The sequence below is a fragment of the Aquarana catesbeiana genome, linkage group LG12, assembly GCF_042186555.1.
Source record: "Aquarana catesbeiana isolate 2022-GZ linkage group LG12, ASM4218655v1, whole genome shotgun sequence".
In the NCBI taxonomy this organism is placed as follows: Eukaryota; Metazoa; Chordata; class Amphibia; order Anura; family Ranidae; genus Aquarana; species Aquarana catesbeiana.
In genome coordinates, this window is record NC_133335.1 from 90,277,529 (window position 1) to 90,844,666 (window position 567,138).

The window sequence follows — 567,138 nt, forward strand, 5'->3', positions numbered from 1 at the left end:
AGGCAAGCCGGGTCGGATTGGAGATAGTAGGAAGGTCAGACGTAGCCGGGTCAATCACAGAAATAACAACAGCAGGCAGATTCAGAGACTCAGGTGCAGAGCTGCAGACGAACAGCACCGCATGGGTGCAACTGACATCTATTTAAAGAGCCCTTGGCGCCAAACGACGCTAGCGCGCACGTGCGCGTGCGCGTGCAAAGGTGCGCGCAGGAGCGCGCCAGCGCCCCCCCAGTGGGGGAATTCAGCTGCAATACCCTGGGCAGACCCCGCGTGCGCATGCGCGCGCGCATATTCGCCTGATGGGCACCGGCACGTCCCTGACAGTCACATGGATAAGACGACTTTTTTGGGCATTGTCAGGATCCAATTTTCCCACAACGACATTGGCGATGTATCGTCCGAGTGAGTCCGTTGCTTCGTCTACGCTGAGCCAGATCCTTGAGTCACCAATGTCCTTGCGAATTTCCTCCAAGTTCTAAGAAAGAAAAATATATACACGTATACAGTCGGCACTATTTAAAACATGAACATTTGTTTTTTTTGTTTTTTTCATACCTACACGTAAACATGTTTGTAAATTTTTACTCGTTGATCTTAATTTTTGCTGAAGGTATTGTTGCTCAACCAAGGGTACCTATGCGTGATTTGAACATAAACTATCATTGAACGAGGGGGCATGGCCAAGATGGCGCTGTGAGTGGCTGCTTTTTTAGAGAGCTCCACTAATCCGTATGTGAAATCCGGATCCATCGACTCCAAAAATCCACTAATCTCATCCCTGCTGACTGGGGGGGACCCGGGGACTCCCTATCTGTCGAGGAGCGAGGAGAATTTTTGGTCCCTGGTCCGAGATCGGCGTCCCGCTGCACGCTCCCGGCCTACCATGGGCGATTAGGCCGAAGCCGCGGCCTTTCCTGGCGGCCGCTCGGTGCGCCGGGAATCCCCTGCCGTGATCGGCTGTGCTACCGGGTCTCATCGGCTGCCGCAGACCGAGGGTGAGGGCGGGAGAGGTGACCCTGGGCTGAATATAGGCCGGGCTCTGGCCCTAGACTCTCTTTCCCGCCCCACGTTTCACTAGGCCGCGACCGCGGCCTTTCCTGGAGTTCCGGGGCCGTCGGATTGACTGGAGGAGTGCCGGATCCTGCTGGCCTGGTGGAGGAGGCCCTGTGACGCCTGGGAACCGTAACAGATCCTGGAGCGCCCACATCCCTCTCACCCCGGTTGTGAAGGGAGGTGGCTGGGCTGAACATCCCTGTGGGCCTGTGTGGGCCTGTGTGGGCCTGAAGTGCGCAGCTTCTGCACCATACATTTGCAGGTGATGGGGGAAGACTGTTAAGGGGACACAAGCTTTACCCTACCTACTGCCTGAACACCCCTGACTCTGCGGACAGGCTCCCACAGCCAGTTGCTGATTATTGCCCAGATCTGGGCCACCAACACCTGAATGAGGTGCAGGAACTCCAGCGCAAAATATAGTAAAGGGGGTAAGAGGTTGACCTTCCCAACGCAGCCGGACTCCCCTCAGGCGCCCACCTGTCCCCCTCCGGAGGCCCTTAATACACACAGCACCCACAGAGCTCCGCAGACAAACACTATGGAGTCGGATGACTCTCAGCCCCCCTGGCTGGCGGATGTCATGGCGGCCATTGCTACTTGCCAATTAACGCTAACAACAAAGATTGAAGCAGTTCAGCTGGATATGGGTCTAATTCGCCAAGATATAGATAAAATCAGATCACGAGTCACTGAGACGGAGCAAAGACTGAGTATCACCGAAGACACCATTGCGGAACATGGGGCATCACTCCGTACGCTTCAAACCAAAGTAAAGGCCCTTAAATACAGAGCCGAGGATTCAGAGAACAGGACCGGTGTAATAATCTTCGCATTGTTGGTTTACCGGAGGGGGCAGAGGGGAACAATCCTAACTCCTTCATAGAGGGTCTGCTCCGTGACCTTTTACCCGAGGCCCGCTGGTCACCTTACTACACGGTGGAGAGGGCGCACCGCATCCCGCCTAAGCCGGGGCCTCCTGGATCCCTCCCTCGCACCTTCATTCTCCATCTCCTCAATTTCAGAGACAGAGACGAAGTTCTCCACGCCTCTAGAAACGTTGGGGACCTCAGATTCCAGAACACGAAGTTGATGATCTTCCCCGACTATTCGGTAGAGACCCAGAAACTCAGGAAATCTTTTGATCAAGTTAAGGCGGCCTGCGCTCACGCAGCATTCGCTACAGTGTACTCTTCCCTGCTCGCCTGAGCAGGACGGTGAGACACCACCTTTCTTTACCACTCCAAGAGAGGCCTCCGCCTGGCTGGACTCGCTACCACAGATCCGTTGATGGTCTACCTGGTATGTACTGTATGATCCTTTTCATTGTTTACTCACCATATCCTTGGCCCAGGTCTGAGTTACCACACGAACTTCCACATTGATGACTTACTTCGTTGCACAGGTTATGCCCAGTTCAATCCATGGTGTGGGCGGACTTGTGGGGGGATGCTCACTATCCCTACCAGGGAAATTCTAAGATAATGCCCCTGCCAAAGAACTTGGTCAGGAGACCATTGAAATATGAAGTTCCTTTATACTTGCTTGTTTCCTTGAGGAGTGTTGGAGTTTTTGTTCGGTATCTCCACCCAAAGATGGATCGACTTTACTGTGGGGTCGCATTATGGGCTATTTCCCTTTGTCTGACTTTCTAAGTCCTCACAGCCTGCTGTATCACAAGCAGAGATCTCAAGTGTGTAAGCCGCTTGAAATGCTGCTCCCCCCCCCCCCCGTGTGAAGTCTCGGGGGTGAGCTTGCCTCTTCCACAGACCCCCTGTTGCAGCAAGCAAGCTGAATAAGTTTGGGATTGAAACCCGCCTCAGTTTTGGGGGGTCAGGTGGGGTGGGGGGGTGGTAAGTTCCCCTATTGGGGCTAGTTTCACCTACTTTAGTTATTGGCATCCTCTATCTGTTTTTAGTTTGGTTTTGTTTTTGTTTGATATTTGTACTAAAATAACTGACTCATCAGCATTGCACTGTCTACAGATGTGTCCGGTTCGGGTCCCGGGGTCCAGTCCGGGAGCCATGAATTACATTGATCCTAACATTCTTAATATTCTCGGTGGTCATGTCCTCCCTTAACATCATCTCCTGGAACACCAGGGGACTGAACTCCCCGGTCAATCGTTCCCTGGTGTTCCAATTCATTAAATCTTATAACCCACATATATGTGTGCTCCAAGAAACACACCTAACAGGACGTAGGGTTCCGGCCCTAAAAAAACCATGGGTGGGACACCATTACCACTCCACGCACTCCACATTCTCTAGGGGTGTTACTATACTGGTATTAAAGTCACTTCCTTTTTGGCTCTTGGATTTGGCCCTGGACCCTGATGGACGGTATGTTATTATTCATGCTAAAATATACTCTCTAACGTGGACCACTATGGGCTTATATTTGCTTCCCCCGGGATCCTTGCTGGTGCTCAATCAGATCACTGGAAAGATGGCCGACTTTGCCTCCGACAACAATGTTATATTGGGTGATTTTAATCTGGTCCCTGACCCGGATTTTGACAGACTAACTCCTGCGGGACATCATTGCCCTGGGTTGGCTGAGTGGGCGGTTACCTATGGCCTGACTGATGTCTGGAGGTGGCGTCACCCCCAGTCCAGGGCATACACATGCCACTCGGCCTCTCACAGAACGTTTTCCCGCATAGACTTGGTCTTCGCAGGGAGTCAGGTCCTCCCACGGGTCACAGACATACAAATACTGCCTAGGGGAATTTCCGACCACGCACCCTTGTTGTTGTCAGTGGACCTTTCCCTTGGCTCAGTAGAAAGGATATGGAGGCTCTCCAGATTTTGGATTTCAGACACTGCAGTAGACTCCTAATTTAGAATGGAATTGCTTGACTTTTGGGCTGTAAATGTGGGCTCGGGTGACCCCGCAGTTGTGTGGGATGCCTTTAAAGCCACGACGAGGGGACATTACCAGACCATCATTGCCAGAGTCCGACGGGAGCGTAGGGCAGACTTGGTTAAGGCTGAAAGGGAGGCGAGTAGTGCAGAGGCTCTTTTTGTTCGTACCCGAGTACCCTATATCCCTTCTGAACGTGGATGCAAAAGTATTGGCCAATAGGCTTAACCTGGTAATTACCGCTCTCATCCATAGGGATCAAACAGGCTTCATGCCCGGCAGAGGAACTGACATTAATATCAGATGCCTCCATACTCACATAGACAGGGCAGACGAGGCGACTAAAGGAACGGTGGCCTCACTCGATGCAGAGAAGGCTTTTGACTCCGTCGAGAGGGGCTACTTATGGGAAGTGCTCTCGCGATTTGGGTTTGGCCCGAGTTTCACGAAATGGCTCCGTATGCTATACCATGGCCCCTCAGCTAGAATATGTACCAATGGATGCCTTTCGGGGAAGTTCCAATTGTTTCGAGGCATGCGACAGGGGTGTCCCCTTTCCCCGGGTCTATTTGCTCTGGCGATGGAGCCCCTGGCTATATTGTTGAGGGCCGACCCTGGGGTAAGGGGACTCCAGGTAGGTCCCATTGAGGAGAAGGTATAGCTGTACGCGGACGATGCTCTGCTTTATTTAGTGGATGCGTCGTCCTCTTTACAGACTGCACTCGATCTGATTAATCGATTTGGTGGGTATTCAGGGATTCGCATTAATTGGGACAAGTCGGTTCTTTTCCCGCTCCATCCCTTGACCCCTAGGGTACCACATCCGCAGCTCAAATGGGTAGATGACTTCAAATACCTGGGGATAAAAATTAGTGGTAAAGTCCAAGACTACATGGACAACAATTTGCGTCCACTCATGACACAGCTTACGGCTAGGTGTGCTGCTTGGCGTTCCCTTCCACTGACCCCAGTTGGCAGAGTCAATTTACTAAAAATGATTTAGCTTCCCAAATATCTATATTTCTTCCGCAACACACCCATACCCATCCCTAGGACTTTTTTCCGAAGGCTGGAGAGTCTGCTGATATACTTTGTCTGGGTTGGGAGGCCACCCAGGGTGGCCAAGCAGATCTTATATCTCCCACTTTCGGGGGGGACTGGCGCTACTGAATTTTCAAATCTACTATTGGGCAGCTGTTCTGGTCATGATTCGGTGGTGGTTCTCCCAGCCCACGCAGAATCCGGCGGTCACTCTGGAGGCAGCCATTCTGGGTTCCTTTGCTGCCCTGAGCAATCTCCCGTTTCGTGGTCTCAGGGCCAGTTTGTCCATGACAACTCTGATGCGAACCACTGTGAGGGTATGGCAGGAGGCTAGGAAAATATATGGAAAGCCCAATTACATTTCACCTCACATGCCCCTATGGGGTAACCCTATGCTCCCCCACTTTTACACTATACCGGACCCCTCTCTCTGGGCAAAAAAGGGAATCCTTACATTAAAACATATAGTTAAGGATGGCAGGCTTATGACTTTCCAAGCCCTGAGGCAATCCTTCGCTATCCCGTCCTCCTTCCAATTCAGATACTGGCAGCTGAAGCACGCCTTTGAGGCTCAGTTCCCTGCCCCCCTCACTCTGGAACCAGACTCTATTGAAAGGCTCTTGACTTCCAGCGTGATGGGGAAGCCTCTCTCAACACTATATCTATACCTGACAGTGGAGTACGATGCCAAACTAACTAAAACCTGTGAAAAGTGGAGGGCTGATATTCCCTCTCTAGATGAGGAGGAATGGAAGGAGTGTTTAATATCCTACATTCCTTCCATGATCGCTGCAAAGGATAGGTTCATACAATTCAAGTTCCTATACAGAGCGTATTTCACCCCACAGAGGTTCAAAGAGATCCCAATTGTCAGAGATGCAGACAGGAAGTGGGCACTTTCTGGCACATGGTCTGGTCTTGTCCCAAACTCCGACCCTTTTGGTCAGCAGTGGCCTCCACACTGACCAATGTCATAGGCTCAAACTTACCGGTGGATCCCCAAATACTATTGCTCAGTCATCTAGAGGATGTTGAGGGTGATAGGTATAGCAAATTGTATCTAACCTTCGCATTGTACTATGCTAGGCAGGAAATTCTACCGTGATGGAAACTGGTAGAGCCTCCTACCCTGGCCTTGTGGATAAGGTCGGTGAATAAGGTACTCCCCCTGTATAGATTGACGTATGAAAGTAGGCAATGCCCGGGGAAGTTTGATAAAATCTGGTCGTCCTGGGTGGACGCCTCCGGGGACCCTGAACCCCCTACCCCATAAGCAGGACGTGAAACATAGTGGAGGACATCCTACATCTCACATCTATTCTTCTTATGCCCGTTTCCCTTCATCCCCTTCCTTCTCCTTCCTCCCCCCCTTCCTCCCTCCCCTCCCTTCCTCCCTCTTCCCTCTCTCCCCCCCCTACTCCCTCCCCTCCCCCCCTTCCCTTCTTTTCCCCCCCATCTTCCCCCTGCCGCCCCTACCAGGTTTGGTTGAATATTGGGTTACTCACTTTTTATTATCTAAGAATTTATGATGATATGAGCCATGAGGAGTATGGCTAAGTGAAACTTCTGACGTTTGCACATCTGGAATATCTGATAAATAGTGGCTATCGCTTAAGGGTAAATCTTACTGTCATTATTCTCACCGTAACGACTGTACTAATTTCTTGTATTGTAATGCTGATTTGTTTAATAAAAAATTTTCTGTTAAAAAAAAAAACTATCATTGAACGTTGCTTACCTTTTCACACAATTGAGGTACCATTCATCTTAGGGTGATCACGCTTTGCAATTTGACGCTACAGTACTTGTTAAAAATGTCATGCAGGGGACCCTTCTCCAGTTTGTGTAACGGAATGCCTTCTTTAAGGAAAGCCATGGTGATGTCTCTGGAAAATTCCTGGATCTCGGGCCGAATTTCCCATGACACCACATCTCTAAGGAGCTGCTGCTGCTTCCAATCAGTACTCGGAGCTTTGTCCCTTGCCAGGTGCTTCTCGCTTTTCTTATGCACGTCGAATTGCCACTTCTTCTTAAACTCACACTGTAAATTAAATGCAAGAAAAAGTTTTGTATTCAGTACCGGTAAAAATTCTTCAGTAAAAGTACGTTTCCTACACAGGCCAGAATAGATCAGTTTCGGAACAGGGACTAAGGTGAGGACAGAAAACAGTTTTCAACTATAGAAAATTTTGACACTTGAGGAGCATTTCAAGGCTACTTGGGGTACAAGGCTGTTGGGTACCATAAAGCGAACGTTAGTGGCCATAACTTCAAAATATACAGTGCTTGTGGAAGTAATAGAAAAAGATGACATTCTCTCGAAAAATGGAAAAAGTGAGAGAAATGAGAATGATATAGGTATAAGAAGAGTTCTCAAAGAAAACTGAATAAAAACTTACCGATTCCGTGCACAACTTGCAGAATATCTTCCCACCTTCCACGGCGAAATTGCTGTAACCATTAATCCACTTCTTGAAAAGGGTTACGTTTGAACTAGCAACTTTAGGCATATTGAATTAGGAAAACACGAAAATGTAAAACACGAGCGATGACTTCAGTAATACACTTCGGCTTGGTATGAAGGACGTGGGAAAGGGAGCTGATATACTGTATATACGCATTTCCCTATGGTCCTTCCCCCTGCTAATGGATTTTTACATACAGTGTACACAAAGATATACACTGTGGGACAATCCCCCCTCCCCCTCAGCAGCCAATCCACATACACATATACATCCCATAAAAAGTTTATCTTAAGGCAGACAGAACAATGTGAGGTCATTAACATTTAACAATGAGACAGGCACAATCCACATTCCCTCCCAATACACAAACAATAGGGAAGTTTGCCAATGACAGTCTGTGTGTTTCTCTCACAGACAAGCACATGGAATACACTGTGTAAGGTGGTATTAAATCTTCATATTTCTATATGAAGACATTGCTGACAAATATTACTGTCCCACTTGAAGAATATTAGAATATTTTTATTTTTTCTTGGCCCAAATAAGGCAAAATATGGCACAAAATGTGGCATTTTCCTGAAAATCGGCGAAATATGGCATTTCACCGAAAAATGGGCAAAATGTGGCATTTTAGTATGGTGCCTTGGCAATGTGGCATTTGAAGGTCTCTGGTAATGACAGATCATGTGACACTTAGATTGCACACAGGTGGACATCATTTCACTAATTATGTGACTTCTGAAGGTAATTGGTTGCACCAGAGCTTTTTACGGGCTTTATAACAAAGGGGGTGAATACATACGTACATGCCAATTATCAGTTTTTTATTTCTGAAAAATAGTTTTATGTATATATTTTTCTAATTTTACTTCACCAACTTAGACTATTGTGTTCTGATCCATCACACATAATTCAGATTAACAAAAATTGAACTAAAGCCTGTAATGTAACAAAATAGGTACAAAGCTAAGGGGGATGAATACTTTTGCAAGAAAAAAATTCCCAAATTGGGACTATGCAATCAATAAATACAATGTTGTACTCTACATGTTAATCTCCTTAATAATCCCTTATTTCAAATGCTTACAGAATATTCCCAATGACAACAATTCTATTCTAATATTGATTAATAAACATACAGACTAATCAACATTGAATAAAATTGTTCTTGTAGTCTCACTTTGAATTCTCTGGTGGTTCTACCCACATATTGGAGACCACACTCACATTCAAAAAGATATGTAACGTGTGGTGCCACATGTAATGAACTTAGGTATTTCATATATCTGTCCAGTGGTTTTAGATTGAAAATGCGTTGTTTTTTTCTTTCCTCCTTTGCATGTTCTACATATCAGGCATTTGCCACATTTAAAGAATCCTATCTGATCGAAAAAAGTGACCATTTTTTTTAGGGGGATCAGGAATACTTTTGACAATTCTATCCTTCAGTATTGGTGGGCGTCTGTAAATTAATTTCAGAGACCCGGTGTTGGTCAAAACATTACCCAAACGAACAAAATTCATTTACAGACGCCCACCAATACTGAAGGATAGAATTGTCAAAAGTATTCCTGATCCCCCTCAAAAAATGGTCACTTTTTTCAATCAGATAGGATTCTTTAAATGTGGCAAATGCCTGATATGTAGAACATGCAAAGGAGGAAAGAAAAAAAACAATGCATTTTCAATCTAAAACCACTGGACAGATATATGAAATACGGTACTTAAGTTCACTACATGTGGCACCACACACGTTACATATCTTTTGGAATGTGAGTGTGGTCTCCAATATGTGGGTAGAACCACCAGAGAACTCAAAGTGAGACCACGAGAACACATTTATTAAAAAGGGCTTCTGCAAGCACAGCTTATCATACATAATGTTTTTTAAATTTTTTAAATTTTATTCAATGTTGATTAATCTGTATATCTTTATTAATCGATATTAGAATAGGATTGTTGTCATTGGGAATATTCGGTAATCATTTGAAATAAGGGATTATTAAGGAGATTAACATGTATAGTACAACATTGTATTTATTGATTGCACAGTCCCAAATTGGGAATTTTTTCACACACTGCCGTCCATACTAGAGTAAACAACATATGTAGACAAAATAAATGACAGACATAATATGGGTATATTGTAGGGTTGTCCCGATACCACTTTTTTAAGAACGAGTACAAGTACTGATACTTTTTTCAATTACTCGCCGATACCAATACTTTTTTAATGTCACGTGACAGTATGACTAATGGGCACTGATAGGTGGCATTGATAGTTGGCACTAACTGATGGGCACTGATAGATGGCACTGACTGATGGGCACTGATAGATGGCACTGATAGATAGCACTGATAGGCGGCACTTATGGGCACTGATAGGTAGCACTGACAAGTGGCTGGCACTGATGGGTGAGACTTATGGGCACTGATAGATGGCACTTATGGGCCCTGACAGATATATGGCACTGATAGACGGCACTTATGGGCACTGATAGATGGCACTTATGGGCACTGATAGATGGCACTGATAGGCGGCACTTATGGGAACTGATAGATGGGACTTTTAGGCGGCACTTATGGGCTTTGATAGGCGGCACTTATGGGCACTGATAGGCGGCACTTATGGGCACTGATAGGCGGCACTTATGGGCAGGCACTAATGGGCACTGAAATGCAGCACTGATTGGCAATTGCATAATAAATTACATAAATGATGAGAGGAGAGGAAGGATTTTGCAATGCTATATGGCATATAGCATTGCAAAATCCTTCCTTGCCTCTCATCAGTCATATCATTTAACATCTAGTAAGTATGCTGCAATGCCCATATTGGTACACCTTGCACTTGGCTGCAGTAAGCCAGCAGCGGACATCTTGTTACACCCAGCCTGAACTATATGGGCTGGGTATAACAAGATGTCTGCTGCTGGCTTACTGCAGCCAAGTGCAGGGTGTACCAAGATGTGCGTCGTGATGTTTACCCTCCGATGGAGACACGGAACGTCACTTCCTGTACTGAATGTGACGGCTCCGGTCACTGTATTGGACGAAATATGCAGCAGCGCCCTGCATCCCAGCCCCGGCCAGCTTACCCCGGTGTTCCACTGCTACCAGATTAATCTCCACTCCGCCCGCCGACTTCCGGTTCCAGGTATCGGATCTGGCATCGGGAGCATTTGTGCGAGTACAAGTACTCGCACAAATGCTCGGTATCGGTCCCGATACCGATACTAGTATCGGTTTCGGGACAGGGACTAAGGTGAGGACAGAAAACAGTTTTCAACTATAGAAAATTTTGACACTTGAGGAGCATTTCAAGGCTACTTGGGGTACAAGGCTGTTGGGTACCATAAAGCGAACGTTAGTGGCCATAACTTCAAAATATACAGTGCTTGTGGAAGTAATAGAAAAAGATGACATTCTCTCGAAAAATGGAAAAAGTGAGAGAAATGAGAATGATATAGGTATAAGAAGAGTTCTCAAAGAAAACTGAATAAAAACTTACCGATTCCGTGCACAACTTGCAGAATATCTTCCCACCTTCCACGGCGAAATTGCTGTAACCATTAATCCACTTCTTGAAAAGGGTTACGTTTGAACTAGCAACTTTAGGCATATTGAATTAGGAAAACACGAAAATGTAAAACACGAGCGATGACTTCAGTAATACACTTCGGCTTGGTATGAAGGACGTGGGAAAGGGAGCTGATATACTGTATATACGCATTTCCCTATGGTCCTTCCCCCTGCTAATGGATTTTTACATACAGTGTACACAAAGATATACACTGTGGGACAATCCCCCCTCCCCCTCAGCAGCCAATCCACATACACATATACATCCCATAAAAAGTTTATCTTAAGGCAGACAGAACAATGTGAGGTCATTAACATTTAACAATGAGACAGGCACAATCCACATTCCCTCCCAATACACAAACAATAGGGAAGTTTGCCAATGACAGTCTGTGTGTTTCTCTCACAGACAAGCACATGGAATACACTGTGTAAGGTGGTATTAAATCTTCATATTTCTATATGAAGACATTGCTGACAAATATTACTGTCCCACTTGAAGAATATTAGAATATTTTTATTTTTTCTTGGCCCAAATAAGGCAAAATATGGCACAAAATGTGGCATTTTCCTGAAAATCGGCGAAATATGGCATTTCACCGAAAAATGGGCAAAATGTGGCATTTTAGTATGGTGCCTTGGCAATGTGGCATTTGAAGGTCTCTGGTAATGACAGATCATGTGACACTTAGATTGCACACAGGTGGACATCATTTCACTAATTATGTGACTTCTGAAGGTAATTGGTTGCACCAGAGCTTTTTACGGGCTTTATAACAAAGGGGGTGAATACATACGTACATGCCAATTATCAGTTTTTTATTTCTGAAAAATAGTTTTATGTATATATTTTTCTAATTTTACTTCACCAACTTAGACTATTGTGTTCTGATCCATCACACATAATTCAGATTAACAAAAATTGAACTAAAGCCTGTAATGTAACAAAATAGGTACAAAGCTAAGGGGGATGAATACTTTTGCAAGAAAAAAATTCCCAAATTGGGACTATGCAATCAATAAATACAATGTTGTACTCTACATGTTAATCTCCTTAATAATCCCTTATTTCAAATGCTTACAGAATATTCCCAATGACAACAATTCTATTCTAATATTGATTAATAAACATACAGACTAATCAACATTGAATAAAATTGTTCTTGTAGTCTCACTTTGAATTCTCTGGTGGTTCTACCCACATATTGGAGACCACACTCACATTCAAAAAGATATGTAACGTGTGGTGCCACATGTAATGAACTTAGGTATTTCATATATCTGTCCAGTGGTTTTAGATTGAAAATGCGTTGTTTTTTTCTTTCCTCCTTTGCATGTTCTACATATCAGGCATTTGCCACATTTAAAGAATCCTATCTGATCGAAAAAAGTGACCATTTTTTTTAGGGGGATCAGGAATACTTTTGACAATTCTATCCTTCAGTATTGGTGGGCGTCTGTAAATTAATTTCAGAGACCCGGTGTTGGTCAAAACATTACCCAAACGAACAAAATTCATTTACAGACGCCCACCAATACTGAAGGATAGAATTGTCAAAAGTATTCCTGATCCCCCTCAAAAAATGGTCACTTTTTTCAATCAGATAGGATTCTTTAAATGTGGCAAATGCCTGATATGTAGAACATGCAAAGGAGGAAAGAAAAAAAACAATGCATTTTCAATCTAAAACCACTGGACAGATATATGAAATACGGTACTTAAGTTCACTACATGTGGCACCACACACGTTACATATCTTTTGGAATGTGAGTGTGGTCTCCAATATGTGGGTAGAACCACCAGAGAACTCAAAGTGAGACCACGAGAACACATTTATTAAAAAGGGCTTCTGCAAGCACAGCTTATCATACATAATGTTTTTTAAATTTTTTAAATTTTATTCAATGTTGATTAATCTGTATATCTTTATTAATCGATATTAGAATAGGATTGTTGTCATTGGGAATATTCGGTAATCATTTGAAATAAGGGATTATTAAGGAGATTAACATGTATAGTACAACATTGTATTTATTGATTGCACAGTCCCAAATTGGGAATTTTTTCACACACTGCCGTCCATACTAGAGTAAACAACATATGTAGACAAAATAAATGACAGACATAATATGGGTATATTGTAGGGTTGTCCCGATACCACTTTTTTAAGAACGAGTACAAGTACTGATACTTTTTTCAATTACTCGCCGATACCAATACTTTTTTAATGTCACGTGACAGTATGACTAATGGGCACTGATAGGTGGCATTGATAGTTGGCACTAACTGATGGGCACTGATAGATGGCACTGACTGATGGGCACTGATAGATGGCACTGATAGATAGCACTGATAGGCGGCACTTATGGGCACTGATAGGTAGCACTGACAAGTGGCTGGCACTGATGGGTGAGACTTATGGGCACTGATAGATGGCACTTATGGGCCCTGACAGATATATGGCACTGATAGACGGCACTTATGGGCACTGATAGATGGCACTTATGGGCACTGATAGATGGCACTGATAGGCGGCACTTATGGGAACTGATAGATGGGACTTTTAGGCGGCACTTATGGGCTTTGATAGGCGGCACTTATGGGCACTGATAGGCGGCACTTATGGGCACTGATAGGCGGCACTTATGGGCAGGCACTAATGGGCACTGAAATGCAGCACTGATTGGCAATTGCATAATAAATTACATAAATGATGAGAGGAGAGGAAGGATTTTGCAATGCTATATGGCATATAGCATTGCAAAATCCTTCCTTGCCTCTCATCAGTCATATCATTTAACATCTAGTAAGTATGCTGCAATGCCCATATTGGTACACCTTGCACTTGGCTGCAGTAAGCCAGCAGCGGACATCTTGTTACACCCAGCCTGAACTATATGGGCTGGGTATAACAAGATGTCTGCTGCTGGCTTACTGCAGCCAAGTGCAGGGTGTACCAAGATGTGCGTCGTGATGTTTACCCTCCGATGGAGACACGGAACGTCACTTCCTGTACTGAATGTGACGGCTCCGGTCACTGTATTGGACGAAATATGCAGCAGCGCCCTGCATCCCAGCCCCGGCCAGCTTACCCCGGTGTTCCACTGCTACCAGATTAATCTCCACTCCGCCCGCCGACTTCCGGTTCCAGGTATCGGATCTGGCATCGGGAGCATTTGTGCGAGTACAAGTACTCGCACAAATGCTCGGTATCGGTCCCGATACCGATACTAGTATCGGTTTCGGGACAACCCTAGTATATTGAGAAGGTAATTTGTTAATACCACATTAAGTATAACATACACATAATTAAAGGATGACATTGAGTATTAGAGTGATGACATCCACATTTCCTGTGTATACAGGAAGTGGTCATATATAAGGTAGTTACAGCAGTGGGTGTAATGTCTCAAAAATTAGTACCAAGATGGCGATATGAACACTTCCTGTGGAGGCAGGAAGTGATCTCATATGGCTCACACATGTAGTGGGAGTACCAAGATGATGGTAACAGCATTTCCGGTTCCGGCGGAAACAGGAAGCGATGGAAATTATTACTGCACACTTAGTGAGAGTAGTAGGAGTTACCGGGTGTAGTAGGCGGGACTTAATGCATAAAAGGCAACCAGTCACAGGCGCCACTAGCTTCTGAAGATGCCCAGTGGGAGGGGCGAAACGCGTCAAGCTGAGGAGACCTAGTGACGGTTGTTTGCATGCCACGGCTGTGTTTTTCTGCAGGATTTTAAAGGTTTTGATGTAAGTGTATTGTTTTTGGATTTTTATGAATAAAACTAGCAGTATTACACTATATGGTATTGCACTATCCTTTTCTCTTCATTGCCATACGTCTAAAATGGATATTCGATCACCGTGAAAGTTGGGAAGGTGATAACCATATTTGGATATAGGATATACCAGACGCCTCTTACATATCGGTGGAAGGAAGGTGTTATTTTCACCCATATACTGATCCCATTCAACAGCGCTAGCCATTGACGGGAGACACTATTCTAAATTTAATAACAGGCACTTTTAAAGATTATTGCTGGTGAGTGGGGACCCAGGAAAGGAGCACGGAGTGACGGAGTGTCACCAAGATCCACACCGATTGCGTATTTTGCACAAGTTCAACACACTATATGGATAGACTTTATATGATTGCACTTTATTTGTTTTGCAATATAATTGCACTGAGAACTTTATATTGCTAAGCAACACCATGTTATTGATTATACTGATGTAAGAACTTTATTATTATATATTGTATTAGTGTTTATTGTTTACAGGAGCAGTGCTGAGTATAACATCTATTTTTTTCATCACTTGGGGTCTTTTACCTTGCACTACAGCAGCAGCCCAAACTACATATTTACATTGTTATTTATTTTAGTTACTACTGTCTCCATAGCACAGCTGGGAGTAAAGATGGCCAAAAAGTTAGAGGGGTTTTTAAACTAGGCGACGGGGGGGAGGGCCCAGAGGTAGAAATAGTCAGCATGGAACATATTCCAGAGGGTAGTATTGGGGGCATTAGTGGTAGGTTGACTAAAGCCATACACCCAAGGTAAGTATAGTAACAAGTATCGTAAAAAGTCCTAGTTGCAATCTCAGAACACCCAATAAGAGGATAGTATTCGACCGGTCCAAACTACGTGACATGTTCACCAATGCCAAGAGCCTGGCGAACAAGATAGGTGAACTAGAGATACTGTTGTACTAGGAGGATTTGAATTTTGTGGGAATTTCATAGACCTGGTCCAACAGCTCTCATGATTGGCTGGCAACCATTCAAGGGTATACTCTTTATCACAGGGATAGAGAGGGTAAAAAGGGGGGAGGGGTATGCCTATATATCAAGAATAATGTACAAGTGAATGTGAGAGACAACATCTCTAAGGAAGCTAGGGAGGGGGTAGAATCCTTATGGTTAGAGCTCCAAAGGGATGAAACTAAGGGGAAAATAATACTGGGAGTATGCTATAGGCCCCCTAACCTGAGGGAGGAGGGGGAGATGGATCTCCTATCACAAGTTGGATTAGCAGCAAAGATGGGAAGTGTTATCATAATGGGGGATTTTAATTATCCAGACATAGACTGTCAGGATGCACCCATCAGCAGACAGCCTCGTTCCCCCAGAAGACTTCTAAGGCACAGAAGAAGAATGCGCATTCCTGTTGCACACAGATGTGCGCATGCGCGAACAGGAGCGCAAACAGCAGCTGTTGCGCATCCTCGTGCGCGAAAGGCACTTGCGCGCACCCGCGTGATCCAGTGCGCGCACTAGCGTGCGCCCACATTGGCGCCAAGCAGTCTATTTAAGTCCAGCCAGTGCCTTGGTCCGGTGCTGCTTTGTCTTCAGCTCCTGAGTATCCAGTATCCTGTGAACCTGTATCCTGATTCCTGTTGTCTACCTGGCTTGTCTTTATACCTCTCCTTGAACTCTGCCTGTACCGACCTCGGCTTATCCAGTGACCTACCTTTGGCTTCCTCCCTGGCACCTGCTCTGCTGATCTGGCTTGACCCGGCTTGTTTCTGATTTCGATCCTGTCTGCACCCTGTCTCCGATTTGACCTGCCGTGTATGACCCTGCTTGCCTGACTTTGCTACTTGCTGCTGTCATCTGCACCTGCTGCCACCTGCTGGTCTTCCGCTGAAGCTTCCCGGTGTCCTCTCCAGCACGATCATGACCAGTCGTCCTGCTTCCACCAAGGACTTTCTGGCACTCGTGCGACTCTGTACTTTGGTGCCTTCTGTTTGCTCTATCAGGGGCCCTAAGTTAGAGTGGTAAGGGAGGCCTTGCTCGTCCATTCAGGCTCTTCTACCAGGTACGTGAAATAGACTGGGCGGAGGCTCGCCAGTTCCTAAATGTCTTGCAGGACAATTTCATGGTTCAGATGGTAGACGCACCAACTAGAAATAAAGCGTTACTGGATCTACTGATTACCAACAATACATACCTGATCACGGATGTGGACATACGAGGCAATTTAGGAAACAGCGATCACAGGTCAATTGGCTTTAGTATAAATCACACAAATAGGAAACATAAGGGGAATACAAAGACACTGAATTTCAAAAAAGCCAACTTCCCTAAACTACAAACCTTGCTAGAAGGCATGAATTGGGATAAAATCTTAGGAACAAAGAACACAAAGGAGAGATGGGTTTGATTTAAGAGCATATTAAATAATGGCATCAGCCAATGCATCCCACTGGGTAATAAATTTAAAGAGCGAACAAAAGTCCTGGATGGCTTAAAGTGATTGTAAAGGTTCGCGTTTTTTTTTTAAATAACAAACATGTCATACTTACCTTCACTGTGCAGTTTGTTTTGCATAGAGTGGCCCCGAACACCGGGGTCCCTTGGCGGCTCTCGTGGCTCATCCTCTTATCAGATAACTCCCTAGGAGAAGTGCTCTCCCAGGGGGTTACCTTGCGGGCGTTTTGCATCCATAGACACGAATGCAGGACTCGGCCTCGCCCCCTGGTGCCCACATCACTGGATTTAATTGACAGCAGCGGGAGCCAATGGCTGTGCTGCTATCAGTCTATCTAATCAAGACCCGAGAACCCCGGGCAAAGGAAGAGCGCGTCTCCACCAGGTGAAGTTCCAGGGCTCAGGTAAGTAAAACGGGGGGCTGAGGGGTGGAGACTGCCAGGTGTTTTTTCACCTTAATGCATAGGATGCATTAAGGTGAAAAACACGAGGGTTTACAACCCCTTTAACTCCAATGTAAAAATGCATATAAAAGCAAAGGAGAAGGCCTTCAAAAAATACAAGGCTGAGGGATCATCATCAGCATTCAGACTTTATAAAGAATGCAACAAGAAATGTAAGGGTGCAATTAGGGCGGCTAAGATAGAACATGAAAGACACATAGCGGAGGAGAGCAAAAAAAAATCCCAAGGAATTCTTCAAGTATGTAAACAGTAAAAAAGGGAGGACAGACCATATTGGCCCCATAAAGAATGAGGAAGGTCATCTGGTTACAAAGGATAGGGAGATGGCGAGGGAATCGGGGGGCTTCAGTAACCAAAACTGCAGTGTTTATCCTTATGACACATCACAGGAAGCACCTCCATGGTTAACAGAGGACAGAATTAAAATTAGACTTGGGAAACTTAACATTAATAAATTACCGGGACCAGATGGCTTGCATCTGAGGGTACTTAGGGAACTCAGTCAAGAAATTGCCAGACCATTGTTCCTAATTTTTACTGACAGTCTACTGACTGGAATGGTACCAGCTGATTGGAGAAAAGCCAATGTAGCACCAAAAAAGGGCCCAAAATACATCCCTGGGATTTACAGACCAGTTAGCCTAACATCAATAGTATGCAAGCTCTTGGAGGGGATGATAAGGGACTATTTACAAGATTTTAGTAATAAGAACAGTATCTTTAGCAGTAATCAGCATGGATTCATGAAGAATCGTTCTTGCCAAACCAATCTATAAACCTTCTATGAGGAGGTGAGTTACCATCTAGATAAAGGAAGGCCCATAGACGTGGTGTATCTGGATTTTGCAAAAGCATTTGACACAGTTCCCCATAAACGTTTACTGTACAAAATCAGGTCCGTTGGCATGGACCATAGGGTGAGTACATGGATTGAAAACTGGCTACAAGGACGAGTTCAGAGGGTGGTGATAAATGGGGAGTACTCAGAATGGTCAGGGGTGGGTAGTGGGGTCCCCCAGGGTTCTTTACTGGGACCAATCCTATTGCAACTCCCTCCTCATTGGTTTACCTCTAAATAGGCTATCCCCACTTCAGTCCATCATGAACGCTGCTGCCAGGCTCATCCACCTCACAAACCGCTCAGCGTCTGCTACACCTCTCTGCCAATCCCTCCATTGGCTGCCACTCAGTCACCGAATTAAATTCAAAATACTAACTATAACTTACAAAGCCATCCACAACCTGGCCCCCCAGCTACATCTCTAACCTAGTCACAAAATACCAACCTAATCATTCTCTTCGCTCCTCCCAAGACCTTCCCTCTTAGATTGTAAGCTCTAAGGAGCAGGGCCCTCTGATTCCTACTGTATTAAAGTGTATTGTATTTGTACTGTCTACCCTCAAGTTGTAATTCGCTACGTAAACTGTTGGCGCTATATAAATCCCATATACTGTAATAATAATAATAATAAATAAATGACCTGGAGGATGGGGTAAACATTTCAATCTCGGTATTTGTAGATGCTATTAAGCTAAGCAGGGCAATAACTTCTCCGCAGGATGTGAAAACTTTGTAAAAAGATCTGAACGAATTAATGGGGTGGGCAACTACAATGCAAGTGAGGTTTAATGTAGAAAAATGTAAAATAATGCATTTTGGTGGCAAAAATATGAATGCAATCTATACACTGGGGGGAGAACTTCTGGGGGAATCTAGGATGGAAAAGGACGTGGGGGTCCTAATAGATGATAGGCTCAACAATGTTATGTAATGCCAAGCTGCTGCTAACAAAGCAAACAGAATATTGGCATGCATTAAAAAGGGGATCAACTCCAAAGATAAAACAATAATTCTCCTGCTCTACAAGACTCTGATCCAGCCGCACCTATAGTATGCTGTCCAGTTCTGGGCACCAGTCCTCAGGACGGATGTACTAGAAATGGAGCGAGTACAAAGAAGGGCAAAGTTAATAAAGGGTCTGGAGTATATTAGTTATGAGGAAAGGTTGCGAGCACTGAACTTATTCTCTCTGGAGAAAAGGCGCTTGAGGGGATATGATTTCAATTTAAACAAAAAATGTACTGGTGACCCCACAATAGGGATAAAACTTTTTCGCAGAAGGGAGTTTAACAAGACACGTGGCCACTCATTAAAATTAGAAGAAAAGAGGTTTAACCTTAAACTACGTAGAGGGTCCTTTACTGTTATACCGTGTACACACGATCGGATTTTCCGACGGGAAATGTTGGATGTGAGCTTCTTGGCGGTAAGTCTGTGTGTAAGCTCCGTCGGACATTTGTTGTCGGAATTTCAGCCAACAAATGTTGGCTAGCAGGTTCTCAAATTTTGTGCCAACAAGTTTGTTGTCGAACTTTCCGATCGCGTGTACACAAGTCCGTCGCACAAAAGTCCAAAGTACAAACACGCATGCTCGGAATCGAGGACGAGCCGGAAGCACTCGGTCTTGTAAAACTAGCATTCGCAATGGAGATATCGCATTCGTGACGAGGCAAATGATGAAATCTCTCAATGCAGCACATTCTCTTCTTCTTTATAATGGTATAATAATGAAGTTGATTTGCTGCTGATATTCAGAGAGTTCTGACAAACTTATTTTTTATTATTTCTAGTGATCTCCATAATATTATTTTTTTTGTGTGTGTTTTCTTTCTAGTGATCTCCAGAATATTTTTTTTTCTTTTTTTTTCTAGTGATCTCCAGATTATTTATTTTTCTTTTTTTTCCTAGTGATCTCCATAATATTTTTTTGTGTTTTTTTCTAGTGATATATAAATTTATTTAAATAATTTCTTTTTCTTTTTTTTCTAGTGATCTCCATAATATTTTTTTTTTGTGTGTTTTTTTCTAGTGATCTCCAGAATAATATATTTGTTTTTCTTTTTTTTCTAGTGATCTCCATAATATTATTTTTTTGTGTGCTTTCTTTCTAGTGATCTCCAGAATACTTTTTTCTTTTTTTTTTCTAGTGATCTCCAGATTATTATTATTTTTTTTTTTTCTAGTGATCTCCATAATATTATTTTTGTGTTTTTTTCTAGTGATCTCCATAATATTTTTTTTTTCTAGTGATCTCCACAATAATATATTTGTTTTTCTTTTTTTTTTCTAGTGATCTCCATAATATTTGTTTTGTGTTTTTTTCTAGTGATCTCCAGAATAATTTATTTTTCTTTTTTTTCTAGTGATCTCCATAATATTTTTTTTGTGTTTTTTTCTAGTGATCTCCAGAATAATATATTTGTTTTTTTTTTTTTTCTAGTGATCTCCAGAATCATTTTTTTTTCGTTTTGTATGTCAAGTTACCACAACACCATTATTATCTTGTATTTTTTAACCTCAAAGATACAACTATGTTGGTGTCCCTTGTTAATTTGACATTGTATTTTTGAAATGTTCCTGCCTACTCACAAACTGTCCTTTTTCAAATAAAACACATAGACAAGTATTTGTCAAAACCAAAAATTTTAATTCAATAGGGAGCACAAGGTCCTAACAAAATAAAGAGGAAGGCAACGATGGAGAAACAGTTGGAATTGGTGAAGCCTTTGTACCCCAGGGCAGATATCAATTATTTGACTGTCAAAATTGGTAACCTGAGGGGTCCATTTAATAGGGAGCACAATACGGTCCAGGACTCCAAGAGATCGGGAGCAGCAGCAGATGACATAAATGTCCCAAGGCTGTGGCCTTACAACAGCCTGCGTATTTTGCCAGACCACACCAAACCCAGACCATCACTCTCAACACTTCCATCCACGCTTCCTTCCATGCGGCTGTGGTGGGTGGGGTGGCTGTGGTGTTGGTGGAGGTGGTGGAGGAGCATGGTCCAATTCACAGACGTGTGTTTGAGGTGTGAGTTCGCCCCTTGTCCCCTTGTTTAGGGCCTTGGGAATTATCTCTTCGCAGTGTGCTGGGTCTCCTCCATCTGTTCTAATTTACTGGCAGTGACGCATACAAATGCCTCACAGCCACCAGGGGCCGTGTTAATTGCCACAGTAGCCTGTCTTAGGCTACTTCCTTGCCTTCCTGGTCCTTTTGGTCGGAGGGCGGAGGGGAGGAACCTGTGATTCGGTCAGGCTGCTTGCCACAGCCTCCTCCTGGCTGAGACTTTCCTGTTTATGAAAATGGTACACAGTTTTAGGATTTTGGTCATCAATCACACACAATTTTTAGCTCATGACTGTTGCATATTGAATGTTAACAAATAGAAAAGACTATCAATCTGACCCCAGCATTTTTCATTCTTCCCTATCATTTTTGGCTACTACTGTCTATTGACATGTAAACCACTTTGTTAAATCAGAAATTTGTGATCAATAACATCTAGTTAACATCATTCAATTTTTGACAAGAAATATGTTCAACAATGCTATACCTGGGTCAAGCTGGGCTCCTCCACATCTTCTTCCTGGGTGGAAGGCCCAGGTTGGATCTCAGGAGCCTCAGCTGATGGGGAAGGAAGTGTTGATAGCGATGGCCTGGGTACCGTCTGGTCGGACAAAAAACGCAGGCTGTGGTAGTACCACAGCCTGGGGACATATACGTCATCTGCTGCTGCTCTGGATCTCAGGGAATCCTGCACCTTCTTGCGCTCCCTATTATATGTGCTCCTCAGGCTACCAATTTTGGCTTTCAAATAGGTGATGTCTGCCGTGGCATACACAGGCTTCACTAATTCCAACAGTTTCTCCAGCGCTGCCTTCCTCTTTAGTTTGTTTGAATAGTCCCTGCATTGGACTTGCCAGTGACATGGCAGCTCCCTGTATTTGTCTATAAAATTGGGCAGGAAATCAGGGGCTGTGCATTTGTCAACCATTTTATCTGCAAGACACAACACAAGACAAATCCTAAAGTCAGGCTAAACTCTCATAATCTTGTCCCAATATAGGCCTCAATCTAGAAGCAGTATAGGCCACTAACCACTGATGCCCCAAGTTACAATTGTACCTTTGTTTGAATGATTAATGCTAACGATCCTCCGTCCTCCACTCACAGATCGTACGTACGTCACCTGCGTGTTATGCTTTATATACACTGAGCATGCGTGAAATTTCGCCCCTGTCCTTCTTTCTAGTGTATTCCCCACCTCTTCTCTTTCCAGGCAGTGGGAGAGCACATGGCAGAGACACAGCAGGTGTGTACTGTGAGCAGCAACGATGAAAGCCCGGAGCAAGGCAGTTCCAGATGCAAAAAAGTAAGTATTTGTTGAGTGTTCCTATTATTACTTTCTTGCTGGTCCATGAGCTTTTCTTTACTGTTGTACAGTTTAAAACGCCAAGTTTAAGGTTTGTGAACACAGGAATTGTTCGTATTAAACATCGTTCCTTCGACCACTAATACGTTGTTTTTGGCAGATGCGAGTTAACTACATTTGTTCATGCCTATTTGGATTAAAATAAGTTTATTACAACGCTGTCTAGATGTGTTTGAAACTATAATGAAATGACAACTTTATTCAGTGTCAGGAGAGGATACTCAGCAGCTGTTTACACATCTGGACGCAGGAGCACTGGTGTGGGACACTCTAACAACCTTGTTAGGATGTCCCACGCAGGTGCTCCAGTGGATACTAAGGGTCTCTCCGTGTGTGAAACTTGCACCAAACAGGTAAGTATTCCAGCTTTTGAAAGGGAAAAAATTATGTCTTCAGCTTGGAACTCTGCCAAAACAGACAATTGGACGACACTTCCAAACAATGTTTCATATTACTATTTCTAGCCTAACATATCCATCTGCTAAGTATACCTTTTTCTGTATTCACATAGGGGAGAAAAGAATAGGAACATCTGAGGACACCAGTAACCCCACACCGAATAAAGAAAGGGAACTCACCACACAACATGAATATATGGATGCAGAGGTTCAGGAAGTGCTGGGTGAAGTGGGAGAAATGGTGTCGACAACTGGTCAGTGTCTGAGACCACAGCTTCAGGTAATAGATGGATGCCTGCATATTTATACTACATGGTATTTTCTTTTAATTTCAGGTGATGTGGATGTTGTGGAAGAATAAACTCACTTCAGCAGTGCAAGTGCACAAATACTGATCAGTGAGATCATGGTGTGCAATCGTGATTTGGAAAAGATTAAGCAAAACATCCATGATGTTCAAAAAAGACTCAGCAACATCATCGATATTTTAGGCAAAATCTAAACCCAAATTTTTTTTTAAAGTTGTTGTACATGTTTTTACAGTTTTAAATGAATTGCAAAGCCAAATTTTGAAGATACACACAGTGTGTCAACATGTGCTAGCTCCCATCATGGGATATCAATGTACGCGTTTTGTGGGTGCAACCCTTTCCTCCAAACTAAAGTAGGTGAGAAGAAGGGGTTGCACCCCCAAAACATGTCCATTGATCCTCATGATGGGAGCTAGCTCATGTTGACACACTGGGGCTTATTTCCAAAAGTCAAAAACACTTTGCACTACAAGTGCAATGCAAGTGCACTTGTAGGGCAAAGTGGATCGTCCTTTCTGAAATAAGCCCCAGTCTGTCATTATGTGCTAGCTTCCATCATAGGGGATCAATAGACGTGTTTCGGGGGTGCAACCCCTTCCTCTCACCTACTTTAGTTTGGAGGAAGGGGTTGCACCCACAAAACGCGTACATTGATATCCCATGATGGGAGATAGCACATGTTGACACACTGTGTGTTTTGTGGCTTTAGCAAACTAGATGTAGGGAAAATACACACATTTTAGGCATGGGATCATGAGGGAAATCCAAATTTTGAGTCCCAATTTGTGCGCATCTTCAAAATTTGGCTTTTAGAGGGGTGAGATCACCCCATCTGATGAAGGCAAAATCAAAACAGTTTTGACATACTAATGCCTCATATGGCCTTCACTTTAGCAAAGTTGAACTTTGTAAGTTCCTGAGTTGGGGATGTGAATGTTATGTTTTTAAACATGCCTGTTTAGCCCCAAAAAAGGAAAATTTATGTCAAACATATGTGTTATACACCAAGATGTTGGTTTGTTCCAAAACTGTTTATAACGCACATGTGAATGTGCTTGGAGTAAAATGTTTTATACTCAACAATGTGTGGCTTCTTATTTCAATGCTCAATACCAGTTTTTTAAGTTGGTGTAATTACAGTAACAGTGGAGGTTATTTACTAAAGGCAAATCCACTTTGCAATACATGTGCACTCTCAATGCACTTTCAAGTGCACTTGCAGTGCACTTGTAGCGCAAAGTGGATTTGCCTTTAGTAAATAACCCCCACTGTGCTGTAAAATGTGCCAAAATCAGGCCATTTTAGGGAGTCCAAGCAATTAATTCATGGAGTTGAAAAGGATGATTATTTTTATCATTAATGCATTATATACATTAACAACAATAACATTGTGTGTGTGTGTAGCAGACCCACAACACAACATAATAGTTAGCTGAATAAGACATTGTCACCTCATGTATCAAATATGTTACGTTTGCACTATTGAAGAAAATGGCCAAAAATAAAAGGCCATTTGAGAACCTAGGAGACAGATAAGAAACACAAACAGTAATTCAAATGAAATATGAGTTTAGTTTTTAAAAAAAAAATATTATACAGCTTCAAGATTTGCTTGTAAATCAAATGCCCCCCTACCCATGAAGTACTCGACCTAGTTTTGCCATACTTCGTGGGCGATTTGGGGGGGCAAGCCAGGACGGCCACTTTCAAGCGCCGTCAGTGATGTTTGTTCATCTGAAAAGTTGGCCTCAGTCGCAACTGAGGCCAGATAGTTGGCTGCATTCTTCTGAAGGTATTTGTGAAGAATGCAGCAGCTCAACACAACGTGATTCAGTTTGTATTCGGCCATGTTGATGGCCATAAGGAAAAGCCTGAACCGGCTGGCCATTATGCCAAAGGCATTCTCAACCACTCTTCTGGCACGGGCCAGCCGGTAATTAAAAACCCTCTGCTCTGGGGTCAGGGTCCTCATGGGGAATGGCCTCATCAGATGTTCCCCCAGAGCAAAGACTTCATCTGCCACAAACGGGAACTTGAGGCCCCCGACACTATCCTCTGGAGGTGGCAACTCCAAGGTGCCATTTTAGAGATGCTGGTAAAACTCCGTCTGGGTGATCACTCCTCCATCAGACATAGGCCGTTCTTCCCTACGTCCAGGTATAGGAATTCATAAGCCACAGTCTGCCATTCCTGTGGGTTGGAAGGAAACTGTGGAGTCAAACAAGAAAAAAAAAATAGTACTTTTGCAAATATCATTGCAAGCAGATTAGACACAAACATTCTTGGCCAACATAAGTATAAAATTTATTGAAATTAGTATTTAAAGACAAAAGTATAAGGTCAACTCATCAGATTCCTCACCCCCTCTGTTTGCCCATTGCAAAAATTTTATGGTGGGGGTGGTAGATGTTTTGGACAGGTAACCCTCTCCACTTTATTGAGAGCTGAATGCATAAATAATGTGTGTTACTTTGGCCATCCCCTCCTTACTTACACTATTGGCAGCCCACTGGACAGGTAAGAAGTGTCATAATCCAAAAATATGAATACACACTGTCCAAATTGATGCACATTTTTACATTCTGCAAATACCTATCAAGATAATAGGAGAACAAAACTTTAAACAGTACCATTTGAAAGTATTCAGGCAGGCACTTGCACTACATGCTTTGGTGAATTCGTCCATACATATGACCACAAAAGAGGTAGGTATAGTGTGTATGGGTTTGGCAAAGTCAGCAGCTAGCGTATTGGTATCCGTTGACTTAGCGGTTGGGGGGGAGGGAGGGTTCCAAATGAGTTTGGGCCCCCCCCAAAAAAATCCTCTTGCACTCTGCCTGAATTTAAGGACAACAATAACATTTGGACACATTTTAGGGGTGTTTAGGGTAAGCACTACAATGGAGCTGACAAAACACATTGTTAAGTGACTAGGCTAGGTGTGTATGGGCCCAGGAGAGCATACTGGGGAGGTTAGTGAAGGCAAATATGCATGAAGGACAAAAAGGAGCAGTAAAAGCTTACAGCATGCATGAAGACAAAGAGGACATTCACAGCATATTACAATCATGGTAATTATGGAATGATGAAATAAATACAATACATAGAATGTGATGTTAAAGTATAAAACTTACCCTAATATAGTCCTTCTGCAGGACTTGAATTATGACATAACAGATCTCTGGAATAATGATTCACAGAGCCTGGGGGGAGATCCTAGTCTTGAAATTCAGGTCCTGGAGAGATGGCTTGCCGCATGCAGGTGTCCTGCTTCATAATATAGGGGGTCAGCAAAGCCAAGAGACGGTGAAAGACGGGGTCCGTCATCTGGGGATAAGTCCTGAAAGCTCCTGAAGCTCCCGCAGCAAAGGCATATGACGGAGTTAGTCACGATTAAGCAACCAATTCTTGGTCCAAGAACTTCTCCTCCCCCTAGTCATGGACTGGACTTGGGTCAAAGCAATAACTCCAACACCAAGCCCAACAACAGCACGAACTGTACGACAAGAACGTAACCGCAACATGGCTAATAAACGAACAGCTGCTCAGAACAAACTGACAGAACGCACTGAAAATCAGAAAGGACCTGACAAGAACGAGCTAAAAATCAGAAACAACCGGACAAGCATGCATTGAAAAACAGAAGCAAACTATAAATAGAACGCACTGAAAAACAGAAACGACCTGACAAGCACGCACTGAAGAACAGATACGAACCGACAAGCACAACCTGAAAAGCAGAAATGAACTGAAAAGCATGAGGCTGAAAAGCGCAAATCCTCATTAGCCAAACTTCTACTACAATGAGATAAACACGAGATTAGCAAAAGGAGCCCTAAGGGTGGCGTACTGCCTATTTAAATTCCTTTTTTATCGGCTCTTCGTACGTTTTGTACGTCACCATGTTCGTAATTGTTGGCCAACATTTGTGTGACCGTGTGTATGCAAGACAAGTTGGAGCCAACAACCTTTGAACAAGAATCCACGGTTTTGTTGTTGGAAAGTCCGATCATGTGTATGGGGCATAAGAGTGGCAAGGATGTGGAATTCCCTTCCACAGGCGGTGGTCTCAGCGGGGAGCATTGATAGTCTCAAAAAACTATTAGATAAACACCTGAACGACCACAACATACAGGGATATACAATGTAATACTGACATATGATCACATACATAGGATGGACTTGTGTCTTTTTTCAACCTCACCTACTATGTAACCTACTATTTAACTGTAAAAAAAAGTAAAAATGTTAAAGCCTAAAAAATGCTTGAACCCAGATTTACTGTAAAATTTTTTACCTGTAAGATTTTTACCTAAAAAAATAAGACAGTGTACCTATACTGACCTCTTGGTTCAACCTTTTTGGTTATATTCCTTTATATTAGTGCATTTCTGGCTAAAGTCTGTGCTTTTTCAGCAGATTAATCTCATTGTGTTTTAGATATCTTCTCCATTCCACATCCAGGTCTACACATCAACTTCTTTCTGAAAGTCAAATCTCTACTGCAGCTTCTCCCTGGACTAATAGATTGGTCAATGGGGAAATTGTTTCAGCACATCTGATAATGACTTCTGTTAAGACTTGCTGAATGTATTTATTTATTTATTTTTTGGTGGTGGTGGTGGGAGGGTTGTTGTGATTGTTACTCAAATCAGCTTCCCACGTTAAACCCCAAATCACTATTTTTTTTTTATCCACACAAGATATGTAGGATTTACCCAGCAGGTTTCTGTTAATACCTCAAAGATTGAGACTGGTGAAGATCAAGTACCTCTCCAAATCATCAGGATGTCATCAGTGACACAGCAAGAGAGGATGAGGGTCACACAAAGAGGGCTATGGCTTAGAATGCATTATGCGTACCACAGAAACTGCTCCAATGATTCCATTTTATTTGTATTGTATTCTTTTCTTACCAGTGCAGCCTCATTGTCTTATTTTTACCTGTGCACAAGTGATTTCATAATGTAGTTTATATTTATTTCTGCCAGGAGTTTTCTTTAGAGGCCTTTTGCACAACATCATTAAATAATACTTAGTAAGGTAATAAGTTGATGTTATTGCAGAAGAATTGCGTCATGAACAGGCTACAAGTCGTTTATTTCACTTTCTTCGGGACTTTGGAAACCCCCAGAGTGACCCGCAGCCGTCGTCTCTTTCTAGTTCTGGGAGTATAGAATGGTTACCTGGCGTGGATTTTCTTCTAAACAAAAGTAGCTATAGTAAGGACTCAGGAGACTGATTGCAGCATCTCTTACATCATGTAACTCACAGAGATTTAACACCTACAATCCCAAATGAATTCTTACTCTGTGCAGACTTACTGTAACAGCAGCAGCAAATGTGCCATTAGTATGCATTAACAGGTATTCACAAAGAACTAATGTTATTTAAAAAGGGCTTGTATATGGAGAGAACTTGTTTTCATGCATGCCTTTAATCCTCTACTTAAAATGACTAGAAAGCCTTATTTATGAACATTTAAGATAAGCTTTAACAAGTCAGGGCTTACTGTTGGGGGAGGCATATTCTCCTACCTAAAGTTGGTATTGGCAGTAGTACAGTGTAAGTGGACCCTGTTTTTTTATTTTTCACTTCTAACCGTTGTTATTAATTCTATTATTACACACGAAGATTTGCATTTTGTGTTTACATTTTCATACATCCAGGGCCTATTCAAAATCCTGTGTTTAAAAACGCATTTATTTAATACTGTCAGGGCTGGGCTCAGCCCTTCCTTCTCTGAGCTGGCCGCTCAGCTGTCAGCTAATTGCCAGCTCCCATTTCTGTCCACAGTTGCCCAGCTGTTGTTGATTCTGCTCGTCAGTCCTGCCTACTTTAGGTCGTCCAGCTCAGTTGATTTCTGCCTTCGCCTTTGTCAACATCATAGAGACTTTCTCCTGCGTTCCTGTTGAAGACTTGCTCGGCTGATGTTCCTTCTGGCTCCTGATCCTGCTTGCTGTACTACTACGTTTATCTCTGGCTCTCTGACATTTGCTTGGCTGACTACCCGATTCGGTTACTGAACTCTGGCTTGTTTTGACTACACTTACTCTGTTTACCTTATTATTATTAAACTTTACTTCTGTCTCGGCCTAATTCATGGTTCCTGATAAATACATACATTCTTTTTCTTTGATTGCTATAGAGCACATTTTTAAACATTTTTTGTGTGTACTTTTTTTTCAATATGCATTTTAGCTCACTCATGTTACTAATGAAAGATAAAACACCCCATTGACATTGATCGGACATTCCGACATCAAAATCCATGGATTTTTTCCAACGGATGTTGGCTCAAACTTGTCTTGCATACACATGGTCACATAAAGTTGTCGGAAAATCCGATCGTTCTGAACGCGGTGACGTAAAACACGTACGCCGGGACTATAAACGGGGCAGTAGCCAATAGCTTTCGTCTATTACTTTATTCTGAGCATGCATGGCACTTTGTGTGTCGGATTTGTGTACACACGATCGGAATTTCCGACAACGGATTTTGTTATCTGAAAATTTTATAGCCTGCTCTCAAACTTTGTGTGTCGGAAATTCCTATGGAAAATGTGTGATGGAGCCCACACACGAATTTCCGACAACAAGGTCCTATCACACATTTTCCATCGGAAAATCCGACCGTGTGTACAGGGCATTAGGCTGGTGAGTATGGAGCTGAGATGACACTTCATATATATCTTCCTTTGAAGTTACAACTCGTACATAAGGAGAGAGAATCCATATAGTGTAGAACGTTTGGTTTATTTGAATAGAGAAATAAAAACTCATTTACAATATTCCAGAGTAAAAAACGCATTTGTTAATCATCCTAAATGTGACAGTCCACTTGCTCCAGGAAGCAGCTTGGTTATCTCGCAACCTTGCCTGCATTCCACCACTCGCCGGACGTGAAGTCACCGAGGAACCGGAATCTACATGACGCATTTCACCCCTTCCACAGGGCCTTATTTGATAAGATGATAAGTCATCTCATCTCCCTCTTCTCTCAAACTTTGTGACTAAACAGTGAAAGAAGAAGCAGCACAGGCAAACTGATGAGTCCATCTTTCTGTCACTCTGGTCTCTCCTCCTATCAGAGTGCTACCTGCACTGCAGCACTACTGATTGGCTCCTTGTGCTGCTGTGCTGCTATTTCTTCCCCCAGTCCGAAGGCTGTAATACTATGGTTTTCTGTACTGGAGACAATGGTCAACAGGACACAGACAGCAACACAAATCTGAAAGAGGGTTTTAACACATCAATATGGTATTAAAAACTAAAAGAACAATTTTTGGCTTGAAGCTGAAGAGGGAAAAGCAAAATACTCTTATGTTGTATGTGAATAGTTTAGCGAGTTTCTTTTTATATCATAAAGGATTACCCTAACATTGTTTAATGGCAAGCCTGAAGTAAGATTTTGCTCAAGGCACAAACACTTCAATTTAAACTTGAACAGGATGCACTTTCACCAGGCTTCACAAGCACAGTGTCAGCTAGCTATCCTGAGTTACCAAGCTATACACTACACCCTAAACACTACCCTAAGCTACATTTTGCCACAGCTATACAGCCCCAGCCGCCCTGGTATCTCTGGTGCACTCTGTAATACCTGTACTCATAGCTCTGTAGCACTACTGCAACATCCATAGACTCTGGGTCACCTCAACTGCATCATGGCTTCGAATACACTCTCCGCAGCATCTGCACCGTGAGCCTCAGTTATCTCTGAACTTGCAGCATCCAGCCTCACTCCTGCCTCTAGCTGTCTGTCTTTTCTGCCCCAGTTCCTCATATTTTGCCACCAACTATCCTCTGCATCTGCTAATACCTGTTGAGTGGCCTGGGGGTAGCCAGCAGTTAAAGCTGATCTTCGAAGGAAATGAACCCACCTTCCAGGTTGCTCGCCTCCCACTTGGCCAGCATCATTATGGCACATGCATAGATGTACTCTATCAGCATGTCTGCACAAGCACAGGTGAATTACCTCACACGTAGAAAGACAGGGAAGTTTAAGACTTCCATGTTTGCAATTTTTGCTTGCGCGCAGATGCCCGAGGGAGGAACTGGCGCATGTCCAGATGTGACGGCCGACTTTCTTGTTAACTCAGCCCTGCAGCACATCTGCACATGGGCGGGGGGAAAGCAAATTCTTGCCTAGGTGAGAATTGCAGAAGCGCTATATTGCAGCTCAAAAAAAAATCTTAAAATCATCTTTAAGCCCTAACTACCATGAGAAGGGTCCATGATGGAACACCATCTACCCCTAAAGCTAGCCATACACAGCTAAATTTGCTCATCGGGTAACCCTGTTGGCCCTGCTCTGTTCGACAAAAGTTGAACATTCAATTTAGTTTTGTCGAAGGAACTTGTTGGAAACTTTGTGGCCAAACAGCGGCTGCATCCAAGCCAGTCAGTGGGGCTGGCTGTCAAAATACAATAGCCACAGCAATAGAAACATTTATCCATATCTCTCCCTCTCTTTCTCCCCCTCTCTCTCTCTCCCCCCCTCTCTCTCTCTCTCTCTCCCTCTCTCTCTCTCCCTCTCTTTGTCCCTCTCTCTCTCCCTCTCTCTATCTTTCTCTCTCTCTCTTCCATGTTTTGCTCAAGTGCCAGATTATCTTTGAAAAGCTGTATACCATCAAACGCTGCCACTGTGCCCTTAGATTGCCAACACTGTGCCCTGCCCATCAAACGCAGCCACTGTACCCATCAATTGCAGCCACTGTGCCCATTAAACGCTGCCACTGTACCATCATACGCAGCCACTGTGCCATCAAGCCCAGCCACTGTACCCATAAATTGCCGTCACTGTGCCCATTAAACACAGCCACTGTGCCCATCAAACGCAGCCACTGTACCCATAAATTGCCGCCACTGTGCTCATTAAGCGCTACCACTGTGCCCATCAAATGCAGCCACTGTGCCCATCAAACGCAGCCACTGTGCCCATCAAACGCAGCCACTGTAACCATCAGTTGCCGCCAGTTTGCCCCATCAATTGCCGCCAGTTTGCCCCATCAATTGCCACCAGTTTGCCCATTAAATCCTGCCAGTGTCCCCCCCGCCCGGCACTTACCTGTCTCAGGTCAGCGCGTTGCTCCACGCTCCCTCCGATAGGCATCCAATCACAGCGCCTGTCGCTTCAGCCAGTCAGGTGACAGGTAACCAGACCCAGTGCACCTGATTGGCTGAGAGGCAGGTCAGTGTTAGGGAAGCGATTTATTTGATTTCCTAACACAGCACTGTATAAGCAGCGAACGCACAGCAGTGTGCCCGCTGTTTACCAATTTGGAAGCCTATTAGAGCCGACACCCCCGCCGCTGTAATTCAGATGCCCGATGCCCGACAAGGGGCTGGACACCTGAATAGGGGGCGGCAGCAGCGACAATAGATAGATTCATGCAATGCATGAATCTGTCTATTGAAGATTGACGGGTGCAATGGACGCACCGCCACTGCCCAGTTGTATTTCCCCTGGGTGGGGAAATCCCACCATGTTTTACATTATACATTCCTATACACTGTGTGCCCTATAACAAGGAGGTGGGCATTAAGGGACAGAGTGGTGTGCAGGCAATTTATTTATGTCACGTTAATAAAGTTTTGAACATGTTTACGTCTTCCATACTTTGAAGTAAAATTCTTTGATTATTCCTTATTCTGGCAATATATATCACCATAGCAATAAGTGGACTGTTCTTGATGATTGTTCCACTTTTACCACTTTTAACTGTAATTTGCTTTTATATATATATATATATATATATATATATATATATATATATATATATATATATAAAGCCCTATGTGCTTTTATATGTGTCTTATCTATATATAATGCACTCTTTAAATGTGCTTTAAAATGCATGGTTTTCCATTTTATGAACAAGAAAATAATGACGTTATGAAGCTGGGCTGGTACATTAATGCTATGGGGATGGTATGACATTTTTTCCAGGGCTGGTTTTCATTCCCAGTCCGGCCCTGTCTCTCACCTCCTTATTATCTATTATTTTTTCCTTTTCCCTAGAGAAGCACAGGTGGTACCAAACAAGAACTTTACAATGATAACCTTACAGCTTTTGTCATTGTTACAATGGGTGTATATAGAAAATTGCAATGTGACCATTTACGAGGACACGTCACCCACAGAGAGTGAAACTTTTCTCCCTTAATGCTTAAAGCGGGATTCCGGCCAGCTATTTTTTTTTTTTTAAGTCAGCAGCTACAAAGTTACCACCATCCTAGGTAAGGGAAAAAGGCAGTGGAGCCTTGCGGCTTCACTGCCAGTTTCCTACTGTGCACGCACAAACGGCGCTTTGTGAATGGGACGCGATGTGTTGTGGGACACACACAGTTCCCATAACACACCGCGCCCCATTCACCAGAAGACAACGCGGGGAACATAAGACTGAAGCTCACCGCGATGTAGGAAGAGGCAGATTAGGAAGACTGCCTAGCAACAGCCATTTCACGTAAGTAAAAAAAATTTTTTTTTGTTCCTCCTCCATCTTTTTAGGTATTTTTTTGTGCCATTTTTTTTTCCAGGGTGGACCTCCACTTTAACCTCCCAGAAAAATAGTCTTTGTGAGACTTACATAAACATTGTTCTCAGAATGCTTTCATTCAAGAAACACATTTTGCAGGCCCTACTATTCACAAATAAGTACCCCATGATATTATATGCATCCTCTCTAGAGTCTAAAACCAAGGGTATGGCTTTTCTTTTAGCAAACAATCTTGATTGTCAATTATCAGACCAGATGGCTGACCCTGAGGGACGTTTCCTTTTTCTAAAAGTTACTCTGCAAAAAGCCCATCACTTCAGCCAACATATATTGTTCAAATGAGAAGCAGGTTGTGTTCATTTGTAGAGTAAAAGATCTCCTAATGTCGTTTTCACTTACATTTTGATTTTTGAGGGGATTTGAATCTCCTGTTCAAACCAGGTCTGGATTCCTCCACTGCAGGAAACGTACTAAACAAAGGGTTAGTTTACTTGTCCTTCAGACATTGAGGACCGGACAGTGTTCAGTGGTAGTCGAAAAGGTCCCGACCTCAGTGGGAAAAAATAATGCCCCATTCTGTGGGAGTAATTGTGTCCCATCATTGGTGTCATTGGGCCCCATTGTCGGTTTCATTGAGAGAAATCGTGCCCATTGTTGGTGTCATTGGGAGGAATTATAGAAATAGTGCCCTAAGGGCTGGATAAAATCAAGCAAAGGACCGCATCTGGCTCCTGGGCCACAATTTAGAGACCATTGCTCCACTGGGTCTACTTCGCTCCCTTATGCCTGTTTCACACAGGCTTCAGTTTGTATAAGAACAGCAGGCTAGCAGGCCTTCAGAACTTTTTGAAGCTTGTTAAAAGCCTGTTGAAGCCTGCAAGCAACTTGCAAATAACACTCTCATTAGGATCTGTATTCAAAGTTTACGAATTGGAGCTGAATGGTATTTTAAAAGCTTCAAAGTTTGCTGAAAGCTCTGCAAATGCTTTGTCAAAGCTTGCTGTTCACACTGCTCTTATACAAGCTGAAGTCTGTGTGAAATAGGCATTATCAGGCCCTTCGAAGAATTTAAACTTTGACTATCCATGCTTTCTCTTCATGACATGTGGAAAACCTTTTTTACAATACCAAAGTTTTATTCATCGCTACATGGGAAATACTCCCGAATAGATTCTTTTTTCTGTCCTAACCAGACCTGAGTTATCTTCATATGGCCATGTATATTTCAGATCATAACCCTATCATTCTAAATGTCCAACTCCTGAATCTGGGCTCCAAAACCAAACTCTGGCATCTTAATCCCTTTCTCCTGACTGACCCTGTGAATCCTTTAGTCTTTGAAATCGACCTTATTAGAATATTTCACAATTAACCACACTGAAGATACAAACACAAATTTGCTCTGAGCTCAAAGTTTTTCTATGAGAATGCCAATAAAAGCGGAAAGCTTTTGACAGGAATGTTTTGGGGGAACAGAGCAGGTATGATAGTTCATTCCATCCATGATAGTAAAGCCTACCATAAAACGGAAGAAACTGCTTCCTAATTTGTCAAATATTACAAACATTTGTACAAGTTAGGGTCACTCAGTAGGGCCACCCAGTCTCCTTTTGACCCCCAATGTCTTCTTCGGGTTATTTAAAGGCATGCCTCCTATTATTACTAAACAAGCTACATAACTGGAGAAACCTCTCTCTTCTAGTAAGCTCATGAAGGCCCTTCAAAAAAATGAAACTAGGAAAAAGTCCAGGACTGGATGGTCTCTTTGTGTTAAATTACAAAACTTTTTCTGAGATTCTCACTCAACCCTTTCTTCGTGTTTTTAACACTCTGGCACAACTGTCACAGCCTCTGGTCCAGTTGCTTGAGGCCCATATCACCATTCTCGATAAAATGGACAAGGATGCAACTTTAGTCTAAAACTACAGACCAATATCGTTGCTAAATGTTGATATTAAAGAAGAGGTTCAGCCTGGGTGAAAAAAATTAAAAGTCAGCAGCTACAAATACTGTAGCTGCTGACTTAAAATTTTGGGGCACTTACCTGTCAAGGGAGCCTACGATGTCGGCACCCCGGCCGATCTTCAGATTGACTCCCGGGTGCTGCCGCCGCCATTCCTACTAGTTTCCTACTGCGCATGCGCGAAACACGCCGCGCTAATTGGAAAGCGGGAAGGAGGAGGGGGGCCGAACTTCTGGGAGATCGGGCCTTGGCCTGTCTCCCTGAAATGGGGAAGGGGCCCTGTCAAGAACGGGTCCCTGTTCCCCCCTCACCCCTGGGGAGGAAGCATATAAGCAGAAGTTCTACTTTTATTTGTGAAAGTTCTCGCAAACCACCTTTTACCATTCCTACCAACCCTAATTTCCTTAGATCATGTTGAGCTTGTCCCGGGCAGGGAAGCAGAGGACAACACAATTAAATCTATAAATATTCTACACAGGCTTAAATCACAGGACACTGAGGAATTTTTCCTGTCTACAGATGCAGAGAAGGTGTTCAGCAGGGTGGCCTGGGACTATAGGAGGAGGCCCTGATATCCTTGGGCCTGGGGAAATTCATAGAGCGTGTATTGGTAGCCTTTACTTGAATCCCCAAGCTAGGGTGAAAATTAGTGTCCACCTGTCAGATGCCTTTCCCATCCAAAATGGCACCAGGCAAGGCTGACCACTTTCAATGATCCTCTTTGTGCTAATGCTACAACCACTCCTCAGATGTCTTAGAGCCAGTGCGTATATAAAGGGCATTTAGATCAGGGTCAGGTAATTTAAAAACCGAAGCATTTGCTGATGATTATTGTTCCTCTTAGATCCTTTGCTTTCCCTACCTTCTCTGATAATTGCATCTTTTCAATGCATTATCTAACTTTAAAATACATTTTGCTAAATCCTATGCTTTCAATATTACCCAGTGAAGATTTAAAGCTCCAATGCCAACAAAACTTCCTGTTTGGAAAACTGACACTTTCACTTACCTTGGAGTTAACTTACCCTAGGACCCCAAAGTTCTATACTCAAAAAAAAATTCCCTCCATTATTGTCTGAACTTTAGCAAAATTTAGATAAATGGGACAAATTGGGATGGTCATGGTTTGATAGAGCAGCTACCTAATAGATGAACGTGCTACCCAGGTTTCTCTATGTAATGCAAGCTATTCCTATTAAACCACCCACCAGTTTTTTCTCCTTCACCAATAAACTGTTTAGCTCTTTCATCTGGCACAACCCCTAAGTTGACTTTGGCATCTTTATCCCTGCCCAAATTAAGAGGAGACAATAACACGGGGTCTGCCAGATAGCCAGATCGGTTGACTAGCATGTCCATGCTACAACCCCTGGCAAAAATTATGGAATCACCAGTCCCTGAGGATGTTCCTTCAGTTGTTTATTGTTGTAGAAAAAAAGCAGATCACAGACATGGCCAAAAACTAAAGGCATTTCAAATGGCAACTTTCTGGCTTTAAGAAACACTAAAAGAAATCAAGAAAAATAATTGTGGTGGCCAGTAACAGTTAGATTTATAGAACAAGCACAGGGAATAAATTATGGAATCACTCAATTCTGAGGAAAAAATTATGGAATCACCCTGTAAATTTACAAACACTAATGCCCCATACACACGGTCGGACTTTGTTCGGACATTCCGACAACAAAATCCTAGGATTTTTCCGATGGATGTTGGCTCAAACTTGCCTTGCATACACACGGTCACACAAAGTTGTCGGAAAATCCGATCGTTCTAAACGCGCTGACGTAAAACACGTACGTCGGGACTATAAACGGGGCAGTGGCCAATAGCTTTCATCTCTTTATTTATTCTGAGCATGCGTGGCACTTTGTCCGTCGGATTTGTGTACACACGATCGGAATTTCCGACAACGGATTTTGTTGTCGGAAAATTTTATATCCTGCTCTCAAACTTTGTGTGTCGGAAAATCTGATGGAAAATATGTGATGGAGCCTACACACGGTCGGAATTTCCGACAACAAGTTCCTATCACACATTTTCCGTCGGAAAATCTTACCGTGTGTACAGGGCATAACACCTGCATCAGATTAAATCTGCTTGTTAGTATGTAGGTAAAGAGGGTAAATCATCACGCAGTGTTGCACAAGATGTTGGTTGTTCACAGTCGGCTCTGTCTAAAACATGGACCAAATACAAACAACATGAGAAGGTGGTTAAAGGCAATCATACTGGTAGACCAAGGAAGACATCAAAGCGTCAAGACAGAAAACTTAAAGCAATATGCCTTGAAAACAGAAAACGTACAACAAAACAAATGAGGAACAAATGGGGGGAAACTGGAGTTAACATCTGTGACCGAACTGTAAAAAACCACCTAAAGGAAATGGGATTTACATACAGAAAAGCTAAAAGAAAGTAATCTCTAACACCTAAACACAAAAAAACAAGGTTACAATGGGCTAAGGAAAGGCAATCGTGGACTGTGGATGATTGGATGAAAGTCATATTCAGTAATGAATCTAGAATCTGCATTGGGCAAGGTGATGATGCTGGAACTTTTGTTTGGTGCCGTTCCAATGAGATTTATGCAGACGACTGTCTGAAGAAAACATGCAAATTTCCACAGTCAATTATGATATGGGGCTGCATGTCAGGTAAAGGCACTGGGGAGATGGCTGTCATTAAATCTTCAATAAATGCACAGGTTTACATTGAAATTTTGGACACTTTTCTTATCCCATCTATTGAAAGGATGTTTGGGAATGATGAAATCATTTATCAAGATAATGCATCTTGCCATAGAGCAAAAACTGTGAAAAAATTCCTTGAAGAAAGACACATAAGGTCAATGTCATGGCCTGCAAACAGTCCGGATCTCAATCCAATTGAAAATCTGTGGTGGAAGTTAAAGAAAATGGTCCATGACAAGGCTCCAACCTGCAAAGATGATTTGGCAACAGCAATCAGAGAAGTCTGGAGCCAGATTGATGAAGAGTACTGTTTATCACTCATTAAGTCAATGCCTCAGAGACTGCAAGCAGTTATAAAAGCCAGAGGTGGTGCAACAAAGTACTAGTGATATGTTGGAGTGTTATTTTGTTTGTTTGTTTTTCATGATCCCATAATTTTTTCCTCAGAGATGAGTGATTCCATAATTTATTCCCTGTGCTTGTTCTATAAATCTAACTGTTACTGGCCACCAATTATTTTTCTTGATTTCTTTTAGTGTTTCTTAAAGCCAGAAAGTTGCCATTTGAAGTGCCTTTAGTTTTTGGCCATGTCTGTGATCTGCTTTTTTTCTACAACAATAAACAACTGAAGGAACATCCTCAGGGACTGGTGATTCCATAATTTTTGTCAGGGGTTGTACTTCTAAAGACGGGATCTTTCTTAAACAGTTCTGTGCCCAGAATGCTCTGTCCCCCTGGATCAAACTGTGAGAATCTTTTCCCACCCATTAACTGGAACAACCCCGTGGTGTTTCTGTATAGTGTGTCATTCCACAAACTTTGCATCACAAAGGGTCCTTTGACTCCAATTATGATAACCCGGACTTTCCGTCAGGCATGCAGATTTGCAGGCCTACTGTTAATCTGTGACCCCACTACAAGTGCACCAATTTTTCACTTGAGGCTCTTTTGCCTTTCTGTCATGTACCTGGTTGAGACTGAGGTGAAGGGAGTGCTTTCCTTTACACCTCCTGTCCTGTTTCTTTTGAAAGTGACGACAGGATATAACATGGAGTGGCGTGGGTGCCTGGTTGGAGATCCTGGACAGAAGGTACTTGCAGCAGGTGCCAAGCAGTGGGCAGGCTCGTGGACTGGCAGATGCAGGTACACAGCAACAGGTGCAGGACAGTAGGCAGCAACCAAGCTGATAGGAAAGTGGATGCAGGGTCTCGGGTGGTCAGGCAGGCAGGAGTCGGTAACGGCCAAGCAGCAGAGGTACAGAATCGGTTCCAGAGAAGAGTCAGGGCTAAGCCAGGGTCAATATCAGGCGAGCAGAGAAGGCACCAGAACAGTAGGCAAAAGGCAGAGTCACAAGCCGGGCCAGCAATAAGGTATCAGGAACGAGCAGAGTCAAGCAGGCTGGGTATACACAGGAACAAGCATGGGATCAGGTCACAGATGGTAGAAGCTGACGACCACTCAGCAATCTTCTGGTCTATGGAGCCAGTTTAAATAGGCAAGAGGGCGCCAGGTATTCATGCACGCTCACGCTATTGCGCATGTCAAGGAACGTCTAGTTGTCACTCAAGAATTCTTATTAGCCAGTGCACATCTTTTTGCACGACTATGCATACGATTTCCCTGACACTCTCGCTCTGACCTTCAGCTCTCTGAATGACAACATTAACTTCCTATGTGGTCATATTCTCAGATTAGACATTATCTAAATGATTCTAAACTTGGCAGCTTTTAGCAGACCTCTGTCTCATTAAGAAAAAAAAACAGTGTGCAGCCAAGTCTACCCAATGGTATCTAATCTCAACTATTTAATCTATCTTAACTATTTAATCCTAAAATAAGATTTGGGGTACTTATTTCAGATGATTGCAAAATGAGCAAACAGTATGATCAGACAGTGGGAAAAGCGAAAATAATTCCAGAATTCATCACTAGAGGGATCTCCAGCAGAAGGGGAGGAGGTCCTGATTCCCCTGTATAGATCTTTAGTGAGACATCATTTAGAATACTGTCCAGTTCTGGAGACCTCACTTACAAAAATATATTAATAAGATAAAAGAAGTCCAGAGACAGGTAACAAAAATGGTGAACAGTCTGGGGGAGAGAGACTTTGGTAACTTGATATGTACAGTCTTGTGGAAAGAAGGGTAAGAGGAAACATGATTGAAACCTTTAAATACATCAAGGGGATGGATAAGGCTCAGGAGGGCAGTTTTTTTATATGAAACCAAAATCAAGAACACGGGGACATGACCTCAAAAAACCTGGAGGAAGATTCAAAACTAATCTTAGAAAGCATTTACTGAAAGGGTAGTTGATGCTTGGAATAAACTTCCAGCAGAGGTAGTGGGACAATCAACAGTAAATGGCTTCAAACATGTTTTGGACAGACATAGATCTATACTTAGACAAAAAAGTAAAAAAAAAATGGGCAGACTCGATGGACTACTCAGGCTTTTTTCTGATGTCTCTTTTCTGTTTCTATCCTCTTATCCAGTTGTTCTGACATTACGCCTAAAAGCATTAATTGGTGGCAAAGCGATCTTGGTATCTTCATTGACATCCCAGGAATGGGAATCTGTTTATCTCACAATCCAGAAAGGTTCACAGAACGTTTCCATACAGGAACACAATTACAAACTTTATTCTCGGTGGTATAGGACTCCTGCTCATTTCCATAGAAAAATCCTGACAGTTTCAGACAAATGTTGGAGGTGTGGGTTCTATGCTTCACGGTTGGAATGCCCTACCTTAAGCTCCTATTAGGTAAAGGTTCATGAAATAACTGTGAAAGGAACTACCTACCCCCTGGACTTTTCTCCTCTCCACGATCTTCTACACTATTTTACAGTGATGGGGATCTTATATCCTAAATCCCTCGCTATGCACATGATAAATTCCGCACATATGTGCATTCCAGTATTTTGGAGACAATCGCGAATTCTGACTTTAAGAGTCTGGTTCTCATGTTTGAATAAGGTGGAAGAAATAGAAGAGCTCATTAGCCTTTCACAGAAATGCATATCAACATTTCATACACAATGGGCTTGCTGGTCACACTACAAAACATCTGTTGGCTATCTCAACAATATGGCCTTATACAGGCCCACAAGCAAGCTAAAGTGCATTTATTTTTCATGCCACTATGTGTTGATATTCATTCTCTGTGGTGACTTTGTATTCCTCCTTGTACTGCCGCTGCAGGGCCCAGTTTTAGATGAGTTCAGATACATTTTTAATGTTGCTGCTAGAAAAAGCCTCTGAAACAGGGACCACTGTGTCTCTCTCTTATAGCCCCTCCCCCATCCTCTATTTTTTTTCTCACCCTTTACTTGTTTCTTCTTTATATCCTTGTCTCTTTCCCTATATGGTTATGTGGTGACTTATATTAAGCGTCTTTATGCAGCGGAGTACTGCCATGAGGGGGCCGTTATTTGGGATGTACTCTGTATAGATTTTATTTTGACAGATAGGTTTTCGAAGATACAGGCTTTAAGACTTCATTTTTTCCCCTCTTTTTCAACTTTAAACTTATCTTGTTGATGAAAGCAGCAGTGAATTTGCGTGCGCACCGATACTGTTTATTCTCTTGATATACCACCCACTGTAAAATTTTCATAAGGAATGCTTTATTGTTCGCTACCCATCTTCATCCCACGAACCTGAATCTTCTTGTTTCATGATTTTGATTGAGAAATGCCTGTTATTTTATTGTTTGCACATTTGTTCTTTTATAACCTACTGATGAATATTATCTGTCACGCTATGGATCAATGTCACCACTTCCTTTTTTGTGTATGTATCTTTGTTTAAACCTCAATACATCTATGGACAAAAAGTGTTCACTTAATAAAAGCTACATACATATTTATAAAAGCAATTATGTGATGAGGATTTTTTGTGTGGATTCATTGGCCCTGTAAGAGTATGCAACTAAAAATTTGATCAATCTCAAATGAATTAGAATACAAGTGGAGATGAGCTAATTTGGCAGCTGGTTAAGTGAATGTTAGAGTCTAGATGTAAATTGGATTTTCTGTTTTTTGCCTACCAAAATAAATGATCTGAAGGGCCAGATTCTCATTAATATGTTTAAGTTTGTTGATCAGAAAGCATGCAATGTGTGGCAGTTCACCCACCTCACATTCACTCGTCTGTCAAGAAATATTACTCAAAAGTACAGTCTTTAACCCATATACTATATAGCTAAACTGCAAAGTTAATACAGTGAGGGGAAAAAAGTATTTGATCCCTGCTGATTTTGTATGTTTGCCCACTGACAAAGAAATGATCAGTCTATACTTTTAATGGTAGTTTTACTTTAACAGTGAGAGATAGAACAAAAAAAAATCCAGAAAAACACATTTAAAAAAAGTTATAAATTGATTTGCATTTTAACCACATAAGAACCGGAACATTTGCCCCCTTAATGACCAGGTCATTTTTTGAGATACGGCACTGCGTCTCTAACTGACAATTGCGCGGTCATGCGACGATGTACCCAAATAAAGTTTATGTCCTGTTTTTCCCACAAATAGAGCTTTCTTTTGGTGGTAATAAATGAATAAACCAAGGAAAATGCTAAATATAAATACGAAAACAGATAACATAGCATAGTATGGCAACATTAAAGTTGCTTTAAATTTATAGTCCCAATAAAGTGCCAAGCTACAGGCACCCTTACATGTGAGTTGAATTACTTTGATTTTAAGTTTTAAATAAACCTTTTAAATGGTATTGCACAATGAAGTTCCCTCTTTCATATCTACTTGCATGAGGAACCGTCAGCTTAAAGAAAATCTGCAGGGGTCTCCCCACACGCTTATCTGACCATACTAGAGATAGCTGGTCCATATTGAAGGGGGAGTTCACATCCATGTGGGGGTACCCTGTCTGAGCACGGATTTTGTCATTTTTGAGCACAAGCAATTTATTGGGACTACAAATTTAAAGCGACTTTAATGTTGCCATACTATGCTATGTTATCTGTTTTCATATTTATATTTAGCGTGGTTTATTCACTTATTTCTATTGATTTGCATAGCAAATTTGTCACTGCAACTGCTAATTGAATTTAATTTTGTCATTTTTTTTATTTCTTGCTATAATATAATTGTATAATGACAGTGGCTGGTCGGCAAGTGGTTAATGAGTGAAATAAGTATTTTTTCCCCTATCAATCAGCAAGATTTCTGGCTCTCAGATGTCTTCTATACAGGTAATGAGCTGAGATTAGGAGCACTCTCTTAAAGGGAGGGCTCCTAATCTCAGCTTGTTATCTGTATAAAAGACACCTGGCCACAGAAGCAATCAGATTCCAATCGCTTCACCATGGCCAAGACCAAAGAGCTGTCCAAGAAGGTCAGGGACAAGATTGTAGACCTACACAAGGTTGGAATGGGCTACAAGGCCATTGCCAAGCAGCTTGGTGAGAGGGTGACAACAGTTGGTGCAATTATTCGCGAATGGAAGAAACACAAAACTGTCAACCTCCCTCGGTCTGGGGCTCCATGCAAGGTCTTCCCTCATGGAGTTTCAATTAGCAGGAGAACAGTGAGGAATCAGCCCAGAACTACATGAGAGAATCTTGTCAATGATCTCAAGGCAGGGGCTCCATGCAATATCTCATGATTCAGAGGAGAAGTGGGTGGTGAAAGTGTTGTGGTCAGATGAACTGGATGGACTGTTGTCTTTATTCAGCCTTACCTACTATGTAACTATGAGACCAAAATCAAGCTTTTTTGGTATTAACTCAACTCGCTGTGTTTGGAGGAGGAGGAATGCTGCCTGTGATCCCAAGAACACCAAACATAGAGGTGGAAACATTATGCTTTAGGGATGTTTTTCTGCTAAGGGGACAGGGCAACTTCACCGCAACAAATGGACGATGAACAGGGCCACGTACTGTCAAATCTTGGGTGAGAACCTCCTTCCCTCAGCCAGGGCATTGAAAATAGGTTGTGGATGGGTATTCCAGAATGACAATGCCCCAAAACACACGGCCAAGGCAACAAAGAAGTGTCTCATGAAGAATCACATTAAGGTCCTGGAATGGCCTAGCCAGTCTCAGGACCTTGTTCCCATTGAAAATATGTGGAGGTAGCTGAAGGTTCGAGTTACCAAATATCAGCCTCAAAACATTAATGACTTGGAGAGGATCTGCAAAGAGGAGTGGAACAAAAGCCCTCCTGAGATGTGTGGAAACCTGGTGGCCAACTATAAGAAAGGTCTGACATTTGTGATTGCTAACAAGGGTTTTGCCACCAAGTACAAGTCATGTTTTGCGAACAGGTCAAATACTTATTTCACTGCAAATCAATTTATAACTTTTTTGAAATTCTGGATTGTTTTGTTGTTATTCTGTGTCTCACTGTTAAAATAAACTTACCATTAAAATTATAGACTGATTATTTTTTTAACAGTGGGCAAACATACAAAATCAGCAGGGGATCGAATACCTTTTTCCCCTCACTGTAAGTCCCCTTTCACATGGGCTTTCTAATCAGGTTCACCTGCCCGTTTCTCTATGCAGGTCATCTGACTAATTAGAAGTCTGTCCAGGCCCAAGAAAAGGAAAATGAGTGTGACCGTTTCCATTTTTTCGCTGTCAAAACGGAGACAGAAAACTGAATGGGCATGGATGTCACATACCACCAGTCATCTATCCTAAGATGATCGGATTGGACCGGAACAGATAAAAAGGCACTGAAAATATATGTGCATTTGCATGCATCTTTTTTATAATAAAGTGGTTCTAGCCAAGCCACCCATTCTGGACACAGACAACACTCAGCAACCTTTTCTTAAGCCACTTGTTGGTGTGATTAGGACAACTTGGCAAGCATCTGCATTATATATATGACTCTTTGAAAGATGAACCGGGACTACTCAACAGGAAGCAACTCTAAGGAAGGTCTGTTAAGGACTATTACCCATTTTGTCTTTTCAAATGGAAGGAAGATCCATTTAATATCTCCAATGACTGAGTATATCCTGTAACTTATGAGTCTCTATCGCTGAGCGACTGGTCTATTTGTATGAATATAAGACAGAAAGAGGGTGACCAACTCGTTTAGGAGGAAAGCCGTGCCACGTCCAATAATGCATAAACACAAGACAAAGGATTCCCCTAGGTGGACTTTCCCGGCACTTGCATAGACAAAGAAAAATTGTAGAGGTAGAAACTATTGTGCATAGTAAAAACATATAAATTTTATTCTTGTTGGAAAATACAAATGTTAAAAGCAAAGTGGATATCTAAAGTAACATAATAGTACTACGTAGTAAACATGATAAACATCAAGCAATAGGCAATGATAAAAGGAACCAGAAAACTCTTCTCAAGCCCGACGCGTTTCGGGGTATTTAGTATTTGTAGGGTCCTTCTTCAGGGGCATAGTTGAGAAAGAGGGGTTCATCTAAGCTAATTGAAAAAATAAGAAAAAAAGGGGGTCAGATGTTGGTAGGACTATCAGTAGATATCCAGTGAGAGGTTGAAATGATCAAATGATCACCTACCTGAAAGGATTTGATTGTTTGCTTATAGAAAGGAGATTTATGTTAAAAACAAAGAAAACCACATAGAAAGGGCAGGATGTGGGAGTGAGCAGTAATGGTATAACAAGTATGGGTGTTATTCTTAAATGGTGAGGGCTGCAGGTTGGTAGGCTGCAATCTCCATAGAGGAGTGTGATAGTGCTCCCGTCCCGCCCGACCCGGGCGCGCGCAAGCCAGAGCGATATGCTGAGGTCACATGAAGGCGTCCCTATAAAATGAAAAAGTTAAGGAACCTTAAAGGAGATCCGGTATAGGTGATTTAAGGAAAAAATAAGTAGACTGGTATAAACAATGATATGCAGTGAAGAGCATATTAAAGGTACTGCATATATAGGCGACATACTTAATGACTCGGTGCAACAGAGAGGTGCACTGGATATAGGTAAATGAGTGGGGTCTAGCTTAAGATGCCTGGGGTATATAAGTGTTACGATGAAGTTGTTGCATGGTAAAGGGTAATAATAAATACCAAACATATACCATGAGTGAGTACATAATATGCATAAATATTAAAGGGTTATATAGTTGTATGTCAGAGGAGCTGGGGGGATGTAATTAAGTATGGCATAATGGTCTATGGGAAGTATGTGGAAACACAATTGCGTTGCTACCGTACCCATATGTGTGTGCTCCCAGTAGCCTGCAAGGACTAAGACCATAGCAGGCTAAGAAGTAGTAAAAAAAGGGGAAAGAGCAACGCAACTGTATGACTGTGGATAAGTAAACAATGAGGGAAGAGATATATGCTGCACTTGCGACAGTGATCCTTAAATAAAAGGAAGGTAGAGAAAAATAAATGGAGTAAAATACCTTAAGAAGTGCAAGTGTTCGTATGGCTAGCCTCGCAACCCAGCGTCCGGCATGTATAACGCCTTAGCAGGGAGTGGGAGAGGCTGGTTTAAATGGTGTGCGGGCTCCAATTAGCTGGCGTCAGAACGAGGCACAGCTGTATTGTGGAGACCGTCAGGCTGGGACGCTCTATACAAACCCCCCCGAGGCGGGGATGCGCGGCGCCGCCCCAACCGCGCATGCGCGAACGCGATGGCGTCGGAGCAACGTCGCGCACCCCCGCCCCACCGGCACGGAAGTGCCACTCCGGCGAACTGGGCATGCTCGCCGGAGTGGCAACATGGAGGCAATGGGCGTGAGATAGAGAGACGCCCAAGTACCTCCCTAAGCGCCGCCCCAGGGAAAGGAATCCCTGGAGCGGCTTTCCGTGCCGGGCACGAATATAGGGGATACAGACATACGGATCAAGATGTCAGAACGGTGAGCTGTATTGGGTTAACCCCTGCCTTAATATCGTTACTGTTTCCTTTGACCGATGTTATCCCTCATTAATCAATTGTGATCCATACCTACATAGCAACCAATGACCTGCGTTTTTCAACTATGCCATTTTGAAATCCATATGCATTGCTGCTTTACAAGTTTGAGTGGAAGTTACTTGCTGAACATCCTTTGACTGATGTTATCCCTGATTAATCAATTGTGATCCATACTTACATAGCAACCAATGACCTTCGCTTTTCAAATTGTGCGATTTTGAAATCCATATGCATTGCTGCTTTACAAGTCTGAGTGGAAGTTATTTGCTGAACACCCTTTGACTGATACTATCTTTGATTAATCAATTGTGATCCATACTCATATAGCAACCAATGACCTGTGTTTTTCAATCTGTGCGATTTTGAAATCCATATGCATTGCTGCTTTACAAGTTTTGAGTGAAAGTTACATGCTGAGCGGAACACACGCACTCTCCATACATAATCACCGCTGGCTAATCTAATTTATATCACAGTGACTTTTGTCTCTATTGAGTTACCAGGCCAATCTGCGGTGAATATACAACAATCAGATTGAACCGTGTGTGAGATGGGTGACTGATGTGTATGGCTGGATTTGCTATGGACACCGATGTTCAATTAAGACCTTCTTGTCTTAATTTTAATTAAATGTGTCTGGAGGAGGGATTTGGGAACTTTTTCATTATTTTAGACAAGTATTTTTGCAAGTATTTATTTGTTTATGTACAATTAAATAAAGTTAAGTTAGTCCTTTATACTTTTTGTATCCTTTCTGAAGAATACCTTTTGGGACCTTTTGTCCCTATCTTTTTTGAATATGGCTTGGGAACAAGCCCGCACAAGTTTCTCCATAGGCTGCTGCTTTCTATAAAGGTACTTGCAGAAGAGGAGGAGCCCAGAGTGCTGGTAGGGGACCCCAGAAGAAGAGGCTCAGGGCTGCCCTGTGCAAAACCATTGCACAGGGCAGGCAAGTATAACACATTTATATATTTTTTTTAAATTAAGGTTTAATATTGCTTTAACCTCTTATGCATATGTGTGGTACGTTTGTCGATTGGCCAAAAAGAGAAGACTCCCGAATGGCCGCCGAGGAGGAGGGAGCAAACTGAAGCCGCCAATGCCCGTGGAGAGCAGAAGGGAAAGTTGCCGCCAAGCAAGGGATGCACCAGTGAAGAGCTGCATAGATGGGGTAAGTGCACCAGACCTGCACGCAGACCGACCAACGGATCGGGGAAGGGGGGGCTTTGGTGGTAATACCACTGCCTCCCAAGTCTCAAGTAGTAATCAGGAGCCAGCGGATCTGAATCAAGTGACCATTGTGACAGCCAATCACAGTGGTCACTTGATCTGGGAGTCTTTCCCACACCAGGTAAAGGGACCCTGGTGTCTGGCAGGAAAGGCTTCAAGTTGTTGTAAACCCTTTGGACCCCTTTCACACTGAGGCGCTTAACAAACTGCCCATAAAACGCTGGGTGCTTTTGAGGTGCTTTTCAATTGCTTTTGAGGCGTTAGTGGTGCACTTTTTTTTTTTTTTTTAAGGTCACGTTACTCAAAGGAACCATTTTGCTGCAATTTTGAAGTGCTTTTTGTGTGCTTTTGAAGTGCTTCCCATTCATTTCAATGGAGAGGGGCGTTTTTTGAGGAGCTTCTTTCTCTAAACACTCCAAACATGCTCCAAAGATGTTGCTCACAGGACTTTTTTCACCGCCCTGCCAGAGCACCGCCCCAGTGTGAAAGCATCCATTGATAATAATGGGAAGCAGTTTTCAGGCTCTTTTTTTTAGCATGAAAGCGCCTCAGTGTGAAAGGGGTCTTACATTTACCCAGTGAAGTGACTGGCCTCAGATAAAACCCAGAGATAAAACAAATCTATCTACGTAAATTGTACTTGTTTATTTGCAATCTTCTCTACATCCGCTCAAAGTCTAGATTTGTTTTTGGCAAATAACATTTTATTAAGCATATTTTCAATACAAAATAAAGAAGCATGAAAAAATCACATAAAATATCCAGTATGACCGCTTACAATATTAGACTGACAATCAGTACAGTGTAGCTGTTTATAATTCCCCTGGGAAACAAAGAAATAAATGGAAGCTTATTTCTGGTATTAAAGTGTAGCACTTTCTTCCATTATGATATGGGGAAAAACTAAGGGGTGAAGTCCCCCAGAGAGAGAGGGTCCTGGATACCATTATTAGTGCAGGTTTAGGGGGGATAAAAAAAAAAAAGGATAAAAGGGGGAAAAAAGAGGAAAGAGAGAAAGAAGTAAAGAAAAGTAGTAAGCCATCCACCTAGAGTTGTTACCTGGTCATGTTGTGTCCTCCCGGAGGTGCCATGGTTCCCAAACTCTGTTGTGGGCCTCCAGCTTGTCTTGTATTCTAGCTGTCATTTTCTCCATTAGTTCAACATCGTTAATTCTAGAGTAAAGATCTTCAGGAGAGGGCGGGGTACTACGTTTCCAGTGTAGAGCTACCAAGCAACGTGCCGCTGTGAGAATATGTCTCACTAATTTCTTGTAAGGTTTGCTAAGTTTTAGTGGTGATAGACCCAGTAGGAAAAATTTTGGAGACTCCTGAACCTCCGTGTCCAGAACACGAGAGAGGAGATCCCGAACCATCTCCCAGTATGGGGTGATTATTGGGCATGTCCAATATATATGTATAAAAGTGCCTCTTACTCTCTGGCAGCGCCAGCATTTGTCTGAGCTTGTAGGGAAGATTGAATGAACTACATCTGGTGTCATGTACCAGAAGCAAAGAATTTTATATGAATTTTCCTTATAAAGCGTGCATATTGAACTCTTCGCTGCTTGGTTCCATATTATCTGCCACAGCTCCAGTGGGAGTTCTTCATTGAGAATCTTCTCCCATTTGAGCATGTAGCGATGTTTTCCTTTCTCCTCTATGTGGAAAGCATTCAGTATCTTATAGATTCCTGAAATTAGACCCTTCTGTGTGGAGCCTGCTAGAATTATATTCTCAAAGGGGGATGGAGGTGAAAATTGTAGGTTTGGGGCTATGGTTAATGCGTAATGTCGTATTTGTAGGTACCCATAAAATGCTTGTCTCGGTAGGTCATATTTGGTCTGCAAGTCTGAGAAAGGCAGCAATCTACGGGATCTGAGGTCTACTATACTTCCGAAGTGGAATAAGTTTCTAGAGGACCAGGGGTGTGACATCTGGTGTGTAAGACTATCCGGCACCCTGGGATTGCAGACAAAGGAAGTTAGGGTCGATCTCTCTGAGATCAGTTTATTGGGTTGTGCTATCTTCCGCCACAACTGCCGTAGAAGGGCCATAGGACCCAGCAAGCGGTCGGGAGCCACATCCGCATTTGCGTTCCATAATAGGTTGTTCGGGTGTATGGGGGCTAGCCATAATTTCTCAATCTCTGTCCACTTATTGTACGATTTTTGAGTAAACCATGAGGCCACCGCTCTTAGTTGCGCAGCCTGATAGTATTTAATGATATTTGGGAAAGCTAGACCCCCCTCACTGCGCGACGCCATCAGAACTGAACTTGGGATCCTGTGTCTTTTGTAGTTCCACGTGAAGTCTAGCAGGTCTGACTGCAGCTTTTTCAGTTGTTTAGTTGGTATGGGTATGGGAAGTGTCTGGAAAAGGTATAATAGTTTCGGGAGGATGGTCATCTTAATAGAGGCGATTCGGCCTAAGAGGGAGATACGATGTTTCTTCCATCGAAGTAATAAGGATCTAATTATGTTGAAGAGGGGAGGGAAGTTTGCTTGATATAGTGTGTTAAATTGTGGGGTAATGTAAGTGCCCAAGTACTTCAGGGCAGTTGTTTTCCAGTTGTATTGGAATTTAGATTGTAGAAGCGTGATCTCAGCCTCGGGGATATTGATGGGTAGTGCTTCTGATTTAGAGGTGTTAATTTTATACCCAGATAGGGTGCGAAATCTGTCTAGTTCTGCATGTAGGTTCGGGAGGGTAACATGGGGCTGGGTTAGGGTGAGGATGATATCATCGGCAAAGAGGGAGATTTTAAATTCTCTGTCTCTAACCGTAATCCCTCGTATATCTCGGTTATTCCTAATGGATGCCGCTAGGGGTTCCACACATAGCGCGAACAAGAGAGGTGATAGCGGGCATCCCTGTCTGGTTCCGTTCGAAACTGTAAATGATGTTGAAGTTGCAAAGGGGGTCCTGACCTGTGAGGAAGGACTGGAGTATAGATGTTTGATTGCCCGTAGGAAGGGTCCCCGAAAGCCCATATGACCCAGTGTGGCGAACAGGAACGGCCACCCCAGTCGATCAAAAGCTTTCTCAGCATCTAAGCTAAGTAGTAATGAAGGGGCGCCCTCCCTGTTCGCCACTTCCACCAAATCAACCACCTTTCTAGTATTATCGCTAGCCTGCCGTAAAGGGACAAACCCTACTTGGTCTTTGTGGATCAGTGATGGGAGTATCGTGTTCAGGCGATTGGATAGGAGTTTAGTAAAAATTTTTAAGTCCGAATTTAGTAATGCAATGGGTCTATAATTCGCGCAAAGGGAGGGGTCCTTATCTGGTTTAGGGATCATGGTGATAAAAGATTTCTGCATCTCTGAGGGAATGGGTGTGTCATTAAGAAAAGCGGTAAACAGTCTGCGGAGATGGGGAAGTAAAAGGGGGAGAAATGTTTTGTAGTATTCGTACAGGAAGCCGTCCGGACCTGGGGCCTTGTGGGGTGGTAGGGACTTTATAGTAAGTTCTATTTCCTCATCTGTGATCTGTGCGTTGAGTGTCATCAGATCAGAGGGTTGGAGATGGGGAATGCCACTCTGTTCTAAGTATTGTTGCATTTTGTGGGTTAGGTCTATAGAGGGTGGGTTGTTGGGTATCTCAGGATTGTTGTAGAGTTCCTTGTAAAAGTCCGCAAATGTACAGGCGATGTCTACCGGGTGGGATAGTAATTGTCCCCCTTTGTCTTTTATCTGATGAGGAGAGTTCATGTGGGATCGTTCACGTAATTTATTGGCTAGAAGAGAATGGGCTTTATTTCCCTTATCATAGAACATTTGTTTCAATCTTGTTAAAGCCTTTTCCACCTGTCCCAAGGCTAGATCTCGGAGTGTTGTGCGGAGCTTAATTATTTTCCTTAGGACAGGTATTGTGGGTTTAAGTTGAAATTTGTCTTCGTTAGCTCTAAGTTCTTGCTCTGCATTTAGTTTTGCTGCTGTGGCATCTTTTTTTAGTGCTGATGAAATTGCTATACATTTGCCCCGAAGGACCGCCTTGTGGGCTTCCCAAAGTGTGGGGATTGTAACTTCCTGGTTGGCATTCTCTAGGAAATAATATTTTAGCGTGGAATTTAATTCCACTAGAGCCGGTTGATGTTGGAGGAGGAAAGTATTCATCCTCCAGTTATATGGTCTGCGGACCGGGGTGCCTAAGTCTAGTGTGAGTAGGATGGGGGCATGGTCCGACCACGAGATCGGAAGTATTTGTGCCTTGCGTGTCAATTTGAGAGTGTGGTTGTTGACAAAAAAGTAGTCGATGCGTGTGTGGGTCTGGTGGGGGGCCGAGTAAAATGTATACTGCCGATCGCCTAGACTGAGAGCCCTCCACGCGTCAAAGAGCGCATATCGTCTAGTGATTTGTCTGAATAGTCTCGAGTCTCTATGGACCCTGGACGAAGGAGCCTGGGGGGCTACCGTCTGGCGATCCGCAGCAGCTGATTGAATGAGGTTGAAATCACCTCCCACTATGAGGACCCTGGGGGTAGATCTAAAAATGCGCGCATATACTTTGGACAGGAAGCTATGTTGTCTAGTATTCGGAGCATATAATGCACATAGTGTCACGTCTTGTGTTTGCCACTGCCCCTGTAAGATAATGAAGTGGCCATGGGGATCACAGTGTTGGGTTACGCATGTAAAGGGGGCCCCTCGCTTAATGAGTATTGCCACTCCAGCCCTTTTATGAGTACCTGATGCTATATAGATTTGGGAGTAATATCTGGACGCAAATGCGAATGAGCCCTCTTTGTTATAATGGGTCTCTTGGATCATTATAATATCAGCTCCCGACTGTCTGAACTCCCTCAGCGCCAGATGTCTTTTCCTATTGGAGTTTAGTCCATGTACATTTAATGATAATACCTTGGCCATAGTGGTGATGGGTGAAGATGTGGGGGTAAGCTCTTACCTAGTTGAGATTTGTTAGGGGTTGAGGTCTCAGATTCAGAGTGGGCACCCTCCGGGAGGAGACCAGGGAGTTTCGTGCATATATCTGTGCTTGCCGGATGACGGCTGGAAAGAGAGAGAAGAAGAAGGGACTGGGGGAAAGAGAAGAGTACAGTTAATACATAATAGTAACACAATATAAACCTTGCATTCAAACTCAAAATGGCCAACGGACCAAGGTCAGAACGGATTCCCGTGTGGGCCTCCCCCCCCACCCCAGATGGGACGAGCGGAGAGGCACCCCCGGGAGCCCGTGTACTATCAACCATATCTTGTGAACCGTACACAGTCTATCACTGTGCACCCGTTTATAACTAGTAAAAAAAAACACAAATAGGGGGGGGCGAGGGGGTGATAGGAGATGGGTCTAAGGCCTATCTTCTCCAAGCTCCTGAGTCGTGCCCGTAATAGCGAGCTTTAAAGTGGCATAGGGGCATATTGAAGGATGCTAATCTAGGGTAGCAGTAGGTATACTACTGTCTGGACCGTCCTGAATACTGAGTCTAAGTGCTCAAGTCCCGTATTTGCTTGATATCGTTGCGTTTGCAGTTCATTGGGCCTTATGCTTGGTAGGCTTGCGGTGCGTGTCCGAGTTCCTGGGTCGGTTAGATGGAGGTACTCTCTGCCATGTGGTGGGCGGTGGTGGGGGGGTAGCCACTATGTCCCAGTCTGGTAGTTGAGGAGCCGGAATTTCGCAAAACGTGCGGAGATCCTCTGGGTATCTCAGAATTGCGGATTTGCCCTGGTGCTTTGCCGTGAGGCTAAACGGAAAGCCCCATCGGTAGGTGATAGCTTCTTTCTGTAAGGTTTGTAGTAGGGGTTGTAGGAGTCTACGTTTTTGTAGGGTGAGCCAGGATAAGTCCAGATATAGTTGGATCTGGACGTCCTCGAACATCACTCTGCGTGCTAGGCGTGCCTGCCTCATAATTTCCTCTTTGAGTGGGTAGGAGCTGATTCTGCAAATAATGTCACTGGGTTTAGGGGTAGCTCCTTTAGGGCGAAGTGCCCTGTGGGCTCTGTCCATTTCTATGTGTTTTGTTGGTGGCTCCCCAATAAGGTTGTTAAAGACGATTTGCAGGGTCTTTTGCAGGTCTTCGGCGCCCTCTGATTCTGGGATACCTCTCACTCTGATGTTGTTACGGCGCCCCCTGTTGTCCAGGTCTTCGATATGCCTTTGCATATCTCTCAACATTACTCTGTGGTCTGCGCCCTGAAGTTGCGTTCTATGGACCGCCAGTTTAGTTTCCTGGATCTCTTCCTCTGCCATCTCCATTCTGTCTGCCAAGTGTTTAAGTCCGGTCTGTAGTACTTGGATTTCTGTGCGACATGTGGATTTAACATCTGCGATTAGTTGTTTAAAATCTTCTTTTGTGGGTATAGCTTGCAGATAGGAGAACCATTGCGGTGGCATGAGTGGGTCTTGCATAGGGCTGTTATGGTAGCGAGGTGAGGATGGGCCACGCGTCGGGGTGCTTGGAGTGGATGCGTCTTCCTCTTGATGTAATTGGCCTCCTGGCGCTGGGGGATCCCATGAGTCCGACCATGCCCCCATATGCGGATGCAGGGTAGTTCCTGCAGGAGAGTGCTTTGCTGGGTGTGAAAGTGGGGTGCCCACTTTCTGTGCGTAAGAGGGCTCTGAGGCTTTGTGTTGTCCAGAAGTGCTGGGCTCCCTGGAGCGAGACAGTCTCTGTGCTTTAAGAGGGGGAGAGGTGGCATTCATTGCCCATGGACCCCCCTTCCCCCCTTCAGGGGATCGGTATGCTCTGGGATGGGGATCTGCAGGATCTGGCAGGGGTGGAAAGTCCTGGGAGAGCTCAGATGAGCCTGGGGAAGCCGGCTCCAGACTCTGTGTGTCAGTGTCTGGGGCTGTTCTTAGGAGTCTCGGGAAAGCCGCCGAGCATTGTGTGTAATGAGAGGGGGAGGCGGGCCGCATGGTGGACGGAGATCCATGCTGCCATTCAGCCTGGGCGTCTGGCCACTGTGAAGGACTCACCGCTGCTGTGTGTAGGATGTCATCTTGGGGGATTGCTCCTTCTTGTCCTGGCCCCTCTTGGTTCTGCTGCCAAGGTGAAGTCGGCTGTGGAGAGCGATCGGTGCACTGTTGTGCAGGCGCGCAGGCATCCGGCGCCATATTGGCCTCCTCGTCCTGAGACATTCCGGGCCGCTGAAAGAACGAGCGGAGGTCTGTGTTCGTCCCCGGAGGGGGTAGGGATGATCCCCTGGGTTTAGAGGAGCGGGTGGTCCTGGATTTTCCCATAAATGTGGAGGTTATTGCCCCTATTATTGCCGTTTTTGCTGTGGGCTTGTGGAGCTAGTGTATTAGGCTGCCATCTAGCTCAGCTTCCGGTCACGCCCCCGAGTCTAGATTTTTTAAAGCTTGTACGAGTTGTCAGAAATGGGGCAGAAAGCTGAAATTACACACTGCAGAGCTCAGTGGGGAGAACTCTCTGAGCTGATTCGAAGGAAGGTACACACCCCCCTTCACATAGCACACACGAACAGAGCTGAGGTTGTCAATCACAGGCTGCATGCTAGAGCTGCCTCCAGTGTCACATTTTTTCTCTTGGTGTCAGGAAAACTTGTCAGAAGAGACTTATGCAGATAGCAGAGGAACAGGGCAGAACACAGAAATGACACTCAGTGCTCTGGATTGAGACAAGTACACACTACAGAGGGATATGCTTTTTCCTATTTCATGTCTGAGGTTTACAACCACTTTAATGTGTGTTGCTGTTTTCTATGTGCCCATGCAGTTACCTGCATTTATCCAATCGAGAAGCATGCACGTCAATGACCATAGCATGAACAAGCCCTTAATCTATAAAGGAATTGAAAGATGCACTTCAAGGGTCTGTTTGGAAAATAGATTCATTTCTGCTCAGATGTTCATTTTTCCAAGGGTTCACTGTAGTGAGCTGTATGTGTTCCTTTGTATTCAGTGGACAGTTAATGGTTTCCAGTAAGCAGGCTTGAGAGGATGACAAGCTCCAGCCACTGCATCAGTCAAACAACACCTGTCATACCATTACGTCCTGCCACCCTTGCAAATGCATGTTACCTCGAAAGCCATTAAAAGCTTAGGGAAGCTCAAGGAAGAGTGTGGCTTACTTAAAGTGATGGTCCAAGATAGCGAATGATACTTGCGCCTGTCACACCTAATCCTTCCTCATACTAATCTCTCAACGCTGCCATGGTAACAGGAACATGGCAAGAAGGTGCAAATGACTAGTAAAGGCCTTATACTTTGTTCCCAAATAAACCTAAAGCCTGTATTACAGGAAGAGCTAAGCAGTGTCTAACTTTACAGCACTCTGTAGTCTACTCATTTACAGACATGCTTTAAAGCCAAACTCCAGGAAAATATCTAAATTCATAATTGCAGTACATAAATGGAAGCAGTATTACCTGCCAATGGATTTATATTATTGTCCATCCAGTCCTAAATCCATTCTGTCCATGCCCAGGCCAGTAATTGGATTGCTCTATCCTCTAATCAATATGTTCCTTGATAGTACTACTACTGGTCTGTTGTTCAAGAAACTACAGAAAGATGATATATAATCAAATACAGTTACTAGCTGCATTTTAAAAATACATTTAATGATTTCAATGACTACCCAACTGTACTAAATTGTGGTGTTTTATAGTGTCTTGAAAAAGTATTCATACCCCTTGAAATTTTCCACGTTGTCATGTTACAACCAAAAACATAAATGTATTTTATGGGGATTTTATGTGACAGACCAACACAAAGTGGCAAATAATTGTGAAGTGTAAGGAAAATGATGGATGGTTTTCAAAATATTTTACAAATGAAAAGTGGCGTGCATTTGTATTCAGCCCCCTTTACTCGGATACCCCTAACTAAAATCTATTGGAACTAATTGTCTTCAGAAGTCATCTAACTAGTAAATAGAGTCCACCTGTGTGTAACTGAATCTCTGTATACAGTTGTGCTAAAAAGTTTGCATACCCTGGCAGAAATTGTGTCATTTTGGCATTTAGATTGAAAATATGACTAATCATGCCAAAAAACTGTCTTATTTAAGGATAATGATCACATGAAGCCATTTATTATCACATAGTTTTTTGGCTCCTTTTAAAATCATAATGATAACAGAAATCACCCAAATGACCCTGACCCTGATGAAAAGTTTACATACCCTGGAATGTTTGGCCTTGGTACAGACACAGAAGGTGACACAAACAGGTTAAAATGGCAATTAAATGTTAATTGCCCACATTTGTTGCTTTTTAAATCGCAATTAGTGTCTGTGCATTAATAGTGAATGAGTTTGTTAGCTCTCACATAGGATGCACTAAGCAGGCTAGATACTAAGCCATGTGGAGCAGAAAGGAACAGTCAAAAGACCTGCGTAACAAGGCAATGAAACTTTTCAAAGATCGAAAAGGATATAAAAAGATATCCAAAGCCTTGAATATGCCAGTCAGTACTGTTCAATTATTTAATAAGTGGAAAATTTGGGAATCTCTTGATACCAAACCAAGGTCAGGTAGATCAAGAAAGTTTTCAGCCACAACTGCCACAGGAATTGTTCGGGATACAAAGAAAAACCTACATTTAACCTCAGGAGAAATACAGGCTGCTCTGGAAAAAGATGGTGTGGTTGTTTTTAGGAGCACAATATGATGATATTTGAACAAAAAAGAGCTGCATGGTCAAGTTGCTAAAAAGAAGCCTTTATTGCACAAGATTCACAAAAAGCCTGGTTACAATATGCCCAACAAAACCTTGACATGCCTCATTGGCTTTTTTGTGGCATTGGTGCAGTAAAGGCTTCCTTCTGGCAGCTCAACCATGCAGCTTTTTTTTGTTCAAGTATCGTTGAATTGTGCTCCTTAAAAACTAACTTTTTATGTTATCACATAATATCATGATTTTAAAAGGAGCCAAAAAACTATATGTGATAATAAATGGCTTTTTGGCTCCTTTTGAAATCATAATATTAACAAAAATCACCCAAATGGCCCTGATAAAAAGTTTACATACCCTGGAAGGTTTGGCCTTGGTACAGACACAGAAGGTGGCACACGCAGGTTAAAATGGCAATTAAAGGTTAATTTCTCACATTTGTGACTTTTCAAACCACAATTAGTGTCTGTGTATAAATAGTCAATGAGTTTGTTAGCTCTCACTTGGATGCCCTAAGCAGGCTAGACACTGAGCCATGCGGAGGTAGAAAAGAACAGTCAAAAGACCCGCTTAACAAAGTAAAGGAACTTTATAAAGATGGAAAAGTATATAAAAAAGATACCCAAAGCCTTGAATGTGCCAGTCAGCACTGTTTATACCCTTATTAAGAAGTGGAAAATTCAGGGCTCTTTTGATACCAAGCCAAGGTCAGGTAGACCAAGAAAGATTGCAGCCACAACTGGCGGAAGAATTGCCCAGGATACAAAGAAAAACCCACAGGTATACTCAGAAGAAATACTGGCTGCTCTCCAAAAAGACTGCGTGGTTGTTTTTAAGGATCACAATTCAATGATACTTGAACAAAAAAGAGCTGCATGGTTGATCTGCCAGAAGGAAGCCTTTACTGCGCCAATGCCACAAAAAAGCCAATGAGGCATGTCAAGGTGTAAATTGTAAACAGGCTTTTTTTGTGAATCTTGTGCAGTAAAGGCTTCTTTCTGGCAACTTGACCATGCAGCTCTTTTTTGTTCAAGTATCATCATATTGTGCTCATTAAAAACAACCACACCATCTTTTTCCGGAGCAGCCTGTATTTCTCCTGAGGTTAAATGTGGGTTTTTCTTTTTATCCCGAACAATTCCTGTGGCGGTTGTGGCTGAAATCTTTCTTGATCTACCTGACCTTGGTTTGGTATCAAGAGATCCCCAAAATTTCCACTTCTTTTTAAATGTTTGAACAGTACTGACTGGCATATTCAAAGCTTTGGATATCTTTTTATATCCTTTTCCATCTTTGTAAAGTTTCATTACCTTGTTATGCAGGTCTTTTGACTGTTTCTTTCTGCTCCACATGGCTTAGTATCTAGCCTGCTTAGTGCATCCATGTGAGAGCTAACAAACTCATTGACTATTTATACACAGACACTAATTGCGATTTAAAAAGCCACAAATGTGGGAAATTAACATTTAATTACCATTTTAACCTGTTTGTGCCACCTTCTGTGTCTGTACCAAGGCCAAACATTCCAGGGTATGTAAACTTTTCATCAGAGCCATTTGTATAATTTCTGTTAATATTATGATTTTAAAAGGAGCCAAAAAACTATGTGATAATAAATGGCTTCATGTGATCACTATCCTTGAATAAAAGACATTTTCAATATAAATGCCAAAATGTCACAATTTCTGCCAGGGTATGCAAACTTTTGAGCACAACTGTAAATACAGTTGTTCTGTGAAGCCCTCAGAGGTTTGTTAGAGCACCTTAGTGAACAAACAGTATCATGAAGGCCAAGGAATACACCAGACAGGTCAGGGATAAAGTTTTGGAGAAGTTTAAAGCAGGTTTAGGTTATAAAAAATATCCCAAACTTTGAACATCTCACAGAGCAGCGTTCAATCCACCATCCGAAAATAGAAAGAGTATGGCACAACTACAAACCTACCAAGACATGGCTGTCCACCTAAACTGACAGGCCTGGCAAGGAGAGCATTAATCAGAGAAGCAGCCAAGAGTCCCATGGTAACTCTGGAGGAGCTGCAGAGATCCACATCTCAGGTGAGAGAATCTGTCCACAGGACAACTATTAGTAGTGCCCTTTACAAATCTGGCTTTTATAGAAGAGTGGCAAGAATAAAGCCAGTGTTAAAAGAAAGCCATAAGAAGTATTCATTGCAGTTTGCGAGAAGCCATGTGGGGGACACCGCAAACATGTGGAAGAAGGTGCTCTGGTCAGATGAGACCAAAATTGAACTTTTTGGCCTAAAAGCAAAATGCTATGTGGGGCAAAAAACACTGCACGTGACCTTGAACATACCATCCCCACCGTGAAACATGATGGTGGCAGCATCATGTTGTGGGAATGCTTTTCCTTAGCAGGGACAGGGAAGCTGGTCAGAGTTGATGGGAAGATGGATGGAGCCAAATACAGGGCAATCTTTGAAGACTTGAGACTGGGGTGGAGGTTCACCTTCCAGCAGGATAATGACTACTACTATAATGAATACTTTTTCAAGGCACTGTATACCTGCCTGGAGTTCAGCTTTGAAGGAATACATGATACATGATGATACATATTAAAGTTTATACATTTTATTCAAATGGTTTTATGTTTATTTTTTCCAAATTTATATAAAATTTGTGTTTTACAAACAAACATGTAATACAAGATCCACCCATGACAGAGGATTCTGAAAGCACTATAGGTTTCCTAAGGAGAAAGCACAGTAGCAGCTTTTTCTTTAGACTTTATCTCAGAATGCACCTTTAGTGGGAGGTTCTGGGCAAGCAGACGGTAAAGAGGAGGGGCTAAATCATTCCTCTGACTCATTCACTTGTGTGGACATTGCCCCTTGAACTCTTAACCACTTGACCTCTGGAAAATTTACCCCCTTCATGACCAGGCCATTTTTTGCGATACAGCACTGCGTTAATTTAACTGACAATTGCGTGGTGGTGTGACTCTGTACTCAAATAAAATGTATGTCCTTCTTTTCCCACAAATAGAGCTTTCTTTTGGTGGTGTTTGATCACCTCTGTGGTTTTTATTTTTTGCGCTATAAACAAATACAGTGATCAGTACTAAAAATATGCATGGTCACTGTACTAATCACACTGGATAGGAAGGGGTTAACATCAGGGGCAATCAAAGGGTTAAATGTGTTTCTAGCCAGTGCTTGTGTACTGTGGGGGCAGTGCTTTTACTAAAGGAAGACAAAGATCAGTGCCCATGCTTTGCAGGAACACAGGATCAATGTCTTTCCCACTGAGAGAATGGTGATCTGTCATGTTTACATTGGCAGATCGCTGTTCTGCCTGTGTACTGTACAATTGGCAGGTGCCAAGTCCACGGTACCCGCCACTGGGCTCCCGCTGTGTGTGATCACCAGCAGCACGCGTGCATGCCCCAGACCCAAAAGTTAACATGTAGTTAAACTGGAAGTACTATTATGAACAAGCATGTAGCAATATGTAATAGTTTTTTTGTTTTTTGTATATAATGTTTTCCTAGTAGTATTACATTTTTCTTTATCTTTTAAGTTGCAATCTCCAAGCGTAAATCCTTAGGAAGCTAATATAGCGAAAAACGTTGATTTTACACGCTTGTATCATCGACTATTGTCTGCATAAATCCACTACCTGTTTTCTATTTTGCAGTTTTAATTATATGGCACCCTGTTTTAATGTGATATAATAAATTCTGACTTTTATACATTTAATTTTATATTTTCTCCTCATTGTGGTTTGCAAATTTAAAGCCCCTTTTTTGCCTGTGGATTTGTGATTTTGCCTTCCTTTCCTTGTCTGTGGCTCCCTTCTCCACAGGTTCAATTCTTTGGTTCTATACATTTATTTGGGGGATGGTCCTGACATGAGGACATGTATATGTCTATGTCTAGCTCACACACTTCTTCATGTTCTAAAGTGGCAGTAACACCTCCGGCTAACTATTCCAAACAATGTTCCCGGCCCATCCTCCTACCTATCCCGCATTCTCTGTATGAAAAAGAAAAAAAAAATGGTATACTTACTCACCCAATACTCACTTCAGCCCACTCTCGATCCAGCAATGTGCACGGGAGCCTTGGCTGTCCCAGGTCTCTCTTCTCATTGGCTGAGACACAGCAGCAGGAGCCATTGGCTTCCCTTGCTGTCAATCACAGCCAGTGAGCCAATGAGGGGAGGGGGGGGGGGCTGCGCTGCGGCTTTATGTGTCTTATGGAAGCATAGAGCATGCATCAGTGCCCCCCATAGCAAGTGACATTTAATATCACTTTACAGTTTTTTTTCTTACATTTTAAGCTCTGTAAAACAACAAACAATTTTTCCATCAACACAGTTGAAGATAGCCTGAAAAAAACGCATGAAAGGAACCCTACAGCACCACCTGCTGGCAGAAAGTGAGATTCTGAAATATTTATATGCAATTTTTTTTACTGACAAAAATATTTATAAAAAGTGATTTTTTTTTATTTTTATTTCTGACCACAACAAAAGGAAATATATGCAAATCCACTTTATGAACCCTTATACATTATGAGGAACCCTTATGCATTATTACACTTTAAATTGTATCTAAAGCCAAAACTAGTATCTTCTTTTCAGTTTTGGATATAATAATAGAGAACAGCTAGACTCTCTGTAGTTTTTTTTTTTTTTTCATTTTTTAGTTACTCCGTCCTGTTGGAGAGATTTCTTCCTACTTCCTGCTATGGAGATAAAGCGGGGGGAAATTTACTCAAACAGTTGTCCCCACTGAAAGATTTCCTATCACCTCCTCATAACATTTTGGATTTCTCCTCACTTTCTGGCCTGGTGATAATGGTCTGTAGGACAAAGTATGGAAGTAAACCTTCCAAATGAGGCCAAAAATGGCAATTCAAAAATTAAATTATTCTTTTTGTACTCTATGCATTGCTTAAAGTATAACCAAAGTCAGGTATTATTGTTTTGGATAGAGTGGAGAGGGATTAGAATACCTGTCATTCTTTTATTGCTGTCTGTGTCCCCATTAGGGAGATTTAACCTCTCTGTTTGTCATGTTTACCATTATCGCCGAAAGTGAAAAGAAAATTCCATACTTTGGGTTCTCCCTAGAAAATCAATATAGGAGAAATATTTCAATGGGGAAACTAACTCTGGCAACAACCAAGGATTCCCTCACTTTGGAGGGATTTCCTCTCACTTCCTTTTTTGACTATGGCAAAGGAAGTGAAGAGAGATCTCCCCAATGGGACACAGATTTAAAAAAAAAAGACAGACAGGGGTTATAACCCTCCATTACTATATCCAAAATAAAAAAAAACATTTTTCCTTTAGTTCTCCTTTTTAAAAAAAAAGTTTTGCTTTACATACACTGTATGTAAAAAAAAGTGCAGCGCTAAAACATATATATGAAGAAAGTTGTTATATGCAGCTTATGAAAATGTGCAAACTTATGACCATATATTGTGAACAAAGTTACCATAAATCACATATAAAACAAAAAAAAATGCTTAAATAGTGCCAATAGATAAACTTGCATAAATCAAGCAAAACTAAGGAATCTACAAAACCAAACGATCATATAAAAAAATACTGCAATAAAGTGCAAAGGTATGGTGAAAAATATTATTATCAAAAAGAGTCCATAAAAGTGACTGAAAAATCTTCATATAAATAATGTGACTTGGTGTGAGTGCTTGACCTTGTGATACCCGTAACATCTAGTAAAATGGAAGGCTTACCAGACCACCAGCGTGATGGATTTGAAATGAAACAAACAAGATGTGCTTTAACTGCAGACTTTCAGCTTTAATTTGAGGGTATTTACATCCAAATCAACGGTGTAGGAATTACAACAGTTTGTATATGTGCCTCACACTTTTTAAGGGACCAAAAGTAATGGGACAATTGGCTGCTCAGCTGTTCCATGGCCAGGTGTGTGTTATTCCCTCATTATCCTATTTACAAGGAGCAGAAAAAAGGTCCAGAGTTCATTTCATGTGTGCTATTTGCATTTGGAATCTGTTGCTGTCAACTCTCAATATGAGATCCAAAGAGTTGTCACTATCAGTGAAGCAAGCCATCATTAGGCTGAAAAAACAAAACAAAGCCATCAGAGAGATAGCAAATTAGGTGTGGCCAAATCAACTGTTTGGAACATCCTTAAAAAGAAAGAACGCAACGGTGAGCTCAGCAACACCAAAAGACCCAGAAGACCATGGAAAACAACTGTGGTGGATGACCGAAGAATTCTTTCCCTGGTGAAGAAAACACCCTTCACAACAGTTGGCCAGATCAAGAACACTCTCCAGGAGGTAGGTGTATGTGGGTCAAAGTCAACAATCAAGAGAAGACTTCACCAGAGTGAATACAGAGGGTTCACCACAAGATGTAAACCATTGGTGAGCCTCAAAAACAGGAAGGCCAGATTAGAGTTTGCCAAACAACATCAAACAAGCCTTCACAGTTCTGGAACAACAACCTATGGACAGATGAGACCAAGATCAACTTGTACCAGAGTGATGGGAAAAGAAGATTATGGAGAAGGAAAGGAACTGCTCATGTTCCAAAGCATACCACCTCATCAGTGAAGCATGGTGGTGGTAGTGTCATGGCGTGGGCATGTATGGCTGCCAACGGAACTGGTTCTCTTGTATTTATTGATGATGTGACTGCTGACAAAAGCAGCAGGATGAATTCTGAAGTGTTTCGGGCAATATTATCTGCTCATATTCAGCAAAATGCTTCAGAACTCATTGGACGGCGCTTCACAGTGCAGATGGACTATGACCCGAAGCATACTGCAAAAGCAACCAAAGAGTTTTTTAAGGGAAAGAAGTGGAATGTTATGCAATGGCCAAGTCAATCACCTGACCTGAATCCGATTGAGCATGTATTTCACTTGCTGAAGACAAATATGAAGGGAAAATGCCCCAAGAACAAGCAGGAACTGAAGACTGTTGTATTAGAGGCCTGGCAGAGCATCACCAGGGATGAAACCCAGTGTCTGGTGATGTCTATGTGTTCCAGACTTCAGGTTGTAATTGCCTGCAAAGGATTTGCATCCAAGTATTAAAAAGTGAAAGTTTGATGGATGATTGTTTATCTGTCCCATTACTTTTGGTCACTTAAAAAGTGGGAGGCACTTATACAAACTGTTGTAATTCCTACACCGTTGACCTGATTTGGATGTAAATACCCTCAAATTAAAGCTGAAAGTCTGCAGTTAAAGCACATCTTGTTCATTTAATTTCAAATCCATTGTGGTGGTATATAGAGCCAAAAAGATTAGAATTGTGTTGATGTCCCAATATTTATGGACCTGACTGTATGGTCATAAGTTTGCACATTTTCGTAAGTTGTGCATAACAACTTTCTTCATATATCTGTTTTAGTGCTGCACTTTTTTTACATATTTATTTTATACCTCATATCTGGGTTATAGTGTTCAGCTGCTGCATTCTGTTTTTTACCAAGCGTAGATATTACCTTTATTTTAATTGCTTTACATACACTGTAATCAGTCACTCTGCAGAGGCTGCTAAAACCTCTTACCGGAATAACCCAACATCCTTTGCAAACCGAGGCTTAGGTGTGCTGCAGAGCACATAATATTTGTATTATTACCTAATAAAAGCATTTAAAATGGCATAAATATTAGTTTAGAAACTTCAACGTGAAAAAAACTGTCTTATGATCGACCTAAACCCATTGTAGTTTAAAAGCAACAAAAATTGAGAATAAAATGTGGAAGATACACCTACAACTTATCTTATTTCCTTAAAAGTACCATTTTCAACACAATTCCTACAGGACTTCCTAAAAATGTTCATTCTTTTCATAACTGTATCTTCACTTATTTGAACATTGAAAAGCTAAAAATTGATTCACATCACAAAATTGTGGTTTTTGCAGTGTTGGGCACACCTTTGCTTTAAAAATTGGTTTGTGAAAAAAAAAACCTTGAAATAAGTCAATAATAACTACACAGATAAAATCCATCTATGGAGCAATAAACAAGCATTTTCAAGGTAAGTTTGCATTTTGAACGTCTTAACAGAAAAGTAATTGAGCTCTTTTTTTAATAGTAAATGTCCCAATAGGACTGTCAATGATGACAACTTGCAGCAGCAAGGGGTGACATCAATGCAGCGTCACTACAGAATGAAGCGTTTTGTCACTCTATCAAAAGAAGTGCCTATCCTATGATTCTACTGGCAGGTATTTAAAAAACTATTTCAGCGGGTACTTGAAGAGCCCAGTCTTTTGACACGGCAGCCTACCTCACATATGTGATTTTATAGTTTGACCATGGTTCTATTTTAACCACTAGAGATCCCCGCTATAGCCGAATGACAGCTACAGCACGGACCTGCTTTGCCAGGACTACGTCCATTGGCGTCGTCCCGTGCACGAGCGGCCTGCGCCGTCTATGAGATTCGTCTGATCACAGATCTGAGTAAGGGGTTGATCCCGACCCCTTACCACATGATCAGCTGTCAGCCAATGACAGCTGATCATGTGGTGTCAACAGAGCTAGTAATCGGCTATTTTTTCTCCTCGCGCTAACAGCGTGAGGAGGAAAAAAAAGCCGATCACCGGCGGCCGTGAAAGGGACATCAGTCCGATCACGGAGATCTGCCGCCAGATCACTAGTGCCCACCTGTGCCCCCTGCCAGTGCCACCTAGTAATAGGCAGCAGTGCCGCCTACCAGTGCCCATCAGTGCCCACAGTGACACCCATCAATGCCCACAGTGCCACCCCTCAGTGCCCACAATCAGTGCCTCAACAACAGTGCTGCACATCAGTGTCACATACCAGTGCCCATAAGTGCTGCCCATCACTGCCCATCAGTGCCACCGATCAGTGCCGCCTTAACTGTGCCCATCAGTGCCGCCTTAACTGTGCCTATCTGTGCCCATCAGTGCAGCCTATCAGTGCCCACCAGTGCCTCCTCATCAACGCATATCAATGAAGGATAAAAATTAGCCGTTTGCAAAATTTTATAACAAACTATGAAACATGATTTTTTTTTTTCAAAATTTTCCACCTTTTTTTGTTTAGCAAAAAATAAAAATCCCAGCTGTGATTAAATACCACCAAAAGAAAGCTCTATTTGTGAGAAAAAAATGATAAAAATGTAATTTGGGTACAGTGTTGTATGACCGCGCAATTGTCATTCAAAGTGCGTCAGTGCTGAAAGCTGAAAATGGGTTTGGGCAGAGGGGGGTCTAAGTGCCCAGTAAGCAAGTGGTTAAAGTGATTTTAAAGACCCCCCCCCCCCGCTTATACTTACCGGAGCCCAATCTCGATCCAGTGATGTGCATGAGATCAGTGGCTCTTTGGACTCTCTCTCTCTCCTCATTGGCTCCTGCTGCAGTCAACCACAGGCAAGGAGGAGGGATCAGGGGGCAGGGTCAAGCTGCACTCTGTGTGTCTTATGAACACACAGAGCATGCTCAGGAGCAAGCAAGCATGAGTGCCCCATAGAAAGTGACTTGCTATGTAGGGACATGGGGAGGGGGGGGGAGAGCCAAGGGCGCCAGTGGGGGAACCGAGAAGAAGAGGAGGATTGGGATGCTCTGTGCAAAACCACCAGTAAGTAAGGTAAGTATAACATCTTTGGTATTTTAAATAAACGAGCCTTTAAAAATCACTTCAAAGCCTAACTCCAGCCAAATAATTCTAGTTCTGGATACAGGGGGTAAATTTAAAATTTCCGGCAGTTTTTTTTTTAAATTAGAGCCTGCATGTGGCCACACTGAATAAATTTCCCCTTAGCTCTTGTCCCTATGAAGCCTGGCAAGAAAACATGTGATGTCTGGGGACAGACATCACTAACAGAATTTTTTTTTCTTTTTGCAGATGTTCTAATTCTTCCTTACTCTACAGAGTAAACATATTTTGGATAGAGTTGAGCCCTAACTGTATAATATAAATCACATTTATGGATTCGGTCATATACAAGTAGAATTTAATATTTTATAAAGAAAACAAAGGGACCATACACAGTGGATGATTATTTTTATTACAATAACATTGGTGAAGGACCCATCCACATATTTCATTCTTATACTCTGTAATGATATAGAAGAGTCTGTGAAATAAAGAGGTATAGGATTGTGCTTCACTGGCAATTTTCAGTATGGTCAGATGTCAAAAATGTCTTAAAGTTATAACTTCTTATCAGCATAAATAAAACAATAGAATGATATAACACCTTTCTGCTCAACTTAATGTAGTTTCCCATCTTGAATTACACATTTATCCCCCAAAGCTTGATCCACTCAAGAACAATCTTGAAGTCTGGGCAAAATAACTTTAAGAAATACATTCAGTACATCTCTGCAACACATGCATATTCCCCATGTTTCCCCTTCTTAAAAATGCGGCGAGTGTAGAAAAATACCCATTGATCTGTGGGAAATCCAGTGCACTGCTAACTTCCTGATTGAGCGGACAACACTATCTCTGCTGTAATGAAATCCCAAGCAGTGTGGGCAGCCCTGCTCGGGTTCCCCTGCAGCACTACAGACTTTTAATTATGCTATGAAGATGATGTGGGAGGGGGGTATTCTGAAGTCCATCAGAGGAGAACTCAAGCAGGACTGACAACTTGGGATTTCAGTTTAGCAGAAGCATTCAGTGGAGTTTATAAAGAGTGCCTATGATACGCTTTAGATTTCCCTCGTGTCTCCGCATGACAAATTATGATGTGGGCGACAGATTCATGTATGTGTTGTAAATCGGTACATGAGCTTGGGTCAAGCAGGCGTGTGGAGGCGCACTGGAAACAGAGTGTCAACACAGACCCCCTGTCCTCGGTGCAGCCAAGCTCCCTCCCCACTCCTGCAGCAATCACAGACAGCACAGCGCCATCGAATTTTGAAACTGGGTGGACAGAACCTCATGGGGAAACTGAGACACTAGTTCCCTATCAGGTCTGTTTCCCTTGAATTGACAGAAAGCAATGGGTGGAGCCATAGCCAATGGACAGCCTGCTACTAGGTATAGTATCTGCCCACCCTGCTATCAATCACAAGGAAAGAGCAGATCTGATGGGGAACTAGTGTCCCAGCTTCCCCATCAGGCTTCGTCCACTGTCAGCACCAACAAGAAAGGAGGTAGCAGCAAACTTACCACTCAGCTACACAGCAGCATAGAGAAACAGGCACTCTGCCTGTCTCTGTATGCTGATAGCGTTGGTCTTAATTACCTATAGTTTCGTTATCTAAACTGAAGGCATTTATTTTTTAATTCAGTGCAATAATAGCACTGCTTTGTAAAAGTACCTGAAACTTCAACACATGTCTGTAAGGGTCCTTTTGGACGGGCCTTCCGATCAGGACCGCCTGTCAGTTTTTCAGGCGGACCCCTTTGGACCTTGCATTCTCCTCTATGGAGTGGCGGATGTCAGCGGACACATGTCCGCTGACACCCGCCACTATCCGATCCTGCCCGCAAAAAACAGACAGATGGTGGTCCTATTTTCTATCCGTCTGGCAGATCGGATGAAAAACAGACGATTCATTTCCATCTGATTTCCCCATACAGTAGAGTGTGACTGTGTCCGGGACCTGTCATCCGCCTGCTCAGCAGTGATCAGTGGAGCAATCCCCCGCTGAGCAAGCGGAATCCGCAAGATGGAGGCGCCCATGTGAGAGCGGCCTAAAAGGTACCGAAATGGGCAACAGGGATTTCTAGATATGGTGCAGGCCATTTTAAAGGGTCATACTGTCATAAAAATGTTGTTAGGGCTATAATAAGCTTGAACTAAAAGTTAGGAGCTTACAGGATTTCTGGCTGATCAACATGTATTTTTCTGTACAAGCAGTGTTTTTAAAGGAATAACCTTTGGACATACTGCTGACTTGTACCACATATTTTTAACTTTATTTGTTTTACCCTGACACGCCCCTTAACAGGGCAATGTAGAAATGAGTCCTTTGTTAATCACCTCAGAGGACCCTTTAAGCCACTCAGCATGTAGAGTAGCTGATATGTGCATTTAAACACTGTAACACAGCTCATTCTTCTTGTATCACTCACAATTTCAAACAGGTGCCTCTTAATCAGCAGCAGGTTTGTATCTAGGAAGCTAAAGAGAAGCATGATCTGGATGCTGAAGAAATTGAAGCCACATTCATAGGTGTGATGAAAAATTATCTTTTTGTAAACAGTTTTAACCCTGCTCCACTACTCCATCTGCTAAAACTCAAAATAAACGTGTGAGGATGATCTAGAATTGCATATCCTGAGCAATCTCAAGGGTTTGGTTGAAGAAGAGTCTTTGTGAGAATCATAAGCCACAGATATTTCATGATCAGCATCTTCTGTGTCCGTATCAGTCTGTTGCATTTTTTTCTTCTTGCAACTGTACCTGACTTTTTATTTCCTGAACGTGAAAACGTCAAGTGATTTGTGTCTTTTCTTGGTGTGTTTTTGAGGACTCGGAGCTGGCCCTGCTACAGTGCCACCATACAGGCAGTTGTTGGAATCTGGGTGTTGTCCTGTACATTCAACTGGTGGGATATAACCGCTGTCCCACATGCCTGACCCACACAACTTGCACAGATCATGCAGACTGCAGGGAATTTTAGGCAAGAGGCGAAACTTGTAAAGTAAACTTCTTGCCTGCAAACAGGAAGAAAAGGTAGAGGTTGGAAAAGAAACAATGAAAACACAATTCCCTTACAGGAAAAATGTAAATATATGCAAGATCAAAAAAAAGAACAACAAGGCAAACGAGAAGAATACAACCAAGGGGAAGGAATCGGGAGGAGGAGAAGTTGAGGGATTCCAAGAACAAATTTTTTACTTAACCTTTTCATTTGACCCATGCTTGAAAATGTTAAAGCAGAGTTCCACCCAAAAATGGAACGTCCGCTTTATGTACTCATGACCCCCTGACAGTCTACATTTGGCATGTAATTTTTTTGCGGGGGGGAAGAGCGGGTACCTAGTTTTCACAAGTGCCCAGTTCCCACTTCCTCTCCTGGCACTGCCGCCCGAAAGGAAATTTAACACTCCCCCCTCCCTTCCCGCAATCACACATCACAGGTCCCAGAAGGTTGCCCGGCCATTCATAACGTTCAGCGCGGCCCGCACCTGCGCAGTGCGTGCCCGGCTGTGAAGCCACAGCCGAGCGCCCACACTTGCATTGCCGGCACCGCAGATCGGGGGAAGAGAAGCGAGGCTTCGGGCGGCCGCATCGCTGGACGGTGGAACAGGTGAGTGTCTGTTTATTAAAAGTCAGCAGCTACACTTTTTGCAGCTGCTGACTTTTAAATGGGTGGAACTCTGCTTTAAGTGTTACATGAGGAAGCTATTGTAGAAATGAATCTGCCAAAGCAACTATATCATTTTCATTTTAAGATTGATACATGGCCTCCTGTTTGGTTTGTACAGCATCACACAAAATAAAATGGATTTTCACCAAACCCCTATCCAACCCAAACCCTCCAGGTAATCAAATGGATTACAAGGCCACGGATATCCAAAGCAAGAAATTAACAAACTAAGAAGAAAGAGCAACATTATTTCAGCTAAATGACTGTGTTGCAAAATTAAAGATTTTGCAATCAGTAAAACTTTGTTAAAGCTGAAAACCTTAATTTCGCTTACTGAGCGACTTATTTGCGTAAAAAAAAAAAAAAAGTATTTTTTTCCCCTTCATTTAAAGCGCTTTCTTTTTGTGCTATTATTATGACAGTCTTTAATGCTTTTCACCAAAAAGGTGATTTTTGCTCAAATTTCATGAAGAAGAAAGATTTGTTTTGATCATCCCTAATTCTTAGGTAAACAAGTTTGATTTTAGCTCTGCATAGCCAGCCATCTTTAATTAATTCCTTCATATGTAATTGGAAGCACCCACCCCCATCCCTAGCAATATATAACTAAGCATCTCTTGGGAAAGGCACGTTGGCCAAGGGGTGCCACGTTTGCAGATGGAGTTCTTTCTCAAAGTTGTGGTATTTCTATAAGTGAGAGATATCTTTTGTACCTCCACAGGTGTGCTCTTACTGCTGCAACTCCAGCCATAATCGCAATATTGAAGACTGCTTTCCTATGTTTCATTAAAGCGGAGTTCCGCCAAATTTTTTTTGTTATGCCGCGTACACACGGTCGGACTTTTCGTCTACAAAAGTCCAACGGACGCTGACGGACTAAAGCTGGCTGGTAATCCGATCGTGTGTGGGCTTCTCCGGACTTTCAACGGACTTTTTTAGCCTCAAATCCGACGGACTTTAGATTTGAAACATGCTTCAAATCTTTACGTCGTAAGTACGACGGACCCCGAAATCCGCTCGTCTGTGTGCTAGTCCGACGGACAAAAACCCATGCTAGGGCAGCTATTGGCTACTGGCTATGAACTTCCTTATTTTAGTCCGGTGTACGTCATCACGTACGAATCCGTCGGACTTTTGTGTGGTCGTGTGTAGGCAAGTCCGTTCGTAAGAAAGTCTGCCGCAAGTCCGCCGAAGGTACGTCGGAAGTCTGTCGGACAGGCTGTCGGACTTTTGTAGACGAAAAGTCCGACCGTGTGTACGCGGCATTAAAGTCAGCAGCTGCAGCTGACTTTTAAAATATGGACACGATGTCGGCACCCGAAGCCGATCTGTCCCTCGGCTCTCGGGTGGAGGCGCCGCCATCTTCGGTAAGGGAATCGGGAAGTGAAGCCTTGCGGCTTCACAGTCTGGTTCCCTACTGCACATGTGCGAGTCATGCTGCGCGATCCCACGGTCCCTGCTGTCTTCTGGGACTGTTTGTCTCCCAGAAGACAGCGGGGGGTGGGGGGTGGAGGAGGCGCCGGATATGGTATAGATATCCGCAGATACAGCGGCTATCTATGCCCAGAAGTGGGAGCAAATACCTGGATTATACAGGTATCTGTTCCCTCCTCCCCCCTGTCAAATGTGACACTGGAGGGGGAGAGGATTCTGAAAAGCAGAAGTTCCATTTTTGGGTGGAACTCCGCTTTAAGACCCGGTTCACACTGATGCGAGTTCATGACGAATGTGATGCGTCAAAAACACTTTTAATTTGCATGTCATCCCTAAAGTCATTCTTTTCAATGACGGTCGTTCACATACATGCGTTGCGATTCCTCTACGAATGCGATGCGATTAAGAAAAGGGTCTTGTGCGAGTTTACTGCGTTGCGAATTTAGTCTCCATAGACATCAATGTAAATCGTTCTTGAATCGCATTGATGGTTCACATATGTGCGAATTCCACCACACTACTCTCCACAAAAACCAGGAAGTACACAGGACGTTAACACCTTTTTTTTTTTACATTATGATTCCATTGGCTAGAATATCAAATCGCAGCTATGTACAACTCCTGAAATTCGCGGTAAAATCACGGTAAATTCGCACCTCACAAAGGACAAAAAACGGAACAAAATCACAGCGCATCAGTGTGAACCAGGCCTAACTCTGATATGCTCCTTTGCTTAACCATCTGTTGACATTGCTTTGCTATAGTTTCCTCCCTATACCTTACCTTAATTTATGGCCTTTTTTTATCTTTATTAGCTGTCCCCTTGAAAGTTTCTGAAGTGAGAATTTTGCTCTGCATAGCCAGCCATCTTTAATTAACTCCCTGATTAGTAATTGGAAGCACCTATCCCCATCCCCAGCAGTATATAACTAAGCATCTCTTGGGAAAGGCACGTTGGCCAAGGGGTGCACGTTTGCAGATGGGGTTCTTTCTTAAAGTGGGGGTATTTCTATAAGTGGGAGCACTTCTGACTTCTAGTCATCTGAATATCTCATCTGAAAATATCTTTTGTGCCTCCACAGGTATGCTCTTACTGCTGCAACTCCAGCCATAATCACAATACTGAAAACTGCTTTGCTATGTTTCTTTAACTCTGGCATGCTCCTTTGCTTAACCATCTGTTGACTGTCCACATTGCTTTGCGATGGTTTCCTCCCTATACCTTACCATAAATTATGGCCTTTTCTTATCTTTATTAGATGTCCCCTTGTAAATCGGTTTCTGAAGGGAGAATTTTGCTCTGCATAGCCAGCCATCTTTAACCATTTGCCGACTGCCTCACACAGATATACTGCGGCAGAATGGCATGGGCAGGCAGAGTAACGTACCCATACACCCCCGGTGCCCGAGGCGGTCGGCATCGTTGCAGGAGCGATCCGTCCTGAGGGGGAGGCCACTGATTCATGGCCACCTCCTCACGATCGCTGCTGACGAATGAGAAGCTTCCTCTGCTTCTGAAATGTAAACAGAAGCAGAGGAAGTGATGTCATCTCTCCTCGTGGAGCCTTTTAGTTCCGGCTCCCGAGGAGAGAAGACATCAATGTGAGTTGCACCAGCACTACACTAACACTAGTACACATAGGCACATAAACCACCCCCCGATCACCCCGTGTCACAGTGACACCAATAACAGTTTTTGTTTTTTCACTGATCACCGCATTGGTGTCATTTGTGACTGTTATAAGTGTTAGGGCTGTTAGTGGTAGGCCCCTTTAGGTCTAGGGGACCCCCCTAACCCAACCAATAAAGGTTTAACCCCTTGATCACCAGTGACACTAATCGATTATTTTTCTAATCACCGTATAAGTGTCACGGGTGATGCTAGTTAGGCTGTTAGTTATTTAGATTCACCGTCAGCTTTTTATAGCGTCAGGTACCCCCATATACTACCTAATAAAGGTTTTAACCCCCTGATTGCCCCCTAGTAGGGATGAGCCGAACACCCCCCTGTTCGGTTCGCACCAGAACATGCGAACAGGAAAAAAGTTCGTTCGAACATGCGAACACCGTTAAAGTCTATGGGACACGAACATGAATAATCAAAAGTGCTAATTTTAAAGGCTTATATGCAAGTTATTGTCATAAAAAGTGTTTGGGGACCTGGGTCCTGCCCCAGGGGACATGGATCAATGCAAAAAAAAGTTTTAAAAACGGCCGTTTTTTCAGGAGCAGTGATTTTAATAATGCTTAAAGTCAAACAATAAAAGTGTAATATCCCTTTAAATTTCGTACCTGGGGGGTGTCTATAGTATGCCTGTAAAGGGGCGCATGTTTCCTGTGTTTAGAACAGTCTGACAGCAAAATGACATTTTGAAGGAAAAAACTCATTTAAAACTACCCGCGGCTATTGCATTGCCGACAATACACATAGAAGTTCATTGATAAAAACGGCATGGGAATTCCCCAAAGGGGAACCCCGAACCAAAATTAAAAAAAAAATATGACGTGGGAGTCCTCCTAAATTCCATACCAGGCCCTTCAGGTCTGGTATGGATATTAAGGGGAACCCCGGCCAAAATTTAAAAAAAAAAATGACGTGGGGTTCCCCCTAAATTCCATACCAGACCCTTCAGGTCTGGTATGGATTTTAAGGGGAACCCCGCGCCAAAAAAAAAAAAAAAAAAACGGCGTGGGGTCCCCCCAAAAATCCATACCAGACCCTTATCCGAGCACGCAACCTGGCAGGCCGCAGGAAAAGAGGGGGGGACGAGAGTGCGGCCCCCCTCCCTCCTGAACCGTACCAGGCCACATGCCCTCAACATTGGGAGGGTGCTTTGGGGTAGCCCCCCAAAACACCTTGTCCCCATGTTGATGAGGACAAGGGCCTCATCCCCACAACCCTGGCCGGTGGTTGTGGGGGTCTGCGGGCGGGGGGCTTATCGGAATCTGGAAGCCCCCTTTAACAAGGTGACCCCCAGATCCCGGCCCCCCCCCTGTGTGAAATGGTAAGGGGGTACATAAGTACCCCTACCATTTCACGAAAAAAGTGTCAAAAATGTTAAAAATGACAAGAGACAGTTTTTGACAATTCCTTTATTTAAATGCTTCTTCTTTCTTCTATCTTCCTTCATCTTCTGGTTCTTCTGGTTCTTCTGGCTCTTCTGGTTCTTCCTCCGGCGTTCTCTTCCAGCATCTCCTCCGCGGCGTCTTCTATCTTCTTCTCCTCGGGCCGCTCCGCACCCATGGCATAGGGGGGAGGCTCCCGCTCTTCTCTTCTTCTTTTCTTCTCTTCTGTTCTTCTTCATTTTCTTCTCCGGGCCGCTCCGCAATCCATGCTGGCATGGAGGGAGGCTCCCGCTGTGTGACGGCGCTCGTCTGACAGTTCTTAAATAACCGGGTGGGCGGGGCCACCCGGTGAACCCCGCCCCCCTCTGACACACGGTGACTTGACGGGACTTCCCTGTGACGTCACGGGGAATGCCACAGGGAAGTCCCGTCAAGTCACCGTGCGTCAGAGGGGGGCGGGGTCACCGGGTGGCCCCGCCCCCCGTTATTTAAGAACTGTCAGACGAGGAGCGCCGCCACACAGCGGGAGCCTCCCTCCATGCCAGCATGGATTGCGGAGCGGCCCGGAGAAGAAAATGAAGAAGAACAGAAGAGAAGAAAAGAAGAAGAGAAGAGCGGGAGCCTCCCCCCTATGCCATGGGTGCGGAGCGGCCCGAGGAGAAGAAGATAGAAGACGCCGCGGAGGAGATGCTGGACGAGAACGCCGGAGGAAGAACCAGAAGAGCCAGAAGAACCAGAAGAACCAGAAGATGAAGGAAGATAGAAGAAAGAAGAAGCATTTAAATAAAGGAATTGTCAAAAACTGTCTCTTGTCATTTTTAACATTTTTGACACTTTTTTCGTGAAATGGTAGGGGTACTTATGTACCCCCTTACCATTTCACACAGGGGGGGGCCGGGATCTGGGGGTCACCTTGTTAAAGGGGGCTTCCAGATTCCGATAAGCCCCCCGCCCGCAGACCCCCACAACCACCGGCCAGGGTTGTGGGGATGAGGCCCTTGTCCTCATCAACATGGGGACAAGGTGTTTTGGGGGGCTACCCCAAAGCACCCTCCCAATGTTGAGGGCATGTGGCCTGGTACGGTTCAGGAGGGAGGGGGGGCCGCAATCTCGTCCCCCCCTCTTTTCCTGCGGCCTGCCAGGTTGCGTGCTCGGATAAGGGTCTGGTATGGATTTTTGGGGGGACCCCACGCCGTTTTTTTTTTTTTTTTTGGCGCGGGGTTCCCCTTAAAATCCATACCAGACCTGAAGGGTCTGGTATGGAATTTAGGGGGAACCCCACGTCATTTTTTTTTTAAATTTTGGCCGGGGTTCCCCTTAATATCCATACCAGACCTGAAGGGCCTGGTATGGAATTTAGGGGGACTCCCACGTCATTTTTTTTTTTAAATTTTGGTTCGGGGTTCCCCTTTGGGGAATTCCCATGCCGTTTTTATCAATGAACTTCTATGTGTATTGTCGGCAATGCAATAGCCGCGGGTAGTTTTAAATGAGTTTTTTCCTTCAAAATGTCATTTTGCTGTCAGACTGTTCTAAACACAGGAAACATGCGCCCCTTTACAGACACACTATAGACACCCCCCAGGTACGAAATTTAAAGGGATATTACACTTTTATTGATTGACTTTAAGCATTATTAAAATCACTGCTCCTGAAAAAACGGCCGTTTTTAAAACTTTTTTGCATTGATCCATGTCCCCTGGGGCAGGACCCGGGTCCCCAAACACTTTTTATGACAATAACTTGCATATTAGCCTTTAAAATTAGCACTTTTGATTTCTCCCATAGACTTTTAAAGGGTGTTCCGCGGCATTCGAATTTGCCGCGAACACCCCAAATTGTTCGCTGTTCGGTGAACTTGCGAACAGCCAATGTTCGAGTCGAACATGAGTTCGACTCGAACTCGAAGCTCATCCCTACCCCCTAGTTAACTCTTTCACCAGTGATCACCGTATAAGTGTTATGGGTGACGCTGGTTAGTTTTTATATACCCGCCGTTTATTACCCAATAAAGGTTTAACCCCCTGATCACACGGCGGGTCAGATAGGGTCTGCATCAGATTAGTGCCAGTACCGCTAACACCCACGCACGCAGCATACACCTCCCTTAGTGGTATAGTGTCTGAACGGATCAATATCTGATCAGATCTATACTAGCGTCCCCAGCAGTTTAGGGTTCCCAAAAATGTAGTGTTAGCAGGATCAGCCCAGATACCTGCTAGCACCTGCGTTTTGCCCCTCCGCCCAGCCCAGCCCAGTCCACCCAAGTGCAGTATCGATCGATCACTCTCACTTTCAAAACACTAAACACATAACTGCAGTGTTCGCAGAGTCAGGCCTGATCCCTGCAATCGCTAATAGTTTTTTTGGTAGCGTTGGATACAGTTGCTGACAGCCTAGGAGCTTTTTTACCTGCGAGTCCCACTAGCGAACCAGTAAATTTAGAGCCCAAAATGGCAAATCGAAGGTACACTAGTGAAGGGGCCTACACTTTTCTGAGCATGACAGATAGTGAAGAGGAAGTCACTCATCTGTCAGATTCAGGCTCAGAATACGATCCTGTAGACAGCAGCGGCTCCATGACAGATAGCTCCGACGACGGAGTTGTGGTCCCTGCCAAGGTCAGGCGTACCAGACCCCGATCTTCTTCTGCTGTTGTTGAGGTGCAAGAACCGCAGGGCTCTCGTATGGAGCAAAGAAGTACTAGTGCTGCTCATCCTTCTGGTGAACTGGCAAGCACCAGCGGCCTAGTACACCCTGGTCGTAGTCAAACCAGCACTGCAGTAACACGTGGAGAGTCCCATAAGTGCAGTTCAAGCTGGTGAGGTGGCAAGCACAAGTAGTGTCCCGCTGCCACCAAGAAGACAAAGACCGGCCCGTCGAGCCCATAGTGCCCTTCCTGCTGCATTCGCCAATCCTAATAAGCAACCTACCACTTCTGCAGCACCCGTACTTCCCCCATTAACTGGCCAACCCGGAATTCAGGTGGAAACAGTTGATTTTACGTCACTTGATTCTTATTCGCTGTTTTTCGCGGAAGATTTCTATAGATCTATCGTGGACCAAAGTAATTTGTATGCTGGTCAATTCATCGCTGCTAATCCCCAGTCCTCCCTTGCCAGAGATTGGAAACCAATTATGGTTTCCGAATTTAAGACCTTTCTGGGCCTATCCCTCGACAAGGCCATAGTTATAATGAGTACGTTGCGGTCATATTGGTCCACTGACCCAATTTACCATATGCCCGTGTTCTCTGCCTCCATGACCAGGACACAATACGAGCAGATCTTGCGGTTCATGCATTTCAACAACAATGAACTCTGTCGTCCTCGTGGAGACCCTGGATACGATCGGCTCTACAAAATTCAGCCCTTCCTAAACCACTTCAACCAACATTTTGCAGACTTATTTACTCCCCATCAAGTTGTCTGCATTGATGAGTCCCTGATGAAGTTTTCTGGTTGCTTGTCTTTCAAACAGTATCTTCCCAGCAAGCGTGCCAGATACGGGGTCAAGATGTATAAGCTCTGTGACAGGGCCACAGGCTATACATGTAGTTTTATGGTTTACGAGGGAAGAGATGGTCACGTAGAGCCGCCAAACTGCCCAGATTACATAGGGAGCGCTGGCAAGATTGTGCGGGACTTGGTGTCACCCTTATTCGGAAAGGGGTACCATTTGTATATGGACAATTATTACATGAGCGTGTCATTTTTTAGTCACTTGTTTGATCATCAGATTGGCGCATGTTGCATTGTGCGATTTAATCGCCGGGGCTTTCCCCAGCGGCTTGTAGATTCCCGTCTTAGGCTGGGGGAGAGAGCCTGCTTGAAGTGTAATAACTTGCTCGCTGTGAAGTGGAGGGATAATAAGAATGTTTTTGTTCTTTCCTCCCTTCATGCAGACACGATGGTCCAAATTCCTACAGCGACTGGTGTTGTGGAGAAACCCCTCGAATGTGTCCACGAATATAACCAAAATATGGGAGGGGTGGACCTCAAAGACAAGTTGCTGGCGCCATACCTAGTTGCCCATAAGGCCAGACGCTGGTACAAAAAAGTGTCTGTTTATTTATTTCAATTGGCTTTGCGGAACGCTCATGTGCTATACAGAGCTTCAGGATTGACTGGATCCTTCCTTAAATTCCAGGAAGAGATCGTCAGAGCCCTTCTGTTTCCAGACGGTGCTCCACCTCACCTTCCCAATCCAAATGCAGTAAGCAGCTGCATAAAAGACATTTTCCGTATGTCCTCCCAAGTACCCCTACCCAACGAGCCCCCAAAGAAGATGTCGTGTCTGCAGCAAGCGCGGATATAGGCGTGACACCCGCTATTATTGTCCCTCCTGTCCTGACAAACCTGGTCTTTGCATTGGTGAATGTTTTGAACGCTACCATACACTAGTGGAGTTTTAGCGTAGGGTACAGCACTGCACAGACTAGGACACACTTTCACAGGGTCTCCCAAGATGCCATCGCATTCTGAGAGACTCAAATCTGGAACCGTTACAGTTACAACCAATACAGTTACAAAAAAAAAGTGTAAAAAAAAAAAAAAAGTAAAAAAACAAAAAAAATATATAAAATAAAAAAACAAAAATCTAAAAATCTCTCTATTGTTCTGCTCTTTATTACTGTATTCCATTCTGCAATGTTTTATTGTTATTATGTTTTATCATGTTTGCTTTTCAGGTATGTAATTTTTTTATACTTTACTGTTTACTGTGTTTTATTGTTAACCATTTTTCTGTTTTCAGGTACGCCATTCAGCTGCAGCGCAGATTTATTTATCTTGACAGCAACAGCGTTTGCTCCCACGATACATAAAGCCGTGACTCCAGCGCTGTAGGAGGTGATTTCACCACCACAGTTAAAAAAAAGAGCAAATATGCTGAAGCATGGGGGCAGCAGGGGTGGAGGAGCAATTTGCTCCTAACTTTTGGGGCGGATGCCTCCATGCTTCGGCATATATATATTTTAGGCACAGATTGCGTTAAAAAATGTTTTATTTTTTACTACTTTTTTTGTATTTGCTTTGCAGGTATGGTATGTCTTACTGTTATACTGTAATGTTACTTTGTTTTATTGTTAACCATCATTTGCTTAGCAGGTATGCCATTCAATTGCAGCGCAGATTTATTCATCTTGACAGCAACAGCGTTTGCTCCCACGATACATAAAGCCGTGACTCCAGCGCTGTAGGAGGTGATTTCACCACCACAGTTAAAAAAAAGAGCATATATGCCAAAGCAATGGGGCAGCAGGGGTGGAGAAGCGATTTGCTCCTAACTTCTGGGGCGGATGCCCCCATGCTTCGGCCTATATTTTTTAGGCCATTCAGCTGCAGCACTGATTTATCTATCTTGACAGCAACAGCATTTGCTCCCACGATACATAAAGCCGTGACTCCAGCGCTGTAGGAGGTGATTTCACCACCACAGTTACATTCAATACGTTTTTATTATTTTTATACAGTTTAAACAAAAGAAAAGGGAACACAAACTGGACCTGACGCCAGACAGTTAGCGACCTGATCCAGTAAAAAGGAAAATAAAAAGAAAAAATTGAAATATATGAACATCAAAATAACGTATTCCATTACATACAGAGAAATGACTGTATAAGGTGTCTAATACTTTATGAACCTTACATGGTGCTAATATTTGAGTTGCCGCCCACCCAACTGGCTTGGATGCCCCTATGGGATCCTGCTGCATCCAAAGATCGGGGGGACAGGAGTCTCAGTGTAAGGCTTCAGAACCTAGGGTTAGGATACGTTCAAGTATATGGACTATCCATCATATAAACTGACAAGCCATAGCTGGTTACCACATGTAATCACCATCACAGTTAAAAACAAAAAATGGTGCATGTATGCCCATCATTAGAAGTGGGTGGATGAAGGGAGGTATGCTAATAGGGGGAAAGCCCACTGATCAAATTCTTTTTTTTGTTCAGCCCACAGGCTGCATGAAAAAGATTAGAATATATGCCCAACAAGGGCCAGAAACGTACTGGTAAGTTGCTGGATTTTGAGTGGTTATACCAGAATGATGCCTGCAAGTTTAGGTATCATCTTGGTATCATTCTTTTCAGCCAGCGGTCGGCTTTCATGTAAAAGCAATCCTAGTGGCTAATTAGCCTCTAGACTGCTTTTACAAGCAGTAGGAGGGAATGTCCCCCCCCCACCATCTTTCATGGTTTTCTCTGGCTCTCCTGTCCCAACAGGGAACCTGAGAATGCAGCCGGTGGTTCCGCCAGCTGACCATAGAGCCGATTAGAGACCAGAATGGCTCCAATCATCTCTATGGCCTAAGAAACCGGAAACTACAAGCATTTCATGACTTCGATTTCGCCGGATGTAAACAGCGCCATTGGGAAATTGGGAAAGCATTTTATCACACCGATCTTGGTGTGGTCAGATGCTTTGAGGGCAGAGGAGAGATCTAGGGTCTAATAGATCCCAATTCTTTCAAAAAAAGAGTACTTGTCACTACCTATTGCTATCGTAGGGGATATTTACATTCCCTGAGATAAAGCACCCCTGCCCCCCCTGCTCTCGCGCAAAGGCGAACGCAAGCGTCGGTCTGGCGTCATATGTAAACAGCAATTGCACCATGCATGTGAGGCATCACCGCGAAGGTCAGATCGAGGGCAGTAATTTTAGCAGTAGACCTCCTCTGTAAATCTAAAGTGGTAACCTTCAAAGGCTTTTAAAAATGTATGTAGTTTGTCGCAGCTGCATGTTTGTGCGCAATTTTAAAGCATGTCGTGTTTGGTATCCATGTACTCAGCCTAAGATCATCTTTTTAATTTCATCAAACATTTGGGCAATATAGTGTGTTTTAGTGCATTAAAATTAAAAAAAGTGTTTTTTCCCCAAAAAAATGCGTTTGAAAAATCGCTGCGCAAATACTGTGTGGAAAAAAAAATATGAAACACCCACCATTTTAATCTGTAGGGCCTTTGCTTTAAAAAAAACATATATAATGTTTGGGGGTTCAAAGTAATTTTCTTACAAAAAAAATATTTTTTCATGTAAACAAAAAGGTTTAGAAAGGGCTTTGTCTTAAAGTGGTTAGAAGAATGGGTGATGAGTGACATAAGCTTCTAAATGTTGTGCATAAAATGCCAGGACAGTTGAAAACCCCCCCAAATGACCCCATTTTGGAAAGTAGACACCCCAAGCTATTTGCTGAGAGGCATGTCGAGTCCATGGAATATTTTATATTTTGACAAAAGTTACGGAAAAAAGACAATTTTTTTTTTGTGCACAAAGTTGTCACTAAATCATATATTGCTCAAACATGCCATGGGCATATGTGAAATTATACCCCAAAATACATTCTGTTGCTTCTCCTGAGTACAAGGATACCACATGTGTGAGACTTTTTGGGAGTCTAGCTGTGTATGGGACCCCGAAAACCAAGCACCACCTTCAGGCTTTCTAAGGGTGTAAATTTTTTTATTTCACTCCTCACTGCCTATCACAGTTTCGGAGGCCATGGAATGCCCAGATGGCACAAAACCTCATGACCCCAAAAATGACCCCATTTTGTAAATTAGAAACCCCAAGCTATTTGCTGAGAGGAATGTTGAGTCCATGGAATATTTTATATTTTGACACAAGTTGCGGGAAAAAGACAATTTCTTTTTAGCACAAAGTTGTCAATAAATGATATAATGCTCAAACATGCCATGGGCATATGTGAAATTACACCCCAAAATACATTCTGTTGCTTCTCCGGAGTATGGGGATAACACGTGTGAGACTTTTTGGGAGCCTAGACGTGTACGGGACCCCGAAAACCAAGCACCGCCTTCAGGCTTTCTAAGGGTGTAAATTTTTGATTTCGCTCCTCACTGCCTATCACTGTTTCAGAGGCCATGGAATGCCCAGATGGCACAACCCCCCCCCCCCATGACCCCATTTTGGAAAAGACACCCCAAGCTATTTGCTGAGAGGTATGGCGAGTATTTTGCAGACCTCGCTTTTTGTCACAAAGTTTTGAAAATTGAAAAAAGAAAAAAAAATACATTTTTCTTTTCTTTCTTCATTTTCAAAAACAAATGAGAGCTGCAAAATACTCACCATTCCTCTCAGCAAATAGCTTGGGGTGTCTACTTTCCAAAATGGGGTAATTTTGGGGGGGTTTGTGCTATCTTGGCATTTTATGGCCTTCAAAACTGTGATAGGTAGTGAGGAGTGAAATCAAAAATTTACTCCCTTAGAAATCCTTTAGACGGTGATTGGTTTTCGGGACCCCGTACGCGGCTAGGCTGCCAAAAAGTCCCACACATGTGGGATCCCCATACTCAGGAGAAGCAGCAGAATGTATTTTGGGGTGAAATTCCACATTCCACAACATTTTTTTTTGTCATTATTCAATCACTTCGGACAAAACAAATAAATATTCAAAGGGCTCAACATGCCTCTCAGCAATTTCCTTGGGGTGTCTACTTTCCAAAATTGGGTCATTTGGGGGGGGGGGGGGGGGGTGTAGGTGTACTGCCCTGCCATTTTAGCACCTCAAGAAACTTTTCCGCAAACCAATAAATATACGCTTATTGACATTTTTTTACCAAAGACATGTGGCTGAATACATTTTGGCCTAAATGTATCAGGAACAATGAATCAGACCGAGACAGAAGTATAGTTAAATCACACTTGTTTAAAAATAATAATAATAAGGTAAACAGAGTAAGCGTAGTCAAAACAAGCCAGAGTTCAGTAACCGGATCGGGTAGTCAGCCAAGCAAATGTCAGAGAGCTAAAGATAAACGTAGTAGTACAGCAAGCAGGATCAGGAGCCAGAAGGAACGTAGGAGAAAGTCTCTGTGATGTTGACAAAGGCGAAGGCAGAGATCAAGTGAGCTGGACGACTAAGTAGGACTTTACGTAGGAAGGGAGCTGGCAATTAGCCGACAGCTGAGCGGCCAGCTCAGAGAAGGAAGGGCCAAGCCCAGCCCTGACAGTACCCCCTCCTCAATGCCTCCTCCCCCTCGGAGGACCTCTGGGCTTGAGGGGAAAATGTCTATGAAAATCACGGAGGACGACAGGGGCATGTACGTCCAAGGATGAGACCCAAGAGCGTTCCTCCGGACCGTACCCCTTCCAATGCACCAGGTACTGTATGCACTCACGGAACCTACGGGAGTCAACAATGGATTGTACTTCATACTCCTCATGGTTCCCAACCTGTATAGGGTGAGGATGTGGCACCAAGGTGGTAAAGTGATTGCAGACCAAAGGTTTCAATAAGGAGACATGAAACACATTTGAGATGCACATACTCAAGAGGAAGGTCCAAGGCATAAGCCACTGGGTTAATCCTGCGAAGGATACGGAAAGGCCAAATAAAACGAGGTGTGAACTTTAAAGAAGGAACACGAAGTCGGAGGTTGCGAGACAACAGCAAGACTCTGTTCCCAACCTGGTAGGAAGGTGCTGGCAGGCGTCGGCAGTCAGCATGGAGTCTGTACCTATCGTTAGCATGTTGCAAAGCCTCCTGAACTTGTGCCCAAGTGGAACGAAGACCACGGAGATGCTCCTCAACGCAGGAATATTCTGTGGAACAAACGAGTCAGGCAACATGGAAGGTTGGAAACCATAATTTGCCATAAACTGGGACAATCGGGAAGCAGAATTCAAGGCGCTGTTGTGAGCAAACTCTGCCCACGGTAATAGGTCTGACCAGTTGTTATGATGGTCAGAAATATAGTAACGTAAGAATTGCTCCAAGGACTGATTGGCTCGTTCTGTGGCCCCATTAGACTGCGGGTTATACGGAGAGGAGAAAGCAAGCTGAATTCCCAACTGTGCACAAAAGGCTCGCCAGAACCGGGAGACAAACTGACTACCCCTGTCTGAGACAATCACCTTGGGTAGCCCATGTAAGCGAAAGATCTCCCGAGCAAAAATGGAAGCCAGTTCCTTAGAAGTGGGCAGCTTCTTAAGTGGAATACAATGACACATCTTTGAGAACCGGTCAACCACCATAAGAATAACAGTGTTGCCTTGGGAGTTGGGTAACTCCACAATGAAATCCATAGACCAGTGGGTCCAGGGCCTCTCTCCATTGGGTATGGGTTGTAGGAGGCCCACTTGAAGGTGTCGTGGAGTCTTACTCTGAGCACACATGGAACAGGCAGCTATGAAAGCAGTTACATCAGCCCGTAGACTAGGCCACCAGAATTTCCCCTGTCTCTGCTGTGGAATGGGGGAGGTCCCCGTCTCTGCTGTGGAATGGGGGAGGTCCGTCTCTGCCGTGGAATGGGGGGGGTCCCTGTCTCTGCCGTGGAATGGGGGTCCCATAGGCAAAACAGGAAGTGAGAAGAAATCCCTGCAAATTAAAGGAATCTTTTGGGGACCTCCAGTTCACTACTGTACCCATTGGAAGATTTCCCCTCTATGACTTTTCTGGGGATAACCCAATTTTTTTTTTTACTTTCAATCATAATGGTAAACAGGACAAACAGAGGGTGAATCTCTCTTATGGGCACACAGACAGCAAGAAGCACTGACAGATGTTCTAATCCATCTCCACTCTATCCAAAACCAAAATATAAAAATTTTGCCTTTAGTTGTACTTTAATTTAATGCTTAGACATTTATGTTAATGTTTATATTTAATATTTTACATAGTATTTACTGTTCTAAATAAATACTGTTGTCTGCTGTGTTTACTGTTCAGATTTTACTATATGCAGGGAAGTGTTCTTTTTAAGAGCAGATGAAAATAAAAAATAGTTCTTCAATTTCTGACTGCTTAAATTTATGGATGAAAAAAAAATGGGCACTTGGGCAGTAATCGTGAAGCATTGCGGAATCTATCGAAGATATGATAATCAGAATCTAATCTAATCGTGAGACCAGTAACCACCATTAATCTCTATGCTCTCACTCATTCCTTCTCTCACCATCCCCTCTAACAACTGCATTTTTATCCCTCCTCTCACCAGTGTCTCTTCACTACCACAACCTTTCCTATAGGCCCATCCTTTCATCTCATGCCTGAACAAAGTGCTTCCCCCTCCCTCAACACTGCACCTGCAACCCCTTTTCCCCACCCTAACTTTGGGTACACGTGTGCATATATATTTATTTATTCATTTTAGCTGTGTTGTTCACTTGGAGTTCAACTTTACTAAATTATAAACGAGTATGAAAAAAGATAGACAAGTATCAATATGCAACTATGGTAAAAAATGAAAAAACAAAACACAAGCAGTCATTTTTATGTATAGTACAAACTGCAAACTCATGAAACCCCGAGAAAAAAAAAGCTGCGAATCTTTGACTTTCACATCTTTTAAATACTCCATTTATATCATACATATTTGTCTTTAGTTCACCCTAGAGAAACATCCTATTATAGATTATAGAGTAAGTCTTTTATAATTTCCTAACCATAACAATTCCTTCCCAACATATTTATGTCCCATGGTACCAAACACATGCACAGTTCTTCATACATACCTTTTTAAGAACCAGATCTCCGTTCATATGCATGGCCAAGTTACTGAAATGTAGCAACATCTGGTCTGTTGGCAACTGCTGCTCAATGACATCATCTCCATACAGAACAATAATGGCAACACAGAGGAAAAGGTGGAAATAATCTGTCTAAAGGATATAGAAAAGCTAATTTAGCATTTTCTTAATACAGACAACAACACTACAGATGAGATAGCTAGACATATACGGTTTCTTTTAACATTACCTGAGAAAGCTCTTTAAAGTAGGGCGGAAAAGTAAAATGCAACAGCAAACAATATTATTAAAGTGTATCTAAAGCTAAACACATTATTTTAGTTTTGGATAGAGTAGTGAGGGGTTGGAACACCCCTGTCAATTTTCTGTGAACCTGAGATTCAGCCTCTCTATGTACCAGGGACCATTGTCAACAAGACTTAGGCTGGTTTCACACCATTGCGAATTGGATGCGGCTTCCCTGCATCCAATTCGCAATAGCAGGAGATTTTGACTGGCTCTCTATGGAGCCGGTTCACATATCTCCGCAGCAGGTCTGGTGTGTTTTGCAGAAAAACGCTGCGAGTCTTTTGGTCCATTTCAGATCCAAATTCAGCACAAAATTCGGGCTGAAATCGGACCTGAAACGGTGAACCAGGAAGCACAGGACCCCTGCTGTGAGACGGATGAGGAGATGGTGTGAACCCAGCTTGAAAGTGAAGGATGATCCAAAATTTTGAGATGCCACGAAAAATAGGAATAAAGGGATAATCTTGGAAAAAAGAACACTTTTTTTTTCTGGTGACTGCGTAGGATGGTATTTCCTGAGCATTAGAGAGATTTGGGCTTAAGATATAATTTTAAAAAAGAGCAGGTATTTTGAACTACACTTACTGGAAAATACATTCTTTCAAAGCAAATAAAGAAATCACGTTATAGTTCAGTGTTTTCTGCTACAGCAGTTTCTTAATCTCTGGCCAGCACTCACAATACTAAAGGTTGATAGGTATCACTCCACAAAAGAAAACCTCCAAGTCGGCTGCTTAATTTAGTGCTTTATGAACAGTATCAATTGTATACATTACATATACTGTATGTACCGTCCACGAGCCTCCTTGCAACCCTGCTCAACTGCTAGAATCCCAGTAAAACCCAGTGCTTCTGTGTGCCTTCCACAATTCAGTGCTCAATGACTGAGTGGCCAATGGCACTTGGGAGTAAGACAAAAGCCCTTAGCTATGTAGCCCTATTTACAGCAACTCAGTGTAAGGTCAGCACTTAAGCACTTAACCAGCAATTCTAAAAAGAATTGAGAGTGGGTTTGTCTGCTGAAAAGGGCAATAATAGTGCATGCAAGGCATTTGTTGGCTACTTACCCTGCAAAATAGCAAAATCAAAATGACATACAGTATGTGATGCAATCTGCCACTACCATTATAAGTGGATTTGACTTAACAGTAAAATCCCTTTTCTTGGAGTATAGTACAGAACAGAGGATCTTTGTCTTATTCATTGGTTGAGCAGCTACCTTTATATCATTGAACACTGGCAAAAATATCTCCAGGGACATCCCCTATAAAAGCCCTCACACTCCCAATAAGCCTCTAGTTCTCTAGCAGCAGACATATCAAAGAACAGAGCGGAGGGACTCGTGTCCTGTACTGTAAGAAAAGGATTTTACTAGTAATTTAAAAATACAGTTTTCTTAATTATATAGTATAGGACACAGGGTCTTAGTCTTACCCATGGCATGTCAAAAAGTAGTCTAATTGATGGATGGGCAACACAGCAAACATCAACAGGTCCATGTAACAAATTGGTCAAGAAATGGTTTGAAAGAATTCAAAGCAGTTTGCAGCACCTTATGCCCGAAACTGGCATCGGAGGGGCCTGAACATCCACCTGGTAAAACTTAACATACATGTGAACAGAAGACCAAGTGGTAGCCTTGAAAATACAAGAAACCGATGCCTGATACTGAATAACCCCATGAAGCACTAACAGATCTGGTAGAGTGTACCTTAACAGAGAGGAACTCTATCCTTTAGAACAGGGGTCTCCAAACTTTTTAAACAAAGGGCCAGTTTACTGTCCTTCAGACTTCCAGGGGGCCGGCTTGTGGGCATTGGAAGTAGAAAATGTCCCGGCATCAGTGGGAGTAAACAATGCCCCATCTTTGGTGTCAGTGAGAGGAATTGTGCCCCATCGTTGATGTCACTGGGAGGAACTGTGCCCCATCGTTGGTGTCATTAGTAAGAATTGTGCCCCATCGTTGGTGTCAGCTGGGGGAATTATGCCCTAATGAAAGTCAGAGAATAAATTATTGCCCCAAGGGCTGGATGAAAACAAGCAAAGGGCTCCATCCAGCCTCCAGGCTGCAGTTTGGCGACCACTGCTTTACAACATAGTCAAATGATGACTTGTGTAATCCACCTACCAAAAAAGCTAGAGGCATTAAGCCCCTTATGGAGAGAAAATTCCATAAAAAGGGGAGGATAATGTCCTAATTTAGGAGGAAAGAGGCAACTACCTTCAGGTGAAAAGAGGCTTTAAAGTGGATGTAAACCCCATTCATGAAATCTGACCTGGGCACATATATCTCTAGTGTTTACTTATCTCTCTCCAAAGCCCTAAGTCCTGTGTCTTTCTGCTGCTCTGTTCCTGTTATCAGCATAACTTCTGACAAGTTCTCCGACACACAAGGTAAAAGTGGGAAGGGGGTGTAGGGTTAAAGTGGAAATGTCTGCAGAAAGGGGAGTGTAGGGTTAAAGGGGGAAGTGTATACAGGAAGAAGGTATAAGGTTAAAAGGGGACAGTGTGTGCAGGAAGGGGGCAGTGTATACTGGAACATGGTGTAGGGTTAAAGGGGGGCAGTGTGTACAGGAAGGGGGTGTAGCATTAAAGGGGAGCAGTGTGTATATGAAGGGGGTGTAGCATTAAAGGGGGGTAGTGTGTATATGAAGGGGGGTGTAGCGTTAAAGGAGGCCAGTGTGTGCAGGAAGGGGGTGTAGCATTAAAGGAGGCCAGTGTGTGCAGGAAGGGGGTGTATAATTAAAGGGGTGGCATTATGTGCAGGAAGGGGGGCAATGTGTACAGTTTTTTTTTTGTTTTTTTGGGGGGGGTGCAAAATAGTCTAGCACCGGCCTTGATCAGAACAATTAAATCCATCATTTTGCTATAGGCTGATTGGGAAGTGGTTAACATAGGGCATCTCATTGTGATTCTAATAACATGCACTGCTCAAGCCCTAACAGAGGGGGAAGCCTTTCCACTGAAATACATTGGTTGAATCTGATGCTTTTAAGCAATAAACATTTTGTACTAGGTGCTCCTCATTACACACCACGGAGTTTGCAAGTCAACTTCCTAGCCTTTAGGAGGGTAGGGATGACAGAGTCCAACAGGGCCCTCTCCCTCAGCACCTTGGCTTCAACCACTTCCAGACCGCCGATACACGTCCTTACTTTGAGGACGGATATCGTTATGGTAGCAGCTAGCTGCCATAACCCTGGTATCCTTGTGTTCGGCCGGCGGTCCGCTACAAGATACAAGTGGTCTCTGCGGCGAGATCACTTTTATCAGTGGCTGTGTTATTTGGGAGCTAGGAGTCCAGCCGATGACCAAGAGGAAGCAAAATGATGCACGTATGTGCAGTGGAGCTACTAAAAACATGGCAGTAGGCACAGCAGCTGTCTGTGGAGCAGACTTGGGCCAGAAGGGTCAAAAATTATTCCAAATGTAAAAGGCTGGCACTCCCACTATGGCTGTGACATAACATTTAAAGTGTCACAGCCCACTCTCCACTATAGCCACTCTGCACTGACTCTCCCATGTCTTGGCTGTGACACAACATTTAAAGTGTGGACTGCGAGTACCAATATGTGTGCCCATGTAGGGTCCAGTGCTTGAAGTGACTTTACAGGCTGGTCTGCATCTTCTTGCAGGTGGGGTCCGGGCATCGTCCCCCAAGGCTCAGCCAAGGAGTCAACTGGTCTGAAAGGCTGCTGAAGGAAAGCCACAGTGGCTCAAGTGCAGCTATAGAATTTATAGAAGAAAAAAAAAACCTATAATAAAAGAAGAGCTAAGGCTTGCTTGGAGTAGGAGGGATTACATAGGCTGCTTACACTTTTTCTGCCGAGATCCATCCAATCACCTAAAAGTAGCTCCACAGAACATAGACTGTATACACTCACCTTCCACTTTATTAGGTACACCTTGCTAGTACCGGGTTGGACCCCCCTTTGCCTTCACAACTGCCTTGATTATTCGTGGCATAGATTCAACAAGCTGTTGAGAAAATTCCTCAGAGATTTTGGTCCATATTGACATGATAGCATCACGTAGTTGCTGCAGATTTGTTGGCCGCACATCCATGATGCAAATCTCTTGTTCCACCACATCCTAAAGGTGTTCTATTGGATTGAGATCTGGTGACTGTGGAGGTCAATGAAGTACAGTGAACTCATTGTCATGTTCAAGAAACCAGCTTGAGACGATTTGAGCTTTGTGACATGGTACATCAGAAGATGGGTACACTGTAGTCATAAAGGGATGGACATGGTCAGCAACAATACTCAGGTAGGCCATGGCATTTAAACAATGCTCAATTGGCACTAAGGGGTCCAAAGTGTGCCAAGAAAATATCCCTCACCACATTACACCACCACCACCAGCCTCAACCGTTGATACAAGACAGGATGGATCCATGCTTTCATGTTGTTTATGACAAATTCTGACCCTACCATCTGAATGTCGCAGCTGAAATCAAGACTCATCAGACCAGGCAACGTTTTTCCAATCTTCTATTGTCCAATTTTGGTGAGCTTGTGCGAATTGTAGCCTTAGTTTCCTGTTCTTAGCTGAAAAGAGTGGCACCCAGTGTGGTCTTCTGCTGCTGTAGCCCACCTGCTTCAAGGTTTTATGTGTTGTGCGTTAAGAGATGGTAGTCTGCATGCCTTGGTTGTAACAAGTGATTCTTTGCGTTACTGTTGTCAGTCATCTGGAACCATTCTTCTCTGACTTTAACAAGGCATTTTCGTCCACATAACAGCAGCTCATTGGATATTTTCTTTTTTTTGGACCATTCTCTTTAAATACTAGAGATGATTTTGCGTGAAAATCCCAGTAGATCAGGGATATGCAATTAGCGGACCTCCAGCTGTTGCAGAACTACAAGTCCCATGAGGCATAGCAAGACTCTGACAGCCACAAGCATGACATTCAGAGGCAGAGGCATGATGGGACTTGTAGTTTTGCAACAGCTGGAGGTCCGCTAATTGCATATCCCCGCAGTAAATCATTCGTCTTTTAAATACTCAGACCAGCCCGTCTGGCACCAACAACCATGCCACAAAGTTACTTAAATACCCTTTTTTCCTCATTCTGATGCTCGGTTTGAACCTCAGAAAGTCATACTCACCACGTCTAGATGCCTAAATGCATTGAGTTGCTGCCATGTGATTGGCCGATTAGCAATTGGTGTTACCAAGCAATTGAACATGTGTACCTTATAAAGTGGCTGGTGAGTATATATAATTTTTTTTTCACTCCAAAAGCTAGTGGATGCTTGAAACAAACTTCCAGAAAAGGCAAGGTGCCAATTAACAATAAGAGAATTTAAGAAAATTCTTGGATTAAAAATAGGTCCATAGCAAACTCAGTGGACCATGTATTTTTTTAAATTGTCAATCTTCCAAGTTTATATAAAATGAATATATTGTTAGGTGGGGATGGGGAGGAACCATAGGTCTTTGCACACTTTGACATCATTATTTGACATCATCATCATTTAAAGTTAGCGTAAGATGAATAGTCTTTAAAAGTATTTTAAGGAATTATATGATAAAGGTAAATCAAGGAGTTCCAAGGCAGTGTTTTGAGAAAATCTATCAGAGCCCCATCCTATACCAGTGAGACAGTTGGAGCTTACGGAGTTAAATATGTTGCTGAAATGTTGGCACAGAAAGAAAGGGTTTGTTGTTTGGAGAACTGGCTGACTTTTCAGTTTGCTTCTATTTCTTAGGGATAGAATATATCTTAATTTGATGGGTGCATCTTGCAGGAGGTAAGCATGGGAAGAGAGAGGAAATTATAAACTTGGATCTGGAGGAAGGTGGAAACAGAAAATGTGGACAAGATCTAAACGATGACATTTAGCAGGGATGAGTGGAGATAAAGTGAGAGATGGTTTAGCAAAAACAGTAAAAAAGATGATGACAGCAGCATGAGCTATTTAAGAAAAAACGTAGCAGTAAAAAGATAAAAACTGTTAGCAAAAGCAAGAAATCCTGTAATCAAAACAAAATAATTATTCAAGGCATCCGTAGGTTATACAGTACATAAAACAGAAAAAGGAGGCATGGACCTGGGAACCCGAACTCAATAGAAATTACAAATGGTGCCACCCACAATTAAGGGGAGGGTGCCTCAATGTGTGCATATACTACAAAAACAGAGAAAACAAAAAAAAAAAAGGGGGGGGGTGGGGTAGGATAGACCACCCAAAAGCTACTTCCTCATAAAAATATTTTACTAAAGATAAAAGGCATCGAAAACAGCAAAGAGCTCCTAGAACATACTTGTGCATCCCTCCCTCCTAGGATAGCCCACCATCTTCCCAGTAATCTGTACCCTCCCAAACCAACACCCTATGACCCTCCTTCTAGACACAGCAAACCACTAAAACCCTCCCATAAGAAGCTGAGACAGAGGTGACTGTATAGACTAGACCCACCTATATAAAGATGGAGCCCCCGATATAGGCACCTGCACGCCAATGGGACCTATAACCATGGATGTCAAAGGACCCAATTATCACCAGAGATCTTGTATGTGGTAATACTGCACCTTAGGGCCACAATGGGATGAATGCAGTACATAACCAACACACAAATGATCCAGTGGAGACTACCATCACTGTATGGTAAGTGTAATACCACATAAAAGCATATATATATTTATGTATCTCTGTACACGCAATCCATCCAATAACATCAGATATTAATATCTACTAGTGAAGCTCACATACAATCTTTAATCACTGTAGGCTCCTATAGTCTGTGGGGACAGGAATGGACCTGGGCTATTCCAAAGGATTGCATGGTTCACCACCAGATATAGTGAAGCACAGTATACTGGAGACAAAGAGTTGGAGCCAGACAGGTAGAGCAGAGATGGATACAGTTTGTATATAAAGCAACAGCTTGTGGTGACTCCCTTATGCTGTAGCTGGAATGGTCGATGTTATACTTGCATCCCAGCCGCTGTAGGTATCGCACTTCACCGCCAGTAAAGCTAGTCTACCTATGCTCGGGGTCAGGGTTATTCACAGTCCCACTGCAACTGTCTCACGGTTCCAATGTGTATCGCAGTCTCCAGGCATCCAGGCTCTTGAAGTACTGGTAGGTGATATACACCTGATGAGAGTCAGCATGAAATCTGCAGGTGAAGGTGAGCACAGCGATCCTATGGAAAGGTGGACCTCGGTGTGCTGATGACAACTTGTGTCTCCTAGATGTCTCGTGAATGAACAGTAGCTGCAAGGATACACAATGCCTCCACGGGTTCTGGTATGGGATCCAATGATAATTATGTGTGGTGGTTATTCAGCGTGCGGTGCATCAGAGGTGGTGTATGGGGGGGGCCCATCCTCGTGTCTGTGCCTACATGTTTCGTTCCACCCACGGAACTTTGTCAGGACCGTATACAGTACATAGTTACATTGCTCCAGCTTAGACCAGTGTACATACCATTCCTCGCCAATGCCCTTGGAAGCTGGAATTCACTGAAGTAACTATGTCTACTTGCTTCCATACTGAGGGGCCAGGCCGATGCATTGTGAATACAGGTGGTTGGCCGCCTTACACAGGCCCCATTCAGAGAATGCACTAGCCTAATGATGAGGAAACACAGCTCAAAGTGTGAGACCTGCAAGTCTAATGTTGCTTCCAAAGCAGAGGTGCCTGCCCGGCAAACCCCCAAGATCAAAAGGTAAAATGGATGAATGGTTGTACTCTCAAGAAGGATGCCAAAATCCTTATTGTAGTGATCAACAAATAAAAGCATATACACCACAGTGAGCACCAGGAGATAAAAATGCTACTGTGTGTCATGCAGATAACAGCACTTAATCATAACAAGCACTGTTATCTGCATGAAACACATTAACATTTTTATCTCCTGGTGCTCGGTGTGCTGTATATGCTTTTATTTGCTGATCACTACAATAAGGCCTCATGCACACTGGACATTTTTATGCTGCTGTTTTTGGCTTTAGACATTTTTTTCAGCAGTCAAACTCTCCAGCATGTTATTCTATGTGTCCATGCACAAATAAGCTATTATCAGCAGTTAACAGCAACAGTTTTTGACAGGGGTGTTTTCTATCTGAAACCCCCCCCCGAACTAGTGGGTTTTGAGTGTTTTTCAGCTGTAAAAAACGCTCTAACTCAGAAAAAAGCTGAAAACAGCTTAAAAACGATGAAAAACGCGGCTATTCTGTGTTTATCAATGTTTTTGAGCCATAAGCTTTTATAGGAGCATAGTTTTTTATAACGTCCAGTGTGAATGATGCCTTAAGATTTTTATTATCTTTCCGGAGTGAGCAGTCATTCATCCATTTTTCCCTGCCATTCAGAGAATGCTTTGCATTTTCTGACTAAATGCAAAGCATTCTCTGGGTGATTGAGGTGGAGAGGAAAGTCTGTGATGTCATGCTCTGTACCTCATCCAATCAGAGAATGCTTCACATTCATTCAGAAATTTCAAAGCATTCTCCAAATGGCACCTGTGTCAAGCACCCAAACTCCTGTGTTCACAATGGAGGAGAGCAGCCGCTTGGCGTGGTACATGGAAGAAAGTGGAGATAACTGGGATAGTAGTATCTACGTCAGTGATTTCCAGCTGTAGCACAGCCCCCTAGAGGGCTGCTTTGATGTACCTGTTCATCTGCATCGCCCTGACCCTGTGAACACTCCAACCCACCTGGCACTCAGACATGTTTGCAGGCACCTTTAAATGACACTCAACAAAAGTCAAATATATAAATATATATATATATATATATATATATATATATATATATATATATATATATATACACACACACATACACACACACACACACACAGTGGGGACGGAAAGTATTCACACCCCCTTAAATTTTTCACTCTGTTATATTGCAGCCATTTGCTAAAATCATTTAAGTTCATTTTTTTCCTCATTAATGTACACACAGCACCCCATATTGACAGAAAAACACAGAATTGTTGACATTTTTTGCAGATTTATTAAAAAAGAAAAACTGAATTATCACATGGTCCTAAATATTCAGACCCTTATTTAGTAGAAGCACCCTTTTGATCTAATACAGCCATGAGTCTTTTTGGGAAAGATGCAACAAGTTTTTCACACCTGGATTTGGGGATCCTCTGCCATTCCTCCTTGCAGATCCTCTCCAGTTCTGTCAGGTTGGATGGTAAACATTGGTGGACAGCCATTTTTAGGTCTCTGCAGAGATGCTCTATTGGGTTTAAGTGAGGGCTCTGGCTGGGCCATTTAAGAACAGTCACGGAGTTGTTGTGTAGCCACTCCTTCGTCATTTTAGCTGTGTGCTTAGGGTCATTGTCTTGTTGGAAGGTAAACCTTTGGCCCAGTCTGAGGTCCTGAGCACTCTGGAGAAGGTTTTCATCCAGGATATCCCTGTACTTGGCCGCATTCATCTTTCCCTCGATTGCAACCAGTCGTCCTGTCCCTGCAGCTGAAAAACACCCCCATAGCATGATGCTGCCACCACCATGCTTCACTGTTGGGACTGTATTGGAGAGGTGATGAGCACTGCCTGGTTTTCTCCACACATACTGCTTAGAATTAAGGCCAAAAAGTTCTATATTTGTCTCATCAGACCAAATAATCTTATTTCTCACCATCTTGGAGTCCTTCAGGTGTTTTTTTTAGCACTGAGGAGAGGCTTCCATCGGGCCACTCTGGCATAAAGCCCCAACTGGTGGAGGGCTGCAGTGATGGTTGACTTTCTACAACTTTCTCCCATCTCCCGACTGCATCTCTGGAGCTCAGCCACAGTGATCTTTGGGTTCTTCTTTACCTCTCTCACCAAGGCTCTTCTCCCCTGATAGCTCAGTTTGGCCAGACGGCCAGCTCTTGGAAGGGTTCTGGTCATCCCAAACGTCTTCCATTTAAGGATTATGGAGGCCACTATACCTTGGCCAGATCTGTGCCCTGCCATAATTCTGTCTCTGAGCTCTTCAGGCAGTTCCTTTGACCTCATGATTCTCATTTGCTCTGACATGCACTGTGAGCTGTAAGGTCTTATATAGACAGGTGTGTTGCTTTCCTAATCAAGTCCAATCAGTATAATCAAACACAGCTGGACTCAAATGAAGGTGTAGAACCATCTCAAGGATGATCAGAAGAAATGGACAGCACCTGAGTTAAATATATGAGTGCCACAGCAAAGGGTCTGAATACTAAGGACCATGTGATATTTCAGTTTTTCTTTTTTAATAAATCTGCAAAAATGTCAACAATTCTGTGTTTTTTTGTCAATATGGGGTGCTGTGTGTACATTAATGAGGAAAAAAAATGAATTTAAATGATTTTAGCAAATGGTTGCAATATAACAAAGAGTGAAAAATTTAAGGGGTTCTGAATACTTTCCATCCCCACTGTAAATATATATATTATCTTAGCTTTTACTGAAGCACCGTGTTACATATATATATATATATATATATATATATACACACAACAAAGGGCAATTTATCAACTGAGTTCTGGATAACAGCCAAACTCAGTAGAGGAATCCCCTTAAAGAAACAGCTTAATTACAGTTCAACAGTACAAAACACAATATACATATATGTACAGAGGTATACCAGCTAGAGAGTAAACTGGAATGATTGTACAGAACCCACTTTTTAATGCAATATAATACCACACTAAAGGGGAATCCCAGGCCGGCCTATTAAACCTGTATTTTCTATTGAGAGACCAGATAGAATAGGAGCGGGACATGGGGGCCTCTAACCAATAACAGCAATGTCCAGGATGCAGGCCTGCAATAGTCTTCACTGTCAGTTGGAGCTCATTAAATTATATCCAAATATGGCACAGTGATTTGATGACAAGAAGACAGCTTGAACAGGCTAGTGATATTCCTTAAAGTAGTTTAGGGTAAGGCTGTCTATGTACAGTATCTTGTAATGTAATGCAGTAAAGTGTTTCCGTGGGCAAGATGTCTGTACACAGTGTTCAAGCAAGATAACCAGAAAAGGATTGCAACCAGTGGGCAACTACCCTCTCACCGACGACAGGACCATAATAGAAGCTTCTGGAACAGCGACCCTGGATGGGATGTCCTTCGGAAAGAAGAACAGCGATGACCCACCAGCTGCAGGATACAGGCGGTCGCTGGGTCCCTCCGATGAGTTGATGCTGCATGGATGTCTGACGAACCGCAGAGTTGGGCCCTCCGGGTCCAGGTAGGAATTACTTAATCGCCGTGTGGTACTCAATCGCCACAGCCCTCTCCCTGAACAGCAGAGAGGTGCGCAATCAGTGAGGCCCAGGAAGAAGAGAGCGTGGGGCGGATTCACTGACCCTTTTATAGTTCCTCCCAGAGGTCCCCTCGTGTTGTGCAGGGGTATCTGGGATGTGTAGCCCGGGGGTAATTTTACAACATCCAAATGGCTGATGCAAAAACTACTAGTCCCACAATCCTTCTAATGATTAGTATGATGATTATATAATGCATACAATGGGAAATTCACTAAGACTGCATAATCCCTGAATACAGCATGGAGGTGAAAGATCAGGGTGGAGTGTGGTGTAAACAAAAGTAAGAAGACACCTGAAAAAGAAATTATGGCATTGTGGGCAGTGTTATGACAGAAGCTCGTGCAGATAATTGGAAAGCCGCAACAGAGCCATGTCACCGCTTAGGCCCCTTTCACACAGGCTGTCCGATCAGGTCCGCCTGTCAGTTTTTCAGGCAGACCTGATTTGACCTTGCATTCTCCCCTATGGAGCGTTGGATCCGCCGCTATCCGATCTGCAAAATCCAGGAGGGGATGGTGGTCCTATTTTGCATCTGTCTGGCGGATTGGATAGGATAGGATTGGATGAAAATGGATAGGAGGTCCTTTTTCACCCAATTTCCCCTTAGAGGAGAGCGGGACTCTGTCCGTCTCCGCTCTGCACAGTGAGCAGAGATGGACCTGTCATGCGTCTGCTCACCAGGGATCACCGGATAGCTATCCTCCACTGAGCAAGCGGAGTCCCTCAGGCGGAGGCGCCCGTGTGAAATGGGCCTTAGACTCATGGATGCTGTGAGCAGCTGATCGTTTCTAGAAAAGAGACTTACATGTGCTATAAGCAGCTGGGCTGATCACTGAGATCCAGGTGGTGCTCTAGACACTAAGCACTCAAGCCTTAAGTTAAAGAAAAGATTTAGGTCCAATTTAAGGCCATTAACTTCAAATCAGAAAGCACACTGTTGTCACCCTATTACCATAAGTGGAAAAATAACAACTCTACAGGCAGGATGAACAGATTGTAATGTTACAGGGGAAAAAAAATGTGTTAAAGCTAGTGATAAACTGCATTATATACAGTATATCATTTTTTATAATATGCATAGTTCTTTAACCACATGCCGACTGCCCGCCGTCGTTGACGGCAGCAGAATAGCACTCCTGCGCAAATTGCCATAGCTGTACGGCGGGTGCTTTAAGGTGTATAGGGGGGCATCCCTGAGGAGCCGATGAGCATGCCCGGCGGCCACGATCGCTCCTGACAGAGCGAGAACGGGGATTTGAGTGTGTAATCACACAAATCCATGTCCTGTCAGGGGAGAGGAGACAGCTCATGTGTTCCTAGTATATAGGAACAGTGATTGGTCTCCTCCTCAAGTCAGTCCCATCCCCCCACAGTTAGAACACACAGTCAGGGAACATATTTAACCCCTTGATCGCCCCCTAGTGTTAACCCCTTCCCTGCCAGTGACACTTGCACAGTAATCAGTACATTTTTATAGCACTGATCGCTGTATAAATGTCTATGGTCCCAAAAATGTGTCAAAAGTGTCTGATCTGTCTGCCGCAATGTCGCAGTTCCGATAAAAATAGCAGATCGCCACCATTACTAGTAAAAAAATAACAATAATAATAATGCCATAAATCTATCCCCTATTTTGTAGAAGCTATAACTTTTGCGCAAACCAATCAATATACCCTTATTGCAAGTTTTTTTTACCAAAAATATATAGAAGAATATATATCGGCCTAAACTGATGAAGAAATGTTTTATTTTTTCATTTGGGATATTTATTATAGCAAAATGTAAAAATTTGTGTTTTTTTTTTTTTCAAAATTGTCGCTCTTTTGTTTATAGCGCAAAAAATAAAAACCACAGAGGTGATCAAATACCACCAAAAGAAAGCTCCATTTGTGGAAAAAAAGGACATAAACTTTGTTTGGGTACGTCGCACGACCGCGCAATTGTCAGTTAAATGATGCAGTGCCGTATCGCAAAAAATGGCTTGGTCAGGAAGGGGGTAAATCCTTCCGGGGCTGAAGTGGTTAAGCTTCCTTTCTCTCTCTAACTCTTTAAGTTTTCCGGTCCAGTAATAACGCGCTTCGCCCAGCCAATCAGGCGTCTTCAGGAGCATGTAATACCTAACAGCACTTATGAACTATTTGGCAAGAGCACTTTACATTTGATGAACAAGCATGGTACACTCATGTGAAATGCGTCAACTGTGATTCCTGTAAATTTGTCTGGCAATTTTGTCTAACAATAAAGATTACCTATCAAGCATTAATTTGGCTCCAGTGTGTGACCATTTTGTTTTGTTCTTCATACCTACTGTGGATGGTGGTGAGCCGGGGTCAGCACCTGGGGCTGGTGTGCACCTGTAGTTTGCCTGAAGCGATGTGTTTACTCTTGTGTTTACTTTGCATTTGATGAATGGGACTTGCCAAGGCAACAAAGGAGTGGCTCAAGAAGAAGCACATTAAGGTCCTGGATTGGCCTAGCCAGTCCCCAGACCTTAATCTCAGACAATATGTGGAGGGAGCTGAAGGTTTGAGTTACCAAACGTCAGCCTCGAAACCTTAATGACTTGGAGAGGATCTGCAAAGAGGAGTGGGACAAAATCCCTCCGGAAATGTGTGCAAACCTGGTGGCCAACTGCAAGAAACGTCTGACCCACGTAATTGTCAACAAAAGTTTTGCCACCAAGCACTAAGTCATGTTTTACGAAGGGGTGGAATACTTATTTCACTCATTAAAATGCAAATCAATTCATAACTTTTTTGAAATGCGTTTTTCTGGATTTTTTTTGTTATCATTCTGTCTCTCACTGTTAAAATAAACCTACCATTAAAGTTATAGAATGATCATTTCTTTGTCAGTGGCAAACGTACAAAATCAGCAGGGGATCAACCAATAGTTATCTATTTTTGTTCCTATCACTATTAAGGGTATACGATTTCAGCTTCTCAAAAGTCCAGTTATCTATAGATGTGTTGTTGGTATCTGTATTATGGGGACATCAATCAGTCCAGTTCTTTGGATTACAATCTGCTAAGGATTCAGCAATAGCAAAGCTGACTGCTGCAAGGGAAAGACTTACAGGAGCTGAAGATGATGTAGAAAATACATCCTTTATTACTGCATAACCATGCACCACCATCATTTGAAAAGGGGTTAACTTCTCTTCATTAGGGTCAAAGAATATGTTGAATATAGATGTTATAATTTAAAAACAAAAAGTAATTAAAATAATTGCACTTCTAGGAAAAAATTATTTACATAAAGGAGGGCGTCAGTGAGTGTGCATATGATGGAATTGGAAAATATTAATAAGCATAAAAACATGGGAATATTAATATGCAAAAGATAATAACCTGCAAAACAGATTATCAGCGCTACATTGAAGACTAAATTAACAGCAGTACAAACATGTTACAATAACATCAGACATTTTGTGTGGTGCAATTATAAAAAAAAAAGGAAATGTAAGAGGTGAAAGGACAAAATAAATTTTGTATAACTGGAGCTGTGATTCAATCTGTTGGGTTGGATGATTGCTGCAATGATTGTGAGGGCTGCATGCTCTTCAGAAAAACTTTGATCAAAACAGATTTGCTGTTTATCTGTTTTATAGAGAACAGTAATGCTCTTTGCTAATCAGGTCAGATGAAAAAAAAAAAAAAAGCAAACACTTTTGCACTTGGAAATACAAGCTGACAATGTGATTTGGCTGTCAAAACTAAAACAAAAAAACAAAAAACATCCATTTTCCTCTGATGGTACTACTTGACCCATCAATACATTCTCGTATGTACTCGGATTTCCCGGGTTATACCGGGATGGTGCCCGCAGCTGCAGGCATCATCCCAGTACCGTTGTTTAGAGCCGGCGATCGGCTATCCGAATATAACAACCGATGCGGCTAAAAGCCGCTCAGCTGTCATACCGGAGGAGCGGAAGGGGACGTCCCCCCCTCCCGCCGCTCTTACTGGGCCTCCCGTTCGATCGGGAGGCCCGGTGACCAATCGGCTACCTCCGGCGGCGGGGGCGGGCTGGAACGAAGCTGTGGGTGGCTTCGTTCCAGCCTTCTCATTGTAAACGCAGGAGCGACGTCATGACGCCACTTCCCGTTTACTCAAATGCCAATGGCGCCGGTTTTAAAAAAATACACAGTATTCAGAATCGACGTTTTCGGCTATCTGAATACTTTGAAGTGCAAAGGAGGGATCGGGGGTCTTTTAGACCCCCGATCCCTCCATAAAGAGTACCTGTCACCACTTATTACTGTCACAAGGGATGTTTACATTTCTTGTGATAGCAATAAAAGTCATCAAAAAAATTATTTTTTTTTAAACACAATTTATAAATATCAAAATAAATAAAATAAATAAGAAAAAAAATGTTTTAAAGCGCCCCCGTCCCCGCGAGCTTGCGCAGCAAAGAAAACGCATAAGGAAGTTGCTCCCGCATATGTAAATGGTGTTCAAATCACACATGTCAGGTATCGCCGAGAGCAATAATTCTAGCACTAGACCTCCTCTGTAACTCTAACCTGGTAACCGTAAAAAAATTTTTTAAAGCATCACCTATTCAAATTCTTAGGTACCGTAGTTTGTCACTGTTCCACGAGCGCGTGCAATTATAAAGCGTGACATGTTTGGTATCTATTTACTCGGCGTAACATCATCTTTCACATTATACAAAAAAATTGGGGTAACTTTACTGTTTGGATTTTTTAAAATTCATGAAAGCGTCCCTTTTCCAAAAATTTGCGTTTAAAACATCGCTGCACAAATACCATGTGATATAAAATATTGCAACAATCTCCATTTTATTCTCTAGATTCTCTGCTAAAAATATATATATAATGTTTGGGGGTTCTAAGTAATTTTCTAGCAAAAAATACGGATTTTAACTTGTAAACACCAAATTTCAAAAATAGGCTTAGTCATGAAAGGGTTAAAGTGAGAAATGTAAGGTCTGCTTATCTGGCAGCCACAACTCCCTCAAATAAAAAGAATGAAAAAGTAAATACTTTCCTTAGCCCTTGGTTTTAGTCCATTTCCTAAAGTAGATGGTGGCATTCCTGTGCCTCACCACTGGTTCCTGGAAGAACTAGGTTCTCACAAAACACATGTGCATGCCCTCTAGGGCTATACAGAAACACATTCTTGCGTGATTTTGGTTAACCACTTGCTGACCGGCTCATGCCAATATACGTCGGGAAAGTGGCACGGGTGCGCATAATCACGTACCCGTACGTTGCTCCCGGCCGTGGGCACGTGCCCCCGGTGATCGGATTCTTACCAGAACTGATCAGTCTTCAGGTCTAGGCCAATAATTTCTGGCCTGGACCTGCTGATCGGTTCTGGCGAATCCCCTGTCTGTAAGTGTAAACACAGACAGGGGAAGTGATGTCATCTCCCTCTCTGGAATTCTTTTCCATTCCAGAGGAGAGAGAACATCTTACCATGAGTTGCACAACACTACACTAACACCAGTACACATAGGTACACTTGTCACCCCCCGATCACCAAACCAGTTAATCCCTTCACTCCCTGTCACTGTGTCACCAATTGCAGTTTTCAGATTTTTCACTGATCACTGCATTGTAGTAGGCCCCGTTAGGTCTAGGGTACACCCCCAAACCCCCCTAATAAAGGTTTAACCCCTTGATCGCCCCCCAGTTAACCCTTTCACCCCATCTCAGTGTCACTAATAGATCTTTTTTCTGATTGCCGTATTAGTGTCACGGGTGACGCTAGTTAGCCAGTTAGTTGATTAGTTTCACCGTCAGGCTTTTATAGCGTCAGGTACCCTCATATATTACCTAATATAGGTTTTAACCCCCCCGATTGCCCCCTAGTTAACCTTTTCACCCCCTATCATCAGTGATCACCGTATTAGTGTCACGGGTGACGCTGGTTAGTTAGTTTTTTATAGCGTCAGGGCACCCGCTATATATTACCTAATAAAGGTTTAACCCCCTGATCACCTGGTGGGTGGCTTCAGTTAGGTTTTAGTTCCAGTCAGGGTCTGCGTCGCCACAGGCAGCCTGAGATTAGTGCCAGTAGCGCTAACACCCACGTACGCACCATACACCTCCCTTAGTAGTATAGTGTCTGAACAGATCAATATCTGATCTGATAAGATTTATACTAGCGTCCCCAGTAGTTTAGGGATCCCAAAAACGAAGCATTAGCGGGATCAGCCCAGATACCTGCTAGCACCTCCGCTTAGCCCCTCCGCCCAGCCCAGCCAAGTGCAGTATCAATCGATTACTGTCACTTACAAAACACAAAACACATAACTGCAGCGTTCGCAGAGACAGGCCTGATCACTGCGAACGCTAACAGTTTTTTGGTAGCGTTTGAAGCAGTCGCTGACAGTCAGGTGCTCTATTTCCTGTGAGTCTCACTAGTGTACCAGTAAATTTAGAGGCCACAATGTCCAATCGAAGGTACACTAGTGAAGAGGCCGACACGTTTTAACATTACAGATAGTGAAGAGGAAGTCACCCATCTGACAAATTCAGGCTTAGAATACGAACTGGTAGACAGCACCGGCACCCTGACAGATAGCTCTGACGATGGAGTAGTGGTCCCTGCCAAGGTCAGGCATACCCGATCCTGTTCTTCTGCTGTTGAGGTTCAAGAACTGCAGGGCTCTTGTATGGAGCAGAGAGCCAGTGCTAGTGTCGTTCATCCTTCTGGTGAACTGGTAAGCACTAGTACACCCTGGGCGTTATTAAAACCAGCACTGCAGTATCACGTGGTGATGTGGCGAGTCCCATAAGTGCAGTTCAAGCTGGTGCGGTGGCTAGCACAACTAGTGTCCCGCAGCCACCAAGAAGACAAAGACAGGCCCGTCGAGCCCATAGTGCCCTTCCTGCTGCATTTACCAATCCAAACTGGGAGCCCACCACTTCTGCAGCACCCGTACTTCCCCCATTCACTGGCCAACCCGGAATTCAGGTGGAAACAGTTGATTTTACATCACTTGATTTTTATTCGCTGTTTTTCATGGAAGATCTCTATAGATCTATTGTGGACCAAAGCAATTTGTATGCTGGTCAATTCATCTCTGCTAATCCCCAGTTGACCCATCACGGTCTCCAAATTTAAGACCTTTCTGGGCCTATCCCTCCTCATGGGCATAACTAAAAAAAGTGAGTTGTGGTCATATTGGTCCACTGACCCAATTCACCATATGCCCTTGTTCTCTGCCTCCATGACCAGGGCTAGATATGAGCAGATCGTGCGATTTATGCACTTCAACGACAATGAACTCTGTCGTCCTCGGGGTGACCCTGAATACGATTAGCTCCACAAAAATAGGATTTTTATAACAGCTTACCTATAAAATCCTATTTTTGGAGTACATCATGGGACACAGAGCACTATAGTAATTAGTATGTGGGTTATAGACCAACTTCAGGTGATGGACACTGGCACACCCTAAACAGGAAGTTGCCTCCCTATATAACCCCTCCCCATACCCGGAACACCTCAGTTTTTGTAGCAAAGTAATATACAAATACCCCAGAAGAAGAGGGGCAGGACCTCTGTGTCCCGTGATGTACTCCAAGAAAAGGATTTTACAGGTACGCTGTTATAAAAATCCTATTTTCTTTATCGTACATCACGGGACACAAAGCACCATAGTAATTACTATGTGGGACGTCCCATAGCAATGATATTTGAGGGGAGGGCGACAACCCGTAGGGCGCCAAACTTGAGGACCTATACTACTGCCTGCAGCACACTGCGCCCAAAGGCGATATCCTCATGCCCTATTTTACATCCACTTGATAAAATCTGGTGAACGTATGGACTGCAGACCAAGTGGTGGCCTTGCAGATCTGAGCCATGGAGGCTTGTGATGCACTGCCCCAGAAGCACTAACCGCTCTAGTGGAGTGCACTTTGACATGAAAAGGTGAAATCTTACCTTTTAATCATTAGGCCTAAATTATAACTTGCCGAATCCACTTAGCAATAGTGGATTTCGATGCTGCCTTTCTCTTCCTAGGACCCTCTGGCAGCATAATAAAACATCAGTCTTTCAGAAAGACCTTGACCGCTCTCACTACATCAAGGCAATGTAGTGAGTTCTCTACCCTAGAACCTGGTTTTAGAAAAAAACAACGGTAGGACAATATCTTGGTTTAGGTGAAAACCTAAAAACACCCTAATAATTAAACATTCTTTGTTACAGGAAAGAGCAGCCAACTCCGATACCCTTTTGCAGAGGGTATAGCAACCCAAAACACTATCTCCCTTGTCAGAAGGACCAAGGGAGTATGCTATAAGGGTTTAAAGGGCTGTTTTTGCAACACCGACAAAAAACTAAGTTCAAGTCCCAAGGGTGGTCTAAATGGCAGAATAAGCCGCATTGCCCCCTGTATAAAAACCCTGGACCAAAGAATGCGAAGCAAGCGGTCTTTGAAAAAAAAGAAAGACAGATAAAGCTGAGACTTGCCCCTCAATAGTACACAAGGCCAGCTTCGTTTGAAAGAACAAAAATTCTACCTATGTTATATTTCCAAGGGTGCTAACCCTTGGATTCACACCAGGAAACATAAGCCCTCCAGAGTCTATAATATAGGACTATGGAAGCCGGCTTCATTAATGAAGGCAGAAATCACTGACCCGGAGAGTCGTCTTTTCAGAATCTGGGCTTCAATAGCCAAACCGTCAAACTTAGAGTTTGTAAGGTAGGATGAAATATTGGCCCCTGTGAGAGTAGGTCTGGCCATAGTGGAAAGGACCGTGGATCCTCCACCGCCATCTTCACGATTTCTGCATACCAGGACCTTCTAGGCCATGCTGGGGCTACAAGAATTACTTGTAGTTTTCTTTCCAGCTTGATCCTGCAAAGAAGCAGTGGCAGCAACTGAATAGGGAAAAAACCTAACTCTTGCATGCGAGTGGATCACTTGTCCTTGACATAAAGTTGACCAATTACAAGTTGACCCTGGACGCCAAAGGATCTACGTCCGGGATCGCCCATCTTTGGCATATAGCCAAAAAGATTTCAGGGTGAAGGGACCACTTCCCCGGGAACAACTGCTGGAGACTCCAGTAGTCCGCCTGCCAATTCTCTATTCCCAGAATGAAGACTGCCGATAGGCAAGGAACATCCTTTTCCGCCCAAGCTAGAATATGGTCCACCACTCTCTGAGCTGCCACACAGCTATGGCATTGTCGGATTGGATCCTAATAGGACAATCCCTTAACCTGAATGTTCAGGGCCTCAGAGCCAGATGCGCTGCCCGAATCTCTAGGATGTTGATGGGCAAGGTTTTTTCGGTTCTGGACCACTGTCCCTGGACAGCTGTCTTTTCCAGTACTTTTCCCCAACCTGAAAGGGTGGCATCTGTCGTTACCACTTTCCAGGTATCTGGTATGAAGGTTTTTTCCTTCTGCAGATTCCCAGATACCGAGCCCCAAATGAGGCTCTGGGACACCTTTGGGGACAGCCGCATAGGCAAATCTAGAGCCTGAACCATTTTGTTCTAAGCAGACAGGATACTGTTTTGCAACAGTCTCGAATGGAACTGGGCATAGGGAACCGCTTCAAATGAAGCCACCATCTTTCCTAACAACCTCATGCAAAGGCGAATGGAGGGATTTCTTTTCGACCTGACCATCTGCACCAGCTCTCTTATTGTGTTGATCTTTGCCTGAGGCAAGAACACCTTTTTTTTGGATTGTGTCTATGATCAGATGCAAGTACTCCAGCCTTTTCAGTGGTTTTAAGGAAGACTTCTCTAGTTTAAGAATTCAACCCAGATTTTTCAGGTATTTGATTGTAATGCGCACACTTTGCTCCAAACGAGCCACTGACTGGTCTATTAGCAATAGATCATCTAGGTACGCCAAGACTGTTATGCCCTGTGCCCTTAACCTGGCTAGAGGTGGGGCCAAAGCTCTTGTAAACACCCGGGGTGCTGTAGCTAGCCCGAAGGGCAAGGCTATAGACTGAAAATGCTGCTGTTCTACCTTGAACCGCAGAAACCCTTGGTGAGAGGGAAATAAAGGGACATGCAGATATGCATCCCAGGAGGCCGAGGAGGAGGAGGAGGACCTGGAGGAGGAGGATGAGGACAATGGTTCAACTCACAAATGTGTCTTTGACTTTTGAGTTGGCCCCTCAACCCCTTATTTAGGGTTTGTAACATCAATTCCTCACATAAGAGGTGTTGGCCCTCCACCATTTCCAGCATTTTGCAGGCTATAATATACGCAAAGTCCTCTTGAACACTGGGGGGGGGGGGTCTGAGGGCGTTAGTAGCTTTCAGAAATAGGCCAATTGCTGCCTCCTTCACATTACTTTCTCTTCTTGCCACTTTTTGGTGGAAGGCGGAGGGGAGGGACCTATGATTCTGGTAGGCTACTGGGCCCGGCCACCTCCTGGCTGCCATTTTCCACAGCCTGGCTGAGGCTTTCCTGTGTATGGAAAAGGGACCTAGTTTTAGTTTTTGGTTCACCAATCACACACAATTTTCATCTCATGACTGTTGCAAATTGAATGTTAATAAATAGAAATGACTAGCATTCTGACCCAAGCATTTTTCATTCTTGTCCCAATCATTTGTGGCCACTACAGTCTATTGATATGTAAAACACTTTGTGAAATCAGAAATTAGTGATCAAAATGAGCATATATTTAACATCAGTAATTTGACAACCAGAAATATTTTGAAGAATGCTATACCTGGCTCAAGCTGGGCTCCTCCACATGTTGCTGCCTGGAAGGAACCAGGTTGGACGTCAGAAGCCTCAGCTGGGGGGGGGAAGGAAGTGTGGAAGGAAGACTGGAGAGTGCTGGCCTAGGTTCAGTCTGGCCTGCCAGAACATGCAGTCTGTCATAGTACCACAGCCTGGGTACATAAATGTCATCTGCTGCAGCACCTGATCTCAGGGAAGCCTGTACCTTCTTGAGCTCCTTATTATAGGTGCCACCAATTAGGGCCTTCAAATAGGGGATGTCTGCCGTGGGGATCACCGGCTTCACAAATTCCACCAATTGATCCAGTGCTGCCTTCCTCTTTGGTTTATTGTTATAAAAGGGGTGGTTTACCTGCCACAGACAGGGCAGCTCCCTGTACATATCAATAAATATGTCCTTTGAAGAGATGGTGGAGATGGTCGACATATGGAAGAGGGCCGACTATGATGGGAAGTATGGACCGTACCTAAACCCAAATGTGAGAAAGGCTAAGATCATGACTAAAGTTGTGAAGAGTCTGCGCCGGAATTTTAGGGTACGACGATCCAAGAAGCAATTGAAGAAAAGCTGGTTGGACCTCAAATTAAGGGAGCAGGATCAGTATAGAAGGATTGAGAAAGTGCTTCTAAAAAGTAAGTACTTGTTGTGTGTTCCTATTCTTATTATTACTTGCATGCTGCTCCATGTGCTTTTCTTTACTGTTGTACAGTTTAAAATGGCTACGTTCGTGGGCACAGTAATTCGTCGTAGTAAACATTGTTTGTTTGCCAACTAAATACAATGTTTTTGCCAGATACAGGGTTAACTACATTTGGTCATGATAATTTGTATAAAAAGTTTAGGACATTGTTGTCTAGATGTCTTTGAAACTAGAATGAATTGCAAACTTGATTCAGTGGAATGTAAGGAGAGGACACTCAACAGCTGTTTACACATCTGGACTCTGGAGTACTAGTGTGGGACACCAAAGCACATTTTTAGGGTGACCCACACAGGTGCTCCAGTGGATACTTGGGGTGTCTCCATGTGTGAAACTTGTCCAAAAAAGGTAAGTATTCCAGCTTGGTTAAGGGAATTAATCATGTCTTCAACTTGGAAATCTGCCCAAACAGGCAATTGTACACCACTTCCAAGCAATGTTTCACATTCATATTTCTGTCCACAAATATCTGTGTGCTAAGTATACTCGCTCCATAGGAGGACACCAAAAACCCCTCACCTCCTGAAGAAGGGGAGCAGAGTATTGTGGTACCTCAGGATGTGGAGAAGAAGAGGTGGAAGAAGTGCTTGATTTTGGCACCACAACAGGTCAGTGTCGGACACCACAGATTCAGGTAATAGATGTATGCCTGCATATTTTTAATACATGGTGTGTATTTTTATTTTAGGTGATGTTCAGGTTGTGGTACCAAAACCCTGTCATTTCACCAGTGACAGTGCCCAACGGATTATCCAGGAAATCATATTTTGTAGTCGGGATTTGGACATTATCAAAGAAAAAACCAAGGAGATTGAACAAAGACTGAAGAATATGATTGATGTACTAAACAGAATTTAAATCCTAAAAAGATTCCTGGAATTTTTTTTTTTTTATTTAAAAAAAAAAAAAATTATCTAAACTTTTAATACAGTTTAAAAGCCAAATTTGTAAGATGCACACAGTGTGTCAACATGTGCTATCTGCCATCAGGGGATTTCAATGTACGTGTTTTGTGGGTGCAACCCCTTCCTCCCAACTCTAGTAGGTGCCCCTGGACGACGTCATCTGTGACGAAACGGCGTAGGGAGGAGCGGCATGCTGACGTCACCACTAACAACGCGCAGTCCCGAAAGCAACGGGCGTGTATCGAGAGCCGGCCGTCTTGAGTTCTTAATGCTATGCTTTTAACCCAAAGACAATCTTGTAAGTGCAATCTTGTTTTTTAACAACAATAAATGTTTACGGTATCACACTATGTAAGCCTTTTTCTTAACATGGTGAACTGTTTATCGGGAGTCATTCGGAGGCAATCTTATTAGAGAGAGAGGTGATATCTGGCTGACGAATACGAAGACCCTGGCAGGGGTATATGCCACAAGTGGATACGATATCCGTAAAAGAGATCAACGGAGCAGGTAAGCGGCAGTGATTTCTTCAGGTGGAGGAATCTTTCTATCCCTGATCACTCCCTCTGTGGTGTTTTTTTTCCGATTGAAGTCACCAATAATCAGAAATCTGAGGATATTTCACAATTTATTATTGATAACATTGCTCTCTATGAGGACTTTCTGCCAACCAGAACTGTATACAGGACACTCTCGAGATACATTGTGTAGCTAAATTTACAACATATATGTTTCAACTACACGATGCACAAGGTTATAATATAGATTTGTGTTAAGCTTTTCATTAAGAGTAATCATATCCTCCATTTGATTTAGATATATGTGGACATTCATTTTTCCCTTTTTTGGTCTCATGTTGCGCAGCTTTTTTCTTTTTTGTCAGTATTGCATTGTGTGTATCTCGCGTTTAGGCTGCAGCAGGACCTGTTGTTTATGCTACCATTTTCAGCAGACAGTGCTGTATTTCCACCCTTGACAGGTGAGAGGAAGTGGTTGCACCCCCAAAACACATCCATTGATCCCCCATGATGGGAGATAGCACATGTTGACATTAGTCATGGGATCAGAAAGGAAATCCCCATTTTGACTCACAATTTGTGTGCATCTTCTAAATTTCGCTTTTACAGGGGTGACTTCACCCCATCTGATGAAGGCAAGATCAAGACCTTTTTCACACTATTAAATGTCTGATATTGCCTTCTTTTTTGCAATGTTGAACTTTGTAAGTTCCAGAGTTGTGTATGTTATGTTTGTAAACATGCCTGTTTCTGTATTTTTTCATAAATTTCAAGGTAAAACTTTGAAAAAAAAAGATGTGTTTTTTTACCGCCAAATGTTTTATAAAACGCATATGTGAATGTGCATGGAGTAAAAGGTTTTATACTCAACAATGTGTGGCTTCTTCTTTCAATGATCAGTACCATTTTTTGTGTTAAGTTGGTGTTTACAGTGACAATGGGTGTTATTTAATAATGGAAAAACCACTTGGCACTACAAGTGCACTAGGAGAACATAGGAGACAGCAAAAAGAAACCCAAGCAGTAAATGAAAATCAAGATTTGATCTGATAAAATTGAAAATGTATTCAAAATATGCTGGCATAGCAATACCCCCCTACCAGTAAAATATTCTACATATTTTTATCGCACTTCACGGGCACTTTGGGGGGGGGGGGGGGCAAGCCAGGACAGCCAGCTTCCAGGGCCGACATTGGTGTTTCTGAAAGTCTGGCCTCAGGCCCAACGGAGGCAACATAACTTGCATTATGTCTTTTAAAAAAATTGTGCAGGATGCAGCAACATAAAATGATATGGTTTAGTTTGTATTTCGCCATATTTATGGCTGTTTGAAATAGGCGGAACCAGCTGGCCAGAATCCCTAACGCATTCTCCATGACTCTTCTGGCTCTGGCCAGCTGGTAATTAAAAACCCTCTTCTTCGGGGTGAGGGTCCTCTGGGGGAATGGCCTCATCACGTGGTCACCCAGACCGAATGCCTCATCTGCGACAAAGACAAATGGCAGTCCTTCCACGTTCTCCACCGGAGGTGGCAATCCCAAGCCACCACTCTCAAGACATTGATAGAACTCGGTCTAGGCAAATACTCCACCATCCAACATCTGGCCATTCCTCCCCACGTCCACATATAAAAATGCATACGTCGCCGACACCACCTCCATCAACACAATACTATTAAACCCCTTGTAATTATAATAGTATGACCCTGAATGGGGTGGTGGGACGATGTGGACGTGCTTCCCATCGATTGCCCCTCTGCTGGGCAAATTGGAAAGCCACAGAAGGAAACTGTGGAGTCAAACAAGAAAAAAAAATTAGTCATTTTGCACATAAACGTTGCAAGCAGATTAGACATAAACATTCTTAGCCAACATCAGTATAACATTTATTTTAAGGAGTATTTAAAGGCAAAAATATAAGGCCCACTTATCAGATTCCTCACCCCCTCTGATGGCCCCTTGGAAATATTTGGGGGGGGTATGTTTTGGACAGGTAACCCTCTCAACTTTATTGAGAGCTGAATGCATAAATAATGTGTGTTACTTTGGCCAGCCCCTCCTTACTTACACTATTGGCAGCCCACTGGACAGGTAAGAAGTGTCGTAATACAAAAATATGAATACACACTGTAAAAATGGAAGCACATTTTTACATTCTGCAATTACATATCAAGATAACAGGAGAACAAAACTTTAAACAGTACCATTTGAAAGTATTCAGGCAGGCCCTTTCACTACATGCTTTGGGGACTTAATCCATAAATCTGAACACAAAAGAGGTAGGTATAGTGTGTATGGGTTTGGCAAAGTCAGCAGATAGAGGCTTGGTATCGGTTGACTTAGCGGTTGGGGGGAGGGAGGGTTCCAAATGATTTTGGGCCCCCCCCCAAAAAAAAGCCTCTGGCACTCTGCCTGAACTTAAAGTGGGGTTCCACCCAAAAAAAACAAAATACCTGAAAAATTCTAAAAAAAACAAAAACAAAAAAATTTGGATTTTTTTTTTTTTTACTTACCTCTAAATGCCTGTTGCTAGGTGGTCCCTCGTAGTCTGCCTCTTCCTTTGCCTGGGCTGGTGACATCACTTCCCCCTCGGCACAGGAAGGGCTCGGCTCAGGTGATTGAGCGGCCAATCACGGCGCACGGCGCCGCTCGCGCATGCGCAGTGGGTGCCAGGCTATGAAGTCACAGCCCGGCGCCCACAGTTGAAATGCCGGCGCCGATGAGCGGAGGGGGGGGGGACGAGCGGGGCTTCGATCCCCCGCATCGCTGGACCCTGGGACAGGTAAGTGTCCAATTAAAAGTCAGCAGCTGCAGTATTTGTAGCTGCTGACTTTAAATTTTTTTTTTTTTTAATGGACCCCCTGGGTGGAACTCCTCTTTAAGGACACAAATAACATTTGGACACATTTTAGAGTGTGTTTAGGGTAAAGCACTACAATGGAGCTGACAAATTACATTGTTAAGTGACTAGGCTAGGTGGATATGGGCCCAGGATAGCATGCTGGGGAGCTTAGTGAAGGCAAATATGCATGAAGGATAAAAACGAACTTTTAAAAATTCCAGCATGCATGAGAACAGCATATTATAATCATGGTAATTAGGGAAAAATGATAGCAATAAAATATATTAGCAAACATTAAATACATATAATGTGATGTTAAAGGAGAAATCTTACCTTGATATAGTCCTTCTGCAGGACCTGAATAATAGCAGAACAGGTCTGTGGAATAATAAACTCCAGAGCTTGGGGGGAGATGCCTGTCGAGAACTTGAGGTCCTGTAGACTTCTCCCAGTCGCCAAGTACCGCAACGTGGCGACTAGCTTCTGCTCGGGAGTGATGGCTTGCCGCATGCAGGTGTCCTGCCTGCTGATATAAGGGGACAGCAAGGCCAACAAACGGTGAATAATGGAGTCCGTTATCTGGAGATAATTCCTGAAATCATAAGGGTTATTCTCCTGGATCTCCCGCAACAAAGGCATATGAGAGAATTGGTCACGCTGGAGCAACCAATTCTTGGTCCATGAGCTCCTCCTCGCCCTGTTCATGGACTGGGCTTGGGTCAAAGCTAGAAGCCCAACACCAAGCCCCCGCACAGCACGAACTCTACGATGAGCACGTACCTGCAACATTGGCCGATCAGAACGAACTAAACAGAACACACTGAAGAACAGCAAGGGCTGTGAAGAGCGAGCTGAAAATCAGTAACGAGCGCACAAGAACGCCCTGAAAAACAGATACGAACTGACTTCACGCACTGAAAACCAGATACAAACCCACAAGCACAAACTGAACAGCAGTAAAACGATCTGAAAAGCAGGAGTCTGAAAAGCATGAATCGTCTCTCACCAAACTTCAAGATAAACACGAGATTAGCAGAAGGAGCCCAAACGGTGCCGCGCTGGCTATTGAACTTCCCTTTTTTAGTCCCATCTTACGTCACCGCGTTCTGGATGGTCCGACTTTGGTGTGACCGTGTGTATGCAAGACAAGCTTGAGCGGAATTCCGTTGGAAAAAGCTATGATGGTTTTTCAGACGGAATTCTGCTCAAGCTTCAGATTCAGATCGTGTGTACGCGGCATTACAGTTACAAATAAAAGTGTAAAAAAAAGTTTAAAAAAAAGCCAAAAATAGCTGTCATTTTATTGCTCTCTCTATTGTTCTGCTCTTTTTACTATGTTAACTATGTTTTATCATGTTTGCTTTTCAGGTATGTAATTCTTTTATACTTTATTGTTTACTGTGTTTTATTGTTAACCATTATTTTCTTTTCAGGTACGCCATTCAGCTGCAGCTCTGATTTATTTATCTTGACAGCAACAGTGTTTGCTCTCATGATACGTAAATCAGCGACTCTATCGCTGTGAGAGGTGATTTCACTATCACAGTTGAAAAAAAAAAAAAAAAAAAAAGAGCATATATGCAGGGGGCAGGGGTGGAGGGGCGATTTGCCCCTAACATTGGTGGGCGGATTGACCCTATGCTTCGGCATATATTTTTTACTCTTTTATTTTGGCACAGATTGTTGTGGTTTTATTGAGTAAATTTTTTATTGTTACCATTGTTTGCTTTTCAGGTACACCATTCAGCTGCATCACTGATTTATTTATCTTGACAGTAACAGCATTTGCTCTCACAACTCCAGCACTGTAGGAGGTGATTTCACCACCACAGTTAAAAAAAAAATGGTGCATGTATGCCCATCATTAGAAGTGGGTGGATGCAGGGCGGTATTCTAATGGTGGGCATACCCACGGGTCAATAGATTTTTTTTTTTCGTTCAGCCCACAGGCTGCATGAAAAAAAAAGAACATTACAATATATGCCCAACAAGGACCAGCAACGTACTGGTATGTTGCTGGACTTTGAATGGTTATACAAGAATGATGCCTGCAGGTTTAGGTATCATCTTGGTATCGTTCTTTTCAGCCAGCGGTCAGCTTTCATGTAAAAGCAATCCTAGCGGAAGGGTTCCTAGGGGAATGTTCCCCCCCTTCTTCTTGCTTGGTTATTTCAGGCTCTCCTGTCCCACCGGGGAACCTGGTAATGCAGCCGGTGGCTCTGCCAGCTAACCATAGAACTACTTTCCAAAATGGGGTCATTTGGGGGGTAGGTGAGGAGGGAAATCAAGAATTTACGCCCTTAGAAATCCTGAAGGCCGCGATTGGTTTTCGGGGTCCTGTACGCAGCTAGATTGCCAAAAAGTCCCATACATGTGGTATCACCATACTCAGGAGAAGCAGCAGAATGTATTTTGGGGTGCAATTTCACATATGCCCATGGCATGTTTGAGCAATATATAATTTCAGTAACTTTGTGTAAAAATGTATTTCGTCATTTTTCAATCACTTGTGACAAAAAAAAAAAAAAAAAATATTTAATGTGCTGAACAAGCCTCTCAGCAAATTCCTTGGGGTGTCTACTTTCCAAAATGAGGTCATTTGGGGGGTATTGTAATGCTCTTCCATTTTAGCACCTCAAGAAATGAGATAGGCAGTCAAACTAAAAGCTGCGTAAATTCCAGAAAATGTACCCTAGTTTGTAGACGCTATAACTTTGCACAAGCCAATAAATATACGCTTATTGAATTTTTTTTACCCTAGATATGTGGCTAAATGCTTTTTGGCCTAAATGTATGACTAAAATTGAGTTTATTGTATTTTTTTTATAGCACAAAAGTAGAAAATATCATTTTTTCTTTAAATTTTCATCCTTTTTTTAGTTTATATTGCAAAAAATAAAAACTGCAGTGGTGATCAAATACCACCAAAAGAAAGCTCTATTTGTGGCGAAAAAAGGATGCAAATTTCGTTTGGGTACAGCATTGCATGACCGCGCAATTACCAGTTAAAGCAGCGCAGTGCCAAACTGTAAAAAGTGCTCTGGTCAGGAAGGGGGTAAATCCTTCCGGAGCTGAAGTGGTTAAATGGCTCTTTCAGAAGGCAGTGATGAGGCACTCTTGGTTCACACGGAGAGTAAAGCTGGCCATACACTATACGAAAAATCAGCCGAACCCACTTTCCAAAAACAAATATTCGCCCGTGAGAGCAAACGATAGTGCCATCATGTAATGACCGATAAATCATTCAGTGGACATAAATGAATGCATTTTTTGTTTGCCCTTTTAAATATACCTAGTGCAGACAGTTCGGACGGGAAACACATTGACCTTTCAATTTATCGTTCATTCGGCAGAAAATTTCAAAACTTGTCCTTCGTTTTTTTGGCTCAAAAACGTCCCAATGATTATCGATTTTGTGCCCATTAACTGGCCGAAAAATGAACGAACTGTCTAAATGACTGAATTTTGGCCGATTTTTCGTATGGTGTATGGCCAGCATAAGGCTTTTCACACCTAAAACTGTTTACACGAAAATATAGGTCAGCAAATACCGATGAGCATTTTCTTTTTGTAATATATGGAATTGTCCAGTGTAATTTTAAAATTAATGAGGTGGAATAATTGAGCGTAGGATCCCGGAGTGTAAGTATTTCAGGCTAATGGACAGTTCTTTTTTGAGGCAATTCCCAAGTGCACAATGGGCCCTGACACAGTCCTCAGGGTAACATCTCCAGGTTTGTAGAAAAAGAGCCCCAGAACATGCCAATGCTTTTCAGGGTCCTAAGGATCACCCTTCATTAGGGCTTAATGATACTAAGCTGAAAAGACATTTGCAGGCAAAAATGTTTTGTTGGAAATCCTGGGGTTAAAATATAACAGCACAAGGCCTGCTCCAATCATTTGTTTAGAGCAGGGGTCTCCAAACTATGGAGCTATATGCACTCAAAGTAACCAAATCCAAGAGAAAAAAACATAATTTATTGCAGTTTACCAGTCCCTAGATGCGGTGGTTACTTTAGTTTTCTTCTTTCAGACCGTTTTCCTTTTTTTCATGTTGTGACCCTGCTAGTAAAGCGCACCTGTCCTAGGGTGACAATGCTCACTAGCTGAACTCTACAGAGGAGGAGCATTGTCAGCCTAAGACAGAATACCAAACACAAGGCTCGCGGGCCGAATCTGGCCTATCATGCCATTTCATGTGGCCCTCACGCCTCTCCTGCAGCTGCAGCACTACCCAGTCCCTGCCCCCACTTTGTCTCAGCAGTCAACAGCAGAGAGGAGGACAGAACACCTCCACCAGATCTTGCACCTCTCTGTACAGCCGTAGCACCCCCTCGTCTCCACCACCTTTGGTCTCAGCATTCAGCAGACTCCAGCAGCTAACTCCAGCCCTCCTCTGGTCCTCCTTCAGACCCTGCACTTTCTGCTTCCCATCTCTGTCCCTAGCTTCTTCCCGGAAGCAGCACATAGTAAGGGGGATGCACTGTGATGCAAGGGAGGGTGGAGGATTCTTGACTTCTCAAACAGGGGAGCTCTTGACATCTGATGTAAGGGAGGGTGGGGTGCCATGGTCATCTAGTCTTACAGATACAACTGGCCCTTTGAGGGCGGCCATAATGCTGATGTGGCCCGCAATGAAATTATGTTTGAAACCACTGTAGTAGATTATAGGCTTAATAATGGCATGCAATGCCAAGCAGCGGTTTCCAATGCAAGAAAAATCATTTATTGTATTAAGAGAGGTATAGACTTCAGAGAGAGAGAGAGAGAGAGAGAGAGAGAGAGAGAGAGAGAGAGAGAGAGAGAGAGAGAGAGAGAGAGAATTGTGCCCCTGTACAAATCGTTAGTAAGTTGATTAATATGATGGAAGGGTATGGCGCTGTTCCTTTACCCAATTAATGGTTTCCTACCTGTATGTTATGTACTTCTAAGTTTAAACAAGACGTACAGGTATCAAATGGTGATATCCTCAAAAGATATATTTCACAACGTTGAACAGAGTATGAAAAATAAAAAAGTGTCAGACTCCATACATAGTGTTGCTGTGTAAATCATATATTTCAAATGGCACTTAGTGAACGTGCATAAGGTTGATCAGGGGCAGGGGAAAAAAAAAAAAAAAAGGGGGGGGGGGGGAGGGAGTGGAGGGAGGGAGGGAAAGGGGAGTGGAAGGACAAACGGTGGTGGAAAGAACTAAAAAACAGTCTTGGTAAAGTGCAAACCTGCTCTCAAGTTCATAAAAAGTCCTTGTTGTGCAGTAAACGTGCTATCAAGTTCATAAAAAGTCCTTATTTGTGCAATAACTTGGTGCATATGGTGTTTGTGATTATAATCCTTCTGCTGTTCAAGGATCCGTACTCTAAATGTGCAGCCACTCACCAGCTCACTTCACCCCTACAGGGGTATCGGGCAGTTACAGTTTAAGCCACTGTACGGCAATCTCTGGCAGACTCAGGATCGTGGTATGTCATGTAAAAAGAGAGAAGGGGTGCCCATAGTGTAAAATCGTTTTTAAAAAATGTATTTAAACAAGTGGAGAGGTACTCACAATGTAAAAGTATGAATTAGGTAAAATAGACAAAAGTCACGGTTAACCTTCAGCTGTTGCAAGCAAGTAGTGTTGGGAAGCACAGATTAGGCCACGCCCTACGCGTTTCGTCATCAGGACGTCTACGGGAGCGTGACTGGTGACTGCATGTTGGGCGGCAGCAGTTCCAAAGTGTTCACTAACATATCTTCACTATTTCCACTGCGCGGGTCCACTACTCTTTCCACAAATCGTTAGTAAGACCTCACCTGGAATATGCAGTTCAGTTTTGGGGCACCAGTTCACAAAAAGCATATTGGAGAACTGGAGAAAGTGCAGAGAAGAGCAACCAAACTGATAAGAGGCATGGAGGAGCTCAGCTATGAGGAAAGATTAGAGGAACTGAATTTATTCTCTCCTGAGAAGAGGAGATTAAGGGGGCATATGATCAACATGTATAAATATATAACTGGTCCATATAGCTTAGTTAGTGTTGAGTTAATCACTTTAAGGTCATCACAGAGGACAAGGAGGCACGCTTTACATCTGGAGGAAAAGAGATTTAATCCCAAAATACGAAAAAACTTCTTCACAGCAAGAGCTGTGAAAATGTGGAAGAGCTGGTTCTGTCCAGCTCAGCAGATTGCTTTAAAAAAGGCCTGGATTATTTCCTAGATGCGCATAGTATAAATGGATACTAATATTTATATGTAAAGTTGATCCAGGGAATATCTGATTGTCTCTTGGGGGATAATGAAGGATTTTTCCCCCCTGCTGGAGCAAATTGGATCAGGCTTTGCTGGGGTTTTTTTGCCTTCCTCTGGATCAAATGTGGATATACTTACTGTGGGATTGTACATTTTTGCCCCTTTTATTGGTTGCACTAGATAGACTTGTGTCTTTTTTTAACCAGATTATGTAACAGGAGTTTGTTAGGACTACAGAACACCTTACCCTCTCCTTAGCCATTCACTGGAAAAAACAGTGTACTGCTGTTTCTCCTCCCCCACACCTTTATGTACAGCTGAGAACAGAGGGTATGTTATCACTTATAAAGAAAAGGGATTACTGGGTATTTATAAAGTGAGGGTTTACATATACTTTTTTTAATCCAGTAATTTTTATTGAAGTTTTTTTTCTATCCTGTAATACATCTGAAACATTTCAAAACACACTGCATACATATTATCCAGATACAACCCTAATACACAACACATTTAATAAATCATAAAACTCCAAAAAAAAAAAAAAAAAGAAATCCCCCAGCCCCTTCCCCCCTCCCTCCAAAGTAATCCACTCTCCCCACTCCCAAACCCATTGCTTTCTCACAGTGTCCCCTCTCATACTCTAAAACTCCTTTCCAAATCGGGCCCAAAACCTCTAGCCATCTTCTCCAAATAGCCTCAAATTTCCCTTGGCATCCTCAATGTAAAAATTTCTCTTTCAACATGTTTTTTTTTAATTTGTACTCTCCATTCCTCCGTCGGTGGATATATGGAGATCCATTTTTGTGCTATTAATTTCCGTGCCTGAAACAGACTTCTTACTATTATAGCATAAACACATTCCGAAAAGCTAGATTCCTCCATTATATTTAACAAACAAATGACAGGATCTACTGGCAGTTTAATTCCTAACAGACTATTAATAGTCTTGATTTGACTAAATCGATGGAATTAGAGGCATCTCCATAACATATGCATTAGGTATGCCAGGCCACCTCTACAGCGAGGACAAAGAGGGGAGTTTCTGTGTTTCCATTTAAATAGTTTCTCAGGAGTATAGTACGACCTATGTAAGACAAACAGTTGCGTTAATTTTTGCGTAGTGGACAGCGATACCTTTGGGACCGTGGACAGAGCAAATGTCCAATGGTCATCTGACAGCGGTCCCAGGTCTCGTTCCCACTGGACCCTGGAGGGAATAACTACGGATTCTTTAAATTTATTATGCAGTATCCCATAGAGTGGTGATATAAGACCTTGCTTTTGCCCTCTATCCTTCAATACTGAAATTATTTTAGAATGATTACGATTAAATTCAAAAGTACGTGTCTGAGCCTGTAAGGCATGTGTGAGCTGCAGATATTGGAAAAACCTCTGCCTTGGAATTCCAAATTCATCCGTTATTTGAGTGAAGGGTTTTAGGTTGTCATTCCAAAAGAGTTGCTCTAAATATCTCAGCCTATGTTTTTGCCATAGCTTGAACCCTTCTAGTTTCTGCAATTCCTCACAATTTGCATTATTCCAAATTGGAGTATGGCAGATATATCCCGTAAGATTAGTGATATTTTTCATTTCTTGCCAAACTTTATCAAGGCATTTGCCTGTCATAAACGTCTTATCCCTTTGCAGATTTTTTGTCTCCAACAAGGAGATCAATGTGTATCCCCTGCATAGCAGTAATAGCAGACCCTGTATAGGGTCAGACGCTACAACATCTGTCCAGACAAAAAAATGCTGTATTTGTGCGGCTAAAAAATAGCTTTTGATGTGTGGAATAGCTAATCCCCCTTCGTCTTTGGCTAACATTAAGCTTGTAAACTTTATACCTGATTGTTTTTTCCGCCATATAAGTTCACGGAATTGAGATTCAATCTTCCTAAACCAAAACAATGTAACCAGATAGGAGAATTATGGAGAATATACAGTAACTGTAGAGTCCATTTTAATGAGATTTGCTCTACCAACCACAGTTAGTGGAAGTTTACACCAACTCCGACACTTATCTCCAAATTTGAGCAATAGTGGTTTAAGATTCAGATCAACATATTCCTTCACTCATCGTGTCACCTCAATCCCCAGATGCTTAAATTTATGTGTTATTTGAATTTGGGCGGTTTGATCTGGTAAGGAGATATCCGCATCGTGTAATGACATCAATGTTGATTTCTCCTAATTAATACAGGATCCCAAAAACTGCCCAAATGTGGATACAAGTATCATGAGTTCCTCCAAAGACTCTGCAGTATCTCCCAAAAAAATAAGGGCATCGTCCGCATATAAAGCAATTTTTTCCCCCATTCCTGAGTGGCGAAATCCAACTATCCCTTCTGACAAAGCAAACAGTAATGGGGACAGTAAGCAGCCTTGTCTAGTCCCTCTGGACAGTGAAAAGAATGGAGACATAGTATTATTGATTCTCAACCTTGCCTTTGGGTCTTTGTACAATAGTTGTATGCAGGATAAGAATCCTGGACCTATACCAAAAGCAGTTAATACCGTCCATAAATATTCCCATTCCACCCTATCAAAAGCCTTCTGGGCATCTAGGGACAGTATGGCACCAGTTCCTCCATTATCCATTGGTAGCTGCATGTTTAAGAAAAGTCTTTGCACGTTTGTTAACGCTGATCTTGAAGGGATAAACCCTGTTTGATCTTTATGGATCAGAGTGTTAATATATCTAGATAACCTAGCTAGGATCTGAAGTGAGAAGAGATATTGGATGATATGATTCTGGTTTTAATGGATCTGTACCTGGTTTTAAGATAACTATTATTATTGATTCCTTCATTGATTTAGGGAGTTCCTGTGTAATATATGCTTCATTTAATACTTCGAGAAGTTCTGGGAGTAGAACCTGCCCATATAATTTATATATCTCAACAGGTAATCCATCCATCCCTGGGGCCTTATTGTTTTGAATTTGTCTCATTGCTTCTTCCAGCTCTACTAGGGTTATGGACATATCCAGGAATTCTCTTTCTTTTAATGACAATTTAGGCATATCTAGCTTATCTAAAAATTGTTTGCTTTGATTTATTTTATTTGAAATCCCAGATTCATAAAGCATGGTATAGAAATCCACAAATGTATTCTGAATACTATCTGTGTCGTATACCACTGCACCTTTTCTGTCTTTAATAGCAGTTATACCCAGGGCCGTCTTTAATATTGATTGGACCCTGGGCAAAAAATTTCTTGGGCCCCCCCCCCCATTCAATTTCACTCTCCACCTGCTCTGAAACATACAATAAATAACAACTAGACTTAAAATCAGTTTACTGTATCAGATCAGGCAGCAATTGTGATTGGCTGCCAGCGGTTACAGCATATCATTACTGCTTACTGACTGGTTGCTAGAGGTTACAGCACACATTATGGCTCACTGATTAGTTGCTAGAGGTTACAGCAAATGATTTCCGCTTGTTAATTAGTTAGTTAGTTGCTAGAGATTACTGTACAGTAATACTGCTCACTGATTGGTTGCTAGAGGTTACAGCACATCATCTCCTCGCTGCAGAGGAGCATGATATACATAGGAATGCCGCCTTTATTTACATATCAATGCTGCAGGCTGCAGCTATTTACTCAGTAATGCCGCCACTATTTACATATGAATGCCGGTTATTTACATGTAAACACAGGGTCTGCAGGTGAGTCATCTGTACACAACAATAGGGCAGATCTGGGCAGCATTAGTACCAGTACTTCACACTGAGATATCAGGACACAGCACAGGACTAAAACTTCAAGGGACAAGGGAATTTAAACTGGGATAGTTGGAAAGTATGAGGCAGCTGCTCTGGGCCCCACAACAATGACAGGGCCCAGGGCAGCTGCCCCTTTTGCCCTGCCTTAAAGACAGCCCTGGTTATACCAGACAAGCCTTCTTGATTTCGTGCTATCATAGCCAACATATGTCCTACCTGTTCCCCCCATTTCGTAGTGCTTTTGACTCTGAAGAAATATACTATTCTCCGCCTCTACTAGTGATAGATTTCTGTATATCTTCTGAGCGTCCTGCCAGGCTAAATGTTTATCTTCCGTAGGGTCTAATATAAACTCCTGTTCTACTTGTTTGACTCCTTGCATTACTTCTTCCTCTCGTTGTCTTGTCGCCTTTTTAATTTTTGAGATTTCTTTAATTATTAGGCCACATAAATAGACTTTCACGGTGTCCCAAACCACTACCATGGACGTTGAGTTCTTATTGTCTCTAAAGAATCCTGACAATAGTAATTCTATTCAGCTCTCCTCTGGAATCAGGGTCAGCCACTGAGGATTCACTTTCTATGGGGGACGAGCCAATTGTTCCCCCATTGCCAGAGTCAAAGGGGAAAGATCAGAAAGTCCCCTTGGTTCGCACTGAATTGACGTTAGCCACGGGAGCAAACTCCCATTTCCCAAGGCTAGGTCTATTCTTGATAGTGACCCATAGGTATTTGAACAACGTGAGTATTCTCTGCTTGCTGGATGTCTGAATCTCCACACATCTATGAAACACATCTCCTGTATCTGGCTGGCCCTCCTTGTTATAGCTCTTCTCCCCTTAGTCTTTATATTACTCTGTCTATCTACCTCTTCATTTAATACGTTATTGAAATCCCCCATTATTAAAGTTGGTAAATCCCACCATTGTGCCATTTTTTCAAAAACTTTTTTCAGTACCTCATCCTTATATGGAGAAGGAATATAGACATTTACCAAAAAAAACATTTTATCATTCAAGGTACATAAAAGCATTACATAACGACCAACAGGGTCTTTAATACACTGTTTGCATGAAAAACTAAGGGAGATCAAAATGCTCACTCCTCGAGAGTATGTAGAATAGGTGGCATGATATTGATGCCTGTATCTAGATGTAGCAAACAATATATCGTCATACATATACTTTAACACACTTCCTGATAACACTGCAGAGCGCAGATGACAGAACTGGATTTCTGGCATGATCAACAGTAATTAATTTGCAATTGGTTTCAAAGGTATAATTAAAAGACCAAAGGGGGGGGGGCCAAAAAAGGGAAGTAGATGGTTAGGGTTTAGATACACTTTAGGGTTTAGATACACTATGGCAGACAAGGAGAAATCCTTTAACACTAGATTCACCAAGCTGAACAGTCTACTTCTCATAAGGACCTAGATAAGCTGACAACTAAGGCCTACTTAAGACCCCTTTTACACTGGGGCTGCATGTGCGTTAGCGGTAAATCGTTGCTCCTTTTAGCGGTGCTTTACTGCTGTTTAAGCTGCACTTTTCGGCCAAAAAAGGGGTTAAAAACGCTAATATTGCTGTTCAGGTGCTTTGGAAAAGCTGCCCATTCATTGCAATGGGCAGGGGCGTTTTGGAAGCTCTGTATACAGCGCTCCCAAACCGCCCCAAAAACGCTGCTTGCAGGCCTTTTTCTAACGTCCTGCAAGCACACTGCCCCAGTGTGAAAGCACTCAGGCTTTCATATTCGGGCGGCATGGGAGGCAGTTTTCAGGCGCTTTACTCAGTGTGAAAAGGACACTAAAAGAGATCCTCACCAGGGCTGAAGAGGATTGTATTTCTAACTCCTTACAGCATTCTCTGGCCACTTATCAAAATCCAATGATAATGACTATAGTTCTATTGTTCAATATTTAAAGGGGTTGTAAACCCTCGTGTTTTTTAAGACCTTAATGCATCCTATGCATTAAGATGAAAAAACTTCTGACAGTAACCGGCCCCCTAGCCCCCCCTTTTTACTTACCTGAGCCTCGTATTTTTCCTCGGCGGTGACACGCTCTCCCTCTCTGCACGGGGTCCTGGCTCTTGATTGGATAGATTGATAGCAGCGCAGCCATTGGCTCCCGCTGCTGTAAATCAAATCCAATGACGCGGGCGCCAGGGCCCAGTACGGCATGTCTATGGACGCAAATGCTGGACTCGGGAGTGCACCCGCAAGGTATCACCCCGGGAGATCCCTTCTCCTAGGGGGTCATCTGATGAGAGAAGGAGCTACGAGAGCCGCCGAGGAACCCCAGAAGAGGACGGTCGGGGCCACTCTGTGCAAAACGCGCTGCATAGTGGAGGCAAGTATGACATGTTTGTTATTTTAAAAAAATAACACACAAAAGTTTACAACCACTTTAAGTAATTGCAGTTGTTCCAGGCACAACCAAATGCAAGGCTGTCCTACGCCTGTTCAAATTGGCAAAGAAAGTCTGGTCAAACTATACCAAAACAAAATAGCCAACAACAATCCAGCTAAAGACAGACATGAAAATAAAAGTTCAAATTTAACAAGCAATTAATTAATGGTACCTGATAATGAGCCCAGCATGCTTCCCACATCCTGAGGGCCTCAGAGTCTGGAAATTCTCTTTTGAAGCAAAGAAGCATCCAACGGTGACAGAACAGCATCTGGAGACCATCTTCTCCAAGAGACAGCAAGTGTTGATAAAAACGAGCGTAAACAAGACGCAGTAACTCACGAAGATACATCTGAAAGTAGTATAAAGTATTCTTACAAAATCTACAGTAGCAATAATGTAAACCAAATTAAAAATGTACACATACACTACATTGTGTTTTAATTGGGCTAAATTAGAAAAGACCACTATGGTGTCATTCTTCAGCAGTAAGGAAGGGAAACTTTGTTGTCTCCAGTAAACAGGGACATGCGAACGAGCAGTATTGATCATGTGCATTAGAAGAGACTTGTGATAAGAGCCCCCCCAAAACAGTGGAATGATGCAACCAGTACTGTGTAGGCGAGAACTCCAGGGAGGTATGTAATAATAGCATGAACATTTTTGCCACAATTCCTGGATACGGGACAGCCCCACCAAGAATGCTTTTTTTCTTTTTTTTATTATTATTAAAGATATTATGAATGTTGAACATTTCTCTGACTATTGAATGCGTCTTTTGGTTATATTTTTGAATCTGTTGTAGTCCCTTTAGTGGTGAAGATTGAGTTTCTGGTATGAAAGTCACCATGGACTTCGGGTAGGTAAGGAGGTTGGTAGGTCCTTTTTTTGTGGTGGTACTGATAATATTTTAACCGTTTTCTCCAGAGGATTAAAAAACGTTCCAGACATAGGAAAACCCATACTAGCCTGTACTGCTCACCCCTGGGCAATGCGCAGCTCTGCACTCCTTCCTTGGTCGATGCAGCTACACCACTAAACTTGGATCAATTATTTTAATACTTAAAGTCATGGTCAAAAATATTGGCACCCCTATTTTCGCGCAGAAAACTGTTGCAAATACAAATGTTTAGGCATTCTCATGTTTATTTCTTTTGTTTGTATTGGTATGACACAAAAAAGTGGAGAAAAAAAGCCCAATCTGACACATTCCATGCAAAACTACAAAAAATGTACTGGACAAAACTATTGGCACACCCAATTTAATATATGGTAGCACACCCCTTGGAAAAAATAACTGAAATCAATCGCTTCTTGTAACCATCCACAAGTTCCTTACACCTCTCTAATGGAATTTTGGACCACTCTCCTTTCAACAACTGCTCCAGGTCTCTCTCTAATTGGAAGGGTTCCCTTTCCCAATTGCTGTTTTGCGATATCTCCACACGTACTCTATGGGATTTAGATCTGTACTCATTGCTGCTAGTTCAGTACTCTCCAGCGCTTTGTCTTAAACCATTTCCGGGAGCTTTTTGACATGTGTTTTTGGTCATTGTCCTACTGTAAGACCCATGACCTCTGACGAAGATCCAACTTTCTGACACTGGGCCCTACATTTCACCCTAGAATTCTGTAGTAGTCTTCAGATTTCATAATGCCATGCACATGATCAAGACAACCAGTACCTGAAGCAGCAAAGCGACCCCAAAACATCAGTGAACCTCCACCATGTTTGACTGTAGGGACTGTATTCTTTTCTTTAAAGGCCTCATTTCTTTTTGAGAAAACAGTAGAACGATGGTCTTTACCAAAAAGCTGTCATTTTGTTTCGTCTGTCCACAGCACATTCTCCCTAAAGGATTTTGGCTTCCTCGGGTAAATTTTGGCAAACTCCAATCTGGCTTTTTTATGTTTCTGTGTCAGCAGTCCATTTTTGGAGTTTTGCGCAGAATGTGTCAGATTTGGCTTTTTGTTTCCCCACTTTTGTGTCATACCAGTACAAACAAAAGAAACGTGAGAATGCCTAAACATTTGTGGTTGCAACACTTTTCTGGGCGAAGTGGTGCATTATCTGACAAAAATGCAGGGGTGCCAATATTTTTGGCAATGACTATACATGCATTCACACAGAAGTATACAAAAGTGCATATTGAAAGCATATACACTCACCGGCCACTTTATTAGGTACACCTTGCTAGTACCCAGTTGGACCCCCTTTTGCCTTCAGAACTGCCTTCATTCTTTGTGGCATAGATTCAACAAGGTGTTGGAAACATTCCTCAGAGATTTTGGTCCATATTGGCATCATGCAGTTGCTGCGGTTTTGTTGGCTGCACATCCATAATGCAAATCTCTCGTTCCACCACATCCCAAAGGTGCTCTATTGGATTGAGATCTGGTGACTATGGAGACCATTGGCGTACCGTGAACTCATTGTCATGTTCAAGAAACCAGTTTGAGATGATTTCAGCTTTCTGACATGGTGCATTATTCTGCTGGAAGTAGCCATCAGAAGATGGGTACACTGTAGTCATAAAGGGATGGACATGATCAGCAACAATACTTAGGTAGGCTGTGGCATTTAAACAATGCTCAATTGGTACTAAGGGGCCCAAATGTGCCAAGAAGATATTCCCCCACACCATTACACTACCACCATAACCTGAACAAGACAGGATGGATCCATGCTTTCATGTTGTTTACACCAAATTCTGACCCTACCATCTGAATGTTGCAGCTGAAATTAAGACTCATCAGACCAGGCAATGTTTTCCAATTTTCTTTTGTCTAATTTTGGTGAGCCTGTGCGAATTGTAGCCCGTTTCCCGTTCTTCAATGACAGGAGTGGAACTCGGTGTGGTCTTCTGCTGCTGTAGTCCATCTGCGTCAAGGTTCGATGTGTTTAATGATCAGAGATGGTATTCTGCAAACCTTGGTTGTAATGAGTGGTTATTTGAGTTACGGTTGCCTTTCTATCATCTTGAACCAGTCTGTCCATTCTCCTCTGACATCAACAAGACATTTTCGTCCACACACACCTGTCGCTCACTGAATATTTTCACTTTTTCGGACCATTTTCTGTAAACCCGAGAGATGGTTGTGTGTGAAAATCCCAGTAGATCAGCAGTTTTTGAAATACTCAGACCAGGCCGTCTGGCACCAACAACCATGCCACGTTCAAAGTCACCTAAATCTCTTTTCTTCCCCATTCTGATGATCGGTTTGAACTTCAGCAATTCGTCTTCACCATGTGTAGATGTCTAAATGTACTAAGTTGCTGCCATGTGATTGGCTGATTAGCAATTTGTGTTACCAATCAATTGAACAGGTGTACCTAATAAAGTGGCCGGTGAGTGCAGTTCTCCACTGCTTAACCACATAAATATGTTACATTCTACATTTCAACTGGCAATTAACAAGGATGTTTTTTTTCCACTTTAGGCTGCATTCACACCTGAGCGTTTTCAGCTTGTAAAACGTCCGCAAAGTGCCCAACAAGCAAAATCCCATTCATTTCAATAGGACCTGTTCACATCTGAGTGTTTTGTCACCTGAAGCAAAACGCCTGAAGCTCAAAAAAGTACATGAGCTTCTTTTTAGGAAGATTACAGGCGTGTTTCTGCTTTTTACACCGATGACCTTTTGACCTGTACAAAATCGCTGCAAAAACACAGCAAAAAACGTGGTAAAATTGTGCAACTTACAGCCTTAAAACTTAACGCTCAGGTGTGAATGCAGCCTTACAATGAAATGAAAGAAATTATCATATGCTGCCAATAGGAAAAGCATTGGTGACCCTGTTCATACTGATAGACATTGATCCGATTAATCCTGCACACAGTAGCCACCTGGAAAGCAGTCATTCTACCATATAAATACTCTAGAGGAGAATTGTGTAATTTTTCTCATGAAAACATTACATATTTAGTAGTCTTGTTCATGGTTTCCAGAGTGCTGTGGTAAGACTAAATTTACCAAAAGGCACTCATGTAGCAACATGGTTAGGAATGCTGCAGCAAGCAGAGCATCAAAATCTACAAATGTAAAATGTGCTGCTTATCATTTCCCACCGGGACTAAACTGAGCAAATGAACTTTTCAGTGGGCACACACTAAGTTTTTTCCGTTCAACCCAGCGGGCTGAACAAAAAAAACTGTACAGATCGCCGCACTAACATATCCAATGTTAGTGCAGTGATCTCACCCGCTAAGCTATGGTTTCCTGACAAGGGGACTGCCCCCTCCCCCCCAGCAGAACACACTGATCAGCCAATGGCTGTGAGCATGGTTGATCAACAGAAACAGGTCATGAGACCGGCTTCTGTCGGACAAGGAGCTGTACAAACAGGACGAAAGTCAGCTGGTTCCTGCCGAACTGACCGCTTTTGGCAAATGTGTACCCAGCCATAGGAGGAAGAGTGTGCAGGGAAGTTAAAAAAATTCACTGTAGATCAACCACTCCAACTTTTTCTTGTTGGTTTATCTGTACAGTTAAAAAGATGGCTGTTAACAAAACTCCCCATGCTGCCGCAAATATCACATTTTAGCATTATTTTTACAATATAATTGAATGACCCATGGTGTAGCACTTGCAGTAAATGGTGTCATAATTCAAGTGTCTCTAGGGCAGTGTGATGTCTAAACATAACCTTAGTGACGTGGTGTTCGTGGGCAATAACCACCGTTTTTATTCCTTCTACTATATATTTACAATACTTATATACAATATACTATATGTGCAGAATCAACATGTTTCAGTACTGTATAAGACAATGGGGTTGATTTACTAAAACTGGGGAGAACAAAATTTGGTGCAGCTGTGCATGGTAGCCAATCAGCTTCTAACTTTAGCTTGTTCAATTATGCTTTGACAAAAAAACTTGGAACCTGATTGGTTCCTCTGCACAACTCGACCAGTTTTAGTAAATCAACTCCAATATGTCTATACCAAAATACCAAAAAGTTACTAGGACATTTAAAAAAAAAACATTAAATGCTATAGAAACATAGCATTCCCATTAGAGCACAGGCACACTTACTAACTGCTTTTCCATGTCCTCGTCACAAGGCGAGCTGATAAAAATGGTGTTTTGCATAAGGCCGACAAAACACCAAAAGGTGTCAGACTCATCTAGGATCTCTGCCAACAGTGGTGCCACAAGATCTGACATTCCTTGCGAATAACCGACTCCAGGGCAGTACACGGCATAATTCAAAAGAATCCTCCTGAGGAAAAGAATGACAGGAGCACTGAGCATGCACAGGAAGTAGGATTTAAATACACTCTTTAGAACACACGCATAGCCATAAGTTACAAATGCTCTTGCTTTGCTTAAAGTGGAACTAAACCCACCGATTCAACTGTTTCCCAAAACCGTTACATTCAAGGCATGCCTTTGATGATAACTGTCACCGTGTCGCCAGTGTGCTTATGTCAGGTTTCAACTAAAACGAATCAAGCCCTCAAATGACAAGATCAACAGAGAATCCAGTGCAGAAGTCATAGCTTGCACTTGGCCAGGCAGCAGCCCAGTTCTATGCCAAGCTGATGAGGCAACACGGTACTACCCAGGCATGGTTTAGTCTCTATAGCTCCTAATGGAAAAGTCATCTACTTGTAAACCTGCATGGAAAAAGCTTCCCTTAAGATCCATGGAGAATATGACACACATGAGCCATATAACACAATCCAGCTGGTTCACAAACTGGCAGGAGTGCTTTTTAACCCATGGCTTCAGTAATGGGCCACCTGCTGATCCCAGGTAAGAACAAAGGGGAACAGGTAACATGGGAAGGGTGAGAGGGGCTGTTAGGAAAAGTATAGTTCTCCTTTTTTATTATGTTCCTTGTGTATCAACAGACCATTCAAAATGAGTGAATATCTGTAAGGAAAAGGAGAGGGGATGTAGACACTGTTCCTGGTTCTTCTAATGATGAAAGTTTAAGTGTATTCTAGAAGTATCCTGCTTACTTCTTATTCTAGTTAATGGTAGTATGTTACCACTGCCACACTAGTAAGGGTAGCTTATGGATGGCTAAATATAATGGTTCAACTGTCATTCAGAAAACATTATTGTAAGGAACAACAAACACTTATACAAGCTAATCTATCCATGTATAAAAGTCACAGAGTGGTAAAGCTAAGATGCGGGGCTTAAATCATTATTCCATTTAGGCCAGGTTCACACTTGTACGACAAGCGCTCCGACATTGGGAGCTCATGTCGCAAGACGTATGAAAATCAATGTTTCCCTAGGGGAGCCGTCTTATTGGTCCGACACAAGTTGGTCCGACTTTGAAAATGCGCCCTGCACTACTTTGGTCGACTTTGATCCTTATTCAGCCCATTGAATATCACTGAAGTCGGATCAAAGTCGGGTCGCTGTCTTGACTGATCCGACTTTGGCATGCAACTTGTGCGCTGATGATCCTGAAGGGGAACTCTACGCCAAATTTAAAAAAAAACAGCATGGGTTCTCCCTTCCAAGACCATACCAGGCCCTTCGGTCTGGTATGAACTTTAGGGGGGAACCCCCATGCCAAAAGAACAGCGTGGGGTTCCCCCCAAAATCCATGCCAGACCCTTATCCGAGCACACAGCCCGACAGGTCAGGAAAGGGGGTGGGGACGAGCGAGCGCTCCCCCTCCTGAACCGTACCAGGCCGCATGTCCTCAACATCGGGGGCTGGGTGCTTTGGGGCAGGGGGAGCCTTGCGTCCCCCCACGCCAAAGCACCTTGTCCCCATGTTGATGAGGACAAGGGCCGTTGGTTGCCAGGGTCTGCGGGCGGGAAGCTTATTGGAATCTGGAAGCCCCCTTTAACAAGGCCGCCCCGGCCCCCCACCCTATGTGAATAGGTATGGGGTACATTGTACCCCTACTCATTCACCTAAAAAAAAAAAAAAAAAGTGTCACAAATAAAACACATTACACATTACATTGCAAAATAGAACGTGGGTCTACATTATGTGCTTAGCTATGTTCATGATAAGTCTTTTTTAACTACTTACAAAATTTATTTTTATTTTTCACGTTAGCTTTATTTGTATAAGCACGGTTTTGTTTTATCCACTATTGATGGTCGCATACATACTCACCCAGCCCCAATAGGACAGGTGCCCCCTCCTCTATTTGGAGGCAGGGCATACATTTACCATTCACCTTTTTTAAAGGGTAGCGCCACTCACCCCACTTTCTATTTTGCATGTGGGACTTCAAGTCGCAGGGCAAAGTCGGATTCAAAGTAGTATGACTGTCGTGTCGTATCAGTGTGAACCCGGCTTTAGAGTAAAAATTTGGAAGGCAACCAGCACAACAATATCTTTTAAAAAGCTAAATTCCAAGTCACAAAAAATAAATCCGTATAAGGGTCTATGTTGACAGGCTTATGTTTACTGCAGAACTGCTTCTTCAAGTCTATAGAAGTGCAACAGCAGCTTCAAGCAAGTCAAATACAGATCAAGATGAGGCCAAGTGCAGGTCAAATACATCTGTCAATTATTATGAATGATCTCAGAAGCATCTCATACTCATGTCAAAAGCATGCTGCATTTGTACTGCATGGGCCAGCTCTAAATTAAAGTTAAGAATTGCAGCCAGCCAGGGCTGATTTTTCTTTAAAGCAAATGGGGGTTCATATGAATATAATTTGCCATGAGTTATACTTGCAGGTACTGTGTTGCTCAATGAGCATGTTTGTGTATGCAGCAAAATGTTTTCATACAGAATTATAAAGAAAAAAAAAAAATAAATAATAATACAGGACGGCATTAAAAAATGGACAAAGTAACACAGTAAGAAATGTTACAACCAGTTTTCATGTAATGTTTTTATAGGCTTCTTCAAGCTTGCCAGACAAAATACCCTCAAAATACAACAGTGCTTATTAGGGATATGTGTCCTTCCACTGCGTATTCATACTCATATCCTTTTTAAAAGTCTCTACAGTCAGCATCTCCTCAACCTAAAAGGCTGATTACAAGAAAAATAAATTGCAGTGAGAGGGACAAAAGAGACATTTAAAGTCATACAAGGGTAATGCATTACAATGAAATCAGGACCTTACAGTATTTGAATTAATCACATTAAAGTGTTTGTTTTAATGGCAATATATAGCCTTTTTAAATATTATTTTAGATACCATGAACAAGGCAGCTGTAGTAAAATTAAATGATCAATGTGTGTATATATATATATATATATATATATATATATATATATATATCTCAGTATATATACAGTTGTGCTCATAAGTTTACATACCCTGGCAGAATTTATGATTTCTTGGCCATTTTTCAGAGACTATGAATGATAACACAAAAACTTTTCTTTTACTCGTGGTTAGTGTTTGGTTGAAGCCATTTATTATCAATCAACTGTATTTACTCTTTATAAATCATAATGACAATAGAAACTACCCAAATGACCCTGATCAAAATTTTACATACCCTGGTGATTTTGGCCTGATAACATGCACACAAGTTGACACAAAGGGGTTTGAATGGCTTTTAAAAGGTAACCATCCTCACCTGTGATCTGTTTGCTTGTAATTAGTATGTGTGTATAAAAGGTCAGTGAGTTTCTGGACTCCTGACAGACCCTTGCATCTTTCATCCAATGCTGCACTGACGTTTCTGGATTCTGAGTCATGGGGAAAGCAAAAGAACTGTCATAGAATCTGCGAGAAAAGGTAGTTGAACTGTATAAAACAGGAAAGGGATATAAAAAGATATTGAAGGAATTGAGAATGCCAATCAGCAGTGTTCAAACTCTAATCAAGAAGTGGAAAATAAGGGGTTCGGTTGAAACCAAACCACGGTCAGGTAGACCAACTAAAATTTCAGCCACAACTGCCAGGAAAATTGTTTCGGGATGCAAAGAAAAACCCACAAATAACTTCAGGTGAAATACAGGACTCTCTGAAAACATGTGGTTTGGCTGTTTCAAGATGCACAATAAGGAGGCACTTGAAGAAAGATGGGCTGCATGGTCGAGTCGCCAGAAGAAAGCCATTACTACGCAAATGCCACAAAGTATCCCGCTTACAACAAACCAAACAGCACAGAGACAAGCCTCAAACCTTCTGGCACAAAGTCATTTGGAGTGATGAGACCAAAATTGAGCTTTTTGGCCACACCCATAAACACTACATTTGGAGAGGCGTCAACAAGGCCTATGATGAAAGGTACACCATTCCTACAGTGAAACACGGAGATGGGTCACTGATGTTTTGAGGATGTGTGAGCTACAAAGGCACAGGAAATTTGGTCAAAATTGATGGTAAGATGAATGCAGCATGTTATCAAAAAATACTGGAGGAACATTTGTCAGCCAAGAAGCTACGCGCATGAGATGTACTTGGACATTTCAACATGACAATGATCCAAAAACACAAGGCCAAGTCGACCTATCATTGGCTACAGCAGAATAAAGTGAAGGTTCTGGAGTGGCCATCTCAGTCTCCTGACCTCAATATCAGTGAGCCACTCTTGGGAGATCTCAAACGTGCAGTTCATGCAAGACAGCCCAAGAATTTACAGGAACTGGAGGCTTTTTTGCCAAGAGGAATGAGCAGCTTTACCATCTGTCTGAGAAGATAAAGAGCCTCATCCACAAATACCACAAAAGACTTCAAGCTGTGATTGATGTTAAAGGGGGCAAAGCACTGTATTAAGAACTGGGGTATGTAAACTTTTGATCAGGGTCATTTGGGTAGTTTCTGTTGTGTATGATTTAAAAAGAGTAAACATAGTTGAGTGATAATAAATGGCTTCAGCCAAACACCAACCATAAGTGAAAAAAAAGTTTTTGTGTTATCATTTATATTCTCTGAAAAATGGCCAAGAAATCATAAATGTGCCAGGGTATGTAAATGTCAGGGTATCTAATTCACCAGACTGTGTGGACTGCACAGAGGAGACCAGAAACACGTGTAAGTGAAATAATGGTGTTTATTAACAAGTGATAAGTAAAAGGAATATAAACGGTGTAAAACCAACACAACAACCCACTACAAACAACAATATATATATATATATATATAAACAGTGCAAAACCAACACAACAACCCACTACAAACAACAATATATACAAGTAAATGGAGATACCGTAATCGTAAACAAAGCCAAGCCAAGGCCATACACAGGGAAGTCAGCAGAAGGGTAAGGACGGGAAACTGAACAGGACAGGGAGAGGATGGATGGATGGGGTTCAGGGCAGGGCTCCAAGGTAACCAGGAACAGAAGGGACAGGACTAGGAAGGCCTCAGGATAGGGATTGGATCAGATCAGGTCAGGACAAGGCAGATGCAGGCTCAAGGTCAAAATAACAGGCAGCAAGGTCAGAATACAGGGAGAGAGATACCAAGGCAAGCCTATGAGGGCTTGCCGGGTATTTATAAGGCTGTGGTAATTGACCTCATGTCACAGCTGAGTGCAGTGTGTGCTGTTTGCTCCACACTGCCAGAGTGCACCCGCTGGTTGACACCGGTACTACGGCCCAAGGATGCAACAGTGCCACCAGCAGGAGAGACCTCTTACTGCAGGTCCTAGGTGTTGAAAGACACCTGCTGATGGACACTGGTACTGCGATCCAAGAGACCGATAGCGCCACCAACGGGTAAACCCTCTCATGACAGTAAACTTATGATCACAACTGTGTATATGTATGTGTATATATATATATATATATATATATATATATATATATATATATATATATATAAAATTACATATACACACACACACAGTTATTTATTTTATTACAGGTACTTATATAGCGCTGACAATTTATGCAGCACTTCCATATATATTGTACATGCACATCAGTCCCTGCCCTCAAGGAGCTTACAATCTAAGGTCCCTAACTCACATTCATACATACACATACTAGGGCTATTCAGACATGTGCCAATTAACCTACCAGCATGCATTTATATATATATATATATATACACACACACACATTATATATATATATATATATATGTGTGTGTGTGTGTGTATATTATTTATGCAGGCTCTACTTTTTGCTCTGTGATGATACAAAAGAGTTCTATTTTACTGCTCCCTCTCACAATGCCACATAAGAAATGCATTGTTTTTATGAAGTTGGCCAACATGTACATGTTGGTCAACCTCATAAAAACAATGCATTTCCTATGTGGCTGATATCCTAAAGCGTTACTAAACCCAGGACCCTGCAGTCACTATATCTGGTCTCCCACAGAACACAAAACCTGAAAATGCAATAGTTTTAGTAAATATAAACGGCTAAATACCTTTTCTCATCAGCAGTATATAGCAGTCTTGTGACTTCCATCAGTATCTAGTTAAAGCTTGTAGGAGGAATTTTCATTCTCCCCCGAATGTCCTATGAGAATGCAGGACCCCTGACCCTCTGTCTGGCCCTGTGCTGATCACACGCACTCTCCCAAGAAAAAAAAATCTCTAGCAATGCACACCAAACTGAGCATGTGCAGCTTGCTCTCTAGGCTCTGTACCATCGAGAGATGGTTTGGGGACTGTGGAAGAAGAGGAGGATCAGAGGAGACAGGATCAAACAGCCTTTTTACACAATGCAGAGGATTAACCCCTTAGGTTCCACAGTGAGTACAACAATCATGTTTAATTGCATATACACACTGAGTTTACTGTTGTGGGTTTAGTAACATTTTAACAACTGTTAAGGGAAACTATTAGGGTTTTGTGTCAATTTTACTTCAATCAATAAAGTTTTCACATTTTTAAACGGTTCTATTAAATCATTTTGCTATACAATTTATTTTTTTCACAAATATACAAGTAATACATAAAGTATTCCCAGAGCACTATGGGCTACCTAAAGAAATATGTAAAACATTGGCTGTCTGCTTTGAGGTTCTGTTAGTCTGACTAAAACTTTCTATCCATCCAATCAACAGCCTTTTGTCAATAGAAGGAGTAAATAAAGCCTTTAAATATAGTAAGAAGAAGCCTAAAGCTCCACTTGTTGGCTCAAAAGACAAATGTGGTCTACTTCTATTTTATTTTTTGTTTCCATCCTAAAAGTAAAAAAACTAAATATGTAAGAAACCCTTTATACTTTCACTTAAATCCCAACTGAATTTTCAGTTAAAATCTGATAAATTGTATTCCAGGTGCAAAACAAAATATGTTCAGAGTCTAAAGGACCATACACACGATACGAAAATCAGATAAAAAAATTTGTACGACGAGCCGTCGTTAGTACGGTGCTTTCGACAGCCGATTTCGCTTTTTCGTCAGACAAAAGCTGGATGTGCAGACTATAAAATTTTTGTCGGATGTGAATTCAACGTCCGATTTTCATTTCATTAGTATGGTTTTCGTATGAAAAAAAAAAATCATAAGAGCAAGACTACGCATGCTCAGAAAACAAAAGAATACATACATAACTATTCAACACGTTACGTCACTTATGACGTTGTATTCTGTCGTACGAAAATTTTCGCATTGTGAGTAACCTCTTCACTTTCGACATGAGACTAGCATGCCACAAAAAACGGACGTTCAGTCGTCTGAAAATCTAAGCGTGTGTACAAGGCTTTACAGTTCATTTTCTTTAAAAAGAAGCCTTAGTCGAAAAGCCTGTCCCCTTCCAGCATGATGCAGAGAGGAATTATTGTTCTCCATGCAAGCAGTGGTCTCTGTTGTATGTACATCAAAATTCAAATAAAAAAAATAAAAAAAGACCTTGATCCTATTTTAAAGCACAACTAAAGGCAAAACTTTTTTTTTCAGTTAAGGAGTTTCACCCCCAATTGTTCTGTTTAACATTATCATTGAAAGTGAAAGTTAAATAATATCCCAAATTTTGGGTTGTCCCCAGAAAAATAATAGAAGGGAAATCTTCCAATGGGGACACTGGTTCTGGTGACCTGGGGAACCCCAAGTAATTTCCTTAATTTGCAGGGAGTTGCTCTCACTTTCTGTTTGGCAATGGGATAAGAAGTTAAGGGAAATCTCTGCAATGGGACACAGATGCTAAAAAAAAAATCTGACAGGGATTATAACCCTCCCTTGCTCTATCCAGAAAGAAAAAAAAAAAGTTTTGTGTATAGTTCTACTTTAAACACTAAGGTTTTACCCCTTTCTTGACCAGGCCATTTTTTTGTGATACGGCACTGTGTTGCTTGGTCGTGCGATGCTGTACCCAAGTAAAATTTGTAATTTTTTTCCCACAAATAGAACTTTCTTTTGGTGGTATTTGATCACCCTTTTTATTTTCTGCTATAAAAGATATCCAATAAAAAAAAATGTAAAAAAATCTAATTTCTTCATCAATTTAGGCCAATTTGTAATCTGCTACATATGTTTGGTAAAAAAAAAAAAAAAAAAAATCCCAAAAAGCGTATACTGATTGGTTTGCGCAAAAGTTATAGCGTCTACAAACTACGGGATATATTTATGGACTTTTTATTTTTTTATTGTTTTTACTAGTAATGGCGGCAATCAGTGATTTTTAGCAGGACTGTGACATTGCAGCGGACAAACCTGAAACTAAGTGACGCTTTTTGGGGACCAGTGACACCAATACAGTGATCAGTGCTAAAAAAATGCACTGTCACTGTATAAATGACACTGGCAGGGAAGGGGTTAAACATCAGGGGCGATCAAAGGGTTAAGTGTGCTCCTAGGGAGTGATTTCTAACTGTGCGGGGGATGGACTGACTGGAGGAAGAGAGACAGCTGTGTTCCTGATTAGCAGGAAGATCTCTCTCTCTCCCTCTCTGGCAGAACAACGGTCTCCCTTGTTTACCATAGGCAGACCGCAGTTCTGCCTCTTCTACGAAAGATCGGCGCGACCCGTCGCAGCAACCAGACCCCATGAGTCCAATCACAGTGAGAGCGCAGCTCCGGCAGCGCATGCGTGCGCCCCAGAGCCGATCCGAGGAATCACGTACAGGTACGTGATTTTGCACTTAAAGCGGAGTTCCACTCACTTTTGAGAGGTGGTCTTAAACTAAAGACCAACCTCCACCCCTTGTTTTTGGATATCTTAAACTTTTTCTAAAGCACCTTTTTGGAAGTACTAAGTATACTTCCGTTCCACCCAGGCCGCGGCAGAGGATGTCATGTTCTCTTGTGCGGCAACCCCCCCCCCCGCTGTCTTCTGAGACCTGTGTGTGTCCCAGAAGACAAGCTGGCCACTGCGCATGCGCAGTAGGAAACAACAGTGAAGCCGCAAGGCTCCACTGCCGGTTTTTCCCTTAGTTAGAATGGCGGCGCTTGCACCTGATCCGATGGATGGATTGGCCTGGGGGGGTGATATCGCGGGCTCCCTGGACAGGTAATTGTCCTTATTAAAAGTCAGCAGCTACAGTGTTTGTAGCTGCTGACTTTAAAAAAAAATGACTGTGGCTGGAACTCCGCTTTAAAGGGCACCCTTCCGCAGCATATGTACGTGGGCAGTCCTTTAGTGATTAAAGTAAAACTTTGGTCAGAAAAAGAAGTCCTGCTAGATCACTTCAGGCTCCCCCCCTTTTGCAGATATAGCTTCGTAAAACATCAAAAATAAGTGCCTATACTGTTTACAATCCACTAATACACTGGCTCATTCTGCTCTGCACATGCTCCGTTGCGCTCTATTCTCAGCACTGTGCCAGGAGGCACAATGCCGATAGGAAAGGACAAACTCTGCTGCCAAGGGGAAACAAAAGAGTTAAACTTTCAAGAATAATGTCTCATCTTATTTTCCTGATATTTACTCCTTTCTCTGGCAGTGGCAGCCTGTGAACTTCAGCATTGTAAAGCTTCTGTTGGCCTTCCTCTCTAACTGAGCCAAGACATACATTCAAAGCTGGAAATGCACACATTTTAATTACAGAAAGTGACATCATTTTTGAGATAAAGGAGTGCCTTGGCCCAGCTTCAGCAAAATGGCAGCCTCCAGCAAGACGAAACAGGAGCAATGCTAGAGGCAATTTACGGCACACACTAATTTTGGTTGCATAATGTATGTTCTTTTGTTAAAAAACATTAATTGTTTTCAAACTGTTAAGGTTAAACTCATGCTAAGAATTTAAACAAACCAATTTTTTTGCTGCATGCATCGCAATGAAGCATCAAGACAGTAAATAAGCACTCATATTGTGCTTGTGTGATATCCTTTTAATCAGCCGACTTTGTTGGATAGATTTAGGAGCTACACAAACTAGGTAAAGGGAGTTTAAAGCAGGGCTTGACAAATTTGTTTTGAATCTAGGAGGCAGCTAAAAAAAGTTAGGAGACAGTTTTTATTAACTAACAAATCTTGTTAGTCTTAATAACTAACAAACACGTAATATGTTCCCGAAGGTAAACGCCTCCTTTAACACTTTCACAGCCAGAGCCATTTTTGTGCTTTTTTGCACACGTTTAAAAAAATAATTTAAGGCCTGAAGATCACATAAAACCCAATAGTCACACAATATTACCACAAAGGTCTAGGAAGCAAAAAAATTCAGTAAAAAAAAAAAAAAAAAAAAAAAAAAACACATTAAAAGTTCAATTGTAGAGGGCACAAAAACGCAATAAGCTACCTATTTTGGTCAAATATAAAAGCCAAGGTTGCAACGAGTAAATAAATACCCAACATGTCAAACCTTGAACATGTAAGTACAGTGTCAGAATATTTTTTGTTGTTGTTGCACGGGGGGGGGAATTGGTTTTAGACAATGTTTAAGCAATACCCTGAGCTATACACTAACTAAAAAAGAATATAACCACTTGCTGACCAGACACTTGACAAGTTTAAAAAATATTTCATTATGTACAGTAGTTACCTCATGTCCTGAATGGTAGCAAATAGAATTCATACCTCCCAACAGTCCCGGATTGGGCGGGTCTTTCCCACATTGACACCTCTGTCCCACTATCCCGCCATACAGGGGCTTTGTCCCGCATAATGCTATTGATAACATGTTAAGTCTGTCTCAATAGGACCTGCAGCAGTGTCCACATCCAGCACAGCAGGGATTGGCTAGCAAGCCAGCTGGATGTGCACTGTGCACTCAGCAGGAGCGGATGCCCCCCTTCTCTCTCCCACCGCCCTCCGTGGCTTTACCGGGATCTCCTGTCCCTCTGGGAGAGCCGATCGACCAGCTGGCGCTTACATCGGCTAATCACAGTGCCAAACAAAGACCGGACTGGCTTTGTTCGGCTCTGTGATATAGTAACCTAGAAGCGATGACCTGACCTCACTTCCCTTTTACCCGGATGTAAACAGCATAATTTTTTTAAATCAAAAGCATTTCGATCACACTGATCTTGGTGTGATCAAATGCTTTTAAGAGCAGAGGAGGGATCTCTTCCTGAAGAGTACATGCCACATGCCTATTGCTGTCACAGGGGATGTTTACATTCCTTATTAGACATGTGCAATTCGCTTCGGCCCGAATACACATTCAGACAAATTTTTGGTAATTTGAAGATTCGGATGTTTTCGAACCTCCGAATGAAATAGTAACGAATTTAGTTGAAATCCGTTAAAATGTCTTTATTGGTTTTCTAACAAATTCCAACTTTTCAGAACAATTAGAATTTGGATCAGTTGAAAAACGATCGACAGATTCTAATTCTGTGTGAAGAAAAATATACACTGACAGACAAATATAAAGAAAAGAATGCCGGTATTGCCCAGCAATAGAAAAACGTAAAAAAAAAAAAAAAAAAAAAAAAAAAAAAAAAAAAAAAGGTTACCCCCCAAAATCCATACCAGACCCTTATCCGGGCATGCAGCCTGGCAGGCCAGAAAAGGGGGGAGGGGCGAGGGAGCGCCCCCCTGAACCATATCACCAGGCCACATGCCCTCAACATATGGGGGTGGGTGTTTCTGGGTGGGGGGGCCCTGAGATCCCGCCCCCCCATGTCAATGGGGGTGGGGGGGCCCCCGAGATTCCCCCCCCATGTGAATGAGTATCAGGTACATAGTACCCCTACCCATTCACCAAAAAAGTAATAAACACAAGAGGTAGTTTTTGACCATTCCTTTAATTAAAAAAAAAAAAAAAAATAGTGTCCCTCGATGTAAATCCATCATCAATCACGCTGCCCGTCGACCTGAAAAAAATAAAAAACGTTCCCGCCTCCTGGGGGGCCTCCCGGCTAATGCCTCTGCTGTGCTTTGACATTTCTTATATAGGTAAGGGGCGGGCCCACCTGGGTATGTCACCCGGTGGCCCCACCCCTTCTGACTTCACAGACCCAGCATGTGCCAGTCTGTGACATCAGAAGGGGGCGGTGCCACCAGGTGACATAGCTAGGTGGCCCCATCCCTTACCTATATAAGAAATGTCAAAGCACAGAGCAGGCATTTACTGGGAGGCCTTCCAGGAGACGGGGGCGTTTTATTTTTATTTTTGGGTCGGCGGGCAGCGTGACTGGCGATTGATTTACATTGAGGGACGTTATTTAAAAAAAAAAAGGAATTGTCAAAAACGTGTCTATCGTTTTTATTACTTTTTGATGAGGGCATGTGGCCTGGTATGGTTTAGGAGGGGGGCGGCTGCTGCATGCCTGGATAAAGGTCTGGTATGGAATGGGGAGGGGACACCACACTGTTTTTTTTTAAACATTTTTCTATTGCCGGGCAATGCCGGCATTCTTTTCTTTACATTCATTCATCTGTCAGTGGAGAACCCAGCTGACAGATGATGACTCATGGTTGTTAGACCCCTTTCACACTGGGGAGCTTTTTTTAAAAAAAAACTCCTGCAAGCAGTATCTCTGGAGCGGTGCTCATTGAAATAAATGGGGCAGCGCGGCAATACTGCCGGCAAAGCGCTGCTGCTTTGGCGCTTTGCGGGCCGTTTTAACCCTTTTTCGGCCGCTAGTGGGGGGTTAAAAGTGCCCCGCTAGCAGCAGAACAGCGCCGCTAAAACAACGGTAAAACGGTGCTAAAAATAGTGCCATTTTAACGCCGGCGCCCGCATCGCCCCAGTGTGAAAGGGGCCTTAAGGACAAGGGCAGCTGGCTTCCCGGGCCCACTGGTTAACAACCAGCTATTTCTTCACACAGAATTAGAATTGGTCGACCGTTTTTCGACCGTTCCGAATTCTAATCGTTCTGAAAAGTTGAAATTCGTTAGAAAATCAATAAAAGGAAACAAATTTTAACGAAAACAAAATAAATTTTAACGAACGAATTTATCTGAACCGAAACAAATTTTTCTGTTCTTCACATTCCTTATAGCAATAAAAGCGATCCAAAAAAAAAAAAAAAATTATTTTGTCATTGTAAAAATAAAATAAATGAAACCATTTTTTTAAAGTGCCCCCATCCCCGCATGCACACAAACAGCAATCATCCCACACATGTGGGGTGTCACCATGAATGTCAGATCATGGGCAATAATTCTAGCACCAGACCTACTGTATAAATCTAAAGTGGTAACCTGTAAAGGCTTTTAACCGATTGCCAACCGTCCAGCGCAGTTGTACTGCGGCGGAATGGCACAGGCAGGTGAATCACCGTCATTGCACGCCGCCCGCGGCGATCGGATTAGATCAGGAACCGATCAATCCCCAGGCCCAGGCTAATGAAATCTGGCCTGGACCTGGCGATCGGTCCTGACGAATGATATCCTTCCCCTGTCTGGGTAACTGTAAACACTGACAGGGGAAGTGATAACATCTCTCCTTGTGTCGGTCTTTTCATTCCAGACCGAGAGGAGAGAAGACATCCAAGTAAGTGCACCAACACTACACTGACACCAGGTCACACAGGCACACAATTCACCCCCCCGATCACCCCCCAATTAGCCCCTTCACCACCTGTCACTGTGTCACTCAGTACAGCAATCAGATTTTTTTTTGATCGCTGTGCTAGTGTCATTAGTGACAAAAATCAGTGTTAGGGTAATTAGTATTAGGCCCAGATAGGTTTAGGGACCCCCCCCCACCAATAAAGGTTTAACCCCTTAATTACCCCGTGTCACCTGTGATCACAGTATAAGTGTCACGGGTGACGCCGTTTAGCTAGATTTTTTTTATAGCATCAGGGCATCCGCCATATTTTACCCAATAAAGGTTTAACCCCCTAATCACCCGGTGGATGATCAAAGTTAGGTTTTAGCGTCAGATAGGGTCTACGTCGCCCCAGACAGCGTCAGATTAATGCCTGTACCGCTAACACCCACACACGCACCATACGCCTCCCTTTGTAGTATAGTGTCTGAACGGATCGATATCTGATCAAACCTATACTAGCGTCCCCAACACACTCACCCAAAAAGTGTGTTTTTTTCCCAAAAAAAAAGCATTTGAAAAATCGCTGCGCAAATACTGATCAAACCATAATCAAATATAAAAAAAAAAAAAAAAAACGAAACACCCACCATTTTAATCTGTAGGACCTTTGCTTTAAAAAATATATATATAATGTTTGGGGGTTCAAAGTAATTTTCTTGCAAAAAAAAAAAATTTTTTTCATGTAAATGTCAGAAAGGGCTTTGTCTTCAAGTGATTAGAAGAGTGGGTGACATAAGCTTCTAAATGTTGTGCATAAAATGCCGGGACCGTTCAAAACCCCCCCAAATGACCCCATTTTGGAAAGTAGATACCCCAAGCTATTTCCATGTCGAGTCCATGGAATATTTTATATTTTGACACAAGTTGCGGGAAAAAGACACATTTTTTTTGTTGTCACTAAATGATATATTGCTCAAACATTTTTGAAGTTTCAAGTTTGTGCCATCTGGGCATTCCATGGCCTCCAAAACTGTGATAGGTAGTGAGGGGTTAAATAAAAAATTTACGCCCTTAGAAATCCTGAAGGCGGTGCTTGGTTTTCGGGGCCCCATACATGACTAGGCTCCCAAAAAGTCCCACCCGTACTCAGGAGAAGCAGCAAAATGTATTTTGGGGTGCAATTCCACATATAACTGTGGCATGTGTGAGCAATATATCATTTAGTGACAACTTTTTTTTTTTTTTTTGTCATTATTCAATCACTTGGGACAAAAAAATTAAATATTCAATGGGCTCAATGGGGGGGGGGGGGGGGGGGTTGTACTATCCTGCCATTTTAGCACCTCAAGAAATAATAGGCAGTCAAACTGAAAGCTGCATTAATTCCAGAAAATGTATCCTAGTTTGTAGACGCTATAACTTTCGCACAAACCAATAAATATACGCTTATTGACATTTTTTTTTCCCATGTGGCTGAATACATTTTGGCCTAAATGTATGACTAAAATTGAGTTTATTGGATTTTTCTTATAACAAAAAGTAGAAAATATCATTTTTTTTCAAAATTTTCGGTCTTTTTCCGTTTATATTGCAAAAAATAAAAATCGCAGAGGCAATCAAATACCATCAAAAGAAAGCTCTATTTGTGGGAAGAAAAGGACGCAAATTTCGTTTGGATACAACTTTGCATGACCGCGCAATTACCAGTTAAAACAGTGCAGTGCCAAATTGTAAAAAGTCCTCTGGTCATTGAGCTGCCAAATGGTCCAGGGCTGAAGTGGTTAAATCACGGCCCGCCTATGGATAGTAAAATTTACATTGTCTATTGTCGTTGCATGGGCAATTTTAAAGCGTGACATGTTTGGTATCCATTTACTTGGCATAACATCATCAAAATTAGGTTATCTATTGTGTTTGTTTGTATTAAAAAATAATTAATAAAAGCGATTTCTTCCAAAAAAATTGTGTTTGAAAAACCGCTGAGCAAATAACATGTGACATTAAAAAAATTGTAAAACCCACCAATGTATTCTCTAGGGCCTACTTTAAAAAAAAAAAAATCTATCTATCTATGTTTGGGGGTTCTAAGAAATTTTCTAGCAAAAAAATACTGATTGTGAATAGGTTGTGAATAGATAAGTGAATAGGGCTGAACATACCATTGGACGCAAGTGCTTATAGGAGCAAGATGCAATGCTGTGCCTGTATAGTCATTGGCCACACATCACTTTCCATCTTCAATAGATACAAAGTTATCACATATACACATCAATTTTATATACATAAATTTTACATATAGTCACAATATTCAGCTGGCCATGATCGAAAAAAAAAATTTATTTTTATAGTGGCACCTGCTGACTAGTGGCAGCAGCTGCTGATCAATGGACGATTTCCTAACATGTCCCTTCAGCAGAAGTCAATCAAACAATAGACTTTGAGTGGGGCAGCCCACACACTGGTCCAAATTTAAATCATCATATGGACAGTTTAAGTCAGGTTAGAAGCAGTAAAACAAGGCGGGTGATATTATCAGAGGGGTGTTGCTTAGAGTTCCAAAGGTTTTGTGCCTACAGGGCACAATGATGGAAAATTGTCCTACTTTTAAAATAACATTCATCTGGCCTAAAATGGCCTAAAAGCCAAACAGCCAAGGCTTGATCTATAGCAGGCGTGTCCAATTTGCGTCCCAAGACAGCTACAGTGGATATAAAAAGTTTACATCAGGTTTCTGTGATGTAAAAAAAATGAGACAAAGATAAATCATTTCAGAACTTTTTTCCACCATTAATGTGACCAATAAACTGTAAAACTCAGTTGAACAACAACCGGAAATCTTTTAGGTGGAGGGAAGTAAAAATAAAAACTAAAATAATATGGTTGCATAAGTGTGCACACCCTTAAACTAATACTTTGTTGAAGCACCTTTTGATTTTATTACAGCACTCAGTCTTTTTGGGTGTGAGTCTATCAACATGGCACATCTTGACTTGGCAATATTTGCCCACTCTTTGCAAAAACACTCCAAATCTGTCAGATTGCGAGGGCATCTCCTGTGCACAGCCCTCTTCAGACCACCCCACAGATTTTCAATGGGTTTCCAGTCTGGGCCATTCCAAAACTTTATTCTTCTTCTGGGGAAGCCATTCCATTGTTGATTTGGATGTATGCTTTGGGTCGTTGTCATGCTGAAAGATGAAGTTCCTCATTGTCCTGATTTCTAGCAGAAGCCTGAACTTTTGTGGCAATATTGACTGGTATTTGGAACTGTTCATAATTCCCTCTATATTGACTAAGGCTCCTGTTCCAGCTGAAGAAAAACAACCCAAAAGCTGCCACAACCATGCTTCACTGTGGGTATGGTGTTCTTTTGGTGATGTGCAGTGTTGTTTTTGCACCAAACATATCTTTTGGAATTATGAAAAAAGTTCAAACTTGGTTTCATCAGACCATAACACTTTTTCCCACATGCTTTTGCGAGACTTCAGGTGTGTTTTTGCAAAATTTTGCTGGGTTTGGATGTTTCTCTTTGTAAGAAATGGCTTCTGTCTTGTAACTCTACCCCATAGCCCAGACATATGAAGAATACAAGAAATTATTGTCACATGTACCACATAGCCAGTACTCACCAGATATTCCTTCAGCTTCTTTAATGTTGCTGTAGGCCTCTTGGCAGCCTCCCTGACCAGTTTTCTTCTTGTCTCTTCATCAATTTTGGAGGGACATCCAGTTCTTGGTAATGTCACTGTTGTGCTATATTTTCTCCACTTGATGATGACTGTCTTCACTGTGTTCCACCAGTGATACCTTTTAAAAATGAGATCCCTTTGATGCTTCGGAAGCTCTCTGCAGATCATAGCTTTTGCTGTAGGATGCGACTAAGAAAATGTCAGGAAAGACCTACTAGAACAGCTGAACTTTATTTGGGGTTAATCAGACACTTTAAATGATGGCAGGTGTGTACTGACTCCTATTTAACATGAGTTTGAATGCGATTGCTTAATTCTGAACACAGTTACATCCCCAGTTATAAGAGGGTGTGCACACTTATGCAACCACATTTTTTTTGTTTTTTATTTTTACTCCCCCCGCCAAAAGATTTCAGTTTATTTTTTGGTTGGGTTGTACAATTTATAGGTCACGTTAAAGGTGGAAAAAGTTCTGAAATGATTTTTCTTTGTCTCATTTTTTTACATCACAGAAACCTGACATTTTAACAGGGGTGTGTAGACTTTTTATATCCACTGTATGTATGCGGCCCAACACAAAATCGTAAACTTACTCAAAAATGTTAATTTTCTTTCTTGGAATTTTTAGTAAAATCTGTTTACACTTAGTGAACACATGCAGCCGAAGAAAAATTTTACAGTGCCTCTTTACTGGACTTTTATGTTTTATCTTCCCAAAGAAAAAGTATCCCACTCTTCACGCCTGATTCAGGTCATTCTTTTTCGGCAGCACCTATATTTGTGAGTAACTATTTTCAAGGATGAAGCACACAAAGGGCAAACTTAAAACCAAAATATCTGGTGAGTACCTTGAGAATTCATTGAATTTCTACTACATCCATCGAACCAGATAGTGATGTGCTAGTTTATCAAAAACAGTATCAATTATCACAGTCGTTTTATGTTGCCTTTTACTTTTATAATAATAATTTTTACAAAAAAATGAATTTTTATTACTCAGATAGGTACATTATCCAGATCAGCGATCGCTAACTTGTGATCTGCCCGACTTGTTTTGCTCATTAGCTATCTTTATTGATAGCGTATTTTATGTTTGGCCCAAGACAATTCTTCTTTCAATGTGGGCCGGGAAGGTCAAAAGGTTGGAAACCCCTGATCTATAGGATCTATAGAGTATGCCACTATATAAATGAGAGGTTTTACAAGAAGCTAAATTTTATATGTTATAAAAATGCTTTGTTATAAAAAGTATAGTATAAAACAGAAGCCAAACTCAATGACAAATGGATAAATTCCTCTTCAACTGGTTCCCCTGGACATCCTGCGGGATTTCACCAGGACTTCCTGTCTCTCTAAGGGGGTGAGCAGGCCCACCCTCTTCCTCCATTCCCTAATCTGACTTGCCTACCCTCATTTACCTCCAATGGCTAACTCACATCTCTACTTCTACCATGTTAAAACCATGTACATTCTCCACCTTTTTCAGACAAGCTGTAGTCCTTCATTGTTATATTCCTTCTACTTACAATGACTTGCTAATTTGAACCTTTAAAGTGTTTTTTATCCTAAAAAAAATGGATCCTGTTTCCTTAAAGCATGTTATAGGACACAGTGCTTGTGCTGTGTAATTTGGCCCCCTGTATCTCCTGAAATACCTGGCTGATCCTGCCTGGTTCTGCCCTCCCCTCTGTAAACTGACCACAGTTTATCATGGCTGCTGAGCCCTGACACCGTCACTTTACATGTCTCCATCATCCGCTGCTATCTGCAGCTCTCCTGTGTCTCCCTTTGTCCTCTTCTCCCCTCCCTTCCTGTCAGCTCTGTCTACTCCATGATGCTCCCATCCTACTACTTTTATAATACAACAAGCTTGAAACAGTCTCCTCTGCTATGTTAAATAATGTCCCCAGTGCATTTGTTTTTTTTGTTTTTTTAAAACTGCCACTGTTTACCTGATTTCAGAGCGCCGATCGGCGCTCATGTGACCGGCTGCCTCTCACCTCCTCTCCTCCTTCTGGCTGACATCAGTAGGGCTTTCTCATCTCCGCCCGCTTGGTTGTCTGCTCAAGAGAGGAGAGAGGCGACCAGTTATGTGAGCGCCGGTGGGCGCTCTGAAATCAGGTACACAGCGGCAGTTTTAAAAAAAATAAATGCACTGTGGACATTTAACAAAGGGGATTGTCGCATGGCTTAACAACCTTTTTAACCCAAAGATTTTATTGCTTAAACTTTTTTTTTATAAAAACGATACAGCAAAAAAAAAAAAAAAAAATGTTGCCCATAGCTGCCAGGATATTTTTAAGAAAACACATAAAATCTGATTTGTTGGTATACAGGTAAAAGCCAGTAAATTAGAATATTTTGAAAAACTTGATTTATTTCAGTAATTGCATTCAAAAGGTGTAACTTGTACATTATATTTATTCACTGCACACAGACTGATGCATTCAAATGTTTATTTCATTTAATTTTGATGATTTGAAGTGGCAACAAATGAAAATCCAAAATTCCGTGTGTCACAAAATTAGAATATTACTTAAGGCTAATACAAAAAAGGGATTTTTTAGAAATGTTGGCCAACTGAAAAGTATGAAAATGAAAAATATGAGCATGTACAATACTCAATACTTGGTTGGAGCTCCTTTTGCCTCAATTACTGCATTAATGCGGCGTGGCATGGAGTCGATGAGTTTCTGGCACTGCTCAGGTGTTATGAGAGCCCAGGTTGCTCTGATAGTGGCCTTCAACTCTTCTGCGTTGTTGGGTCTGGCATTCTGCATCTTCCTTTTCACAATACCCCACAGATTTTCTATGGGGCTAAGGTCAGGGGAGTTGGCTGGCCAATTTAGAACAGAAATACCATGGTCCGTAAACCAGGCACGGGTAGATTTTGCGCTGTGTGCAGGCGCCAAGTCCTGTTGGAACCTGAAATCTCCATCTCCATAGAGCAGGTCAGCAGCAGGAAGCATGAAGTGCTCTAAAACTTGCTGGTAGACGGCTGCGTTGACCCTGGATCTCAGGAAACAGAGTGGACCGACACCAGCAGATGACATGGCACCCCAAACCATCACTGATGGTGGAAACTTTACACTAGACTTCAGGCAACGTGGATCCTGTGCCTCTCCTGTCTTCCTCCAGACTCTGGGACCTCGATTTCCAAAGGAAATGCAAAATTTGCTTTCGTCAGAAAACATGACTTTGGACCACTCAGCAGCAGTCCAGCTCTTTTTTTCCTTAGCCCAGGTGAGACGGTTTTCGCGCTGTTTCTTGGTCAACAGTGGCTTGACACGAGGTATGCGGCAGTTGAAACCCATGTCTTTCAAGCGTCTCTTGGTGGTGGATCTTGAAGCACTGACTCCAGCAGCTGTCCACTCCTTGTGAATCTCCCCCACATTTTTGAATGGGTTTTTTTTCACAATCTTGACTAGGGCGCGGTGATCCCTATCGCTTGTACACTTTTTCTGACCACAGTTTTTCCTTCCCTTTGCCTCTCTATTAATGTGTTTGGACACAGAGCTCTGAGAACAGCCAGCCTCTTCAGCAATAACCTTTTGTGTCTTTCCCTCCTTGTGCAATGTGTCGATGGTCGCCTTTTGGACAGCTGTCAAATCTGAAGTCTTCCCCATGTTTGTGTAGGCTTCAGAACTGGACTGAGAGACCATTTAAAGCCCTTTGCAGGTGTTTTGAGTTAATCAGCTGATTAGTTTGTGGCACCAGGTGTCTTCAAAATTTAACCCTTACACAATATTCGAATTTTGTGACACACGGAATTTTGGATTTTCATTTGTTGCCACTTCAAATCATCAAAATTAAATGAAATAAACATTTGAATGCATCAGTCTGTGTGCAATGAATAAATATAATGTACAAGTTACACCTTTTGAATGCAATTACTGAAATAAATCAAGTTTTTCAAAATATTCTAATTTACTGGCTTTTACGTGTACTTGAATATCAAAAGTGTGTATGCTTACACTTGCGGTTGGGGAGCAGTAAAAACACGGTTGCGCCAAGTTTTTTTTCCAACAAGCAGCATAAGCAGCAGATTAAGGTGTACACATGCTGCAGCCGAGGTGCTTTGCATTGTGGTGCTGCAAAAATTATTCCTCCATCACACTTGATGGGCAATAGCTTGCGCAACATGACCCATTGCACACAGTTGTGTCACAGTGGAGTGGAGTTTTAGGGGTTAAAACAGGCAGTGAGAAGGTGACATAATGCCTCCACACCACCTGTCAAACACCCTCTGAAAAGCAATCCACTTCAGATTGCTCTTCAGAGAGCAAAGCTTGTGTAAATTAACTTCTCTTATTGCTCCATTAACCATTTGCTTACTAGGCACTTAAACCTCCCCTCCTGCCCAGACTAATTTTCAGCATTCAGTGCTGATGCACTTTGAATGACAATTGCGCGGTCATACAACACTGTACCCAAATGAAATTTTTATCATTTTTTCCCCACAAAAAGAGCTTTCTTTTGGTGGTATTTAATCACCACTGGGGTTTTTATTTTTTGCTAAACAAACAAAAAAAGATGGAAAATTTTGAAAAAAAAAAAAAAATCATGTTTCACAGTTTGTTATATAATTTTGCAAACAAATAATTTTTCTCCTTCATTGATAGGCACAGATAAGGCGGCAGTGATGGGGACAGATAAGGCGGCAGTGATGGGGACAGATAAGGCGACACTGATGGGTGGCACTGATAGGTGCCACTGATACGTGGCACTGGTAGGCGACACTGACGGGCAGCACTGTTGATGACATTTATAAGTGGCACTGATAGGTGGCACTGTGGGCACTGATAGGTGGCACTGGCAGGTGGCACAGATGAGCTGCCGGCAGCTCTCCTTGATCGGGACCGATGTCCCACTGACAGCCGCCAGTGATTGGCTTTTTTTTTCTCCTCGCGCTATCAGCGTGAGGAGAAAAAATAGCCGGTTACCAGCTCTGTTTACAACACATGATCAGCTGTCATTGGCTGACAGCTGATCACGTGGTAAGGGGTCGGGATCGTGATCCAACGAATCTCATAGACTCGCTGATCAGAGAGCGAGGCCGTTCGAGCACAGGAGGATGTCTATTGACGCCCTCCCGGCAAAGTAGGTCTGTGCTGTAGCCGTCATTCGGCTATAGTGCAGATCTGAAGCGGTTAAATATTGAAAGCATTTTGTCATATCTATTCAAAAATATACACTGTTCTCAGCAATCTCTGAGGACTACAGAAATACATCCCTTTATGTTATAAAGAATAGAAGAGGGGTTCTGTGGTCCTGTTTCCTGTTGTCCTGCTTTAGAAGGGTGAGTAAGTAAGTGTTATCATGCTAGGATAGGCGTGTAATACTGGAGGAATCACCAGGTGAAAATAAAGGAAACTATTGCAGCCATCACATCTTAGCCCCAGGTCACACAAACTGCGGCATTGAAATCGTGTTACTTCACCTGAAGTAGCACGATTTCTAAGTAGCACTACTTCAGGTGCTACTTGGAAGTAGTCTGTCACTTTATGAACAGACGTCTTCGCAAGTCGTACCTGAACTTGTAAAAAGTAGTGCATGAACTACTCTCAGAACAGTGCGACTCTGATGGAGTTGGAGTCTCACCGATTTGACAGCTTTCATTGCAGACAATAGGGTACGACTTGCAATGCGATTTGAAGCTATCACCTGGGACTAAGGGCTGGTAAGCTGCAATATATTACATTTTGCAATATCTTTAAAGCGGGGGTTCACCTATCTATCGTTTTTTTTTTTTTTTTGAGTTCATTCACAAACTTTTCTTCTCAGCATTACATACTCACATATTGTGTGTAATATGTCCGCCTGTGTCAGATTTCGTCGGAAAGAATAACTTATATTATTCACTGCAGGCGGTTTCCATCTTCATTGTGGGCATTTGAAGCCCACAAGCATTTATTTCCTGGATGTGGTGAATGCTGTGCTCCCAGCATTCACCGCTCGTTCCCGCACATGCTCAGTGGCATCCTGGGAAGCCTGAGACTAGCTCCCAGGAGTCTGGGAGAGGCTAGAAACACGCCTACTCCCACGGGAGGAGAACCAGGAAGTGCAAAGAAGAATAGAAAAATAAAAGGTAATTACAGCGATTTAAATTTTTTTAAACGGCATGTCAGCATCTAGGCAAGGAAGAGAATACATACAGATATTGTTCAAAATTTGGGTGGAACTTCACTTTAATGTAACATTTTCTCAGAACAGGAAGACGTCAAACCTCATAGCCTCTACGTTGGGATTGTCCTCTCCTCTGAAGAACTGGTTACTCCGGTCTGTCCTCACAACATCTTTATCTACTGTAAACTGAACATTTCTCCAGAAATCTTTCTGAGCATCAGGGCTCATGGAGACTCTGTATATTAATGAAAGAAAAAAAGAGGTAATAAAAACCTAAAGGGGCTTTTTTTTTTACAATGCAAAAAGGAAAACACTGACCAGGATTTTTAAAATGTTTTATCTACACCGTACATAGATTCTAATTGAGTAACGTATGCTTAATTGTGTTCTCAGAATATCAGATTGGTGTACCTTTTATTCTGGATCTGGGCATATTCCTCTCTTCTCTGAACCCGCAGAGATTCACGCTCCTCACTAGTGGACTCCCAGTTGTAGTATCCAAGAAGGAATGGCCACACTTCTCCCCTCAAGGATGTCTCAATGCCACCAAAAAATATTGCCTGCAACAAAGAGAAAAGTACGGTCACTCACTTGTGTCAGATGACTGTTATGGCATTTAAAAGTGACACCAAACTCAGGTTTTGCTGCAGTGATCTAACTTCCTGTTAGAGGGGTGCTATGTTTGTTCTCTATGGTCCCACTGTATGTAGGAGAGTACCCACCATCACTTGTGTGCATAGAGCAGTGGACATGACCACAACCAACATGATGAGTAAAAAAAAAAAAGGAGGTTCAGCAGTTCACGGAGCATGTTACAAGGAGGCAGATAAACACAGTATACTTTACAAGGCTATTAAAGTGGTTGTAAGGCTAAATGTTTTTTTTTTTTTTTTACCTTAAAGTGGTTTTAAAGGCAGACATTTCTTTTTACTTTGAGCAGTTTCCCCCCGCCTCCCTTATACTTACCTGAGCACCATCTCGATCCAGTGATGTGCATGAAAGCACGGCTCTCCTGAGTCTCTGCCTCCTCACTGGCTCACACAGCAGTGGAAGCCATTGGCTCCTGCTGCTATCAATCACAGCCAGTGAGCCAATGAGGAGAGAATGGGGCCAAGCCATGCACCGTGTGTGAATGGACAATGTCCATTCACATGAGTGTGGCTTGAGAGCGAGCCTGCTCAAGTGCCCTCATAGCAAGCAGCTTGCTATTGGGGGCATTCTGTAGAGGGGAGGAGCCAGGTCCGCCGACGGGGTTTGTTATTAAAAATAAAATGAACCTTTAGAACCACTTTCATGTATTTCCTGCATTAAGGTATAAAACCTTTTAGGTGCAGCCCCCCCCCCCCCCCATATACCTACCTGAGCCCCATCTCAATTTAGCGCAGTGCCCAAGAGCACTCTCTCTCCTCACTGGCATCAGTGAGTGCAGCGAGAGCTACTGGCTCCTGCTGCTGGCAATCAAATCCAGTAACAAGGGAGAGGGGGGCAGGGCCAAGCTGTACTGTGTGTGTCAATAGATGCACACAGTGCAGCTTAGGATCAAATATGCACGAGTACCCCCCTAGCAAGCGACTTGCTAGAGGGGTACTAGGACAGCAGGAGTAGTCAGGGGTGCCAGCGAGAGAATAGTAAGATTGGGGCGGTTCTGTGCAAAACCCAAATACACAGTTGAAAATCATATGACAGAACTGTCTTACTGGACAATCTGTAATTCTGCTCAGCCAGTATTTTAATCCTAACACCTCTGCCACATTGTACATCCAGTACAAATATGATTTTCTGGCTACTGCTTCTTCTCTGTGAGATGACAAAGGAATCTGTAAAGTTTACCTAGGAAATAAGTGTGTCACCCGTCCAGTGTGGCAGGGGTGGGTGAGTCACAGTACAGGTGGAAAGAATTACAAATCCTTCGTCTGATCACACATGTATTACATTTTTTCTACATGTATTCATATTTGTAATACTTAGATGTACAATGAAATTATAATGCCCACTTAAACAAAATCAGATTTGGAGAAAAAAAAAAAAAAAGCATTAGTGCTTTGCTGGTTCAGCAGGCACCATCCGGATTTCGATCCATGCATGGGCAGGGAAGTTGTACAGAAGTCGAACTGCCAATCGACTTTTGTTTAACCACTCTGTCGGATTTTCTCCACTTACAGTAGAGGTGTTGGATATAAATCGCAGCTTCGGTGCATCGTGATTCAGATGTTCATGATGCTGCGAGCCGGCCAAATCGATGTCTGGTAACGTCATCCTCTGCCTCTCCTGGAGAAACACAGAGGCAGAGCCTGCATGGTGGATAAATCCCCCTCCCTTTCACTGAAGCAAAAACTCAGCCGATGAGCTGACAGCCAGTACAGTGCAGAGGGGAGGAGCTCAAGGAGACCCGACATCAAGAGAGGCTTCACTGGAGGCACTGGAAGGGGAAAGACACACTGAGCAGCATGGAGGAAGGGGAATCGACTGACACTGAGAGCTGGTGAGTGCCAGTGTCACTGATCCCATCCCTCCACTACCATCTATCCCATTGCCACTGATCCCACCATCCCTCTGCCTGATCCCAGCTATGCCTCTGATCCCAACATCCCTCTGCCTGATCCCATCTATCCCTCTGCCACTGATCCCACCATCCCTCTGTCACTGATCCCATCTATCCCTCTGCCACTGATCCCACCACCCCTCTGCCTGATCCCATCTATCCCTCTGATCCCAACATCTCTCTGCCTGATCCCAGCCATCCCCCTGCCACTGGAGAGGAATTAAGTTTTTCTGACTGCTTGAATTTTTGAATAAAAAGTTTTTAGCTATGGGCACTTGCGCAGTAATCGTGATGCATTATGATGCATCGTGGCATCGAATCGAATCGTGGACAGGATAATCGTTATCGAATCATGAGACCAGTGTAGATGCGCACCCCTACTGGACAGTGTATTCTTCTGAAGGCTCCCTGCTGTCAGTATAAATACTACAAGCAGGGAGGATTCCTCCATCCATCTCGAGTGTGTGAATGGGGGAATCAAATCCATTTTTTTCATCTAACTCGCTGGTTGAAAAAAAGCTCAGACTCAGCTATGGGTTGTTAAAGACATGTACGAAAAAAATAGGATTTTTATAACAGCTTACCTGTAAAAATCCTTTTCTTTTGAGGTACATCACGGGACACAGAGCCTCAGTAATTACTGATGAGTTATAGAGTATCACTAGGTGATTGGACACTGGCACACCCTAGACAGGAAGTTCAACCCCCTATATAAACCCTCACCTTATTGGGGATACCTCAGTTTTGTAGCAAAGCAATATAAGTGAATTAGAAGAGGGGTGGGACCTCTGTGTCCCGTGATGTACCTCAAAAGAAAAGGATTTTACAGGTAAGCTGTTATAAAAATCCGATTTTCTTTCTCGTACATCATGGGACACAGAGCCTCAGTAATTACTGATGGGATGTCCCAGAGCAATGCCATTTGAGGGGAGGGACCACAACAAGTAGGGTGTAATCAGACCTGAGGACCTCGTACCGCTGCCTGCAGCACACTACGCCCAAAGGCGATATCCTCATGCCTTCCCACATCCACCTGATAAAATCTGGTGAATGTAAGCACTTAAGACCAGGTTGCGGCCTTGCAGATTTGAGCCAAAGAGGCCCGGTAATGCACCGCCCAAGAAGCACTAATAGCCCTTGTGGAGTGTGCCTTGATTTGAAAAGGTGGAATTTTCTGTTTCAAACCGTAAGCTTGAATAATCATTTGTCGAATCCATTTAGAAATGGTAGACTTTGACGCTGCCTGTCCTCTATTGGGACCTTCTGGCAACACGAACAAAACATCCGTTTTGCGAATTTGAGCAGTTGCTTCCAGACAGACTTTGACTGCTCTTACTACATCCAAAGAATGTAGAGACTTTCTTCCGTAGAACAGGGATCTGGAAAAAAGGAAGGTAGAACAATATCTTGGTTTAGATGAAAATCTGAAACCACTTTCGGTAGAAAGCTAGGATGAGGGCGCAATACCACTCTATCCTTGTGCATGATTAAATAACGCTCTTTACAGGAAAGAGCTGCTAATTCTGATACTCTTCTAGCAGAAGAAATGGCTACCAGAAAAATTAACTTTCTTGTCAACAAGACCAAGGGAATTTGACGTATTGGTTCAAAAGGCTGTTTCTGTAAAACTGACAGAACCAAATTCAAGTCCCAGGGGTTTAGGGGCGCCTTAACCAGAGGATTAAGACGTGTTACCCCCTGCATAAATTTTCAGACCAAAGAATGTAAAGCAAGTGGCCATTGAAATAATACTGATAAGGCCGAGACCTGGCCCTTGATGGTACTCAAGGCCAGCTTCATTTCTAATCCCATTTCTAGAAAGTCAAGAATTCTACCTATTACATATTTTCTGGGATGTCAACCCCTGGCTTCACACCAGGATACATAAGTCTTCCAGACTCTATGATAAATTACTCTGGAAGCTGGCTTCTTTGCATTGATCAAGGTAGAGATTACAGGACCTGAAAGCCCACGATTCTTCAGAACGTGGGTTTCAATAGCCAAACCATCAAGCGTTTGTAAGGCAGGATGGAACACTGGACCTTGTGATAACCGGTCTGGACGCGACGGTAGGGTCCACGGGGAACCTACTGTCATCCTTACTATTTCGGCATACCAAGCTCTCCTGGGCCAAGCTGGGGCCTGCGAAGGAGTCGTGGCAGTAGCAGAATAGGAGGGAATGCATAAATCAGTGAGAACCGATGCCACGGAATCACCAACGCATCTGTCCCGCATGCAAGAGGATCCTTTGTTCTTGCCAAAAACTTGTCGATCTTCTTGTTGAATCTGGATGCAAAGAGATCTACATCTGGAACCCCCCATCTTTGGCATATGGCCCAAAAGACGTCAGGGTGAAGAGACCATTCCCCTGGGACTAACCGCTGGCGACTCAAATAGTCCGCCTGCCAGTTCTCTATCCCCGAAATGAAGACTGCCGATATGCATGGCACATGATTTTCTGCCCAGACTGGTTCACTTCTCCCTGAGATGCACGACTCTTTGTGCCTCCTTGGTGATTGATATAAGCCACTGCTGTGGCATTGTCGGACTGGATCCTGACAGGGCAACCCTGTAGCCTGAGAGTCCAGGCCTTTAGGGCTAGATACGCTGCACGGATCTCCAGAATGTTGATGGGTAAGGTGCTCTCGGTTTTGGACCATTCCCCTTGGACCGCAGACTGTTCCAGAACTGCTCCCCAACCCGAAAGACTGGCATCTGTTGTTACCACTGTCCAGGTAACCGGTAAAAAGGGTTTCCCTTTTTGCAGGTTTTTGGGTATTAACCACCAACTGACTTAATTACGCCGGACGTCGCGTTAATGCTCCGCCCCCCCTCCTCCGACCACCCCTCCCCCGGCTTTTTTCAAAACCATGTGCTTTCCCGCGAGCCGAGGCTTTAATCCCTGGGACAAGCATGGAAGGGAGGCTTGGGTGGAGGAGAGAGAAGGGCCGGTGGATGGGAACCTGCCAAAAAAATGGCGGTAGCGGTGGCTGGTGCGGTATATTACCGCTGCTTGCTCAGGCCACCCCGGCCCCCCTAAGCCATGGGGGGAGAATCCTTAAGGAGAAAACCCCCCAACCCATCCTACCTGGAGCCTGGCTGGAGGAGCGTATAGCGTGGACACTGAGATAGACGGAACAGGCATGAAAGGTATGTGCTCTTGACAGACCCCAGTGGCGTCAATAAGCATAGCATACATTTACTTAAAGGAGAAACCTACTAGAATTAAAAAATCCCTGAGGAGTCTCCCTTACCTTATCCAGCTGCAGGGTTCTGTTATACAGACCCAATCTTCACCTCTCACGGTGGGCTCCATTTGAAAAAACCTTCAGAGACGGGGCCCCCTTGAATAGGAGGATCCGCAGTTCTGGCCCCGTAAGGCACCCCGCCAGGGATATGGCTGAAAAAAACAAATACTGGGTCCCGGGGTCCAGCTCTCTAAAAGAGAAGCGTAAAACCTCGTTTCTTCGGACACGAGGCCCGGGTACCATCCAATTTGGCCTGAAAAAGCACTTTGAATGGATCCGGTTGCATGGCTTGCCCCAGTATGGGATATTCCTTTGGAGCTCAGCACAGCACATCTTGTTCGTGACCAACACCTAAAACACTGGCGAAAAAACTGAGGTATCCCCAGTAAGGGGAGGGGTTATATAGGGGGTTGAACTTCCTGTCTAGGGTGTGCCAGTGTTCAATCACCCAGTGATACCCTATAACCCATCAGAAATTACTGAGGCTCTGTGTCCCGTGATGTACAAGAAAGAAAACAGAACTTTAGTAAGCGTCTGCCCCCTTCCAGTCTAAAGCTTACCACACATAGTACAATCTGTAGTGCAAGGTTTTGATTGATTGTACAGAGGTTGTATGGTCAGATTGCAATGTGTATGGTGAGCCTTATACTCACTTGTCCCTGATATGCCAAGATCTTAGCACTGATGACCTCCTCAGCACTGCACCGCCTCTTGTCAGAATCTGATTGGTTGGCCCTGCACTCCTCTATGGAGAGTTTGAACTCTGATGAAAGACTACTGCAACTCCCTCCTCATTGGATTACCTTTACATAGACTATCCCCTCTTCAGTCCATAATGCATGCCGCTGCAAGACTCATCCACCTTACCAACCATTCAGTATCCTCCACCCCTCTCTGCCAATCCCTCCACTGGCTTCCACTCACCCAACGAATAAAATTCAAATTACTAACAATAATTTACAAAGCCATCCATAACTCTGCCCCCAGCTACATCACTAACCTAGTCCCAAAATGCCAACCAAGCCGCTCTCTTCGGTCCTCCCAAAGCCCCCTGCTCTCTAGCTCTCTTGTCACTTCCTCCCATGCTCACCTCCAGGATTTCTCCAGAGCTTCTCCCATCCTTTGGAACTCCCCACCTCAATCTGTCCAACTGTCCCCTAATCTATCCATCTTTAGACGATGCCTGAAACCCCTTCTCTTTAAAGAAGCTTATTCTGCTTCTAACTACTGCTTCTTTACTTCCACCATCAGCTCATCCCCCACAGCTATTACCTTTTGTATCTATTGACCCTCCCTTTTTAGATTGTAAGCTCTAACGAGCAGGGCCCCCTGATTCCTCTTGTACCAAATTGTAATGTAACTGTAATGTCTGCCTTTATTTTGTTAATCGCTGCGCAAACTGTTGGCAATATATAAATCCTGTATAATAATAATAGTAAATACAGTTACACTTAAAATCTGAACTTCAGGCTCAATAAAAACATACAGCCTGAAATAATTGTTGGCTTTGCCCTGTGCTTCGGGACATGCTACATTTTTCCCCAGTGCACTGGATGGCACCAGAAGTGTGTGAAGAACTAAACAGAGTGTACCCTTTGTACACTTGTAACTAATAAAGTAAAAAAAAAAAAGTAAAATTGTAAAATCCATGGTACCACTTATCACTGACAGACACCAGCCAACAGATTGTTTTAGTGTGCAACTAGTGTTATCATAGCCTTACTTACACAGTACGGGCTGGTTTACACCAGCTTTGACCTCTGAAGAACAATCCATGGCAGATTGCGTTTTGGAGGGTATTAGACAGTGGGTGAGGTCTCCTCACTGCCTGTTTTAATCCCTGAAAACCTGCACCACCACACCACAAACCATGCACAGGCAGTTTGCAATATGGCCCCATTCAGTTGAATGCTGCTGCCAACTGAAAGCGATAATGGGGAAACTATTTGTTGTGCATGCCCTGGTTCATTGTCTTTGTAGCTTAATTGTACGAGGTAAAAGAATAAAAATAAACACCTCAGCCACATGTTTTTTATCGCCCTCTCTCCCCCAAAACTACAAGTGTAAAGGAGGCCTTACATGATCAGCAAGTGATTACACTTCAGCTTCAAACTGTATTCACATTTATTGCTGCTTTTTTTAAAGCAGCTGATGCACATTTTTCAGCACTGGAACCATTTAGGCTACATTCTGTCAGTTGTATTGAGTACCTTGGAGTTCAGCATTAGGCATGCATAAAACAGCCTTTTCTTTGCAACATGGAAGAAAAGTATGCCATTTTATAGTTAAACAAACCCTGACTGCTGTAGGTTTAAACTGCAGACATCTAAGGGTGCTTGCACATACCTTCAGCACACACTGCTTTTAGAGCTAAATCCCTGATTGTTTTGACAGATAAAGCTTGACAACTTCTGTGTAGTGTTGGATCTTGCAGCTACCTGGGGATCTGATGCCACACACTGCACAGTGTAGAGTAGGAAGGCGAGTGTAATCTGAGACCTGAGTGGAGGGAATGGACGCAACCCCATTCTACACAGTCTTATAGGGTAACATGATCAGCTGAGGCTGTCAATCACCTGCTGCGTGCTGGAGGGGGGACAGGGCTATCACCCGGGATTCCGTGGTGTCAGCATAGAGTCTATGCCAGTGATGGCGAACTTTGGCACCCCAGATGTTTTGCAACTACATTTCCCATGATGCTCATGCACTCTGCAGTGTAGTTGAGCATCATGGGAAATGTAGTTCCAAAACATCTGGGTTGCCAAGGTTCGCCATCACTGGTCTATGCCATAGACTGTTAGAAGTGACTCATCCAGTTAGCAGTCAGGAGGACAGAGCAGCCAGAAATTATACTGCGTTCTTTGGATTGAGGCAAGTACAAACTATAGGGGGATAAGCTTTGATCATTTTTCATTTCAGAGGATTACAACAAGTTACAGCTAATTAATTGCATAAGCCTAGTTGTGACTAGTTTGTTGACAGCAGCTCAGCTTGAGGGGAAGGGGAGGGGAAAAGAAAACAGGAAATCTAGAAAAAAAAAAAAAACCAGGATTTTTGTGCTTACCATAAAATAAGTTTCTTGGCATTCATTAAGGGACAATAGAATATAGTAATTATTGGACATTTTGGTTATACTGCCATCTTCAAGAGAAACTGGACATTGGTAAACATAAAAAAGTCAGTGGACAGCCAGGTATTTTTTTTTAATCATGTTTCAGTTTTGTATAAAACCAGTACCAGTAGTATATCACAAACACAAAGGGGTGAGATATGCGTGCCTTATGGCCCGTACACACGATCCGAACATCGTACGATATTCGGATCGTGTGTACACTACTTTCGACAGCCGATCATGACCGTTCATCTGATATTATTTGATCGGACATACACGAAAATTTTCCTTGAACGATTCCAGATCTTACGATTTTCATTTAGTCAGTATAGTTGTCGTCCGAAAATACAATACAAATACATTACAACACATGACACCACTTCCGATTTTTTTGTCGGTCGTACGAGAATTTTCGTGACTTTCAATTTCTACTTGTGACTATTATTGCGAGAACCGACGTACGATCGGTTGTACGATATTCGGAACGTGTGTACGAGGCATTACAGTGGTTGTGAACCTTTACATATACCCAATGAAGTGACTGGCCTCAGGTGATACACAGAAAAGAAACAAATCTTCCTACATACATTGTACCTATTTATCTGAAGTCTTCTTTTCTCTATATCTATTCAAAGTGCTAAATTATAAAGCTTGTCAGAGATTTCAGAAAAAATGGGGCGGAGAGCTGAAGTTACACTCTGCAAAGCTCAGTGTTGAGAGCTCTGAGAGCTGATTGGAGAGAAGGGACACACCCCCTTCACACAGCATACAGGATAGCAGAGGAATGAAGCAGCAGTTTAACGTGACAGTGCTAAGTGCTAGTGTAGACAGATATACACTATAGCGGGATATACATTGTTCATATTTCATGTCCCAGGTTTACATCCACTTTAATGAACACCATGAAACGGATTTTACGGTAAATACAAAAGAATCATGTTTTCTGTGTTGTTTATTAAGGAACATGGGATTCTTAGACATTTATGATGTCCAGAAGCAATACAACTGATGGAGGGCAACAGCCACCAAGAGATCCAATGGATGTAAAATCTTATTATAACAGTATCCAAAAGAAACAATGCCTGAACAAAAGTTAGATGGAAAAAATGGAAGTAAACTTTGAACTGCTACAACCAACGTTAAATGTTAACAGACTTCATTAAAAAAAAACTGTAGGAGAAAGTATACCCTAAAATAAGCTTCAGTCAACATAGGAAGACAGAGGTCTTAGGGTGTGGGGAGCCTATATAATCTGGGGTTATGTACACTACGGGAAAGAAAACCCAGAAGAGTAAGGAAAATCAACCGAACCAGATGCTGGGTCGTAGAGTCTAGAGTAGAAGCTGCAGGTTGAAGCCAGAGAATCTTAAAAAGAAGGAAAAATATTCAAGACTTGATGGGATAAGCAAACAATAATCAACTGGAAAAAGTAGGATACAGCTTTAAACAAAGGATTATAGCTTCAAGATCTGTGGTTTGAGTGGGAGGCAGACTGATTGTATACAAAGTATAACAGCTGTAGTGGATAAGAAGGATGAGCTCCAGCGTGTTCGCACAGCCCACGTGCAGAGCCCGCCAGGAAGTCGGCACTGCGCTAATCATAGGCAGTGAGACATTGTCCCAATGCCCGGAGCTCATCCTTAGTGGATGAAGAATGGAGTTCTACTACCCCATCTAAAGACCTGTGTGGAAGTAGGCACATGGTACAAGGTTCACCAAGATCAGCAACATCACTGTTCAGTGTGTGACCGAAAAGGCACCTTCCTTCAAAAGGTAATAAATTTGGCATTCTATAAATGTATGCTCTATAGCTAATGCAAAAAACCAAAGTGCCCTATGTATATACAAATCACTGCCACGAGAGAGACAAACCTCTAAATGGCCCTCACAACTGAAGCGTAGGACTTGATTTGAAGGACTTGATCCATTGTGATATGATCCCATACATAAATTCAATCCAAACAGATTTTAGTGAGTCTTCCCAGTTACAGTATCTCACAAAAGTGAGTACACCCCTCACATTTTTGTAAATATTTTATTATATCTTTTCAAGTGACAACACTGAAGAAATGACACTTTGCTACAATGTAAAGTAGTTAGTGTACAGCTTGTAAATTTGCTGTCCCCTCAAATAACAACACACAGCCATTAATGTCTAAACCTCTGGCAACAAAAGTGAGTACAACCCTAAGTGAATATGTCCAAATTGGGACCAAATTGTTAATATTTTGTGTGGCCACCATTAATTTTCCAGCACTGCCTTAACACGGAGTCCACCAGAGCTTCACAGGTTGCCACTGGAGTCCTCTTCCACTCCTCCATGACAACATCACCGAGCTGGTGGATGTTCGAGACCTTGCGCTCCTCCACCTTCTATTTGAGGATGTCTCACAGATGCTCAATAGGATTTAGGTCTGAAGACATGCTTGGCCAGTCCATCACCTTTACCCTCAGCTCCTTTAGTGGTCATCTTGAAGGTGTGTTTGGGGTCGTTATGTTGGAATACTGCCCTGCGGCCCAGTCTCCGATGGAAAGGGATTCATGCTCTGCTTCAGTATGTCACAGTACATGTTGGCATTCATGGTTCCCTCAATGAACTTTAGCCCCCAGTGCTGGCAGCACTCATGCAGCCCCAAAGCATGACACTCCCACCACCATGCTTGACTGTAGGCAAGACACACTTGTCTTTGTGCTCCTCACCTGGTTGCCGCCACACACGCTTGACACCATCTGAACCAAGCAACAATTCTTTTTTTCAAATCCTCAGAGAGTTCTTGGCCATGAGGTGCCATGTTGAACTTCCAGTGACCAGTATTAGAGAGTGAGAGCGATAACACCAAATTTAACACACCTGCTCCCCAGTTACACCTGAGACCTTGTAACACTAACGAGTCACAATACACCGGGGGGAGGGAAAATGGCTAATTGGGCCCAATTTGGACATTTTCACTTGGGGGAATACTCACTTTTGTTGCCAGCAGTTTAGACATTAATGGTTTTGTGTTGAGTTATTTTGAGGGGACAGCAAATTTACACTGTAATACAAGCTGTACACTCACTACTTTACATTGTAGCAAAGTGTAATTTCCTCAGTGATGTAACATGAAAAGATATAAAAAAAAATATTATATTATAAATAAAATATTTTCAAAAATGTGAGGGGTGTACTCACTTTTGTGAGATACTGTAGGTCAAACTGAGACCTAAACTAACTGTTTATCAGTAAAATTCCTAAGGGTAAATAATCAATCAACCTGTATGCCTGTTAAGGTGAAGTCCACAGAAGTAAAGGAACATTTATCAATAAATTCTCTATAAAAAGGGAAAGCTTAATCACATTGAAAGGAGGAAGCCATGACGCAGAGCCAGAGAGGGGGCATTTTAAGTACTGAATGTATGGGGAAGGTCTTTGTGGCAGCACAAGCTGTAAAAGACCCCTTACCTAGTACAGCAGGTTTATCTCATAGATGGGTGGCACAGTGTTTCTGCATCAGATTATAAACAATTAAAGTGCATAATTGAGTTATGTAGAACCTGCTTTAATACAGTCCCATTAGAGGCAGGTTGAAAAAGCTCTGAATCAGAGATGTTGTTAGGGCCCTCAGGCATTCTGAGAGGTAATGGCCCAGTAAAGTCAGAGGTAGACTCTGCCGTGGAAGGCGAAAGAGTGAAATTTGAGCTTCTGCAAACAAATTGCTAAATTAATTGTGCACAGACTGACACACATCATAAGTGGATATAAAAAGCCTGAAAAACACAGTATAAGTCTCAGGCTCAGCTGAAGAGGAAAACTGTAAAGAAATAGGGGTAACTACATCAAGGTAGTAGGCATCAGTCCCTGCTGGGGACATAGGTGAGCTGCCTCTACATTAGGAGAGTAGGGAACAAGGGCACCAATTACAGTGGAATTGGCCTCTCAGCATATTTTATAAGCACTGTAGTACGTAAGCAACTAGGCCCCAAGGGAGGCAAGGCCTTGAGTACTCACAAACCCAAGCAGTTTGTGCAGAAGAGTTGTAGGTGGCCAGAGGTAATCAACTCACTGTCAGCAGGCAGTGAAACAAGACCGCAGACTGGATGTCTTTCAATGTACTTAAAAGCAGCAAGGGTAAGGTGCTTCCTCTTAATCCAAAGGATGGGAAATTAGCATGTACACTCAACACTCCACCTAGTCAAGCATGACTGTTACTTCAGTAAAAAAAAAAAAAGCGGAAAGTTTAAAATGGCACCCAGTTGTCAAAACTGTCATTTCTGCAGCCCAGCCAGCCATACTCATAATGATTTGTGAGAGACTGGACCTTGCTGAAAAGGTGTGCTATGGCTCCAGAACTGAAAAGCATTCTACGGGTTACTGATACTCTACCAGAAGGATCGCTTAATCACTATTGGCAACTCACTCAGAGAATGAAACCTCTGAAACTGGGTCACAACTGAACCTGTACCACAGCTCTGGACATATAGAGTGCTCTGCAATTAACTGACAAAGTGCACAAGAATCTGAAAAGCACCACAATGCAGAGCGCAGTGTTTGAAGGTGACATACCAGGTTGCCTTTGCAACCTACAAAGGCTGATTCACACAGGTAGTCATTAGAGATTGGGTTACACCAGGACCTGTACCATGGCTCTGAAACTGGAGAGTGCTCTGCGGCTACAGTACACATGGGTCTGTAAAATGCCACAATGCAGAGGCCAGTGCCTGAAGTTCACAATCTAGGTTTTTTTTACCCCATTCATGGGCTTACGCTCAGATTGAACCTTCAGAGCCACAGCTCTGAAACTGGAAAGCACTGTGTGGCTAACTGATATTGTACAAAAACTAGGGAAGTCTGGGAAGCACCATGAGCAGAGCCCAGTGCCTGAAGGTCAATTCAGAAAAGCTTCACAATCTTCTTTCTAGTGATGCTCAGAGTAACCCTCCAAGACTGTTTGTTCAAAAAAAGGACCTGGATATCTGAATAGAGAGCCCAGATCAGCAGCATGTTATTTGATGTTTTGATTGAATTTAAAAAAGATCTTGTGTCAAAAAAATACAATGGATAGTAAAATAGGTGAATGTTATGCAAAAGAGAAAAACTTTATTCTGCTAGAACACAAGCAAAAAAACTGAAGTATGATGCAAGTAGGAGGGCTTATACCTGGCTGGCCAAAGGCTTTGTTTGCCAGTGTTCAATTCCTCTTAAAGATGGCAGTATGTTTCAAATGTGCAAGAATTACTTTATTTTTGTGACCCTTAATGAATGAGAAATTAAAGAATTAATTGCAAATTTGAAAAACATGTCCTTATACAGTGGCTTGAAAAAGTATTCATACACTTTGAAATTTTTCACATTTTGTCATGTTACAACCAAAAATGTAAATATATTTAATTGGAATTTTATGTGATAGACCAACAAAAAGTGGCACATAATTATGAAGCGGAAGGAAAATGATAAATGGTTTTCAATTTTCTTTCTAAATAAATATGTGAAAAGTGTGGATTGCATTTGTATTCAGCCCCCCTGAGTCAATACTTTGTAGAACCACCTGACGCTGCAAGTCTTTTTGGTTATGTCTCTACCAGCTTTGCACATCTAGAAAGTGACATTTTTGTCCATTCTTCTTTGCAAAATAGCTCAAACTCTGTCAGATTGGATGGAGAGCATCTGTGAACAGCAATTTTCAAGTCTTGCCACAGATTCTCAATTGGATTTAGGACTGGACTTTGACTGGGCCATTCTAACACATGAACATGCTTTGATCTAAACCAGTTCATTGTAGCTCTGGCTGTATGTTTAGGGTCTTTCTTCTGCTGGAAGGTGAACCTCCACCCAAGCCTCAAGTCTTTTTCAGACTCTAATAGGTTTTGTTCTAAGATTGCCCTGTATTTTGCTCTATCCATCTTCCCATCAACTCTGACCAGCTTCCCTGTCCCTGCTGAAGAAAAATATCCCGCAACATTATGCTGCCACCACCATGTTTCACGGTGGGGATGGTATGTTCAGAGTGATGTGATGTGATTTTTCGCCACATAGTGTTTTGCTTTTAGGCCAAAAAGTTAAATTTTGGTCTCATCTAATCAGAGCACATTCTTCCACATTTTTGCTGTGTCCCCCACATGGCTTCTCGCAATCTGCAAATGGGACTTCTTATGGCTTTCTTTCAACAATGGCTTTCTTCTTGCCACTCTTCCATAAAGGCCAGATTTGTGGAGTGCTTGTGCTGTGGACAGGTTCTCCCACCTGAGCTGTGGATCTCTGCAGCTCCTCCAGAGTTACTGTGGGCCTCTTGGCTGCTTCTCTGATTAATGTTCTCCTTGGTTGGCCTGTCAGTTTAGGTGGATGGCCATGTCTTGGTAGGTTTGCAGTTGTGGCATACTCTTTCCATTATCAGATGATGGAATAAACAGTGCTCTGCATGATGTTCAAAGATTGGGATATTGTTTTATAACATAACCCTGCTTTAAACTTCTCCACAACTGACCTGTCTGGTGTGTTTCTTGGCCTTCATAATGCTGTTTGTTCACTAAGGTTCTCTAACATACTTCTGAGGGCTTCACAGAACAGCTGTATTTATACTGAGATTAAATTACACACAGGTGGACTTTATTTACTAATTAGGTGACTTCTGAAGACAATTGGGTCCACTGGATTTTAGTTAAGGGTATCAGAGTAAAGGGGGCTGAATACAAATACACGTCACACTTTCCAGATATTTATTTGTAAAAAATTTTGAAAACCATTTATCATTTTCCTTCCACTACACAATTATGTGCTACTTTGTGTTGGTCTATCACATAAAAACTCTATAAAATACATTTACGTTTTTGGTTGTAACATGACAAAATGTGAAAAATTTCAAGAGGTATGAATACTTTTTCAAAGCACTGTATATGTATATTTAGCCCCCATTCACATTAGATGGTTTTCCTGGTCGTTTCCTTACACCTGACTGCGCAGAAGCCCTTTCTTTCCAATTGTCCCTGTTCACATTTGTATGTTCAGTCGTCCTACACTCAGAAAAAAGAACATGAGTCTTTTTTTTTTTTTTTTAGCATATTCAGGCGTTTTTATCCCATAGAATTCAATGGGAACACCTGTAGAAGCCTAAAGAATCTCTCATCTCTCTCCTCCAATAGAATTGCTCTCCTCCCCTTGGCCAGCCAAACTCAGGAAAAACACATGCAAAAATGCCTGCAATACATCTGAAAAAAATCACCAGGAATACACTATGCTCAGGTATGAATGCAGGCTTTATGTCAGAAACTATGTTAGGTTTTCAAATATATCCAAAATAAATAGACATTTTCCCTTTGTAGTTCCTGACCTTGCGGAGTTTGTACTCTTCCTCCACCTGTCCAACATCATTGAAATGTTGCAACCACAGAGTAACATCAAGTTTCTGGTACATTCCCTCTTCAGGATGAGCTTCAGTAGAAGGTATATTAGGCCTCTGTATTGAGAAGTGGAGACAGGTCTTGTCCTCTGATACCCGCTACAGAGTAAAAAAATAAAAGGGTAAAAAACAACACACAACAACAACTTAGACAATCCAAGGCAACATATAAATAAGATGGAAATATTCCTGATAAACTGAATGGAATTTGGGCCTGCCAACAATGATACACTGTAACAAACACTGTGAGAAACAGGGAGATCAGATTATACGTTGCCTACTCCTTCTGTATTTATTTCACGTTTAAACACTCAAGCACAATAAAGTATAAAACTGTGTATGGAGACTAGAGGGGAGTAAAATTAAGATTTTAAACTTCCAAAAAGTTAAAATAGTGAGATTTTGGCAAAATTTACCATAGCAAAATGAAAGCATTTTGGTGGTTTTAATTTTTACACAAATAATGATCAAATACACATAGAAAAGTAAAAATACACACAAAGCAAAAATATCTAAATACAAAGGCTTTGAATTGCTCCTAAGGCTTACAAAAGCTCCTTTCAACTATCCTGGACCTGTTCTTGTGGCAAACATCATTAGCTAGTTTTAGGTTTTTGTTACAAAAAGAATTAGACGGTAAGAAAAGCCAATTAGAGGAATTAAAAGCAACAGTAGATAAAAAATTAATACACAAAAAAAAAAAAAAAAGGAGATCAAAAACACAAATACAAAAAGCACTGGCTCTTAAATGACTCCTACAGGTTATAGAAGCTCCTTTCATCTATCCTTTACCTGTTTTGTCAAAAAAAGCCCCTCGTTTGCCTTATTTTTTTCATTTTTTTTTTCACAGGAAACAAAAACAGTAAAAAAGAATAAAACAAAAAAAAAAAATTAAAGCTACAGTACACAACCATCAAATGCACATAAAAAGAAAAACAACACGCAAACAAACAACATTAAAGTGTTACTAAACCCAGGACTCTGCGTGCACTATATCTGGTCTCCCACAGTACACAGAACATGGAAATGCAATACTGGAAAGCAAGCTTTATGAATATATAGTCAAGGCCCTTAGCTAGCATAGCTTAACCAATTATCAGGGAGCACCAGCCATATATATATATATATATATATATATATATATATATATATATATATATATATATATATATATATATAGTATATAGGGGAAATGTTGAGGAATTGGGCATTATGGGCACCACAATCTGGGTAGAATGAAAACTCCTCCTACAAGCTTTGACCAGACACTGATTTAAGTCACAAGACTTCTCTAACTGCTAATGAAAAAAGGTATTTAGTTTATGTTTACTAGAACTATTGCATTTTCATTATGCAAAGAGGAAATGTTGAGGAATTGGGCGTTAAATGGTGGTTCCCTGATAACATAAGGTACACATATATTCATTAAAAAATTAGTATTTATTCAAGCATAAAAAAGACATACATCCATATATCAAAAAGAAGGCTATAAAAAAAAAAAAACCCCAAACATATATAAAATGACATATGTACAGTATGACATCCAAGGGTGTTTACATGAAGATTGCCAACATGTTTCACCTGGATATAATGAATAGGTGGAGCTCTAGACAATGGCTGTGCACATCCTCCGTCAAATGCATAACATCCAATAAATCAGTAACCGTTTCCCTGAAAGGCATATATGTATATCACTGACATAGCCACGTCTCCCTAAACCACAGTGAGCTCAAAAAAAAAAAAAAACACACAGTGAGTGCTTACCACATGTAAAGTGTTTAACCCAAGGAGGAGGGTCCACGCATCTCCTGTGCAGGGATGGGGGAAGCAAGGGTATTACCCTCATACAGAAAGACCCTCAACGATGCCTATCAGGGTTTCCCGAGGACCCCACAATCCAGCATATATCCAAGTTAGCTATGGCTTTATTGGTTGTGACACAATGGTATTAAGCTGGTATTTAGTATAACTTTTGCCTGTATGGTCTCTACTTTTAAATATACATATATTTTTTGTATTATTTTTGATTTTCATTTTTTTGCTTCAAGATGAGGGTGCTTACACTAATTGCTCCTGGAATCCATTGGGTATTTCTTGCTATGTGGTTTGCTACCCACAAGAAGGTCTATCATTTTGTCTTCCCTTTGTCCAAACATGCCAGACAATCTAAAGGTACACCCTTTAGACATCGCCCCCATTTGTCTCCACTTATAAGGGATAGGGAGCTATATATTGGTTTATGATTACTGTATATACTCGAGTATAAGCCGAGTTTTTCAGCACTTTTTTTGTGCTGAAAATGCCCCCCTCGGCTTACACCCGAGTCAAGCACTTTTCTGCAGCAGAGAATGACATTTTCTGAACCGAATTTGGGGCCCCGTATCTCGGGGCCACTTGGTGCTAGGAACCCCAAATTTAGTGTGCAAACCCAGCACTACAACATATCCAAAGCTGGGGTTCCTAGCTCCAAGTGGCCCCGAGATACAGGGCCCCAAAGTCGGTCAACTGTGTCCATCTGCAGCAATATCATTTCGGGACCCTTTGGCTCCAGAGACCCCAAATTTTGACTGCAGCTAGGGGGCATCTAGGAACCCTTAACTACCAAATTTGAAGTTCAGGGGACCAAATGGGCACAGTGAGGCATGCAAAAGGGCACAGTGAGGCTGCAAATGGGCATTGTTGACCCTCTTTTCCACTTACAGTAGCTGCGCATTTCTCAACCTAGGCTTATACTCGAGTCAATAAGTTTTCCCAGTTTTTTGTGGTAAAATTAGGTGCCTCAGCTTATATTCGGGTTGGCTTATACTCGAGTATATACGGCATGTATGTTTACTTTTTCTATGTCTATTTACATTTATCACAGGTGTGGAGCCATATTTTATGGAATAAAGCCCTGAAAAAGCGGCCGTTTGGTCGTGAAACATGTTGGCAATCTCCGTGTAAACACCCTTGGATGTCATCCTGTACATATGTAATTTTATATATGTTTTGGATTTTTTTTATATCCTTCTTTTTGATATATGGATGTATGTCTTTTTCTATGCTTGAATAAATACTCATTTTTTAATCAATATATGTGTACCTTATATTATCAGGGAACCACCATTTAACGCCCAATTTCTCAACATTTCCCCTTTGCATAATGAAAATGCAATAGTTCTAGTAAATATAAACTAAATACCTTTTTTCATTAGCAGTTAGAGAAGTCTTGTGACTTCAATCAGTGTCTGGTCAAATCTTGTAGGAGGAGTTTTCATTCTACCCAGATTGTCCAATGAGGATGCAGGACCCCTAAACCCCCATCCGGACAGTGCAGATTGGCCCCACGCGCCCCAAAACAAAAAAACTTTTAGCAACACACAAAAAACTGAGCATGCACAGATTGCCCCCAAGGCTCTGTTCTATTAGGAGATGGTTTGGGGACTGTGGAAGAAGGGGAGGATCAGAGAAGACAGGATCAAGCAGTCTTTTTTACACAATGCAGAGGATTAACCCCTTAGGTTGCACAGTGAGTATAACAAGCATGCTTTAAAAACCTAAAACTAGCTAATGATGTTTGCCACAAGAACAGGTCCAGGGTAGTTGAAATTAGCTTTTGTAAGCCTTGGGAGCAATTCAAAGCCTTTGGATAGTTTTGCTTTGTGTGTATTTTTACTTTTCTATGTGTATTTCATCATTATTTGTGTAAAGATTAAAACCACCAAACTGCTTTCATTTTGCTAAGATGGTAAATTTTGCCAAAAAAATACAGACTGATTTTACTGTTTTGGGTTTAGTAACATTTTAAAGCTGTGCTCTGGATTTAAATATTCTTCAAATAGATCAATGTCACCATCATTGTGCTGTACCCAGCCTAGCCAACAGATTTGTGGAAGGAAACCAGCAGATCCTTCCACAATAGGCATAAAACCATGGGGGGTATGAGATGGATACAAGACCAATCACACTGCACAAGAAGAGGGTGCAGAGGTGATTGGTCTTTATTACAGGAAGCTCCTGCACAAGGGTACATTTTCACACTGGATTACTGCACAGATCTGCAAGAATTACACATAGAACACCAAGAAACAAGGAAGAATACACATGCCTCTTGTTTTAAAACAATATTTGCTTATTGTAATATATATTGTAATATAAATATATTACAATGATGTGTTTAGCAATATAAATAAATAACACTTTAAAAGGAGCTTTATCCAGGTTTCCAAAAATGAAAAGCGAGCAGCTACAAAAACAAATTTAATATTATGGCATTTACCAGCTGGTCAGTCATAGCAAAACTCATTTTCCACCGATACACATAAATCCCAGTTGATGGAGAGCTCCTTGCCCCATGGGAAGCTCTTTGATTTGTATTAATTACGGATGATTAACCCATTCCCTATTGTTAACACTCAATCTTGGTAGCCATCCCTTCCCTCAGGCAGAAGCGGTCTGGATGTGATCCAGCAGAACTGTACATTACAAATGGCCTATGTCACAGTAAAACCAGGAAAGTGACATTACATGGCTACTACTGAGGCCTGCACAGTGCATAATTAATTCTCTCCATCCACCACTGTCGCAGCAGAGACAGGATACAACGGCTTTGACTGCAGCTCTCCAGGGGGTTGTCAAATGTCATTGGCAGAAAAACATGCTTCACCAGCTTAACATGATCCACAGCTCTCCGCAGTTTACAAACACTGTGCGATTGTACTGTGCGCCCTTTCTCCTCTGTTTCTGTTTTTTCACATTAAACAACCTGATTATTACAAAAAAAACTGATTTTGTATGCACAGAACTTTTTTCTTAAACACAGTAAGAAACAATTTCATGAAAAATAAATTACAGGGTCAATAAGTAGTAGGTGTGTATGGATTATTTGCAGAGAATAAGGATATCGTTTAGTGTCACTTTAAGTCTACATGATAAATGGCAGCTTGTGATTTTTGCCTTGGTTCACTAAGCTTTAAAAAAAATTTTATGAACCATAACAATATTTACTTTTAGCCATGCGTTTGTTTATCAATTCTCATTGGATATCATTGCTGGAAATAGGGGTCAACTATTGCTGTAGACACATGGATCGGGGTAAAAATCCAATCACAGCAATCCAATCACAGCTGATCACATGTAAACATACTTGCCGATTATCGGCAGTCCTTTACTCATGCACTGTGACTGTATGAGGAAAGGTGTGCTGATAACCTTAAAGGCTGTCAGCACACTGTTTAAACTGATAATCAGGGCACTGATCATCAGTGTCCTGATAAACAATGCAGCCCCCTTCAGTGCCATCTATCAGTGCCCATCAGTGCTGCCTATGAGTGCCGTCTCATCGTTGCAGCCTCATCAATCCCGCATCATCAGAGCCCATCGGTGCAGCCTCATCAGAGCCCATCGGTGCAGCCTCATCAGAGCGGTGCAGCCTCATCAGAGCCCATCGGTTCAGCCTCATCAGAGCCCATCGGTTCAGCCTCATCAGAGCCCATCGGTTCAGCCTCATCAGAGCCCATCGGTTCAGCCTCATCAGAGCCCATCGGTTCAGCCTCATCAGAGCCCATCGGTTCAGCCTCATCAGAGCCCATCGGTTCAGCCTCATCAGAGCCCATCGGTTCAGCCTCATCAGAGCCCATCGGTTCAGCCTCATCAGAGCCCATCGGTGCAGCCTCATCAGAGCCCATCGGTGCAGCCTCATCAGGGCCCATCAGTGCAGCCTCATCAGAGCCCATCAGTGCAGCCTCATCAGAGCCCATCAGTGCAGCCTCATCAGAGCCCATCAGTGCAGCCTCATCAGAGCCCATCAGTGCAGCCTCATCAGAGCCCATCAGTGCAGCCTCATCAGTGCCCATCAATGCAGCCTATCAGTGCCCATCAATGCAGCCTTATCAATCAGTGAAGAAGAGAAATTACTTATCTGCAAAATTTTATAACAGAAACAAAGAAAAACGTTAATTTTCTTTCGTTTTCGGTCCTTTTTAGCTTGTTCTTTTTTTTTTTTTGCTAAACAAGTGGTGATTAAATACCACCAAAAGAAAGCTTAAGCTGTCTCAAAAAAAATAATTAAAAATGTCAAACGAGTACAATGTTCCATGATCATGTAATGGTCATTTGAAGTGCAACAGCACTAAAAGCTGAAACCTGGCCTGGGCAGAAAACGGGGTAAAAGTGCCGGTATTGAAGTGGTTAAACAGAAACAAAAAAGCTTTTTTTTTGGCATTTAGTGATATGCAGCAAGAGAGAAAAAATTTCAGAACCAACATGCTGCATTTAGGTTGATCCAGGAGCATTCCCTAATTTATGAAAGAAAATCATCAGCCAAAAAAAAGATAAAAATGAATAGCCTATATTACAAGATAAAATATAATGACCATTATCATTTTTTTTTGTTTAATAATTGTTTATTAAAGATTAATATAAAGGAGAAATTAAACATATAACATATGGTAAACAATCTTATGAGCAGAATACAAAGGGTTCAAAGTGCATATAGTCCAAACATATATCAGTATTCCAAAAATTTGCCCTTGTGGATGCAAAAAGAGATTGAACAAACTAATATAACCAATGACTAAGCAAAAACTTATATCTATGTGAACACATAGAAGGAGAAGAAATTCAATCCATACATTAGTATTACAACAAAATAGAGCGGGAGGTTATAAAATACTTTCAGGAGGAGAGATAAAAAGAAAATAGGTGAAGAAAAGAAAAGAGAGTAGGGAGATAGGGATGTGAGAGAGGGTAGAAAAAGAAACACAAAAAGGAAAAAAGGGGGGAGGGAGGGGGGGAGGTTGGCATGAGTGTCAATGTATGTTCGAGTAACGATAACAGTTGCGATTTAGTTATTCAGGAGGAAGATTGAACCACATTCAGAAGAAGATAGATCCCAAGAATTAAGTTAGTTAGTAGGAAACCATAACCAGTGGCTGAGGAAATATTCGCAGACTCATTCTGGTTGTGTTAAAATATCTTTATAGAAAGGTGAAGATATGAATTTTATCCATGGTGCCCATGTTAAGGAGTGTCTCTGAGAAGTACCCCTGATGCTATGAGTTATGTCTTCCAAATGGTGAACCTCTGCGACCTTCTGTAGCCAACTTTTTATGGACGGGATTATGGATTGACCCCAAAAAGTGGGGATTAGGGCTTTGGCAGTGTTCAGCAGACGGGGTATGAGCGAACATTCATAGGAAACAATGGATTCTTTAGTAGCATGAAAGAGGACGGTCCAGGGATCATTTGGGAGATTGACATCTGAAATCTGAGATATGAGGTTGAGAACCTCGGTCCAAAAGGGGCGAATGAATGGGCAGCCCCACCAAATATGAGCGTGAGTAGCTTCATTCCCACAGCTCCTCCAGCACAATGGGGAGCTGTCGGGGAACATTTGGAGCAGTTTGGCTGGGGTATAATGCCATCTGGTAAGTAATTTGTAATTGACTTCTGCTATTTTTGAAGCGGATGAGGAGACATGGGCGAGTTGTAAGACTTTATCTTACTGTGTGTTTGTAATGGGGGAGTCTAAGTCTATTTCCCACTTAGCCAGAAAGTGTGGGTATGGAGAATTAGGGAAGTCAGTAAGAGCTTTGTAGAATAATGAAATAGCGTGTAATGGGGGATCTTTTGGATAAAATATTTCTTCTATGCTATTTAGATTTTGTAAACCTCCTAACGGTTGAGGGAAGGATCGTAAAAAGCGTTGTAGTTGGTGAAATCTCCACTTATCTAAAAATGTAATCGGCTTAGAACATAGGATTTCAGGAAGAGGTTTAATTATATTAGCGTGAAGGATATGATGTAACAAAAAAGGTTCTTCTGAGGTCCAGGATTTAAAACCTGGATCCAGTAGGCCTGGTAAAAAATAGTGGTGATTTAAGAGGAGCATCAGTGGGGAGTCATGTCTCCAGGAAAATTTCCTATGTAGGGCATCCCAGATGTCTAGTGAGGACGTGGTGAGTGATGAAGCAATGTGGGCAATATTCCTATAAGCTCGAGGTATCCAAGGGACAGCAGAGAGATCTACGCCACTCAGAAAATATTCTATTTGCACCCATAGTTTCGAATTAATAGCATATTTCCAGTCAGTAAGTCTAGAAAGTTTAACAGCATGATAATAAGTCTTAAAATTTGGGAGTGCCGGTCCCCCAGAGCACTTAGAACGAAAAAGAACGTCTCTGGATATTCTGGGGTGGCTGTTCCTCCAAACAAATCGGGAGACCATCGCTTGCAGGATAGAAAAAAACCCCACAGGCACCCCCAGTGGGATCATCTGAAAAAGAAATAGTATGCGAGGAAGTATGTTCATTTTGATGATATTTATTTTCCCCAACCAGGAGTGTGACAGACTGGCCCATTTTCATAAATCCTCTTTAATACTATTTAATAGTCGGATATAATTATATTTAAAAAGAGAATGCAGTTTAGGTGTGAGGAATATACCCAGGTATTTCATGTGGGTCTGTTCCCATTTAAAGGGAAAGAAGGGTTTTAGAGAGGCCGCCTCTGCTCTGGAAAGGTTTATGTTCAGAATTTCGGACTTGGATAGATTTATTTTGAAGTTGGATATCGTTTGGAAGGTGGAAAATTCTGACATTAAGTTGGGAAGAGAGATACGTGGCTGTTGGATAAAAAAAGAGTATATCATCGGCATAGGCAGCATATTTGTGAATTCTATCACCTATTTGTATGCCATGTATATTAATGTTGTGTCTAATCTTAGCTAGGAAGGGTTCCAAAGTAATAGCAAAGAGAAGGGGGGATAGGGGACAACCCTGTCTAGTGCCATTGTGTAGGGTGAAGGGGTCACTCAGTGAGCCATTTATACGAATCTGTGCAGAGGGAGTGGAGCAGAGAGAAGAGATACAATGATACATCTTTGGGCCTAAACCAAAGTGACGTAAAGCAATCTTAAGATAGTCCCAGTCCACCCTATCAAACGCTTTTTCAGCATCAGTAGAAAGGAGTAGGGTGGGCTGGGAACACCTCTGAACATATTGAATTAAGGAAATTGTACGTAAGGAGTTATCTTTAGCCTCTCTGTGTGGCATGAAACCTGTTTGATCTGCAGAGATCCAGCTAGGCAATAGGGGGAGTATATGGTTAGCCATCACCTTATATAATAATTTAACGTCAACGTTTATCAATGACATTGGCCTGTAACTGCAACAGAGGGCAGGGTCTTTACCGGGTTTAGGAATAACAGTAATGTGGGCTGAAAGGGATTCCGGGCGTAGGCCTGAGGATTGGGAGATTGAGTTAGCATAGGCTGTAAGGCGAGGGAGTAAAATCTCTTGGAATGTTTTATAGTATAGGATAGTGTATCCATCAGGCCTGGGAGCTTTACCTGAAGGGGAGGATTTCAAAGCTACCTGAAATTCTTCAACTGAAAAATCCGCTTCCATTTCCGCAAGGGCTGACCTAGATAGTTTAGGGAGATTTGCCGCTTTCAAATAAGAAAGCATACGCTTACGCCTCTCTGTTGGGGAAAGGGGGGATAGACCATTTGTGACATTATAAAGATCTGCATAAAATTCTTTAAAAGCTTTGGCAATGTGTGGGGTTGCATGGACAAGCTCCTCTGTTGGGACTTTCATTTTAGGGATAAATGATTTCGTTTGTTTGGCCCGTAGGGATCTAGCAAGTAGTTTACTTGGTTTATTGCCCCATTCGTAAAATTTCTGCGATATGCGTTGAAATTTCCGTTTAGTGTCTAGGTCTAGGAGATTTTTAAGTTCTTCACGTTTAAGTGTGAGGGCATTGAGGTGAGTGAGTGCTATGTAGGGAAAGCTTATGCTGTTTATCAAGGTCTGCTATTTGCTGTAATATCTGTGCAATTTGGTGACCATGCTCTCTTTTTTTCCTCGCACCTAGCTCAATTAAACGGCCTCTCATAGTGGCCTTATGAGCTTCCCACACCAGTGATGGAGACGCCACAGAGGGAATGTTCTCTTTAAAGTATTGCGTCAGGTGGGAGGCTAACATGGAAACTTCAGTCGGGTTAGAGAGAAGAGAATCATTAAGCTTCCAGCTATTGGTGTTACGAGTTAAAGTGGGCATGGTCATGCGCATTGTCACAGGTGCGTGATCAGATATAGTTGCTATACCTATATGAGTAGATTTGAGGAGAGGAAGATGGAAGTGATCTAGAAAAATGTTATCTATTCTAGAATAGGACTGGTGTGTCGCGGAAAAATATGAGAAGTCTTTATCCTTAGGGTGGAGCAGGCGCCAGACATCTATTAATTGATAATCAAGGAGTCTTTTCTTAACAAAAGCTAAGCGTTTAAATGATATGTTCGAGCGGCCCTGGGATGTATCCATTGTTGGGTCAAGAGGCATGTTTATGTCACCTGCAATGACAATAATACCTTTAGCAAATTGTGATAATTTAGTGAGGGTTTTTGAAAAAAAAGTTGATTGATTATGATTTGGACAATAAATGTTTAAGAAAGAGAAAACGACCACAATCATCAGCAAGCATATCAGATAAGCGGAAGGGTACTCTTCCACTGAACCCAATGGCAACTCCCTTGGCCTTGTTGGTATCCGAAAGGCTATAGTACCACTGTGGAAAGTGGGGTGAGGTCAATCTGATCGGTGTAGTGTGAGTTAGGTGCGTTTCCTGAAGGAAGGCAATAGAGCAGTCAGTTTGCCTTACCTCACGTACTACTTGGTGCCGTTTAGCGGCGACATTAAGACCCTGGACATTATAAGATGTGATTGTCAAAGTAGCCATTGGAACAGTGGATTGGGATTCCTTCGCCTATATTTCCTCCCATGCCAACCGGGGAGGGGGGAAGAGAGGGGGGGAGGGAAGAGATAGCTTGGGAAAGTATAAGAAGAGGGGTTAAGCACACAAAGAAGGCATGAACATGCATTAACACAATTGTGGGAAGTACAGGTGAAACACACAGAAATCTGCAGTGGTCCATGTGGGGAGAGAGAGAGCAGGCGGCCATCCAGTACTCCAAAAATAGTATGGATTAGAAACCCTGTGGGCAACCTGGTCTCACCAACCCCAAAAGGGAGGGGGGGTGGGGAACGCACCGAGGAAGAGGCGCTGGGGAGCAATGAGCCCCGCCAGTTCTCGGCCTGTTAAAAAAAAAGTTATATTACAGTTATGCTAAATGAGCTCCAGCAATAAGCTAGAAAAGGAGGAAGAGAAATTATAATAACCAAGACAATAACAATAGCAACTTTAACTTTACAAAACCTGTAAGAGAATGTGCAGCTGAACCAATTGGGCCCAGTGAGATTGAACTTGAGAAATGGGATACCCAATAAAAAAAAAATACAAAAATAAATGTCAGGTCTGAGTCCTCTAAGCCAATGAAGCTGATAGAGAATTCCAAGTGTTTAACCAAGACCAATAAAACATTGAAAAAATGGGTATCAACATTTAGGGAATGGGAATGAGTAGAAGAAGACATCATTCAGCCATGTTTTTGTGCGGATCCAGGGATTGATGAGCGCTGTCACTTCGATGGTGTTTTCTGCCAAGGGGGATCCAAGGGGTTAGAGAATTTTGGGATGGGGTCCTGCCAACCTGGAAGCTCTACAGGCGGAAGATGAAGATCCTGTAGAAAGGTAGGAAGTTCCTCGTGGAAGCGAAGTGTATGGGAAAGGCCCTTTTTGGTGGCAATCAGGCAGGCCGGAAAACCCCATCTATATGTAATCCCGTCTGTGCGCAAATGTTCAAGGAGCGGTTTTAGCGCTCTGCGGCGATCAAGTGTTTCCTTGGACAAATCAGGGAATATGGTGATAACTGCTCCATCAAAGTCAATGTTAGGAGTGTTCCGCATTTTTGTCATGATGGCGTTTTTGTCTTCAAAGTAATGTAAACGGCATATGACGTCCCTGGGCTGATCTGAAGTTGCGGTTCGAGGGCGCAAAGCGCGGTGTACACGATCAAATCATATTGGGTCAGTGACCGGGTTTCCCAGTATTGTATTGAAAATGCCTCGAATTGATGGCTCAAGAACATTGTCTCTGATTGCTTCTGGTAACCCTCCGATTCGTAAGTTATTTCTACGGTTACGGTTCTCGAGATCTTCTAGTTTATAAAGAGAAGCATGAGCAAAAGCCAGCTGAGTGACAGTCTTCTGCAGTTCTTTTATAGCTGATGCTTGGGAGTCCTGACGCCGTTTCTTTTCCTCGACCCTGACCAGTAGGTGAGACATGTCAGTTCTCACCGCTGTAATTTCTTTCTTAATGGATTTCTCCAGACTGTGAAACATTCCAGCGAGCTCCTTTTTAAGACCACTCATCAGAGTCGTCATTTCAGAGCCAGCGGGGGATCCAGGATCATCCATAAGATCTGAACAATAAGAGGAGGCAGGAGAGCTTTCCCTCACAGAGGCAGCATGGGAGGAAGGGGAGACACTTGGTCTTGAGGTTCTGACCTGACCTTTGCGTTCCCCAGCTAAATATTGCTGGATGGAGCCGGAGGTAACCGTGCGAGATTTCAACCCTTTTCCGGAGCTTTTACCTAATGTAGGTGTCTTGGCGGGCATAGCTGGAGCTGTAAGGCCGATAACTGGACAGGGCTCACCTCATTCACAGCTGATTACATAGATACTACGGTCGTATTACAAGAAACGAATATAGTAGTATGTTGCAAGGAAGAGCCTGTAGGTTACTATGGGAGATGGATAATAATCCTCCTGTGTATTAATTCTGGAGAGGAGATAACTGTGCAGATGATTAAGGTGGAATGGAGCTGGAGTGGGTGTAGCTGGTGTAGCAAGATGGCCGACCACTTCCAGGCCTAGGCCGGAGCCGCGGACTTTCCTGATGGGGACAGCCTGCTGGGTAGACTCCACTCTTCCCAGATCAGAGAATGAGTAATCGGGCTTAGGCCTTGGTATCCGGGTAATGTAACCGGTGGAATCTCTTCTCTGGGCACACACAAGGGGGGAGAGATGTTACTTACAGCGTCCAGGAGGCAGAGAAGAACGGGCCGGCAGGCCACAAGATGGCGTCGGGCCGCGGGGATCTGGTGAAGAAGAACGGGATCCGCAGGCGACTTTCCTCCTACGCTCACCCGGCCCCCAGTCTCCGATAGCACGGATGCCAGGCGAGCAGGGCAGAGCGTCCGCCTGCTGCTCGGGTCTCCGGGACCAGAAACGGAGGGCTCCGAGCCGTCTATAGGCCCCAAGATGGCGGCGGGTGTCTATGGAGCAGGGTGGGCCGCAGGCTCGCATGTAGAGCAGGCAGCCAAATCTGACAGAGACCCCTCCAGGAATGTAGCAGGGGGGTCTAGGAAGCAGGGCAGGTGCGCTGGGGTCTTACACAGGAGGAATGACAGGGATGGCAACGGATTGCTCGTGCCTGTGTGGAGCTCAGTATCCACACGTCTTCCCTCACACACGTCCGGCCACGCCCACCGACCATTATCATTTACCCCCTGAACCCTGCTTGTTCTGGACCTGCCCCCAGCTTGTGACTGGACAGTGAAAAGAGGAGAAGCACAGTGACAAGCTGATCTCTCCGTCCCTCTGCTCTCTCCACCTATTAGCATGATTCCTGTCAGCACATTATCTGATTGCCTCTTTGTGGTGCCTATTCTTTTCCATACTACTTTTCTGCATGGAGTTGGGCTTTAACCACTTGCCTACTGGGCACTTAAACCCCCCTCCTGCTCAGACCAATTTTCAGCTTTCAGTGCTCCCATACTTAGAATGACAAATTACTCAGTCATGCAATACTTTACCCAAATAAATTTTTTGTCCTTTTTTTGTCCTGTGTTCTTCTTTTTCTCAGATAAAATCACTCAAGCTGCAGGACAGATCACTCTCCCTCCTCACACATGGTCTCTAAGTGAGGAGTGAGAGCTGTCAATGAGAGATGATCTTTTTTAGATCATCTCTCATTGGACATGCCAGTCACGTGGTAAATAGCTGCTGTGATTGGCCATTTACCACAATCTGTGATTGGCTGTGTCTAAAGGACACGGGCATCACAAATTTTCCCTGATGCGTGCCCGCGGGGGCACACGGGGAGCGTGCAAAGGGAAGGACGTCTATTGACGGCCTCCCAGCAATTAAGGCCCATGCTGTAGCCGTCATTCGGCTATAGCGCGGGTGCAAGGTGGTTAAAGTTAAAGTCTAAGTCCCCCCCCCCTTTTTTTTTTTTACTTTTTAAATTTAATTCCCCTATGTACCAATATAGCATTAATGTACTTATTTTTCAAAACTAAAACAGCTTTCCATTAATTCTACACAGGCTTACCTTGCTCTCTTCATAGCTGTTTAAACATACTGCTTGATTACTTCTGCCTTACTTCCTGGTCAGACTTTAGGTCATGACAAAGGAAGGAGTTGACCAGCTGATCTCATTAACACACACCCTGCATCATCTACCCTCAGCTGGTCAACTGTAAAGTCTTGCTCTGGTAACAGTGTGCTTAAAAAAATCGTAAAAAAAATGAATGTATGTATGTATGTATGTATGTATGTATGTATGTATGTATGTATATATATATATATATATATATATATATATATATATATATATATATATATATATATAAAAAGTTTTAAAAAATTATTATTATTTTTTTTTTTTTTTTATATACTTTCACCAGTTAGTGCCCCTAATTACCACCACACCAGTTATATGACAATGCTGCACTGCACTGGTGATAGTATGTAAAAAAAAAAAAAAAGTGAAAAAAAAGTAAACATTTCTTAATTTTTAAAAAAATTGTGACAAAAAAATTACAACTTCACAAAACTCGTCATACCTCTTGCTAAATACATTGGACGGTCTACTTTCCAAAAAGGGGTCATTTGGGAGGTATGTGTACTGTTCTGGGTTTTTGGGCCGCAAGAAATTAGATTAGGCCCTTAGTATCGGTCGGATTGATCAATTTTCAGATATACAGTACATATACCATAGTTTGTAGACTCTACAACTAACAGACTAAATAATAAACACTGATTTGGGTTATTTTCACCAAAGAAATGTAGCAGAATACAGTTTGGCCTAAACTTATGAGGAATGATTATTTAATTGCAAAATTTTATAACCGAAACGGACAATTATTTCCAAATTTTTTATTTTTTTTTGTTTATTTAGGAAAAAATAAAAAACCCAGTGGTGATTAAATTCCACTAAAGGAAAGCTCTATTTGTGTGAAAAAAAAGGTTAAAAATATCATATGGGTATAGCATTGCATGACCACGCAGATGTCATTCAAAGTGCGACAACGCTGAAAAGCTGAAAAAATTGGCCTGGGCAGAAAGAAGGTGACCGGTATTGTAGTGGGTAAAGTGCACATGCAAATCAAAGAGACAAGTTCAGGGTAAAGCTAGCCCCATAGGCTGCACATTTTTTTACATTTGTTTTTCTCCTCCGCCATACCATTTTCTCACCAGTAACATGGAGAGGAAGCCCTATGTAAGCTCCAAACTTGAGTACATGAGCACCAACTGCCAAGCAACAGGGTTGTCATTTAGGAATTGAAATTGCACCTCCTCCTTTCCTAGTCACACTTACATTTATAAATGTCAGGACCCCTCTCTTTCATACCTGCTCCTTATCCTTCAGCTGTGTCTCCTGGCAGTATTTCCACTTTTGGAACACTTCGGATAGTTTTCCCAGTCCTCCATGATGGAAATGAAAAACTTTGTACTGACTTTCTCTGCTGGCGATCACCAACTGTCCACTGGTACAAGCTTCATCGCTGAAATAGACACAATCATTTAGTATGCATGTATGTGAGCATATGAAATCACTTTACTTTTAAGGGCAATTTGCATCTGTGTCCCCTGTGGAAAGATAACTTCTCATTTTCTGTATGGTTATCAGACAGAACGACAGGGAAAATATCCCCAGCATAGACACAAACAGCAGTAAAAACTTGACTGGGGTTCTACCTTTTCCTAATCTGTGCAAAATGTTTTGCCTTGGAGTTCTACTGTAACCACAATTGCATTGTCATATCACATATTCTCATTGGACACATTTTTGAAATGTCAAGGTAACTTATGATAAAAGCATCTGAACCATAATTTTCTTTTTTATTGGCAATAACCTCAACCAAATGCTTTCTGTTGGCTGGTTTTGGGGTTTTGGATCAAAGGCACAGCTTTTCATCGGGAATGAGGTAGGGCTGCAACTAACGATTATTTTCATAATTGATAAGTTGGCCAATTATTGTTCCACTTAATCGGATAATAACCTTAAATGTGGTGAATAATTTAGTTAATATGTAAAGTTTAAAAAAAAAAAAAAAAAAAAAAAAAAGCTATTTATTCTTAAATATCTATATGCAGTGGTAAATATAAATAACCAACAAATAACCAAATAATCTGGTTAGGTAGCAAAATGTCTAATCCACTCGGAGACTAACAGACAGAAGAGATATACTCCATAAACTACTAGAGGTTGAATTTGATAAATATTTCAATTTGGTAAATATCAAATGTTTTATTTAAAGAAAATAAAAATTAAAGATGGTTTTGCAGATTTTCAGACAGAACTGTATATATATATATATATATATATATATATATATATATATAATGTATGACAAACTCCCTTGTCATAGGCAGGTGGCTTGATAAAAACTACCTGCGCCTGCTGTCACGTATGCAGGCCATAAAAAAACAATGTCTTCCTTCAAAAAAAAAAAAAAAAAAGTCATTTTAGGAACATTTGCGGGGTCAAATCAACGTTCGTTTTCTTACCACAGTGAGAGGGAAATTTGAAGGAGCAGAATAGAAAACTTTGTGATCAAAGGAATTTTCAGGCAGTGTATGTGGTTTTCATTCAGAAATTACATTCATTTAAAGGGGTTGTAAAGGTTTTTTCTTTTAATCACTTACAGATCGGAAGATTTTCCCCCTTAATGAGGCCATTTTTTTGCGATGCGGCACTGCGTCACTTTAACTGACAATTGCGCAGTAGTGCGATGCTGTACCCAAACAAAATTGACGTCATTTTTTTCCCTCAAATAGAGCTTTCTTTTGGTGGTATTTGATCACCTCTACAGTTTTTATTTTTTGCGCTATAAACAAAAAAAGAGCGACAATTTTGAAAAAAAAACTATATTTTTTACTTTTTGCTATAATAAATATCCCCCCCAAAAAAATTTCTTCATCAGTTTAGGCCAATATGTCAATATGTATTCTTCTACATATTTTTTGTAAACAAAAAAAAAAAAAAAAATCGCAATAAGCGTATATTGGTTTGCGCAAAAGTTATAGCATCTACTAAATAGCGGATAGATTTATGGCATTCTTATTATAATTTTTTTTGATTACTAGTAATGGCGTTGGTCAGCGATTTTTAGTGGGACTGTGATATGGCGGCGAACAGATCGGACACTTTTTTGGGACCACTGACAGTTATACAACGATAAATATTATAGATGTGTGTGTGTGTGTGTGTGTGTGTGTGTATTTATTATCGTTACATATCTGAGTGCGGATCCCCCCTTACATCAGGGTCCCCAGAGCCCCCCTCATTACATCAGGGTTTCCAGAAAGCCTCCCCTTACATCTGGGTCCTCATAGAGCCTCCCTACTTACATACATCTGGGCCCCCAGAGAGCCTCCTTATGTACATTAGGATCCCCAAAGCCTCCTCATTACATCAGGGTCCCCAGAGAGCCCCTTCCTTACATCCCTATCAGGGTCCCCAGATGGCCCCCCTTACATCAGGGTCCCCAGAGTTCCCCTTCCTTACATCAGGGTCCCCAGAGGGCCCCCCCTTACATCAGGGTCCCCAGAGAGCCCCCCCTTACATCAGGGTCCCCAGAGAGCGGCTCCTTACATCAGGGTCCCCAGAGAGCCCCTTCCTTACATCAGTGTCCCCAGAGAGCCCCCCTTACATCAGGGTCCCCAGAGAGCCCCTTCCTTACATTAGGGTCCCCAGAGAGCCTCTTCCTTAAATCAGGGTCCCCAGAGGGCCCCTTCCTTACATCAGGGTCCCCAGAGAGCCTCTTCCTTACATCAGGGTCCCCAGAGAGCCCCTTCTTTACAACAGGGTCCCCAGAGAGCCTCTTCCTTACATTAGGGTCCCCAGAGAGCCTCTTCCTTACATCAGGGTCCCCAGAGGGCCCCCTCCTTACATCAGGGTCCCCAGAGGGCCCCCTTACATCAGGGTCCCCAGAGGGCCCCCCTTACATCAGGGTCCCCAGAGGGCCCCCCTTACATTAGGGTCCCAGAGAGCCCCTTCCTTACATCAGGGTCCCAAGAGAGCCCCTCCTTACATCAGGGTCCCCAGACAGCCGCCCCGCCTTTACAGAGATTCCCCTGTACCTGGCTGGTCTCTGCTGTGCACCTCCAACCCCCAGCCCATCTCTGTAACCCCCACCTGGGGGGAGGTGGGAGGCAGCGATTGGCAGCTCTATGGTGTCCGTGGGGCGCAAGATCTCCCTGGGGCTTGTAGTTCTCTCTCCGACTGTATACAGTGGAGAGGGGAGGGGCCTCTGACCCGGGCATGTATCAGCAAGAGTGTAGAAGCAGAGCGACTCACTGAAGAGTGAAACCCGGGTCAGAGGCCCCTCCCCACTCCACTGTATACAGTCGGAGAGAGAACTACTAGCCCCAGGGAGATCCCACGGACACCATAAAGCTCCCACCTCCCCCCACTGCATACTAAATGGACAGCCAGAGGTGCAGGAGGAGATGCTGGGTCTTGGGCCCCCCCCCACAGTGGAAGAACGCCGGGGCCCAGTCGCAAGGGCAACTGCTGCGACCCCGATTGTTCTGCCACTGTATGGATGGTATACTGAGCTGTATGTGTGCTGCACTGTGTATACTGACATGTATGGACAGTGTACTGAGCTGTAGGTGTGCTGCACTGTATTTCCTAATATGTAAACAAATAAAAGCATTCTGTATGCAGGCCAACTTATTGGCAGACCAACTAATCGATTATGAAAATAGTTGACAGATATTTTCATAATCGATTAGTTGTTTCGGCCCTAGAATGAGGTAAGGGATCTGACTTGGCAGTTATTAAAGTGCAACTTAAAAAAAAAAAATCTCTCTTTCTACAGGTAGAAAGTAAAAGAAGGTGCTTGGGCGAGAGGGACCAGGTCAGTGAAACCTGTATACAAGGTGCTGGTGTTACCTCTTTGCTGGAATGGTGACTGGCAGCGTTGAGCTGTACTTTGTAGAGAGGGAAGACATAGTTTACTGGGGTTCTTCTAGGCCATGTTTACATGTGTAGCTAGAATGCCATGTTTCTGAGACGTGATCTGCATTCAGATTGCTTTTCAGAGGCATTTAAATAGGTGGTGAGGAGGTGATATGATGCTTTTTCACTGCCTGCTTTAACCCCATATATACTGTAACACCGTGCGGTTGCGGAACATTTGTGGTGAATCCCTGTTTTAATGGTTGTAGAACATTTGGGGTGCTTCCACGTTTGCTTGAATGGGTTGGACAGCAGTGTTGCCTGCCGGACATTAAAGGAGGGGGGGGGGGGTGTTTTTACCAAGGATGCAGAGCAAAACATTGCAACCACAGCATGTGAACACCCCGGTCTGCTGCCTTTACAACATAAGGAAGGGTGATTGGGGGGGGGGGGGCAGGGCTAATAAAAAAATGTGACTCAACCACGTATTTGTAACTCCCCACCTTCCCCAACTGCAAGTCTAAACGAGCCCTTAGAGCAGTGATGCGAACCTTGGCACTCCAGATGATTTGGAACTACATTTCCCATGATGCTACACTACACTGCAGAGTGCATGAGCATCATGGGAAATGTTCCAAAACATCTGGGGTGCCAAGGTTTGCCATCACTGCCTTAGTGCATTCATTACGTTGCTGAGACTTCCTAGGTCATCCAGCTCAGGGGGCCATTGTTACATGTGCACCATATTTCTTCTAGCAGCTGTAAGTACAGAATCCTGCTACTCTATATAATCTCCCAGCTCATCACAGTGTTAAAAGTGAGCAGACAATCTACCTTTGTTGTTGATTAAAACATTATAACTGCAGTTATGGAGAGAGAGAGTCCACCCAATATGTGGTCACTAACCATCCAGAGAGCTGAGCGAGCAGGATGACGTAAATGCCCCGTGCTTTATAAACATCAGATTAAGCCTGCAGTTGTATAAATAGACAGCTCAGCTTCATGGATCATTACTGGACATAAAACATGGAAGGTGGATGCTTTTTCTCTCCATGCCTGCAGTAATGCTGTTATCACCAATAATGATACATGGCTATTCTGCTGACTACTAACTCTGGGTTACTGTGATGAGTCAGGGGAGTGGGTAGATTAGCACTCAAAGCTACTATACTTTATATAAATAGCTGACTGACCTTACATGCCCCTAGGTAGCATCAGCATCACTTTGCTTGTTGTGGAAGAAACCAAGAAAAAACAGCTTACCTCTGGCCTACAGAAAGGTGTGATGAGCCACTAGCCCAACAAAAAGGTAATAAAATGACACAAAGTACATGGCTCATGTCCTATTTCCCAGTCCCCAGAAAGCCTCCCCTTCAGCCTGTAACTAAAAACAAAATAAAGAGTCCATGCACACTGGGCTTAGAAAAAAGAAGCTCATATAGAGCATTCTTGTACAGGCATATAAAAGTCTGTGTGCAGCGCTATAAACAGCATTCCTCCCAACTTTTTGAGATGGGAATGAGGGACACCTATCAGCAAAAGTATGCAGGCATAGAACACACCCCTTGCCACGCCCCCTTAAAAGGATAATTGTTCAAAAAAACAAGATTGGTTGAACCCATAAGTTCTTTTTTTACCACTACTATTCCTTTATATTGGCTTTTGGAATTTACAAATGCAGCAATTTAGAAATCAGATGAAAGGTTTAGCTCTGGAAAACACTTTTTGATACATAAAAAGTGCATTTTATATACAACTATATAGATCAGACCAAAATGAGGGACAAAGGAGGAGGAATGAGGGACAGAGGGCCATTGCTCCAAAACAGGGACAGTCCGGAGCTATGAAACAGTTAAATGCAGTCCATAGTAGAAAGAGAAGGGGAAAGAACGATGTGACCCCGCACCGGCTTCAGTGTGAATAGGACACACAACACACCTCAGTGATACTCCAATCTCCTTACCAGAGGAATGAATAAAGCAGGCATCAAAAGGGATCCAAAAGGCATCAGCTTACAGCAACAGGTGGACAGCTCTATGCTGGGAACACCAAGCCTGAAGGAACTTGCCACAATCCTCTATCTATACACTGGACTCCAATTGATGTGAATCACACGTATGGTGTTATCAAGATAGAGTGAAGCAATACATAATGAAGCCCGTAATGCATAGGAAAAATTTTATTAAAACGAGCAATAATGAATCAAATGCCGCGGCTCATAGCGTGCTTGTGTCCTGAGGTGACCCTCCTAACGTGTTTCATCAAATTGGACCTTGTCAGAGGCATGGCCTACTGACACAAGCACGCCCTTTTGTATGTTCAGACCAGAACTTGTCAGCCAGAAATTAAAAGTAGGGAGCGCACGTCAGTCGACAGTGCGTTCCAACCAGCAGGAGTAGAAGTGCAGCCTCAACATATCCGGAAGTCAATCAAGATTAAACAGAAGTTTGTCCCTGAGCTCCAACCTGATGGATGCCTGCTTTATTCATTCCTCTGGTGTTTCCTATTCACACTGAAGCAGGTTCGGGGTTGCATCTTTATTTCCCCTTCTCTTTCTACTATGGACTGCATTTAACTGTTTATAGCGTCGCACGCAGACTTTTATATTTACGTTATTTGCTATCAACAAATTTGTGCTGGCTGCTTTTCGTATATATCTTTACATTGTTTTATAGCGTAGATATTTCTGTGTGTTTCTGTTTTCAATTCTTGTACAGGCATTTAGGAGCATTTAGCGTTTTTTTCTGCCAGAAAACGCTTCTCAAAAATGCAAACCAGAAGAACTTTTTTTTCTGTCTCTAAATGCTGAGCCTAAACTATGCCTCTAAATGTCCTAATGTGCAAGGCTGGATTAATGAGGGGGCTATTGGAGCTGCAGCTCCAGGCCCCTACCTTAATATAGGCCCAGCAGGGACCGACTGTCCAAAGCATTGTGAAAGTTAATAAAACGTAAAAAATCTACTGTTTAAAAAAATAAATAAAATAATAAAAACAAAAACAAACTACTGTCACCATCCACTGCTCTACTGATACCATCCCACTGCCCCCTCCCCCAAAAAAAAGACATTGTGAAAAAAACATGTAAAAAAACAAAACAAAAAACTGCAACAAATAAAAAAATTGTTAAAAAAAATGTAAAAATGTATAAAACATTGTAAAAAAAATGAAGGGCTTATTCACACAGGTTCTCTTTCACGTACAGTGTGAACGAGCGGTTTGTTCAAAAGATTGAATTTGTTTGCGTTTTCATTTTATTTCTATAAAGGCCCACCAAAATCCTCAGCACCAGGCTCACCATGATGCTCTTAATCTGGCCCTGCTAATGTGCATCGACACAAAATAACATTGAGCTGCTTCTACAGGCAAAATGCTAAACTCCTGTGGGAGCAGCGTTTTGTAGGCCCAGTGTGCATGGACCCTCATAGTTGTCCTTATATATAAATATATATATATAAAATTTCATCTGTCTGAGGCCTGCTGTTGTAGACATGCTTCTGACTTATGGATCCAGCTTCTTTGAGTTGTACAGCTCATACAGCCCAGGATTCTATTGTTGAATCCTATCCACCTTGAAATGAATTGATCATATTGTCACAGCTAAGATAATGTTTTGGTGTTAAACAATGTTTTGTTTCCTACGCATATATCGCTTTACACATGTCAAAAAATTAAAAAAATTAAAAAAGGTCCAGCTTTTGTGTTATTGGTGCACAGAACCTTGTTTCAGCAGTGTGCTAGACTTTCCAGGTTGGCCTTTAAGGCTTCATGTACACGGGATGTTGTTTAACCTCTCCTAAACGATTTAACTTGAAAGCGGCGTCTAAAAACGTCCATTTTACTTACTTGAGACAGGCAGAATTTTCTCTTTCTTTTTGAGAGCAGTAGTCCATGATAACATGAAACAAATACAACCATCCTTCACCTGTATTCTTCTTATGGTCCTTGTACACAGTTAGCAGGGTATCCATTGGCAGATTTCCCTGCTGAATCAGAGCAGAATCAGGCCAATGTCAGTTTTGTGACATCCTTGCCCATTCAATCTTTTGCTCGCATTTTTTAAATTTATTTTATTTAGATTTATTAATTCTTTTTACATTGTCTTCCTAATTTTTTTTTCATCAACTTTATTGTTGTCACAAGGGATGAACAACATTCCTTGTGATATCAATAAGCATGATGGGTCCTCTTTATGGAGAGATCTGAGGTCTCTCCCCAGAAGGCGGCTTTGGGTTGTGGGGGCCATCTTCCTCCACATGTAAAAGTGATCCCGCGGATATTTAGCCGCTCGGATCGCTTTTACATTATTCAGCATTGCCTACTGAAAAAACAAAAAAAACACTTAAACTAGGGGATGTATTGGTACCTCCATATGGAGGAAGTGGTTAAGGCAGTATGTCCATAAAGCTGGCCATAGATGGATCAAAATGCAGTCAGTTTAGCAGGGACCGGCCGAATTTCGATCCATCAATGGGCATGCTGGTTGTATATCTCTTGATTGAGTTCTGTACAACTAGCCTGTTTTCACACGATCAGTGGTGCCACCAGCTATAGCCAGAGGTGCTGATGAGTGTATTCAAATAAGGAGAAGCCTTGATGTGTAGAGACGGTGCAATGCATTGTTACAACACATCTCAGGATTTACATTTTTTCTTTGTTTACCTAAAATGAATAGAAAACCCCACTCCATTTAACTTTATGCACCACGGTCCACTGCACGGCATGCAGCAGTTTTAAGCAACGCACACCACTCTACATATATGGTGTTAACAGGGCATGTAAAGAATAGGGATGAGCTCAGGCGTGTTCAAGCCCATCTGAGTGATCCCACTACCAGTCACTGTACTGGACCAGTCATAAGTGGCTGAGGCATGACCTGACCTACAGCTGCATGTATACATTACACATTCCCCTTGTATTTGTATGGTTGTGGGGGGTGGGGGGGTTGGGGGATCGCTTTGATCGCTTATGATTGGCACAGAGCAGGTGACAACTTCCTGGTGGGATCCTGATCAGGATTCAAAACACAGCTGATCTCATCCCTAGTAGAATTATTTTGTATGTGTCCTTGCACTGAGCCTGCATTGATCAATGCACCTGGTGTGAATGAGCCCTTACTGATTGCAAAACCTGATTCCAACTACCTTCTTTTAAGATATTGTTATCTTAGAAGTTCACATACGTCTTTCCATTACTGACCTTGACTGTTTCAATTAATTTTTTTCAAAAGAGACATGACAGTCTAAACTGCCTTTATTTCCTTACTCACCAAAAGAAGAGGCGCAGTGAACGCATCTGACCCAAGTCCACCCTGAATACGCCACATGTCTGCTCAAGTGCCAGGAGTTTTTGCTGCTCCTCCCATTTGGCAGGGGTTCCACGACCATTAATCTCTCGGTAATGGGAGTTGGCTTCAGGGCTGGATGCATAGCAGGTCATGTGACTTTCAGCATCTTGCCTGACCAGGGAACACAAAACAAAGAGACCCTTTATTTTCTGGTTAGAATAGATACTTTTAGTGCTACAACAAATGAATACATTGGGCTTCAATTACATTTTGAAAAAGAAAACAAATAAAAACTTTAAACTACACTTTACAGAATAGAAATATACAGTTTGCCAAACTGGTCATTGTCACTGTTTAATGTCTACTTAGCATCAGAAATATCTTATTTTATGTAAAATTTAATGCTTACAGACATTTATTACCTCTCACAGAGATCACTGACAATGCTTTTCTTTCTGGAACAGCACCATATTTGTTCAGGTATTGTCTAGGGTCAACATTTACTTTACCTGAACCAAGATGCCGGTTTACATATAACACAATGTGTGGAAATGACATTTAAAAAGGGACAGTTTACCTTGTGCATGTTGAGGATTAAAACTCTGCAGGCTCTAATTTCTTCAGAAAAGAGATGGAAAAGTTGGTCAAGAGCCTCAAAGAGCTCTGGCACAGCATAGATGATGATAATTGTTTTGGTACGCTGACACCTTAAGATTTCCCTTCACTGAAACTATGGGGCCAAGCCCAACCCTTGAAAAACAACCCCACACCATAATTCCCCCTCCACCAAATGATTTGGACCAGTGCACAAAGTAGGGTCCATAAAGACATAGATGAGCGAGTTTGGGGCGGAGGAATTTAACTGGCCTGCACAGAGTCCTGACCTAAACTCAAAAGAACACCTTTGAGATGAATTAGATCAGTGACTGCGAGCCAGGCCTTCTCGTCCAACATCAGTGCCTGACCTCACAAATGCACTTCTGGAAGAATGGTCAAACATTTCCATAGACACACCCTTAAACTTTATGGATAGCCTTCCCAGAAGAGTTGAAGCTGTTATAGCTGCAAAGGGTGAGCCAGCTCAATATTGAACCCTACGGACTAAGACCGGGATGCCATTAAAGTTCATGTGCATGTAAAGGCAGGCGTCACAATACTTTTGGCAATATAGTGTATAAATTCCTTCAGCTGTTTGTGGGGTACCTTGGATGAATTGTCCATTTCAAACCCCCCCCCCCCCCCCCTCACACACACATTTCAATGGCATTCCTTGGTGTATTTACTAGTGAGATTTGGATCATTTTTGTGTTGAAGGATCTATTTCTGGTTAACCTATATCTACGGGCAGATGGCTCACACTTTTGTCAAGTACACTTTGACATACGCAGAATTTACAGTTGAATCAGTGGCTGCTCAGTCAAGTTGCCCAGGCCCTGGAGCAGCAAAGCAACCCCAAACCATAAAATTTCCACCATCATACTTCACAGTTAGTACAAGGTTCTTCTCCTGAAATGCTGACTTCGGTTTGCGCCAAACATTTCCACTGTGACTGTGGTCAAACAGCTGCATCTTTAATTCATCAGCTCACAGCATATTGCTTCAGAAGACATGGTCTTCGCATACATGTTTAACCACTTCCCCTCCGGAAGGTTTACCCCCCTTCCTGACCAGGCCATTTTTTGCAATACGGCACTGGGTTATTTTAACTGACAATTGCGCAGTCGTGCAACGCTATACCCAAATAAAATTTATGTCCTTTTTTCCCCACAAGTAGAGTTTTCTTTTAATGGTATTTAATCACCTCTGCGGTTTTTATTTTTTGCGCTATAAACAAAAAAAGAGGTGCTTTTACTATGGAAAGTCAAAGATGTGTGTTCCTGCTTTGTAGAAACACAGCCTTCCCTACTCCCACAATGGCTGTCTGTCTTTTTTACACCCTTCCGCCTGTCTCCCAAACGTTCGGCGGGTCCCGGCAAACATCATGCTCGTTTGACCCGCTGATTGGCTCCCACTGTGTCCAATCACAGGAGCGGGTCGTCGGGGGCGCACTTGTGCGCCCCAGACACGGAAGTGCAGGATCACGTACAGGTACGCGATCCTGACGTATATGTACTGTTGAAGGTCAGCAAATCGGTTAATAATAAATTGTTGTCTTGCTCTTATGTTCTTTTTGGACAACAAAGGCTTTTTCTTGACACAGCCCACATGCAGGTTAAATTGGTGTAATTTCTTTCTGATTGTAGATGCACGCAGTTTGACACCAACATTTGCAAGGGTTTCATGCAGATCCCCCAGTGAAAGTTTGGGGTTCTTGGAGACTTCTTTTAGTTTGTAAGAGAGCTTAGCTTTTGGGTTAAATTTGCTGGACAGACCAGTCCTAAACAAATTAGTAGTTATTAAAAACCAATGACACTTGTAGATTTTAATTATAGTAAAATGACTGATTTCAAGTATTTTGGCGATCTGTTTATTAACCTCTTCCTGTCCAGCCTATTGTCATAGGACGGCTGGGCGGGAGCACTTTTGTTCTGGGAGGACATCATATGATATTACCTTCCAACATGGCAATGACCCAAAGCACACAGCAGAAGAGACCACACAGTGGTTGAAAAAGAAAAAAGGTGAAGCTCTGTGTATGGCCTAGTAATAGCCCAGACTTAAAGGGGTTGTAAACCCTCATGGTTTTTTCATTCTATGCATTAAGGTGAAAAACCTTCTGTGGTGCTGCAGCTCCAGCCCCCCCCCCCCCCCGTTTTACTTACCTGACCCCGATCTTTCTCCGGCTGGGAACGAGCACACCAGCACTAGCTGGTGTCTCGTGTCCTGATTGGATAGATTGATAGCAACGCAGCCATTGGCTCCCGCTGCTGTCAATCAAATCCAATGACGCGGCGCCGGGGGGGGGGGCAGAGTCCTGCATTCTGTGTGAATGGACACAGATGCAGGACTCGGGAGCGCGCCCGTACGGGTGTCCACCCAGGTGAGCGATTCTCCAATGTGGACACTTGAGGCGGGGAGGAGCCACCAGTGCTGCCGGGGGACCCCAGAACAGGAGGATTGGGGCCAATCTGTGCAAAACGAACTGCACAGTGGAGGTAAGTATGACATGTTTGTTTTTTTTTGTTTTTTTTAAAACGAGGGTTTACAACCCCTTTAAACTCCATTGAAAATCTGTGAAATGACTTGAAGACTTCAGTCCACAAACAGTCAACATCAAAATTAGAAGAGTGGGCAAATATTGCAAAGTGTAGATTTACAAAGTTAGTAGAGACATATCCCAACATACTAAAGGCTGTAATTAAAGTAGAGTTCCACCCAAAAATGGAACTTCCGCTTTATGGGAAGGTGACCCCCTGACATGCCACATTTGGAATGTCATTTTTTTTTTTGGGGGGGTTTTTAGAGGGTTCCAGCTCCCACTTCCTCCTGGCATACCCGTGGCGCTGGAAGAAAGATCACCTCTCCCCCCTCCCTTTTGGTAATCATCTGGGATACGTCACAGGTCCCAGATGATTGGCCGGCCAGTCACAGCACGCAGCGTGGCTCGCGCATGCACAGTGTGTGCCCGGCTGTGAAGAGAGAGGACCGCATCACTGGACCCTGGGACAGGTAAGTGCACGATTATTAAAAGTCAGCAGCTGCAGTATTTGTAGCTGCTGACTTTTAATTTTTTTTTTTTTTTAAGCGGAACTCCGCTTTAAAGCAAAAGGTGGTTCAACAAAATCCTAACACAGGGGGTGGTCCTTTTTTCAACTCAGTGATTGTTTTTTATTTTTTAAATTTTTTTTCTGACATGTTAGTGTTCTATCTTTCACTTGGATGTTAAAAGTTGCACTGGGTTAATAAGGCTGGATAAAACAAAAACTGTGTCTGTCTTCATTTCAGGCTGCAGAGCAACAAAATGTGATTATTTTAAAGGTGAGTTATTCTTTTCTATATCCACTGTATGTATTTTATCTGTGCATTATGCTGTTCATATAAGGTTTAACTTTAACATGACTACGAAACCAACCCTCCTTGTGCACTTTGTATTTTAAGCATAAGCCATTGCCTAAGGGTAGTATTTGTTGCCATAACAAAAGAATAAGTGTATATGTTGTGCAGTGGAAACAGTCAATGTTACAATTTTCTGTAATGCTGACAGTCATATGACAAACTTATGCATTGTTCCTCTTTAGAAGAAATAAAAAAAAAAAAAAAAATTACATTGTCTAACAATTTGCATTAAAAACAGAAGTTTTAGTTGCACGACATTTGCAAATACATGAGAAAAGTGGACTCTCATATCAAGGCCCTTCTCTGAAATGCAACTCTAATCTATGAGAGTCTCCATGCTGGAGCATACAGTATATTGCAATGAATAAATTAAGGGTGGCCCGTCCATTAGGGGTGCCCGGGCTCCGCCCCCTCTCTCCATGCCACCCCTATATGAATAATGGATAGATTCATGCAAAGCATAAATTTAGCCATGGCCGCCGCAGCCACCCCCAATTCAGGCTTCCGGTCCCTTTCAGGACACCGAGTGTCTGAATTACATCAGCGGGGGTGTTTTTTTTAAGTACTTGATAAGAACCATAGGCTCTAATAGGCTTCAAAATAGGGTGGGCTCGGAGCACAGAGCATTGCGCCATGAGCCCACCCAGGTGTTACAACAACAAATGAATATTAAATTATTATTATACAGGATTTAAATAGCGCCAACAGTTTGCGCAGCGCTTTATAACATGAGGGCACACAGTACAGTTACAATACAATTTAATACAGGAGGAATCAGAGGGCCCTGCTCATTAGAGCTTACAATCTAGGAGGGAGAGTCAAGTGATACAAAAGGTAATAGCTGAGGAGGGTGATCTGATGGAGCAAATAAAAGTATAGTTGTTAGTTGGGGGCCGGATAAGCTTCTCTGAAGACAAGGGATTGTCTAAAAGCAAGCAGAGTAGGAGATAGTCAGACAGATTGGAGTAGGGAGTTCCAGAGGATGGGAGAGGCTTGGGAAAAGTCATGGAGGTGAGCATGGGAGGAGGTGACGAAGGAACTAGAGAGCAGGATGTCTTGGGAGGAATGAAGGGAACGAGTAGGTTGGCGTTTTGAGACTAGGTTAGTGATGTAGCTGGGGGCCTAGTTGTTGATGGCTTTGTAAGTTATTCGAATTTTGAATTTAATTTGTTGGGTGAGTGGAAGCCAGTGGAGGGATTGACAGCGAGGGGTAGCAGACACTGAGCAGTTGGTAGGGGTGGAGGAGGAGAAGTCTGCCCTCATGTTGCAGTATTCGCGGCGGGAGATGACCAGGGAGTGAACTAGGAATTTTGTGGTGTCATTGGTTAGGAAGGGGAGTATTTTGGAGATGTTGCGGAGGTTGGGATGACGAGATTTGGAAAGCGTTTGGATGTGAGGCCGAAAGGATAGTTCAGAGTCCAGGGTTACACCTAAAACCTTGGCATGAGGGGATGGGCTGATAGTAGTGTTATTGATTTTGACAGGGAAACCAGGGGCAGAGGCATGTGGGGGAGTAAAAATCATGAGGTCAGTTTTGGATAGATTGAGTATGAGAAAGTGGTGTGACATCCAGGCTGATATGTCTGTTAGTAAGTTAGTGATACGTGAGGAGACTGAAGGAGTGAGCTGAGGGGTAGAGAGATAGATTTGGGTGTCATCAGCCTAGAGATGGTATTGGAAGCCAAGGGATGCTATTACCTGACTCAGGGAGGAGGTGTAGATGGAGAACAGGAGAGGTCCAAGAACTGAACCTTGGGGGACCCCGACAAAGAAAGGGAGAGGAGGCAGTAGAGTTGTGACACTAAAGGTGCGGTTGGATAAGTAGGATGAGACCCAACGAAGAGTACAGTCATGGAGACCAAAGGCGTGGAGTTTTTTTTTGAGGAGGAGGGGGTGGTCCACTGTGTCAAAGGCAGAAGACAGGTCTAAGAGTAGGAGTACAGAATAGAGTCTATTGGATTTAGCCGTTAGTAGATCGTTTGTGAGTTTTAGGAGAGCAGTTTCCATGGAGTGTTGAAGGCGGAATCCAGACTGAAGGGGATCAAGGTGGTTATTCTTGGCGAGGTGGTCACTCAGTTGGTTGTAGACCAGACATTCAAGGAGTTTGGATAAAAAGGGGAGCAAGGAGATGGGGCGTAGGTTAAGATTGGTGGGGTCTAGTGAGCACTTTTTAAAAATGGGGGTGACTAATGCATGTTTTAGAGAGTTTGGTAAGCTGCCTGAAGAAAGGGAGAGATTAAAGATGTAAGTTAGAGAGTGTAGAATAGAGCCAGAGGGTGAACATAGCAATTGTGAGGGAACAGGGTCCAGGGGGCAGGTGGTAAGGTGGATGTTAGAGAAAAGTTTAGCAACCTTGTCTATAGTGGCAGGGTTGAATCGAAAGGAAGTAATGATTGTATCTGTGGACATGGGGTGTTAGGTGGAGAAGACATCTGTACAGTGGAGATCTCCTCACAAATTGCGTCAATCTTATGTTTGAAGAGATTGGCGATCTCCTGGGCAGTGAGTGAGTTAGTGGGTGGAGGCAGTGGAGGACACGGAGGAAGTAGAGCGGTAGAGTTAACGGTAGAGAAGAGTTGACGGGGATGGGATGATAAGTTGTTAATGAGAGTGATAAAATAGGTCTGCTTGGCGGTGAGGAGGCAAGAATAGTATTTTTGGAGAGCAGTTAAATATTCGCTGTTGTAATCACTGATCCTCAATCTGACCAAACAGAAGCAGGTCTGAGACCAATTTCCCGATTGGCCAAAAAGAGAAGAGTCCCATTTTGCTGCCCAGGAGGAGGGAGGAAACAGAAGCCGCCGATGCCCGTGGAGAGCAGTGGAAGGGAGAGCCGTCGCCGCCGCAAAGGCGCAAGAGAAGCCGCCGGGTGAAGCGCTGCATAGATGGGGTAAGTGCACCTGACCCGCCCGTTGACCGACCACTGACGGGGGGGGGGGGCTGTTACTGCTTGCCCCCCCCCCTAAAAAATTTACCACCGCCCGCCAGTGTTTGAATGTCTTCAGTTTTCTTGGGCTTTTGTTGTGTCCCTGAACCTTTAAGGAGAAACGGGCTCGCTACTTTTTATTTTTTGCAGGCTAGCTGGTAAGTGTGCTGGGAAAACTGGAAAACATTTGTTTTGTGTTTTATTAAAGAAGACTACAACGTCTGCTCATGGTTCAGAAACAAAGCAGGATTAAATCTTCACCGTCTTTAGCTGGTGTTTGGTGGGTTTCCCTTCTTTTTTTTTTTTAACTACAATCCAATTTCCGGTATCAATTATATCTTTCTTACATTTTTATTATATTTATTTTATTATGTTTATTGGTTGTCTTATCATAATACAAAGAAAGTGCAAAGCTTTTATTTTATTTAAGCCTTGCATGATTACAGTCCCTTGCCTAAAGCCATAATTGCACCAAACCCTGAAAACTATTCTGCCAGTTGGTATGTTTTCCTGGAACTGTAATATTTACCAGAGTGTACTGCACATCTTTTTTTACACATTAATAAATTAGTTACTCATGAATATAGCACCCTCTGGTGGCAACTACAGAAATATGCAGGTGGAAACCCACATACTATGGTAAACTCTGATCTTGTGAACATAAAATATACAGATCCAACATGTTCACCTTTTATTGTAGACTAAAACTAAGAACTTTCATTGCAAAACGATATTCAGAAAAAAAAACCTTTAAAAGTTTCCAAAGCACAAAATAGAAGCATATTGACAAAATACATCATTTTAATTTTATTGAACTTCATACTACATTTATCTTATTACAGGATAATCCTACAACAGCTACAACTGTATTTAGCAATATTGTTAACCCGCATACAGCCAATTTAAATGGAATTGATCTTAAATAAAAACCTGTCAGGTGTTCCAAACTTCCCCTAAATTTCTAAAAAAAAATGAAAAAAAAAATAATTTCTGTTATTTCCACACTTCTTGTAATGGGTTCTAATCTTTCCCCATTCTACCCAAAACTAAAACTTAAAAAAAAATAAACAAAAAAGAGCTGGAAATACATTTTAAAGCTGTCACAGCCGGGTGCCCATAGTGAAGATACCCATGCCGGGGACCAAAAGGCAACAGGTGAGACCTACTGGGGTGAGAACAACGCTGGATCGTGGGATAGGTGAGTTGCTGTTTTTTTAAAAGTCAGCAGCTACAGTTTTTATAGCTGCTGACTTATTTTTTTCACAAGTGGCTGGAACTCCTCTTTAACCCTTTCCCGACCCAGCCGCCGCAGTTTTACTACGGCAGGTTGGCCCCCCTGGGCGAAATTACGTTACCTTGAGTGGCTTTGCCTTTTGACCACTAGGGAGGCACGTGCGCTGCCGCCGATGCGAGTGCCCGGCGGAAGCGATGACCACTGGGAATTCACGATCGCTCGTGACAGAGCGAAAACCAGGATCTGTGTGTGTAAACAGATCCCAGTTCTCTCAGGAGAAGATCGTGTGTTCATACTACGTATGAACACGGATCTCGGTCTCCTCCTAGTCAGTCCCATGCCCCACAGTTAGAACACACACTAGAGAACATAGTTAACCACTTGATCGCCCCCTAGTGTTAACCCGTTCCCTACCAGTGACATTTACACAGTAATCAGAGCATTTTTATAGCACTGATCTCTGTATAATTGTCACTGGTCCCAAAAATGTGTCAGAAGTGTCCGATGTGTCCGCCGCAATATCGCAGTCCTGATAAAAGATCGCTGATTATCGCCATTACTAGTAAAAAAAAAAAAAAAAAAATGAAATAAATCTATCTCCTATTTTGTAGACGCTATAACTTTTGCGCAAACCAATCAATATACACTTAGTGCAATTTTTTTTTTTTTTACCAAGATTACACAAAAAAGGATGTCAATTTTGTTTGGGTGCAACGTCGCACGACCGCGCAATTGTCAGTTAAAGCGACGCAGTGCCGAATCGCAAAAAGTGCTCTGGTCAGGAAGGGAGTAAAATCTTCCGGGGCTGAAGCGGTTAAAGAATACGCTCAATTTTTAAAAAAAATAAATGAACTTTTTTTTTGCAGTAAAAAAAAAAAAAAAATCTTCATTTACTATTCTTTTTTTCAGCATCCTGGAAAGCATTGCACCAGTGATCAGCAGATCGCTGATGCCATGCAGGACTCCTGCAGACTGTCAGTGGGAGCTGTGTGCCCGTATATCGTATGGCCAGGCAGTTTCGCACTGACAGAAAGACTCAGTGAACTACCACAGAGCTTAACAGTGCCATGGTAGTTCATTGAGAACTACAAGAGAACTACAAGCCAACAGCAGCAAAGGATGTCAAGACTTGTAGTTCATTCTAATTCAAATTCATTGTAGTTCATACGAATGATGCATATCAAATATCATTTGTGCTGTTTTCAAACAGTGACAGCTAGTACAGGGAACTTCTCCCCGTATTGCTGTCACAGGGAGAGAGGACAGTGTAAAGCGGCTACAGCAATAGGAACACGTTATATGTTTCACCTTAAAAACGGGTGGAGCATGTAACATGTTCCCACAGGTGAACTTATTCTTTATGCTTTGACGAAAAAAAACCTGAAAGTTAAATTTCCTGGTTTCTATGCAGAGCTGCACCAGATTTTGCACTCTCCAGTTTTAGTAAATCAACCCAATACATGCTCATCACCAGCCAAGACCCAATGGTTGACTGTCCCACAGATGGAGGAGAAGAAGGAGTAAAACAGCTGCAAGCAGGTTACTAACACAAGCCCTTTCTATGCTTTTAGGTTTGATAATACGGTTTGTCAATGCCTGGGCCAAATAAAAAATGTAGCGGTTTGCCATCTCCTGGATCTAAATGTGATTCGGCTGTTTTTTACCCCTGGCCCTAGTGGTGATTATAATAATAGTCACCCTGTTTTTCTCGTGAAGATAAAGCTGTTAGTTACCCCCTGGCTCTAGTGGGGCTTATTGTTTGGAGCATTGGACATTCCTACACTGCCTCTCGTTCTCCCAGCAGTTTCCCCTCAGCCACTTCTGAGCATTGGTGTCCACTCTTACTGGCCAGTACTCAGAAGCCACCCTAATTACTAGGCAGTAGGTTGACTCAGTTTACCTAGCCTCCTTTGCACAGATTACATCCCTAGCTCTGTCTTCATGTTTTTCCCCTCTGATTGGATGAGGCACTGTGGGCTCTATTGGAGCATTACAAACCCAGGGCTCGGAGTATTGTGATAGCATTCTGCTTCATGGCTCCTGAACTCATACCTTCCCTTGTCTTGGATTGCTACTGCTTGCTTATCCTCTTGGTTGACCCTTGCTTGGATATGGAATATACTACTGATTGCCTCTTGGCTTGATCTCTTGCTTGGATAGAAATTAAGCCCGTACTAGCCCTGACCATTGCCTGCAAAACCTATGCGCACTACTCATCGCACCTGCCCTGACCCTTGTTTGTATAAGGGAGTTGGCCTGTGACCGCTGCAAGCTTGTTCCTACCACTGCAAGCTTAGTTTCCAGACAGCCACTTGTCCTTGGCACCTGTGCAGACAGGATCTGCCATGAAACTTTTCTGCAATGCAAAGCCATATGAGATGGTATGTGAACTCTCTCCTAGGGGCTAATGGAGCACCCTGATCCTGTGAATATAGCACTGCACCTTACATGAGTTCTATGGTCACAGTATATACCTATACAAATAATTATTACTATTGATAATCCAATATAAGCTATAAAAATCTTTCTTGTGGTGATTGCTGCTTGTCTGTGGTTCCTCAACTTCCGGGACTCTCTGCATGCTTTGCAGCTTCTCCTCTGCTCATTCCTTTGTTTTACTTTTGATTTCTTGATGATTTGTGCTGTGCAAAGCCCTATCATATGCACCTTACTTCAATAGCTTGTTATAAACTGGGCTGGTTGCCATTTTTGTATAGCTTGCTCACTGGAATTGGCATGGGGACACATGGGGTTGCCTTCAGCTGCCATTGTGCTCCTGCTGGGCTTCTATTTTGTCCCTGCACCTTTAGGGAGGAATAGACTCCCTTCATGCATGCCTCCCCCTAATTTATCCATTGCTATGTATGCTCCAACATAGAGACTCTCAAATATTAGAGTTAGGACCACACTTTACAGAGGGGCATGTGGAGGCAGTATGGCTTCCTTGTACATTTGCAGATGTCTGCAACTAAAACCTGTTTTTAGAACAAACTGTTAGTGCAATTTTTCTTTTTTTTTTTTTGCAGGCTAGCTGGTTGGTGTGCTGGAAAAACTTTTGTAGGTTTGCACATACCCCATTATACCTTACTACCTGCAAGCAGTGATTAGTGTACTGACTTTGCCTCCTGAAACTCTTCCTCTCAAAATGACAGTAGACCAGAAGGCAGGCTCTGTGAAATGAGTGACACAGCAGTGCCGACTCACAGGGCATAGTGAATATGTGTCACAGAATTTAAGGAAGTAAATGTGTGGAGATCTTCACAAAGTAAATGTACAAATCTCAAGATAGTGTTAGAGTAGTAGGAGTAGGCATAGCTCCCAACTGTCCCCGATTTTGAGGGACTGTCCCTGATTTGGAGCAATTTCCCTCTGTCCCTCGTTCCCCCTCATTTGTCCCTCATTTTGGTCTGATCCATATAGTTGTATATAAAATGCACTTTTTATCTTTCAAAAGCGTTTCCGAAAGCTAAACCTTTCATCCAAATTCTAAATTGGTGCATTTGTAAATTTTAAAAGCCAATATAAAGGAATAGTAGTGGTAAAAAAAAGCTCTTGTGGATTTAATTAACCTTTTGTTTTGGTCAATTCTCCTTTAAGAGGGTGTGGCAGGGGGCGTGTCCTATGACTACATACGTTTGCTAGTAGGTGTCCCTCATTCTCATCTCAAATTGTTGGGAGGTATGGGAGTAGGCTATAAGCAATTGAAAAGCAATGTAAAAATTAATTTAAGATTTTAAAATTTCACCATAGATACCCCTGAAGTCCTTGGGGCATCAAAAAACCGGTAGGCATACTAACCTAATTTTTTTCAAAACAAGAGTTGAAGTGGTAAACTTACAAATATTATGCTGTTGATCACCTCCTTGCTCTAAGAGTGATTATAAAAGTGATCACTTCCTGGCTCTAGCTGTAATATTTTGTTTTTGTAGTCACTCTCAGGCTTTAGCAAAAATGAGGACAGTACCTCCCTGGCTCTACTATTGACTGTACTCTGACGTTGATCATGGTGATGGTCACTCCTGGATTCTGACACAGTTTACGGCAGCCACTATCAGACTCTGGTGAAGACTATGGTAGTTACTTTCTGGCTGAGATGGCAATTATGATTTTAGTCAGTCTATTGGTAAATAAGGTAAATTTTTGTTGTAAACTAATTTCCATACTGGTGACTACTCCTGAACTCATGGAGTGATTATGGTGGTGGTATCTCTCTAGCATCCAGAGATAATATACATAACCCATTTTCCCAGCATTCTCCTTCTAGCGGTGTTGTATCATTGTCTGTTTCTACACCTCTCTTGTCCTTCCTGGTGTGCTATGTAGAGATGCACATGATCAGCTCTGTACTAGTGGGCGAGAGGTGCATCACAAGAAGTTTGCTTACACAGGATGGGGTAGACAATGAATTGGCTGTTCGATATGGATTAGCTGTTCTTATTCCATGAAATGTATATATCTGCACCCATTGTATAATGATGTAAAAAATAGAACCAAGAAATTCAGAGATATCTAAATGTGTAAAAACCAGGTGATAAAAATCGTTGAATATGCCGAATATTTAGTTGTATTGAAAAGAAGATATGCCTTTGCATGGCCACATTTACAACCACGTCAGAGTTACATAGTTACATAGTAGATGAGGTTGAAAAAAGACACAAGTCCAACCTATGTGTGTGATTTTATGTCAGTATTACATTGTATATCCCTGTATGTTGCGGTCGTTCAGGTGCTTATCTAATAGTTTTTTGAAACTATCGATGTTCCCCGCTGAGACCGCTGCCTGTGGAAGGGAATTCCACAGCCTTGCCGCTCTTACAGTAAAGAACCCTCTACGTAGTTTAAGGTTAAACCTCCTTTCTTCTAATTTTAATGAGTGGCCACGTGTCTTGTTAACCACTTCAGCCCCGGAAGAATTTACCCCCTTCCTGACCAGAGCACTTTTTGCGATTCGGCACTGCGTCGCTTTAACTGACAATTGCGCGGTCGTGCAAAGTGGCTCCCAAACAAAATTGACATCCTTCTGTTCCAACAAATAGAGCTTTCTTTTGGTGGTATTTGAGCGCCTCTGCGGTTTTTATTTTTTGCGCTATAAACAAAAAAATAGCGATGATTTTGAAAAAAACTCATTATTTTTTACTTTTTGCTATAATAAATATCCCCAAAAAATAATTAAAAAAAACATTTTTTTCCCATACAGTTTAAGCCGATATGTATTCTTCTATTTTGGTTAAAAAAAAAAAAAATCGCAATAAGCTTTTATTGATTGGTTTGCGCAAAAGTTATAGCATTTACAAAATAGGGGATAGTTTTATGGCATTTTTATTAATCATTTTTTTTTACTAGTAATCGCGGCGATCAGCGATTTTTATTGCGACTGCGACATTATGGCGGACACATCGGACATTTTTTACACATATTTATTTATTATATTTGGGACCATTGTCATTTATACAGCAATCAGTGCTATAAAAATGCACTGATTCCTGTATAAATGACACTGGCAGTGCAGGAGTTAACCACTAGGGGGCGGGGAGGGGTTAAGTCAGTATTAGGGAGTGTTTTCTAACTGTAGGGGGATGGGCTAGCTGTGACACATCACTGATCTCTGCTCCCGATGACAGGGAGCAGAGATCAGTGACATTGTCACTAGGCAGAACGGGGAGATGCTTGTTTACATCAGCATCTCCCCGTTCGTCCTCTCCGAGAGGCGATCGCGGGTATCCCCGCAGCGATCTAGTCCGCGGGACCCACGACCCGACTCACGGAGCTCCCGGCCGGTGCGCATGCAATGGCACGGCGGGAAATTCAGTGGGACTTGCGGGTACTCCCATTTGCCCAGACGTACATCGGTGTGCGCCAGTCGGGAAGTGGATAAACTCCCTCGAAAAAGTTTTATCCCTATTGTGGGGTCACCAGTACGGTATTTATAAATTAAAATCATATCCCCTCTCAAGCGTCTCTTCTTCAGAGAGAATCAGTTCAGAGAAGTTCAGTGCTCACAACCTTTCCTCATAGATAATATCCCCCTTTATTAGCTTTGTTGCCCTTCTTTGTACTCGCTCCAATTCTTGTACATCCTTCCTGAGGACTGGTGCCCAGAACTGGACAGCATAATCTAGGTGCGGCCCGACCAGAGTCTTGTAGAGCGGGAGAATTATAGTTTTATCTCTGGAGTTGATCCCCTTTTTAATGCATGCCAATATTCTATTTGCTTTGTTAGCAGCAGCTTGGCATTGCATGACATTGCTGAGCCTATCATCTACTAGGACCCCCAGGTCCTTTTCCATCCTAGATTGCCCCAGAGATTCTCCCCCCTGTGTATAGGTTGCATTCATATTTTTGCCACCCAAATGCATTATTTTACATTTTCTACATTAAACCTCATTTGCCATGTAGTTGCCCTCCCCATTAATTTGTTCAGATCTTTTTGCAAGGTTTCCACATTCTGCAGAGAAGTTATTGCCCTGCTTAGCTTAGTATTGTCCACAAATACAGAGATTAAACTGTTTACCCCATCCTCCAGGTAGTTTATGAACAAAATAAATAGGACTGGTCCCAGCACAGAACCCTGAGGGACCCCACTACCCACCCCTGACCATTCTGAGTACTCCCCATTTATAACCACCCTCTGAACTCGCCCTTGTAGCCAGTTTTCAATCCATGTACTTACCCTATGGTCCATGCCAACAGACCTGATTTTGTACAGTAAACGTTTATGGGGAACTATGTCAAATGATTTTGCAAAATCCAGATACACCACGTCTATGGGCCTTCCTTTATCTAGATTGCAACTCACCGCCTCATAGAAGGTTAATAGATTGGTTTGGCAAGGACAATTCTTCATGAATCCATGCTGATTACTGCTAATGATACCTTTCTCATTACTAAAATATTGTATAATATCCCTTATCATCCCCTCCAAGAGCTTGCATACTATTGATGTTAGGCTAACTGGTCTGTAATTCCCAGGGATGTATTTTGGGCCCTTTCTAAATATTGGTGCTACATTGGCTTTTCTCCAATCATCTGGTACCATTCCAGTCAGTAGACTGTCAGTAAAAATTAGGAACAATTGTCTGGCAATTACTTGACTAAGTTCCCCAAGAACCCTCGGATGCAAGCCATCTGGTCCCGGTGATTTATTAATGTTAAGTTTCCCAAGTCTAATTTTAATTCCATCCTCTGTTAACCATGGAGGTGCTTCCTGTGATGTGTCATAAGGATAAACACTGCAGTTTTGGTTACTGAAGCCCCCCCGATTCCCTCGTGAAGACTGAGGAAAAGAATAAATACAATACCTTTGCCATCTCCCCATCCTTTGTAACCAGATGTCCTTCCTCATTCTTTACGGGGCCAATATGGTCTGTCCTCCCTTTTTTACTGTTTACATACTTAAAGAATTTCTTGGGATTTTTTTTACTCTCCTCCGCTATGTGTCTTTCATGTTCTATCATAGCCACCCTAAATGCACCCTTACATTTCTTGTTACATTCTTTATAAAGTCTGAATGCTGATAATGATCCCTCAGCCTTGTATTTTTGAAGGCTTCTCCATCCAGGACTTTTGCTCGCTCTTTTAAATTTATTACCCAATGGGATGCATTGGCTAATGCCCTTATTTAATATGCTCTTAAAGCAAATCCATCGCTCCTCCGTGCTTTGTACCTAAGATTTTATCCCAATTCAAGCCTTCCAACAAGGTTCGTAGCTTAGGGAAGTTGGCTCTTTTGAAATTCAGTGTCTTTGCATTCCCCTTATGTTTCCTATTTGTGTGATTTATACTGAAGCCAATTGACCTGTGATCGCTGTTTCCTAAATTGCCCCGTATTTCCACATCCGTGATCAGGTCTGTATTGTTGGTAATCAGTAGATCCAGTAACGCTTTATTTCTAGTTGGTGCGTATACCATCTGAACCATGAAATTGTCCTGCAAGACATTTAGGAACTGGCGAGCCTTAGACGAATGACTGGTTCCCTCCGCCGGGTCTATGTCTGGATAATTAAAATCCCCCATTAGAACACTTCCCATCCTTGCTGCTAATCCAACTTGTGATAGGAGATCCCCCCTCCCCCTCCTCCCTCAGGTTAGGGGGCCTATAGCATACTGCCAGTATTATTTTCCCCTTAGCTTCATACCTTTTCCGCTCTACCCATAAGAATTCCACCTCCTCCCTAGCTCCCTTAGTGATGTCATCTCTTACATTCACTTATACATTATTCTTAAATAAATAGGCATACCCCTCCCCCTTTTTTACCCTCTCTGTCCCTGCGATATAAGGTATACCCTTGAATGGTTGCCAGCCAATCATGAGAGCTGTTGAAATCCCAACAACATCCAAATCCTCCTCCTACAACAGTATCACTAGTTCACCAATCTTGAGAAAGAGTAAGCAACAGGATGATCTCATTGGTGTTTTGCTGCTCCTACATTGTTCAATCAGCTAGCCAGGGAGTGTGTTTTGACCAGTTTTCTTGACCAAGCAAGGTAAAAAAAAAGCTCATATACGTCTACTCCTTTGCATTCAATATTTCTGTTCCCTTAGGTACTTCTAATTAAATATCTATTCATTCATTAAATTAGATCAGCTTATAAAACTTACCTCATCTCATTCTCCAAAAAAACAGAACCACTGCTTTCTCCTAGAGCTTCGCTTATAGGGGACAGACAAAAGGGGGAAGAAAATGCATCAGAATCGGAGTCCAAAGGGCTATCTTTGCTCACTTCATCAGAAGATATGTCCAGAGACTGTTCATCTTCCCCTTGTTCTACAACATCCCCTGTTCCCTCTTCAGAGACATCAGAGGTATTCTGCTCTCCAGGAGTAACAGCAGCATTCTGTCCTGGGTTGTCTCCTGGGTTTTCTTTGGTAAATGTGGATGGTTTTTGAGATGATGAAGAAGCAGTTTTTGGAAGGTGCCGATTTCTTTTTCGTTGAACTTTTCGGACGGGGGAACTCTCAGGAGTAATGTAACGCAAGGCCTCTTCATCCTGACGCTGAATGCGAGAGTTAGGAACCCAGGCCAAAATCAAGGTGGCACCCAGAGACTCATCTTTCTCCATGTAGACACATAAGTATCCTAAGAAAAGTCAATTATATGGGAAAAAATAGTTATTTCATTGCTTTTGTTATGTTACCAATTATACTCATTCCAGCAAAGCGTGGATGTCAAGATTAATAGTCAGTACTGTTTGTTAGAACAAAAGCACATCTTCAAAAAGGATAACCAGTTCTGGGAGGACACAAGGGGGTAAACGATTACCCTCTAGGTTATTAAAAGTCTTGTTTCTCTAACACCCCCCCCCCCCCCCTCTCCTGCTGGAGCCATGATACATCACAGTTTTAAAGTGAACTTGTACTTTGCTCATCCAAGGCACTTACCATTCAAGAGTAAAGCAATGTTTTACTTAAAGGGCAACTCCTCTTTAAAAAAATAAATAGGGCAAATTAAAAAAAAATTATATACAGTGGGTATAGAAAAGAACCACCCCCTTTAATATAATCACATGCTGTTGCTTTGCAGTCTGAAATGAAGACAGACACAGTTTTTGTTTTATCAAGCTGTATTTACTCAGTGCAACTTATATCATTCAAGTGAAAGATAAAACACCAACATGTCAGAAAAAAAAAAAATCAAAAACAGAATCACTGAGTTAGAAAAAGGATCACCCCCCTTCCTAAAAAAGACAAACTCAATCAGGTGTAGCTAATCACCTTCTCAATGGAACACATTTGACTTCTGCTTTGCAGAACTGCTCAAGTTCAGTTAAATTTGATGGTGACCGTTTGTGGACTGCAGTTTAAATCATTCCACAGATTTTCAATGGGGTTTAAGTCTGGGCTCTGACTAGGCCATGCAAGGACATTCCCGTTTTTCTCCTTCAACCACTGTGTGGTCATTATTGCTGTGAGTCATTGTCATGTTGGAAGGTAAACCTTCATCTCATTGACAACTTTCTGGCAGAAGGCAGCAGATTTTCCTCAAGAATTTTAGTATATTTTGCCCCATCCATTTTTCCTTCTATCCTAAGAAGTGCTCCAGTCTCCTCCTGCAGGGAAACTCCCCAACAACCGGATATTACCACTAGAGGTCGACCGATATATCGGCCGATATTTGACGTTTTTTTCTTAATCGGCATCGGCCGATTGTGCTGATAAAAAAGGCCGATATAACTCAGCGATATAACTCAGCGGACTTGCAAATGACTTCTGAAGTCAATACAAGTTGCCTGTATTCTTCTCTGAAGCGACTTCTCCCCCTCTCTGGGCAGCCTGCCAAATCTGATAAAAAGAACTTGAATTGATACAATGTTTACACTTCTGAATGAGCTGAACTCCCTGTGTAGAAGTTCTCAGTTTAACCATTTAAAGACTAAATCTTTTCTGACACTCGTTGCTAGTAAAAAATCCTGTATTTTCTGCTAGAAAATCACTTAGAACCCCCAAACATTATATATATTTTTTTTTTAGCAGAGACCCTAGGGAATAAAATAGCGGTTGTTGCAATATTTTATGTCACACGGTATTTGCGCAGCGGTCTTTCAAACGCAATTTTTTTTTTTTTTAAAAAATACACTAATAAATTTACAAAAAAAACTAAGCAGTAAAGTTAGCCCATTTTTTTTCGTCCAAAAGTTTTGATTACCTGTTTTTGTGTATTTATTTTTAAGATATAGTTTTTTTTTATCTAAATTCTACATACAAGTGAACTGATTGGAGGTTTGTTTTGTTTAATAAATGTTTAAATGTAAAAAATTTTCTGTATCACTTTAGGTTGCTTTCACACTGCAGCGGGCATGCGTTGACGGTAAAACGCTGCTAGTTTTAGCGGCGCTTTACCGTCATTTTAGCGGCGCTATTCGGCTGCTAGCGGGGAGCTCATAACCCAGCTAGCAGCCGAGGAAGGGGTTAAATGCGCACCTGAAGCGCCGCTGCCGAAACGCTTTGCAGGCGCTTTGGCAGCGGTGCGCATTCATTTCAATGGGCAGGAGTGGTGGTATACACCGCTCCAAAGATGCTGCTTGCAGGACTTTTTTTTAACCTCCTGCCAGCGCATCGCCTCAGTGTGAAAGCACTCGGGATATCACACTGAGACTGCAGGGAAGACGTTTTACAGGCACTTTACAGGCGCTATTTTTAGCCCAAAAGCGCCTGAAAAACGCCCCAGTGTAAAAGGGGTCTAACTGTTAAATTTTATGAGATGAAAGAAAAAAAAAAAGAAAAAAAAAAAAAATCGGCCTAATATATCGGCCCAAAAAAATCGGCATCACATATCGGCCATCGGCCACCGAGATTTCTAAATATCGGCATCGGCATCGGCCAGAGAAAAACCCATATCGGTCGACCTCTAATTACCACCTTCATGCTAGAAATGGTGTTATTTAGATGGTGATCTGTATTGAATTTTCACCAGACATATCATTTGGTGTTGAGGTAAAACAATAACAAACCAATCAATATACGCTTATTGCGATTTTTTTTTTTTTTTAACCAAAAATATGTGGAAGAATACATATCGGCCTGAACTGATAAAAAAATTAGCTTTTTTTTAAAAAAAAAAAAAATGGGGATATTTATTATAGCAAAAGTACAAAATATTGTGTTTTTTTCACAATTGTCGCTCTTTTGTTTATAACGCAAAAAATAAAAACGCAGAGGCGATCGAATACCACCATATATATATTTATATAAATATATATGTGGCGGTATGCGAGGTGAGATAATGGATAATCGGTATATTTCACCTCGCATGCGTTCTATTGTTAGAGACTGAACCGGAATTACACACATACATATACACACACATATATTATTATCTCACATACAACAGATAGACAAGCCATATAGTAATTTAATGTTATTAAGAATTACCATACCATTACCATAAAATTCAGTGCTATATGGTAACCTGCTGTATGGAACACCTCAAGAACTATTTCACTCCTAGGCCCAGCCTCCCATTTTCACTTTAGTTGGCTGGACCATTTTTGCTATTTTTCACTTACAGCATTGAAATTTAGTAAAAATCTAAAATATATTTTCTGAAATCACAGGACCTGTAGAAACTTCACTAAAATGTTTATCAAAACTATATTTCTAACATTTATTAACCACTTAAGCCGCGGAAGAATTTACCCCCTTCCTGACCAGGCCATTTTTTGTGATACGGCACTGCGTTGCTTTAACTGACAATTGCGCGGTCGTTTGATGTTGTACCCAAACAAAATGTACGTCCTTTTTTCCCACAAATAGAGCTTTATTTCAGTGGCATTTGATCATGTCTGCGGTTTTTATTTTTTACATTATAAACAAAAAAAGGAGCGACAATTTTGAAAAAAAAAAAAAAAAAAAAAAAAAAAAAAAAAACACAATATTTTTTACTTTTTGCTATAATATCCCAAATTAAAAAAAAAAAAAAAATAACAAAATGCCTTCATCAGTTGAGGCCAATATGTATTCTTCTACATATTTTTGGTTAAAAATAAATAAATCGCAATAAGTGTATATCAATTGGTTTGCGCAAAAGTTATAGCGTCTACAAAGTAGGGGATAAATTGATGGCAATTTTTATTTATTTTACTAGTAATGGCGGCGATCAGCGATTTTTATCGGGATTGCGACATTGCGGCAGACAGATCAGACACTTTTTTGGACCATTGACATTTATACAGCCATCAGAGCTAAAAAAATAGCCACTGATTACTGTATAAATGTCACTGGCAGGGGGCGATCAAGGGGTTAAGTGTCTTCCCTAGGTATGTTTCTAACTGTGAGGGGATGTGATTGACTAGAGGAGCCAGATCGGTGTTTCTACTTAGTAGGAACAGTCAGGCTGTTTCTCCTCCCCTGTCAGAACAGGGATTTATGTGTTTACACACACAAATCCTCGTTCTGGCTCTTGTGCCCATGATCGTGCGCCTGCGTATGGCTCTTAAAAGGAGCCGCCGTACATATACGGCGATTCATGCAGGAGAGCCTTCCTGCCACCGTATATGTACAGGAGCCAGTCAGGAAGGGGTTAAGGGACATAGGATTCAGTTATTCTGAGACTATTGGGGTATACTGCTGCTTACAAGGGGATTTAGACAATAGCTATCCCAGATATAACCGCTTACACTACCAGCATTTTTCAGTTTTTGTGCTAGTGTCCTAGGACAGTGGTTCTCAACCCAGTCCCCCCAACAGGCCATGTTTTGGGAATTTCTCTTAGATAGAACCACTGTCCTAGGAGATTATAATTTTACTCGCCCTTTTATTTTAATTTTTTTCCAAGATAATATTATTTTCTCAATCAAGACTTCATCTAGGAAGATCCTTAGTGAAAGAACCTCGCAACAAATTTAGGCCTGAGGTACTGGAGAGAAGTCATGGACAACTTGTCAGTGCACGGGACTTGGAAGCCAGGAGAATCTCCTGTTCAGATCAATATTCTGGAGCTCCAAGGGATTTGGCTATCCCTGCAACACTTACCACCCCATCTACAGAATCGTTTGATGAGAATTCGGTTGAACAATGCCACAGCAATGGTGTACATCAACCATAAGGAAGGAACCAAAAAGGTGCAAGAGCGGCAAGACAGGTAGAAAGGATTTTAGCCTGGGCAGAACTCCATATTTAAGCCTTGCCACGGTTTACATTGTTGTAATAATATAGTAGCAATAAATATGTAGTAAATAATACATTATAATGAATAATATATCATTTTTTCCAGTGAGAAGAGAGAGTTTATTGGATCACAGAACAGATGACAAGTCCGACAGAGTACTTGCAAAATAATACAATAATCAGAAGGCTCAGAGTTCAATTCAAAATACTCAGTTATTTTCTGTCATAGCAAACAGAGGCACTCCACCCATCCCCAGTATACAGTATATGTCCAATCTATATTATGCACCTAGGTGGCTTCCATGCATGCAATAAATGTATATTATATTCTAAATCACTGGTTCACAATTCCTGTCTGGCAGTTAAAAAAATTCCCTTCACATACAGTTTAACCACTTGACCACTGGGCACTTAAACCCCCTTCCTAACCAGATCAAGCTTTCGGTGCTCTCACATTTTGAATGACAATTACTCAGTCATGCAACAATGTACCTATATGAAATTTTTGTCCTTTTTTTTCACACAAATAGAGCTTTCTTTTGGTGGTATTTAATCACTGCTAGTTTTTTTTATTTTTTGCGCTATAAAAGAAAAAAGACTGAAAATTCTGTAAAAAAATGCATTTTTCTTCGTTTCTGTCATAACATTACTAATTTTTCTTCATAAATTTTGGCCAAAATTTATACCGCTACATATCTTTGATAAAAATAGCCTAAATTGGTGTATATTTTTTGGTCTTTGTGAAAGTTATAGAGTCCACAAGCTATGGTGCCAATCTCTGAAAATTGATCACACCTGAAGAACTGATGGCCTATCTCATTTCTTGAGACCCTAACAAGCCAGGAAAGTACAGATACCCCCCAAATGACCCCTTTTTGGAAAGTAGACATTCCAAGGTATTTAGTAAGAGCCATGGTGAGGTTTTAGAAGTTGTAATTTTTTCCCATAATCCTTTGCAAAATCAAGATTTTTTTTTCTTTTTTTTTTTTTCACAAAATTGTTATATTAGCAGGTTATTTCTCACACACAGCATATGCACAGCACAAATTACACCCCAAAACACATTCTGCTACTCCTGAGTATGGCGATACCACATGTCTGAGACTTTTACACAGCGTGGCCACATACAGAGGCCCAACATGCAGGGAGCACCATCAGGCGTTCTTGGAGCATAAATTACACATATAATTTCTTGACTACCTCTTACACATTTGAAGGCCCTGGAGAACCAGGACAATTTTAATGCCCCCAAAATGACCCCATTTTGGAAAGAAAACAACCTAATGTATAATCTATGAGGTATATCGAGTCTTTTGAACATGTCATTTTTTTCTACAAGTTTTTGGAAAATGTGTAAAGAAAATTAAAACGCATTTTTTTTTTTTTTTTGCACAACTTTGTCCATTTACACAATATTTCTAACACAAAGCATGTACATACCAAAAATTACACCCCAAAATAAATTCTCCTACTCCTCCTGAGTATGGCGATACCACATGTGTGAGACTTTTCCAAAGCCTGGCCACATACAGAGGACCAACATGCAGGGAGCACCATCAGGTGTTCTAGGGACATAAGTTTCAAATCTAATTTGACTACCTAATACATTTTGTGAGGCACTGTAGTTGGATAGATGTGGCATGGATGATAACTGATGTGGCATGGATGAGCATGACTGGGGATGGATGAGCCGTAGATGGGGATGGCTGAGCATGAATGAGTATGGCCGGGTACGGCTGAGTATAGATAGGATGGCAGGGTACGGCTGACTATGGCTGGGTACGGCTGAGTACAGCTGGGAATGGCTGAGTACGACTGGGTACGACTGAGTATGGATGGGTATGGCTAATTATGGATGGGGGTGGATGGGATGGCTGAGCATGGATGGATGAGTATGGATGAGGATGGATGGATGAGTATGCTGAGGATGGATGGATGAGTATGCTGAGGATGGATGGGTGAGCATGGATGGATGAGTATGCTGAGTATGGATGGACGGATGAGTATGCAGAGTATGGATGGGTGAGCATGGATGCATGCGTATGCTGAGTATGGATGGGTGAGCATGGATGGATGAGTATGCTGAGTATGGATGGGTATGCAGAGTATGGATGGGTATGCAGAGTATGGATGGGTATGCAGAGTATGGATGGATGGATGAGTATGCCGAGTATGGATGGGTATGCCGAGTATGGATGGATGGATGGGTATGCAGAGTATGGATGAGTATGCAGAGTATGGATGTGTATGCCAAATATGGATGGATGGGTATGCTGAGTATGGATGGATGGATGGGTATACAGAGTATGGATGGGTATGCTGAGTATGGATAGATGAATGGATGAGTATGCGGAGTATGGATGGATGTGTATGCGGAGTATGGATGGATGGATGGATGGGTATGGATGGGTATCCTGAGTATGGATGGATGGATGGGTATGCTGAGTATGCAGAGTATGGATGGGTATGCTGAGTATGCAGAGTATGGATGGGTATGCAGAGTATTGATGGGTATGCATGGCTGAGAATCGATGGATGGATTTGTCACTGAGCAGCGCTGTGGGCACTAGACATCCAGCCCACAGCGCTGCTGCCAACGATCTCTCCCCTCTCCGCTCACACTGGACGGAGAGGGGAAAGAGGAACCGGACATCACGCCGGTTTGTTTACATGTGATCGCTCCGTCATTTGACGGAGCGATCACATGGTAAACGGCCACGAACAGCGGCCGTTTACCGCGATCCAGTCACGGATGTGTTCGGGTGCGCGCCCCAGGGGGCACGCAAGATCGGGATTCTGGGAGGATGTCACTGTACGCCCTCCCAGAGTTATGCAACCGCCCTGTAGCCGTCATTCGGCTATGGGCCGGTTGTTAAGTGGTTAACATCAGTAACTAAAGATGGAGGGGTTTCTGATTGTCTGACCAAACTATTTTGAGCTTGTGGTCAAACAAGATGAAAAGACCCCTAATTGTAGTTACAAAAAATGACAATTACGGTCACTATAATGTTTACCAGGTAAACAAGTTGCCCCTTGAAATGCTATTTAGCAAATGCTATTTAGCAAAAAAAAAGTACTAAAAGTATAAATATTTAAGACCCCCCATGTCTAGTTACCATTTAATTAATCAACCTACATGTTATAATCCTTACATATTCATAAACAAGTTGGCCTGCACAAAGTAAGTCATCTGCATCTTATGCACTGGTCCAAATCATTTGGTGGAGGGGAGATTATGATGTGGTGTTGTTTTTCAGGGGTTGGGCTTGGCCCCTTAGTTCCAGTGAAGGGAAAACTTTCATGCTCCCAACTTTGTGAGAACAGTTTGGGGATGGCCCCTTCCTGTTCCAACATGACTGCACACCAGTGTACAAACAAGGTCCATAAAGACATGGATGAGCGAGTTTGGGGTGGAGTAACTTGACTGGCCTGCACAGAGTCCTGACCTCAACCCGACAGAACACCTTTGGAATGAATTAGAGCTGAGACTGCGAGTCAGGCCTTCTTTTCCAACATCACAAATGCGCTTCTGGAAGAATGGTCAAAGATTTCCATAGACACACTCCTAAACCTTGTGGATAGCTTTCCTAGAAGAGTTGAAGCTGTTATAGCTGCAAAGGGTGGGCCAACTCAATATTGAACCCTACGGATTAAGGCTGGGATGCCTTTAAAGTTCATATGCCCAAATACTTTTGGCAATATAGTGTATAAATCCTACATAGATAACAGGCAGAAAATGACTGTCCCTGTGGTGAATGCAGTATGTGGACGTCATGGCCTCCAGATTTAACAACAACATACTGGACAGTTTGCTTTCAGGTGCCCACCAATACGCCAGCACGCCCTTTGCAGTGACGCCATCATACATTCCATGCTGGTTACGGCGGCGTCCGGCCGCTTCCTGCTACTACCCCCCTGTGACACAGCCAGTGCCCGAGGCTGCTACAATACCAAGACAGCTCGGAGAGGCTGAGACTGACTCCTCCCAATTAATTGTACCTGTATTACTTCTCTATCTCATGAGTTGCCATTTGTCTTAAAGTGGAAGTCCATGCTAAAACTAAAATCCCTGCATCTATAGCCACCAACATTCTAACACTAACCTATCTAGCCCTGAAAAGAAAAAATCAGTATACATACCTTTTCTTCAGGCAATCCGACCTGATCTCCAGCGGCAGAAGCTCTGATCCCACGCTGAGCTGTCAGCCACGGCTTCACTGTGTAGGCGGGTGCAGAGGACATGTCCGTCAACTGAAGCCCCATAGTAACTCTATGGGTGAATTTACTCCCCATTCCCATTTCACAGCCGTTGTTGGCCGTGTGCTCTGCAGAGCTTCTGCCGCTGGAGATCGGGTTGGATCACCTGCAGAAAAGGTATGCATACTGATTTTTTCTTTTCAGGGCTAGATAGGTTAGTGTTAGAATGCTGGTGGCTATAGATGCAGGGATTTTAGTTTTAGCATGGACTTCCACTTTAACTTTATTAAACTGTTGATTTTAATACTGCACTTAGTCTGGCACCCCTCTGTTCCAGTTTTCACTATACAGAGTTGTCTGCTTTGCTCTAAAGGTGCTGCCGCCAGGTGCTGTCTGATTACCTTTCACTCTATAAACTTTTATAATGGACTAATTTCCTATATTATGTCTTGTTGATTTATTGCTTGGGACACATCCCTCTAGCACCACTATACAATTGCTTACTTTGTTTCCAGGTGGCAGAGGTCTTCTGATGAAAGCAGTGGATGCTCTGGTGGCTCTGTGGGATCTTTGCCTTTACTCCTCTGAAATGTCTATCTTATTTACTTAAAATGATTGGGGTGGCTCTCACAGCACCCAACAGGCTCAGGAGAATGTGATTCTCTGGCATGATCGAACTTCTGGTAGACACATTGTGGGCCCTTGCAGATTCTCGCAATATCCTGTCCCAAGGACCAGTTTACCACCCTGCTTTGTGGTCACTGGCTTTAACAACAAGGCTGTTGATGCCAAGGTCTTAAGAGACTCAATCTCTTAGATTTGGGTAATCCGCATGCTATTAAAAGCTAGGAAGGCTACCCTTCGTATTGGTCTTTAAAGTGGTTGTAAAGGTTGAAGGTTTTTTTTTACCTTAATGCATTCTATGCATTAAGGTAAAAAAACATCTGTGTGTTGCTCCCCCCACAGCCCCCCTATACTCATCTGAACTCGCTCTTGATCAAGAGATGTGCACAAGAGCCTCGGTTGTCATGGGACTCCCTCTACTCTTTGGCTGAGAGCAGTGGGAGCCAATGTTAATCACAGCCATTGAAGCCAATGTGGAACGAGCAGGGGGCGGGCCGAGCTGCGGCTCTATGTGTCTTATGGACGCATAGATCAGGGCTCGAGAGCAAGCAGGCACCAGTGCCCCCATAGCAAGTGGCTTCCTACTGGGGGAACTGGTCATAGGGGAGGAGCCAGGAGCGCCAGCAGGGGACCAGAGAAGAGGAGGATTTGGGCTGCTCTATGTAAAACCATTGCACAGAGCAGGTAAGTATGACATGTTTGTTATTTATTTTTATTTTTTAAAAAGCCAAATCTATAATAGCATTTTAAGTCTTATTTAGCCTGGAGGAAAGAAATAGGAAATATTCCACGGGAAGAAGCCTGACCTTTCTGCAATCATCCTTGGATCAGTTTTTGTACTTGGATTAGTTTTAGTACCATCAAAGAACAAATCTTGGCTCTTGTAATCTTATTCCAAAGACCACTATTCTCCTATTTGTTAGAGATAGGATAAGTTCACCTTTTATTAAAAAAAATAATAAATAAATGTAAAAAAAGTGCATTTATTATTTTTTTACACTGGAGCCTGTAAAGCATTGCACGAGGCAATGGCAGGCAGTTAATGAATTGCAGGAAGAATCAAACTATGAGAGCACTTATCAGTGCCTTCGCAGTTCATTGAGAACTACAAACTGTCAGCTGTGGTGGCTGATGGTACTTATAGTTCATTCATTCACAGAACTCTGTGAATGAATGACATGGCGATGTGGGAAGGGCACTGCACTGCATGGTTGTGCCATTTTCAAACTATGACAGCGGGTGTGGAGAGAAGACCCCCCACCTGCTGTCACAGGAAGGGTGGGTTTTAGGGAGAGGAGGAAAAAGCTGGAACATTACATGTTCTACCCTAAATACTGGTGAAACATTTTCGAAAGGTGAATTTAAAACTTTTGTACAGGGTGCCCCTCATGTAGCTGCTCCTGTACAACCTCCTATGATTTGGTGGAATTTGAATTTAGTTCTATTGGCTCTTTACACCCCCCTCCCCCCATCCCGCGCTTTTCCCATAGTTTAACTGACCTTACGTCATTGCCATTTCTCTAGATGAGCACCAACTACTTGACCAATGACGGCTCTCACAGGGAAGACACAACAGAGGACAGGCAACACAACAGCCTCCTCTCCCAGTCAAGAGTGTCTATTTTACGACACAACTGCTTGGCATCAGGTGAAGCACGATGTAACATGATTGCATTCAGGATTTTGGGAAGGTAGACTTCTGGGTTACAGAGACCAGCCAAATAAAGATAATAACAGGCATCATGTGCTGTAAGTTGACCCTGTAGTGACACAGGGTCACTCAGCAAGTTTTGTGTTCATAGATTTTACAGGGATCTACATTTGCAAATGGTTTACAATATATACAGGGGGAAACATTACCTTTTCTACAACGTAATTTCTTAAATTACCTTATGCCAAACGTAAATCTGTAGCTTCATAAAAAATCAAATTAAATTAGCAACTCAGATAGACGTGTTTATTATACTTTCCTCTAGGCTATCATTTTCTATTTGTGAAAAAAGATGCAGCGCTAAAAATATGAAAGTGAAATTAAGTCAAAGCAGAGTAATAGTGAAAAAACTCTCATCAAAGAAAACCAAGGCAGATACCATACGAAAATTCATAATACAGTGAAAAAGTTAGACTAGAAAAAAAAAATGGTGAAAAGACTCTCAACAAGAAAGACCGCACAAAATAAAATTAAATCATAATATGCAGATAAAAATAGCCACATAGATTTGATTAATATACTAAGTGATAAACCATACTGAATAAGGCAATCAATAACAGAAATCAATGGTGTAAAATTTTTAAACAAATCATAAACACCAAAAAATAAATGTGTTAAGTCCCATACCGATAAAAATCAGTGCAAAAACAAAAAATACATATAAAGAAAGTCCAAAAAGGAGTGAAGATAATAATCCAGAGGTAGGTGTATGAAGCCAGATCCTAATTCCAGGATAGTAGCACACCCGAGTGAGTATAGAGGCTCCTTACCGACTGCAGGTGACCACCATGGGTGGTCTCACCAAGCACAGGGAATGATAAGGTCTCCCAGGAACCTATATCGGCATCTGTAAAAGCAGTTAGGTCCATGGCACTGTTCAGTGCATTCTCATACCTCCCAACATTTTGAGATGGAAATGAGGGACACCCACCAGCAAACACATGCAGGCACAGGACACTCCCCCGCCACACCACCCTTTCACACTGACTTCACAGGATTCAGGTGGAAACGCAAGAAGTGGGGGATAATAACTTTTATTCTTTCCTTAATCTTTGTTCGTGGAGAACAGAAGGACCCAAGAGAAACGTACACATTGTCTATACCACAGCAACAAAATACGATATATCAGCTGCCCAAGTTTAAGCACTTGTGGCTAATACCCAGCCAGGGCCTTTTCCTCTAAAGACTGCAGATGTTTGGTCTGGTCAGATGACATAGTAAGCCATTTTGGTCAGGGACATAATTGGTGGTAAAGCTTATGGACCTATGCATGGTCATATTTTTAGCGCTGCATCTTTTTTCACATTTGTACTGGAGTTTTTGTATTAGAGTTTTGGTGCTGGCCGCTTTATTTCTTTGTCAATAACTAATTCTATATTTAGTTTTCAGCGCAGCGTTAATCTTTTGTTTTTTTTTTAACATATCATTTTCTATTTGTTGACCACTAGCAGTCACCCAGTGACCTATATTGAAAGCTTTTATATTCTGGGGTCTCCAGAAGCAAGATCCCTCATGCAAACCTGTATTTCAGATAAAGCTTCTAACATACCTCCAGAATTATTCTCAACTACCAAAAGGAGCCTGCATACTAGTTGATTTCCCATAGGATGGTCCAGACACCTTAGGGAAGTTGAGAACTGTCAACACCATTAGCACTCCACTACTGGTGGCTAAACATGATATATGACCTCACTGGCAAACAGCACCAGGGGTGGCAAGTCAACTTTCAAATATTCTCAAAACAGAGAGATTCCACAATTAAGTACAAGGGTTTAGGGCCTCCCTGTCACTTTAGAATGCAAGAAGGCACCTGGAGGTCCTGAGATACACTCTTGGGTTCAAGTTAAAAGCCAACTACTAAGTACAGATGCTTTTTAACTCTTTAGCATATATAACAACTTACATTTTGGGTGGACTAGTGCTTCTGTAAGATTATAATTGGCAGGATCAAGAAGGAAACATTTTATCACTGTTAATCTGAAGAGATAGATACCTTCCTGGTGCTTCATTCTGCATTCTTTTGGGTCAATATTTGTGTTATGAACTACAAACATGTCCATATCTCTTCATCTCCATTGCATGAGGGCAGAGCAATTGATCATTTACAGAAGATAGGTGGGAAGGAAAGTATTATTCACTGCATTTAACAAGGATTGCCAAAAACACTACATTTCTGACAAGATTCACAGGCAATTTCTTTGGTTGCTGAAAATAATCCTAGCTTAAAAAAAAAACGAAACACGGTCACTACATTCAAGGACTGTAAGCTACTACATTTTTGTTGTTGGGTTTAATTATCCTTTAAGAAATGACTAGAGCAAGGCCACTACAAATACATTTATAATACATTCTGGAAAGCTAATGGCCTATGTGATTATATGTGAATATACAGTATCTCACAAAAGTGAGTAGACCCCTCACATTTTTGTAAATATTCTATTATATCTTTTCATGTGACAACACTGAAGAAATGACACTTTGCTACAATGTAAAGTACTAGTGAGTGTACAGCTTGTATAACAGTGTAAATTTTCTGTCCCCTCAAAATATCTCCACTCACAGCCATTAATGTCTAAACCGCTGGCAACAAAAGTGAGTACACCCCTAAGTGAAAATGTCCAAATTGGGCCCAAAGTGTCAATATTTTGTGTGGCCACCATTATTTTCCAGCACTGCCTTAACCCTCTTGGGCATGGAGTTCACCAGAGCTTCACAGGTTGCCACTGGAGTCCTCTTCCACTCCTCCATGACGACTTAACAGAGCTGGTGGATTTTAGAGAACTTGCTCTCCTCCAGCTTCCGTTTGAGGATGCCCCACATATGCTCAACAGGATTTAGGTCTGGAGACATGCTTGGCCAGTCCATCACCTTTACCCTCAGCTTATTTAACAAGGCAGTGGTCGTCTTAGAGGTGTGTTTGTGGTCGTTATCATGTTGGAATCTGAATCAGTCTCTGAAGGGAGGGGATCATGCTCTGCTTCAGTACGTCACAGTACATGTTGGCATTCATGGTTCCCTCAATGAACTGTAGCTCCCCAGTGCCGGCAGCACTCATGCAGCCCCAGACCCTGACACTCCCAACACCATGCTTGACTGTAGGCAAGACACACTTGTCTTTGTACTCCTCACCTGGTTGCCGCCACACACGCTTGACACCATCTGAACCAAATAAGTTTATCTTGGTCTCATCAGACAACAGGACATGGTTCCAGTAATCCATGTCCTTAGTCTGCTTGTCTTCAGCAAACTGTTTGTGGCCTTTCTTGTGCATCATCTTTAGAAGAGGCTTCCTTCTGGGACGACAGCCATGCAGACCAGTTTGATGCAGTGTGCGGTGTATGGTCTGAGCACTGACAGGCTGAACCCCCACCCCTTTAACTTATGCAGCAATGCTGGCAGCACTCATACGTCTATTTCCCAAAGACAACCTCTGGATACGACGCTGAGCACGTGCACTCAATTTCTTTGGTCGACCATGACATGGCCTGTCCTGTTAAACCACTGTATGGTCTTGGCCACAGTGCTGCAGCTCAGTTTCAGGGTCCTGGCAATCTTCTTATAGCCTAGGTCATCTTTATGTAGAGCAACAATTCTTTTTTTCAGGTTCTCAGAGAGTTCTTTTCCCATGAGGTGCCATGTTGAAATTCCAGTGACCAGTATGAGAGCGTGAGAGTGATAACACCAAATTTAACACACCTGAGACCTTGTAACACTAACGAGTCACATGACAACAGGGAGGGAAAATGGCTAATTGGGCCCAATTTGGACATTTTTCACTTAGGAGTATACTCACTTTTGTTGTTAGCGGTGTAGACATTAATGGCTGTGTGTTGAGTTATTTTGAGGGGACAGCAAATTTACACTGTTATATAAGCTGTACACTCACTACTTTACATTGTAGCAAAGTGTTATTTCTTCAGTGTTGTCACATGAAAAGATATAATAAATTATTTACAAAATGTGAGGGGTGTACTCAATTTTGTGAGATACTGTATATATAAAACACAGCTCACATGGAAGCACCTCTTTCACGTGAAATTGTTTAATTAAGCAAGTGTTTGCAAAATGCCAGTTGTGTTTTCCTTTAACACAATAGGAAACTAAAATAGCATTAGGTGTATGTGTACCTACAGCAAACCATTTTCTAAGAAAGTACACAGTATTGTCAGCTGTTCCCATTGTTTACAGGAGAGATCGTCAAATACTGGACCCAAGCTTTATAGCAGTTGTGTCAATAAGCTTCTTACACTCCTTGAGACTTTGTAGTTTTATACCCACGCTGGGCTCACCACTGAGATATTTGTATATCACTATCATATCTTCTCTCAAGCATCTCTTCTCCAGGGAAAATAACTTTAGTGCTTGTAGCCATTTCTCATAATTGAGGTCCTCCAGTCCCCTTATTCATTTTGTTGCCCTGCTCTAGACTAGGGTTGCAACTAACGATTATTTTCATAATCAATTAGTTGACCGATTATTGTTTCCATTAATCGATTGTTCGGTTAATAACCTTAAAAAAAAAAGTGTGGTGTATAATTTAGTTAATGTATAAATTTTTAAAAAAAGGTAATTTATTCTTAAATATCTCTATGGAGCGGTAAATATAAATAACCAACTATATGGTTAGGGAGCAAAATATTGAATCCACTCTGAGCATAACAGACAGAAGAGATATACTGTACATACTATTAGAAGAGATATACTGTATAAACTATTAGAGGAGATATACTCTATATACTATTAAAGGGTGAATCTGGTAAATATCAGACTCGGTGATCAAATTTTTTTATTAAAAACAAAAACAATGTCTTCCTTCAAAAATAATGTCATTTTAAGAACGTTCGTTCTTTCATTCAGCGAATGTACAAAGATTTTTTGTCTGAATATTCTCGTCTGAAAATTGATCAGTGTGGCCAGCATAAGGGTCAGTAGACACCTATGCAGTTTGCTTTTGATCTGTTTCTGCAGTGCTTTTTGCTGGGCGTTTTGATTTTTGCGCATGTGATTTTGCCGCGATTTGCATTTTTGCATTTTTTTGTCCAATTAGTTGTTCGGCAGATTAAAAAACACAAATTGCTGCAAAAACGCATTACATGCTTTTCTGCAGCTTTTCAATTGAAGTATATTAAACCAAAAAAGCACAGTTTTGCATGAACGTGTCCCATAGGAAAACATGTAAATGAACTGTAGTGCGTTTCTGAAAAAGCAGGAAAAAAAAAACACATAGATGTGAACCAGGTCTAAGACGTTTAGTAACATAATGGGGTTAAAAAACTAAAATTAGCCCTTTATAGTACAAAAAAAGCAAATAATCAATACTGAAAGGGGTTCGTTTTTTTAGTGTAGAACTGTGAAAGTACCGTATTTATCGGCGTATAACACGCACCCCAAGTTTAGGAGAGAATTTTAAGGAAAAAACTTTTAGGAGGGAAGTTTAAGGAAAAGAAACTTACATTAAAATGCCCATCAATGCAGCCTCATCAGTGTTCATCTGCAGCCTTGTTAGTGTCATTGCAGCCTTTTCAGTGTCAGTGCAGCCTTGTCAGTGCAGCTTTGCCCCAGTGCAGCCTTGTCCCCAGTGCAGCCTTGTCCCCAGTGCAGCCTTGTCCACAGAGCAGCCTTGTCCACAGAGCAGCCTTGTCCACAGAGCAGCCTTGTCCACAGAGCAGCCTTGTCCACAGAGCAGCCTTGTCCACAGAGCAGCCTTGTCCACAGAGCAGCCTTGTCCACAGAGCAGCCTTGTCCACAGAGCAGCCTTGTCCCCAGTGCAGCCTTGTCCACAGAGCAGCCTTGTCCCCAGAGCAGCCTTGTCCCCAGTGTCCCTGCAGCCTTGTCCCCGCCGCCATACACATACTAGTACTTTTAAATATGGCGCCGCGGAGTTCGGAGGGACTCGGGGCCGGCGGAAGTGAACGAACGCCGCCGAGATACACATAGCCGAGGGTTCTCGGCTCTTTCCGGCGCCGCTCACAGTCCCGCCCAGTCCCGCCCTATGATGGACATAACACAGGTCCAATGGCGGGACTGGGCGGGACTGTGAGCGGCGCCGGAAAGAGCCGAATACACTCGACTATGTGTATCTCGGCTCTGTGATTTCGGCGGCGCTCGTACAGCACCGCCGAGTCCTTCCGAACTCCGCGGCGCCATATTTCAAACTACTCGCTATGTGAATGTCGGCGGCGATCGCCGAAATTCACATAGCGATAGCGGGGATCGGCGTATAACACGCACCCACGACTTTCCCCTGATTTTAAGGGGAAAAAAGTGCGTGTTATACGCCGATAAATACGGTAATATTTGCAGTAGTGATTATTTGCTCTTCTATAAAGGGCTCATTTTAGGGTTCTTTTTAACCCCATTATGTTACTGGCCGATTAATCGATTATGAAAATAGTAATCGATTAATTTCATAATCGATTAATCGATTAGTTGTCTCAGCCCTACTCTGGACTCTCTCCAGTTCCAGCACATCCTTCCTGGGGATTGGTGACCAGAACTGAATGGAATACTCCAGATGTGCCTGAACCAGAGTTTTACAAAGTGACAGAATTATTGTTTTATTTCTGGAGTAAATCTCCTTTTTAATGCATGCTAATATAGTCTGCTTGCTTTGCTTGCTGCGGCTTGAATTTGCATGCTATTGCTCAGTCTGTCTTCAGCTAGGACCCCCAGATCTTTCTCAATCCTGGATTCCCCAAGAGGTTCAGCTCACTTCCTTGTAGAATGTTAACAGATTGTTTTGGCAAGAACGACCTTTCGTAAACCCATGCTGATTACTACTAATGATACTGTTTTCATTAGCAAATTCTTGGATATAGTTTCTCATCATCCCCCCCAATAGTTTACATACTATTAAAGTGGATGTAAAGCCAGTTCATGAAATCTGAGCTGGGCATATATAGCTGTAGTGTTTTCTTATCTTCAAAGAACTAAGTCCAGTAGCTGTCTCTTGCTCAGTAGCTCTGTTATCAGCCTGATAAGTTCTCACACGTTCTCCGAGATGGTGTTCTGTCAAATTAGCCAACTCCTCAGAAACTGCAACCACGTCACTTCTGGTTTATGTAAACCATCAGTAATTGGAGATTTTGATGAATTGCTGTTTGGACACAACACCGGCAACCAAGTACTGTCCGGTACAGGAAGATTTAGCAGTTTTGACAGCACAGGGACAAAGTTGTTGCCACCTCGGCGGCGGCCATTTTGTTGGCTAGTATCAGAGCGGAGTAACAATCTCCGCTCATAATATAGTGCACCGGACTATATTTGGTTGCCGGTGTTGTGCACAAACAGCAGTTCGTCAAAATCTCCAATCGCTGATGGTTTAAAGAAATCGGAAGTTAAGTAGTTGGAGTTTCTGACGAGTTGGCTATTTTGACAGAACAACGGGAGATAGAAGTTTGTGTTGGGGGAGGTTGCTATAAATAGATTAGCAGTCAGATTGCCATCTAAGAACAGAGCTACGCACATTCCTTTCTTCCTTTGCCTATGAGGAGAGGGGGTGTGTGCCTTTCCTCCAATCAGCTGTCTTGGGTGTATTCCAATGGTTCACTCCCAGTTAAACACTTTAACACGAAGAGCACTTTCTAAACAGTATATAAAGCTGAAGACATCAGATATACATGTAAAAGTTATGTAGGGAGATTTGTTTCATACCTGTGTATCATCTGAGGCTGTTCGCTTCACTGGGTATATGGGAAGTTTACATTCACTTTAATGTTAGACTGCTAGGCCTGTAGTTTCTAGGAATATATTTCTGCCCTTTTTTGAATATTGGTACCACATGGGCTTTTCACCAATCAGCTGGTACCATTCCTGTCAGTATGCTGTCCATAAAGATTAGGAATAATGGTCTGGCTATAACCTGACTGAGTTCCTTAAGGACTCTCGGGTGTAAGACATCCGATCCTGGTGATTTATTTGTGTTAAGCTTTTCTAGTCTTTTCTGGACACTGGCTTCTTTTAGCCACAAGAGTACATCCTGAGCTGTGCAACTATCAATACATGTTGTCATGGTTGTTATACCCCTCCTTTTCCGGTGTAAAATCTAGGGAGAAGAAAGTATTTAGTTCCGTTGCCTTCTCCTTGTCATCAGTAGCTAGCTTCCCTTCGTCAACCTTTATTGGGCCAATTTGCTCTGAATGCACTTTTTTACTGTTAAGAAAAAATTAATTTTTTTTTACTCTCTTCTGCTATGTGTCACTTATATTCTTTTTTAGCCACCCTGATTGCATTCTTACACTTTCCTACTGCATTCCTTGTAGTGTTGGAATGCTGACAATGACCCCTTTGCTTTATATTTTTTAAAGACCATTTTTTTTTACCATTTTTTTTTCTTTAACCACTTCAGCCCCGGAAGATTTGGCTGCTCAATGACCAGGCCATATTTTGCAATATGGCACTGCGTCGCTTTAACTGACAATTGCGCAGTCGTGCGACGTTGTACCCAAAACAAATTTAACGTCCTTTTTTTCCCATAAATAGAGCTTTCTTTTGGTGGTATTTGATCACCTCTGCGGTTTTTATTTTTTGCGCTATAAACAAAAGAGCGGCAATTTTGAAAAAAACACAATATCTTTTACTTTTTGCTATAAAAAATATCTCACATTTAAGAAAAAAAAAAAAAATTTTCCTCAGTTTAGGCCGATATGTATTCTTCTACATAGTTTAGGTAAAAAAAAATCCCAATAAGCTTATATTGATTGGATTGTGCAAAAGAAAATCGCATCTACAAAATAGGGGATAGATTTATGGCATTTTTATTATTTTTTTTTTTTTTTACTAGTAATGGCAGCGATTTGCGATTTTTATTGGGACTGCGTTATTGCGGCGGACAAATTGGACACTTTTGGGACCATTGACAATTATAGCGCGATCAGAGATATAAAAATGCACTGATTACTGTATAAATGTCACTGGCAAGGAAGGGGTTGACACTAGGGGCGATCAAGGGGTTAACTGTGTTCCCTCACTGTGTTCTAACTGAAGGGGGGATGGGACTTACTAGGGGAGGTGATAGATCGCTTTTCATACTTTGTATGAACACACGATCAGTCTCTTCTCCCCTGAAAGAACCGAGATTTGTGTTTACACACACAGATCCCGTTACCGCTCTGTCACGAGCGATCGCGGGTGCCCGGCAGTCATCGCACCCACCAGGCACTCGCATCAGCTCCGGCGGTGAGCCGCAGGCACGTGCACCCCCCTAGTGGCCACAATGGGAAGCGACGTAAGGCAACGTCGATTTGCCCAGCCGAGCCAACCGAACGCAGTAAAACTGCGGCGGCTGGTTGCCAAGTGGTTAATATGACTTTTTATGCTATGGTTTAGCCACCCAGGTTTAGCTTTTTCATTTATTGCCCATCTGAAAGCACTCGTGATACCTTTATTTAATATGTTCCTAAAGCATTCCCATTTTTTCCTCAGTGTTCAACATTTCTAGGATTCAGTCCAATTTAATGTCTGTTTGTAGTATTAAGAGCACTTTAGAAAAAAGTTGTCCCTTTTAAAATCTAGTGCCCTTGTACTCCCCTGGTGCCTCTTTTTCCTAAGATTTATGCTGAATGTAATTATCCTGTAATCGCTAGTTCCAAAGTTGTCCCTTGTTTCCACATCCGCGACCAGAGCGGAGTCATTTGTAATTAATAGGTATAGCAATGCATTCTTTCTAGTCAGGGAATCCACCAATTGGGACATGAAGTTGTCCTGCAAGACATTTAAAAAGTGATGGGCCTTTAATGAGCTGCCTCTTCTGCTCAATCAGCCCTGTTTCACACTTGTGCGGTGCGAATTGAAGCTCAGGTTTCACTGGTGAGATAAAAATCTCCTGTTCAAAGGATTCATTGCGTTTTTGCTCAGGATTAGAGAGCAGGGAGAGGGGGAGGGAGGAGGGGGGGAGAGGGGGAGGTGTAGTGAGGAGAAGTAGAAATTCCTTGTTCAGAACGCAATGCATCTGCGAATCAGATGCGTTCCCATAGGAGATAATAGGCTTGTAGTTCGCACCGCAATGCCCAAAAAACGCACACGTTTTTTGTGCAATGCGCAGTGCGAATGCAACGCACATATGTGAACCAGATACATTCATATGAATGTATTTTAAAATGTCCTGCGAATTAGATGCGGTGTAAGCCGCATCTAATTCGCATAGGTGTGAACCCGGGCTCAATATCTTGATAGTCCCCCATTATGACAACATTTCCCTGCCTCACCGCCATTTCAAACTGCGATACAAGATCTAACTCCTCCTCTTCCTTCAGGTTAGGGGGCCTGTAACATACCCCCACTATTTTTCCCACTTGCTTCTTTCCTTTGGCGTTCCACTCACATGGATTTCAGATCCCCCTTGCCCCATTTGCAATGCCATTCCTCTCTTCCACCCATAAATCATTTTTGATATATAGGCACACCCCTCACCCTCTTCTACCTTCCCTGTGCCTCCAGTACAAGGAATACCCCAGGATAGTTGGCAGCCAGCCATGTGAGCTGTCGAACCAAGTTTTTGATATTCCCACAAAGTCTAAATCTGTATGTCTTGTATTTTTCTGTCATTGTAAGTATTTTGTATATGCACCATTCTTGTTTAGTGAAGGCACAATGATATACTACTGGGTATAATGTAAAGATAAGACAAACAGTCGAAAAGAAAATAAGAAAAATTACTGGAGGCTTCTGGCTGAGATTTGCAATTACAGTCCATTTGAAACAGGCCTGTTTTCTGTAGTATTTTCAATTGCTTGTTCCAAGATAAATGCTGTGCAAACTGTTCAAGAAAAGCAAAACTGCACAGGCTTCAGTTTGACCAGCAGTAGGAAGGGGGGGGGGGGGGCTGCTTGGGCCAGAGACAGTCAGTAGATGCCTCATGCTAAGGTATTTAGGTATTTGCAAAGTATTCCTCTCCTTTGAATATGACTTGAGATGATAAAGTCTCAAATCATTATGCAAACTTTGTCCTTGAATCAAGTCATTAAAAGACAATTATGCCGGCCATACATGGGTCGCATTTTCAATAAAAAATTGTAATGAAGAATTTCGCACCATTAGTGGGTCATAGCAACGGACGATTTTTGTGCAGCCATCGAATTTAACCGATCGGACATGTTGGAAATTTTTTTAAAAACAAATGAGTTTCTAACCAATGATGGGAGAATCATGCAAGAAATAAGCATGAGTTGTGACCTAGAAAGAAAAGAATATTCCCGGCCACAAAATTTGTTCTCTGTAGCAAATTGAGGTGAAATTGAAGGCTTGATTGTTGGAATTTTAAAATCAATTGTGGCACAATCGGATTACAAATCGCACAAAATTTCAGATTTTTTGATTTTCTGATAAAATTTATTTGGAATTTGCGCCATGTATGGCCTTCATTAGCAATTACTTTAGTGTGTACAATCAACTGCTAGTCGGGTCAGTTATTTACAAGAACAGCGTGCAGCCCTCATGTCAAAATGAACAAATGTCTTAGACCCTTTTCACACTCGGCGCTTTGCAGGCGCCGCAGCGCTAAAAATAGCGCCTGCAAAGCGCCCTGAAAGAGCCGCTGCTGTCTCTCCAATGTGAAAGCCCCGAGGGCTTTCACACTGGAGCGTTGCCCTGGCAGCACGCTAAAAAAGTCCTGCTAGTAGCATCTTTGGAGTGGTGAAGGAGCGGTGGTATACACTGCTCCTTCACCGCTCCTGCCCATTAAAATCAATGGGGCAGCGCGGCTATACCGCCAGCATATGGCTGCTGCAGCAGCGCTTTGCGGCAGTTTTAACCCTTTCTCGGCCACTAGCGGGGGGTAAAAGTGCTCCAGTAGCGCCCGAAAAGCGCAGCGACATTGACGGTAAAGCGCCACTAAAAATAGCGGCGCTTTACCGCCGAAGCACCCACCGCCCCAGTGTGAAAGGGACCTTAAAGAAAAAGGAAGGGCTATAAACCTTTTAGTAAAGCCAGGTTATATGTCATTGTCAGATCCCAAAATTAGAATTGTGAAGATGTGCTCTCCTCAAATGACAGCAAGGATGAGAAGGTAGAATTTAATATTACTAATGATGATCACCCAGTGGAAAAGAAAGCTCCTGCCAGTCAATGCACAAATGCACCAATGCATCCTTCACTTCTGGCGCTCGTGCGCAGCTGTGCACAAGCGCGTTCTGTGATCACTGTGTCCGGATTACAGATCAGTGTACAAGCTGCTATAAATGACCCTGGTACCATGTGATTGCTGTGATCAATCATAGTGAAACATGAAAAGTAAACAAATGTGGTCATTCATGACACCCTTGCTTACTACTGTGTGTACTACTGTGATCTCTGTGATTGGTCACAGTGATAACATGGTAGTGGCCCTGTACCATGTGATAGCTGTGGCCAAATACAGCTATTCCAATAGTAAACAATGGCATTATGAATGGATGCTACAGTGTAACTTATTGCTTATGCAGTAATCATCAATGTAATAGGCAATAGTGTAGAAAAAAAAAAAATAAAAAAACCTGATCACTGCTCCAGAGCCGTACAGTGTTCACTATGGTGACATTCACTGCTCTAGTGATAATATGTGAAAAACAAAATTTGTAAAAACAATTACAATTGTCATTGTTCAGCTGTGGCACTGATCATGTACAATGGCTGGCTGCTCTGATATCACTGTATGTCAGTGCCACCATTCCTTGTCTCCGATCACAACAGCAGCATTTCTGCCTGCTGCCAGGACTGATCCTTTGCCTGTTTGCTAACCAAGTGTCTGCCTGCGCTTGAACTGCCACATCCTGCGGACTACGTTCCTATGAAACACCAGTCCTAGCCATACCTTTCAGACAACTGCATTCTTGGAACCACAGGAACTCTCTTGTTCTTCAGCCTCCTGTACTCTGTAGCCAGTGAACATGGCATTCCTGGGGGGGAATCTACTTTCCAGTATGTCACCAGTATGTTACCAGTACATAATCAGTCCAGACACTGAAAAAGTGTCACATGTGGAATTGCCATACTCGGGAGGAGTAGTAGAATGGGTTTTGGGTTGTAATTCGAAGTATGCCTATGCTGTGTGTGAGAAATAATATTAAATAATAAAAAATTGCAAACTATGTGCAAAAAAAAAATGCCTCTTAAAAAAAAACCTTGAAATGTTTACTCTCCATAATATGTTCAGTTTGTGGGTGTTTCCACTGTCCTGGTGCTCCAGGGCCTCGAAAATGTGATGGGGAGTCAGGAAATAGGATGTGTAATTTATGCCCCTGGAACGTCTGAAGGTGCTCCTTGGATTTTGGGCCCATCTATGTGGTTAGGCTATGAAAAAAGGCTATGAAAAAGTCTCATGCATGTGGTATTGCCATACTTGGGGGGTAGCAGAATGTGTTTTGGGGTGTAATTCTAAGTATGCCTATGAAGCGTGTTAGAAATATCTACTGACAATAGCGATAGGGGGATGGACTACTAGGATAACTTTATCCCAGAACCAAACACTGATAAAATGAAAGTGGTACCTTCAGAAGCGAGGGGGTATTGCAGCAGGGGATGTCAAAACATTTTAAAATAAAAGGCTTGTCACTTTCACCAGCACCAAGCCAGAAGAAATTCCTGTGCTGCAACCATTCCCCATTCAAGAGGCTGCACCTTTTAGAATCTGTAGAAAATGAGAAAAAGTCAGCATGGTTCACTAATGGTTCAGCCACAGTCAACTTGTCTGGGTGTCAATGGACAGCGGCATGCTACAGCCCAAGAACTAACACAATCACGCAGTAGACTGGAATTTAAGGATCCAGCCAGTATGCAGAGTCGAAAGGTGTAGCAATGACCTTTTAAGTGGATTATTTTTCCCATGTCACTAAATACACTGACAGCTGGGAGGTAAAAAAAAAAAAAAAAAAAAAAGAAAACGCTTTTTAAATCTTCCAGGGAATCTTGCACTTCAGCATCTAAATCTGTGCAGGAGGTTGCTGAGCTGTGTTGTCAGATAGCTAGCCCTACCCACCGGCCTAGCTATCCAACAATGCTAATCAATGGAGATGGGTTTCTGACTGACAAATGAGGAGGTGTGGCAAAAGGGCTTTTATTCACAAAAACAGAAGCAAATAAAGTTACAAGCCAGGAACTACACTAGGTTGTCTTTGACTAGTGTAGTAGCTGGTGTGTGCTGTTGTCAGCTTGTGTTTTTGTGAATGAAAGCCCTTTTCTCCAGCTACAATTAATCCAGAAGCTACAGAAGTTGCTTATGGCTGCCCCAGATAAGTCCAATATGAGAACAGCTCGTCCTCCATCGAAACAACAGTACAACAGTGGGCCAAAGACTCTGTAATGTACTGGCTGTGCCATGTCCCATATCATCCACAGACAGCTGGGTTGATTGTCCAAGTTTAAGCTTGCATATCTGGTCTTTCAATAGCCTATTGTATCTTTCAAACACTGAGAAGTGGGATCTGGTCATTACACAGGCAGTTCTGTTAAACTCTAGGCCAATAGCCAAAAGTACACTATATAAAAGGATGATGGGTGCTAGATCAAAGATTCCCCAGCTGGAATACACAAGCCAGCATTTAGTGAGGTTGTCCACATAACAAGTGAGTACTTCATATGACATACAAAAGCTGGATATTTGCAGCAGAATCTGATCTCAGAATAATGCCGCGTACACACGACCGGTTTTGCCATCGGAATTAACTCCGATGGAATTCCATTCGAGTGGTCTTGCCTACACACGGTCAACCCAAAGTCCAAGTCCGACCGTCCAGAACGAGGTGACGTACAGCACGTACGACGGGACTAGAAAAAGGTAGTTCAATAGCCAGTAGTCAATAGCTTCCGTCTTGTACTTGCTTCACAGCATGTGTCGTTTTTGGTCTGTTGGAACAGCATACAGACGATCGGTTTTCCCGATCAGAATTGGTTCCGTCGGAAATATTTAGAACAGGTTTCATTTCTAGGTCCGTCAGAATTTTCAAAAAAAGAAGGTCGATGAGGCCTACACACAATCGGAATAGATGATGAAAAGCTTCCGTCTGACTTTTTCTGTTGGACATTCCGCTCGTGTGTACAGGGCATAAGAGGTAATCTGGCAAGAAGACCCTCCAAGATAAAACAGCAATGCTCTGAGAAAAAAAAAATATATACAGTATATATTATATGTATATAAAAAGCGTCCGATTTTGAGTGCGTTCATGCGCTAATGCAAATGAAGTCCTAATGTTAGAATGAATTTCTCTGTGCATTCCCAACAAAATTACATTCCCAACAAAAATACTAATACTAAATTTAGACATTGTGGTACATCTTCTCTGCATCCTGAGTGTATAGCTAGCTGAGCTTCCAATCCATGGTACTTCACAGATTAGCTATTGTGGTTGTACCTGTGGTTTGTCCATTATGTGAACAGGAACTTAATATTTGCTTTTTATTACAAATACTTATCCAGAATAAATAGAAGTCTATAAAAATAAGACATCATGAGACCGTTGGTTAACATTGAAAACAAATGCTTGATGAGATTGATACTGGGAACACAATCTACCTGCTCAGCTCCAGTAATGTGGTAATCCGAGAATTTATGCTTTTTGAATTCGATGAGCTGCTGCAAGGAAACAGATAATATTGTGGAAAAAAAATGATGTTCCAACAATCGTGGCCTGGAAAGCTTTAGGGCCAGTTCACACCATAGAAACGCAGTCCGGATGCGTTCCAGGTGCTTTTCTGCGTGTTTTTGATGCATTCCAGTGTGTTTATGATGCGTTTTTGGTGCGTTTTTGATGCAGTTAAGTGCTTTTTTTCCCCCCTCTTTTTTTCTTAACCTTAAATAAGGACAAGTGTGTTGTAGTGCGTTTTTGGTGCATTTAGGTGCGTTCCAGTGCTTTTTGGATGCATTTTACAGCGTTCCAGTACAGTTCAGTGCAGAAAAAATGCAGCATGTTCTACTTTTTTTTCAGGAACTGGAACGCACTGGAACTGCAAGCGCTGGTGTGAACTATGCCATTGAAAACCATATAAAGTACTTTCCATGCATTTTTGATGCAGAAAAAAAAACACACTGGACTGCATGTGGTGTGAACTGGCCCTCAATAAATAAGGCCCTTCCCCTATACAAGGCCACATATGTTAATAGAGGAGTACCTCATAAAATTGACAAGGTGTGGGGTGTATAAGTGGCAGCAGCGGCCCATCCATAAGGGCCCCCCTAATCTCTATGCACCCGGCCCCTAACCTCCATGCAGGGCGGCGGACGCATAGAGTTCTACAGGGTTTATTTTTTGTGAAGCACGTGATTAGAGCTTTAATTGGTTTCAAAAAGTGTGGACTCGGGGTGCAGAGCAGTACGCCCTGAGCCCACCCACTTGTGACAATAGCAAATCAACATTCGCTATTGTCTTCCTGCTTCTCCTCCCGGCCAATCAAGACAGGAAGTGGGTCCTGAGACCGGAACGGCTGGGAAAAAAATCCGGGGGAAGCCACCCGGGACCTGGATGGGGTAAGAGCGGGGCTGGCGGGAAGGGCTGGCGGAGGGGGGGGGGGGGGTGTTCGAAAAAATGAAGCACCAGCCGCCATTGATGGGTGGTTTCCTTGCATACAGCGTCGGATTGAGCTGGGATGTTTTCTGTGCATATTTTGTCAAGCTAGATATTGTCTTATTGTCACCAACAGGAGAACTTTGATTTCTGGAGTCGATAGTCCCATCCTTGACCAATATCTTGGTAATTAGGGGACCAGTGAAGAATGTTTTCTCTGACATATATTATATGTGCTATTGTAGACAGGTGCTTTTCTCCTGATGTCGTATTGTGTGATATTTGCTGTACTAACCACAGGCATTGTCCCCCCCCCCCTTTTTTTCATATATACTATATATATATATATATATATATATATATATATATATATATATATATAGTTTACAGTTGATTGTATGATTGCAGGTTATTCTGCACCTGCAGTCACAGTTTATGTAATTTTGTATTTAGTTTTTTGTATTTTTATATAAATAAATAAAACATACCCACTGCCTGCTCTTTGCTTCTCATACAGAAATCCTGATAGAAAAATGTGTCATAACTAACACGTCTGACAGGGACTAGTAATGAAGAAAGCAGAGGGAAAGAGTACATGGGGATTAGGAAGTACACTCCCAATGACCTGTTAGGAAATCTGTGTGTGCTGTGGCTGCAAATATTCACATAGAACTTAGGTAAAATATAATAAATGAATATTCTGATTTTAGCACTGCTGCAGTCTTTGCTGGACTGTATTAGCATATCACTAAATAGTTTTACTCGTTGCCTGGAATTGTTCTTTGAAGTAAAAAATGATTATATTTTGTAGCATGCCAACAGGATTAAAAGTGGGATAAAATCTAAAATGTTGCGCAGTCGCCAGAACAGAAATAGAGGGAGAAATGTACCAACTACCAATGGGGACACTAAGATGGATTTTCCTCACTTTGGGGAGATTTACACCTAAATAGTTACATAGTAGGCGAGGTTGAAAAAAGACACAAGTCCAACCTATGTGTGTGATTTTATGTCAGTATTGTAACATTTTTGAATATAGCCTCAGGTATTAGGTCCTACAATTAAGGTTCAATTGTATGTTTTTTTAACTGTAATAAATGATATTTTTGTTGAAGTTGATCGTCTGTCTATCAGTACCGGGATAGTCCATAAGCAATTTTCCTTGGTTTGAGTGTGTGAGAGGACAGCCTCAGCAACTGTCCGCACCCTCTTTCCTCCCCTTCACCTCAGTATTACATTGTATATCTCTGTATGTTGTGGTCGTTCAGGTGCCTATCTAATCTTTTTTTAAATTATTGATGCTCCCCGCTGAAACCACCGCCTGTGGAAGAGCATTCTGCATTCTAACCGCTCTTACGGTAAAGAACCCTCTACTCAGTTGAAGGTTAAATCGCTTTTCTTCTAGTTTTAGTGAATGGCCGGGTGTCTTATTAAATTCCCTTTTGCAGAAACATTTTATCCCTATTGTGGGGTCACCAGTACTGTATTTGTACATTGAAATCATATCCCTCCTCAAGCGTTTCTTCTCCAGAGAGAACAAGTTCAGTGCTCGTAAAAAGAGGTCGGCTGATATATCAGCCGATATTTGGCCTTTTTTAAGAAATCGGCAAATTGTGCAAATTCAGCCGATTACCTCCCTTCCCCACACTCAACTGACAGTTTCACACACTGAGCGGCTCTGTGCTCAGTATGTGAAACTGATTTGCAACTAAATGCAGAGATAGGAGCTGTCAGAATTCAGCGTGATGTGGGGGTGGGCGGGACCCAGCAGCTATCAAACACCAGCCAATGGGATGGGATCTGGGCAGGCCGCTATGTGTATGTGGCCCTGCCCACTTTCTTAAAGTGGTGTTCCACCCCAAAAAAAAAAAAAATACATGAATGTGCCTAAATAAGAAATAAAAAAAAAATTTGGAATCTTTTTTTTTTTTTTTTTTACTCACCTCTAAATGCCTGTTGCTAGGGGGTCCCTCGTAGTCTGCCTCTTTCAGTGCCTGGGCTGGTGACATCACTTCCCCTTGGCACAGGAAGGGCTCAGCTCTGCTCCCTCCCTCTTGTCAATCATCTGGGACCCATTACAGGTCCCAGATGACTGAGTGGCCAAGCACGGCGCGCGGTGCCGCTCGCGCATGCACAGTGGTGCCCGGCTGTGAAGCCAAAGCCCAGCGCCCACAGTTGCAATGATGGCGCCGCCGAACGGAGGGGGAGACAAGCGGGGCTTCGATCCCCCGCATCGCTGGACCCTGGGACAGGTAAGTGTCCAATTAAAAGTCAGCAGCTGCAGTATTTGTAGCTGCTGACTTAATTTTTTTTTTTTTTTTTAAATGGGAACTCCGGTTTAAGCAGCCCAATCATTGGCTGGTGTTTGATAGCTGCAGGGCCCTGCCCACCCTTGGTGCCACCCACCCCCGACATCTCGCTGAATTCTGACAGCTGGTCTCTGCATTCAGTTACTGATAGTGTAACTGAAGCTGACAAATCGGCTCAGTGTGAAACCTGCCAGTGCCACCTGCCAGTGTCAACCAGTGCCACCCAGTGCCATCTGCCAGTGCCAAATGCCAATGCCAACTGCCAATGCCAATCACTACCACCTGCCAGCCAGTGCCAATCAATGCCAACCAGTGCCACCTGCAAGTGCCAATCAGTGCCAACCAGTGCCACCTGCCAGTGCCAATCAGTGCCACCTGCCAGTGCCAACCAATGCCAATCAGTGCCACCTGCCAGTGCCAACCAATGCCAACTGCCAGTACCACCTGCCAGTGCCAACCAATGCCACCTGCCAATGCCAATCAGTGCCACCTGCCAGTACCCACCAGTGCCACCTGCCAATGCCAGTGTCACCTGCCAGTCCCAACCAGTGCCACCTGCCAGTGGCAATCAGTGCCAACCAGTGCCACCTGCCAATGTCAACCAGTACTACCTGCCAATCAGTGACACCTGCCAGTGCCAACCAGTGCCAATCAGTGCCACCTGCCAGAAAAAGAAAAAATCGGCTTAAAATATCGGCCACAAAAATCGCCATCATATATCGGCCATCCCGATTTCTAAATATCGGCATCGGCCAGAGAAAAACCCACATCGGTCAACCTCTACTCACAACCTATCCTCATAACTAAGGTCCTCCAGTCCCTTTATTCGTCTTGTTGCCCTTCTCTGGACTCTCTCCAATTCCAGCACATCCTTTCTCTTACTTTCTCTTTTAGCCAAAGAAAAGGATGTGAAGGGAATTTTTCAAAATGGAGTACAGATGGTTAAAAAAAACCTTCATAATGATTTTAACCATTCCCTACTTTATCTAAATATATATTTTTTTTTAGCTTTACATAAACAGAACTCCAGGCACATATAGCCTGGGGTGAGAAGCAATGTGTTGATCAACAAAACCAGGCGCTATGGCAAGTAGATTTCATTTTTGAAGTCCCCATGAGACTCCAGAGGTTAAAGCAGATATGGCCTGGGGTTGCATAGGGAGTGAGAAGCAAGGTGGTTATAAACAAAGCCAAGTGCTATGGCAAGATCCATCTTTGTAGGCCCCATGAGACTCCATATGTCAAAGCAGATATATCCTGGGGTTGTATGGGGAGTCAGAAGCAAGGTGGTTATAAACAAAGCCAGGCGCTATGCGCAGGGATTTTCAAACTACGGCCCTCCAGCTGTTGCAGAACTACACATCCCATGAGGCACTGTAAAACTCTGACATTCACAGACATGACTTGAGGACCATTGTTTGAAGACCCCTGCGCTATGGCAAGTAGATCTCATCTCTGTGGTCCCCATGGGATGCCAGAAGTTAGGGCTCCATGCACACTGGAGCTTTTTTTGGAGTTTGGGCATTTTTTGTAAAAGCCCATAAACTCCACTCTATGTTGTCCTATGTGTCCATGCACACATGGACGTTTTTTGGCGTTTATCAGAACTGGAGTTTATGGGCTGTTTTCTGAACGCCATAAAATCGCATTCAAGAGCAGTACTGGAAATGCCAGACACCGGTAAAAGGTGTTAACGCCGTAAAAAGAGCGTTAAGCCTCGTTCTGCGTTTCTCTGCCTCTATTCAAAATCAATGGTTCCCTATGGGAGCCCATTGATTTGAATAGAAGTCGCACCAGAAGTCGGATCATCATGATCCGACTTGCGGTGCGTCTTCTGTGCTGAGGATGAAGAATGAAAAAAAAATTGGCATGGGGTTCCCCCCTCAGACAATACCAGGCCCTTCAGTCTGGTATGGATTTTAAGGGGAACCGGAAAAACGGTGTGGGGATCCCCCCAAAATCCATACCAAACCCTTATTCGATCACGCAACCCAGCCAGTCAGGAAAGCGGGTGGGGACGAGCGAACGCCCCCCCTCCTGAACCGTACCAGGCCGCATGCCCTCAACATGGGGGTAGGTGCATCGGGGCAGGGGGGCGCTGCGCCCCCCCCACCCCAAAGCACCTTGTCCCCATGTTGATGAGGACAAGGGCCTCTTCCCGACAACCCTGGCCTTTGGTTGTCGGGGTCTGCGGGTGAGGGGCTTATCGGAATCTGGGAGCCCCCTTTAGTAAGGGGGCCCTCAGATCCTGGCCCCCCACCCTATTTGAATGAGTATGGGGTACATCGTACCCCTACCCATTCATCTGGAAAAAGGTGTCAAAAATAAAAACACACTACACAAGTTTTTAAAAGTAATTTGTTAGGCAGCTCCGGGGATCTCTTCCAACTTCGGGGGTCTCTTCCTTCTTCTCCGTGCTCTCCGGCCTTTTCTCCTGCTCTCCGGTGTCTTCTGCCGGGCTCCTCCGCTATCTTCTGTTCTTTTGCCCGCTCTTTTGCTAGCGGTTGCCCATTTTGGCGGGGGTTCCCCTTCATCCTCAGCACAAAAAATCATGATGATCCGACTTCTGGTGCGACTTCTATTCAAATCAATGGGCTCCCATAGGAAACCATTGATTTTGAATAGAGGCAGAGAAACGTGGCTAAAAGCTAGCGCCGCTAAACCTACATTAACGAGAATGCAAAAGCAGCGTTTTCCTGCCAACAATCCGACGTTCAGAACGGCCGTTTATGAGCTCCAGTGTGCATGGAGCCTAAAGCAGTGCACCAGGCAGCACATACAACTTAATACCACCAAAAGTTCAGTTCTGCATGGCTGCTGGCAAGAGCAATCACATACAGTATGTTGGAAGCTCAAGTGGCAAGAAATCACTATGAAAATTCCCAGTTCACCCAACATTTGAGGTCACTGACAAATGACAGTGTCTTCATGTTCTTCACAGGTATTGAGATACAACTACTGCAGAAAAATCTGGTCTCTGGAGTGTTAGAGCTACTGGACACCAACAAATTTAACAATGTAAGCCCACTTAAAATGGTATGAGTGGAGCCAACATTTAATATTACACACAGTTCGGCGTTACACACAGTTTTTAATACAAATTGTGTAACGTAAGAAGCCAGGAAATGCTGGAACCCAGAACTTTTGCAATTTAAGATGTAAGCTTCTCTAAAACAAAGCATTAGGACATACAGGATATTTATTAGCTTTGGCTCAGGTACAACAGCATGGCATACTGAATATTACAGCCTTCTTACGCACACAATATATTCACAAGAATAAAATTAGATCAGTTCCCGAAGCACAGTTTTAGACTACACTGTACCTACCTATACTGTAGGTGACCCTAATCATGTAGTCTAATGCCCCGTACACACGGTCGGACATTGATTGGACATTCCGACAACAAAATCCATGGATTTTTTCCCGACGGATGTTGGCTCAAACTTGTCTTGCATACACACGGTCACACAAAGTTGTCGGAAAATCCGATCATTCTGAACGCGGTGACGTAAAACACGTACGTCGGCACTATAAACGGGGCAGTAGCCAATAGCTTTCGTCTCTTAATTTATTTTGAGCATGCGTGGCACTTTGTGCGTCGGATTTGTGTACACACGATCGGAATTTCCGGCAACGGATTTTGTTGTCGGAAAATTTTATAGCCTGCTCTCAAACTTTGTGTGTCGGAAATTCCGATGGAAAATGTGTGATGGAGCCCACACACGGTCGGAAATTTCCGACAACAAGGTCCTATCACACATTTTCCGTCGGAAAATCCGACCGTGTGTACAGGGCATAAAACCGTAGGGTTAGGACGTTTGTGTCACCAAATAACTAGGTACTGCCAGGTAATGCTCATTAATATGTTGATGCCACTTTCTGCCAACTCAGCATGCCAGATTCTGGACAACTATTCTGTCCTTTAGACCAATGGTCATCAACCCTGTCCTCAGGGCCCAATAACAGGACAGGTTTTATGCATTACCTTGGGGAGATGCAGATTAGAATACTGCAATCACTGAGCAGCAAATGATATCACCTGGGATGTATTTCAGTTATCTTGCAAACCTGGCCTGTTAGTGGGCCCTGAGAACTGGGTTGATGACCCATCAATAAAATAAACAAAAATTACACTTCACATTAATCTATAGAATACAGGTCAGCATTATCAAAATAATTTATATTGTCTTTTGGCTTTGGCCTCAATCGTGTTATCTACAGTCTAGGTAGAGATAACATTGTCTATTGTTAGCAAGTGGATTGTTGGTTTTTGGGATCATTGGAGAGTATGGAAAGTTTATAATTTTCAAACTGACTGGCCTTCACAGTTAGGCCTCATGTACACCACTGCTGGTAAACGGACGTTCAGAGGCAGTTGGATGCTTTTTTCAGCTGCCCCGAACTCATCCAATGTTATCTTATGTGTACATGTACACAGGTTAGTTTAATGTCGTTTTTAGACAGTTGAGTTTAGAGGCTTTTTTTGGAAAGCAAAATTCAGACACTGAGTTTAGAGGCATTTCAAGCGCCAAACGCGGCAGCATTTCGTTTACAGGCGTTTTTCATTTTTGGATATTTTGGAAAAAAAAAAAAATATTTTTTTTTTCAAAAGTTTCTAAACGCAAACGCGGCATGTAAACGCGGCAAAACGGACGTTTTAAACGTGGGTTACCATTTGTCAAGTTAAATTGTTCAGGAGAGGTTGTAAAAACGTCCCATGTACATTAAGCCTTAGATGTTGGAGTGATAAGGTAGCAAAACCTGCTGATGTAATGGACACAAATGGCGTGCCCCTTGCACATATATAAAAACAAACTGTACAGGAAAATGTTTTAAAGAAATAAATATCCAACATGCGAATAGGATTGCCTACATTGAATATTTAAAACCTATACTACAGGAGTAGGCAACCCCCGGCACTGGTGCCGCAAGCGCACATGAAGCCTCTTTTATTCCTGGACCTTTGCGTCACTTACGTCTGAACCCCTGCACTCTGTGTCCCTTTAAGCCAGAGCCAGTATTCAGCGCAATGAAAATCACACCCAACTTTTCCGGTGGTGCAGAGCGTCGCACCTTTTCTCAGCTGCGAGGGCCCAACTTACGATCCTGCACACAGGCCCACTGCTTTCAGAAAATACCCCTGACCTGAGCTCATCATTGAGCATCCATGATGTGACATCACATACATGCATGTGGGCTGGATGCGAGAGTTTGGATCAGCAGGATGAGTGTGCTAGGAGAGGTAGATATGTCTTATCTCTGCTTCCTTTCACCCCTCTGCATATCATAGATGAGAAGAGGGTACAGCGTTGGAGCAGATGAGCAGGAGGGTATAGCGGTGGGGAAAATGAGCAGGAGGGTACAGCAGTGGAGCAGATGTACAGGGAGGTACAGTGGTGGAAGAGATGAGAAGGGGGTTCAGCAGTGGGACAGAAGAGCAGGGGGGTACAGTGTTGGGGCAGATGAACAGGGGGGTTCAGTATTGGGCCAGATGAGCAGGGGGTTCAGTATTGGGCCAGATGAGCAGGGGGTTCAGTATTGAGCCAGATGAGCAGGGGGATCAGTGTTGGGCCAGATGAGCAGGGGGATCAGTGTTGGGCCAGATGAGCAGGGGGGTTTAGTGTTGGGCCAGATGAGAAGGGGGTTCAGTGGTGGGACAGAAAAGTTGAGGGTAGAGCAGTGGGGCGATGTGAAAGGAGGTGTATTGGTTGGACAGATGAGCAGGGGGTTACAGTGGTGTGGCAGGAGAGCAGGGGGGTGCATAGGTGAGACAGATGTGCAGGGGATACATTGGTGGGGCGGATGAGAAAGCGGGTTACAGCTGTGGGGCAGATGAGCAGATGGGTTCAGTGTTAGGACAGATGAGAGAAGGTTCAGTAGTGAGACAGAAGAGCATGGGGATACGGCGGTGGGTCAGATGAGAAAGGGGGGTACAGTGGTGGGTCAGATGAGAAAGGGGGGTACAGTGGTGGGTCAGATGAGAAAGGGGGGTACAGTGGTGGGTCAGATGAGAAAGGGGGGTACAGTGGTGGGTCAGATGAGAAAGGGGGGTACAGTGGTGGGTCAGATGAGAAAGGGGGGTACAGTGGTGGGTCAGATGAGAAAGGGGGGTACAGTGGTGGGTCAGATGAGAAAGGGGGGTACAGTGGTGGGGCAGATGAGAAAGGGGGGTACAGTGGTGGGGCAGATGAGCAGGGGGTTACAGTGATGAGGCAGATGAACAGGGGGGGTTCAGTGTTGGGCCAGACGAGAAGGGGGTTACAGTGGTGGGAAAGATGAGCAGGGGGGTTCAGTGTTCTCCCCCCGGTTCTCCCCAGTTTATAGATTGCCCCAGAGATTCTCCCCCCTGTGTATAGATTGCATTCATATTTTTGCCACCCAAATACATTATTTTACATTTTCCTACATTAAACCTCATTAGCCATGTGGTTGCCCACCCCCTTAATTTGTTCTGATCTTTTTGCGAGGTTTCCACATCCTGCAGAGAAGTTATTGCCCTGCTTAGCTTTGTATTGTCCGCAAATACAGAGATTGAACTGTTTACCCCATCCTCCAGGTTGTTTATGAAAAATTAGATAGGATTGGTCCCAGCACAGAACCCTGGGGGACCCCACTACCCACCCCTGACTATTCCGAGTACTCCCCATTTATCACCACCCTGCTATCACAACTCACCCTTGTAGCCAGTTTTCAATCCATGTACTCACCCTATGGTCCATGCCAACGGACCTTATTTTGTACAGTAAACGTTTAATGGGAACTGTGCCAAATGCTTTTGCAAAATCCAGATACACCACATCTACGAGCCTTCCTTTATCTAGATAGCAACTCACCTCCTCATAGAAGGTTAATAGATTGGTTTGGCAAGAACGATTCTTCATGAATCCATGCTGATTACTGCTAATGATACCATTCTCATTACTAAAATCTTGTTTATATAGTCCCTTATCATCCCCTCCAAGAGCTTGCATACTATTGATGTTAGGCTAACTGGTCTAATTCCCAGGGATGTATTTTGGGCCCTTTTTAAATATTGGTGCTACATTGGCTTTTCTCCAATCAGCTGGTATCATTCCAGTTAATAGACTGTCAGTAAAAAATTAGGAACAATGGTCTGGCAATTACTTGACTGAGTTCCCCAAGTACCCTCGGGTGCAAGCCATCTAGTCCCGGTGATTTATTAATGTTAAGTTTCCCAAGTCTAATTTTAATTCTGTCCTCTGTTAACCATGAAGGTGCTTCCTGTGATGTGTCATGAGGATAAACACTGCAGTTTTGGTTACTGTAGCCCCCCCCCCCCGATTCCCTCACCATCTCCCTATCCTTTGTAACCAGATGACCTTCCTCATTCTTTATGGGGCCAATAGGGTCTTTCCCCCTTTTTTACTGTTTACATATTTAAAGAATTTTTTTTGCTTTCCTCCGCTGTGTGTCATTCCATCTTAGCCGCCCTAATTGCACCCTTACATTTCTTGTTGTATTTCTTATAAAGTCTGAATACTGATGATGATCCCTCAACCTTGTATTTTTTGAAGGCCTTCTCCTTTGCCTTTATATGCATTTTCACATTGGAGTCAAGCCATCCAGGACTTTAGTTTGCTCTTTTAAATTTATTACCTTATGGGATGCATTGGCTAATGCCCTTATTTAATATGCTCTTAAAGCAAACCCATCTCTCCTCCGTGTTCTTTGTTCCTAGGATTTTATCCCAGTTTATGCCTTCTAGCAAGGTCCGTAGTTTAGGGAAGTTGGCTTTTTTGAAATTCAGTGTCTTTGTATTCCTCTTGTGTTTTCTATTTGTGTGATTAATACTAAAGCCAATTGACTTGTGATCACGGTTTCCAAAATTGCCCCGTATTTCCACAGCTGTGACCAGGTCTGTATTGTTGGTAATCAGTAGATCCAGTAACGCTTTATTTCTAGTTGGTGCGTCTACCATCTGAACCATGAAATTGTCCTGCAAGACATTTAGGAACTGGCGAGCCTTAGACGAATGCGTCGTTCCCTCCTCCCATGTCTGGATAATTAAAATCCCCCATTATGATAACACTTCCCATCCTTGCTGCTAGTCCAAACTGTGATAGGAGATCCGTTTCCCCCTTCTCCCTCAGGTTAGGGGACCTATGGCATACTCCCAGTATTATTATCCCCTTAGCTTCATCTGGAGCTCTACCCATAAGGATTCCACCTCCTCCCTAGCTCTCTTAGTGATGTCATCTCTCACATTCACTTGTACAGTATTCTTGATATATAGGCATACCCCTCCCCCTTTTTTACCCTCTCTATCCCTGCGATAAAGGGTATACCCTTGAATGGTTGCCAGCCAATCATGAGAGCTGTTGAACCAGGTCTCTGAAATTCCCACAAAATCCAAATCCTCCTCATACAACAGTATCTCTAAGTTCACCCATCTCGTCTGCCAGGCTCCTGGCATTGGTGAACATGCCACGTAGTTTAGACCGGTCACATACTATCCTCTTATTGGGTGTTCCGAGATTGCAACTAGGACTTGTTACTATACTTACCTTGGGTTTATGTGCTTTAGTCAACCTACCACTAATGTCCCCAATACTACCCTCTGTTATATGTTAAGTGCTGACTATCTCTACCTCTGGGCCCTCCCCCCTGTTGCCTAGTTTTAAAGCCCCTCTAACTTTTTGGCCATCTTCACTCCTAGCTGATCTGCATCCTCCTCATTTAGGTGCAGTCCATCCCTTCTATAGTACTGGTGATCGACTGAGGAGTCTACCCAGTCCTCCAGGAGCCCAAACCCCTCCTTACTACACCAGCTCCTCAGCCACTTGTTTACTTCCCTAATCTCCCTCTGCCTTTCTGGTGTGGCTCGATGTACCGGTAGTATTCTGAGAATACTACCTTGGAGGTCCTTTTCCTCAATTCAGCTCCCAAGTCCCTAAAATCGTTCTTTAGGACACTCCATCTGCCTCTGACTTTTCATTGGTACCAACGTGCACCATGACAGCCAGGTCTTTCCCAGCCACTCCCAGTAATCTGTCCACCAGATCTGATATGTGCCGAACCCGAGCGCCAGGTAAACATATAGTTCGGCGCATAAGGTCTTTGACACAGATTGCCCTCTCTGTCCTTCTAAGAATTTACTTAGTTAGAAACCTGTTCATGAATAACTTTCCATCCTTCTCCATTGAATTTTCTCATCGTTGTGGTCAAAAACGATCAGTTTGACCCTACAAAACTTTTTGAATAAAATTCTACTATCTTCCATCCTGTCCCCCTCCCCTTACTTTCTTTTTTTTTTTGTTTGCTTTCGTGCTCTACTTTCATATTCTTGCTTCTCTCTGTGTCTTTTTTTCTTTTTCTTATCTTTGGAGTATTGCACTTAATGACTCTGGGTGGCAGCCCTTCCCGTACCCTTTTATTTCATAGTGGTGAGCCTTTTCATAGGCGCTTGGTGTACAAATCGTATTATGCTCCATACGGGGCTGTTATTTGTGACGGCAATTTGATTGTGGGCTATACCACATTGCCGTGCCTTTTCCCTTTTACTCTCAATTCATGACTCGCCAGTGCTTTGGATATTGTTTGGCTTCCTCTTTTGTACCTCACTTTTGATACTGTTAATAAAAAGATTGAACGTAAAATTCTACTAGCATAAGGCCAGCTATAGTACTTGTATTTGACTTGATTGTCGTTGTCTGGGAAAGGGAGGGCTAACACTAGGTGCCAATCAAGTCTGCTCCATGCTAATATGTCAAGGAAAAGGAGAAGAGAGCAGAGTGGTAACACAAAGTGGAACTTAGCCCCGGTCACACCGGTGCAACTTGTCATGCGATTTGATAGTTTCAATTTGCATGACAAGTCGCACCCTATTGTCCGCAATGGAAGCGGTCAAATCAGTGCGACTCTGACTCCATCAGAGTTGCACGGATTTTGAAAGCAGTTCTTGCACATTTTTTGCAAGTTCAAGTGCGACTTGCATAGAAAACTGTGCATGAAGTCGCACAGATGTCTTCCATGTCACTCCTGAAGTCACACTGACCTGCGGCTTAGAAATCGTGTGATTTCAAAGGCGTTTGGTGTGACCGAAGACTAAACAACCAATAAAAGAAAACTGTATTCATAATCTTTTATTTAATGTACACTGAGCTGCACATCTCAGCAGACATTACCTGCACACTGTGGTGGTTCTGGAATGAATGATTTCTGTGCTAATAAATGGGAGTCATGTCATCCCTGCCGGCCAATCAAGAGGTCAAAGACCTGGCATCTAGAAGAAGCCTGGGAAGAAGTTGTCAGCTCCAACAGTTGCATCTCTGAAGGCAGAGGTATGTGCCAATTTCTGTTCTACCCTATCCAATCGCAGGCTGGGAACAAAGAAGTGTATTGTTTAAGCACAGAAAAAAAAATGAGGTCACCAACCTGTCCATACCGTGTAGCAGAGATGTGTAAATTTCAGAACTGGTTGTACAGATTTACAAATTCTTTGACATGTAAAACAACTCCTATATATGTTTTTCAAGGGCATAAACAGCAGTTTAACAAAGAAAACAAGCTCTACCACAAATTACTTGGAAGACTAGGAACAGGTGCTCTGGCCCAAATGCCTTTGGAATGTATCAATAATCTTCTAATATAATGAAGCCAGCTATTCGGTAACATCCATTGCATCAATTCTTTATTGGCTACATGGCAAGATACAGCAGTAACATGCTAACGCATTTCAGCCATAGCCTTACTCATAGCACGAGTAAGGCTTTGGTCGAAATGCATTAGCATGTTACTGCTGTATCCTGCCATGGAGCCAATAAAGAATTGATGCAATGGACCTTACCGAATAGCTGGCTTCATTATATTAGAGCATAATTAGCTGTTAACCTGGAGTTCATCTTTAAGTTACAGCTGCAAATATTTGTATTCTGTACTTATACATAAGATTGGGTCTAAAACTTAATAATATGCAACTGTGCTCACCAGGATGATGTGTTGAAACATCCTGCAGTAGCTCCCGGGGATGTACACAGACATTATTTTTCGAGAATATTATCTCTCCATCTAGTATAGAGGATGTTCCTCCGTCTGAGCCAAGGGTCAGGAGGTCGGAGGCCTTGGAGGAAGCACGGCGAAGAAGCTGTCCCAAAGACATGGCAATAATTCCATCCTCTGTCAACCTTCAAACCTACTGTAAAACAAACAGAAACAGATCACATGTAAGGCAGCAAGTTATAAAAGGGGTGTCATTCATGTATAAAACAATGCCAAGCCAGACAAATGCTCAGAGGATGCATGCACATGTATGCTTTAATTTTGATGCCATGTGACTGGGTTTAACCAACCACAAAGACTGTTGCCTTGAACATGCAATTGTTAGTCAAAATGGACCAATACCAAATCCTCAACATGAAGCTATGTTAACAGTCTTTCTAGGATGGATAAATTAAGATCACTTTTGAAATCAATGTATTTATCTCCCTGCAGTCAGACTGCATACACAGAAAAATATATGCATTTTTTTTTTACCAGCTAGATGCACCAGCAAGGGTTTAAAAAAAAACCTCTACTGGCAGCAAGGAAGTTGGACTGCTGCTCTCACATACAGGCAGCAACTCAACTCTCCAACACACCCCCCTTGAACAATTCTTTAATCAGCAGCTTCACCCATGGCACAAGACAGATGTTGATTAGAGCAGTGATCAGAAGGGCATGTTGGAACTACAGTAGAGATGGACCTCTGCTTGTATGTGAGAGTCATGGTCCAACTTCCCTATGTGCTGGAAGTAAAGGGATTTTAACTTTTTCCTTTAGACAATAAAAAGTAAAAAAAAGAGGCATATTTATTATTGAATACGCAGCCTTCTTGCGTTACCAGAAAAAGATCAAGATTCCCATTGGCTTTAAACATCCACCTTTCCTGCTGCCTATTTCTGCAGGAGTGATGTGAACCTGCTGGCTAAGGATCCTGAAAACTCCCAAACTGCTTGGAGTATCAATTTACGATTCTCAAAATACAAACTGGGGTTCCTTCTGCCAACCCCTATATCACTACAGACAGAAAATAGTCATGTAAACCCTAACAGATTGAGCCCCTGAGCACAGTGGAGGACCAGGGACCTGACCATTCCTGGGATTTTGCAGGATCTGCAGTTTAATTTAAGCTGAAATAAGTCTGCTGTCCGCACCTTGGCTAGGTGGAACGGTACAGCTAGACAACTCAGTAGTCAACTAGAATATCAGCAAGAGGAACAGTTCTAGGCCAAACTTGCACATTGATGCCTAACTCACTGCTGCTTCTGCTGTGTCTCAGCTTAGCACAGAACACGGGTACTATACAATGTACTTTCTGAAAGCCGAAATTAGGGCTTTTTAGAACAAACTGTGAGGCAGGTAGGCTATTATGGCAATGTCTCTTCTGCGATAAAATATACCTACCTGCCTGCTTGCAGTCTTCTGCCGCATAAAAACCTAGCCGCATATGCACAGCTCAGCCTTCATTGCTGGCATGGTCCCTGTGTGCCGGGATGACTGACTCCTGCTCATGCGCAGGAGCTACATCATCCCACTGGAGATGCCTGAAGACCAGCGCCTGGAGAACAAATACCAGTGTGGAACCTGGACAGTTAGAGAGGAGGTACATTGATTGCCTTTGATTGATTGCCTAAAACTAGCATGTGTCACACCCACCAATCGGAGTCACCTAATCAGTGTTTCAGTCCTTCTCCCAATAGACAGGTGTTCATCCCTTAGATTAGAACTAAACCTTTCTATTTCCTGTCAAGGGAGCTGCCGTCTTTGCCTCTATTTGATCTTCAACTGTCATGATGCTGCTGCTGATCCCTTATGACACCAGCCATTTCATGGTTTGACAGTTTGGTTGAGAGCACAACCACTGTGACAGTTACATTCCCACACGTGCCTGGAATGTAACTGTTTTTTTAAACTGTTAAATCAATAGGTTTAGTTCCACTTTAATGGCTGCTAGTCACAACACAAGAGGCAGCTTGCCATTGACTATAAAATCTGTCCAATGCCTGCTGTCAATGACAAGAAGAGAATGAACCTGATAGGGAACTAGTGTCTCAGCTTCCTTTTCAGGCTCTGTCCACGATCAATGTTACTGACTGCTAGAAGACTGTCGGCTGTGAAGCTGACAATGTCCTTACCAACCAGTGACAGGTGGGGAGAGGGAGAGGTAGTGGTGGCAAACAAGCCTTCCACTACACAGAGCACAGAGCCAGACACTCTGCCTGTCTCTGTACCCCAACTTCAAAATGGTCTTAATTACCTCTAGTATCGTTATCTACAAACTGAAGGTAATTAATTTTGAATTTGGCGGATATGTCAGTATATCTACTAGAATGGTTGGCAATAGCAACAATAAACATTTTTTGTTTTGGTTTTATTTCAGAAAAAAAATGGTTGTTTGCAAAATTGGAACAGCATTTAAAAAATACAATAAAATAAAGAGATATTCCTGCGCTACCAAAGGGAAGAAAAGAGGGCAGGACGAGACACTAGTTGCTGCAAGCACTGAAATGGTCAATCCATAAACCACAGTGAATAATGTATCAAAATCTATAGATTTGGAACAGACAGGCACCGGAAGTGACGTCAGTGTGCTAGCTCGCTGCTCGTGGTGTTTTGCATTTTATCTTGTTTCCTAAATGTGAGCACTGCAGTTGGATCCATTAAATAAAAAAGATTATATTTTACATACTACACTATCTAGGACCCCCTTTTTTTTCTCCATATATGTACCTATCTGGGAGAATTTTCCACGTCATACATCCTCACCCCTTGAGAGACGCATATACATCATTCTAAACTACTGATCAGGATACAAGGCTTTTTAGATGGGCCCCACGTTACGCCATTGATAGGAAGCCCACTGTGGGAACGGATCTGCATTTGCTTTATATACATGCTGTTACCTTACAGCAGCAAGGTAAGGGGCTATCTTTCATTGAGGTATTTTTACACTGAAGAAAAGTCACCGTTTACATTGCTATTTTGCACTGTAGATTATTTACCGTCTAGTTTGCTATAGTTGCACGGAAGAAAAGTCACCGTTTACATTGCTATTTTGCACAGAATATCAGAGGAATTTTAACACTCGTGTATTCACAGTTTTTATTATCAAATAAGGAAATTTTATCTTCTGGACTATCATTCAATATTTTTTAATACTGTTCTTTTGGTATTTCCTTTTACTTATATTTTTTTTTGGTACTTTGTGATGTTTATATGAATTAACCAATTGAGGTTTCCACTGTCTAAGCACATGGCAGGTTACATATTTATTATTTATTTTCCTTGTAGCACCCATCACTTTAATTTTGCACATTGTTTTGCTATCACTTAGAGCGCAGCACTATCTATCGATTTTGATACATTATTCAAAAAATACAGTTGTTCATCTAGTCTTATCTTTGTAGGAATGGGCAGTTTTTTCCATTTTTGGTTGCAGTGCTCTAGTTACAGTCTGAAATCTTTGTGAAAATTGGTGACAGAAAAAGATTTGGGTGCGTTAGAAGAAACAGCTGTGTTCTAGCACGTGGTGCCAAGCTGCTGCGACAAGAGCTAACAAAAACCTGGATGCATTAAAAGGCAACAGAAGCATGAGGAGAGGACTTTGGCCTTTAATCAGCCTCACTTTGTCAATACAACACAGCCCTCTTTGACTAACATTAAATTGGGCACTCTCCTCTGGTACATTGGTCAGCACTGTGATTAATAACATGCAACACACATCTCAGACCCAAGGAAGGAGTAAAACGTGACATGGTAGCACCACATCTAAAATCAGAAACCTAAAATACAATAAAATCTACTGAAGGTACTGTAAATACCACTTATGAATACCTAGCACTGACAAGGGGAATGGGCAGCTGGGATGCTGGAATATCAGTAAACGGGGACAAAGTCTATAACATATAAGATAAAGAAAAGCAAAGAGCTAATGTACAACTAAGGCCTCGTACACATGGGCATCTGAAAAAGTCCCTCTGAACAACAGAACTGTTGCAAGGTAATTGCAATTTAAAAGAAAACATATGCCAAAAGCCGCATATTGCACACGAGTTTCTGTGTGTATAGCATTTGAGGGCAAATGCATTCTACTGGCCAGAATATTACATTTATTCCACCCACTGAAATGCAATTACATGCATACATTGTACGCGTGTAGTGTTTGCACGTCTAGCATTTTTTCTGGTTTTACACTCCTCCCAAGAACACGCCTTTGGTGTTTTTTTTATTTTCTGCCAATGTTTCTCTTCTACTATACCTGTAAATGTTTACGCACATATGGACACATGGGTTTACATAGTGATGCTTTTACAGGCTGAAAAAAAAAAAAAAAAAAACACCAAACGCCTGTATAAGCTCTGTTTTTTGTGCACGAACCCTCCTGCCTACTATGGACTTCATTCACATTGGTGGTGAAGTCAGTAGAGCTCCCAACTCCTATGTTGGTTCAGCCTCTGTCTGGCCCACACTGCTATGGTTTTCCTTGTAATTAAGCTGGTTTAGCACAGCTTGAATGCTGTAATAGAAGTTAATAATAAATGTGTATAGATTTCAAATGGTCATGCACTGAAGTTTTGAGATTGTTTTCCCAGATGTGTTAATGCTTTTAACCCTTTCCCGCCCAGCCCCAGGGTCCCATCAACCGAGCTACACCAGGAGGACTTTGTGCCTGATCATATAACCAATGCACTGTTAATTTAGTCTAAGAAAATATTTTTTGGTGACTAAATTACCATTATTTTAGTCTAAAATGCGACTAGAACAATTCAGATGACTAAAATACTACTAAAATTAAAATGGTATTCTAGTCAAAAGACTCAAATTAAAATGGCATTTTAGTCTAGACTAAAACTAAATTAAAATTTGACGTCAAAATGAACACTGCACTACCACATAAGAATAAGTAGGGGGCATCTACTAAGCTGTTGAAAGAAATAATTTTTTTAGAAAAAGGCTCTTCTTATTTACTGTTAGTAATATATTCAGGAAATGTGTGATGTGCAATGGCATTACAGACAACAGAGTTTACAGTTTTTTTGGTTTTGTTTTTAGATTTTAAGTTGTACTTCTGTTTGTCAAAAGGCAATATTTATGTTTGTTTATGAAACTTGGTTTTATTTATAAAGACTTTATAAATCACAACAGCTAAATCCGTGTAGTGCATGTTCAAACCTTAATGTGGTTGTAAACCCTTTACAACCACTTTTGCCTACAGGGAAGCCTACAGTTTGAATAGTTTAGGAGATATTCACTGTATATGCATGTGCCGACATCATTGGCGCATGCGCACTGAAGATACAGCTCGTACGTGCCATTTCTTCAGCTAGTGTGTCTTTACTGGCGGCTCCCACGTGCATGTGCAGGAATGACGTCATCGCGGCTCCAGCCAATCACAGAGCTGAAACCCGGAAGTAACTCCGGGAGACATGTCATTGGCCAAGGCGGTGTGCCGGGGCCACTGCGGGGGCTTCGATCTAAGGCAAGTATACCATAATGACCTAGTATGCATACCTCTCATTATGCCTTTGTCTTGCAGGGTTTTTTTTTTTCCTCCCCGTGGGTTTACAACCACTTTAATGACAAATAACAGGTTATTGGATTTTTACTCAAGGAGTATATAATGAGTTTGGCAATTCTAGAGAAATGCTTAAAGGAGAAGTCTAGCCTGAGCTCGTTTGGCTGGCCTTCTCCTATGGGTCAGTCTGAAGTCCGCTCTCTGCTGACATCACAGGAATCAGTCCAGGCACTGTGTCATCACGACAATTAAGTCTGGATCCACCAGATGCCTGGACTAATGCCTGTCTCAGCCCCTCAGTGAGCCGCTGAGAACCTGAGATGGCCGCTCCTCACCCCTCCACAGCTCAACGCTCCAATGAGCGAGGAGGAGCAGAGCGGAGAGATGCTGATTGATAGCAGCTCTCTGCTTGGAGAACTGTGAGAACTGAGCCATCGCCGGTGTTTGATCGCTCGGTTATCAGTGCAGGGGCGCTGGGGGACCGATGCTGCATCCACCTACAAAAGTATGATTCTGTAAATAAAAAAAAAAAAAAAACAAGAAAACATAATTCTCTTTTAACCACTTTCTTCCCAAGGTGCGTACCAGTACATCCTTGGGTTTCAGCGGTTTTACCGGGATGATGCCTGCACTTACAGGCATCATCCTGGTACTGATTTGTTCAGCCGGCGATTCTCTGTACAACAGAAGTTATCTAAGTTGACTATTTAGCCACTCGATCACTTCTGCGGGTGGCGGAAAGGGGTCCCACCCCCCTCCCGCTATCACCTCTCCCAGGCTCTCCGTTCCCATTGCGGAGGCCAGGAGTGATGTGGCCAGCGGCGATGGTGGCCCTGTACAGAGAGAGAGGAACTGACATTGTTCCCTTCTCTCTAACCCTGGAAACTGGGAGCGACAAGCAGTGTGTCACTTCCGGTTCCACCCCTTTGTTTCCCTGGCGACCAGCAGCCAGGGAAGCAACCAATCTCAGTCTGATTGGTTGCATGGGGGGCCAGAGGAGAGATTTGGGGTCTAATAGACCCCAGATCTCTCCATAAAAGAGGACCTGTCACGGCCCATGCTATCACAATAGATGTTGTTCATCCCTTGTGATAGCAATAAATTTGGTACAAAAAAAATAAATAATTTAAAGCGCCCCCATCCAACCAAACTTACACACAAATGCGAACGCATACGTTACTCTCACACACATATGTAAAAGGTGATTGCACCACACGTGAGGTATTTTTGTAAACGTCAGAGCGAGAGCAATAATTATAGCACCAGATCTCTTGTGCAACTCTAAACTGGTAACCTGTAAAGGCTTTTAAAGCATTGCCTATAGAGATTTTTGAAGTACCGTAGTTTGTCGCCATTCCACGGGCAGACGCAATTTTAAAGCTTGACATGTTAGGTATCTATTTACTCAGCTTATCATCACCTTGCACATTATACAAAAAAGTGGGCTAACTTCACATTTTTTTTTTTTTAATTCATGAAAGTGTTTTTTTTCTTCCAAAAAAAAATGCGTTTGAAAAACTGCTGTGCATAATACTGTGTGACAAAAAATTGCAACGCCCATCATTTTATTCTACAGGGTCTCTGCTAAAAAAAAAAAAAAAAATATACACAGATATATATATATTTATTATGTTTGGGGGTTCCAAGTAATTTTCTAGCAAAAAAAAGTAGATTTTTACATGTGGGAGCGAAGTGTCAGAATAGGCCTGGGGAGGAGGTGGTTAAATAATGCATTACAATCCTAATAAAACTAAACCCATTAGATTTTCGTCAAAATCTCCAATGCATTTTAGTCGACCAAACTGGGTTTAGTTGGGTTTAGTTAAAAAAAAAAAAAAAAAAAAAAAAAACACAACTTATATTAAAAACAATTCTGATGACTAAAATGGATCTAAAACTAAAATGGCATTTTAGTCAAAAGACTAAAATACGGCTAAAACTAAAGTGCAGGTGACGGGGGTGGTGACCAGGATGTGACATCACAGGCTGGCGGAAACACTCCCAGCCTGGAAGGGCAAATCGCTGGGCGGTGTGGCAGCAATCTAAGTAGATGGAGTGATAAGAAAAGCCAATTGTCTTGACTGCATGTTTCAGAGCACACCCCTTTGTCAGGTCAATTTTAAGGAAGGAGTCTGTGCAGTTGGCAGATTCAAGCTTTAAAAGATTAAAAGGGGACATATTTCTAGATGGGATGGGGGACTTTTGTTGAAAGTGTAAGACTGGGTTCACATATATGCGGCTGCGGAGCGTTTCTGTTCAGGTGCAATTCAGGTGCAAATTTTTCCCCGAATTCACATCTGAACCGCATCCAAAAATGCACAGGAACCTTTTTTAAAACCGCACCGCGGCCGCCCCGCACACGTGTGAACCAGCTACATTGAAAGTCGGTCACATTCACATGTTATGCGAATTGGATATGGTTAAAACCACATCCAATTCGCATATATGTGATCCCAGCTTAAGCCAGGCGCAGGGGGAGCACGCAAACTGTGAGGAGAATGACAAAATCTTCAGAGAATGTGACAAAGATAAAATGTATGTCAGCTGCAAGTTCAACTGTACGTGTCCCAGGAAGAAAGGGGTGGGGGTGATGGATGAGCATAAAAATTCAATCAGGGCCGTTCACACCACATGCAGTGCTTTTTTTTCTGCATTAAAAACACATGGAAAGTAGGTTATATGGGTTCTAATGGCATAGTTCACACCAGTGCAGTGAGTTCCACTGCTTTTTGGTTCCAGAAAAAAAAAAAAAGTACAATATGATGCTTTTTTTCTTGGACAGAACCGTACTGGAATGCGGTAAAAAGCATAAAAAAATGCATCAAGAACGCACTGGGACTTTGTTAAAGTGAAAAAAAAAAACAGGAAAAAAAAAGAAAAAAAGTGTAAGGAATACATCCAGAAACGCATCAAAAATGCAACAAAACCGCGCATGGAGACACACATCTGTAACGGATCTGGAGGATGTTTTTGTAGTGTGAACAGGCTCCCACAGAGCAGAGCAAAAATATAAGAGTGATGAACGAGCAGCTGAACAAAAGGATTGTGAGGATGGCAAAGTGAAGGAATCCATTGAGTCCAAGGAAAAAGAGGAGGAAAAAGAACCATGTTTATGTAAAAAGTTGAAAGTTGAAAAGGATGGTAAACATGACCCCATTAGGACTTCCACAAGAAAAGAAACAAAAGCAGTTTCTTAAGCCAAAATCGCACAAAAAACCTCACATGCTGGTTGTGCCCAAATTGATCGGTACAATCAGCCTGCCCATAGATGGTTTGAATCTTGGCCAGTTCAGCAGATTCAAACCATCTATGGCCAGCTTTAGAGCTGAAGATGTGGCAATGCTGCTATAGCTTAGGCCAGCCTTTTTCAACCAGGGTGCCCAGGCATTCTGGAGAGCCTTCAGGTTTCTTTGGAGCGTCTTTTGGCAAAATGCCTATAAATTGCCCAGAAATTGTATGCAAGCCAGCGGGTGAATGAAGCCCGCCTTTTAGCTACACAAAGCCACAGGTTTTTATTGTGCACCATTACAACCTTCTAGCCATCAGCATAATAACAATTATGTCATCGGTTGATAAGGACGTTGAGCGCTTTCACAGCATCCTTGTTTGTCCCTCTCCTGCCCCCTCCCCATCAGCACTGAGTTTACATTACCTGAGTGAGGGAGAAAAGAAACATTGGAATACTAGACAGTACCAGTATTCAAAGGTGTGCTTGCCTTGGAAGAATAATTCACCTCTATTATTGGGTGTCCTACATATGTGTGGCTGTTACTGCAATATGTAAACCAATTAGTTTAGTTTTTTACATTTTAGAATGGGGTGCAGAATTTTAAAATGGTGCCTTGACCGAAAAAAATTTTTCCGACGGATGTTGGCTCAAACTTGTCTTGCATACACACGGTCACACAAAGTTGTCGGAAAATCCGATCGTTCTGAACGCGGTGACGTAAAACACGTATGTCGGGACTCTAAACGAGGCAGTAGCCAATAGCTTTCATCTCTTTATTTATTCTGAGCATGCGTGGCACTTTGTGCGTCGGATTTGTGTACACACGATCGAAAATTCCGACAACGGATTTTGTTGTTGGAAAATTTTATAGCCTGCTCTCAAATTTTGTGTCTCGGAAAATCCGATGGAAAATGTGTGATGGAGCCCACACACGGTCAGAATTTCCGACAACAAGGTCCTATCACACATTTTCCGTCGGAAAGTCCGACCGTGTGTACGGGGCATAAAGAAGTGTTTATTCAGGCTTTCAGTATAGGTGACAATTGATCCTATGACGTAAGGGAAAAGGATTCTTTTTTTTTGGTACCCAATTTGAAGAAGGGTTCAAAGATGAAAGCTCAACAGTGGGAAGTGTTTGTTTGAGTTTAAAACTACAAGCTTGAAAAAGCCATATGAAATTTGGAATGAATGACATTAGGTAGTATTCAGTATGTGCAGTAGGGCTTTTTTTACCAAAAAATTGGGTTATGCATTGGGTTTTTTACTCTGCCCATCAGAGTATCCCCTATATTAGGTGCCGTCATCAGAGTGCGCCTTTACTTTAGGTGTCCCCATCAGAGTGCCCCCTTACATCAGGTGTCCCCATCAGAATACCCCCTACATCAGGTGTTCCCATCACAGTGCCGCCTTACATCAGTTGTCCCCCATCAGAGTGCCCCCTTACATCAGGTGTCCCCATCAGAGTGCCCCCTTACATCAGGTGTCCCCATCAGAGTGCCCCCTTACATCAGGTGTCCCCATCACCGTGCCACCTTACATCAGGTGTCCCCATCACCGTGCCACCTTACATCAGGTGTCCCCATCACCGTGCCACCTTACATCAGGTGTCCCCATCACAGTGCCCCTTTACATCAGGTGTCCCCATCACAGTGCCCCTTGACATCAAGTGTCCCCATCACAGTGCCCCTTTACATCAGGTGTCCCCATCACAGTGCCCCTTTACATTAGGTGTCCCCATCACAGTGCCCCTTTACATTAGGTGTCCCCATCACAGTGCCCCTTTACATTAGGTGTCCCCATCACAGTGCCACCTTACCTTAGGTGTCTCCATCACAGTGCCACCTTACATCAGGTGTCTCCATCACAGTGCCACCTTACATCAGGTGTCTCCATCACAGTGCCACCTTACATCAGGTGTCCCCATCACCGTGCCACCTTACATCAGGTGTCCCCATCACCGTGCCACCTTACATCAGGTGTCCCCATCACCGTGCCACCTTACATCAGGTGTCCCCATCACAGTGCCCCTTTACATCAGGTGTCCCCATCACAGTGCCCCTTTACATTAGGTGTCCCCATCACAGTGCCCCTTTACATCAGGTGTCCCCATCACAGTGCCCCCTTACATTAGGTGTCCCCATCAGAGTGCCCCCTTACATCAGGTGTCTCCATCACAGTGCCACCTTACATCAGGTGTCTCCATCACAGTGCCACCTTACTTAGGTGTCCCCATCACAGTGCCACCTTACCTTAGGTGTCCCCATCAGAGTGCCCCCTTACATCAGGTGTCTCCATCACAGTGCCACCTTACATCAGGTGTCTCCATCACAGTGCCACCTTACTTAGGTGTCCCCATCACAGTGCCACTTTACATCAGGTGACCCCATCAGGGTGCCACCTTACATCATGTGACCCCTTCAGAGTGCCCCCTTACATCAGGTGACCCTATCAGAGTGCCCCTTAACATAATACGTGCCCATCAGCGCACCCCCACTAAAATATGTGCCCATCAGTGTGCCCCTTAACATAAAATAAGGGGCATGCTAATTGGCACATTTTATGTTAAGGGGCACTCTGATGGGTACATTTATGTTAAGGGGCACTCTGATGGGTACACTTATGTTAAGGGGCACTCTGATGGGTACATTTATGTTAAGGGGCACTCTGATGGGTACATTTATGTTAAGGGGCACTCTGATGGGCACAACCAAATGTGCCCATCAGTGTGCCCCTTACAAAATATGACCATCAGCGATCCCCTTAACAAAAAATGTGCCCCACATACCTTAAGGGCAAGCTGCAGGGTGCGGAAGCTGCGAAGTATCATACCTCGCAAGGTGTAAGAAACGAGCCAGGAGCAGCAGAGGGGTGGGGTGCGCACGCAACATCACGCCCCAACTCGCGGCCCGGCCGGGATTAAGAGACGGGAGCGAGAGCCACAGTCAGTGGCAGGGGAGGAGGCACACAATGCAACGGTGTCCAAGCAACCAGAGGTGGGGCGCACACGTGACGTCAAAGTCTCAGCAACAAATGACAGCTGAAATGAGGCAACACACTGGTGGCCTGATGGTCCGGAAAGGAGCGTCGCTCGGTTCGTGTTCAGACCGCGGGCCACCATTTAATGACGGCTGGTTTAGGAGATATTTCAAGTGCATGCAGCCAGTGACATCACTGGCGCATGCGCTCTGAAGGAACGGCCCACGTGTGGCGTTCCTTCCGAGCTCATGCCATGAACAGTGGCTCCCACACAGAAGTGAGACCATCGCGCCTCCGGCCAACCACAGCGCCGGAAAAGCCTTTTTTTTTATTTTTATTTCAGCAGCTTAGTAGATCCCCCTACTTATTGTTATGTGGTAGTGCAGTGTTAACTTTGACTAAAACTAAATTGAAATGTGATGTCATAGTTTTTTGACTAAAATGCCAGTCATATTTTAGCCATCTGAATTGTTCTAGTTTTAGTCGATTAAAATAGTATTACTTTTCATTGTCGAAAATATTTTAGTCAACTAAATTAACACTGCATGCACACTGGAGGTTATAAAATGCCAGTAGTTTTAGCTGTAGAAATCTGTTGCTGTAAAAGGAGTTTTGCAGTGTTTTTGCAGTAGCAATTGTGTTTTTTTAGTTTTTTTTAGCTAAACTATACTCCCACAAAAGATTATGGCTCAAAAACACTCAAACGCTGAATAGCCTCATTTTGCACTGTTTTTTTTTTTTTGTGTGTGTTTTCCAGAGTTAGAACGTTTTTACAGCTAAAAAAAAACTCCTCTTCAAACTCACTAGTTCTGGGGTTTTTTATCAGCGTTTTTTTGGTGGGGGCATTTTCTGGCTTTAACCGGTTCCGGACCAGCCGCCGCAGTTATACTGCAGCAGGTTGGCCCGGCTGCACGAAGCGTCACAGCTATATGTCGCGTGCGCGCCCCATAGGCTACAGCGACGATCGCATTCGATCCAAAACTGATCAATCCCCAGGCCAATGGTATCTGGCCTAGACCTGGTGGTCGGTCCTGGCGAATGAAATCCTCCCCCTGCATGTGTAAGTGTTAACACAGCAGGGGAAGTGATGTCATCTCCCCCCGTGGAACTCTTTTCCGTTCCAGAGAGAGGAGAGAGAACATCTCACAGTGCAAGTGCACCAACACTACACTGACACCAGTTCATGTAGGTACACTTGCCACCCACCGATCGCACCCCCCCCCGTTAACCCCTTCACTATTGTACTTTATTGTGGCACTTCCTGTCTCTCCTCCCATGGGAGTAGGCGTGTTTATTGCCTTTCCCCGGCGCCGCACTGTCTCCTGGGAGCTTAGTGTCAGGCTTCCACAAGCTGTGAATGAACAGTATTCACCGCATCCCGGAAATCAATGCTTGTGAGCTTCACATGCCCACAAACAAGATGGAAACAGCCAGTATCACATTTTTTAAGTTATTCTTCAGTACGAAAACAGACAGAGGCGGAAATATTACACCCAAACTGTGAGTATTATTTTGGGGTTAGCAAAGTGTCTCAATGACCTAAAAAAAAAAAAAAAAAAAAAAAAAAAAAAAAAAAAGGATTGGTCGCCGGACTCCCGCTTTAATGTCCAGTGTGCATGGGCCATAAAAGTCAGCAGCTACAGTATTGGTAGCTGCTGACTTTTACTTTTTTTTTTTTTTTTTTTTTTACAAGGGTGAAGTTCCTGTTGGCGGTGTGGCTTAATTGTCTTGTGTTCAATTCTTGTGTGCACAGGCCAAATCGACCTTGCAAAGATAACACGTTTCCAAGCTAAGAGAATGTACAAAAATCAACCCGCAAGCTCATATTTCTTACATTCATTTAGTACATGGGCTTCGAAAGCGCTGAAGGAGTGCAGTGTGCAGTGACACCCCTACCTATTAAGAGTCTCACGGCAGCAGCCAGGCCCCATCACTAATCACACATGACAGCAGGTCCAAGCAAGGCCCTGGGACTGATGTGAACGTACAGTATATAAAGTACTGCTTAATTTGTGGGTGCTATATAAATAGCTGTAACAAATAAATGTATTTCACACGCAAGGTAGATCACCCTACTACCTCTACTACCTACCTACTACCTCCAGGTTCAGCTTTACTGCTGTCTCCTACCTGCTGAAAGTACACAGGTGATTATGCTGGTTTATTATCCAATGGATAAGCTGGACACAGAAATCTTCAGAGCTCAACCAGAATATTAGCGTGTCACTTGATGGCCTTTGCTTTTATAGATCACAAGAACAGATTTACAGAATTACAAATTCTTTGCCAGGGAAAGCAGATACAACTATTGTATTTCAACTATGTATGAAACGGTTAGCATAGGGTTGTGCTTTATAGCAGAAGCAAATCCATTGATTTAAATATTTCCCAAAACAGTTATATTTAAGGCATGCCGTAAACAATAACTTTCACCGTTGCTTGTGCTCTCAACTGAGCTTCCAAGCCGTCAAATGGCAGGTGTCAAAACTGATCACATGTGTAGTACCATGGCAACTGTAGATCAAACAGACACGAAGATGGCAGCTTCCTAGACTGTTAAGGATAGGAGGGTTTAGTTCCACCTTAACCACTTCAGCCCCGGAAGATTTGGCTGCAGAATGACCGGGTCATTTTTTGCAATTCGGCACTGCGTCGCTTTAACTGACAATTGTGCGGTCGTGCGACGTTGCACTCAAACAAAATTGACGTCATTTTTTCCCCCACAAATAGAGCTTTCTTTTGGTGGTATTTGATCACCTCTGTGGTTTTTATTTTTTTGTGTTATAAACAAAAAAAGAGCAACAATTTTGAAAAAACAAAACAATATTTTGTACTTTTTGCTGTAATATCCCCATTTTTTTTTTTTTAAAAAAAAAAGCAAATTTTTTCTCAGTTTAGGCCGATATGTATTCTTCTACATATTTTTGGTAAAAAGAAAAAAAAATAAAAATCGCAATAACCGTATATTGATTGGTTTGCGCAAAAGTTATAGCGTCTTCAAAATAGGGGATAGTTTTATAGCATTTTTAGTATTTTTTTTTTTACTAGTAATGGTGACGATCTGCGATCTTTATCATGACTGCGACATTATGGCGGACACATTGGACAGTTTTGACACATTTTGGGGACCATTGGCACTTATACAGCGATCAGTGCTACAAAAATGCATTGATTACGGTAAAAATGTCACTGGCAGGGGTTAACACTAGGGAGCGATCAGGGGGTTAACTGTGTTCCCTGGGAGGTGATTCCAACTGAAGGGGGCGTGGTCTGACTAGTGGAAGTGACAAATCGTGGTTCCTAGCTAATAGGAACACACGATCTGTCATTCCTCTCAGAACAAAACACGGATTTGTGTGTTTACACACACACTCCCGTGTTCTGTCTCTCGTGCTCGCAATCGCTCGTGGCCGGCGGTCATCGCGACCATCGGCCACGAGCATCAGCACCCCCGCCGTGCAGCGGGCACGTGCCTGCTATCCTGATCCCGCGAGCCGATGTATTGCTACGGAGGTTCGCGGGATCGTGCCGACCTGCCGCTGTTTAATGACGGCGGCTGGTTGGCAAGCGGTTAAAGTGTTACTAAACCTAAGAACGTTTTTACCTTAAAACCCCTTCACGCCAACCGTACACAAATATGCATTGTCGGCTTGAAGGGGTTGTACCCGGGTGATGCCATCACCCCAGTACCATTTTTTAGAGCCAGCGATTGGCTTTATAGTAATAACAACCGATGTGGCTAAAATCCGCTCGGCTGTTATCCTAGGGATATCCTATTCCCTCCCGCCACCTTCCATGGCTTTCCTGGGCTCTCCCGTCCCACCAGGAGGCCCAAGCGACCAGCCGACACATCCGTCGGCTGGCCGAAGACCTGAATGAAGCCGGAATCGGCTTTGATCGGGTCTCCTAGCTAGTATCCCGGAAGCAATGTCATGACATCACTTCTGGTTTACTCGGCTGCCAATGGCGGCGATTTAAAAAAAAATTCCTAGTATTCCAAAATGCCGATTTGGGCATTTTGAATACTTTTGAGTGCAAAGGAGGGATTTGGGGTCTTACAGACCCCAGATCCCTCCATAAAGAGTACCTGTCACTGACTATTACTGTCACAAGGGATGTTTACATTCCTTGTGACAGCAATAAAAATGGTCAGAAATTGTGTAAATTTATTTTTACAGAGAGACAGTCTAAAAAAAAATTTAATTAAAGTGCCCTGTCTCCCTGTGCTCGCGTGCAGAAGCGAACGCATATGCAAGTTGCGCCCGCATATGTAAACGGTGTTCAAACCCCATATGTGAGGTAACGCCGTGATCGTTAGAGCGAGAGCAATAATTCTAGCACAAGACCTCCTCTGTAACTCTAAACTAGTAACCTGTAGAAAATTTTAAAGCATCACCTATGGAGATTTTTAAGTACCATAGTTTGTCGCCATTCCACGAGTGTGCGCAATTTCAAAGCATGACATATTAGTTATCTATTTACTTGGCGTAACATCATCTTTCACATTATACAAAAAAGTTGGGCTAACTTTAAGGTTTTGGTTTTTTTTTTCTTATTCATGAAAGTGATTTTCTTTTTTTAAATTTGCGTTTGAAAGACTGCTGCATTTAAAGGTGGCTGCATTTGTTTTCTTATTTTAAGCTTATGAAGCCATTACATCTAAGAATTGGCAAGCTGCAATATAATAGATATTTGCTTTTGGGTTTATTAGCACATTAAGTCATCTACACATTAAATACAGTTACAGTGGTTTTTGCTACCATCAGAGGTATGGGCAGGTTAACTGTGCCTGGCATACTGATCATCATTGTTGTCTGCAGTGACTTCAAATCTCAACATACATTGACAAAATTGAGTTCAACAATCTATCCCAACACAGTACACGCAGTGTCAGTTGCACATTCATGACACACAGTACTGTCAATAGCTTCCAATAGTAATTAAAGAGGAGTTCCACCCGCCCCTTTAAAAATGACAAGTCAGCAGCTACACATACTGTAGCTGCTGACTTAATAAATAGGACACTTACCTGTCCTGGAGAACAGCGATGTCGGCACCGCAGCTGTAAACGTCAGCTGGTCAGGTGCGGCCACCTCTATTGCTGGTAAGGGAATCCGGCAGTGTAGCCTTTCGGCTTTACAGCCAGGTCCTTGCTGCGCATGCGCAAAGCACGCTGCACTCTCTCACTGGCTCAGCAGAAGGGGAGGGAGGAGGAGGGCCAAGCTGCTGAAGTACCTCGCCACAGCCCGGTCTCCCGGAAGTGGAGAAGCGGACCTGTCAAAAACAGGTCCCTGTTCCCCCCTCCCCCCTGAAAGGTGCCAAACGTGGCACCGGAGGGGGGAGAAGATGAATAAGTGGAAGTTTCACTTTTGGGTGGAACTCCACCTTTAAAATTATGAAGTTCTAACCTGCACCCAGTAGTAAGTACTTTCTGCCACAAGATGTCCTCAGTCTTCAGGGTGAAATGATACGCCATTAAACCTAGAAGATGGAGGAGATACTGTGAGTACATGGCATCCTGGGCTCACTTTACCATGATGCATTGAACTCACAGTGTAATGATGCAGAGAGCGGTGCTAATGTCATCACATCAGTGTTGCTCTCTGCATTACTTTACAGTACTTTACTGTGGTGGGTTGGCAAGTGGTTAAAAGGGATCACTTATACATGAGAACCAATCATCGACTGCAAGTCCCTTTTCACACTGATGCGGTGTGGTATTCGCAACTATTCCTGTGCGTTTCCCACACCGCATCACAATCGCACAGGGTTGATGTGAACCACAGCGGGTGTTTTTTTTTTTTTTTTTATACAAACTTTTTTTATTGAAAATAGGTTTTCTTACAAATATTTGAAGCAGCAATAATGGAACATACACATGTAGTCAATTATGGATACACTGAAAACATGTGTTCTTATAAACAAATGGTTACCGTATTTTTCACTCCATAAGACGCACTTTTTTCCCCCCAAAGGAGGGGAAACACCTGTGCATCTTATGGAGCGAATACTGACCAGCCACTGCCATGTTACAATATCGGGCACCTCCCCTCTCCTTTCCCCGCTATGTCTTCTGGCTGGGGTTCATGTCACTGGCGCATGCGCAGTGACGATTTTTCGTCCCTGCTTGATCGGTGATGTCAGATGCCAATCGAGCGGGGGATACAAGAGGGCGGCATCTCCAGCATGCCATCTGCTGGAGTGACCATGTGATGTGTGTACATGGCGACAGGTATCTAGTCATTCTCAGGTCTTTCTTTATCAGACTGCACCTGCAGTGCTGTGCTCACAGCCTGCATGGTAAATTTGTTAAGATGGTGATATTTCCTATGAATTGTATATAGACTGAGTTTGGCGACAGGGTGATATTTGTTTGCTGCCTGGAAGCTATCTGGCACACTTGATAGATGACTATTTTTAGGCATCAGCTTTGATTGGTTGTCTAAGTTACAAACTATAGTATATTAATTGGGGATTTGGGCATCCTCTCCTGTGCTCCAAATCAGCAGCATTTGGTGCAGAATATTTTTTTTCTTGTTTTCCTCCTCTAAAGTCTAGGTGCGTCTTATGGTCAGGTGCGTTTTATGGAGCGAAAAATATGGTATCTTATGTGTCATATAACAAAGTGTCACTTCAAATAACTATTGTAATAGAAGGAAAATAACAATAGAAAAAAAAAGTGTCAATGTTAGGTTAACATCACCCCTAAAACGGTTTACAGAACACAGTGCGATTGGACATCCCTCTTAATCATGGCCCCAGTTCTGAAAACCAACAAAATAGAACTGGAGTCCTATTCCATTATTTTTAGCTGAAGTATTCAGTGGAAAATACCGGTACTTACCTTCATCCTGCTTTAGAGGTCCTCACTGTGCTGCCTAGCATTTGTAAGCAACATGTGCCAGAAAAGCCCTCTTTCTAGTGCATATACACTCAAACAGGATGTTTTTCTTGCACAGGCAGTGTGGGGCTGGAAATGGGTAGTTTCCTTGAAAGAGAATTTGTTCTTCAAGGGATAGAACAAACTCACTGTAAGTAAAAATACGTTGGCAACTCTGTGTTGACAACATGTTATGTCCATAATTATACATGGGACAGTACACAGCTCTAATGGGCCCATCAGTTGGACAGGAAGATGATTTTGCATTCTAATTACTCTTCTGTACTCCAAAGCACATATCCCAGGTATTTAAGTGGAATTTGAGGCTAGAGTTAACTAAAGGAGAAGCATGGGAATACTGTTTATTGCAGATTTATACTTACCTAGGTGGATGCAGCATCGGTCTGATGCTGCATCTGTCCCCCGCCGCCTCTTCACTGAGAACACCGCCGATGGCTCAGTTTTCACTGCTCCCAGAGCAGAGAGCTGCTGACTGTCAATCAGCACCTCTCCTGCTTTGCTCCTCCACGTTTACTGGAGCACTGAGCTGTAGAGGGGCGGGAGCGGCCATCTCTGTGGCTCGCTGAGAGGCTGAGACGGCTATCAGTCCAGGCACCTGGCGGATCCAGACTTCCAGAGTCATGATGACGCGTTGCCTGGACTGATCTTGGTGACGTCAGCAGAGAGCGGACTTCAGACCAATCTCTGCTGAAAACAGGTCACAGGAGTGCAAAACGAATTGCACTCCTGTGACCCATAGAAGAAGCCCAACCAAACTAGCTCAGGTTGGACTTCTCCTTAAGCTTAAAACAGCTCCCATTCCCATTTTAACACCTATACTAACTACCCTGTAGAAGGAAGATGTCTATACCTATTCTCAGAGCACTCCGATCCAGTCATATGATCAGCTCCAGCAGCCAACTTCAGGAGAGAGAGGGGACAGCCAACAATAGATGCCCTATGGGTGAGGTCAGTGCCTGGGCATGCCATCTATTGTTGGCGCTCTCTCCTCACCCCTGAAACTGGGTGCTGAGGAGATCACGTGATTGGACCAGAGCGCCCTGAGAATAGATAAGATAGATAATGCGCGTATGTGTTAGGGGGCATAGTTAGCTCTTGCCCGAAATTACACTTTTAAGATGGTGAGTGCACACACTAAGGCTCGGTTCACACAGGGGCAACCCGACTTACAGCGTGACTTTGCAAGGCCTCCAGGACAGCCGACTTTGGTGTGGCCAAAGAATAATCAGCTCTGTGGGAGGGAGAGGGTTTGCCTGGGTAAACTCATTTCTTTTCCTGTAAAGTCGCTTCAATATAGATGGAGATCCAACTTGGAGGCAACTTCCATTCAAATCTATGGGTACAAGTTGCCTAGAAGTCTCCTTGAAGTAGTACACGAACCTTTTCTGAAGTCGGAGCAACTTAAGTAGTGGACATTAAGACGGCTCTCATTTACTTCAATGGAATTTCTTATGTCCCGCGACTTGGGGCAACTTGAGATCTGACAAGTCGGATCCCAAGTCGTTGTAGTGTGAACCGGCACCAAGTGCTGGAAGTTTTTTGCAGTAACCATGACACCTTGTGTCCATTTCTGGATTGCAGTGTGGAACTCTCAACTGACCTGACTTCAGAATTGAAAGATTGTAAACTGGCAACACAAGGGTAATGGCTTTGGCTTGTCTCTTTCTGTATAAACCTGGACCACCTCAGGCATCACTTTGTCTCAATGTGTATAAGCCTGATCTACCTGCCTATCGGCCATGAACCCACCTTAGCATGTTCTTCAACTATAGTTAGGCAGGGCACATCTGCATCAGTTGTGGTGCATATACTGTTTTCCGATGTTACTGCATCAGTAGAGCTGCACGATTAATTGCCAAGAATCATTATCGTGATTTTTTTCCCCGTTGCGATCTTGACAAAAGTGTTTCACGATTCTGTCTATGCAAAGAAGTCTCTCTGCTCTTCGGAAGCCACAGCCATCAAAAGAAAGGAAGAAAAAAAAACGGGCAGTCTGCTAAGAATCAGAACATTCTTTAGCAGTGGAAATATTGTAACAATTTGTCATTGGAATAGACGTGTGTAAATGAAGTTTAACCACTTAAACACTAAACCTTTTTCTGACATTTGTTGGTTTCAAGTAAAAATCTTTTTTTTTTTTGCAAGAAGAACCCCCAAATATTATATATATTTTTTTTAGTAGAGACCCTAGAGAATAAAATGGTGGTTGTTGAAATATTTTATGTTGCACTGTATTTGCGCAGCGGTCTTTCAAATGCAATTTTTTTGAAAAAAAAACACTTCAACTGGTTGCCGCCCGCCCACTGTCAAATGACGGCGGGGTGTGCGGCTCTTGATCTGGGACACCGTCATATGACGGGGGCGCGCAGCACAGCAATTGCGGCCGTGCTGTGTTGCTAGGACACGGCACAACCCCGATCAGTGTAAAGAGCCGCGGCTCTTTAACCATGATTGGCTGTGTCCAATCACAGCCGGTCACATGTAAACACGGAGATGCCAATAATCGGCACTCCTTGCCTCACACTGACAGAGAGTGTGGTGAGGAGAGCCGATCAGCGGCATCTCCTCACAGGGAGACATGTAGGAATGTAATCAGGGCACTGATCATCAGTGCCCTGATTACAATAAAGAAATACAGTGTCAAAATACAGTGCCCATCATTGCCTACCAATGCCAGCATACAGTGCCCACCAGTGGCAGCAATCAGTGCCCACCACTGCCCACAAGTGCCACCAATCAGTGCCCATTAGCCATGCCAGTCAGAGCTGGCAATCAGTGCCGCCTATCAGTGAGTGATGCCCATCAATGCCCATCACTGCTGTCCATCAATGCCCATCAGTGTCGTCCATCAATGCCAATCAGTGCCGCCTATCCGTGCCCACCAGTGCCGCCTATCAGTGCCCGCCACTGCCGCCTATCAGTGCCACCTATTAGTGCCCAGTGCCACCTAACAGTGCCCATCAGTGTCGCCTAGCAGTGCCCATAAGTGCGGCATATTAGTGCCTCCTCATCAGTGCCCAAAAGTGCTGCCTCATCAGTGCCCATAAGTGCCACCTCATCAATGCCCACCAGTTCAGCCCATCATTGCCGCCTCATCAGCGCACATCATTGAAGGCGAAAAATTACTTAGTTACAAAATTTCTTGACAGAAAAAAAAGTAAAAAACATTTTTTTCTTTCAAACTTTTTGGTCTTTTTTTTGTAAAAAATAAAAAAACCAGCAGTGATTAAATACCACCAAAATAAAGCTCTATTTGTGTGAAGAAAATGATAAAAAAAAATTGTTTAGGTACAGTGTACTATGTCCACGCAATTGTCAAAGTGCGACAGCGCTGAAAGCTGAAAAATGGCTTGGGCAGGAAGGGGGTGTTAGTGCCTGGTAGGCAGGTGGTTAATGAATTAAAAAAAAAAAAAAAAACTAACCAGTAAAGTTAGCCCAATTTTTTTTTTTTGTATAATGTGAAAGATTTTACGTCGTGAGAATTGTGAGAGAATCGTGATCTTTTTATTCTAAGCAAAAAAATTGTGATTCTCATTTTGGCCAGAGTCGTGCAGCTCTATGCATCAGTGATTGTTGTATTCAACATCCTCGGTTTTTATCAGATATATGATTCCAGTTTCCCATTAATGTACACAAAGAGGGGCCCAAAACTGTTTTTATTCCTCGGACTCTATTCAAATGCCAAGCTTTACTCTCCATGCACTAACAATAAGCAATCCAGCAGTATAGGAACATTCAGTCATTTTCAATTTACAGAACTGGTTTACACTACATTCTTGTAAACCAATATGGTCAAACCTGCTTAACCTCACTATCTGGTCTGACCGCATGTATAGCATGCTACAATGCATCAGAGTGAACGGAAAATGTTTGATGGGGGAAATGCAACTAAAATGAACACGGTTTAAAAGGCGGTATGACTTTAAAGAATTCCAATAAACGACATAATTGTAAAGCTTTCCGTCAAGATTGAAAACCCTATTTAGGGCTGAAGTTATTTCACAGAAATAAGAAGATTGAAGTCACTCAAATTTTCTACAAAACTTGATATGTTTCGATGGGACAATGCCCTATACAATTATTGAATAAAAGTTCAACTTCCATTACAAAATGATATATCAAGGAAGGCCCTATTCTTAAAAGAAGGTCAGAGGAACACCCTGGAGCCCAGGATGCCCCCAATGTTGGCCAGGATGCCATCATGTTATACGCCTTAAAATGAGGTAGATTAAGCATTACGTTGGGTTTTCAACTAAGAATAGAAACATACAGTATCCCATAGCTAGTTTGATAGTTTATCAGACTTCATGAAAGCAGTATCTAATGGATTACTGTAGACTAAATCGCTGCTTTTTTGAATAGCCAAAAATGTGTTCGCTGCCCATATCCAACAACCCCACAGCAAGAAGGCTATTTTTCATATTTTTGTCTCTGCCAATGAACTAGGGTAAGGGTCTCTAAGCTTTAGAAACAAAGGACCAGTTTACTGTCCTTCAGACTTTAGGGGGGCAGGATTGTGGTCAGTGGGGGTAAGAAATGCCCCAGGATCAGTGGGAGTAAACAATGCCTTGGGTGTGTTGTTCAGCTGCATAGTGCCTGTGGTCAGTAGGAAGAGGAATAGTGCACTGTCATTGGTATTGCTGGGAAAAATAGTGCCCCATCACTGCTATCAGTGGGAAGAATAACGCACCATCAGTTGTGTCAGTTGGGGAAATGATGCCCCACAGTTGGTGTCAGTGTTAGGAATAATGACCCAAGGGCCAGATAAAGGCTAGCAAAGGGCCACATCCAGTCCCTGTGCTGCAGTTTGGAGACCACTGAACTAAGCATTCAAAAAGTGCCTAAAAAATGCATCAAAGAGAAAAGTGAAATTTTGTTTTTTTTTTTTGTTTTTTAGGTTCAATCGGCTTTAAATAAGTTCTGAGGCTTTTGCACACTGCTGTCTGAAAAATTTTCAGGCACACGGGAGATTTTAATTCTTTTACTGATCTCAATGCAACCCATTGTTTACAATGTGCCTGTACACACATGCACGTAAACATGCACTGTGTATTGATCAGTGAAAAAAAAAAAAAAAAATACAGAAAATCGGAGTTGCCGGTCAGTATTTATACATATATACTCGCAAATATGTGCAAATACCATGCTTCCTGCTTGTGTGTGCATACTTGCAAACAAGCGCAAATATGTGCTAGTGATATACAGCCCATCCTAGTGTTTTTTCTGCCAGGAATGTCTGATGCTCATCATCAGACAGTACCGTGTGCAAGATGTTTCTTTGTGCCAATAAAACTGATTTTTTTTTTTTTTTTTTTTTTACAGAAAGAAAACACAGACAGCTTAAAAATAGTATAGTTAGAAATTTAAAGTGACTAAACCCAAATAATGGGCTTTAAATGAACTACAGTACATACACTATCCACAAAAGCAGATTAGCAGATTATTGCACAAAGTTGAGATTTTCTACTTCAGCTAAATTTTGCACGTGGCGTTTTGCTGCATGAATCGATTTTATTGAAATCACACATGCTCAGTGTGAACACAGACAAAAAAAGTAAAGGTAGTAGATACAATTTTGGAGAGGACCATCTACTACCTACACACAAATATTATCCATTGAAGACTTTTTTATAGAGTAACTAAAGCAAAAATGTGCATTATATTACAGTATGTGCCATAGGGTTAATTAGGAAACTGATGGGAGGTATGATTTACAGATGCATATTTAACAGTATAGTCTGCCAAGATGTACTTTGTGATGAGAATGTAAAATTCAAATATGGCAGATACCGTAGTAAAATACACATAGCTGTACACATGAGATGGGCTAGGTGTTTGTAGGGAGGCGGGTAATGAGGGCAGCAGCTGCTTTTGCATAGGTCATATTCATTATGAGCCCACGTTGTCAACTGCAATTGTTAATTGAATCTTATGCACACAATAATTTTACATGAATGGCAAAGATGCTTTTTATGAAATAGGCAAACTGAACAGTTGCCATCATAGCTATACTGAAAAGGTTGATATTATACTTTCCCATATACAGTATAAACTTCAAACAACTCCAAAATCCATCCAGCTCAATTGGAAACCACAAAAAGGGTGCACGCCCATAGAGTAAAGTCCCAGACAAGTAAATGGCAGCAGCTCACCAACTTGAATATACAGTGGGTATAGTAATGAATCACCTCCCTTAAAAATAATCTAATTTTGTTGCTTCGCAACCTGAAATGAAGACAGACACAGTTTTTGCTTTATCCAGCTGTATTTACTCAGTGCAACTTACATCCAAGTAAAAGATATAACACCAACATGTCAGAAAAAAATAAAAATAATAAAAAACAGAATTGCTGAGTTGGAAAAAAAAAAAAAAAAGAATCACTCCCTTGTGTCAGTATTTTGTTGAACCACCTTTTACTTTAATTGAAGCCTTTAGTCTGTTGGGATTTGTCTCTACTAACTTTGCACATCTAGACTTTTCAATATTTGCCCACTCTTCTTTGCAGAACTGCTGAAGTTCAATTAAAATTTGATGGTGACCGTTTGTGGACTGCAGTCTTCAAGTCATTCTACAGATTTCAAGTCTGTGCTCTGACTAAGCCATGCAAGGATATACAACCTTTTCTCCTTCAACCACTGTGTGGTTAATTTTTGCTGTGTGCTTTGGGTCATTGTCATGTTGGATGGTAAACCTTCTTCCCATTGACAACTTTCTGGCAGAGGTCAACAGATTTTCCTCAAGAATTTAACGTATTTTTTATCAAGTATTTTGCCCCATCTGTTTTTCCTTCTATCCTGACAAGTGCTCCAGTCTCTGCTGCAGAGAAACAGCAGAAACACCCCCATAACAGGATATTACCACCTCCATATTTTACTGTAGGAATGGTGTTATTTGGATGGTGAGCTGTATTGGATTTTCGCCAGACATATCATTTGGTGTTGAGGCCAAATAATTCAATTTTAGTCTCATCTGACCATAACACACATTTTTCCATGTGGCCTCAGAATCTTCAAGGTGCATTTTAGCAAAGCTCAATCATGACTGCATGTGGTCTTTCTTGAGGAGTGTCTTTTTTCTTGCAACCCTCCCATACAAGCCCCATTTGTGGAGAATGTGTGATATTGTTGTCACATGCACACAATGACCACTCTTTGTCATACATTCCTGCAACTGCTTCAGAGTTGCTGTAGGCCTCTTGATAGTCTCTCTGACCAGTTTCCTCCTGGCTCTGTTATCCAGTTTGGAGCGATGTCCTGATCCAGGGAGGGTCCGTGTTGTACAAAATACCTTCCACTTCTTCAAGTGGATGTAAATCCGATTCATAAAACTTGAGCTGGTCACATATCTGTAGTGTTTTCTTATCTCTCTCCAAAGCACTATGTCCTGTAGCTGTCTTATGCTCAGTAGCTCTGTTATCAGCCTGATAAGTTCTCACACCTCCAAAATGGGGATAGAAGTTTGTGTCGGGGAGGTTGCTATAAATAGATTAGCAGTCAGCTTGTCATCTAAGAGCAGAGCTCTGCACAGTCCTTTCTTCCTTTGCCTATGAGGAGAGGGGGTGTGTGCGCGTTTCCTCCAATCAGCTGTCTTGGCTGTATGCCCAGGCTTCTCTGCAGTGTTAATCAGGAAGAGAAAATCTCCTAACACGATGTGCACTTTCTAAAGGATATATACAGATGAAGACAGCAGATATACACATAAAACTTATATAGGGAGATACGTTTCATCCCTGTGTATCATCTGTGGCTGTTCACTTCACATATGTGAACGTTTACATCCACTTTAATAATAGACTTCACTGTGCTTCTAGGCATTGATAAAGCCTTTGAATTTTTTCTGTATCCATCTCCTGACTTGTGCCTGTCCACAGCTTTATCCCTGAGATCTTTTGACAGTGCCTTGCCACCCATAGTTGATTGTTTGCTTCAGGTGCATTACCAGGGACAGAAATGCTGAGCTGCTCAAAATGACCACAGCTGATCACTGTTGACAGTCAAATGGCTGTGTGTGCCATTGAGAAGATGACTAGCTACACCTGTTTAAGTTTACAAGTAATTTTTAGGAGGGGTGTGATCCTTTTTTCAACTCAGTGATTCCGTTTGTTTATTTTTATTTTTTTCTGACATGTTGATGTTATATCTTTCACTTGGATCTTATAAGTTGCACGGAGTACATATAGCTGGATAAAACAAAAACTGTGTCTGTCTTCATTTCAGGCTGCAGAGCAACAAAATGTGATTATTTTGAAGGGGGGCAATTCTCTTCTATATACCCACTGTATATTGCATCTTTTGTTTACATAGAAACATGGAAAAGTGACGCCACTTTTTTATTTTATTTATATTTGTTTTTTGTCTGAGTATAACTTTTTTTTATACAAACAAGGATGACCATGCAGCTTACATTTTGGGGTTGTGCATACCATTTACTTGTCTCATGGTTATAATTTGCTAAATTTCAGAGCCCCGTGTCATACATGTACAAACAGACTCCTTAATCAATACACTTCAAACAAATACCCTTCACATAAGCTGTTTTTTTCTTAGCTCACCATGAAGTGTAAGCCCCCATAACATTGCTGACAAGTCATGTGCTCATACATTCATGTGATGAGTGAGTAAAAGGAAGTGGCAAGGAGACAGGAAAGGGAAGAGGGAAATCTGTAAGAAACAAAAGTGGCTTAAAGTTAAAAGAGAAACAAATTGACAATACAATTGTGCAGTCTGCAGCAAAACCAAAGAATATCGCAACTGATGTACACCACCATTGGCTGCTAAGATGTACACAAACTGGACCACAAACAAACTCAATTTAATCTCAGCAAAACGACGTCCCTTTTCTGTGAAAAAAAAAAACACTGTTTATGGAATCTCCATTGATAGAATAGCAACATACAGAAAAAAAAACTGAAAAAATGGGCCCCTTCTCCTCTTCAGCATGTCATGGATTGCCATGCTAGAGGAACTACAAGACTCCAGCTGGCTATAGAAATTGGAGTGTGGTCAAATGCATTGGCCCAATCTGAACACTATCAGTAATCTATCCATGGAATTCATTGAGAGGTGTCATAGACATTTCTTAGAAATCTCTCTTCTGCCTGGGCAACAAATGTTGCAGCTTGCAACAGATTGATTGTCAGTAAGGTGTATTAATCTGTTGCAGATATCTACAATACTTACACGTTCAACACTATTTCTTAATACAGTGTTGTCTTGTTACTTGTTACAGTGCCTTGAAAAAGTATTCATACCCCTTGAAATGAGTTTGAGCCAGCAAATAACTAGTAAACATTATACTGAAGATCAGTGGTCGCCAGATGTGGCCCTTTGCTTGCCTTTATCCAGTCCTGGGCCACTGACACCAACATTGGGGCACATTTCCTCTCAATGACACCAATGATAGGGCACTATTCCTGCCACTGACAGCAATGATGAGACACTACTCCTTCCACCAATACCAACGATGGGGCATTGTTTACTCCCACTGATGCCAAGACATTTTCTACTCCCACTGGCCACAGTCTGGCCCCCTAATGTCTTAAAGGACAATAATCTGGCCCTTTGTTTAAAAAGTTGTAGATGTTAGATTATGGACTGCCCATTACCCACTGCCTATGGCCAAATTTTCTCTTTCTTGTCAAATTTGTTTATTGAATTTTAACAATTAGTATACTAAACATAAGTACATATGGTGGCAGCAAAAGAAAAGATCGCATATATGGTAATAATATTGAGTTGTAGTTCCAACATAAACTAAAAATAGTTTAACTAAAACAATTTTAGCATGGATCTAGCTGCTCAAAAGATTGTGTCATACATTGTATAAGAGAGGATAAAACCAACTTAGACCAGGTCAATATAAAATGACCTCAGGATTAAAAAAAAAAAAAAAAAAAAAAAAAAAAACATACATAGAAAAAAAAAAAAAGGGGGGGGGGTCTTAATTATTATCAAGAGTATAGTTTAATTAAATAATAATTATAGAATCTAAAATCTTATACTACATATTGGAACATATTGGAACTAATTGGTATAATGATAACCAAGGAAATAAAAGTTCTGCTACCAGAACTATATAAAGAGTAAATTGAAAGAGGAGAGAGAGAATAGGGGAAAAAAGTAAACGGGAGAAAGAAAATAAAAGAAAAAGTAATCTTAGGTAGGAGAAAAAATAGATAGGGAAGAAAGAAATGAGAGGTAATAGGGGTCCCCGGGGTAGTACATGGTAATAAACACTAGGGCTGCAACTAACGATTATTTTCATAATCGATTAATCGGCCGATTATTTTTTCGATTAATCGGATAAAATCATTTAAAAAAATAGTTTATTTAAAATAATAATGACAAAACTTAGTGTTACACTCAAACTGCATCACAACATAACTATTAAAGTAAATTCCTCATTGATTACTGACAATGCAGTGAGGGGGCCGGCCCTGAATGGGAGGGGGGGGGGGGGGACCGTACTGGAGGGTTGGAGGGAGTTAGCTAGTTTGGAGACCAAGCGTTAGAGGGAGTAGGTTGGGAGGAAGTTTGGAAGAGAGGCATGTGGGAGAGGAACCGGACCAGAGGGGGTTGCAATAGAAAGGGAGCTTGGTTGGACAAAGAACCAGACCCAAAAGGGGGGAGTGGGCTGGGGCAAGGGAGCGGACCATAGCGGGCTGGAGGAACCGGACCGGAGTGTGGGAAGGAGTGATGGTGGCTCCAGACCAGAGTGTGGGTGGGAGAGGTCTGTGTATTTCTCAAACTGACACCAATGATGGGGGACTATTCCCCCCCAGGAACAGCAATGATGGGGCACTATTCCCCCCACCCCCAGGAACACCAATGGTGGGGCACTATTCCCCCCACCCCCAGGAACACCAATGGTGGGGCACTATTCCCCCCACCCCCAGGAACACCAATGATGGGGCACTATCCCCCCCCCCCAGGAACACCAATGATGGGGCACTATTCCCCCCCCAGGAACACCAATGATGGGGCACTATTCCCCCCCAGGAACACCAATGATGGGGCACTATCCCCCCCCCCAGGGACACCAATGATGTAGCACTATCCCCCCCCCCCGGAACACCAATGATGTAGCACTATCCCCCCCCCCCCAGGCACACCAATGATGGGGCACTATCCCCCCCCAGGCACACCAATGATGGGGCACTATCCCCCCCCAGGCACACCAATGATGGGGCACTATCCCCCCCCAGGCACACCAATGATGGGGCACTATCCCCCCCAAGCACACCAATGATGGGGCACTATCCCCCCCCAGGAACACCAATGATGGGGCACCCCCCGGGAACACCAGTGATGGGGCACTTGTCCTCCCATAAATACTAAGATGATGAGCAAGCTGCTACCTTATCGCAGCTCAGCGCTCACGTGACCGGCTCCTTCTCTCCTCTCTCTCTCCTCTCTCTCTCTCTTCTCGCTCGAGGCAGCAAAGCGAGCGTGGCTGAGAATACCGCGCTGACGTCAGCAGAGAGGAAGAGAGAGGCCGACGTGTCACATGAGAGCCGCTACGAGATGTATACAGCGGCGCCGGCTTTTTACACAGGGGAATGTAACACTCGGACGGAGGCGGGACTGAAAGGCAGGGAAGATGGTGCGTGCCGTTCGCAGACCAACTAATCGATAATGAAAATCGTTGACAACGATTTTCATTATCGATTTTATCGATTAATCGTTTCAGCCCTAATAAACACATACCATGAATGCAGAGAATGGAAGTATAAATCGAGATTACCAAGGTCTCAGTAGGGAAGCTTCAAAATTGGAAGGCAAAAAGTCAGTCACCCAGGGATTCCAAGTTGGATATTTTATCTTGAGTTATAGCCTCTGTTTTGGCATTGATCATTGCTTGATTGACTCTATTTTTATTTTCTGCAATTAAGGACGGAGATTTCCAAGCTTTGGCAATTGTTTGTTTCGTGGCTGTAGTGATCTGTAATAGGAGTTTGAATTGGCGGTAGGAGAGATTGCCCGGTTTTAAGTTTATAAGTGCTATTGTAGGATAAGGATTGATAGGGATTTCAAACAGTTTTGAAATCATAAGAAATATATCTTTCCAGAATTTTTTTGCTACCGGGCAATCCCACCAAGTATGAAAATGTGATCCAAGATCACCACAGCCACGAAAATAAGATGGGGAATAATTTGGAGCATATTTCGCAATTGTGACAGGGACCAAATACCACCGTGTGAGTACTTTGTAATTTGTCTCCAAGGCAGCTATGTTTTGTGACGATGACTTAGTGATACAATCGGCTGCTTCCAACGAAAACCCAAGATCCATCTCCCACTTAGCCACATATGATGGTGAGTCTGAGTTGGGTTTAGTAATAAGATGAGTGTAAAGAGTTGAAATAAGTCCCTAATGCCGCGTACACACGGTCGGACTTTTCGTCTACAAAAGTCCAACGGACGCTGACGGACTAAAGCTGGCTGGTAATCCGATCGTGTGTGGGCTTCTCCGGACTTTCAACGGACTTTTTCAGCCTCAAATCCGACGGACTTTAGATTTGAAACATGCTTCAAATCTTTCCGACGGACTCGAGTCCGGTCGAAAAATCCGCTCGTCTGTATGCTAGTCTGACGGACAAAAACCCACGCTAGGGCAGCTATTGGCTACTGGCTATCAACTTCCTTATTTTAGTCCGGTGTACGTCATCACGTAAGAATTCGACGGACTTTTGTGTGATCGTGTGTAGGCAAGTCTGTTCGTTAGAAAGTCCGCCGCAAGTCCGTCGAAAGTCTGTCGGACAGGCTGTCGGACTTTTGTAGCTGAAAAGTCCGACCGTGTGTACGCCCCATTAGTGTGTGGGTCACGTTTACATATATTTTCAAAGCACATTAAATTTATCCAAATTAATTCTTCCTTGGATATAGGGCATAAAAAATGTTTTAATCTGAAGATATCGAAAGAGCTCTGAATTAGGCAGTTTGTGACTTTCACATAAGTCAGGGAAAGTTTTGAATGAAGTAGAGGATTGTAGTTCATAGAGGAGTTAAATTAGTGGAGGTCCATGCTTTAAACGATTTAGGGGGAAGACCAAGCAGGATAGAAAAGTGGATTTTTAAGAAATGATAAAAGAGGTATATGGGGAGATTTTAGTCCATTTACTAATTAAAATTTATCCCAAATGGGTTATAGTTATAGGATTATTGAGTTTTTTACGGTCGGAGGAATTAGACCATATGTGGTTGGTTATTGAAAGTGGGTCGCAATCTATTGATTTCAGCGCAACCCAAAGCAAAACTTCACATTTTGCGTGATATTTAGGGATATGGGCTAATTGAGCTGCATGGTAATAGTTAATGCCTTATGGTGTATTCTGAGAAAGTATGCTGGAACAGGGATAGGTAAAACTCGAAAAAGATAAAAGAATTTTGGGCAGTATAGCCATCTTTATTTTGTTAATTTTACCTATCCAAGATAATGGTAGAGAGGACCATTGTGTCAGAAGATTAGATATTTGATGCAAAATTGGAGGATAATTGGCAGTGAAAATGTCAGAAAGATTGGGTGTGAGAGTTATCCCTAGGTAAAGAAGGTGTGAAGTGGACCATGAGAAAGGGAGGGATGTTTGCGCTTGTTGTAAAATATGAGGAGGTAAAGATATATTTAAGGCTATAGATTTTTGAGAGTTAATAATTTGACCAGATACATGGGCAAAGTGATCATGTTTACTTATAAGATTAAGAGCAGAAATATGAGGGGATGACATAAAGATTAAGATATCATCAGCAATAGGCAAAGTTTATGTTGGTGACCAGCTAAATCTAGAGGGGTCAGTACGGATTGATTGAGCAAGGGGTTCAATCGGTAGGGCAAATAAGAGTGGGGAAAGTGGGCATCCCTAATGCATACCCCTACAGATGTCAAATAGGTTTGATTTATATCCAGCATATTTAACATAAGCTTTGGGATTATTGTATAATGAGGAGACCCAGCTAAGAAAATGAGGACCAAATCCCCAACGCTGCAGGGCAAAATGTAGGTAATGCCACGAAACTGTATCAAATGCTTTTTTGATATCTAAAGATAAGAGACAGATGGGTATTTGTTGTGATCTAGCTGCTTGAATTCGTAAAGTAGTCCTGCGTACAGTATCTGCCACTTGGCGCTGTGGGATAAAGGCGACCTGGTCTTTATTTATTAAAGAACCTATTACACTACTTAAGCGGGTCGCTAAGACTTTCGCTAGTAATTTAAGGTTGAGTAATTATATGGGTCTATAGTTAGAACAAGATGTATCATCTGACTGAGGTTTGGGGATCATTGAAATTATGGCCGTTAATCCGTTAATGTTCAGGGCGAAAGGATTGATCGTTAAGGAGAGAATTAAATGTGTCTGTTAACATTGGAGCAAGGATATGAGAGAATTTCTTATAGTATAGGGCAAAGAAGCCATCTGGGCCTGGACGTTTATTTGGTTGAAGAGAGTTAATTGCTAGTTTAATTTCGATAGATGTAATGGGGCTTTCAAGACAATCGCGTTGGGCTAAAGGAATAGTAGGAAGTTTGACTTGTGAAAAAAATGATTCTGCTAAAGTTTGATCAAAAGATCATTCCTTTGTATATAAGGAGGTAAGATGTTTTTGAAAGGTGTGGAGGATCTTTACTGGATTACTAGTAAATGTATCACGAGAGAATTTCAGTCGAATCGGTTTAAAGGAGCGATTTAGTTTTTTAAGTGCTTTAAAGTGGTTTATTCGCTTTAAGATAAAATTATGTTTAGACTTGCATAACATTTTATCTACAGATTCAGATGAAAAAAGGTCAAGTTTTAAACATGCTTTATCAAGCTGTAATTTAGACAAGGGTAGGATGGATTGTAAGATTTGTGGCATGTATTAAATTCTGCTTCTACTTTTTGTTTTAGTTGTAGTTTTTTCTCTTTTAAGAAATGAGGCTTGGCGTATACAAACCCCACGGAGAACAGGTTTATGAGCTTTCCATAGGGTCAGTGGGGATATATTAGAGGTCTCATTATTGGCCAGGTAATCTTTTATGGCTATTTCTAGATCAGAGGAGTGTGATGGATGAAATAGGATTGAGTCATTAATATGCCATGTAGTATCTTGTGTTTTAGGTATTAGAGAAGTGAAGGTTGAAAGTATAGCACAGTGGTCAGTCCATGTAAAAGGGATAATAGATGAAGAAAGGAGTTCAGGGGTCATGCCTATTAAGATCAAAATGTGATCAATACGGGAAAATGATTTATGGGGATGAGAATAAAAAGTAAAAGTAAAATTGGCGCCTAGCAGGATTGATTTCACGCCAAGAATCTAATAAAGAGTGTTGTTGGAACTTACAATATTGAGAACTAGATGCAATAGGAGTTGGGGATTTATCTAAAAAAGGATAAAGGACTTGATTTGAATCTCCTCAGATTAAAAGTGTGCCTGTTTTATGAGTATCAATTACCTGTAATAAATGAGAGAGGAATGAGGATGGAGTTTTGTTAGGAGCATAGTAGGATACCACTGTGATTAGAGAATCGAATAGATATCCCATGAGTACAAGATAGCGACCTTCTGGGTCTTTGATCTCTGTCAGAAGGGAAAAGGGTGTAGTATGATTAAACGCTATTAGCATCCCTCGTTGTTTCGTTTTGGCAGAGGCTTGGGGATAAGCTGAACCAAAATATTTAGGGGTCGCCTTATCTGCAAAATGGGTTTCTTGGATGCATACATGTGCTTTTGAGGAAGCTAAGAGGCGAAAAACTTTAGTTTGCTTTTGTGGGATATTTAGCCCTTGTACGTTTAAAATAAGAACATTTAAGGGGGCCATCGGTAAATCTTAAAGGAAATATTGTAGTATAATGCATTCAGAGATTGCGAGTCTAAAATTACTCCGGGGGGGGGGGGGGGCGGCAAGAACCAAGAGGGGAATAGAGACAGAATAAAGAGGAAGAAAGAGAGAGAGAGTAATATAATTAAATAATAGTAAGTAAATTGTGCAAAAAAGTAAAAAAAGGCGGCATACTGAGTACGTAAAAAAATGCTAACTCAGATGCCTAGTATCTCTCCGAGGAGGTCCTCCAATAATAGGTCAGAATTGAGGTTTATCCTAGGACAGAAAGAGAGGGGAAGCAGTGACAATCTCTCGAGACCCCAATGGCCTAGATCTATATACAGAAAAAGATAAATACTTGGACACCCAAGTTTGGCCGTTGAGAATAAAAAAATAAAAAATGAGCAAGGGTAAAAAAAAAAAAAATAGAAGGTTAATTAGCTATTAACAACTATACTGTAAGGTGAGTATATATACCTACAGGTAACCCTAGGGAAAAAATACAATAAAATAAGAAACTGTATAGTTTGCATAGCAAACATAGCAGGATTGCCAGTAATGAACAAGGAAAATAGTGATATTGATAAACAGGATCATTAAATATAAAACAATAGAAGTACTTCAATTTAAAAAATAACTAGATTTTTCTCCTAAGATAAATATAAGTAAATAAGGACTATAATTGAGACAATAGGTATCTCATTAGCTTAAAGGGGGGGGGGTAAATAGATAAAACATAAAATATGTTTATCTGAGGTTGTGGGGGTTAAAAGGGGGAAGTTCAAAACTTAATAGAACAGTATTATTTTAAATAAGTTTAGTCATATTATACTGAAGGTGGTAAATTACTTAGTGGCCAAAGAAAGGCAAAGCCTTAAGATTGAATATGCTTCAAGATGAGGAGTAAATGTCATTCAGTCCATTGTGTCTACAGGATCTATATCAGGGGAATTGAATCGACTTCTCTTATGCCGTGTAGACACGGGCGGACTTTTCAGCATCAAACGTCTGACAGTCTTTCCGACTGACTTACGACGGACTTCCATACGAACGGACTTCTGAACGGACTTGCCCACGCACGAACAGACTAAAGTCCGTTCTGAAGTACGTCGAAAGTCCGTTCATTTTTAAGTCAATCTCACCACTTGACATCTTGCGAGCCCCGTCACGGGAGCCAGCGCCGAGCTGGCTCGCTCATCGGGAAAGGAAAAATGTTTTTTCCTTTCCCAATGAGCGACAAGCATTGCTGACATTAAGGCCGGGTTTGCCAGGTTCACACTGGTGCGGGGATCCGACTTGGATCCCTGCCAATACCAGGCACTGTGTTTGGTATGAATCTTGAGGGGGAACTCCCCGTCTGGTATAGTTTTAAGGGGAACCCCCATCATGCCCCGGGACTGTGACGTCATAAGGGGCAGGGTCACCGGGTGACATCCCCCGATGACCATGCCCTATGCCTATATAGGTCGATGCGCACCGCTCACGCGGCATTACAGGAGGAGAAAGCGTTGTGTCAACATCGTAAAAAGAGAAGAGGGAAGAAGACGATGGAGAAGACTGGGCCACCGCTAGCAAAAGAGCGGCAAAAGAGCAGCAAAAGAGCAGAAGATAGCGGAGGAGCCCAGCAGAAGAACCGGAGAGCGGGAGAAGAACTGGAGAGTGGGAGAAGAGGCCGGAGAGCGGGAGAAGAGGCCGGAGAGCAGGAGAAGAGGCCGGAAAGACCCCCGAAGTCGGAAGAGACCCCCGGAGCTGCCTAATAAATTACTTAAAAAACCTGTCTAATGTGTTTTTTTTTTTGACACTTTTTTCCCCCAGGTGAATGGGTAGGGGTACGATATACCCCATACTCATTCACATAAGGCAGAGGGGGGCCAGGATCTGGGGGGCCCCCCTTATTAAAGGGGGCTCCCGGATTCCAATAAGCCCCCTGCCCGCAGACCCCGACAACCAACGACCAGGGTTGTCCGGAAGGGGCCCTTGTCCTCATCAACATGGGGACAAGGTGCTTTGGGGTGGGGGGGCACCAAAGCACCCACTCCCCCATGTTGAGGGCATGCGGCCTGGTACGGTTCGGGGGGGGGCGCTCGCTCGTCCTCACCACCTATACTGACCAGCCAGGCTGCGTGCTCGGATAAGGGTCTGGTATGGATTTTGGGGGGACCCCCATGCTGTTTTTTTGGTGTAGGTGGTTCCCCTTAAAATCCATACAAGACCTAAGGAACATTGTCGCTTCTTTCTCGAGCTCGCTGCAATAGGAAAATGTGTTTTTCCTATTGCAGCGAGCGCGAGATGTACAGTACCCTGTCGCCAAGAACCAGCGCTTTTCATTCTCGCGGGCAGGTGCTGTAGCTGCCCTTGCATCGTATTTGGTCCATCAGACCAGCATACAGACGAACGGTTTTCCCGATAGGAACTGGTTCCGGCGGAGTTCCGGCGGGAAGATTTGAAACATGTTTCAAATCTAAAGTCCCTCTGGTTTTCGACCGAAAAGGTCCATCGGAACTCCGATGAAGCCCACACATGGTCGGATTGTCCGATGGATTCGTTCCAGCGGACAAGTTCGGTCGAAAAGTCCGCCCGCCTGTACACAGCATAAGAAGAACTGTCGGCCTCTATCTTTTTCAGATTTGGAGGATTCTTGAGGGGAGCTGGGTGTTGTGCATTGACGAGGACTAGTTGAAGATCTTTCGATAAGATGTAGTTCTTGTAGAGTGTTATGTAGTTCATCTGAGGATCTACAGGAATGTTTGACACCTTGATAGGTGAAGCGGATAGAAAATGGGAATCCCCATTGATAAGGGATCTGGCGTTGCTGTAGATTATGAAGTAAGGGTTTCAGTGCATGTCATTTAGCCACAGTAATTGGGGAAAGGTCAGCAAAAGCTGATAAGGATAATCTTGAAAGATGAGGGAATCTTTTCCTCTAGCTGCAGCCACGAGTTGTTCTTTGGTGCGATAGAAGTGGAATTTCGCAATAATATCACGACGGGGACCTTCTGGTTTGCATGGTGTTAAAGCTCTGTGAATCCTATCCATCTCCAAACGATCGACCAGGATTGACGGTAGTAGTTCTTGGAAAAGAGCGGGCATAGTAGAATGAAGGTCAACAATAGTCTCAGATAATCCTCATATACGAAGATTTGATCGACGTGCTCTATTTTCAAAGTCCTCTAAGCGTGTTTGCAGAATAAGGTTTTCTTCTTCAAGAGTCTCTAATTATCCATGTCATCCACTCTGATTTCTAGGTCAGCAGTGCACTGGCCTAACTCACGGATTTCTTTTGCAAGACTTTCAGTTATATAGTCTGCTTTAAAGCTTTCTGTAACATTTTTTCTATTTGTCACAAAATATTTGGATGTAGGGAATCGGTTTGTTTTTCTTGTGAGGTGGCGCTGTATTCACAGTCGGAGTCATTATAGGCATCCAGAGGTAACTGCAATTGCTTAGCAGCACGAGATGTGCCTGTGTGTGAGGAAGGAGGCTGTGCCATTTTACAGGGCCCTCTAGACTATGTATCCTTGGCACTCTTTAGTTTATTTTAACCTCGGGCGGCACCAAAGACCATTTTATTTATCCCAGGGTCACTGAGGAGGCTTATGGTAAGATTATTTTCAGTTTACCATGCCTTGTGGGTGTTTTTATCAGCCGAGGAGTAGCGAGAGATGTGGGGCTTCAGCTGAACATGTCTGTCGCCGGCGACTCCGCCTCCCTCACTCTAACTTTTAATAATCTTATAGCTATACTAAAGCTGGCCATACATTATACAATTTTCTTATTTAATTTCCTTTAGATTTATCTTCAGCTATGCAGTGCAAGGGCCTGCCTGATTGCATACAAATGTAAAGGGTTTAGGTTTGACCTCATATTATATGAAGTATATATTATACATATTATATAGTTTTGGCAAATCTAAAATTGTACAAGAAAATTGTATAATGTATGGCCAGCCTAAGCTTATCGATCCGTTTCCCAAAACAGTTATACACAAGACATGCCATGGTTGATAGCAGTCATTGTTGCATGTGATCGCAACTGAACTGTATGTGCATTACCATGTCTGCCATTTCATCATGGACAGCAACTTAGAACAAAGAGCAAATGTGAAATTCTATGTGTAACTGCGCAAATCTGCCACAAAGACGTTTGACATGATTCGGCAAGATAACGGCAATGCTGCATTGAGTTGTTCGAGACACTAAGTGGCACACGTGCTTCAAGAGCAAAAGAACATCACTGGAAAATGACGAGAGATCAGGAAAACCTTCAAGAAGTTCAACCCCCGAAAATGTTGAAACCATTCGGTAACTTGTGCATGATGATAGTCTGGGAAAAAAATAAATAAAAATATCGCACATAAAACTATTAGTTTAGTTTTTTCCATTTTAGAATGGGGTGTCTGGAGATTGTGCAGGATTTTAAAGGGTGCCATGACTGAAAAAAGGTTGAGAAACACTGGACTATGGAATTTAGGTTGTATAGAGGACATGACTGCAACTAATGTGCACTGCTCATTACAAATGGAAGTGAGGGGAAAAGTAGAGGTTTGGAAGCTCACTCAGGACATTACAAGGAGGCAGAAAAACACAGTAAAACGATTTAATGAAAAATAGATTACAGGGCCATTAAGTAGTGGATATGTATTGATTATTTTTGGAGAATGAGATTGTTTAGTGTCACTAACATGCAGCATACGTGATCAAAGAAGCGATTCAGTTTTCAAGCAGCAAGGCACTCAGGCAACCAGCATTTTCAGGAACATGTTAGCAGTGGAAGCCTTTGCATTTCTCCTAGCACAGGTTTTCTGTTTTTAGAAGCAGGATGGGCACAGACAACAAAATTCACTGGGTATCTGGTTTAGCATGTCTGTTACTTTGCATTTAGAATGGCCACGTTCTTCTGCAGCTTCAGAAACATCTTTAGGAAATGGTTAAGGGGTTAGATCTAAATATCTGGATTCTTTTATTTTTTTTTTGTCAGATTGGAGTTTTACCTATGACTCGTAGATGTCAAGAATAAATCAAAGTTTTTTTTCTTATACATCATGATACCCAGTGATAACTGTACAAACTAAGCCTACCATAAAAAGTGATTAAGCAAACTAAGTGTTAATAGCTCAGTAAGCAAATACTGCCTACTACTACAACTTTGGCAAGCACCCCGATAATGGGTTTGCCCTGTTACAGGCCACTAAGTAACAGTACATACATTGTTTTAGGGATCACTCACAGCAGCAGTCGAGCTTCATTCTCTGAATAACAGTCTGCCCGCATTGTGTAGGGGCAGTACTAGAATGCATCACTCCGTTTAACTTTTGCTTTTCTTTTTTTTTTTTACTTTATTGAAATTTGTATTCAACTTTATGCACTGCAGAATGTTGCTGTGTAGTGCATTACAACTAGGGTTGCCACCTCATCCCTTTAAACCTGGACACATATGAATTACACAGGTTCTGTGGCTAATTTAATGCAGATAAGGCACCAAGTGAGAACCTGTTTAATAAATATGTGTCCTGGATTAAAGGGATGAGGTGGCAACCCTAATTAAAACACACTGTACTACATAAGAATGCAACCTGTCCTGCTTTTTTTTTTTTTTTTTTTTTCGGTGTATGCCAATACAGTGCTTTGGCATGAACTGAAACAATGGGACATAAGGCTTTTCTTGTCTATGCAGTGGTATTATTCTGGACAATACTATCCAATGTAGTCCAATAGGATTGGTGTGAATGAGCCCTTAAGGGTTGCTGGTGGGTTGTGGAAAACTTAAAAGGAGTTGTAAAGTCAGAAGGTTTATTTTAATACATTCTATGCATTAAGATAAAAAGCCTTCTGTGTGCAGCAGCCCCCCTCAGCCCCCCTAATACCTACGTGAGCCCCATCTCTATCCAGCGATGTCCTCAAGACCCTTAACCGTCTGGGACTCTCTCCCCTGATTAGCTGAGACACAGCAGTGGGGCCATTGGCTCCCCCTGCTGTCAAAGTCAGTTAGCCAATCAGGAGAGAGGGGGTGGGGCCAAACCACAGCTCTGTGTCTGAATGGACACACAGAGCTGCGGCTTGACTCGGGTGCCCCCATAACAGGCTACTTGTTGTGGGGGCACTTGCCAGGAGGGGGGGCCAGGAGCAGAGAAGAGGGACCCTAGAAGAGGAGGATCCAGGCTGCCCTTTGCAAATCCACTGCACAGAGCAGGTAAGTACAACTTGTTTGTAAAGACTTGTTTTTTCTATTAAAATAACAATCAATCACTTTAAAAAGGCACTCAGGACAAGATCTGAGGAAATGAACGGTATGAAAAGTGTTTAGTATGGGAGGACTGCGTTGAGGGCATTCTTTTCTAGGCTACAACAAATATGATATGTTGGCCTGGTAACAGAGCTACTTCCATATTCATATGGGGGAGTATCAGCAGTCCTTGAAGATAGTGGCATGGAAGAGGAGCGGTGTGACAAGAACCCAGTGGGAGTCAAGTTCCTCTTTAAGGGTTGCTGGTGAGTGGTAAGAAGCCTAAAGGGCACTCAGGACAAGAGCTTTTTAAAAAAAAAAATGAACAGTATGAAAAGTACCTAGTATGGGAGGACTGAGTTGGAAGACATTCTTCCCTGTGCTAGAACAAATAATATATGTTGGGCTGGTAGCGGAGATACTCCTACATTTACAAGGGAGAGTATCTCCATTGGTGGAAACTGAAACAATAGACCTAAAGGCAAACTGTCTTGTCTATGAAGTGGGACTGCATTGGGTAGTCCCAGATATGCCACAGGTCTCTGCCAGCTCCCAAAAACCTAGTAGAGACATACTGCACTACTGCATAAATGCAGAGTGCAGCATGGAATAGGAGCAATGGTGGAAGAGGAGCGGTGGGACAAGAACCTAGTGGGAGTCAAGTTCCTCTTTAAGGGTTACTGGTGAGTGGTAGGAAGCCTAAAGGGCACTCAGGACAACTTAAAAAATTAACAGTATGAAAAGTACCTAGTATGGGAGGAATGAGTTTGAGGACATTCTTCCTGGGATAGAACAAATAACATATGTTGGGCTGGTAGCCGTGAGCAGAGATACTCTGACATTTACATGGGGGGGGGTGGATATCTCCATTGGTTCACACCAACACAGAGTTGGAAACTGACACAATAGTGCCTAGGGAAAATTGTCTTGTCTATGCAGTGGGACTGCATTGGGCAGTTCCAACAGGGTTGCAGTTTTCTGCCAGGTCCCAAAAACCTGGTAGAGACCTACCACACATCTGCATACATGCTGGATATTTAAAGATGGTGGCATGGAAGAGGAGCGGTGGTACAAGAACCTAGTGGGAGTCAAGTTCCTCTTTACGGGTTACTGGTGAGTGGTAGAAAGCCTAAAAGGACAGTCAAGACAAGAATTTAAAAAATGAACAATATGAAAAGTGCCTAGTATGGGAGGAATGAGTTAGAGTGCACTTTCTCCAAGGCCAGAGTAAATAATATATGTTGGGCTGATAGTCTTGGGTGAAGACACTCCCTCATTCAGATCTCAGTCAGAGTAGGCCTTGCAGTCCGTGACAGTTGCTGGGCAGTATATAGTCATCAGCTCAATGTTTAAACCTGCATTCACAGCACCCGACAGAAAAAAGGCTTCAATCATCAACTTCCTGAGAGGTTACTCAACGCAGAGAGTTACAGAGGAAGTCAGTGCTGGAAGAATGCAACACTGGGAAATGTACTATGCTTATTTGTTAAAGGAAGGCGAATGATAAGATTTGTGATAAAGGCATGGTTTTTTTTGGAAATGATTTTGTTGAGTCTACATAACGTTCATAGCATAGCAGTACAACTCCTAAAGAACTCCTTTACTTATATTTAATGAATTCCCATCATTAGTGTTCCAGTGTCAATGGGTCCCTAAAGTAGAACTAAATCCTCTTATCTTTTAAGCCAAAGAGGATGCCATTTTTCCTCTATTTAGACCTGCAGTTGCCATGATGCCCCACTTGTGATCAGCTATGACACCAGCCATTTTAAGAACTTCAAAGTTCACTTAGCTGGTAACTGTAACAACTATCACCATGCCTTCAATGTAGTATACACTGTGCATGCCTTAGAATGCAGAATACAACTAAATAATAATACTAAAGGTGGTGTGTTTTAAATGTATAGTTATCCTTCAAATGTACCTTAAAGGATAACTATACTTTTAAAACACACCACCTTTTTATAGGCAGGAACAATAAGCAACCCTGCAACTATAAATTATTTTCTCTGCATTTTTTCCCTGTGCTTTGAGAGCCATTGTTCCAAGTCCATGCTAATGTAAACAGGCATCAAGGAAATGATCAAATCGACCAACTTTGATGTATTCCATACCAGAGTCATAAAAAAGTATTCTGTACAGCACTGCACTTGTGTAATCACTAGAGATCACAAACTGCTAGAAGCTACAATGTGCAGGGCACATGCCAGGTTATGATCGCCAGTCATGGCATGAATGCAATGCAACATATAAATGATCATTTCAGACTTCTGCCACAGAAGACATTACATACAACTGGTAAGGGGTACACACGTGTTCCTTGTTCTAAGTCCTTGTCTGCAGTTATTGAGCAGCCATATAAATATTAAGGGGGCACTATTGTGGTATTTAACTCTATACCACAAATGTATAAAATCCCTCTGCCCAAACAATTAGATGCAAAAATACACAAAACCAATATACAATAAAATATGTGAATTAAACCATATATACTTTGAGATTGCTATATAGAATTGTTAAGTATAGTGTCAATCAGATCAAAATGGGAATGGATCACTCACCAGAACACAATGACCTATTTTACAAAAAGAAAGTCACTATGTGCTTTGTTTCTTTAAATCCTCCTTCGCTCTTTTCGCCATGCTAGCTCCTTAGATGTTGGCAAACGATCTTGCTTCAGAGAAATCCTCTTACTTAGACAAAGGCATAAGGTTTATGCAATCGTACCTCCTACACTCCACCATGGAAACCAAGAAGTGATAATAACATATAGTGTAGTATGCAGGGGTTGTGAAATAAAATTCAAGGAGGTCCGGTAACTAAAGAAAAATTTTGGCCCTGGTCCTAATCACAAGTCTATGCCATGAAAGATTGTACGTGTTGTCTTTCCTTTTTTTGGTGCAAGCCACCCTCTCTGGTGCTTTGCTTACCATTTCCTTCACACAATCTGGTGATACTCTGCAGATGTCCTCAATAGTGTCCCCCCTTACATCAGGTGCCCCTACCAGAGTAATTCACTACATTGGGTGCCCCAATCAGACTACCTCCATTGATCAGTTGCCACCATCAGAGTATCCTCTTATATCAGGTGTCCCCATCAGAGTGCCACTTTACATCAGGTATTCCCGTCAGTGTCTATTTACATCAGGTTTCTTCTTTAGAAGGCCCCCTTACATCTGGTGTCTCCATCACATCAGGTGTGTCCATCAGAGTTCATCTTTACATCAGGTGTCCCCGTCACAGTGCCACTTAACAGCAGGTGTCCTGATAAAATGTACCCATCAGCATGCCCATTATTTTATGTTAAGGGGTACTCTGATGGGTACATTTACGTTAAGGGGCATGCTAATGGGCACATTTTATTGTGCCCATGAGAGTGCCCCTTAACATAAAATAAGGGGCATTCTGATGGGCACATTTTATGTTAAGGGGCACGCTGATGGGCACTTTTTTTGTGCCCATCAGAGTGAACCTTACATTAAATGTGCCCATCAGCGTGCCCCTTAACATTAAATATGCCCATCAGAATGAACCTTAACATAAAATGTGCCTATCAGAATGCCCCTTATTTTAGGTTAAGGGGCACACTGCTGGGCATATTTTATGTTAAGGGGCACACTGTTAGCCATATTTTATGTTAAGGGGAACAGTGATAGGCAAATTTTGTTGTGCCAATCAGAGTGAACATTACATTAAATGTGCCCATCAGTGTGCCCCTTAAGAGAAAATGTGCCCATCAGTGTGCCCCTTATAGGAAAATGTGCCCATCAGTGTAGGAAACATCCCACATACCTTGAGGCAGGCAGGGATTGGGAGCCAGCAGAGGTAACAAACTTCAGAGGTAAAGAGCTGCGCCGCCGGGAGCCTTGCTGAAAGGGGCGGGGCATGCATACACATGATAACTCGCGGCCGGCAGAGTAAGAGACAAGAGCCGCAAGATGACAAAACAGCATGGGGCAAGGGTGTGACGTCGCTGCATATCTCGCGGCCTGGCCGGGAGCTGCAAGATAGTAAGCAGCAGGGAGTGGGGCGCACACGCAATGTCATTGGTTGCTGGAACGCTCGCAGTCCCAGCAACCAGAGACTGCTGAGCAGAGGAGTGGGATGTGGCACTGTACACTGGTGGCCTGACAGTCTGAACAGGAGTGTCGCTCGGTCCGTGTTTGGACCGCGGTTCGCCATTTAGTGATGGCTAGTGTAGTAGGTTTTACTTATAAATGGTTAAAACAAGCATAAAATAATGCTCACATTAAAAAGCACCTACAGATCGTCACAAATACAACCTGCCTGGAGCCGGCATGCATTCCACTGATCGGATGTTCAGGACTGGAAGTGATGCACCGGATGTTCTGCCTTACAACACGTGTTGTTAATCTGACATCATCAGGAAGCATGTGATCATTATTTTAGACTTGTTTTAACCATTTATAAATAAAACATACTACACTATATACCATTATCACTTCTTGATTTCTACGGTGGATTGGAAGAGATACGACTGGATAAACCTTATACCTGTATCTAAGTAATTAGATTTCTGCAAAATCCCTCTTCCTCCATGCCCACTAACCAGCTAAACACAATGGGGGTGGATTATTACATGAAGATTGATGGAGGCTTCACCTCCCTCTTATTCTAAGACACAGACTGGAGGGACATGACACAACCTGTAACTAGCAGAAATCTGCTCACACCATGTTATTGTAAAAAATTTATAAAGATTTGATCTCAAATATATATTTGTATGACAATTTAAAACAGTTGATTGACAGGCTGGGAGAGATCTGGGTCATGTGACAGTTATATATCGAATAGGAAAAAGGTATTTAGATTTTTTTTTTTTATTAAAATAATTACCATGATCCACATAGAGAAATAGAAGGGACAAAGTGCATAGTGAACTTCTTTTTGTAAAAGAGGTCATTGTGTTCTGGTGAGTGATCCATTCAACATGAGCACATTGGGTGTAAAGCAAATTGTGGAGGAAGTATTTTTATTGGAGAACACAGTAGAATTTTGATCTTATGGACACTATACTTAAAGTAATTATAAAGTAATTGGAAACGATCACATTGTAAAACAACCCATTCAGTTTAAAACAGAAATGAAAGGCAAAATATTTTTGCATGGGTATAAAAAAACATTAATACCTTTTTTTTAAGTGATCAATTTTCCTCTGTTCTCAGCTGCATAAGAGCTGGGGGAGGAGAAGCTGCAGCACACTGAGCGTCCCAGTGAATGGCTGTGAAGTGGAGGGCATGTCAAGACATGTCTGATCATTGAAGGAGAGTACACGCAGTTCCCAGCATAACTAGAAAACTGACCATGATGTGCACGCCTGTTTAGAGTGGTCAGTTTCTAGTAGGAAAGCAAAGGGACAGGCAGGAAGACCAGGGATATTACAAAATGGATGCAATACAAAGAACAGGATACTTTCTCACACACGTACATGGTACAGCAGGCTCATATCAGGAAAATGAAGTGTTGGGGTAGCAAACAATTCTATATAGCAGTATATATGGTTTAATTCACATATTTTATTGTATATTGGTTTTGTGGATTTTTGCATCTAATTGTTTGGGAAGAGGGCTTTGATACATTTGTGATATAGGATTAAATTGCCAGCACAATAGTGTCCCCCTAATATTTCTATTGTTCTAGAATCTATAGGGTAGATTTACACTACTGGGTGGAAGCTTATTTGATATATATTGCAGGAATTTTATGATATAATAACTATAATTCACATAGTTTGTCGCGGGGCATAAACACATTCCTTGTGCAGCCATAGACAAGAAGAACTTGAACAATGCAATGATTACACTGGCCTTGGCTTAGGCCAGGTGACAGATTTAAAGAATATGGAAGAAATAAAGCAGACATTTGAAGAGTTATGGAGTATCCCTTGATACATGAAAAGAACTATTGTGTTTTTATACAGTATAGTAACAATTTAAAGTGAACACCTGCTTAACCTATGCAAAAAGAACAAAGTGACAGCTATAGGTGAAAGAGGGCCCCTCTGTGCCTCACTACTGGTCACCTGGGCCGCCCATCACTTTTATGGACTAAATTCTGGGAGAAGAAGTAGGAAAACATACATTTCTTGCAAAGCAGATATTTGCATATCAGAGTACAGTCCAGAAGTGGATGCCCAGCAAAATGTTGTTTGTTATTCCCCCCCCACACCCCCACCCCGATTAGAACATCCTAAAGTTCCCTTTCTACTGTCCAGACTTGTACGTAACAGCAAAACTGCAGCAGAGAAATACCAGGGGACTTCCCCTTTCAGGCAACACTGTACTGTGTGGCAAAGCTGTGTAAATCTCAAGACTGGATGGACAGAAAAATAAATCCTTTGCCAGGTAAAACAGCTTTCATATGTATTCCATCTGTGTCTTGAGCTGTTTGCCAGACATTCGGCTTTAACTGAACAACAGCAGTCATTCAGCAGGGATGCTGATAACATAACCTGATATACTGATGACTACTAAAGCAAACATTTGCACATCTGCATTACAAATACAATATGTGATTATGGTTCAGGCATATAATGAAACACTTCAAAAGTACGCTTACTGAAAATACACTTTGCTATGGGCCAGTTTACACCCTAGAAAACGCAGTCCGGATGCATTCCAGATACTTTTCTGCATGTGCGTTTTTGACGTGTTCCAGTGCATTTTTTCGCCTTCTTTTTTCTTAAGGACCAGTTCACACCACATGCAGTCCAGTGCTTTTTTTGTTCTGCATCAAAAACGCATTGAAAGTAGTTTATATGGTTTCCAATGGCATAGTTCACACCAGTGCGGTCAGCTCCAAAAAAAAAAAAAAAAAGTAGAACATGCTGCATTTTTCCTGTACTGTACTGGAACATAGTAAAACACATCTGAAACGCACTGGAACATATATAAAAAAAAAAAAAAAACGCACTGGACCCCAATATAGTAAAAGAAAAAAAGCACCTGAAATGCATCCGGAACACATCAAAAACACGCATGCAGAAATGCAATTGGAACGGATCTGGAGTGCATTTTTGTAGTGTGAACCAGCCCTAACTTTAACGGCCATGGCCAGTTCACACCACACGCAGTCCAGTGCATTTTTCTGCATCAAAAACGCATTGAAAGTAGGTTATATGGTTTTGAATGGAATAGTTCACACCAGTGCTTGCATTCCAGTGCGTTCCAGTACCAGAAAAAAAAAGTAGAAATTTTTTCCTGCACTGGACTGTACTGGAACGCTGTAAAAAGCATCAAAAACGCACTGGAACACACAGGTCCTTATTATTTAAGGTTAGGAAAAAAAAAAGAGGGGGAAAAATGCACTGGACTGCATCAAGCCCTGGAACGGATCAAAAACACGCATGCAGAAAAGCACCTGGAACGCACCCAGACTGCGTTTCTATGGTGTGAACTGGCCCTAAGGATATGTGTGTTCAAGTGCGTTTTTTGATGCATTTTACTGCATTCAAGTACAGTCCAGTGCAAGAGAAATGCAGCAGAAGGACACAGCGATCACAGAGCATGCCCAATGCACACCCCAGGGGGAGCGCAGGAGGCGTGTTCTGGGAAGACGTCCTCCCAGAACAACAGAGCAGCACTGTAGCCATCTTTCGGATATGGCACTGTACTGAAGTGGTTAAAGTAAACCTGTCATGAGAAAAATAAAAGGATTGTCACTGATGACCTCATCAATAAAACACTAGTTGCCTAGTTCTTATGCTGACTTACCAGCTCCAATAGTTTGACTTACTGCCCTGGAACAAGTAAGCAGATCAAATAAGTCAGATATTCAGATACTTGTTCTTCCAGGTCAGTGATTCAAAGCGTTAAAAGCAAAATGGACATTGTGACAGCCATGTGACAGAATGGAAGGTCAGCAGCAGCATCTTCCATGTATCGGTCATGACAGGTTTCCTTTAAAGAAGAACTCTAACTAGTACAATTCTGTTTTACATTACCAATATGTGTGAAATGTACTGTGCTGCTGATAATTTACCAATGTGAATTGCCACCAATGCTCCAGCTACTTCTTACAGCGGGTTTCCTTTCTTCTTACAGGCTCTCAAAGTAAACCTGTGGCCCTGCCTGGTACTGTGGCCCCGGGTCCTAATGTTGGCTATGCACGGATGAATAAAAAAAATGATTGCTTCTACATTCTCTCAATTCAAAGATACTTCCTTCAAATACCAAAGTTCAATTTAGTTCAAAAAGATTGAATTTAGCGCTAGAACCCATCATTCTTTTTGATAAAAAAAAAAAATAAAAATTTGTTCACAGCAGTGCCTTTCTGAAGGACACAGTTATTGCATTATACGTTATAGCGAACCATTGTATCATCGTGTGTAGACCAGAATTGGGCTCCTTTCACATGGGGCAGGGGGTGGTAAAAAACAGGCAGTCAAGCCGTCGATTTACCACCCCCTGACCATCCGCTGCAACTGGACAGGGTTTTACACAATGCTTTATGGCTGTGGTAATTTTAACAGGAGGTACTGCCTGTCAAACTCACCCATTAAGGTCAATGGGAACTTACCCAAACACTTGGCTTGCGGTTACATCATGGTATTTCAATACAAAATCCCCCTGAACATTTGGCAGCCACTGCTCTAGCCCCCACTACAGATCACTTTTCAGAGGTGGTAGACACTGCCACTCATGTGAAGACATCCTGCTAACATACTTACCATTTATCCCACCGCCTCTGGTGTGCCCAATTTTGTATTGGCCAGCAAGCCTACTTGTCACATTCAGTAGCCAATAAAGAGGTTCGGGGGGGGGGGGGGGGGGGGGGGGGCTTTGTGCGCTTCCCAGAAGTTCTGATGGTACCCTAGAAATAATGCGTGCATGTCATCAAGAACCTGGGGATGTCTTCTTTTAGAACCCGCTAAACTAATTCCAACAGGTGACCTCCTCTCTGATGGGGCTTGGGCTTAGCAACCAAGAGACTGATGTCACCAGTCCAACTAGTCACCCACAGGGCTGATTTCAGTGCTGGCTGAAAGGGACAGTTGGGAAGGTGAGTAGAAGGGGATCAGCAGGGGTCCATTGCAGACATTCACACTTTGTACTGCAGGAGCAAGGTGACAGGTTCTCTTTGGGAATCAATCAGAAAAAACAATACCTACTACACATATCTGTAAAAGTTTTCATTTCTTCAGGTCATGTTATACCTACAACTAGTTAGTCACATTCAGTCACAAACTTAACCACTTGAGCTCTGGAAGATTTTACCCCCTTCATGACCAGGCCATTTTTTGCTCTTCAGCACTGGTAATTCTGTGGTCACGCAACACTGTGCCCAAAGAAAATGTATATCATTTATTTTCACACAAATACAGCTTTCTTTTGGCGGTATTTGATCATTACTGGGTTTTTATTTTTAGCGAAATAAACTAAAAGGTCCAAAATTTAAAAAAAAAAAAAAAAATATATATATTTTTTACTTTCTGCTATAAAACATATCCAAAAAAAAATAATCTAAATGTCTTCATAAATTTATGCCAAAATGTATCCTGCTACATGTCTTTGGAAAAAAAAAAATAAAAAAATAAGCGTATATTGATTAATTTGTATGAAAGTTATAGCATCTACAAAACTATGGTGTATATATACAGGATTTTTTTACATAGTAGTGATGGCAGTGATCAGCGACTTATAGTGGGACTGCGATAGTGTGGGAGGCAACTGACGCTAATCGACACTAATACAGTGATCAGTGCTAATATTATACACTGTCACTGTACTACTGACACTGGCTGGGAAGAGGTTAACATCTAAGGACAATCAAAGGGTTAACTGTGTGTCTAACAAGTGTAATGTATGTAAAGTGTGCTGCTTTTATTAGGCAATGTTACTGTTTTTACTCACTGTTCTGCAGGGAGAAAAAAAACAAAAAAAAACAGCTACATTGCTGCTCTCCATAGAAAGCCCTGTGTAGTTTACCAACACAGAGCTCTCTTCTGTCATTTGCTCAGCCAGTCAGCAGGACCTGGCCATAAATCATTGGCTGGGACCCACTGATTGGCTTGTGCTAAAGCAAATGACAGCAAAGCCAGGGTGGCGGGTGTGCACCCCTTACCTGGACATGCTGGATCACATAGTGCAGTAAGCCCTTGTTCACATTGCCGTGACTCTGATATTTGACATCCCTGCGTGACTTCATGGTGGCTTCCACACAACTTCTTTAACAAGAGTCAATGCAAGTTGTGTTGAAGTCACACCAAAAGTAGTACAGGAACTTTTCTAAGTTGGAGCGACTTGAGTCACACCGATTAGAACAGTTCTGTTGTCGTTAATGGGGGGCGTGACTTGACATGCGACTTTGAACTATAAAGTCACATGACAAGTTGTGACAATGTGAACCCAGGGCTAAAGCTACAGGAGAAGACATTCTGAAGTCATCCAAACAGCTTCCTCAGTTCTAATTAGTGTCAGGAACATTTTCCATCACTTATAGCCACACATCTGTCTCACAGAAGGTGTCAAGCAGACCACCTATATCAGACAGGAACAAGCATCTCTAAATAGGGAGCCTTCATTGCCACCTGTCACCTAGGTTCACACAAGACATTCCAAGTTCTTGGACCCCTTCTCTTCTCCATCTACTCCTCCTCCCTTGGTCACTTGATAACTTCCCACAGCTTCAAATACCATCTCTATGCCAGTGACATCCAAATCTATATCTTCTCCTCAGCTCTTCAATCTCCTCTCAGATTACTGACATATCATCATGGATGTCGCACCACTTCCTCAAACTGAGCTGGTAATATTCCACCTCCCGCGTCCCCTCCATGACTTTTCCATCAAGATCAATAATTCCATCACTCCCTTACGCCAGGGCTCCAAATCCAATCACTGTTAAAAGCTTGACTTCACCTCCGTAACATCTCTGTCCATGGAGCACGCGGTTTAGGTGTAGAGGTGTGGGCTTTCAGGGCTAAAACAGGTGCGGAGCAGGCCTCTCATCTGCTTGTCAATGGTCCTCAGAAAAGCAATCTACTAAAGATTGCTCTTCAGAGGGGCAGCGAGGGCTGTCACTTCTGTAGACGAGCCCTCAGCCACTTCAAAACTGGGCACTTTCACCCCCTTCCTGCCCAGGGTAATTTTCAGCTTTTAGTGCGTTTGAATGACAATTGCATGCATGCACATGAAACGTTTATCCTTTTTTTTTTTTTTTTTTTTAAAGAAAGATAGAGCTTTTTTGGGGGTATTTAATCACCACTAGAGTTTTATTCTTTCGCTAAATAAACAAAAAATAAAAATAGTTTTTCTCAGTTTTTTTTGAAAATTTTGCAAATAAGTGATTCATATTATTCACTGATGTGCGTGGACAAAGTTGCACTAATGGGCACTGAAGAGGTTGCACTGATGGGAACTGATAAGGAGGCACTGACAAGGTTACGCTGATAAGGAGGCACTGACGAGGTTGCACTGATGGGCACCGATAAGGAGGCGCTGATGAGGTGGCACTGATAAGGAGGCACTAACAAGGCTGCACTGATGGGCACTGATAAGGTGGCACTGATAAGGAGGCACTGATATGGTTGCGTTGATTATCAGGGCACTGATGTGGCTACACAGATTATCAGTGTAAATGCTCTATTCACTGTGCCCTGACAAATCGGCTCTCCTTTTCGCCTGGGATTGGACTCACATTGGCTGATCACATGATAAAGGGCCGCTGTAATTTGCCTTTACCTGATCTGTGATCTGCTGTGTCCAAGCCACACAGAGGTTACAGGCTGTGCCCCCAGAAGTGGAAAGCTTTGCTGTAGGCATTTATAGACAATAGTGGAGGCATAAAGTGGTTAAAGCCCCACTTCAGGAAGAAAAAAAACTGACCCTCTCCTCTGCACATTGCAAAGATTTAATGCTTAAATTGGAGCTAAACTTTACTTTCCTCCAATGGTCCCCGTGCCTCACCAGCATCTTCTGCTGGTTGCTGGTCTTTGGCTCTCTTCATTGGCCAGTGTGGGATGATGTCACACCTGTGCATGCATTGCAGCACACAGGGACTATACTGGAGATGTAAGCGGAGCGGTGCCTGGGCCGCTCAGTTTACATGCTGGAAAAGATAATGACCATACTTCTTGCTTTGACAGGCTTCCTCCATCTGTATGGCTGGTCCTCTGAAACCTCTTCTCCAAGGCGCACTGGCTGACTGTTGCATGCCAATGTCATCATGTACAATGCAGGGCCAACAGCCCTGCATTGTATGTGAAGACAGTGGGGGCCCGCCCACAACATGGAGGTTTGGAGAGTGCTGGAACAAGGAATAAGGTAGGAATTACACCTTTATTCTTTTACCCCCTAGACTTAAAGCAGCACTCTCTTGTGGGACCTGAGCCCTGCAGCACATATGTACAAAGGGCAGAGAGAGGGTCTCCTCTAGAAAAGTGCAGCACAAATAAAGTAAGGTGGATGGGGGAGGGGGCAGGGCAACACAAGATGTCATTTAAGTAGAGAGGGGGGATGGCACTGCAAGGGTTTATTTTCCATGATATTAACCACTTGCCGACTGCCTGCCCGCATTTTACTAGGGACGGGCAGCTCCTACAGGCACAGCAATGAACCTGTACATGGGCACTGTCTTCCGGGTTCAGGGTATGTGTGTGCACCAAGCCCCTTCCCCCTGACAGACTCCTGCTTTGATTGGACATAGCAAGATTTTGTCCACAAATTTCAGACCACGATTCATGACCGGGACCTGCTGATCGGCTGTGTCCAATCACAGCCCAGATCCCTGTGTTGACAAACCACACAGGGCATAGTCTGTTTCTTCTCCCTGCAAAACAGGGAGAACGAACAAACAGATTTTTAGTAAAAAGCAGCACAAATTACACACGTTAACACTTGCTAGGCACAGCCAGTGTCAGTACAGTGACAGTGTATAGTATTAGCACTGATCACTGTATTAGTGTCACTGGTGAGGTCAGTGGCAGTTAGTGTCAGATTGCCTGCCACACCATCACAGTCCCACACACATTGATAGATAATATATATATATACACACAAACACACATTATAATAAATTCCAGTTTATACACCATAGTTTGTAGATGCTATAACTTTCACTTAAACCAAAATTCACTTATTGGGATTTTTTTTTCACCATGTAGACATGTAGCAGAATAAATTTTGGCCTAAATTTATGAAGAAATTAGATTTTATTGGATATGCTTTATAGCAGTAAGTACAAAAAATATTGTTTTTGTCTTTAAAAATGTTTGGTCTTTTTTTTTTTTTAAATAAAAAGTAAAGCAAAAATAATATAAGTTTCATTTGCGTACAGCATTGCACCACGCAATTACCAGTTAAAGTAACGCAGTGCCGAAAAGCAAAACGCAGCCTGGTCATGAAGGGGGGTAAAACCTTCCGGTGGTTAAAGAGGAGCTCCAAACTCCTTCAGCAGCTATAAAATACTGTACAAATACCGGAGCTGCTGACTTTTAATATTAGGACACTTACCTGTCCAGTAAGGATGAGCTCCGGCGTGTTCGCACAGCCCACCTGCAGAGCCCGCCAGGAAGTCAGCACTGTGCTAATCACAGGCAGTGAGACATTGTCCTGATGTGCGGCTGCAGAGATTGGAAATGTCTCACTGCCTGTGATTAGCGCAGTGCCGACTTCCTGGCGGGATCTGCACGTGGGCTGTGCGAACACGCCGGAGCTCATCCTTACTGTCCAGGGATCCAACGATGTCCTAACCCAAGCCCATTCTATCAATCGGCTCTCGGGTGCTGCCGCCGCCATCTCGGCTGAGGGAAACCAGCAGTGAACCCTTAGAGCCCTTTCACACTGACAGCGCGGCCGCGTTAGCGGTAAAGCACTAGCGCTTGGGCTTTCACACTGGGATTGCAGATGAGGCTTTTTTCAGGGGCTATTTTTAGCGCTAAAGCTCCTGAAAAACGCCTCTTGTGTGAAAGGGGTCTTATAGCTTCGCAGCCAGTTCCCTGCAGTGTTTTGTGAATGGGCCGGTGGCAGGGGGCCTAACTTCAGGCTGATCTCCCCGTGGCGAACTCACCCAGAAGTGGGAGCAGGTAGCTGTCAAAACCAAGTACCCACCCCCCAAAGGTGCCAAATGTGACAGTGTAGGGGGGAGGAGGAGGCGGCAGACACCCTTTTGGGTGGAGCTCCACTTTAAAGCGGCACTCCAGGCAGATATAAAAGACATAAAATAGTGCTGATCTGTAACCATGAATACATCACTAGGTGGATTTTTAAAATGAACGCCCCTGAGTGTGACCTGGTGTCAGCCCCTTACAGTCCTTGTACAGTAGGCCTGGGGTGTGAGAGAAAGTGTCAACACAACCAGCTACAATGCTTGACAATAAGCATGCTGATAGGAGGAGAGAGCAGAGTGACAGGGAGATGAGCCTATCACTGTGCTGCTTCTCCTTTATACCATCTATTCCCAGGATGACCACCACACTGAGGACATCTAGTGTCAGAAGCTAGTAGTGCAGGCAGGGGCAGTCTTGACTGAAGGCGACTAGTATTGTATGATCCCTCTGTAGAGCCATTCCTTGTATCCGTTATAATGAATACTCCCCCCATGTTATCCGCTCCCTGACCTTCTCATGTACAAGGAGAGCCCTGCGATACAAAGGTGACCCCGGGAACAAGGACATACCAGCCGCCGTCTTTGTCCTACCTGCCCCCGGCTGGTCCTCCACACACGGCACTCTACCTCTGGGACACGCCGCTCACTGCCCCGTCCAGCCTGAAGCAGGAGCAACGGGGCGGGGCGGATCCGGGCAACTCCTTCCCTGCCAGACTCTAGGGAACGGCCACGTACCATTCACACACAGAGCCGGGCCTTCCTCCCATACTGTACACAATGTAATGACAGGGACAGCAACACTACCTCCCCCCCTATACTTTACACAATGACACTGTCCCGTCCTCCCATACTGTACACACTACTTTATGATCTTATTCCACACAACCCCCGGGGGCACTACCACCGCTGTCCCGGGGGGCGCTATCCCACATGGCTTCTGTATAATACAGCAGTGTGGACGGTTCTCTCTGACCAACCCCGCCTACTTCGTTTTGGTACAGTCCACAAACGCTGGGCTTCTCCCGGAAGTTGACACTGTTTCCTAGCAACAAGATGTCTGCTGAGGGCAGGTGAGTGCTGCTTCTCTTCTACTCTGTATTATTTCATTTTATTATTAAATACCCCACACAGAGGGCTGGGCAGGTGAGTGCTGCTTTTCTTCTACTCTATATTATTTCATTTTATTATTAAAGACCCCACACAGAGGGTTTAGTGTGTTCACGGCTCTAACAGTGGTCCTTTTCTTTTCCCCTGCGCTAAGCCTCGGTTCACATATGTGTGGCGAATTTGTGCGCACACATCGTGGGTGCGGCAGACCATTCATTTGAATACGCCATTGTACCCCTGAGAAACGCAGAGAAAAAAGTCCCAGACCCATTCTAACATTCCTCTTCTACAGCTGAGTGAAGTTGGCACCCTGTGTTTGTAAAACCTGAATAAAAATATACCATTGGTTTGTGCCACAAAAAACAAGCATTTGTGCCAGTTCGGTTTCTGAGATATTAAACATTCAATTTAATGCAAGCTCCGCCCACTTTGCACCCCATGTTGCTGAATTAAAAAAAAAAAAAAATAATTTTTGTTCCAGAGAACCCCCAAACATTAAATAAGATAGATAATTTTATTTATTTGTTTATTTTTTTACATAGAGGCCCCAGGGAATACAATGGTGGGTGTTGCAATTTTGTATCCCATGAGAAACACAGGGGAAAAGTCCCAGGCCAATTCTAACATTCCTCTCCTACATGAAAAAAATCCAAATTTTTGTGCTAGAAAGTTTCTTAGAACCCCCAAAGATACATACACATTTAGCAAAGAGCCGATCAAAGCTGATCCCGGTGGGACGGAAGAGCCTGAGCAAGCCATGGCAGGAGGGGGAGACATCCCCTTCCGCTGCTTGTAAAAGCAATTCAGTGGCTAGTTAGCCACTAGGATTGCTTTGACAAGAGAGCCGGCTCCAAGAAATGGTATTGGGGTGATGCCTGCATCTGTAGGCATCATCCCAGAATAACCACCCAAAGTCCAGCGACATACGGGTACATCGCTGGTCTGGAACTGGTTAAACACAAATTTTTTTTGGGGGGAAAAAAAAAACATTTTAATGAATTTTAGTGGTGTTATGCCAAGCAAATAGGTACCTAACATGTCACACTTTAAAATTGTGTACGCCTGTGGAACGGTGCCAAACAAACTACGGTACCTAAAAATCTCCATAGGCTTTAAAAGCTTTTATAGGTTATCAGTTTAGAGTTACACTGGAGGTCCGGTGCTAGAATTATTGCTCTTGCTCTGACATTGGCGATACCTCACATGTGTGCTGCAATCACTGTTTACATATGCGCGTGGGACTTGTGTATTTATTCGCCTTTGTGCAAATGAATATTCACTGTCTCTTTCATATTTTTTTTTTAACCACTTCAGCCCCGGAAGGATTTACCCCCTTCCTGACCAGAGCACTTTTTACAATTTGGCACTGCGTCGCTTTAACTGCTAATTGCGCGGTCATGCAATGCTGTAACCAAACGAAATTTGCGTCCTTTTCTTCCCACAAATAGAGCTTTCTTTTGATGGTATTTGATCACCTCTGCCGTTTTTATTTTTTGCGCTATACACGGAAAAAGACCGAAAATTTTGAAAAATGATATTTTCTACTTTTTGTTCTAAAAAAAATCCAATAAACTCAATTTTAGTCATACATTTAGGCCAAAATGTATTTGGCCACATGTCTTTGGTAAAAAAAATGTCAATAAGTGTATATTTATTGGTTTGCGCAAAAGTTATAGCGCCTACAAACTAGGGTACATTTTCTGGAATTTACACAGTCTTTAATTTATGACTGCCTATGTCATTTCTTGAGGTGCTAAAATGACAGGGCAGTACAAAACCCCCACAAATGACCCCATTTTGGAAAGTAGACACCCCAAGGAAATTGCTGAGAGGCATGTTGAGCCCATTGAATATTCATTTTTTTTGTCCCAAGTGATTGAATAATGAAAAAAAAAAAAAAAAAAAAAAACAAAATTACAAAAAGTTGTCACTAAATGATATATTGCTCACACAGGCCATGGGCCTATGTGGAATTGCACCCCAAAATACATTTAGCTGCTTCTCCTGAGTATGGGGATACCACATGTGTGGGACTTTTTGGGAGCCTAGCCGCATACGGGGCCCCGAAAACCAATCACTGCCTTCAGGATTTCTAAGGGCGTACATTTTTGATTTTACTCCTCACTACCTATCACAGTTTCGGAGGCCATGGAATGCCCAGGTGGCACAAAACCCCCCCAAATGACCCCATTTTGGAAAGTAGACACCCCAAGCTATTTGCTGAGAGGCATGGTGAGTATTTTGCAGCTCTCATTTGTTTTTGAAAATGAAGAAAGACAAAAAAAAAAATTTTTTTTTTCTTTTTTTAATTTTCAAAACTTTGTGACAAAAAGTGAGGTCTGCAAAATACTCACTATACCTCTCAGCAAATAGCTTGGGGTGTCTACTTTCCAAAATGGGGTCATTTGGGGGGGGGGTTTGTGCCACCTGGGCATTCCATGGCCTCCGAGACTGTGATAGGCAGTGAAGAGTGAAATCAAAAATTTACGCCCTTAGAAAGCCTGAAGGCGGTGCTTGGTTTTCGGGGTCCCATACGTGGCTAGGCTCCCAAAAAGTCTCACACATGTGGTATCCCCGTACTCAGGAGAAGCAACAGAATGTATTTTGGGGTGTAATTTCACATATTCCCATGGCATGTTTGAGCAATATATCATTTAGTGACAACTTTGTGCAAAAAAAAAAAAAAATAATAATAATTTGTCTCTTTCCCGCAACTTGTGTCACAATATAAAATATTCCATGGACTCGACATGCCTCTCAGCAAATAGCTTGGGGTGTCTACTTTCCAAAATGGGGTCATTTGGGGGGGTTTTGAACTGTCCTGGCATTTTATGCACAACATTTAGAAGCTTATGTCACACATCACCCACTCTTCTAACCACTTGAAGACAAAGCCCTTTCTGACACTTTTTGATTACATGAAAAAATTATTTTTTTTTGCAAGAAAATTACTTTGAACCCCCACACATTATATATTTTTTTAAAGCAAATGCCCTACAGATTAAAATGGTGGGTGTTTAATTTTTTTTTTTCACACAGTATTTGCGCAGCGATTTTTCAAACGCATTTTTTGGGGAAAAAACACACTTTTTTACATTTTAATGCACTAAAACACACTATATTGCCCAAATGTTTGATGAAATAAAAAAGATGATCTTAGGCCGAGTACATGGATACCAAACATGACATGCTTTACAACTGTGCACAAACGTGCAGTGACAACAAAATAAATACATTTTTAAAAGCCTTTAAAAGCCTTTACAGGTTACCACTTTAGATTTACAGAGGAGGTCTACTGCTAAAATTACTGCCCTCGATCTGACCGTCGCGGTGATACCTCACATGCATGGTGCAATTGCTGTTTACATTTGACGCCAGACCGACGCTTGCGTTCGCCTTAGCGCGAGAGCAGGGGGGACAGGGGTGCTTGTTTTTTTTTTTTTTTTTTTTCTTTATTATTTTTTTGCTTTTTTATCTTATTTTAAAACTGTTCCTTTCATTTTTTTTTTTTTTTAATCATTTTTATTGTTATCTCAGGGAATGTAAATATCCCCTATGATAGCAATAGGTAGTGACAGGTACTCTTTTTTGAAAAAATTGGGGTCTATTAGACCCTAGATTTCTCCTCTGCCCTCAAAGCATCTGACCACACCAAGATCGGTGTGATAAAATGCTTCCCCAATTTCCCAATGGCGCTATTTACATCCGGCGAAATCTAAGTCATAAAATGCTCGTAGCTTCCGGTTTCTTAGGCCATAGAGATGTTTGGAGCCACTCTGGTCTCTGATCAGGTCTATGGTCAGCTGGCTGAATCACCGGCTGCATTCTCAGGTTCCCTGTTGAGACAGGAGAGCCAGAGAAAAACACGGAAGACGGTGGGGGGGGGGGGCATTCTCTCCCACTGCTTGTAAAAGCAGTCTAGAGGCTAATTAGCCGCTAGGATTGCTTCTACATGAAAGCCGACCGCTGGCTGAAAAGAATGATACCAAGATGATACCTAAACCTGCAAGCATCATTCTGGTATAACCACTCAAAGTCGTGAATGCTGTACTCAGACAAAAATATGGTTAACAATAAAGCACAGTAAACGGTAAAGTATAAAAAATTGCAGACCTGAAAAGCAAACATGATAAAACATAATAACAATAAAACATTGCAGAATAGAATACAGTAAAAAAGAGCAGAACAATAGAGAGAATAGAGAGAGAGAGAATAGAGAGAGAACAATAAAACGACAACTATTATTTTTTATTTTATATTTTTGTTTGTGTTTTTTTTTTTTTTTTTTTCACTTTTTTTGTAACTGTAACTTTTATAACTGTAACCGGTTCCAGGTTCGGGTCTCTCAAAATGCGATGGCATCTTGGGAGACCCTGTGAAAGTGTGTCCTAGTCTGTGCAATGCTGTACCCTACGCTAATACTCAGCTAGTGAATGGTAGCGTTCAAAACATTCACCAATGCAAAGACCAGGATTGTCAGGACAGGAGGGACAATAATAGCGGGTGTCATGCCTATATCCGCGCTTGCTGCAGACACAACATCTTTTTGGGGGGGGTTCGTTGGGTAGGGGTACTCGGGAGGACATAAAAATGCCTCTCATGCAGCCGACTGCATTTGGTTGGGGATGTGAATGGGGGAAGTACGGGCGCTGCAGAAGCGGTAGGTTCCCAATTAGGATTGGCGAATGCAGCAGGAAGGGCATTATGGGCACGACGGGCCTGTGTTTGTCTTTTTGGTGGCAGCGGGACACTACTTGTACTTGCCACCTCACCAGCTTGAACTGCACTTATGGGACTCGCCACGTCACCAAGTGTTACTGCAGTGCTGGTTTGACTACGACCGGGGTGTACTAGGCCGCTGGCGCTTGCCAGTTCACCAAAACGCTACCAAAAAAACTGTTAACGATCGCAGGGATCAGGCCTGACTCTGCGAACGCTGCAGTTATGCATTTAGTGTTTTGTAAGTGACAGTGATCGATCGATACTGCACTTGGGTGGGCTGGGCTGGGCCGGGCGGAGGGGTAAAACGCAGGTGCTAGCAGGTATCTGGGCTGATCCCGCTAACACTGCGTTTTTGGGAACCCTAAACTGCTGGGGACGCCAGTATAGATCTGATCGGATCAGATATTGATCAGTTCAGATACTATACCACTAAGGGAGGTGTACAGTGCGTGCGTGGGTGTTAGCGCTACTGGCACTAACCTGACGCTGCCTGGGGCTGGTGCTTGCCAGTTCACCAAAACGCTACAAAAAAAACTGTTAGCGATCGCAGGGATCAGGCCTGACTCTGCGAACGCTGCAGTTATGCGTTTAGTGTTTTGTAAGTGACAGTGATCGATCGATACTGCACTTGGGTGGGCTGGGCTGGGCCGGGCGGAGGGGTAAAACGCAGTTGCTAGCAGGTATCTGGGCTGATCCCGCTAACACTGCGTTTGTGGGAACCCTAAACTGCTGGGGACGCTAGTATAGATCTGATCGGATCAGATATTGATGCGTTCAGATACTATACCACTAAGGGAGGTGTACGGTGCGTGGGTGTTAGCGGTACTGGCACTAACCTGACGCTGCCTGGGGCTGGTGCTTGCCATTTCACCAAAATGCTACCAAAAAAACTGTTAGCGATCGCAGGGATCAGGCCTGACTCAGCGAACGCTGCAGTTATGCGTTTAGTGTTTTGTAAGTGACAGTGATCGATCGATACTGCACTTGGGTGGGCTGGGCCGAGCTGGGCGGAGGGGCAAAACGCAGGTGCTAGCAGGTATCTGGGCTGATCCCGCTAACACTGTGTTTTTGGGAACCCTAAACTGCTGGGGACGCCAGTATAGATCTGATCGGATCAGATATTGATGCGATCAGATACTATACCACTAAGGGAGGCGTATGCTGCGTGCGTGGGTGTTAGCGGTACTGGCGCTAATCTGACCCTGCCTGGGGCGACGCATATCACCGCCGGGCGATCAGGGGGCTAAATCTTTATTCGGTAATAAACGGCGGGTTCCCTGACACTATAAAAAATAAACAAACTAACCAGCGTCACCCGTAACGGTTATACAGTGATCAGTGGTGAAAGGGTTAACTAGGGGGCAATCAAGGGGTTAAAACATTTATTAGATAGTATATGGGGGTCCCTGTCGCTATAAAACTCTGACGGCGAACCTAAATATTTACGTCCCTAACTAGCATCACCAGCGACACTAATACAGCGATCAGAAAAATGATCGCTTAGCGACACTGGTGACAGGGGGTGATCAAGGGGTTAAAACTTTATTAGGGGGGGTTAGGGGGGTACCCTAGACCTACAGGGGGCCTAACACTCACTGCCCTGACACTGTAACTGTCACAAACTGACACCAATACAGTAATCAGAAAAAAAAAAAAAAAAAAAAAAAAACTGCTGGTGTCAGTTTGTGACAGGGGGGGGGGTGATTGGGGGGGGATCGGGGGGCGATCGGGGGGGGGGATCGGGGTGTTTAGTGTGCCTGGCATGTTCTACTGTGTGTGTAGTGTTGGTGCACTTACATTGCAGTCTTCTCTCCTCGGCCCGGAACGGAAAATACCGAGCCGAGGAGAGATGACATCATTTCCTCTGCCTCTGTGTACAATACAGAGGCAGGGAAATGATCCCATTGGCTGAGAGCGATCGCGAGGGGGGGGCCACGAATGGATGGCCTCCCCCTCACCTCCGATCGCCGGGGGAGATTTGCCGACCGCCGCAGGCACCGGGGGGGGGGTCCGATCGGACCCCCCACCCGCGGGCAGGCAAGGACGTACATATACGTCCTTTTGCCTGCCCGTGCCGCTCTGTCGACGTATATAGTCGTGCGGCGGTCGGCAAGTGGTTAATGTCACTTTTTTCCTATCACAAGGGTTGGACAACTTTTTTTTTGATAGCTTGGTCAGTGACAGGTTCTCTTTACTGAGACATCTAGGGTCTACGAGGGGGTGCTGATAAGTACTGAGCCTTACCCAGAAAGAAATTAAGCGAGGAAGCTGTAAACTGCAGGGTGTACTGGCCAATTTGCCTATATTCAATGGTGCAAAAATCAACTACCTATGATTTTAACTTATTATTATTCAGGATTTATATAGCGCCGACAGTTTACGCAGTGCTTTACAACATTAGGGCAGACAATACAATTCAATACAGGAGGAATCAGAGGACCCTGCTCGTTAGAGCTTACAATCTAGGAGGGAGGGTCAAGTTATACAAAAGGGTAATAGCTGTGGGGGATGAGCTAATGGAGAAAATAGTGCAGTTGTTAGATGGAGGCAGGTTAGGCTTCTCTAAAGAGGAAAGTTTTCAGGGATCGCCTAAAAGTGGATAAATTTGGAGACAGTCTGACAGATTGGGGTAGGGAGTTCCAGAGGATAGGCGAGGCTCGGGAGAAGTCCTGGAGGCGGGTATGGGAGGAGGTGATGAGGGAGCTAGAGAGCAGGAGGTCTTGGGAGGAACGGAGATGGCGATTAGGTCGGTATTTTGAGACTAGGTTAGTGATGTAGCTGGGGGCACAGTTGTGGATGGCTTTGTAGCTTATTGTTAGTATTTTGAATTTAATTCGTTGGGCGAGTGGTAGCCAATGGAGGGATTGGCAGAGAGGGGTAGCAGACACTGAGCGGTTTGTAAGGTGGACGAGTCTGGCAGCAGCATTCATGATGGACTGAAGGGGGGATAGTCTATTTAAAGGTAAGCCAATGAGGAGGGAGTTGCAGTAGTCAAGGCGAGAGATAACCAGGGAGTGAATCAGGAGCTTTGTGGTTTAATTGGTTAGAAAGGGACGTAGTTTAGAGATGTTGGAGGTTGAGGCGGCAAGCTTTGGAAAGTGATTGGATGTGGGGCCGAAAGGAGAGTTCAGAATCCAGGATAACACCTAGCACCCTGACATGTGGGGACGGGTGGATGGTTTTGCCATTGCTCTTGACAGAGAAGTCCGGGGAAGAGGCATGTGGGGGAGGAAATATTAAGCTCGGTTTTGGACAAGTTGAGTTTGAGGAAGTGGTGTGACATCCATACAGATATGTCAGTTAGTTAGGGATTCGTGAGGAGACTGATGGGGTGAGTTGAGGGGTGGAGAGATACATTTGTGTGTCATCAGCATAGAAATTATATTGAAAGCCGTGAGAGGCTATCAACTGACCCAGGGAAGAGGTGTAGATTGAAAATAAAAGAGGTCCAAGAACAGAACCTTGGGGGACCCCAACAGAGAAGGGAAGAGGAGTGGAGGAAGTAGAATTGTAAGTGACACTGAAGGTGCGTTGGGATAGGTAGGATGAGAGCCACTGAAGAGCACAGTCACGGAGACGGAGGGAGTAAAGTTTTTTGAGGAGGAGGGGGTGGTCAACCATGTCAAAGGCAGCTGAAAGATCCAGAAGTAGGAGTACAGAATAGTGTCCGTTGGTTTTTGCAGTTAGTAGGTCATTTGTGAGTTTTAAAAGAGCAGTTTCTGTGGAGTGTTGAGGGCGAAATCCTGATTGAAGGGGATCAAGAAGGTTGTTTTTAATGAGGTGGTCACTCGGTTGTAAACCAGGCGTTCAAGGAGTTTAGAGGAAAAGGGGAGCAAGGAGATAGGGCGTAGGTTGTTAGGATTGGTGGGGTCCAAGGACGGCTTTTTAAGTATGGGGGTGACCAGTGCATGTTTTAGAGCATTGGGGAAGATGCCAGAGGTGAGGGAGAGGTTGAAGATGTGGGTTAGAGAGTGTAGGATGGGGTCAGGGGGTGACCGTAGCATTTGAGAGGGAATCGGGTCCAGGGGACAGGTGGTTAAGTGGGCAATAGAAAGGAGTTTAGCAACTTCGTCTGTAGTAGCAGATTTGAATAGGGGGAGTGTCAGTTGTACCTGTTGACAAGAGGTCTTAGCTGGGGGAGACACCTGTAGAGCGGAGAGTTCATCGCGGATTGTATTAATCTTGTTTTTGAAGTGATTAGCGATTTCCTGGGCAGTGAGTAAGTCAGTGGGTGGAGGACAAAGTAGAGAGTTGAAGGTAGAGAAGAGTTTACGGGGATTGGATGAGAAGGTGTTAAGAGTTGTAAAATAGGTTTGCTTGGCAGTGTGGAGGAAAGAATAGTATTTTTGGAGAGACTTTGAGAGACTTAGTCTTGTGCCACAGACGCTCAAGAGCACGACTACGTTTTTTGAGAATTTTAGTATCATCTGCCAGGGTTGTAGGGGTCGAGGCCTGATTCTGCGTGTAGTGAGGGGAGCAAGCTTGTCCAGGGTGGAGGACAGAGATTTATTGTAGATTGACGTGGCTCGGTTGGGGCAGGACAGGGGAGAGATTTTGTCATAGAGGTGGTCAGTAGCAGAGTAGAGGAGAGAGGAGTTGAAGTTGCGAAAGTTTCTACGGGTGATGGTTAGGCGATTGGAGGGAAAGGTGGTGGAAGACAGGGGGAGAGAGAAACTAATAAGGTGATGGTCGGAGAGAGGAAAAGGATTGTTTGAGAAGTTGCATGGAGTGCATAGGTAGGAGAATACAAGGTCAAGCGTGTTGCCATCAGAGTGAGCAGAAGCCTGTACCCATTGCTTCAGGTCAAATGAAGAGGTTAGACTAAGAAGTTTAGAAGTAGCAGGAGTGTTTGTATTAGCAGGGATATTGAAATCCCCGAGAAGGATTGTGGGAATATCCGAAGAGAGAAAGTAGGGTAGCCAGGCAGAAAACTCATCAAGGAAAGTTAATAATGGTCCAGGGGGCCGGTAGATCACAGCAATTCTTAGGGAAGTAGGAGAGAATAGACGTATACAGTGGGCTTCGAATGATGAGAGGGAGAAAGATGGAGGAGTGTGAATAACCTGGAAGGTGCTCTGGGGGGATAGGAGGAATCCCACTCCACCTCCCTTGCGTCCATTAGGCCTAGGGGAGTGAGTCCAGTGAAGGCCACCCTGGGAGAGGGAAGCAGGAGAAGGGGTGTCATACGTGGAGCCAGGTTTCGGTGAGAGCAAGTAGATTAAAGGAATTAGTGACAAAGAGGTCATGAACAGCAGTGAGTTTGTTGCAGACAGAGCAGGCGTTCCAGAGGGCGCAGGAGAGAGGGAGGCTGGTGTTGGGAAGAAGAGGAATGGAGACTAAATTGTGTAGATTGCGACTACTGCCAGAGGGTGTAGGGTGATGGTGATGGGTGTGTTGGGCACAGTTAAATAAGGGGGGCCCAGGGTTTGGGGAAATATCTCCAGCGATTAGGAGAAGCAGAAGAGTGAGGGAGGTAGTATGAGAATGTGGTTTGTATGAGGGGACATGCTTCAGTATCCTGGGGGGTTTGTTAGCAAGTGGGCTTAGAGTTAGAAAGAGGTGATGAGTGCAGTAATAGGGGGAGGGGAGAAGTGAGGGTGATATGTACAGATTGTGGGGTGGAGCAGAGGGATGAAGAAAAGAGAGCTTGAGGAGAGAGGCAGCAATTGTGAAAAGGAGGAGAGGTAAAGAGAGCATGTTTTAGAGAGGAAGATGATAAAATTTGGAAATGGGGTCACCTGCAGTCTGTTATAGTTTTCTTTGTGCAAATCGCTGAAGTGCAAGAGCAGACGTTATTTAAAGAACCCACTTCTTTGGAAGAACCCCCTGTATGTGCTACCCTGTAAAGAAGGCCTTGTTTTTATACTGTGAGTTGGGTGTGGGTTGAATCTGGCAATTAATCAATTAGGAGGGGATATTAGGAACACAGCTAGCAGAGCATAACTTTCACACCACAATCAAACTGCAAGGGGACTAAAAGGGCAAAATTGTAAAGATAAGGAAACCCATAATTTAGGTAAGAGCCCATTCACACAGGGCAACACGACTTGCAGGTCACCTCAGCGAGGTGACCTGCAAACGACTTCTGCGGCGACTTGCAAAACGACTTCTGTATAGAAGTCTATGTAAGTCGCCCCCAAAGTCGTACAGGAACCTTTTTCTAAGTCGGAGCGACTTGCGTCGCTCCGATTAGAACGGTTCCATTGTACAGAACGGGAGGCGACTTGTCAGGCGACTAGGTCGCCTGACAAGTCGTCCCTGTGTGAATGGGCTCTAAGGCTTAATGGCTAAATAAACATTGAACTAATGTGAGCAGGGCTACAGATGGAGTTGAAACAGTGGTGACAAACAGATTTACCAAATATGCATTTGTGCAGTCAGCCAATATATTCAGTTTGAAGGTATGTGGAGGTATAAACGCAGGTTTACCAAATATGCATTTGTGCAGTCAGTCAATATATTCAGTTTGAAGGTATGTGGAGGTATAAACGCAGGTTTACCAAATATGCATTTGTGCAGTCAGTCAATATATTCAGTTTGAAGGTATGTGGAGGTATAAACGCAGGTTTACTGTGAAGAGAGAAGATGTTCAGATGGATGGGGCAAGAGCAGAAGTGCCACTTATTTAAAGAACCCACTTCTTTGGAAGAACCCCCTGTATGTGCAGCCCCCTGCTTATCTTTCTTTTTCAGGTCCAAAGTGAACATGGCAGCACCTGGAAGAGCATAGGACCATAATCAAGTTCTTGTTTCTCCAAGGGAAAGGTGTGAAGCAGATCCATGATGAAAGGTCACAAACTTTGGGTGACAGTGACCCTTCATATGCAACATTTGGCTGTCAATTGGCCATTTCGGTGTGGAAGGCCTGTTTCTGTGCCTGCAAAAGTTAAAAGTTTTTGGATCCACTTTGCTGCAAGCTTTCTCATTTTCAAGTCGTGGATAATGGCACCAACTCTCCCGCGTGATATTCCCAGATATGTAGCAATACTTTTGGCTGATATTTGGTGGTCCTCCATGATCATGTCATGAGTGGCTTTCACATTTGCAGGCACAGAGAAACAGACCTTCCACTGTGTTTCTCACTTTCAACACCAAAATGGCCAGTTTTGAAATTTTCAACCCAACGTTTAACTGTTGCATATGAAGTGCCACTGTCACCCAAAGTTTGTGACATTTCATCATGGATCTGCTTCGCACCTTTCCCTTGGAGAAACAGGAACTTGATTATGGTCCTATGCTCTTCCACATTGAATTTTTCTCGAGGTGCTGCTATGTTCACTTTGGGCCTAAAAAGAAAGATTAGTTAAAATCATAGGTAGTTGATTTTTGCACCATTGGATGTAGACAAATTACCCAGTACACCCTGCAATTTACAGCTTCAATTTTTTCTGGGTGAGGCTCAGTACTTATCAGCACCCCCTCGTATTAGACTCCAAATATCTCCTCTGCCTTTAAAAGCATCTAATCAAACCGAGATCGGTTTAATCAGATGCTTTCACAAGCCAATAATGGCTTTGCTTATAGAGACACCAGAAGTGACAAAATCCTTGTGTTTCTTATACCATAAAGATGATCGAACCTCCTCCCGCCACATGTAAAAGCAATCCAGTTGTTGTTTACCATTTTTCCATAAAAGTGCATCACCAGCTGAAAAAAAGATGCTGGGATAATGCCTGTAGCTACAGCCATCCTCCCGGTATAACCACTGAAAGTTCAGGACGTCGGAGGACGTCAGATGTCCTACGGGCGGGAAGTGGTTAAAATCACACCGCAGCAGCATGAAATTTGGCACGCAAGAAAACGCACCACGTTTTCCAATGCGTGGCGGTGTCTTTAAAAATGAAGGGCTGAAGAGCAGTGGGTTTTGTCTACACGTCGGAAGCGTGTGCGTTTTTGCAAATGTTCCTAACCCACACAATTGTGAACCTAGGCTAAGGGACTGTTCACACCAGAACGCTGTGCTGGAAAGGTGTGTTTTTGTGCATGGTTTTTACACAGCACAGGAAAGCGCTGCCCTTGTTAGATGCACAAGGGTGCCATTGTTGTTGGCTGGTCTCCTCTTCCTGTTAATGATGGAAACCACATGTAAAATGTCACTTCTGGGTCCTGGTGTCACTGTCCTCAGATAGTATGGATGGGGAAGAAGCTTATCTTGCTCATTCCTGAGATGGACTATGGGATTTGTAATGTTTTGTGCATAGAGCAGTGAACATGACTGCAATTAATACACACTGCTCATTCCAAACAAAAAAAAGGGGGCGGGGGGGCAGGAAAAGTTCAGGAGCTCGTGAGAATTATTACTGTTATTATAAAGGATGTTACAAGGCGACAGAAAAACACAGAAAAAACAATTTAATGAAAAAAAATTACAGCATCATGAAAGCAATTATAAAGAGTTTTTTTTTTTTTTTTAACCACTTGAAGACCAGGCTTTTTCTTACAGTGACAGTAAAAATCAGTATTTTTGTGCTAGAAAATTACTTAGAACCTCCAAACATTATATATATTTTTAAAGCAGGAGCCCTAGAGAATAAAATGTTTGTTTTGCAATTTTTTATGTCATGCGGTATTTGTGCAGCGGTTTTTCAAACTCAATTTTTTTTTTTTTTTTTTGCAAAAGTACACTTTTTATAATCTTCTGCACAAAAACACAATATAACACCCGATTGTTTGGTAAAATTTAAAGGTGATGTTACGGCACGTAAACAAATGTCAAACATGTCACGCTTTAAAATTGCGCATGACCGTGCAAGGCAATAAACAATGTAGGGCCGAAACAACTAATCGATTAATCGACAACTAATCGATTATGAAAATAGTCAACTATTTTCATAATCGATTTATCGGCCAGCCAATTAGTTGTCCGTGTTAGGAGTGATCGCGGGAGCCCGGCGGTCATCGAGACCACCGGGCACTCGCATCGGCTCCGGGGGCGAGCTGTGGGTGCGCGCGCCCCTAGTGGCCACCAGAGGGAGTGACGTAACATAACGGCGAATCGCGCAGCAGAGCCATGTTGCCGCAGCGCAGCTGCGGCGGCTGGTCGGCAAGAGGTTAAAGACTGTGCAGGGAAGATCAGCATCTGAACCCAGAGAAAATGGAGGCTCATGGACTGGAGGTAATAGAAGGTATTACAATTACATTTAAAGTAAACTTTTACCAGTATTTTGTAGGGCTGCGGTAATTAACAATCAATTCCTTGATTAATCATTAATTTTTTTGATTGATCAAAATTCTTTTAATCGGTACTCGCCTCTCCGCCGACTTCCGGGCCTTCAGGGAGTTCCGACATCAATGTCCGTGACGTCACCGGACTCCTCCCCCCCTTCCCCAAGTGCCTTCGTCTGCTAACGAAGGGAAGGGGGAGGAGTCACGCGGGGTGTGTTTTTTTTTCTTTGGCTTATCAGCTATAGCATGTCACGTGACATGGCCTACCCCCTCCTCCACCCGCTGTGGGAGCACGAGCTGAACTTCAGGTCCAGGAGCAGAGCGCGAGGCGGAGGGATCCAGACACAGCGGAGGGGCAGCAGACGGCGACGGAGACCCACACTCCTCATACCGATAGACAAGCCCACTCCCCTAGGCTTTCCGGTAAGGGGAGGGGGGAGCTGCTTGTTGTCACAGTTTTCCGAATGTGTAGAGACCGGCGGACACCTGGTGTCAGATGTGTACACACTCCATAACGTCATTATGTCATTAAAAGGTGTCCCCCCTTCGGGAGATTGCCCTTCACTTCCTGTTCCAGAGTCAAAACCGGAAGTAATCGCCAGAACTTGTGTCCCCTCTGTGGGGGTATTTCTCTCTCTGATAGCTTATGCTGGGACAAATGGGGCTCATTCACATGAGAGCTGTGTCCCTTAACCCTTGTGCTGCCAGAGCTGTTTTTGCACTTTTTTTCTTTTTGCATGAAACATTTGTTGCTTAAAAGTTAAAATCAGTACTTTTTTTGCTAGGAACTTACTTAGAACATGTTGATTGCTGCATCCCCCCCTGCTGACCCTCCCCCCCCCCCCCAGCCCCCCCCCCCCATGTTAAGCCTCTCATGGAGTTGGAAGACCCTGAATGCTGAAGGTAAATCTTTTTTTTCTAAACTGGGTGCCTTTTTTTGCCAAGGCCATAGTTGGCAACATTGTAAAAAAAAATTTTGGGACACTTTTTTGGTTGTAGGCAGTGTCATACTATAATTAGGGGGCGGGGAATGCGTTTGTAGGCATGGCACAGGGAAAAGAAAAAACGTGGCGCCACAATATGGGTGTGGTTTACGCGAAATAGTGGGCGTGACTTAAATGGGTGTTGCTCAAATAGGGGTGTGGTTAGAGTCTGAGACGAATGAGGGATGGAGAGGGAAAGGGTGGTAGAGGGAGAGGGATGGAGGGACAGCAGACTCGGATCCTACACCACAATAGCAATGTGTATTCCAGAGTTTAACAATCAGCAGATAAAGATACTCCAAACACCTGGTGTTAGCGCTTCAATCATCCCGGCACCATGGTTGTTATGGTGTCAGGATGATTGAAGCACATTATTTCTATTATTACATTGTAATATAGAATGAAATCATTCAACTCACCATAATGCAGAATTAGTGGGACCCCTGAGCGTGTCACCTGCCGCCAGATGCCATCAGGTGCCCCCCGCAGAGTCCGTCCTTACATCAGGTGCCCCCCGCAGAGTTCCTCCTTACATCAGGTGTCCCCAGGACAGTACCTCTTACATCAGGTATCCCCAGGACAGTACCTCTTACATCAGGTGTCCCCAGTACAGTGCCCCTTACATCAGGTGTCCCCAGTACAGTGCCCCTTACATCAGGTGTCCCCAGTACAGTGCCCCTTACATCAGGTGTCCCCAGGACAGTGCCCCTTACATCAGGTGTCCCCAGGACAGTGCCCCTTACATCGAGTGTCCCCAGGACAGTGCCTCTTGCATCGGGTGTCCCCAGCGGAGTGCCTATTGCATCAGGTGTCCTCAGCGGAGTGCCTCTTACGTCAGGTGTCCCCAGCGGAGTGCCTCTTACGTCAGGTGTCCCCAGCGGAGTGCCTCTTACGTCAGGTGTCCCCAGCGGAGTGCCTCTTACGTCAGGTGTCCCCAGCGGAGTGCCTCTTACGTCAGGTGTCCCCAGCGGAGTGCCTCTTACGTCAGGTGTCCCCAGCGGAGTGTTGGCTGCAGATGGAGTGTTGGCTGCAGTCTAGCTACATCTCCACAAGAGTGGTGACAAGGAGGGAGAGGTGTGTGGGTGGAGGCATGGTGACTTGGGGTGTTACAGGCTGACTTGGGGAAGGGTGGAGGCATGGTGGTGATTTGGGGGTGCAGGCATGATGGGGACCTGGGGGGTGCAGGCATGATGGTGACTAGGCCGGAGGGGGTGCAGGCATGGTGTTGACTAGGCTGGAGGGGGTGCAGACATGGTGGTGACATGGGGGGAGGCGGGTGCAGGCATGGTGTTGACATGGGGAGGAGGGGGTGCAGGTATGGTGGTGACATGGGGGCAGGTATGGTGGTGACATGGGGGGAGGGGGCTGCAGGTATGGTGGTGATATGGGGGGGGAGGGGGTGCAGGTATATTGGCGACATGGGGGGAACAGGTATGGTGATGACATGGGGGAGGGGGGGCAGGTATGGTGGTGATATGGTGGGAGGGGGCTGCAGGTTATGGTGGTGACATGGGGGGAGGGGGGTGCAGGTATGGTGGTGACACGGGGAGGAGGGGGTGCAGGTATGGTGGTGAACGGGGAGGAGGGGGTGCAGGTATGGTGGTGAACGGGGAGGAGGGGGTGCAGGTATGGTGGTGACACGGGGGGAGGGGGGAAGCAGGTATGGTGGTGACACAGGGGGAGTGGGGTGCAGGTATGGTGGTGACATTGGGGGAGGGAGGTGCATGTATGGTGGTGACAAGGGGGGAGGGGGGGGTGCAGGTATGGTGGTGACTAGGGATGAGCTTCGAGTTCGAGTCGAACTCATGTTCGACTCGAACATTGGCTGTTCGCAAGTTCACCGAACAGCGAACAATTTGGGGTGTTCGCGGCAAATTCGAATGCCGCGGAACACCCTTTAAAAGTCTATGGGAGAAATCAAAAGTGCTAATTTTAAAGGCTAATATGCAAGTTATTGTCATAAAAAGTGTTTGGGGACCTGGGTCCTGCCCCAGGGGACATGGATCAATGCAAAAAAAAGTTTTAAAAACGGCCGTTTTTTCAGGAGCAGTGATTTTAATAATGCTTAAAGTCAATCAATAAAAGTGTAATATCCCTTTAAATTTCGTACCTGGGGGGTGTCTATAGTGTGTCTGTAAAGGGGCGCATGTTTCCTGTGTTTAGAACAGTCTGACAGCAAAATGACATTTTGAAGGAAAAAACTCATTTAAAACTACCCGCGGCTATTGCATTGCCGACAATACACATAGAAGTTCATTGATAAAAACGGCATGGGAATTCCCCAAAGGGGAACCCCGAACCAAAATTAAAAAAAAAAAATGACGTGGGAGTCCCCCTAAATTCCATACCAGGCCCTTCAGGTCTGGTATGGATATTAAGGGGAACCCCGGCTAAAATTTTAAAAAAAAAATGACGTGGGGTTCCCCCTAAATTCCATACCTAAGGGGAGCCCCGCGCCAAAAAAAAAAAAAAAAAACGGCGTGGGGTCCCCCCAAAAATCCATACCAGACCCTTATCCGAGCACGCAACCTGGCAGGCCGCAGGAAAAGAGGTGGGGACGAGAGTGCGGCCCCCCCTCCCTCCTGAACCGTACCAGGCCACATGCCCTCAACATTGGGAGGGTGCTTTGGGGTAGCCCCCCAAAACACCTTGTCCCCATGTTGATGAGGACAAGGGCCTCATCCCCACAACCCTGGCCGGTGGTTGTGGGGGTCTTTCGGGCGGGGGGCTTATCGGAATCTGGAAGCCCCCTTTAACAAGGTGACCCCCAGATCCCGGCCCCCCCCCCTGTGTGAAATGGTAAGGGGGTACATAAGTACCCCTACCATTTCACGAAAAAAGTGTCAAAAATGTTAAAAATGACAAGAGACAGTTTTTGACAATTCCTTTATTTAAATGCTTCTTCTTTCTTCTATCTTCCTTCATCTTCTGGTTCTTCTGGCTCTTCTGGTTCTTCCTCCGGCGTTCTCGTCCAGCATCTCCTCCGCGGCGTCTTCTATCTTCTTCTCCTCGGGCCGCTCCGCACCCATGGCATAGGGGGGAGGCTCCCGCTCTTCTCTTCTTCTTTTCTTCTCTTCTGTTCTTCTTCATTTTCTTCTCCGGGCCGCTCCGCAATCCATGCTGGCATGGAGGGAGGCTCCCGCTGTGTGACGGCGCTCCTCGTCTGACAGTTCTTAAATAACGGGGGGCGGGGCCACCCGGTGACCCCACCCCCCTCTGACGCACGGTGACTTGACGGGACTTCCCTGTGGCATTCCCCGTGACGTCACAGGGAAGTCCCGTCAAGTCACCGTGCGTCAGAGGGGGGCGGGGTTCACCGGGTGGCCCCGCCCACCCGGTTATTTAAGAACTGTCAGACGAGGAGCGCCGTCACACAGCGGGAGCCTCCCTCCATGCCAGCATGGATTGCGGAGCGGCCCGGAGAAGAAAATGAAGAAGAACAGAAGAGAAGAAAAGAAGAAGAGAAGAGCGGGAGCCTCCCCCCTATGCCATGGGTGCGGAGCGGCCCGAGGAGAAGAAGATAGAAGACGCCGCGGAGGAGATGCTGGACGAGAACGCCGGAGGAAGAGCCAGAAGAGCCAGAAGAACCAGAAGAACCAGAAGATGAAGGAAGATAGAAGAAAGAAGAAGCATTTAAATAAAGGAATTGTCAAAAACTGTCTCTTGTCATTTTTAACATTTTTGACACTTTTTTCGTGAAATGGTAGGGGTACTTATGTACCCCCTTACTATTTCACACAGGGGGGGGGCCGGGATCTGGGGGTCACCTTGTTAAAGGGGGCTTCCAGATTCCGATAAGCCCCCCGCCCGCAGACCCCCACAACCACCGGCCAGGGTTGTGGGGATGAGGCCCTTGTCCTCATCAACATGGGGACAAGGTGTTTTGGGGGGCTACCCCAAAGCACCCTCCCAATGTTGAGGGCATGTGGCCTGGTACGGTTCAGGAGGGAGGGGGGGCTGCACTCTCGTCCCCCCCTCTTTTCCTGCGGCCTGCCAGGTTGCGTGCTCGGATAAGGGTCTGGTATGGATTTTTGGGGGGACCCCACGCCGTTTTTTTTTTTTTTTTTGGCGCGGGGTTCCCCTTAAAATCCATACCAGACCTGAAGGGTCTGGTATGGAATTTAGGGGGAACCCCACGTCATTTTTTTTTTTTAATTTTAGCCGGGGTTCCCCTTAATATCCATACCAGACCTGAAGGGCCTGGTATGGAATTTAGGAGGACTCCCACGTCATATTTTTTTTTTAATTTTGGTTCGGGGTTCCCCTTTGGGGAATTCCCATGCCGTTTTTATCAATGAACTTCTATGTGTATTGTCGGCAATGCAATAGCCGCGGGTAGTTTTAAATGAGTTTTTTCCTTCAAAATGTCATTTTGCTGTCAGACTGTTCTAAACACAGGAAACATGCGCCCCTTTACAGGCATACTATAGACACCCCCCAGGTACGAAATTTAAAGGGATATTACACTTTTATTGTTTGACTTTAAGCATTATTAAAATCACTGCTCCTGAAAAAACAGCCGTTTTTAAAACTTTTTTTTGCATTGATCCATGTCCCCTGGGGCAGGACCCAGGTCCCCAAACACTTTTTATGACAATAACTTGCATATAAGCCTTTAAAATTAGCACTTTTGATTATTCATGTTCGTGTCCCATAGACTTTAACGGTGTTCGCATGTTCGAACAAACTTTTTTCCTGTTCGCATGTTCTGGTGCGAACCGAACAGGGGGGTGTTCGGCTCATCCCTAGTGGTGACATGGGGGGTGCAGGTATGGTGGTGACACGGGGAGGAGGGGGGGAAGCAGGTATGGTGGTGACACAGGGGGAGGGGGGAAACAGGTATGGTGGTGACACAGGGGGGGAGCAGGTATTGTGGTGACACAGGGGGAGGGGGGTGCAGGTATGGTGGTGACATGGGGGGAGGGAGGTGCAGGTATGGTGGTGACACGGGGGGAGGGGGGTGCAGGTATGGTGGTGACACGAGGGGGAGGGGGGTGCAGGTATGGTGGTGACACGGGGGAGGGGGGAAGCAGGTATGGTGGTGACACGGGGGAGGGGGGTGCAGGTATGGTGGTGACACGGGGGGAGGGGGGTGCAGGTATGGTGGTGACACGGGGAGAGGGGGGTGCAGGTATGGTGGTGACATGGGGGGAGGGGTGTGCAGGTATGGTGCTGATGAGGGGGGTGCAGGTATGGTGGGGTCATGGGGGGGAGGGGGGTGCAGGTATGGTGGTGACACGGAGGGAGGGGGGTGCAGGTATGGTGGTGACACGGGGGGGAGGGGGGGAAGCAGGTATGGTGGTGACACAGGGGGGAGGGGGGTGCAAGTATGGTGGTGACATGGGGGGACAGGGTGCAAGGGGGAGCCAAGACCATCAGTGCACTGCCCCCAGCCAGCGGAGCCCCGATCCTTCCATCGGTGTGACTGTGCCCCCCCCTGCTCATCGCAAGGGGGGAGCCAGGACTATCAGTGCACTGTCCCCACCAGCGAGCCCTGGTCCTTCCATTAGTGGCGCTCTTCGGACACACGGGGTGGAGCAGAGGGTTGGCGGCGTGTGGAGACTGAACATTTCCTTGTGTTCAGTGGAGAGAGGGGAGGGGTCGCCAATTCCTGCAGCCAATAGGCTTCAGTGTACAATAGAATTTTCTATTTGTACACTGAAGAGAGAAGCCGATTGGCTGCCCCCTCCTCTGCACTGAACACAAGGGGAAACAACACTCGTGGAGGCGACGGCGACCATTTTTGTGTAGCCATTGCCGTTTTTTGCCAAAAACATTCCCGATTTTCTCGGGACAAAACAAAAATCCCAGGAAAACAATCGGAACAAGCTTTAATCGGGAAGAGTGTCCCAAAATTGGGATTGTCACGGGAAAATCGGGACTGTTGGCAACTATGCAAGGCTATGGACAAAATGATGCTTAAACAGCATTGATATTGTACAGGTGTGGTATTATAAGAGCTCTGTTATCTTTGTCTCTCCCTTTTGGTTTTTATTTTTTCCTGTCTTTATATGCAGCACACAGCACTGCTGTCCTTATTGTCAGTCTGAGAGCGGCTGTGAATGGTGTCACAGGGTGCAGAGACATGGGCAGCACAGGAGGGGACCGCCAGACGCCATGCAATGGTGTAATGATCTTGGGGGTCTGCAGTTGTGAGGGCCTCTCTCCCGCTCTCTGCAGTCCTGCCAGGTAAAGGACTTACCTCAGATTCTGAGTCTCCTGTCTGTCTCTGGATGTGCTGTCCTGGCTCCCTTGCTGTGCTGTGTACTCCTGTGGGCTTGACAGTCTGACTGTTGTGTGTTTTTTTTTTTTTTGTCTCAGACTCTAAACACACTATGCAACTTTTGTTGTCTGGTTTCTTTTAGATTTAGCAGAGCCATGTAGTGCAAGGGCCTGCCTGATTGCATACAAATCAAGACTCTTATGCAGTGTACACACGGTCGGACTTTTCTTCCGGACTTGTCTGACGGACACCGACGGACCAAATCCGGAGGACAATCCGATCGTGTGTGTTTCACCGGACCTTCAGCAGACTTTTTGAGCAAATCTGACGGACTTTAGATTTGGAACATGCTTCAAATCTTTACGTCGTAACTCCGCCGGACCCAGAAATCCGCTCGTCTGTATGCTAGTCTGACGGACAAAAACCGACGCTAGGGCAGCTATTGGCTACTGGCTATCAACTTCCTTATTTTAGTCCGGTGTACGTCATCATGTACGAATCCGTCGGACTTTGGTGTAATCGTGTGTAGACATGTTCGTTCGTTAAAATGTCAGTCAGAAGCCCGTCAAAAGTCCGCTGGAAAGTCTGTCGGACCAGTCCGGTCCAAAAGTCCGACCGTGTGTACGCGGCATTAGGTTTGGCCTCTTATTATGTGGTTTTGGTGAATATGAGGGAAGAAATCCAGAGAAGATTGTATAGTGTGTGTCCAGCTTAACTGTATCTGATGTCTGCCTTTGGAAATGCTGCCTGTAGCTCACCTTATGCTTCTAAAGTGAGTGGATGAAGGCAGATGGCTCTTAAAGAGACAGGGTACCATATTTTTGGTGAGAGGTAGAGGTAATATGCTTTTTTCCATATATTTTGTGCAAATATGAGCTTTCCACACCTGTTAGTGACACAGAAGATTAGCAAAGGTAGGAGGGGGCGACGTGGGACATGGTTCTTAAAAGAGCGCCCAAGAAGATTATGCAAATTAGGGGTTTTGCATTTTAGGAGCAGAAACCCTGAATGCATAATGCTCCAAAAAGACATAAAACCTGCCAACAATCATCTTATCCTGACTAGGACAATGACACCTAACAGGTTGTCACATTTATTAAGATGGATGTAAACAAACCCTCCATACACCCAGTGAAGTGAATGGCCTCAGGATACACAGAGATGAACCAAATCTCCCTACATAAGTTTCTACACGTATATCTGCTGTCTTCACATTTATATACTGTTTAGAAAGTTCAGATCATGTTAGGAAATGTTCTTGTCCTGTTTAACACAGTGTGGTGTCTGGGTATAGCCAAGATAGTGTAAATTGCTGATTGGAGGAAAGACGCGCACACACCCCCTCATCACTTTTTGTACATGGCCAGCTCTCTGCTACAGGGGACTTCTCTTCTACAGGACGTCTCTTTGAAGAGAGATAACAGAACACTGAAGATATATGTGCCCAGCTCAAATTTCATGAATTAGGTTTACATCCACTTAAAGTGGATGTAAACCCAATGTCATCCTTTCTAAACTACTGCCATAGGGGTTATCTATAAGGATATACATGCCTCCTGCATGTATCTCTACCTGTCAAATGTCTCCCCTCTGTCTGTTATGAGACTCGAAAAACTGAATATTCTTTGGGTGGGTCTGTTGTCTGGAGCTCGGTGGGTGGAGTCGTGATGTCAGTAGACTCCCCGCCCACCTCTACACTCCTTGTCAATATGCATTTTCTCCTGTGTATTTCTAACACTGAATGTCTGCTATGATCTCTAACATCCAGTGAAAAGACAGGAAAGTAACCACATGACTTCAGCATACCAAATCATGGTGAGGTGTGGAACAGCCAATCCTTGCAGAGCTGCTGAAGAAAGGAGTGGGGGGAGGGAATTAAAAAATAATGCCTGTGTCTGAGGCTGTCACTCACAGCAAGGGGGAGGATTTGACAAAGTTTTTCTCAGTTTGTCAAGATTTTTCTCACTGAACAATAAGAGGATTGCTCATAGATGGATTAACTCTGTGTGATAAGACTGGGCTCAAATGATAGGAAATCTTATACTCTACAGTATGATATATATAAAAAAAAAAAAAAATTCGGGTTTACATCCACTTTAAGCATGTGATCTATATACTCTAAAGGAGTTGTTTCCACTTACCCTGTGAAGGGACAGGATCCAGAAAATTGGCACAAATGCGTTTATGTCAGCATGATAGAGAATGCCTCACCTAGCTCACGATGCATTTTGGGCCTGCATGCAGTCTGCAGTGGCAGAGAAATGAAATCGCACAGGCTGCCTCACAAGTATGTGGTTGTGCCCTATTAACCGGTTGCCGACCGCTTCACGCAGATATACTGCGGCAGAAGGGCTCGTACAGGCAAAACCACGTACCTGTACATTGCCCTTTAAGAGGCGGGCGCGTGTGCGCCCACGGCAAGCTCCGTGAGTCGGGTCGCGGGTCCCGCGATCACCTCACGGGGAGGAAGAACGGGGAGATGCTGATGTAAACAGCATCTCCCCGTTCTGCCTAGTGACAGTGTCACTCGATCTCTGCTCCCTGTCATCGGAGCAGAGATCAGTGACGTGTAACATGTAGCCACACCCCCCTCAGTTAGAAACACGCCCCTAGGACACACTTAACCCCTACAATGCCACCTAGTGGTTAACCCCTTCACTGCCAGTGTCATTTACACAGGAATCAGTGCATTTTTATAGCACTGATTGCTGTATAATGACAATGGTCACAAAAATGTGTCAAAAATGTCCGATGTGTCCGCCATAATGTAGCAGTCACAATAAAAATCGCTGATCGCCGCCATTAAAAAAAAAAAAAAATTATTAATAAAAATGCCATAAAGCTATCCCCTATTTTGTAAACGCTTTAACTTTTGCCCAAACCGATCAACCGTTTTTTGTTTTTTTTTACCAAAAATATGTAGAAGAATACGTATCGGCCTAAACTGAGGAAAAAATTGGGGTTTTTTTATATATTTTTGGGGGATATTTATTATAGTAAAAAGTAAAAAATAATGCGTTTTTTTCAAAATTGTCGCTCTATTTTTGTTTATAGCGCAAAAAATAAAAACCGCAGAGGCGATCAAATACCACCAAAAGAAAGCTTGTCGCATGACCGCGCAATTGTCAGTTAAAGTGGCGCAGTGCCGAATCGCAAAAAGTGCTCTGGTCAGGAAGGGGGTAAATTCTTCCGGGGGTGAAGTGGTTAAGGCAGCTATTGCGAAAATTATGCTACAAATATCCACACCACAAGCAACACCCATAATAATAGAGCGTAAAGTGCTCATTGATGAAGGATGACATTTTCCCATAATGGCAGAGCGTAAAACGCTCGTTTATGAAGGATGACAGATACCTTGTCAAAAGACCAATTACAGTAACAGGTTCTCTAAACCTTATCCATATATGATGGCTGCTGTATGTTTATGCACTGCACTTCCAGGGGTGGATGCTGCCCTCTAGTGTCTGGTGCAGCAAGTGTCTTTGCCTTTTTAGAACTTAGTTGCCTTCGGAGATCCTATGTATGAGAAAGTGGACTTGTTCACACCAAATGCAGTCCAGTGCGTCTTTATTCTGCATCAAGAACGCATGGACAGTGTTTAACTTTGATTCCAATTACATAGTTCACACCAGTACAGCGCATTCTAGTACAGTCAACAGAAGTAGAATGTTGCATTGTTGTATGGAACACATCTAGAAAGTGGCAAAATGCATTGAGAATGCATCAAGAACACTCATGCAGAAACACATCTGAAACACAGAAATTGTGGTGATCTGGCCATCAGGCTTGTACAGAATCTATACAGTGACAGATTTTGCCTGCCAACCAGCAATACGTTAACTTCGATCTATATTAACTTTAGAAATGGCATTACATTCAACACTAGAAGATTTGGCACACTTTGGTTGATGCTTTTGATAGACCTAGTACAAGCGCTGGCGCACCCAGTCGCTGCTATGAGAGCATTGTGGTTACACCACTGGAAAGCAGGTGGAACGTCTACACAAGCCTTTAACATTTCCTATAATTGGGAGTTATTGTTTGGTCAAACACTGAACAACGCAATTAAGCGAATGACAGGAAAAAAGTCTGGCCACAGATTAGTAAGAGGATCCCGCCATCCTTCATTCAAGCCTACTAAACTTCAGAGGATGCAGGAGGCCAAATCTTATAGGACAGGCTATAGATTTAATAGAACACAGTGGAAGTGTCTTAAAATTACTTTTAACATGCAGTCAAGTCCAGAGAAGGCTATTAAGATGGCTGGAAGGTTGTATGTGTTTTGTTTGTTTGTTTTTTTTGTTCTTTGTTTTTTAATGTGCGTCCAACTAGTCTCTTTCAGTTGGCCAAGGGGCCTGAGTGAAGTTGATGATTGTAGCCTCCTTCCGGAGGGTTTGGACGACAGTCATCAAAGACCAGTGGGTCCAGAAGACAGATGGGTGTACAATGGAAAATTCCAAAGCTGACCCATGAATCCATTTAATCTATGTCCAACAGATCTCAGAAGAGAAGATGTTGACAAGATTTTGATACTGCTACAAGGCCATCATGCCAGTGATGCCGAAAACATGGAATCATCTGGGGGCCTTTCTCCCCAGTTTTTCTAGTACCTAAGGCAGGAGCCTTCTGGCCTGTTTTAGTTTGAAGGAATCAAATGTGTTCATATATGCCAATCGGTCAAGATGGTTCATGCAGACAGTCACAGGGACAGTTCAGCTGGAGGACCAGTTGGTATCAATCGACCGTCCGACTCATATTTCCATGTACTGATCAATGCTGAGCACCAGAAGCATGTGAGATTTTCAGTGGCCAGATTTCACTTCCAGTTTAGGTGCTTTTTACAGAATTGGCACAGTCCCGGGAATCTTTTTGAAAGATCTTGTTGGCAGTGGTGGTACCTTGGGCCAGATGGCACAGGAGGGAGTTTAAATTTTGCCTTCTTTAGCCTATGAGCTGGGCTATCTATGGATCTGAAAATCTTTGTGCCTATACAAGTTCAACAAGAACTGGAATTTTTTACATTGCCACTGTGCTTTTTTTGGAGTCATGCCTCTCAGCCCAGAAGATAGGATGATCCTGAAGCCAGATGTCAGTCTCTGGGGCTGGGGAATCCAAGATCTCAAGAGACAAGTGCAAGACCATTGGAGAGCGGTGAAGCGCAGACTCCCCAAGTATCCTTAATGGAAGGAAGCCTTTTTCTAGCATTGCAAGCCTTTCAGGATCTTTGAGGGGGCCTGAGTAAGGTTGACAACAAGATAGTAGTAACCTACATTGCCTGATAAGGGGACATCAAGTCTTTTCTTGTTACATCTTGAAACTTTTTGTGGGGCAGAGAACAACTTAGTCAGTTAACATTGGTCTTCTTGCCAAGGAAGCAAAATCAATTATTGGTTCGGTTATGTCAATATTGGCCCTATGGGGCATTCCAGCAGTAGTTCTCAGGGAGACTTCTCTGAACGTGCAGGTTCTGATATTTGCAACAGGATGCCAATGCAAAGATTCCATCATACAAGGTGCAGGGTGCCATGGAATTTTCTGTTTGATTTTTGTCTCTGATCAAGTGAATTATTCTATGGCAAGTTCAGTAACAGCACCCCAATCCAATTTGGACTACTTTTAATAGCCTGGCTATGGAATAGGCTACACTAGAGGTACAGGGATTTTCATCTGATGTTGTTTAGATCCTGGTGACCAGATGAGCATCCATGAATGCTACATAGGAGGGGATATGAAAGAAGTTTGTTTTGTTTGCTCAGCAAAGCTTTTTCTCCTGTGTTCCTTGCTCTAGCCAATATCCTTGACATTTTACAGTCAGCGCTAGAGGTTCGGCTGGCATACAACGCCGTTTAAGGGATCTCTACTTTATTTTTCCACAGGCTGCAGATAGGTGCAAAGCCAGGGACCAGATGTTTCTTCCAGATAACAATCTATATATGACCTTGTGGGAAATCCTTGTTCCCTCTGTGGGACTTAGGCTTGAATCTGAGAGCACCCTTTGCTCCCACAGGTTTCGTTTCTATTGAAGTACGACATGGTAAAACTAGTTCTCCTGACAACTACTTCAGACAGAAGGATGTTGAAGATTGCAACACTTTCCAGTAAGGGCGCTTTGGTGTCTTTTTCTTTTTTTACCAGAGATAGGGATACCATGTCTATCCCCAAAGTTCAATTTTAAAGTGGTATCCAGTTTCCAGGAAAACTTGGAAGTAGGGAAACTTGGTCAAAGGAGGAAAGTGTAAAAAATCCTTTAATTTAGCCATCGGGCCCTTAGGAGTCATCCACTCTTGGGTTACCAGGATAATTAAACTGGCATGCAGGAAGTATGCTTTTCTGCTCTGAAATAATTGCAAGCCTATTTGACTAGAGGGGTGGCAGCATTTGAGGCAGTTATGCCAGGATTGCTTGGAGGATATAGGTAAGGGCTAGCTTGAAGGTCTGTTGCGGCCTTCATTCAACCTTACAAATTAAATATGTGACCAGCATGTTTGGGACCAGAGAGATCAATTCCTTCTGCCTTTAGTAGCTTTTCTTTAGATGTCAGTGTCTCTCTTAATTTGTTCTCTCCCACCCTATATTAAGCTTTGGTATATCCCATTGTGTGCTGACGGGAGGATGGGCCAGGAAAACAGAAAATTGTTATCAAATACTTACTGTAATTTTCCTTTCCTGGCCCATCCTCACGTCAGCACAGGACTCCCTCCCTAGTGGCCTGTCTCAGGCTAAGTTATCGAACTATCTTAGTTGGGGAGAAGCTGCCTTTTATTCAGCTATACAGGTGGTAATTGGGGCTCCAGAGGAGATGTTAACCCATTGTATGTGCTGACGTGAGGATGGGCCAGGAAAGGAAAATTACGGTAAGTATTTGATAACAATTTTCATATATAATATGTATGCGTTATAATTAATCGAAATTGGTCGATTAATCGATTTTTTTTTTTTTTTTTTTTTTTTTTTATCGAACACGAAAATTTTAATCAGTAACAGCCCTAGTATTTTGCATTATATTTAAACTGATTAAATCCATAAAAAATGTCTGAGCCTTTAGCACTACTTTTAATATAAAAGATTTATATCTCCCTTCCACCCTTCATGTCTGACCCCTAGTAAAAATGTCCATATATCCTACTTCTGGGTGTATTTATTTATATATATATATATATATATATATATATATATATATATATATATATATATATATATAATATATTCACAAAAACAGGAGCAGGTAAGATACAAATTTCATATGGGTACAGTGTTACATGACCGTGCTATTGTCATTCAAAGTGTGACATCACTGAAAGCTGAAAAGTGGCCTAGGCAGGAAGGGAGTAAAAGTGTCCGCTATTGAAGTGGTGAAAGTGGAGCTCCACTCATAAGGGAAGCTCTGTTTGTTCGCACCCTCCACTACCACATTTGGCACTTTTTGGGAGGGGGAGGGGGAAGCGGGTACCTGGTTTTGACAGGTACCCGCTCCCACTTTCAGGTAAGATCGCCTCATGGTGATCTATGTCTTGTCTGGCCCCTCCTCCTCCCCACCCCCGCTGCCTTCTGGGACCTGTGTAAGACAGCGGGACCATTCCGTAAGCGCAGTGCGGCTCACGCATGTGTAGTAGGAACCCGGCTGTGAAGCCGTAAATTGCAATGCCAGCGCCTTCACCCGAAGCCAATGGACATCGCTGGATTTCTGGACAGGTAAGTGTCCTTATATTAGTCAGGAGCTACAGTATTTGTAGCTGCTGACTTTTACATTTTTTTTCCCCCCAGACTGGAACTCCGCTGTAATAAGAAGCTCTTTTCAGGAGCTGCAGCCACTCAAGATTCTTCGACACTTTAAAAACACTTCCAATTCTGTCTGCAGGAATATTCTAATTCATTTTTGAAAGCTGAGTAGCTTTAAATCTTTATTCCAAGAGAAAAAATGGTTGCTGTAACTGCTTGAAGGAGAACTAGTTGTAAACTCTCCTATTGTTTAAGCTGTCATCTTAGCCTCTGTGTGATCTGCAGTTGCCATGGTGCTGCACATGTGTTCCGTTATAACTCCTGACAGTTGATGGCTTGACAGTTTGGTTGAGAGCATAAGCAGCCATGACAGTTATCATTCACAACATAAAGGTAATAAAATCGCACTAAACCATTAACTCAGTATTATAATTAATCAATAATGCTGTCCATGAGACATAATTATATGTAACATAAGCAGGTAGCCACAAAATAATGTAGTGCCAGCAATAAAAAAAAAAATATAAAAATATTGATTGAATATAAAATTATATATGACATATGGTGTAATAGCCAAAGATAAATAATCAAACACCCGTGTAGAAATAAATTATTGGAAAAAGTCCATCAAATTGTGAGATATGAGGTCTTCCATGACGTGGAAAATATTGTGTTCAATCCACCACCAGTGATAAAAATTAGATGCTTACCAGAGCCCCATGAACCCTCACTACAGAGGATCAGGGGAAGCCTGTACAGAGATAGCCCTCCAGAGCTTGACAAATGGACTCAGATTCAAAAATCGTGGGTGGTCATTAAACATCCAAAGACACCAAATGGAACTATTGGAACTCAGATCCCATCGTATCTCCCCAGCTCATAAGTGATAAATATGGCATGAAAGATAAAAAAAGCTCCAATAGTGTAAAACCTTCAATTTATTGTAGATAAAACAATCTTGTATTGCATTCACATGTAAACAGCAGAAATAACGCCTGTAATGTCTGGTGCTCCGGCTGGTGAACACAGACAAGCCTATCCTACTGGGACATCCACGATAATGTGAGGTGATGCAAGCACGTCGCTCTTCCCTACGCGTTTCGTAATGGGTTACGTCATCGTCTTCATCATTCACAACATGCTTTGAATGTAACTGTTTTGGGAAACAGTTTCATGGGTTTGGTTCTGATTTAAAGCCCCACTGCAGGATAATTCATAATAGATTAGTCTAAATGGAGGGATACTGCTGCTTAAGATCCATTTCAAGAACAGTGTAGTTCCGCTTTAAAAAAAAAAAACACATTATAGCTTGTCTCAACCCTGGTCCCTTTCATGTATTCTGGACACCTTGGAGTGCATGGAAATGAAAAATATGAATTAAGGCATGTGAATTAAAAAGAAATTTGTAAATGAATGCTAGCATTTGAAATATAACCACATAGTTATCAGAATACACCATTTTACACAATAGATATCCTTTAACATGTAATTTATTTGTATAGCCCTAGGTCTGATATGGAACAGGTTGATGATACAGAGAAGGATCTTCAAGTGTCAAGTGGCGAGGTAAGAGAAGGTAGAGACTCACAAGGGGAATGCCTTTTCTGAAAATGTAAACCACAACATTCTATAGAAAGACGATCCGCACACCAAGAGTTGTTGTTAAAAAAAAAAAAAAAATCTTTCAGCCTGTGAGGCCTTAGTCATAACTGAATAAAAATGAAGATTTTTTAAGAGCAACTCTTGGTGTGCGGATCATCTTTCTATATATATACTCAGTGAAACGGCTGTGGATCGAGCACACAGGAGCTCTTTTCATCGGTATGTTGTATGGGTAGCAGCACTGTTGCTTCTGTTTGAATTTAAATCACACCATTCTACACTTACAACAAGCATATGATGCCTATCTAAAATAGATTGAAAACAGCAAGTAGCAATTATGTCATAGGAAAAAGGCTGCTCCATCCCTAATAGACTATTGGAAAGATAAAGCATCTCACAAAAGTGAGTACACCCCTCACATTTTTGTAAATATTTTATTATATCTTTTCATGGAACAACACTGAAGAAATGACACTTTGCTACAATGTAAAGTAGCGAGTGTACAGCTTGTATAACAGTGTCAATTTTCTGTCCCCTCAAAATAACTCAACACACAGCCATTAATGTCTACACCTTTGGCAACAAAAGTGAGTACACCCCTAAGTGAAAATGTCCAAATTGGGCCCAATTAGCCATTTTCCCACCCCGGTGTCATGTGACTCGTTAGTGTTACAAGGTCTCAGGAGTGAATGGGGAGCAGGTGTGTTAAATTTGGTGTTATTGCTCTCACTCTTTCATACTGGTTACTGGAAGTTCAACATGGCACCTCATGGCAAAGAACTCTCAGAGGATCTGAAAAAAAGAATTGTTGCTCTACATACAGATGGCCTAGGCCAGTGATGGCGAACCTTGGCACCCCAGATGTTTTGGAACTACATTTCCGATAATGCTCTTGCACTCTGCAGTGTAGTTGAGCATCATAGGAAATGTAGTTCCAAAACATCTGGGGTGCCAAGGTTCGCCATCACTGGCCTAGGCTATAAGAAGATTGCCAAGACCCTGAAACTGAGCTGCAGCATGGTGGCCAAGACCATACAGCGGTTTACCAGGACAGGTTCCACTCAGAACAGGCCTTTAAAGATGATGCACAAGAAATCCTGCAAACTTTTTGCTGAGGACAAGCAGACTAAGGACATGGATTACTGGAACCATGTCTTGTGGTCTGATGAGACCAAGATAAACTTATTTGGTTCCGATGGCGTCAAGCGTGTGTGGCGGCAACCAGGTGAGGAGTACAAAGACAAGTGTGTCTTGCCTACAGTCAAGCATGGTGGTGGGAGTGTCATGGTCTGGTGCTGCATGAGTGCTGCCAGCACTGGAGAGCTACAGTTCATTGGAAATACTGAAGCAGAGCATGAGCCCCCCCCCTTCAGAGACTGGGCCGCAGGGCAGTATTCCAACATAACAAACCCAAACACACCTCCAAGACGACCTCTGCCTTGCAAAAGTAGCTGAGGGTAAAGGTGATGGACCGGCCAAGCATGTCTCCAGACCTAAAGCCTATTGAGCATCTGTGGGGCATCCTCAAATGGAAGCTGGAGGAGTGCAAGGTCTCCAACATCCACCAGCTCTGTGATGTCATCATGGAGGAGTGGAAGAGGACTCCAGTGGCAACCTGTGAAGCTCTGGTGAACTCCATGCCAAAGAGGGTTAAGGCAGTGCTGGAAAATAATGGTGGCCACACAACATATTGACACTTTGGGCCCAATTTGGACATTTTCACTTAGGGGTGTACTCATGTTTAGACATTAATGGCTGTGTGAATTATTTTGAGGGGACAGCAAATTTACACTGTTATTCATGCTGTACACTCACTACTTTACATTGTAGCAAAGTGTCATTTCTTCAGTGTTGTCACATGAAAAGATATAATAAAATATTTACAAAAATATGAGGGGTGTACTCACTTTTGTGAAATACTGTATGAGTGTGTATGTGAGATTATATGTGTGTGGGTGTGTATGTATGTAAGTTTATGAGTGTGTATGTTAATTTTAATCCTGAACCCTAATCCTGTATGATCATAACAGCTTTTTTAGGACTTGTTCAAAATGGCAGCAAGGAGTACCTCTCCTCTGAAAAGCTATTTATGCTCTGTTCCTTTTTCAGAGGCATTTAACAGACAGTGAGGAGACAATATATCACCTCTTTGCCGCCTGTTTTAACCCCTTAAAGTGATGTTAAAGGCTAGTTTTGTTTTTTTTTTTTAAATTAACAAACCTGTCCATACTTGCCTGTTTTGTGCAGTGGTTTTGCACAGAGCAGCCCCGATCCTAATCCTTTCGGGTTCCCCGCCGGCACTCCTGGCTCCTCCTCTTCAGCCAGTGCCCCCAGTAACAAGCCACTTGCTCTGGGGGCACTGGTGCATGCTCGGTCCCGAGCCCCACTCTATGCATCCATAAGACACATACAGCTGCAGCTCCTCATTGGCTCACTGCCTGTGATTGATAGTAGCAAGAGCCAATGGCTCCCGCTGCTGTCTCAGCTAATGAGGAATGAGAGACCCGGGAGAAACTCAGCTCTCTTGCACATCGCTGGTTCAAGAGAGTGAGTATTAGGCTGGACTCGGGGGCCGCTGCACACAGAAGATTTTTTTTACCTTCATGCATAGAATGCGTGGAGGTAAAAAAACCTTGAGCCTTTAAAACCATTTTAAAGTGGTTGTAAACCTCAGACATAAAATATGAACAAAAAAAGCATATCCCTTTTGTAGTGTGTACTTGTCTCAATCCAGAGGACTAAGTGTCACTTTTGTCTGCTGCCTCATTTCTATACTAACAGCATGAGTCACTTCTGACAAGTCTTCCTGACACCAAGAGAAAAATGGTGACACGGGAGGGAACTCCAGCTGATTGACAGCCTCAGCTCTGTGCCTGTAGATAAACAAGTACAACTTATGTAGGATGATTTGGTTCATCTCTGTGTATCACCTGAGACCAGTCACTTTACTGGGTATTTGTAAGGGATTACAATCCCTTTAAATGCAGCACCACTGTGCCGCACCCGCATGCAATGCATATGGCTTTGGGGCGGTAGCAGCGTGGCCTCGTTAACCTGAATGAGTCGCATTCGCCAAGCCCACCAAATGTGACATGGGTATAATTGCTGAAATATATAGCAGCTAAAGAGGTGCAAGAGAAAAGCAAATTACATTTCATGGATAGAGTGCATATAACATATTTATTTCAATGCTACACTTATGTCCTTTGCAATTTTTCAAACAGACTTTGCAAGACAACCCTTCTGCTCAGTCAACTGAAGAGACCATGGATGAGACTCCAGTGGTAACAAGCACCCAAACTATGGCGTCCTCTACTTCTGCCACCAGTGAACAGAGGTCGGTTGTGTCTCAAGAAATGGAGAACATATCAGAGCCAGGTATGCATATGGGGAGCATGAAAATGCCATCCCATTTACAGTCCTATAATGGATTTCTATTGTAAGTGATATTTCAAATCTGCCCTCACTTCACTTTTCTTGCCATTTGTACTGAGCCTGTTGGTTACTAAACATCTGCAATGCGTTTCGGTACGAATACAAATTCGTCCAAATTTTTGATTATTCGGAGATTTGGATGTATCTGCATCTCCAATTGAAATAGTAACGAATAGTAATGAATTTAGTTGAAATTAGTTTTGTTTATTTGTTTTCTAACGAATTTTCAGAACGGTCAGAATTCGGATTAGTCGAAAAATTATCAATTTGAATTCTGTGTGAAGAATAGCTTGGTGGTTAAGCAGCGTGCCGGGAAGCTGGCCACCACGTCCTTAAAGCGGTAGTAAACCGCTGAGAAAAAAAAATTGCATGAAAATGGCAAAATGTGCTAGTATGCATAGCATACTAGCACATTATGAAATGCTTACCTTAGAACGAAGCCCCTGCAGCGAAGGCCAGTCACTGCTGGGGGGGGCTGACATGTTCCCCCGTCGTTTCTTCTGGGTTTGCGGGTTCCGGCGCTGTGAGTAGCCGGAGCCACGATGACGTCACTCCCCCGCATGCGCATGGAAGCCCTCCTTTCTCTCAAGAAGCTCTGAAGCCCCCCCCCCAATCTATATCAGGTCCTTCAGGTGTGGTATGAATTCTAAGGGGAATTTTTTATTTTATTTTAAATGACATGGGGTCACACACCCCCCCCCCCCCAGGGATTAGTGAGTCACCCACCCCAAAGCACCCCCACCATAGCGCTATACAAGTCACTCATTCATTCATTCACCATGTTGAGGCATGTGGCCTGTTATGGTTCAGGAGGGGGGGTGGGCGTTCGCTTGAGCCCCCCTTTCCTGGCCTGCTGGGTTGCGTGCTCGCATAAGGGTCTGGTATGGATTTTGGGGGGAGCCATTTAAAAAAAAAATTGCCATGGGGGTTCCTCCTAGAATCCATGCCAGACCCGAGGGGCCTGGTAGTATGCATTGGGGGGGGAGGGACACACCCAATGCTGTTTTTTTTTTTTTTTCTCAGAATTTTCTAATGCTGGCATTGTTTTGTTTACATTTCAGCTGTCAGTGGTTTCTCGGCAGTAAATCCTGATGGGTTTTACTTCCTTCCTTTGCCCCTGCAAACTAAAAGCGTAATGTGCTAGTATGCTTACACATTATGTGACACTTTCATACAAACGATGCCCACCCTGTCCCCGCTGCAGGCCACATCCATGTTCACCCCTCTTTCTTCCGGGGCCACGGACTCCGGCTCTGTGACTGGCCAGAGCCGCGTGACGTCACTCCCGCGCATGCTCCCAGGAGCCGCCAGTCACGGAACTCTTCACAGCGCATGCACAGATGACATGATCAGCGCAAAACACAGTAAATATCTCCTAAATGGCGCACGTTTAGGAGATATTTACAGTACCTATAGGTAAGCCTTATCCTAGGCTTACCTATAGGTACAACCTTCACAGAAAGGTTTAGAACCTCTTTAACAACCAGCTATTCTTCTCACAGAATTTGAATTGGCCGATCATTTTTCGACCAATACGAGTTCAAATTGTTCCAAAAATATGGAATTCATTCGAAAATGAATAAAATAAATGGAATTTAACGAAAACTTAACTAAACTAAATGAATTCCGAAACCAAACTAAACTGATTTCTAAACAGATTGTTACTAATTTGATCGGAAACAAAACAAAATTTTCCATTCTGCACATGTCTATTGGTTACCCATAAAAAAGTGGGGGTGGAAAGGAGAGTCTTCTTGTTAGTTATAATGAGTTTAACATTAATTTGACCTTATTTATCAATTTTTGGGGCCGATCCACTAAGTGTTAAATAATGGCAAATAAAATGCAGTGAAATACCGCATGTGGTAAATCGGATGTGAAAGTTCAATTCACTAAGAATTTACCGTTAAATATCAAATATGCTATTTGTTCGATTTAGCAGTAATTACCACGTTATTTAATCTACTGCAATGAGCTGGTTGCTAAGGAGTGGACCGGGATTTGTCAAAAAACAGCCTGGGGTTCGCTGGTTGCTAAGCAAGGGGCGGGAAGCCGGCCACCACGTCCTTAACAACCAATGACTCATCAGCTGTCAGTGGCTATCCTGCTAACAGCTGATTGTAAAAAAAAAAAAAACCCAGACAATTAAAAAGGATGAGAAAAAAACAGTGTGGGCCGCCCCCCCCCCCCCCCCCCCCCAGTCCATACCAGGCCCTTCGGGTCTGGTATGGATTTTAAAGGGAACCCCACACCAAAAAAAAAAAACAAATAAAAAACATGCCCCCCCCCCCCCAAGGCCACATGCCCTCAACAGGCAGTTTTTTGTTTTTTTTTTGGTTTTTTGTTTTTTTTTTTTTTTGTTTGTTTTTTTTTTACAAATACCGCCAGCTAAACCCTTGTGGTAATTATCGCATGCTTTTTAACACTCTGGTCTGTTTGTGAATTGGACGTAAGAGCTTTTTATGTGGTATATACCGGCACATTTTTTTTTTTTTATTCCCGTAAATACTGCAAAATATATGTACAGTCAGGTCCATAAATATTGGGACATCAACACAATTCTAATCTTTTTGGCTCTATACACCACCACAATGGATTTGAAATGAAATGAACAAGATGTGCTTTAACTGCAGAGTTCATTTCAAGTGTGCTATTTGCATTTGGAATCTGTTGCTGTCAACTCTCAATATAAGATCCAAAGAGCTGTCACTATCAGTGAAGTAAGCCTTCATTAGGCTGAAAAAACAAAACAAACCCATCAGAGAGATAGCAAAAACATTAGGTGTGGCCAAATCAACTGTTTGGAACATCCTTAAAAAGAAAGAACGCACCGGTGAGCTCAGCAACACCAAAAGACCCGGAAGACCACGGAAAACAACTGTGGTGGATGAACGAAGAATTCTTTCCCTGGTGAAGAAAGCACCCTTCACAACAGTTGGCCAGATCAAGAACACTCTCCAGGAGGTAGGTGTATGTGTGTCAAAGTCAACAATCAAGAGAAGACTTCACCAGAGTGAATACAGAGGGTTCACCACAAGATCAACATCTAAAAAAGCCTTCACAGTTCTGGAACAACATCTTATGTACAGAAGAGACCAAGATCAACTTGTACCAGAGTGATGGGAAGAGAAGAGTATGTAGAAGGAAAGGAACTGCTCATGATCCAAAGCATACCACCTCATCAGTGAAGCATGGTGGTGGTAGTGTCATGGCGTGGGCATGTATGGCTGCCAATGGTTCTCTTGTATTTATTGATGATGTGACTGCTGACAAAAGCAGCAGGATGAATTCTGAAGTGTTTCGGGCAATATTATCTGCTCATATTCAGCAAAATGCTTCAGAACTCATTGGACGGCGCTTCACAGTGCAGATGGACAATGACCCGAAGCATACTACGAAAGCAACCAAAGAGTTTTTTAAGGGAAAGAAGTGGAATGTTATGCAATGGCCACGTAAATCCCATGACCTGAATCCGATTGAGCATGCTGAAGACAAGGAAGGGAAAATGCCCCAAGAACAAGCAGGAACTGAAGACAGTTGCAGTAGACGCCTGGCAGAGCATCACCAGGGATGAAACCCAGCGTCTGGTGATGTCTATGTGTTCCAGACTTCAGGCTGTAATTGACTGCAAAGGATTTGCAACCAAGTATTAAAAAGTGAAAGTGTGATGGACGATTGTTAATCTGTCCCATTACTTTTGGTCCCTTAAAAGGTGGGAGGCACATATACAAACTGTTGTAATTGTCCCAATATTTATGGACCTGACTATATAACACATATAGATAGAGATATATAGATATATATATATATATATATATATATATATATATATATATATATATATATATATATATATATATATATATATATATATATATATATATAGAGAGAGAGAGATATAGATATAGATATAGTGCAACGGATCATCGCCGAATGCCATTGCTAATGTGACAAAACACCTCTGTTTTTCAGATCAGAGGTGTTCTGTCACATTATCAACCATGTAAGGTCAGCAGGTTTGCTGTTGCTTTTAAAATCTAACATCTAAACAGTCCGTCAGATCTACAAATACTGTATTTATGCATATAAGCTCGGTTTTGTGTTGAAAATCGCTTTTAAATCTAAAACTCCGGTGGGTGTAACAAGATTTGTGTGTTTTTTTTTTTTTGTTTGTTTTTTTGCTGATCCGAAAATGATCCGATCCGTGACTCTGATCCGAGGATCGATCCGATCCGTGAGTTTTTTGATCCGTTGCACCCCTAATATATATATATATATATATATATATATATATATATATATATATATATATATATATATATATATATATATATATATATATATACACACACAGTGGGAACAGAAAGTATTCAGACCCCCTTAAATTTTTCACTCTGTTATATTGCAGCCATTTAAGTTCATTTTTTTTCCTCATTAATGTACACACAGCACCCCATATTGCCAGAAAAACACAGAATTGTTGACATTTTTGCAGATTTATTAAAAAAGAAAAACTGAAATATCACATGGTCCTAGGTATTCAGACCCTTTGCTCAGTATTTAGTAGAAGCACCCTTTTGATCTAATACAGCCATGAGTCTTTTTGGGAAAGATGCAGCAAGTTTTTCACACCTGGATTTGGGGATCCTCTGCCATTCCTCCTTGCAGATCCTCTCCAGTTCTGTCAGGTTGGATGGTTAATGTTGGTGGACAGCCATTTTTAGGTGTCTCCAGAGATGCTCAATTGGGTTTAAGTCAGGGCTGTGGCTGGGCCATTCAAGAACAGTCACCGAGTTGTTGTGAAGCCACTCCTTCGTTATTTTAGCTGTGTGCTTAAGGTCATTGTCTTGTTGGAAGGTAAAACTTCGGCCCAGTCTGAGGTCTTGAGCACTCTGGAGAAGGTTTTCGTCCAGGATATCCCTGTACTTGGCCGCATTCATCTTTCCCTCGAATGCAACCAGTCGTCCTGTCCCTGCAGCTGAAAAACACCCCCACAGCATGATGCTGCCACCACCATGCTTCACTTTTGGGACTGTATTGGACAGGTGATGAGCAGTGCCTGGTTTTCTCCACACATACCACTTAGAATTAAAGCCAAAAAGTTCTATCTTGGTCTCATCAGACCAGAGAATCTTATTTCTCACCATCTTGGAGTCCTTCAGGTGTTTTTTAGCAAACTCCATGCAGGCTTTCATGTGTCTTGCACTGAGGAGAGGCTTCCGTCGGGCCACTCTGCCATAAAGCCCCAACTGGTGGAGGGCTGCAGTGATGGTTGACTTTCTACAACTTTCTCCCTTCTCCCGACTGCATCTCTGGAGCTCAACCACAGTGATCTTTGGGTTCTTCTTTACCTCTCTCACCAAGGTGTCTTGCCACAATTCTGTCTCTGAGCTCTTCAGGCAGTTCCTTTGACCTCATGATTCTCATTTGCTCTGACATGCACTGTGAGATGTAAGGTCTTATATAGACAGGTGTGTGTGGCTTTCCTAATCAAGTCCAATCAGTATAATCAAACACAGCTAGACTCAAATGAAGGTGTAGAGCCATCTCAAGGATGATCAGAAGTAATGGACAGCACCTGAATTAAATATGAGTGTCACAGCAAAGGGTCTGAATACTTAGGACCATGTGATATTTCAGTTTTTCTTTTTTAATAAATCTGCAAAAATGTCAACAATTCTGTGTTTTTCTGGCAATATGGGGTGCTGTGTGTACATTAACCACTTCAATATCAGGCACTTAGGCACCTTCCCGCCCAGGCCAATTTTCAGCTTTCAGCGCTGTCGCAATTTGAATGACAATTGCGCGGTCATGCTACACTGTACCCAAACAAATTTTTTTATCATTTTGTTCCCACAAATAGAGCTTTCTTTTGGTGGTATTTGATCACCTCTGTAGTTTTTCTTTGTTTGTTAAAATTTTTTGTAAATAAGTATGTTTTCTTCTTCAATGATGGGCACTGATATGGCTGCACTGACGGGCACTGATACGGCGGCACTGATGGGCACCGATGAGGTGGCACCAATGAGGTGGCACTGATGATGGGCACTGATAAGCGGCACTGATAGGTGGCACTGATGGGCACTAATAGGCGGCACTGATGGGCACTCGTAGGTGGCATTGATTGGCACATATGTGTGGAACTGATGGGTACTTATGGGTGGCACTGATGGGCACTGATAAGTTGGCACTGATGGGCACAGATGGGCACTGACAGGTGGCACCGATGGGCAATGACAGGTGGCACTGAACACACTGGTGGCACTGATAAAACATATTGGGGGCATTGCTGGGCAGATCTGGAACATAATGGTGCCAATCAGTGCCCATTTGTGAGCACTGATTGGCACAGATTGGGCACATGTGGATGGCCATGGGGTACATACCTGGCCATCCACATGTTGCCCCTTCCCTGGTGGTCCTAGTGGTGATCCCTGGTGGTTCAGTGTGGTGATCTGAGGGGGGGCTGCACTGATAAACAATCAGCGCAGACCCCCCCTGTCAGGAGAGCCGCCGATCGGCTCTCCTTTACTCGCGTCTGTCAGACGCGAGTGAGGAAAAGCTGATCAACGGCTCTTCCTATTGACAGCGTGATCAGCCGTGATTGGACACGGCTGATCACGTGGTAAAGAGCCTCTGCCAGAGGCTCTTTACCAAGATCGGTGGAGCGGTGTGTCAGGCTGACACACCGCTCCACCGATCGCCGCGATGCGCGTCCCCCTGCTGGACGTCATATGACGCCCAGTCACGATAACTGAACCACCGCCCGGCCGTCATCTATGGGCTGGGCGGGAAGTGGTTAATGAGGAAAAAAAATGAACTTAAATGATTTTGGCAAATGGCTGCAATAAAACAAAGAGTGAAACATGTAAGGGGGTCTGAATACTTTCCGTCCCCACTGTGTGTGTGTATATATATATATATATTACACACACACAATATATATATATATATATATATATATATATATATATATATATATATATATATATATATATATAATACACAATTATAATAATATAATTTTGCAATATTTACGGGAATTTTTTTTTTTTTTTTCCCAGGTGACACAGGAGTTGTGACTTCCTCCCCATATGCTTCTCTGCATCCGTTCAGACAGTACTTGGATGATGGTGAAGATGAGCAGGAACAAGAACCTATTGACCCTCAGAAGGAAAACAATTCCACTGATGAAGATGAAGATGAAGAATTGGTGGTTTTGGATCCGAATCATGTAAGAATCTTAGATAACTTCCACAACCAGAGCAAACAAACCGCTAGAAATATAAAATATACAGTTCATCTAGCAATCAATATTACATGTAATCACTTTGACCCTGGGTTCACACTGATGCGATGCGGGAACCAGCGCAAATACATCGCCAGTTCCTGCATCGCTTCTCTCCCGCAGGCAGTTCACACTGCCTTGTGCGAACTGCTGCGAGTGTCTAATGACACCCCCAGTTTAGCTTAGATCGCAGTGCGAACTGTGAACTCGCACAGGAATCGGATCGCATAGGTGAGAACACCCATGCGATACGATTCTAGTGTGGGGAAAAACTGGTCCCTGCACTATTTTCTGTGCGAATCCAATGCGAGTTTATCCATACAACTGTATGGCTGCACTCGCCTTGCTCAGAGATCGCATTTGATCGGCACCTGCAGTGCTGGTTGCGAATCACATTCTATCTCTGAGCTTGCGCTAGTGTGAACCCGGGCTCTCAAGATCCTTTTACAAAAAACATTTACAGATCGGCCTTGTTCAGACATGCGTTGGCACCCGTACTGCATGCAGGAGGTGTTTGTTTTGGCATCTGCATTCACCCCCAGCTGTGTGCAGGCAGCCTATGGAAATGGATGCAACTGCTGCACAGCGGGTGCAAATTTGACAGTCATTCAAGAGCAGGTACACGGCCATGATCACAGACCTTGTGCATTCCAGGCCATGCACCTGCTCCTTCCAAGCTGTTGGATTTTGACATGCGGGTATGTCCGTTCAGCCGCTGCATCTGCATCCACTTCCATAGGCTGTTTGCATGCAGCTGGGTGCAGACGCCAAGACAAACACCTCCTTCATGCAGTATGGGTGCCAGCGCCTGTCTGAGGCCACATAGGGTATGTAAATATGGGAATTAGGAGAGTTCCTGGGCTATACCAATACTGTTAATTAGTTTCATTGCATATTGCAGGCGTATGTCTTCTAAGTAATGTGCTTTGGTAAATGCAGGTTTTGTTTTATTTTGGCTTTTATTTACTGTGCTTATGCACACAGCAAACACAATGCTTGTAAGTTCTTGGAACCTTATGAGCAGTATCAGCAGATTTGAATTTGAACGAAACAGAAATCCACTGCATTTGAACTTCCTCTTTCACTGCATACTATTGAGCAATATGGTAATTAAAGCTGTAACAAATAAAACTAGAGCAGAATGTTGTTCTTAGCAAATATTCAGATACGTTTTTTCCCCTTAGTGTGATACAAAACACACACCGTTTAACCACTTGCTTACAGGGCACTTAAACCCCCCTCCTATCCAGACCAATTTTCAGCTTTCGGCGCTGACGCACTTTGAATGACAATTGCGTGGTCATACAACACTGTACCCAAATGAAATTTTTATCATTTTTTCACCACAAATAGAGCTTTCTTTTGGTGGTATTTGATCACCTCTGCGGTTTTTACTTTTTATTAAAAAAATGTAAAAAACTGATTTTTTTTTTTAAAAAAAAGTTTATTTTTTTATATTTTGTTTTAAAAAATTTTAAACGGGTAATTTTTCTCCTTCATTGATGTACGCTGATGAGGCGGCAGTGATGGGCACTGATAGGCGGCAGTGATGGGCACTGATGGGTGGCAGTGATGGGCAGCACTGGCAGGTGGCACTGATTGGCACTACAGGTGGGCATTGATAGGTGGTACTTGTGGGCATTGATAGGTGGCACTTGTGGGCACTATTAGGTGGCACTTTTATTGGGCACTGATGAGGCAGATGTGCCTCTTCCACTTGGGGACCGATGTCCCTCACATCCGATCCGGTGATCGGCTTTTTTTTCTACTCGCGCTGTCAGCGTGAGTAAAAAAAAAAAAACGATTACCGATCTTTTGTTTACATCATGTGATCAGCTGTCATTGGCTGACAGCTGATCACATGGTAAGGGGCCGGGACCGGCCCCTTACACAGATCGGTGATCAGCCGAGTCTCAGTGACCCTGCAGGGAGCGTGCACGGGGAGGACGTCATATGACGGCCTCCCGGGAATGTAGGTCCGCGCTGTAGCCGTCATTCGGCTATAGCGCGGATGCCAGGTAGTTAAATTACATTCTCCCTTCTATTTCTGTATGTGGATGATGGCACTGTAATTATTTTAATTAAAAAAAAACATCCAAGTACTTTTTTCCTAATTGATATACAGCTGTCACGTGATCCACCTCTTTCCCAGCCTGTCTGCAGGTAAACATAAGCTGGAGGAGCTTTTAGTCCTCTGCTGTTGGTCATATGTTCAAAATAGAAAAAAACAGCCTTCGCAATACAGAATAAAAATAAATAATATCAATAAACTGTTTACATTGTCATACAAATATATATTTGAAATTGAATCTTTATTATTTTTTTGGCAAAAACATGGTGTGGGTGGATTTCACAGGCTATGTCACGCTCCTCCAGCCTGTATCTTAAAATAACAAGGAGGTGAAGCCTCCATCAGTCTACATGTCCCCCATTGTGTATAGCTGGTTAGTGGATATGGAGGAGGGAGGGAGTGGACTGTCATTTACCACTGTGTATACACCCACATATGCGACTCTATAGCCACATAGGCTGCTCATATGTGTAGGAAGGAAATGCTCAGCATAGAAACTCACTGAAAACTGAGATTTTGTAGAGTTGTCACTAGACGCACAGAACGAAAAAATTATATGTTTTTTCGATTTGTTATTTACATATATTTGTTTAGTTAGTTAAATTTGTTTAATTTGTTTTCGGAATTTTTTTCTTTTATTCAAATTTTAATCGATTCAAATGTTTCGAATTGCATTCAAATTGAATTCCATTCGAAATCAAATTTATTCTATTTGAAATTCACATCTTGGAAAACTGTTATATTGTTATATTCCTTCTATTTTATTCTATTCTATGTTATTTCTTTCTTTTCTATTCTGTTTTATTCTTTTCTATTCTATTCAAATTTATTCCATTCTAAATTTGAATTTCGAAAAATGGTTATATTCTTTCTATTCTATTTTTTCTATTCCATTCTATTTTATTTTCTATTCTATTTAAATTTATTTTATTCATATTTTTTGATATGATTATATTCTTTTAATTTATATTCTATTCTATTCAAATTTATTCTATTTGAAATTCAAATTTCAGAAGATTGTTATATTCATTCTATTCTATTTTTTTTTTATATTCTATTCTTTTATTTTCTATTATAATCCTTTTCTATTCAATTCCAAATGTATTTTATTCAAATTTGGGAAATTGTTATATTCTTATTTTCTATTCTATTTTAAATTCAAATTTATGAAGATGGTTATATTCATTCTATTCTATTTTTTATTCTATTCATTTTTTTCCTATTCTAAAGCTTTTTCAATTTGATTAGAAAACTATTAGAATTTGAATTTCGTCCGAAAGTTTGATTCGTTATTTCGGATTTGTTTAACCGCTTAAGGACTGCCCGCCGCAGTTTTACTGCGTCAGGTTGGCTCCCCTGCGCGAATCGCCCGGAATTGTATGTCGGCTCGTGCAGGTGCACGCCGGCGGTGGTGCGCTCTTGCACCCGCTGCAAGCCGCGGGAGCGTCCCACAAATACCAAAAGAAAGCTGTATTTGTGGGAAAAAAAGGACGTCAATTGTGTTTGGGTAAAGCATTGCAATTGTCAGTTAAAGCAATGCAGTGCCGTATTGCAAAAAATGGCCTGGTCATTAAGGGGTGAAATTCTTACGGTCCTTAAGTGGTTAAATTCGTTACTATTGAAATTCGGATACATCTGAATTTCCATATAACAAAAACATTTGTCCAAATTTCAATTTGGAACAAAACGAACCACACATGTCTAGTTGCCACCACAGCTGCAAAATCCCTAGCTGAAATGGGAACATGCACAGAAGGGGGAGATAGAGAGCAGCAGGATCAACCAGGTTTTTTGCAGAATACAGAAAACAAATCTCATAGTGACAGAGTGAGTATGAACAGTGTTTATTACTATTATTTTTGATGTGGGTTTCACAATAGAGACTGGTAGATTTCACAATAGAGACTGGTAGAGAAAGGCAGGCCTACTTGACTGCATCTAGTTGCATCCAGCTGGAAAGAAAATAGCCCTGGAACAAGAAAAGTTTGGGATATTCAATCATTTTTAATTGGGATACACATACAGCATGCAATCGAAGAATAGCCAACAAAGTAACAAATATATGAGAGGTGGAACTCAGAAAGACTTCACGCAATGGTGACATGCAACAGTCAAAATATAAAAACAGATTTATAGTGTTCTGTGTATTCATAAGTCACATCCCAGCATGTCTTTGCCCAAGTAAAAGATAAAATGATGAGGACCATGTAGTTTAGGGATAGGAATGGCCTACCACAAACAATTAGTGGCAACTACCATTTTCAGGCTTTTAGAAAAGGTAGCAAAGTTGTTAACTCATTAATGGCAGAACTATTTGGCTTTCACTGAAGCTGGCCATACATTTTCAATCTTATTCTACAATCTGCCAAAGCTTATGTACTGTAGATACCAAATTAATTTGCTTTCAGGTGTATTCAGCTTGCCTTTGAAATCTGTCTGGAATCCTTCAGAGTTTCTTCTGAGAGTTTAAGATCTGCTTCTGGCTTCTTGATTTGCTTTTGACCTCCTGTTTTGCTGTATCAAGTTGCTTTTGCAAACCTGTTTATTTGTATAATGAGAAAAAAGCTGCATAGACATCAATAAATGCCTGTATACACAAGCCTATAGGTTTATCGATATCTGTGTAGAATGGAGAATTGTAATATAAATTAAATGGCTTATTTAGGTATAGCCTCACACTATATTATTATGATTATTATTTATTATTATATTATTATTATTGGTAAAAGTATAGAATGTTCTAAAATCAGGATTTTTAAATATTTGGCTATTTTTAAAGAGGATGGAGGAATTCATGTAGAAAATGGAGCAAAGGTAAAATCTTCAGCAACCCAACAGATTTATGGTTTAGCTATATACAGTGGGGACGGAAAATATTCAGACCCCCTTAAATTTTTCACTCTTTGTTATATTGCAGCCATTTGCTAAAATCATTTAAGTTCATTTTTTTCCTAATTAATGTACACACAGCACCCCATATTGACAGAAAAACACAGAATTGTTGACATTTTTGCAGATTTATTAAAAAAGAAAAACTGAAATATCACATGGTCCTAAGTATTCAGACCCTTTGCTGTGACACTTATATTTAACTCAGGTACTGTCCATTTCTTCTGATCATCCTTGAGATGGTTCTACCCATTCATTTGAGTCCAACTGTGTTTGCTTATACTGATTGGACTTGATTAGGAAAGCCACACACCTGTCTATATAAGAACTTACAGCTCACAGTGCATGTCAGAGCAAATGAGAATCATGAGGTCAAAGGAACTGCCTGAAGACAGAATTGTGGCAAGGCACAGATCTGGCCAAGGTTACAAAAAAATTTCTGCTGCACTTATGGAGCACAGTGGTCTCCATAATCCTTAAATGGAAGAAGTTTGGGATGACCAGAACCCTTCCTAGAGCTGGCCGTCCAGCCAAACTGAGCTATCAGAGGAGAAGAGACTTGGTGAGAGAGGTAAAGAAGAACCCAAAGATCACTGTGGCTGAGCTCCAGAGATGCAGTCGGGAGATGGGAGAAAGTTGTAGAAAGTCAACCATCACTGCAGCCCCCCACCAGTCGGGGCTTTATGGCAGAGTGGCCCGATGGAAGCCTCTCCTCAGTGCAAGACACATGAAAGCCTGCATGGAGTTTGCTAAAAAAACACCTGAAGGACTCCAAGATGGTGAGAAATAAGACCAAAATAGAACTTTTTGGCCTTAATTCTAAGCGGTATGTGTGGAGAAAACCAGGCACTGCTCATCACCTGTCCAATATAGTCCCAACAGTGAAGCATGGTAGTGGCAGCATCATGCTGTGGGGGTGTTTTTCAGCTGCAGGGACAGAACGACTGGTTGCAATCGACAGAAAGATGAATGCGGCCAAGTACAGGGATATCCTGGACAAAAACCATCTCCAGAGTGCTCAGGACCTCAGACTGGGCCGAAGGTTTACCTTCCAACAAGACAATGACCCTAAGCACACAGCTAAAATAACGAAGGAGTGGCTTCACAACAACTCCGTGACTGTTCTTAAATGGCCCAGCCAGAGCCCTGACTTAAACCCAATTGAGCATCTCTTGAGAGACCTAAAAATAGCTGTCCACCAACGTTTACCATCCAACCTGACAGAACTGGAGAGGATCTGCAAGGAGGAATGGCAGAGGATCCCCAAATCCAGGTGTGAAAAACTTGTTGCATCTTTCCCAAAAAGACTCATGGCTGTATTAGATCAAAAGGGTGCTTCTAATAAATACTAAGCACTTAGGACCATATGATATTTCAGTTTTTCTTTTTTAATAAATCTGCAAAAATGTTAACAATTCTGTGTTTTTCTGTCAATATGGAGTGCTGTGTGTACATTAATGAGGAAAAAAAATGAACTTAAATGATTTTAGCAAATGGCTGCAATATAACAAAGAGTGAAAAATTTAAGGGGGGTCTGAATACTTTCTGTCCTCACTGTAAGTTGTACTTATTTTACTAAGCAGCAGTCAAACCGTGATAGCTATAAATCCTTTTTTTTTTTTTTTTTTTTTTTTTTTTTTTTTTTTTGTAGCATCTTCATTTTTTGCACTGAATAATGGCCAGAATTATTTACCAACAGTCTAGGGTTGCACCGGTACCGTTTTCTTTTTTTCAGTCAAGTACTCGCCAATACCAAGTACCCATACTTTGCGGTGTGATTTGCGTCACTCTAAAAAAAAATGAAAAAAATGTCGCAAATCGCATGCAATTTGAACAGGAATGCTGTGCGTTTCTTGTCCGAATCGCATGTGATTTGCCCCACTACTCCTGAGTGCGTTTCTACAGTAGTACCTTGGATTACGAGCATAATTTGTTCCTGAAGCATGCTTGTAATCCAAAGCACTCGTATATCAAAGTGAGTTTCCCTATAGGAAATGATGGAAACTCAGATAATTAGTTCTAGTGTATGCAGTACTGCATGTGGCCAGGGGTGGGCGCCAGAGACGCTCGGAGACCACTCAGAGACAATCGGGAGCCAAGTGTCTCCGAGCGTCTCCAAATCTCTCCAGCCCCCCCCCCACCACCACCTCTGGCCACATGCAGTACTGCACACCGCAGAGGCCTTGAATCCTGCTCGTCTTGCGAGACATCGCTCGCAAATCAAATCGGGGTTTTAGAAATAAAAAACAGCTTGTATGGCCAAACGTTTTTATACCGTGTTGCTCGCAATCCAAGGTATTACTCTATAGAAAGTGAAAAGCGCTACTTAGTGGGCAGTTTTTTTTTTGTTTTTTTTTTTAGAACTCACAGCACATACTGTATCTGGCCAAATGCAAAATATTGATTGGTTTCCCGACCCCTCTGATAATAGTGCTCAAGGGGCTGGAGTAGAAGTTCCGCCACGCTGTGGGTATAGAGCGGAAGTGATGTCAGCTTGGGGGCGGACCTCCAGCTCTGTGAGCACCTCCAGCGGTTGTGATTTGCATTTAGGCAGATATGTACTGTGAGTAATAAACTGCCCACTAGATGGCGCTTTTCCCTTTCTTTACATGCGCGCACACACAGGAGCAGTGGGGAAAATTGCATGCAATTCGGACAGGAATCGCACCTCATTCGTATTCCAATAGCATGCGATTCTTTACAGTGCAATTTGCGTCTATTCATTTTGTTTAGACGCAAATCGCATCGCAAAGTAACGGTCGGTTTTGGTATTGGGAGCATTTGTGTGAGTACAGATACTCGCGCAAATGCTTGGTATCCGCATTGCTATCAGTGCATCCCTAGTTTATATTGTATATGTGGAAACTAGAAGTGTAATTGTTAAGATGTATTTCTAATATTTGCCAAATATATTTGTTGTTCTAACACTCATAATATTACAACTGCAAGCAAATAATGAAGACTAAAGCCAGCCATACATGCAGCCGATTCAGCAAGGACCGGAGAAGATTCAATCCATGTATGGGCAGGGTGATTGTACCCAAGTCAATCTATTGATCGATTTGCGTACAACCAGCCTGTCTGATTTTTTTTTTTTTTTTTTTACATTCAATTACTTGCCAGGCTAGGAAGGAAAGAAAATGGAGCCTTTTATGAGCTGCTTTACTCCCTCCAACAAGGAATCCTCAGTGTTGGCCTTTCAACAGGTCTTTGTGAATGACTGAACATGTAATGCATGGAATTCAAAAATTACAAACCTTTTATCTTTTGACAGCCCTTAATGACAAGGTTCCAGACAGCTCTGAAGAGTTACCTTACCAAACAGATACAAAGCCTGGACCTGGAGCTGCGTGAAATGGTATGTACGAACATATATTATATACAGTGAGAGCTAGGAAACTGTTAGATTATACTTTTCTATTGTAGGCATGTGCCTAGGAAGGAGGCTAAGGGGAGCAGCACCAAGCCACACAGTGTGAAAATTGTGATCAGTTTTGTCTACTTGTGTTTTCATCTTCTGACTATTTCAGGTCATTTGTAGCTGAAGCCCTGGTTCGCACTGCTGTGATTTGTCATGTGATTTGATAGTTCAAAATTGCATGACAAGTTGCACCCTATTGCCGACAATAGAACTGTTCAAATTGTTGCGACTTTGAAAAAGGCTCCTTCACTTCTTTTTTGGGATTTCATTGCGACTTACATAGACTTCTGTTAAATAAAGTCGCAAGCTGCAATGAAATCAGAGGTGCAACTGATCTGCGGCTTTGAAATTGCGCTGAAGTAATGCAATTTCAAAGCTGCACCAGTGTGAACCAGGACTTAAGCAACTTTAAAAGCAAAGGATACAGAGGATATTCAGAGGGGCTGGAAGACTTGCTATAATATAACTGTTCTTGTTTGTGGGTCTGTACAGTTCCAAAAATGCTATGAATAAAAGGTGGACTGCAGGTTTCCTTCAATAAAAATTGAAGCAAAATCTTCTTTTAGACAGCAAAAAAAGGACAGGGCTTTTAGCAATGCTCTACACTGTTTAAACATTAATAAAGCATAGCTTTAGCCAAAGATTTTTCAATTAAGTGGTAGTAAACCGCTATGTGTGTGCGTGTGTGTTTTTTTTTTTTTTTTTTGCAGCCTACAAGGTAAAGCCATAATGTGCTAGTATGCATTGCATACTGGCACATTATGTGACAATTACCTGAAAATGAAGCCCTCTAGCCCGGCGATGTCACCTCTGAGAAGACTTCCATCTTCACCCGGTTTTCCTTCCGGGTTCAGACTCTCTCTTGGCTGTGTGAGTGGCAGATGACGATGACAGATGCGTGGGAGCCTCCGCTTGGTTGGCCGTTCCTTCAGAGCACATGCGCCGGTGACGTCACCAGCTGCATGTACAGTAAATATCTCCTAAAGGGTGCACATTTAGGAGATATTTACAGTACCTATAGGTCAGCCTTATAGGCTGACCTATAGGTAAAAGTCAGAGATGGGAGTTTACCACCACTTTAAAGTGGGAGTAAACCCTTACATATTATATATAAAGGTGCAGCGCTAATTCTTAAAAAAAAAATTACATTAGGTGAAAACCATACTAAAACCAGAAAAATAAAGTAAATAAACTAGGGATCGATCGATTATCGGTGAGGCCGATTATCGGCGACCGATATTCACTATTTTTAAGTATCATATCGGGCACAAACGTACCTGATATTGCTTCAAGGGGTTTTACCAGTCATCACCCCAGTATCGTTCTTTAGAGCAGATGGTCGGCTTTATTGTAATAACAAGAGATGCGGTTTAGCAGCCGCTTGGCTGTTATTACAAGCAGCGGGAGGGGATGTTCTCCCGCCGCTCGCCCGGTCTCTCCTGTCCCACTGATGCTTCGTTCGGGTCTCGGATATAGTAACCCGAAAGTGATGTTATGACATCACTTCCTGGATTACTGGCATCTTAAAGGCGCCAGTTTTTTAAATAATAAAGTATTCAAAAACGCCGATCCTAACGTTTTGAATACTTTCATGTGCAGAGGAGGGGTTTGGGGTCTTCTAGATCCCTCCAAAAAGAGTACCTGTCACGGTCTATTACTGTCACAAGGGATGTTTACATTCCTTGTGACAGCAATACCAGTGATAAAAATAAAAAATAAAGTGTAATTTTTTTTTTTAAATGTACAGAATATCACCACACGGTATTGGCTATCGGCCTGAGAGGTTGCCAAAATATCGGTATCGGCACTGAAAAAAGCAATATTGATCAATCCCTAAAATCCCATAGTGACTTTACAAACCCTTTAAATTAACCACTTCAATACCAGGCACTTAGACACCATCTCGCCCAGGCCAATTTCCAGCTTTCAGCGCTGTCGCAATTTGAATGACAATTGCGCGGTCATGCTACACTGTATTCAAACAATTTTTTTTATCATTTTGTTCCTACAAATAGAGCTTTTTTTTGGTGGTAGCAACAAGTAACAAGTTTTTCTTTGTTTCTGTTAAAAATTTTTGTAAATAAGTAAGTTTTCTTCTTCAATGACGGGCACTGATACGGCGGCACTGATGGGCACTCGTAGGTGGCATTGATGGGAACTTATGGGTGGCACTGATGGGTACTTATGGGTGGCACTGATAGGTGGCACAGATGGGCACTGATAGGTGGGCACTGATGGGAACGGATGGGCACTGACAGGTGGCACCAGTGGACACTGGGTGGCACTGATGACACTGGTGGCACTGATGACACTGGTGGCACTGATACCCCTAAGGGTGGCATTGCTGAGCATCACTGCAATATAATGGTGCCAATCAGTGCCCGTTTGTGGGCACTGATTGGCACAGATTGGGCACTGACTGGGCACATTGGGCACATGTGAATGGCCATGGGGTACATACCTGGCCATCCACATGTTGCCCCCTTCCCTGGTGGTCCTAGTGGCAATCCCTGGTGGTCCAGTGTGGTCATCTGAGGGGGGCTGCGCTGATAAACAATCAGCGCAGACCCCCCTGTCAGGAGAGCCGCCGATCACATCTGTCAGACAGACGCGTCTGACAAACGCGATTAATCCGCCGGAAGCTCTTTACTAAGATATGGTGGAGCGGTGTGTCAGACTGACACACTGCTCCACCGATCGCCGTGATGCGCGCCCCCTTGTTAACCTACTGGACGTCATATGACTCCCAGTCAGAATAACTCAACCACCGCCCGCCATCATCTGCTATGGGCCGGGCGGGAAGTGGTTAAAGAAGCTAAAAGCTTGAAAGTTTTACCCCCTTTCCTAACGTAATCATGAAACTTAAATCATTAATCGCCATTCTCTTTAACCAAAAAAGCAATAAAAATGCTGTGCTACAATGCCGACAGCACTGATTGGCCCAGAGATGTCATAAGAAGCATGGCACATGCACTTCTTTACCTGACAGTAATGCGTGTTTACTTTGGCTCCCAGTGCTGAACAGAGTGGAAGAGTATCGAAGGAAAGGTAAGGATTGTGAGAATTAACTGCTTGCCGACCAGCCGCCGTCATTATACAGCGGCAGGTCAGCACGATCCCGCGAACCTTCGTAGCTATACATCGGCTCGCGGGATCGGGATAGCGCACGCGCGGGGGTGCCAATGCTCTTGGCCGGCGGTCACGATGACTACCGGCCACAAGCGATCGCAAACACGAGGGACAGAACACGGAAGTGTGTGTAAACACACAAATCCCTGTTTTGTTCTGAGAGGAATGACAGCTTGTGTGTTCCTATTAGCTAGCAACCACGATCTGTCACTTCCTCTAGTCAGTCCACTCTCCCTTCAGTTAGAATCACCTCCCAGGGAACACAGTTAACCCCTTGATCGCTCCCTAGTGTTAACCTCTTCACTGCCAGTGACATTTTTACAGTAATCAATGCGTTTTTATAGCACTGATCGCTGTATAAATGCCAGTGGTCCCAAAAATGTGTCCGATGTGTCCGCTAGAATGTCGCAGTTACAATAAAAATCGCAGATCGCTGCCATTACTAATAAAAAAAAAAAATAATAAAAATGCTATAAATCTATTCCCTATTTTGTAGACGCTATGACTTTTGTGCAAACCAATCAATATACGCTTATTGCGATTTTTTTTTTTTTTATATGTAGAAGAATACACATCGGCCTAAACTTAGAAAAAATTTGCTTTTTTTTTTTTTTTTTTTTTTTTTTTAAAAAAAGGGATATTTATTACAGCAAAGTACAAAATATTTTTTTTTTTTTCAAAATTGTCGCTCTTTTTTTGTTTATAGTGCAAAAAATAAAAACCGCAGAGGCAATCAAATACCACCAATAGAAAGCTCTATTTGTGGGGAAAAAAGGATGTCAATTTTGTTTGGGTGCAACGTCGCACGACCGCGCAGTTGTCAGTTAAAGTGATGCAGTGCCGAATCGCAAAAAAAATGGCCCAGTCATTCTGCAGCCAAATCTTCCGGGGGTTAAGTGGTTAAAGCAAACTTGCTGCTTTGCTCTAAATTGTCAAACTAACAATCTGCTTGAAAGTAAACCTGTCACAGATCTGGGCCATTAAAACTGATCATATGATGAAAAGAAAGCAGGGTCAATGGTCTAAATAGGGTCAAGATCACTGCAAACATGAGATTGTACTGAGCAGAAATGTAAGGGTTAAATATCTTCATTAAAAATTCATTATGCCAAGTAACTTGCTCAGCAGATATTTTCCAGTGCTATATGGATTAATACAGCATTATTATGGATACACTGACAAGACTTCAGATGAAATGTTTGTATCTTGCTTGTCACCTTTCTTATCCTGACAAGTTGCACTGTCCTCGTCAGCCCCATTCCAGCCTATTTCTGATTACTGTAGGACCCTCCAGTAGCCCCTAGTTCTTATGAAAATGTATTGAGTTCTGGAATAGTGATTAAAATCCAATCAATGACTTACCTGAATTTTGGGAGTTTATCAATTTGAACTACTTTACTGCATGCTGTTGAAATCACTAGGACATTGTATAGAAAGGTGGAAGGAAGTGAGTAAAATTGCTCAGATTGTGTTGGTCCCTTCTGTTCTTCTTGAGTCACTCCACCATTTAGGTCTTTCTTTCTCCCAGTTAGGACCTTTACTGCCAGAAGTGTTTCCGAAAGTCTGATATGTTTAAGCAATCTAAGAAATGGTAACAGTAAAAGTCAATATGGATATATTTAAAATAAAGCTAATCAAGCTTATCTTATCAATTGTAATAAAGGTTGGCTAGTAATAGCCTGTCACATTCACAATGATTTGTTATGTAACGTTAAAGACATTGGGGAAGATTTACTAAAACTGGTGCACACCGAATCTGGTGCAGCTCTGCATAGTAACCAACCAGCCCCAAGGTTTTATTGTCAAAGCATAATTGAACAAGCTGAAGTTAGAAGCCGATTGGCTTGCTCACCAGATATAGTAAATCTTCCCCATTCTGTAGCTTCTCCAAGCCTATTATTCAGTTCCAATGAGTGTCAGGAAGGTCTCCCAGCATTTTTATCCATACATGTAGAACAGACACCTTGGGGGGGGGGGGATTAAGAATGAGTGGCACAGGCATAAAGCCTGGGCAACTCTCCTAAACTGAGAAAAACTAGCAGATCCCGCTCCTATTTAACAAAGTAGGATCTTTGTTAGGTGTGTTTTTGTTTTATGTTCTATGTTCTAGGGAACCACACATTCATCTAAGGCTCGCCAGTTCTGGGCACCAGTCCTCAGGAGGGATGTACTGGAAATGGAGCGAGTACAGAGAAGGGCAACAAAGCTAATAAAGGGTCTGGAGAATATTGGTTATGAGGAAAGGTTGCGAGCACTGAACTTATTCTCTCTGGAGAAGAGATGCTTGAGAGGGGATATGATTTCAATTTACAAATAGCATACTGGTGAACCCACAATAGGGATAAAACTTTTTCGCGGAAGGGAGTTTAACAAGACACATGGCCACTTATTAAAATTAGAAGAAAAGAGGTTTAACCTTAAACTACGTAGAGGGTTTTTTACTGTAAGAGCGGCAAGGATGTGGAATTTCCTTCCACAGGCGGTGGTCTCAGCGGGGAGCATCGACAGTTTCAAGAAACTATTAGATAAGCACCTGAACGACCACAACATACAGGGATATACAATGTAATACTGACATATAATCACACACACAGGTTGGAATTGTGTCTTTTTTCAACCTCACCTACTATGTAACTATGTTGTCTCTTAAGATTTAAGTGACAGCTGTTTTTAAAATGGTTGCAGTTACTTCATACGAGAAATATACAGTTATCCTAGATTTGGTCTAGAGCTAATGTTTGAGTTTGAGCTGCCCTACTGCATATAAGTACAATGGCTGCACTCATCTGACATAATCTACAAAGTAACTACCTTGCAGGTGCTTGACATACTGTACTTTGTTTTGGACGAGTTGGACTCTTTTGGAATATGTTTCTTTAACAGCCAAACTCAATTTGCACCCTTTGTTTACTGTCCTATTACCAAGTTCAAAATACCTCCTCACCCCACAGGACAGGTGTCCTGTACCGCACCCTTCCTACCCTAGTTGACTTAGTATTATACAAACAATGATTTTAATTTTCATAGAACGTCATCATGGTCTGAAAATAGTTTGGTTGTAGGTGTACAAACCTAGAGTTGGTACACTGCAAGTTCACTGTACACTAATAGGGAACATAGATTCACAAACCACGCAGAAACAGCAGCAATGAGTTTCTACCATGTAGAAACCATCCCTTATAAAGATGAATTCCAGGTATAGATATTTTATACTAGATTGGTCCAGGTTGGAACTATGCACGTACCTTACCTGGTCAATGCCCCTGGAAGCTGGAAATCACTGAAACAGACAGCGCTACACCTGTGATCCCCGCTTGCTTCTTGGTCCTGCTCCTGCTCCAACTGGCTGCCCTGCTGCATTCTGAGCTCTGGAGGTCAGCCGCTTGGCATGGGCGCCATTCAGGGGAATGCTTTGCATTCTCTGATTGAACGAGGTGGAGGGAGAGGTGGGAAATAGCACAAATAACCTTATGACTAATAGTCCTAACAATCCCCCGTGTAATGGAGGTGAACAAAGGTAGACATGTTCGAAGTTCAGCCTACAGTATCTCACCAAAGTGAGTACATGCCTCACATTTTTGTAAATATTTTATTGTATCTTTTAATGTGACAACACTGAAATGACACTTTGCTACAATGTAAAGTAGTGAGTGTACAGCTTGTATAACTGTGTAAATTTGCTGTCCCCTCTGAATAACTCCACTCTCAGCCATTAAAGTCTAAACCGATTGGTAACAAAAGTGAGTACACCCCTAAGTGAAAATGTCCAAATTGGGCCTGAAGTGTCAATATTTTGTGTGGCCACCATTATTTTCCAGCACTGCCTTAACCCTCTTGGGCATGGAGTTTACCAGAGCTTCACAGGTTGCCACTGGAGTCCTCTTCCACTCCTCCATGACGACATCACGGAACTGGTGGATGTTGGTGACCTTGCGCTCCTCCACCTTTGCTATGGAGACATGCTTGGCCAGTCCATCACTTTTACCCTCAGCTTCTTTAGCAAGGCAGGGATCGTCTTGGAGGTGTGTTTTGGGTCGTTATGTTGAAATACTGCCATGCGGCCCGGTCTCCGAAGGGAGGGGGATCATTCTCTGCTTCAGTATGTCACAGTACATGTTGGCATTCATGGTTCCCTCAATGAACTGTAGCTCCCCAGTTCCGGCAGCACTCATGCAGCCCCAGACCATGACACTCCCACCACCATGCTTGACTGTAGGCAAGACACACTTGTCTTTGTACTCCTCCTCACCTGGTTGCCGCCATATACGATTGACACCATCTGAACAAAATACGTTTATCTTGGTCTCATCAGACCACAGGACATGGTTCCAGTAATCGACATCCTTAGTCTGCTTGTCTTCAGCAAACTGTTTACGGGCTTTCTTGTGCATCATCTTTAGAAGAGGCTGCCTTCTGGGACGACAGCCATGCAGACCATTTTGATGCAGTGTGCAGCGTATGGTCTGAGTACTGACAGGCTGACCCCCCCACCCCTTCAACATCTGCAGCAATGCTGGCACCAATTATACGTCTGTTTCCCAAAGTCAACCCCTGGATATGATGCTGGGCACGTGCACTCAACCTCTTTGGTCAACCATGTCGAGGCCTGTTCTGAGTGGAACCTGTCCTGTTAAACCACTGTATGGTCTTGGCCACGGTGCTGCAGCTCAGTTTCAGGGTCTTAGCAATCTTCTTATAGCCTAGGCCATCCTTATGTAGAGCAACAATTCTTTTTTTCAGATCCTCAGAGTTCTTTACCATGAGGTGCCATGTTGAACTTCCAGTGACCAGTATGAGAGAGTGAGAGCGATAACACCAAATTTAGCACACCTGCTCCCCATTCACACCTGAGACCTTGTAACACTAACGAGTTACATGACACTGGAGAAGGAAAATGGCTAATTGGGCCCAATTTGGACATTTTCACTTAGGGGTGTACTCACTTTTGTTGTTGGTGGTTTAGACATGAATGGCTGTGTGTTGGATTATTTTGAGGGGGACAGCAAATTTACACTGTTATACAAGCTGTACACTCACTACTTTACATTGTAGCAAAGTGTCATTTCTTCAGTTTTGTCACATTAAAAGATATAACAAAATATTTACAAATATGTGAGGGGTGTACTCACTTTTGTGAGATACTGTATGTGACCACCATGGCTGCCTCCATTGATGCAGTGGAGAAAAAAGTAGCCACTCGGGAACAGGAAGTGTGTTATGCACAGTATTATCAAGTCCTAAAAAAACAAGAGAAAATAAGCCTGAAAAATAAAACTAATGCAGCCACCATGTCTATGGATTGGTAAACTGCAATGTATTCTATTTTTGGTTTTGGGATTAGATAAATTTAAATACTTTCACCTTCTGTTTTTAATCTCTGAATTTACTATACAGTACAATTACATTCTGTAGGAAGCTGGAAAACTGAATAGTAATAGTGACTTTAACTGCCTAGCTATTATTAGTTATTCCAGAGAAATATGCAGCTAAAAATATTTGAATGGAACAAAAATGTTCTCAAATGAAATTTATATTAATAAAGTAGTGAATTGGGTATGCAGAAGATCATACGCTAGCAGCAGCTTCATTACATGGGGTTTGATTGTCAACAATTACACTTACACCTAGGCAGAGCTTTGTATCGATTTTAGCTAAAACCTTTAAAAGCAATAAGAACATGTATCTGATGATCCTCACATTTTGTATAAAAACTGCCAATCCAAAATATAAAATAAAAAAAAATGTAATGAGAAATCCCTCATTTAAAAAAACAAATGGAAAAACAAGAAGCTTGAACTACTTATTTTGCCAAAGCATAGCAGTCTTTTAACATATCAAATCTGTGTCTAACGGTATCACAGCACTCAAAATTGTGATAAATTTTCAATGGATATGCTTAAACTGTATCCACTGTCTGTTTTTGATAAACGTCTTTGAAACATGTGGAGGTTCTCACGTGGTTTCCAATTTTTATTAAAGGTTTTAGCTAAGATCAAAACAGAACGCTGCCTATATGTGACAACCTAAAACTATACACAAACAACTATTTTTTTCTTAACTGGAGGTTTATTGAATGTTTAAGAAGGGGAGGCCGGAATAAACACTTCCCAAGTACATAGGGAAACAAATCAAAAGATAAAACAGTCACAGCTCTCAAATACATTCAAGCAAATCAATTTGTGGATGTAATAGGGAAAACAATACCAGTCAATAACCTGCTCATTTGTGTACAAAATAAGGGTATTAAAAAAGATTGCAGTGTTAATTAACAGGTAGTAGTACAAGTTGGAATGGGGCAAGTGGGGGGGGAAAGAGTTGACATGGGGGGTGATTTAGGAGGGTAGTGGAAGAAGAGAGGGTGCATACAAGCATAGTTGTTGTTTGTATATGCACTTCAGCAAGGAGAAGAATCATATCATGATCTGTTTGTGTCCAGGCAGATCAGATCTGGTCTTATTTGGACAGGTAGCCTCTGCTCATATTGGGTAATTATTAAAATGGTAGTAATGGAAGAATGGTTGTGCACCAATCTTTGTAGGACGGGTGGGATAGGAGTTGGCATATAAGAAAGAGTTCCAATCAAGCATAATATGCTACATAGAAGATGAGTAGTTTATGATGATTAGATGTAGTGGTATCATTATCGATACCCAGCAAAAGTACTCAAGGGAGTGCTGAGGACAGCAGCCAGCATAGACCATCCGTTATCAGTAGATTTGAATAATGGGGCAGCCCCAAACCATGTGTATGAAGGTTCCAAGCTGATACTTGTTACCTTCATCTGGAATGCTGGGATTAATACACTGTAGACCTGAGTTCAGTCTGTCACCAGGATTCTTCCATGAGTCTTATGCCCCGTACACACGGTCGGATTTTCCGATGGAAAATGTCCGATCGGAGCGTGTTGTCGGACATTCCGACCGTGTGTGGGCTCCATCGGACATTTTCCATCGGATTTTCCGACACACAAAGTTTGAGAGCAAGCTATAAAATTTTCCGACAACAAAATCCGATCGCGTCAATTGCCACGCATGCTCAGAAGAAATTCCGAGACGGAACAGCTCGGTCTGATAAAATTAGCGTTCGCAATGGATACAGCACTTTCGTCACGCTGCAATGTAAAAAATGGTTTAATACAGCGCACTCTCTTCTTTATAATGTGAGAAGAATGAAGTAGTTTTGCTGCTTATATTCACACAGACTTCTCACAAACTTCTTTCTTTATTTTTTATCGGGATTCCCTCAATATATTTTGATTTGTCACATCTGACCAATTTTTTTTTTTTTGTTTTTAATTGTAAAAATTTTTTTTTCAAGGCTGTTTTTTTTTTGTAATTTTGTTTGCTTTTAATCAAGAATATTTTTGGGTGTGTTTTGTGTGTCAAGTTACCACAACACCATTATTATCTTGTATTTAATCTCAATGAGATTGTTTGGTGTTGGTGTCTCTTGTTAATTTCACATTGTATTTTGAAATGTACCTGCCTCCTCACAAACAAACTGTTTTTTTTTTAAGGAAAACACACATAGGTGAGTATAATTGAACCAAAAATTCCTTTATTAATGGCTCACAACCAAACAAAGAGGGAGGCAACACTGGAGAAACAGCTGAAATTGGCGAAGCCTTTGGCCCCCAGGGCAGACATCAATTATTTTACTGCAAAATTGGTGGCCTGAGGAGTCCATATCTAAGGGAGTGCAGTCTGGTCCAGAAGTCCCAGAGATCTTGAAAGCAGCAGATGACATCTGTGTCCCCAGGCTGTGGTCATACAAGAGGCTGCATCTTTTGTCAGACCAGACTGAACCCAGGTCATCACTCTCTGGCCTTCCTTCCACGCTGTGGCTGTGGTGGTGGAGTTGTGGCAGCAGGAGGAGGAGGAGGATAGTCCAACTCAATCACGTCGGTATTGGGTGTGATTTCGCCACTCACCCCCTTAGTTAGGACTTTATAAATAAGTTTCTCACACATGAGGCGTTGGCCCTCCTGCATGCCCTTCAGTTTGGTGGCAGCCATGCAGGCAAAGACCTCTTCAGGAGTGGGTAAGGCTCTGAGGGACGCAGAAGCCTCCTGAATGAGCCTGAGCGCTGAATCCTGCACGTGACTCGCCTTCCTGGGTCTTTTGTATGGAAGGCGGAGGGGAGGAACCTGCGATTCGGTCTGGCTCCGACTGGTCCCAGGCTTCTCCTGGCTGCAACTTAGCCCCGCCTCCTCCTGGCTGCCACTAACCCCCGCCTCCTCCTGGCTGCCACATTCCACAGCCTCCTCCTGTGTGCCACATTCCAGAGCCTCGTCCTGGCTGAGGTCTTCCTGTGTATGAAAAAGGGACATAGTTTGAGTTTTTGATTCATCAATCACACACAATTGTCACTTCATGACTGTTGCAAATTGAATGTTAAGAAATATAACTGATGATCATTCTGAGCCCAGCATTTTTTATTCTTGTCCCAAATATTTTTGCCCACTACTGTCTATTGATATGTAAAACACTTTAATAAATCAGCAATTAGTGATCAATAATAACATCTACTAAAGATCATTTATTTCTTGACCAGAAATCTGAAGAACAATGCTATACCTGACTCCATCTGGGCTCCTCCACTTCTTCCAGGCTGGAAATCCCAGGTTGGACATCGGAAGCCTCAGCTGGGGTGGAGAAGGAAGGGTTGAGAGGGGTTCCCTGACTTCAGTGTGGTCTGACAGAAATCGCAGTCTCTCATAGTACCACAGTCTGAGGACATAAATGTCATCTGCTGCAGCTCCGGATCTCTGGGAATCCGTGACCTTCTTGCGCTCCCTAAGATAAGTGCTCCTCAGGCCACCAATTTTGGTTTTTAAATAGGGGATGGTTGCCGTGCGGACCACCGGCTTCACCAACTCCAGCAGTTTCCCCAGCGCTGCCTGCCTCTTTTGTTTATTATTACAATGTGGATGTTTCACCTGCCACAAACAGGGCAGCTCCCTGTACTTGTCTATGAACATTGGGAGAAAGTTGTGGTCATTGAAGCCATCCATTTTATCTCCAAGACACAACACAAGACAAACCCTAATGTCAGGCAAAGCTCTCCTAATCTTGTTACAATATAGGCCTCAATCTAGAAGCAGTATAGGCCCAAGTTTAGATCTTACCTTCGTTATCACGATCTGCACCTCCGATACTCCTTCCTCCGCTCACAGATTGTACGTACTACGCACGCGTGTTACGCTTTATGCACACTGCGCATGCGTGTAACTCCGCCCGCCCCTGAAGTTCTTTCTAGTCTATTCCCCGCCCCTTTTCGTTCGGCGCAGTGGGGGAAGAGCACATGGCGGAGACACAGCAGGTGCGTGCTAATTACAGCAACGAGGAGGAGGAGGAGAGCCCGGAGCCGGAAACGTCTGGATCCAGAAGGAGAAGATTTAAGGCCTCAAATATGTCCTTTGGGGAGATGTTGGAGATGGTCGACATCCTGAAGAGGGCCGACTATGATGGAAAGTATGGACCTTACCCCAACCCCAATGTCCGAAAGGCCAAGATAATGGTGAAAGTGGTCAAAAGTCTGCACCGGAATTTCGGGGTGCGACGATCGAAAGATCAGCTCAGGAAGCGGTGGTCGGACCTCAAATTAAGAGAACACGAGCAGTACAGAAAGATCCAGAGAGTGCTGCAAAAAAGTAAGTAGTTGTGCTGTGTTCCTATTCTTTTTGTGTTTATTACGTTCGTGCTGCTCCATGTGCTTTTCTTAACTGTTGTACAGTTTAAAATGGCAACTTTCATGTTCATGGGCACATTATTCGTTCGTATCAAACATTTTTCTTTCGGCCTATAAAACACCATTGTTTTTGCCATATGCATTTGACCACATTTTTTAGGGCCTACTTGTATGAAAATAATTTGGTTGTGTAGATGGGTTTGTTACTAGAATGAAATGCAAACTGTGTAAGGAGAGGACACTCAGCAGCAGTTTTCACATCTGGACACTGGAGCACTAGTGTGGGACACAAGAACACCCTTTTTATTAGGGGGCCCACACAGGTGCTCCAGTGGATACTATAGGGGTGTCTCCATCTGTGAAGCTTGGACAAAACAGGTAAAGTATTGAAGCTTGACAAAGGACACTAAAAATTCAACATCTTGGAACTCAACCAAAATAGACAATTGTACCCCACTTCCAAGCAATGTTTCATATTTATAGTTCTACCATCAGATATCTGTGTGCTAAGTATACCATTTTTTTTTTACATAGGGGAGAAAAGACTCGGAGGACACCCCTCATCCGAGGAGACCAGAGACCCCCCACCTCTGGAAGAAGGGGAAATCCCCCAAAGACAAGAAGAGCAGGAGGAGGAAGACGTGGTGGAACTATTCACCACAACAGGTGAGTGTCTGCGACCACAGGCTCAGGTAAGAGATGGATGCCGGCATATTTATAATACATGGTTTTTTTGGTTTCTATCTTTTTAGGTGATCGTGATGTTGTGGATCCAGGGCATTTCACCTCGGAAAGTGCACAGATCCTGATTGGGGAGATCATGGGGTGTAATGTTGCATTGGAAAATATCAAGAAAAACATCAATGATGTTATTCAAAAAAATAAGAACATCATTGATGTTTTGGGGAGAGTTTAAAACCCCTCCAAATCCCTTTCTTTTATGGTGTGCTACAATTTTTACATTTTTTGTCGAATTGTCGGAAAGCCAAATTTTGAAGAGGCACACAGTGTGTCAACATGTGCTATCTGCCATCACGGAGATCAATGGACGCGTTTTGGGGGTGCAACCCCTTCCTCAATAATAAAGTAGCTGAGAGGAAGGGGTTGCTCCCCCAAAACACGCCCTTGTTCCCCCGTGATGGCAGCTAGCACATGTTGACATTCGTAAATTTGTGTTCATCTTCAAAATTTGGCTTTTCCTGGGGTGACTTCATCACACCTGAACGCAATATCAAACACAGTTTGTAAATACTCATGTCTGATATTGCCTTCAAGTTCTACCAAATGTGAACTTTGTAAGTTCAAGATTTGTGTCTTTCTTGTTGGTTTTAAACATGCCTGTTTTATCTTAAATGGACATTTCTACTTTTTCTAATGTCACCCCAAAAATTGTTATACAACAAACATGTTGGTTTGTTTTAAAAACCTTTTCAAAATGCACATGTGATTGTGCAGGTATTAAAAAGATTGTTAATCAAGAATGTGTGGATAATTGTCTCAACGCTCCAACACTTTTGTGGTGCTCTAATTGCTGCTTTCTGTGACAACGGGGGTTATTTCCTAAGGGCAAATCCACTTTGCACTACAAGTTCAGTTTCAAGTGCACTTGTAGTGCAAAGTGTATTTGCCTTTAGTAAATAACACCCAACAGTGCTTTGTAAGGTTACAAAATCGCACCATTTTCAGGACTCCACACATTTCTGTCAGGGTCAGCTAAAACAAACACAAGCAGTAAATGTCACCAAAGATTTGCGTAATGTTTTTTTTTATTTGATAAAGGTTTCACACATTGTCTGGCATATTGATAGCCCCCCTACCCGCAAAGAATTCAAAGTATCTTAGCCAGACATCACGGGCACTCAGGGAGGGCAAGCCAGAACGGCCAGTTTCAAGCGCCGTCAGGTTTGGTTCATTTTGAATTCCGGCTTCAGGCCCAACTGAGCCAGCATAGTTGGCAGAATGTTGCCGTAAAAAGTTGTGTAGAACACAGCACGCCAGGATAATGTTATTCAGTTTGTACTCCGCCATATGTATGGGTGTAAGAAATTGGCGGAACCGGCTGGCCATGATTCCAAACGTGTTTTCCACCACTCTTCTGGCTCTGGCCAGCCTGTAATTAAAAACCCTCTGGTCCGGGGTGAGGGTCCTCATTGGGAATGGCCGCATAAGATGGGCCCCCAGTGCAAAAGCTTCATCTGCAATGAAGACGAATGGGAGTCCTTCCACATTGTCTTCTGGAGGTGGCAAGTCCGAGCTGGCATTCTGGAGATGCCTGTAGAACTCGGTCTGGGCGATGACTCCACCATCGGACATCCGGCTGTTCTTCCCCACATCCACATACAGGAACTCATAAGTAGCCGACACCACTGCCAACATCATAATACTATTGAACCCCTTATAATTATAATAGAACGACCCCGAGTTGGGTGGTGGGATGATGTGGATGTGTTTCCCATCAATTGCCCCTCCGCAGTTAGGAAAGTCCCACCGCTGGGCAAAGTGGGAGGCCATAGTCTGCCATTCCTGTGGCATGGAAGGAAACTGTTGAGGAAAACAAAAAAAAATTAGGCTTTTTGCACATAAACATGGAAAGCAGATTAGACACAAACATTCTTGGCCAACATCAAGATAACATTGATTTATGGGAATTTTTAAAGACCAAAGTATAAGGTACACCTATCATATCCCCCCCCCCCTCCCTCTCATGGGCCATTTCTAACATTATAGGGGGGGGAGCTGTTGGACAGATAACCCTGTCCACTTCATTGAGAGATGAATGCCTAAATAATGTGTATTATAATTATTATAATGTGAAGAACAGCAAGCCTGTGAAGAGCGACCTGAAAAACAGTAACGAACGAACAAGAACACAATGACAAAGTCATGCGGAGCTTGCTTGCACGCACTGAAGAGCAGATACAAACCCACAAGCATAAACTGAACAGCAGAAAACAATCTGAAAACCACGAGTCTGAAAAAGCGCGAATCGTCTCTCACCAAACTTTTACTAACACGAGATTACCAAAAGGAGCCTAAAGGGTGCCGTGCTTGGTTCTGAACTGGCCTTTTCTAGTCTCGTCGTACGTGGTTTACGTCACCGCGTTCTTGGCTATCGGAAATTCCGACAACTTTGTGCGACCATGTGTACGCAAAACAAGTTTGAGCCAACATCCATCGGAAAAAATCCTAGGATTTTGTTGTCGGAATGTCCGATCAATGTCCGACCGTGTACGGGGGGCATAAGAGTGTGGAGGGTATGGGAAACATATCAACATATCCATCTTCAATTGAAAGTGAGGGCCACTGTTCTGAGCAGATCCTTGGTTATATGTATACCCAGCTATTTAAAATGTTGCACACACTTGATGATGCAAACAGGAGCGTGTGGACCAGTTGATTCTAATGCCTGAGAAAAAGTCAAAGGTGTTTAAAGCAGACGGCATTGATGATGGGGCATCATTTAGCAAAGGGCCCACTCTTAGTCCTTTGATATATACATTATTGTGAAGAAGGTTCAAAGGTGCTTAATTGCCAAGGTAAAAGGCCTGAAGGGAAGGGGGCACCTGCGCCTTGTTCTAAAGCAAATGGGGAGAGGGTGTTATTGGTAAATACCCTTGCTGTCGGGAGCAGAATAGAGGAGCCTGACCCACATTAGGTATTTAACTCTAAAGCCAAATTTAGCTATAATTGCCATTCAAGAAAGTCAAAAGCATCTAGAGGACCAACAGTTCTAGTACTGGTATTATATTTTGCACAAAGATGAGTAAATGTTCTTAAAATTCTTTAAGAACCAGGTAGGACCCAAAGGGGAGACAAATCAACAAGTTAATGACAGCAAATGTAAGGAAATTAGCGAAAGCTGTGCACCATGTAGTAACATGGAAACGGATAACAAATTTGTCAGTTAATGTATATATCCTGAAGAAAACAACCCAGTGTCCTCCAGAGAACTGGAGGGTGAATGTCCCATACCCATGAACATAAAAAACAACTTGCAAACTTGTTTGGGTGTTTAGCTAGCTTTATAGGGTACAGAAAAGTGCAAGGAGAGTAGGAGATGCCGAATACTGAAAACAGAGGTTAGGGCACTCAGGGTGTTAAAAGTGTACAAACTTGTTATTTAAGTTGCCTGAAAAAAAAAAAAAAAAAAACAGCTGCAACAGTAAGCAAATAGATCTGCATTGAGTTAAACAGAGGTTCAAGGTAAATTCTGGATGTCCCTCAATAGTTTTACCTGTGTTTGTCCAAAGCTCAAACTGTGTCCCGAGAGCAAGACAAGAACAGTGCAGTCTGGGTGCCCACCGTATATCTCATGGGATAGTTCTAAAATTAAGAGACAGCAGAGGGATTGGGCACAATGATTGTAGTCAAGGTATTGCTACATTGCTATATTTATCAAACACCTTTGACATCTCAATAGAGAAAAAAAGGCCCTTTACACCTTCCAGGAAACCGAATACCTTTTAATGAAGCAGAGAGGGGGAAAGAGGAAAATTGAGAGTCTCTATTTTTATTGCTCAGTTTTGTGAAAGGTTTGTTATAGTCCTAATTGTTTTACCAACTTTGATAATAGTGTGTCAAGACAAAAAATAATTTGCACCGTTACCATTTCAGAGTACATCAATGAAGAAAAATAAAAGTGAACGGGAAGATCTTGGTGTGATTTTGTATGGCATACAGCAGGAGTTGGCTCGTCTGCAGATGGGCTTAGAAAAACATCATGATAAATACGCCCAGGTTTCCACCCTACGTAGACAAGTAGAAGAAGATCTGGAAGCTATTAGAAACCTCTACAAGACCACTCATCAGTCTAATGATGCAGAGCGTAAGAAGGGTCAGTATATAAATTTATGGTTATACAGCTTTTTCCTTTCACAAAAAAGTATATACTTATTTCTAGAGACTCTTTCTGTTAAAAAAAACTATAAATTAATGCAAGTATAAAGTGCGGTTATTTAGAGGTGCATACACCTGCAGCAGCTTTCAAAAGACTGTAACTCTGGTCACATCTATAGCAGTCCAGGCTCACAAATCTGAAGTATTTCTTTATAGTGTCAACCTTCCTTTACTGCCTTGCACACATTTCTATTAGCTAGTAAGGTGACATGGAATTTTATAGATAGGCAACTCCTATCCTCATATTGATTAGTGGTTCCAAACTAATAACTACGGCAGTAGGGAACAGACACAAAAGATACACTCCGCATCTTTCCAAATAACTGTTCTGCCTTATTATGACACAATTGAAGGTTTTAATACACATGATTACGTAGGTATCACATTAATATTACAATTGTACGTTTATGGTAACAAGGGGCGTAACATAGGCAGACTAATTCTAATCAGGACACGAAAGAATGCAAACATGTAATGAAAACATTATTAGTGCCCTGTGCACAGTGAGGGCAGTGTGCAATACATACAAAATAGAATACAATTATATACAAAATTTACAAATTTCCTTTACAGTCTCCTCTCTTTTGATCAATATTTTGATCACTAACCATACCTGCTATCAGGTAGTCCTGGCCAAAGAGGCAAAACTCCATTGTGTAGAATATAATAGCTGAGCAGCTTTTTTCATTACAAAATGACTTTTCATTGTGAAAAACAAATGATTGATAAGACATATTTACAGAGTACTGGCTGTACATTCCTGTGACCAGAAGGAACTTCTAGCTTAATTGTTGGCATTCTGACTTATCAGCACTTGTAAACACAGACAATTCTACATAGAATGGAAGACGTACAAAAGACAAATATGACTTCAACACGGCTAAACTACTTTTCAAATCACACACACACTGAGAACGGAAAGTATTCAGACCCCCTAAAATTTTTCACTCTTTGTTATATTGCAGCCAGTTGCTAAAATCATTTAACAAAGAGTGAAAAATTTAAGGGGGTCTGAATACTTTCCGTCCCCACTGTGATATATAGATAGATAGATAATAAATAAATAAATATATATATATATATATATATATATATATATATATATATATATATATATATCTTACAATTAAAGTATTTGAATAAATAGTACCCTAGACTGTGATTCCAAGAGGGAAACAGATTTCTTTAATTTAGTCATTTTTGCAGTGTCCGGATGTTGATCCAGGTGACTTTTCCTTCAAGTTTTGCACAACTGTACATGAAATAGATGCTGTATTGAGTCTCCAAACATCTCTTTATATATAATTGTCTCTTAACAATCCACAAGTCACCTGGCTTTAGTTTTAGATCCTTCCAAACTGTTAGGATCTGGAACTGGGGAGGATCTGGAATTGGTTTCAGTGATGCCTATAGCGTCACTGAAACCCGGGAAATACAACTAACAGACGATCCACGCTGTGCCTGTCTCAACCCAGCCTGTGACACTGGTTACCACCGGCGCCACCAGACAGGACAAGAGACAAGAGCAACGCACTCCAACATATAGGATCGCCCCCTGTGGAGCCCTGCTGCCCACCACACAGCCTACCTGGACGGATCTTTTATCTGATGTGTCTGTATCTACCTTACTCTGAGTGCATTTCAACTTGTAATAAAGTGTATATGTTTCAATACTGCACTTAGGTGGGCGCTGCTTCTCTTCTTTTTTTATCTCCCTCCAAAGGTGAATTCTGCCCTTCAAGCATGCTGCCTCCTGTATTTGTGTCAGTATCTCTCCCCCTGAGGTCATAGACCTATACTCTTTATTCCCCCCCCCCCCCCATTCTCCCCTCCCCCCCATTCTCCCCTCCCCACTTATCCATTTTATCCCTGGACGGACTACTGTTCATCAACCCAGCACTATCCCTGGACTCTTTTTACCATTTGACTGTATTGTTATTTATATATAACTGCTATATAATTGATGTCTTATAAAAGCTATTTTTAATTTCTTAATTTTTTATCAATTTTGTATTACTGAATATCCCTTTGTGTATCGCCGACCCCAATCCACAAGCTGTCTTCCCCTAACGCAACAAAATATTGTAAATTTTCCAACACATAAATGAGTTTGTCAAAAACCTTAAAAGATCAGCAACATTCTCTATGCGATCCGAATGGAGGACTTCAGCTGCTGAGACAAAATATAAGTGGGTGACACACTCCCAAACCAAAGCCCATAGGGCAAGAGTCCAACATCCCCTTAGGGGCTTAAAGTGGTTGTAAACTCTTACAGACCACTTTGTGCTACAGGTAAGCCTATAATAAGGCTTACCTGTAGCTACCCAGGATATCTCCTAAACCTGCACGGTTTAGGAGATATCCCCTGTATTTGCATGTGCCGACATCATTGGCACACGCACACTGACACAAACTGAAGCAATCGCACGTATGTGCCGTTGCTTCAGTGAGTGTGCGGTTACCGCGCGCATGCGTGAGAATGACGTCATCGAAGCTTCGGCCAATCACAGCGCCGGAGCCGCGATACCCGGAAGTAACCCCCGGGAGTGATGGCAGCCACCGGCGCGGTGTACGGGCACTGCAGCAAGGGCTTCCATCTAAGGTGAGTATTACATAATGAGCTAGTATGCTATGTATACTAGCTCATTATGCCTTTGTCTTGCAGGTGTTCGTTTTTTTTCTCAAAGTGGGTTTACAACCACTTTAATAAAATATAAGAAAACATTTAGGCAAAAGTTTTCTAGTTTCTTACTCTACTTTTTCCGCTACATTGTAGACAGTAGGGGAGTGTAAAAAACTTCTAGTAAGGACTCTCCCATAAAAATAGTTCCTCTGTTACTCTCTGTAGATTCTGGCACTCTGTACTTACAAACTACTTCTGATAACACATTTACTGTGGCCTTTGCAGTAGCATTTGCCACTAGACATCCAAAAAACATGTCCATACAGACAAAATGCATACTCGCAAGATCCTGACTTAGGCATCTGGATATATCTTTTTGTAATCTCTGGAAGAAACACCTTTGGTAACAGGTAAAACAAGAAGTGGTATGTTATAAAAAAAAACTGTGGAGAATTCTGGCTCTATCCCATTCTCATTTACTAAGACAGCCATAACTGCTTGTGACTGATGACACGGTCCATGTGTCAAGCTGGAGGGAAAAGAGTGACTGGCAGACATAAAAGATCAATTTTTTCCAAAATCCTGTTTCATAAGAGGTTATCCCCTGTGGACCACTTGTTCTTCTTGTTCTGGGTCCTTAAAGTTAAATTATTAATCTCAGCTATACTGGGCCAGGACTAGGGTGGAATCTGTGAGTTGCACAGAACTAACAAGTGTTCGGGGCTGTAATGCAGCATCCTTAGTCACCTGGTCTGCTTCCATGTGTGAATTTTAATGTTGTTATGGCTACCTCAGCAAGAACCTGGAAGGCTGAAAACAGCCAATCAAATTAACTTAGCATACTTGATTGGTTTACCTGCCGAAGTAAAAACAAACTTCTGGCCCTTCAAATGGAACCAAAAGCTCTCTATATCTAGACTATGTATATAAATATATACTCTTTTCATAGCTCACAGGCTTGCTAAAACATGGAGCTCTGCTTCTTGAGCTGGGGAAAAAGGATCCAATGACTCTGAATACAGAGTATCTTTCTGGGTGATAAACTCGGTATGGGTTTTGCCATCCTCAGTATAAAGCCGGGATCAAATCTACAAAACATTAAATATCTGAGTCTTCAGAGAGTGTGTCCTGTCCTGGGCTCACAGCTGCTGATTCCTATGTCATAAATTTAACACGTGATTTCCTTTTGTCTCCAGCCTCCTCCTCCAATAGAGGCAATAAGGTGGCTGAATCCAAATGTACGCATTTTTCATTGTTAGATTTGTACATAAACAACAATACAAATTCATATTTTGAACCTTTCATTAGACAAACATTTAGTTAGCTGTATATTTGCTGCGCAGAATGTGCGACCATTAAAAATAAAATATTTGACAAAAATAATGTCTGTAACTTTGTCTAATAGCACCTTTGCATAAAGCTACAGCTCTGATATATTGGGGTGAACCCTTCATTACTTGGTCCAGCTTGCATAAATATATTACAATGGCTTGTTCAATGTTTTCTATCATGCTGTTTGTGTAAGAATGTTAGTTTCATGTTTTAAAAAGACAACTTTCTCCTGGCAATATTATAATTTCTCATTGCTTGCTCTGTTGTTAGTTTTAGCTAGATAACACAAGTCCTTAGTTTCCATCTGACATTATTTTCCTGATGTTAAAACATAATAAATTATAACAATACCCTGCGGTCATGCAGAGATGTCCAAAAAAATCCAAAGCATTCTTCTGCTTATACCACTACACTTACAAGGACTTACTAAAATCGCTTACATTTTTCCCATTTGTACACAACACATGCATATCATTCTCTCACTTTATTTTAACTATCTATAATATTTCCTTTGCTTTAAATTCTGCTTTCTTTAATTTGTTCTGATATCCTTTGCATCCCATGTATCCTTCACATTCTGTAGGTTCTATGATCAGACTGGCAGCCATAGTGCTCATCCCATCTTCCCTCTCTGACAACATATAAAGTATTCTGTTTTAACTCTCATTTCTCTGTTTTGACTTTACTAGTTGTAGTGCCTGACCCCAAATTCATCCCACAACTTAACATCAAAATGTCCCTTTCTGTCTAGTGTTAATTGTCACCCTTGATCCATTCTGCTCACATAGATAGCTGTTTCTCTAGCTGTTTACTCTGCATGATTCTTAGTCCCTGCGGACTTTGGTGGTAACCCAGTTACCCATTGTGGATCCCTGTCCACTTTAACCATTAATCTAGGGGCTCTGTATAGGCAGAACCGCACCTTCGGTTCATATATTTTATGGCGCTCCTCTTGTGCTGGGCATTGTTGAGGGTCTCTTACCCTTCATTCCCTTACTTAATTTAATGCCCATAATTACTGACCAGTCTTCTCTCTTCTCTACTTGTGCCTATACCCTCTTGCCTCTAAACTACTTTATCTAGCAGATGTGTACTACATATACCTGTGAACAGCACTATTCTTCCCTTTCTTATCTGTAATACTCCGATGGACAGTAGACAGTGACAACATAACATATAACCACCAATCAATACAGTTCGATTAAGGGGAGTAAAATAAGTACCCTTTGTGCTGAAAATGCCTTACCGATCAAGGAAGTCTGATAACTCAAATGTAAGCAAAATGCTTACCTCAGCAAGCTGATTATCAGAAATTCCCAGATCGTCTCAAGCTCCTAGTTTCAGAATCTCAGGGTCACCTGTAAATCCCCTCCTGGCTGGCTCGCCATCTGACATGGAATTTTATAGATAGGCAACTCCTATTATATTGATTAGTGGTTCCAAATTAATAACTACTGCAGTAGGTAACAGACACAAAAGATACACTCCGCATCCTTCCAAATAACCGTTCTACCTTATTATGACGCAATTGAAGGTTTTTATACATATGATTACGTAGGTATCACAATAATATTACAATTGTACGTTTATGGTAACAAGGGGCGTAACATAGGCAGACTAATTCTAATCAGGACTCGAAAGAATGCAAACATGTAATGAAAACATTATTAGTGCCGTGTGCACAGTGAGGGCAGTGTGCAATACATACATAATAGAATACAATTATATACAGAACTTACAAATTTCCTTTACAGAGGCAACCAGTCATAGTGATGGAAATAAGAAACCGAGACAGCAGAAGCACACTGTACTGTTTATGCAGTGTCCACTATAAACAGGGGTTATAAAGCCACAGCAGGTGCACACAATGAGGGAAACATTCTCAAAAGCAAAGGCACATGTGATCGCAGAGATGTAATGCCTAAAATGGTTGTCTAGACCTCAAATGGGGGCATTTTTGTTACCCTCCGTTTAACGTTTCTCCTTCATTTTCTGTTGGGGACATGGGGTGGCGGCGCTGGGGGTGTCCTGATTCCAAAGACACGGAATTGTGTATAGCTTATTACTGTTCTGATACTTGACATTTGAGTTCACTAGGATAGCTAGGTGGCGGACAGAAAGTTGGTGTATGTGTTCCACTGTGCGTTTATGTGAACTGCTCTACAGGGGTTTACATACACGCGGCCTGAAGGTTCTACACATAGCAATAGAGAGTTGTTCTTAGTCTTCTTATTATTTTATGTTCCGTTTATAGCGGTAATAGTTTGATACCTATTATTATACCGGTTCTCTCCTGTCGACACGTCTCCCGCTGTGTCGCAGAGACTAGTCTTCCACTCCCACTAATAGGTAGCGCATACGTGCGCAAGGCTTTGTATAGCAACAGTTGGATAATTTATTTGTCCTTCCTAGTATTTTTCTTCCTCTTCTCTTAGCTTCACTTCCTTCTTCCCTTCTCTCTCTCCCAGTCCTCCCCACTACTCCTCCTCTGCCTCCCCCCCCCCCCCCCCCCTTATATCTCTCTGAGCATTTTTTTTTTTTTTTTTTTTGCTTGGTATTGGTACGCAGCATGGCCCCCCGGGAATTCCCTCGGGTTCGCGCACACGAGGAGAGATAAAATTTACCTCCCTCAACGTCCGGGGTCTGGCGACACCGGAAAAACGCTCCAGATTACTCTCAAACCTGAAAAAAACACGCTCGCAGGTGGCATTCATTCAAGAAACGCATTTCAAACAGTCGGCAGTTCCCAGACTTCGCAACAGGGATTTTCCCAATGTGTACCACGCTCCCTCCCCTTTGTCAAAATCGAAGGGGGTTAGCATATTGATAGCCAGATCTTTGCCGTGGACACTGTTGGAGGAGAGAGCGGACCCACTTGGGCGCTACCTGCTCTTAAAAGGCAAAATCAGAAATACCACAGTGACCCTGGTCAACGTCTATTTCCCAAATTCTGACCACCTGTCCTTCTTGCGATCACTTATCCCCTTAATCCTAGAATTCCGAGAGGGTTTGTTTCTGATGGGCGGTGATTTTAATTTTGCCCCTGAGCCTCTTCTTGACGTTTCGAGAGGAGCGTCTCACTTGTCCTTCGCCTACCTGAAAAAACTCAAACAGGAATTAATTGGCCTGCAGTTGGTGGATCCCTGGAGGATCATGCACCCGGAGGAGAGGGACTATACCTACTTCTCTGCGGTGCATGGAACATACTCCAGGATAGACTTCTTCCAGATCCAGCATAAAGACCTCCCTTATGTTACTTCATCCCAAATTGATTACATTTCCCTATCTGACCATGCTCCCACACATGTAACCATATGCTGGGACACGGAACTCAGATCCCCCCCAACATGGAAACTAAACGAGTCATTGTTACAAATCCCTGAAGTACGTACAGAGATAAGTAGGGCACTAACCAATTACTTCTCAGAAAACACAGACCGCTTGATGTCCGCAATGACAATATGGGAGGCCCATAAATGTGTAATAAGGGGTGAACTAATCAGGATAGGGGCTGCAAAAAAAAGGGAAAGAACCAAACAGATTGATCTTTTGATATCCCAGGTGCGGTCTCTCGAGCTGCTACACAAGAAGTCTTTGGCCGAAACACACCTCAAGGCTTTATTGAAGGCTAGGGGTGATTTGAAGGACCTTTTGTACTATAAAACGCTACAGAATCTGGCTTGGGCCAGAAGATCTATGTTTGAATTCTCCAATAAGCCAGGTACCATGTTGGCCAGACTCCTTCGTGGCCCGAGACAGCGCACTTACATTCCATCTATAGTGACTTCACAGGGGGCAAAGGTCCATACCTCCAGGGATATAGCCAGCGAATTTGTTGAGTACTACCAACAATTATACAATTTACACAAGGGGGAACCTGTTGGATTATTGGTGGAGAAGGAGAGGTCAGCGGGTGAATACGTCAGGTCCTCGGGTATGCCTACTTTACCAACTGATATAAGTGATGCCTTTGAAGCGGACATTACTCAGGAAGAACTATCGCTAGCCCTGGCACAAACGAAGCCCAGGAAGGCACCGGGGCCGGACGGCTTCACCCTGACCTACTACCAGACTTTTGATCCTAACCTATTGCCACATTTTCTGAAAGCATACAACACATTAAAGGAGGGCAGTACTAACATGGTAGACTCACTAAGGGCATTTATATCACTGATCCCAAAAGAAGGGAAGGATCCCAACTACTGCTGTAATTATCGCCCGATTGCATTGCTTAACGTGGATCTGAAATTATTTTCCAAAATCCTGGCTAACAGAATCCTGCCGCATATCCCACACCTGGTCCACCTAGACCAGGCAGGGTTTGTGCCGCTGAGGGAGTCAAGAGACAACACCATTAGAGTTCTCAATCTCATACATGAAGCGAGATCAGTCAAAAAGCCTTTTCTGCTCCTCTCCACGGACGCGGAGAAGGCTTTCGATAGGGTGGCCTGGCATTTTATGCGGGCCGCCCTGGAACATATTGGTATGGGCCCAAACATGAGAGGCTGGATATCATCTTTGTACTCGACTCCCTCGGCGGCGGTACGGGTCAATGAGTGGCATTCGGAATTCTTTGACATTTCAAATGGGACGAGACAGGGATGCCCCCTGTCCCCACTAATTTTCATTCTGACCCTCGAGCCGTTCATGTGTAGCATCCGAAGGAACCCCAATATAACGGGAATTGCAAAGCCCTCTGGTCATCATAAAATCGCGGCCTTCGCCGACGACCTGATCTTTTTTGTCTCCAACCCACAGATCACTCTGCCCAACATTTTGTCAGCTCTTCGGTTATATGGGGAAACATCAAACTTCAAAGTCAACTGTGCCAAGTCCGCGGTGTTGAATATCACATTACCAGCTAAGGTAGCAACAAACATGAGCAAATCTTTCCCCTTTAGATGGGCGGAGAAATCTATCCGCTACCTGGGGGTGGACATCACCCCAGACTTGGCACACTTGTATACCAGCAACTTCGCACCCCTACTTCAGAGACTTAAGATAGATCTCCAGACGTGGCACAAACTTACCTTGACCTGGTTTGGACGTTGTAACACCCTGAAAATGACGGCCCTACCCCGGATTTTATATATACTTCAAACATTACCGATCCAGTTACCAACTACCTTCTTTAAGCAAATTCAGTCTATCCTCAGAGAGTTTATCTGGTCTCATAAATCCCCCAGAACAAAAATGCAAACACTGACTAAACCCAAAGAAAAGGGGGGCATTGGTCTCCCGGACATCTTTCGATATTACCAAGCGGTTCATTTGGACAGGATCGCTGACTGGCACTGCAACAGAGACTCCAAACAATGGGTAGAAATGGAAATTGAAGACTCCTCTTTGCCCTTACTTCCATCCCCGTGGCTAATGTCAACTCCGCCGGCAGACATGAAATCACACCCGCTAATAGGTGCCACCCTACAGGTGGCGAGGAAAGTATTCCGTACCAAAGACGTGTCACCGTTGCCCTCCCCCATGACTCCTATTATAGGTAACCCGGACTTCTCCCCCGGACTCACAAGCCGCAGATTGAGACAATTGGCGAGTTGTGAAAAACAGTCCCTGGGCGAGATTTGGCCCCAGGGAGAACTCCCAACCGCCTCCACCCTCTCCAGACTCATTGACCCTCCATTAGACAGTCTCAGTACTCTTCAACTTAGACACTACCTGAAGACCCTCCAGAAAATACCCTATGTCCCCCGTAGTCACACTCATCTGGAATCCCTCTGCAAATCGGGGGAACCTATAAGACACACACTGTCATTCTTATACAGTATCCTTACGAGACAAGGGGAGGACTCAACTCCAGAGTTCCTCCTGAAATGGGAAAGGGACCTGGGGACTCAGCTCACCACCCAGCAAAGAGAGAGGGTCTTGGTGTTGGCACACAAGTCATCGATTGCGAGTCATTACCAAGAAGCGGGATACAAAATCCTGACCAGGTGGAACAGAGTCCCATACGTGTTACACAAAATGAACCCGTCGCTGTCGGATAGGTGTTGGAGGTGTGACAGGGAAGCAGGAAGTATGCTTCACGTCTTTTGGTCGTGCCCACTCCTGAGACCCTTCTGGGAGGGGGTGACTTCAACAATCCAAAGTCTGACCTCGGTCGATCTCAGGGATAACCCGGCAGCATGCCTCCTACACCTGACCACGAGACAGATTCAAAAGTACAAGAAAACATTGACAATGCAACTCCTGAACGCAGCAAAAACATGCATTCCGGCGCTCTGGCGGAATCCCCTACCTCCGACCAGGGTCATGTGGTACTCAAAAGTTAACTGTATTTTACGTATGGAGGAACTGACGGCAACCCTACAAAACAAAGAGGAACAATTTATGGAAAAATGGAGACCCTGGAGATATTTTGTTGGCACCGACATATATCTACAGGACATAGCCCAGACACAATCCTTATCTACCTGAGAATAACCCCATGGACCCCACTGAAACAGATATCGGTACACATCCCTCTGGGGCGTGACGGGTGGGACCAAGTTGGGGGCGATGCCGCGACCATGCCTTTATATCCTTTTCTTTCCTGCCCCTTTCTCACCCCATTACACCTCCCCTCCCCTTCCTTCCCCGCTTTTCTCCCCACCTCCCACTCTTTTCTTTTCTGTAGTTTCTTTTGTTCTGACCGCTCACTAATCCAGCCGTGGTGACGGCGATAACAAATATAATGTGAAGATATTTTTTAAGGTGAGCAAGAAACACACACCTGTATAGCAAAAGACATTTCTGTCTCTAAAGGTTTAAATATTATAATATACTTCAAAACTGTTCATAAACAGGTTAAGGTTTATGCAAGGAGGCCCATTTGTAGGCAACCTTGATATAATATGTTTGTAAAGGATATACTTTTGGCTGGAATACATGTATGCTACCATATCTGTTTGGTAAATAACTTGATCTTGGTCTACAGTTTTACTGTATATGATTTAACAATAGGAATATATGGATTAAGTGACCTGCTGTAACCCGAACTGTATTTTTATGCCTTCTGTGTATCAAAATAAAGGAATTTAAAAAAAAAAAAAAAAGGCACATGTGATCCAGCAGTTTCAAAAGATGTAACTGTTTTTGTTCTATATCATAATAGCGATGGGCCAATAGGAATATGAGGCAGACTGACTTGCCAGAAAGCATCAGAGCTTTGCATGTCAGAATTCCTCTTTGGAAAGGGTAGAAAGGGTAGTCTTAAATGGGTAAGTCCTTTTAGATGAACTTAGTCTAAAGTGACAAGCTTAAATCCAGCTAATGCATTTTTAACAGTTACTTCAAATTTCTGGGAGAAAAAAACAGTTTAACCACTTCACGCAAAACGACTTACTCGTACGCCGGTACTTTGACACTAAATACCGGGGTTATGGCAGCAGCTAGTTGCCATAACCCCAGTATTTTCAGGAACATTGTGCGTTTTTCTTTAGGATAAAAGTGGTCTCTGCAGTGGATTTTCTGCGAGATCACTTTTATTGGTTGCGGGAGAGGTGCCCACCCCCCTCCCGCTGCTTACCAGTTGTCTTCGCCGCTTACCAGACCTGCCGGTAGAGGTGGAGACGATCGCGTCCTTTCCCGTGGATGCCTGGCTGCTGAGTGAGGGGAAGATGGCCCCCGCTCGGCTACAAAGCATGGGAGGGTGGAAGCAACGTCAAACGTCACTTCAGCCCATAGCTCTTAACCACATGCCGACCGGCCATAGCTGAAGGACGGCTACAGGGCTGTCGGCTTATTCTGGGTGGGTGTCCATGGACGTCCTCACAGAATCGCGCTCCCCCTGGGGCGTGCACCCGAGAACATCCGTGACCGCCGGGTCCCAGCACGGATCACGGTAAATGGCCGCCGATAACGGCCGTTTACCACGTGATTGTTCTGTCAAATGACGGAGCATCACTTGTAAACAAACCGGCGTCATGTCATGACGCCGGTTCCTCCCTCCCCTCTCTGTACCGATCGGTACAGTGTGAGAGGAGAGAGGGAGAGATCATCTTCAGCACTGTGGGCACTACAGATCCAGCCCACAGCGCTGCTCAGTGCCCATACTCTGCCCATACTCTGCCCATACTCTGCAATACTCTGCAATAAATTTTAACAGAAACAAAGAATTTTTTTTTTTTACCGAATTTTCAGTCTTTTTTGATTTATAGCGCAAAAAATAAAAAACCCAGCGGTGATTAAATACCACCAAAAGAAAGCTCTATTTGTGTGAAAAAAAGGACATTTCAAATGGGTACATTGTTGCATGACTGAGTAATTGTCATTCAAAGTGTGAGAGCATTGAAAGCTGAAAATTGGTGTGGTTAGGAAGGAGGTTTAAGTGCCCTTTGTTCAATTGGTTAAAGGAGATTTTTTTTTTTCTTTTAAAGTGACATTTATTTATTTATTTTTTTTAATTATTTTTATTGCATCTTAGTGTAAGTATGAGATCTGAGGTCTTTTTGACCCTAGATCTCATATTTAAGAGGTCCTGTCATGCTTTTTTCTATTGCAAGGGATGTTTACATTCCTTGTAATAGGAATAAAAGTGACCCAATTTAAAAAAAAAAAAAAAAATTGGGTCACTTTTATTCCTATTACAAGGAATGTAAACATCCCTTGCAATAGAAAAAAGCATGACAGGACCTCTTAAATATGAGATCTAGGGTCAAAAAAGTGACCCAATTTTTTTTTTTTTTAAAAGACTGTGTCAAAATAAAAAGTAAAATAAATAATGAAAAAAAAAAATGTTTTTAAAGCGCCCCGTCTCAACGAGCTCGCGTGCAGAAGCGAACGCATATGTGAGTAGCGTCCGCATATGAAAACCGTGTTCAAACCACACGTGAGGTATCACCGTGTTAGAGCGAGAGCAATAATTTTAGCACTAGACCTCCTCTGTAACTCAAATCTGGTAACCTGTAGAAATTTTTAAACATCGCCTATAGAGATTTTTAAGGGTAAAAGTTTGTCTATATTCCACGAGCAGGCGCAATTTTGAAGTGTGACATGTTGGGTATCAATTTACTCGGTGTAACATTATCTTTCACAATATAAAAAAAAAGTGGGCTAACTTTACTGTTGTCTTATTTTTTAATTAAAAAAAGTGTATTGTTTCCCAAAAAATTGCACTTGTAAGACCGCTGAGCAAATACAGTGTGACAGAAAGTATTGCAACGACCATCACTTTATTCTCTAGGCTGTTAGAAAAAATATATATATAATGTTTGGGGGTTCTAAGTAATTTTCTAGCAAAAAAAAAAATTTAACCTGTAAACCACAAGTGTCAAAAAGAGGCTCGGCCCTTAAATGGTTAAACATCACATAAAAACGATGTCCCTGCTTGTCATTTGTGCTGGCCTGCATGTAAAAATGGTGAAAAATAAAAGGAATTTATTCAATGCATACTTTCATTACAGCTCTTAACTCATACAGTTATCAGAATACAGTATTTCTTTATCCTCGATTTAGGGACAAAAGATGTCAAATAGTCAAGGATAATTATCTGTTCCTGCTAGGGGCAGATGGCTGAACAAGACTGGATAGAGGACTAGGTACAGATATACTAGAGAGTCTCTTGCAGCTCTGAGGTACAAGGAGCACAGGAGTAGGATAGACATCAGTCGTGGGTAGACATGGATGCCGGGGACCCCAATATGCAGGCATGAGTTTTCAGCAGTACTGTGTAGTGCTCAGAAGTGACTCAGGAAAATTTGGATGAACACTGGATTGCACAGAGTAACATCTGAACACTGGATGCATACTGAATGCACAGAGCCACATCAAGCACAGGAATCGGGTTGGAATGCATGAAATCACAGGTATAAATTATGCAGGCTAGAGTGCATTAGGTCACAGAAGTATGGGAGGCTGGGGTTCATAGGGTCACAGGATGCAGGCTGGAGTGCATGGGGTCACGGGAGCACAAGATGCAAGCTTGAATAAATGGGGTCACAGAAGAACAGGATGCAGGCAAGAGTGCATGAAATTACAGGGGACACTTGAGATTGCTTGGAAGATTCGGTGGCGGTTCCAAGAGACACAGGGGATAAGGCTGCTTGTGCATAAATGCATTGCTCAAATTTCGAGCAATACACAAGCTTGCCCCTTCTATTATTAGCTGCAGCACTAGCGGAACCCAGAAGCAGGTAAGTGTGACAAACAAAAAAATCTTGAAGCCGGCCCCTGTATAACCTTGCCTCTACCCAACATGGCTCAATTTTTTGCTAGTGTCTTAGGAGGTTGGGTGCATTTCCTTTATCTCTGTTTTTGCTAGCTGCCTATTAATTCTTTCTTGAATTTCTTAAATCATGATCCTTTGTGCAGCACTGATAAGTTATTTTTCTTGGTGACTTTATTCAAGATTTCCACACTGCTGGTGGAGCTAGTTTGTACTTAGCAGCTAATGTGAATTAGCGTACCCTTAGCAACAGCTATCTGAACCCTGCTGGACTGGAAGATTGCAGGGTTAGCCTGGAATTTGAACTTAGGCACTGTGCTTTGCATTGTGGTTCCTTCCAGACATTCATGTACTGTGTTAGTTAGCCACAGAGTGCGTTTTGAGTCAATAGCCACCTTGCAGCCACCAGTGTGCCCCTGCCTCTGATGATTCACTTAGTGATTAAGTCAGGCAGAAGCACCTGGAGCTACCTCACAATTGTTACTGTTGGATGCTTTATTATATTTCCCACCACTGACAGTTTAATTGATGTAAGGGTTTAGGCTGTGGGAAACAAGCATTAAATCTAACTGGAGTCTTGCACATGTGCACTCTACATTATTTCTTTAACCATTCAGTCTAGAGCAGTGATTCTCAACTCCTGTCCTCAGGACCCACTAACAGGCCAGATTTTAAGTATTACCTTGGGGAGATGCAGACTAGAATACTGCAATCACTGATCAGCAAATGATATCACCTGTGATGTATTTCAGTTATCTTGCAAACCTGGCCTGTTAGTGGGTCCTAACTGGTGGAAGTTGCTCGAGAGAAACACTTAGTATGGTCTGTTCAATATTCAATTTAATTATCAGCCCCGTCAGTTTTGCAATTAAATGGAATATAGAGTTCCAAAAGCTGTGAAGTTGTGGGCAGAACCAAAGCATATGGGCTATGGTTCCTCCCTGACATCTCCAGCATAGGTTAGAATCATGGAGCTTACCCTTAGCCAAAATGTAGGGAGTGTAATACCACCGTGGATAGAGCTTATGTGCCATTTCCCAATACGTTGTTCACTTAGAAGTGGTAAGATTGGCCTTAATGGCCTTACACCATTGCTGGACAGAAATGGGCTGTTTTAGATCCTCAGACCATTTTAGTAGTAGCTTAGACAATGAGAAAGACATCTTAGCATGCATGCAGTTATAGAACAGGGAGATACCCTTTGTGTTGGGTTAAATGAGAACCAAAACTGCCAAATCTTGGGAGCCAACCCTAGTTCTGAAATCGGAGACTGCTGCAGAGAAGATATCATTCGGGCATATGTCAGGAACTCCTTAGTTGGGAGGTTGTACTGAGGTATTAATGTAGTATAGGGAACAGGTTTGTTCTTATAGACTATGTGTAAGACCATGTGAATCCCTTTCTCTTCTCATGGCTTAAGGGTAATATCTCTGGGAGGAGGAACTGGAAGACCTCCAATGGTTTAGGAAGGTTAACTGGTTGGTCGGAAGTATTGCCAAATTTTAGGATGACGCAACAGTTGCAGAGATTGTGGCATGGTCCTGACCTATTTTAAGATTGTGAGAGGAGGCCTTCTCTAACAGCAGAGCGCTTAGTTTTCCCAGCGAAATTGATTCTTGTTCTAGAGAGCACCATGGTTTAAGAGTAGACTGGTGGAACCAGAATCTGGCTTGATCTAGTAGTCTTGTATGTCAGGGACACCCAAACGTCCTGCTTTCCTGTGCTTCCTGAGGGTATTGTGGGCATATCTAGCTTTACCATTGGCCCAAAGAAAGGTGGACAGTAACTTCTGCATAGATTTGAAAAAAGACAGCGGTACAGGAATAGGAAGTACTTTAAAATATATAAAATTTTGGGGCGAGTGAACATTTTAAAGGCTGCTAACCTGCCAGAACAGGATAAGTAGTATTTGTTCAACTTATTGAGGTCTCTTTGAGTGTTAGCAAGTAATGGGACATAGTTACACTGGTTGTAAAAAAGGAGCTGTGTTACTAGAAATATACAGGTGAAACAATGAAAAACACTTAAAAACATATAAACCATAAACCATCACAATAGCGAGCATAATCAGTCCAATAAGCAGTGAAAATATGCCTTGATAGTTGAAATCAGTGAAAATATCACAAATGACACCACAACAGACGTTTGCACCTCCACCACACAGAGTGCGTGCTTACCGGAAGGCAAGCATAATGTGCTTGCGGCTATCAACCCAGCCAGGGCCTTTATCCTGGAAGTATGGGAAATGCCAGCTCACAGTGGGGTACTTGAATGTTGCAACTAGGATATGCACCAGGAGCTGGTATAACTAAATTTCTCCAAAGCTCATGAGCGTGTATCAACCACGTATACCCAAAAATAAAGGCTCTCCATAGTGTAAATCAAGTAAACATTGGTATTTTTAATAAAGAGTTGCACTTGCATAGAAAGCTTAAAACGAAGCACTGTATAAAAAAGCCGACCAGCTCATGAACACCCGTCCTTACAGGACTGCTACACGATGACGTCAGCACGTCACTCCTCCCGACATACACTTCGTCACAATCTGACGTCATCCAGGGGCACGGGTGACATACTGACACATCGCAATTCATAGTATAGGAAGAACAACACCTCATTCTGAGTCATAGGTAGCGGAACCCTATCGTCCATATTGGAATCTGGAAGTTAGCCCACACACCTTTTATTTACTATCAGTATTACATTAAAAACTTGAGCTTAGAAAACAAAATAAAATACCAGACCCTATTTGAAGGTTCGGATATAAATTCACTAAGAAGATCTAAAAAAAAGATATTAATAGACATGTTACCATGGTCATGAGCTACAACGATTGCGATATAAGGGGAAACACCAACCATAATAAGTTGAAAAATATGACATATAAATTATATACTTTATATGTCCTAGATTTCATAAAAAGTATAATAAGAGACACTAAACACTACCCCCCAATAATTAAATTAGGTAGTGGTTTCACAGTCATTAAACCAGTAATTCAATAAAGGTATAGATAGTACCTGATCAGATCTAAAAGATTATATAGCAGTGACATAATAGGAGAAATGTTTCAAATTAGTCTCTATATGAGAAGGGGAAAAAGCCATCTACAATTGACCTAATAGAAAATTTGTTCTTTGTATAATAGTCTCCTTAGAAATAAAAAAGGGAAACCCTCAGAGATGGTAGAGAACAGAACTTATATGTTTAATCCATTAAGACACCGCCACCTAGGGTTCAGAACAAGTTCACATGTCCATACAATAGCCCTAAGAATTGTCTATAAACGCATTAATGTCTACATCAACATTCAATCCAAAGTGGACATAACACTTGATTCTATGGATCCCAGACATTTCAGATTTTGATATTTCTCTCACCAGAGAGCTGAAAATGGGTACAAGCTGTGTCATGGAAAGGGGAGTGGCACATCCAACCCACATATCAAATGCAATGTAAACTAGCGGGGATGTGACCTTCTAAAGCCTGCTACCCACCTAACCAGGTAATATTTTAGCAAAGGTGGTATTAAGGAATAAAAGTAAAGAGAGAGAGAAAAGAAAAAGAAGGGGATAGAAAATAAAGAAGATGTATAGAAGGAGGAATAAGATGTCCTTCCGGAATGTTCTACCAAGATTGTTTTATCCAATTCCTACGAAGATGTCAAGGGTATGTGCGTGTAATCTGCCCAAGGTTCCCAAGTGGCCTCAAATTTTTGAACAGTATCTTGTAGGATACTAAGCATTTTTTCCTGAGCCATGATCCAAAATATTTTTCGTTTGGCCTGGTTGCTGGAAACCATGGACTGCTTTCATGCTTTCGCTATCATAATTTTAGCTCCTAGAAGGATAAAATGAACGAGGCTCCTTTTACTTTTAGAGGCTTTTTCTATTGGCAAGTTCAGCAGTGCTATCTGGGGGGACATAGGGACAGACAAATCTGTCGTCTTTCTGATGATTGCAAAGACCCTATTCCAGAACCCTCTTAGTTTTGGACATTCCCACCAAACATGGATCATGGTGCCCATACTGACATCGAATGAGATAATGTTGGGGCGAGATTTGCTGGTTGTTTACTAGAGTGACTCCACAGTAAGAAATCTAGTGTGAATTGTGGCACTGCTTCCCTTTCCATATGCACCCAATCAGGTTTTGCAATCCGGGAGTAGATCACTGATATTTGGGCTAATTGTGCTGCTTGGTAATACCTGTGTAGGTTAGGTAATCCCATCCCTCCCTTGTTTCAGGCTCTAAAGAGGACCCCCTTAGCTAGCCTGTGCCCCTTTGATCCCCAAACAAAGGCTATAATTTTCAACTGAAATCGTTTCAAATGGTCCATTTTAATAGGTATGGGTAGGGACCGAAAGAAATAGAGAATACGTGGAAGTAGTGTCATCTTTATAGCGTGAACCCTCCATAGCCATGATATAGGTAGTCAAGACCATTCACGCAAATCCGATTCCAATTTGCTAAATATTGGCGGATAATTGGTTGCATATAGCTGATCCATCCTAGATAGTAAATGCACCCCTAGGTAGGGAATGTGAGAATCATGCCATGTAAAGGCGAAGTGGCTTTTTAGCTGGTAAACTAAGGAATCTGGTAGATTTATGTTAAGGGAGTGCGACTTTGACATATTGACATGTAGTCCCAAAATTTTTCTGAACTCGTCCAGTAGGCGGCAGACATTTGGTAGAGAGATTAGTGGTGAGGTGATGAAGAGGAGCAGATCCTCTGCAAAAAGAGCGCATTTGTGTGATTGTGGGCCACATTGTACGCCACGAATATCCGGGTGAGTCCTGATTGCTATGGCTAAAGTTTCAATCGCTATTGCGAAGATCAGGGGTGATAGGGGGCAACCCTGTCGTGTGCCTTTATAGATTGTAAATGGCTCTGAGTAATATCCCTGAAGACGTACTCGCGCTTCAGGAATCTAATATAGTGCTCTTAGAATGTTAGTGAAGTGTTGGCCAAACCCTCAATACTGTAAAATTTTGAAACGATAAGGACATGAGACAGTATCGAAGGCCTTGTATAAATCTATAGATAGTAAAAGTCCTTCTTGAGATTGTCCCCCCATCCCTGCCCGATCTCAACAGGGAGATAATGTCAATTGCCTGTCTAATTTGATCTGGGCCTTGCCTACCCAGGATGAACCCCACCTGATCTTTATGTATGTATAAGCTTATGAAGGAGGACACCCGGTCCACTAACAATTTGGTTAGGATCTTTAGGTCATTATTAATTAATGATATGGGCCTGTAGTTGCTAACCTCCCCCGGGTCTTTCCCTGGTTTTGGAAGCACTGTGATAAACGCTGAGTTAATTGAGCGTTCCAGGGTCGCTCCCTTCCTCAGGGCGTTAAAGAATTGTGCTAGATATGGGGACAAAATGGGTGCAAACTTTTTGTAATAGGGGTTTGAGAACCCATCTGGTCTGGGAGCCGACCTCCGTTTCAAGTTTTTGATTACCAAGAACACGTCTTCCGCCGTTATTGGAGATTCCAATCTATTTATATGGCGGTCTTCCAGTTTGGAAATAGGTAAAGAGTCTAAAAAGGAGTCAATACCAGCCTGATCCTCCTGTGCCCCTCCGCTATATAAAGTTTTAAAGAAATCATGGAAGGGGCTCATTATTTTCTGAGGGTTGTGTGTCCCAGATCCATTTGGGAGACGTATTTTTGGTAAGGTAGTAGAGAGAAGTTTTGGGAGTTAGACCAGCTGCTAGAATTCAATACATTTTATCTCTCATTTGGTAAAATCGGGCCCCACTCCATGGTAATTTTTTCTCTGCTGTTGATGTAAGAGCAAGGTTTAAAGCCAGTCTGGCCTCATCGAGTTTGGCTGCCGGAATAGATTTAGGGTCTCTTTTATGTTGCTTGCTAATAGTTAGGTTTTCCTTTTCTAGTTTATCTATGTCTGCTTTATTTGCTCGTTTGATTCGGGAAGAAATCTGGATACGTTTCCCTCTGTTGGTGGCTTTATGGGCCGCCCACAGAGTTTCAGGGTTTATATCTTCCTTGTCATTTAGGGGAAGTAGTCATTGATGGCTTTATCAATTTCAATTGATTTCACCGGGTCACTAAGTATTGATTCGTTAAGCCTCCAGTGATTCTTTCCATGAGGACTCTGGGCTCCTTGTATGAGAACAAAAACCATAGAGTGGTCAGACCACACAGTATCTCTTATGAATGATTTGTGTGCTAGGGGATGTGGTCATTTCTGGAAAAGGATTGGTGTGGGTGCGAAAAATGAGTATAGTCCCGAGTTTGAGAATTGAGTTCTCTCCAAATGTCAGTTAATTTATGTTGGTGAATGAGACTAGCTATCCGTAAGCTTTGTTTGGGCGGGCGGGTAGTTTGAGTACCCGGTGGGCGCTTTTTGTCAAGCTCCAAGTCGAAGGCTATGTTGGTATTTCCTCCCACCACAATTGTGCCTTCCAGCATGGGTCCCAGTTTCTGGAACATTTGTTCAAAGAATTTTGCTTGGCCTCGATTGGGTGCATAATAAGAAACGAAGGAATAAAGTCATTCATGCAACACTCGGTTGATTAGGATGAATCTTCCATCCAGATCTTTATGTTCCAGCTGGAGTGTGAATTTCAATTTGTGTGAGAAAAGAATTGCTACACCCTTAGTCTTATTTTCCGCATTAGCGAGGTAAAAATTTGGGAATTTAGGATGGATGAACTTGGGGCAATATGATCTAGGGAAGTGTGTTTCCTGTAACAAGATCACATCAAACTTTTGGTTATGGTAGTATTTAAATATTTTTCGTCTTTCAATCTGTGAGTTCAATCCCTGTGTATTATGGGATACTATTCGTAGGGGTGACGTCAGTTTATCAGTTTCAGCCATGTCGCAGATGGAGGGGAAGCTCAAGCGACACACAGCCACTTACCCGTGAGCCTCGAGGAAGAGGTATATAGCATTTGTCCTGGTGTCTGGCATTCAAGTCATGTAGGGAAAGGGTGCAATATTTTACAGAAGGACATCTGGAAGAAAGACAAGCATGAGCAACAGAAAGAGAGGAGAAAAGTATGTAACAATGGTGAGAAGATATAGCTAACTTCTAATTTTGTTAAAGCTCCCTTTAACAAAATTAAAGAGTCTTCTGCCAGAGAAGAAGCAACCCTGTCCAGGAGAGTGGTAATCCATATCTCCTGTACAGGCAGAGGCACCAATAGGCTGCTCCGACAGCAGCGCTTTTGTATTACAACGTATATGAAATGAAAGGACTAAACAATAGCAATTTATGATAGATATGCGAAAAAAACAGTTTGCGCTCATCGAGCTTAGGTAGTCACATATATTTAGGTAATTCAGGTAGATGTGGATTCCTTGGATCCCTTGGTTTTTGGTTTCTGCCACACCGAAGTGATCGGGCTCGTCGGCATCTGTCATTTAGAGGATCCAGCGGCAGGTGCAGGTGGAGGAGAGGACGGGGTCTGAGTAATGAGTTCCAGATGAAGGAGGAGTTTTTCTCCCTCAGAAGCTTGGAGAAGATATACGACTTGTTTTTATAGGAAAACTTGAGATTGAATGGGAATAGCCACTAATATTTTATGTCCTTTTGAGTGAGCACTGAGAGGAGCGGTTTAAGCGATCTCCTTTTTTGGATGGTAGATGGGGATAAATCCGCAAAGATTTGAATAGAATGATCCTGGATCTAGAGATTTGCCATAGAGCGTGCCCGCTACAGAACTTCTTCCTTAATCACATAATAATGTGGTTTAGCCACACTGTCTCTTGGGAGTCCGTCTGAACGGGGGGGTCCCAGAGCTCTATGAGCCCTGTCCAACGCCAATTTGCAGGGGTGAATATCGGGGATAAGGCTCTGAATGAGAGAGTGAACCGCTGCATGCACATCTGTGACTTTTTCCAGAAGACCTCTGATCCTGAAGTTATATCTGCGAGATCTCGAGGTCGTCTATTTTAGACATGGCCGTCTCGAGTTGGTCTTGAAGGTCCTGTATACGATCAGTGTTTTGATTCGTCCTGGCGATCGTGGAGTCTGGAGTTCCGCTTTAATGCCCCCTGTAATTTTGGCAGCTGTTTGAGAAAGTCCAATGCTCAGCATGTCTGAGAATCTGGAGAACAAGTCTGCTAAGTGTAGTGATGTATTATAGTGGGTAGATAATTAATTAGTAGTTATTATAATGATGATGTAAGTAATCTTTCTGCAGCAACCCAATTCTTCCAGAGAGATGCACTTTATTGACTTCCAACACAGAACAAGGTCCAAAGTCCACAGATGACAAAAATCCAACAGAGTATATAACTCAGAGTCCCATTTTTCCTAGGTCTGCCCCTTCATAGTCACACACAAAGACTGACTGAACGCCATGTTATATTCACTAGACACTGAATGGCTGAGCAATTTGATTGGCCGTTTCCATTTAGGCCTTTGATATGCTTCTGCCTTTCAGGCAGATAATGACCCCTAGCTGTGAACAGCTGCAGTCATACACTGCCCAATTTTGCATTCTTGCATATTAACATCAACAAGTCCCCTTTGATATGTGTAATTAGATTAACAGATACCAACGTGGCCTGTTTCACTCACCCCTTCCTGGCCTGGTCAATCTTGTACTGTATGTGAACATATAGATAATAATATAAAATCCCACATAAATCTGCCAACATAGACCCCTATTGGTGCTGTGTGCGGCCAAAGTTGAGAGAGAAATGCTGCAGATGTCCTTCCCCTGTGCTGGAGCAGCTGTGTGAGGCGTGCTGTGATCTGCCAGCGCCATCTTGGCCATGAGAGCAGCGTGGCTGAGAGAAGAAATCTGTCATTCTCCCTGGCTGATATCGGTCCTTTTCTTTTGCAGGAAGCCTGTTAGTGCCGACTCTATTGACGGCAAAACCACCGATCCCCCGAGACTCCGTGCATCGGCAGGAAGCTCTGGCGAGCAGGCGGCAAACAGAGCCAGGATATTAAGCATCCATCTTCTCAGCTTGCCGGCTGCGCCCCCGGGTAATGTGTTTTATAGATAGTTGGTTAATTCTCCAGTTTTGCTGAATAGGGCCCATTGTTTCTTTCGGTACTAATTTCCCCATAGGAGTGATTCTGGTCTGGTCTGGAGCACCAGATTGTTCCCCGGTGCCCTCCCCCTGATCATGGCGGTTCATCTGTTTTTGCATTCCTTTATATACTCTGTTGTGGGATGGTTCATACATGAGTCAGTTGGGCTGCTTTTGGAAGTTCAAACTGTTTCAGAAATTTTGTTTTCCTCAATGGACAATAATGATAATAGGATTTTTATGCTTGCCTTAGAATGTTTTTCTTGAAGTCCATTGAGAGACAAAGGTCCCACACCTCCGCGTTATTGGCTCTTTGTATTGCTTGCTCACAAAACACGATGCGTAGAGGAAGCTCATATGAGGGCTAGCTTCAACGTTTTATGTTTTCTAGAGTCCCAACCACCTATAACTCGACTGTTTCATAATTCCTGAATTACTGTGTCCCTTAATAGATTTCAAGAAAAAGATTTTACAATATGTAAAAAAAAAAAATTCACATAGTGGGCCTTTAACCTCCCCGGTGGTATGGTTATGTTTCATTTTAGAATGCCAAAGCGGTACAATTGTTTTGCATGGAAATTTGGCGTTTTTATATTGTAGGCCTGTAATTCTTAGGAATAACTTACATAAATTTGTCCAAACAAGTCTAGTAGACATCCCAGGTAAGATAAAGTTTGAAACACAAAATCATAACATAATAAATAACTATAAAAAATAACAAATAATAATATAATACATTTTATTCAATACATTTTATTCAATAATGTAATCAATATTACAAATGGTACAAACCACCAACCCGCGCAGGAGGAAACTAATGAGTTAAATGTGTTTAGGAGCCGCACGTTATAAGAAAAGTGAAAAAGAAAATAATTAACAAATTAACCACTTGACGACCGCCTCACGCCGATGTACGTCGGCAAGGTGGCACGGACAGGCAAAATCACGTACATATACGTGATTTGCCTTCCGCAGGTGGGGGGTCCCCGGTGCCCCGGTGCCCGAGGCGATCGTCTTTTGTCCCCCGGCGATCGGAGGTGAGGGGGAGTCCATCCGTTCGTGGCCCCCCCCTATCGATCGCCGCCAGCCAATGGGAACATTCCTTTGCTGCTGTCTGCTAAACAGCAGCAAAGGAAATGATGTCATCTCTCCTCGGCTCGGTAATTTCCGTTCCGGCCCGAGGAGAGAAGACAGGTATGTGAGTGCACAAACACTACACACACAGTAGAACATGCCAGGCACACAAAACACCCCGATCCCCCCCCCCCAATCGCCCCCCGATCCCCCCCCAATCACCCCCCCCCCTGTCACAAACTGACACCAGCAGTTTTTTTTTTTTCTGATTACTGCATTGGTGTCAGTTTGTGACAGTTACAGTGTTGGGACAGTGAGTATTAGCCCCCTGTAGGTCTAGGATACCCCCCTAACCCCCCTAATAAAGTTTTAACCCCTTGATCACCCCCTGTCACCAGTGTCGCTAAGCGATCATTTTTCTGATCGCTGTATTAGTGTCGCTGGTGACGATAGTTAGGGACCTAAATATTTAGGTTCGCCGTCAGCGTTTTATAGCGTCAGGGACCCCCATATACTACCGAATAAATGTTTTAACCCCTTGATGGCCCCCTAGTTAACCCTTTCACCACTGATCACCGTATAACTGTTACGGGGGACGCTGGTTAGTTTGTTTATTTTTTATAGTGTCAGGGCACCCGCCGTTTATTACCGAATAAAGGTTTAGCCCCCTGATCGCCCGGCGGTGATATGCGTCACCCCAGGCAGCGTCAGATTAGCGCCAGTACCGCTAACACCCACGCACGCAGCATACGCCTCCCTTAGTGGTATAGTATCTGTACGGATCAATATCTGATCCGATCAGATCTATACTAGCGTCCCCAGCAGTTTAGGGTTCCCAAAAACGCAGTGTTAGCGGGATCAGCCCAGATACCTGCTAGCACCTGCATTTTGCCCCTCCGCCCAGCCCACCCAAGTGCAGTATCGATCGATCACTGTCACTTACAAAACACTAAACACATAACTGCAGCGTTCGCAGAGTCAGGCCTGATCCCTGCGATCGCTAAAAGTTTTTTTGGTAGCATTTTGGTGAACTGGCAAGCACCAGCCCCAGGCAGCGTCAGGTTAGCGCCAGTAGCGCTAACACCCACGCACGCACCGTACAGCTCCCTTAATGGTATAGTATCTGAACGGATCAATATCTGGTCCGATCAGATCTATACTAGCGTCCCCAGCAGTTTAGGGTTCCCAAAAACGCAGTGTTAACGGGATCAGCCCAGATACCTGCTAGCACCTGCGTTTTGCCCCTCCGCCCGGCCCAGCCCAGCCCACCCAAGTGCAGTATCGATCGATCACTGACACTTACAAAACACTAAATGCATAACTGCAGCGTTCGCAGAGTCAGGCCTGATCCCTGCGATCGCTAACAGTTTTTTTTGGTAGTATTTTGGTGAACTGGCAAGCACCAGCCCCAAGCAGCGTCAGATTAGCGCCAGTACCGCTAACACCCACGCACGCAGCATACGCCTCCTTTAGTGGTATAGTATCTGAACGGATCAATATCTGATCCGATCAGATCTATACTGGCGTCCCCAGCAGTTTAGGGTTCCCAAAAACGCAGTGTTAGCGGGATCAGCCCAGATACCTGCTAGCACCTGCATTTTGCCCCTCCGCCCGGCCCAGCCCACCCAAGTGCAGTATCGATCGATCACTGTCACTTACAAAACACTAAACACATAACTGCAGCGTTCGCAGAGTCAGGCCTGATCCCTGCGATCGCTAAAAGTTTTTTTGGTAGCATTTTGGTGAACTGGCAAGCACCAGCCCCAGGCAGCGTCAGGTTAGCGCCAGTAGCGCTAACACCCACGCACGCACCGTACAGCTCCCTTAATGGTATAGTATCTGAACGGATCAATATCTGGTCCGATCAGATCTATACTAGCGTCCCCAGCAGTTTAGGGTTCCCAAAAACGCAGTGTTAACGGGATCAGCCCAGATACCTGCTAGCACCTGCGTTTTGCCCCTCCGCCCGGCCCAGCCCAGCCCACCCAAGTGCAGTATCGATCGATCACTGACACTTACAAAACACTAAATGCATAACTGCAGCGTTCGCAGAGTCAGGCCTGATCCCTGCGATCGCTAACAGTTTTTTTTGGTAGTATTTTGGTGAACTGGCAAGCACCAGCCCCAAGCAGCGTCAGATTAGCGCCAGTACCGCTAACACCCACGCACGCAGCATACGCCTCCTTTAGTGGTATAGTATCTGAACGGATCAATATCTGATCCGATCAGATCTATACTAGCGTCCCCAGCAGTTTAGGGTTCCCAAAAACGCGGTGTTAGCGGGATCAGCCCAGATACCTGCTAGCACCTGCATTTTGCCCCTCCGCCCGGCCCAGCCCACCCAAGTGCAGTATCGATTGATCACTGTCACTTACAAAACACTTAACGCATAACTGCAGCGTTCGCAGAGTCAGGCCTGATCCCTGCGATCGCTAACAGTTTTTTTGGTAGCGTTTTGGTGAACTGGCAAGCACCAGTGGCCTAGTACACCCCGGTCGTAGTCAAACCAGCACTGCAGTAACACTTGGTGACGTGGCGAGTCCCATAAGTGCAGTTCAAGCTGGTGAGGTGGCAAGCACAAGTAGTGTCCCGCTGCCACCAAGAAGACAAACACAGGCCCGTCGTGCCCATAATGCCCTTCCTGCTGCATTCGCCAATCCTAATTGGGAACCCACCACTTCTGCAGCGCCCGTACTTCCCCCATTCACATCCCCAACCAAATGCAGTCGGCTGCATGAGAGGCATTTTCTTTATGTCCTCCCGAGTACCCCTACCCAACGAACCCCCCCAAAAAAAATGTTGTGTCTGCAGCAAGCGCGGATATAGACGTGACACCCGCTATTATTGTCCCTCCTGTCCTGACAATCCTGGTCTTTGCATTGGTGAATGTTTTGAACGCTACCATACACTAGTTGAGTATTAGCGTAGGGTACAGCATTGCACAGACTAGGCACACTTTCACAGGGTCTCCCAAGATTCCATCGCATTTTGAGAGACCCGAACCTGGAACCGGTTAGCGTTATAAAAGTTAGTTACAAAAAAAGTGTAAAAAAAAAAAAAAATATATAAAATAAAAAAAAAATAGTTGTCGTTTCATTGTTCTCTCTCTCTCTATTCTCTCTCTCTATTGTTCTGCTCTTTTTTACTGTATTCTGTTCTGCAATGTTTTATTGTTATTATGTTTTATCATGTTTGCTTTTCAGGTATGCAATTTTTTATACTTTACCGTTTACTGTGCTTTATTGTTAACCATTTTTTTGTCTTCAGGTATGCCATTCACGACTTTGAATGGTTATACCAGAATGATGCCTGCAGGTTTAGGTATCATCTTGGTATCATTCTTTTCAGCCAGCGGTCGGCTTTCATGTAAAAGCAATCCTAGCGGCTAATTAGCCTCTAGACTGCTTTTACAAGCCGTGGGAGGGAATGCCCCCCCCCCACCGTCTTCCGTGTTTTTCTCTGGCTCTCCTGTCTCAACAGGGAACCTGAGAATGCAGCCGGATTCAGCCAGCTGACCATAGAGCTGATCAGAGACCAGAGTGGCTCCAAACATCTCTATGGCCTAAGAAACCAGAAGCTACGAGCATTTTATGACTTAGATTTCGCCGGATGTAAATAGCGCCATTGGGAAATTGGGGAAGCATTTTATCACACCGATCTTGGTGTCGTCAGATGCTTTGAGGGCAGAAGAGAGATCTAGGTCACTACCTATTGCTATCATAGGGGATATTTACATTCCCCGAGATAACAATAAAATGATTCAAAAAAAAAATGAAAGGAACAGTTTAAAAATAAGATAAAAAAGCAAAAAAATAATAAAGAAAAAAAAAAAAAAGCTCCCCTGTCGCCCCCTGCTCTCGCGCTAAGGCGAATGCAAGCGGCGGTCTGTCGTCAAACGTAAACAGCAATTGCACCATGCATGTGAGGTATCGCCGCGAAGGTCAGATCGAGGGCAGTAATTTTTGCAGTAGACCTCCTCTGTAAATCTAAAGTGGTAACCTGTAAAGGCTTTTAAAGGCTTTTAAAAATGTATTTATTTTGTTGCCACTGCACGTTTGTGCACAATTTTAAAGCATGTCATGTTTGGTATCCATGTACTCGGCCTAAGATCATCTTTTTTATTTCATCAAACATTTGGGCAATATAGTGTGTTTTAGTGCATTAAAATTTAAAAAAGTGTGTTTTTTCCCCAAAAAATGCGTTTGAAAAATCGCTGCGCAAATACTGTGTGAAAAAAAAAAATGAAACACCCACCATTTTAATCTGTAGGGCATTTGCTTTAAAAAAATATATAATGTTTGGGGGTTCAAAGTAATTTTTTTGCAAAAAAAAATTACTTTTTCATGTAAACAATGAGTGTCAGAAAGGGCTTTGTCTTCAAGTGGTTAGAAGAGTGAGTGATGTGTGACATAAGCTTCTAAATGTTGTGCATAAAATGCCAGGACAGTTCAAAATTGTCAAATGACCCCATTTTGGAAAGTAGACACCCCAAGCTATTTGCTGAGAGGCATGTCGAGTCCATGGAATATTTTATATTGCGACACAAGTTGCGGGAAAGAGACAAATTTTTTTTTTTTTTTTGCACAAAGTTGTCACTAAATGATATATTGCTCAAACATGCCATGGGAATATGTGAAATTACACCCCAAAATACATTCTGCTGCTTCTCCTGAGTACGGGGATACCACATGTGTGAGACTTTTTGGGAGCCTAGCCGCGTACGGGACCCCGAAAACCAAGCACCGCCTTCAGGCTTTCTAAGGGCGTGAATTTTTGATTTCACTCTTCACTGCCTATCACAGTTTCGGAGGCCATGGAAAGCCCAGGTGGCACAAAACCCCCCCAAATGACCCCATTTTGGAAAGTAGACACCCAAAGCTATTTGCTGAGAGGTATAGTGAGTATTTTGCAGACCTCACTTTTTGTCACAAAGTTTTGAAAATTGAAAAAAAAAATGTTTTTTCTTGTCTTTCTTCATTTTCAAAAACAAATGAGAGCTGCAAAATACTCACCATGCCTCTCAGCAAATAGCTTGGGGTGTCTACTTTCCAAAATGGGGTCATTTGGGGGGGTTTTGTGCCACCTGGGCATTCCATGGCCTCCGAAACTGTGATAGGCAGTGAATAGTGAAATCAAAAATTTTCACCCTTAGAAATCCTGAAGGCGGTGATTGGATTTCGGGGCCCCGTACGCGGCTAGGCTACCAAAAAGTCCCACACATGTGGTATCCCCATACTCAGGAGAAGCAGCTAAATGTATTTTGGGGTGCAATTCCACATATGCCCATGGCCTGTGTGAGCAATATATCATTTAGTGACAACTTTGTGCAAAAAAAAAAAAAAAAAAGTGTCACTTTCCCGCAACTTGTGTCAAAATATAAAATATTCCATGGACTCAATATGCCTCTCAGCAAATAGCTTGGGGTGTCAAATTTCCAAAATGGGGTCATTTGGGGGGGTTTTGTGCCACCTGGGCATTCCATGGCCTCCGAAACTGTGATAGGCAGTGAAGAGTGAAATCAAAAATTTACACCCTTAGAAATCCTGAAGACAGTGATTGGTTTTCGGGGCCCCGTACGCGGCTAAGCTCCCAAAAAGTCCCACACATGTAGTATCCCTATACTCAGGAGAAGCAGCTGAATGTATTTTGGGGTGCAATTCCACATAAGCCCATGTCCTGTGTGAGCAATATATCATTTAGTGACAACTTTTTGTAAATTTTTTTTTTTTTTTTTGTCATTATTCAATCACTTGGGACAAAAAAAATAAATATTCAATGGGTTCAACATGCCTCTCAGCAATTTCCTTGGGGTTTCTACTTTCCAAAATGGGGTCATTTGGGGGGGTTTTGTACTGCCCTGCCATTTTAGCACCTCAAGAAATGACATAGGCAGTCATAAACTAAAAGCTGTGTAAATTACAGAAAATGTACCCTAGTTTGTAGATGCTATAACTTTTGCGCAAACCAATAAATATACGCTTATTGACATTTTTTTTACCAAAGACATGTGGCCGAATACATTTTGGCCTAAATGTATGACTAAAATTTAGTTTATTGGATTTTTTTTATAACAAAAAGTAGAAAATATCATTTTTTTTCAAAATTTTCGGTCTTTTTCCGTTTATAGCGCAAAAAATAAAAACTGCAGAGGTGATCAAATACCATAAAAAGAAAGCTCTATTTGTGGGAAGAAAAGGACGCAAATTTCGTTTGGGTACAGCATTGCATGACCGCGCAATTAGCAGTTAAAGCGACGCAGTGCCAAATTGGAAAAAGACCTCTGGTCCTTAGGTAGCATAATGGTCCGGGGCTCAAGTGGTTAATTACAAACCGCGCTCCTTCTGAAGTGCCAGTGCAGATAGTTAACAATCACAAAATTACAAAAATTATGTAGAGATCTCAAAAAAGTGAGAAATAATGTCCATGGTGAAAAAAACAAAAAAACACAAAACAGTACTCATCAAAGTGTTGAGATGCAAAATAGTGAAAGCACAAAATCCAAATAAAACAAATGTTCATAAATTGGTGTAGATATTCAAAACTTCTGGATAAATCCTCTTAGTAATCAGCAAACATCGAGGGAACAGTAACCCACCACCATCACCGACCACAAAGCCTACTCACCAGATTGTGTTGACTCCCATCACAGGAGTCAAAAGCGCTTCAAAGACATGCCAGAAAAGCTTCATGCGATCACGGCCTAGTCTAAGTACTGGAACAATGTGACTGTATGGGTACTGGGTGGATATGGATGGACCCTCGGATGGGGATTGGTCATAAACAGACCGTTAATGCCATGGATGGAAAAAAAAACGAATGGAAAACTCCCATCGTGAAGTACGCCAAAATGTATTTAAACAAGCTAAAAGAGCTAAAAACAGGCTAAAAAACCCGCATGAACCACATCAGGGATCCCTGATGACGTCAGCACGTACTGACGAAACCGGTCGAACCTACCGAACATGACGTGCTTCTTCCGGTCATTACGCAGCCTCGTAGCTGTGTTCATTGTTTGGCTGTCTGCATTTACCCACATGTGGTTCATGCGGGTTTTTTAGCCTGTTTTTAGCTCTTTTAGATGGTTTAAATAAATTTTGGCATACTTAACGATGGGAGTTTTCCATTCGTTTTTTTCCCATCCATGGCATTAACAGTCTGTTTATGACCAATTCCCATCCGAGGGTCCATCCATATCCACCCAGTGCCCATACAGTCACATCGTTCCAGTACTTGGACCAGGCCGTGATCGCATGAAGCTTTTCTGGCATGTCTTTGAAGCGCTTTTGACTTCTGGATTTATCCAGAAGTTTTGAATATCTACACCAATTTATAAACATTATTTGTTTTATTTGGATTTTGTGCTTTCACTATTTTGCATCTCAACACTTTGACGCGTACTGTTGTTTTTGTGGGGTTTTTTTTGTTTTTTTGTTTTTTCACTATGGACATTATTTCTCACTTTTTTGAGATCTTTACATACATTTTGTGATTGTTAACTATCTGCACTGGCACTTCAGAAGGAGCACGGTTTGTAATTAATTTGTTAATTATTTTCTTTTTCAATAATGTAATCAAATCGAAATCAAAAATGAAATTTGTCCAAACAAGGGTGCAATATTACTAGTCACTGCATATTGGTTTAGTAAACAATCCCGGGTATGAACATTTTTGAAACACGGGACTGCACAAAGTCCCACGTCACAATCAGGACAATGGAACCTGGTTTCCTTTTGGATTTTCTTTCCACTGTCATCTCGCTTTGAGCAACAAACCACGCACATCCCTTGAAGGTGCTGACTTTTTCTCAGTTAGTGGGATGTAGTCCATGAAGTGACGACCAGTCAGACGTTCTGGGTTGACAACGCTAGCAGCACGACATCCAGCTCTATTCACAGCCACTGGTGTTTGGTGGTTCACAAAGATCAGTTTGGCAACTATCCAAATATAGTCAGAATGAATCACAGGCTTGTCGCTCTTTTTTTTTTTTTTTAGCACAATGTAGGCATTCAACAAGCATTACTCAAGAAAATGCCTGAAGATCTTCTTGTATTTTTTTTTGTTTCCTCATTGCTGGATAGAATGTCATTGCTTGGTCGGCTCTGTCAGCACCTCCCATGGTGTTATTGTAGTCTATCACTACTTGTGGCTCCATGATTTCTTTCCCACCTTTTGTACATACCATAACAGCGGAGGTATTATAGACTGTACTCATTAGGCACACATCTATCTTGTCACACCATCGCAGTGCCGTAATTTTGCCTTTCTGCCAGGCAACCATTTCTCCAGTCTATTGCCAAACATTGGCGGCATGTCGCACCAGTTAGCCCTAACGGTTCTATAGGCATCCGTTTTGTTATGCAGAAGAAACTCATAAAGTTCAGGAGATGTGTAAAAGTTGTCGGTTGTTACGCAATAGCCCTGATTTAGCAATGGCTCAATCAGTGAAATAACTGAAGATGTTGCCATTCCATAGTTGCTGTATTTTGGGTTGAATTTTGTTCCTTTCCCAGTGTATAGGACTGAATTCCAAATGTAGCCAGTTGACAATTCGCATAGCATGAAGGATTTTACGCCAAATCGTGCTCTCTTTGATGCAATGTATTGTAGTCAGTTGAGCCTTCCCTTGTAGGCCATTAGACTTTTATCTATGTTAATATCTCTTCCTGGCACAAAGCTCCGTTGGAAATTTTTTATAATCATTTGAGATACTTCCCAAATTTTCTTTAGTTTTGGTGCAGTGTAAGTAGTTTTCATCAAATTCTTCGTTGTTTTCGAAGTGTAAGTATTTCATTATCAGGGAAAATCTGTACTCTGACATGACCATGCCAAAGAATGAAGTGGCAAGTAATTAATTGTCCAATACCACTTCTGCAGTGGTCTCCCCGCCACTCCCTGAAGTATTAGACCCAGAAATTTCCAAATGTCATCTTTGGTCACTGGTTCACACTTTTTACTTCTTGAAAACTTCTGATGCGTAGTAACTTGTTGCTCTTGGTACCGGTTTGTCTCCGTAACAATTTTTTCAATAATCTCATCGGTCAGAAATAGTTGTAGGCATGCCAAGGGGTTGGCATCTGCAACGTCCACTTTCATATCAGGTGCTCCAGTAAATGGGAATCTTGCATGATCTGTACCGCAATCAATAGAGCACCAAGTTCGCACATCACTGAGGTCAGTCGCAGAATCATTGCTGTCGTCACTTTCCGTGTCTGATGATGAATTTCCCCACGAATCACTATTGCTCAATTCTGCAAGTGATTCTAATTCGCTATCGCTGTTTTCAAGCTGGTCATAAACCGGTCATAAACCGGTCATAAAACCTTTTGATGTAGAGGCACGCTTTTTGAATGCCATGGTGACAAACTGAGGTCAAATGATTTGATACAGTAATGTAATCCAATAAGATTACAATGTATTGTGTATGTGTTGTGTTTTATACTTTTTGAAATTGCCACCGGGTTCCGCCCCCATGCGTCGCAACGCTCGAAGGGAACAGAACCCGGAACACAGAGCATCGGGCGGAGGACACAGCGGGAGTACATTGCGGGATCCTAGGGACAAGGTAAATAACCTCTTCCTGGATCCTGCGATGCAATCCCGAGTTTGGTTCGGGGGTTACCGCTAGTGGTACTGAAATTTAACCCTAGGCCACACTCGGGAATGCCACCAAGGAGGTTAAGGTGATTTTAAACGATCGACTTGTAAAACAATCAATTCGGTTTAAAATAGAAATGAAAGGCAAAACTTTTTGTATAGATATAAAAAACAAACATTATAAATACCTTTTTTTCCTTTTTTTTTTTTTTTTTTTTTTAAGTGATCACCTTCTCTCTGTTCTCAGCTGCATAAGTTCTGGGGGGAGGAGAAGCAGCAAAACACTGAGCTTCCCGGTGAATGGTTGTGCAGCGGGGGGGGGGTGTCAGGACAAGTCTGATCATTGGAGGAGAGCACACTGAGTTCCCAGTATAGCTGGAGAACTGACCATGGTGTGCTCTCCTGCTTAGTGGGGTCAGTTTTTGATAGGAAAGCAGAGGGACTGGTATTAACACCAGGGATTTCACACAAATGAAGCAATACAAAGAGAACAGCATACTTTCTCATAAAAGTATATGGTACAGCAGGCACATATCAGGAATATGAAGTGTTAGGGTAACAAACGCTTTAAGGACAATGAGGGTAGTCATATAAATCATACTTATGTGCCAAACAAGGATTTATTCACTAATCACCCTTTTCCTTTAGTGTCCTTTATGCAAGCAGAAGTTGAAGACTTGGCACTAAGTTTATTCTACATGGAGAATATGAGCCGAGATGTGGCTTCAGACATCTCAGTGATGAAACGTGTCATGAAAAAGTCTGAGGCAGAAAGGATTCAAGCAGAGGTGGAGAAGAAGAAACAGGTCTGGCAGTCCTAAAAGTGTTCTAGATTTGCAATTGCTTGTTGTGTACCTGCTTGTGTCGACAGTCTTTGGGCTTGCATTGATGACATCATTTTAACATGCTTCTGAGATTTTAAATTTATTAATGAGTGCATTTAACCTGCACTTGGCCTCTTTCTGATCCACAGTTGACCTGCTTCTAGGGGGGTCCGCATTCCCACAGACTTAAATGGGAAGGCAAAACCAGCTTAAAGTGCACAAAAGGCCATCAACACAAGCCCTTAGGGTACTGTCAAAATAAGCACTGTATTTTTTTTTATTTATTGTTTGCAAAAGCTTTATTTTTTATTTCAAGATCCAACAGGAAAGTAGAAATAAACATACATGACAAAACAATAGAGGGTACACACTCAGATACACAGGCACCCTATGCAACAACGTGTTTTTTTTTTTTTTTTTTTTTCAAAAGATTTTATTAAGTTTTACAGATGTACAAAGTATACGTGACATACAGCTCACACAGTAAGTTTACAAAAGCTGAGAGCATATGTATAATTTCCATAGTAATCTACTCGTTGAGGATGGACAGTAAGTCAATTCTCGGCAATGAACATGTATTTCAGAAGTAACTAGAATTCCTCGAACTGAAGCAATAAGTAAAAGATAAGATGATGGTTCTAGAGGGTGGGATCTTAAGAACAGCAACGGTCACATCAAGATTGTCATAGGCAATACCCGGTTCCATTCACCCCTAACGGGACCATTACTGTGAATGGGTCGGGAACTGAAGACGTTAAATAAGGTGGGGTCATCAGCTAAAATGTGATGTGTATGGAAATGCAGATCCACTTAGTGACCTGGTTTGTTGCAGACAGGTGTCAGGGAAGGCAGGAAGACAATGGTGGCAAGCAGCTTCTATCACAAGTAAAGAAGATGGAAGTGTATATTCAAAAGGGACCTTGTCTAATATGCCTGTGAGAAGGTGGGGATATGTCTCTGAACGGAGTTGGAAATGGGTAAGAGAGAGGGACAGGGGGTAGGGTAGGCGGCACAGCGGAGGCAGGGTTTCAGGGTGTCAAGGCATATGTGCTTAAAGTGGTGTCTGTGAGGAAGTGTTAGGGGGAGTAGTCTGGGGGGGGGATTGACGGAAGTGGAACCAGCTTGCCCAGGTGGTGTTAAATTTGTTAGTGTTATCATTGGCTTGGCTAATAATTTTTTCCATCTCAGCTATTTTATCTACCCTCCGGATCCAGTCGGAGACCGTGGGGGGTGTCGTATTCCTCCAAAGAGCGGGGATGCATAAGTTGGCTGCATTGACTAAATGTATGGTGAGTGACTTTTTGTAGGATCCTGTTGAGACTGAGGTGTGGTGGAGTAGATATCTTTCAGGGGTGAAGGCGTGTGTATATGAGGATATTTGAGCAATCAGCCGATGGATTTCCTTCCAAAACGGCTGTATGAGATTGCATTCCCACCATATGTGCAATAGGGTGCCCTTGGTGGAGCTACACCTCCAACAGGTTGGGGGATGGCTGGACAGAAGTGATGGACCTTATCGAGTGTTCTATACCATTTAGAGAACAGTTTATATCTGTTCTCTTGCGTGGAAATGTTTATGGACCCCTTGTGCATGAGGGTGAAAATGGAGTCCCATTCCTGTGCAGAAAGGTCCAGTGACAGGTCTGTCTCCCATTGTCGAACTAGTTTGTCTTGTTTGACTCTATGTTGTGAGAACAGGAGGGAGTAGGTGGTGGCTATCAAGTGATCTTGGGGTTTGTTATCAGAGCAGAGGAGTTTCAAATGGGGTGCGGTCTCTGCTACAAGGGTGGTCCCCTGTATGGGTTTGGAGGAAATGTCGCAATTGAAGGTATTTGAAGAAAGGTAAGTGGTAGTTAGAGAGTGTCGTGGTGAGATCTGTGTGGGAAAGTAGCGAACCGTTTTGAAAACAGCAATGGGCCCTTGTTTGAGTGTTATCCATAGCCAGTGCGGGGGTTTTGGACATTAGGCCCGGGGGGAATTCAGGGTTGTTATCTATAGGTGTCATGGGGCCCGGAGCTGGGGTTATGTGAAGTGTCTTGCATACCCGTTTAAAAATCGTTAGGGTGGCGCCAATGAATGGGTGGGACGAGAAGGCTTCAGGTATATGTTTACTATTAACCCATGGGGAGTTGACAAGCGGGAGATTCGCGAAGGAGTCTTCTAGTACTACCCACTCTTTGCGCAGACGGTGTTTGTGCCAGTCAATCACTCTAGTCAAGTGGCAAGCCCAATGGTATTTCGGGAGGTCTGGGAGTCCCAGGCCCCCTAGTCGTTTGGGAAGAACTAGTCTGTCCCAGTTAAGTCTCAGTTGTTTAGATGCCCATATGAATGATCTGCAGATATGTTTGTAAGATGAGAAGAATGTTGGTGGTAACCTGATTGGTATGGCTTGGAGGAGATAGAGGATTCTGGGTAGTACGTTCATCTTCAATATATCGATTCTGCCCAGCCAAGAGAAGGTGCCAAGGTGCCACTTTTGTAGGTCTTTTTGGAGGGACAGGATCATGGGAGCGAAATTACTGGAATAAAGATTCCTCAGGTCAGTTGTGATCTTAATTCCAAGGTATGAGATGGCTGAGCGTTCCCAACCAAATGGTAAATTAAGTTTACAGAGGTCAACCGTATCGGTGGGTAGGGTAATGTTAAGGGCTTTGGATTTATCAAAATTAATTTGCAAGTTGGAAAGGGTGTGGAAGAGCTTGAAGTCGGCGAGAAGGTTGGGGATAGATGTGATGGGGTCTGTCAGGAATAGTAGTATGTCATCCGCATAAGCGGCCAGTTTGTACTGTTTGCGATGAATATCAACCCCCTTGATAGTGGGGTTGTCTTTGAGTTTGCGTAACATGGGTTCAAGGGTTAGTATAAATATAAGCGGTGACAGAGGGCACCCCTGTCGAGTTCCATTGGATACAGAGAAGGCGTCCGACAGTCCGCCGTTGATCCGGACCCTAGCTGTCGGGGCGGCGTAGAGGGCTAGAATCATTCTGAGCATGCTTGGCGGCAAGCCTATCGCCTGAAGGGTGGCCTCCATATAGTCCCAAGCTACCCTGTCAAACGCCTTCTCTGCATCCAATGAGAGAAAGAATCCCTTTGTAGACGTTTTCGTGAGCCAGTGGTGTATGTTCAGGGCTTTGGCGGTGTTGTCCCTCGCCTCTCGACCCGGGACAAAGCCTACCTGGTCAAGTGAGATTAAAGATGGGAGGAAGGGTAATAGTCTGTTTGCTAATGCTTTCGCGTAGAGTTTGAGGTCTACGTTTAGTAAGGAGATGGGGCGGTAATTCGTCACTCAGGTGGGATCTTTGTCTTTTTTGGGGATGAGAGTAATGTGAGCTGTGAGCATTTCATTGTAGGTGTCTGTGGAGGGGGTCAGAGCGTTAAGGGCTTTCACAAGCTGTGGAAATAGAAGGGATGGGAAGGATTTGTAATAACAAGTCGAGAGGCCGTCAGGACCGGGGCTTTTACCTGTCTTCATTTGTCTTAGTGCCGCAGAGAGTTCGTCCGTTGTAAGAGGGGTGTCTAAGGAGTTCGCGTCTTCTGTAGAGATCGGGGTAGGTCCGTATTGTTCTAGAAAATTCAAGAGAGCGTTTTTTCTGTTCAGTGGGACGTCAGTGTGCTGATTTGGGGACAAATTATACAGTTTGGTGAAGTATTGCACGAATTGTTTTGAGATATCATCATTTTTCACGAAAGATTCCCTAGCCGCGTTAAAGATTTTATGAATGGTATGCGAGGCCTTTTTGGATTGGAGTGCTCTAGCTAACAGTTTGCTGGATTTGTTACCATATTCGTAGTACAATTTTTGTGTTAGCAAGAATTTACACTTCAGTGTTTTGTTCAATACGTCCAAAAGTTCCTCTCTGGCCTGTGTCAGTTCAGTTAGCGAGGCCATTGCGGTGGAGGCTTTGTAGGCCTGTTCTAGCTTGTGTATACGTGCGGTGAGTTCGGTGATGCGTGCGTGTTTTAGTTTATTGCGGTTGGCAGCTATAGACAACAATTCCCCCCCTAATGACACATTTGTGAGCATTCCAAGTGGTCACGGGGGAGACGTCAGTAGTGGAATTAATGGCAAAGTAGTCGGTTAGGCGTTTAGTCAGTCTGTCCATATTTAGCTCATCCGTCAGTAGGGAGCTGTCTGGGCGCCATATATGCGTCTTTGTGGACCTTGTCGGTAAGTGAAGGGTCATAGAAATAGGGTTGTGGTCCGAGAGAAGGGATGGTTCAATGGTGGCTTTAGTAAGGTTATTCAGATCATTCTGGGAAAGAAAGAAGTGGTCCAGTCTGGTATACTTATCGTGTGGCGGCGAATAGTACGTGTAATCCTTTTCCTTGGGGTGCAGTGTGCGCCAAGTGTCATGAAGAAGCAGATTACTTCGTTGAATTTTGATAGCCCGTAGGGCTCCGTATGAGATGGAGGAGGACCCGTTCGAAGTGTCTATCGACGGGTTCAGTGGGATATTGAAATCACCGCCGACGATAAGTGTTCCAGCCTGGAAGCTAGCTAGTAATTGTAGAGTCGTCTTGAAAAAGGGCACTTGGCCTGTGTTGGGGGCATAGATGTTCGCAATAGTGTATGGTAATTGATGTATGGTGCCTTTTATAAAAAGGTATCTGCCATGGGGGTCTTGTACCGTGTCAGTTATCTGGAGCGGGCAGTGTTTTGAGATGAGGATCGTGACCCCTTTGGATTTTGCCTCCACATTTGAGGCGTGAAACGCCATGGGGAAGTAGTTACTTTGCAATTTAGGGATAGAGTCTGTACGGAAGTGTGTTTCCTGTAGGAGCGCAATATGTGTTCGAGATTGTTGGAGGGAGAGTAGTAATCTCGAGCGTTTTTCAGGGGTATTAAGACCTCTTATGTTCACCGAGTGTAATTTAAGTGATTGGGTTACGGGAGGTAAAAGACCCTGTGTTGAGGGTGAGCGTGTCGTATCTGCCATGATAGGGGAGTAGGGGGGAGGAAGGTGGGGGTAGGTACGTTGAGGTGAGCGGTCGATGTATAGATATATTGTGTTTTACACACGTGTGATCAGTGAGAAATGCACCGATGAGGAGTGGAACCCTGTGTCCACTGACCTCCTTAACTATAGATCGGTGGGGTACAGAACTTGCGTGGGAAGTCACGCCCCTGAGGGGATGTAGAGACCCACAACAAGCCTGTGTGGGAGGTGACCTAAAACCAGGCGCTGGAGAAGGAAAAGGGAGTTTGTGACGAAGGTGGATACAATGTCCTCCGCCACAGGATGATATGAAGCAGATGAATGAGGTGTGTAGCTTCATGATATTGTTTAGGCGTGAGCGATAAGGACTTTAGGAGGCTAGCCTAATTTCGTCTATCAACATGTGCACCCTAGGGTGCTGAAATTCAACAGAGTATCAAAATAGGGAAACAATAAAAGATTAATACAAACATGCCCTTGGGTGAAGCGACTTCAAGTGCTGAGTACGAAGGTCCACCAGTCCCCAGACCAGCAATGGGGTGAGGACTGGCGTCGGCTACAATTTCTCAGAAAGCACCTTGCCTCTCCCACCGAGGTGAGAGTCGGTGTTGACAAATTAGGGATGGAGCCAAAAACAGCATCTTGAAATTGATTTTCCCAAGGCTAACAGAATCAATCTTGATAATGGACTGCTCAATAAAGTGGCGTCACATTTTGGGGTAACCAGGAGGATTAACCCGGATCTAGAACCCAGAGCCTGAACTTATCGTCATAACAGATAGCTCAGCAGGTATAACTTGCCAGTAGGCGAGGAGGCTGCAACACAAATGGAAAGTCTACCAGTTATTTCTTGTTCCTGTACGTGGGTGTGGGGCTCACTGCGACGAAGCGTGTCCAGCATAACGTTCAGCCGGTGGATGGAGTGAGATGCCCTCCGTAATGAGGTAAGTCTGGAACAGTTGGTAGGCAAAGGCCGGTGTTTTGTCCAAAGCAAGACCGGGGCTGCTGGGAAGGTCCCAAACGTGTCCGTTTGATGGGGAAGTGTGCAGGATCCATATTCAGGGACGTGGTAGCCATAGCTGATAGGAGCTCCTCTCTGCAACGTAGCGACGTACCGCGGCGGTCTGCGTAGGCGCCCATTGAGACGCAGGCGTACTGTGGTGCCAGTTTGCATTCTGGGTTTTGTAGTTGTGAGGGAGGGAGAGTGCATTCGGCTGGAGCCCAGCTAGAAGGGGCGTGGACATCTATCCGAGCGGACTTCGGTTTAGGTCTGAAGGGCGGTGAGTGGGAGTGTCCCATGAGCGAACAGTTCTCGCCTCGTAGCTTATGGTAGGAAAAAGTTCAAGGAGGCGCAAGGACAGAGGTGTCCGCCGGTGTCGTCACAATATAGCTAGAGTGGGCTTCCAGAGTAAAACCCAGTGAAGGGCATATAAAAGAATAACGAGAAAAATGTGTAAAACGAAAGATATTAAACTTATAACGGGATTTTGAGATATAAACTGGAGGTAGCAGGCAGTGTTGTTCATGATGAAGACAGAGCGACGTCTGCGAGTGGAAGAGCTGTGCATATCAGACATGCCTGTGACGGTCCCTTCTAGGGCCCCTGGATCTCTGCGAGAGTTCAGGGCTGTTGGCCCGGTAGTTGGAACGGTGTGAGGTATGGCTTCTGCGCGATGAAGGAGATCTTGCCCTGCTGAGCGAGGGTGCTTGTGTATCCATAGGATCCTCTCTCATCATCTCCCGGGTGGGAGGCCTGGGGCGAAAGGCTGCGTACCAATTGGGTACCGGCACTGATGGGATGCCGAGGGTGGCGCAAAAATGGGGTAGGTCTTCAGGGACCTTGAGGATGGCTGTACGGCCATGGGCAGAAGCTGTGAGGCAAAAGGGAAATTTCCATTTATAAGCTATTTGTTTGTCCTTCAGGACCTCCAGCAGGGGTCTGAGGTCGCGCCTGTGTTGGAGCGTGATTCCAGAGAGATTTTGGAAGATTTGTACCTGCGTTCCCTCATACAAGATCTGTGATCTGCCCCGCGCCATTTTGATAATGTCCTCCTTAAGTCTAAAGTCCACAATGCAGCAGATTATGTCCCGTGGAGGATCGGTCTCCCTGCCCTTAGGGCGTAAGGCACGGTGAATACGTTCCATGGCTATCGGGGTTTGGGTAGGGCGGTTGAGGAGATTGTTAAAGACGGATACTACTGCTGTGGAGATTTGCTCTCCTTCAACTGACTCCGGTAGGCCTCTGATACGTAAATTATGCCTTCTGCCCCTGTTATCGAGGTCTTCGAGGTGCCTCTGCATATCCCTCATCTGCCTAGTGTGAAAGTCAATGTCTTCTGTGACCGACTGTATAATGATTTCCTGACTTTCTGTGACCTTTTCTACCACCTGTACCCTGTCATTAAGCGATCTGAGTTCAAGCTTGAGGTCAGATATGGCCGCCGACAGGGTTCCCTTGATGTCCTCTGCTATGGAGCGGAGGTCTTGGATGTTCAGGGGCGGGTGGGGCCTGAGTTCTATCCCTTCACCCCCTTCTGGAGAAAGCAGTGTTTGAGGCGGCAGTACTGACTGATGTTGTGGTTGCGAGGGCGGCTGTGAGGAGTGAGCCGGCATGTGGCGGGAGGGCGCCATGTTGCCTCTGCCCGTCCGGAACATCTCAGGGATGTTCTGCCCCTGTGTCCTGGCCAGATCTCTCGGGGATCTCGAGCGCGATGCCGACGAGTTCCGTGATGCTGTCCCCATAGTTTAGTGTGGGTGCGGTGCGGTGGTACCTCAATATTTAGGCAGCTTTATCCTGTGGCGGACGGAGCTCCGGGATTAGGCGACTGTCTCCATTCCAGGTCAGGCCACGCCCCCGCAACAACGTGTTTTACATTACAAAATCAAGAACAGGTACCATAGACATATCAAAATAATTCCAAGTCATCATCAAACAACCAACCAAAGGGAAAACACCATGCCTATAGGTAAACAGCACAGGGGTGTCCCAGTGGGACTAGGCCACCGCCGAGCACCCTGAGAGGCCAAAGGTTTTGACTTATTGTATCCAAATGGAAAATAAAGGTTAACCAAAAAAGAGCAAGTGAATACATAGCTATCAAAACTTAAGTCTTTGGGCCCATCTCCCCCAACCCAACAGCACTGTAAATTTTAACATAGAAATAGTAAAATTAGCTTAAATGTTTCTTTAATTAGAGAAGTATTGTTCAAAACGGGCATTTTGTAGAGCTTAAATTTTTTTTTGCCGTCACAGGTAGAATCTTGTAGGCTGGGTCATTAGCAGGTTTGTATGGTGATGAGAGCTTACTGCCATAGAGCCCTGTTTCCATTCACCTTGGAATTTTAGGTGATTCTGCTCAACTTGGGCTGTACTCATTGGAAATCATGGGGTAGGACTTGTCATGTGACTTTGCAGTCCCAAGTCGCAGGACAAATTGCACAAGTGGAAACAGAGCCTAAGTCAGTTGAAAGTCTGCTTGGGCAGCAAATGGTCTTTCCAAACATAGGGCACATAGCTATGTCTGTGCAGCTGTGGAACTTTAATTGTTTTCAGAAGATATGGGCATTAGGCAAACATCTGAAACAATAATACATGATGAATCAAGTCAACCAAACCCAAGAATAAAAAAGAATCACGTGGCTTGTGCATGCATAATGCCTGTGTAATGTGAGTGTGTTTTTTTTTTATCTATATTAGATGGCTTTCTGTCTTTTAAAAAAATAAATACATTTTTCTTTTTTCCCATGATGGTTTGTATTCTCCTTTGGAGAAGTACAGATTTTCTTGACTTTTCCTTGCTTCCTTTTTAGGATATGTTTGTGGATCGTCTGACTCGAGAAGCAGACCGGTTGCGGGAGCAGATTTCTCTCTATGAAGCACAGCTTGCTGCTCAAAGAGAAGATACGAAAGCAGCACGAGCAGTAGTGTCAGAGGTCGATTTTTACCCTTTTCAAATGTTATTACTTTTTATGCCTATGCTTGACAAAATCAGAACACATTATTTTCACCTTAATTTATAGGCTAATATGGAAATTGAAGCAATTTGTCTAGAAAAGAAGCAGCTTCTTCAGCAGTGGAATAGCAGCTTAATTGGAATGACAAGGAGAGATGAAGCCTATTCTGCCATCCAGGAAGCTCTTAGGTTTGTATGTCTTAATGTAGAGCTCTGCTGTGTGCCATATCGGAACTGAACTCCTAGGCACAAATTACATTTTGCTTGACATTTTATCAAATGACCAATGTTGTGCTGACATAAAACCCCTCTCCTTAGTGTTTTATTTTTTAAATTTTTTTATATATTAGATTTTATTAGATATTTTGCAAGGGTTACACACAAAGCACATAGACAGGAACAACATATTCCCATTTATCCTTATGTTAAAAGAACAGTGATTAAAAATAATCTCTAAATCAATTCATACAAGCTCGAAATAGTCAGTATAGGTGTCTATTTCTACCTGTTCTTCCCTATTCTCTATATTGTGCTATCGAGTGTTCCTCTTGGATTAAAATCTACACCAGAAAAGTAAATAATGAGATAAAGCAGGAAAAAGAAAAAGGGAAACTTCTTGCATGGGGCCTGGGTATATAGAAAGTAAAGATATTTCTGGAGACTTCTGATAAGGTGTGCCAATGACAGAAGAGCAAATTTGCAACACAGACTCCCAAAATGCGTTAATCTGAGGGCAGGTCCACCATATATGGAGCATTGTGCCTACATCTCTTCCGCAGCGTCAACACTCCTCAGGATAAATCGGAGATATTTTATGTAGCTTCGGCAGGCATCTATACCATCTCGTTAATATTTTATAATTCTTTTGCATAGAAGTTGAAGAGCTAGATTTAAAAGTTAACAAGAAAGCCTTTTTCCATTCTTCTCCAGTAATCATATGACCCAATTCTCTCTCCCAGTCTCTGATGTAGTACGGGTCTATGGAAAATGCATGAGATAGTAGTACATATTGTATGCCCCCTGCATAGAGACTCAAATGAGGTTAAGTCTCTATGCAGTGGGCCCGTTTTTGATAGATCTATATAATAATCTTTGAGCTGAAAATAGTGAAACCACTGTCCCGAATAATTGCTCTCAGTAGTCATTATATTAAGCGCCTGTAGTCCTTATGACGTAAGGGCTTGTAAAATCGGGGAGGGAGCTGACAGTGTCCATCATAGGAGCCTATCTGACAACATAACCGGCAAAAATTCCGGGTTACCCATAATTGGGGTTAATGGGCCTGGCACTGATGAAACACCCCACCTTTGAATAGTCCGGTCCCAAACTCTCAATAGAGATTGGGTCAGTGGTTAGAGTGTTTGGATGAACGTGACTCAGGCACAGTCCATGGGAGAGAGGTCAAAGGAACAGCTGCTATTTGCTGTTCAATGGCTACCCATTGTTTTGTTTGCCCACGATGAAACCCATCCAATATTCTGGTAAATACTGCTGCTATATAATAAAGTTCCATATGCGATAAGCCTGCTTCCCCCCTCTGTTGTCCGCTTTACTGAAATATCATAACAAGTCTGGCTGGAGAATTCGGTTATAGATACCTAAGTAAGCCAGATCCTAAAGACCGAGAGAAAGCCCGTGGGAGAGCTATTGGTAGTGACTGATATAAATACAGGAATCGAGGTAGAATATCCATCTTACATTTCCCTGCGGCCCTTGACTGCAAATTACTAATCGTGAAATTAAGCATGGGAAGATAATTCAATTCATACATTTTTTTCTTCTGAGAGGGCAATATTCATCCTTAAGTATTTAACAGATTGCGATTTTCATTAAAATGAGAAATCATTTTCTAGCATTCTTTTTCCAGTATTGGTAAAGTAATATTGAGACATCGAGATTTTGTGACGTTTACTGTGAAGTTTCTATATGATCCAAATTGTTCTAATTCATAGATAATGTTTGGAAAATCTAATCTTGGATTGGATACATATATAAGTAAATCATCCGCGAAGATGCTGAATTTATATGCAATACTGCCTACCTGTACCCCTTGGATTGAGGGATTGGACCGTAAAGCAACCGCCAGGCATCCCTGGCGTGTCCTGTTAGAGATTTTTACAGGCGAAGATAATGTCCCATTAACCTTTATCCTTGCAGATGGGGCAGTATATAAGGCCATTATTTTCTGTATAAACTCTACCAGGAGACCTATTTGTTCCAGGGATGCTACCATAAACTGCCAGTCTAATCGATCAAAGGCCTTTTCTGCATCTAAACATAGAGGACAGAGCAGCTCTTTGATCTCTGAGCATAATGTATCAGAAGACTTGTCTTTAGGATAATATCACAAGCTTTCCCTGTTGGCTACAAATCCCACCTAGTCTAACTCTATTAAAGAGGGGGATCACAGTCTGTAGACGAATGGCCAATAATTTATCAAAAATGTTTAGGTCCACATTTATCAGAGAAATGAGCCTATAGCTAGAACATTGAGTAGGATCCTTTTCTGCTTTTGCTGTGAGAGTGATATGTGCCTCCTGTGCTTGTTTAGTAAATGGACATTCTGGCTTAACCACTTCAGCCCCGGAAGGATTTACCCCCTTCCTGACCAGAGCACTTTTTACAATTTGGCACTGCGTCGCTTTAACTGCTAATTGCGCGGTCATGCAATGCTGTAACCAAACGAAATTTGCGTCCTTTTCTTCCCACAAATAGAGCTTTCTTTTGATGGTATTTGATCACCTCTGCTGTTTTTATTTTTTGCGCTATAAACGGAAAAAGACCGAAAATTTTGAAAAAAAATGATATTTTCTACTTTTTGTTATAAAAAAAATCCAATAAACTCAATTTTAGTCATACATTTAGGCCAAAATGTATTCGGCCACATGTCTTTGGTAAAAAAAATGTCAATAAGCGTATATTTATTGATTTGCGCAAAAGTTATACCGTCTACAAACTAGGGTACATTTTCTGGAATTTACACAGCTTTTAGTTTATGACTGCCTATGTCATTTCATGAGGTGCTAAAATGGCAGGGCAGTACAAAACCCCCCCAAATGACCCCATTTTGGAAAGTAGACACCCCAAGGAAATTGCTGAGAGGCATGTTGAACTCATTGAATATTTATTTTTTTTGTCCCAAGTGATTGAATAATGACAAAAAAATAAAAAATAAATAAAAAAAAAAAAAAATTACAAAAAGTTGTCACTAAATGATATATTGCTCACACAAGCCATGGGCATATGTGGAATTGCACCCCAAAATACATTCAGCTGCTTCTCCTGAGTATGGGGATACCACATGTGTGGGACTTTTTGGGAGCCTAGCCGCGTACGGGGCCCCGAAAACCAAGCACCGCCTTCAGGATTTCAAAGGGCATAAATTTTTGATTTCACTCCTCACTACCTATCACAGTTTTGAAGGCCATAAAATGCCAAGATGGCACAAAACCCCCCCAAATGACCCCATTTTGGAAAGTAGACACCCCAAGCTATTTGCTGAGAGGCATGTTGAGTCCATGGAATATTTTATTTTTTGACACAAGTTGCGGGAAAGTGACAATTTTTTTTTTTTTTTTGCACAAAGTTGTCACTAAATGATATATTGCTCAAACATGCCATGGGCATATGTGGAATTACACCCCAAAATACATTATGCTGCTTCTCCTGAGTACGGGGATACCACATGTGTGGGACTTTTTGGGAGCCTAGCCGCGTACGGGGCCCCGAAAACCAAGCACCGCCTTCAGGATTTCTAAGGGCATACATTTTTGATTTCACTCCTCACTACCTATCACAGTTTTGAAGGCCATAAAATGCCAAGATGGCACAAAACCCCCCCAAATGACCCCATTTTGGAAAGTAGACACCCCAAGCTATTTGCTGAGAGGCATGTTGAGTCCATGGAATATTTTATTTTTTGACACAAGTTGCGGGAAAGTGACAATTTTTTTTTTTTTTTGCACAAAGTTGTCACTAAATGATATATTGCTCAAACATGCCATGGGCATATGTGGAATTACACCCCAAAATACATTATGCTGCTTCTCCTGAGTACGGGGATACCACATGTGTGGGACTTTTTGGGAGCCTAGCCGCGTACGGGGCCCCGAAAACCAAGCACCGCCTTCAGGATTTCTAAGGGCATACATTTTTGATTTCACTCCTCACTACCTATCACAGTTTTGAAGGCCATAAAATGCCAAGATGGCACAAAACCCCCCCAAATGACCCCATTTTGGAAAGTAGACACCCCAAGCTATTTGCTGAGAGGCATGGTGAGTCCATGGAATATTTTATATTTTGACACAAGTTGCGGGAAAGTGACAATTTTTTTTTTTTTTTTTTTTTTTTGCACAAAGTTGTCACTAAATGATATATTGCTCAAACATGCCATGGGCATATGTGGAATTACACCCCAAAATACATTCTGCTGCTTCTCCTGAGTACGGGGATACCACATGTGTGGGACTTTTTGGGAGCCTAGCCGCGTACGGTGCCCCGAAAACCAAGCACCGCCTTCAGGATTTCTAAGGGCATAAATTTTTGATTTCACTCCTCACTACCTATCACAGTTTTGAAGGCCATAAAATGCCAAGATGGCACAAACCCCCCCCAAATGACCCCATTTTGGAAAGTAGACACCCCAAGCTATTTGCTGAGAGGCATGTTGAGTCCATGGAATATTTTATATTTTGACACAAGTTGCGGGAAAGTGACAATTTTTTTTTTTTTTTTTTTTTTTTTTGCACAAAGTTGTCACTAAATGATATATTGCTCACACAGGCCATGGGCATATGTGGAATTACACCCCAAAATACATTCTGCTGCTTCTCCTGAGTATGGGGATACCACATGAGTGGCACTTTTTGGGAGCCTAGCTTCATACGGGGCCCCGAAATCCAATCACCGCCTTCAGGATTTCTAAGGGCGTTAATTTTTGATTTCACTCCTCACTACCCATCACAGTTTCGAAGGCCATAAAATGCCAAGATAGCACAAAACCCCCCAAAATGACCCCATTTTGGAAAGTAGACACCCCAAGCTATTTGCTGAGAGGTATGGCGAGTATTTTGCAGCTCTCGTTTGTTTTTGAAAATGAAGAAAGACAAGAAAAACGTATTTTTTTTTTCTTTTTTCAATTTTCAAAAGTTTGTGACAAAAAGTGAGGTCTGCAAAATACTCACTATACCTCTCAGCAAATAGCTTGGGGTGTCTATTTTCCAAAATGGGGTCATTTGGGGGGGGTTTATGCCATCTGGGCATTCCATGGCCTCCGAAACTGTGATAGGCAGTGAAGAGTGAAATCAAAAATTTACGCCCTTAGAAAGCCTGAAGGCGGTGCTTGGTTTTCGGGGTCCCGTACGCGGCTAGGCTCCCAAAAAGTCTCACACATGGGGTATCCCCGTATTCAGGAGAAGCAACAGAATGTATTTTGGGGTGTAACTTCACATATTCCCATGGTATGTTTGAGCAATATATCATTTAGTGACAACTTTGTGCAAAAAAAAAAAAAAAAAAAAAAAATTTGTCTTTTTCCCGCAACTTGTGTCACAATATAAAATATTCCATGGACTCGACATGCCTCTCAGCAAATAGCTTGGGGTGTCTACTTTCCAAAATGGGGTCATTTGGGGGGGTTTTGAACTGTCCTGGCATTTTATGCACAACATTTAGAAGCTTATGTCACACATCACCCACTCTTCTAACCACTTGAAGACAAAGCCCTTTCTGACACTTTTTGTTTACATGAAAAAATTATTTTTTTTGCAAGAAAATTACTTTGAACCCCCAAACATTATATATTTTTTTAAAGCAAATGCCCTACAGATTAAAATGGTGGGTGTTTCATTTTTTTTTTTCACACAGTATTTGCGCAGCGATTTTTCAAACGCATTTTTTGGGGAAAAAACACACTTTTTAACATTTTAATGCACTAAAACACACTATATTGCCCAAATGTTTGATGAAATAAAAAAGATGATCTTAGGCCGAGTACATGGATACCAAACATGACATGCTTTAAAATTGCGCACAAACGTGCAGTGGCGACAAACTAAATACATTTTTAAAAGTCTTTAAAAGCCTTTACAGGTTACCACTTTAGATTTACAGAGGAGGTCTACTGCTAAAATTACTGCCCTCGATCTGACCTTCGCGGTGATACCTCACATGCATGGTGCAATTGCTGTTTACATTTGACGCCAGACCGACGCTTGCGTTCGCCTTTGTGCGAGAGCAGGGGGGGACAGGGGTGCTTTTTTTTTTTTTTTTTTTTTTCCTTATTATTTTTTTGCTTTTTTATCTTATTTTTAAACTGTTCCTTTCATTTTTTTTTTTTTTAATCATTTTTATTGTTATCTCAGGGAATGTAAATATCCCCTATGATAGCAATAGGTAGTGACAGGTACTCTTTTTTGAAAAAATTGGGGTCTATTAGACCCTAGATCTCTCCTCTGCCCTCAAAGCATCTGACCACACCAAGATCGGTGTGATAAAATGCTTTCCCAATTTCCCAATGGCGCTGTTTACATCCGGCGAAATCTAAGTCATGAAATGCTCGTAGCTTCCGGATTCTTAGGCCATAGAGATGTTTGGAGCCATTCTGGTCTCTGATCAGCTCTATGGTCAGCTGGCTGAATCACCGGCTGCATTCTCAGGTTCCCTGTTGGTACAGGAGAGCCAGAGAAAAACATGGAAGACGGTGGGGGGGGGGGGGGTCATTCCCTCCCACTGCTTGTAAAAGCAGTCTAGAGGCTAATTAGCTGCTAGGATTGCTTTTACATGAAAGCCGACCGCTGGCTGAAAAGAATGATACCAAGATGATACCTAAACCTGCAGGCATCATTCTGGTATAACCACTCAAAGTCCAGCAACATACCAGTACGTTGCTGGTCCTTGTTGGGCATATATTGTAAACTTTTTTTTCATGCAGCCTGTGGGCTGAACGAAAAAAAGATATTGATCGGTGGGTATGCCCACCATTAGAATACCTCCCTTCATCCACCCACTTCTAATGATGGGCATACATGCACCATTTATATATGCCGAAGCATGGGGGCATCCTCCCGCAAAAGGCAGGAGCAAATTGCTCCTCCACCCACTGCCCCCACGCTTCGGCATATATGCTGAAGTATGTAACTGTGGTGGTGAAATCACCTCCGACAGCGCTGGAGTCACGGCTTTATGTATCGTGGGAGCAAACGCTGTTGCTGTCAAGATAAATAAATCCGCGCTGCAACTGAATGGCGTATCTGCTAAGCAAATGATGGTTAACAAAAAACAAAGTAACATTACAGTATAACAGTAATACTTACCATACCTGCAAAGCAAATACAAAAAAAAAAAACATAGTAAAAAATAAAACATTTAACGCAACCTGTGCCTACCTAAAATATATATATGCCGAAGCATGGGGGCATCCTCCCACAAAAGGCAGGAGCAAATCGCTCCTCCACCCACTGCTGCCCCCACGCTTCGGCATATATGCTGAAGTATGTAACTGTGGTGGTGAAATCACCTCCGACAGCGCTGGAGTCACGGCTTTATGTATCGTGGGAGCAAACGCTGTTGCTGTCAAGATAAATAAATCCGCGCTGCAACTGAATGGCGTACCTGCTAAGCAAATGATGGTTAACAAAAAACAAAGTAACATTACAGTATAACAGTAATACTTACCATACCTGCAAAGCAAATACAAAAAAAAAAAAAACATAGTAAAAAATAAAACATTTAACGCAACCTGTGCCTACCTAAAATATATATATGCCGAAGCATGGGGGCATCCTCCCACAAAAGGCAGGAGCAAATCGCTCCTCCACCCACTGCTGCCCCCACGCTTCGGCATATATGCTGAAGTATGTAACTGTGGTGGTGAAATCACCTCCGACAGCGCTGGAGTCACGGCTTTATGTATCGTGGGAGCAAACGCTGTTGCTGTCAAGATAAATAAATCCGCGCTGCAGCTGAATGGCGTACCTGAAAACAAAAAAATGGTTAAAACACATTAAACTATAAAAAAATTACATACCTGAAAAGCAAACATGATAAAACATAACAATAAAACATTGCAGAATAGAATACAGTAAAAAAGAGAAGAACAATAGAGAGAAAATAGAGAGAGAGAGAACAATAAAAACGACAACTATTTTTGGTTTTTTTATTTTATATTTTTTTTGTGTATTTTTTTTTTTTTACTTTTTTTTTTTTTTTTTACATTTTTTTTTTTTTATAACTGTAACTTTTAAAACTGTAACGGTTCCAGGTTTGGGTCTCTCAAAATGCGATGGCATCTTGGGAGACCCTGTGAAAGTGTGTCCTAGTCTGTGCAGTGCTGTACCCTACGCTAAAACTCAACTAGTGTATGGTAGCGTTCAAAACATTCACCAATGCAAAGACCAGGATTGCCAGGACAGGAGGGACAATAATACCGGGTGTCACGCCTAAATCCGCGCTTGCTGCAGACACGACATTTTCTTTGGGGGGCTCGTTGGGTAGGGGTACTCTCGAGGACATAAGGAAAATGCCTCTCATGCAGCCGGCCTACTGCATTTGGTTGGGGAAGGTGAGGTGGAGCACCGTCTGGAAACAGAAGGGCTCTGACGATCTCTTCCTGGAATTTAAGGAAGGATCCAGTCCGTCCTGAAGCTCTGTATAGCACATGAGCGTTCAGCAAAGCCAATTGAAATAAGTATACAGACACTTTTTTGTACCAGCGTCTGGCCTTACGGGCAATTAGGTACGGCGCCAACAACTGGTCGTTGAGGTCCACCCCTCCCATATTTTGGTTATATTCGTGGACACAGAGGGGTTTCTCCACAACACCAGTCGCCGTAGTAATTTGGGTCGTCGTGTCTGCATGAAGGGAGGTAAGAACGAAAACATTCTTATTGTCCCTCCACTTCATAGCGAGCAAATTATTACACTGCAAGCAGGCTCTCTCCCCCAGCCTAAGACGGGAATCTACAAGCCGCTGAGGAAAGCCCCGGCGATTAGGTCGCACGGTGCCACATGCTCCAATTTGATGATCAAAAAGGTGACTAAAAAGTGGCACGCTCGTGTAATAATTGTCCACGTACAAGTGGTACCCCTTTCCGAATAAGGGTGACACCAAGTCCCACACTATCTTGCCAGCGCTTCCTATGTAGTCAGGGCAGTTGATCGGCTCTACGTGACTATCTTTGCCCTCGTAAACCATAAATCTACATGTATAGCCTGTGGCCCTGTCACAGAGCTTATACATCTTGACCCCGTATCTGGCACGCTTGCTGGGAAGGTACTGTTTGAATGACAAGCGGCCAGAAAATTTAATCAGGGACTCATCAACGCAGACAACTTGATGGGGGGTAAACAAGTCTGCAAAACGTTGGTTGAAGTGGTTTACGAGGGGCCGAATTTTGTAGAGCCGATCGTATCCAGGGTCTCCACGAGGACGACAGAGTTCATTGTCGTTGAAGTGCATGAACCGCAAAATCTGCTCGTATCGTGCCCTGGCCATGGAGGCAGAGAACACGGGCATATGGTGAATTGGGTCAGTGGACCAATATGACCGCAACTCACTCTTTTTGGTTATGCCCATGTTGAGGGAAAGGCCCAGAAAGACCTTAAATTCGGAGACCGTAATTGGTCTCCAATCTCTGGCAAGGGAGGACTGGGGAATAGTGGCGATGTGTTGACCAGCGTACAAATTGCTTTGGTCCACAATAGATCTATAGAGATCTTCGGTGAAAAACAGTGAATAAAAATCCAGTGGCGTAAAATCAACTGTTTCCACCTGAATTCCGGGTTGGCCAGTGAATGGGGGCAATACGGGTGCTGCAGAAGTGGTGGGTACCCAATTCGGATTGGCCAATGCAGCAGGAAGGGCACTATGGGCACGACGGGCCTGTCTTTGTCTTCTTGGTGGCAGCGGGACATTACTTGTGCTTGCCACCTCACCAGCTTGAACTGCACTTATGGGACTCGCCACGTCACCACGTGATACTGCAGTGCTGGATGTACGACCAGGGTGTACTAGGCCGCTGGTGCTTGCCAGTTCACCAGAAGGAGTAGCGGCACTAGTACTGCTCTGCTCCATACGAGGGACCTGCGGTTCTTGCACTTCAAGGACAGAAGAAGAAGTTCGGGGTCTGGTACGCCTGACCCTAGCAGGGACCACAACTCCGTCGTCAGAGCTATCTGTCATGGAGCCGCTGTCCTCTACAGGATCGTATTCTGAGCCTGAACTTGACAGATGAGTGACTTCCTCTTCACTATCTGTCATACTCAGAAACGTGTAGGCCTCTTCACTAGTGTACCTTCGATTTGCCATTTTGGCCTCTAAATTTAGGGGTACACTAGTGAGACTCACAGGCAAAAAAGCTCCTGACTGTCAGCGATTGATTCAAAAAGCTACCAAAAAACTGTTAGCGATCGCAGGGATCAGACCTGACTCTGCGACCGCTGCAGTTATGTGTGCTTAGTGTTTTGTGACAGTTATCGATTGATACTGCACTTGGGTGGGGTGGGCTGGGCTGGGCTGGGCCGAGGAGCAAAACGCAGGTGCTAGCAGGTATCTGGGCTGATCCCGCTAACACTGCGTTTTTTTGGGGGACCCTAAACTGCTGGGGAGTATAGATCTGATCGGATCAGATATCGATCCGCTCAGATACTATAGCACTAAGGGAGGTGTATGCTGCGTGCGTGGGTGTTAGCGGTACTGGCGCTAACCTGACGCTGCCTGGGGCGACGCAGACCTAAGCTGACCCTAAAAACTTAAGTTATATCACCGCCGGGCAATTAGGGGGTTAAACCTTTATAAGGTAATAAACGGCGGGTGCCCTAAAACTATAATAAACTGTAATAAACTATAATAAACTACAAAAAACAAACCAACTAACCAGCGTCACCCGTAACAATTATATGGTGATCACTGGTGAAAGGGTTAACTAGGGGGCAATCAAGGGGTTAAAACCTTTAGAAGGTAGTATATGGGGGTCCCTGTCGCTATAAAACACTGACAGCGAACCTATATACTTACCTCCCTAACTAGCGTCACCTGTGTCACTAATACAGCGATCAGAAAAACGATCGCTTAGTGACACTGGCGACGGGGGGGGGTCACGGGGTTAAAACTTTATTAGGGGGGGTTAGGGGGGTACCCTGGACCTAAGGGGGGTACCCTAGACCTAAAGGGGGCTAACCTAACTGCCCTAACACTTATAACTGACACAAACTGACACCAATGCAATAATCAGAAAAAAAAAAAAAACCTGCTATTGGTGTCAGTATGTGTGGGGGTACAGGGGGGTGATCGGGGGGTGACTGGGGGGTGACAGGGGGGTGACAAGTGTGCCTGCGTGTTCTACTGAATGTGTAGTGTTGGTGCACTTACTTGGATGTCTTCTCTCCTCGGCGCCGGACGAAAAGACCGACTAGAGGAGAGATGACATCACTTCCTCGGCTTCTGTTTACATTCACAGAAGCCGAGGAAGCACATCATTGGCCAGGAGCGATCGCGAGGGGGGAGCCACGAATGAGTGGCCTCCCCCTCACCTCCGATCGACCCTGACCTCGATCCGACCGCCGCTGGCACCGGGGGGGGGTCCGATCGGACCCCCCACCCGCGGGCAGGCAAGGACGTACCTGTAAGTCCTTTTGCCTGCCCGTGCCATTCTGCCGACGTATATAGTCGTGCGGCGGTCGGCAAGTGGTTAATTTCATTATAAAGATTACACATTGTGGGATTAAGGATATCTCTAAATTGCTTATAAAAAGGTACCCGGAAATCCCTCGGGCCCGGGGCTTTTACCTGCTTTCAGGTATTTGATGACCTGAGTAACTTCTACTGTTGAAAAAGGAATCAGAAGGCTATCTGCCTTTTCTTTCGACAAACTAGGTAGACCGATACGATGAATATAGTCAGAAAGTTGAAGATAACTAGGTCTGTCTGTCTTTTAAATTATACAATGAGGAGTAATAATCATGAAAACTAGGGGCTATTTGTTCAATAGCACATATCAAACCGCATGGGGGACAGCGTACCTTAGATATGTAATATCCAGACGGATGTTACTACACTTATTACTACTTATTACTGCACTTATTTCCATATTCATAAAAAACATGCTGTGCACATTCCTTATGTTTCAAAAAAGTTTGATCAAGTAATGAATACATTTAAGATCTCTTTTGTTGAAGAGATTAAAAGGTAGAGGCCGCTAGATTTTTTTTGTTTCAGTTCTAAATCGTAAATCTCCTCCAACAAGAAGGCCATAGTTGGAGTCTTTTTTTTTCTCTTCAATCTCGTGCCGTGAGAGATTAATATTCCCCTCAATACGCACTTCAGCGCCTCTCACTTTATGGGTAATGCTGTTGTATTATCTTTATGCTCTATTAAAAAAAGCTGAAATTGTCTCCACTATGGCCTTCCTCGTCAAGGAATCCTTCAAAAGATTCTTATTCAATCTCCAAGTAAATTTAGATTTATTAGTAATAGGGAGCTTTACTGAGAAATAAAGTGGAAAATGATCTGACCACTTTTGTATACCTATCTCAGACCGTGGTTCCCAGTCTAATAGACGATGAGAGATTAAGAAATAATCTATCCTACTATATGTGTTATGGGTAGCAGAATAGCATGTAAAATCTTTGTCCAGTGGATATAGAACACGCCAGACATCTACTTGCTGGCAAGAATGGAGCAACTGCTTCAGGCTATTTATGCGAACATAGATATCTGGTTTACCCGTTGAGGTGTCCAACATGGGGTCCAAAGTTAAATTCAGGTCACCCCCCCCCCCCCCCCAAAACTAAGACTCCCTCCTGGAAGTGTCTAAGTTTATCCAAGACCGAAGTCAACATAGTAGCTTGTCCTTGGTTTGGCACATAGATATTGGCTAACTTAAGTAGCTGGTTAAAAGTTTTACATTTGACAAACAAGTATGTTCACTCAGGATAAATTTAGCTTTTGTATATCAGAAACTATGATAGGAATGTACACCAATCGCCACACATTTTGATTTGCCACTTGGAAAATTACTCGTAAACCAGGAGGAATAATACCTAGTGAGCTTTGATGGGGTTGAAGATTTAAAATGAGTTTCCTGAAAAAACAAAATGTTTACTTTTTGCTTATGCATATCGTGTATTATTTGCGATCTTTTTTGAGGTGTGTTCAAGCCTCTGACATTCAAAGATCCAAACCTCAAAGTCTTCATGGCGGTTGGAAGTGAGTTTTGGATGGACCCGACCTATAGCTTCTATTCACAAAGACGGCTCCCCAGAAAGACAAAACAAAAAACATAATACATATACCTAAAAAGATAAAGAAATTCAAATTAAGGAAGAAGAAAAATAGCCCTCCCATCAGAAGCAGAGATACCATGGATATCAGCAAAGGCCCCTGTGTCATGGCGTATCCGGGAGGATCTGTAGCCCTGCAATAAACTACCAAATACATTGGGGGAAAAAAAATGCTCCTAATAGAAAAAAAAAACAGGGGGAAGGGAGTCTAACAACCTGTCTCGGCTCCGTTGTCCCCAGTGCTATTCATGCTTTTATACATAAATAGATTTTACCAAAGGCCACATATGCTATAATTAATGTAATATTGCGAAATGGCTCATTACAGGGCAGTCGCACGCTCATATCTTGCAAACTGGTGCAAATAATAGCGAACCCAGCCCCCCGCCAAAAAAAAAAGAAAGAGAAGGAACATAGGGGGGTACCCCACACATATATATATACACACACAGTGTCTTGCAAAAGTATTCACCCCCCTTGGCTTTTTACCTATTTTGTTACATTACAGCCTTTAGTTCAATGTTTTTTTATCTAAATTATATGTAATGGATCAGAACACACTAGTCTCAGTTGGTGCAGTAAAATTAGAAAAATATATACATAAAACAATTTTTCAGAAATAAAAAACTGATTATTGGCATGTGCGTATGTATTCACCCCCTTTGTTATGAAGACAATAAAAAGCTCTGGTGCAACCAATTACCTTCAAAAGTCACATAATTAGTGAAATGATGTCCACCTGTGTGCAATCTAAGTGTCACATGATCTGTCATTACATATACACACCTTTTTGAAAGGCCCCAGAGGCTGCAACACCTAAGCAAGAGGCACCACTAACCAAACACTGCCATGGAGACCAAGGAACTCTCCAAACAAGTAAGGGACAATGTTGTTGAGAAGTACAAGTCAGGGTTAGGTTATAAAAAAAATATCCAAATCTTTGATGATCCCTAGGAGCACCATCAAATCTATCATAACCAAATGTAAAGAACATGGCACAACAGCAAACCTGCCAAGAGACGTCCACACACCAAAACTCATGGACCGGGCAAGGAGGCATTAACCAGAGAGGCAACACAGACCTAAGGTAATCCTGGAGGAGCTGCAAAGTTCCGCAGCAGAGACTGGAGTATCTGTACATAGGACGACAATAAGCCGTATGCTCCAAAGAGTTGGGCTTTATGGCAGAGTGGCCAGAAGAAAGCCATTACTTTCAGCAAAAAACAAAATGGCATGTTTTGAGTTTGCGAAAAGGCATGTGGGAGACTCCCAAAATGTATGGAGGAAGGTGCTCTTGTCTAATGAGACTAAAATTGAACTTTTTGTCCATCAAAGAAAACACTATGTCTGGCGCAAACCCGACAGATCACATCATCCAAAGAACACCATCACCACAGTGAAACATGGTGGTGGCAGCATCATGCTGTGGGAATGTTTTTCAGCAGTCGGGACTAGGAAACTGGTCAGAGTTGAGGGAAATTTGGATGGCGCTAAATACAGGGATATTCTTGAGCAAAACATGTACCACTCTGTGTGTGATTTGAGGCTAGGATGGAGGTTCACCTTCCAGCAGGACAATGACCCCAAACACACTGCTAAAGCAAGACTTGAGTGGTTTAAGGGGAAACATGTAAATGTGTTGGAATGGCCTAGTCAAAGCCCAGACCTCAATCCAATGAAAAATCTGTGGTCAAACTTAAAGTGATTGTAAAGTATCATTTTTTTTTTAAAAATAACAAACATGTCATACTTACCTTCACTGTGCAGCTCGTTTTGCACAGAGTAGCCCGATCCACCTGTTCTGGGGTCCCTTGGCGGCTCTCGCGGCTCCTCCCCGCATTAGATAACCCCCTGGGTGAAGTGCTCCCCCTGCATTCATTAAGTGTCTATAGCCACCAAATGTATGAATCGGCCCCTCCCCCCGGCGCTTGCGTCTTTGGAATTGATTGAGAGCAGCGGGAGCCAATGGCTGCGCTGCTATCAATCTATCCAATCAGGACACGAGACTCCAGCCATAGCTGGTGTGCTTGTCCCAGAGGAGAAGAAAACCAGGCTCAGGTAAGTAAAATGGGGGGGCTGGGGGGGCCGGTGACTGCAAGAAGTTTTTTCACCTTAATGCATAGGATGCATTAAGGTGAAAAAACATGAGGGTTTACAACCCCTTTAAAGATTGCTGTTCACAAGTGCAAACCATCCAACTTGAAGGAGCTGGAGCAGTTTTGCAAGGAGGAATGGGCAAAAATCCCAGTGGTAAGATGTGACAAGCTCATAGAGACTTATCCAAAGCGACCAAAGAGCTGTGATAGCCGCAAAAGGTGGCTCTACAAAGTATTGACTTTAGGGGGGGTGAATAGTTATGCACATTGCCTTTTTTAGTTATTTTGTCCTATTTGTTGTTTGCTTTACAATAAAAAAAAATCTTCAAAGTTGTGGGCATGTTCTGTAAATTAAATGATGCAAATCCTCAAACAATCCATGTTAATTCCAGGTTGTGAGTCAACAAAACCCGAAAAATGCCAAGAGGGGTGAATACTTTTGCAAGACACTGTATATGTATATATATATATATATATGTATATGTGTGTATATATATATATATATATATATATATATATATATAAAATATGTGTGTATATATATATATATATCTACACACTTATATCCACACCTGTACACACACACGAAGCTTAATAGTTAAACCAGAACTTAAAGTGTGGAGCAGGGGGGAGAGAAAAAAACACAATATTTATCTTATTCATAACTCTCCTTATCTCCCCCCCCCCCCCCCCCCGAGTCTTCATACCAGCTATATACCCCATAGAACTAATGTTCAGCAAGAGTCTCGCATATCATTGTTCACATATCCCAATAAGATAACTCTTATTAGATCAATGAAAACAAACAAAGGAAAAGAAAAAAAAAAAACCCCAAAATTATGTATATTTGCACTTATAAGTGACCGATAGTTAGTGCCATCTCTGTACTCTAATATCTAATAATTTATTGATTTTGCCCGTGTTTTAGAGATTTTGGTGGGATCCATGGTTCCCATGATGGTGGCTCAGAGAGGTGTGATATAGGAGGATCAGGCCATGGATTTAATACCACTTGTGGGATACCAACATTTTTTGAAAAAAATGGAAGATCCAATGGTGATCAAAATGTATAGGCACGGCCATTTTTAAGAGCCAAGAGATGGAACGGGTACCTCCTATTTAGGGCTCTAGTTATTGGCCAGAAAGATCTGCGTTTGGCGAGATAGATCCGAATAAATCGTGATTTGGGCACCATTTGAGTTTATTGGGCCGTGACTTTGTGCTTTATTTAAAAATTCCTCTTTGCATTTATAAAAATGCACCCTACATAGCACATCTCTAGGCTGAACAATAGCAGTATTTGATGCGCCTGATGTATGATGTGCTCGGTCAATTCTGATATGTTCCTTAGCTCGTTTATCTAAAAGAGTTGAAGATCTCTTTAACCAAAGGCAAAAGCTCTTCTTTGCTTATTGTCTCTGGGACACCTCTAAGGCGAATGTTTCCTCTATGATGATCCTCCATGTCATCCAGAGGGTTTGCAATTGAATATGATGATCAGTAAGGGCTAATTGCACCTCTGAATATCCTGTGGTCATAGAGGGAATAATATGCTCCGCTGCCTCCACTCGGTCATGGAAACTCTGGAGGGTGCTATTAAGTTCAGCCATATCTCTTTTATAGCTGTCCTCCATCTGATGGAACATGGACTCCATATCTTTTAGTAAGCAATAGACTTTTCTCTAATTTCACTAGGTGATCATCAGTAGTTGAATGTTCATCTTCACTTCCAGATTCTGTACTGTCCCTGTCCTGAGCCTGAAAAGCCTTGCTGGGGCTACGGGAAGAGTGTTGCAATTGCAGTGCCTCATGGCCACTCCAGGTACTTCTGCCTGCTGCCATATTGGAGGACCTATGGGAGGTACTATGATCACGAGAACGGGTGCTATGAAAATAGGTCTCTATATCCGTCCTTTCATCTGACAGGTCAGGTACTTTAGTTTTGCGGAGTTTCCTCTTGGTGCTTTTACTCATCTTATATGCTGAAAGCCTCACAAACCCATATCTCAACAACTTGGTATAAGCAGTATTGAATTACTTATTGCTAGTCAATGAACAAACCACAACAGATGGCTCCCCCAAATGTGGATAGAGATGCAGCAAGGGATTGGAGGCAATAGATAGACAATGAATAGGGTGCCTCCAGTACCTGTTCAATATCTTTTCTAGTACCGATTCCAAAGTTCAAGAGCAGTTCAGTCTAGCCTGTTTAAAAATTGCAAAAGCATACAGAGGCTACAAATATTATTGCAGGTGGTACTAAACTGCTCCAAGGGTCAAAAAGGATCAGAAGGATCCAGCTGCAGCAAATGTCGATTGAATCTACTATGCCTATTGGTGGTTGCTCCAGGTAGTTTTAAAGGGGTTGTAAAGGTAATTTTATTTTATTTTTAAAATAACTAACATGTCATACTTACCTTCACTGTGCAGCTCGTTCTGCACAGAGTGGCCCCGAACCTGCTCTTCTGGGGTCCCTCGGCGGCTGTTTCAGCTCCTCCCCGCAAGAAATAACCACCTTAATGCGAGCTCCCTCGCATGGTGGTTAGTTGTTGCGGGCGCGCTCCCGTGATACAGCCGGCGGCTATAGCCGCTCACTGTATCACTCGGCCCCGCCCCCCGACGCGCCGCGTCATCGGATGTGATTGACAGCAGCGCGAGCCAATGGCTGCGCTGCTTTCAATCCATCCACTGCAGCCAATCAGCGACCAGGCTGAGCTGCAATAGAGAAGACGGGAACGAGCAGCGGAGATTCGAGGTGTCAGGTAAGTAAAACGGGGGGGGCTGGGGGCGACGGTATTGTCAAAAGTTTTTTCACCTTAATGCATAGAATGCATTAAGGTGAAAACATTTTTACCTTTACAACCCCTTTAAGTTTCTTTTAAAGCAGCTCTGAAAGGTCTAGTCGATAGATCAGACAGCTCCCTCTCCTTCCTGTCTCCTTCCTTTTAAGCCCATCTCCTTTTCTCACTGTGTTTCAGCTGGTGCAAAAAGATAAAAGTTGCACTCCATGCAACTTCTCAAACAATCCTTTTCCTCTCTCCGACCATCACCTTATTAGTTTCTCCCTCCCCCTGTCTTCCACCACCTTTCTCTCCAATCGCCTAACCATCACCCGTAGAAATTTTCGCAACTTCAACTCCTCTCTCCTCTATTCTGCTACTGACCACCTCTATGACAAAATCTCTCCTCTGTCCTGCCCCAACCAAGCCAAGTCCATCTACAATAAATCCCTGTCCTCCACCCTGGACAAGCTCGCTCCCCTCACTACACGCAGAATCAGGCCTCGACCTATACAACCCTGGCAAACAGATGACACTAAAATTCTCAAAAAGCGTAGTCGCACTCTTGAGCGTCTGTGGCACAAGACTAAGTCTCTCAAAGACTTCAACCAATACAAATCTGCCCTTCAAAAATACTATTCTTTCCTCCACACTGCCAAGCAAACCTATTTTACAGCTCTTATTAACACCTTCTCATCTAGTCCCCGTAAACTCTTCTCTACCTTCAACTCTCTACTTTGTCCTCCACTGCCTCCACCCGCTGACTTACTCACTGCCCAGGAGATCGCTAATCACTTCAAAAACAAGATTGATACAATCCGCAATGAAATCTCCGCTCTACAGGTATCTCCCCCAGCTAAGACCCCATGTCAACAGGTACAACTGACACTCCCCCTATTCAAATCTGCTACTACAAACAAAGTTGCTAAACTCCTTTCTATCGCCCACCTAACCACCTGTCCCCTGGACCCTATTCCCTCTCATATGCTACGGTCGCCCTCTGACTCCATCCTACACTCTCTAACCCACATCTTCAATCTCTCCCTCACCTCTGGCGTCTTCCCCAATGCTCTAAAACATGCACTGGTCACCCCCATACTTAAAAAGCCGTCCTTGGACCCTACCAATCTTAACAACCTACGCCCTATCTCCTTGCTCCCCTTTTCCCCTAAACTCCTTGAACGCCTGGTTTACAACCAACTGAGTGACCACCTCATTAAAAACAACCTTCTTGATCCCCTTCAATCTGGATTTCACCCTCAACACTCCACAGAAACTGCTCTTTTAAACTCACAAATGACCTACTAACTGCAAAAACCAACGGACACTATTCTGTACTCCTACTTCTGGATCTTTCAGCTGCCTTTGACACGGTTGACCACCCCCTCCTCCTCAAAAACTTCCCTCGGTCTCCGTGACTGTGCTTTTCAGTGGCTATCATCCTACCTATCCCAACGCACTTTCAGTGCCCCTTACAATTTTACTTCCTCCACTCCTCTTCCCTTCTCTGTCGGAGTCCCCCAAGGTTCTGTTCTTGGACCTCTTATTTTCAATCTACACCTTTTCCCTGGGTCAGCTGATAGCCTCTCACGGCTTTCAATATCATTTCTACTCTGACGACACACAAATCTATCTCTCCACCCCTCAACTCACTCCATCACGCATCACTAACTTACTAACCGACATATCTGTATGGATGTCACACCACTTCCTCAAACTCAACTTGTCCAAAACCGAGCTTATAATATTTCCTCCCTCACGTGCCTCTTCCCCTGACTTGTCTGTCAAGAGCAATGGCACAACCATCCACCCCTGTGTCAGGGTACTAGGTGTTATCCTGGATTCTGAACTCTCCTTTCGGCCCCACATCCAATCACTTTCCAAAGCTTGCCGCCTCAACCTCCGCAACATCTCTAAACTACATCCCTTTCTAACCAATAAAACCACAAAGCTCCTGATTCACTCCCTGGTTATCTCTCGCCTCGACGACTGCAACTCCCTCCTCATTGGCTTACCTTTAAATAGACTATTCCCCCTTCAGTCCATCATGAATGCTGCTGCCAGACTCATCCACCTTACAAATCACTCAGTGCCTGCTACCCCCCCTCTGCCAATCCCTCCACTGGCTGCCACTCGCCCAACGAATTAAATTCAAAATACTAACAAGTTTGAAAGCCATCCACAACTCTGCACCAGGTACATCACTAGCCTAGTCTCAAAATACCAACCTAATTGCCCTCTCTGTTTCTCCCAGGATCTCCGGCTCTCTAGCTCCCTCATAACCTCCCTCATCACCTCCTCCCATATCCACCTCCAGGACTTCTCCCGAGCCTCACCCATCCTCTGGAATTCCCTACCCCAATCTGTCAGACTGTCTCCAAATTTATCCACATTTAGGCAATCCCTGAAAACTTTCCTCTTCAGAGAAGCCTATCCTGCCTCTATCTAACAACTGCACTATTTTCTCCATTAGCTCATCCCCCACAGCTATTACCCTTTTGTATAACTTGACCCTCCCTCCTAGATTGTAAGCTCTAACGAGCAGGGCCCTCTGATTCCTCCTGTATTGAATTGTATTGTACTTGTACTGTCCTCCCTAATGTCGTAAAGCGCTGCGTAAACTGTTGGCGCTATATAAATCCTGTATAATAATAATAATAATAAAAGCATAGCAACATGGAAAGTAGAAATACATGTTCCAGCCCATGACTTGCACCTATGCCCATGTCACCTTAATTTCAACATGCCTCATCTGTCAAATTATAACTGCACTGTTTTACCTAGATGATTAGACTATGCAAACCATTCCATACTTGTTTAATTTGTATAGGGTTTAAAAATCAGGCACATTGAATTACTGATTGTGTGTGTGTGTGTGTTTTTACCTTAAATTTGCAAACAAGAGCATTTCTAAGAGAACAAATATAACAATTTAAAGTTTAAAGCTAAACTCCAGGCACCCATAAAAAGGCACAAAGGAATGCAGCTTTGTATTAGTATAGTCTATGTATTTTCTGCGATTAGTGGGGGTACCTGAATTTGACTTGGTACCAGCTTCCTGCAGAGCTCAGAGAGAAAAAGGCAGAAGCCATATAGGGATCCAGCTGTTCTGTGCAGTCCGTGTGCTAGCAAGGAAAAAGCTGATAGAAGAACGAACACAGCGACAGAGAGCTGATTAGTCTGCTGCTTCTCTTTATTGTCCTTTCACAAGCTGAAGGAGGGATGAGACCTGTAAATGTTATTTGACTGCAGCAGAGAAAAATTAGGTCTCCTGTCTTGCCAGACGAGAATGTGTGACAGACCTGTGTAAATCTCAGGACTGGATTTCTCCATTTAAAAAACTTAAAATTTTCTTTGTATTTTTTACTGTTTGCCTGGAGTTCATCATAAACTCCAATTTTTTGGAATAAAGAAAGATCATATTTGATAGGAAATCATAATTTGACAGGAAACAGAGTGGTTTGTTACACAGTTACACTGGTTGACAAGTTATACAATGACTATATCATTCTTGTAGAACCTATAATGCCAACAAATGTCAATAGTCCATTCAAAAAATGAACTAGCCCATTTAAGGACCATTCCAACTTTATAGCAAAGATCTGTGGAAGATACAGACCCTTATGATTTTTTTTTCTCTGGTCATTTGTAGCTACCTTTAGATTTACTTCCATAGCTGTGGTTTCATCCACCAACCCTCAAGAGAGATCAACTCAAAATGAACCAGCAATCTGATTCTACATTCGCTTACTCTTGACCTAGATTTTACTCTCCACAGGCTGCAAGGCCAGGCATGGATATGTAAATGTGTAAAAACAGGCATTCATGAGAGAAACGCACTTAGCATAATGTTGTTCCCAATCAAGTTTCAAAGGTTTATTTTATACTTTGCATAAATTTTGGGAAGTGCAAACTAAGAATATTAATTTTTTTTTTTCAGTCTGGCACATCAGGAACTGCGCTCCATGGACACAGAAATAGAAAGCTATAAAAAATCTGCCACAAAAGAAGAGGAAAAGAATGAGAAGTTGGCCTTTATGATTAACCAGGCAGAGAGTGATGCAGCCATGAGCAAGAAGCTCATTACTCAGTGTCAAGCAAGACAGGAAGCACTGAGAGTGGAGTTTAGTACATACATGCGTACATTACAGGAGACTGAGCAAGCTCTGAACAGGGTCACTGCCGTAAGTGAATATTGAATGAGCATGTGGTTTGTTCTATAATGAAAATTAAATCCCAACTCCAACCTAAGAGTGGGAAAAGGTTACAATTTGTCAGGTCTGTATCTCAGCTTGTGTCCACACTGGGGAGGTTTTTAATTATTTCTAACAAATGTTTTGGCTGGAGTTGGACTTTAGGTCATTCCATAAGTATGTTTTGTCTTTTAGTTACTTTTGAAGAATGTATATGCTTTAGCTGTATTTTAGTAGTTTTGCAAAAAATGAAGAAGAGTTTAAAATCAGATCTTCATTTCTGTGACCCTATTGGAGAAACTTGCCCTTTCTTCCTGTAACTCCAGGACAAGAAATTTAGAAAAAAGTAACAGCTAATTATGAAGGGTGAATGTTTTATTAAAAGTGTATAATGAGTTAAAAAAGAATGGGCCTAATTCACAAAGCCATTTTTCTCTTGTTCAGCTGTTTTCTTTATACCCCACTTTATTTAGCTCATACCTCTTGGATTATAACTAGACATGTGCAATAAATTTCGGTCCAAATACAAAATCGGACAAATTTTGTTATTCAGAGATTCGGATGTATCCAAATCTCCAAATAAAATAGTAACAAATTTCATTAAAATTTGTTTAGTTTATTCACTTTCTAAAGAATTCTAAATTTTTGGAACGATATGGATCGGTCGAAAAATGATCAACCGATTAGAAATCTGTGTGAAGAACAGCTGGTTAACTGGTATGGATTTGGGGGGGGGGACCCACACCTTTTTTTTTTTTTCCCTTTTTCAAATTTTGACATGGGGTTCCTCTTAAAATCCATACCAGACCCGAAGAGTCTAGTATTGATTGGGGGGGGGGGGGCACTCTGTCTTTTTTCAGAAATTTCTATTGCCAGCATTCTTTTGTTTACATTTCAGCTTTCAACGGGGAAGCCCGCTGACAGTTGATGAGTTATCGGTTGTTAAGGACGCAGTGGCCGGCTTCCTGGCTCCTTAACCAGCTATTCTTCACACAGAATTCAAATCGGTCGATGATTTTTCGACCGATCCGAATCTTTCCAAAAATTTGGGATTCATTAGAAAATTAATAAACAAAACTAAACTAATCAAATTCCAAAACGAATCTACGAAACAAAATTAGTAACAAATCTATCTGAAACTAAGCTAATTTTTCTGTTCTGCACATGTCTAATTATAACTAGGAACAAGGGGTTAGGAAACACAATAGGGATGGTTTACTAAAAGATTTTACTAAAAGACTAAAAATATTTCCCTTTACAAAGTGAATTTTCACCTAGTTTACCGAGCTGAAGGTAAAGCTGTGTGGTCTTTTGTCATCCAGTCATGTGCGAGGGAAAAAAAAAAAACTGTTTTTTTTTTTTTTTTCTTGTATGTGATGGGGAGTTTTTTGCAAAGCAAATTCTTGCCACATTTAAGCCAAAAGTCCCTAGTAAAATGAAATTTCATTTTGCAAAGTGAACATGCTCTACACTTTGGTAAATTAACTCCAACAGCATTTAACGAAGGGCTTTCATTATAGAAACATTAATTATTAATTTGCTTAGAGTTGTGTTATGAACCGTTTTAGGGGAGAATGATTTCCTGAACTAAGTTGTAAAGTTTATTTTTAAGGATCGAGCTGTTCGCTTGACTGAGCTGAATACTGTGCGGAAACAAATTGAAAAAGAATCTCAAATAAAAGGATCCTTGGAAAACCAAATAATGGAAACGTTACAAGAAAAATTTACCTCCGATAAAGCCGCTAAATATTCCTCACTTTTAACAGGGAAGCTAAGGAAAAGACAGCTAGAACTGGTATGTCATATTTGTTCCAACAAATTAAAGCCACTAGTGACTAAAATAAACCAGATACTATATACTCCTCAACATATTATTTGTATGTACCGATCTTGCACATTTTACCTTTCAAACTCTAGTTCTAACTCATAATTCTTTTACATAGGCTCATATAATATGTAAGAATGATTGTTTATATGCCCATATAATATGTAAGAAGTTTGTGAAGCCTTTGTATTGCTATGGCTCTCTGCATGCATGACAGCTCTCTGATCTTAATCTAATATTAATACATAAATTAAACAATCAAAATAATTGATGAAAAACAAGTTGAGTTTTTTTTTTATTACGTAACTAACTTCCTTTATTGGCATATCCCCCAGAGTTCTATGTAGCTAATACAGCAGGAGGTATTTTTAACCTTTATTGTATACTGTATCCTTTTGGTTCATGTATATTTGCTTGAGCCGCTTGCTTCAGTTTACACCACAGTATTTCAGTGGCATTCAGATCAAGACTTTGAAATGGCCATTCTTTGTGCCACTCTTTTTTTTGCTTTACCCCATAACAAATCATAATCATAGCGAATTACAAAAGTTCACTTATATGTTAGATCACAACCAGAAGCCAAAAATTCTACTTTAGGATATAGTGATTAAACCTGTAAGTTATACAGTATATATTTTAATTATTGTGAGCTGTCCAGGCCCTGCAGAGGCAGCAAAGCCACTCCACACCTTTTATATTGCATTATACTTTTTTTTTGGTTTTGTAGTAATGCTCTCATTAGCACCACTCTGGTTAATGTTTGGATTGCAATGTCTCATGTCTGTAGATGGTATTAAGTACAAAAATACATTTGGAAATCCTAATCTGTCACCTTAAAGTGATATTAAAGCAGAGTTCCACCCAAAAGTGGAACTTCCGCTCATCGGATTCCTCCCCCCCTCCGGTGTCACAGTTGGCACCTTTCAGGGGGGAGGGGGGTGCAGATACCTGTCTAAGACGGGTATCTGCACCCACTTCCGGGAATAGACTCCCATGGGAGTCACGCCCCCTCCCGCACTCCCCCGCTGTCTCCTGGGAAAGACACAGGTCCCAGGAGATAGCGGGGACCATTGAGAAAGCGCAGCGTGACTCGCGCATGCGCAGTAGGGAATCGGGAAGTGAAGCCGCAACGCTTCACTTCCTGATTCCCTCACTGAGAATGGCCGTGGCAGCACCCGAGGATCGAGGGATGGTTTGGTCTCGGGTGCCGACATCGCTGGACCCTGGGACAGGTGAGTGACCTTATTTTAAAAGTCAGCAGCTGCAGTATTTGCAGCTGCTGACATCTAAAAAAATTTTTTTCGCGGGACTTCCGCTTTAAGGTCCCATTAACACTCTTGAATAGAGCCCATAGTGATTACCCACGGGAGACTCAATTGAACTATCTGTGTCCAGGGCCAATCGTTTGCAGGTAATTACTGCATCACTAGTTACATGCAAATGGCCACAAAGAACTGTGGGCTTGGTCTGCCTCCAATTGCTTTGAATGTGGCTTCCCACTTGCAACTATTCGCAGGAGATCCCATTGAGTTTTCCTTGGGTAATCAGTCAGCCCCATTCGCAAGTGTGATAGGGGTCTAAACTCTCATTTTATTATTTTTTTTAAGCATTTCTAGCAGCTGATTTAAAGGGGATGTAAACCCAATGTCATCCTTTATAAACTACTGCCATAGGGGTTATCTATAAGGATATACATGCCATGTCAAATGTCTCCCCTCTGTCTGTTATGAGAGCCGAAAAACTGCATATTCTGTGGGTGGGTCTGTTGTCTGGAGCTCGGTGGGTGGAGTCGTGATGTCAGTAGACTCCCCGCCCACCTCTACACTCCTTGTCAATATGCATTTTCTCCTGTGTATTTCTAACACTGAACTTCTGCTATGATCTCTAACATCCAGTCAAAAGACAGGAAAGTAACCACATGACTTCAGCATGCCAAATCATGCTGAGGTGTGGAACAGCCAATCCTTTCAGAGCTGCTGAAGAAAGGAGTGGGAGGGAATTAAAAAATAATGCCCGTGTCTTAGGCTAGTGCACGAGACGTAAATCACCTGTCACTCACAGCAATGTGCAGGATTTGACAGTTTTTCTCAGTTTGTCAAGATTTTTCTCACTGAACAATAAAAGAGGATTGCTCAGAGATGGATTCAATCTGTGTGGCAAGACTGGGCTCAAATGATAGGAAATCTTATACTCTACAGTATGATATCCCCAAAAAAAAAAAAAATTCGGGTTTACATCCACTTTAAGCTAAGTGTGCAGCTTCTTTACTTTCCTATGTTCTAGGTTAAACTGATGCCAATATCATTGCCTCAGGTTTCCTATTTCAGGGTGGTTTCTTTCTCTTGCAGTGCCCTATGGATTCACCCTTGCATGCAGGGACTAGAGTTGTGTCTCCCTATACTGTCTACATCAATGGGACACAGTCCCATAAGGCTCCATTCACACTAATGCGTTTTTTGATGCATTTTGCAGAAATGCAGGGAAATTTTTTAACATGGGTTCCTATGGAACATGTTCACATCAATGGATTTTTATGCCTCTGCATTTTTGGAAAGGGTCAGGGACTTTTTTCCTGCAAAATGCAGCATTTTGCATGTAATAGACTTCAATGAACCTGCATCCAAATTTTGCCGCGATTTGCGTTTTGTGATTTGTTTTATTTTTTTTGCTGTACATTCACTGTATATAACTGGTTGGTAAGGAGAGGCTGGAAAGTCGGACGCCGCGTCCTTAACAACCGATGAGTCATCAGCTGTCAGCTGCCCCGCTGACAGCTGAATGTAAACAAAATGTAAAAAAAAAATCGTTAAAAAAAATGACGTGGGGTCCGTCCCCAGGTCCATGCCAGGCCCTTGGGGTCCCACCCAAAATCCAGACCCATATCCGAGCATGCAGCCCAGCAGGTCAGGAAAGAGAGGGGACGAGCGAGCGCCTCCCCTCCTGAAACGTACCAGGCCACATGCCTTCAATGTGGGGGGGTGGGTGGTTTGGGGCAGGGGGGCTCTGCACCTTGCCCTCATGTTGATGAGGACAAGGGCCTCTTCCTGACAATCCTTGCCCGGTGGTTGTCGGGGTCTGCGGGCGGGGGGCTTATCAGAATCTGAAAGCCCCCTTTAACAAGGGGGCCCCCAGATCCCGGCCTCCCCCCATGTGAATGAGTATGGGGTACATCGTACCCCTACCCATTCATCAAAAAAAAGTAGTGTAGTGTGAAAAAATACAGTAGACGGTTTTTAACAAGTCTCTTATTAAAAATATATCTTCTTCTTCCTCTGGTCTTCCTGCATCTTCTCCCGCATCTTCCTCCTCCGGACTTCTCCTTCTCCCACTTCCTCTTCCGCTCTTCTTATTTCTCCGATCTTCTTTGTCCTGTGTGCTTCTTCTGTCGCCGCTCCCGCCGACACCCTCCTTTGATGCTGCGTCCCGCTGATCTGTCCGCGCCGATGTCATGCATTTCTTAGATAATGATGGGGGTATGGCCATCGGATGATGTCATTCTATGGCCACGCCCCCATCATCTAAGAAATGCTTGACGTTGGCGTGGACAGATCAGAGGGACGCAGTATCAGAGGAGGGTCGTCGGCGGGAGTGACGGCAGAGGAAGAAGCACACCAGACACAAAAGACAAGAGAAATAAGAGCGGAAGGAGAAGCCCGGAGGAGGAAGTTGTGGGAGAGGACCGGAGGAAGAAGATATTTTTAATAAAAGACTTGTCAAAAACTGTCACACTACACTACTTTTTTGGTGAATGGATAGGGGTACAATGTACCCCATACTCATCCCATAGGGGGAGAGGCCAGGATCTGTGGGCCCCCTTGTTAAAGGGGGGCTTCCAGATTCCGATAAGCCCTCCAACAACCACCAGCTAGGGCTGGTGGGAAGAGGCCCTTGTCCCCATCAACATGGGGGCAAGGTGCTTTGGGGTGGGGGCGCAAAGCCCCCCTGCCCCATAGCACCCACCCCCCCATGTTGAGGACATGCAGTCTGGTATGGTTCAGAAGGGGGGGAGCACTCGCTCATCCGTCTCCTCCCTTTCTTCACCTGCTGGGCTGCATGCTCTGTAAGGGTCTGGTATGAATTTTGCGGGTCCATACTAGACCCAAGGACCTGGTATGGACCTGGGGGGGGGACCCCACGCTGTTTTTTTCACAATTTTTTTGTGCAAAACGCAAATTGCGGCAAAATCATTGTAAAAACGCGTGGCCAAGAACATGGCAAGCACCGCAAAAAGCACTGCAGAAACACATAAAAGCAACATGCATGGATGTAAATCGAGCCTAACTTAGGATGGCAAGGCACTCCCCTGCTCCTGCCTCCCCGCTTTTCTATGCTAACAGACTGGAGTCTTCCCAGAGTTGGGTTTTAAGGTCCTCTTTTATGCTTGTATAGAAGGGCTTTGTTTGTAGACATTGGCGTTGATTTACTAAAACTGGAGAATGCAATATCTGGCGCAGCTCTGCATAGAAACTAATCAGCTTCCAGTTTTAGAAAATCAAGACAAGTGTATTTTTTGTATTTGCACACTGTGCTATTCAATCACATGTTTAGATGCAGATGCTGTATTTCACCTACTTTGACAAAAACACGAATAGATCTCAATAGGACCTGCTAGTTCAACAGAATGCCAAGCATGTCAAAAGCAGCTTTGAAACAGTCATCCACCCTACATAAGTAATGTATATAGAAATTGGTGATCAAAGTGTGCTTACAACGCATGTCAAATGCATAAACACAAAGCATGGCTACACAAATGCCTGAGATTGAATTGTGTGTCCTTCCTCTGATCTTTGTAGTAAACCCACTCCAGTGCAGCTTCAAAAACATCCTTAAAAAAATTGTTGTTGCACTTTCAATTCAGATCTTGGAAGGTTAAACCCATACCTGAATTGTTGTTACTAATTTGAATACTTTGTTCCAGATAATCCTCCATTTAGGATGTCAGTATCTTATAAATTCACATGCTTTTTACATAAATGATCTTGATTGTTTAATAAAATTTGCTGAGCCTAGATGTAACATTTTAAAATGGTGCATGTTGTTTATTAAATATGAATTATTGAGTCTGAATTACTTTCTGAATTTGCTTCTCCATTGTAAAGTGTTATTTGGTCGTATATAGCAATTTCAGTTGCTCATCATGATCAGGTATTACCCAGCTTTTCAGTTATGATGGAGTGTTTCTTTATGTAAAGGCCAGGGCTGGGCTAACAGAACAGGACAAAACAGTCATTTATGGTTATGACAATCTTCCTCACCCACAAAAAAGACCTAGACAACCCTTCCTTACTTTAAACACTTTTTTCTTAGCAAATTATACAATTATTCTTTATATAAGTCTTAATTTTTGGGCTATAATTGGGTGACCTGTATAATGTCTATATTCTTGCTTTCAGGAAATTGATTGTTCTAAAATGGAAAATGAGACCTCACAGGTGCAGCTAGAGGTTAATCATAGTACATCGCGTATTAAAGCTTTACAAAAGACACTGGATGAGTTGGAGAAGAAAATTCAAGCCACGAATGAGTTGATCTCTCGCAGCCAGAGCGAAATTGCAAAGCGAACAATAACAATCGAGAGGAAGCAGTCCAGCATTAATTTGTACAGCAAGCAGATTGAGTTAACGCTTGCTCAAATTGGGGTAGGTCAGGTTTTCATAAAATACACCACTAATGACTTTTAAGGAAAAAAAAAGTTTGCCACGTGATATATATGTATCACAATAAGTACCTAAATTTACTGTATTTGTACCAAGGACATTTTAAAGGTGATAGAACTAGAAAGCACGCAGGAGGCAATTACCACTTTACACTTATCTCCCGTTTTTTTTCTAGTTATATTTGTGCTAGCTCTGCTTTAAGGCACAGGTTCACCCGGGACAAATAGAACTCAAACAGCATATATATTAGTAGTACCAAGACCCTTACTCTTTGTTTTTTTTTTTTTCCAAGTAAAGAGCAGCTAAGGGTTTGATTTGCTTTGAATATGACATATTTAGGGCTGGGAGGCAGAAAAGGCATCCATCATGGGTGCAGAGATGTAGGAGATGTAGCTGGGGCAGATGTCTCCATTATCTCCACTTATCTTCTGGCAGTCTCCTGCACCATGCATGCATATGTGTGTTCAGTCCTGTAGATCATACAGGGGGAGAAGCTGCTTTCCCTGTGTAATCACTGGAACACTGCTGTTAGCATGAAAGGGTCTGCTCTGCATATGGAGCATATCAAACCGCTGTCATTGACCTTTAATTATTACAGTTCATTTTGTAGCACCAAATTTTAAAATGTTTTCTACCAAAATACATAATTCTGGTGTCTTTTATAAAAAGTTACAGAATACAATTTGTAGTTAATCCTAATTTGTAATACTAACCTGTTTTATTAACTCTAATATTTTTAGTTACAATTTTAGTTAATACTAATTACCGTAGTTTTGATTCATTTCTTTACCCCCTTTTTAGCTTTTTTTTTTTTTTTTATATTTGTATAAAAGTTTTTAGAATTTGTGTTTTTGTAGTGCTGAATTAAGAAGTGTATATACAGTATAAACCCATATACTTTTTTTTTAAAGCAAACCTAGATAATTCAGACATAATATAGGATTGAAGAATGCCTAAGCAAGATGCTACCTTCAGTGAAAATTAGTAGATCCAGTGGCATACTGTAGGCACCTGATCTCATACGCAGGTTTGCACTTTTCTTGTAAAACCCACATTAGGCTCCTGTATCCTGGTCCTTATTGATTGTAGTCTTGTTGATCTTTTATTGAGCTAGGCAGCCTCACTGATCAATAATGAGATTCAGAAGATGTAAAGGCATGGGATAATCTCCAATGGTATGGCAGAGATTTGCTTCTAACATCAGCTGCCTGTATTTAAGTCTACTGATCAGTTTGAGACTTCGTTTTTCCCACAAAGGAAACCTTTCATGGGAAAAACATGCTTGCTGACATTGCTATTTCTCATTCTGCAAATGCTAGTTCCCTGACTGTTATGCTTACCTTCTTACTTAAATACTTTGGGGTTGATTTACTAAAACTGGAGAGTGCAAAATTCAGAGCAGCTCTGCATAGAAACCAATAGGCGTCCAGGTTTTTTTTTTTCAAAGCTTAATTGCACAAGTTGAAGTTAGAAGCTGATTGGCTACCATGCACAGCTTAACCAGATTTTGCCCTCTCCAGTTTTACTACATCAACCCTCTTTGTGTCCCTTATCTGAAACAAGCAAGGATGACTGACTGACTGAGATGTGTCTTGATCCAGGTTAGGTACTTAAACCTAGTTGATCTTAATTGGTCAGTGTACTAGCCAGAAAATTAGCATCTTGACAGTTGGATTGGCAGTGGAAACTCCCATGTGTCCCAGCAAAGGTTTGCTTTTGGGCCCATTCAGACCGCCAGGAGTGCAGTTTTAAATGGCATCCCAATGGACCTCAATATTCCACAAGCAATGCAACACATGGTTGTTTAGGCAGTGCATTTTGACATCCTGTGACATTTTTTCATACATTGAGGTACATTGAAACCCATTGTTGAAGCCCATTAGGCTGCTCAACACACAAAAACGCATATTTCACAGTGTATTGTGGTGTATATGGGCACTAAGACAGCTAAAATACTACCATTATTATGTCTGTCTTAAAGTGTGTGCAAAGCCCATTTTTGGGGGTTTTGATTGGAGCAGGAAAACGTTAAGGCTGGGTTCACACTATTGCAAGTTGGATGTGGGTTTTCCCCGCATCCAATTCACATGTCAGTAGACTGTGACTGGCTCTCAATGGAGCCGGTTCACACAGCTCCGGGACGACTGAGAAGAAAATTGCACAGGAGTCCTATGCGTCTTCTGGTCTGTTTTAGGTCTGACTGCAGCAAAATATTCAGACCGAAATTGGACCTTAAACGGTGAACGGGGACGTACCGGACCCCTTCTGTGAGCAGCTCCACACAGCAGTGTGAATCCATTCTAAAACCTCTGTCAGGTTTTTATTGCTATCTGGGTCTGAGATTAATTCTTATTTGGTTTTGGTGACCTTCAATCCTGGTACAGAAAGTGATGGGAAATCCACAATTTTTGAGAAGTGGAAGGTGAAAAATTAGGGCACTAAGAGAGATTTCATTTCACTTTCTGTTATGTCTCTGGGACAGGAAGTAAAGGAAAATCACCCCAATATAACAACAAAAAATCAACTGGATGGGGTTGTAACCATTCCCCAGTCTATCCAGGAGTAAAAAGAGTTTTATTTCTTTACATACACTTTCTACTATCAGGGTTGCCACATTAAAATAAAAAAAAAGCATTCTTTTTGTAAGAGTTTCAAAGCATTTGAATGCAGGAGTCCCCTTCCTTTTTTGTGTGTCCTTTGTTAAGTACATGGTTTATCAATTGTGTACTCCAAAAGCGAAACTATACGTATTCAATGACTATAATAACTGCTTTCTTTGATTATTAGGGTAAAGAACTAGGACCTTTGGAGATCCAGATCACTGCTCTGACTAAACAGATAGAGGAATGCAATACAGAAATTGTGACAGTGCAGCAGTATTGGCTCCGTTTGCAGACAGAGATGGTCCAGCTGACCAGGCTGAGAGAAGAGCAGGATTCTTCAGTAGAGATGTTAAAGAAAGAACTGACTATATTACAACAGAGGAAAATTCGCATAGAAAGTAAGTTCAGTGACCTATGTATAGCATAGCTTATGGTGAAGATTTGAATAATTGAGGCTTTTGGTGACCACTGCAATTTCAGGAAGTTTATGAAAGTCAGCAGGTCATCATAGTCAGGATGCTGTCATACACTTCAGCCATTTCTGAAGCACTCCCCTAACAGCGTTTGTTCAGTGCCAGTGCATCTTCTACATCCATTTACAAGACCCTATTCTGTCTCATCGATTTCTTTATTTGTTCTATTGAGTTAAAAGACGTATACTGGGAAAATGGGTACTAAGAACAAGGTGGTGCAGGATGAGAAATTAAGTACAGAATAACTAATATAAGTGGAACTATATCCAAAACATTTTCTAGTTTTGGGTAATGTAGTGAAGATTTAGAATTTCTGCCAAGCTTTTCTTGCTGTCCATGGACTTCCAGATCCTGTCATGGTGGCAAATTTGTCACAAGACAGAACGCTGGGGAAAATCTGGCACAGACAATATACTGTACAAAGGTGACAGGTTGTAGCTTTCCCCTACGAAAAAAGTGTTTTGCCTCACCTGTCACTGGAATGGGAAGCTGGGGAAAAATCTCTGCAAAAGCCTCACATAGCAATAAAAGACCTGACAATGGTCGTAACACTTCCCTATTCTATTCAAAAGTTAAAAAAAATGGGTTTTAGAAGGCGGTGCACTTTAAAGTGGAACTAAACCCATCAATTTAACTGTTTTCCAAACCCATTATGTTCAAGGCATTCTGTGAATGATACGTTTCACAGTTGCTTGTGCTCTCAACCAAAATGTCAAGCCATCAAATGGTTGGTGTCATAACTAATCACTGGAACAGCACCATGGCAACTTCACATCAAACAGAGGACAAGATGGCAGCTTCCTTGACTGCAAAGGATGGGAGGGTTTATAGTTCTTCCTTATGTAACAAGAAGTTTAGTTTTTACGCTCACAATATCTCATTCAATCCTTGCTGGATGGTATTCTTCTTTCAACTGTTTCATAGCGCAAAGTGTCTTCATCACAGCCACCTTGTGACTTTATTGAAGCCCTTTTCTTTCTACTAAAGAGCAAATCAAGATTTGCAAAGCCAATGCTTAGCAAGAGGAATACCTCTGCTTTCTTACAGATGAAATTGAGCAGGAGAAAAATGAGCAAAAGGATATTGAACATCACATGAGAAACCTAAAAAATGACATGCTACGTCTGAACATGCTACTAAATAAAAACATAAGCTCTAAGGAGCAGTTACAGCAACACAATCAGCTGATGGAGAGCGAGTTTATACAATCTCTTCGGGTGAGTGTCACAAATGAGTATCATGCTCTTTAGCTGTTACACATTGGTCAGAGCTGTGAATTCACATTTTCTCTTTGGCAGGAGGCTGAGAGAGAATCAGTAGAGATGCAGTGGAATCTTGTAAACCTTCAAGAAGAGAAGGAGAGGCTACTTAAAGACCTAGTGGAAACTGAGTGAGTATAGTTAGTGCTTACAGAACAAAAAGCTACTAAAATACTGTACTGGGAAAACCGAGTAACCTTTATTTAAGATTGTTATCTGAATGCTTAAAAACTGAAAATGTTTATTTTTTTTTGCTCTTGGTTGATATTGAGCTAGAGGGACATTGTAAAAGCTACTGACTATGCAGTAAATATATCCGAAACAAAGAATCAGCAATTTAACACAGGGAAGGCAAGCAGAAAAACTGGAACATCTCTGTTCTAGAGCCACCTGGGAGCCTCTAAACCTGGGATGCTGTAGTATGCAAATATTGACTTCAAGAGGGTTGGCGCAGAGCCTGGTTCTCTCCTGCCTTTCTTTTATTCAGTGAGGCTACCCATCATACTAATGCATCAACAGAGAGGTTACTGATTGGGTAGGCCAAGCACTCACTGCATGCTGGAAGTCAGTATTTGCATATTGATTTATCTTGAATTTATGGGCATTAGTAAGGACTGCCCAGCCTTGAGAAGTTGTAGATGAAGAGGATCCTGTGAAGTCATGTTATACTAATAACTTTTTGAAGTCTTTAGGCAGATAACTAAAAAACATAGCAGACAGCAAGGGTGAGGGTGTGTGTGTGTGTGTAGGCGGGAATGATTAAGTGAGGTTGTAACCACTTTATCCCCACTTTAGGTGGGGATCAGTGAGCCTACTGAAAAAATAACCATATTTTTGTGGTCTTGGAGATTTTTGCTCATTTCCTGTCCTCAATGTCAGTGGGACCATAGAGCGCTTCTGTTTAGCTGTAAGATTCTTCAGAGCTCAAACCCATGTAAGTCTGTATTTTACTAAAAAAGGGTTTTGTAGAAAAAAAATACTTACTCCTTGTTGTTTTAAACATCAGGCATCAAATAATGCTTTGGGAGAAGAAGATTCAGCTGGCAAAGGAGATGAGAAATGCGGTGGACTCAGACGCTGGCCAAGGAGAAATCCGAGCAATGAAAGCAGAGATACATCGTATGCAGGTAAGCAGTGTTGAGGGTGGCTCTGTTTTTGTTCTGTTTTAGGCCCCTTTCACACATGTGCGACTTGTCCTGAAACTTGGGACTGCAAAGTTGCATAACAAGTCGTACCTCACGGTTTCCAATGAGTACCATTCATATCTGTGCATTAAGTCGCACCGACTTTAGAGTAGTCCCTGTACTACTTTGGTCTGACTTTGATGCGAGTTGAGGTCCATAGACCTCAAGTTTACACAGGCATTCCCTGAAATTGCGGAAAAATCGTGGCCGCAAAATCGTGCTAAAATCACAGCAAAAATTGCTTGACTTTCAAGTTGTGGCAGTGTGAAAGGGGCCTTAGAGAGAAACAGTCAGTACTGGGCTTACCTTTCCATCAAGGACTCAAAGCAATGAATGTGAAATTTTCCAAATTGTCTTGAGTCCCCTATAGCCTACCGAATCCACATAAAGCATCAGCACAACAGTGGATTGGCAATACAAAGTCAACTTTATTTGGTACATCGGTAAAATACAGCCTGCAAAGGTCAACGCATTTCAGCCTAGATGACCTTACTCATGGCTCAGTCAAGTGAATGTCCTGCCAGCCAGGGGACAGCATATAACTTGCATGAAATGAACACAAAATGCACTGCCATATTATTACAGTATAGTGTCCTTCAATTTTTTCTGGGCTTGTTAACATCTGTGTATAAAGAGCAAAGTCCAGTATCTGTAGCAACCAATGAGGATCCTTCTTAGAGATCTGGCTTCCACAAAATTAATTTTTGTTGCTTGGTATGGATTACTGTCATTAGCACCTTTCCCCTTGCACCATTTATTAAATAAGCCTAATGCCGCGTACACACGACCAGTTTTTCTGTTGGAATGAACTCTGACGTTTTTTTCAACGGAGTTCCGCTAAAACGGACTTGCCTACACACAATCACACCAAAGTCCGATCGTTTAGACTGTGATGACGTACGACGGGACTAGAAAAAGGAAGTTCAATAGCCAGTAGCCAATAGCTGCCCTTGCGTCGTTTTTGGTCCGTCGGAATAGCATACAGATGAACGGTTTTCCCGATAGGAATTGATTCCGTCAGAAAGATTTAAAACATGTTCTATTTCTAGGTCCGTCAGAATTTTCGAAAGGAAAAAAAAGTCCAATGAAGCCCACGCACGATCGGAATGTCCGATGGAATGATTCCGTCTGACCTATTCTGCCGGAAAGTCCGGTCGTGTGTACGCGGCATAATAGTTTGAATTCATGTGGCTGTGGAACTTATATGCGATTGGAACATGCCTAACATGACAAAGGCAGGATGTCCTATGACTCGCCTTATGGAAAAAGCAGGAAGGAATTTGAACAGAACCATAGAATAAATGAATGCTGGAATATGTAATATATTTTTTCACCGTCAGTGATGGCTTGTTTTAAAGTAAATAAGCTTTAAAGCAAGCCATCACATCATTCCTCAAAGTTCACAGTAAAAGTACTGAAGATGTTCAAGCAGTGCTGGGACAAGGTAACCCGGTGCCCAGGGAGTAAATGGCAAACTGTGCCCCCTGGCAAGGAAAGCTTCCTGCTGGCAGAACAAAATAGCACTTTGGTAGGGATTCCCCCATCAACACTGACTTGCGCAATCTATGGCCTGCTTATTCAGACATTTATTACACTCAGCACAATCATTAAAAAACAATGAAACTCTTCCCATTAAATGTGCCTTTTAGCATACCTTACAGAAGAACTTCATAGACTACTTAGCAACTTTCACATCAATTGACTTCAGGAGTCCATCTTTACATCAAGCGTCCCCCTCCCTTCACATCAGTAGTCCCAATTGTCCTCCCCTACATAATAAGTCCACCCTTGCATAAGAGGTTCTCCCTTCACACAGCAGTCCACCTTTAAATCAGAGTCCTCACTTACACCAGTGTGCCCTCTCACAGTAAAGTCCCCCCTTACATCATTGTCCCCCTTTATAATCAGTCTCCCCTTTTACATCAATTCCCCATCATTCATCAGTACCCCCTTATATCAGCGTGCCCCCCGTCCTTACATCAGCGCGCCCCCCCCTCTTTACATTAGTGTGCCCCCCTCCTTTACATCAGTACACCCTCACTACAGATTAGGACAGTACCCAGGACAGGTGCCCCTTCTGCCCACCCCTCTTCCCAACCCTGAGTCCTTCTCTCAGCAATGCATCTCCCCTGGCTTCCCCAACCTTTTAATACAATGCTGCTAGTTCTGTAAACACAGAGCAGGTGCTCTAGAAGGGGGTAGCTTAGCTGCCTCAGGGAATGACTAAAACATCTTCAGTGTGCTTCTACTTTGACCTTTGAGGATGAATTGCTCCACATTGCCTGCTGCTACAGATGTCAGTGAGGGCTTGTTTTATGGTTAAATTACTGATGTTAAGCATATGTGAGTACTTGCATGTCTAGATCATGGTCACCGTTTTACTTTAAAAGTGGAGTTTTCCTTTATGAATTATAAGAACACGATCAACAGTCCTTTGAATGATCAACAGAGATGTCAATTAACTTGTGGGTGCAAAAAACAAACTTTTACCTCCGCCAAGTATGCCGAAAAGAGAAACCAAAAAAGAATGCAAAACCCGCAAGAAAAAGTAACCCCTCAAAACAATGAACAAATGAATGTCCACACCACAAAAACTGTATAATAAAGTTATTAATATTTTTTTCATAAATTGCATTATATTGATAAAAACATACAAAAGCATCTAGAGCCCTGGATGACATTGGCTGAGGTCAGTAAAACATATATATTATGTGTATTGTAGTTTTATTGCACAATATAAATGCATACATAAAAAAAATACCGTATTTATCGGCGTATAACACGCACATTCATTTTAAGAGGGAAGTTTCAGGAAAAAAAAATTTAAATAAGGAACTTTGAAGCAAAATAAGGGTCAGTGCCCATCTGCAGTCTCACCATTGCCATCAATACAGCCTGTTCAATGCCCATCTGCAGCCTCACCATTGCCACCAATGCAGCCTCATCAATGCCCATCTGCAGCCTCACAAGTGCGATCAATGCAACCTCATCAGTCCACATCAATGCAGCAGCCTCACCATTGCCATCAATGCAGCAGCCTCACCATTGCCATCAATGCAGCAGCCTCACCATTGCCATCAATGCAGCAGCCTCACCATTGCCATCAATGCAGCAGCCTCACCATTGCCATCAATGCAGCAGCCTCACCATTGCCATCAATGCAGCAGCCTCACCATTGCCATCAATGCAGCAGCCTCACCATTGCCATCAATGTAGCAGCCTCACCATTGGCATCAATGCAGCAGCCTCACCATTGCCATCAATGTAGCAGCCTCACCATTGCCATCAGTGCAGCCTAGAGGGGACAGGGAGGGGGGCGGCCCAGGAGAGGGGAATTCCTTTTACAGAGGCCGCCAAGTAAACATGAAATTCTCTGACAGCGCTCGTCCTGCCCCCCTCCCTGTCCCCTCCGAGGCATCTAAAATTGAAGTATTGGCGTATAACACGCACGTGCTATTTGCACCCAATTTTTAGGGTGAAAAAGTGAGTGTTATACACCAATAAATACAGTATATACTATAGCTAGATAATACAGTATGTATGTATGTTGAGCTTTTAGCCACTAGTCCCCATGGTATTGATTTATGCAGGCTTGGTATTTTTATTTTTCACATACATTTTTTGGTCTTTTGGATTTATACATACAGTATATACTGTATTTATCGGCGTATAACACGCACCCCAAGTTTAGGAGGGAATTTTAAGGAAAAAAACTTACATTTAAATGCCCATCAATGCAGCCTTGTCAGTGTCCATCTGTAGCATTGTCCCTCATTGCAGCCTTGTCAGTGTCCATCTGTAGCCTTGTCCCCCATTGCAGCCTTGTCAGTGTCCATCAGTAGTCTGCAGCCTTACTCTGTGTCGTTTGCAGACATCTGGCATTTAACAATGGCGCCGCCATTCTGGGCCGCTCTCGGCGGCTCTCTCGGCAGCTTTCGGCCATTCTCAGCGGCTTTCGGCCATTCTTGGAGGCTCTCGCGCGTTCTCGGCGGCTTTCGGACGCACTCGGCTTTCAGCGGCTCACGCGGGACTGCGAGAGCCACTGAGAATTGCCGAAAGCGGCCGAAAGCCGCCGAGAATGACCGAAAGCCGCCGAGAGCGGCCGAGATTTGCAGAAAGCCGCCGAGAACGTCCGAAACCCGCAGAGAGCCGCCAAAAGGCTCATAATCGGCTGGGTATATGCGTATAACACGCACTCATGATTTTAAGCAGAAAAAATGCGTGTTATACGCCGATAAATACGGTACTTTTTATCACATTTTTGTACATGTACTCTTTAAAGTTTGTCTATTGCATGGGGTAATGTTACTATATGTCAAATAAACACATTACATATAATTTTGTATCAGATAGTAACAAATACTAGTGCGCAAACCACAAAACACGGTACAAAAATTATCAAGGAAACTAAAAAAGCTAATTGGTGTAGCTGCCAACATAAGGGTGTTCACACACCAATCAAAGAGATGTATAAAATGGTAAAATATGTGGCGCTTACTAAAATATATATTATATTAAACTAATAAAATCAACTAAAAATGTAAAGCAACCAAGTATATTGGAGATTCAATACGGAAAGTAAAAATAATAATTGTGATACCCTTTGAGAAAGTGACGTGACAGTCACGCAACGCGTCAGGGAGGAGAGGCGGGTTACGTTCGGCTTCCCGATCACGTCCGGGATCGGGAAGCATTTACAGTCTATGCTCGTTCGTTATTTTCTAAATGTAAGTGAATTACTTCTAATAAATGTGTTGTTTTAAATACTACACTATGGAGTGCTTCCTACCCTCTTTTACATTGCTTGGCTGACTGTCTGGGGCACCCTGAGAACGGAGTGCGGTATAAGACAGGAGATCTACCATTAAGCTACCATTAAGTGGATCGTGGAGCTGATTGATTCATCTTTGCTAACAGGGCTGATATCGTTCAGCCATGAGGTGAGAGGCTGGGGGAACCACACTTTTTTTATACACCTGAGATTGATTTGCTGGCACGGGATATTCTTTGATGAACTATCTTTCACACAACACAGCTGGACTCAAATGAAGGTGTAGAACCATCTCAAGGATGATCAGAAGAAACGGACAGCACCTGAGTTAAATATATGAGTGTCACAGCAAAGGGTCTGAATACTTAGGACCATGTGATATTTCAGTTTTTCTTTTTTAATAAATCTGCAAAAATGTCAATAGTTCTGTGTTTTTCTGTCAATATGGGGTGCTGTGTGTACATTAATGAGGAAAAAAAATGAACTTAAATGATTTTAGCAAATGGCTGCAATATAACAAAGAGTGAAAAATGTAAGGGGGGCTGAATACTTTCCGTCTCCACTGTATTTCTAATCATATTCACTTGCACATTGGTCTCATGAATTTATTAGTGTGCACCATAGTATTGTGTTTTGTTTGATTTTATTTATTTCTAGAAAATTACCATTTATTTCCACTTTTTGCTGGAGTTTATTCTTTCTTCTCCTGGATGATATTTGTCGCTCTTTGCGAGGCTCCACTAGTGGCCAGTTTGGAAGTGGCCTATTTGTATTCACTTTTTGATGTAACAATTGTTCGCCATGACCTTTGGTTACACATTATGATGGAAGATTAATTGTAAGACACAATTATTATTTGGACTTTCTGTATTGAATCTCCAATATACTTGGTTGCTTTACATTTTTAGTTGATTTTATTAGCTTAATATAATATATCTTTTAGTAAGCGCCACATATTTTACCATTTTATACATATAATTGTGTATGTGTTTGTATGGTGAATTGCAATACAATTATGTATATGCTTTACTGACGCAGGTTGGTGTCATCCAAGGCTGTTTTGAGTTGTGGTGGATAATAACATTATAAAGGGACTGGTTTATTGATTCCTTTTTTTTTTGGGTGGGGGGCAGAGTGTTGGGTTTTTAAATGTTTTTAATCCTTAGGTTATATTTATGGGATATTGTACATTTTTTATAGTGCCATGTAAAGTATAAAAAGAACGTATTTTGTTTCCTTTTTTTCATACAATTTTTGTGGCACAGACATTTGTATAAGAAGGTTTTGAGTTAGTGGCTTGTCCAGAAAACATACCATGCATAGTGTAAACCATACCAGAAAACATACTATGCATACTGTAAAACATACCATACCAGAAAACATACCATGTATACTGTAAGTTGCCTGTTTCTCTTTGCTACTGGTAAAAATGAAGGCACTATAGAAACCACTCAATGCACAAATAAGAAATGTAACCAATACTGTAAAGCATAAAGGAACTTCTATCTTTGCCTTTTTCAACCAGGGTGCCTTCAGGTGTCTTCAGGGGTGCCTTGGCAAAATGCCTAGAAATTTCCCAAAAAATTGTATGCAAGCCAGTGGGCGGATCAAGCCTACCTATTAGTTACATAAAACCACAGGTTTTCATTGTGCACCATTACAACCTTCCAGCCACCAGTGTCCTAACAACCAATGACATCAATGGTTAGTAATGAAGATGTTGGGCACTTGTACAGCATCCTTGTTTGCCCCTCCCCTGCCCCTCTCCATCAGCTCAGGGGTCACATTAGTTGAATGAGGGAGAGAATCTGAGGGAGAAGAGAAATACTGGAATACTAATCAGTACCAGTTTGCAAAGGTATATTTGCTTTGGAAGAATAATCTTCTCTAACATTCAGTGTCCTACGGGTGTGGTGGTTGCTGTGTTATGTAAAACTATTTGTTTCGTTTTTTAAACTTTAGAATGGGGTGCCTTGAGATTGTATGGAATTTTAAAGTGTGCCTTGACTGAAAAAAGGTTGAGAAATGCTGTTCTATTTCACTGCTCTTTGAGGAAAGTAGAGTCATTGTCTGTGAGATACATCTAGGTTGTGCTTTTGCCTCTTACAGAAGTTTTCTGAGAACCTCGTGCTCAGTGGATGCTTCAGTTGGTAACGTCATAGGGTTGACTGACTGATTCTGTGTTACTGTGTTTAAAGTGAGCCTGTGTTTTCCCCATACAGACAAAGCAACAGGCTTAATGGGTGCCGACTAGTTGTCAATGTTTTCCTTTTGCTCCTCTGCCCCTCTATTCAGCCAACAAGACTGCAGAAAGTTTAAAGTCTTGCAAACATTTGTAATAAACTTTCATATATAAATAATACCTAAATAATGTATTTGTATGTCTTCAGGTACGTTACACTCAGTTGATGAAGCAGCAGGAGAAGATGATCCGTGACATGGAGGCTGTAGTTTCTCGCAGAGAGACAATTATGATACGGGGAAAGAACCAGAGTGAGAGAGACAAAAAAAACCTGACAGCCAGCGAATTTCGTGGCAAGCTGCAAGAACTACGAAAGAAGATAAAGGAAACTGTGAAGGTAACAAAATGGCTTTAATTGTGGGTTTCACTTGTGTGCATTGTGTGCACACATCTGCTCAAGATTTGTAAACTTTCTGTGTTTGTGTACCTGTGTTTGTTTCAAGCATGCAGTGGTGGGCAGGAGTTGCTTTATTTTTTAATTATCTAATTTTATGTAAACCCAATCACAAAAATCTCATACAAGCTTTAAAGGAGAAGTACAGCCAAAGCTAGTTTGACTGTACTTCTCCAATGGATCACAGGAGTGGAGTCCATTCTGCACTCCTGTGACCCGTTTCGGCTCTCTGCTGACATCACTGAAGTCGCGAGCTCCGCATCATCACAACCACAGAGTCAGGATCTGCCCCGATCCCTGGATCAACTCCCGGCCCAGCCTCTCAGCGAGCTGCTGAAAGCTTGAGCCAGCTGCCCCCTCCACAGCCCAGCGCTCCAGTGAGCGAGGAGGGGGCAGAGCAGAGAGCTGTGACTAACAGTCTGCAGCACTCTGCTCACGGAGCTGTGAGAACCGAGCGATTGGCAGTGTTTGATTGCTCGGTTCTCAGTGTAGAGGCACCGGGGAACAGATGCAGCATCCACCTCAGCAAGTATGAATCTTAAAAAAATAAAAATCCATATTTGTCTTTTAACATGTTGTTTGTCATTTCAAAAGTAATTTAAAATCTGCAGATTTTAGCAAAATATTATTGGTGATTTTGCCAGGCCTTGGTCAGTCACAGAGATTGACAATGCTTTGTTCTTGTCTCCCAGTTCTTCTGTGTGGTCACGTGGGATTTCAATGGGACTATAAATGGCCATGCAGATGAACATCGCACAGACATGGTCCATTGTGTCACCATCAGGACACTCACTCAGAAAAACTCTGGGGGGCATTCTGTACACTATCCATGTACAGAATGCCTCCAGGTTTCTATATTGCATTTTACAGAAAATTATAGTTCCACAGATTGAAAAGGAAAGGCAATTTTTAATAACATTCAATTAAATAATGACTATAGAATATATGCTATATGTTTGATTTTTTTTCCCCAAAAGTGGAGATCCCCTTTAAAGCTCCACCAATGTGCCACAACTATCTGTTGATTTGCCCTGCCAATCGCTTCCTCCTTCACTTCAATTTGTAGGGTGACAACGTTGCACATAGTCTTTCCAGTTCAGAGCAGCGTCATCAACCTTGCACCTGCTGTGCCCACGTGGACTATAGCATGGCGTCATGATGTCACATGGATCCAATGCTGCATCTGTTCCCCGCCAGCTCTGCAGTGAGAACTAAATAATCAAATACTGCTGATCGCTCAGTTCTCCCCCCCCCTCCACTTGAGCAGAGAACTGGGACTGTCAGTCTCCGCCTCTGTGCTCTTCCCCTCCAGCATTCACTGGAGCACTGGGCTGTAGAGAGAGCGGGAGAATCTGTCTCAGCCTCTCAGTGGATCATTGAGAGGGTGAGCCAGGTGCCAGTCCAGGGTTCTGGGTGGATACCGATTATATGGTCAGGATCTTTTCAGAGCCTGGACCGGCTTTGTGAAGTAAGCTGAAAATTGGTCACAGGCGTGCAGAATGAACTGCACTCCTGTGATCCATAGGAGAAGAAAAGCCAAAAAAAGCCTTGGCTTTTCTTCTCCTTTTAACTAGCTCCTAGCTTGGCTTTTTTTCAAACGTCTAACTTTTGGCAAAAAGCAAGTTCTGTGGGGAGCTGTTTAAATGTGGAGATAAATATTGCAGCCTAAGCTTCTTTTTTATTTTGTAGCCTGTTTTGGGGCCAAATTAACATTTACAAATGCCCACAGTTGGGCTTTAGTCTCCTTTGTATTTTTATAAAAATTCTTTACAGATTCCTGGCTTGTTAATTTTATAGGAAGAATCCTTTAACTCCACTTCACATAAGTGGATACAAGTTTTTTTTGTTTAATCTTCACTTCACACTTTAATAAAATTGGGCCTACATATTTTTCCCATTATAACATTTAATTAAATATAGCATTAATTATAAACACTCAGTAAACTCCCATGCATATTTCCCAAGACAAGGAGTGAATGCCAGGCATTTTATTTGCAGTGTCACCCTAGATTAAGTAAAGTTAGGTATTAGCAGGATATGCAAATCAAGCTATATACTGATTATAAAAGCTGCATTGCTAAATGTATACATACTAATTATGTGGCATCATCCACTGGGAAAAATAACTACAGTATTTTAAGTACAGTACAGTGTGTTTCTAATGCACAACAGAAGAAACACAGCTATACTTGCTCTGTAATGATCTTCATGGAGTACCACAGAATGAACAACGTTCAAAACACATTATCAATATACATGTAAATAACAGGGGGTGACACATGCTAAACGATATAAACATTGAATTACAATGGATAATGAGCAGAATCAGTGCTCATTATCTTTACAAAGATGGCAGGCTGTAAATTAAAGACAACCGCATGCTATGGAGGTGGGCTGTGACTACTTCAGTCACTTTGCAACCCTTATTCACATAAATCAAAGATAATTTGCGCTTTTCACATAGTATTTTAAAAGAGTGCCACATTCTTAGCCATACTCTAACCTTTCATCTGTTTTATATACTGAACATTTCTGTGTTTTGCCCAAGGGCATTGACATGTTTACAGTATATATTGTATATGCACAATAATTAAAGTGATTGTAAAGTCTTGTGTTTTTTTTTTTAATTAAAAAAACAAACAAGTTATACTTACCTCCTCTGTGAACTGGATTTTCACAGAGCAGCCCAGATCCTCCTCTTCTTGGGTCCCTGGCTGGTGCTCCTGGTCCCTCCCTCCTGTGGGTGCCCCCACAGGAAGAAGCTTGCTATGGGGGCACCCGAGCCAAGTCACAGCTCCCTGTGTCCATTCAGACATGGAACTGCAACCCGTCCCAGCCCCTTTCTATTCTCATTGGCTGACTGACTTTGACAGCAGCAGGAGCAAATGGTGCCGTGCTGCTGTCTCAGCCAATGAGGAGAGGAGTCCCGGGCAGCTGAGACATTCCTACAACATCGCTGGATCTAGATGGGGCTCAGGTAAGTGTGAGGGGGGCTGCTGCACACAGAAGGTTTTTTATCTTAATGCATAGAATGCATTAGGATAAACAACCTTCTGACTTTACAACCAATTTAAGTAAGGGCAGGGCTAAATGTGCAAATGTTTGTTTTTTGCGTAGGCAAGTAGCTATGACATATCTTGCATGAACATAAAATATAAAAAGTATGTTATTTTGGAAATCTCAATAGCTCGAGAGGAAATGTTTAGGCACAGGTGAATGAGTCAGAGCAGTGGCTCCCCTTCAGTGTTAAGAAGCTTCCTCCATAATTTTAGTTAAAAAGAAAGCCAAGAAGTAAACTTCTTCTACTTTAGAAAACCCATAAAGCCTTGAAAATCCAGTGTCATAGGTACACCTTGTAGTAAACCTAGATTTCGAAAGCAAAAGTTTTCATATAAATGGTTAAAAGTGCAATCTAAAAAAAAACAATCATACCTAGATGGCGGCAGTATCGATCCCACCCACTCAGATCCGCTCTGAGCACAAAGTGGTGACTGTCAGTCACCGCTCTGTGCTCTGCCCCTCCAGTGCTCACTGGACCACCGGACTGTGGATCGGGCGGGAGAGGCTGGCTCGGGTTCTCAGCGGTGAGCTCAGAGTCTGAGTCTGCTGGCCATCAGGCATCAGGATCCCTGCAGAGCCTGGACAGTCTCTGTGACAGCAGCCGACAGCGGACTTTAGCCTGCTGTCAGCTGAATCTGGATCACAGGAGTGCATGAAAATCTGCCTGGTAGAACTTATTAAACATGTGAAGAGAAGACCAGATAGCAGCCTTACAAATTTGAACAATAGAGGCTTGATGCTGAATCACCCAGAGAACATTGACACTCCTGGTGGAATGGGTCCTGGTTGGTAGAAGAACCTTGGCTTTAATTTCATAGGTTTGAGAAACCCACTGACTAATCCACCAAGAAATAGTGGATTGAGCGGCAGCCTGACCCTCAGGTTGAACAAACTGTCAACAGAGACTTTTAAAACAAAGCTGTAGACTTCGGATAAGTCTGAAGAGCTCAACAGCTCAAACAACATGAAAACAGTGGCGCACCTTGTCCTTAAGCCTAGTACACATGGTCCGAATGTCGGGCAGCATCGTCAAGTTCAGTAGAAACTGGCCAACATTCATCCCTGCGTATGGCGGCTGGTCCGTTCAGCCGGCTTCTGATCGAAAAAGGTCTAACAAGCGACTCCTGATCAGCGCTCTCAGCTAATGGCCGAGAGCACTGACTGGAGTGTTCTGGTGGGGGGGCTATCCCACCTGTCAGAACACAATAGAACAGCAGGAAAGATCACTGGACTGTACTAGTTAGATTGTAAGTACAGTGGCTTTGACCTGAGCTGTCAGTTTTTATTTTGCTCAACCCACTGAGTTGAACAAAAAAAAAAAACTAGTAGTGTGTTTGGAGCTTTAGGATTCCTATGATTTAGACAAAAGGATGACAAAACAATGTCCTGATTCAAGTATAGGAAAGGCCACTTGCAGGAGAGAGCAGCCAATTCTGGGACCCTGCAAGCTGAAGTATTGGCAACCAAAAAGACAGCCTTGTGCATAAGGAGCAACAAAAGAATCTCTCAGGGAGACTCAAAAGAAGAAGTCTGCAAAACAGATAAGACCAAATTAAGAGGAGTTCTTTTGTTTGGCCCCCTCTTTCCCATACTGCCCGGCCTTTGGGTACTGGTATAACCCTTCAGCACATGGGCAACCACAGCAGTTTTGGAACTTTCATACCAGTCTGTCTTTACGCAAGTGCAGGTAAAATCCACGCATGCACAGATCAGCAGGGCTCTGCGTAGACCCAAAACCCCATTTCACATAGGCACACATGCAGAATTTGAGAGGAGGACGAGGTTGACTGGCCTTGAAGAGGGTAGAGATTACAGGGTCAGAAACACCCCTATCCCTTAGTATTTGGGCTTCAACATTGATGTCATCAAAGCCAGCATAAAGCAGGATGGAAGATTGAGCCCTGCGATAGCAAATCGTGCCAATCTGGAAGAATCCACAGTCCGTCTGGCAAAAGATTTGATATTTGTAAACCACAATGTTCTTGCAATCAGAATCACTGGAATGCCCTCTCCCTTTATCCTGTAACAAGCAAGGAAGAAGCTGAAGTGAAGGGAAGGCAAAGATCAGGAAAAACAGATTCCAAGGAGTCACCTGGGCATCTATCACATTCCTGGTCCAAGACAAAAAACTGTCTAGTTTGTTGTTAAATCTCGGGTACCAACAGATCCACATCCACGGCAAATACATCTCATCAAATACCTCCGGGAGAAGGGCCCATTCCTCAGATTCAGGTGCTGGTGTTTGGAAAGTCCATCTGCCAATTTAGCGCAGTGGAGATGGCCAGAACGTGAAGTTCTGCCCAAGACAAAATCAGGTGTGCTACTTACTGAGCAGTATGACTTATTTTTCCTCCTTGAAGGATGATGTACAGTATGCCACTGGTGTGGCTTTGTCCAACTGCATCCTGAAAGGGAAACTCCAAAGGCTGATAGACCAGTGTAGATGAGCCAGCTGAATTGCCTGAAGCTCCAGGATGATGGCCAGCAACCTTTGCTCCACTGACCACCATGTCCCCTGAACCAATATGTTTTCCAGAATACCTCCCATCCCTGACAGGCTGGCATCTATTGTTAAGAGCTTCTAATTCATAAAAAAAAGGATCTAGCTGTATCCAGCAACTGCACAGATATCCATCATGCCATCTACCATCCATCATCAGCCAACTTGTTCTTGGGAGGCAGATGCATTGGCAGGTCAAATGTGTGAATCACAGATATTGAATCTTGGTATGTTCAGGAACTTACTGAGACCCTTGAAGTCCAGAATAGACGTCAAGTCTTCATTTAGCTTGGTGAATCTAAACACACTGTAAGAAAAGACCTGAGACCTGTTCCCCTCCAGCATGGATGCATTAACCCCCTGGGACAGCAGCTTTTGCTGAGCTGCAAAGAATACTGTTTAGAGCTTGAAGCATGCTGCTTACAAAAGGAACTCTTTTTGGATTCCAAAGGTGTCACCTGTGTGTAACCTGTCCCCTTCACCTTCTTCTTTAGGGATAGGAGCGTGGTTTCCCCCACAGCCACTTTCTGGATGACGGCATCCATGGGCATTCCCCCTCAAAGGGCAGCTTCTCGATTTTGCTGTTTGCAGAGAGCTTTTACCAACCAGGATTCTTCTCATGTGGAGAGTCATGGTGCCCACCCAAAAAAACTTCTTCCAAGGCATCCACTGAGAAACTCTTCTATATATACTGTCAGATGGCAGGATCCCCTGAGTCAGAAGCTATGGAAAGGAGCAAATGCTTTGCCCTAACTTTGAGGGCTTGGTAATCTCCCACTACAGCCACCACAGGCTGCAGGGCCAGGTTTACCAGAGAGGAAGATTCCTTAAAGGAGGCCTCTAACATTTTATCAGTGGCTACTGGGACCTCGTCCACCTGGTTCATCAGTGTCTTCTTTAAGTAGGAAATGGCTGGGTCAACAGCCATACAACCCCATTTTCTAACAAATTTCTCCTCCATGGAGTATGCTGAATGAAATGCTTTGAAGGTGAAAACACCTTCACTGGGTAGGCCCTATTGGCATACATCACTTCCTGCTAATGAGCGTGCCTTGGGATGGACTTGACAGTGATGTATCTTGACAGCTGCCTGGAGCCAAACCCAGAGAATTCTGGCAGTGGTAAATTTGAATTAGTGTGCAACATGTCCATGAGGAACTGGACAACTGCCACAGCCCCCAGACCCTTAGATTCCTCTTGGGTGGACCAGTCTACAGAGGATGTCTTAAACATCTTCCTCCTTTTCCTCATTTTGAGAAGGTTCCTCTGACGTCTCATTTTCCCACAAAAGGAACACAAACCAGAAATGACTGCAGAAAATTTCTTCCTTGAGACAAAGTGAAAGAAGATCTATAGAGAGATATCTGTATGCACATCTATCACCTATGGAAACCACAACAGCACTACAACATATCCAAAGCTGGTGTTCCCAGCACCAAGTGGCCCCGAGATACAGGGCCCCAAAGTCGGTTCGGAAAATGTCAAGCACTTTTCTGCAGCAGAGAATGACATTTTTCGAACTGACTTTGGGGCCCCGTATCTCGGGGGCCACTTGGTGCTAGGAACCCCAGCTTTGGATATGTTGTAGTGCTAGTTCCACTGGGTTTGCACACCAGATTTTGGGGTTCCTAGAACCAAGTGGCCCCGAGATACGTTTTTTTATAAAGTGCTCCTTAGCATTAAACCATACACAAAATAGTATATACAAACACACTGAAGTGCAATATGCATGATCTAATCAAACAAACATGCAGGAGTGCATATATGAAAATGTTAAATCATTTCAAAAAGTGCTTAGTGCCACACAGTCCATGTGAAAAAAAACAATCCTTAATAAAACAAATCTTATAAGTGATATATGAAATATTGAAGATTGATATTCAGAAAGTGCTTATGATTAGTATCCAATGGTGTTTTTTTCCAGCATGCTCATAACTTTCTTTGTGCCGCAAACCATGCTTTGGTGTAATCCGGTGGCCCTCTAGGTAATATGCTCACCTCAGAGTGTGTGTCTCAGCTGCTACACTAAGTCAAATCACGCTTTTGAACCACCCCAGGGCTCTGTGTAGATCACTGGATCCCAGGCTCCAATACGGTATCCAAAGATATATGAGAGAAAAAGCTTGATGGTGTGATAACAGCTGCACCATATGACGGCGGGATGGTGCAGCTGTTGTTCTGGGCCGCCGTCATATGACGGCGCAGCCTTCCAGGCAGCCCAGGGGGCGTGCCCGCCGCATCGCTCCGGTCCCGGTGCGCGTGCCCGGCGGCCGCGATGTCCGCCGGGCACCCGCGATTGCCCGGTAACCGACCAGGACCGTGGATCTGTGTGTGTAAACACACAGATCCACGTCCTGTCAGATGGGAGGAGACCGATGGTGTGTTCCTTGTACAGGGGAACACCGATCGGTCTCCTCCCCTTGTGAGTCCCCTCCCCCCACAGTTAGAATCACCTCCCTAGCAACATATTTAACCTTACAGCGCCCCCTCCTGGTTAACCCCTTCATTGCCAGTCACATTTATACAGTAATCAATGCATTTTTATAGCACGGATCGCTGTATAAATGTGAATGGTCCCAAAAATGTGTCGAAATTGTCCGATGTGTCTGCCGCAATATCGCAGTCATGATAAAAATCGCAGATCACCGCCATTACTAGTAAAAAAAAAAAAAATTAATAAAAATGCTATAAATCTATCCCCTTATTTTGTAGATGCTATAACTTTTGCGCAAACCAATAAATATATGCTTATTGCGATATTTTTTACCAAAAATATGTAGAAGAATATGTATCGGCCTAAACTGAGGAAAAATTTTGTTTAAAAAAAAAAAAAAATTGGATATTTATTATAGCAAAAAGTAAAAAATATTGTGTTTTTTTTCAAACTTGTCACTCTTGTTTTGTTTATAGCACAAGAAATAAAAACCGCAGGGGTGATCAAATACCACCAACAGAAAGCTCTATTAGTGGGGAAAAAAATGATAAAAATTTCATATGTGTACAGTGTTGTATGACCGCGCAATTGTTATTCAAAGTGCGACAGCGCTGAAAGCTGAAAATTGGCTGGGACAGGAAGGGGGTGAAAATGCCCTGTATGGAAGTGGTTAAGGATTGTTTTTTTCACATGGACTGTGTGGCACTAAGCACTTTTTTAAATTATTTAACATTTTCATATATGCACTCCAGCATGTTTGATTAGATCATGCATATTGCACTTTAGTGTGTATATACTATTTTGTGTATGGATTAATACTAAGGAGCACTTTATTATTTATTATTATTTTACTGCTTTTGTGTTTTACCCAGTGAGGGTATTAATTACATGTATGTATTTAGGTTTTTTTTTATGCGTTTGCAGATATACACATATTTTGACATACTGATTAGCACAATATAGCACACTCTAGCGCAGCATATTTTTCTTTTGCATTTACCGTTTGCACGATATATGAGACGTGTTTAGCGTATGCAGCTGAGTAGTGATATTCACTAGGCATAAGGTTCATTGTGGCTCACAGGACTTTTTTCCTATAGTGTAGGGTAAGGCTAGCGTCACTGTCACTTTTTTTTTTTTTTTTTTTTTTTTGCGGTCTGTGTCCCTGTTTTCAGATATTCCTTCCTTTCCTGTCTGGTAGTTTAGGCTCGGTTTCCACTAGTGCGACTTTTCATGTGACTTGGGACTGCAAAGTCGCATGACAAGTTGTACCCCATGATTTCCAATGAGTACCATTCATATCTATGCGACTTCAAGTCGCAGCGACTTCAAAGTAGTCCCTGCACTACTTTGGTCCCACTTTGATGCCATGTCCATAGACCTCAAGAATACACAGGCATTGCTTCAAGTTGCGGCAAAATCGCTCAACTTTGGGGTTGCAATAGTGGAAACCGAGCCTAATAGTGGTTAAAACTCTTCAGTGGTGCAAATCAAAAAAACATTATATAAAAATCCCTGGCTGCCTCAAGCTTCTTTCACATATGTACTACTAGCCCCATTTATTCTTTTTTGCTGGGCTACTGTGAGTATGAACCAGTCTTAGGAATGAATGAGGCAAACAAGCACTTAAAAGCATAAAGAAAAATATTAATATGCAATATTTTATATTTACCAACACTGGTCCCAATCTAAAACGAAAAAGAAAACACTTTAAAAAATGTGTGTCTGTAAGTGTTTGCAAATCTAATTATTTGACCTGATATATGTTGAACAGAATATAGACGAATGTACCAACACCATCTTGGATCTTGAAGAGACTCAGAGGTCACTCAGTTTTGCCATTACAGAAAAACAGAACAGCATCTCCAGCCTGAAAGTAGACACCAGCTCCATGGAGAATGAAATTGAGCACCTACATGAGAAGAAACGTCTGGTATGGTTTTCTGATACTAATGTTTTCCTATCATACAACATAAAATGGGTCACTTAAATTGGATCTTCACCCTCAGAACAAAGTTCACTCCTCTTTACCCCCCAGTTTTGGTTTTGCGCACCCCCACCCCCCCATGCACGTCACGTGCCTTGGCTAATTACGAGCGCTGTGCCTCCTACAATATGCACTTTGCATATCCCAGGAGGCATAGGCTTTTATTCAGAAAAGGATGAGGGGCGTGCTTAGCAGCATGTCATCGAAAGGGCCTGCCAACTGAACCCCGAAGAGCTGGCAGCCTCCTGATGACATCACAAGTAAACATTACAGCGCATGACCTGAGTGATGGAAGCAGAGAAAAGTATTTCAGAAGGACTTGGATGGTGGGTTGGGGGGGGTAAAGATCCGCTTTAAAGGGAAAGATTTGTTCATTGTAAACCAATATGTAATAGCGATTAGCTTGATGTAAATGGCGTTATCAGTATGTTTTAAATGGTTTTGAACATCAAGGCAGCTCTGCAACGCTACACAGTGATTGTGTTTTACTGCTTTGTTTCACAATATGTCTACAAGTGCAACAAAGCACTTCTTTTGCGACTCATATCTTTAAGTGAAATTTTGTCCTAAATTAGAAAAAGTGTAAGCAGAATGGATTTTTATTGCAGGAACATACAGTTTTGTTACACCTCAGCAAATGAGTGCTTGTTAAAATGCAAATAAAAATAGATAAACGGATACGCAATAGGATAACGATCCTCATTTAAAGTGATTGTAAAGTCTCATTTATTTTTTTATATTAAAATAACAAACATGTTCTACTTGCCTGCTCTGTGCAGTTGGTTTTGCACAGGGCAGCCCAGATCCTCCTCTTCTCAGGTCCCTGGCTGGAGCTCCTGGCCCTGGCAACTTGCTATGGGGGCACCCAAGGTAAGATTCGGCTCTATATATCCATTCAGACACAATGCCGTGGTTCGGCCCCACCCCTCTTTCTCCTGATTGGCTAATTGCATTTGACAGCAACAGGAACCAATGGTGCCGCTGCTGTGTCTCAGCCAATCAGAAGGGAGAGTACTGTACGGCCAAGGGACTTGTGGACATCGCTGTCTAGAGATGGGGCTCAGGTGCTACACACTGAAGGCTTTTTATCTTAATACATAAAATGCATTAAGATAAAAAAAAAAAACCTTCTGCCTTTACAATCACTTTAACTTCATCTCACCCAGCCCTGGTGTTCCTTTAATAGGGTCTGCACACCCAGGGGGCAGGAAGGATTGCCGATCATGTGACCTTTGTGAGTGGCTGTCACAGTGGTCACATGATCAGAAGCCTGTCACACCAGCTACCAATTGGTAGTAGGGACAGCTCAGCCTCTGTGCTGGGAGTGTGCAGTGAACAGAAACATCAGATGCCCAGTGATGCATGTGTGGTCATTACAGCCCACCCGTTTGTCGCCACATATGTGTTATGCGGATGAAAACAGGTGAAAAGTGACAGTTTGTAGTTTATTAAAACTGGCCAAAAAAAAAGTCAACATCTACAAAAACTGTAGCTCTTGACTTCTAATAAGCAAGTACTCAAAAGCCCAGGGATCCAGAGCTGTCATCATTAGGGCCAGTTCTTTGCCGGTCTTTGGGTCCCTGACGTGTGGGGAATTGGCTTTGACTTTTTGCTGGCTCACAGCCAGCTCACTACTGCACATTAGCGAGATGCAATGCGCTGTCTGAATGGTCCTGCGGCCTCCTGGGACCTGTGACTTGCCCCAGGAGGTTTCAGGGAGAAGGGCTGAGCTTCTGTTTGGGTATCGGTTACCCACCACAAATAGGTACCCACTCCCAGAAATAAAAAAGCTTTCAAAAGTAATAGAGGCGTGGGGATGACAAGCGTTACTTCCGCTTTAAATTACTTTCAAACAACATTCCTCAAGCCATCAAATGTACTGATAAAAATTTTTGTTTGATTATTCGTACAAACCTTTGTTCGCAAATTCACTGTAGTGCCAGCTTAATGGCTAATTTTACCTTTCCCTTTCACAGAAAATGCCCGCTTTGCCCTGTGTTTTGGAAACCAGCTGTAAACGCGCATCACCCTTGTGTTGCGATTAAATGTTATTGGCACTCCAAGTGCGGTTAGGTGTGTGAAAAATGTGCTGAAAGCGCAGCAAAAAGCAAAGTAAAAAACATGCCATGCTCTGCTCCAAAAGTTCTTGAGCTTCAAGTGAATAGACTTCCCTATGCGTGACGAGTGGAATCGCTCCAATACTCCCCCAAAAACGTGAGCTCCCACTACGTGGAGAGGTAAACAGGGCTTGACTACTGAGTGTCTCTATCCACTCCCTCCAATGTATTAACATTGGGGACGGAAAGTATTCAGACCCCCTTAAATTTTTCACTCTTTATTATATTGCAGCCATTTGCTAAAATCATTTAAGTTCATTTTTTTTCCTCATTAATGTACACACAGCACCCCATATTGACAGAAAAACACAGAATTGTTGACATTTTTGCAGACTTATTAAAAAAGAAAAACTGAAATATCACATGGTCCTAAGTATTCAGACCCTTTGTTCAGTATTTAGTAGAAGCACCCTTTTGATCTAATACAGCCATGAGTCTTTTGTGGGAAAGATGCAACAAGTTTTTCACACCTGGATTTGGGGATCCTCTGCCATTCCTCCTTGCAGATTTTCTCCAGTTCTGTCAGGTTGGATGGTAAACGTTGGTGGACAGCCATTTTTATGTCTCTCCAGAGATGCTCAATTGGGTTTAAGTCAGGGCTCTGGCTGGGCCATTCAAGAACAGTCACGGAGTTGTTGTGAAGCCACTCCTTCGTTATTTTAGCTGTGTGCTTAGGGTCGTTGTCTTGTTGGAAGGTAAACCTTCAGCCCGGTCTGAGGTCCTGAGCACTCTGGAGAAGGTTTTCTTCCAGGATATCCCTGTACTTGGTCGCATTCATCTTTCCCTCAATTGCAACCAGTCGTTCTGTCCCTGCAGCTGAAAAACACCCCCACAGCATGATGCCACCACCATGCTTCACTGTTGGGACTGTATTGGACAGGTGATGAGCAGTGCCTGGTTTTCTCCACACATACCGCTTAGAATTAAGGCCAAAAAGTTCTATCTTGGTCCCATCAGACCAGAGAATCTTATTTCTCACCATCTTGGAGTCCTTCAGGTGTTTTTTTAGCAAACTCCGTGCAGGCTTTCATGTGTCTTCTACTGAGGAGAGGCTTCCGTCGGGCCACTCTGCCATAAAGCCCCGACTGGTGGAGGGCTGCAGTGATGGTTGACTTTCTACAACTTTCTCCCATCTACCGACTGCATCTCTGGAGCTCAGCCACAGTGATCTTTGGGTTCTTCTTTACCTCTCTCACCAAGGCTCTTTTCCCCCGATAGCTCAGTTTGGCCGGACGGCCAGCTCTAGGAAGGGTTCTGGTCGTCCCAAACATCTTCCATTTAAGGATTATGGAGGCCACTGTGCTCTTAGGAACCTTAAGTGCAGCAGACATTTTTTTGTAACCTTGGCCAGATCTGTGCCTTGCCACAATTCTATCTCTGAACTCTTCAGGCAGTTCCTTTGACCTCATGATTCTCATTTGCTCTGACATGCACTGTGAGCTGTAAGGTCTTATATAGACAGGTGTGTGGCTTTTCCAATCAAGTCCATTCAGTATAATCAAACACAGCTGGACTCAAATGAAGGTGTAGAACCATCTCAAGGATGATCAGAAGAAATGGACAGCACCTGAGTTAAATATATGTCACAGCAAAGGGTCTGAATACTTAGAACCATGTGCCAAGATCTTCATCCATCTTGCTTCTGGGTTCACGGACTCCTGCTCTGCCACTGGCCGGAGCTGCAATGACGTCACTCCCATGCATACGCGCAGGAGCAAGCAGTTCACAGCACAGGGCTTTGAAGGAACGGCACGGGTGTCTGGCCGTTCCTTCAGCACGCATGCACTGGTGATGTCACTGGCTGCGCGTAGAGTAAATATCTCCTAAACGGTGCCCTTGGCATAAGAACAAAAAAGCCGATGCTCTTTCCAGACAGTTCACTACTTTTGAAGATCGACCTACCGAGCAGTATATAATCCCACCTTACAAAATTATCGCACAGATCTCTGCGGCTCTTTCCCAACAGTTACAAGAAACCCAGAATCGTGCTCCTCAAGGCTGGAAGATACAACCAGGATACTTGTTCGTAGCCCCCAGCCTCAGAAAACCTGTACTCCTCTGGGCACATGGAGTGTTATCCGGTCATCCTGGTGTCACCATTACTCTTAAGACCTTGCTGCATCATGTTTGGTGGCCTCATATGAAAAAAAGATGTTACCGACTATGTGGCTCCCTGTCCAGCTTGTGCTGCTAATAAATAATGTACCTCGCACATTGCCTACTGGGCTGTTACAACCACTTCCTGCATCTCATCAGCCTTGGACCCATTCGACTATGGACTTCATTACAGAGTTACCCAAATCCGATGGCATGACTATATGGGTCATAGTGGATGGTTTTTCCAAAAATGTCTCATTTTGTACCGCTCCCTGGATGACCTATAGTGGAAGCACTGTCTACCCTCTTCCTTTCCTATATTGTGAAACATCATGGCATACCTACCAATATCATCTCAGACCGTGGATCCCAGTTTGTTTCCCAATTCTGGAGAGCATTTTGTAAGAAACTAGGAGCAACGCTCCCACTCTCTACCTCACATCACCCACAGATGGTCAAACCAAACGCATGAACTAGACCCTTGAAACCTACCTTCGATATTATGTCAACTTGTTACACTCCAATTAGTCTGAGTATTTGCCTTTGGCTGAAATCGCCATTAACTCCTATTGGCACAGTGCTCTTCATACTACGCCATTCTACGCTGCCCTCCTCTCTCCGGATACATCCTGTGTTCCATGTTTCTCTCCTCCAAAAAAGCAATTTTCAATCGTTACTCCAGAACTCAACAGCTACCTCCTCCTGTTCTTGTTGGACAACATGAGTTTGAAGTCTCTAATATTCTGGATTCTAAAAGGCGCGGTCATGGTCTACAGTGTCTGGTTCATTGGAAAGGATATCCCGTCACAGACCATTCCTGGGTTCCAGCCAAAGATTTGCATGCCCCTGCTCTTATTCGAGACTTCCATGCCTCCTTTCTGGCTAAGCCCCACTAAGCCCCCGGAGGGGTCCACTGGGGAGGGGGTCCTGTCCTGTACCTGGGTGTCATTGAACCAGGATGTTCCTGGTTCCACAGCTGCAGCCTTACCTGTGGTGCCACGGGGAGCTCTGGAGTTGTCGCAATGTTCGCCCAGCCTGATGCTTTGTCTTGGACTCACTAGCCCCACCTGCTGCCAGCTGCGGACAATGTATAATCAAGCAGCCCATAAATAGCAGCACTTCCTGTTACTCAGTGCCTGTTTGTGTGGACTAGCTCCCTGGGTGTATTGATAGCTCTGTGACTGTTTTCGCCTGAATCCTCAGCACACCAGCTCCACTTCGGACACTACCTACCACAGGTACCTTACACAGGATTGCAGAACAAATTGGACTCCTGTTATCTATAGGAGAAGTACAGCCAAAAGAGCTTTGGCTGTACTTCTTCTTTAACTTCCTGCACTCACAAAATGATGCAGACTGCGGTGCTGATGATATCACAACAGTATCACTTTCTGCATCATTGAGGACCACCTCCAGATTGGGGGGGGACTCAGGAGTTGGGTTCCCTCCCAGCCTCCTTAGTTCAAACCACTTTAACCACTTCGCTGCCCGCCCATAGTCAAAAGACGACCTGAGATGGGATCTCCCATCCTGTGTGGCCCTCATATGACGTCCGGGGCCTCCCGGCCACCTAGGGGGCGCGCGCGGCATTGCTCGGGACCCGGTGCGTGTGCCCGGCAGCCGCAATTGCCGCCGGGCACACGCACCGCGATTGCCTGTTAACCGAACAGGACCGTGGATCTGTGTGTGTAAACACACAGATCCACGTCCTGTCAGGTGAGAGGAGACCGATCTGTGTTCCCAGTACAGAGGAACACCAATTGGTCCCCTTGTGAGTCCCCACCCCCTACAGTTAGAATAACTCCCCTAGGAAACACATTTAACCCCTTGTGTCCCCCTAGTGCTTAACCCCTTCCCTGCCTGTCACATTTATAGAGTAATCAATGCAATTTTATAGCATTGATCGCTGTATAAATGTGAATGGTCCCCAAAATGTGTCCGATATGTCCGCCATAATGTCGCAGTCACGAAAAAAAATGCAGATCGCCACTATTACTAGTAAAAAAAATAAATAAATACAATTTTTTAAAAAATGCCATAAATCTATCACGTATTTTGTAGACTCTATAACTTTTGCGCAAACCAATCAATATACGCTTATTGCGATTTTTTTTTTTTTTTTTTTTTACCAAAAATATGTAGAAGAATACGTATCGGCTTAAAATGAGGAAAAAATTTGTTTTTTTTTTTTTAAAAATTGGGATATTTATTATAGCAAAAAGTAAAAAAATATTGTGTTTTTTTCAAAATTGTCACTCTTCTTTTGTTTATAGCGCAAAAAATAAAAACCGCAGAGGTGATCAAATACCACCAAAAGAAAGCTATTTGTGGGGAAAAAAGGACGTCAATTTTGTTTGGGTACAACGTCACACGACCGCGCAATTGTCGTTTAAAATGCGACAGCGCTGAAAACTAAAAATTGGTCTGGGAAGGAAGGGGGTAAAAATGCCCTGTATTGAAGCGGTTAATAAATACTACTTATTATAAAAAAAATACATAAAAACATAACAAGGTCATAATAAAGAAATTGAACAAAACCACGAAGCCTGCAAGTTGTAGGAGGGAGAGAGCTGAGGTTAGACATTACGTATGTGGTCAAGCTTATTGGCATTCTAAAAAGAGGGTAGGGTGATGGCATGGAGTGTGTAAAACAGAAAAATGTGATTACTGTCTTTATATAATGAAGTTAAACAGTACAGCAGATAAGTTTATTTTTCTTTACAATATTTTTTATAAATAAAACAATTGCTATTTCTCTTGTCCTGCCTCTTGAGGGAAACAGGAAGTCTTAAACCTTAAGGGCCAGTTCACACTACATGCAGTCCAGTGCGTTTTTGTTCTGCATCAAAAATGCATAGAAAATAGGATATATGGTTTCCAATAGCATAGTTCACACCAGTGCAGTCAGTTCCAGGGCCTTTCAGTTCCAGAAAAAAAAATAGATTTTCCTGCACTGGACTGTACTGGAACGCAGTAAAACATATCAAAAACGCACTGGACCCTAGTATAGTGAAAAAAAAGCACCTGGAATGCATCAAAAACGCGTTAAAAGGCTAGCACAGAGTATAACCCTCCTTCTACCATTCTCTGTTTTTTGTTAGTGTCCCAGGGAGATGGATGTCTTTTCCAGCCTTAATTTAATTGCAGAGCACTTCCCAAGTCCAGAGCTGCTGCCTTTGCCTTTGCACTAATTCTGTCTCCGAAGGGTCAGTGATGGACACTGAGTGCCATTATTCTCCTCCTCCTACCAGCTTCATTGTGGAAGGGGTTAAAGCACTGGACTAACACTGGGACTGGGTGAAGTGTCATGCGCGCCCACGCTCAAGCTCTGTTTGCCACATCTTCCCACTGCTGCTCCTGTTGCAAAGAGTTACATGAAACTTCAACCTGTTCCTACTGCCCACCAATAGTGGCTGTGATCAGTTCTGGCCATTTGGCTGACTCATTTCTTGCAAGCTACCCAGGTTTTGTGTGTACTTGAGTTCTAGCCTCTTGCCCTAAACCCATAGCCCTAGCAGCTTCAAAGTCATTGGCCACAGAGACTGATTCTGAGTACCTCAAGTTCTTGTCAGATGAGCTCACACCTAAAGAGTCACAGTCTACTGCTATCACGCTCAAATTAAATGAGACAGTTTTAGCCCTTATTGATGTGGTGCACTCCACCCTAATACTAGGAAATCAGCCTGTTGCTTCTATCTTATATCCAGCTTTCGGTTGTGTAGGGCACTTAAAGTGGTTGTAAACTCTCCCCCACAACTTTGTCCCATGTAAATCAGCATAAAAAACCCTAATGAATTCTGCTTGTAGATATCTCCTTACTTAGTATTGTTGTAATCCTTTTTGTTCTTTAGAATGATGTCACTGAGCATGCCCATATCTCCCCTGATTTACGGCACACTCTGTGTGCTTGTCTGTCTATTATCAGGACTTCCTACGGCACAACGCTGAAATCCCACAAGACTGCATAATCAGAGCTTTCTACTACACCCCATGTGACCATGTGACATCACATGGAGTGTAAACCTGGGCATCAGACAGCATTACTGCAGTCTTGTCAGCTGAAGCTGATAAGACTGACATAGGCAAACACTAGATAATTGGCACAACTAAATACTATGAAATAAAACAAGTCAGCTATGAGCAGGGAAGCAGGGTTGCCATAGAAACGTTGGATTGAGAAGGAAGCTTGGTTAACAGTACAGGAAGTGCTCTATGTAAGGGCGGAAATGCACTCTACTGTGGACTCAGAAAACAATACTTAAGATGGCGCTGCCTTACCCCTGGAAACAAGTTTTTTTTAAAGTTTCTTTATACAGTAAGTAATATGCAATTTGGGCTGGATTACAGTGGCTATAGTTTGATAATTACTTATTATAATGGACTAAATGAAAAGAAGCATCAGAGTGGGAGAGTTTACTTCCTCTTTAAGGCAGCAAGGTCTTTCTCTTTGCACCTGCTTCCAACATTTCCTATACTGCTGCCTACAGGAAGGGATTGGACACTGGCAAAAAGAAAACTGTAGGCCAGTCCAGGGTATAATCCTGCCCTACTCTATCCAAAACTAAAAAAAAAACTAAAAACTTTTGGCCATGATTGTTTGCTAAACTAATTATTGGAAACACCCTGATAGGTTGTTTGCTTCACCTATGTGCTTTCTGGCCTTGTACCTGTTTGGTGCAAATTTTAATTAGAAGTGGACCATTCCCTCCATGAATCCAGATATACTTTACCTTAACAAGTTGATTGCAATTTCAGTGGGGCATACCCCCACTTTTAATGACCCAATCGATAAGTGGTTGGAAGCCCTTTTCAGCATTCTCGTTGATGGGTCTCGCCTTACACCTAATTTTGGCTGTGATTTTACTTTGCCAGATCATGTCTGACTGGGTGAAATTTTTTTAAAAGAGATCTAACCACCACTGTTGATATCCCTCTACTTGTGGAATGTGTGGAGCAGATGGCTGTGGCATTGAATTTCAGCTGTAATGACTTTCTGGCAACCTCTTGCTGTCTCCTGTGGGTGTATATGCGTAGGGTACTTTGGCTAAAGTGCTGGACTGCAAAGCTATCGTCTAAGAAGTGTTTTTGATTTGCATGCTCTTTGAGAGCAACCCTAAATGTTCTCATTAAAGATGTTGGTAAGAGCACACATCTTCCTAAGTGGAAGAGCCTAAGTAGCACACTGCAAAGTCATCTTCCTCTCTAAAAAAGCATCCCCTTGACTTTAATCTCAAGGTCCCCCAAGCTTTGCTGCCCATCCACTTGCAAAATCTGGCAATCCAAGTCTGTCCAAAATTCAGACGTGCTTCTCCCCATGAAAATGTGGCCCCACTTTTCAGGAAGGCGGGGGTGCACCCTTGTGGGCACTAAGGCATTTTGCCTGCTGATTGCTTGGATGCAGTAGGTTGCGTCCCAGGCCTACAAACTCAAGTTTCATTCCCTGCCCTTGTTTTCTCTTTTCAAAGCTTCCTTTGTCTCCTCACAGAACCAGATCTCAAGCAGGCCCTCTCATGCCTTCTGGAATAAGGTTTCATAACTCTTTTCTCTCCTGCAAAGCAGTTTTAGAGGTTTTACTTCAATCTGTTCACTGTCCTAAAACCCAAAGGAGACATTAGTGCCATCCTGGATCTTTCTGATCTCAGGTTCAAATGCTTCAGTTCAGAAGCCATTTGGCTCACCGATATTGTATGCAGGTGGTAGACTCTATCAAGGTTGTCCCCTTTGCCCAATTATACTGCAGATCTCTGCAACACAATATTCTGTCATCGTGGAACAAATCAGTCTGATCCCTTGACAGGCAGATTTTGTAAATAGAAAGACCAGGCTATTCCTGGCTTGCTGGCTTAGGAATTTAGCTCTGGAGTTGGGACAGTCCTTTCTTCCCATCTTTTGAAAGGTTCTCAGGGCCATCCAATCTGGATTCAGTCAGACAACACAACAGTCATGGCATACATTACCCATCAGGGAGAAACCAAAGGTCTTGCTGCAGTAATCCTTTTTGTTCTGGATAGGTACAGATGAATCTGGTTCACTGACTTCTATTAGATCTAATGTCCCAAGGGCCAAAATGCCACCCTGCTTCTTGGTTGGTGGCTCTGCAAGCCCAGGTTTTAAGTGACAGGGGCATCTTCGAGTCTGTAATTCCTATGATGCTTAAGGCTGGGAAGTCACACCTCCCACAAGGTCTTTCATTGTGCATTGAAGGCATGCTTCTCTTGGTGTGAATCTAGGGGCATGCTTCTCTTGGTGTGAATCTAGGGGCTTTCATCCCAGGAGTTTGTGTGACAAATTCTCTCCTTCCTGTAGTTAGGCCTGGCTTTTAGGTCTTGGCACCATCCAAGGTCGTGTCTCTGGTCTTTCTATTCCGCTTTAGAGAGCGTTGGCCTCTCATTCGCTAAGACTTTTGTGCAGAGGGTGTCCTATGTGAGTCGTTCCTTGTGTCCACCTGTGACTCTGTGGGATTTGATCTGGTTCCCTCTGTGTTTCACAACCATTTGAACCCATTAGCAACATTCCTTCCTCTACTCTCTACATGTGTCTGAACTGGCAGCCTTATCTTGCAAAGAACCCTTTTTTGGTCTTGAATATGGACGAGGAAGTGTTGAGGCACAGGACTTCCTTCTTGCTTAGGGTAGCTTCTGCCTTTTACCCTCACCTGGACATGCTTTTCCCATCCCCTTATTTGGCTCCAGACCATTAAAAGGAAAATTCCATTCATCTCCTGGATGTGGTTCAAGCTATGTGAGTCTGTCTCTCAGCCTCTCCTTTCAGGTTACCTTTTTGTTCTGGATGGTCCCCCCAAAAAGCTTTCTAGCTTTTCATTCCACCATCTGTGTGGTTCAAAGTATTGTTCAAGAATATGATCTCAAAGATTGAGTTCCCCCTTTCCTATTATGGATCACACTACTAGATCTGTGAGTGCCTGTTGGGCTTTTCAACACCAGGCATCTGTTTCCCAGATTTTTAAGGCTAAAACATGGTTTTCTGTTCACATGCTCTCCAAGTTTTACCAGGTTTCTGACTCCATATAATGCCAGTTTTGGGTTTCAGGGCTGCTTTTGAGTATCCCAATGATTTAAGACTCCTGTGTCCCTCAATGGATGAGAAAGAAAATGCGAATTTTGTATCTGGTGTTGAATGCTTTTTTTGGAGTCCATTGAGAGACACATTGAGAGTCACTCTGTGACTCTCATTCTTATAACAAAGCTGAGGTACTCAGGAAGTAGCAGGGGTTATGCTCTGGGATGTCGTATAGGTTTTTTTGTTTTGTTTACTAGTGTCCAGTCCCCCTGTAGGCAACAGTATAACTTGAAGATTTAAGACTTCCTATGTCCCTCAAAGGACTCCAAGAAAAGTACTTTACAGTTGGTACAAACATCCGGTTATGTTTCATTGTGTGCTTTTCTGTTTGGTTAAAATAGCATTTTAAGAATTTTAAATTTTAAACTATGATTTCTCTGTTTATCTCATTAGAACCTGACACAGATCGTGGCCTTTCAGACGCGTATGAAGTATTTGCAGGCTGTGAAAGAAGGAAAATACACCCCAGTTTTCAGCACTTTACAAGCTCTAGAAGCAGAGCAACAGAAGCAAGAAAACCGCATGCATACAGTCAGCACTATCATTCACCAGATCCAGCAGGAATACCCACAGTATCAGAATGCCTTGCACAGTATAAGTCTTGCACTGGAAGCAAGGCTTGGCCCACAGGAAGGTGTGTCAGGGAGGGCTCCATGAACAAGGTCCATAGCAAAAATACAATAAAGAAATTGAATATATAGATTGCATACAGTAAAAAAATACTTCAATTATATCTTAGTTAAAGAATATCTAAGCCCAGTTATTTTTTATTGTGAATAAAGTAGGGAATAGTTAAACCCTTTTAATTTGCCATCTGTTTTTGTGTGAGTTTCCTTTAACCTTTACTGGAAACACAACAGAAAGTGTGAGGAAATCTCTCCAGAGTGAGGGAAATGCCCACTTAGACAGTTGCCACAAAGACTGAAAGTTAGGGAAAATCCCAAAGTTTGAGTTGCCACCAGAATAGCAATAGAGGAGAAATCTGCCAATGGGGACATTGGGCAGATTTCTCCTATGCAATACTTTAACAAGAAAAAAAGTTTATTCAAATTATCTAAAGTACAAGGTACATTAGGCATTAAATTTGTAACAAAAGGGATTATCAAGTAGGCGAACTAACAAATATCCCAGGAAACAGAAAAACTCTAACACATAATATAAAGAAAGATAATTATCTACATAGGTGTGCTGTGCTATAGAAATAAAAGGAAACATAGGGGGAGGAAAAGGAGGGGGAGGGCAGAGAATGAGGGAGAAGGGATAAGCAAAGGGGGGTGCGCGGGGGGGGGGGTGACATTGCGGAGGACAGGAAGGATAAAGGGGGGGTGTGGAAGGGGAAAACAAAGGATAGTACGGAGTACAAAGCCCTTAGGGGTATAAAGGGGCATGAATACACAAGGGTAAATGCAAATCTGGGCACAGCACCATGACCAAGTGAGGGGAGCATCTGCACTCATAGAGCCCCAAGCATCTATCCGTCTTGACCAGATTTTGTCATTTTTTTTCAGGCAATTACGATTAAGGTAAGTGATCTTATACAGCGTTAGAACAGAGTTCAAAACAGAGCGCCATGTCGATACTGTGGGTGTTGTGGCAGCTTTTCAATAAGGAAATATCTCCCTCCACGCATAGAAGGTGGCAAAACCTAAAAATAGTTTGGTATGCTGGCCTATGTCCTGAGTATCAAAAAGATTTAACAGCATACACTTGGGATCCGACTCAAGGGTTAGCCCAGCTAGGACCGCCGACCAATTTAAATCAAGGATTAAACATGACTAGACCATATGTAAAAAAGAAGCAACCTGTGCACCGCACTTAGGGCAAGATACTGGAACAGAGGGGTTCAGGGGGCCTCTTTCACCCTGAAAAGGCTAACAGCTATGTAAAAGTTTTATTTGGAGGAAACGATCTCTGGCTGATATCATATTGGTAACAAAAGAAGACAAACAATCCTCCCATTCCTCTTCTGTCAAACCGGGAAGGTCCACCTGCCATTTATAAAAGGTCCTTTCTAATTAATAAGTAGGGGCTATAGAGAGGGCGAAGAATAAAGGAGACAAGGGCTTGTCTTATCCTAGTGGTGACTAATCTCTCTACTGAATCAGATTCCAAGGTGAGAGAGGGTGAGAACTGTCTATGAAAGGCATGTTGATCTGAAAATATCTAAAATACATCCACTGTGGTAGGGCATACTCAGCCTTGAGGTCGGGAAATGAGCGTAGCCTGCCATCTGAGACAACATGTTTTAGACCCACTATCCCCCTAGTAGACCACACTTGAGGATCAGGAACACTATTCATATGCGGAAGGGTTGGATTACCCCAGAGGGGAATATGAGTGGAGAACGTCCCTGGAGAGAGATAGCAGGCTCTAGCTCTATGCCAGGTCCGTAACCCCAGTGTGAGACCCAGCACCTCGGAACACCAGATTGCTAAGGGTGGTATATAAACCTATAATAGCCGCCTCCGGAGTTACAGCAGGGTTATCTCTATGCTGGGAAAACCACCACCTTACCATCTCCAGAACTGCCGCCCAGAAATAAACTTGAAAATTGGGTAGAGACAGACCCTCCTGTGTGAGAGGCAACTGGAGAGTAGAGAATGCAGGGATCAGGAGTGCATTTTATGCTCAGAATGCATGGATCAGGAGTGCATTTTATGCTTAGAATGCAGGAATCAAGAGTGTGTTTTAGGCTCAGAATGCAAGGATCAGGAGTGTATTGCGCTCAGAATGCAGTGATCAGGAGTGCGTTGCGCTCAGAATGCAGTGATCAGGAGTGTGTTGCGTTCAGAATGCAGGGATTAGGAGTGCGTTGCGCTCAGAATACAGGGATAAGGAGTGCCTTTTACGCTCAGAATGCAGGGATCAGGAGTGTGTTGCGCTCAGAATGCAGTGCTCAGAAGTGTGTTGCGCTCAGAATGCAGGGATCAGGAGTGTGTTGCGCTCAGAATGCAGTGCTCAGACGTACGTTGCGCTCAGAAAGCGGGGATCAGGAGTACGTTGCGCTCAGAATGCAGGGATCAGGAGTACGTTGCACTCAGAATGCAGGGTTTAGGAGTATGTTGCGCTCAGAATGCAGAGATCAGGAGTACGTTGCGCTCAGAATGCAGGGATCAGGAGTGCCTTTTATGCTCAGAATACAGGGATAAGGAGTACATTGCGCTCAGAATACTGGGATCAGGAGTACGTTGCACTCAGAATGCAGGGATCAGGAGTACTTTGTGCTCAGAATGCAGTGATCAAAAGTGTGCTGTGCTCAGAATGCAGTGTTCAGGAGTGTGTTGCGCTCAGAATGCAGGGATCAGGAGTTCCTTTTAGGCTCAAAATGCAGGGATCAGGAGTACTTTACGCTCAGAATGCAGAGATCAGGAGTGCATTGCACTTAGTATTCGGGGTTAAGGAGTGTATTAGGCTCAGAACGCAGGGATTGGGGGGGGGGGGTGATGCATGAAGGGTGGTAGAGGACACTGCTATGGGGTCACCCTGCCCATAAGTGTCCTCTGCCCCCTTAACATCACCCCCCCACAGCAGTGTCCTCTGCCCCCCCTTTCCAGGAGACCGGGAGGCAGCACAGTTCTGGACAGAGGGTGGGAGCTGGCAGAGTACATTTTGATTTTAGCAAGCTGGTGATAGGCTGCTTAGGGCCACCCTGTGTCCCAGCAACCAATCACCAGGGGTTTAACTTAAATAGTTCTTTTGGCCGGCTCCTCCCCACCCTCAGTCCTGAGCTGTGCTTCATCCCAATCTCCGCTGTTCACTGATAACAGGGAGGGAGATAGGGGACCAGGGCATAGACGGAGCCACGGAGGAGGCGGGAGGGAGAAAGAGGGCCGGGACACAGAAGGCGTGGTGGAGGCTGGGAGGAAGTCCGAGGATCGGCACCTAGAAGGTGGGGGCTGGTGGTGCAGGAACCTGTTCGCGGTCCACCTGTCACCTGCAGGCGGTCGACAGGTGGACCGTGATCGACGGTTTGCCGACCCCCGTTTTACCCCCTTACTCTATTCAAAACTTAAAAAAAAAAACGCTTTGCATTTAGATATTTTTAATGTGCTAAAAAACATACCACCCAACTCCAAAATAAATAAAAAAAGACAAGGAAGTCTCAAACACCTATGAGCATCCACCCAGTACTAATCGGCATATTTCTTTATTGTATGTTTGTGGACAGAAAATAGCTAGGAACTCATACATGAATATTTTCAGAGAGTTGGTAGAGCCACTCATTTTGGGTGATGGAATATTGGGGTTTCTTTAAATTATTTTGTATTTATATAATAAGATTCTGTGGTTTTGACGGATTGGGCTCACTGGAGAACATGCATGGCAAACTCAAAACAGTGGCAGAATTGAGTGGAATAACTCTACAATGGGCTTCATTGGATCTACTGAGGGCTGTACCTACCTAATTTCAATACATATTTAAAGAGGAACTCCAGACAAACAGTTATACACAGATAAGAAGCATATAGTATTTGGGGGCGGTTTTACCTGCCAAATGATTTGCATTTCTGTACAGAAGACCCCATTTTGATCTGCTGCAGTTAAATGTACAGGTCTTTTCCTTCCACAACCTGTGACTGGAAATTGAAAATAGAAGCATTAGTCTGATGAACTCCTCTTTTTCTTACTATCTGCATGTTCCCTGTTAGTACATAAGTATGGCAGCCCAACTGATTGGCTCATTGTGCTACTTCTCCCACTCCCAGATCAGTGGTGTACAGGAAATGTAAGAGGCTGATTTCAAGTCAGAATCAGGTACTTGCACTGCTTGTATTACAAACAAATAAACAATATTATGATTATTATGAATGCAAAGTTGTATTAATATGTGATTTTTATATCTGCTGGGAGTTCAGTTATAAGTATTTTATTAAAGATACCCTGCCATCTATATTTAAAAAAAATAGTCATACAATAAATATGTGACAATAAAAAAAAAATTCTTGCAGGCCCATGGGGTTTAGCAGGGCATTTCTCATTGCTAAAGGTTTCCCTGCACTACTTGTATTCTGTGCCTCCTGCTTAGATTCGGGAGCTGGCTTTCACTTCCTAGTTTTCAGAGTCGGCCACATGGTGATGTGTACTAGATCTTGAGTAGGCGCATAATGACACCTAGCTGCATGTCATTTTGTTTACTGGTTGCCATAGTGTTGGCAACAAAATCTCGAGATGCTTTCTGGGATATAAATTGTGATATTCCTGGAGGCTCAGGGTGGATTAGGTCTGCATCACTCTTGGGAAGCAGGAGAGCACTGCACATGAAAAAAGTATATTTACTAAAATGAAAATGTTATTATATGAGAGCAAGCAGGAAGAAAGAAAATTAGAGTGAGCTAAAAAAATTGGTTAAAGGGCAGTTTAAAAGGCTAAGTTCACCTTTACATCTTACTCCCATGTTTACAGAGAGCTGTGCAAAATGTCTGCAGGAGCCTTATATTGCACCTTTGGTCTGTTAATCATAGGTGCAATGCTCCTGAGAAAAAAAAATGCACTTTTTTTTTTTTTACTTGCAAAAACATGTGCATTTATTATTTTTTACAAAAAGGTGAACCTAGCCTTCAATTACCATAACAACTGCACCTACAGTATTTGTGTTAACCACAGAAAAGGTGTCAAAACATTTTCTGAGGCTTTGAATTGCAAAATGTAAAGCAATTTAAGCTTTATAATCTATAGAATATCCTGGAGTCTCATCAGTTTAACATTCTAAAGCTAACCTGTGCTTTGCCTATGCAGCAGTCGCTCTCTGATTCCCCATCTCCCTGTGACAGCAGTATGGGGAGAAGTTTCCTGTACTAGCTGTCAGTTGTTTAAATCAGCTCTGTGTGTGAATGAACTACAAGCCCTGACATCCTTTGTGGTTGTCGGCTTGTAGTTCTCGATGAACTACCACAGTGCTGTGGAGCGCTGTAGTAGTTCATCCATTCTTCCTGTCAGTGTATCTGTTTGTTCGTACGAGATGTAAGTGCACACACGGATTCGTACACAGAAAGAACTGCAGGAGATCTGCATGGCACCAGCTGATCGCTGGTGCAATGCTTTACAGTCTCCAAAAAAAAAAAAAATGCACATTTTTTTACCTGCAAAAAAAAAATTGCATTTTTTTTTTTTAAGTGAACTTATCCTTTAATCTTTTTTCCTGCCAGAATTACCTGCATTACCTTTTCCCTCACTGGGAACAGTAGTCATACTTCTGGGCATGGGGGAGCCTTTTATTCACTCCCCTTCTAATGATGTGAAGGAACTGGTGCTTGGTGAGTTGCCACTTTGGTAGGGTTACCACCTCATCCCTTTAAACCTGAACACATATGAATTACACAGGTTCTGAGGCTAATTCAATGCAGATAAGACACCAAGTGAGTTTTATTACCACCTTAATCAGCCACAGAACCTGTGTAATTATTATGTGTTTGGGTTTAAAGGGATGAGGTGGCAACCCTACACTTAGGCGCCAATTTCCACCACATGGGAGTGGGGAGAGCATTGTGGCTTGGAATTTACACAAGGCTCTCTCTCATTATGGTAGCAAAAAGGAGTGAGGTTAGTATGCACAGCTGGAAGGGCCAGCATGAAAATGATTCTGTTACTACTTCTTGGCTGCCAAGTTTTAAGTTAAGAGGATCATATATAGTCCAAATAACAGTTTGATCTGCCTGCCTAAGGATGAAAGAAACATTTGTAAACATCCTGTTATCTGTAAATTATCCCTACAATCTTGCTGATGAATTGGCCCAAATTTGAGCCGTGGGTGACCCTATTGGCACCCCCGAAAATTCACAAAAAATCAACTGGGATAGGTGAATAATGCATCCAAACTGGTGCAGACTCTGTTCTAGCATTCAGGCAGCAATCAGTGGCAGCTCTCTGAATACAATAGCTAGCAGCAGAGATTCCTCCAACCATACTGTTTGATGTATATAGGGGAATCAAGTCATTTTCTCTTGTTCAGCCTGCAGGCTAAATACGGAAAATCTAAACATGCATGTTTAGCTTAAAGTGGTTCTAAAACCCTAAGGTTTTTCACCTTACACCTTGCATTCTCTGCAGTAAGGTGAAAAACCTTCTCTGCTTCAGCTCCCCCAGATCCCCCTTTTCTTTACCTGAGCCCATCCGATACAGTGATGTGCTCCCACTGCTGTATTTCTCTTCATTGGGTAGATTGATAGCAGCAGGATCGAATGGCTCCCGCTGCTGTCAATCAAATCCGGTGACACAGGAGCGAGAGGTGGGGGTGTGTCTTGCTGTCTGTGTCAATGGACGCAGCAGCAGGACTTGGGAACGAGCACGCATGGGTGCCACCATGGAAAGTGGCTTTAAGTGGGGGCACCAGATGAAGAGGAGGGGCCTGGAGCGCGAGTGGGGAACCTCAGAAGAAGAGGATCGGGGCTGCTCTGTGCAAAACCATTGCACAGAGCAGGTAAGTATTGGCATGTTTTGTTTTTATTGAAAAAAGTTTACAACCACTTTAAAGTGGTATTAAACCCAAAAGCAAACAATTCTTAGTTGTGATGGCTGTATTATTTTTCTTTTTTCAGGTTTTCTTTTCTTTATTTGTATCTGGTGATCCTGCCTGTAAGTCTGTTGTTTTTCAACAGGACAAGCTCTCCTGCAAATCAGTTAAAGTGGTTGTAGAGCCACTTGTTAAGTCTCTACAATCTCCTCTGTTAGATAATAACATGTGCCGCACTGTATGTCGTTTTGTAAAAAAAAGCCAACATCTACCTTATTTCAGAGCGTCTTACGGCACTCACGTTACTCCTTGGCTCTCTCCACTTCCCATCTGACAGATACAGCGGGAGGGGCCAAGAACTCATGCTGACGTCAGCTGGGAGGAGGGGAGGCGAGGAGGATAGAGCCAAGGAGTCAGGTGAGTGCCAGGAGACGCTCTGAAATAGGGTAGATATTGGCTTTTTAAAAATAAAGGACATACAATGTGGCACATGTTATTATCGAACAGAGGGCATTGTAGAGATCTATAACTATTATTTTACAAGCTGGAGGGGAGGATCGTGGAGTGGACGTAGCTGACAGGTGGGGGGTGGTCAGAGGAGGAGACACAGCGGATGATGGAGGCACATAAACTGACCATGCTGTCAGGGCTCAGCAGCCATGATAAACCATGGTCAGTTTACAGGGAGAGGGCAGGATCAGCCAGGCTTTTTAGGTGATACAGGGGGCCAAATGACACAGCACAAGCACTGTGCTGTATTAAATACTTTAAAGGAACAGGATCCATTTTTTTTTTTTAAGGTTACAAACACTTTAAGAGTGTTGAGACAAACCATTTACCACTGGCAGGGGTGCTTACAATGATCACATTTTATTTATTCATGTAAAACCTTTAACCCAAAAGAAAAAATAAACTGTTGCTGTAACTGCAGTGTCAGCTGTAGTTTGGCTTCAACTTGTTAGTGTATCTAAATCTGCTATTATCTAACACTCCCCTTTTCCCAGATCCTGCTTTCTGCTGTGCCCCCTGTGCTCCTTCACTCAGAGTAGAGGCCTGCTAATACACGAGGTGTGTTGCTGGCCATATCACCAGGTGAAAATAGAGGGGAAAAAGATAACTAATGCAGCTACCACATCTAATACCTGGTAAGCTGCAACATTTTACAATTTTTGTTTTGGGTTTAGTCTCAAAAAGGGAAAATGTTATCAAAGTATTATACCGCGCTAATAATATTACTATGTGAAAAAACTTATTTAAAGACCTATGAGGAAAAAGCAGTGACACAAACATGCAATATAATCATGTAAAGAAACTAATAGAAGGGAATAGTCGCGCTAATAAAAAGTGAACAAAATATAAAGCTAAAAACCAAACACATTATAAATCATTGCAGCAAGGCAGTGCATGAAATAATCGATGAGAAATAAAAGGTGATTCGTAAAGCAATGTCTCTACAAAGTGATAAGTAGATCAAGTCCTGTGGCGATACAGATCTGGACAGATGTAGAAAATTGTCAGGGTTTCCACCACCACCAAAGGAAAAAGATGAAACTCTCTGTGGGGTAAACACTGGAAGAGATGGAAACTCTTACCAGAAGGAGTAGACCTCATGTTGTAGCGAAGTCACACATGCCTGCAGATATAACCCTCTGCGGGGTCTGAGATGGATCCTGGCTCCAAAGTGTGTAGGTGAACTCTGGGCTTCCTCCTCACTGAATGGCCGCTGTCCGTCCTCCTTCCTCGAAAGCACAATCTCCCAAATGAGCACGGAGCATATAGAAGAACAAAGGCTCCAATTGTGCGTTATTGTTTTTTCAAACAAAGCTCATTTATTGTATAAAAATTTTCAGTTGGATGTACAAAAACTTTGTAAAAACACTTGCCGGCAATAAAATTCAAAACCCACACTTCTGAGGTCACATTGTTTAAGTTTAAGCAAGTGGGTTGGCAAACACCTTGTGGGAAGACTTTCCTTTACCCACAATGTCTGTATACACTTGTATAGCATATATCTTTGAATTATCCATTGTACACTGGCACATGTGCTTAACAGAAGCTTCAGATAACACCTTAGAACACAGTACCAAACTGCGAATAGACATACAAAGAATATCTGTGTCCATTCACCCTAAATGGTTGAATTTATATATAAATTACAAAATAAAAAATTTTATATATGAATTACAAAATAAAACATTTCAATTAAACGCTACTGTATTGTGTCTGTTCCTTTTACTTCTAAAGAAAAGCTGTATATGGAAATCCGGGCTAGAACTAACTAAACTTAAAACGGCACCAAGCCACCTTCTGAAAACCTATGTTAACTATCCTGTAGAAGGAAGATGAGTATACTTGCCTATTCTCAAAAAGCTATGGTCCAGCCACGTAATTGACTGTCAGCCGTTGACTTCAGGGGAAAGGAGGGAAAGCCGAAAACGGATGCCCTATAGTAAGCCTATTGGTGACTTCACCACCAAGGCCATTGTTGGCCAACTCTCCTCTTCAGTGAAGCCGACCGCTGGGAAGATCATGTGACCGGAGCACTCTGATGCTGTGTACACACAGTCGGACTTTCCGACGGCAAATGTTCGATCTGAGCTTGTTGTCGGAAAGTCCGACCGTGTGTATGCTCCATCGAACATTTGCTGTCGGAATTTCCGGCCACAAATGTTTGAGAGCAGGTTCTCAAATTTTCCGCCAATTTCACTTTGTTGTCAGAAATTCCAATCGTATGTACACAAGTCCGTCGCACAAAAGTTCACACATGCTCAGAATCAAGCAGAAGGAGCCGCACTGGCTATTGAACTTCCTTTTTCTCGGCTCGTCGTACGTCATTGCGGAATTTCCAACAACATTTTTGTGACCAAAATAAAGAAAATCTTGTGAGCCACAACGGTCCTGTGCCAAACGTGTGCTAATCCCCAGCTGCAAGCGTAGATCACATTTCATAAACTGTGCAGGTTATAATAATAAAAAATATGCGCTGCGCTAGAATGAACCCAGTACTTCTATGTACTAAAAGTGAAAAATGGTTGAGAATATTCAAAACTTGTAAATAAAGATGATAAATATAATCCTATAAATCTAACGTATAAAAGTGCAATGTGCATATAAATAGATAAATAATAATAGTAGTAAATGTCAAAAAAATCAATAATCCATATTGTAAAAGGTGAAGTGCATAAACAAATGCAAAAGGTGCTTAGTGCTCTATAACAGACATCACAGATGTCCTAATGCTTGATCACAAAGTGGTGGATGAAACAGTCTCATACAATAATATCAAATCTGTGCATAAAAATGGTCTCCATATGTGGTGTCATCCGTCATGCTCATATATCCTAGGTGCTGCAAACCATGCTTCGGTGCACTTCAGTGGCCCCCTTAGGCTAATATGCTCACCTCAGAGCGTGTGACCCAGCTGCTACCCTGAGTCAAATCACGCTTTGGAGCCACCCCCGGGCACAATGCTGATACCAGATGCAATTCTCCAGCTTGATTCAATGCAGCATCCTGTATAAATAAGAGAAAAGACTATATGGTGTAATTTTTTAATAAACCACTCCCCACAATGGGGTACTCATAGTCCTGGTGCGTAAGTACACCACTCTATAAACAGCCTCCAAAAGTAGTAAGCAAAAATCGTTGGACTTATGGTGTGGTATGCTTCTCCTGTGTGGATACCGTACTGCTCTCTCCGTCCTGGCCCCTCCCCTACTCGTGTTCGACACAGGGATCACGTGTCTTCATCAGGGGGATATGATTGGAGGGATGCTCTATGGGTTTAAATACAGGTGACCGCGGCCATTTTCCCATGGATCACGGACACTCTAGTGCTGGGCTACAGCTTACATCAAAGCTTAGAAGCACAAGCCTGCCTCCGAACATTAACTAATGGCAAGCGGACGGATGTCAAAACAATATAGATACAACGTCTTACAAATATCGATCGATGCTTAGCTGACATGATGGTAACCAGCCAATCTTGTACTAATAATAAAAAATAAATAAATCCCAGGATGGAGCTCTGGTGTCCGCATACCACAACATACCTCAATTGACATAAAAAAAAGAAGGTGGGAAGATTAGGAGAAGGGATTTACAACTTGAGTGGAGCCGCATTATCAAGGGAGGAATTACTAACCCTGGCTAAAGATATAAAATTTGCGTCAAAGAAGGGACTTAACAAGTTTGAAACGTATGTCGGATTGCAAAAATTCATTAGGAAGCTCAATATAAAAAAAGTACTATGCCCTCAATCCGGTTGAAAGAGCAACTATGGACAATAAGGGGGGACAACAATATAATTATTACTCAAATGGCCATCAGAACAATTATGGGTATCAGCAAGGAATACCTTATGGGGGGGGGTCAACGCCATCCCTATAGGCAGAGCACCAGCACCAAGGATATTTTCCCCGCCGGAATGATGATACACAGAAGGGGGTAGTTTATTATTCACCCAAACCTCAGCGTGTAAGATACGAAAAACCTCCACATGATTATTATGGGGTACCGATTCATAACAGCTACCAACCATTGGAGGACAATATAGATCAGCATGTGGATGAGTCTTTTAGGGGTAGACAGGGGGGGGCCACCCGCGAACTAAGAAACCCAGAAAGAGAGGGGGGGAAGAGCTGGACGAAGGGTACAGCAAAAAAAGAAGGCGGGAAGATTAGGAGAAGGGATTTACAACTTGAGTGGAGCCGCATTATCAAGCGAGGAATTACTAACCCTGGATAAAGGTATAAAATTTGCGCCAAAGAAGGGACTTAACAAGTTTGTCGGATTGCAAAAATTCATTAGGAAGCTCAACATAAAAAAGTACTATGCCCTCAATCCGGTTGAAAGGGCAACTATGGACAATAAATTTACCAACTTAAGGAATAACTCTGTATTCAATCCCCACATAACCAATAATAAATACGTGGATCTTTTCAAGAAACTAGTCACCACTAAATTGGAACAGTTACCCATTAGGAAGGTGTATGAGTGTAAAGACCTTAAAAAAGGAAGGGAAACATTGGAAAGTAGGACTGACATAGTGATCAGACTGGCGGATAAAGGGGGGGGGGGTGTTGTATTGTCCCTGGAACAATATAAAGGTGAGATGGAAAGGATATTAAGTGACAGGGACACATACCAACTTTTGAATACCAACCACTCCAAAGCCTTTAAAGACGAACTAGAGCTCATTATACTGTACGGTACGGATCATAAACTTCTCAGTAAACAAGAAGCAAAATATTTGATTCCTATGGTCAGTAAAATCCCGGTGATATACTACCTACCAAAAATTCACAAAAATAGTACGGATCCCCCCGGAAGACCCATAGTGAGTGGGATCGAGTCTATAACATCCAGACTAGGAGAGTATATCGATCTTCACTTGCAACCTTTAGTGAGAAAAACAGACGCTTTCCTCAAGGATACCAAGCACACCCTGCAATTATTGAGGGAATGCAATACGAATGACAACTTGATTATGGCCACGGGTGATGTAGCCTCGTTATATACCAACATTGATCATGAAGGGGCCTTGGACACAGTCAGATGGGCTCTGGAGAAAGAAAGCGATGTAGTAGAAGAAGGCCTACATGCATTTATTTTGAAATGCTTGGACTTCTGTCTACAACATAATTTCTTATGGTATGACAACAAATTTTACCTGCAAATAAGAGGCGTTGCTATGGGCGCTAAGTTCGCCCCTAGTGAAGCGAACCTCTATATGGCCAAGTGGGAAGCTGAAAATGTTCTTGGGGAGAGACATGGGGATATCTTAATATACAAAAGGTTTATAGATGACCTACTTTTTATCTGGAGGTGAAGTATGGAATCACTGATGAGTTTACTAGAATCTATGAACGATAATGATCGCAATATCACGCTAACCTGGGATGTCAGTAGAGAACAGATACATTTCCTTGACCTGGAGATATTTAATACTGGAAGAGGTATTGAAACCAAATCTTTCTTCAAGATTACGGATCAAAATTTTTATATCCCTACCTCAAGTTGCCATTTTAGACCATGGCTGGATAATATACCCAGTTCCTGAGGATCCGGAGGAATTGTACACAGGATGTAAACTTTGAAACCCAATCTGATATGCTGAGTAGGATGTTTTTAGACAAAGGTTATCATAGAGAGTTCCTTACAAATGAAAGGGGTAAGGTTAGGGATTTTTTTTTTTATAATCTTTGTTTTATTTTATATATTAAAAGGAACATACAAACATATAGTCCATGGTCAGTCTTACCATTATACAGTGCAATTCTTACAGTGCAGACCTAGACGTTTTAGACACAAACAAATTATCGAACCAATCACAGAACAAATTATAAAATGGAGGGGTAAGGGAGGGAGGGGAAAGGGGATAGGGGATTAAATCATCTCCAGACTGTATTACACTGTTAAGCAGTTATGATGAATCCTAGAAGGGGTCCCGCCATGGCAGCTTCTTGGTCAGACCCATCTTCCCCCTCCATTCTGGTACCGGAGGGGGGGTCTCGTCCCTGCTATAAGGCCCCAAGATGCCCACCGGGCGGGTCCCTTGGGAGGGGGGCCACAGGCCTCCAACTAACCTCCACCAAGAGGGAGGCGCCCCATGGGCATCCCTATAGGGCCAATGCATTCGAAAGGTGCCTGTGTCGCCAGGCGGAGCCCCTATCCAGTAAATCTGTAACGACTTTGTAACATTCAATAAGGGAGATACAAAACTTGCCTTTAATCACTAGAGACGCATAGCGTCTCATATAAGCCTTCTACTATAGACCTTGTGAACCATGCTTAAGGAAAGAAAAGTTTACATCTTGTGCAACCAATAGGGCAGTGAGACAAGTCATTCAGGCACGCACGTCACCATACACAGGCCTCCTTAGCTTCAGGGAGGGCTCCGCTAACTCCAACAGCGCGACCTCCAGGCTAGAGGACACAGGATTAGTGTCGATGGTGAATCTCCGCCACTGGGCCCAAATATTATCAAAGCGCTCACTCCTATCCTTGCACCTCGCCACCCATTCCTCCGCCTCTCTGATATCCTCCACCTTCTGTAACCATTCTTTTAAGGTAGGAATCCGTGGACTCTCCCAATGGAGAGGTACAAGCGTTTTAGCAGCATTTAATAAATGAGGAAGGGCGCTTTTTTTGTAGTGGCTCAGAGGGAGGGTGGGGAGGTGCAGGAGAAAATGCTCTGGGGTGAACGGGATCTCAATCTGCAAGGCACTTTTAATGGTAGTCTGTACTTCAGTCCAGAACGGCCTGATTACTGGGCATTCCCACCATACATGAAGTAGGGTGCCTTTCTGACCGCAATCTCGCCAGCATCAGTCAGAAACCGAGGGGTAAATATGTGCTATAACAGCTGGTACACGGTACCAATGAGTTAGAAGCTTGTAATTGGTTTCCTGCGTTCTGGACTCTATGGAGCTAGAGTGTGCTAATTTATACATGTGTAGACGCTGTTCTGGCGTGAACTCCATTCCTAGGTCCCGTTCCCACTCCCTTATGAAAGCTGGCTTGCCAGCGGCAGAAACTGAACCCAGTAGTCTATATAACTCAGAAATCAGATGAGGAGTTGGTTCTTCTTCTATGAAAAGTCTTTCTAATGTGGTAATAGTGTCTAGCCCTCTCATCGAGGCCCCCTCTGTCGCAATGAAGTGTTGGAGTTGCTGGTGTCTCCACCAATCTATGGGGAATCTGCCATGACTATTCCGCAAAACGTCTAGGGGTATCAGACTACCCCTATCTACAAATTTGCCGCAGCTATAATTGCCGTCTGTAACCCAAGTACCAAAAAAGGTCCTTTGCTCCCCAGGAGGGAACCACCTAAACCCCCCCAGCGGTGCCAGTGGGGAGCCCGAGGGCACCAAAGCATATAGAGCATTCGTGCGGTCCCAGACCCGCAAAATATGAGTGGTTAGCGGGGAGGACGTTTGTGAGAGTCCTCTGAATTCACGAGGTAGCCAAGGTGCATATGACAAGTCACGGCCTGCCAAGCTCTTCTCCAAGGAGACCCACATTTTTGTGCCCCCGTGATGACGCCAGTTAAGGATATGTTGGATCACAATGGCTCTGTAGTATCGCCTTATATCCGGGAGGCCCAGGCCTCCCAGTTCCTTGGCCTTCTGTAGTAAAGATGCAGCCAGTCTTGGCTTTTTACCATGCCAAATGAAGTTAATCATTAAGCTTTGAAGCTGTGTAAAGAAGCTCCTGGGGATGGGGACTGGCAGCATTTGTAAATAAAAAAGCACCCTAGGAAGGATGTTCATCTTGTTCATCTAAGTTTGCCCACCCATGTAAAGGAGGTCCTGGCCCAATTCTGTAAGTCTCTACGCACCATGCCCAACAGGGTGGGGAAATTAGCCGAATAAATAATATCAAATCGATTTGTAAGTTGGATACCCAAATACTTAATAGATGTTTTAGCTCAACTAATTGGTAAAGCTTGTTGTAAGTCAGTAGCCATCTTCACAGGGATGGTAATGGGCAGGATTTTGGATTTTGAAAAATTTATTTTAAAGTTGGACACCTGACCAAAAGTTTTTAGTTCCCTCATAAGGTTTGGCAGTGAGACCAAGGGCTGGGTCAGGTGGAAGAGCACGTCGTCGGCGTAGGCCGACAGTTTGTGTTCCGTTGACCCCACCGTCACCCCTCTGATATCAGCGTTTGCCCGTATTGTTCGAAGCAGCGGTTCCATAGCCAGAGCGAACAGGAGGGGGGAGAGGGGGCACCCCTGCCTCGTGCCATTCCGTATGGGGAACCCTAGTGATAGGTGGCCATTTACCTTGACCCTCGCACTGGGGGTCGTGTAAAGTGCCATGATCCATCTAAGCATATGAGGGCCTAGTCCCCAAGCCTCCAGAACCGCCTTAAGGTATGACCAATCTATTCTGTCAAAAGCCTTTTCAGCATCCGTGGACAGAATAAGGTAGGGGGTGGAATTCCTATAGGAACATGCCCATTGTATAAGCTGCATGGCCCGGATGGAATTATCCCTAGCTTCTCTACCTGGAATAAATCCCGTTTGATCGGGGTGGATAAAGGAGGGCAAGACAAATTTAACCACTTGAGCCCCGGACCATTATGCTGCCTAAGGACCAGAGGTCTTTTTCCAATTTGGCACTGCGTCGCTTTAACTGCTAATTGCGCGGTTATGCAATGCTGTACCCAAACGAAATTTGCGTCCTTTTCTTCCCACAAATAGAGCTTTCTTTTGATGGTATTTGATCACTTCTGCAGTTTTTATTTTTTGCGCTATAAACGGAAAAAGACCGAAAATTTTGAAAAAAAATGATATTTTCTACTTTTTGTTATAAAAAAAATCCAATAAACTCAATTTTAGTCATACATTTAGGCCAAAATGTATTCGGCCACATGTCTTTGGTAAAAAAAATGTCAATAAGCGTATATTTATTGGTTTGCGCAAAAGTTATAGCGTCTACAAACTAGGGTACATTTTCTGGAATTTACACAGCTTTTAGTTTATGACTGCCTATGTCATTTCTTGAGGTGCTAAAATGGCAGGGCAGTACAAAACCCCCCCAAATGACCCCATTTTGGAAAGTAGACACCCCAAGGAAATTGCTGATAGGCATGTTGAACCCATTGAATATTTATTTTTTTTGTCCCAAGTGATTGAATAATGACAAAAAAAAAAAAAAAAAAAAATATTTACAAAAAGTTGTCACTAAATGATATATTGCTCACACAGGCCATGGGCCTATGTGGAATTGCACCCCAAAATATATTCAGCTACTTCTCCTGAGTACGGGGATACCACATGTGTGGGACTTTTTGGGAGCCTAGCCGCGTATGGGACCCCGAAAACCAATCACCGCCTTCAGGATTTCTAAGGGTGTAACTTTTTGATTTCACTCTTCACTGCCTATCACAGTTTCGGAGGCCATGGAATGCCCAGGTGGCACAAAACCCCCCCAAATGACCCCATTTTGGAAAGTAGACACCCCAAGCTATTTGCTGAGAGGCATATTGAGTCCATGGAATATTTTATATTTTGACACAAGTTGCGGGAAAGTGACACTTTTTTTTTTTTTTTTTTTTTTTTTGCACAAAGTTGTCACTAAATGATATATTGCTCACACAGGCCATGGGCCTATGTGGAATTGCACCCCAAAATACATTTAGCTGCTTCTCCTGAGTATGGGGATACCACATGTGTGGGACTTTTTGGGAGCCTAGCCGCGTACGGGGCCCCGAAAACCAATCACCGCCTTCAGCGTTTTTAAGGGCGTGAATTTTTGATTTTACTCTTCACTGCCTAACACCGTTTCGGAGGCCATGGAATGCCCAGGTGGCACAAACCCCCCCCAAATGACCCCATTTTGGAAAGTAGACACCCCAAGCTATTTGCTGAGAGGCATGGTGAGTATTTTGCAGCTCTCATTTGTTTTTGAAAATGAAGAAAGACAAGAAAAAACTTTTTTTTTTTTTCTTTTTTCAAATTTCAAAACTTTGTGACAAAAAGTGAGGTCTGCAAAATACTCACTATACCTCTCAGCAAATAGCTTGGGGTGTCTACTTTCCAAAATGGGGTCATTTGGGGGGGTTTTGTGCCACCTGGGCATTCCATGGCCTCCGAAACTGTGATAGGCAGTGAAGAGTGAAATCAAAAATTCACGCCCCTTAGAAAGCCTGAAGGCGGTGCTTGGTTTTCGGGGTCCCGTACACGGCTAGGCTCCCAAAAAGTCTCACACATGTGGTATCCCCGTACTCAGGAGAAGCAGCAGAATGTATTTTGGGGTGTAATTTCACATATTCCCATGGCATGTTTGAGCAATATATCATTTAGTGACAACTTTGTGCAAAAAAAAAAAAAAAAAAAAAAAAATTTGTCTCTTTCCCGCAACTTGTGTCGCAATATAAAATATTCCATGGACTCGACATGCCTCTCAGCAAATAGCTTGGGGTGTCTACTTTCCAAAATGGGGTCATTTGGGGGGGTTTTGAACTGTCCTGGCATTTTATGCACAACATTTAGAAGCTTATGTCACACATCACCCACTCTTCTAACCACTTGAAGACAAAGCCCTTTCTGACACTTATTTTTTACATGAAAAAGTTTTTTTTTTTTTGCAAGAAAATTACTTTGAACCCCCAAACATTATATATTTTTTTAAAGCAAATGCCCTACAGATTAAAATGGTGGGTGTTTCATTTTTTTTTTTCACACAGTATTTGCGCAGCGATTTTTCAAACGCATTTTTTGGGGAAAAAACACACTTTTTTAAATTTTAATGCACTAAAACACACTATATTGCCCAAATGTTTGATGAAATAAAAAAGATGATCTTAGACCGAGTACATGGATACCAAACATGACATGCTTTACAATTGAGCACAAACGTGCAGTGGCAACAAAATAAATACATTTTTAAAAGCCTTTAAAAGCCTTTACAGGTTACCACTTTAGATCTACAGAGGAGGTCTACTGCAAAAATTACTGCCCTCGATCTGACCTTCGCGGCGATACCTCACATGCATGGTGCAATTGCTGTTTACGTTTGACGACAGACCGCCGCTTGCGTTCGCCTTAGCGCAAGAGCAGGGGGCGACAGGGGTGCTTTTTTTTTTTTTTTTTTTTTTCTTTATTATTTTTTTGCTTTTTTATCTTATTTTTAAACTGTTCCTTTCATTTTTTTTTTTTTTAAATCATTTTTATTGTTATCTCGGGGAATGTAAATATCCCCTATGATAGCAATAGGTAGTGACAGGTACTCTTTTTTGAAAAAATTGGGGTCTATTAGACCCTAGATCTCTCCTCTGCCCTCAAAGCATCTGACCACACCAAGATCGGTGTGATAAAATGCTTCCCCAATTTCCCAATGGCGCTATTTACATCCGGCGAAATCTAAGTCATAAAATGCTCGTAGCTTCCGGTTTCTTAGGCCATAGAGATGTTTGGAGCCACTCTTGTCTCTGATCAGCTCTATGGTCAGCTGGCTGAATCACCGGCTGCATTCTCAGGTTCCCTGTTGAGACAGGAGAGCCAGAGAAAAACACGGAAGACGGTGGGGGGGGGGGGCATTCCCTCCCACGGCTTGTAAAGGCAGTCTAGAGGCTAATTAGCCGCTAGGATTGCTTTTACATGAAAGCCGACCGCTGGCTGAAAAGAATGATACCAAGATGATACCTAAACCTGCAGGCATCATTCTGGTATAACCACTCAAAGTTGTGAATGGCGTACCTGAAGACAAAAAAATGGTTAACAATAAAGCACAGTAAACAATAAAGTATAAATAATTACATACCTGAAAAACAAACATGATAAAACATAATAACAATAACAATAACAATAACAATAAAACACTGCAGAATAGAATACAGTAAAAAAAGAGCAGAACAATAGAGAGAGAGAATAGAGAGAGAGAACAATAAAACGACAACTATTTTTTTTTATTTTATATATATTTTTTTTTTTTTTACACTTTTTTTGTAACTAACTTTTATAACTGTAACCGGTTCCAGGTTCGGGTCTCTCAAAATGCGATGGCATCTTGGGAGACCCTGTGAAAGTGTGCCTAGTCTGTGCAATGCTGTACCCTACGCTAATACTCAACTAGTGTATGGTAGCGTTCAAAACATTCACCAATGCAAAGACCAGGATTGTCAGGACAGGAGGGACAATAATAGCGGGTGTCACGCCTATATCCGCGTTTGCTGCAGACACAACATCTTTTTGGGGGGGGTTCGTTGGGTAGGGGTACTCGGGAGCACATAAAAATGCCTCTCATGCAGCCGACTGCATTTCGTTGGGGGATGTGAATGGGGGAAGTACGGGCGCTGCAGAAGTGGTGGGTTCCCAATTAGGATTGGCGAATGCAGCAGGAAGGGCACTATGGGCACGACGGGCCTGTGTTTGTCTTCTTGGTGGCAGCGGGACACTACTTGTGCTTGTCACCTCACCAGCTTGAACTGCACTTATGGGATTCGCCACGTCACCAAGTGTTACTGCAGTGCTGGTTTGACTACGACCGGGGTGTACTAGGCCGCTGGTGCTTGCCAGTTCAATAAAAAGCTTCCAAAAAAACTGTTAGCGATCGCAGGGATCAGGCCTGACTCTGCGAACGCTGCAGTTATGCGTTTAGTGTTTTGTAAGTGACAGTGATCGATCGATACTGCACTTGGGTGGGCTGGACTGGGCCGGGCGGAGGGGCAAAACGCAGGTGCTAGCAGGTATCTGGGTTGATCCCGCTAACACTGCGTTTTTGGGAACCCTAAACTGCTGGGGACGCTAGTATAGATCTGATCTGATCGGATCAGATATTGATCCGTTCAGATACTATACCACTAAAGGAGGCGTATGCTGCGTGCGTGGGTGTTAGCGGTACTGGCGCTAACCTGACGCTGCCTGGGGCCGGTGCTTGCTAGTTCACCAAAATGCTACCAAAAAAACTGTTAGCGATCGCAGGGATCAGGCCTGACTCTGCGAACGCTGCAGTTATGCGTTTAGTGCCTTGTAAGTGTCAGTGATCGATCGATACTGCACTTGGGTGGGCTGGGCTGGGCCGGGCGGAGGGGCACAACGCAGGTGCTAGCAGGTATCTGGGCTGATCCCGCTAACACTGCGTTTTTGGGAACCCTAAACTGCTGGGGACGCTAGTATAGATCTGATCGGATCAGATATTGATCCGATCAGATACTATACCACTAAGGGAGGTGTACGGTGCGTGCGTGGGTTTTAGCGGTACTGGCGCTAACCTGACGCTGCCTGGTGCTTGCTTGCCAGTTCACCAAAATGCTACCAAAAAAACTGTTAGCGATCACAGGGATCAGGCCTGACTCTGCGAACGCTGCAGTTATGCGTTTAGTGTTTTGTAAGTGACAGCGATCGATCGATACTGCACTTGGGTGGGCTGGGCGGAGGGGCAAAACGCAGGTGCTAGCGGGTATCTGGGCTGATCCCGCTAACACTGTGTTTTTGGGAACCCTAAACTGCTGGGGACGCTAGTATAGATCTGATCAGATCAGATATTGATCCGATCAGATACTATACCACTAAGGGAGGCGTATGCTGCGTGCGTGGGTGTTAGCGGTACTGGCGCTAATCTGACGCTGCCTGGGGCGACGCATATCACTGCCGGGCGATCAGGGGGCTAAACCTTTATTAGGTAATAAACGGCGGGTGCCCTGACACTATAAAAAATAAACGAACTAACCTGCGTCACCCGTAACGGTTATACGGTGATCAGTGGTGAAAGGGTTAACTAGGGGGCAATCAAGGGGTTAAAACCTTTATTAGGTAGTATATGGGGGTCCCTGTCACTATAAAACGCTGACGGCGAACCTAAATATTTACCTCACTAACTAGCGTCACCAGCGACACTAATACAGCGATCAGAAAAATGATCGCTTAGCAACACTGGTGACAGGGGGTGATCAAGGGGTTAAAACTTTATTAGGGGGGGTTAGGGGGGTATCCTAGACCTAAAGGGGGGTAATACTCACTGTCCCAACACTGTAACTGTCACAAACTGACACTATGCAGTAATCAGAAAAAAAAAAAAAAAAAAAAAAAAAAAACCTGCTGGTGTCAGTTTGTGACAGGGGGGGGGGGGGGTGATTGGGGGGGGATCGGGGGGCGATCGGGGGGGGGATCGGGGTGTTTTGTATGCCTGGCATGTTCTACTGTGTGTGTAGTGTGTTGTGCACTCACATTGATGTCTTCTCCCCTCGGCGCTGGAACGGAAAATACCGAGCCGAGGGGAGATGACATCATTTCCTTTGCTGCTGTTTAGCATACAGCAGCAAAGGAGTGTTCCCATTGGCCGGCGGCGATCGCGAGGGGGGGGCCACGAACGGATGGCCTCCCCCTCATCTCGGATCGCCGGGGAACAGAACGGGACCGCTTCGGGCACCGGGGGGGGGTCCGATCGGACCCCCCACCCGCGAGAGGCAAATCACGTACATGTACGTGATTTTGCCTGCCCGTGCCGCCTTGCCGACGTAAATCGGCGTTAGGCGGTCCTTAAGTGGTTAAGGCGATTTGCCATGATCTTATCAAAGATTTTTATATCGACGTTAAGAAGTGATATTGGTCGATAGCTTTGTGGGAGAGTGGGGTCCTTGCCCTCCTTCGGGAGTACAGTGATGTGGGCTAATAATGCCTCAGGGGGAATCTGGTGATTTGTGGCTAAGGAGTTAAAATACCTACACATATGGTTTTGTAGTAACGGAAGAAATTTTACATAATACGCTTTGGAATATCCATCCGGGCCAGGGCTCTTCCCATTAGGTAGGGCCTTCACTGTCGAAATGATCTCCTGAGGGGAGACGGGGGCATCAAGGTCTAGCTGCTGTTCGGGTGTTAGGGAGGGAAGTCCAGCTGAGGCGAGGTAGTCGCCAATAGCTTTCATTTTTGCTGTCCGCCCTGTGTGAGAGATATCCTTATCTAGGTGATATAAGTCTGCATAATAATCTCTAAAGATAGAGGCAATCCCGGAGGAGTGTAATGTAGCCGTACCGTCAGGGGACCGGAGCGAGTGCACGTGAGCTGTCAGTCTTCTCTTCCGAAGCGCTCTAGCGAGCATTCTGCCGCACTTATTTCCCTGTTCGTAGTATTTATGTGAAAGGTAGCGTAGTTGCCTGCGCGCGCGGCGGTCAAGGAGGCGTGAGAACAGCTCCCTCAGTTCAATCAACTGATCGTGGGCTTGAGCATCTCCCTGACGCTTGTGTTTAAGTTCTTCTTCCTGCAAAGCTGTCAGTACCCTCTTGAAGTCTATCTGTCTTTCCCTTTTAAGTTTAGAACCCAGGGAGATCAGCTCACCCCTGAGTACCGCCTTATGGCTTTCCCACACCACTCCGTCTGCCATATCCTCAGACACATTTTCTGTAAAATAGTGTGTAATGGTCTCAGAGACCTTAGCTACTACCGAGGCATCATCCAGGAGGTTTTCATTAAGCCTCCAAGACCAGACCCTCTGTGTTTCATCAAGGATTTGTAACACGGCCCACACTGGAGCATGATCTGAAATAGTGATATTGCCCATTTCAGCTGACTGCAACAGCTCAAGGGTGTCATGGCCCACACACATAAAATCTATGCGCGTATATACGTCATGCACCCCCGAGTAGTAGCTGTAGTCCCTCTCCGACGCATGAAGAGCTCTCCACGTGTCTATAAGGAAGCTGTTCTGCAGTGATTTGCGAAAATGCTTGAGGAAGGCTTGGGAGTGGGTGGGGCGGCCTCGGGATGTGTCCATGAGCGGGTCTGGGCTCACGTTAAAATCCCCTCCAGGAATTGGGTGTCCCTCCCTGAATTCATTCAGCTTATCTAGCACAGAGTCAATAAAAGGTTAGGGATTTAAACAGAGAAGACCTACTGATGGATAAGATTGAAACGAGGGACATAAGCGAAGATGGGGGCACATGTATTGTTTTAGATTATAATTTGCAGAGTAAGGAGGTGGAAAAAATCATACGTAAATATTGGAATGTGTTAAAGCAAGACACGCACCTCAGTGGTTCACTATCTGACAAGCCTAAGATTGTTTACAAGAGAGCACCAAGCCTACGTGATAAATTGGTGCATAACGTTGTGGAACCACCCCCTTCGAAACCCAAGATGTTTTGGGACTTGAAAGGTTTCTATGGTTGTGGAAGATGCTATAGCTGCATAAGAGTTCCAACCAATAAGAAGAGGGTAAAATAATTTCATAATCCCCATACCAATCATGTATATATTATTAGGGATTTTATATCGTGCAACACAGTAGGCGTTGTGTACGTGGTGAAATGTCCATGTAATTTTCTCTATGTTGGTCGCACCACAAGAGCTTTAAAGGATCGAATAGAAGAACATGTGAGAAATATATGCAAAGGATTCGATAAGCATTATCTTTCTATACATTTTAAAGAGGTGCACAACCAGAGTACGGCAGGGATGCGATTTTGGCACCTAAACGTCATTGGAGAGGTTCCAATTATATTAGAGAAATCAGTAAGCGTGAATCGTGGTGGATACACCAGCTTGGTTCTCTCTTACCAGGGGGGGGGGGGGGGGTTGAATAAGGAATTTGATCTCAGGTGCTTTCTTAGCAATTTTTAAACATTGGGGTGATGATCCTTTGGTTGGTACGCTCTTTCAGTACTTTATTTGCAACCCTCTTTGGCCATTGTCACGTTTGGGATTCTGAATACCCTATACAGGTAGCCTTTTTTTGGGATATTTACATTGCGGAGTATAATTCAGTATAATACAATGTAGGGTAAATTATTCTAATTTAGATCCACACACAGTTTAATCGATTTACACACTAGGCGATTCATTGTGATCGCACACACAATTGGTATTATGCGACTTTAATTGTAGAGGTTATATATATACATATATATTTCAATACATATTTTTTAATATATATTTTTTTATATTTTTATTATTATCCATTAAATTTATTTAATTTTATAAGAACATTTTTTATTTTTATTTATGATAGGTTTAGTAATGTATTTAATATAGTTATTCTTTATTTATTTAATTCCCCTGTATATATATTGCATTTAGGGTACATTTATAATAAACCAGGTTGGTCTATATGGCATAGTTAAAAATTTTTAATTGTCATACATGGCGATGGGCGGACTCGTTGATGACCGTTTATCGCCATGTCTATTGTGGAGTAATTTTAACGTTTTTAAGGATTAACTATGGCCATCTATTGCACATATTTGACCTGTCTTATCAGTATATATAGATGCTTATATTTTGGAATCTGTAAGTTTTATGTCAATTGAGGTATGTTGTTGTATGCGGGACACCAGAGCTCCGTCCTGGGATTTTTAATTTATTTTTTAATTTATTTTTTAATTTATTTTTTATTATTAGTACAAGATCAGCTGGTTACCATCGTGTCAGCTAAGCATCGATTGACATTTGTTAGACGTTGTATCTATATTGTTTTGACATCCGTCCGCTTGCCATTAGTTAATGTTCGGAGGCAGGCTTGTGCTTCTAAGCTTTGATGTAAGCTGTAACCCAGCACTAGAGTGTCTGTGATCCATGGGAAAATGGCCGCGGTCACCTGTATTTAAACCCATAGAGCATCCGTCCAATCATAACCCCTGATGAAGACACGTGATCCCTGTGTCGAACACGCATAGGGGAGGGGCCAGAATGGAGAGAGCAATATGGTATCCACACAGGAGAAGCATATCACACCATACGTCTGACAATTTTTGCTTACTACTTTTGGAGGCTGTTTATAGAGTGGTGTACTTACGCACAAGGACTATGAGTACCCCATTGTGGGGAGTGGTTTATTAATAAATTACCCAACAATATTACACCATATAGTCTTTTCTCTTATTTATACATGATGCTGCATTGAATCAAGCTGGAGAGTTGCATCTGGTATCAGCATTGAACCCGGGGGTGGCTCCAATGCGTGATTTGACTCAGGGTAGCAGCTGGGTCACACGCTCTGAGGTGAGCATATTAGTCTAAGGGGGCCACTGAAGTGCACCGGAGCATGGTTTGCAGCACCTAGGATATATGAGCATGACGGATGACACCACATATGGAGACCATTTTTATGCACAGATTTGATATTATTGTATGAGACTGTTTCACCCACCACTTTGTGATCAAGCATTAGGACATCTGTGATGTCTGTTATAGAGCACTAAGCACCTTTTGCATTTGTTTATGCACTTCACCTTTTACAATATGGATTATTGATGTTTTTTACATTTACTACTATTATTATTTATTTATATGCACATTGCACTTTTATACATTAGACTTATAGGATTATATTTATCATCTTTATTTACAAGTTTTGAATATTCTCAACCATTTTTCACTTTTAGTACATAGAAGTACTGGGTTCATTCTAGCGCAGCACATATTTTTCAACATTTGTGTGACCGTGTGTATGCAAGACAAGTTTGAGCCAACATTCTTCGGAAAAAAATCCACGGTTTTGTTGTCGGAAAGTCCGATCGTGTGTACACGGTATGAGGATAGGTAAGTATACGTACCTTCCTTTTACAGGATAGGTAATATAGGAATTGGAAGGAGAGGTGGGGGGAGCAGTTTTAAGCTTAGTTAGTCTGCCCTCTACTTTTAATATACCCATGGAAATTGTTAACTTTTTCTATATATTTGAGCAGGCAAGAATTAGATCTTCTATCTATAAAGTGACAGCGCTGTGATCAGTCTCGCGTTCTCCACCATCCTGCAGGATTCCACAAGCGGTCCAAAGGTCTGGGATGAGATGTAACCAGGCTGGGTCACCTTTCCGTCCCAGAGATGCAGAGATCTCCACGCTAACCCCTTTCGGTGACGTCACTTCCACTTCCGCGGTCCACACTGTTTAGCGTGGAGATCTCTCCATCTCTGGACAGAAAGGTGCCCCAGCCTGGTTACATCTCATCCCAGCCCTTTGGACCGCTTGCGGAATCTTGCAGGTCAGTGGAGATCGCAAGACTGATCAATATAGTGATGAGCATGAATTACTTCTGCTTCTTGTAAGTGTTCTTATACCAGTGCAATAAATGCTGGCATTCTAAACACTACACTTAGGTGGCACCTCCCCTTCTCTCCTTTTCTTTTTAATGATACCCCACACATTGATATACGTGGAGTGTTTTTGGTAAGCTGCAATTTTAAAAAAGGGTTGGGAACTTCTTTTCCTGCATTTTTGCATGTAGATCAATGGGCTGCCCTAAGCACAGCACACAGCCCAACAGATGTGAAACAAGGGCTTATTCACATGTGAGGTTGGGGGAAGTAAAAGCATCCTGTGAGCTGTTTTTACCACCACCACAGATCCCCTTTAGCTGCAAAGTCAGCTGCTGGGGGTGTACATATGCTGTGGATATGGCTGGAAGTATACCTCCAGGTGAATGGGGCTTCACTTCAACCACCCCTCAGTTGTGTGCAACGATGTGGTTGCGGAGTGGTGATGCTTCATTTAGGGGGTTAAAAGAGGCTGTAAGGATATATATCTTTTCATGTGACAACACTGAAGAAATAACACTTTGCTACTGTAAAGTAGTGAGTGTACAGCCTGTTTAACAGTGTAAATTTGCTGTCCCCTCAAAATAACTCAGCCCGCAGCCATTAATGTGTAAACCACTGGCAACAAAAAGTGAGTACACCCCTAAGTGAAAATGTCCAAATTGGGCCCAAAGTGTCAATATTTTTTGTGGCCACCATTATTTTCCAGCACTGCCTTAACCAGTTGCCGACCGCCGCACAACGATGTACTTCGACAGAGCGGCACGGGCAGGCAAAAGGGCTTACATGTACGTCCTTGCCTGCCCGCGGGTGGGGGGTCCGATCGGACCCCCCCCGGTGCCAGCGGCGGTCGGATCCAGGTCAGGGTCGATCAAAGGTGAGGGGGAGGCCACTCATTCGTGGCTCCCCCCTCGCGATCGCTCCTGGCCAATGACAGGCTTCCTCGGCTTCTGTGAATGTAAACAGAAGCGGAGGAAGTGATGTCATCTCTCCTCGAGCCGGTCTTTTTGTCCCGGCGCAGAGGAGAGAAGACATCCAAGTAAGTGCACCAACACTACACTAACAGTAGAACACGCAGGCACACTTGTCACCCCCCTGTCACCCCCCAGTCACCCCCTGATCACCCCCCTGTACCCCCTGTCACTCTGACACCAATAGCAGGTTTTTTTTTTTTTCTGATTTATTGCATTGGTGTCAGTTACAAGTGTTAGGGCAGTTAGGTTAGCCCCCTTTAGGTCTAGGGTACCCCCCTTTAGGTCCAGGGTACCCCCCTAACCCCCCTAATAAAGTTTTAACCCCGTGATCACCCCCCGTCGCCAGTGTCACTAAGCGATCGTTTTTCTGATCGCTGTATTAGTGACACAGTTGACGCTAGTTAGGGAGGTAAGTATATAGGTTTGCTGTCAGTGTTTTATAGCGACAGGGACCCCCATATACTACCTGCTAAAGGTTTTAACCCCTTGATTGCCCCCTAGTTAACCCTTTCACCAGTGATCACCATATAATTGTTACGGGTGACGCTGGTTAGTTGGTTTGTTTTTTGTAGTTTATTACAGTTTTAGGGCACCCGCCGTTTATTACCTTATAAAGGTTTAACCCCTAATTGCCCGGCGGTGATAGAAGTTAAGTTTTTAGGATCAGATAAGGTCTGCGTCGCCCCAGGCAGCGTCAGGTTAGCGCCAGTACCACTAACACCCACGCACGCAGCATACACCTCCCTTAGTGCTATAGTATCTGAACGGATCGATATCTGATCCGATCAGATCTATACTCCCCAGCAGTTTAGGGTCCCCCAAAAAAACACAGTGTTAGCGGGATCAGCCCAGATACCTGCTAGCACCTGCGGTTTGCCCCTCGGCCCAGCCCAGGCCAGCCCACCCAAGTGCAGTATCGATTGATAACTGTCACAAAACACTAAGCACACATAACTGCAGCGTTCGCAGAGTCAGGCCTGATCCCTGCGATCGCTAACAGTTTTTTGGTAGCGCTTTGAATCAGTCGCTGACAGTCAGGAGCTTTTTTGCCTGTGAGTCTCACTAGTGTACCCCTAAATTTAGAGCCCAAAATGGCAAATCGAAGATACACTAGTGAAGAGGCCTACACGTTTCTGAGCATGACAGTGAAGAGGAAGTCACTCATCTGTCAAGTTCAAGCTCAGAATACGATCCTGTAGAGGACAGCGGCTCCATGACAGATAGCTCTGATGACGGAGTTGTGGTCCCTGCTTGGGTCAGGCGTACCAGACCCCGAACTTCTTCTTCTGTCCTTGAAGTGCAAGAACCGCAGGGCTCTTGTATGGAGCAAAGAAGTACTAGCGCCGCTATTCCTTCTGGTGAACTGGCAAGCACCAGCGGCCTAGTACACCCTGGTCGTACATCCAGCACTGCAGTATCACGTGGTGACGTGGCGAGTCCCATAAGTGCAGTTCAAGCTGGTGAGGTGGCAAACACTCGTAGTGTCCCGCTGCCACCAAGAAGACGAACACAGGCCCGTCATGCCCATAGTGCCCTTCCTGCTGCATTCGCCAATCCGAATTGGGTACCCACCACTTCTGCAGCACCCGTACTTCCCCCTTTCACTGGCCAACCCGGAATTCAGGTGGTGGAAGTTGACTTTATGCCACTGGATTTTTATTCACTGTTTTTCACCGAAGATCTCTATAGATCTATTGTGGACCAAAGCAATTTATACGCTGGTCAACACATCGCCGCTAATCCCCAGTCCTCCCTTGCCAGAGATTGGAGACCAATTACGGTCTCCGAATTTAAGATCTTTCTGGGCCTTTCCCTCAACATGGGCATAACCAAAAAGAGTGAGTTGCGGTCATATTGGTCCACTGACCCAATTCACCATATGCCCGTGTTCTCTGCCTCCATGACCAGGGCACGATACGAGCAGATTTTGCGGTTCATGCACTTCAACGACAATGAACTCTGTCGTCCTCGTGGAGACCCTGCATACGATCGGCTCTACAAAATTCGGCCCCTCGTAAACCACTTCAACCAACGTTTTGCAGACTTGTTTACTCCCCATCAAGTTGTCTGCGTTGATGAGTCCCAGATTAAGTTTTCTGGCCGCTTGTCCTTCAAACAGTACCTTCCCAGCAAGCGTGCCAGATACGGGGTCAAGATGTATAAGCTCTGTGACAGGGCCACAGGCTATACATGTAGTTTTATGGTTTACGAGGGCAAAGATAGTCACGTAGAGCCGACAAACTGCCCTGACTACATAGGAAGCGCTGGCAAGATTGTGTGGGACTTGGTGTCACCCTTATTCGGAAAGGGGTACCACTTGTACGTGGACAATTATTATACGAGCGTGCCACTTTTTAGTCACCTTTTTGATCATCAAATTGGAGCATGTGGCACCGTGCGACCTAATCGCCGGGGCTTTCCCCAGCAGCTTGTAGAGTCCCGTCTTAGGCTGGGGGAGAGAGCCTGCTTGAAGTATAATAATTTGCTCGCTATGAAGTGGAGGGATAAGAAGAATGTTTTCATTCTCACCTCCCTTCATGCAGACACGACGACCCAAATTACTACGGCGACTGGTGTTGTGGAGAAACCCCTCTGTGTCCACGAATATAACCTTAATATGGGAGGGGTGGACCTCAACGACCAGTTGTTGGCGCCGTACCTAGTTGCCCGTAAGGCCAGACGCTGGTACAAAAAAGTGTCTGTTTATTTATTTCAATTGGCTTTGCTGAACGCTCATGTGCTATACAGAGCCTCAGGACGGACTGGATCCTTCCTTAAATTCCAGGAAGAGATCGTCAGAGCCCTTCTGTTTCCAGACGGTGCTCCACCTCACCTTCCCAATCCAAATGCAGTAGGCCGGCTGCATGAGAGGCATTTTCCTTATGTCCTCCAGAGTACCCCTACCCAACGAGCCCCCCAAAGAAAATGTTGTGTCTGCAGAAAGCGCGGATTTAGGCATGACACCCGGTATTATTGTCCCTCCTGTCCTGGCAATCCTGGTCTTTGCATTGGTGAATGTTTTGAACGCTACCATACACTAGTTGAGTTTTAGCGTAGGGTACAGCACTGCACAGACTAGGACACACTTTCACAGGGTCTCCCAAGATGCCATCGCATTTTGAGAGACCCAAACCTGGAACCGTTACAGTTTTAAACGTTACAGTTATAAAAAAAAAAAGTAAAAAAAAAAAAAAAATACACAAAAAAAATATAAAATAAAAAAAACAAAAATAGTTGTCGTTTTATTGTTCTCTCTCTCTCTATTTTCTCTCTATTGTTCTGCTCTTTTTTACTGTATTCTATTCTGCAATGTTTTATTGTTATGTTTTATCATGTTTGCTTTTCAGGTATGTAATTTTTTTATAGTTTACTGTGTTTTAAACATTTTTTTGTTTTCAGGTACGCCATTCAGCTGCAGCGCGGATTTATTTATCTTGACAGCAACAGCGTTTGCTCCCACGATACATAAAGCCGTGACTCCAGCGCTGTCGGAGGTGATTTCACCACCACAGTTACATACTTCAGCATATATGCCGAAGCGTGGGGGCAGAAGTGGGTGGAGGAGCGATTTGCTCCTGCCTTTTGCGGGAGGATGCCCCCATGCTTCGGCATATATATATTTTAGGTAGGCACAGGTTGCGTTAAATGTTTTATTTTTTACTATGTTTTTTTTTTGTATTTGCTTTGCAGGTATGGTAAGTATTACTGTTATACTGTAATGTTACTTTGTTTTTTGTTAACCATCATTTGCTTAGCAGGTACGCCATTCAGTTGCAGCACGGATTTATTTATCTTGACAGCAACAGCGTTTGCTCCTGCGATACATAAAGCCGTGACTCCAGCGCTGTTGGAGGTGATTTCACCACCACAGTTACATACTTCAGCATATATGCCGAAGCGTGGGGGCAGCAGTGGGTGGAGGAGCAATTTGCTCCTGCCTTTTGCGGGAGGATGCCCCCATGCTTCGGTATATATAAATGGTGCATGTATGCCCATCATTAGAAGTGGTCGGATGAAGGGAGGTATTCTAATGGTGGGTATACCCACCGATCAATATCTTTTTTTCGTTCAGCCCACAGGCTGCATGAAAAAAAAGTTTACAATATATGCCCAACAAGGACCAGCAACGTACTGGTATGTTGCTAGACTTTGAGTGGTTATACCAGAATGATGCCTGCAGGTTTAGGTATCATCTTGGTATCACTCTTTTCAGCCAGCGGTCGGCTTTCATGTAAAAGCAATCCTAGCAGCTAATTAGCCTCTAGACTGCTTTTACAAGCAGTGGGAGGGAATGCCCCCCCCCCCACCGTCTTCCATGTTTTTCTCTGGCTCTCCTGTCCCAACAGGGAACCTGAGAATGCAGCCGGTGATTCGGCCAGCTGACCATAGAGCTGATCAGAGACCAGAATGGCTCCAAACATCTCTATGGCCTAAGAAACCGGAAGCTACGAGCATTTCATGACTTAGATTTCGCCGGATGTAAACAGCGCCATTGGGAAATTGGGAAAGCATTTTATCACACCGATCTTGGTGTGGTCAGATGCTTTGAGGGCAGAGGAGAGATCTAGGGTCTAATAGACCCCAATTTTTTCAAAAAAGAGTACCTGTCACTACCTATTGCTATCATAGGGGATATTTACATTCCCTGAGATAACAATAAAAATGATTAAAAAAAAAATAAAAATGAAAGGAACAGTTTAAAAATAAGATAAAAAATCAAAAAATTAATAAAAAAAAAAAAAAAAAAAAAGCACCCCTGTCCCCCCCCTGCTCTCGCGCAAAGGCGAACGCAAGTGTCGGTCTGGCGTCAAATGTAAACAGCAATTGCACCATGCATGTGAGGTATCACCGCGAAGGTCAGATCGAGGGCAGTAATTTTAGACCTCCTCTGTAAATCTAAAGTGGTAACCTGTAAAGGCTTTTAAAGGCTTTTAACAATGTATTTAGTTTGTCGCCACTGCACGTTTGTGCGCAATTTTAAAGCATGTCATGTTTGGTATCCATGTACTCGGCCTAAGATCATCTTTTTTATCTCATCAAACATTTGGGCAATATAGTGTGTTTTAGTGCATTAAAATTTTAAAAAGTGTGTTTTTTCCCCAAAAAATGCGTTTGAAAAATCACTGCGAAAATACTGTGTGAAAAAAAAAATGAAACACCCACCATTTTAATCTGTAGGGCATTTGCTTTAAAAAAATATATAATGTTTGGGGGTTCAAAGTAATTTTCTTGCAAAAAAAAATAATTTTTTCATGTAAACAAAAAGTGTCAGAAAGGGCTTTGTCTTCAAGTGGTTAGAAGAGTGGGTGATGTGTGACATAAGCTTCTAAATGTTGTGCATAAAATGCCAGGACAGTTCAAAACCCCCCCAAATGGCCCCATTTTGGAAAGTAGACACCCCAAGCTATTTGCTGAGAGGCATGTCGAGTCCATGGAATATTTTATATTGTGACACAAGTTGCGGGAAAAAGACAAATTTTTTTTTTTTTTTTGCACACTAAATGATATATTGCTCAAACATGCCATGGGAATATGTGAAATTACACCCCAAAATACATTCTGTTGCTTCTCCTGAGTACGGGGATACCACATGTGTGAGACTTTTTGGGAGCCTAGCCGCGTACGGGACCCCGAAAACCAAGCACCGCCTTCAGGCTTTCTAAGGGCGTAAATTTTTGATTTCACTCTTCACTGCCTATCACAGTTTCGGAGGCCATGGAATGCCCAGATGGCACAAACCCCCCCCAAATGACCCCATTTTGGAAAATAGACACCCAAAGCTATTTGCTGAGAGGTATAGTGAGTATTTTGCAGACCTCACTTTTTGTCACAAACTTTTGAAAATTGAAAAAAGAAAAAAAAAAAAACGTTTTTCTTGTCTTTCTTCATTTTCAAAAACAAATGAGAGCTGCAAAATACTCACCATGCCTCTCAGCAAATAGCTTGGGGTGTCTACTTTCCAAAATGGGGTCATTTTGGGGCGGTTTTGTGCTATCTTGGCATTTTATGGCCTTCAAAACTGTGATGGGTAGTGAGGAGTGAAATCAAAAATTAACGCTCTTAGAAATCCTGAAGGCGGTGATTGGATTTCGGGGCCCCGTATGAAGCTAGGCTCCCAAAAAGTGCCACTCATGTGGTATCCCCGTACTCAGGAGAAGCAGCAGAATGTATTTTGGGGTGTAATTCCACATATGCCCATGGCATGTTTGAGCAATATATCATTTAGTGACAACTTTGTGCAAAAAAAAAAAATTGTCACTTTCCCGCAACTTGTGTCAAAATATAAAATATTCCATGGACTCATCATGCCTCTCAGCAAATAGCTTGGGGTGTCTTCTTTCCAAAATGGGGTCATTTGGGGGGGTTTGTGCCATCTGGGCATTTTATGGCCTTCAAAAATGTGATAGGTAGTGAGGAGTAAAATCACAACTTTACGCCCTTAGAAATCCTGAAGGCGGTGCTGGGTTTTCGGGGCCCCGTACACGGCTAGGCTCCAAAAAAGTCCCACACATGTGGTATCCCCGTACTCAGAAGAATCAGCAGAATGTATTTTGGGGTGCAATTCCACATATGCCCATGGCCTGTGTGAGCAATATATCATTTAGTGAAAACTTTGTGCAAAAAAAACAAAATTGTCACTTTCCCGCAACTTGTGTCAAAAAATAAAATATTCCATGGACTCAACATGCCTCTCAGCAAATAGCTTGGGGTGTCTACTTTCCAAAATGGGGTAATTTGGGGGGGTTTTGTGCCATCTTGGCATTTTATGGCCTTCAAAACTGTGATAGGTAGTGAGGAGTGAAATCAAAAATTTATGCCCTTAGAAATCCTGAAGGCGATGCTTGGTTTTCAGGGCCCCGTACGCGGCTAGGCTCCCAAAAAGTCCCACACATGTGGTATCCCCGTACTCAGGAGAAGCAGCAGAATGTATTTTGGGGTGTAATTCCACATATGCCCATGGCATGTTTGAGCAATATATCATTAAGTGACAATTTTGTGCAAAAAAAAAAAAAAAAATTGTCACATTCCCGCAACTTGTGTCCAAATATAAAATATTCCATGGACTCATCATGCCTCTCAGCAAATAGCTTGGGGTGTCTACTTTCCAAAATGGGGTCATTTGGGGGGGTTTTGTGCCATCTGGGCATTTTATGGCCTTCAAAACTGTGATAGGTAGTGAGGAGTGAAATCAAAAATTTATGCCCTTAGAAATCCTGAAGGCGGTGCTTGGTTTTCAGGGCCCCGTACGCGGCTAGGCTCCCAAAAAGTCCCACACATGTGGTATCCCCATACTCAGAAGAAGCAGCTAAATGTATTTTGGGGTGCAATTCCACATATGCCCATGGCCTGTGTGAGCAATATATCATTTAGTGACAACTTTGTGCAAAAAAAAAAAAATTTGTCACATTCCCGCAACTTGTGTCAAAAAATAAAATATTCCATGGACTCAACATGCCTCTCAGAAAATAGCTTGGGGTGTCTACTTTCCAAAATGGGGTCATTTGGGGGGATTTTGTGCCATATTGGCATTTTATGGGCTTCAAAACTGTGATAGGTAGTGAGGAGTGAAATCAAAAATGTATGCCCTTTGAAATCCTGAAGGCGGTGCTTGGTTTTCGGGGCCCCGTACGCGGCTAGGCTCCCAAAAAGTCCCACACATTTGGTATCCCCATACTCAGGAGAAGCAGCTGAATGTATTTTGGGGTGCAATTCCACATATGCCCATGGCCTGTGTGAGCAATATATCATTTAGTGACAACTTTTTGTAATTTTTTTTTTTTTTTGTCATTATTCAATCACTTGGGACAAAAAAAATAAATATTCAATGGGTTCAACATGCCTCTCAGCAATTTCCTTGGGGTGTCTACTTTCCAAAATGGGGTCATTTGGGGGGGTTTTGTACTGCCCTGCCATTTTAGCACCTCATGAAATGACATAGGCAGTCATAAACTAAAAGCTGTGTAAATTCCAGAAAATGTACCCTAGTTTGTAGGCGCTATAACTTTTGCGCAAACCAATAAATATACGCTTATTGACATTTTTTTTACCAAAGACATGTGGCCGAATACATTTTGGCCTAAATGTATGACTAAAATTGATTTTAATGGATTTTTTTTATAACAAAAAGTAGAAAATATCATTTTTTTCAAAATTTTCGGTCTTTTTCTGTTTATAGCGCAAAAAATAAAATCGGCAGAGGTGATCAAAATAAAGCTCTATTTGTGGGAAGAAAAGGACGCAAATTTCGTTTGGGTACAGCATTGCATGACCGCGCAATTAGCAGTTAAAGCGACGCAGTGCCAAATTGTAAAAAGTGCTCTGATCAGGAAGGGGGTAAATCCTTCCGGGGCTGAAGTGGTTAACCCTCTTGGGCATGGAGTTCACCAGAGCTTCACAGGTTGCCACTGGAGTCCTCTTCCACTTCTCCATGATGACATCACGGAGCTGGTGGATGTTAGAGACCTTGCACTCCTCCACCTTCCATTTGAGGATGCCCCACAGACGTTCAATAGGGTTTAGGTCTGGAGATTTGCTTGGCCAGTCCATTACCTTTGCCCTCAGCTTCTTTAGCAGGGCAGTGATCATCCTAGAGGTGTGTTTTGGGGTAGTTATCATGTTGGAATACTGCCCTGCGGCCCAGTCTCTGTATGGGGGGGATCATGCTCTGGCTCAGTATGTCACAGTACATGTTGGCATTCATGGTTCCCTCAATGAACTGTAGCTCCCCAGTGCCGGCAGCACTCATGCAGCCTCAGACCATGACACTCCCACCACCCTGCCTGACTGTAGGCAAGACACGCTTGTCTTTGTACTCCTCACCTGGTTGCACACCACACACGCTTGACACCATCTGAACCAAATAAGTTTATCTTGGTCTCATCAGACCACAGGACATGGCTCTAGAAATCCATGTTCTTAGTCTGCTTTTCTTCAGCAAACTGTTTGCGGGCTTTCTTGTTCATGATCTTTAGAAGAGGCTTCCTTCTGGGATGACAGCCATGCAGACCAATTTGATGCAGTGTGTGGCATATGGTCTGAGTACTGACAGGCTGATCCCCACCCCTTCAACCTCTGCAGCAATGTTGGCACCAATCATACGTCTATTTCCCAAAGACAACCCCTGGATATGACGCTGAGCATGTGCACTCAACTTCTTTGGTCGACCATTGTGAGGCCTGTTCTGAGTGGAATCTGTCCTGTTAAACCGCCATATGGTCTTGGCCACCATGCTGTAGCTCAGTTTCAGGGTCTTGACAATCTTCTTATAGCCTAGGCCAGTGATGGCGAACTTTGGAACCCCAGATGTTTTGGAGCTACACTTCCCATGATGCTCATGCACTCTGCAGTGTAGTTGAGCATCATGGGAAATGTAGTTCCAAAACATCTGGGGTGCCAAGGTTCGCCATCACTGGCCTAGGACATCTTTATGTAGAGCAACAATTCTTTTTTTTTCAGATACTCAGAGTTCTTTGCCACGAGGTGCCATGTTGAACTTCCAGTGACCAGTATGAGAGAGTGAGAGCAATAACACCAAATTTAACACACCTGCTCCCCATTCACACCTGAGACCTTGTAACACTAATGAGTCACATGACATCGGAGAGGGAAAATTGCTAATTGGGCCCAATTTGAACATATTCACTTAGGGGTGTACTCCCTTTTGTTGCCAGTGGTTTAGACATTAATGGCTGTGTGTTGAGTTATTTTGAGGGGACAGTAAATTTACACTGTTCTACAAGCTGTACACTCACTACTTTACATTCTAGCAAAGTATTATTTCTTAAGTGTTGTCACATGAAAAGATATAATAAAATATTTACAAAAACGTGAGGGGTGTACTCACATTTGTGAGATACTGTGTATATATATATATATATATATCAACCCATATAAATAAATATATATATATATATATATATATATATATATATATATATATATATATATATACACACACACACAAACACATACACAGCCTTTAAAAAAATTGCAGTACAGTACAGGCGGGTACTACACTGTAGGGGGAGGGAGAGAGCACAGCACTCAAGAAGACACCTCCTCTTCCACTGCTTTCACTTCCCTAAGTGTTATTCACAGTCTGACCAAGCTTGGGAGTTCAGTCTGATCTAACAGGATACCGGGGCACCCCTGACAACATCAGGCGGTACTCCGGTTAAGAAAGGCTGCTTTAGAGGGATATTGATGATGAAAATGTCAGATTTGAATATAAGGAAAAACATTATCGCCTATGTTTCTTGAGAAGAGTTCTTTGACTGTATGAAGACCTTTACAACTTGGAGTGATCCTTAGTGATGGAATAAGATATTCATAGGCTGTCAACGGTATAGGCAGGGACAACAGTGACCTTTTCTGTGGGTTACTTTTTAATAAGTGAATCTCATGCCAACAAGGATACTTGTATAGATGGAATTGTGGGAAAAAAGATGTCTGTCCTGTGGATTTAGCTAGTAGTAATGAAGACAAATCATGGTCAAGAACCGCTGCCTTCTTCAAATAAACCCATAGTTTATCTGAAGGGCTCATGAACTATGCTTTAAGTTGGTCCAACAGTGTGGCTCTATGATAATTTTGTAACTCAGGAAGCCCAACTCCTCCTGCTGACTTAAGCAACAATGTGAACAGTATCCTAGCTTTTTTTTTTTTTACCTATCCAAGTATAGTGCCATATGGCAAGATTCACTGACTGGAAGAAACTGGGCATTAACGATATAGGAATCATTCTAAAATAGTATAAGATCTTCTGCATAATCACCATCTTAAATGCCACTATGCAGCCTATCCCACGAACTTCAAATTTCTCTAGCTCTATTAAATCTCATTTGATAATGCTAAGAAGTTTAGAAAAGTTGGCTTTATACCTATTCAAGGATTGGGAAGTAAAAGTAATGCCTAGATAAGATATTTTCCCTCTTTCCCAACCATATGGGAACTGAGATTTTAAATCTATCAAATCCCTATGATTTAGACAGGATGGATGATTTCAGCATTAATCTTGTAATATGAAATATTGCCAAACTGTTCTAACGTTTGTTGTACCGCCATCAGGGACGAAACTGGGTTAGTCAAGGTGAGTATTACATTGTCTGCAAATAACCCAATTTTATGGGTGCATTCAGCCACTTTTATGTCTGAAATTGAGGAATGACATCCAAATGCCACTGCCAAGAGTTCCATAATTAAAAATAAAAGGGGGAAGGCGGCAACCCTGATGGCTGCTACCGTTAGTATTAGGGAGATCTGACATGACATTTCAAGTGTATACCTGAGCAGATGGTGTGGTATACAATGCTAAGATAGCTGATGGAATAAAACCTTTTTAAAAAAAAAAAAAACAAGTTTATTTGTAGGTAAAAGAAAAAGCAAAAAAACGTGCAGGTACAGTACAAGCCATGCGGTACAATATAAGCATGCAAATTAAACACAAACAAGTAAATTGTCATATTTAACTATTGTGCATTGTATTATGTCTGTTTACCATTGATCAGTCAGATTTATCAGGATGTGTTACACCAACCTGTCCTGGGGACTCACATAAACATTTATCAGTTTACAGACTAGTGCGACACACACTGGTGATTTGGGGTAGTTTTCATCCCCCGGTATTTGTTCAGAGGTACAGGCCTACTCAGTACATGTGTCTGTGTTATCTAGCCACCTATCCCAGACCTTGTTATATTTGGTGGGACAGCCCCGATGCCAGTAAATGACTTTTTTTATATGGCAGATTTAAATTTATTTCCCCAACCCAGGTCTGGAGTGTAGGAGGGGTGTTTCGCATACAGTGTCGGGCCACTAGCTTCTGTGCACCGAAAAGAGTTTCGTGCAGGAAGGTAGCTAAAAACTTATCAATAAAAACATCTGGAAGTAGGCCCAATAAACAGGACTTTGGGTCCAGCTGTAGGGGCAAACTCATGTGATCATGTAGAAATTTTATAATTTGTGCCCAGTATGTTTAGATCACTGGGCAGGACCACATTAGGTGGAAGACTGTACATGGTTGGCCAGCACACCTTGGACACAGTGGGCTGTAATTTGGGTGGTATTTGGTAATTCTCGCCGGGGTGAGGTACAACTTGTGGATAATGTATAATTGAGATAGCCTGGGAGAAGCCTTCTTAGTGTTTTCCAACATCTCGTCCCAGTCTGACTCTTCTATGGGGCCTATGTCTCCCTCCCATCTAGTTCTAGCCGTATCAATAATTCATGACATCGAGTGGGTTCTTAGAATGTTATATATAGTGGATATCAGTTTGGAGGGGTTTGCACCTATAATCACATCTACCAGGGATAAAGTTTGTGGGTTCGGGAAGCCTTCTGCAAATTGGGTTTGGAGGGCATGTCTTATCTGTAGATATCGGAATAGCATTGTCAGGAAAGGTCCCCTCCGCTGGTAATATCGATCATTTGGCGTGCAGTACTGAGGTCCACCAGCAGGTGTCTCCTGGCAGTTTGGAGCTGTCAGAAGAGCTTTTTCCTGCTGGTATTCTGTCACCTTTGGGCCGTAGCGCTGGTGTCCACCAGCGGAGGAATCCTGGCAGTATGGAGCAGGTATTCCCCTCTGCAGACGGGTGTCACCTGACCTTAATTAGCAGCTGCAGTATAAATACCCGGCAAGTACACACTCATCTTGCCCTGGTATTTTCCTTGAGCCCTGACCTGCAGCCTGCATCCTGTTTACCTGATTCCTGTTCCTGAGACCTGATTCCTGTTGTTCCTGTTCCCTGTCTGTTTCCTTGCTCTGGACCCTGAGCCTTGTATCTGACCCGTCCCTCCTGTGATCCACCCATCCTCTCTTGTCCTGTTTGTTTCCCTTCCTCAGCTGCTGACCTCCCGTTGACGACCCTGGCCTGGCTCTGTTTATGATCTCGGTATTTCCCTTACTTGTATATATTTGTTCTGTTATTATTATTTGTGGGGTTCTGTTTTGTATTGGTTGTGGTGCACTAAGTGATATTGGAGGTGGTCATGTTATATTTATTCATTTATCTTTAATAAATCATTTATATTTTCACTTATACACATCTGGGTTTCCTCTGTTGCAGTCCATACAGTTCTGGTCTTATCTAGTACATGACAGAATACCAAGGCCATCCCTGACCAGAAGTGGCTGAACAGAGGAACCATCTTGGTTCTGCTGGCTTTGCTGGAATGAATCCCAATGTGATCCCATATTATGCTCTGCTGGCGTCAGAAAGTGGCGAGTATCTCCACCAGTCACTAAAAGAGTGGACCAATGAGCAGCTACTTGAGCTCATCCGTTTGGCTCACTCCCTGGTTGACCAGGGCTGTATGTTGTTTGGGGATGTGCAGCTTTTGATCCAAATATGTGCTGAGCTAGCCCTGTCCTGTGTTCCTAAGACCAGTGATGATTTTTCTCTACCTTTCAGTGCTAATCAGGTGGAGTCTCTGGTGTGGCTGTTAGAGGATGATTCCACACGCTTTTTTGAGCACTATTCCATCTGTTCTCAGCAGAAGCTTTTGGAGTATTTTCATTCAGTACAGACCCTTGTTAGACAGGCAGCATGTGATCCGTCCTTTGTCCAACCCATACTTTCAGCATGGTCTGATATGTTACAACCAGCCCCAACCAATCCACTACAAACCACCTCTGCAATCAGACACCTACCTGCCCACAAGTCTGTCTCCCCATCACCCACACCAAACTCAGTTGCAGCTCAGTATACATTGCTCCCAACCAGATACTTATATCCGGTCTCTGCTCCCTGTACCTATCCTGCATTTAACCCACCTGCCTCTTCTCAGCTGCCTGCTAATCCACAAAAACTTCCCCCAGCTACTGTTATCTGTTCTCCACCATATCCCAATCCTCCTTTCCAGTCTGCTGCACCCCCCACCTACAGAGCCTCAGTGAATAAACCCAAGAAAAAACAAAAGTTTTTTCCAACCAAGACGATCCTGCCAGTAACCCAACCTGCCTCCGCACCAGCTAATGCTATCCAGTCTGATGTCACAGTGCCTGTTATCCAGTCCGATGTCCTGATGTCTGCTTTCCAGCCTGATGTCCTGGTACCCGCCTTCCAGCCTGAGGTGCCAGTGTTCCAGCCTGAGGTACCAGTTTTCCAGCCTGAGGGGTCGGTGTTCCAGCCTGAGGGGCCGGTGTTCCAGCCTGAGGGCCAGTGTTCGAGCCAGAGGTGTTCCAGTCTGAGGGGCCAGTGTTCCAGCCGCAGGTGTTCCAGCCTGAGGGGTCAGTGTTTCAGCCTGAGGGGCCAGTGTTCCAGCCTGAGGGGCCAGTGTTCCAGTCGGAGGTGCCAGTGTTCCAGCCAGAGGTGCCAGTGCCCGCTCTCCAGCCTGATGAGCCCACTTTCCAGTCTGATGAGCCCGCTTTCCAGTCTGATGAACCCGCCTTCCAGCCTGATGTGCCTGCTTTCCAGCCTGATGTGCCCACCTTCCAGCGTGATGTGCCCGCTCTCCAGCCTGATGTGCCTGCTCTCCAGCTTGTTGTGCCCGCTTTCCAGTCTGATGAGCCCGCTTTCCAGTCTGAAGTGCCCATGCCTGCTGCCCAGCCTGATGTGCCTGCTGCCCAGCTTGAAGTGTCCGAGCCTGCGGCCCAGCTTGAAGTGCCCTTGCCTGCTGCCCAGCCTGATGTGCCTGCTGCCCAGCTTGAAGTGCCCGTGCCTTCTGCCCAGCTTGAAGTGCCCATGCCTGCTGCCCAGCCTGATGTGCCTGCTGCCCAGCTTGAAGTGCCCGTGGCTGTGGACCAGCTTGAAGTGCCCGTGCCTGCTGCCCAGCTTGAAGTGCCCGTGCCTGCTGCCCAGCCAGATGTGCCTGCTGTCCAGCTTGAAGTGCCCATGCCTGCTGCCCAGCCTGATGTGCCTGCTGCCCAGCTTGAAGTGCCCGTGCCTGCTGCCCAGCCTGATGTGCCCGCTGCCCCACTTGATGTGCCTGCTGCCCAGCTTGAAGTGCCCGTGCCTGCTGCCCAGCTTGAAGTGCCCGTGCCTGCTGCCCAGCCTGATGTGTTCCTGTTTGCTGCCCAGCCTGATGTGTTTCTATCTGCTGCTCAGCTTGATGTGTTCCTGTCCGCTGCCCAGCCTGAAGTGTTCCTGTCCGCTGCCCAGCCTGAAGTGTTCCTGTCCACTGCCCAGCCTGAAGTGTTCCTGTCCGCTGCTCAGCCTGATGTGTTCCTGTCCGCTGCCCAGCTTGGTGTGTTCCTGTCCGCTGCCCAGCCTGGTGTGTTCCTGTCCGCTGCCCAGCCTGGTGTGTTCCTGTCCGCTGCCCACCTTGGTGTGTTCCTGTCCGCTGCCCACCTTGGTGTGTTCCTGTCCGCTGCCCATCTTGGTGTGTTCCTGTCCGCTGCCCACCTTGGTGTGTTCCTGTGCACTGCCCAGCCTGATGTGTTCCTGTCCGTTGCCCAACCCGATGTATTCCTGTCTGCTACCCAGCCTGATGTGCCACTGCCAAGCTTGAGGTGCCCGAAGCCCGGCTGGACATCATGGACTTTTCTGCAGGAAAGGCTAGTTAGAGCGTCCGGAGGTTACTCCTTTGAGGGGGGGGGTACTGTCAGGAAAGGTCCCCTCCGCTGGTAATTTCAATCATTTGGCGTGCAGTACTGAGGTCCACCAGCAGGTGTCTCCTGGCAGTTTGAAGCTGTCAGAAGAGCTTTTTCCTGCTGGTATTCTGTCACCTTTGGGCCGCAGTACTGGCGTCCACCAGCGGAGGAATCCTGGCAGTCCCCTCTGCAGACAGGTGTCACCTGACCTTAATTAGCAGCTGCAGTATAAATACCTGGCAAGTACACACTCATCTTGTCCTGGTATTTTCCTTGAGCCCTGACCTGCAGCCTGCATCCTGTTTACCTGATTCATGTTCCTGAGACCTGATTCCTGTTGTTCTGTTCCCTGTCTGTTTCCTTGCTCTGGACCCTGAGCCTTGTATCTGACCCATCCTTCCTGTGATCCACCCATCCTCTCTTGTTCTGTTTGTTTCCCTTCCCCAGCTGCTGACCTCCCGTTGACGACCCTGGCCTGGCTCTGTTTATGATCTCATTATTTCCCTTACTTGTATATATTTGTTCTGTTATTATTATTATTTGTGGGGTTCTGTTTTGTATTGGTTGTGGTGCACTAAGTGATATTGGAGGTGGTCATGTTATATTTATTCATTTATCTTTAATAAATCATTTATATTTTCATTCATACACGTCTGGGTTTCCTCTGTTGCAGTCCACACAGTTCTGGTCTTATCTGGTACATGACAAGCATATAGGAGGGCAGTTTGAACTCGTCCTTCAGTGACTGGAAATTTCGTACTCCGAGAGGGGTAATTACTTGATATAGGTAGAGTATCCCCTTAGAGGCCCAGATGTCAACATCCGGGATTAGAGTCAATTCCCGTAGTTGGGGATTGTGCCACAAGGATGTATGTGAGTGGAAAAAGTCAGCGTTGGTTATTTTGAGCGCAATCTCCCAGACACGTCTGTGGTGGGATAACAGACGGTTCCGACTGTCGGCACCCCCTCTAACACCCCTGCCTCTGAATATTACCTGCATTGGGGAGTGTGTGCTGCGGCCTGGCTTCTCACAAGTTAGGGTTTGGTATCTATGTCTGTCTGATTTATGAAGGTGATAAAAATGGGAGAGTTGGGCTGCTATGTAGTATGAGTGGAAATCTGGGAGGGCCACTCCTCCCGATGAGGTTAGGTTTTTAAGAGTGTTCCACGCTAATTTATGTCTACTGGGTCCCCAAATGAAAGTGTTAATAATACTGTCTAGTGTTTTGAAGGTTTTTAAAGGGATTAGAACTGGAGAATGCCAAAACATGTAGAGACATTTTGGTAGCAGGATCATTTTGGTAAGGTTGATCCTCTCTGTCACCCCCAGTGGGAGTCGTGCCCAAGATTGCGTGCGAGTCTTCAGGAATGTGAATAGGGGTTCTATATTATTTTTAAGATATTATTGTGGCTCTCTAGTAATCTTTACCCCTAAGTATTGGATATGGGACACTCTGCTCAATGGGAGGGAAGCAGAACCGCTAGACGGTGGAAATGAATCTAAGGGTAAAATTTGGGACTTAGACCAATATAAACGCAAACCCGAATGTTTACCAAATTCCTCGATGATCTGGAGAGCAGTCTGCAGAGACGGTCCCGTGTCCTCCAGGTAGAGGAGCATGTCATCCGCGTAAAAGCTCACCATTTCCATTAGAGGGCCCTTCCGAAGACCATGGATACTCGGATTCATTCTAAGTGAGATGGCTAAAGGTTCTGCACCTAGAGCGTACAATAATGGGGACAGTGGGCAACCCTGACGGGTCCCTCGCCCTAGAAAGAAGGGTTCCGATGACCATCCATTCACTGCCACTCAAGCCTCCGGGGAAAAGTATAACAGTTTCACCCATTTAATAAAATTAGGGCCAAACCCATAGCATCTAAGGCACTCCCACAGGTATATATAGAAATAGAAGTGCAGCGCTGGATAATAGTGTATTTAGAAATCCAAATTTTACAATATACCAAACATTGTGAACATGAATCAAAATAGCAAACAGACCATCCAGTGAAAAAAACAGTCCCACAGGTACCCCCACTCCACAGAGTCAAATGCCTTAGCGGCGTCTAACGCTATCACTGCTCTGGTACCTACTGACTCATGACAGGCTTGGAGATTCATGTGGAGGTGACGGATATTCATGGCTGTATTTTTCCCAGGCATGAATCCCGCTCTGGTCTGGGTGGATAAGGGATACAATAATTTGATTGAGGCGAGTGGCCAATACTTTCTCCAATATTTTAATATCAACCTGCAATAATGAGATTGGGCGGTAGGAATCAGGATATTGAGGATTTTTCCCTGGTTTGGGAAGTACGATGATCACCGCTTGACGGAGGGATTCGGGTAGGGTTTTGGATGTGGTTGTACTTCAGAAGTTCTGGGATCAGTACCTCCGAATAGGTTGCATAGAAGTCCAATGGCAGGCCATCCTGGCGTGGGGCTTTGCCAGGTGCCAGGGATGCTATTGCCAGGGCAATTTCATCTTCGGTGAGGGGGCCTCATGATCAGTTACTTGGGTTTCAGATAGCTGGGGAAAAGGTATAGTCTGCAGGAAAGACTGGGTCTCCTGCACAGTGACAGTTACGTGGGAGGAGTATAAATTGACGTAGTATGTGCGGAATGCCGTGGCTACTGACGATGGGTCAGTTATAAGTGTGCCCTGTGCATCCATCAAGGATACCACCACTGGTGGTCTAGAGTCCTGGTGGGCCAAGTAAGCCAAAAGCTTTCCCGCCCGTTCACCCTGCTCGAACACATGCTGTCTCGAGAAGAAGAGCTTTTGCTTGGCCTTTTCAAAATGTAGTTGATCAACTATGCGTGTTTGAAATTTAAGTGTCGAGACATTTGCGGGTCTGGGGTCTGATATGAATGCATCAGTCACTGACTCCAGCCTCTCTGAGGCCTGTTGGAGCACTAGTTTGGAGGAAGCCTTTAATCTGTTAATGCGTCTGGAGAGGGTAGAGTAAACATGTAATTTGAAAGCTTCCCATACTAGGCCTATGGACGTCGTGTCCCGGGTTATATGGAAGAAAAACTGCCACTCCTTCTGTATGTCATCTTGATCAGTCAGGGCAGACAGCCAAAATGGGTGGAGGCGCCAGGATCGGGGGCCGGCTTGATGAGCCAGGCGTATAGAGGCCCAGCATGGAGCATGATTAGACAGGGATCTAGTATGATAGCCTGAGTCCTCAAGCAGAGGAAGCAGGATATCAGAGACCATAATGAAGTCTATTCGAGACATGGAGTAGTGTGTCGCCGAAAAGCATAAAAAGGCCTGAGTGTCTGGGTGTTTAAAGCGCCATGTGTCTATTAATGAAGATTCCTTAAATGTGCGGCTCAGCCGGGTACTGTTGGATGGCTGTGAGGTCTGGCTAGGTTGTAGTCTGTCCTTGATCGGGTTTAGGACCATATTAAAGTCCCCAAGCCAGATGGCGGGGATTGTAGGGTGCTGGGCCATATACAAGAACCCTTCAGTAACCACCTTACAATTGTAGGGCGGGGGAATGTAGTAGCCTAGAATAAGATATGACTTGCCATATAAAGTGCAGTGCAGAAATATGAACCTGCTCTGGGGATCCGACTGTACCGAAATGATTCCAAATTGGGTTGTTTTAGCTATTAAAATAGATACGTCACGAGAGTAGGAAGTAAGAGTGGCGTGGTACGTCCACCCTATCCATGGGCGTTTAAGTGCAAGTTGGAGTTGACCAGTTACATGTGTCTCCACTAAAATGACGATGTCTTCCCTGTAGGATTTGAGACAGCCGAACGCTGCTGTGCGCTTAAGCTCGTCCTGAATCCCACAGACATACGCACGTACGCACAATAAAGAGGAGTGTACAACCCCGATTGTCTAAACCACAGAGTGTACCATACATACTTAGAACTCGTGCACCATATTACACTACAAACAGGTAACATTAACCAAAACATGTATAAATCCCTTTCCCCCCACCCAGCCCTCAGCTTCCCAAACTTAACTGGAGCATAATACCTGTAACTGGTGCGGATCTGTCTTAACATTAAACTAACTACCAGATTAGACAGATCTGCGTCGTTCGTCCTGATACCCATGTGGGTTTCCTGAGATTGTGGGTGCCTGACAACTGACTAACTAGCTAAGGAGGTGATCATTCGCTGGAGAAGGACCCAGTGGTAGGACATGTGTCTTACGTACAGTTTTCGTTGGGTGATTAACGATGATTGTGCGCTCACTCACGGTAATAGGAAAAAATGAAAAGTGAAGAGAAAAATACGTGTGGGAGAGGGGAAAGGCAAAGGATAGTATAAAAGAACAGCAACAAAAAAGGGGGAAAAAAAAAGGAGCAATTCCCTTTACCCCTTTCGTTCCAGCACATAGTCTCAAGTACATTCTAATAAATGCATGTAATAGTAGGATGCTTGGTCACCTGTTGGTGGAGTCACATATCGTGGTGTCCATCTTGATGATAAAGTCCTATGGCCTGTGATACTGACAAGCATATGATGGGGGTACAAGCCTTAAGATATGCGGTTGAAGTGCGTTCTGTTGCTAAAATCTGTACAGTGCAGGGAGTAAAATGCAAGAAAAAGAGCACACATGTAGTTCCAAGGTTAATGCACTGAGCGGAGCAAGTGTCCGTATTGGAACCGGGTGTAAAAGGGCTTACTCACATTAGGTATCAGACGGAGGTCACTCTCAGGCTGGACGATTTCTCTCTGCGTCACGCTGATCCAGCCAGGCCGAGGCGAGCGTCAGATCTTCAAAAAAATAGGCTCAATCTCCCCCCACGATGCGGAGCTGAGCCGGGAATAACATGGCGTACTTCAAATGATGCGCCCTAAGGCGCCATTTGACATCCACAAAGCGAGACCTCTGTTTCTGGACCTCTGCTGAGAAGTCGGGGAAAACCGATATGTGCCCATTCTAGAACGGGATGTTCCCCTTGTCTCGAGTCAGGCGAAGGATGGCGTCTCGATCGCGGTAGTTTAAAAGCTTCGCTATAAAAAGTGCGTGGCGGTGCTCCCTCAGGTGGGCGGTGTGCAGGCATACGGTGAGCATGTTCGACCACAAACGTAGTTGAGAGGGCCTCCCTGCCAAATGTATTTATTAGGAGTTTTTACAAGAAAGTAGCGGGGTCTGGGCCCTCGGAGCCCTCCGGGAGTCCAATGAATCTAAGATTCGATCTGCAGGCTCGGTTTTCTAGATCGTCATGCTTTTGGGCCAGTTGTTGTATTTGACGCTGCATGTCCTCCTGTGAATGCTGAAGGGGGTACAGAGTATCCTCCGCTTGGCTGATTCTAGTCACGGTCTCCTTGACCCGATCTCTCAGTTTAGTCATATCTTGTCTAATTAGTGAAATATCCACCTTAATCTCTTCAATTTTGGATGTCAGGGTGGACTGACATGTGGATATAGCCTCCAGTACCTTTGCGGTGTCAGCCGCAGCATGCTCGGTGACTGGGGCTGCAGAAAAATATAGTAAACTTTCAGATCGGTATTTAAAAAAGAGATGGGTCTAAAGTTTTGTATGTCTATCAGGCTCCTTCCCTGGTTTTGGTAATGTTACTATGACGGCTTGTAACATTTCTTTTGGGAAATAAGTGGAGGATGGGGATTTGTTAAATAACTGGGTTAACTGCTTCAGCTCCAGAAGGTTTACCCCCCTTCATAACCAGGCCATTTTTTGTGATACAGCACAGTCGTGGGACGCTGTACACAAATAAAATCAATGTTCTTTTTTTTCCAACAAATAGAGCTTACTCTTGGTGGCATTCAGTCACCTCTGCGGTTTATATTTTTTGCGCTATAAACAAAACAAGACCGACAATTTTGAAAAAAAATATATATTTTTTACTTTCTGCTATAAAACATATCCAATAATTCAAAAAAAAATCTAATTTTGTCTTCAGTTTAGGCCAATTTGTATTCTGCTACATTTTTTTTGGTAAAAAAATACCAATAAGCATATATTGATTGGTTTGCGCAAAAGTTATAGCATCTACAAACTATGGGAGATTTTTAAGGAATTATTATTTATTAATTTTTTTACTAGTTGTGGCGGCGATCAGCGACTTATAGCTGGATTGCAGTGGGCAAATTGGACAATAAGTGACACTTTCGATACTTTTTTGGGGACCAGTGACACTAACACAGTGACCAGTGCTAAAAAATATGCACTGTCACTGTACTAATGAAACTGGCAGGGAAGGGGTTAACATCAGGGGCAATCAAAGGGTTAAATGTATTTCCTGGGAGTGCTTATTAACTGTGTGGGGGTACTTTAACTGTGGGAAGACAGAGATCCGTGTTCCTGCTTAGCAGAAACACAGGATCTCTGTCTTCCCTACTAACAGAACGGCGTGTCTGCCGCTCTGCCTCTGTCAGGAACGATCAGCGGGTCCTGAGGGTCATCGGGTCCTCGAGACCCACTGATTGGCTCCTGCTGTGTCCCGCTGTTGGACACAGCGGGAGTGGGTCACCAGCGGCGCTTGTGATTTTGCACAAAAAAGCCGCCGCTCCACAGTACATGTACGTGGGGCAGTTGGCAAGAGGTTAAATAAGGTACTAATATGTTCCCAAACTCTTTAGAATGTTCAGCGGGGAAGCCATTAGCTCCAGGGAACTTGTTATTAGCAAGGGATTGAATTTAGCATCTCTTTACTCTGTATTGGAGCATTTAAAGTATCCAAAGTAGGAGGTTTTAATTCGGAAAGGTCTATAGAGGCAAGAAAATCCTAAATAGAATTTTCAGTAGGCTGGGGAGTTTTCACATCTGATAAATTGTATGAAGCTTTATAATATTTCTGAAATGCATTAGCAATCTCTCTCAGATGATACAGTGGGTAGAGGGGTCTGTAAGAGCTTCGTCTTCACTTGTCTGGCCCTCAAATGTTTGGCCAAGAGCTTACCGGCTCTGTTCCCCTGTGAATAAAATACAGTAGAGCCTTCAATTTCTTTAAGGATTTCTCATAATCAGAAATTAAAAGTAATTTGAAATTTTGCCTGCATTTTTGTAATTCAGAGGTGAGTGTAAGGGTTGTTGTAGATTTGTGTTGCGTTTCCAATTGTTTAATTTTAGATAATAAGGGAGCAAGTGCCTGCATTCTCTGCCTTTTATCTCTAGCAGCCATTTGGATTAGCAATCCTCTACAGTGTGCTTTATGGGAGCACCACAAACTAAAGATAACTGTGGAGCAGCGTTCCATTAAAAAATATTCCTGCATCCGAGTCTTCAATTCAACTTGGCAGGAGTGTTTAGAGAGTAGAGATGTATTAGTCCTCCACATAATAGTGGGGTTCGCACTACATCTCACCTCTAGTGACATTGATACTGTTGCACGTTCCGACCAAGTTATTGAGTGGATATTGGCATTAGATACTTTATGCAATAAAGTCAGAACCATGAAAACCAAATCTATCCTAGAATATGACTTTTGAGAGGAGGAAAAGAAAGTGTAGTCTCACTCAAATGGATGTAAGCACCTACAGACATTATAGAGATTTGAGGGTACCACGGGCCTTGGAGTTAGTGTGGTATCTAATACACTATAGAGTTAAAGTTCCCACATACCAGTAAAGAGCCTTTATGGACTCATTTAACTTGCTTTAAGAGTGAGTGTAGAAAGGTATGCTGGCCCATATTGGGAGCATATAAATTCACAACGGTATAAGTAGAGTTGTTCAAATCAGCAACTAGAACAATGTACTGTACCAGCCTTGAGGATCCTGAACAACTTCATGTAATTGAAAAGGGACAGAGCTACTGATATGCTATAAGGATCCCTTTCTTTTTCTCTTCAGCATTTGCAAAAAAAAAATATGCGGATATAATTTGTTAGTGCATTTGGGCGAATTAAGGACATGAAAATGGGTCTCCTGAATGCACAAAATGTCCTCATGCAACTTCTTGGCTTCTTATCCCATGGATGGAACATGGAAGAACCATGCAAGTAAAAATTGAATGGTGAGCTAATAAGTTGCTGGTCTTAAGTAAAACAAAAACCTCAAAAGACAGGAGTCACTACTGGCAGAGGACAACCAATGGGTCTCGCAGGTCAAAAAGGCACTTTTCAATAGGGAGATAAATATAGAAGTTTTTCCAGATGTTGCTTCAGAGGTGGACATCTACTTGTACCGTGGTGCAAAAATTAGTAAAGAGAAAATAGTTAACCAAAAGTTCAACATCAAAACAGTAAAAAAATAAGTGAAAAGCCTCACTGAGCGGCAAATGCTGCTGTATCATAAAGGGGATCATTTGCCCGAGACACACACTCAAACCAGAAACACACTGAAATTGACAGGGTAGAAAAACTGTAATCGTAAGGTGCAATCATCCCCAAGTCAGCCTGGGGTTTGTTCCCAGATCAGAGAGACTCGTCCTGGTGGAGATATGGACTTTTGTGGGGCCTCAGCTGCAGGTAGGAGACCCCAGGTCACAGACCTTCTTCCACAGACATTACAGTAAAGGTGGAGTCTTCTCTAGTGATTCGTTTAGTTGTGTATATGCACTTGTAAGGCAATTTATTGTTGCGCAGCAGCTTAGTAGGAGTTAGGAGCTGTTTGTGAGCCACAATCATGTGCTGAGAGAGGTCTGCATACACAGAGATGCCTGCAAATGGCTCAGACGCCAGGCATATTGCATCAAATTATCTTTCACATGGTAAATGGTAACTGTGAATTTTTGCAATTAAATTCCTCATACTCTGTCTGGAAGATGTGGTGATTATGGTAGCCTATGAGCAAGATGCACACTTAATTCCCTTTCTGGGGAAGAAGGTAGGAGAGTAGCAACCAGTTGTTGTACATAAATTTTGCAGGGGGGACAGTTTCAACTATACCTCATAGTTTTACATTGTTTCTATGAGATCTGTCCTCCAAATCTACAATTTACTTTTAAGATTCCTGAGCATCATTGTGTGCATCCACAAGTTCATTGTGTGCCATGGCACATTCACCCATTTTATTCTCCACGTGCCTTACTCTGTCCTCTATAGCAGACACTTCAGATTGTACTTTGTTTACAAAAGTCATATCCGTGTGCAGTGTACCTCTCAGTGACACTAACATATCCTTAAGGAGGAAGTAAACCTTCCTGTAATTTTTGTACCTATAGGTAAGCCTAGAATAAGGTACTGTAAATATCTCCAAAACGTGCACCGTTTAGGAGATATTTACTGTATACTGTGCCGATAATGTCATTGGCGCATGCGCTCTGAAGGATCGGCTGCCCGTGATGTTTCTTCAGGAAGCCTGTGCTGTGACCGGTCACACGGCCGGAGTCCACAGCCCCGGAAGGAAGATGGGCAAAGATGGATGTGGCCTCCAGCAGGGACGACGCTGGCTTTGTTTGCAGATAAGTGCCACATAATGTGCTAATATGCGATGCTAAAATGAATACACCTAAAATGTATAATGATCTTTTAGTTTAGTGAACAAAAAGAGTGTACAAATGTTACACCCAAGCACCTCAACCCCCCTAAAAAATTTGAGCCATCCCCACATACAAGCACATACAAACTTAGGCACACGCGTCAGGGCATCCAGTGTAGGGTCATTACTGACAGTTTACTCTAAATTGATAACCTGTAAGAGCTTTTAAAGCATCATGGACGCACACAATTTTATGGCTTGACATGTTGGGTATCTTTTTATTATAAACTATTTTACAAAAAATTTGTTAAAATATTGCAATTCTGTCACACTAGTGGCAAAGTGAACATAAATCAACAAATTGCACAGTGACACAACTGGTGAGTTGCAATATATATCAGCAAGTCCCAATGATGGTATATAGAACTAAAGCGGTGTATAACACGCACCTTCATTTTAAGAGGGAGGTTTCAAGAAAAAAACTTACATTTTAAATAAAGAAGTTTGAAGGGTCACAGCCCATCAATGCAGCCTCCCCAGTGCCCATCTGCAGTCTCTAAATTGTACATCAATGCACCCTGCTCAGTGCCCATCTGCAGCCTTTAAATTGCACATCAGTGCACCCTGCTCAGTGCCCATCTGCAGCCACTAAATTGCCCAACAATGCAGCCTGTTCAGTGCCCATCTGCAGCCTCACCTTTCCCATCATTGCAGCCTCACCAGTGTTGGAATACACAGACCCGTACACGGCGCTCAGTCACTCACAGCCACGCCTCCTGGCCCTGCTCATATGATAGACAGAACAGTGGCCCAATGTGGGGCCAGGAGGCATGGCTGTGCGTGACTGAGCGCCGGGATACACAGGAGATCGTGGCTCTGTGTAATCTAGAGGCGCTCGCTACTCCTCTTTCCTCAGAGACATCAGGAATCAACGTATAACACACACACATGATTTTTCAGGGGGGAAAAGTGCGTGTTATACGCCGATAAATATAGTATATCATTCAAGATAGATAATGTATGGAAAACAGGACACGAGGTGTTTAAAGTCCTCCTCCTTTGAATATCACAATCAAATTGACAGACAAGTGTGAATCCACCACCACATGGAGTGCATGCTTACCAGCTTGCACAAGCTGAATCACTTGTGGCTAATACCTGGCTAGCAAATGAATGGCAGATCCGACCACAACAGCCTCCAAACACTAGTAAGGAGTGGATGGACTTAGATAGCCACAGGGACTCAGAGGGATCCAGGGTCCTCACTCGGCAATCATGTTCCTACACATTACTTTCAGACATTCACAAGGCCCTGCACCCGGAAGAAGCTGGGGAGAAGATATCAGTGGCAGCGAAGAAGCTCACAAAAGTTGCATTACTGGAGAGGACTTTTTTTACTTGTCCTCATCCATGTTTCCAGACGTATCCATTTGTAATGTCTTACTTCTTTACAGACTATAGGTCATAACCTATAATCTGTAAGGAAGCAAGACATTACAAAAGTAGTTTTTGGAGGCTGTTGTGGTTGGATCTGCCATTTGTTTGCTATCCCTAGAGGAAAAGGCCCTGCCGGGTATTAGCCACAAGTGAGTCAGCTTGTGCAAGCTGGTAAGTGTGCACTCCATGTAGTGGTGGATTCACACTTGTCTGTCATGTGATCATGATATTCACAGGAGGACTTTAAACACCTTGTGTACTGTTTTACATACATTATTTATCTCAAAGGATATATCTGCTTTAGTTCTATATACCATCATTGGGACTTGCTGATATATATTACCACTCACCAATTGTGTCACTGTGCAATTTGTTGATTTATGTTCACTTTTGCCACTTTTTGTGACACTATGCACTATTTGTATTTTTCACTATATTAGATATATAGAGCGCAGCTCCTACTTTATAAACTATAAATTTCATGTTTAAGTGCCTGGTCTTTCCCTCTATGTGCAACCACTGGCTTCCAGCGAATCACAGAGGGGGCACTGTACTAAAAGGCAAGTATGTGGGTTGCTCAGTGTTCGCTCAATGTATCCACACGCCAGCCAGACCCTGCATTTTTCTAGTGTTTGCCAGTGCCTCCCAGTATTGTCTCTGTGATCACCAGTACTCCCAGTGTCTGTTCAGCCTGTACCCAGCTCCTGTGTGTCTCAGACTTTCCCAATATCATCTGTCATTCTAGCCAGCCTTGTGATCCCTGTGACCCCAAGCCTGATGCTGTCTGATCCTCATGTTCCCCAGTCTGTATCTTGCCAGCATCCAGTCTTCCTTCACCCTCTACACTTTAGTCAGTTTCTGCTTGTCTGCCCCAGTGTGTTTCCCCGTGAGTCTCAGGCAGCAATTCATTATCAGCACCTGTACGCTCCCAGTCTATGTTTCTCCTGTGTGTTTCTGTGCTTTTCTACTGTGTTACCTTTAGCCTAGTTAACCCAGCACCCCAGTACTGCAAGGGCCTAGCTCATTTTCTGTGCTTCCAGCATGTTCTCTGTGTCCTGCCAGTACCTGCTCATCAGCACCTGTGTGTTTCTCTGTGTTCTTCATTCAGCTACATGTTGCTAATGACTGTGCACTCCATGTCCACATTCTGCTTCCCTGATCCTACACACCCTTGCCTGAAACCTGCTTCCTGTGGCCCCCTATGATTCTGTGCATTTCCACCCATTCCCAGTGCCTCTGCGTGTTTGTGCACTCTTGCCTGCTTGGACTGTGTTATCCACTGACCGGTGAGTCCTGTGCCCCAGCACTGCTAAGGACTCTTTCCAGCACACCTACTCTTTGTTCCCGGTAGCCAACTGCTCTGGAGAGTCAGAGGGCTGCAACCTGGATTTCACCTGCAGCCAAATCAATCCCCACCACTACGAGCTCTGGTGAAGGCAAGGAGGCTCATTAGACTCTGGGTCTTGGCCCTTCTAATAGCTCTCACGTCCGCTATCTTGCGGTCACCCTTGGCTCTCTCCATCAGTGCCTTCATATATCTAGCTCATCCCAGACTCCTCGTAGCCACCTGTGTTTCCAGCAAGGCTAATGCTACTGCCTAGTCTCAGCTGCAGCTACCAGCTCCTGGGTGCCCAGTTCTCCTCCTAGTAGCACCAAATTCCTTAATCCATGAAAGTTTAGCAATCCATAGATGTTGTGGTTGCATTCTTTTCTGTTTTTAGTTTCTTTATTTACTTTATTGTCCCCTGGTAATCTAACCCATGCGACTCCTCTATTTATAATGGTGACACCCCTAGACAGCAGCACTGTCTGGAGAGGGTAATGTTAGATAGGCTAGTACACAAAGATGGACTTTACATAAGGGACTAACAAATTAAAGGTGAACTCCAGCAAAAGCAGTTACAGCAGCAGTTTATTTTCTTTTTGGGAGAAGGGTTTAACTAAATAAATACAATCTGACCACTGTAGGTGCTCCTGTCAGCATTACCTGTATATGGTTTGACTCAAGCCTGCAACTTCCACTTTTGCTGCACAGCTTGGTCTGTCAAAGAAATTTAAAAAATAACAGCATGATCAACAGGTAAAAAATGTTGTTACAGGGAACTTAGAAAACCACAGACTGCTTTGCTAATGTTAGTGATAGACTGCATCATATACTGTATGTCAAATACAGTGCATCTCATAAAATTAGAATATCATCAAAAAGGTCATTTATTTCTGTAATTCAATTCAAAAAGAGATACTGTACAGTATCTCACAAAAGTGAGTACACCCCTCACATTTTTGTAAATATTTTATTATATCTTTTCATGTGACAACACTGAAGAAATGACACTTTGCTATAATGTAAAGTAGTGAGTGTACAGCTTGTATAATGGTGTAAATTTGCTGTCCCCTCAAAATAACTCAACACACAGCCATTAATGTCTAAACCGCTGGCAACAAAGGTGAGAACACCCCTAAGTGAAAATGTCCAAATTGGGCCCAAATAGCCCCGGTGTCATGTGACTCGTTAGTGTTACAAGGTCTCAGGTGTGAATGGGGCGCAGGTGTGTTCAATCTGGTGTTATCGCTCTACAAGCTGTACACTCACTACTTTACATTTTAGCAAAGTTTCATTTCTTCAGTGTTGTCACATGAAAAGGTATAATAAAATATTTACAAAAATATGACGGGTGTACTCACTTTTGTGAGATACTGTATTATATAGATGCTTTACACACAGAGTGATATAGTTAAAGCATTTCTTTCTTTTAATGTTGACGATTATGGCTTACAGCTAGTGATAAACCCAAAATTCAGCATCTCAGAAAATTAGAATATTACATAAGACCAATTAAAAAAAAAAGGATTTTTAATACAGAAATGTTGGCTTAATGAAAAGTATGTCCATGTACAGTATAGTATGCACTCAATGCTTGCTCCTTTTGCATGATTTACTGCTACAATGTGACGTGGCATGGCGGCGATCAGCTTGTGGCACTGCTGAGGTGTTATGGAAGCCCAGGTTGCTTTGATAGCGGCCTTCAGCTTGTCTGCATCGTTGGGTTTGGTGGCTCTCATCTTCCTCTTGACAATACCCCACAGATTCTCTATGGGGTTTAGGTCAGGCGGGTTTGCTGACCAATCAAGCACAGTAATACCATGATTAGTAAACCAGGTATTGGTACTTTTGGCAGTGTGGGCAGGTGCCAAGTCCTGCTGAAAAATAAAATCAGCATCTTCAAAAAGCTGGTAAGCAGAGGGAAGCATGAAGTGCTCTAGAATTTCCTGCTACAGGGCTGTGCTGATTTTGGACTTGATAAAACACAGTGGACCAACACCAGCAGATGACATAGCTCCCCAAATCATTACGAACTGTGGAAAATTTAGCATCTTATTTGGAAATCAAGGTCCCAGAGTCTGGAGGTAGAGTGAAGAGGCACATAATCCAAGTTGCATGAGGTCCAGTGTGTAGTGAATGTGTGGTATAAGAATTTAATGATAATACATATGGGGAGTATTTAATTAAATTAAAAGATGGTTTTGGTGAATGGTAAATTATAAATAAAAGGGTGGTGTCTGAGTTATAAATATAGTTGATACAGTGCCTCCAACCAATTACAGCAATTAATAAATAACTTAAAAACAATATATGTTTTGTTCAGACACTCAATAGAATACCACAACAATTTCCTGCGTTCTTTAATCTATATTGATTTCTTACCAATGTATAAATATCTCCCAATTAAATGAATAAGTAAATATAATTTATTAAAATACAAGTATAATTATAGTATAATTATAACATTTCATACAAATCCAGAATTACTGGTGATTAATACTTCACATACACAATCAAAGATATCAACACAATATGAAAGTAATTTTTTCTTAATTTTCAAAGACAAACCTGGGACAGCCCCAATCAACTATAAAAGGGTGAATAATAGTGCTTTAAAATAAGATCCCTTATCAATTTCTGACTCTCTGCGGTGATACGAGAGAAAGAAAATTATCTCGAAGAGCCAAGAAGAAAATTTCTACTAAAACTTAAAAGAGGTCCTATATTCAATAGAGCTGTTAAATTAGGATAGACAATAAACGATTTCCCTGGGACATCACAATAGCCAATTTAGCTGCAATACAGGTCTATACCAATTTACAAATACACGGTTTCCATAGGTGTGCGCAGCCTATTGCATTAGGGTGTGCACCTCAAAGCTCAAACACATATTTGTGTGTGTGCATGTGTATTTATACGGAAGGTGTCAGTAGAGCAGTGTATGGTGTCATAAGGGCAGATATTGGTGGTGTCAGTAGGGCAGTTACAATCTTATTTTAATAGTTTTTTTGCAATTTTTTAGGAGAAAAAAAAGAGATTTTTTTATTGTATTTGGTGAAATATCAGGGGCCTAAACATTGGAAATATGCACCACATGGGGTGCTTAGGGTGTGCCCAGGCACACCTGGCACACCCTGTGCGCACGCCTATGACGGTTTCAACATACAACAAAGGCAGCCTATGAAGGAACACATTGATAAATAATTTGCCCTGCACACTGTAAATAGTAATGTCAAAGCACAAACAGACAAAATATGGAGAGGCTCACAAAATTCCTTTCTTCAGAACGTGAAGTCTAAGGCCGCTCAGACCGCTAAGAAACCGGAGAAGTCCTTTTGACTGGTTGACCGCCCATCCCCCCAGGTGGGTGCCAGGTTGGCGTCCTTTTGGAAGGTATGGGCGGAGAAAGTCAAGGACCAATGGGTCCAGAAAACAGTCAAGCGAGGGTACAAGATAATGTTCTGAGAAAAACCACCAGACATCTTTGTCCAGACAGAATGGCCACAAGACCAGAAGAAACAAAGGTGCTTGCAAGAATATGTGACCAAGTTACTTCAAAAAGAAGCAATCTTGCCAGTGCCTCTAAAGCAGCAGGGAACAGGAGTTTACTCCCCAATGTTTCTGGTGCCCAAAGCGTCCAGAGATCTCAGACCGGTCTTAGACCCAAGGTCTTTAAACCACTATATCGATCCCAAGACATTGAAAATGGAATCAATATATACAATTATATCAATTCTGCAACCAGGGGACTGGTTAATATCAGTCAATTTAGCAGATGCCTACCTTCATGTCCTAATCAACAGGCATCACCAAACATACCTAAGATTTATGGTAGGGGAAGATCATTTCCAGTTCAAATGTCTGCCCTTCGGAATAAGCAGAGTACCTCGAGTCTTTTCCAAGATCTTGCTAGCTACCATCGCTGTTATACGTCTGAGGGGCATAAAAATTTTCCACTTCTTAGACGACATCTTGGTAGTGGCCTGCGCGAGCGAGGAGTTAACGGCACAACGCAAGGTGGTGCTGAAGATTCTATAGGAATTCGGCTGGATTACAAACAAGCAGAAGAGCCAGTTGATTCCCTCCCAAGAGATGGAGTACCTAGGGCTTGTTTTCAACACAAGCAAAGGGCAGGTCTCGCTACCACATCGCAACATAGCCGAGCTAGTAGCCTGCGTAAACAGCGTGATGGAGTCCTCGTCGCTGTCAGCGAGGGACTGTATGACGCTTCTGGGAATGTTCACCGCAGCAACCCCAGCTGTTCCCTGGGCAAGATTCCATACAAGTTCATTACAAACGTTCTTCCTGAACAAGTGGGATGGCGTATTACTCCAGCAAAAGATCTTCATACCAAGACGGATCCGCCAGGGCTTGGTGTGGTGGATAGCGCCAAGGATTCTGTCGCGGGGCGTGCCTCTCAGCCCTGGAGATTGGATCCAGATAACCTTGGGTGCCAGTCTCTGGGGCTGGGGCGCTCACGGCCTCGGCAGACAGGTCCAAGGTAAATGGAGCAGGATGGAGACCAGACACTCCAACCTTTTGGAGTTACAAGCAGCATACCTAGCCCTACTGGCATTTGAGAACCTGATTCAGGGAGCTTGGGTCAAGCTTATGTTGGCCAACTGGACGGCGGTCGAATACATAGCCAAACAGGGAGGAACCAAGAGCTTGCCGCTGCTGCAGTTGGCAACCAAGATATTCGTCTGGGCCGAGGCACATGTGGAAGCTTTGATGGCAGCCTACATTCCGGGCAGTCAAAACTACATAGAAGTCCATCTGAGTCGGGATTTTCCCAACAAAAACAAGTGGGCACTCAACAAGGACTATCTGAAAACAATCTTTTACAGGTGGGGTACTGTCAGGGTACCATTGGCACCGAGTCGGGGCGTCGGCGTACGCCTATGCGCCGGCGCGCTCCGTTACGCGCTGTTCAGCAAATCCCTGTTGTTCCCAGGCGTTGGCGCGGCGCTGGGGCGCGCGCGGGTACGCGGCGCTTGTGCGCGCGCGCGTGTGCACGTGCGCGCGTACGGGCGTGCACGCATTCGCGATAGCGCCGGCTTGGTGCCAAAGTGCACATAAAAGTCCCCCTGTGCCTCTGGCACATTGCTGCTTCGTCTCAGCTTCGTGATCCTTGTATTTGAACCTGATTGCTTGCTACCTATCTGACCCGGCTTGTCTGACCATCCGTCCTGCTCCAATCCGACCCGGCCTGTCCGACTATTCTTCTACTACCTGCCTGATACCGTTGCCGATCTCTGCCTGCCTACCGACTCTGCCTCTGCCTGCTGTTTTTGCCTGTCTCATATCCTTGCTGACCTGGACCGTCTGACCCTGCTTGTTCCTGTTTAGTCCTTGCTGTTGCACCTTCAGCCTCAGCTCCAGAGACCTCTGCATCTCCTAGTGTTCCAGTTTGCTGCCTCCAGTCTCACCTGATCTGCAGTCCAGCCATCCCTGTGGGATCTCTCATCACTTCAGCATCAGAGACTCAGCTCAACAGGCACTCCTACCCCACTGTGCTCAGGAGACCACTGTCCCCACACCAGTGGCTCCTGAACCAGTGTTGTATGAGAGGTCTTCTCCTACAAGTCAGGCTCTACTACCAGGTACCTAACAGTACGAAGCAGCCATGTCTGATCCTGCAGGAGATACCTCTCCATTGAAGGAGATATGCACACACCTGGCAGCTCTCACTCAAGCAGTGCAAGCCCTTCAGGACAATTATAACAGACTGGAGGGACAAGTTCAGAATCTTGCAGGGTCTAACCCTTCAACCTCCTCTTCAGCTGCTGCCCCAACACAGACTGTTCCTGGGCCTTCAGTGGTAATGCTCCTGCCTGAACCACGGGTCCCCATTCCTGAAAGGTTCTCCGGAGACCGGGCTAAGTTTCGGGGTTTCCGCAATGCTTGCCAGCTCTTTTTTGCCTTACAGCCCAGAACCTTTTCGCTGGAAGCCACCAAAGTTGGATAAGTAATTTCCCTCCTACAAGGGGAACCACAGATCTGGGCACATCGTTTACTTGAAGGGGACTCTGCTCTAACTCAAACCTTATCCGCTTTCTTCGAAGCCATGGCACAATTATATGAGGATCCTCAACAGACTGCCACAGCCGAATCTGCTCTGCTCGTGCTCCAACAAGGCCGCAGACCTGCGGAGGACTATGTTACTGAATTCAGACGTTGGAGCGCGGACACCCAGTGGAATGACGCGGCTCTGCGTCATCAGTTCCGCATTGGACTGTCTGAAAGTTTAAAAGATGAACTTGCTCGAGTTGGTATTCCAAATACCTTGGAGGCCTTGATCACCCTAACCATTCAGATCGATCGTCGCCTCCGAGAACGCCGTTCTGAACGATCAGTTCAACCAAACCGCCCGACCTGGATGACACCACGAGCCCCGATTCCTGCATCACGCTACTTACCTGTGCCCAGTCCAAATTCAGTCAATACCACACCAGATACCTCCGAACCAATGCAGTTAGGTCTGATGCGACCTGCCCTGTCTCCCGAAGAACGTGCCCGACGTCGACAATTAAATCTGTGTCTTTACTGTGGAGGAACCGGGCATTATGTCCATAATTGCCCAGTCAGAATAAGTAAGTGTTCATCTCCTATACTTACCAGTCTCTCTGCTTTATCTACAAATCCTACCCACCTTGCCATTCCTCTCTCGTTACAGCTTCAAGAAAGGACACTCCAAGTCAATGCAATTATTGACTCCGGGGCATGCAGCTGCTTTATAGACTTAAACTTTGCCAATCAGCACAACATCCCTTTACGGACTAAAGCCCATGGACTTTCTGTCTTTCTTGCCGATGGCTCCCGTATTAGATCCGGACAAGTGACACAAGAGACCCAGCCATTATCCGCTACAACTTCTTCTCAACACAAGGAATTGCTGATCCTTGACGCCATCACCTCCCCTATGTTTCCCATTATCCTGGGCATTCCCTGGCTACAAGCCCATAATCCACACATCCACTGGGCATCAGGAGAAGTAAAATTTCTGTCATCCTACTGCCAGGAACACTGTTTGGCGAAAGATTCGGATCCCCAAGCTACCCTGCTTTGCCTGGACTCCGACCAGACAAATTGTCAGGTCATTCCCAAACACTATCATGACTACATTGATGTCTTCAGCAAAAAGGGGGCAGATTCTCTTCCACCTCATCGTCCCTACGATTGCCCCATCGAATTGCTGCCAGGATCCGAAATTCCCTTTGGACGCATCTTTCCCCTATCTGAGAAGGAACAAGAAGTGTTGAAAACATATATAGATGAAAACTTGGCCAAAGGATTAATTCGCCATTCTACTTCTCCAGCAGGTGCGGGAATATTCTTTGTTACTAAGAAGGACAAATCTCTCCGCCCGTGTATTGACTACCGAGAATTGAATAAAATCACGGTCAAAAATCGTTATCCCCTACCCTTGATACCCGAACTGTTCCAGAAATTAAGGACTGCCGTCATTTTTTCTAAGCTTGATCTAAGAGGGGCATTATGAATATTTAGTCATGCCTTTTGGACTCTGCAATGCCCCTGCGACCTTTCAACACCTAATTAATGATGTGCTTAGAGACTTTTTAGATCTGTTCGTGATCGCATATCTAGACGATATTTTGATCTTTTCAGAATCCCTAGAGCTCCATCGGAAACATGTTTGCCAAGTGTTGGGTCGTCTCCGCTTACACAGACTTTATGCAAAGGCGGAGAAATGCGAGTTTGAACAAACAGAGCATCCAATTCTTGGGCTTGATTATCTCCTCAACTGGCATCAAGATGGACCCACAGAAGGTTTCTGCCGTTCTGGACTGGCCGGTACCCCTGGACAAGAAAGGGGTTCAGCGATTCATCGGGTTCGCAAACTTTTACAGGAAGTTTATCAAGGGTTTCTCTGCAATAATCGCACCAATCACACAACTGACCAAACAGAATACCCGTTTTTCCTGGAATCATCTAGCCCAAGAGGCTTTTGAGAACCTCAAGAGACTTTTTACCTCAGCACCTATTCTCAGCCACCCTGAACCATCCTTGCCATTCATTTTAGAAGTGGACGCTTCGGAGATAGCGGTCGGTGCGATACTCTCGCAACGAAAGGGCAGTAAGGATGTTATGCACCCCGTAGGGTTCTTCTCCCGAAAACTCTCCTCTGCGGAGAGAAACTATGATGTCGGTGATCGGGAGCTTCTTGCCATCAAGACTGCATTAGAGGAGTGGAGGTACCTGTTGGAGGGGGCTGTGCATCCAGTGCTAATTTATACTGATCACAAGAATTTAGAATATTTACGATCTGCTAAAAGACTAAAACCCCGTCAAGCCCGTTGGGCGCTGTTTTTCTCACGCTTTTCCTTCCACATTACGTATCGGCCAGGTTCAAGAAATGTCAAACCAGACGCATTATCACGAATGCATGACAACCCAAGGGACTTATCTGCTCCGGACACCATTTTACCTGTAAACAATTTTTTGCTCATACAAACTGATCTTCTCTCTCAGATTAAGGAAGCATCTTCTGAATCAGCCAGACCCACAGGGTTTACCTTAAGTAGCAAGGACAGACTGTTCTGGAAAGGTAGCCAAATTTTTGTTCCTGAAGAGGTTCGGGTCAAGGTCTTGGCACTCCTGCACGATCACCCACTGGCAGGTCACTTTGGGGTTCGTAAAACCCTGGAATTGGTACAGCGTACCTTTTGGTGGCCCAATTTAAAGGACTTTTGTGAGAAGTATGTCAAATCTTGCCCTATCTGTACCCAGAATAAGACTTCCAGGAGTCGAGCTTGGGGCCTTTTAAAACCTTTACCAGTACCCGATAGGCCCTGGAAGATGATATCCATGGACTTTGTTGTAGAGCTTCCATGTTCTGAGGGGTGTTCTGCTATCTTCGTGGTAGTAGACCGTTTTACCAAGATGGCCCATTTTCTTCCATTAAAAGGAACTCCGTCAGCTATTGAAACGGCTCACATCTTCATTAAGGAAATAATTAGACTTCACGGAATCCCTGTAAACATAACCTCTGACAGAGGGGTACAATTTACCTCACGTTTCTGGAGAGCCCTGTGTGAGTCTTTAAAAATTTAACTGGCCTTGTCTTCGGCTTATCACCCTCAGACCAATGGTCAGACGGAGAGGACCAATCAGACTCTTGAGCAGTATATCAGATGTTTTACTTCTTTCTCACAAGATGATTGGGTATCCTTGCTGCCTTTGGCAGAATTTGCCTACAACAATGCCAAACATTCAGCCACCGGTCAATCCCCCTTTTTCGCTAATTATGGTTTCCATCTAACCTTTTTACCCGATTTCCTTCCAGAGTCCTCAGTCCCGGCAGTACAGAGTACAGTAGACTTCATCAATCATAACAACCAGATGTTGCAGGAAGCAGTTTCCAAGGCTCAGGCGGACAGCAAGAGGATCTTTGACCGGAAGAGAAGAGGGGAATTGAAGCTTCAGCTTGGCGATCAGGTATGGCTATCTACAAGTAATATCAAACTAGCATGTCCTTCTAAGAAGTTGGCACCTAGATTTATGGGACCACTTCCGGTTAAAAGAAAGATCAATGAAGTTTCGTATGAACTAACTTTGCCTGACTCTCTTAAAATACACCCCATGTTTCATGTGTCATTGCTCAAACCTCCTGATCCCTTCCCCAGTAGAGGAACTAGACCTCCTGAACCTATTGTGATTGATGGCAACAAGGAATTTGAGGTCGAGGCTATCCTTGATTGCAGGAAAAGACAAGGGCAGATCCAGTTCCTAATTAAGTGGAGGGGTTACGGCCCAGAAAGTAATTCATGGGAACCAGATAGTAATGTGCATGCTAGGCGTTTAGTGCGAGCCTATTTTTCTAACCATCTGGAAAAGAAAAGGCTTTTGGGCACCCGGAGGTTGCCCCTTGGGGGGGGGGCAATGTCAGGGTACCATTGGCACCGAGTCGGGGCTTCGGCGTACGCCTATGCGCCGGCGCGCTCCGTTACGCGCTGTTCAGCAAATCCCTGTTGTTCCCGGGCGTCGGCACGGCGCTGGGGCGCGCGCGGGTACGCGGCGCTTGTGCGCGCGTGCGTGTGCACGTGCGCGCGTACGGGCGTGCGCGCGTTCGCGATAGCGCCGGCTTGGCGCCAAAGTGCACATAAAAGTCCCCCTGTGCCTCTGGCACATTGCTGCTTCGTCTCAGCTTCGTGATCCTTGTATTTGAACCTGATTGCTTGCTACCTATCTGACCCGGCTTGCCTGACCATCCGTCCTGCTCCAATCCGACCCGGCCTGTCCGACTATTCTTCTACTACCTGCCTGATACCGTTGCCGATCTCTGCCTGCCTACCGACTCTGCCTCTGCCTGCTGTTTTTGCCTGTCTCATATCCTTGCTGACCCGGACCGTCTGACCCTGCTTGTTCCTGTTTAGTCCTTGCTGTTGCACCTTCAGCCTCAGCTCCAGAGACCTCTGCATCTCCTAGTGTTCCAGTTTGCTGCCTCCAGTCTCACCTGATCTGCAGTCCAGCCATCCCTGTGGGATCTCTCATCACTTCAGCATCAGAGACTCAGCTCAACAGGCACTCCTACCCCACTGTGCTCAGGAGACCACTGTCCCCACTCCAGTGGCTCCTGAACCAGCGTTGTATGAGAGGTCTTCTCCTACAAGTCAGGCTCTACTACCAGGTACCTAACAGGTACACCTTCATTGGATTTGATGGTAACCCCATGGAATACGCAGGTACCCTAGTTCGTGTCAAGATTCCACTTCAACAAAGTGCTAGCTCAAGACGCCATCTCAATTCTGTGGGAATTTTCCCTAGTCTACCTTTTCCCACCGGTACCTCTGATAATGAAAACCCTATTAAAAATTGAGAGAGAGAACGTCCATGCAATTGCAATTCTACCCTTCTGGCCACGAAGGCCATGGTTCCCACTGCTCCTGCAGCTGGTGGCAGTTCCCCCAATATGGCTGCCACTGAAGAGGGACCTTCTACAGCAGGACCAGTGGTATCACCCCAACCCAGGCAGATTTCAACTGACAGCATGGCTGTTGAATCAGCCAGACGGCAATCTCAGGGCATCTCAGAAGAAATAATCTCGACACTATTGAAGTCAAGAAGGGCCACAACTAATGCCACATACACCAGAATTTGGAGGAAGTTTACAGCATTCGCTTTACAACAGAATTTCTCCCCATTGTCCGCAAACATTGCGCAGGTGCTGGAATTTTTACAGTCAGCTCTAAGTATGGGCTTAGCATACAACACCATAAAGGTGCAGGTGTCAGCCTTTTCTTGTTTCACAGGCCACAAGTGGGCAGGCGAGCAGCTAATAAAGCAATTTCTTAGAGCACCCATAAGAATAAGGCCACCAAGGAAGTCCCTGTTCCCAGCCAGGGACTTGGGCACAGTGCTAAAAACTTTGCTTCAGCATCCATTCGTGCCTGCGGAGACATGCCCACTATGGTTCCTGACAGTCAAGCTGATTTTCCTCACAGCCATAACGTCAGCAAGGAGAGTTTCAGAGCTGGCAGCTCTATCTTGCAAAGATCCTTTTTGCATCATTCTCCCAGACAAAGTGATTCTTAGGCCCTCGCCGGCCTTAACCCCTAAGGTGGTTTCCAAGTTCCATGTAAATTGGGAGGCGGACCTACCCAGCTTCACGCAACCGCCGAGCCAAGAGGAGGAACTACATCTCAGACCATTGGACATGGTCAAATTATTTTCAACATACTTACACCGCTCTCTGCAGTTGTGCAAAACTGATACCTTGTTCGTCCTGCCATCAGGACCTAGAAGAGGAGAAGCAGCATCAGATAGAATCATAGCTATCTGGATCATCAAAGTGATAAGCATCACGTATGAGAAACAGGGGCTGACGCCTCCCCAAGTTATTAGCTCATTCAACAAGAGCCTCATGAGCAGCTTTTGCTAAAATATTGGTTAAAGACATATGCAGGACCGCTAGTTGGAGCTCCTGCGAAACCTTCACCAAACATGTGGTCGCCAAACAGGTGGTCCTGAGAGATTAGAGAGAGGGGTTAACCCATTATGTGCTGACGTGAGGACAGGCCAGGAAAGGAAACTTAAAGAGGAGTTCCACCCGAGGTCCAGTAAAAAAAAAAATTAAAAGTCAGCAGCTACAAATACTGCAGCTGCTGACTTTTAATTGGACACTTACCTGTCCCAGGGTCCAGCGATGCAGGGGATCGAAGCCCCGCTCGTCTCCCCCCTCCGTTCAGTGGCGCTGGCATTGCAACTGTGGGCGCCGGGCTGTGGCTTCACAGCCTGGCACCCACTGCACATGCGCGAGCGGCGCTGCGCGCCTAGATTGGCCGCTCAGTCACCTGGGACCTGTAATGGGTCCCAGATGATTGACAGGAGGGAGGGAGCAGAGCTGAGCCCTTCCTGTGCCGAGGGGGAAGTGATGTCACCAGCCCAGGCACTGGAAGAGGCAGACTACGAGTGACTACCTAGCAACAGGCATTTAGAGGTAAGTAAAAAAAAATATCCAAATGTTTTTTTGTATTTGTTTTTAGGATTTTTCATGTAGTTTTTTTTTTTTTTGGGGTGGAACCCCACTTTAACCACTTGAGCCCCGGACCATTATGCTGCCTAAGGACCAGAGGTCTTTTTCCAATTTGGCACTGCGTCGCTTTAACTGCTAATTGCGCGGTCATGCAATGCTGTACCCAAACGAAATTTGCGTCCTTTTCTTCCCACAAATAGAGCTTTCTTTTGATGGTATTTGATCACCTCTGCGGTTTTTATTTTTTGCGCTATAAACGGAAAAAGACCGAAAATTTTGAAAAAAAATGATATTTTCTACTTTTTGTTATAAAAAAAATCCAATAAACTAAATTTTAGTCATACATTTAGGCCAAAATGTATTCGGCCACATGTCTTTGGTAAAAAAAATGTCAATAAGCGTATATTTATTGGTTTGCGCAAAAGTTATAGCGTCTACAAACTAGGGTACATTTTCTGGAATTTACACAGCTTTTAGTTTATGACTGCCTATGTCATTTCTTGAGGTGCTAAAATGGCAGGGCAGTACAAAACCCCCACAAATGACCCCATTTTGGAAAGTAGACACCCCAAGGAAATTGCTGAGAGGCATGTTGAACCCATTGAATATTTATTTTTTTTGTCCCAAGTGATTGAATAATGACAAAAAAAAAAAAAAATAAAATATTTACAAAAAGTTGTCACTAAATGATATATTGCTCACACAGGCCATGGGCCTATGTGGAATTGCACCCCAAAATACATTCAGCTGCTTCTCCTGAGTATGGGGATACCACATGTGTGGGACTTTTTGGGAGCCTAGCCGCGTACGGGGCCCCGAAAACCAATCACCGCCTTCAGGATTTCTAAGGGTGTAAATTTTTGCTTTCACTCTTCACTACCTATCACAGTTTCGGAGGCCATGGAATGCCCAGGTGGCATAAAACCCCCCAAAATGACCCCATTTTGGAAAGTAGACACCCCAAGCTATTTGCTGAGAGGCATATTGAGTCCATGGAATATTTTATATTTTGACACAAGTTGCGGGAAAGTGACACTTTTTTTTTTTTTTTTTTTTTCATAAAGTTGTCACTAAATGATATATTGCTCACACAGGCCATGGGCATATGTGGAATTGCACCCCAAAATACATTTAGCTGCTTCTCCTGAGTATGGGGATACCACATGTGTGGGACTTTTTGGGAGCCTAGCCGCGTACGGGACCCCGAAAACCAATCACTGCCTTCAGGATTTCTAAGGGTGAAAATTTTTGATTTCACTCTTTACTGCCTATCACAGTTTCGGAGGCCATGGAATGCCCAGGTGGCATAAAACCCCCCCAAATGACCCCATTTTGGAAAGTAGACACCCCAAGCTATTTGCTGAGAGGCATGGTGAGTATTTTGCAGCTCTCATTTGTTTTTGAAAATGAAGAAAGACAAGAAAAAACTTTTTTTTTTTTCTTTTTTCAATTTTCAAAACTTTGTGACAAAAAGTGAGGTCTGCAAAATACTCACTATACCTCTCAGCAAATAGCTTGGGGTGTCTACTTTCCAAAATGGGGTCATTTGGGGGGGTTTTGTGCCACCTGGGCATTCCATGGCCTCCGAAACTGTGATAGGCAGTGAAGAGTGAAATCAAAAATTCACGCCCTTAGAAAGCCTGAAGGCGGTGCTTGGTTTTCGGGGTCCCGTACGCGGCTAGGCTCCCAAAAAGTCTCACACATGTGGTATCCCCGTACTCAGGAGAAGCAGCAGAATGTATTTTGGGGTGTAATTTCACATATTCCCATGGCATGTTTGAGCAATATATCATTTAGTGACAACTTTGTGCAAAAAAAAAAAAAAAAAAAAAAAATTTGTCTCTTTCCCGCAACTTGTGTCGCAATATAAAATATTCCATGGACTCGACATGCCTCTCAGCAAATAGCTTGGGGTGTCTACTTTCCAAAATGGGGTAATTTGGGGGGGTTTTGAACTGTCCTGGCATTTTATGCACAACATTTAGAAGCTTATGTCACACATCACTCACTCTTCTAACCACTTGAAGACAAAGCCCTTTCTGACACTTATTGTTTACATGAAAAAGTTTTTTTTTTTTGCAAAAAAATTACTTTGAACCCCCAAACATTATATATTTTTTTAAAGCAAATGCCCTACAGATTAAAATGGTGGGTGTTTCATTTTTTTTTTTCACACAGTAATTGCGCAGCGATTTTTCAAACGCATTTTTTGGGGAAAAAACACACTTTTTTAAATTTTAATGCACTAAAACACACTATATTGCCCAAATGTTTGATGAAATAAAAAAGATGATCTTAGGCCGAGTACATGGATACCAAACATGACATGCTTTAAAATTGCGCACAAACGTGCAGTGGCAACAAAATAAATACATGTTTAAAAGCCTTCAAAAGCCTTTACAGGTTACCACTTTAGATTTACAGAGGAGGTCTACTGGAAAAATTACTGCACTCGATCTGGCCTTCGCGGTGATACCTCACATGCATGGTGCAATTGCTGTTTACATATGACGCCAGACCGCCGCTTGCGTTCGCCTTAGCGCGAGAGCAGGGGGCGACAGGGGTGCTTTTTTTTTTTTTTTTTTTTTCTTTATTATTTTTTTGCTTTTTTAATCTTACTTTTAAACTGTTCCTTTCATATTTTTTTTTTTAATCATTTTTATTGTTATCTCGGGGAATGTAAATATCCCCTATGATAGCAATAGGTAGTGACAGGTACTCTTTTTTGAAAAAATTGTGGTCTATTAGACCCTAGATCTCTCCTCTGCCCTCAAAGCATCTGACCACACCAAGATCGGTGTGATAAAATGCTTCCCCAATTTCCCAATGGCGCTATTTACATCCGGCGAAATCTAAGTCATGAAATACTCGTAGCTTCCGGTTTCTTAGGCCATAGAGATGTTTGGAGCCACTCTGGTCTCTGATCAGCTCTATGGTCAGCTGGCTGAATCACCGGCTGCATTCTCAGGTTCCCTGTTGAGACAGGAGAGTCAGAGAAAAACATGGAAGACGGTGGGGGTGGGGGGGGCATTCCCTCCCACGGCTTGTAAAGGCAGTCTAGAGGCTAATTAGCCGCTAGGATTGCTTTTACATGAAAGCCGACCGCTGGCTGAAAAGAATGATACCAAGATGATACCTAAACCTGCAAGCATCATTCTGGTATAACCACTCAAAGTCGTGAATGGCGTACCTGAAGACAAAAAAATGGTTAACAATGGTTAACAATAAAGCACAGTAAACAGTAAAGTATAAATAATTACACACCTGAAAAACAAACATGATAAAACATAATAACAATAACAATAACAATAAAACATTGCAGAATAGAATACAGTAAAAAAGAGCAGAACAATAGAGAGAGAGAATAGAGAGAGAGAGAACAATAAAACGACAACTATTTTTTTTTTATTTCATATTTTTTTTTTTTTTTACACTTTTTTTGTAACTAACTTTTACAACGGTAACCGGTTCCAGGTTCGGGTCTCTCAAAATGCGATGGCATCTTGGGAGACCCTGTGAAAGTGTGCCTAGTCTGTGCAATGCTGTACTCTACGCTAATACTCAACTAGTGTATGGTAGCGTTCAAAACATTCACCAATGCAAAGACCAGGATTGTCAGGACAGGAGGGACAATAATAGCGGGTGTCACGCCTATATCCGCGCTTGCTGCAGACACAACATCTTTTTTGGGGGGTTCGCTGGGTAGGGGTACTCGGGAGGACATAAAGAAAATGCCTCTCATGCAGCCGACTGCATTTGGTTGGGGATGTGAATGGGGGAAGTACGGGCGCTGCAGAAGCGGTGGGTTCCCAATTAGGATTGGCGAATGCAGCAGGAAGGGCATTATGGGCACGACAGGCCTGTGTTTGTCTTTTTGGTGACAGCGGGACACTACTTGTGCTTGCCACCTGACCAGCTTGAACTGCACTTATGGGACTCGCCACGTCACCACGTGTTACTGCAGTGCTGGTTTGACTACGACCGGGGTGTACTAGGCCGCTGGCGCTTGCCAGTTCCCCAAAACGCTACCAAAAAACTGTTAGCGATCGCAGGGATCAGGCCTGACTCTGCGAACGCTGCAGTTATGCGTTTAGTGTTTTGTAAGCGACAGTGATCAATCGATACTGCACTTGGGTGGTCTGGGCCGGGCGGAGGGGCAAAACGCAGGTGCTAGCAGGTATCTGGGCTGATCCCGCTAACACTGCGTTTTTGGGAACCCTAAACTGCTGGTGACGCTAGTATAGATCTGATCGGATCAGATATTGATGCGATCAGATACTATACCACTAAGGGAGGTGTACGGTGCGTGCGTGGGTGTTAGCGGTACTGGCGCTAACCTGACGCTGCCTGGGGCTGGTGCTTGCCAGTTCACCAAAACGCTACAAAAAAAACTGTTAGCGATCGCAGGGATCAGGCCTGACTCTGCGAACGCTGCAGTTATGCGTTTAGTGTTCTGTAAGTGACAGTGATCGATCGATACTGCACTTGGGTGGGCTGGGCCGGGCGGAGGGGCAAAACGCAGGTGCTAGCAGGTATCTGGGCTGATCCCGCTAACACTGCGTTTTTGGGAACCCTAAACTGCTGGTGACGCTAGTATAGATCTGATCGGATCAGATATTGATCCGTTCAGATACTATACCACTAAGGGAGGTGTACGGTGCGTGCGTGGGTGTTAGCGGTACTGGCGCTAACCTGACGCTGCCTGGGGCTGGTGCTTGCCAGTTCACCAAAATGCTACCAAAAAAACTGTTAGCAATCGCAGGAATCAGGCCTGACTCTGCGAACGCTGCAGTTATGCGTTTAGTGCCTTGTAAGTGACAGTGATCGATCGATACTGCACTTGGGTGGGCTGGGCGGAGGGGCAAAACGCAGGTGCTAGCAGGTATCTGGGCTGATCCCGCTAACACTGCGTTTTTGGGAACCCTAAACTGCTGGGGACGCTAGTATAGATCTGATCGGATCAGATATTGATCTGTACAGATACTATACCACTAAGGGAGGCGCATGCTGTGTGCGTGGGTGTTAGCGGTACTGGCGCTAATCTGACGCTGCCTGGGGCGACGCATATCACCGCCGGGCGATCGGGGGGCTAAACCTTTATTCGGTAATAAACGGCGGGTGCCCTGACACTATAAAAAAAAAAAAAAACTAACCAGCGTCAACCGTAACGGTTATACAGTGATCAGTGGTGAAAGGGTTAACTAGGGGGCAATCAAGGGGTTAAAACATTTATTAGGTAGTATATGGGGGTCCCTGACGCTATAAAACGCTGACGGCGAACCTAAATATTTACCTCACTAACTAGCGTCACCAGCGACACTAATACAGCGATCAGAAAAATGATCGCTTAGCGACACTGGTGACAGGGGGTGATCAAGGGGTTAAAACTTTATTAGGGGGGGTTAGGGGGGTACCCTAGACCTACAGGGGGGTAACAGTAACTGTGCTAACACAGTAACTGTCACAAACTGACACAGCAGTAATCAGAAAAAAAAAAAAAAACTGCTGGTGGCGGGGGGCGATCGGGGGGGGGATCGGGGTGTAATGTGTGCCTGGCATGTTCTACTGTGTGTGTGTGTGTTGGTGCACTCACTCACATGTCGTCTCTCCTCGGGCCGGAACGGAAACTACCGACCCGAGGGGAGATTACATCACTTCCTTTGCTGCTGTTTAGCATACAGCAGCAAAGGAGTGTTCCCATTGGCCGGCGGCGATCGCGAGGGGGGGGCCACGAACGGATGGCCTCCCCCTCGTCTCTGATCGCCGGGGGACAGAACGGGACCGCCTCGGGCGGCGGGGGGGGGTCCGATCGGACCCCCACCCGCGGAAGGCAAATCACGTACCCTGTACGTGATTTTGCCTGTCCGTGCCGCCTTGCCGACGTACATCGGCGTGAGGCGGTCGTCAAGTGGTTAAAGTAAGTATTGGTAACAATTTTCCGTTATATATAATCAGTATCTCACCACTGTTTCAAAAGGGAAGACGTCGTAAGTATTAAAGGTGTGATCGGTTCGTTCCAGCAGCACAGTCCAGCGATATGGGGCATGGTTAATCGGCCGCAGGCTTTTCAATCATTCAAGCAGTGTATCAGCATGTGGGTGTGTGGTCCTCTGTGGGTGTGTCTGTCTTTTTTATAGTGTGGAGTACTATTTTTGAATTAGTACTCCCCCCTCATGTTTACTAACTCATGATTGATTGGTTCCAAATTTGTGCGGTAACTGACCATTTCTCTAGTCCACTAGTGATCATTACAGTTGTATAATTAATCAATGTTCCAAAAAAATAAGTAAAAGATCTGTAATACATTTCAAAATCACTCAAAATCCCATAACTGGGTACTGCAGAACATAATCTTCCAGCATCAATAAAGCTCATTCTTATTTTCATATTTTAACATTAGACTAACAATAATTTACCCAAATTTACTTAAATGGACCCTTCAGCTCTCCCATTATTTTTTATTTAAAAGGGGATAAAAACAAAAAAACACAAGGACAATTCCCAGAGGAGATAAATTGCTTAAGTGCTTTAATAAAGACAAAGACGGGGGACCTCACTCCCCGCAACAACTCTCTAGTGACCTTTTCACCTCTTCTGAATATACAAACAAATCCCAAGAAGACCACGTTTTAGTATATTGTTCTCTTCTATCTTGAGCTGTCATATTTTCATGGGACACAACAAATAAGAACTCTTTCCCCCTTCATAATATTTGTTGCCAAGTTCTTTCACAATATGTGGATAGGAATATTTCATGTCCCTGTATGATGGTGTCTTCTTGTTATTTTTGGTGGATAACTCCTAACATTAATTCTTGAATATAACAACATAGTAAATTAATATATATATATCTTGGAGATGGTTATGGTTTTCAGTTCAACCTTTCATATGGAACTGTGATATTTTGACCTGGGTTTCCCTTGATCAAAGACTTTTATTTACTGACATCAAGTTCCTCCCAGCATTGTCAGCTGGGGTTGAGTAGTTGCGTAAACATAACATTATATTTGCATTGATTAAATTTGATTAACAGAATTATCTGAGAACCAGTTCCTTGAGTTCTTTCTTTCTGCCTTGTTTGAAATGGTTCAGGAGAGGGGCGAATTTAGTTATTGCAAAATCATAGTTTATTAGTTTTTATAATTTTATATAGAAGTATCCTGACAAGTGTGAAGTTTCCACAGTCAGTGATGATTTGGGGAGCCATGTCATCTGCTGTTGTTGGTCCACTGTATTTTAACAAGTCCAAAGTCAGCACAGCCCTCTAGCAGGAAATTCTAGAGCACTTCATGCTTCCCTCTGCTGACCAGCTTTATGGAGATGCTGATTTATTTTCCAGCAGGACTTGGCACCTGCCCACACTGCCAAAAGTCCCATACCTGGTTTAATGATCATGGTATCACTGTGCTTGATTGGCCAGCAAACTCACCTGATCTAAACCCCATAGAGAATCTGTGGGGTATTGTCAAGAAGAAGATGAGAGACACCAGACCCAACAATGCAGATGAGCTGAAAGTCGCTATCAAAGCAACCTGGGCTTCCATAACACCTCAGCAGTGCCACAGGCTGATCGCCTCCACGCCACGCCGCATCGATGCAGTAATTCGTGCAAAAGGAGTCCTGACCAAGTATTAAGTGCATACTATACTGTACATGGACATGCTTTTCAGTAAGCCAACATTTCTGTATTAAAAATTCTTTTTTTTTATTGGTCTTATGTAATATTCTAATTTTGTGAGATCCTAAATTTTAGGTTTTCACTAGCTGTAAGCCATGATCATCAAAATTAAAAGAAAAAAAATGCTTGAAATATATCACTCTGTGTGTAACACATCTATATAAAATATTTAACTTTTTAAACGGAATTACTGAAATAAATTAACCTTTTGAGGATATTCTAATTTTATGAGATGCACCTCTGCACTTTGTACGCCATGCGCCCATAAATCCTAGGGCTAAACTCTGAATTCTGTACATAGCACACCTCTAAACTCTGCGCTCTGTGCATAGCACACCCCTAAACCCTGCACTCTGTACCCAGCTGAATTCTGCAACATGTACGTAACATACTCCTGAATAATAAAATAGTAGATCCATAGTCTTACAGATACATCTGGCACTTTAAGAGAAACCATTCTGGTGATGCAGCCCATCATGAAATTGAATTCCACACCCCTGATAGATGTAATCTTTTATTTTGCCTTTAGTACCACTTTCAATTTTAGAGAACCTTTACTTACAAGGTGTTTTAAGGCTGATGGCCTCTTTTCTTCTCAAGGTGGTTTCTTCTATCCACCTTAACCAGCACATTGTTTTCCATCTCTCTGTCCTGCTCCTACACATGCTAAGGAAATTTTAACTATAATATAGTATAATATAATATAATAACTATAGACCTGTTAGTTTAACTTCTATAGTCGGGAGGATACTAGAGCGTTTAATAAAAGACCACATAGACGAGTTCTTGCTGGAAAAAAACATTTTAAGCAACAGACAGCATGGATTCATGAAAGACAGAAGTTGTCAGACAAACCTGATTTCTTTTTATGAAAAGATAAGTTAAACCTTGGACAGAGGGGTGGCTGTGGATGTGGTATACTTGGATTTTGCAAAAGCGTTCGACACAGTTCCCCACACATGGCTCATGTGTAAGATAAAGTCTACAGGTTTGGAAATATCAGTTTGTAAATGGATAGAAAACTGGCTAAAAGACAGAATTCAGAGAGTAGCGGTTAATGATTCTAATGCCCCGTACACACGGTCGGACTTTGTTCGGACATTCCGACAACAAAATCCTAGGATTTTTTCTGACGGATGTTGGCTCAAACTTGTCTTGCATACACACGGTCACACAAAGTTGTCGGAAAATCCGATCGTTCTAAACGCGGTGACGTAAAACACGTACGTCGGGACCATAAACGGGGCAGTGGCCAATAGCTTTCATCTCTTTATTTATTCTGAGCATGCGTGGCACTTTGTCCGTCGGATTTGTGTACACATGATCGGAATTTCCGACAACGGATTTTGTTGTCGGAAAATTTTATCTCCTGCTCTCCAACTTTGTGTGTCGGAAAATCCGATGGAAAATGTCCGATGGAGCCCACACATGGTCGGAATTTCCGACAACACATTCCGATCGGACATTTTCCATTGGAAAATCCGACCGTGTGTACGGGGCATTACTCCGAATGGTCTAAGGTAGACATGTGCACACTGAAATATTTCGTTTCGGAATTTCGTTTTCGTCTGAAAAATAAATGTATTTAGTTACTGCCGAAATTCGTTTTTATTTATCTCGTTTTTCGTTAAAAATTGCATTCGTCCGAAAATCCAAATTAAGGTCGAATCTGTCATTGAAGGCTTATGGTGTCTGTCGAATGTGCAAAGAAGATTCCACGGAGCAGCTAAACTGTACAACGCCGTATAGTTTACTTGCTCCATCGAATCTTCTTAGAACTTTCAACAGACACCATAAGCCAAAGTACGTGTGTACTTAGTTCTAGCTATTTTACTGCTCCTCCTCTTTGGTTACAATCAGCCAATAACATTCATCATCATCATTATTTTTATTTATCTTTTCTCCCCTACGTCGAATCTTTTCTCCCCTACGTCGAATCTTTCCTCCCCTATGTCGAATCTTTTCTCTCTATGTCGAATCTTTTCTCTCTATGTAGAATCTTTTCTCTCTATGTAGAATAATCTTGGACTAATAGAGCTAAGCTTAGGCACATTCGACCACAGGTTTGATGGACACAGACTGTTATTGTCATCATCATGTCGAATCTCCTATCTATATCGAACTGTTGTAGCAACGAAAACGAAAAAAAAGCATTTGTAAATGTCGGATCTTTCGTTTTTCGGACTCTACACTTTCGTTATCGTTTGTTAAAACGATAACGAAAATACCTGAAATTCGGACGAAAATGCATTCGGACGAAAACGAATGCACATGTCTAGTCTAAGGTTATCAGTGGTGTACCCCAAGGTTCAGTGCTGGGACCCTTACTTTTTAATATCTTTATAAATGATATAGGGATTGGGATCAAAAGTAACATTTCTGTCTTTGCAGATGACACCAAGCTATGCAGTGGAATAACGTCTTTACAGGATGTCTCCAATTTACAAGCCGACCTCAATGCACTGTCTGATTGGGCGACTATGTGGCAGATGAGGTTTAATGTTGATAAATGTAAAGTTATGCACTTGGGGGCTAAGAATATGCATGCATCATACATGCTAGGGGGAGTACAACTGGGGGAATCCGTGGTGGAGAAGGATCTGGGGGTTTTGGTAGATCATAAGCTCAATAATAGCATGCAATGCCAAGCTGCGGTTTCCAAAGCGAGCAAAGTCCTTTCTTGTATTAAGAAAGGTATGGACTCTAGAGAGAGAGATATAATTTTGCCCCTCTACAAATCATTAGTAAGACCTTATCTGGAATATGCAGTTCAGTTTTGGGCACCAGTTCTCAAAAAGGATATCGGGGAACTGGAGAAAGTGCAGAGAAGGGCAACCAAACTGATAAGAGGCATGGAGGAGCTCAGCTATGAGGAAAGATTAGAGGAACTGAATTTATTCACTCTTGAGAAGAGGAGAATAAGGGGGGATATGATCAACATGTTCAAATATATAAGGGGTCCATATAATGATCTTGGTGTTGAGTTATTCTCAGAGGACAACCCAGAGGACACGGGGCACTCTTTACGTCTAGAGGAAAAGAGATTTCATCTCCAAATACGCAAAGGTTTCTTCACAGTAAGAGCTGTGAAAATGTGGAATAGACTCCCGACAGAGGTGGTTCTGGCCAGCTCAGTAGATTGCTTTAAGAAAGGCCTGGATACTTTCCTAAATGTACATAATATAGCTGGGTACTAATATTTATAGGTAAAGTTGATCCAGGGAAAATCCGATTGCCTCTTGGGGGATCAGGAAGGAATTTTTTCCCCTGCTGTAGCAAATTAGAGCATGCTCTGCTGGGGTTTTTTGCCTTCCTCTGGATCAACTGAGGGTATACAATTGGGTATATTGGATTGTACTATATTTTTTATTTTATTTATTGTTTTTAAGGTTGAACTGGATGGACTTGTGTCTTTTTTCAACCTAACTATGTAACTATGTAAAAGAAATTCATAAACGAACCCTCTGCTGGTTTATGCCATAATGTGCTATTATGACAGATTTACCTGCCCTCCAATGCTGCTCTCCCATCTTCTCTCAAACTTCCTTCCGGTTTCTCCCTGTTCAGCAGGTTTACCACTAGGGTCTCTTATGTCATAAAAAACCTACCCTTCTGAATTTTTTTATATTTTGAGGTTAATATCGCTTTAAATTTTGGTCTTCTGTTCTCACATTCATTGGGTTTACCAGGTGTTTTTTCAGGACGGCTTCAATCATAAGGTTCTACAGGCAACTCTGTAGGCTTTCTTGAGCCCCTTCTGTTAACGTTTTGTTTTTTTTTCTTGTGGGTCTTTTAGCTTTTTGTTTGCTGTGTCAACCCATGAACTGGGCTAACTTTTGGATGTTCCAGTTTTTCAGAATACTATCCTGTGTATGGCTAGAAAAAAAACCTGAATTTTTATCTTATTTGTAAAATCCTTTTCATGAAGTATATGATTGGACACAGGTTGCTCCCCGCTTGCCAGTGTCCAATTTTCCTGAAAGTGGCAGTATAACCCAGTGTTTCAGAATACTACTGTATCTACTGTCCTGTAATGTACTCCAAGACATCTTACAAGTAGGATAACATTTTACAAAGGATACAATTTTACATGTAGGATAAACATCCTATTTTTATCTATGGGGATAGGGGTGTGTGTGGCGAATGTGAGCTAAATAATATGAGGTGGTTTAGGTGCTCAGATGCTCTTAAAGTTGAATTCCATGAATTAAGCTACTTTGTGAAAACTGCAGGCATACCATGAATTAAGTCTAATGAGGTGCCTGCTGCCTTGTAGACTTATCTCTATTATTCACATCTGACAGGTTTATTGTGCTCCAGGAAGATAATTCCTGGAGCTCCAAAGCTGCTAGTTGTGGTTTCAGTTTCAGTTTCCTTCAAGAGCAGAATTGCTGGAACTGCAATACCCGCCCCTCCCCGCATTCTACCCATTCACAGAATCCTTTGTTTAATATGAACTCATTCATGAAATACAAAGGCTTCTGTGAATGGTTAGCAGAGGGGAGGGGCGGGCATAGTTGCTTTGTGGGCGTCTCTCTCAAAGCTAGAGTGTAAGTCAAATAAACCTGTAATTTTTAAGTAAAAAAGATAAGTCCTGGAGATGATATGCACCTTAAAGTGAAGTACATACTATTAGAAAATTGGACGAACAATCATCTAATTTCCATGAAGGTGCATATCATGATGTCAATGGTATTAATTTGTGCCAAAATCCTTGAACGAAAAGGGCAAACATTCTTTCTTGTGTACAATTTCTGTGTTCATTGCCACCATCTTCCAGGTCATTCCTTGCTTCTGATCATGTGCGTTTTTTCTATTTGATTATATTGTCACGTTAACTGTACATATTGAGCAAAAATTGGACAATGTATTCAGGTACGATGAAAAATTTCTAGCTTGCGCCTTCGGTTTTTTGCGTAGCAATCGGCTGTCGAAAGCACTATACTAATGAACCGATAATCGACCGATCGTTCCTCGTACGGAAAGTTTTCTTCAGATTTTATCATATTGTGTACACAGCTTAACTCATAGTTTTTCATAGAATTGTAATCCCACATCCAATGTGAATATAATCCAGTGCCGCTCTTTTCTGTCATCTGCCAGTTTTTTATTTTAATTGAATATATGTTTTATTGACACTGCTCTTCCTCATATGAGGTATGTAGTATAAATGTTCTGTCATTCACTTTGTGAATATAGTATGAACAAGGCTGTATGCCAAAACGCATCAGCTGTATCTAATCTTGACCTTTCTGGATTTTCATGGGATTCTTCATCTTTCTTGGAGCTTAACTCATAATGTGCCTGCTTTTTTTGCAAAGTTGCAGAATTCCTGGAAATCAGATTTAACTGGCCCAGTACAGTCTCTTAACTGACCCAATCTTTTCCTATGTAGTTTGTCAGCTCTCCCTGCAAAAACTTACAATTGACAAAAAATATGGCTGCTCTGTGTCTCACCTTTTATGAGTGGTCTGGCTTGAGGCTGTGGGGCACAGCAGGGGGATCGGTGCATTCACGTTCACCATTTCAGGTCGACAATTTAGACCTGAAATGGAGCCAAAGACACACAGGACTCTTCTGGAGATGTGTGAACCGATTCAAAAGAAAACTGGTCACAGTCTCCTATCATGCAAATTGGATGCAGGGAAACCCGCATCCAATTTGAAATAGTGTCAACCCAGCCAAAGGCAAAACTCCTCAACGCCATGGTAGCTAATTGAAAACTACAAGCTGACAGCCGCAAAGGCTGCCACACCTTGTCATTTTCCATTCACAGGACACTGTGAATGAGTGACGCGGCCGGGTGAAGCCCCGCTCTGTCATGTTTTTTTAAAATTGTGACAGCTAGCGGCGGGGGAAGAACCCTGCTAGCTGTCAGATCAGGTATGTGCAGGGGCCGGTCCACTTGTAACATGTTACACCATGAATATGGGTGTAACATGTTATGGAAGGTGAACTTATCCTTTAACTGAATTGCAGACGGATGTCCAAATTAATGCAAACTGAACTTGTTTTTTCTTATCAAAACGTGATTGAACGTTCACAATAGCCTGCATAATAAAACACAGTATTTTACTGCGCAGGTTAGTGACAGCGCTTCCTCCGGCAGGTAGTAGTGGGACACGCGTTTCTGCTCTTATTCGAAGTGCCACATAGTAAGTTCTTACTTGTCAGTGTACAGCAGTGCAGTGCGGTGGCATCATGTGGTGC

General features: G+C 43.1%; 2 protein-coding genes across 6 annotated transcripts; one reads left to right on the forward strand and one right to left on the reverse strand.

Annotated features, from left to right (window-relative positions):
• Positions 1-68,531: 68,531 nt before the first annotated feature.
• Positions 68,532-310,044, reverse strand: TBC1D16 (TBC1 domain family member 16). Of its 5 annotated transcripts, none has more exons than XM_073608200.1 (12): positions 309,907-310,044; positions 254,559-254,766; positions 213,292-213,769; positions 196,519-196,707; positions 187,695-187,848; positions 172,110-172,277; positions 156,315-156,463; positions 156,004-156,138; positions 132,443-132,629; positions 127,577-127,756; positions 87,792-87,938; positions 68,532-71,158 (listed from the first exon to the last, which is right to left on the reverse strand). In XM_073608200.1, the coding sequence occupies exons 2-12, from the start codon at positions 254,728-254,730 to the stop codon at positions 70,913-70,915; spliced, it is 2,205 nt and encodes a 734-aa protein (XP_073464301.1). In that variant the 5' UTR covers positions 254,731-254,766; positions 309,907-310,044; the 3' UTR covers positions 68,532-70,912. The 5 variants fall into 5 exon arrangements, with proteins under 5 accessions (XP_073464301.1, XP_073464302.1, XP_073464305.1 ...); XM_073608201.1 differs by having other exon boundaries at positions 309,886-310,037; XM_073608204.1 differs by having other exon boundaries at positions 309,943-309,964.
• A 135-nt stretch (positions 310,045-310,179) lies between these two features.
• Positions 310,180-486,450, forward strand: CCDC40 (coiled-coil domain 40 molecular ruler complex subunit). The gene is made up of 19 exons (XM_073608199.1): positions 310,180-310,385; positions 340,736-340,799; positions 344,060-344,213; positions 351,335-351,504; positions 359,793-359,876; positions 377,373-377,592; positions 412,109-412,266; positions 421,032-421,154; positions 421,242-421,363; positions 443,272-443,515; positions 445,137-445,319; positions 450,743-450,988; positions 453,794-454,007; positions 455,130-455,299; positions 455,381-455,472; positions 456,348-456,468; positions 463,687-463,875; positions 473,701-473,859; positions 485,601-486,450. The coding sequence occupies exons 1-19, from the start codon at positions 310,369-310,371 to the stop codon at positions 485,862-485,864; spliced, it is 2,994 nt and encodes a 997-aa protein (XP_073464300.1). The 5' UTR covers positions 310,180-310,368; the 3' UTR covers positions 485,865-486,450.
• Positions 486,451-567,138: the final 80,688 nt, after the last annotated feature.

Coding starts and splice junctions, on each gene's coding strand:
- TBC1D16 (XM_073608200.1), bottom strand. CDS start 254,730: ATGTCTTTGGGACAGCTTCTTCGCCGTGCTTCCTCCAAGGCCTCCGAC. Junction 187,849..196,518: donor TCACTGCGCCTCTTCTTTTG/GTGAGTAAGGAA, acceptor TGTCTATTTCAG/CGATGAAGCTTGTACCAGTG. Junction 87,939..127,576: donor CATGCTGGGCTCATTATCAG/GTACCATTAATT, acceptor TATATCCTTTAG/ACAGATTATTTCCACCTTTT.
- CCDC40 (XM_073608199.1), top strand. Junction 340,800..344,059: donor TTCAAGTGTCAAGTGGCGAG/GTAAGAGAAGGT, acceptor TTTTTCAAACAG/ACTTTGCAAGACAACCCTTC. Junction 450,989..453,793: donor TAACGCTTGCTCAAATTGGG/GTAGGTCAGGTT, acceptor TTTGATTATTAG/GGTAAAGAACTAGGACCTTT.